At 45.8% G+C, this 576,716-nt stretch overlaps 5 protein-coding genes and 1 long non-coding RNA gene across 13 annotated transcripts; 4 read left to right on the plus strand and 2 right to left on the minus strand.

Annotated features, from left to right (window-relative positions):
* The first annotated feature begins 467 nt into the window (after positions 1-467).
* On the plus strand, positions 468-28,132 carry RAB27A (RAB27A, member RAS oncogene family). 4 transcript variants are annotated; one of them, XM_061595480.1, is made up of 7 exons: positions 5,575-5,680; positions 7,553-7,726; positions 11,023-11,108; positions 14,209-14,312; positions 16,553-16,676; positions 25,651-25,743; positions 26,522-28,132. In XM_061595480.1, exons 2-7 carry the CDS (start codon positions 7,574-7,576, stop codon positions 26,550-26,552), a joined length of 591 nt encoding a protein of 196 aa, XP_061451464.1. In that variant the 5' UTR covers positions 5,575-5,680; positions 7,553-7,573; the 3' UTR covers positions 26,553-28,132. The 4 variants fall into 4 exon arrangements, with proteins under 4 accessions (XP_061451462.1, XP_061451464.1, XP_061451461.1 ...); XM_061595478.1 differs by lacking the exon at positions 5,575-5,680 and adding an exon at positions 468-646 and having other exon boundaries at positions 25,651-28,132; XM_061595477.1 differs by having other exon boundaries at positions 5,576-5,680; positions 25,651-28,132.
* Positions 28,133-29,174: 1,042 nt separating this feature from the next.
* On the plus strand, positions 29,175-40,404 carry RSL24D1 (ribosomal L24 domain containing 1). The gene is made up of 6 exons (XM_061595476.1): positions 29,175-29,362; positions 32,413-32,526; positions 33,715-33,787; positions 35,947-36,010; positions 36,542-36,627; positions 37,066-40,404. Exons 1-6 carry the CDS (start codon positions 29,282-29,284, stop codon positions 37,137-37,139), a joined length of 492 nt encoding a protein of 163 aa, XP_061451460.1. The 5' UTR covers positions 29,175-29,281; the 3' UTR covers positions 37,140-40,404.
* A 16,260-nt stretch (positions 40,405-56,664) lies between these two features.
* LOC133369733 (uncharacterized) lies at positions 56,665-85,795 on the minus strand. The gene is made up of 3 exons (XR_009758968.1): positions 85,688-85,795; positions 61,160-61,298; positions 56,665-56,868 (listed from the first exon to the last, which is right to left on the minus strand). It is a non-coding gene; the product is annotated as an uncharacterized LOC133369733 (long non-coding RNA).
* Positions 85,796-87,432: 1,637 nt separating this feature from the next.
* On the minus strand, positions 87,433-284,707 carry UNC13C (unc-13 homolog C). Of its 5 annotated transcripts, XM_061595475.1 has the most exons (32): positions 283,834-284,707; positions 271,814-275,020; positions 245,125-245,147; positions 244,501-244,562; positions 227,920-227,998; positions 219,919-219,990; positions 213,060-213,279; positions 211,409-211,636; positions 205,948-206,089; positions 189,493-189,662; positions 188,752-188,867; positions 187,914-188,077; positions 184,290-184,440; positions 171,537-171,605; positions 169,651-169,740; positions 168,141-168,269; positions 157,154-157,287; positions 152,845-152,930; positions 135,183-135,309; positions 133,475-133,571; positions 132,273-132,416; positions 130,786-130,863; positions 128,749-128,826; positions 124,210-124,298; positions 121,450-121,590; positions 119,502-119,625; positions 116,232-116,288; positions 113,521-113,601; positions 94,986-95,133; positions 91,043-91,135; positions 89,225-89,384; positions 87,438-89,133 (listed from the first exon to the last, which is right to left on the minus strand). In XM_061595475.1, the coding sequence occupies exons 2-32, from the start codon at positions 274,764-274,766 to the stop codon at positions 88,848-88,850; spliced, it is 6,591 nt and encodes a 2,196-aa protein (XP_061451459.1). In that variant the 5' UTR covers positions 274,767-275,020; positions 283,834-284,707; the 3' UTR covers positions 87,438-88,847. The 5 variants fall into 5 exon arrangements, with proteins under 5 accessions (XP_061451457.1, XP_061451455.1, XP_061451458.1 ...); XM_061595473.1 differs by lacking the exons at positions 245,125-245,147; positions 283,834-284,707 and adding an exon at positions 127,215-127,244 and having other exon boundaries at positions 87,433-89,133; positions 271,814-271,833; XM_061595471.1 differs by lacking the exons at positions 244,501-244,562; positions 245,125-245,147; positions 283,834-284,707 and adding an exon at positions 127,215-127,244 and having other exon boundaries at positions 87,433-89,133; positions 271,814-271,902.
* A 49,849-nt stretch (positions 284,708-334,556) lies between these two features.
* On the plus strand, positions 334,557-452,811 carry WDR72 (WD repeat domain 72). The gene is made up of 16 exons (XM_061594949.1): positions 334,557-334,637; positions 334,838-335,248; positions 358,191-358,297; positions 363,893-363,971; positions 366,221-366,395; positions 368,763-368,839; positions 373,608-373,727; positions 375,942-376,087; positions 376,414-376,510; positions 378,563-378,704; positions 379,426-379,671; positions 394,102-394,322; positions 399,028-399,223; positions 409,593-409,807; positions 446,574-446,945; positions 452,803-452,811. The coding sequence occupies exons 1-16, from the start codon at positions 334,557-334,559 to the stop codon at positions 452,809-452,811; spliced, it is 2,694 nt and encodes an 897-aa protein (XP_061450933.1).
* A 1,428-nt stretch (positions 452,812-454,239) lies between these two features.
* LOC133369826 (WD repeat-containing protein 72-like) lies at positions 454,240-493,674 on the plus strand. Its single transcript, XM_061595482.1, has 4 exons — positions 454,240-454,258; positions 454,398-454,500; positions 486,881-486,979; positions 491,792-493,674. Exons 2-4 carry the CDS (start codon positions 454,398-454,400, stop codon positions 491,845-491,847), a joined length of 258 nt encoding a protein of 85 aa, XP_061451466.1. The 5' UTR covers positions 454,240-454,258; the 3' UTR covers positions 491,848-493,674.
* The last annotated feature ends 83,042 nt before the right edge of the window (positions 493,675-576,716 follow it).

A 576,716-nucleotide genomic window follows, 5' to 3' on the forward strand; every position in this document is an offset into this window, starting at 1 on the left:
AAATAAATAATAAATGAAATAAATGAATAAAAGAAGAGCAGTGGTGAGGAAAGCCTCCCTGCACCTGAGACCCTGCAGAGACCCTCTCACTGCCAATGGGCAGAAGATGGAGCAGTGATCTGATACACCAGGGATGTCACAGAGAACAGAAATCCATCAGGGATGTCGCAGAGAGCATGTTGTGGCTCTAGGTCTGTCTAGGTGGCTGGAGGAGCAGCTCAGACCCGCCCCCGGCTGTCCTCCTGGACAGCCTCAGAGTCTTTGGGCTGGCCAAGATTGAGACACCTTCTTCCTTCTCTGGGCAGAAGAAGAAGGGCTGGCTTGCAGCGCAGGCTCCAGTGCAGGAAGGGAGGCAACACCACCACAGTATCACTTGATCAGTCAGTGAGTGAGGGCACATGACAAGCAGCTGAGAGTCATTAGGGTGGGCAGGCAGGCAGGCGGGCTGGGAGGGAGCTGCTTGGGTACAGCTGAATCGGGGGACCAAAGGGGGGCTTCTGAGGTCTGCTCCTTGTTGCCGACACCCCTCACCTGCCTCAGCCTCACTATCCTGTGGCTGCCTTTTATGGCCCACACAGCCAGAGTCCTTCTCTGCTGGGACCCTTCTCAGTAGGACCTGCACAGCATCGCCTGCTGTCCCAGTCAGGTATGGACAGAGTTCCTTCCTATTCTCTCTCTCTCTCTCTCTCTCTCTCTCTCTCTCTCTCTCTCTCTCTCTCTCTCTCTCTCTCTCTCTCTCCTCAGTATGATGCTTAAGTATGTTGAGATCAGGTTATCTGTGTGCAAATTGCCTCATTAATTAACATGGCTCTTCCTTGCACTTAAACAGAACTATACCAGGAAATCTGGACAGACTTCTTATGTCAATCTGCCAAAAACTATTTTAGATTAATCCAGTGCAATCCTAGGTATGTTTACTCAAGTCTCAGAACAGGAGTGTTCAGTAGGGCTTGCTCCCTCTGATAAGCTTGAGGCTGCAATCCTAAACATATACTCTCTGTCTGGTGGGGGGGGGCAGGTTTGTGCAGTTAAAGTGGATTAAAGTTCTCTGTTGCTGTAACACAGGTGTGGGGAACCTTTGGCCCTCCAGATGTTGAAGAACTACAACTCCCATCAGCTGTGGCCACTGGCTGTGCTTGCTGCAGAGGCTGATGGGAGCTGTAGTTCAGCAACATCTGCAGGGCCAAAGGTTCCCCACACCTACCCTAGTACAAAAACAAGCCACTTAAAAAAAGTGGGGTTTTTGCAGTTTAGGAAGTGATGGGGACAGGCATTGAAAAGCGTGGGATCAACGAATGAAAGTTTAACAGGAAAACATATAAACCTCCTGCAAGCAAATGGAGATAACTACAGAATGAATGCCCATTGTCATATAACTGTCCCACAAACTAATAACAATGGTTATGATTATAGGAATTTAATTTATTATTATCCCATTCCTTCTTCCCAAAGGAATCCAGAGCAGCAAACAGCAAAATGTTCAAATAGTGCAATTTAAAATCAAATGAAAACATGTTTACAACATTTAAATAAGAACAAATGCTCAGTAAAGATCAGATACACTCTAACTTCTGCATAAGCAAATCAGGATGAATGCTCCACTGTGGAGGAAGTGAGTTCCTGTCTGTGCGGCTTGAGCAGGAGGGCGCCCTGCGGGTCATGCCCTTTGCTGTCAGGAGTCGTGGCTGGTTCCTCCTGCTTGCTCCATGCCAGCGGTCCATCTGGCAGCCCTTGCGGCCGAGGCCCCAGACTCAGAGGGCCACAGCGCTCTCAGTTAAGGGAAAGAGAGAAGGCTCCTTTCTTACTTGTATTCAGTTCTCCCCCACCACCACCATAGAAAGAAATAACTTCACTTAGGGAGCATCTGATGCAGAGTGGAGGTCGGTGTGTCGGTCCTGTGGCTGGACCACAGCAGGATCTTCAGACTTGCAAGGGCTGGTGAGAAAAGCACAGGGGGAATCACCTCTCAGGGTTCCTCTTCCCTCAGCCCATCTCAGAGCTTCACCAAATCCAAGGGGATGTGGAGAGAGAGCCTGTCAAATGTGTTTTTATTTAACTGGCCCAAGGTCTGGGTTTATAAAAAAGAACTGAATACCCATCAACAAACTGTACTTAGGGGCTGACTGTGCTGAATTAAATCTTTAGCATGCCAAATAATTTCTAACAAACAAACTCAAAAGTTTCCCGGCTCAGTTCCGGCTATTTGGCTGGTTGCAAGGGTGAGATGCAACCTGGCTTTGGGGAGAGGCTGCTTTCACAGTAGAAGGTCCCCGGTTTTATCCCTGGAAGCAACTTCAGCTAAAAGGGTCAGAATAGGAAAGGCCTCTCTCTGACCCCTGGGGAGCCACTGCCTGGCTAAGGCTGTAAACACACCAGTCACCAGATCAAAGTGTTCCCATGAGCCACACCTGAAGGGGAAACGGTTGATCTGCCGATCAGCTGCAAAATCTCTTTGAAGTTGAATTAAAATAAACACACTCAAGCTGACCCCACTCGGTTTTACGGTGAAAAGGGGCAGCGTTTGGCTAGCGTCTGTGCCCCATTTTCAGAAGAGGGAGGTGGAGACGCACCAGAACCGGCAGAGCCGGGAGAGTGTCTCTACCCTAAGTGGACAAAACTGGGCAAGGTGGACTGTAAGCTCAGCATGGTCTGAGACATTTCCTTATATACGTCCTCTGTTTGTGATTGGCTGGGGTGGATGAGCTGAGGGAGGAAGGATATTAGTGCGCTCGCTCTTCCTCTTCCTCCCTCCATGGGCCACTAGGCCTTGCAAGGCATGGCCCTCTGTGAACAGCCTCAGGGGCAGCAGCTGGCAGAGAGGCCCTGCTGGCCGGCCCAGCTGCCAACCCACTTGGGCTAGGCACCCTGCAGGTCTAACAGAGGCAGGTGTTACTGCGCTGTCCTCTTGCAGATATTGCACCGCTACGCTATATTGGCAAACATGGTGAGCCTTAGATTGGATATGAGCTGGCAGCAAATGCCACACCATTTGTTCTACACTGCAGGCCAGTTGTTCATAGGATGCATTACCCAGCTATGCAGTTTGCAGCACAGACTGTCATTGTGCGGGCACTGAGAGTGCTCACCTTTTCCAAGGTGGGGGGCCTTAGCATTGCCCATCTACTTTGGTCCAAGAAAGGGGGTTCTTGCTCCCAGTCTTGCATCATCTTGGGAAACATCTGATTGGACCAAGAATCATCAGCTATTGGCCCAGCGTTCCTTCCAAGGAGGCCTTGAATTCTTTGCAGTTGATCTTTGGGCTGCCAATGTTTCTGCTCTGGCGATGTCAGGAGGTGAAGCTGAAAGAAATGGCCTCATGCCTATGGTCAAACTGATTTGCCAAAACAAACTTGCTGTTTGTTTTAATGGAGGAGCAGATAAGCACTTGACAATGTTACTTCCTACCCAGTGTCATGTTTTTCCCTTCACTTTTGATGGAAAGAAACAAATAAGCAAAACGGGAATGACACATTTGGAGAACACCAAGTTGGCAAAGGCTGAATTGGAGGAATTGTTGCCAAGAGAAATGGCGCCTTTTGCTGAATGGGGCTAACCTCGGTGTAAACATGGGAGGGCCCAGAGCACTCATGCTATGGCATGAGCAAGCACATGCTTTGCGCAGAGAAAGTCCCAGGTTTGCTGCCTGGCCATCCAGTTGGAACAGGGGTGGCTAACCCTAGCACCCTCCACATGTTGCTGAACTACAATTTCCATCCGCCCAGGCCGCATGGCCAGTGACCAGAGTTCATGAGAGTTGTGGTTCAGCAACATCTGGAGGGACCCCCAGGTTAGCCACCATGAGTTGGAAAGATCAGTAGCTTATGGGAAAGACCTCCAACTGCTGCTGCCAGTCAAAGCTGACAACATTGCCCTAGGACTAATAGTCTGATCTGGTATAAGTCAGTTTCCAAACGTTCCTAACACGTAAACCTTGCCAGTAGGGAAGGACATTGCCAGATTTTTGTGGGGAAGACATGAAGTGCGGTGTGGTACCACCGTTTCAATTCCACTTCGCACTGATTGCTGAAAAGCAGTGCCTCAGCTTTGGTAAAGTGTGGAAGCAACCTGGGTTGACCTGGGCTTGTTCTTCCATATTAAAAAGTCTGACCATCCTTCTTGCCTCTCAGACTCCTGAGGACAGAGGCAGTATTGCTGTTGTTATTATGCCATTGACATGCAAAATGACTTCTAAGCATAAACAAGAGCCCAGACTTTGGTGAAGGAGAGCTGTCTCACTGCTTCTGTCGCCAAGGTCTGCGTGTTCACTTTTGTTCATGTGTGGTATTTTGTAGAAGCCTCCTCTGGTGATTGCAACAGATAATAACCGCCTCTTAGTCTCGTAGAAGGACACGTTCTGCAAAAGGCAGGATTGCTAAGCTGTACGGCTGTTAGGTATTAGCTGCAGCATCATGAGTAAGCCTGCTCCACGGACTAAGGGGGCATTCTTATCAGTTGGCCTTCAAAAGCATCTGGTCACCAGTGGGGAATACGATATTTTGAGCTCTAGGAAGGAAATGTTATTGCTCCGTGTCTGGTGTGTGAGGAGGACTAGCTAATTTCTGGGCAACCGAGCTATACTCTTTCCTTTTAGGAAGTGCTGTAGATTATTTGTCAATCTTCACTTGTCATTTAATTTTAAAAAATTATAAAAGTCATATTGAGTCATACAAGAACAAAATTACATTTCATATCAGTCTTCTAAATGGACATTACAGTTATATTTAATTTTAAGTTCTTATTGAAATAAACAGCTTTTTTCCTTGTATCTAATCAAACCATTCAAAAGTTACACGCATACAGAGTATATCAATAATGGAAAACTTGAATTTTTGTCCTCATTTTTAAATCAAAGAAAAAATGCTGTCAAGAATTAAGTGAACTCCCCCCCTTTCAAATCCCCCCCCATAACTTAGGCTGTGTGCACCTGGCAGTTTAGAGTGGATTCAGTGCATCCCACGTGCGCATGTTTTTCACATTGTCCACATAGCAGTTCTCATCCAAGTGGCAGCCTGCACTTGCCCCTGTTTAGTTCAGATTTTCCCAATCTGTAGATAATGTAGTAAAGGGGGGGGGGAAAGCCCATGCTAAAATTGCATGCTACCCAACTGTGGACATGCTGAAGTGCATTGCGTGGATGCCTAAGCACAACACATGATGCCACTTCTCAAGCCCGGACTTCTCTGGACCGTTTGTGAACGCCAGAGACCTTCAGCCGGGAAGTGTCCAGTTTAAAGGGGTGTTTGGGTCCCTGCGTGGGTTACAATGTCCCTTTTACAATGCCCAGAGCTCAGCGTCTCTGTCCTGCTGCTCTGCTCCGGCCCTCGCTCGCCCAGAGGCTGCCCGAATCCGGCTGCCCTGCGGGTCCCACTGCAGGGGCGCAAGAGGCAGAGCGCCTCCGAGCCACGAGAAGCCGGCGGGCCCGACGCCTGGGCCCGGTCTGGCCACCGTATGTTCCCTGGAACAGGCGAGGGAGGCAGGGAGGGGAGAGCCCTGGCCCCGCTGCCTCCGGAGGAGGACGGGCTGCCCCCCGGCCGGCCCGAGGCACACCTTCCCCGTCTGTCGACAGCCCTGCAGAGCAAACAGGCGCCACGTAAGCCGCTGGCCGGGCGGTGTGTGCAAAGCAGGTGGAGTCCCCCGCTGCTCGGAGCATGTGCCTTCGGGTGGCCTTTCCGGCGGAGAGGTGAGTGGGGCGCGCGCTCTTCGCTCGGGGGAGCCCGGGGCACCGCACAGGTGCTGCGGGAAGTGACAGGTGGCCTGTCTGGATGCTGACCCGGGGCTGGGAGGGAGGCCGGGCGCGGCGGCTGGGCTGCCCTCCAGCTGGGCTGCTGTTGTGTCCCTGAAATCCTAACGACTGCAAAGCTGCCTGTTCCTGGAAGGGGCTTGCGGCCCTTCAGCTACTGGGGGCCAGCCACACAGCGCTGCCTTGGAGGGATGCCCTCTGGCAGGTGAGGCGCTTGGAACCCCCACGCGTGCCCCATTCCTACCTCGGGGGGACTTCTGCACAGAAGCCGGGGGGGCATTGCTAGGGTGGGGGGGAAGAAGGGGGCTGAGTGGAGGTTTGGGAGGGGTGCCGAGGAGTGGGAAGCAAGCAAGCCCTGCAAATGAGCAGGAGGCAACAGGGGGCAAATGCCGGGAGAGGAATAGGATGATCAGGCGCAGTGTGTTGGGACTGAAATGGACCATGATAGGCCCGGCCCAAGCCAGGTGTTCACTGTCCAGCAGAAAAAGGCTTGGAATTCCCAGCAAAAAGCAGCTGGTCCATGTGCAGGATGGGGCTTTTTGCACACTACTGCAAACCACCCGAAATGTGGGCTGCCTTGACATGCAGTCAGCCCAGTGGCAGTCTCTGCATCGTCAGGGGCCTTGCAAATGCCCCCTCTGCGCCCTGATAGCCCTGTGGGTCCGCCTTCAGCCCTATCAGTCCGATATTGCTCCAAAGGGCTATTTCTAAGGAGGATTGTCTTCTGTGCTCCCTGAAGTGGAGGCCTTTCCTGGTCTGCTTCATTGCAACCTGCACATTATTTATGTCCTCAGTTGTAGATTGCTGTACCGACAGGCATCTGGTGGCGCCTGTAACAATATTTTTAAAAAGACAGTAGATGGTCATGACCTGTTGAAATCCTGCCTGGGTGTTGCAGCAGCTCTTGTCAAACGACTCCTGGACTGTTCAGCTCTAACCTAAATGGGCTACAGGTGGAGATCACTTATTAAATATTTGTACAGTTAGGAGGAGGAGGTGGCGGCAGCAGCTTAACCCTGCAGGACAAAAATAATCTTGCTGCCTCTCCTATCTGTGCCAGCCTTCCCTGGGAGACATTTCCAGCTGGTGTCGTTGTGAAACCAGTGAAACTCTCATGGGTGTAACTCAAAGAAGCGCTGCCATTTCTTCCTCCCTAAGTAGCCAATTCCCCCCACCCCACACAATGCCCTCTTAGTGCTCCTGCCCATAAGTTCCCCTTCCCATGTGCAGAACAGGTTCTTTGATTGATTTTTCTTTGTTGTATTTTGTGAGGTAGGAAATTTTAAAATAAATCATGCAAACACAAGGAGGATAGCTGGAAGGGCTGGCCATCCAAATCTAACTGTTGCCTTCAACTGAAAATTCAAGAATTCCTTCTCTTGACTTAAAAATCCCTGCTTCCCAAACCAAAACTAGGCCAGGTAGCCTCATATTTAGAATCATTAACCTTGACAGGGAGAGGGGGAAAGAATGTGAGTGGTGTTTGGGGGGGGGAAGCTGTGTCATGATGTATGAAGTTTGTGCTGGTTTCTGGGCATGCATGTAAATCTGCTTCCCAACATAGGAATGTTCAGCAAAGGGGGCCTAGGTGTGCATAGTCTTCACACGTAGACAGTATACATTGTTCTTTTGAGGTAAATGTCAGGTGTGTTTAAATTGGGCTCCATGGGGCAAATGCTCTGGTCTGGTCTGGAATATGCAGTAGCTGGGATTTCAGGTCATGCACTCTGTAGTTACTGGAAATCCAGGGTTTTTGATGTGAAAATTAAAACTGCTACCTCTCGCCTTTTTCTCTCCACCATCTCTCCCTAGACTGTCGTCAAAGTTCTCACGATGTCTGATGGAGACTACGATTACCTCATCAAATTCTTAGCCCTGGGTGATTCTGGTGTAGGGAAGACCAGCTTCCTTTACCAGTACACAGATGGCAAATTCAATTCCAAATTCGTAACGACGGTTGGCATCGACTTTCGGGAAAAGAGGGTGGTAAGTTCCTACCATTTTCTACATTTCCAAGTCATTTTTTGAGGAACTTTAAACCACATTTCAGAAAACTATGATCAGAACTAAGAACTGGTCCATATTTTTCCTGTACATGCATGATGTGAAGATCGCTTAGCCTTCTTGGACATAAATGAGAAACAGACCATGAGACGTGAGTGATCACAAATGCATAGGCACTTTGCTCATATGAGGTTGCTCATACTTATGACTACTTATCAGTTACCTCACGCTAAATGCAGGTTCAACTGCCTTTTGAAAATGTACTTTTTATTTTTCTCAACAGCTTACAAAATGCAACAAAACTGACATTCCCTTTAGTGACAGAATTGGTCTGGGTGTAATTCACGAACAGCAGCACCCTCTTCACAAGCCCATTTTTGTCAATGGTATATTTTGTACAATCTCATCCTGCCCAGAACTGGTGGCTTGTACAGGTGATGGCATCATCTACTCGTGAACCAAAACGAGTGTTTCCTTTTTCTTTCCAAGGAATGAGAACAATCTTTCCAAGACAAGATGCTAGTCCACATAGTTTTGCTGCTGCTGCTGCCACCATCTCCTTCCTTCCTTCTGTCCCACCCAGGCTGATCTCTCTAACGCAGTTCTGTAGGTGATAAAGCAGCAATCTCTTAACAAGGCCCTTGGGCGTGTTTGTTCTGCAATAAAGATGGTGGCTTTGGTCAGCTGATGCTGTAGTAGAAAAACCACAACCTTTGATTTGTCCCTAATGACTCTAACTTTGAAATGTTCAGAATCCACTTAAGTTCAAAATCCCTTCTTCTCACCCAGCTCTGGACCTCAAAGTCAGCCTGGCTCCGATGACTTTCTAATGATTTGGGACATCTGTGAGAAATAAGATTACATTGTACTACTAAAACAGATGTGAGAATACAAATCCCATTAAATAAAAGAGAGCTGCTGGGAATGGGGAAATTAAGCAGGCAAAAGGGTGGCTTTTTTCCTTGAAGGCTTGTCTGCCGTCATTGTTAGAAAAGAAATCACTTTCCAAGTCGTGGGTGCCTTACCTTCCTCTCTGTCCCCAGCCACAGCTCTTCTTTAGAAACATACCTGCTGCCACTGCCTGGCTTTCCATATTAATATCCCGTCCCGACCTATAATGAGATCCATCTGGCACAGAACGGTGGGCTTCCTTTTCTAGCTGCGGCCAGTGCCAGCATGCCGCAGGAAAGGGGAGAGATAAATTACCAGAACATGTGTGTTATCTGATTGTCCTTTTTGCAATAACAGTTAAATCTGACCAATCAAAATTGGGCTCCACACATTTTGGATTGATTTACTAGCCAGCCGTCATTTGCAGTCAACGCCGATGGCTCCCCTTGTGTGCCAGAGAGCCGGGGGGGGGGGTACTCTCTCATGTAATTTGCTTAGAGTTCTGTGATGATGAAGCCATCTGCATGTCTTTCTAAACACATGAACAATTGCGCTGGGCATTGGAGCAGGAAGGACCTGGCTGCCTGCTCCACCGTATGTGACATTAGAGAGTTCCCCTCCCATTGGGAAACAGGGAAGAAGGGGTCGCTCTGATCACCTCGCTGGACTTTGGGGAGGGACCTGCCTGCTCCAAAGCCCACTGTGTTTGGAGAAAGCCTTCCTCTGCTCTCCTTCCCAGAATTGCAAGAGTGGAGGGGGTGGTCTCCTGAGTCATAGGAAGCAGGAATGGACTCTTTTCAGATAGCAAGTGGATTTGCAGACCCTGAGAAACAGCAGATCTAACGAAAACTTCCAGCCATTTCTGAACAATCATCATTACGTGTTCTGAAGGCTTCAGTTCCTCCACACTAGGGTTGGAATCATCTGCTAACATACTAGGGAGGAAGCCCAGCTGAACGTGCCTAGGGCTGGCTTGCAGTGCAAAGTTAGAATGTAAGACGCTGGCTGGGCTTGTGTGGATTTTGCAGCTGGCTTTTGGACCCTGCAGGAGCCCTGGCAGCAACTCACAGGGAACAATGTTCAAATATTGTACTCAGTCGATATATTTCATCCCCTAAATTAAGGGCTCATCTACAAGGTGGTTTAGTGTGTGTTTGGTGCTACTCACATCTCTTTTTAATTTGCATGGTTCACATGACAAACAGAAGCTACCACACAGTTTTCCCCTTGTAAATCTGTACTAACCCAATCCACTGATAGTATGAAAAGTTTAGGACAATACGGCTCCACTCTGCTCCACACGACTTTGAAGACGGTTTGCTTTGATGGTTTTTAGTGGGCGGGTGAATCACCACTTTCAGCTCTTCCCCTTTCTCCGCCCCCTAACTCCCCCACGAATTCCATGTTGTTTCTGGTGGTTTATTTAGCAACTTCCAACTGCTCTGTCCTCCCCCCTTCACTGTTTGCTGCAGCCCTCCCTTCTTTCCTCCCTTCCTCCCCAAGTAAACTGCCTTCACTCCTAATAACTAGCAATGGGAATTGCCATGAGATTTTATCATTCTTTCTCATATTCTCTATCTTTGCAGAGAGAATTTTGAAGTGATATCTCTCCATGCCTGGTTTTTGATTTCTCCCCCCTAAAAGATCTACAGTGGATGTTTGTTAAAAGTCACCTCAAAAATATCAATATCAATATTTTAAAGAAAATATCAATATTGATATTTGATAAAATATCAATATTCATATTAATATTTTGAGAAAATATGAATACTGATATTAGTATTTTCTCAAAATACTGATATTGGTATTTTCTTTAAAATATCAATATATTTGTTTTTGCAGCGGGGAAAAATTAACTCCGAAAAAGCAGGGGGCAGCGGAGAAAGGGGAGGCAGATGACCCCACTTCTTTTCAACCACCAAAGTTCAGGAAGCGGTGGGGGCAGGAGGGAGTGGAAATACTGTGCAGGTCAAAAATATTTGCACATGCCCAGTGCAACTGGAAGGAGTAAAACTGTAAAATTAGAGGGCAATTTTGCTTGTGTGAATGGAAAACAATGATTTGAAACTACCATTGAGCACAAAGTGTGGACCTTGCAAATCTTTTACGATGGTAAAGCAGTGTATGTGCTATGAAGAAATGTCCCATGTGGATAAGCCATATATCCAGTTACTAACTGCAAGTAAAGCAGACCACAGGCACATGCAGTAGAGGAGCAGAGCCAGAAAAGCCCCGTTGAGACCTTTTCTCAGCCAGCCCTAAAACTGCCCCAGCTTCCTGAACTCTGGAGATGTGTGGGCCTCTCTGGGGAGGGGCATACCTGAGTTTGTTAGTAGATGGGTTGGAGCCACTTCTACGTCACAAAGTCTTTTTTTAAAACTAAACAGGTGTACCGATCAAACGGGCCAGATGGCATTAGTGGTCGAGGACAGAGAATACACCTTCAGCTGTGGGACACTGCTGGCCAAGAAAGGTAAGGGGGTAACAAGCAGACTGAGGGGAACTCAACATGAGAATGTCGGAGGAGCCCTCAGCAGCCACTTTTCCCCGTGGCCGCCCAGGCCTCCTGCTCATGCCCCCTGCAGACTAGCGTCGTTCTGGAGGCGACCCAGAGCCCTGATAGCCTCATCCTCCTCTGAACGTTACCCGTGTCGGCATCCATCACTACAACTTATAGATATATTTTATTGTCGATTTTGTATTGTTTATTGTTACATCACTTTGAGATGTTTCATAGGAAGTGATTCATAAATGAAATGAAATGAAATCAATAAAACAAATAATCTTGGGGGAGCAAATGCCAGAATGTAACCATGTGTGTGTTGCTTTCTTTGGTCTGTCCTGAATTTCCCACCATACAGCTTAATAGGTGGCTTTGGGTTCCAATATGATGAGAGAGGAAGCAAAACTGTCCGTTTCCTCCACACCAGTGAACACCAAAGTCAGGATCATTGAGACCATGGTACTCCCGATCTCTATGTATGGATGTGAAAGTTGGACAGTGAAAAAAGCGGATAAGAGAAAAATCAACTCATTTGAACTGTGGTGTTGGAGGAGAGCTTTGTGCATACCATGGACTGCAAAAAAGACAAATAATTGGGTGTTAGAACAAATTAAACCAGAACTATCACTAGAAGCTAAAATGATGAAACTGAGGTTATCATACTTTGGACACATCATGAGAAGACATGATTCACTAGAAAAGACAATAATGCTGGGAAAAACAGAAGGGAGTAGAAAAAGAGGAAGGCCAAACAAGAGATGGATTGATTCCATCAAGGAAGCCACAGACCTGAAGTTACAAGATCTGAACAGGGTGGTTCATGACAGATGCTCTTGGAGGTCGCTGATTCATAGGGTCGCCATAAGTCGTAATCGACTTGAAGGCACATAACAACAAAATCAACCCCCCTTTATTTGTATATTTTCTGAACTTAAAACGCCTCCAATGTTGTAAGCTGTCTTCACAGCAGAGAGTGAGCGAGCAAGCTCTGCTTGGCCTTGCGGCTGCCATTTCATCTCATCCAGACTCGCCTCAGCCTGAGCAGAGCCGGGAGAGCTTTGTGCCACATGGCTGAGTCTCTGTGATGAAACAAAGGCAGAGCAGCATTATTGCCCCCTTGATGCTGCTCTGCTTCAAGCTTAGGAAGGTTCTCATTTTCCCCTTCTAGTTGTGCTTCCTGGCTTGGTGCCACAGAGGCGCCACTTGTACCTTTTTCACTTGGTTAATCTCAGTCCACTTAATGTCTTTCCTGATGCGAAATGAGAACAAGTGAAATATTAGGTAATTCATTGTATCCTCCTTTCTATAGCATGTTTTCCTGTGTGCAGAGAGAGTGCCTTTCAGTCACAGAGGCATTTTTCTTCCTCCAACCCACAAGGCCAAGACAAGAGAGACCAAGGCCACCCAATGAGTTTTGTGGTTGAGCAGAGATTTGAACCCAAGTCTTCTGTGACCAAACCTGGCACATTCATGAGCCACCACACTTGCTCTCAAAATCCATGGCTATCCATGGCTTACATTGAGCCCCCAAAATGTGTCTTTCCTTTTGGAGCAAGTGAGGCTCACAACAACCTTGAGATGTAGGACTTGTTGTCCTTTCCTTCTCCTTGTCCCATCAGTTGGGGATAGTGACACAGGATGGGGCTCTCTCTGCTGTGGTGCCCCAGCTATGGAATTCCCTGGCCCTAGAGAGGCTGTTGGCCTTGACGTCAATGGGCATCAAATCAAAGCATACTTGTTTGCCCAGGATTTCCTTTGGTGGCACTGATTAGACTCTCCAAGGTTTTGGAGTTTGTGTGTGTGTGCGGAAGGGGCGTTATGTCTGCTGCTGTATTTGTATTTGTCATTACTTTTTGTCCTAGTTTTTAAATATTGTTGTTTCATTGATAGTTTACATTTTTATCTATGACTGGTTTGTGTGCAAACCGCCCTGGGATTCGTTTGAATGAAGGGTGGTTTAGACGTGCAACAGATAAGTAACAAAACCAACAAAGCCTCATTTTGCTCACTGGACTCCTGTGGCCCTCCATGTGTTGCTGGGCTACAATTGCCATCATCACCCGAGTTCCCTGGAGTCCAAAAGCATCTGGATGGCTGCAACAGGTTTCTCATTTCCTGGTTTAGCTGTTTAGTCACACCTGTGGCAGGTCCACATTGGAGAGCTCGGAGGAACTGGGTTTCCCCTCACCTTTTCAATGGCTGCTGCTGCTTTAAATGGCCAGACCTTGTAGGCAAAATGATTTCTCTGGTGGCTTTTCTCCGAGTATTGAAGTGTGGTGGTTTGAAATTGCAGATCTGAAGCTTGCCTCTTCTGAACACTGCAGAGAGCATTGCTTTGTTCAGGAAGATGACGTTGGGCCAGCATTGCACATGTCTCTTTTCTGTTTCTTCATGTCAACGTTGGAGATGTTGCTCCACTTTGAAATGTTGAGTGAAGATGTCCCCTGCCTGCCTCCTGTTTTCCACATCTGAATTGCCACCTGACCTGACACATCAGGCGCATGCCGGCTATCGTGTGGGCAGTGTCTTTCTCACAAGAAGTGGGTGCCCATCAAACGGAAGGGAAGTTTGCCCACAGGCAGGCTGTATACATCTACCCAAAAATATGTATCCTGACCAGAGCTTGGAAAAGTTACTTTTTTGAACTACAACTCCCATCAGCCCAGCCAGCATGGCCACTGGATTGGGCTGATGGGAGTTGTAGTCCAAAAAAGTACCTTTCCCAGGCTCTGATCCTAACTTAACCTCTGCGTTAGTTTTGCTCTGGTGTTGACAGTTGCCCCCTAGACCTTTGCTAAGCAGCGTCTGGAGAATCTAAAGTCCCTGAGGAGCCCTGCTGTTTCTTTCGGATTACTTTACACTTTGAACCGTAGTAATTAGAACACAAATTCTGGCTGCTTGAATTTCTGGCAAAATAAAAACAGTGGGTCTGTCTTTATTCTTGGCTAAAATCAAAGGGGCCTACGGAAGAATCTGGGCTGAAGTTTATGTAGCTTTTTTAATCATAAGGCCAACTTGTCAAAGGAATGGAAGAGAGGAGCCACTGGTGCTTTTCTTTTTATCCTTGCAGGTTTCGCAGCTTGACAACAGCCTTCTTCCGAGATGCAATGGGCTTTCTCCTTCTCTTTGATCTGACCAATGAGCAAAGCTTCCTCAATGTCCGAAACTGGATGAGTAAGAACCTCTGTCTCTCCCTCCCTGCCCTCATGGCTGGCTGCCTTTTCCCCAGTACAGTATTGCTTTGTAGGTGTGATGCTTTAGAGAGAGGTGGACTCATAATTCACCTCCTGGCCTTGCATTCAGAAGGCAGTGCCCCAAAAGTCAATGCAGCACAAACCGAGTCCTGTATGTGTACATTATTTTATGCTGTTAATAAAACTTGGGACAGCCATGTTTCAATTTTCCCCTGACAACACTCTAGGAAGTATTTTAATGTCCACAATCTATGAGGGTGGCAAATGCTGAAAAGTCCCTGCAAACGAAGCCTTTTCCTTCTGCTGCTCAAGCAAACCATGGAGGCAGATGATGCCTTGCCTGGGGACAGACCACAGCTGTGTGCACACAGGGCTCGTTTGCTCATTGACTAATTAGGAGCGGATGATTAGCTGCAAAGGCAGCATACACCAGGGTCCTGGCTGTTGGGTTTATGGGGAGGGTGGGCTCTTCTATGGGAGATGCAACATGAGGTGTCCTCAACGTTCTCTCCAGGATGCCCCCACTGAGTACGGGAAGCTGCAGAGGCATTTTTCTGCTCCTGATTTCTGAGTTTGGTTTCTTTTGAATGAAGATGTCTGTTTAGAAAGATTTTGAACAACTTCAGCTGCTTGCAAAATGAGCCTCTTACTAGATTAATTATGATTAGGGTTGCCAGGCTCAGGGCCTGAGACTGATCCTGTATCTTTAGGAGAAGAGAAAGTCAGCCAAGTGCAGGTGTTCTTGCAACCCTGTAATGGGAAAAACCACAAGGTGGAATTCTCCCTTCCCCCTGCACAACTTTTAAAGATACATAAGACCTCTTAGGGCAGCCTTTCCCAACCAGTGTGCCTCCAGATGTTGTTGGACCACAACTCCCATCTTTCCTGACCATTGGCAATGCTGGCTGAGGCTGATGGGAGTTGTGGTCCAACAACATCTGGAGGCACACTGGTTGGGAGAGGCTGGGCCTGGCCTCCAAGAGGTCTTCTGTATCTTTAAAAGGTGTGCAGGGGGAAAGGAGAATCCCACCTTGTGGTTTTTCCCATTACCGTGTTGCAAGAACACCTGCACTTGGCTGACTTTCTCTTCTCCTAAAGATACAGGATCAGTCTCAGGCCCTGAGCCTGGCAACCCTAATTATGATTCCATAATGAATCAAATGAAGAATTGGTGAATTTGTAGGCCATGACTGTCCTGTTTGATAGCCTATGCAGTAAGTGAGTGTGCCTGTGTGTGCCCTGGTCCCTGGCAGAGTGCAGGAGAGAGACAGGCTAGAAATAGTCACAAATGAGGAAAACAGAAGTTGGGGAGCAGGGAAGAATCTGCCATGACTTCAGGTACACGCAGGCAGGCTTAACTGTGGAGGGGAAATTAGGGATGTCCGGTTTGGTCCTCTCCGTTTCTCGTTTTTCGAATCTTAAACTCAGTTCTCCACATTTCTGCAGCAATTTGTGATTTTTTTTAAAATCCTCATGAAAATTGTCCAGCATTTTAGTGCAACTTTCTTGTAATAAATGAGAAATTTTTGTAGGCAGTTTTGAGTAATGCACACATTTTTGCAAGCAATTTCTTGTCATATAATGTATTTTGTATGTTACTTTCATTCATATATTCATTTTTATGCACACTTTCCCCTATGTATTGTTGTAACCATTGCTTGGTTGGCAAACTGCATTGCAAAATTTTAATGTGTGAAGTTTTGAAGGATTGCTGTCTTTTGGACCTCATATTGTTTTGGAAATTGTGAATTTGATAGATTTGGCTTGAAATGTGAACTGAATCAAACTTCTCAGTTGTGGCAAAGGCAGGTTTTGCAGAGTGGGTGTTGAGTAATTTGAAGTGTGTAAGACAAGTGGAGTCACAAAGGTGTTCAGGGGTGGGTCCATCCCAAGAGATAGCCAGGAGCCGGAGTGGCCTTGTGTGGGAGCAGAAGCCCTTCAGGGGCCATGGGCAGTGAGGCTGGATGTGCAATGGTCACAGGAAGGAATATGTCATGATATGAGAGTGGGGAGAGATGTACAGGAAGCCCATAGATAGCTTTGAAGGTAAGGAGGAAAAGACGTTTGGGGGAGTCAGATGGTCAGAACAATCACGTGCCTGACAGCAAACAAGCCCAGACTAAACCCCAACTAGAAAGGGAACTTGGAAGCAACTGCTTTTGACTTTTGCTTTTGATGTTGCAAGTGAGTCTGCCATTTCCCCTTTCCTGTTACTTATAGGCCAGATGCAAACACACGCGTATTGTGAAAACCCCGATGTGGTCCTGTGTGGAAATAAAGGTGACCTGGAAGAGCACAGGATGGTGAAAGAAGAGGATGCAAAGGAACTTGCAGAAAAGTATGGGTAAGCGACGTCCTTCCTGTTATTCTTGTGGTTTGTGCCTTGAGGTGTGCCACTCTGTGGTCTGTCTGCAGGAAGTTCTTCCAAGAAGATTAACAGAAAAATGGGTCATTTTTACTTAGGCAGCCAGAAATAGTTCTCCAGAGTTAAGGTGCTTCCTCAGTCCTCCGTTCTCCACTCTGGGCGTGTGGGCAGGTATTTCTGCACCTGTGTGCATACCAGAGCTTGGAAAAGTTACTTTTTTGAACTACAACTCCCATCAGCCCAATCCAGTGGCCATGCTGGCTGGGGCTGATGGGAGTTGTAGTTCAAAAAAGTAACTTTTCCAAGCTCTGGTGCATACACCTTTTTATTTAAAAAAAAATAATGCCAGGAAGTGCAGAACAGCAAACTTTACCAGCCTTAGTTATCCTGTTTCCCAACTGACAGGGCAAGAGCTATTCCTTTCTTTCTTTTTGTTTGTTTTTTAATACTGTGCAAGAGTGACATTTATCTGAGGCTTGCACACAAATGATAAAGAGGTTTGTGCAAGAAAAAAAGTCCAGTGTATTGTTGTGTACCCCCAATCTTCAAGCAGTGAGAGGCTTCCAGCGGTTCCTGTGCTTTACTTAGGATTCGGTTTCCTTGGAATGAAGGTCTGGCCAATCCTTGCACATGTGAATGAAGGTGCTTGACAGACTTGGCTGAACCCATGAACTCATGAACGGCACTAGTCTGAACAGGAGAGCAGGTTTCTTCCTTTGCAGATCCCAAATCGGAGGCTGGAAAGGGGATTCATAGACATCCATCCATCTCATCCCCCAAATCCCGTAACAGTATGTACTGTGATTACAGTCTACAAGGTAATCCCTCGCATGAACTGTGTGGAGATCTTGAGGGAACAGCTGCTTCTGGCCAGGTTGTTGAGAATTCAAATGTGTCCTTGGCATGTGGCAATTGATGGAAAGAGGCCTCCTTGTACCCTTTGGCCACTGGACACAAAGTGGCTGGGCTGTTGCTCAGGTGAGGAGAAAACAGAAGAAGGAGGGTGTGGCAAGAAACCACCAACACCCCCAGCAAAATGGTGGGATAAACTGCCCACCAAAGAAATAAACTGCCTCTAATGAGCTTCCACACAAGAAGTACCTGCAGATGTATAACAGATTGTTTTTACTTATCAGATTTCTTGCAAGGGGAAACCCAGCTTAAATGTAAAAAAAGGAAAAAAATTCTTGGCTGGCATTGTAATGATGATGACATCATGTGAACGCAACAAAAAGCTTGTGTGTGTGTCACTGTGTGTGTGTCACTGTGTGTGAACAATACCTTTTCGTAGGCTATCAGCAAAGCTCACCTCCCAGATTTCCTCAAGTGAAGGACCACTCAGGGGAACAGCTGCAGCACTGGGGACTGAAGAAGACTGTCTTGGGAGTGAGTCTCTGAGCATCTGGGTGCTTGCTGCTTGCTCCTTTGGGTTGCTGTCCCTCGAGAAAGCTGAAGTCCCTAGTAAGTGCTGCAAGGACTGGGACCCCCTGCCTAACCTTGGCTCCAGGGAGAGGCTGCAGTTAATCTCTGGAGGAGATTGGTGGTGGGGAGGGCGTGTGGTGCATGTGTAGTTCTTGCACAGGGTGAGAGCCTGTGCACTGAACTGAATGATAGGAGAAAGTCGCCAGATGCCTTCAGAGTGAGAGTCTGTAACTGGCAGAAGGCTGGCCCTCCCTGGGTGTGAGACAGGAGAGGGAGTAGATGGGCCGTGTGTGAAAAAGTTTGAATGGGTGTGACTGTTCCCATTTCTCACAGAGGCCTACTGGGATAATTGGTTCTGGCAGGTTTTGTTGGTGGGCTCATGTTGGGTCCATATCAGGTGTTTAGGAGGAGTCTTAGTACTGAGGAACATGGGTGATGCCACCCCAATTTCCGTGATTATGGGCAGAGGGAAATATAGCCATGGGGAGGTGGTGAATTACCTGAGAAGGCAAAGGCAAGGCTATCTGCGCCTTGTTTCTTGCTGCCACTCCTCTCATGGATGGGTTCCTCGTTGCCCATCTGCTGTGCCCACTGGCCTGTGTGTGTTGTTTAATGCCGGATCGGTACACAATAAGACCACTCTCATCCATGATTTGATTGTGGATGAAGGTGCCGATTTGGTGTGCATTACCGAGACTTGGGTGGGTGAGCTGGGAGGAGTTGATCTGACCCAGCTTTGTCCACCTGGATACTCAGTGCAGCACCAGCACAGGTCTACAGAACTTCCATCTCTGTCACCAGGAAACCACTCTGTCTTGGAGCTGGCTGTGAGGGCCTGCACCTGGTGTCGGGCCGAGGAAACAAGAAACTAGGGTTGCTGCTGGTGTACCATCCACCCTGCTGCCCAGCAGCTTCTCTGACTGAGCTGGCGGAGGCAGTCTCGGCTGTCGTGTTGGAGGAGCCCTGAACGATAGCACTGGGTGACTTCAATGTCCATGCTGAGGCTGCCTCTGGTGTTCCAGCTTGGGACTTCATGGCCTCCATGACAACCGTGGGGCTGTCTCAAGCTGTCACTGGCCCGATGCATAGGGCAGGGGACACCCTTGACTTGGTTTTTGCTCCAGATGGAGGAAGGGGTGGTCTGGAGATGGGGGGGTTGATGTCACCCCATTCTTGTGGTCAGACCACTTCCTGGTGAAGTTTAGACTTATGGCTCCGATCCTTCCCTGCAGGGTGGTGGACAGATTAAGATGGTCCGCCCCCGGAGCCTAATGGTATCCACTGGATAGAGCAGGTGACCCTGTTGAAGCCCTTGTCACACTTGGAACAGCGAGGCGCGTCATTCTTTTGACACGGTTGCCCCCGAGCACCCACTCTGGCATTGTGGAGCCCGGTCTGCCCCTTGGTACACCAGTGAGCTAAAGGCAGTGAAACAGGCTGGACGATGGCTAGAGCGCAAGTGGCGAAAGATGTGCTGTGAGGCTGAGCGGACATGAGTAAAAACATCATAACTGTGCCTATTGTGTGGTGGTGAGGGCGGTGAAGAAGGCCCACTTCTCTGCATCCATCTCATCCTCAAGTAGTCGTCCAGTGGAGCTTTTCCATATTGTCAGGGGGTTGCTGACATCAACTCCAGGAAATGGAGTTTTAGACCCTTCGGGGGCCCACTGTGAATTGTTTGCAAGGCACTTTGAGGGTAAAGTTGTTTGCCTCCATAGCAGTCTTGATGCCCCATCCACATCTACTGTAGTCCCCATTGAGGTGTCCAGTGCAATGTCTGCTGCAACTTCTTGGGAATTGTTTCGTACAAAAGGTGCTTGCCATGATGCAGCTTTTTAAAGCTTGCTGAGGGGGGTTGACCAAGTGGATCCAGAGTGTGGTCAATGCATCATTGGAGAAGGGAGTGGTTCCAGCCACCTTGAAAGAGGTGGTGGTCTGACCACTCCTGAAAAAGCCCACCCTGAACCTATTGGTTTGTGACAACTATCGACCGGTTGCAAATACCCCCTTTTTAGGGAAGGTGATTGAGAGGGTTGTGGCGCAGCAATTGCAAGTACTATTGGATGAAACAGATTATCTTTACCTATCCCAGCCTGGTTATGAGACTGAATCGGCCTTGGTCGCTCAGATGGATGACCTTTATTGGGAGAAGGATAGGGGGAGTGCAACCCTGTTATTCTTACTTGATCTCTCTGTGGCATTTGATACCATTGACCATGGTATCCTTCTGGGCCGACTTGGTGAGATGGGTATTGGAGGCACTGTTTTACAGTGGTTCCAATCCAATTCCAGGGTTGCTCTCAGAGAATAGTATTGGGTGACTATCTTTTGGCCCCCTGGCAGTTGTGCTGTGGGGTGCCGCAGGGTACCATCTTGTCCCCCATGCTGTTTAACATCTATATGAAGCCCTTGGGAGCGGTCATCAGAAGATTTGGTGTGAGGTGTCGGCAGTACGCTGACGATACCCAGCTCTATTTCTCCGTAACATCTGAATTGAGAGAGGCCGTGCAAGCCCTTAGCCACTGCCTGGACTCGGTGGTGGGCTGGATGAGGGCCAATAAACTGAGTCTGAATCCTAGCAAGACAGAGGCTCTGTGGGTTGGTGTTTCCCGAGTTCAGATAATTGGCAGTTGCCTGGTTTGTACAGGATTGTACTCCCTCTGAAAGAGCAGGTCCGTAGTCTGGGGGTGCTCCTGGATCCATCTTTGTTGCTAGAGGCCCAGGTCACCTCAGTGGGTAGGAGTGCCTTTTACCAGCTTCGGCTGGTAAGACAGCTGTGGCCGTTTCTGGATTGGGATACCCTGACCACTGTTGTCCATGCACTGGTAACCTCCAGGCTGGATTACTGTAATGTGCTCTATGTGGGGCTGCACTTCAGGTTGGTCCAGAAGCTGCAGCTGGTGCAAAATGCAGCAGCGAGACTGCTCACTGGGGCAGGGTATTGGCAACACGTCACCCGGCTGCTGAAAGAATTGCACTGGCTGCCCATTACTACTGGGCTAAGTTCAAGGTTCTAGCTTTGGTGTACAAAGCCCCATACAGATTGAGACCAGGATACCTGAAAGACCGTGTTACCCCTTATATACCCAGTCGATCACTGCGCTCTGCAGGTGAGGGCCTCCTGCAGATACCATCTTATCAGGAGGTCTGTTCTGCACAACATAGGAAGAGGACCTTTAGTGTGACAGCACCTCCCCTGTGGAATTCCCTCCCTTTAAATATTAGGCAGGAGCCATCTCTGTTATCTTTTCTGTGCCTTTTGAAGACTTTCTTCTTTCAACAAGCCTTTTAAGTTGAGACCTATCCCAGTCTGTGTCTGTGTTGGAATTGCTTTTTAATATGTTTTTTTAAACAATATGTTTTTTACCCCTTTTTAAAGAAGACGTTTTTAAAGCTTTTTAAAAAAATGTTTTTATAGTTTTGTTTTAATGTATTTTAAGGTCTGCTTTTATGAAGTTTTAAAGTGTTTTAGCGGTTTTGTTTGCCACCCTGGGCTCCTGCTGGGAGGAAGGGCGGGATATAAATCAAATAATAAATAAATAAATAAATGCCACTTGGCACCCTTGCCATAGTTATGGTGGCCCTTGATACCCCAGCATGAGGGCAGGGGACCCCTTTGACGTAATAGGAGAAAATTCTTCCTACCTGCCAGTGAGTCCCATCTGAATGGCAGAAGATTCAGGACAGATAAAAGAAAGCACTTCTTCATATGCAGGAGCCTCCAGTTCCTGTGGCAGTCTATCTCTGAACACCAGTTGCTGGGGAACAATAGCAGTGGGAGATGACTGTTACACTCAGGTCCAGGCCTGTAGTGTGGCCAGTCTAAAAAGTTTTTTTGGGGGGACAAAAAAAGTAGTGGGGAGAAAATCTTAATCCCCTTTCTGGGTTAAGAAAGTAACATGGAAGGAGGAGGTTGCCTGCTGTTGCTGCTACGGCTTTGTTGTCGAAGTGCTAGCCTGTCGTGATACTTTTATTTTAACCTACAGTGGCTCTTGGGATAAATGCAGTGCTTTTATTTGCAGCCGTCACTTTTGGGGTGGGAAATTTGTCAAGGGGAGACTATGAAAAGGGTGTTGGTGGGAAGGAAAAGGAGAAAAAAAATGTTTGTGGTTGTTGCTGCCAGGACACCCCCCACCCGCTCAGCAAAAATAGAGTCTCTTCCCAAAATCCCAGTGCCAAAACTGAGATTTGAAAGGAACCTGGAATTGCAGCACTAGTGCGATCGATCGAGTGCCCTACTGGGGTGCAGCGAGGGAGCCTTGGGGCAAGCATTGTGTTGGAGGCAGTGTGGCCCCAGATTCCCTTCAGAGTTGCTACACCCACCCACACCCCCTGCCACGCCCCGTCTGCCCGTGCTTCCTCTATCCTGGGCCCTCAGCTTGGCTTCCCATTGAAGTCGATGGTACGTACTCCAGATTTATACACTTTTGTAACTGCAGTTGGTTTGGAGGGATTATACAGCGTACCAGCCTGATCCTGGGCAGAGTTAAGTGTGGCTAAACCCACTTGAATAAGTCAGCGTTTTTAGCTATAATTGGATTGTTAATGTGCTCAAGTCCCACAGTGTTTACTCCCAGATAAATGGGCTCCTGCTGGGAGGAAGGGTGGGATATAAATCAAATAATAAATAAATAAATAAAAATGTGCATAGGACTGCAGCCAAAGCTACTTGAAAAGGGGTCTCTTTCTGAGAGATTCTGCTTGGACTTTGGGTTGATCCAGAAGGCTGTTCCCCTTTCCCCAGATCATGATGGGGTGGGGAAATGAAGACTTTTCCTTCGAAGAACTGTGGCCAAAGGTCTGAAGAGGTAAAGGCAGTTCAGACGAGACAAACGCTGAACAACTATATACAGGTCTGGCCCTAGGATAAATAGCACCCTGGACAAGGAGCGGCTTCAGTGCCTCCCGCCCATGGTCAGCTTTGCAGGGCCACCCAGAGGCCTGCATGCGTGGTGCAGGCGTGATGTTGGGGGCCTGCTGCTGCCCTCTACAAGGATCCTTGCACATGTGTACAAAGCTGGGGGCCACATGCATCAAACAGAGTGACTGATGTGCTTCCCTTTTTCTTACATGGAGATAAGGGAACAGAGCATGAGTTGTGCTTCACTTGAGCACCACCTTCAAATTCCAAACCTCTTCTGGCAGAGCTTCTTTCTGCTTCCTGGGACTCGGTCTCACCGGTCTTCTGGTTGTGGCCTGCTGCTGGCCTTCTCCACTGCTCACTCAGGAAGGACTCCTCCCTTAAGGCCTGGCCTTGTACCACTCGTGGGCCTTTCCCCATGGTAACTGCCACAGAAAATTACTCTCCAGTGGCACCCTGCCTATACATCTTCAGTGGCACTCACTCATTCCTTCAATTCTTTCGGTGGTGGGATTGGGTTTTTTTCTATCACAAGAACAGGCTGCCTATTCCGTCACAGAATCCCTCCTTAAAGCCTTCTCTGTTCTTTCTCACCTTACGACAAAACTTTGTAACTGGGGGCTACTTCACCTGGGCCACTTCTAAGTCTGCCTGACCAATCTCATCTCTATTGCTGTCCAGACATAAAGATTTTACCTTATCATGATTGGTTTAGACTCCCTTACACTTGGGTTGCAGGCCTAGGTAAAAAGCAGGGCCCTCCCTTCCAGCTTCCCAAGAATACATTTTACAGCCAGCTTAAGCCTCAAATTAGCATCTCTTCTGTTTCATACACAACTATGTAAAATATTTTATCATAACTAGGGAGAGGTCCCATTATGTCGCAATTATATGTCTGGCTGCCCATTTGCTACCGGGCCAAGTTCAAGGTTCTAGTTTTGGTGTACAAAGCCCTATACAGCTCGGGACCAGGATACTTGAAATACCATCTTACCCCTTATATACCCAGTCGATCACTGCGCTCTGCAGGTGAGGGCCTTCTGCAGATACCATCTTATCAGGAGGTTCGTTCTGCACAATATAGAAAACGAACCTTTAGTGTGGCAGCACCTACCCTGTGGAATTTCCTCCCTTTGAATATTAGGCAGGCGCCATCTCTGCTATCTTTTCGGCGCCTTTTGAAGACTTTCTTCTTTCAACCAGCCTATTAGGTTGAGACCTATCCCAGTCTGCGTCTGTGTTAGAATTGCTTAATATGTTTTTTTAATAATGTTTTTAACCCTTTTTAAAAGTTGTTTTTTTAAATGTTTTTAATGCTGTTTTAATGTATTTTAAGATCTGTTTTTATGATGTTTTAAAGTGTTTTAGCGCTTTGTTTGCTGCCCTGGGCTCCTGTTGGGAGGAAGGGCAGGATACAAATTAATTAATTAATTAAATAAATAAATAAATTTGTCATCTTACGCTATGATATTCCACTTCCTCTTTTTATTTTTTATGAAACCTTGAAACACAATACTAAGAATTTGGGTGAGCACAGTGGCAAGGTCAAGGCAGGGGCCAATGGCTAGGGATGGGATCCCTTGGCTGGTGCCAGTTCAAATGCATTCAGTTGGCCTAACAAGCTGGCATCAATTAGAGTACATTCTGTATCCCCTAGCTGCTGCTTTTACTGATCTGTGTTTTTTCCTGTCTAGGAAAAATTATTGATATTAATATCTACATTTTAAAACAAAATATTGATAAATTATCATTCTTACAATCAATGTTTTAAGAGATGGATTTTTTTCAAAAAAAGTCTGTTTCGAAAAATAGCTGTGGAAATTAATTACATTCAAATCCAACTCTCAGTGACTGAGAATAAGCAAATTAATGGAAAATTTGGTACCAAATCCGAATTGGGCAGAATTCTAGCACATCACTACCAATGGTTTGGACAAAAACTGAAGTGTGTGGGGGGTTGCTTTGTGGAAGCCTATAGCAAATGTTCCATCCCATCCCCACCCATCCCCAGCAGCCTTGCAGTCGTCCCAAGTTGTATTGCTTGTGTAAGACTGCAAAACATAGCAGGGTAACAGACCTGCAACACCCAGGATTTTCCCCGGCAATGCCTATGAAAAAAGAGCTGTGACAGGCAGGAGGTGTCACTCTAGCTTATGCCTGTGCACGTCTCTGCGCGGCTACTTTCAGCTTTCCTTAGGAATGTGAATCAATGTTCACTCTGGTCTGCACAAAAGTATGTAAATTACAGCCAAGTCCAAAAGCAGCAAGGGATTTGTTAAAGCAGCTGCCTCTTGAGCGCCCCCAGATGGAGAGTCTGAGAACCTGGTTTTGCTCAGTCCTTGCAAGGAGGACTGCCCTCCTGCCCCTCCAGATGATCTGGAGTTTAGCCAGCATACACAGTGATTTGCATGCACAAAGCTTACAGAGGTTAGATGATAGATCATTTGTTCGGATTTGCTTGCAGGGGTGTTAATACATCTGTTAGCCATTCGTTCATCCTACCCTTCCCCCATACTTTCTAAACCACAAAAAGTCTAATTCTTTTTTAAAATGGGTTTGTTGCCCTGGACAACAGAGCACTTTAATCCACTTTAATTGTGCAAGCCTAAAGTTCTAGTATAAGCCCCTCTTGCAAAAGAGTGACACCCTTTTTTAATGTTTTCTGTCCAGGATACCTTATTTTGAAACCAGCGCAGCCAATGGGACCAATGTGAGCAAGGCCATTGAGACGCTCCTGGACCTCATCATGAAGCGCATGGAACGGTGTGTGGACAAGTCCTGGATCCCAGAAGGGGTGGTGCAATCCAATGGGCAGAGCTCCACAGAGCAGCTTAGTGAGGAGAAAGAGAAAAGCAAGTGTAGCTGTTAATTGCAACATTTAAATTAAGATATATTATAGTGAACCTTACTTTGATTTATGGACACTTTCTATATATGTAGAAATAGATGTGTGATGATGAGCTCTGATAAGCCTGTGTTTATTACTGAATGATGGGTGCTTTGCAGCCATTTCCCTTTCATAGACTAGAGACTGATTGGCATTGGACTGATTACTAGTTTTCAGGATTTAAGCTGGCTGCCCAACATCAACTTCCTTTTCTCATTAGAGGGCCCAAATTCTCTTGCTGCAGCAACAGAGTTGGGGTGAGCCGAGTTGGCCAGAGAATGCAACTCTTACCAGTAATGTTTTGTTCTTTGGAACATTCTATGAACCAATTAAATTATGAACAGTTTTGTGAAGTGTTTATACCAGGAATGGGGAGCCTGCGCTCCTCTGGGTGTTGCTGGACGCAGTTCTTATTAATCCCTGAAAATGCTGCTGAGGCTTGATGGAGCTGGAGTCAAACAACATCTGGAGGGCCAGCAATTACCTGTCCCTTGTTTTTTGAGACACCAAGATGGCCATTGTAGCAGCACCAAAGTCTGCCTTTCCATGTTAACATTGCTAGAACAGATGTGCGATCCTGCCTAAGTAGATGAAGAGTATGATGCATGTATATGGATGCAAAAGTGTCACATGTAAACTTTTTTGTTTTGACAGGAATATAGGGCAAGCTAATGGTTTGAACTAAATTTCTTGGTTTGGAAAAATCTCCTTCACAATTGGACCGAAAATGTTATTGACTGTTTTGGTGATGCCTTCCTTTGTTAAATCAACACCTCTTGGCTTATACATCTCTGAATGAATGAATAATTTATTACGGTGCATAGACCAGCAAAAGTTGCACAATAAAAAAAACATTAAAAGAATATAAAATTTAACAATTAAAACAATTAAGCCAAAGATGCTGCCGTAATCTATTTTCTTTTTACCAGTCGAATCTAGACTCATTTGTTGTTATTCTGCAGATTGCTTTTGCTGATATATAATCAAATGGTCTAGATCAGTTTATTTATTCTCAGCTATAAATACAGAATCAGTATTTTGAATTGGACATAGAGCACCTTCTGCATAAACTTAAAGATGAGAGCAGTACCAAGGAGGCCTTGCACAGTTCATTTGTTTCAATGTCACATGTGCAAAAGGAAATGCAGAGTTACTGTCTTCTTATCATGAAGTGCCACTCAACATTCTTTTCTGAGCAGTTGGATTTTCATCATACTTTTAAAACAACTTGTCCAAAGTTTAACAGGCCAGATGTTTTTGTCAGTCTCTTGTGATGGGCAAATGCTGGCACGCTTAAGTCCCCCGTTGATGCGCCTGACAATACTGGAACCCAAGGACGGCTACATGGGGTCGAGGTCCCATCGCACACAAGCAAAACCCCCCATAGCCATCCTTCCTGATCCATCAGTACTGCTACCAAATCACCTGTGTTGTTATAATGCCCGAGCTTTAAAAGTGACTTGGTGTTTAAGGCACTGATGATCTGAGTTAGTAAAAAAAAAAAAAGCTCTCATGTTTTTGTGATGTTCTTTGCTGGTTTGTCACCAAGACATATACAAAGCCTCAAAAATTATTTATTTAAGCACCCTGGATATTTTCTTCACTAGGTGCTGCAGGTCACCTATCAAAAGCTGTTATTACCAACAAATACAGTTCTAATATGAAAATATGAATGTATGAAAAGGGTAGGCACTGCTTCATAACTGTGAATGTGCCTACATCCAGAAGTGCAGTCCAGGAGATTAAGGGTAACTCAGTTCTGCAGCAGCTTTAACTAACACCACCCACACTCTGCTCGAGATGAGACATCTAAATGCGTGTGTGTGGATATGCAAATGTTGGCTGAAATGTCTGCCAGTGCACAACTGACTGGAGGCTCATCACTCATCACAAGTGCCTTCGAAAGGACCCAGGACTAACAAAAGAACCAGTACGTAAAGTGTGGCAAAGCAGCTTTTTAAATGAAGGAGAAATATAAGTTCACTTCTTGGAGAGATGTCCTGGAACTCTGCCACTTGTTTGTTTAATGGGTACGCTAAGGTTAACATCCAAAGCAGTCCTTGAAAAATCCATCTGTTTGTGATTTGGCAGCCAAAATGGCAGAGATAAATTCCTCTGAGGCTGGAAGTGTGTTTTAGACTTGATACTAATGGCTGAAACTGCCATATTTTTTTACCTGCATGCTGCATGTATTTATCAAATCATATAAGATGCAAATGTATAACTGCCATGAAAAGGTATCTCTACTAAAAATGAATTATAGCAGCTGCCTGTGTCTTTGACTTATTTATAACCCAGTTCAGGAGCTTGTGCAGGACTATTCAAGAATTGCACAGGAAACTTTTATGCCCTGCAAGTCACAGCAGCTGATGAAGGCATGGGGGCCCTGGCCAGCTTGGTGCTGCATTGACAAGCCAGCGATGATCCTGGAGGGAGTTCTGTGGCGTCCCGTTTCTGCACATGTCCAGCAACATCCAAATCAGGCTCGCCACATTTAGAAAAGACCCTGAAACAGACAGGCTGTTGGGAGGCGCAAGGCCCTCACACGACACCTGCCGCCCCAAGGGCGCTCCCACCGCCTCTGACCACCGCGGCTCCGGGCAGAAGTCCCAGGGGCACTCCCGGCAGAGCTGGGAAGGAGAGCCGCTGCCAGCCAGTGTCAGCACAACTGAGCTAGGCGGGACGTGGCGTAAGGCGCTTTCCTCTAACCCGCCTGGGCCCAGCGCAGCAGGGCGCCAGCTGGGCCGCCTTTCTGCGCCTGCTGGTCCTTCCAGACCACCGAGGCTCGCCGGCGGAATCTGCGCTGCCTGGCGCAGCCCTCAGGACGCGGCCCCCGGGCGGCTGCTCCGGCCCCTGGTCCCGCAAGCCACGCCTGAGGCGGAGCGGGCGGGGAGGCGGGCCCGGCAAGGGGGTTGTTTTGGGGGGGCTACTGCGTGCCGCTCCTTGCCAAGGACGACGCGCCGCCGCTGCCAGGATACCGGGGGCCGCAGGGGGAGGCCTCGCGGGCTGCTCCGCCCGCCTGGAAGCGCCTGAGTCGCCGCCCCCGCTTGACACGCCGCTCAGGGGCCTGCCGAGGTCCCCGAGGAGGCGCCCCGGGCCGGACCCCACGACTCCGACCCCCGCCAGGCCGCGCGCTCGGAAGAGCCGGGGCGCAGGGGCGCACTCTCCAGGAGCCGTGACGACGGCATGACGAAACGCCGCTGCCGCGCGCTAGTTGGTTGGTTATTATGGCAGCTGCTCTTCAGGCCCGCCGTGTTGCGTGCGCATGCGCGCGCGAGGCGCCCTCCTCGCGGTCGCCAGAGGGCGCTGCGGGCGGGAGACGCTCTAGCCGCGCGCCGGAAGCAGCGGCGACCCACGGGACTTCCGGCCTGGCTGTCTCGCTGCTTCGCTCTCTGTTCCGCGCCGGGCGCCGAGATGCGCGTGGAGAAGTGCTACTTCTGCTCCGGCCCCGTCTATCCGGGCCACGGGCTCCTCTTCGTCCGCAACGACTGCAAGGTGAACAAGGGGGCCTCTGAGCATATGCAGAGCGCCGGTCCGGTGTGGGGGTGCACCAGGCCCGGCTTCTCGAGAGGGCCGCGGGGGGAGGGGGGTTCCTGCGGCAGGAAGAAGAGAAAGAAACTCCCCTCCCTCGCTCTCGGTTTCCTGCGATTGTTGCTGTTGTGTCGTGGTGGCAATGCGGGGGGAGGTAATGAATGGGGGGAGTGATGAAGCAAGAGAGGAAGAGGCTTGAGTGCAGATGGAGGCGAACTCCTGACGAATGCAATTATGCTTTGCTAAGTGCTTCTTCTAAGCAGTATATAGTAGCGGTGAGGGCAGCAAAAAAGAGATATTTTGCTGCCACAATTAAGGCATCTCTCTCCAGCCTGGCGGAGCTCTTTAAAATTGTACGAGGGCTTTTACATTCTGGCCCTCGGGATATTATGGATTCATCTGTAGCCCGCTGTGATGAGTTCGCGAGGCACTTCCAGGATAAGATTGCATGCATTCGCCGGGACTTAGACTCCAATGTTATGACAGTGAGTTCCAACGAAGCATCGAGCGGTCTTGTCCTTATTTATTGGATGAGTTTCAGTCTGTGCAGCTTGAGGATGTTGACAAGATCCTTGGACTGGTGCGGGCGACCACATCTATTCTGGACCCTTGCCCCTCTTGGCTGGTGAAAGCTGGGAGGACCGGAACCGCCGGCTGGGCCAAGGAGATAATAAACGCCTCTTTGAGAGAGGGAGTGGTCCCTGACTGCCTAAAAGAGGCGGTAGTGAGACCACTCCTGAAGAAATCCTCTTTGGACCCAGATAACCTGAACAACTATAGACCTGTGGCGAATGTTCCGTTCTTGGGCAAGGTACTGGAACGGGTGGTTGCCGGCCAGCTCCAGGGGCTCTTGGATGACACTGATTATCTTGATCCATTTCAATCCGGTTTTAGGCCCGGTTTTGGCACCGAAACAGCCTTGGTCGCCCTGTACAATGACCTTTGTCGGGAGAGGGACAGGGGGAGTGTGACTCTGTTGATTCTCCTTGATCTCTCAGCTGCTTTTGATACCATCGACCATGGTATCCTTCTGGGAAGACTCATGGAGTTGGGAGTTGGGGGTACTGCTTGGCAGTGGCTCCGCTCCTACTTGGTGGGTCGCCACCAGAAGGTAGTGCTTGGGGAACATTGCTTGATACCCTGGACTCTCCATTGTGGAGTCCCGCAGGGATCGGTACTGTCCCCCATGCTTTTCAACATGAAGCCGCTGGGTGCGGTCATCAGGAGTTTTGGGCTGCGTTGTCATCAGTACGCTGATGACACGCAGCTCTATTTCTCCTTTTCATCTTCCTCAGGTGAGGCTGTTAACGTGCTAAACCGTTGCCTGACCGCGATAATGGACTGGATGGGAGCTAACAGACTGAAGCTCAATTCAGACAAGACTGAGACGCCGTTGGTGAGTGCCTTCTCTGCTCAGATGGTGGATGTTCATCCTGTTCTTGATGGGGTTACACTCCCCTTGAAAGAACAGGTTCGTAGCTTGGGAGTTCTTTTCGATCCTTCCCTGTCTCTTGAGGCCCAGGTGGCCTCGGTGGCACGGAATGCTTTTTACCATCTTCGATTGGTAGCCCAGCTACGTCCCTATCTGGACAGTGACGACCTTGCTTCAGTTGTTCATGCTCTGGTAACTTCTAGATTGGACTACTGCAACGCGCTCTACGTGGGGCTGCCTTTGAAGACTGTTCGGAAACTACAGCTAGTCCAGAATGCAGCGGCCAGATTGTTGACGCGGACCAGAAGGTCCGCTCATATAACACCTGTTCTGGCCCGTCTGCACTGGCTTCCTATTTGTTTCCGGGCTAGATTCAAAGTGCTGGTTTTGACCTATAAAGCCCTACACGGCATGGGACCGCAATACCTGGTGGAACGCCTCTCCCAATATGAACCTACCCGTACACTACGCTCAACATCTAAGGCCCTCCTTCGAGTACCATCCCATCGAGAGGCTCGGAGGGTGATGACTAGAACCAGGGCCTTTTCAGTAGTGGCCCCCGAACTGTGGAACAGTCTCCTTGATGAGGTGTGCCTGGCGCCGACGCTGCTATCTTTTCGGCGCCAGGTGAAAACCTTTTTATACTCCCAGGCATTTTAAAGTGCATTTTAAACAGCATTTCCGTATTTTGGATGTTGTTTGGTTCATTATTGTTTGTTTGTTTGTTTTTTAATTATTTATTGTATTTATATATTGTGCTTGTTTTTATCTTTTTGTACAACGCCCAGAGAGCCTTCGGGCTTAGGGCGGTATATAAATTAAACTAACTAAATAAATAATAATAAATGCGGCTTTGGCCCTGCTGCGCCGCCGCCGCCGCTGCTGCTGCTAGAGAGCTGCTTCCTGCCCGCCGGGGCGCCCCGCGGCTCCCCTTGCTTGGGCCCCTGCAGACGGCCTCCTGCCAAGGCGCTACGAAGGGAGCCCTCGGGGAGCTCGCGCGGTGCCCCTTCAGGCTGGGCGCGGGCAGGCCTCCCGGCTAATGCCTTCTTTCCTCCCCGCTGCTGCGCTCACCTCCCGGACGCTTTCCCAGCTGCAGAGAGTTAAGCGAAAGGTGGTTCGTTGCCGGGGGGACGGAGGACTTCGGCCCACGTCAATTGTGCAAGCTCAAAGGCTGCGCAGGTGCTTGAATCCCCGCGCAAAATAGTGGCAGTCTGGACCGCCCCTCGTAACTTCTGCCCTTCCGCGCGGATCGTTTCCAGAGCTCCTTTGGTTTAAAAGGTATTGTCTAAACACAATGAGCGAGACCACCAAGGAAAACCCCGATCCTGCCTCCGTGAGAGGTAGGCAGCCTTTGTAGCTTCAGAGGAGTATGGATGTGGCTCGCTGATACGTAGCCAACAGAGCGAGATGCACCTGCCGACTCAGAGGCTCCTTGCTGGGGTTGATGCCGCTTGCGCTTTCTTTCTCCAGGCAGGGTCCCCCTTTTCCTCCATCCTCTGGTTCTACCTCTTGGGCGCTCTTTGTGGTTCAGACAAAGGACTTTGGCCTGGGAACCCTTCCTACAGCTGCTCTCTTTTTGCAGGTGTTTCGGTTTTGCAAGTCAAAATGCCACAAAAACTTCAAGAAGAAGCGGAACCCAAGGAAGGTGAGGTGGACCAAAGCCTTCCGGAAAGCATCTGGGAAAGAGCTGACCGTGGTGAGTGCGCTTGGCAGGTGCTGCTTGACACACCACTGAACGCAGAGCCCATCCATGCAAGTAGGCTTCTAGGAGTGCGGTAAAAATTTATTTCAAGATGGAAACCTGCAGTTTCAGGCAGGGAGTATGTCTGAGCATCACACCCATGGGCCATGCAGCTCAGTACAGCCTGCACTGACTGGCAGCGGCCCCCAGGGTGTCAGCCAGGAGTCTCTCCCAGCCCTGCCTGGAGATGTGGGGGACTGAGTGTGGGACCTTCTGCATGCAAGGCAGCTGTTCTGCCACTGAACAGAGATGTGAAGGCCTGGAAAGTTTCTCCCCCTGAAATTTTCCATTTTTTCCCCAGGCCTTGACATTGCAACCACTGAGCTATGGACCTTCCCCAAAAAAAGGTTCCCCACTGAGCGTGCACAACACTCTGCAGCCATGGAGCAGCACCTAGAATGAGAGAATAACATAGACCAAATAAAGTATTTCACGTGGCACACCGTTTGCTGCCCCCAAATGTAGTGGTGTTTGGTGGCTTAAGGGGCTGTAAAAGACATTTGGACCAATTTTAGGAAGCCTATCAGGAGCTTTTAGTCATGATGTCTATAATGAAGCTTCACATTCAGAGGCAGGTTGTTTCCATGGATGTCAATATCTGGAGAAGACCAGTTGTGCCTTCATGTTCTACTTGTGGGCTACTCTGGTTGGCCATTGTGGGAAACAGGAGGCTGGACTGGATGGATCTGTTTGGTCTGATCCTCGTGTCTGGTGACCCTCGCTGTAATCCATGTGCTCACATTTTGTCTTCCAAAGGAGGGTGTTCCTGCAGAGCATTCTCTGTACTCTATGGCACATCCCAGTCAACTAAGGCACACCCAGTGTGGATGTGCTCATGTTGATGATTGGGCCCTGTTGTGTTGGCCTCTTTGCGGCTCATACTTTTTGTCTAAGGGACTCTTGTTTATTCGGCGCTTAGAGATGAGTGTTGGCACATGCTGTTGAGGAGGAGGACGAAGAAAGCCCGTTTCTTGTCCGTGGCTTGTAGCCCTGAACAGCTGTCACTTTTGTGCTGGACTTACCAATGCGCTCTGAAGCACTTTTTTGGGGGGTGAAAAATGCTATAAAAGGAAGACAGGTATTTGGGAGACCAGCTTGAAACACAATTGTGCCATATTAATTATTGTGCTTTTAACTATACAGGACAATTCATTTGAGTTTGAGAAGCGGAGAAATGAACCTCTGAAATACCAACGAGAACTTTGGAACAAGACAGGTACGTTCTCTTCCTATATGCAGAAGAGCAGCATTTCCAAAAACATTACTGTCAAGTTTGTAATGTGTTGCTTTGACTACCATAACTCAGCGCTTCACAGTATGTGAAATTTAAAAGGGCCTGAGTTTTTGTGCCAGCATTTCACGGTATAAGTAGAAACATTGTATTTTGCAAGCAAATTGGGGCAGGGTTTTTTTGCAAAGCCTTCTCTCCAGTCCAGATAAGCATGTTGTGTTTTTTCTTCTCTTTTTAAAGAGCAGCTTTCCTGCACTGCATGCCAACCTGCAGTTTTAACTGCAAAGATTGTGTTAACCCTTATATACCCAGTGGATCACTATGCTCTGCAGTTGAGGGCCTCCTGCAGATACCATCTTATCAGGAGGCCCATTCCGCAAAACATAGAAAGCGGACCTGTAGTGTTGCAGTACTGACTCTTTGGAATTTGCTCTCCTTAAATATTAGACACTAGAGCTGGTATAGCACAGTGGGGAGGAGAGCCTGGCAGGGAGTCCAGAGTCTGTGAGTTCAAATTCCCACTCGTGTCTCCCGGGTGTCAAGGCCAGCTAAAGATCACCCCCACAGCGAGTGGCTCAGGGGTACGTGCCCTGCCACCTGTGCAGCCGTGGGCTAGCTGCATAGTCTCAAGGATCCCAGTTGCCCCCAGCTGGCAGTTGTGGAAGGGGCTGGCTTGTGTAGCTGTAGCAAGCTGAGCAGGCCCTAATCCCAGTCTGCGTCTGTGTTGGAATTGCTTTTTAAGATGTTTTTAAAATTGTTTTTTTAAAGATGTTTTTACAGATGTTTTGTTTTAATATGTTTTAAAGTCTTATGATGTTTTAGTGTGCTTTTAGTGTGTTTGTTAGCCAGTCTTCTGGGAGGAACGGTGGAATATAAATTTAATAAATAAATAAATAAACTTCTTCAAGCAGTGGCTAGTATTTTTAGTGACTATTTCAGCAACTTATGGATGTTCTTTCCAGCCATCCTCCATCACGGATAAAAAATAACTGGACAAACAAAGAATGGCAGAGACTAGGATTGCTGATGCTGTGGCTTTGGTCAAATGCAGCTCTAAGCAATAAGCAATCAAGTCTCTGCCTGAGCTGCATGCCAGTGCACGTGCTTGAGCACTCCCTTCTAGCAGGTAGATAAACCATGGAGCACCTGGCTTAGTGTTATGGCCAATCCAGCACTTGTGGCTTGCTTCTCCCATACAACAACAAACCTTATACGTGACGTGGTCTGTGGTTTGGTTACCTGCTGGAGAAACAGAGGAGCAAAGCTTGAACTGCTTGCACCAGTATGCAGCTTTTGCAGCACCAACTAATTTAAGAACATAAGAAGAACATAAGAAGAGCCTGCTGGATCAGGCCAGTGGCCCATCTAGTCCAGCATCCTGTTCTCACAGTGGCCAACCAGGTGCCTGGGGGAAGCCCGCAAGCAGGACCTGAGTGCAAGAATTTGATTCACTGTGGTTGGTTGGTTTATTAGCTTTCTGACCCAGGGTGGGCTACGACAATAAATTATGCAGTAATAAAACAAAACAGCTACAGCTATAAAATAAGAAATAATGAAACAATTAAAAACAATTCTACATAATGACGCAAGGTGAGGTATATTGGTTTTGTATTAATTTTACGGGATGCCATAGCAACATCTTTCTGCTTCTTAAGAGGCCCACTTACTGTCTTGTCATTGGGAAAGTGTATATGTATCCCCCATTGCTGCTTTGCAATACAATCCTGTGAACGCACCGGGGAGAGAGGGTAGTTTTTGTGGCAGCAGGCTCTGCCCCAAGCAATTCCTGCTCATTAGAGAGTCTGTGAGGACCAGAGGGGGCTCTCCATTTGGATGGAACCCGTTTTTCATGCACTGGATCATGTGTACCTGGGGGTTGTAGAGCCTATGCACGCATGCACAAACGCACATCATTGGACATGAAGAACATACTTAGAGGGCTGCAGTGTATGGTTTATTGTCAGATAAGCCTAATACTTAGTGCATTTCAGTTCAAAGTGCTTCATATTTTTCACTCATTTGCAATGCAGCCTTGTATTATTTCCTCTTGGCAGGGTCTGTCCAAGACCACCAAGTGAATTTATGACTCGGACAGATGATTGAACTGCAGTTAATTTTCATGTTACAATGTCTTTGTTTTTCAGTGGATGCAATGAAGAGAGTAGAAAAGATCAAGCAAAGGCGGCAAGCCACATTCATCATGAACAGGTATGATGGGGGCACATATTTTTCCCTGTGAAAGGTCAGCTGGGGAGGGCTTTAAGTCCAGCTGCATGTTGAAGAATCACCAGTCTTTTGCATTTGGGATGAGTGGTGCTATTTAAGAACATTTGCAAAAAATGCCAGTTTGCACAAATCTTTCATTCCAGGATCCACTTCTCTTAAGCTCCCTTGAGCTGTCTGTGAAAAAGAAATCGGTGATTTACTTCTCAGGGTGTTTCTGGGGGTAAAATCATTGACAGTATTCACAGACTTGAAAGTAGGACAAGCGGCTCGGGTTGTAATGCCGTCATTGTCTGAAGTACTCAATATCTCATTGTTTCATGTTGTGTTTTTTGAAAGTGGGTTTTCTCTGCGTTCCACGTCATTGGGCTTATGTGAGTGAAATCTCGGTTCTTTTTGTCAGTGCACTTTAACTAATTTGCATTGAAGCTCTACATTTGCTGTGATGTACTATTTTCGTAATTGATTTTGAAATAAGAGCATTTCTGTCCACCTCTTCTCTCTCCCCCCTCCCAGGCTGAAGAAGGGGAAAGAGCTGCAGAAAGCACAAGACATCAGGGAGGTCAAGCAGAACATTCACCTCCTCCGGGCTCCACATGCAGGTGACGTTGGCTGGGGACGGACTGAGGGCCACAGGGAAGGTTCTGGTTTTGGGGCAGTCCTGTTTCTAAGCAGCTTTTCACAATATCAGTCGATAGCTAGCGCGTTTTGATGTTAGGTATGTGTTGACTTGTGAACTTTGGCTTCAGCCTCTTAGCTAACAAAGACAGCAAGCCAGATCAGAAGCCAGAACTTCACGAGAATTCCATAGAGGGGTTTCTTTATTATTTATATGGTGCCTTTGGGGGCCTAGTCCAGCCACAGTGGTTCTCAATGTCATAATAACACAATAAATGCAAACAAAGGCAGCAAAATAAGGAAAGGTGGCGTTTAAAACGCTGTTTAGACCACGCACACCTCTCAGGGGATGGGAGTTCCATAGTCTGAGGATTTCTAGGAAGCTGCTGAATTGAAAATGTTATTTTTAATTTCTTTTTAAGGCAAAACCAAAGAGTTGGAGGAGAAGATGGTCCAGCAATTACGGGACACCATGGAGGTGGAAGACGCCTCCTAGAGAGTCTTTCTGTTGGAGCCTGAGTGTTTGTTTTCCTTTCTGTGTCCGTGAAGTGTGAGAAGTGTTGCTTGTCTCTCTTTTCTGCTCTGGCCCCACCTAGGGCAGGTGTGAGAGACGCATCTCCGAATTCCATTGCAGTTGGCTCTCCATGGTGGGGGGAGTAAAATGGCTGCTGTGAAGATGGTGTTTTCCTACCAGATTTTTCTGTAGCTTAGTTAATTCAAATCCAGTGAGATGAATGGTGCATCAAATAAAGCATTCTGCAGGAGAACTTCTGTGCTGGAGTAGACTTGCCTGTTGCAACCAGCTGATCATTCAAGGAATATGTTTGTGAAGTGATGCTTGGCACCCTTCTCCTTTGGCCTTATTACATTCAGCCTGCTGTTGTCCTGTGGTTAAAGAAATATTCACACACACCCCTCATGGAGCTGCTGTGTAACAACTGAACAGGGGCATTAAGTACAGGGAGCAGTTCCCATGCAGGAATTTCCAACTCGGTGGTCTCCAATGCCTGTGGCAGCTGTTCCTTTAGGTCCCAGTAATTAAGATATCTTTTGGGGGAGGCAGCTGAGTTTCTTAGGGAAATAACACATCCTGCTGCTCAGTGTGTGTGTGATTGACAGCTACTAAACCCTATGGATGTCGGGCATTATTTTAACTTTACCGCCCTTGGCCAAGTGGACCATTGTGTACAGGAATGAGCACTTGACCACAGGGGGTGGTAGCACAGAAAGGGATGTGGTGCAGAGGTTTTGATGATGAGGCATGAGCTCTGTGGAACCAACAATTCACAACAGTTTCATCGAAGTATAATATTAAATGTCTTTGAAAAACCTCCCCGCCATTGCCCAAAGTTCTTTTGGAATTGGCTGTTTTAAGCATTCATTTTTTGCTGTTCTGAGAAATCCTAAACCTTGCTGATGCTGTTCAAACAAAGGTGAATCTCTGTGTGTGCTGACTTTTTTTATGCAGTCTGCTTAACAACAAACAGCTAATAGCTGCACTCTCCTTAGAGAGCTGAATTGTGGACTTCAGTGTGCCTTCACTGCACCCATGTCACTGGTCTTGTGATCCTGGTGGACGGGCAAGGCCAAGAGGTGCTGGCTGCTAGGCCTGTCTTTGCAGCATGAGAGGGCTTTCAGGGTGCAGAGTTCCATGTGCCGTAAACCACATTCTGCACTGTAATCTTGGCTTTTCTAATCCTCGAACTCCCCTTTTCTTGACACGCACACTAGAGCTGTGGCTGTTGCAATGGCAGCAGAGGTGGGGGCTTTCGCATCCTTTGGGCTCCTGCGTAGATGCAGGGAGGAGTTGTAATTAAGGGAGGAAGTATTTGGAAGAACAGGTTTTTCCTGTCCAGGTTTTAGCCTTAGCCTTCATCCTCTCCCAATGGAGAAGAACCGTGTTGCTTATTCTTCCTTTCTGCCTCCCCCCACCATCTACTTAGCCACGGCTTGGAGGGTTAGCATCAGCAGGTTAGCCAGAGAGCTCTCCAGGCCCCCACCTCCGTGTGCAAGTGGGAAGCAGCCACCCTGTGGGAGGATGCTTTTCCCATGTGGCTCAGCCAGTGCCTGGGACACTGAGGCCACAGGAAGGTAGAATTGGCCCCAGCCCATCCTCATGCCCCTCAGCCAGTTTGGGGCATGCAGGAGAGCTGGCTGCCTTGCGGATGCTGTGAGCCCCCCCTTCATCTCTGTTGCTCAGATTGCTTCGTAGTGCTGATGAACAGAAATCTCGCAGCACTTTTGGGAGGAGCCAGGTAACCCCACCCTTTAGGAAGTTATATCACTGGTAAACAGGTACATGGCATATTTCCCAAATATCCCTTAAAGGGAACATGCAGGTTTGTTTATTCTAACATCTATATGGTTGTTGACACTCTCAAAGAACTCTAGTAGATTAGTTAGACAGGACTTACCCTTGCAGAAACCATCGTGATTCTGCTTTAGCAAGGCTTGTTCTTCTATGTGCTTGGTTATTTTACCTTTAACAATACTGTTCCAGGACAGATGGTATGGTAACTGGTCTGTAATTTCCAGGATCCCCCCTGGGTCCCTTTTGAAATATTGGTGTTACACAGGCCTCTTTCCAGTCCTCAGATATGGAGGCGGATCTAACGGTCAATCTATGGTTAAGGGTTTCCAAACATTGCTGTTAGGAAATCAGCAATTTTACATTTTTTTTTAGAATTCTCGGGTGGATGCAATTGGGGACTGGTGATTTGTCAGTTTTTATTTTGTCTCTTGTCATGATTATCTGCCTCAGCTCCTCAGACTCCCCTTCCTGCAAAAATTTGTTCAGGCACAGAGATCTGCCCTATATTCTCCATTGATGCAAAGAATTGATTCAGCTTCTCTGCAATCTCATTTACCCTGCTTTAGGCACATTTTTTACTCCCTTCTCATCCAAGGGTCCAACTGGCTTCTTGCTGCTAAGAGCTGCTTGCTGCTTTCACTCTGATCATTAACTTTGGTGGCAACTTCTTGGCCCTGGTGGTATCTGTGGTATACATTCCAGATGAGCTTCCGGTGTTATGTTTTTAACCAACTCCATAGCATATTGGATTTTTTGACCCTCTGGACTTTGTTTTTCATCTTCCTTTTTACCATTACCCTCTGTAGGGACAAATAAATCTGCAAGACATCTAGATGTAATGAGGAGGCGTAGTGTGGCATGCCCCATTCCCCCTGTCCCATAATTCTTCTCATACCCCTGATCTATAGGGCTGTTTATTACTTTGTGGACTTCTTGCAAAGTACAGGAGTCTGAGAAAGCTCTGTGCAGGAATTTGCAGGCTTTCTATCTCTGTTTAGGACAAAAAGCTGGGAACATGCTTTTTCACTCTGCCTATGCTGAAACCAGAGGCTGGGAAAAGGCTGTTTAATTAGTTGAAACAAACCTTAGATGAGCTCGTTAGGGGGAATGCTTTCACATACATTGGCAGGGGCGGTGGAAGGCTTCACAGCTGTGCTCTCATGCTAACCTGTAACAACTTCAAGGCCACTGAGGGGTAAACAAAAGTCAGAAGTGTGAGACCTAAAGATCTGGGAAAGATAAAAATCTCACAGGTATGGGTACCACCTGTGCTCCCTCCCAGAGGGTCTTTTTGGTATAAATAAAGGGCCCTAGATCTGGGCAGATTAGCCTCAACACAGGCCTGAAGGGAAGTGTGTGAAGTAAATCCAAATGGGGCATAAAGGGGATCTCTTGCTGTTTCTGTCAAAACCAACAGCTTTTGCTTCAATAAAGCACTAAATTTTCTTTCCTCACCAGTGTGTTTCATGATCTTTGAGATCCTGAACTTTCTTGCCTCGCAAAACACACCTTTGGCAAAACACCTTCATTTTGGGCAAGTTTCTCATTCAAATAAAATACGTTGGGTTTTCTTGGCAATTGGCCATCTACATGTATGTTTAATAGCATTGCTCCCAATTGGTTCGACAACACATCTCGCACGCAGAGCCTGGAAGTAATTTGTTACAAGTAAGGAATTACTTGTAATTCATTACTTTTTTGAGGAATGAGTAGGTAATTCCTTTACATTTTGATTGTAATAAAACTAGGAGTAATTGTATTATTCTTGTGGAGTAATTGTAATGTTTCCAGCATTACTTTTGAGCATTACTGGGGGGGGAGGGAGCAGGGGAAATCTGCTCTTCTGATTTGTGGATGAAAATCATGTGCCTCAAACTGGGCTTCTGTGCAGCGTCACTCTTTTCTCGTGCTCTGTGGGTGGGTAGGAGGCAATGGCGGAGGAGGTGGAGAGTGAGATGGAATGGAGTGGAGAAAACAATTATTTTAAAAAATGGATGGTGGTGGAGAAGAATGGAGTGGAGGGGAAAAGGAGCCGGAGGGCAAGAACATGGATAAAGGAAGAGAAGGAGGCAGCAGCAGAATGGAGATAAAGAACTGTGGAGGGGAAAGATGACAACGCATGTGTGAATGCTGTGCTTGCACTTGGCACACAAAGTGGCCTCCACCACCCTCTCTGGCTACTGTGCTGCATTTGCAGTATTTTAACTTTTTTGCATCTCAGGGGAAATGGTTGCTTGGGTGAGTGTCCCTGAGTTGGTGGCAGGGCAGGGTCCGGGAGGTGGTTAAGTGAGAGAGATTATGCATGCTGGCTTAGTGGTGGTGGTGGGTTGCGCTTGGTTTGATGTGCAAAGATCTGAGTAGTGGCTTCAGTCTCCCTCCCCACCCCCCTTACCAGCAGAGAGACCACCACTGCTATCTTATGGATAAAAAGAATTATTCTACTACCTCTGTATGTGTGTGTTTATTTTAATGTTGTTTTAGGCTACCGAGATGTGCAGCAGCCAAGGCCAGCACCTTGTAGGCGTTATTTTTTTATTAAAGTAACTGAAATGTAATTGGAGTGATGGCTTTTGAGGAAAAGTAAAGTAATCAGTTACTTTCAGACAATTGTAACTATAACGGCAATTACTACTTTTTGGGCCATGTAACTGTAACTGTAATTTATTACTTTTAAAAAGTAATCTTCCAAGCTCTCCTTGCACCAGGTCTTGGGTGTGCCACTTAAGAGTCAGTCCAGGGTCTTTTTTCATGACTAACTGTTCTAGGGTAACTAGAAATGTTACCTCTCTTGTGATTGGAACAGATATATAGCCACTCTATGTGAAAGTGGGGTTTGGGTTAGTACCCATTTCTATAGCGTTTCCTTATTTGGATGCTTCCTTGATTTGATTCCTTCCAAGATTTCCCTGAGAATGGGTGCCTTCTAAGAGATCGTTTCCGTTTTCCTCACAGCAGCACTCTCCTTCTCCAAGGTCCTCATTCTCCATGGTAGCAGAGGGGCTATCTCCTGGGAGTGGGACCCAGCTATAATGTCTCTGAAGGCCTCATCTACCAACCTCTCTGACTCTCTCAGCTTTCCCATGTCAGCCACCTTGGCCGCAAGGGAACCAACTTGTTCCCGGAGAGCCAGGATCCCATTGCACCAAGGACACACCCATGACTTTTCTCCAACAGGTCGTACATGTGACAGACCGTGCAACACCTCCCCCCCCACACCCCTGCTGGCTTCGAGCTCTCTGATATGGGAATGAATTCTTGCTGCCTGCTCCTAATTGTACATATTAAGAAACCAATTGCATTACCAACAACTGTGTGGAGGCTGAATTCAACAATTAAGTTTCAACAGATTACATTTGAAACTGCAGCACTGATGTCACCTTTTGTTATTTGCAAGTTTATTCCACCCAAAGGGGAGAAAAAAAGAGTGTTTTGTTTCTGAAATTTGTCTCTTCCAGCATGGGAATGGGGAAAACAGAACAGATTGCTCCCTTGATCGCTCCATGAAGCCAGCTGAGCCAGTCTGTTCTCAGCTGATTGGAGGGGGTGGTAGTAAACAGCCTGGTTGGGAATTAATCAAGAGGGTGTCTATGAAACAGTATTTTAACTGGCTGTGCCCTTTCCACTCTCACTTTGGGGTCTCTGCCTTTGTGGCATCCAGCTTTGCTCTAAACTAGCATTGCAACCAGTGTATCACTTTTCACTCCTGGGGCTTAAAATATGATAAATTATTGTGCTGTTTCTTCCTTCCGAAATCTGCTTGGAGCAGGAGGATCGATGCCTCCTGGAGAGAAATGAGAAAACTGACCCAGATGCCACCCAGCAGCCTCTCATATTTGTCCCACTTGTTTAAGGTCAGGCAGGTGAAATCTCTGTGACAGTTCTCCGCACCTGACAAAATCAATTTCTGGCTATAATTAGGAGGCACAAACTCTGGCAGAACCCCTGGGAAGAAACATCCTATGTGCGGGGAGGGGGGGACTCTCCACCACTGGGAACAGATCAGCCTCACAGCAAAGGCTCTGGAGGGTTCAGATCCTGGAAGGGCAGAGGTTCCACCTTGAGGAGAGCACCTTTCAGCAGCAGCTTGGCTCCCTTCACTGTGCCTTGGCATGAGCTGATCATAAGCCGGACTTCCAGCGAGGGTGCTGGGACTTAACTGGGATGAGATAATGCCCAATGCAAGGTAGTGCTAAGCAAGGCAAGGGCCGTGCAGAGTGCAGAGCCAGTACCCTAACAGCACCTTTGCAGCTGGCTCCTCCCCTTGCAAGAGGCCGTTGCTCGTTCTTCTTGCAGCAGCAGAGCAAGGAAAAGCAGGGTGCCCTTTCCTCTCCCCCCCAAGGCAGTGAGCCAGTTCCCATGCTCTCCTGAATTCAAGATCCTCATTGTGTGGTGGAGGAGCTTGGCCTGGGAGCTTGTGATGTTCCTGTCTGTTAATGTAAATATGGTAAGTGCAGGTTTATTATAGGAAATATGGTAAGTGGAGTGAGTGAGAAGGGGGAGTACATGGGCTGTATAATGCTGGATGATGATTGGCTGTGTGTTTGAATGGCTGACGGTATAAATGAGGGTGACAGTTGAGTCATGGTGTGTGGTGGGTTGGTTGAAGGTTGTTGTAGAGAGAAGGTGGCTGTTGAGAGACTGGATTAGGAGTTCTGAGGCATATATTAAGAATTAAGAACATAAGAGAATCATATATGAAACCATATGCTTGTCAACAAAATCTATAAGTAATCTTGTTATTCCTAGTGTTAGCAATAAATATTTTCTTGGTTTACTTAAAGCCTGATTCCTTAGGTGGGGTGTACAGACCGGGGGGGGGGAAGGCAGGGTAACCAAGGCTGAAGAAGAAATTGTATCTAAAGGTGGCAGCGGTAAAGGAGGAGATATTGTATCAGCATTCAGTACCACAGGGCAATCCAGAGCTGTGAGCTTCATAGGCAAGAGGCTTCAGGGGGGTTGGGAATTATCTAAACACACAGACACAAGGTATCAAAATAGCCAGGAAGAGACTAAGGCACAGAGGCTATACTGGATACACAGAGCGTTGGGTAGTGTTGCCTAGCAGGGGGGTCTTTTGAGATCTGTGTTAGAGCGGAGAGAGGTAAAAATAAACACGACGATCCTGACTGCTGGTAGCCACGAGTGAGAGTGTCACAGGTGGTGCCAGGGGAAGGACGTCACAGAGCTCCACCAGGAAGCCTCTCTGCTCACAGACTTAGGCTGCTTTCACAACGCACTTTAGTCAGTTATTCCAACAATTTCTTACCTGGTAATTTGCATATATTATTTGATCTTTCACACTATGTAAAAGCTAGTTCTGGAAAGCTAGTGGAATCTAGTGGAAGTTTAGCGCTTGTTTCCATGATAAACAATTCCAGAAATAACCAGTTTGCAAGCTTGGGGACTTTTGTGCTAGCTGCAGCTGCTCATGTGAGAAGCATCCCGGCATGCAATGCATTCCTGCCCTTTAGGCACACATCGGGTTCTTTTGCCTGACAAAAATTGTACCAGTATTCTGGTGTAGGCAGCAGCTTATGCAGGGAGCAGCTTCCCTTCCTCCTTTTCCCACACACACACATGTCCAGACACCCCACAAGAATACTGCTAGATGCTAAAGGGAGAGTGGTTGCATCGTGATGGAGATCTTAGATCTCCTACATGACGGGGAACTACAAGTGCACATGTGGATAACGGGTGAGGGATGAAAACAAGACATTGTTTGCTGCAGCAGTGAAAGACATTTGTGCAAAATGCCATTATATCAGCTGAAAAGCCACAGTTCCTTAAAGCAATGGTGGGCCATTTTCAGGCCCAGGGAAATCTAGTGAACTGGTGTTTGGGGTTGTAGGAAAAAGTACATTGTATAATACATAAGTAAATGATAAAATGGAAATGGACTGCCTTCAGGTCGATCTCGACTTACGGCGACCCTATGAACAGGGTTTCCATGGTAAGCGGTATTCAGAGGGGGTTTCCCATTGCCTCCCTCTGAGGCTGAGAGGCAGTGACTGGCCCAAGGTCACCCAGTAAGCTTCGTGGCTGGGTGGGGATTCAAACCCTGGTCTCCCAGGTTGTAGTCCGACACTCTAACCACTACACCATGGCTCTCTTATTAAAATGAGAACTGTTGTGGATACTCTAGCTGAGGAGTTTATCCCCTCCCAATCTGAATGAAGGCCTAGGAGTAGCGTCTCTATTGTAGCTAGCTTCACAGTATAAACAATATGCAGCAAGGTTTTGTATATACGCTCTAGGAACAGCCCTTACTGGCAAAAAGAAGAGCGTAGAATTATTTTTCTTTTGTTTTCTTTTTTAATAAGTTTTTGCATATAATTTTTAGAATTAGCTAATAAGAATAACAAAAGAAGAGTACAAAATTCTTCTTCTTCTGGGTTGTTGGTTGTCATCTTTTCAGTATTTTGTCAGTTTACTTACATCTCTAAACTTGTTTACTACAGAAATGAGTACTGTATGTCTTTAAGAACCCAGAAAATAAAATCACTTGTAGAGATTAGCCACACCTATTTGAATGAATTTGTTTTTCCATGCATTCTCTTTTAGAGTTAGGTGCTCCTGTGATTTTTGCTTATCATGTTTATAAGAAATCAGTTTTAAGTTTTCATAAGGTAAATTAGTTTTTCTTTTAATAATGTTAATTCCTGGTTGTCCCCTCCCTATAGTTTTTAATATATTTGCCTGCACTAGTCAGTGTGTTGTTTTGTGAGTTATTCTGAACCTGGTTCTTCTTATTCTAGGTATAAGTTTGCTTATAAGTTTGCAATGTCACCTGAATTTTACTTTGAATTTTATTCAGCTCTTGTGTCTGCTTTTGCAGATTGCCCTTGACAAAGCGTTGTGTGTTAACCTGAAACACATTGGGCTGCAATAAATCATTTTTATTGCCTTTTCAGCCCTGCATTTTGTTTTAGTTAGGCACCTTTAGAGTTCCCCTTTTCCTGATCCTCATTGCAGCAGTGTGAAAGACATTTGCACAAAGTGCTGGTATATTGGCCGAAAAAGTCACAGTTCCTTAACGCAGCAGGTCCTGCAGCATGAAAGGAATTTTAGAAATCAGGGCAGAAGCGCTACCACTTTAATCCACAAAACTGACACAATAAGCCCCTGGTGTGAAAGCAGCCTTACTTTGTGCTGTCAACCTCGGCTCTTTTGTGAGACAAGAGGATGGGCTGGATGAAGGTCCCAAACCACACGTTGCCTGAGGCATGGTTGAGGAGAGGTCTTGGGAGAAGATGCCTTGGAATTAAGATTGCTGGAGACCTGAGAGCCAGTGTGGTGTAGTGGTGAGAGCGTTAGAGTACGACCTCGGAGACCAGGGTTCAAATCCCGACACAGCCATGAAGCTCACTGGGTGACCTTGGGCCAGTCACTGCCTCTCAGCCTCAGAGGGAGGCAATGGGAAACCCCCTCTGAACACCGCTTACGAAGAATACCGCTTACCCTAGGGTCGCCATAAGTCGGGATCGACTTGAAGGCAGTCCATTTCCGTTTTCAGTGGTGTGCCTGTGACAGAAGGTTTGCTCTGTGTGCTGTTTATATAGTATCTGGATGAGATGGGAGGCTGGCAAATCCTGCTCCCTCCTGAGGGTTGCCCCATAGCATTGGCTTGTGTCAGGGAGCAAATCAGAGTTTTCCCGACATGGATTCACAACTTCCAGTCTACTGTTCTCTTTCACACAGAGACACCCTGAAAGCCACCCCCCCCTTTAATTCAACTCCAGTCATTGCCCCAGAATCAGCAGAGCACCAGAAGTGGGATCACAGCTGAATGCTCCTCCCACATTAAAATCTTCTGGCAAGTTAAACAAATAACTAAATGAACAGCAGGAAGAAAGGCTTACCACAGCCCTCTCCCTACTGGGCTAATTTTTTACTTGCCAGCACAGTCCATCCTTATTTATTTATGATTTATATTTATTTAGTTATAAGTTTTATATCCCACCCTTCCTCCCTGGAGGAGCCCAGAGTGGCATCCTTCCACTTCAGGATTCCGCCTCCACGTTCTGTGGTGTGTCTAGAACACACAGGCCTTGCAAGTGCAGCAGTTGTGGGGCAGGGAGGGATTGGGGGAACTGCCAGCACGTGTGAACCTCTGCATTTAGGCCTGCTCCTGACCGTCCCTCCCATCCCCAAGCAGAAACAGGAATCTCTGTTCATAGGAGTTTCGCCTTCGTTTTCTGCCTGATTTTATAGCTGTTGCTGAAATGGGTATTGATCTGAAACATGAAAAGGGGTATTGCATCTTGGCAGCTGCTGCCCACCAAAGTCCTCATTTATTTTGTCTTCCAAATTCTGATTTGCTATGCCTTATGATTGGCTCATAATTTTGATTTATATTCCGCCTTTGTCATCTCCTTAGGAAGAGTAATTAATTCCCAGGCTCTGGCCTGAGGCATTCTTCAGATAAGATCTGGGCTCTGGCAGCCCCTTGCAGGGGACGCTTCTTACTTGCTTCCAGATGGATCATCCAACTATTCCTCCAAGCTGCCTCTGATGCTGCCCTTGGGATAGGCTGCTTCTGAAGAGAAAGAAATGGCAAAATCTCTTTCTAATGAGTTTTGCCAAAGAAGCAGCAAAATAAAAAGTGATGGCAGAGTGATATCATACCAGAGTGAGGCTTTTGGGAAGCAGAAGCATCGGGAGGATCCTCCTGTAGTGGTCAAGAGGTTGGACTACGACCTGGGAGACCAGGATTCGAATCCCCCCACAGCCATGAAGCTCACTGGTGACCTTGGGACAGTCACTGCCTCTCAGCTTCAGAGGGAGGCAATGGGAAACCCCCTCTGAACACCGCTTACCATGAAAACCCTCTTCGTAGGGTTGCCGTAAGTCGGGATTGACTGGAAGGCAGTCCATTTCCATTTCCATTTTGCAGGACTTCAGTATGAAGAATTCCAGGGTGACTCACAGCAACAATGCAAGCAATACTCGAACACTTGCTTAGAGCAATGAATCTTATTAGGGATCAGCAAGTAGGTCTGACAGTTTTAGAAACTTTCCCTGAGGCAGGACAAGACACTTAGCTAAGAATCTGGAACAACAACATTTACATGAAATATCTAGGTTACAAGACAAAAGTTTCAAATCTTAAAATTAATATAGCAGAATCAAAACAAAAGAGGTAAAGCAGAGCCACAGAATCAGCAGGAACACAAAAACGTGCCAGTAGTATTAAAAAGAGCTTTTGCTATTAAACCGCTAATCCTGCATTTGGCAAGCTGCAGGTGATTTGGGGATGAAGAGTTCTGAGGCGCTGCTGCTGCTGAGTAAAAATGGAAATGTGAGTGATGTTTGGAACAAATGGACCTTGGTAGAAATGTCCATGGTTGCCTATTATGCAGGCAGATGCTCCACATGGGCCTTGCTGCCGGGCTGCCACTTTGGCTCAGCTGATCATCCCCAGGGCTGTCGCTGTCCTCTCTGACTAGGGTTGTTATCCCAGCAGCTGCAAGGCTCGGGCCTCTCAGGGGTGCCTCTTCTCTTGCTGGAGACCGATTGGCCTTCCCTCACAAGAGCTGCAGACTGAGCTGAGAGGCCTTCCCCAGTCCCGCCTTTTGTTTCATGGTGGCTTGATGCCCGAATGAACAACTAGCTCTTCCAGCTGCCCAGTGACATCTTCTTTGAGGCTTCTACCACTGATCTGCTGCAGGCATGCTTGTCACATTTCCTTCCAGGTCAGGCTCTAAGTGTGCCCCCACCGTTGTCACAGTGGATAGGTCTTACTTGGCCCCTGGCAGCTCTAAGTCAAGGGGAGTTGTGATTTTGTTGACAAAGAAATGTCAGTTTATGCTGGACAGCCAGGAGGTTAGATCCGAAGGGTCACTATCTTTTTAAAAGAAGTACCCTGGGACAACTGAAATTCACATTGGCAACTTTATACAGTCCTAATATCAATCAGCTCCCATTTTTGCAAGCCACCTGCGAGGTTTGGGATCATTCACTATTGGTCCTATCGTCTTGGGTGGTGACTTCAACCTGGTTCAAAACTCAGTGACAGATCATGCTCCTGCAAGGGGAGTCGGATACTCCTGGTTTTTTTTTTTGCTTTTGAACTTGTTTAATGGATTTGGTCTTACAGATGTTTGGAGGCTCCAACACCCAGTAGAGAAAGACTTCATGTTTCACTCCCAACGTCATGGAACTTACTCCCAGAATGATTACTTCCTTCTCTCCAGAGATCTACTCGACTTTGTGCATTCCACAACTGTTGGCATTATTACCATTTTGAACCTTGCCCCTACTATGCTTTCATTAAATCTTTTAGCTGAGCAACCCCATACTGTGGCCTGGAGGCTTAATGCAAGCATCCTATTTGAAAAAGACATTTTTGGGGACAGTTGGAAAATGCTCTTTCTGAATTTTTTACTCTGAACACTCCTTCAGGTTTGCCCCAGGCCACAGTTTGAGATGCAATTAAAGCTGTTATGGGGGGGTTAATGTATTGAGGAAGCTTCCTGTCCCCACGAGCTGAGATGCAGGAACAAGAACTACTATTATTAGAAATTGCTCAGTTGGAAGAGATCCATTAAAAATGTGTGGTGCTAGGGTTTATAGAAAGCTATTGGGGAAAAGGGCAGAATTTCAAGCCTCAAAATTGACCCTATTCAGAAATCTTTAACTTATCTCAGTAGAAGATGTTTTGAATTTGGAAATAAAAATTCCCGCCTGCTTGCAAATGTGGTTAGAAAAAAAAAAAACCCACTAGCAATGTAGTATTGGGGGTTTGCAATGCAAGTAGTAAGCACTTTTGGTCTACTAGAGACATTGGTAGTGCCTTTGCCCAGTCCTATGAAGATCTGTATACATTTGGTTCACCTAACATTTGGATGCCTTTCTAGGTTCTCTTAATCTTAGCCCTTTACTTGCTAAACATCGTGATCTTCTGAATGCTCCTGTTATGTTTCAGGAAATCAGAGACGCAATTAAGAAACATAAACCGGGCAAATGTCTGGGCTTGATGGATTTGAGAGTGAATATTACAAAGCCTTTGCTGATATCTTAGTTCCTCATTTCCAAAATTTGCTCAGTGGAATTTTACAAGGTGGTGTGCTCCTGGAGACCTGGAAACAGCACGTTTGATAGTAATCCCCAAGCCTAACAAAGATCTCGGGTCTTTGGGATCATATCGCCTGACAGCTTTGTTAAACCAAGATGCTAAGCTGCTCACGAGTATCCCTGTTGCACGTTTAAACCAATTCCTCACTCACTACATCAAGGATAAACAGACAGGTTTTATGCTGAACAGGCAACTCCCGGATGCTATTCACAGGGTCTGGAATGCAATCCATCACAGTAAAATCCACAGTAAAGCCCTTTGGGTCTGCTGTCCTTGGATGCATGCAAGGCCTTTGATTATCTGGAATGGTTCCCAATTACTTTCCTTGATAGAATGAATTTTGGCCTTTGCTTCATTAATGTGGTATGTCAGTTTTTTTCTACTTCCTTAGGTACCATTAGAGTAAATGGCTATGACCCTCTTGGGTAACAAAACAAGGCTATCCTTTATTTCCGTACCAGTTGCTGGAAACCACAGGAGGGGAAAGTGCTCTTTGCACTCAGGTTCTGCTTGCATGTTTCCCATGGGCATCTGGTTGACCACTGTGAGAATGGGATGCTCGACTAGGTGGGACACTGGCCTGATCCACTAGGCCCTTCTTATGTTCTCATGCCTGTTCTTTTTCCCATAGCAATTGAGGTCTTAGCAGAAAAGATCAAGACAGACCTGAATATTAAAGGTATAGAGGTTAACAGCAAATTTCATCTTATAAATTTATTTGCTGATGATATTCTGCTGTTGCTTGATCCATGCACAGTGATTCCAGCCTTACAAAAGATTTTACGTGATTATAGGGTGATTGCAGGCCTGGAAATTAATTAGAAAAAATGGGATTAATTTACATAAATACTCTTGAACGCCACCCCAATCTCTGAGCGGTGAGATTTCCAGGGGTCCCTGCGCTCGCCCTGGGTTTGGTTCCCTTGGGAAGAAGGTGGTGTCTTTATGAAATACAGTTTATTATTTACACACATTCCAACCTGAGTTTAGGATGGAGGGGTTCAAGGCATCAGCAGTCCAATATGCAGCTTACAGGGTTACAGGAAACACCCCAAAGCCATGGTGCAGAGAGCCAGTCTCTCTGCCTGCCTCCAGTTCCCAGCTCTTCTCAGACACACTCAAAATACAAGCCTCTCCTCGGCCCCGGGGGAGGGGGAAGGCTCTCCTGAAGAGTTTCAATGACAAAAGGGTCTCCCTGGCCTATTCACCAGTTGATCCGCACCTGATAGACCCATTAACCCACCTGGCTGCTCTATTAGATCAACAAAATAAACTCATCTGACCAACAGACTGAGTTTCTCACCCCAAGGCACAGGATTTCAAACCAGAGGCTGGAAGGGGACTTATAGGAATTATCCATTTCAACTCCCAAACTCACAACAATACTTTGCTGAGTGCTCAGACCAAGCTCCAATCATCCCTTGGTCTGTCACTCTCCTTTGGTAGTTTGTACTATCTGGGAATTAACATAATCAAGGATTACTGCCAACTGTGTAGGAGGACCTTTGGTCCTCTCTTCCATATGACCAGAAATGGTAAGCTGGAAGGCCCTTAAGTTGTCCAGGTTTGGTTGCATTGCAGCTTTGAAAATGATACTCCCTAAATTCATGTTTCTATTTCATTCCCTTCCAATCGCAACACCTGATTTGATGTTCAAGAATTGGCAAGGTGTCCTGGAACATTACAGTGGGAAGGATAAGCGGTCGAGGCAATTCTGTGTAGGTCAGTAACAAAGGGTGGTTTTGGCTTTCCAGACTTTAGCCTTTATTTTGAGGCATGTCAGTTCCTTCCTCATGGTTCAGAAAAGCACAGAGCTGTCTTTTGTTAGGTATCTTTACAGGGAGGAAAATCCTTTGAGATCCCTTAGCATGTTCAAGGGGCTTTGTAGGGATGGTGATAATGATTCCAAGGGTGTGATTTCACAGATTTATTGAAGTGATTTGATCCAAACAGAGGTAGCTTAAAGGGTCTACAGGAGGAGGACCTGAATATACAATTTATTGACTCCAAATGGGTCAGAATGTGGCCTAAAACCCATTTGAAATCTACGTCGGGGCCGTTTAAAGAGGCCAATTTGAAGAGGTGGTATTTTACCCCAGTTCCTCTCCGTTCTTTTAATCTAGAACTCTCTCCCATTTGTTGGAGAGGCTGCCCAGTTAAGGGCACGCTATTTCACCTTTGGGGGACATAAATGTAAATGTACTGTCTTCAAGTCGATTCTGACTTATGGCGACCCTATGAATAGGGTTTTCATGAGGCTGAGAGGCAGTGACTGGCCCAAGGTCACCCAGTGAGTTTCATGGCTGTGTGGGGTTTCGAACCGTGGCTATTTAGTTCTGTTAGTACAATTACTCAGCAAGTGGTCTTACCAGAACCAGCATTAGTGTTCCTATCTTAAAATGATAGTGCTCCTATCAATCTACACAAATGGGATGAGCGAAGCTCTCTGTCACAAGGAATTAATTTTGAAGTTACTAATTTCTGCCAGGCTCAAAATTGCTGCACATTGGAAAGACCTTAATTCTCTATAAGTTAATCATTACTATGCAGGGCTCTGGTGTTGGGCTCTTAAAGAAAAAATGACTCAGGAATGTAAGGAGGAAAGAGGTGTGATTTTAAAAGTCACTTTTTCTACCATATGGTTTAAGTTTATTGCTCACTTTAATTCTGTTGGCAAGATGATTCACCCATTGGCAGCAACTCAGTTATTTTTTTGGCATGACTCCTTTCATGTTGATCAGAATTTTTGTTTAAGGGGGTTCTGTGTGGGGTTTTTCTTTGCTGTAATAGGTGTCAACTTTTGACTGTACTTTCTGTAGATATGGCAATGTGTTTGTTGAGTTTTGTCGTTATGATTTTAAAATTTAATAAAAATAATTTAAAGAAGAATGGCCACCAGGAAAATATTTCTGGCTTCCACTGCAGTGGCCTGTGGCTCAGCTTGGCTCAAGGTCAGGAGCTGCTTTCCTCACACAGCTCTGCAGGTCTCAGGCAGAGAGAACCTTGGGTTGGGTTGCCCAATTACGGGCATATTTGGCTTTTCTAGGAAGCATTTGGATTTGTTTGAGCTCGTCTTTTCTCATGGGAACATTGCCGAGTCTTTTCTGGCTTCTCACCTTGTTTTATTGGTTTGAGATGTTACATTGACTTATCATGGTTTGCTTTATGACTTTACACATGGCTTTGGGTGCCAGAGAATGTGGTGTATAAACTGCAAATGATACCTAAAATAATCTGTGCCATCTGCTTTTTCTAGGAATTGGAATTGCTCTTCCTGGCACATTTTGTGTCTGTGATGTCTGTGTGGTGATGCCAGTTTTGTGGGAGAGGCCAACGTGTCTCTCATGTTGTGATGCAACTGACGGAAGAGGAAAAGAGCAGGATGTCCAATCTCAGGTCCCGCTGCCTTGGCAGCTCACCCTTGGCTGGAGCCAGAAGTGATTATCTGAAGCATGCCATTCTGCTTGCTCACCAGGGCTCCAGTAGTGGGAGGTTGAATGTAGCTCTGGCAGTTTGAAAGGACAGAGGGTCACCTTCTTCCAGGCCCGTCCAACGGTTGCCTTTTGCTCCAGACTCCATCAGGAACACAAACTAAGCAACATATAAAGTCTCTAACCAAAAACCCCTTCAAGGCAGCACACATTTTGTTATGGAGATTCCATTTTCATTTTCAATCACAGGAGTGTCAGCTCAAACTCTCTCCTTGCAATATTCCTTAGAAAAATATTTTGTACTGGTTTTTCAGATCTTACCCTCTCATCTCAAGGGGCGGGGGAGGTGTGATGTTCCTGCTTATATTGTAAATATGGTAAGTGCTGGTTATATAGAAGATATATGGTAAGTGGAGTGAAAGAGGAGGGGGAGTACATGAGCAGTAGAATGCTGGATGATTGGCTGAGCGTTTGAATGGCTGGGAGTATAAATGGAAGAATGGCAGTTGAATCAGGGTGGTGGATGTTGGAGGTTGGGATGAAAGAGAGGTTTTGGTGGTGTTTGGAGGTTGGTGTTGAGAGTGAGTCGGAGTTCTGAGGCAATTAGTAAGAAGTCAAGTACATAACAGAATATAGATGAAACCATACGCTTGTGAAACATTCCTTAAGTAATCTTGTTATTTCTAATTCTTAATAAATATTTCTTGGTTAAATAAAAGCCTGATTCCTTCAGCTGGGATACACATACCAGGGGGAATAGCAAAGTAACCAAGGCTGAACAGATTGTATCGAATGGTGGCAGTGGCAGAGGAAAAGATATTGTATCCAGTACCACGGAGAAACCCAGGGCTGTAAGCTTCAGTGCAAGAGGCTGCAGGGGGGTTTGGGAATTACCTATACCCATAGACACAAGGTATTGAGATAGCCTGGCAGAGACTAAGGCACAGTCTAAAGGTTATAAGAGATACAGAGTGTTGGGTAGTAAGGCCTAGCAGGGGGATCTTCTGAGATCTGTGCTAGTGTGGTGAAAGGTAAAAATAAACCTGACGATCCTGTCTGCTGGTAGCCACAAGTGAGAGCTTCACAGGTGGTGCCAGGGAAGGACGTCACAGGAGGCACAATCTGTGCTCCACAAAACAAAGTGATCCTGACGCTTCTCCTGAAAGTAATTGGTGCCTCTGGGCAAAGTGTTAACTGTCACATAGTGTGCCAAACCCCAGCTTAGCAGCCCCTTAACTCTGCAGGATTAATAAATGTCAGCAAGAACTTCCCTGAGTTTTCTTGTATCTCGAATTTTAAAGAACTGCATCTAAAAGCCTTTCCTGGCCAGGGCAAAATCCAGATTACGTACTCTGAGTAGTACAGAGTGTTCAAGCAAAAGGAAGGATAACCCACAGCCACCCTCCCTCCCTCCATCTGCCCTCCCCCAAGAAAACAGGGCTTTCCTGGTTGGGGGCAGCAATTGGGTGGGAAGAGAAGGGGACAGAAGTATTGGGCTGAGGTCGGGGTGGGGGTGAGCTATTCCGCTATAGCCCTCCCCATGTCCTGTCTACCCAGGGAGCGCATCTTAAACAAGAGGGCTCCTGCTAGCCTAGGACCCACACCTGTTTATCTGTTTGGCCCTCACATCTGAGAGCCTTCTGCAGGCTGAATGCCTTTCTAGGGGATGTTAAAGGGGCTGTCAAGGAAGGTTGAGTGAAGTGGGGTACCTCACTCCTGTCTGTGGAAAGATGGCTGCCAGAGCAAGCCTGCCAGACTCCCCTGCCCCCTGCATCATCCATATTTCCTGAGGTCTCTTTTTGGCTTTTTTCTTTTTAATCAGGCTGTTTTTTGTACTTCTGGGTTAGTTTGCTGTCTTGGAGGAGGAGAACTTCAAAGGGAAGCTGCAATGTGAACCTGCTAAATTATCACACATCAACCCAATCCTTCAATCAAATGCTTTAAAGTGTGTGTGATCCCCTTGCCATCAGCAACTGAAAAATGTTGGTTTGTTTTTGTTTAAAAATACATGTAAAATGCTGTTCCATGTGACAAGAGTAAATCCTGCCAATCTGTGCGGCTTCATACCTGGTGGGGGGAGCTGTTTTTTAGCCCAAGTGGGTGGAGCAAGATGGGAGCCACGTGGGAGCCTAACTTTCACTAAAGACACTGCTTTTACCAGCGTTACAGATTTTCAAGGTCCACACTTCTTGCTCAATGGTAGCTTCCAATTGGTTGGATGCAGTTGTTCTGGCTTCTAGGCTGAAGCAGGAGAACCCTCAGCGTGCAATTGACAGGAAACAATGAAACTGACGAGACCTTCCTTTCCTTATGGCAATAAAAGCAACCCAGGAAAAGGCTGGGAGAGAAAGGGGGATTAGATACTCTGGAAATGGAGCCAGACAAAATAATAACGTAGTAAGAGGAATGGGGGTGGTTGTTGTTGTTGTTTAAAGTGGCTCCCACTGTGAGTGATTTAGACTTTAATTCCCCCCCCCTTCTCTCTCCACCACCCCCTTTTCTTGTCCAGGGCTTCCTTTGAAAATGGGAGAGAGCAGCTGGGAGTTGTTTGTCAGCCCACAGGAAACAAGGGAGGAGGAGGGAGAGGGCTTGGAGAGGGGAACGATTGACACACCCACCTAAGAGCATCAGAGCAAAGCGCCTGCGAGCCCTAGAGATATTTTCCTTCCCTTTTCGGATTATATTAGGATTGGGTTAATATGGATTTAAAGGGGGAAACTGTGTGACAGCTTCTGCTTGCCTTCAACCTCAGGTGAACCATGCAAATGAAAAGAGGATGCAAGTAGCATCAGATACACAGTAAATTGCTGTGTGGATAAGCTCCCTAATTAAACCAGCAATGGGGAGGGGGGGAGGAGCCCCAGCGGGTGCCTGCAGAGATGCTCCTTTCCCTCCCCCCCAACCCAGTGCAGGGGGGGTTCCACCCCATGGGTGCTGCTTGTCAAAAGGCCCTGTAGCAACCCCCCTACCACTCTCCTTCAGGTGGGGGGAGGCGCATCACACAGCATCTCTTCCCCCTCTTTCACCCACCCAGGCTAGTGCTGGTCAGGACTGACAAGGTGCCTGGTGTCCCTTCCCGCGCCTTTTCTCTTTTGCAGGTTGTGTGTGCGTGCAAAGGGCCTGTGACTGTGAGCGCTTGACCAACAGCCCTCCCAATTTCTTATTGCAACTGTTGTCCTGTCCTCTCCACGCTTCTTTTCCTGTGTGACAGGAGAAAACCAAGACAGATTTCCAGTTTGAAAACCGTGATTCTTACTTGCAAGTAAATGCCACATGAACACAGGCTTCTTTTGGAGTAAAGGTGCATGGGACCAAGCTTCTAAGGCTGTACTCCTGTGCACATCTATCATTGCTCTTGACAAGGCTTACTTCTGAGTATGTTGGCATGGATTCAGCTGCATGAGTAGAACTGGGGAGAAAAAGAGACAAAACTGTGATTATGTTTGGGAGGGAAAGGGCAAAGAAGGAGAAGGTGAGAGGTTTCCATGACTGCAGAATGCTTTGAGCACAAACCTTGTCAGCCCTTTCCCGCCTCTTAAATAATGGCAAGCCTTTTGCAACCAGTCCCAGTACCCACACACACTCATCCCAGTATATTCCTCCTATTTCTGTTCCATATGCTGATGGTAGTAGTTTTTCAAACTTGAGGGCTGTTTAAAAGCATTTTAATGGCAAAATTGTTGTTATGATGTTAATTATAGTAGGGGAGCTAACAGAGCTATGTCAAGAGGCCAGAACATTTTTATTGAGATGATTGCCATTCCGGGTGACCTGGCATGGTTTGTGGACTTCTCAAGAGGAAGAGAGAGGAAGGGAGATCCCAGGCTATATGGTCTGAAGACATGTGAGGCCACCACTTTACTGAAGTGAAACAGATCTGGATGGGATGGCACAATGTGAGCTCAGCCCTCACTAGTTTTGACAGTTCGCTTCCCCCCCCCTTCTTCATGATAGTAATCAGGAAAGTAACCCTCTTTCGCTCAGGAGAGGAATTTTTATTTGAAACTTGTTCCTTTACTGTATGTTGTTGAACTGTGTTTGCTGAAATATGACTTGCATTTTAATGTATTTTGTATTTTCCTTTTTCATGTGATGAATTGTGGTAGCTCTGAGCAATAAAGATTCATTTCACTTTATTTCATTTCAAACCTTATGAAGCTGAGTGTTCCCATGATATGTGTGAATACCATGCAGTTCAGGCCACAGCTTGGAGGTGGAGACAGCTGGGGTGGATTCAGACATGCCATCTTCAAATAAAATTAAGCATGACATTCTAAGGCCTGTTCTTGTCCTCCTCAGAGCTTAGAGCAAAGCATTTGATTTATGTTCCCTTTTCCAGGCACTTGCTAGAAATGGATTTTTCGTTTTTGGCAATTGGAAGACAGAATACAACTATTGATTTCTGAGAATTAAAAAAATAATTGGAAGAGATGCTGCTTATACATAATAAATGTGGTTGGATAAAAACTGCCCAGAATGAGGCAGAGCAGCATCCTGCAGCCAATGTGGACATCACTGCAGGTTCAAGAAACCATTTTTTCCTCCTGGGGAAACTGACAGACATCTTTTGCTCTGATGCGCTTTGAAGGGAACCCGCTAAGTGCCATACTCTGAGCCTGTGGAGGGGAGAGGGAAGGGGCGAGCGTGCGCATCAGAGCAGGCCGGGGCAGCGAAATCACTTGCTAAGACATCAGCAGAGCAGGAGCAAGTTCTTCATGGAGGGAATTCAAATCTCATGTTGATATTGATCAGCTTTAGAGGTTTAATTTGTTTGTTTACATAAGGCCATCCAAGTGCTTGGCACTTTGCAAAGCACAAGAGGGCAGGTCTCTGCCCTGAGGAGCCCACCATCTAAGTGTGAGGCTTTTGTCAGCCTTTGACAGTTAAGGAACTTTGTTGTGTGGACCTGCCCCTTTTATGGATCTATAGTTCTGTTTTTCTTTGGAACTGTTTTACTTATTTTTATAACCATATGGCCATTTAATTTATTTCAATTTGTATCCCACCCTTCCTTCCAAAGGGACCTAGGGTGACAAACACATTTAAAAATTATAAAAACAGTCATTCCAGTACAGATGAAGACTGGGACTTCTGCTTTGCTGAAAGAAAGGTATAAAAAAACCTAGTAGGAGGAAGGACGGGATATAAATCTAATAAATAAATAAAATAATAAAAGACAATAGAGGCAGTGCCTATCTAATATTTAACGAGAGAGAATTCCAAAGCTATGTACTACCACCATGCTAAATTGCTGAGTGGGGGGCTCTGCCCCCCTGCTCACTCTGCTCCTCAGCCCACCCACCCCAGCTCCCCCTGCTTCCTTGCCTGTTTCCCACTGCCACCCCAGACAGACAGTGCCACAGTGGAGCGCAGCCAGGCTGCAGACTGGCCTCCCAGCCAGGCTGCCACTGCCATGGCTGCTGCTGCTCAGCACCTCCTCCCTGGACCAGTGCCACTGCTGCATGGTGTGCCAGCCAGCCAGCCAGCCAACTGCCCCCCCAAGCTGCCACTGCCACCTTGCCTGTTTGCCTGCTTGGTGTGGGGAAGTGTTCACAGCACAGTCTGTGGCACTGCCGGCTGCGCAGCATGATGCTTACATTTTTATTTAGATAGATTACTAAATTCCTTCTGGTGTCCAGGAGAAGAAACCACTCGGGGAAAAACAGCTGCATTCCAAAGGCTTCAAGCACTCTCAGAGCCCTGCACATGGCAGAAAGTTACTGAAACGTAATAAAGAGCACAGAGATCTGTGCAAAAACAATATTAAAAAAAATCCTGAAAGCAGAAATATTTGCTCAAGCCAACTCAAGATAGAGCACGGGGAAGATAGGGGAGGAAGACTGTCACCTCAGCTCAGAGTAGAGACACGCTCCCTGTTCTTCTGCAGGTTCCCATGCACCTCCACCTCACTCTTCTGAAAACGGGGGCGCACAACGCTAGTTGAATCCTGCCCCTTTTTACTGTGGAATCTGAGTGCGTTCTTTTTAAAAAATTGCTTCAAAGAGATTTCACAACTGATTGGTAGATCAACCTGTTCCCCCTCCAGGTGTGGCCAATGGAAACGCTTTGCTGTAGGCAACTAGTGTGCTGAGCGCTTGCAGCCTCAGGCTATAAACACATGAATCGGCAGATCGAAGTGTTTCCATCAGCCACACCTGGAGTGGGAATGGGGTGACGGCCAATCAGCTGTGAAATCTATTCGAAGCTGAATTTTAAACAACAGCAACATGCACTTCAGCCACTCCCACCCGTTTTCACTGTAAAAAGGGGATGGGGTTTGACTGGTGTTGTGTGCCCCCATTTTCAAAAGAAAAAGGTGGAGGGAGATGCACTAGAAGCAGCAGAACAGGAACTGTGTCTCTACCCTCAGTTTCAACAAGGCTTTCAACCCACTTTTGGCACCCATCTAGGGACGTTGAGTGGCTAGTAATGTTTGCATGGAACGTGTGCTGACTGGGGCAGCAGAGGTCAGGTGAGCAGTCCAAGAGACATTCATTTCCCCATTCCTTGCCCGCCAGCTCCTCTATGCCACCTTCTACTCCCTCCCCCCAGTGTCCCTGTCATGAACAAATGTGAGGATGGTTAAGGGGGAAATGGTTAAAACCCCAGCCAGTGGTTAGGATCAGAAACCCTGAGATCTGTTGTGGTAAAACTGGGCTCGATTCTTCGCTCTGGTCAATTAAAAACGCTAGGCAACAGTTCAGAAGTAAAACACATAAAATTGATTTATTGCAAAGCACTCACACAAAAAGGCGGTATGTGAGGGCGGTTCGAACAACCCTCCCTCGTTGTCCTCACTCTTTTATACTTTCAAGTAAGCAATTCACGGTAACGGAAACAGGAAAAACTCCATATAAGGCACAAGTATAGATCATACACTCTAATTGACTAACTTCCAGTGCATGAAGGCAGGGCCCTTCTGATCACGCATATGATCACACATTCGTCTCTTACATTTCTACACGTGTACTATACTTCCGGTCATACTCTGAACACTTCTCTGGACATGTGATCCCCAAGGCCCTGGGAAAGATCCCTGAGAACAAGATATCTATTACAGGATGTCCCTGCTAACTGGAGGTACTAGGTCATAAAGTACATCATAAACAAATAAACTGGGAAACAGGAACAGAATTTATAAACACAAACGCCTATCTCAGAGCTTCAAAGAGCTCTCATGGCTTTTCTCACAGTTAATACAGGGCTTCATAGTTTTTCAGAGTTTTACAGATTTTCGTATAGAGAACCATGCTTAGAGCAGAGAAATAGAATCCTTTATCAGATCCTAGAGCAGCCTTTCCCAACCGGTGTGCCTCCAGATGTTGTTGGACCACAACTCCCATCAGCCTCAGCCAGCATTGCCAATGGCTGAGGCTGATGGGAGTTGTGGTCCAACAACATCTGGAGGCACACCGGTTGGGAAAGGCTGTCCTAGAGAACTGCAGCCAATCAGAGTAGACAACTCTAGATGGTTATAAGGCATCATTTCAGAGGCTGTTGGGTCATTAGGGGATTTGGGGCACTTGTCTTCAATAGACCAATGATGCCCAACTCTATTTCTCCATAACATCTTAATCAGGTGTGGCCCTGCAGGAACTGGACCGGTGCCTGGGTGCAGGGGTGGGCTGGATAAGGACCAATTCGCTGAACTTGAGTCCTGATAATATGGCAGCTCTGTGGGTGGGAAATAGGTCTGTTACCTGCTCTGGCGGGGGTTGCATTCCCTCTGGAGGAGCAGGTATGTAGCTCGGGGGTCCTCCTGAATCCATCTCCGTCACTGGAGGCCCAAGTCGCCTCAGCGGCGAGGAGCCCTTCTGCCAACTTCAACCGGTGCAACAGCTGTGGTGGGATTGGAATAGTTTAGCGGTGGTATTCCAGGCACTGGTAACCTCTGGACTGGGTTACTGAAATGCACCCCATGTGGTGCTCCCCCTAAACGTGGCCTGGAAGCTACAGCTAGTGCAAAATGTAGCAGCATGACATATAATACCTGTCCCCGGCTGCTGGCTCTGGGCTTCAGAGAATGCCTTGCCTTCTATACCTGCTGAATCAGTTTGATCCTTGGGAGAGAAACCATGATGAATGTAGTGGGAGAACTGACCGGCAGTGGATTTGGGTCCGCTCAGCTTCCTTGTTCTGTAACCTGAACTGCTACACAAGCGCCTTGATGGAACCTGCCCCTTCCACTTATGTCTTCCCTTCCAAGTAGCATCAGCACGCAGCAGCCAGCATTAGCCGGCCCAGTTCGGATGTCTTGCAAGCCATGGGAGCGTGCCCTGGCCTCTGGTATCCATCCCCCCGCAGTCTATGGCTCTTACTGGTTGTGCCTTGCCAAGGTGTCTATGTCCCTGCTTAGTAAATGCGGGTTCATGATTAGTTTCTTTTTGAAAAAGTTATAACTCTTCTGAATGCAATCGCTGAGCTGGGTTATTTCATCTGCTGCTGTAAACATCTAATTTTTCTCTCTGTTGCTGCACCAGTCTCCCCCCTTCGTCTGTCGCTTGCAAATTCCATCCGTCAGGCAGCCTCGTTTCAGCTTTCCTCTTGACAGATTGAGCTACCCTGATCCAGAGTCTTACTCTGTCTCATGAAAAAATGTATTTCTGCCTCTCTGTGCGCATGTCAACAACACACGTTCCCAGTGGGGCTAGGAAACAATTTTCCATGTTTATCTACTTTCAGTGTATTTTGTCTGCAGCAATCAGCCTTAATTGCAGAAGCAGTTGCTGGAAACACATTTCAGTGGCCTTGTTTGCTTGAGTGCCTTCCTTTGATTCAGAAGGGGTCCCTGCTGTCCCTGCTGGCATAAAAGTTGTGCAACCTCCACCTGATTCTCTCCCTATCCTCCTCCTTTGCAGAGAAACAGTGGGCACTTAAACACAGCAATTGTATAAGTACTTAGCACATAATTGTCTTACGTAAGTTCAGAAGGGCTCACTGCTGTCACAATTTCTAGTTTGGGTTCATACCAAAGAAACCATACACATTATTCTGGTTTTCTCCCCATCCTCCCTTAAAAAGCTACTGTGGACACTTAAAAATTGCTCTCAACCTCAGAGGAAGGCAATGGTAAACCTCTTCTGAATACCACTTACCATGAAAACCCTGTTCATAGGGTCGCCATAAGTCGGGATTGATTTGAAGGCAGTCCATTTCCATTTTTCAACTAAACTAAAAATATCTTACTTTGGTTCAGAAGGGGTCCCTGCTGTCACAATTTCTAGTGTGCGTTTATGCCAAAGAAGCTGTACATTACTCAAAGTAACCCTCATAAGTATGCACAGGATTGCATCCTGTGAACAATCCACTGAAATAACCCAGTACCTTCAGACCAGCCTGAGTAGGTTAAGTATTAAAAATGCCACACAGGACAGTAATAAGCGCCCCCATAAACTTCCAGACCTATGGGAAAAGATTATCCCCCTCCAAAATGTGGAATAAGGTGGAGTGATATTAAGTGGATTACAGCCTGAGAAATAGGGTCAAACGCCATGAAGTCATGGAGATCAGTTGTGTGACCTTCTTGGACCTGTCACTGTTTCCTAGCCTAGCCTCTCTTGCAAGATCCTTGTGAGGATGACACGAGGAAAAGGAGACCCATGAAAAATCATTAGAGGCTTTGCCTATCAGTTGTTGTTATGTTATATGATGTAGCCTTTCCAAGTAATATGTCATATTCTTAGCAGGTGGATGAGTCAAGGTACGGTCAATGATGAGATAGTATAGGTGTGCTTGTTAGCAAAGATAGAGATAAAGATAAGGCAGGCATATAGTTTGCCAAGGGAGGATGCCAGGATGTTTCAGCTATCTATCTTAAAATAATATAGTTTTCTAGCAATTAGTCTGGTTTTGAAGGTGTCCTGTTAAAGATCAGAATAGCCAATTATATGTAGCAGGTGCCATGATGTAATGTTTTGATGCCTTAAAGTCATCACTCATTTATGTAATCATATCAGTTTGTATGCCAATTTTTATGCTATGGAAGTGTCTCTTGTGCCCAGTATGAGTGTTCAGACTGACACCAGCTACTGCAGAGCTGTGTGGCTGATCCACTTTTATTGGGGATACTTGGCTGTATGCTTTGTAAGTGAACTCAATAAATTTTAACTCTTTGTAAGCAAACCTCACGTCTGCATCTCATCTCTGGTAATCCAAACAAGAACCTGAAGGGTATACACCCTCCCATCTCCAGACAAACTAAAGCGCAGGAACAGGGGCCTGTTAGTCTACATTATAGCCAGTGCACAAAAGTCGGCACTGCAAACCCAAATAAGCAGCAACATCACACTTGGTCACTTGTATGCTAATATCCTGAAGCGCATTTCCGTGATCTTGACGGCTGTGTGGTAGAGCCCCGCACTCCCACCCTGTGACTCCTACTTCCTGAACTCTCGTTGGATGGAGTTCCTCTCCACCCCCCCGATCACTACCCTCCCTTCAAGCAGCCACAGCGGTCTTCCTGCCACTGCTGGCCAGTCTATTTCAAACATTTATTGATTAGATTTATATCCCGCCCTTCCTCCCAGTAGGAGCCCAGGCAGCAAACAAAAACGCAAAAACTTTAAAACATCATAAAAACAGACTTTAAAACACATTAAAACAAAACATCTTTAAAAAAAGCTTTTAAAACATTTTTAAAAGCATATTAAAAAGCAATTCCAACACAGATGCAGACTGGGATAGGTCTCTACTTAAAAGGCTTGTTGAAAGAAGAAAGTCTTCAAAAGGCGCCGAAAAGATAGCAGAGATGGTGCCCGCCTAATATTCAAGGGGAGGAAATTCCACAGGGTAGATGCCGCCACACTAAAGGTCTGTTTTCTATATTGTGCAGAATGGACCTCCTGATAAGTTGGTATCTGCAGGAGGCCCTCACCTGCAGAGTGCAGTGATCGACTGGATGTAATGTAGTGCCTTCAAGTCTATTCCGACTTATGGCGACCCTACGAAGAGGGTTTTCATGAGGCTGAGAGGCAGTGACTGGCCCAAGGTCACCCAGTGAGCTTCACGGCTATGTGGGGATTCGAACCCTGGTCTCCCAGGTTGTAGTCCAACACCTTATATAAGGGATAAGACGGTAAGCCAGGCCTGGCCTCCAAGAGGTCTTTTGTATCTTTAAAAGTTGTGGAGGGGGGAGGGAGAATTCCACCTTGTGGTTTTCCCCATTACAGGGTTGCAAGAACACCTGCACTTGGCTGACTTTCTCTTCTCCTAAAGATACAGGATCAGTCTCAGGGACTGAACCTGGCAACCCTAATGCAAACTGAATCAGCCATCTTTCAAAATTCACATTTCTCTCAATTTAGTAGTGCAGTCCTCTAGCCAAATAACATGTACAAAAATGCATTCAGGGAATCTGCAGCATGTCATATCCATATCCATATTTAATTGTATTTTATTGCTTCCTTAGTTCTTCTCCTGTATGTTTGTGTCATAGGATTGTGGGGGTGGATTTGAATGGCATCTGAGGGACCCCTTTCTAGCTTATAATTGTGTGGCTGTAGGGGATACAACCTGCTCCACTGGTCAGACTAGTTTCCTTTGTTAACTGAATTGCTTAAGTCAACTCAGGCTATGAGTTAATGGGTTTATTGAGTGGTCAATCTGCATATCCAAAAGGATTTAGCCAGGAGAGATCCTGGGTCTTAGGCTGAGCTGGAAATACTCAGAGAGGCCTGTCTGATGGACTGTTCATGCTGAGAACCCCCCATCTTATGCTCAGCTTATGAATATGTATAAAATAAACCATATATCATAAAGGCACCACCGTCTCTGTTGACATTCTTTCCAAGGAAACCAAACCCTGGATAAGCACAGGAACCCTTGGAAGTCTCACACCCCTTTGAGATTGGGGTGGTGTGCAACATTATTTTATTACAATGAATTCTTTGGAATACAAACTTTGATAGGATTCAATTTACTTTAAGAAATAAAAGAAGAAACAAGAATGCAATTAAAAATCATGCAGCATCTAGTGTGCATTTCTATTGTTCAGAGTGAAACTCTGTGGTGCAGTGGTCTGGTTGTGTGCACGTCTGTATGCTGCCCCAAAAAGTGGTGCAAAGGATCGTGTGTGTCCTTGCCAGAGACTGCTTGTACATCTCCAGACATGCTAGGGGGAGGCATTGCCTTTCTCCTTTACTGTGGAGGGACCTCAAGCTGAGAGGACAGAGCAGGACTTCTCGCTCCTCCAGGTGCCACTTCTTGGAGCCATGGTGCCTCAGCAGAACAGCGCCTGCTTGTAGGCAGAAGTGGCAGAATCTCTGGTGCAGGAAATGGACCACCTGCTGCCACCGGGGCTGCTATAGGCTTTCTCCTGCTCCAGAGGCCCCCCGAGAGCTGCTGCTGGGCCAGGGCACCGTTCTGAGCTAGAGGCGCCAAAGACTGCAGCTGGAATAAGGCGGGAGCAGAAGATCCAGAAGTGGGGATTTATTTTTGGCGTGTGAAGAATAAGCTCTTGGATTTGATTTTTCACGTGGCTTAGCCTGTAGGTGGGGGAACTGGAGCATCGTAGCTGACAGCTTTTCTCCATTTTCTCTCTCACCCCCCCATATGCCAGAATTTCCTCCCACCCATTTCTAAGGAGGGGGAGGACAGGGAGCTGCTGCCTATTGTCAGCTCTGAGCCTGCATTTTCCCCCTTTAATGTGTTTTACATAAGAGCTGTCACCAGGAGTGTTCATCGGCCCAGTCAGAAGACAAAGAAGTCAATTTTTAAACAATTAATTGCTGGTGGCCAATTTCAGTCTGTTGGCCAAAAGTTGAGGGCTGCTTGTTTTAATGCTTTTTCCTCCATAATTTATTACTTTTACACCCAACACCAAACAGCACCTTTTAACAGTAGTTGTAAATTTATTTAATTTTAAAAAGCTCTGTCCCACCTCCATAATCCCAGGAACATATTTATTGAGGTATTGATTATGTGCATTGCATTAAAAGTGTTGCAGTTAAAACCCTTTAATTCATGAAAACCCTTAGAAATAATGTTTAAATGATGCAGGTTGACAGGGACTGTTTCACTAGCAGAATATGAAATAAGAATCGTAACATGTGCACAACTAGGACAGGCGAGTCCCTGGACCCAGAAGTATTACACAACAAATCCTCTTTTTGGGCAAGGGGCTCAAGAAGGTGGTGGTGGTGGACCTTCAAGCTTGGGGGAAATAGATTACTTGGATCCGTTCCAGTCTGGCTTCAGGCCTGGCCATGGCACTGAACCTGCCTTGGTCGCCCTGGCTGAAGACATCTGTCAGGAGAGAGACAGGGGAATGCCACCCTGCTCGGTCTCCTTGATCTCTCTCTGGCTTTTGATACTGTTGACCACAGTGTCCTTCTGGAGCATCTCAGGGAGGTGGGGGTTGGGGGCACCATGCTTCAGTGGTTCTGCTCATACCTCCAGAGCCGCTTCCAAAAAGTAGTTATAGAAGGCTATTGTTCAGCACCATATAAACTATTCTGTGGTGGTCTGAGGTGGTCCATCTTGCCCCCCATGCTGTTTAGCATCTATATGAAGCCATTGGGAGCTGTCATCAGGAGATTTGGAGTGAGGTGCCATCAATAAGCAGATGACACCCAACTCTATCTTTCTATGCCATCTGAATCAGGAGAGGCAGCTGAGGTGCTGAACCCACATTTGGAGCAGAGCTTGGAAAAGTTACTTTTTTGAACTACAACGCCCATCAGCCCCAGCCAATGCTGGCTGGGGCTGATGGGCGTTGTAGTTCAAAAAAGTAACTTTTCCAAGCTCTGATTTGGAGGCAGTGATGAACTGGATATGGACCAATAAATTAAGGCTGAATCCTGAAAAGACAGATATGTCCAGAGTTCCCATGTCCAGGAGGTGGAAAGATGGCCTGTTCTGGATGGGGTTGCTCTTTCCTTGAAGGAGCAGGTCTGCAGCCTGGGGGTGCTCCTTGATCCAACACTGTCACTGGAGGCTCAGGTGGCCTCAGTGGCTAGGAGTGCCTTTTTCCAGCTCCGGCTGGTTTGCCAGCTTCGGCACCTTTTGGACAGAGGTGACTCAGCCACAGTCCTCCATGCTCTGGCAACTTCCAGATCAGATGATTGCAACACACTTTACATGGGGCTGCCCTTGAGGACGACTCAGAAACTTCAGCTGGTCCAAAGTGCAGCAGCCAAATTACTGGCTGGGGTTGTTTTTAGATTTTATGTAACTCCTGTTTTAAACAGCTGCAATGGCTGCCAGTTTGCTTCCAGTCTCAGTTCAGGATGCTCACTGTAGGTGTTTGAAAATTGGTAACGTTATTGATTAGGGTCCCAAAGTATAAAGGGGTCTATAACAAGGAGTTTTGCCATTCTCACAGAGGAATTTGTAAGAGGTGTGGATGTCACCGTTGCTACAGAGATGTACTAGGCTAAAACCCAAAAAGGAACATTTTGACCGCCAGAAAAAGGGAAGTTACCTGCAAGAAGTTAGCACAGAAATATCCCTTGGTAGTTTTCAATGCAGAATATGTATTAGAGACCCAGAAATGAGGCTCTAAGACTATTACAATCCTTTAATAATTGTAAGAGAACAAGAGTAAAGGCAGACATGAGTATCCAAGCCATTCTTGGAAGGCAATCAGCAGTCCAAGTATCTGAGAAGTAACACTGGAAACCCAGGACAGTTTGTGCCTGCAATCTAGTGCATAACTGAAAGGATTTTTAGTCACAATCAGAGAGATGAAGCCTCATAAAACACAGATGGTATTTTTTTAAATGAATAAAAGCAAAAGGATTTAAAATGTATCTGTGTAGAGTACAGTAACAAGCTGCAGATCTCACAAGGGAGGCAGCATCAAGCAGGCTGAAACTGGACCGTGCATCTGTGAGGAGGGAAGATGCTTTAAATGCTAGAAGAATGCTAACATAGGCGTGCTGCTTAAGTAGAAATTATAGCTTTAAGATTTATATAGATGCAGGTTTCAGTTAATCATAATGTGGCATAGATATATATTAAAAGATAGCTCAAATAGAATAGGTCACCTCAGGTCACAGTAGTGGGCACTTACAGTTTGGGAAAGTCCTGAAGCGCATGAAAAATGGAGCTAAATAGGGACGGAGACCACAAGGTTTACCACAAAAAAGGGAAACAAGTGGACATTGGGGAGCAAACAAGTATGTTATTGAAAAGTGGATCTCTGATAGACAATGACCAATCATCTTTTGACATAAATCAGTACATTATTAGGTAGGAGGGTAGAATAACTGTGGGTGTCAAAATTGTGTACACCAGGAAATTGTCATTCTCCGGACTTCTGGAATCAGGGCCTGTTACCAGGTCAGGGGGAGGGTTGATGATCTGAAGATCTGACCGGACACCTGGGTGTTGCTTTTAGGGACATGGCTGTGGCCCTCTGCTTGGTTCCTCGGCTGGCAGAGTAATGAGGATCTTTCTAGCCCAGGCTACTTCATCGCTTGTAAGTAAAAGTTGTAATTGGTGCTTGTCCCCCCCCTTTTCTGCATCTAATAAAGCATTGATATCTTAGGTTGTTGTTTTAGCATTATAGAATCATAGAATAGTAGAGTTGGAAGGGGCCTGTAAGGCCATCAAGTCTAACCAGTGCAGGAATCCAAGTCAATTACTTGCACTAATCAAGACAAATTAGGGAACTTGGAGGAAGGGGGTGATGACTGATGGAGCAGAGTCTGAGGTTTCCTGGCCTCTGGGCTGGCAGTGAGCTCTCCCCAGACAGATCTAAGGCAACTTTTAACTACCTTTAACGACTGTTGCAGAGGTTGGTTGGAAGGCACCTGGTACACGCAATTGCCAACCTTACACCCAGGGCCGGTGCTATCACTAGGCCAACTAGGCAGCTGCCTAGGGCGCAGACCTCAGTGGGCGCAGAACTGACCTTTGAGGTGCGCAGAACTGACCTTTGAGGGGCAGTTTTATACAGATTAGTTTTTTTAACCTTTGTAAAAATGCAACTGACAATTTATATATTTTATTTTAAGATAAATACCACAACAGTGCAATGGAATATAATTAACTACAACTCCCATCAGCCCCAGCCAGCATGGCCACTGATGGGAGTTGTAGTTCAAAAAAAGTAAGTTTTCCAAGCTGTGGCTCTAACCCCGCCCTTTCAGGATTGTAGCCAATAGTGAAGCCAGGGTTGTGTTTTCCTGAGCCAGGCAGTGCCTAGACTTCATTGCAACATTAGAAAATTTTGAGATTCTCAGTTTGAGTAAGTAAGAATATGGCTTACAGTTTTTTTCCTCTTGTGTATAACTTAGGGTCAGACCCTGGGGGCTATTGAAGAGGGCAGTGCTTTGAAAACCTTTGCAATATGAAAGTATTTAATCCAATACTTGCTTTCCATGTACCTGGAGTAAACTCCATTGAACTCCATTAGGAATTATATCCCACCTGTTCTGAGCCTGTGGTTCTGAAACCCACTTGCCAGACAGTCAACTCAATCTCTCTCTTTTAATCAGAACTATTTTATTAAACCATAAAACACAAAGGGTACACAGAAACTTCAAAGAAAGCGTACAGTCTCTGGGGATGGTGAACTCTGGCAGAGAAATATCTTCTGAGAGAGAGAGAGAGAGGTAAAAAAGAGCGTTGTCCTCTGAGGCTACTAGGCCTCCTGCTAGCTTCACTCATGACTGAAACAAACTGAGGCAGGTTTTGGAGGGAAAACTAACTAACCAATTAAAGAGAGGGGTGATGTCACCTGACAGGAAGTTACTCTAAGGCTAAGGGAGACAGACCTCTAGAGTTCCATAACTCTCACCTAATAAATGCCTTGTTTGGCACAACAGAAGGAGTCTCTCTCTCTCTATACAATTCTAAACCCTGCGGAGGCAGCACATCACCCTTCCTCTCAGTAGGAGCCCAGGGTGGCAAACAAAAGCACTGAAAACACTTTAAAAATCATAAAAACAGACTTTAAAACACTAGGCTCCTTTCTTTCTATAGAGACCTTCTGGTGACTGGCCTAGCCTTAAACCCTTCTTGCCTAAAGCAAGTAGGCTAGATTGTTTGTGCAATTTTTGCATAATTTTTGTTATATCTTATAATTTTCTGATAATATTTTACTTTTATTTTATATTTTGAAGAATTTTATCATTTCTGAAGTAGTTCATACATTAGGATTGTTTTTTATGTATATATGAAATAGATAGACCATAGAGTTGATTGGAGGTTATGTAATATATATACACACACATAGGCACACACACAAAGTGAAAATGCACTTGATTTTTAATCTTACAGTCACAATCTTATTTAGAAAATGTATTCATTTTTCTAGTGAGCTATGGCCGATAAAAAAAGACCATCTGGAGCTCAGTACCGCAAACGAAAGGCACAAAAAGCTAAGGCGCAAGCAAAGCAAAGCATGAGGGGTCTTCCTGAAATACCTTTGTACACAGAAAGCAACTGAAGAACAAGAGTGTGACTATACTCTTGTTGAAACTAGCACTGAGGGAGCTGAATGTGGTGCTCCTACTACAAATGATATAAACTCTACGACAGAAGTTTCACAAACTGGATATATTTCTGGAAAACACACAGAGGAAAAAGAGGGTGTCAAGAAAAGTGAGAGTACTGCAAAGTCTACAAAAGAAGATGGTATTGTGCCTGACTTGAATTACAGTGACCCTGTGTTATGGGAAAACTACCCGAACCCGCTGTCCGTCTCTCGGGTGAGACTGTCAAAACTGGAGCCAAACTCAGCAACAAGGTTGAACCACAACTTCTTTATTAGCTATTGCAATAGCAGCATACACACCAACAACACAAGGGGTTATTTGAGTGAGCAGCCCCGAAACAAAGCCGGGGTTTCATATTTATACATTCCTTCTTCCTATTGACTTTTATGAGTTTCATGACTCATCTTTCTTAAGACTTCCCCTTGTCATATCAGTGTCATCTGCTCTTTCCTTCCACCCTCCTACGTGCTATAGTAAATATTTGTCAACATGTGATAAGGGTACGGTTACTAGTTCACTAGGGCATCCTGATGTGATTAGAATGCAATTAATAGTTTACTGAAGCATCCTGTATTTTTTAGAGATTTCTATCACCCTGCTAACTGGCCTAACTATTGCAGTGAATTTGTGACAGCTTATAATACAACATGGACCACAGCAGGTTGTATCACATGATTTCCCCAAAGACTCAGAAAACAGAAGGTTTTCTCCTATACACTACAACAGGAGGCTAGCAAATGGTGAAGAAGTGTGCCGTCAATGGTTGATATATTCAACCTCAAAAGATGTGGGTTTTTGTTTTTGCTGTAAGTTGTTCAGCAAAAACAATAGTGGATCAACCCTACAAGAAACAGGTTCAAAAGACTGGAAGAACATTGGAGCAATTCTGTCTTCACATGAGAGGAATACTGACCATTTAAGAACATAAGAACATAACAACAGAAGAAGAGCCTGCTGGATCAGGCCAGTGGCCCATCTAGTCCAGCATCCTGTTCTCACAGTGGCCAATTTAGAAAACTATCAGACCTGGAGAGATCTTGAATTGCGCTTATATAAAGGAAAAATAATTGATGATATTAACCAGCAGAAAATTAGGCAAGAAGAACAATAGGCGACAAATCTTGGAACGCTGATTGCTTTGGTCAGAGTTTTTGGCATGCAAAACTTGGCATTCCGTGGTACAACTGAAAAGTTGTACAGTGCTAGCAATGGAATTTTTTTGAAGTTTGTAGAATAGCAGGTGCTATTCTAGCAGGTGCTATAAAGCAGGAAATGTTAGCACATGCAAACTCAGCCAAATACTACTCGATTATTCTGTACTGCACACCTGATGTCAGTCATATTGAACAAATCACAATGATTGTACGTTATGTTGATGTAATCAAACCATCAGATAATGAGATGTCTGAGCCTGAGGTTATCATAAGAGAATATTTCTTGGGATTTGTTCCACTAAAGGAGACTACAGGTGCCTTTATGACAGAAACTCTTCTTGGACAGCTTGAGCAAATGGGATTACCAATTGAGAATCTGCATGGTCAAGGTTATGATAATGGGAGTAACATGAAAGGCAAAGAAAATGGCATACAAAAGAGAGTCCTGGACATAAACCCACATGCCTTTTTTTGTGCCCTGCAATGCACACTCTTTAAACTTGGTAGTCAATGATGCCGCTAAGTGTTGTCTGGAAGCAACTAGTTTCTTCAGTTTGGTTCAACAGATCTATAATTATTTCTCTGCATCGACTCAGCGTTGGCAAATTCTACCTAGCCATGTATCAGACTTAGGCATAACTGTTAAGCCATTCAGCGAAACAAGATGGGAGAGTCAGATCGATGCTTTGAAACCACTGAGATATCATCTTGGTAGTACATATGATGCTTTAATAGAGATCTTTGATGACCCAAGCCTAAAAGGTTTATCTGGAAATACTTCCCGAATTGAAGCTAAGGCCCTTGCTGATGCAATTTGTAAGTTCAAGTTTGTGGTATCCCTTCTTACATGGTACAACATTCTTTTTGAAGTCAATTTTGCAAGCAAGCTACTACAAAGTAAAGAAGCTGATTTAAATTCAGCTACAAGCCAATTGCAAGTGATCAAGAATTACCTTGTGGGCTGCAGGTGTAATGAGGGTTTTCAACAAGTTTTGATAGTTGCTACTGAGATTGCAAAGGAGCTAGAAATACTACCAAACTTTGAGACAGAACAAGTTAGAAAAAAGAAAGAAACGGCAGTTTGAGTATGAGGTCCAAGAAAAGGCACCGCAAGATCCAAAGCAGAAATTCAAAGTAGGTTTCTACTATGCTGTCTTAGACACGGCCATACAATCTGTTGAAGAGAGATTCCAACAGCTACAATATAATTCCCTATTTGGCTTCCTGTATGATATATACAGTATCAACAAAAAATCTACTAAAGATGTACTTAAGGCCTGCAAGAATTTGGAAAAATCATTGATGCACAATGGAAACAAAGATATTGATGCTGAACATCTGTGCTGTGAACTTATAGCAATAGCTCGAAGACTTCCAAAGTCTATGCCGCCACAAGGAGTACTTCTTTTCATACTACAACAAAAACTCCTGGATAATGTGCCTAATGTTTCTGTTGCTCTAAGGATCCTTCTCACACTTCCAGTGTCAGTGGCAAGTGGTGAACGCGGTTTCTCAAAGCTCAAACTTATAAAAACTTACATACACTCAGCAATGTTGCAAGAGAAACTAGTTGGCTTGGCAACTATATCAATTGAACATGCCCAAGCATCAGCACTTGACCTGAAGGAATTGGTGACAAAATTTGCAAAGGAAAAGGCATGCAAAGTGAGATTTTGATGTGCCTGAAATTGAAACTTTTAAGAGACTTAAATTTTAACATCACAATTCACAAGATTATTCAAAATGATTTGTGTGCTAAAACATTTTCTGTTGTATTTGAGAAAGATAATCAAACTTTGTTGTATTACTTATTCTTGCAATTTGAAATAAATTTAGCAGTTTCAAGTTTTGTGCTTTTCATTTTTTCTACAAGACATCTGTTTTTGAAAATTGAAGTTAGCCATTTTTTTTGGGGGGTGCAAGTAGTTAGCCTTGCCTAGGGCGCAAAATAGCCTGGCACCGGCACTGCTTACACCTACATATTTTGAAGTGGGGGGGATGCTAGGGATTTGGGTGTGTTTAGGGTACTCCTTCGGGGTCCCCCTGGATCCATCTAAATCAATTAAGATCAGCGTTGTGAAATCTTCCTGCATCATGCTAGTGTTTAAAGCCCCAAATGCTGCCTCCTTCCCTACAACCCCTCACAGGTGTTGAGATCAGCATAGGGGGCCCTTTTGGTAGTCCCCCACCCTCAGAAGCTCAGGGGGCTGGCCCTAGAGAGGGCTTTCTCTGTGGTGTCCCATAAGTTGTGGAACCTTCTCCCCACCGAGGTGCATCTGACAACTTTGCTGTACAGTTTTTGGTGAATGATGCACCCCTTTACCCTGGCCTTTGACACCTGAGGTATATATGTTTAGGACCCTATTTTGGGATTCTGGGATCTTATTTTGGGATTGTTTTCAATTGTTTTAAGGTTGTTGTAACCCACCCTAGGACCTCTGAGTGAAGGATGGTCAATAAATGCTAATGCTACTCATAACAGCTGGCGGAGGGACCGGAGAGGGAGAAGTGGTGCTCAGAAATGTTAGTGCTTGAACTGTCACAGAACTTATATATTTTGTCATAATTAAGAAAAGGGAGAGCAATGCTCCTTTTTTGTTTGGTTTAAAGATTTTTTTTATTTTCAAAGCAATAAAGAAGCAGTATAGTACAAAAACCTGAAAGAACAATGACAAAAATCAAATGTAAAAGAGAACAAAGGAAAAGCAAGAACAAATGAAAGAAAAGCTGCAGGTTGAGACTGGAGTCAAACAATACATAGGTTTTAAGCATATAATTAACATTCAGACCTGTTACGAAAGACAAGTTTTACTGAGAAATTCCCACGTATGTAGAGAAAACAAATTCTCGTTTGTGCTCAGAGGAAAAACCTTGCCTGTCGGAAACAGCTTGGCACTTCTTGCCCTGAAGCATCCAGAGTTGAAGGCACCGTCCTCCCCCCCCCCAACAGGAGATAACTCTGCAAGACACACAAGCACTCTTTTAGAAAAAGAAACAGCCCTGCTACGTGCAGCCAATGGTCCTTTTAGCTACTATGGAAAACCCACAAGCAGGACAGAAGTTAAAAACATAGGAAGCTGCCTTACAGGATGTCAGACCCATGTAGCTCAATCTTGTCTACTGGGGGGCTCTGCTCACCACCCCACCCGTCCCAACCCCAACGTCCCACTCTCCCTACCGACCTCAACCCCCCTCGCCCACCCACTTGCCTCTCATGTTCCTCCGCTGCTACTGCCTTGCACCACCCCAGACAAACCCTGCCATTATGCATCGCATCTAGGTCTCCTGCCCACGTGCCCAGATAATCTCTTAACCAAACAAAGGCTTCTTCACCGGGAAAAGCACCATCTGTGGACCCATATCGTCACACTTTGACATTAACACAGGAGCAGTTTAATTCCAGTTTCCCCTCCAAGTGGGCAGCTAAATTGCATGCATTGTGTTACAAAAAAGCTCTACGTGTACACAGTGAGGCTGGTCTAGCTCTGACTCTGTTCAGGTCCCTTTGGGAGAGCTCCCCCTCCATCTGTTGTTATGAGGGCTATATAGCAGCCTCAGTAAAGAACTTACTAGGACTGCCCTGAAGGGTAGACTGAGCATGCTCAGAGCTGTTCCCTTGAAGGCCACGCCTCAAAAAACATGGCTAGCCAGGAGAAGGGTGTGATTGCCAGGTTGAGCAGCTTGGTGTTTTTTTAAAAAGTTAATTAATAGGTTAATATTTACTTATTTTTTACTTAATCATTTGCATTTATTTATGTGAATGGGGAGGAGGATTGAGAGGAGAAATGGTGGTTGGTGTCTGTGCAGATTGCAACTTTCAACACTTGTGTGTTATTGGAACTGTGGGATTGGGGTGACGACTGTGTGTGTCTCCAGGCTGAGAGTGTGGAGACTTTGCATTCCTATTTTTTTTTAGGTTTAAAAATGCTGTGTTTGTGTGTTTGGTTGGCTACTCTGAGAAGAATCAATCAATCATTTATTATGGCCAAAGATCAGCACTATAAAATATTAACACTATAAAAACATATCAACATTACACAGAGAAAGAAACAGCTGCAACAGGAGATAATGTGACTCTAATGGTGCTGAATAAGTACCCCAGTGGGCAAAAAGCCCCCCAAAGGGTTAGCTTTTATCATTGTTATTTTTCCATCATCACTCTCCTACAGGTAACAACAGCTGATGCACAAAACCTTGCCACACTATATGTGACCTGCGGGTTCCACTCCAAGAGTAAAAATTCTAAATAAAATGTGTAGAAGAATTGGGGCGATAAGATCAAGTGGGGAGTCCCAATATAAAGAACACTATGCAGCACATGAGCAACAGTTTCCACATCTCCCATGTCACAGGGGCAAAAGTGCTCCTGCACTAGAACCTTGTCAAACTCTGAGAACAGGATGCTGGACTCTGTGGGCCGTTGGCCATGTTCTGCTGTGGTAGTTATAAGCTGCACAAAGGATACCTGTTGTGGTATCACCTTATTAAATCAAACAGAGGCTCCTCATTGGTGAGACAGGTGCACTCTGTGCATGTTCAGGCCTTGTGCATGCTATAGGGTTATAGCATGTCTCCTCTGCTCAGGTCTGTGAGGCGGCTGTGGTTTGCGAAGAGGAGTTGATGGTGCTTATAGTTTAAACCTCTAAGGCTGCCTCACACTTTGCTTGGGTAGGATATTGCCTGCATAGTTTCCTTCTTGGTAAGCCAATTGGCAAGAATCTTCTTGTCTTTATTTCTTTTTTTAAAAAGCACACCAGACAAATGTAGGTTTTTAAAAAAACCTCCTCTCTGTCACTGGCTCTATAGCCATAGTTTATAGCAAAAAAAAATAAAGCAGCACTTTAGAGGCTAGCAATATTATTCCATTTATGGATTAGCAAGAATGATGCAACTGTTGAAGTGGACCTTAGTCCCTTTATGCTATAATATTTTTTTTATTACAGGTGCTAGTACTAGTATTTTTGTTTTGCTAAAATTGTACTTTACAGGGTTGTTGAGAAGATAAAAAGACACTTTGGCATAATCAGAGCAGAATGGCACAGAGAATGGTTCAGAGGAAAATTAAGCATGCCGAACCTCTATGTCGGGAGGGATTATGGATTGCCTCCTGCCTGCACACCCACCCAGTCAAGCTTGTCCCAGCAGACAGCCACACGTTGGATTTGCTGAAGGTCTGCATGTGAAGTCCCAAACTTGTAGGCCTGAATATCTTGGTGGTTGAATCCTGGATACTTTCCACCCTTGTCTGCCATGGAGACCTGTTAAAAATGCAAGTGCCCTTTGATGTCTTTGATGCCTTATTAAACACTTCTCATTGCGGGTCCCATTTGAGAGGAGATGTGGATTTGTAGCAGATGTATTGCAGCTGAGCCACAGTGCGGAAGACACAAGCCTGAGCAGGGAAGCAACACTTAAAAATTAATGAGGGTGGGATCCACATCTTTCTTTGGCCTCCTCTGCACAGAGGCTGCTGTTTCTCCTCTTGCTGCGCTCACACACATCCTGTGCACCAGGAATAGGTTATCTCTCAGCAAAAGGGAAGGATGTATTGGTGGTGGAGTTGCTCTATACGTGAAAGAAGGCATTGAATCCAGCAAGCTCGAAACCCCAAAAGAGGCGGACTCCTCCACAGAATCTTTGTGGGTGATGATACCATGCCCCAGGAGTGATTTGTCCCCCTGATCAAAATGCTCAGGGAGACCTGGAGATGAGATATGAAATTGAGGATGCATTCAAACTAGGAAATGTGGTAGTAATGGGTGACTTCAACTACCTGGACATAGACTGGCCACATATGTGTTCCAGTCACTACAAAGAAACAAATTTCTAGATATTCTAAATGACTATACCGTAGACCAGTTGGTCATGCAACAGACCAGAGGGATGGCAACCCTGGACTTAATCCTCAGTGGGGACCGGGACCTGGTGCGAGATGTAAGTGTTGTCGAACCGATTGGGAGCAGTGACCATAGTGCTATTAAATTAAACATACATGTAAATGGCCAATAGCCAAGAAAGTCCGACACGGTCACATTTGACTTCAAAAGAGGAAACTTCACAAAAATGAGGGGATTGGTAAAAAGAAAGCTGAAAAACAAAGTCCAGAGGGTCACATCACTCGAAAATGCTTGGAAGTTGTTTATTAGAAGCTCAACTGGAGTGCATACTGCAGATCAAAAAAGGTACCACCAGGGCCAAGAAGATGCCAGCATGGTTAATGAGCACAGTCAAGGAAGCTCTTAGAGGCAAAAAGTCTTCCTTCAGAAAATGGAAGTCTTGTCCGAATGAAGAAAATAAAAACGAACACAAACTCTGGCAAAAGAAATGCAAGACAACAAGGGATGCTAAAAAAGAATTTGAGGAGCACATTGCTAAGAACATAAAAACCAACAACAAAAATTTCTATAAATACATTCAAAGCAGGAGACCATCTAGGGAGGCGACTGGACCCTTGGATGATAAGGGAGTCAAAGGTGTACTAAAGAACAATAAGGAGATTGCAGAGAAGCTAAATGAATTTTTTGCATCTGTCTTCACGGTGGAAGATATAGGGCAGATCCCTGAACCTGAACTAACATTTGCAGGAAGGGATTCTGAGGAACTGAGACAAATAGTGGTAACGAGAGAGGAGGTTCTAGGCTTAATAGACAATATAAAAACTGACAAATCACCGGGCCCGGATGGCATCCACCCGAGAGTTCTCAAAGAACTCAAATGTGAAATTGCTGATCTGCTAACTAAAATATGTAACTTGTCCCTCGGGTCCTCCTCCGTGCCTGAGGACTAGAAAGTGGCAAATGTAACGCCAATCTTCAAAAAGGGATCCAGTGGGGATCCCGGAAATTACAGGCCAGTTAGCTTAACTTCTGTCCCTGGAAAACGGGTAGAAAGTTATTAAAGCTAGATTAGCTAAGCACATAGAAGAACAAGCCTTGCTGAAGCTATTAGAATTCTTTGAGAATTTCAACAAGCATATAGATAGAGGTGATCCAGTGGACATAGTGTACTTAGACTTTCAAAAAGCGTTTGACAAGGTACCTCACCAAAGACTTCTGAGGAAGCTTAGCAGTCATGGAATAAGAGGAGAGGTCCTCTTGCGGATAAGGAATTGGTTAAGAAGCAGAAAGCAGAGAGTAGGAATAAATGGACAGTTCTCCCAATGGAGGGCTGTAGAAAGTGGAGTCCCTCAAGGATGGGTATTGGGACCTGTACTTTTCAACTTGTTCAATAATGACCTAGAATTAGGAGTGAGCAGTGAAGTGGCCAAGTTTGCTGACAATACTAAATTGTTCAGGGTTGTTAAAACAAAAAGGGATTGCGAAGAGCTCCAAAAAGACCTCTCCAAACTGAGTGAATGGGCGGAAAAATGGCAAATGCAATTCAATATAAACAAGTGTAAAATTATGCATATTGGGGCAAAAAATCTTAATTTCACATATACACTCATGGGGTCTGAACTGGTGGTGATGGACCAGGAGAGAGACCTCGGGGTTGTAGTGGACAGCACGATGAAAATGTTGACCCAGTGTGCGGCAGCTGTGAAAAAGGCAAATTCTATGCTAGGGATAATTAGGAAAGGTATTGAAAATAAAACAGCCGAGATCATAATGCTGTTGTATAAATCTACGGTGTGGCCGCATTTGGAATACTGTGTACAGTTCTGGTCGCCTCATCTCAAAAAGGATATTATAGAGTTGGAAAAGGTTCAGAAAAGGGCAACCAGAATGATCAAGGGGATGGAGTGACTCCCGTATGAGGAAAGGTTGCAGCATTTGGGGCTTTTTAGTTTAGAGAAAAGGCGGGTCAGAGGAGACATGATAGAAGTGTATAAAATTATGCATGGCATTGAGAAAGTGGATAGAGAAAAGTTTTTCTCCCTCTCTCATAATACTAGAACTCGTGGACATTCAAAGAAGCTGAATGTTGGAAGATTCAGGACAAAGAAAGGACTTCCTTACTCAGCGCATAGTTAAACTATGGAATTTGCTACCACAAAATTCAGTAATGGCCACCAGGTTGGATGGCTTTAAAAGAAGATTAGACAAATTCATGGAGGACAGGGCTATCAATGGCTACTAGCCATGATGGCTGTGCTCTGCAACCCTAGTCAGAGGCAGCATGCTTCTGAAAGCCAGTTGCCGGAAGCCTCAGGAGGGGAGAGTGTTCTTGCACTCGGGTCCTGCTTGCGGGCTTCCCCCAGGCATCTGGTTGGCCACTGTGAGAACAGGATGCTGGACTAGATGGGCCACTGCCTGATCCAGCAGACTCTTCTTATGTTCTTAACTTATAACCCTATTTACACAAACCTGACCCATCCATACTTTCTAATTTTATTGCATGTTATATTTTCTTTTTCTTCAGGAGGGCTCCACACAGGAAAAAGGAGGGATCCCAAAAGGATAGGAAAGTCCTGGCCTCCCTAACCTGACATTTAAACATGACAAATGAGTAACTTTCACATTTCCCTTATCTCTGGGCTTATCCACATGGAAGCATTTATTCGTAGCAAATGCACTGCTTTTACCATCGTAATACATTTGCAAGGTGCACACGTCTTGCTCAATGGTAGCTTCAAATCCGTTTTCCATTCACGCAAGTAGGCGTTCCTCTGGGAGTGTTGCCGTTCCCGTGTGGCCCCGCCCTCTAATTTTATAGTTTTACTCCCTCCGGTTGCTCAGTTACTGGGCATGTGCAAATATTTTTGACTTGCGCAGTATTTGACAATGAAATGAAGTGGTGGCATCTGCCATCACAGTTCTTTCAGTCGTGCAAGCAGCCTCCGTCCTCCTCTCCCCTCTTTACGCCAGTCTGTTAGGAGGAGAGAATGTATTTTGGGAGTTGATGAGAAGTGGGGTGACCAGCCACCACCGCTTCTTCCTGGTCTGTCATAGGGACAGAATCCTCTCCTTTTTTATGTTTAGTTTTTAAATGTGGCCCCTGTAGGTGAGCCCCCTGTACAGGAAGATCCAGCCCTCTCTTCTATAGGAATCAGCAGAGGGCACTAAGGTGCTAGTCCAGTGCTTGAAGGTGGGAGTGGGCTAGAGGTGAGCTAAAATAACTCCAGATAAGACAGAGGTGTTCTGAGTTTGGGAGATGACCTGTTCTGGATGGGGTTGCACTTCCTTGGATATGTGGCTTGGTGGTGCTCCTGGATCCAATGTTGTGGAGACTCATGTGGCCTCAGTTTTGGCTGGTTCACCAGCTGTGGCTCATTCTAGACAGAGACTTGGCAATGGTGCTCCGTGCTCTGGTAGCCTCCAGACAGGATTATTGCAATCTAGTCTAAGTGAGGCTGACCTTGAAGATAACTCAGAAATTTCAACTGGCTCAAAATGCAGCAGCGGATCACTGTCTTGGGTTCTTAGAACTCACATAACCCCCATTTTAAAACAGATGCACTGTTTGTTCCCATTGGTGTAAAAACCCTAAATGACTTTGGCCCCAGATATCTGAAAGACTACCTCCTGGGTGTTGATTGGCCGAGGAGGTTCTTTTGGTAGTTCCATCCCCCTAGGAGTGTGGCCCGGGAGAAGTCTTTCTCTGTGGCAGCCCTTAAAGTATGGGGCTTCCTCCCCACAGAGGTGCATATAGTGACCTCATTGTGCAGCTTTTGTCCCATGCTGAAGAGGCTCCTCTTTACTCTGGCTTTTGACAGTTAAGACCTGCATCTATTGTCTGATGTTTATTGTTTCAATTTGCTTTTAACATTGTATGACCATATTGTTGTTGGCTGAGTCAGACCATTGGTCCATCTAGCCTGCCAGGCTTTCCGGCATAGTTTCTCCTACTACCACCTGGAGATGCTGGGGATTGAACCTGGGACCTTCTGTAGGCAAAGCTCTACCACTGAGCGCCAGCCCTTCCCCACAGCTGTTGGGGCGAGGAGGCCCCCTTGCTTTCCACAGCCCTCCCCAAACGGAACTCCTGAAGGGTTTTAATGGATCTGGCTCTTAACTAGTTCTGCAAGTTTATATTGGTGTTTGCAAATGGCTTTCGTCTTTTACTGTGATGCTTTCCTCTTCCTATGTGTTGCTTGAGCACTCCGTGCAAGGGCAGCTAATACATGTTCTATAAACAATATGTGGACCAAAATACAAACATCCTTTGAAAGTTGCACTTCTTGGAATTTTGCAAAGCAAAATCTTCAACCAAATAATGTGTACAGAAATCCATATGCAAGGGGAAAGTGCAAATAAATGCATACACGAGGGAAAACAGCTAGAGGACATTTCTTGCAAACAAAGGCAAAACTGCATAAATATGTGTATATTAGGAGAAATGTGCTCTAAAATACTAACGTATTTTCATAAGGATTTAAAGGAAACATAAAAGCATGTGGAAATATGGAGAACTGAACATAAGATGGGAATAACAAGAAACAGAGAAACTGAGAACGGCCTATTTGCCTGTGCCGAGCGGCGCAATTTGTCAAGCTCCCGTCTTGCTGAATGTCCAGCAAGGGCAGTCGTCTCTCCGTTTGTCCATCCATTGCATGGTAATGAAGAAAGCTTTTTCTTGCCGAATCAATTTCTGCTCCTGATCATCTCCAGAGGAATATTTGTACTTATTTAATGGGAGGAAAAAAATCAATGAACAGTAATAAGCATCAGAAGACCTTTGAAGCTTGGGAGGTGGCATGAGCGAAAAGCAGTCCCTCCCCTCCTCCTCTTACGCCCTGCTGGTACTCTGGGGCTGGGCCTTTTGCCGCGGTTGCTGTGCCTCAATCCCAGGCTTCTGGCAGCGCCTCCCAGTTAAACCACTGGCCAAAAGGAGGCATCATAGGACTCTGCTCTGAAGTGAGCTCCCAGGAGCTCTCGTGTTCTCCATGGCTGTGGCAAGGATTCTGTTTAGAGGTGCGGACGATGATGGCATGCCATCTTCCATCTGGAGCTAGTCAGCCCACCTGGTGCTTGTCTTGGGAGTACAAGAGGTAGGAAACACAGGCTGGAGAAAGCTCAATTGCCCATGGAATTGCTTTGTGTTTCTCTTGCACCACAATCTCATTTCTGATCAGGGAAAAATTCTACTTGTCCCTGTCCCCCAAAAAATACAGTGCAAAGGAAACTGATGACATTTTGTATCCCTGCATTTCTCCAGACGCTTGTGGCAAGCCTACAGGACTCTGGGAACTGGGCAGTGGGGAAGACCGTCTAGCAAATTGTTTCTCAGACACATGGCTCTTCTTGCCATTGGCAGACACATGTTATGCCACAGGCCTAACATCAACATCAGCACAGACGTAGTGGGATTTAAACCGGATTCGGCTCCAACTGCCTTCTGAAAGAGGAACCGTTCCACAAGCATGGCACCACCAACAGCCTAACTTCAAGAACGGCTCCTCAGCAACATCCAGCAAGATTTCAGTACTACTACATACAGCAGTTTCCTTCATAATCAAAGACTGCCAGTTTCTTGCTCAGCTCCAGAGTCCAACACCCCCCACCAAAAGAACCCTCCCAAGACATGGAAGTCTGTCACTGCTACTGATTCACCCATGGCCTTTGATGCCCCTCTGCTCCCCAAGCCTTGGAGGGGACCTCTCCTCATGCCAGCTTTGTCTTGTCAGCTACTTGCAAACTGTTCTGCCTTTCTTCTCAGGAGTGATGGTGACAGCCCCCCGCCCCAGCTCTGTTTAGCCTCAGCATCATACAGCTATGTTGGCTGGGGCTGATGGGAGTTGTAGTCCAAAATTCCTGGAGGGCACCAGGTTGGGGAAGGCTGCTCTAGGCATGTTGTTGTTGTGTGCCTTCAGGCTGATTATGACTTATGGCGACCCTTTGAATCAGCATCTGTCATGGACCACCCTGTTCAGATCTTGTAAGTTCAGGTCTGTGGCTTCCTTTATGCAATCAATCCATCTCTTGTTTTTTCTTAACGTGGTGAGGGGGTTTGAGAGTGTTGAAGAAGCTGAGTGCGATGCCGTCAGGAGTCTAGACCAAGAGGCTAGACTTCAGCAAGGGCACCCAAGGTGGCATGGTCAAAGTTGAGACACCAGACTAAGATGCATCCAAACTCAGTAGAAGGCAATGGTAAACCACCTCTGAATGCCTCTTGCCATGAAAACCCTATGAACAGAGTATCCAAAATGCTCTAGGCATACTTGCCTGCACACGAAAAAGGGGGGGCTTCTGGCCATGTCTTCACTGATAAGAATCTCTAGCCAGATGTGGCAAGCAACAGGGTCCCATGGTCAAGATGGCCCAAGAGCCTCCTTTGGGACCAAGGCTTGTTCAGCCACACAGGGAGAGAGCATGCATCCCATTCAAATCAGCCAGGAAAGGGCATGAGATTTGGGTGTTTAGGAGGGGGCTGTCCCCCTCTTCCTCCTCCCCTGCCTGGTCTTTCCATTCCTGTCAATACTGGTAATGTGTAGCGCCTGTTCATTCTCTCCTTACTCCTGCACCCACCCAACCTTGCCACTGCCTAATGCTGCCAAAAGCAACTGTTGCCCCCCCCCACCAGTGGGGAGAGGGGCCTCATCCCTGTTTGGCTCCATGTAGCTGCCAAACATTTTGCACAGCCAAACAACTGTATCAAGCCATCAAGTGAAAACATAGCCATGGAGGGTCCCTTTTGGAACCCATAATAAGTCTATCCGTGGAGCCACCTGGGAGGCGGCTGGTTCAGATGGGCCTTGCATGGCCTGAATTGCTAAGCGGAGGTGGACACCAGCCGTACCCAGGCTGCTCTCTCTGAGCACCGGGAGGTCACAGTTCATCAGTGCAACAGCAAGTGTCGCTCCCTGTTTGTTCCACATCACGGACGCATTGCAAGAGAGCAGCTCTTTGAAGCTACACTGTTAACTGCGCAGGTGCATTCAACAATGACCCCAGACAAAAACAAATCTGCTGCCGTGAAAGCTGAGATCTCTCGTTATACTCATTCCTTCTGGAGCTTTACTGACATCAAAACAAACCAGCAATTAAGCAATTTCTCAGATATGACAAGCTGATTAAACAGGAGAGAGCGAGCGAGAGAGAGCGCCCTGGAGACGAGGAAATTCAGCAAGAACAAAGCATTAGTTATTCTGTAGTGGAGTCCCAGTGGAAGGCAAAATTTGGATAACAAAACTGATCACTGTGATAATGAGCTAAGAAAGGAGCAGGAAACGACTAAAATAAGATTCATCATCATCAGGAACAAGTGCGAGCTCTCTTCTCCCTCAGACGGGAACCTTTTTTGTAATCCGCAGGTGTTGGGAGGCAAACCAAATATGGGTTCTTTAACATGGATTCCTGCATTGAGCAGGGGGTTGGACTGGATGGCCTTACAGACCTTTTCCAACTCTACGAGTCTATGATTCTAGACCATGCTACACAATACAAAACAACAACAAAGCTTCCTGTGCCTTTTGGAGGGCACATAAAAAGACTATTTAGCCTACCCATTGCCACAAGTGAGGACCACCAGTCAGTCCTCCTGACTGCAATGTGTCACCCACAGGCTTGGAAGAAAAGTGTCATGAAGGAGGGGAAATGGGAGCAGCCATGCTCCACAATGGCAAGGGAATCAGCACAGTGCCCTGCGCCACCTTCTTTCCTGTTGCTGCTGCAAAGCACCTTACGGCATAAAAGAATGTGGATGAGGCCACGAAACCTCCTGCAGACCCTTTGAGAAGGAAGAGTTTGCTTACCTGTGCCAGTTTTTGGAATTGCTTTTTAAGATGCTTTAAATTTTTTTTTTAAAAAAGATGTTTTTAAGATGTTTTAAGTGTGTGATCCTTTGTTTGCCACCCTCAGCTCCTTCTGGAAGTGCAGGATAGAAGTTTAATTAATTATATCATCATCATCAGGGTCTGCATAACAATCTGGCTACCCCCGGAGGCAGTTTAGTAACTCCAATCAGCTGCATTCCAGGATGCACCTGGTGTTTCACAGTTGTCATTTTGAAGGCTGTAGCACAGACAGAGGTAATCTACTTACTTAATAAAATGAATTTCAACTTTCTTTTCAATTTAAACTCCTTAAAATATGAATGGGAAAAATCCCTAAGTCATGTAGACTGCCAATCAGCAGAGAGAGATTTGTGAGGAAGTTACTCTCACAACACATAAAAAACTCCCCTCCCATTTTAGGGAACTGCTTTGTTTACATTTCTCAGTCTCAGTCTCCAGGGATACTGAGGGGCACATGTGGGGGCAGATCCAGCCCACAGCGATGTGTCTAGTAGCCCACCAGCCCTCTGTTAACATTGGGCACCTTTTCTGGCCATAAAAAGGCCTCTTTTCCTCTAGGATAGCTTGAGGGTAGAGAGACACTCCCTGCTGGTTCCAGAAGGTCTCCACCTCTCTCTTCTGAAAATGGGGGCACACGATGCTAGCCAACCTCGACTCCTTTTTCTGTAAAACTGGGTGGGATCAGCTTGAGTGCGTTTTTTTGGAAAATTCAGCTTCAAAGAGATTTCACCTGATTGAGATCAACCAGTTCCCCCTCCAGGTGTGGCTCATGGAATGCTTTGCTGTAGGCGACCAGTGTGATCACAGCCTCCTTCTCCTCTGTGCGATCTGTACATGTGCTGCATGGTTGGTGGCTGTGTGCTTGCACGTGTGAGTGTGCCCTGACCACGCCCATCACTGGGTTGGCATGTGGCCCTCAGTTGGGTGTGTTGTCCCTGAAGCAGAATCTGCCACTCACTTCTTTGTAGGCACCTGAATCAAAATTGGCTCTGCCAATGTCTCTCATAAAAAAGTGAGCCTGGAGGGCATTGCACAAAGGAGTGGGCGGCCTGAGCTTCCCTTTCCTCTGCAGCAAGGGGGGGGGGCGGTGCTTCCCTGTTGCGCACTCTGGAGCTTCTGCATGTCAAGGACCATTAGGGCTGGTGGAGGGGGGCACTCTTGACTCTCCCCCCAACCACTACATCTTCCTGTTAAATGTTTTGACACATTGATTGCCAATTAAGGCATTTTTTAACCAATTAAAATAGGTGGGGGGAGGAGGAGAGCATTGCCCTTTAGAGGAAGGTCTGCTCTGGGCAAGCACGCATATAGCAAAGGCTGGTGACTGTTTTAGTACACCTACTTTTTCCACAGGAAGATTTCCCCAGATTGCAAAAGTCTGAGGCTGGCATTGGACAGCACCACCCAGTCTTGTTTTGCTCAAAGGAAGTCAGTGGCTGCACAGATCCTGAGAAGTGGCTTGGTCAGTGCAGGAGGAGAACCAATCCGTGACCATTTGCCCCTTAGGGTAGTGTCATTGCAGGGCTGCACTGGCTTCTTTGTGCTTGGTGGGGAAGGGGAGGGTGAAATCATCAGTCACGCACTCACTCGTTCATCCGATCGCCCCCCCAAGGGAGCCGATGGGCAAATAAGGCCAAGGGGGCAAGAGGAGAGCAATTTCTTCTTGTTTTATTTTACAATTTCTGATGAAATATATTTACAGCACATGGATTTTTGCTTCAGTGCAGGACGTATGTTGCATAAGTAGAAACCTCTGCACTTTTATGAAAATAAAAATAAGAAATAAAGCCACTTAACTGTGATTTCAGCTAAGTATATAAAACAATGTCTGTAATGGTCAGAGTGAAAAATGTTAACAGCAAAATTGCTTTTCATGAAGGATCTCTTGATGGAAACCACCAACCAGCATCTTCTGTCTCATTAACCCTGTATAGTCCGGTAGCATTTTGTACAACAATACTCTGTAAAGCTCACACACACCGCATACAACTCAACCCACAGGGAATGGCTTGTGCACAAGCCATTGGAAAGCCAATTGGAAAGCCAACAGAGCACATACTCAGAGCGCATTCCAGGCACCCTGAGCCAACGGCGGCCTGCATCTTTTGCCAGCACATCCCCTCGCATGAGTCCCCCCACCATGCCTCCTCCTCCTCCTCTCCCTACAGCAGACATGATGCCCCTTTTAGTGGAGGAGGAGTGAGGAGGGGAGGCACATGGGCACACCCACGGAACCCTGCAATCCACTGCAGTGAGCAGGAAAACCTTTGCAGCTGGGGGGGACGTGTGTTTGCAGGTGTCCCAGAAGGGCTCTGTCTGTGCCACATCACCAAACTGCAGTGATAGAATTACCCTTGCAGTACAAATATGATATTACCGTGGCAGTTTGAGAGAACAATTATCTCAAGATATCAAACATCAGTAACAAACATAGTTAAGCTTCTGAGAACATGCTTTGACAGCATTTCTTCACAGTGATAAATATGAAAGGTTGGGGGAAAAAGGTCAGCATAAAACATTTCCACTTTTTTAAAGTTTGTATGCAAAAATCATTTCTTTATATCAGCAATTATAAAATTACAAACCCTTTCTTGCAGTAATTGCATCTGTAAGTTATGATAGAAAAAGTATCTTGGGAAGTGATACTTAAAACAGAGTTTGCATAAAATGGAAACTGGCAATTAACCCAAACATCTGGGTTGGGGGTGGGGAACTCAGTTAAGATGGTGTTGGAAATTGCTACATGGCAATTTAACAGAGACAGCTAATGATGACTCAACTCAAAAGTCTAACATGTTATGGGGAAATGTTTATGGCGAAGAGACTGGAATGAGACAAATCAGTGTTTCAAATGATGCCGCTAATCATTTACTCTCCATTGCAGTTTTGGCACTTCATTGAAACCATTACTTATTTTTTCAAAGACCCAAACATGTAAAAAAGGTTGACAGCTCTGGGACATAACCCAGCAAACATAGTACTTTATGTTCTGGCAAACACGGAAACAGAGTTAGTTACACATTCCCACAGAGTTGCACACACATGCATGATTCAGATGATGGTAACACTGGGTCAAGGAACTTGGCGCTGATACTTTGCATTTACTCGCGGCGAGCTTTTAGGCAGTTTCTTCAATGGAGCGTATTTCTGACTTGAGTCGGACAAATTCTTTTGCAACTTCGTCATTTGTCCTCTGGGAAAGGATCCGCAGGATTGTCAGCCCTGTCTCATCCATGCAGATGTTTCTCAGGAGAGGGTGCCATGCGCTGCAACTTCCCTTCTCTGCAAGGCTCCGTAGCTGTATGACGGCCATGCCAATGACCCGGTCCTCCCTTGCAAAGCAGTAGTCCTTCACAGACAAGTGAAGCTCGTAGGCTCCGGGCCTTTCGTTGCTGCTCAGGAGGCTACAAAGACATCACACACAAGAATTTAGAACCATTACCACAAAGTACCTTATGCTGGCACCAACAGCACAGAGCGCCAAAGGCCACTTACAACTGGAATGTTTCGTTGTATTTGGGTGACCAGGTGTTGCTCTTGGTCTTTGTTCCATGCTTCCTCTTCTTGTTGCTGAGGCTGGGCCCCAGGATGCAAACCTCCACAAAAGGCCGGAACATGGCGCTGGTTTGCCAGTTGAGGTTATTAATGGCTACAACTGAAACATCAACAAGAATTACCAGACACACAGCAGAATGGTCAAATGGAGCTTTAAAACACATGTACATCTGAGGAAATGAGAACATAAGAGGAGCCTGCTGGATCAGGCCAATGGCCTGCCTAGTCTAGCATCCTGTTCTCAGAGTGGCCAGCCACTGAGCACTCTCCCTTCTTGCGGTTCCCAGCAACTGGTATTCAGAAAGATCCTTATCCCAATGGGAGAGGCAAAGCATAGCCATCATGGCTATTAGCCACTGATGGCCTTATCCTTCATGAATTTGTCTAACCCTATACGAAATACAGCTGTTCCTTTGGAGTTGTTCCATATGCAGATGCCAAGAGACAGGGTCTTCTTTGTGAAGGCACCCCAACTTCAGAAGGGCCTCCCCTTGCATTTGTCCTCCTTTGGTTTTTGCATTCAGATGTCAGTTGAAGATTTACTTGTTTACCCAGGACCTTACAGATTGACGTTTTGTTATTGTAATGCCCAAAATCTTCAAGCAATGTCTGTGTTTTAATAATTTTTAAATTTTGCTTCACTTTTATTGTGTGTGTATTTTATTTACTGATGTGTCTTGGTTTGTCTTTCACTAGTAGCCTCAAAAAATTGTGCAGTTTTGAAATCAGTAATTGAGAGGTTGAAATCAGTAATTGAGAGGTTCAGTCTACCACTTTAATTCAAAATGGCATCTGACTGTATCGAAACTTAGACTAAAGACTCCTCCTTGATCTCCAGAACTATCGTGCAAAATTTGGTGGTCAGCTTAAGTGGGGTCCAACAAACCACTTCCCAAAATATATAGTACAATGTACATTGCCCTCGGCTTCTTTGGAGGAAGGGTGACTCATAAATACAATAAACAACAGCAATATTGGAATGGTGCCTGAGGAGGAGCTGAAGCGTTTCTGCTTGTAAGTGTGTGTGTGTGTGTGTGTGTGTGTGTAGGGTTGCCCAGAGAAAGGCTGAATAGAACAGCAGTGGCCAATTGCAAAGCATGGGAAGCTGGGAAGCTCACGCTGTGCCAAACCCTTTCCCTTTCTGGTGCCTTGGATGGAAAAGCTGCCAGTCCCTGTTAGCTACGCTGTGGGCCCCCTGGCCGCGTCAGCAGCAGCGAGAATGGCTTTTCTGGCTGCATTTTGGCTGGACACACCACCCTTCTCCGCTGCTGACTTCAGCCCTTTCAGGACTGCCCACAGCAAAGGGTTGGGCCAATCACCGTCTCTGCCTGAGCCTACAGCAAAGCATTTCCACTGGACACTCCTGGGGGGGGCAATGGGTTGATCTACCAATCAGCTGAGAGATCTGTCTGGAGCTGAATTTTTTTTTAAAAAAAACACCACACCTCAAGCTGATCTGACCGGATTTACAGGAAAAGGGGTGGGATTTGACAAGTGCCATGTGTCCCCATCTCCAGAAAACAGAGGTGGGGACTCGCTGGAGCCGGCACAATAATAAGTGTCTCTCTCCCCTCTCCTTTCCATGGGGTTTGTGCAGGAGCCTGGCTCGTCCCCTCGCCTCCTGGCAAGACCACTGAAGACCCCATGCAGAGCAGCCCTAAAGGCAAAACCTCGCAGGGGAAAATAATCTGCCCTCAGGCTCGGAGAGAATGCAGCCATCTTTGCTGCATGGCTACAGATGCACATTCTGAAACACACCTTTGACGGTGACTTTATGCTCTCCAGTTCCAGGGTGTGTTGCAAGGTCCACGTGAAGATGGATTTCCCCCATGGCATTGTTGGTTGCCTGACCTGCGTGAGGAAAGAACAGTCTATTTGCTGGTTAAATCCAAATGTGCAGGAGCCATGAGAGGATGTTGCTTACAAGGGTGGACCCCACACAGGTGTGGCAGCCCAGAGTTTTGTTCTGGGTGGCATCTTTGTTCTCTTCTGTGGCACTTTGCTAACCTGTACACAGAGATTCGGTCCCTCTGCTGAAATAGCCAGGGACTGTGGATCATTTTGGGCTGCTCGAAGTGAGTTTCCCAGGGACTTTCAGAAAACGGAGAACTCCAACCCCTGGCAGAGAGGAAATGCCCCAGAAGAACAGCTGCCTGCCCCACATGGTCCCCAAGGCACAGATGTGCAATAGTATTTCCTTTCTCCTCACAACCACCCTATGGAGTTGTCCACTGTTTCCCACAGGCAAGGCTGAGTGACCCAGTGGCCTCTTGTGGGGATGGCGGAGGGAGAGCAGGTGCCTCCCCCATTGCTGGCCTGACCTCTGGGCTCCACCCTCTCAGGGCCAAGCCCACTGGGGCCCTGTGCCTTGGGCGACCTCCCCACTTCCCAGGCGCTGCTGCTGCTTCAGCCTGATTTCTCCATCTGTGGCAAAAGAGCATGCTCTAAAACTCCCCATAAGGCGCCTAGGGCAGCAAACAAAAACACTAAAAACATCTTTAAAACATCTTAAAAAAACATCGTTAAAAACATTTTAAAAATAAATCTTTTAACAGATGTTTAATAATAAATCTTCAAAACATCTTCTAAAAAAATTAAAAATAATTCCAAAACAGATGCAGACGGGATAAGGTCTCTTCTTAAGAGGACTGTTGAAAGAGGAAGGTCTTCAGTAGGCGCCGAAAAGATAACAGAGTTGGCGCCTGTCTAATATTTAAGGAAGGGAATTCCAAAGGGTAGGTCCCACTGCACTAAAGGTCCGCTTCCTAAGTTTTGTAGAACGGACCTCCTGATAAGATAGTATTTGCAGGAGGCCCTCACTTGCACAGCACAGTGATCGACTGGGTATAAAAGGGGTAATATGGTCTTTCTGGTATCCTGGTCCCAAGCTGTGTAGAACTTTGTACACCAAAACTAGAACCTTGAACTTGGCCCAGTAACTAATAGGCAGCCAGTGGAATGACATGCGGAATGACATGTTGGCGATACCCTGCTCCAGTGAGCAGTCCTGTTGCTGCATTTTGCACCAGCTGCAGCTTCTGGACCAACCTCAACGGTAGCCCCGCATAGAACACGTTACAGTAATCCAGCCTGGAGGTTACCTACCACTATTGGTGATCACTTGTGACCGAGTAAGATTGCCTTCCAAAATAAGGTTGGTTGGAAGATGCCTATGCATGAATTTGTTTTATGTGAGGAGATCGGTGCACAACGATCAACACACAATCTTGACAGAAAAAGACTTTGATCCAATAGCATGGATACCACAACGATTGGAAGTCTTTTATCTGCTGCAGCCTTCATCCGCCTTCACAGCCGTTGTAACATACACATTGTTATCTTCCACCTGTTCTGCCGTTGAGGACATTCTTGGATCATTCTTTGTCTGATTCCTCTCCCTTGACCGTACCACCATGGGTTACCCTACTGGGAGTACATGACTCTCGACAGCATCACTCACAGGGTTCATTGGAACACACAAGCCCACTCACCACTACAAGGTGATGATCCAGAGAGGGGTGGAGGTTACCAGTGCATGGACAACAGAGGTCAGGCCATCCCAGTCCAGAAACGGCTGCAATTGTCTTACCAGCCAAAGCTGGTAAAAGGCACTCCTAGCCATGGAGGTCACCTGGGCCTCTAGAGACAAAGATGGATCCAGGAACACCCTCAGACTACGGACCTGCTCTTTTGGAGGGAGAAAAACCCCATCCAAAGCAGGCAACTAACCACTTATCTGAACTTGGGAACCACCAACCCACAGTGCCTCTGACTTGCTAGGATTCAGAGTCACTTTATCGGCCCTCATCCAGCCCACCACTGAGTCCAGCCAGCGGGTCAGGGCTTGCACGGCCTCTTCTGATTTTGATGTTACAAAGAAATAGAGCTGGGTATCATCAGCGTACTGGTGACACCTCGCCCTAAATCTCCTGATGACTGCTCCAAAGAGCTTCATACAGATGTTAAGCAGCATGGGGGACAAGAAGGTACCCTGTGGCACCCGACAGCACAACTGCCAGGGGGCCGAAAGACAATCACCCAATACAGACCTGAACCTAGACTGGAATGGGTCAAGATAATCTGTTTCATCCAAGAGTACTTGCAATTACTGCAGCACAACTCTCTCAATCACCTTCCCTCAGAAGGGGGTATTTGCAACCGATTGGTAGTTGTTGCAGACCAATGGGTCCAGGGTGGGCTTTTTCAGGAGTGGTCGGATCATTGCCTCTTTCAGGGTGGCTGGAACCACTCCCTCTCAGTCATAACCCCTCGGTCAGCTTTAATAAGCGAAGAAGGGCAAGGGTTGAGAGGACATGTTGTTGGCTGCACTGTCGCAAGCAGCCTGTCTATGTCATCAGACCGCAACAACTGAAATGGATCCTGAAGTTGCAGCAGACGTTGCACCAGACACCTCACTGGAGACTACCGTACATGTGGATGGGGCATCAAGATTGGTATGGAGGTGACCAACTTTACCCTCGGAGTGCCTGGCAAGCAATTCGCAGTGGGCTTCTGAAGGATTTAAAACTCCATTCCCTGGAGTAGATGTTAACAGAGCTCAGACAATTTGAAAAACCTCCACTGAGGATGCGATGGAGGCATGGAAGTGGGCCTTCTTTGCTGCCCTCACTGCTGTGCAGTAAGCATAGTTGTTTTACTTGTGCCCGGTCAGCCTCACAGTACCTCTTGCCACTTGAACTCTAGCCATCGTCCGGCCTGTTTCATTGCCCTTAGTTCACTGGCTTACCATGGTGGACCCCCAAGTTGTCCATATTTCCCTGCTGGCTTTTCACTCCTGAAAAACAGTCACCTGAATCCAACCATCTAGGGTGGTAAAAACCTCCCAGCTAAGGATGGGTGAGCTTTTTGGTTTACTCTGCAATTTGGAGTGAACTTCTCTAGTCTGTGTCCAATGAATCATGTTCAGACCACATGCAGATTAGATCACATGAACCTTTCTAGTTCATTCTTTTTTAATGAGATGATCCAAGGGCTTCCCAGGTTATTTTTCTTGTAAAATTCTATTTCTAGCTGCTCGGAGGAGCTACAAGAGCCAGTGTTTGCATCACTCATTGTAAAGTTTTGACTAAAAAAGCCCTGGGAGTGACAGTACATTATGATGGGCCACCCCTTCCTGGGTAATTGAATGGAGAAAAAGATGCTACTTTAAGGTAAAAATGGCTGCCCCCATATGCCTGATCTCCTTGTAACTGCTTTATAACTTGTTGAATTGTTTTAAAAAAGCATGCAGTTTTTACAATTTTGCCTAAAAATTCTACACGGACATTCAGTTGAGTGGACAGACTATTCTCTCCATCCCTAATTTCAGCATTCTCAAGCCAAAGTGAACGGAGATCTCTGAAGGGAATAGGCTCGGAGAGCACTTGCTCCTACAGCCAGAATCATCTACATTAGGTCTCTCTAGCTTCAGTTACATGGGTTGGTTTTAAAAAGTAGTTATCTTATTGCATCTGAATTTGGAACGTTAACCTTGAAAACTTTCTTCGAGCAAGAAAGGGGCAACTGGGAAGACTTGTTCCCTTCTAGGGAGCCATCCCCACTGAGAGCAGGCGAGAGCAGCTGGCTGTATGCAGTTTCTTCAGGCCCACAAGAGTAGCCTCTCTTCACTTCTTTGGAGAGCCACTGAACTGCTACCATTAATATCCTTTCAGACACTCCATGCATTTGCTGGCTCACTTACTTTGTGATGTCTGGGTGTCAATGAATTTCTTGATCAGGACGTCTGTTGTTTGGGTGTAAAGGTTTAGTGCGTATTTGAGAGACTGCAGGTCAAGACTCTTCTCAAGGAAATTCTTTTTCAGCCCACTTCCTCCAGCATGGAAGTATTGCTACAAGGAAAAGCACAGAGAAGGGAAGAGAAGGGGGACTTGGTCACTTGCACCCAGATCCAGAAGGTCTGACTGCACTTCTTGGCTAGCAGTGGACACTCCACTGTCAGGATGGGAAGGGAGTGGTTGGGTGCAGGATTGGGCCAAACTTGCCATAGGCCACAAAAGGCCTTTCCCTGCAGCAGCCAAGCAAACCTCTTGGGGAACTATGCAAAGGCTCTCTTAGGACTATCAGGTACAATGGTGAAGGAATATCTAGGAAGCTGGGAAATCACCCAAAGAATTATGACATCTGGTGACAGTCATAAAAACATGGCTAAATTACTTTAACAGAATTAATTTATGCAATACATGTGGTAAAAGGCAGGTCACTAATATGTGCAAATGTGGTTATTTATTTCATTTCATAGCTGAATCACTTCCCATAAAACATCCTGAAGTGATTTAACAATCAAAACATCAACCAAATAAATAAATAAATAAATATAAAAACAATTTCAAATCCAATACCTATATAGACTGGGATGAAAATCTACACTTAAAAGGCTTGCTGGAAGAGGAAGGTCTTCAGTAGCTGCTAAAAAGACAATAGAGACAGTGCCTGTCTGATATACAATGGGAGGAAGTTCCACAGGGTAAGTGCCGCCGCTCGAAAGGGCTGATTACAACATCATATGGACTGGACCTCCTGATACGTTATCTGCAAGAGGCCTTCTCTTGCAGAGCACAGTGACTGGTTAGGTATATAAGGAGTGAGATGATCTTTTAGGTATCCTGGTCCCAAGCTGTACATCTCAACCATCACCTTGAACTGACATGTTCTTAGATTGTATTTCTGTTGGGGAGGAGGACTTCTCCCAATGGCTGCATAGAAAAGTTTGAGTTTGAGAATGGCTTTAAAGTGGGGAATGTGATGGTAACTATACTAGGAACAGGCAAAGATTTCAATAAAATCAGAATTGGCATTGGGCTCCCTGATAATTCACAGGTCTGCTATCTTTGTGGACTGATCTTTTGCTGCTTTTCCCAACACCAGATTTTTACCACATCGAATGTAAGTTAAACTGATCAGCCAGCTTTGCTTGCCAATTCTCTCCCATCCCAGTGCTCTGTGTGTGTGCATGTGTGTGAGAGATGCATTTGGCAAGGAGGGAGCACAGCAAGTGGCTGCATTGTAGGTGGATGAGGCACGTACCCAGGTAGCATATAGGCCAGCCAGGATCAGCAATGGAAAGAAAAGGATGCTGGGTGGGTGGTGGGACAACAGAGAGTGGACAGGGAGACAGGTGGAAGGAGAGGAGTGCAATGGTTTGTTGAATGGATTGACCGATGGGCAGACAGGATAGTGGGGGATGGGGGACACACAGAAAGCTGCTTTTCTCCTTTCCTTTCCGAAATGAAAACAGCCAGTCTCTGCTTATTAACATGGAAACTGACGAGCCTCAGTCACAGAGGAAGAGGAGGAGGCAGTGAAGCCAATATTAATATCGATATCTCTTTTCAAAATATCAATATTAATATTGATATTTTTTGGAGAAAACGAAATTGGATTGGTCAAAGCAATGGATAGTGGACAAAGACCTAACTGCCTGTTAGGTCAATGGAATGCTCTCGAAGCAGCACTGGCCAATGGATCCTATCCCTAATATTCCATCCAATATGCTTGTTGCATGCCTCTGAATACAAGCTGTTGGGGGTGGGGTGGAACACACAGCTGGGGAGGGCTCTTGTGCTCATGTGAGTTTGTGGGTTTCTCATCAGGGTGGCTGGTTGGCCACTGTGGGTAACAGGAGGCTCTTCAAATGGTCTTTTGGAGGCAATATAATTTTCAATGACCATCTGCTACTGCCTGTTGTTGATTTCAGTTTATGTCCATTCCTCCCCAAGGAGCTCAGGGTGGCAGAGGAGGGCTGGATGCAGAGGAGGGCTGGTGCCAGGTTCAAAAGTCTGCTCCACTCTCATTTTGTTGTAATTTTTATTACAAGGGTGAAACTGCCCTTCCAAACTCCAGCCAGGAAAAGGTGCATTAATGCCCCCTGTCCTCTGTTTGTTCTCTTAAAGGAACAAGAGCCCATTTGGTTTGCCTAGAGTGATTTGTGGTAGGTAGGTAATAATTTTATTTGTTTAGGTGTAAGCCAGAACAAAACAGAAAGAACATTCGGAGTCGAGCCATTGCTGGCTACCAGTGCAAATAAAGAAACATGCAATTTTTTCTCTTTGCCTCCTTGTAGAACTACTTGTTCCTTGGAGAAAGAGACTGCAGAATTCAGTATGTCCATAATGAATTAGTTTATTATGGTACAAGACCAACAAATTTAAAACAACAAAATTACACACATTAGTCAGACCAGGTACAAAAAGGTTATAATAAAGTTAAAATACTTGGGCCAGACTCTATGTGTCATGGCCGCCACACAAAATCTCGCCACCATATCCTTAATAAATGGATCACGGTCGTCAAGTAAAACATGAACCTGGTTATCTTCAAAGGGTCTAAGTCTTGTAAAAAGGGGGGAAATAAACAAAGTACGAAGATCTGTATATAAAGAGCAGTGTAGTATAACATGCTCCACCCCTTCCACTGCTCCAGAGCCACAAATACAAACTTCTTCTATGAGAGGCACGTTCTTATATCTTCCCTCTAGTACAGCAGAGGGGAGAACGTTAAACCTAGCCAGAGAGAATGCCCTTCTATTCTTGGGGATACTCAGAGAGGTTAAATAAGACGCGGGAGCAGGAGCTTTTACACTGGGCCCGATATTAAGGCGCGTCCACAGTTGACTCGTATTATACTGAAGTTCAATATCCCTAATAAGTGTCGAAATAAGTTCTTTGGCTTTGAAATATCCCAGCTGTAATACAGCTGCCCGTGAGAAACCTAAAGACAGCAGTTTGGAGTTCACCCGACATTTCCAACATGATTGGTAGGAATCAATAAGAGTTAATGGGGCGAGTCCCAGGGGGGAGAAGATCAACTTTAACCACATGTTGATCCTGTGCACCAAGCCCTGGACTCATCCATCAAAATACCTGTCTCTCGGCATAACACTACATTTGGAACGCAACAAGGTAACCCTAGAATATTCCTGATAAATTTAGCTTGTGCATGTTCCAAAGGGGCATAATTGCCCTGGGTGCATAGTTGAGAACCATATAAGAGTTGGGATATTATTTTAGAATTAAAGACCAACATTGCCGCAGGAATATATTGACCCCCCCTTGGAAAAAAAGGAGAGAAGCGCCCTAATGCTTCTTTGGGCACTTGTAGCAACGTTTCCTAGGTGGGGATTCCAGGAATCTGAAGAATGAAAAATAATCCCCAAGTATCTAAAAAAGGGGACTTGTTCGATTGGGTGATTATTCAACCTCCAGCGATGTTTGAGTTTTTTACGGGTAAATACTACTATCTTAGATTTTTCATAGTTAATTGTAAGATGTTCTGTCTTACAAAAAACGCTAAGTGCCCTTAACAAACGACGTAAGCCCACACATGTTAAAGACAGGAGAGAAGCATCGTCCACATACAGAAGGGATGACAGTGGTCTTCCCACCAACATAGGCGGGTGAGCGTTTTCCCCAGCAAAGTGTTTAATTAACGGATTTATATAGAAATTAAACAGCAATGGCGCAAGGACGCAGCCCTGCTTGACACCATTGAGGGTTGGGATAGGGGCAGTTAGCTGGCCCGCTCGGTTGCACCTAACCTTTAGATAGGTGTGCCTGTAAAGGCCCTGAATCAGGAGTAGAAGTTGCCTATCTGTATTATGTTCTCTCAGTTTTTCCCATAATTTATTCCTGGGGATCAAATCGAAAGCGGATCTAAAATCGCTAAATGCTGTATACAAAGTTCCCCCCACGGGAGACATATACTTCTCTACAAGGTGCTGCAAGACCAAGCCCTGATTAAGGGTGGAGCGTCCCACCCTGAAGCCAGCTTGCTCATCATCTAACATTTTTTCCCCATCAAGCCACTCTTGAAACTTGTCAAGAAGGTGAGAAGCATAAAGTTTACTATGCTAAGTAGGCTGATTGGGCGATAATTAGCAGGGTTGGATCGGTTCCCTTCCTTGAAGACAGGGATTACAATAGCCAACCTCCAATCCTCAGGGATACAAGCTGTTTGATCTATAAATGTGAAGAGGGCAGCCAAAAGCGGGGCCCACCAATTCACATTATCTTTGAGAGGTTCTGAGGGCACATTATCGCTTCCTGGGGCCTTATCCGTTTTAAGTTTGTCAATAAGGGAAACAATCTCCGAAACAGAGACTGTAGGTCACTTCGGGAGCACTTCCGGTTGGCTAGTCTCTACGTGTGGACATTCCTTAGTAAGGGGCGTAGAAAAGAGCATCCTAAAGTGGGATTCCCAAACATTAGGTGGGATATGAAAATCCGCATTTAGAACAACAAACTGTCCACCCCTGGATACCAGTCTCCAGAAGGCACGTGAGTCCCTTATTCTAGCAGCATTAATCAACTTTTCCCAGTCCTCCCTCCTAGCTTGCTGCTTTTTTGATTTAATTAAGGCTTTGTAACTTCTCTTAAGCTCAAGGTACTCTTCAGGAAGGGCGGGCAGGTCTAAGGATCTGTAAGTTTTATATTTACCTAAAAGTAGTTTCTTTAGAGTGACACATTCATGGTCAAACCATGATTTAGAATTGGGATGAGAAGTCCCCGGTCTTCCAATATTTTTTGGAGTTAGAAGATGGCAGATGAGAGATATGAGTTCCTGATAGGACTCAAAGGCTACATCAGGAGTCTGCGCGGTTAGTATAGATTCGTGCACGCAAAAAGCTGACTCAGACTGGAGGAATTTTAACATGATGTCACCCAATTTCAGGGACCATTTCATACGTAAGGATCCATATTCTGCCAGCGGATCCATCATGGGTACACACTCCAGGTGGTTTGCCTGGACTCCAAGGTTAAGGGACAGAGACAGTGGAAGATGGTCACTGTCAACCCTTGTCCCCACCTCACAATAGTGCACCCTGTTAAGGAACGTATAAGAAACTATAAAATAATGAATGGTAGAGGCCCCCAAGCTGGATACAAATGTAAATTCACCCCTGGTGTCCCCCTTTATAGATCCATTCAGGATCACTAAATCGAGGGAGTTGGTCAGTTGTATTAAACACAGCCCAGCGAAATGACACTTCTGGTCTTTAGATTATCTCAGAGGGAGGGGGTGCTCCAACTCTATATTTGGCGGGGGAAGCTGATAATGCGAGTACAATTTTACATCACTAGCGCCAGTCCTGGCATTGAAATCGCCAGCAATCAAGGCCAAGGCTTCTGGATGGTCACTCAGGAGCTTATTAATGAACCCTTCCAGCTTTTTCCAGGTGTCTTTAATCTCAGCTTGAAGCGGGGGGATATACACATTAATTATTAACACACTAAAACAAGAAAATTTAAGCAATAAGGCCAGCACTAAATGATCCAAAACCCCTATTCTCGTAATGAGGATATTGAGTTTAGTTGTAACTAAAATAGATAAGCCCCCTTTTGGCCGACCATCCACAATACTAGGGGCCACTGCGAGCGAATGTACCACAAAATCGCTCAGGTATAGATCATCACTAAGCCAAGTTTCTTGAAGGAGAATGATGTCGTGACCCTGTATAAAATCCTGGAATTCAGGGTCCCGGGCCTTGTTTGCCCAGCCCGCAACATTCCAGGACAACACCGATGTTTGGTCAGGCTTCTGAAAGGTTTTTGAGGGGTAAAGGTCAAGCGACGAACATAGTCAGTCTATTTCATCAATTTTGTCAAATGCATCTGGAAGGACCCTCAACACACCACGATTTGCGGGAGGAACGCCAATAGGCGCAGATTGAGCACAAAGTGCAGAGGCCCTATCACTGTGAGCTGGGGGACTGTACTCGTTGGACTCCAAGCACTGTACAGCCAGCCAATCAAAAGGTTTTGGTTCAGGATTTGCATAATCATGTTAGGTTGAAGAGTATTGTGGGCCCTCCTTTGTCATAAGAGAAAGTCGTTGGGGCGACGACAGTAAATGCATTCCTTCTGTTGCCTGTATTACTGTTATTTCTGGACTTAACACACGATGGTCCAGCAAACTAGTGGGGTGACATTTAGAAGGAGAATAATGCATCCACACTGGGCAACTGTGTTGGTTTATTCTTGCCGGACATATTTTATGCTTTTATTCTTAGTTGGAATAGTGTTCGTCTCAATCCTAGAGTCTGGCACTGACCAACAAGGAGCATTCTGCTTAGCTTCACGATTGTGATTAGACAGATTCGTAAGGGTATCTTTCAGAGATGCCAAACAAAGCAAGAGCTCAAGTTGATCCTGTACGGGTAGCGATCCAAAGCTGTTTATAAGTAAAACTTCCTCTGGGCAATAGTTCTCGATAGCCGGAACCGTCGCATTCTGGGCAGAATTCACCCAAGCTGCACTATTCACTGTTTGTATTATCCCTGAATTAACTGGCTCCAGGCTATCAATTGTTGTATGTGGGGGAGGGCTGGAACGAATAACATCCATTCCGATGAGAACTTTCTCCTTCACTGTACTTGGGGATATAGAACATTTCTCCAAGCTGTGTGTGATCAAAGGGAGAGGGGGGGGAATAGTTTCTGAAGTATCTTTTAACCCCAATTCCTCTGTTTTGGATCTCCTCCTTGTGTTGTGAGAATAAACTAAGTTCGTGACAGAAACAGAGGTGAAAGACACCAATGCTCGAGCCGTGGTTGAGTTGTAAAAGAGATATTCGATATTCTCAACTGAGTTAAGATCCAAATGCGCTTGGATGGCGACTGGTAAAAGCTGCAATAGATGGATTTTGCGATTCCTCTGTGACAGCCATCCATATGATTTAGGGAATTGGAGAATACTAGAATCTTGTCCTCTAGCAAGAGACGCCACTTCTTTTTATCTGTAGAAGTTAATCTGGGGTTCCCTAAGTTCTTACAAGCCTCCACTCCAATTAGGGAGGCAATGCCCCTATTGAGTGAATTCAGATTTGTTTGATGCTCCGACGGGACTAATACTATCTCGTCTGAGCATGTGGCTTCAGGGCTTCGCATCATGAAAGTCTGACTTTGTTCTACCTTTTTAAATTTAGTTTCATTGTCGTTTTTAGTTGCTTGTCGTACCGAGGCCAGAGCTATTTGCTCATTCTCCTTCGAGTCCAGAATTTTAAAAAGTTTATTAAAATTCATTTTTGATCCCTTCCTGGAACTGCCAAGCGCTTTGATGTTTTTCGTTTTCTTATTTTGGTTTATATGAATCTTAGGTTGAAGCTTAGTGTTCTTCCATTTAAAGTCCTTTTTTAAAGGAGCCACGACTTTTTTATCACGCTTAGTGTGTGAGTTGTGAGAGCTTGCAAGGCTAAGGTGCTTTGCATCCAAGAGTTGTATCTCACATGCCGGTTTTTCCATCGAGGGATTAAGTTCTCGTCGGGTATCAAGATCCCTATCAGCTTGAGACTTGGAAACCAACTCAGGGTTTATCGCATCGTTGGAATGAGACTAGGGAGATCCTCCCGCACAAAACTGAGCGGTAGCCGTCAACAATGACAATTGGGCCATACAATCGACAAGAAGGTTCTTAATTTGCGTCAGGACATCCGTCCAATTTAAAAACAAGTCTTTAATTAACTCAAGCTGCACATTGAGAAGTTTAGCCACCGTATCAGGCTCAGGATCTTCGTGAGGAGCTCCTGTGTGCTTTAGGGATTGGTTAAGTGGAGACACAAAGGGCTGGGGTGAAAAAAAAGTACTGTCATCCAGGTTGTTTGCTTTCACCTTCTCTTGAAGGTGGGGCAAGGAGACATTCGTAAGACTCTCATACATTTGTGACTGGGGAAAATTCTGAACCTGCCCGGTGTCTATAGCTGTAAAATTAGCATGCGTCAGTTCTTCTGCCAAAGCACGCTCGCCTGCCCTCATAGCATCTCCAAACAGAGGATCCATTGGGCAATATGGTCCCAAGGACCAGTCTAGACAGGTTCCATTTTCTTCTGTCAGCCTCACATCCAGAGAGTTCACGTCAGGCTGAGCATTCTGGTTTAAACCATAAAAATCTGTGATCTTGCATTGATTATGTCTTCTGCTAGTTGCTGAGATATCCTCCTTTACAGGGACTAATCCAAGTTGTTTATATCCCTCCCTAGTGAGGACCATCTCCTTGAGTATTGAAAGGTTCCTGAGGTATTGCTGGTTGGCAACCCAGGAGTTAACTAAGTATAATTCAAGCCTATCGCTTTTAGCCTGCTGGTCCTGCTAGTCCATTGCGATAAGTTACATTCAGCTTCCCATGGCTTTCATCACCAGCAGAGTGAGATATCAAAGCTTACATATAAAAATAAAAATAAGAATAAATTCCAGCTCTCTTACTGACTGAAGCAGCTGCAGCAAACTCAAGAATGCCACACTCAACCGGAGTACTACAAAACTGATAAAACAAGTAAGCACTCTACTGTAATTAACGAAGTTTGCTTCTCGGGGAATACTCCGCTCAAGAACGTCACGGCTTGGCAATCACTGGGATTCACAAACACTTCACCAGTCAGACAAAAACGTGAACTGGCCCCGGCTAGATAACTGGAGCAAAAGCAATATAAGAAATGAAATTATTTCTTACAAACTGCAGAGCACCGGAGTGACGTCTTGTTAGTGGCCATCTTGGTTCGTTCCCAAAGATAAAGATAGATTCCTGTCCATAACAGAAATGCAAAGCATCAACCTAAGACTGCTCCAGATTGCAGGCCCCTGACCAGATGTCCAGTGGACTGAGCAGAGAGGTCATTTCAAAAATGGATGACTACATTGTATACTATATAGTTTTCATTTGAGCAACCGTCAAAACTGATATGAGGTGTTCAAGGATAGCCTATCCATCACCTAGTTTTTCCAGCCCACCCCTTTGCCCTGCCAAACATATTGTGCAAATAGGGATGATAATACAAACTGGCTTTGAACCTTGTAAAACTTTACATCACATTGCATATTTCTGTTTCAAGTAACACAAACATAAACAGAGCCACAACATCCCAGAAAAGTGGGAAACAACATAGACAAACACCATTCAGAGGCTGGGGCTTGGTCAAGCCACCTGTAGCGGCTGTCACCTTGAGGTGTGTTGGGAAGGCTAACTGAGGGGCTAGGGGTTTCATCAGTAACCAGCATGTAGAAAACTGCCAATCCGAAGGTCGAAGGGGATGTTCCACTCTTACAAAGGAGACAAAGAAAATATTAGAGAACTCAAACAGCAGAACATCATCCATTAGCAAGAAGACATGGAGGGGACAAGCCAAGAACAGAGTAAGGCAGAGAATAATAGGTTCATCAGGTTGAGGTGACTGAAAGGCTATGTCCAGATCTGAAAGATTCCCTTGCATTTCAGCCCAATGGCCGTCACCTGGTGGGCCCCCTCTCTTACTGGGGTGGATCTAGTTGGGGGATGGTAGCAGTAGGATGTCTTGTAAATCCTTTGATGACAAATTCTCCACTTGAAGCAAATTAAGCATTTTCAACATAGACAGTGCTTGTGATTCCATAGATGAAGTGAGGAATTTGCCCTCATGGCGTATACCTAGTTTAAAGGGGAATCCCATATTTGCATTGTGGAGGATTTCAGTGAAAGTTTTAAGTCTCCGTTGCTGAGTAAGCATTTCTGAGCAGAGATTTTGAAAAAGTTGAATAGTTTCACTGTTATCTAAGTTGACTGATCCCCCTGAGACCACTATAAATTTGCTCCTTCTTTCTATATCTTTCAGAGCGAACCATGATATCTCTAGGAGGGCCGCCATCTTGGTTTAGCCGCCTGAGTGTTCTGTGTGCCCGCTCAGTATTGCCCTCTGATAATTGTATACCCAAGTCCAATTCACAGAGCCAGGCCACCAAGAAAGCAATCATGTCCCTCTTACTTCCTTATTGGGGATCCCTTGAAAGCTAATGTTCTGATGACAGCTTCTGTCCTGTTGATCCTCCAGCTGCAACTGCAGGTCTCAAATGATAGCAACCATCTTTTTTTACTTTGGTCTATGGCTTTATTCCCAACTCCAGGGCTTCATTTGGGCATTTGTCTGAGAGCCATGTCAGAGAGTTTCGTAGCATGATCTGACATCGTAACTTCTAAGGGTTTTAAAGCACCAATTTGATCTTCCATGAGATCTCGTCTGTTGTTGAAATTGCTGAAGAATGTCAGTTGCAACTAACAGCACTGCTTGTTCTTTCCTGCCCTTTCCAGTTTTATTCAGTGATGGTGCCATTGTGGTCTTGTCACTTTCATCTGAGCTGTCAAAAAGACTGTCTCTATCATAAGAGTAGAGTTCCTACTTAGAGTTCTGCTCTTTGCATGCCTGCAATCTCTGGAGCATCCCCTTTCAAGTGTGATGGTTTGGAAGACAAACAAGGGTGAGTACAGCAGTTCTGTCATGAGTTATAACAGGGGTTCCCAAACTGTGGTCCGTGGACCACCAATGAGCTTCAATCAGGTGGTCTGTGGCATATCTGTGATGAGCACTTACAATCTGAATTCTATGCAATTCATAGAATCATAGAGTTGGAAGGGGCCTGTAAGGCCATCAAGTCCAACCCCCTGCTCAGTGCAGGAATCCAACTTAAAGCATCCCTGACAGGTGGCTGTCTAGCTGCCTCTTGAAGGCCTCCAGTGTTGGAGAGCCCACCACCTCCCCAGGTCATTGGTTCCATTGTCGTACCGCTCTCAGTTAGGAAGCTTTTCCTGATGTTCAGTCGAAATCTGCCTTCTGGTAACTTGAATTCAAAATGTAGTGCAATAAAAGAAAGTATGTAACAAATGACAGACGCCAATAAAGATGCCGTTAGAACAAGTCAGCATCCAGCCCAGAGCGTTGCAATTGCTGCAACAGGCAGAAAAACCAGTCAGTCGTCCACCAAGACCCTCAACGATTTTCAAGTGGTTTGTGGGGGGAAAAGGTTTGGGACCCACTAAGTTGTAACACCTTTGGATTGAAGTGGTAAAGGGTTAACCTCCACCTTGGATTGCACTAAGCCCCCCCCCCAACCCAGTCATTTCCCTGCAGTTTTTACCACTGAAAATATTTGAATTGCTGGGAAGATTTAATTAGCTTACAATTATTAAATAAAAGTGCACAATTAGTCACATCTTTTGAAACAGAACAGCAGTTCAGAAATGGAAGCATGGCCCAAGGGAGGTATGAAATTCACGACGCCTGCTTGTTTTTAGGAAACCAATAGTATCTGAAGACATCCTTACATAAAGGGGTATTTTTTCATGACAAAAGCTTTACAGGATCAGCTGTTTGCATCCTGACACATGACGACAATTTAAGAACACCCAAATTTCCCCTTACAAGGTGCTGAGTGACAGAAAGAGCACGAGGGATAGCTGTCTAAAGAGGTGAATGCCTGGCCATGCGCCTCCTTTGTGGTGGAAGTGGGTAAGGCAACTGCTTTAACATGGCTCCAAACAAGAGTGGAAAACAATGAAATGATTGCTTTTAACTCATGTTGGAAGAAATAGTTTAGGCATCCTGAATTGGGAAAAAATCTTTTATGATAAAGACTGTAATAACATGCTAGGTGGTTTCTTTTAAATCATTTGCTTGTTTTAGACCATTTTAGTCTTGGAATTTAATAATTTTATTTTTAATTACATAGGAAACTAATTAAAATGGCTCATTTTTAAATCGTAAACGTCTTTTCTGCTCTATTGTAGTCAAATTCTTGAAAAGATCGAAGGGATAGCTGATTACGATACTCCTTTTTAACTCAAGCTAGTACTTTGGGCATAGCTAAAATATGTTTCTGGTGGAGAGGTTGTCGAATTGGTCACTTACTGGCTGCAGCTAAATATGACATTGCTGCCAAATGAAAATACCTAAACTATAATTTAGAATCTAACTGTAATGTATGGAACTAAGTACGTATCGATAATACTCTCCCCCTTTTTTTACTATCCTGTGGAATTCTGTGGGACTTAACATGTAAGTAGACACGGTTAGTGTTGTGCTATTGTTATCCCTTACTTGAGGAATGTGAGAACTGAGATTTTTTAAAATAATTTTTATTGGGATTTTTTCAAGATACATCAAGAAAGAAAAAAATACAATGGGTTCATAGAGAATATAAATACACCAAATTAAATACATTTTATTCATTAAATTAAACAATTTGTAAGGGTATTTATTCTCCTGATGGTTTTCGATATGAAAATCTCCCAGTTTTATAAAAAATTATTTGTCTGACCATATTTCCCCCTTAGACAGTACGTTTACTCAGATTGATGGTGTCCCATATTCTGTTAAACCAGTTCAAAACTACAGGTGAGCTAGTTTGTTTCCAATTTTTCATTATCTCATTTTTTGCTAGTGTTAAGAAGGTCACAACCATTTCTAGGTAATGAGAACTATTCCTTTTAAGAAATATAACGATGTTACACAAGGACTGATGCAGTAATTGATTACCTGTTATTTCATCTCTTTATTTTAAAAAATTAACTCAATATTCTTGTTGGGCAGTTCCAAAAATAGGCAAACAATCTGCTCTAGAGCATCTCCAACATTTGTCTAATGCAGTTTGGTATATTTTAGAGATTCTATGTAGTATAAAATACAATTGAATTTTAAAATGGTTCTCTTTTAGGTCTATATAGATCAGCTTGTGAAGGCTTTTCCATATCCACTTCCATTGCAAATCATTAGCCCATTTTATTACAAAATTCTTTCTCATTTCCCCCCCCTTCTGTGATAAGTGAATTTCCTATTAGATTTTTGCACTTGTTGCGTTTACATTGTCACATTTTATTTTAGGTATTTTTATGTTCCTTTTTGTTCCTTAGAGTGCAATCCAACTCATATTTCTGCCGGGCTGGGGGGAGTTGGATACAGCAGACCTGCGGCTGAACTGGCCGGCTCCTGGCACCATTGGGCTCTGCCAGAAGAAGCCCCCCGCCGTGGGTGACCTGTAGCACTGCCGGGACCCTGCCAGTGCCACCGGGGGTGCACCACAGAGGGCCAGATGGAGAGCTGGTGGAAGCCCCCCAAATGGGTTGATCAGGGGTGGGGTGGGGTGCAGCCATGAGGGGGAGACTTACACAAGATCCTCCCTCAGTTTGGAGCCCCTCGAGTCCTGATCTGGCCAAACTCTCCACCAGGCAAAAGGCTGGCAGAGTAAAAAAATTGTAATGGGGGTCCATGGGGAGCACTTACTCCCCAGGAGGCTGATTCACGGGCGCCGGCTAATTCTTTCCTGCTCGTGTGCACAGCCCGACAGAGCTGGTGCTCAGCCGCGCCAGTGGCTCCTGAGCAGGAAGTGGGTACCAAGGAGCTTTCTGCCAGCCCGTTCTCCAGCTCCCCCTCCGCTGGTTTCCCACCATTTGGACTGCTCTGCCTGCTGTCATCCTAGCCATTAATTTTGATGCTTTGTTTTCAAATTCAAAGTTCTTTTACCTTAAATAAGTCAGTGATTCCTAGAGTTTTTTTCTCTTATTGAAAGTTTCTGACTGATTTCTTCTATTTAGTAATGATTCATAGATTTGGGACAAAGGATTTGATTTACGTTGTTGTTCCAATCTTTCAATCTGGTGGCTTCAGCACCCACCTCAGGTCCGCCTTGGAAGTTCATGGCCTCCATGGCAACTATAGGCCTGTCTCAAATGGTTATCGGTCCAAGTAGCAGTAATTTTAATTTGGGCAAAGACCAGCAAATATAGAAAACATCACAAATGCAGTAGACAGGAAGCAGAAGCAAAATAAAAACTGCAATACTGATAATAATATATACATACTTCAGGATAAAAAACCATAATAAAACATTAAACTAATCATTAATATTAGCTGCACAGAAACTAGTCACCTCAGACCTGTGGATTCTGGCCGGCCAGTAGATAATGTAAGTAAAACGCATCTGAGACCTTGGGGATTTTTTATAGGATCAGAGTGATAAAAATATATCGAAGGTCACGATAGAAAGAGCAATGCAATAATACATGTCCTCCTGTCTCCACCTCCCCAGCATTGCAGGGGCCTACAAGGTCATGATAGGGAACCCTCTTAATTCTTCCTTCTATAAGTGCAGAAGGTAACATTAGACGTAAATGCTTTTCTATATTTCGAGATGGTCAGATTTACCAGATAGTTTGTGGGTACAAATGCCTTCCCACTATCCCTAGAATTAGGGTATGGTGCATCCAAACTTAAGTGATTGTACTTAAGCAACTTTTGTAATTCAGTGTCCCTAATTTGCTGAGAAATGGCAGCTTTGGCCTTGGTAGAAGCTAAACCTAAAATAACATTAGTTGAAAAGCCCAGATGTTGCAGTTTGTTGTTCACTGCCCATTTCCAAAACCAAAAGTTTAACTTGGGCATCCATGTACCAGACTCTATAAGGATTTGCCCCGCCTCTGACTGTAAGATGACATTGGGTACACAGCTCTAGACACCAAACATGGTTCTCAGGAATTTGGTTTGGATAGTTTCCAGTGGGGCATAATTGCCATAAACACATACCTGTGATCCATATAGCATCTGTGCTATAACCTTGGCTGTGAAAACCTGGATGGCTGAAGGAATATACTGTCTCCCTTTGGTGTAAAAAAGGAAAGAAGTGCCTTCACAGTTTTTGAACATTCGTAATAACATTGGCTATTTGTTCATTTATAGGCCGGTGGTATTTGATCCTTTTCCGAGTGAAAACTAAAACCTTGGATTTGGCATAATTAATTACCAGCGTCTAATTTTTGCAGTAGGTGTCCATAGCTCTTAAAAGACACTGCAGGCCAATCCTCGTCAAGGACAAAAGCACCACATCATCTGCATAAAGGAGAATTAACAGGAAGGAGGGTGGGAGCAGGGCCGGTTCTAAAGGGCGACCAGGTTGGGCACTGGCCTGATGGCCCCTGGAGCTACAGGGGGCCCCTCGGCCACCCCTCCGCTCCCCTTCTGTGATCCACATCCCCCCATGTCTCCCCACTTACCTGTCTGCTGTCTTTTACCCTTGCCCTTAACAAAGATGATCCTTTTCCGAGTGAAAACTAAAACCTTGGATTTGGCATAATTAATTACCAGCATCTAATTTTTGCAGTAGGTGTCCATAGCTCTTAAAAGACACTGCAGGCCAATCCTCGTCAAGGACAAAAGCACCACATCATCTGCATAAAGGAGAATTAACAGGAAGGAGGGTGGGAGCAGGGCCGGTTCTAAAGGGCGACCAGGTTGGGCACTGGCCTGATGGCCCCTGGAGCTACAGGGGGCCCCTCGGCCACCCCTCCGCTCCCCTTCTGTGATCCACGTCCCCCCCATGTCTCCCCACTTACCTGTCTGCTGTCTTTTACCCTTGCCCTTAACAAAGATGGCGACCGCAGTTTCCCTAAGGTACTGAAGCCCCTGCCGCCATCTTAGTTGATGGCAGAGATGCGCATGCGTAGCACACATGCGTGCGATCAACAAAGATGGCGGCGGAGGCTTCATCCCCTTACGGAAACCGCGGCCGCCATCTTGGTTAATGGCAATAGTAAAAGACAGGAGACAGGTAGGCGGGGGTGGGCTGCGCGCAAATGCAAACACACACACACGCCTGGGCCCAGGGCAAGCTGATGCCCAAGGGCCCCGGCATTCCTGGAGCTGGCCCTGGGTGGCAGCCTATCTCCACTAGACTTTTGACCAGGGAGTTGATGTAGAAGTTAAATAGGGTAGGAGCCAGAATACACCCCTCCAGTAAAGGTTGAAATAGGATCGGTCAAATGTCTGGCACAATTGCTTCTTACCCTCAAATGAGTATTTTCTCAAAGCTATGGATGAGAGTCAGCAATTGCCGGTCAATGTTGGTAGCCTCCATTTCCCCCCACAGTCTGGGCTTATCCACATGGGAGTTAAACATTGTATTAAAGACGCTGCTTTTACCTCCGTTTTCTGTTTGCACAGTCCACATAGGGGGATCAAAGCCAGCTGCAAACCCGGTGCTTTTCATTCACACTGAAGGGAAAGGATTAATCACACACCTTCCTAATGACCACGCCCTCTTAAGGTCAAAATTTCACTTCCTCTGGTTACCTTGGCAACTGAGCATGCTCAGTTTGTTCCAGAGTTTCATAAACTGAGATTATTTGTATTTTCACTGCTACAATCCAACTGGAATGCAAATATTTGCTTGAACAGTGTTATGCTTTTGTGCACAAATTAGGGGAGAAAGAAAAATAAAGCATTATTTGCAGCAGGCTTGCAGAACGGGAGCCAGCAGGAGAAGGAGGAAGTGAGTGTGGAGAGGGGAATGATTGACACACCCACCTAAAGCATCGGAGTAAAGCGTCTGCAAGCACTCAAAGATATGAACTGAAGTCGTTTTTACCTTCCCTTTTTGGATTAGAGGACCATTGATATACTACGGATTTAAAGGGGAAAACTGAGATCTACCTGCTGATTGCGTGCAATGTCGTGTGATCCATGCAAATTAAAAGGGGCTGTGAGTAGCAGCAGACCCACACTAAAGCTCTGTGTGAACCAGCCCTCTCTCCCTTGAGATTAAGTTGAAAGCCGACTTGAAGTCAATAAAAGCTGCATAGGGCCCTCCCAATGTAGATGGATAATTTTTACCTAGACGTTGGAGAACAAGCCCTTGGTCAGCTGTGGAAGGCCCTGCCCTATAGCCTGCCTGCTTCTAAGATAGTTTCCTCCTCCAACCAACATAACAATTTCCCATGAAGATGACTGGCATGTGGCTTGCTAATAATACTCAGCAAACTGATTGGTCTGTATTTTGCAAGGGCAGATCTTTTCCCCTTTTTTGGAAACTGGGATAATGATAGCAAGCCTCCCAATCTTCTGGAATGTGCACTGACTGGTCAATACAAGGAAATAAGGTGGCTGAGACTGGAGCCCACCATTGTATATTGGCCTTATGGCGTTTGGGTGGAATATTATCACTCCTAGGTACTTCACTGGATTTGAGTTTGTTGATAAGGCTAGTAATTTTAGGGACAGTCACAGGAGATCACTCGGAGATTTTTATGTTAAGCTGTGCTATGCGCACACTGCTCTGCCTCTTCGCATAGAAGCCACTGAAGTATGTTTCCCAGGAGTGAACATGGATGTGAAAATCCATACTGGCTGCTGCATTCTGCCATCCCCTGGAGACCAGAAAGCAACTGAATCTTTTGCCCTGGATGGTTTTATTAGTTTTTGCCAAGTCTCTCCAGAGGATGGGGCAGGTGATCCAGTTGTGGCCTTAACTTCACTATGGAATGGTGAGAATTGTAGGGCTATTGGCACAATCCCTCCTGAGGGCCCTCCCTGGTGCCACGGAGCCCGCTTTGCTCTTTGGTATACTGAGGAGCTGTGGTCCATGAAACGGACCTCACAAGGGCTAGAGTGTAAATCCCGCCCTGGAGCCAACCAAGCACATGTTCAGGCTCATAATCAGGCCCATCAGGTGGCATTGGGGGCAGCAAAGAGATCCTACTTTGTTGCCTCCACTGCATCCTCGAGGAGCCACCCGACTGAGTCGTTCTGTGTGGTCCAGAGGCTGGTCACTCCTGACCAGAGGGGAGGACATCTGCAGCACACGGTGTTCAGCTGTAACTGGCTGGTTAAACACTTTGAGGACCAAGTCGGCTTGGCTCTGCAGTGGTTTACATAATGCTATTGTGGCAGTTCCAGCCGAGGTGTCCAAGGCAACGTCACACCCAGTGTTGTGAGATCAATTCCAGTTAATGTGGGCTGATGATGTGGACAGGCTGTTTGCAATGATGTGTCCAACCACCTGCTTGCCCATCCTGGCTTATTAAAGCTAGCCAGAGTGGGGTGAGAATAGACAACAGCAGCTGATGGAATCGGGGAGAAAATGGGATTCACTGGGACCTCAGCTGCGTGATCCCATGCAGATCTGGCTACTGTTACACCCAGACTGGACAGCCACAAAGCCTGCTACATGGGGGTGCTCTGGAAAGTGATCTGGGAACTCCAAAATGCAGGGTGGTCTCCATCGACTGCTTTTGAGGACAGGCTGATACTCCACTCACTTCCCACAGGCTTCCAGCTCGTTCCGGGGTGTGAGGATGCGCTTCCGTGGCAGCAACACCTGGGCTGTATGGGGCTTTTCCCAGAAGAGGATTACGCTGCCCCCTCCCTCTCACCTGAGTTTAGAGGGCGACAAGTATTCCCCCCTCCCTGCTTGTACTTTTACTCTTTTTCATCTCCTGCTGTGGCTGCTGGTATTTAAACTGACCTCGCTGGCTTCGTGCTCCTCTCTTCTCTGGAGATACTGCTGGGTCCCTCTGCATGCAACGCCTCTGCCTCCCCTGAGCTGCAGCGCCTTCTGTGTTGTGCTCAAGGGCGACTGTCCCTTGCACAGAGAGAGGGTTTCACCCCACACCTCATGCACTGTTGTATACCAACCCCCCGACTGATTAAGGCATTACCTTAATTGTTGCCAGCACCACATCCATTATTGCACACTGCCTCAGTGTCAGGCTTTTCGTTTCTTCTCGGATGACGTGGTCCTGAAAAAAAGAATAAGAAGATGGGCCTACTGTTTTGGAAAGATTTTTATTTATTTAGTCAATTTCTGTCCCATAAAATGTTAAAATAATACAAATTAAAATAAAAAAAACACATTTAAAACATTTTAAAACCATCTAAAACACTTAGAACAGGTATCTCTTTCTTCTTATCCATGTGGAAACAAATGATACTGCCAAGCGGTGATACAAAGAAATCAAGTCAGACTTTGAAGCTCTGGGGAGGAAATGCAAGGACTTTGGGGCCCAGATAGTTTTATTATCCATACTTCTGGTACTTAGAAGAAGAGGAAAATGGGAAAGCAAAATAGTCGTCTGAATGAACGGCTACAAAGGTGGTGCCAACATGAGAGATTTGGGTTCTGGGACCACGGGCTATGCTTCCTGGAAGATGAATGCGTTGCACCTCACAAGGACTGGGAAGAATGAATTGGCCACAGTATGGAGAAACTAATCAGGAGAGCTTTAAACGGAATCCTAAAGGGGAGGGAGACGTAAACCCCTTCTTAGGGTATGGGGGTAGCACTCCCCTTCGGCGATTCCTGACCCTGCCGCAGATCTCAGAGATGGCGCTCCCAGTCCCCCTACAGACCACGGGCCTGTGGCACCCCCCGCTCCCCCTACCTCTCCTCCCTTTCTGTGAATGCCCTGTGCTGTGCACGCAGCTGCCATCAACCAAGATGGCAGCAGAGGCTTCTCTAAGGGGTTGATGACCCCTATTGCCATCTTCATTGATGGCAGGCATGTGCATGCACGCAGCGTAGTGCACGTGTGCCATCAACAAAGATGGTGGCAGGGGTATCAGCCCCTTAGAGAAGCCTCTGCCACCATCTTGGTTGATGGCAGTGACCTGCGTGCCCAGTGCGCAGGGCATTCACAGAAAGAGAAGAGGTAGGTGGAGCGGTCCCACACAGACTGTAGGGGGGATTTGGGAGCAGAGGCCCGAGGCAGGCTGGTGCCCAAGGGCCCAGTCACGCCTGGCACTGGCCCTGGATAGCTAACACCCTGGAAGACAGAAACAAAATTCAAAGTGATCTTGATAGGCTGGAGCATTGGGCTGAAAACAACAGAATGAATTTTAACAGGGATAAGTGCAAAGTTCTACATCTAGGAAAAAGAAACCAAGTTATAAGACGGGGGATACTTGGCTCAAGGCCGTGGGCATAACTCCTTCCTGTAATGAGGCATTAACTACTCCCTGGAGCTATCCAGTCAATCCCCTATTACTAGATTTTATCAGCCACGATGGGCAGGGATCAATAGTAACTCTCACTGTCATGAATGTCCTGTCCATGTCATCAGGCTGCACCCTGAAACTGATCTCAAAGGCTGAAACTCAGCAGTACTTCTGAGAGCTGCAGTAGCCCTGGACTGATTGTGGCATCACGTCTGGCATGGATCTGAGTGATTTTGCCCCCAAAGGGTTCCACCAGTCTTTCGCTATTGAATGGCCTTTGTTAATCATGAGGCACTGGTGTGCCCCACCTGATTTACCACTCTAAACAGCTGTGCTTGGTGCTTCACTGAGGATGCAACAGAGGCCGAGAGATATACTCTCTTAGCCACCACCACTGTTATAGGGGAGGCTGTCTGCTTGTACCTCTGTTTGCTCGGATTTGCCCTGGGACTTGCACTACCGGCACTCTAATCACTGCCTGGCCCATGTCATTGCCTGGAACTCCTCAGAAAACCAAGACGCTCCTCACAGCCAGAGAGGACGCCTTGGACTGCTTGTGCTGATGGCCCTCTCCATCTCCCCATTAGTCGAGGGCCTCAACAGGGTTGCCTGTCCAGCTGCCTAGGAAGCCCGCCAGAGCTTTCAGAAACCCCCTGAATGCCACCATTCACTGCGGGTGGACCAACTTAACTGTTTCCCCCACACAGGCAGGGAGGGCTAGTCATTGCCAAACCAAACATCCCCAGGAAGTGATCTGTCCATGCCAACAGAGTGATAATCTCCCTCCCCCCATCAAAGGATCGTTCCCAATTCCCTCTGTGGCAAAACCCAGATCTGCCCACTGTGGAGCGACAAGATACACAAAGCGCACCTCCCTGTCTCTGGCTTGCTGGTACCAACTGGCCTTTAATTTCTCTGCCTCAGAGAAGAACCTTGTGTCTTGATGGGAAGGAACAGCACAGGGAGGGGAAAATGGCTCAATTAACACGCAAGCTGATCAGTGGAATTCACTGCTGCAAGATGTGATGATGGCCTTTGGCTAAGATGGTTTCAAAAGGAGATTGGACAGTTTCATGAAGGAGGAGGAAAAGGGGGAGGGGATAACGTCTATCAAGGGCTACTAGCCATGTTGGCTACAAGGTAATCCAGAGGCAGCCTGCCACTCCGTGCACTGGTGGCAGGGGAGGGCTGCTGTCAGCTTCACACCTTGCTTGGGGCTTCCCAAAAGCCTCTGGCTGGCTGGCCACTGGAGGAAAAAGGATCCTAGATGGGATGGATCCTTGGCTCAAGGTCTTTGCATCCCTATGGGGAGGGGCATATTAGTGGGGTGGGGTGGGAAGTGACAAGCCCTGAGAGCAACACATTGCCAATGGATGCTCCAGCCACAAAGAGGCCGTTTGTCTCTTTCTCATTATGCTGCATAGATGTCACTTACCTTCAGCTTGGACAACTGGCCAAAATCTTTGGCTGCACTGAGGATCATCGGGGGGGCCTGGGAACAGAAGCAGAACAGGCAAAAGCAAGATTGTGTGAAGCCTCCTTTGCCGCTGGCTCAATTCAGGGCACACAGCCTGGGCGCCATCGCGGTGAGGCCGCTGGGGACAGGCCAGCAAGGCTTCCAGGGCTGCCCTCTGGCTTCCTGGGGAGGTCAGACTGGCTCCCTTCCCACAGCAGGGGGAAAAGTTTCTATTACGGCAGGGTTGGGGAACTGACCGAAAGGGCTTTTATAGGGTGCTGGTTGCATTCATCTTTAATTTGTGTTTTTTAATCGATAAATGGCTTTCATTCTATAGATACTGTATTTAACCTCATTTTAATAACTTTCTGTATGTTTTCACTTACATGTTTTTATCTGTATTTGTAAGCCCAGTTTTGGGGAAAGGGTGGGATATAAACAGAATTTGAAAAAGTTACTTTTTTGAACTACAACTCCCAACAGCCCAATCCAGTGGCCATGCAGGCTGGGGCTGATGGGAGTTGTAGCTCAGAAAAGTAACTTTTCCAAGCTCTGGATATAAATGAATAAAATCATCATCACCACCATCATCCATCAGCATGAAGTGGGGTCTGCACTAGTCAAGGAGGTAGGAGGCCTTTCTAAAGGCAGCAGAAAGCAAGGGCTGCAGGCCCCCTCCAGCCTGGCCTGGAACTGGAGGGGAAGTCAGGGCTGCGTGACAAGTGTCTGTGGTCCCAACATGGGAGCCCAGACAGGTGACTGAACATCTCTGCAGCCAAGCTCAGGAAGAGGACTCTCCCTTGGGCTGCCTTTCCATAGAGGTCAGTCAGGGCATGGGCAGGGAAACCCATCAGCAAAGTCATCAACAGAACTCCCGATTAAAACGCTGCCCTCTGCCATGGCCTGCTGCTCTGTGGGCTGATTCAGGTCACCAGCGGAAGTTGCTGGCAAAGCTCTGAGTGAACCACCCCTCTGCGGCCTCCCCCTCTACACCTCCAACCTAAAGTGGGACTTTGCTCAACTGACAAAGCCTTTCCCATGGCTGACAGCCCATTGCCTGGAAAAAGAAAGGTAGCGCCCCCTTCCCAAGGCACAGAAGTGGCGTGCACCCCCTCATCCTGCCCTCTAAAGCATGTTAATTGGTTACCATGGCAAAGGAGCAATTAGCTGGCACCAAAAAAGGTTGGAATTTATCTTTCCTAATTGGAGGAGGCACCGGTGGGCATTCTCCACATTCTCATTCCTCAGAGCCAAGTGCTGCCTAAGGCCCCCTCCCCCACCCACTGTGGGCAACCTCCACTGCACATGGCCATGAAAGACCCTCCCACTGGACTCCCATCCCACCCAGCGAGCCCCGCTTCGACATGTCTTCTTGTCATAAGCTGAGAGCCCTCTGAAGTTGCCCCATCAGGTAGGCAATCTCTCCCTGAAGCCAGTTCTCACAATTTCCTTTAAAGGCAATTCAGAGTGTTTGTTGAGAGGGCCTACTGTACCCATCCTGCCTTCTTTCAGAGACTTGGGATTCCAAGCAGTGTCTGCAGAACAACAATTTATGGGATTTCAGTGCCTCATTTGTGATATGTAATGCACCTCCCTCAAGTCAATTCTGACTTATGGTGGCCCTACGAATAGCGTTTCCATGGTAAGCGGTATTCAGAGGGGGTTTCTCATTGCCTCCCTCTGAGGCTGAGAGGCAGTGACTGGCCCAAGGTCACCCAGTGAGCTTCATGGCTAGGTGGGGATTCGAACCCTGGTCTCCCAGGTCATAGTCCAACCCCTTGACCACTATGCCACACTAGGTCTCTCATTTGTGATATACCAGGATGTGAAGTAAAACCTTTATTTGTGTATAAATGCAAGAAGTCTAAAAGTTTTATTCGTACGTCGTAATCTAAAGCAAAGCAGAGATGACACGAATGGACTTATATTCTACCAGACAGGTACAGGCAACTTCCCTTGCAGTCTCTGCAGTGTTTGTAATAATTGTGCACAACTTAAGGGAATTGTCAGTTGCAAAGATGGTAGAAAGTGCATCGTACAGGATTTTTATAACTGTAACACTAAAGGGGTTATATGTGTGGCTCAGTGCCCTTGTACGTAGGTGTGACAATGAGGAAAATAAAGATGAGTGTGTGCGAGCACAAAAGCTGCATTAGGAACGGCAGGATGCATGCCCCTATGGCAAAGCATTTCATTGGACATGGACATACAGATAAATGCTTAACAGGTTTTGGACCCTGGAAAGAATCATGAGATCAGGAAGACAACTAGAGAGTAAGCTAAGAAGGACAGAACCTTTTTGGATCTTTACCCTGAAGGCTTAGATGCCAGGTAGTTTGAATGAGGATTTGGTCTCCTGTATTCCAGATATGGAATTTGATTGATACCTCTATGACAACGAGCTTTCTGTATACTTCATAGCTGACTATCATGGTCATTTCAGTTCTGATTATTTTCATGTATTTTGTTTGATTTGGATAGTGCCTTAGAAGAGGTTAATTGTTGTGGGAGGATCTGACACCAAATTGATCCCGCAGCTGTTTTAACGTTTGATTTTACATTTATCCATAAAACTTTGGATCTGGAGAGTTGCTCTTACCCATGGCTTCTTTTTAGGTTTTATTCATTTTTTGCTGTAATTGGACTGTAAAGGTGTAAGTATCTTATATCAGATTGGCTTTACGTTAAATAATTAGTTACATTATTTTTATAATTTAGAATTTTTAAAGATCTTTTATGTAGGATTTGTGGCATCCCGCATTAGTCTGTGATATATATTGTTCCCAGTTGAAAGGAATTTTTATTCAAAAGTCTGGGTAAGTGCCATTATATATAATATATTGTTGCTATAAAGGTTTTTTTTCCCTTTTGAAGCACTAGCCAATACTATTTGTATTTTTATATTGGATTTTATGCCCTTGGCCACTGAAGAAGACAAGTTGTCCAAATGTGTCTGGCCAAAACACCTTAGGAAACCAAATGTGTATTTGTCTCATCAACTGATGATATAAGTGCCTTTGGAACAGGTATTTAAAGTTTGCTTTTACTGTTTGGTACATTAAAGGTCTTACATTTATATATTATTTCTAAACTTTTAATCATTTGTCATTCACCACAGATACAGGAGGGGTTCCTCCCCTGCCCGCTTGCCTACAACTTCCATGGTGAACATCTGCTGACCAAAGTGGCTTTCCAAACAGTTTTTATGGCAAAATAAAGAACGAGTCCTGTGGTGGCTTGGAGACTTACGGTTTGTTCAGTCAGTGGTGGGAGCACAATCTGCTTTTCTATCCTGTTCAGGACCAGTTTCCAGAGCTCTTTCAAAACCCGCTTCAGAACGGTCTTCTCACAGATTTTTGCTGATAGACTTAAACTGCAGAGCAAGGAAGCATTCTCAAAATCTTCAACTATTTCATTAATCACTTTATAGACTGCTTAATTTGAAAAACAAATCTGTTAAATGGTTTACAAAGTAAAAAACACACACCATGAAATCAAGACTAGAATTCAAATAAAACAAAAACATATACTGTCAATAAAAATCCAGAATCAAAATGCTAAAACAAAATTCTGAGTAGTGCAACCTAAAATAAGCCAGGAAATGCCTGAACTAACAGGTACATTTTTACTAGGTGTGTAAAACACATGACCTATCTCAGACTGCGCCATTATGCCAGACCTTTACACACTAGGTGCCGTCAGGCAGGAGCTCCACACAAGCAGGGGTGCTCCCTTCAGTTTCGTGCATGTGGTTTCCCTGCTGAACCTTCAGATGAAGCCCTGGAGGCATCTTCCTTGTGGAAAGTAGAGAACGGTGGAGAATTACACAAAGGGAACACGATAGTTTCTGCTCTGGTGCCTCAGCCGTGGCCAGCTGGAGGGAGGGGGAGGGTCCTGCCTGCTAAGAGCCTGTACTCCTCTCCTCCTTCTGGGTGCCATAACTGCACCTCCGGGTGTGGGGATGGATTCACACTGAGTGCTGGACCAACACGTGAGCAACGGGAGGTGTGGGGTGGTGGCAGCGGCAAGTTGGACCAGGTGGCCTTTGTCCCTTTCAACCTCTGAGTGTCATTCCCACCCTCTCCCTCCTATTTAAGCTTAAGTACCCACAGAGACACGCCCCCCACTACTCACATATCTGGTGGCAGCTTGTGGAGCAGTGGTCAGCTGCACCCAGAGTCATGGGGGCCCTGCAGAATGGCTTTGCTAAACGAGCAGGGTTGTCGCGATGGCTATGTGGGGGAAAGGGGGAGGCCGCAGCAATGGCCAGATTCTGCCCATGGAAGCCTTCCCCTCTCCCTGTCAGGGGGGCAAAGGCAACACTTGTCAACTTGCTGCCTTCTCCTTCCTGTTGCTTTGGCCAAGGCACATGGCTAGTCAGGGGAAGTTTGGCACGCAGCTGCCGTGAAGAGAATTCTTCTGGGTGGAGGGACGGTGGGTGGTCAGCAAATGAATGGAGAAGAATGTGGGACAAGGCTGGTTGTGCAGAGTTTTAGAGCCAAAGAAGAGGTCCGCCTTTAGTCTGGCCTCACCGCTTAGTCAGATAGATCACTAAGAAGTATTTCCAGGGAGAAGAAAACACTCCCGTCTCGCTCCCTTTTTTGAACTTTCGAGAGATGGGGGGATGGGGGGAGGTAATTCCCACAGCCAATTTTTTCCCCATGGGATGATTTCCCACCCCCACCCGTGATGGAGATGCCCTCGTGCATCACAGCAATGATGCACGCAATCCCAATCTCTGCTCCGCGTGTGATCGCATGGAGAAACATAACCATGACGGAGCAGGAGCAGAGTGGGGGCGGACCGGCAGCCACTTTCATGTGGACGGCAAGTGCTGTGAGGATGGGCCTCACTGCTGGCTGCACAGTGGAACATTTGGCACACACAAGAGACGACAGACAGTCATGCACTACAGAAAGGAACAGGTGTAATAACACAGAGTGGTGGTGAAGAGGAGGACTGTAAGTCCAGAATCACCATCGATCTCTAATATGTGGAGGACGGGGGTTGCCTGCCTTACAGGGTCTCTGCAAGGGCTATTGATATACAAATGAGTACGAGCTGTTTTGAGAGCCGAGAAAGAGTGATAGGGTGGGGGAAAGATCAAACCCTAAAAGGTTTTATTGAGTCTGCCTCCATTTGTCACTGACCAGAACATTTGTGCACACCTAAGAGCTGGACTGTCCACCCTGCTTACATTTTGTCAAGGACGTCCATCACTGGCCGCAACACAATCTCGGCATCCACAGCGTTGCTGTTCTTGTTGGCTCCATTTCCTCTCAATTGATTCAACTCCAAGCTCATCTGCTGCACAGACTCCTCAATGACAACTTGGAAGCTGGAAGGAACCCAGAAAGGAGATGATGGGGTGGACTTTTCAGAACGTCCTCTGCTGCTGCCTCCCATACTGCGGCCCATGACTTTGGGGGAAAACCCTTCCTCATGGCCTTGTGGAAGTGTCTTCACCCCCACAAGGGCTATTTCCTCCCAGCAGAACCTGAGAGCTCTGACTCCCTGGCTGTGGGCTGGGGTGCACAGAGGTGGCACTAGAGACTAGGTGTGACTGAGGTTTCACACTGATTTTTTTTTCTGTTTTGAAGCTCTTTTTGGAAAAGCAGGCAATATTTATTTATTTATTTATTTATTTCCATTTCTATACCGCCCTTAGCCAATGGCTCTCTGGGCGGTTCACAGCAAGGAATAAAAATACAGTAAAATACAATCAATATAAAAATATAAAATCACAAAAACATATAATTTGAGCATTAAGAACTTGATATAAAATTAACTTAACATAAACATTAAAATGCCTGGGAGAATAACCAAGTTTTAACCTGGCGCCGGAAAGATAGAAGAGTAGGCGCCAGGCGCCCCTCCATGGAGAGACTGTTCCATAATTCGGGGGCCACCACTGAAAAGGCCCTAGATCTAGTAACAACCCTCCGAGCTTCCCTATGGGACGGGACTCAGAGGAGGGCCTTAGATGTTGAACGTAGTGAACGGGTAGGTTCATAGCGGGAGAGGCGTTCCGCAAGGTATTGTGGTCCCGCACCGTGTAAGGCTTTATAAGTCAAAACTAGCACTTTGGATATGTATCTTTGCTTTCTTCTGTTGACTTCCAGATTCCCTTTCCTCTTTCCCTCACCATGCAAACGTCATGAAAAGAAGTCCTTTGCACCCTAGAACATTCTGTGGGCTCATCTACACAGTGGTTTACTGTGTGTTTGGTGCTACCCACATCTCCTTTAAATGTGCATGGTTCACATGACATTCCCAGCAAACAGAAGCTATCATGCAGTTTCCCCCCGTAAATCTGTACTAACCCAATCCACTTATAATACAAAATGTGGAAGAGAAAAAGTCTCCACTCCGTTTCTCTAGTGGTTGCAGATGCTTTGCTCTGATGCTTTTAGGCAGGTGTATCAGTCGTTCCCCTCTCCACGCCCACTACTCCACCCTTGTTTCATTTTGTTTCCTGTGAGCTGACAAGCAACTTCTAGCTTCTCTCCTCCATTCTGCTGGCCTTTTTTATGTTGCTGCAAGCGTTGCATTTATATTCTTTTCCCCCTAACTTGTGCGCAAAAATGTAACACTGCTCAAACAAAGATCTGTATTTCAGCTGTATCCTACCAACCACAGGCAGGGAAAACACAGATATTCACACTTCTGGGGTTTTTTTTAAAGGAACCTACTGAAACTGGTAGAACAGACTGAGCATGGTTGGTCACCTAGCAAACAGAGTGAGTAGATATATATAACTGGGGGGGGCACAAGGAAACAGTGAGACTAATCCTTCCCAGAGGAATGCCTATTTGCATGAATGGGAAAAAACGATTGGCAGCTACCATTGAGCAGCAACTGTGGATGGTACAAATCAGTAATGATGGTAAAAGCAGTATATTTGCTACAAAGAAATGCTCCCATGTAGATGACCCCAGAGTATCTGTTTTGTATTCTTTTTGAAATATATCTTTTTTTTTGTATTTTAACTTTTTTTGCTGTTTTTGCACATTTGCATATTGCCTTGAGATGCTTGTGTAGAAGGCAATTAATAAAAGTATTATTATTATTATTATTATTATTATTATTATTATTGATAGAACATCTCATACAGTAGGGCCCCGCTTCTCGGCGCCCCACTTTTTGGCGTTCCGCTAATACGGCGCCAGCGGGGCGATCAGCTGGAGGGGGGCTGGAGCTCCCCGCACTCCAGCTGATCGCACCCGAGGAGGGGAAGATCAGCTGGAGCATTCTACAGCTGATCTTCTCCTCTTCTGGAGCAATCAGACTCCCGCTCGAGCTGATCGCGCCTGAGGAGGGGAATATCTGATCTTCTCCTCTGGTGCGATTGGCGGGTTAGGTTCCAGACCCCCGCACTACAGCTGATCTGCTTTCCGGCGGGGGTCTGGAACCTAACCTGCCATACGAGTGGGGCCTTACTGTATATTAAATTATTTAATATATTGATACCCTGTCTTTTAGAAAATTTTCTGATAAGGCAGCTTACAAAAAAACAAAAACAAAAACAATGTAAATGAGGCCACAATAACAACAGAGGAGAACAGGGACCACTAAAGAAGTTTTCTTAAGATCATGCCAGCACATCCAGATGAAAGCTAACAGTAAAAGGCCATCCTTGATAAAAGTGCTTTGAGACCAGAAACACACCATCTGTGCTTGGAAGTGCCTCTCTGCTGCCCCCCACATCTGCCACTTGGTTCTAACAAACATGTGGGGCTCTTGAGAGGCCACACAGTGGGCCTGGCCTTGCTCTGAGGAAGCTGAGCCCAGCCAGAAGTTACCTGCCAATAGCCCTTCTGGCATACACCACGCTACGGTGCACAGGGATTTCCCAACTGCTGGCAGCGAGGCCAGGGCCGAAGTGCGGCCCTCCCCTAGCACCACGGGGTGCACGATGCTGGTCCCTGGGGAAGCAGCAGTGTTGGGGGCTGATTACCTGGCGGCGTATGTCACACTGAGCTCATCCAGGACGTTGCTGAGCTTGGTCTGGAGCCCTTTCAGGGCCTCGCTGGCCTCTGGATCCAGCTGCAAAAAGGCATTGAGGAGTTAGTTCCTCTCCCCCCCGACTTCTGTGTGACAATTAGTGGAAAGGAGGATAAGGCATCCATCGACTAGATCACATTAATGGAAAACAAACGTGGAAGCTCCTCAGGACAATTTGGTGCTGAGAGGTGAAAATCCAAATGGGACTCTAATTAATGTGGGGTATGATCCACTGAACCTAATAGGACTTGCACAGAATGTTACCGTGGATTGCACCCGGGGGTGAGATCCGTGGCCACCTCCCTGTCCTCAGTCCTGAAGAGTGTTCACACTCAGCCCGCTTGCTCAGGCTGTCTCTGGAAATGCCCCTCAGAAGCACCGATGGCGGGTCGGACCAGAGAAGCTGCTTTTGCTGGCGGGAGGGGCTCAGGTGAGGTGCAGTCAAGCCAAACACAGAGGGGTCACCAGAGGCCAAACGGACTCTCCACACAGTGCCTGGCGGCCCCTTTCAATTCCTCCTCCACCGCGGAGTCCGAGGCGGGCACCTGCTCTGCCCTGTTTGGGGAAGGGGTGCTTTTGGATGGGGAGGGGATTCCACGCTGTTTTGCATTAGTGTAGAGAGAAGCGGAGCATCCAACAGCAATGAGGAGACGTGCGAGGTGGAGTCTCAGGGTCAGGAAAGGCAACTGTGCAGGAGGGGAAGCCCTGAAAAGGCATCAGCATGGGCCAGCTGCCAGCCCAGCTCAGGCTGCATCCGGAAGAGGTCTAAGGGGCACCCCTCAGCACTCCTCCCACCCTCTGGGACGCAACTGCAGGTGAAAGGGGGCCTCGTGGCCAGTGAGAGTGCAGGAGACACCCCTGGTGTCACACACAGCTCTTTCCCCTGGGAGAAGGGGGTTCGTGTGCAGGCATTTACATGCCGCCCCCTTTGGGCGAGCCCCCCCCCGGCAGAGTGCTCTGGAGGTGACACTTTCAGGCCTTTATGTCCACCACTTTGCTAAGGTGGAGTTCAGTTCTCAGCTCCCATTTCATTAAAAACACCCTCCAGCAGTTAGTGCCCCCCGTCAGGGCAGTCCACTGCACTGCATCTCCCTGTGTCTAAAGTCCCCTGTCAGAACTGTTTCACAAGGGCTCTGCACCACGGAGGGGTTGCAGGGTCCCCCCGCAGCTTTCCCTGACCCCAATGAGCGCATGCACAGCATGGATGCCTGCAGGGAGACAGCCTGTGCACACAGCCCTGCACAATCAGGAGTCCAGCTCTACATGTGTAGAGAACTAACTGTGCCCCCCGCACATGTGGATGGCCGGGGGATGCGGCCAGGGGAAGCCCCTTGGTCACATGGAACCCCCTCCAGGCCTTGTGTGTGATGGAGCCTTCCCAGGGCACAAGGAAAGCTCTCCCTTACCAGGGAGGTCTTTGAGGCCAGCCTAGAATTTGGCTGGTTTCCAAGGCGAGAAGTTAATCTCCATCCGCCCTTGAGCATAACTTCCAAGTCCGGGTGTGTCGTGAGGGGAGATGAGTCTCAGGGAGCAGGTGATGGGAAAGGAGGGCTCTCTCTGCCCGACCCTGGAGAGCCACCGCCGTCCGCACAGACAACGCTGGGCTCAGTGGACCAGTCAGGGGCCTGAGTGGGAGAAGAGCAGCCCCCTGTGCATTCCACAGATGATCTCTGGAGCAGGGCACCTCTCTGTGCCGAGGCCTGGTCATCCTCAGACATTGCTGACAGTGATTTAGCATTAATTATATTTCTGAAAATGCCTAAGTAGCTAATCTCATCTGAGCACAGATATGTAATTCAAACACATAGAACAGCAAATTAAAGCAATTAAATGCAGATTAACAGAACAGGTTGCAGAAGCCACAGAGGCCTCTTTTAGCACTTGCTTGAGCCTCGTGAAAGGCAAGCAAGGAAGGGGAGCTTCGCTTCGTGCATGCTCAGAGAAAACAAAGCTCCCAAGTTCACTGAAGAGGTCTGTGTGTGGATGTGGGCGAGCTGTTTGCCCAGGCGGGTGTACCATCTGCTCTCCGGCAGAAAAACGGAGCTCCCACCTGCCTTGTCTGCAGAAGGAGACGAGTGCAGCACCCTTGGAGATGGCTTTGGGAGCCTCTGCTGGGAGGGAGCAAGGGTGTATTCCAGCCTCAGTGCCCCAGGGGCGAGATGGGAACAACAGGAGCAAGTCGTAACAATAGAGAGATGGGAAGAAGCAAAGCAAGCCCTTTGTGTGCAAGCACAGGACAGATAAATGGGCCGCAGTCCAGTGCAGAGCAATACTTGTGTGAAGCACCCTGTTAATCATTGGGGCCTAAAAGCATGGGGATGTGTGCTGGATTGTGGCCACTGCTAGAGGCGATTCGCATTAATGCTAAGGAACACCTGACTGTGGCCTGTGCTCCGTGGAAAGTTGTCAGTTCCCCAGGAGGCGCACTCTCTCTCTTTTTCTCTGTGAGTTCACGCCTTGCCCTTCTCCTTTCAGGCATTAGAAAGATGTGCCTGTTGGCACCTTTCCATTCTTCCTTCCTTCCTGTCTTGACTGGCCTCTTTCATTCACAACATCCAAAGCAGCCCACCTCAGTGAATCTGTCCAATGCCTGCTCTCACCCACCCTCACCCATGGATGACTTTAACAGGATTAAATCAACAAATCCAAGTGCTTTGGTTGAAAGCTGCATTGCCTGTTGCTGTTCCTGCTATTAAAGCTAACCGTTTTAAAAAATAAGACTTTGTGGCCTTGGCATAAATTCGACAAAGGGAAGCTGTCTTTTTATCCACTGAAAGATTTGGAGTACAGACTGGGGAGACACAGGACTCCAATCTTCCTGGTGACTTAGCATTGTTGACGTGCACACAGAACCTCAGTAGTGCAACGGCTCTGAGCCGCAGGTGGCCCAGAGGAGGAGGAGAAGGAGGAGGAAGAGGAGGAGGAGGAATGATAAAAGATGTTTTCGCTGTCACAAACCTCGTAAGAAAACCGCTCTCCTTCTTGCTTCTGCTCAGGGAACGGCAAGTTAAAGGCATTAGACAAAGACAGGATGACAGATTACCAAGAAGCCACAGGTACCCCCTCCTGCCTCCGGCCTGATGCACTGAAAGCCAACCATGGCCCTGCCTGGAAACGGACACCCACCAAACAGAACCACAGGATGGTCCTGCAAGAGCCAGAAGAAGATGAAAAAGGAGGCGGCGGAGGCCCCGGAACGGAATCCAGACCGGCCGGCACCAGCCACACCACTCAGAGAACCAGCACAGAGCATCAGCCTTGGCCTATCCAAGGGTGTGATTTTCTCTTTCCTCAAAACATGCCCCATAGTTCCTGTGTGGTAGTCAGGTAAGCCAATGACAGACATACTAATCAGCAAGTCAAACATTGATTCGGTGCTGTCTTCCTGAGCGCTGCCTCGTTTTTAGAAAAAGCTCAGGGGATATGCTCATCATTCAGACAAACATTTAGTCCCTGGCTTACAAAGAAAAAAAATCACCCTAATGATTTAGGAGTTTTAAAACTGCTTCAGAGAGGGAGGGGGAAGTGGCCTCACGACATCGCAGGCAGGCAGCCAAATCAGCGTGACGCGCAACCAGTTGGGCCACAAAAAGGAAGTGGGGCTTTCCCTAGCCTTGTTCTGGAGAGAAAAGGGCATGTCTGAACAGCACAAGGATGTAAGAAGAGCCCTTTAGCTGGATGGGGCCAAAGGGGTCCCATCTGGTCCAGCTTCCTGTCCTCACAGTGGCCAACCAGATGCTCCAATGGGAAGCCCGAAAGCAGGACCCGAGTGCAAGAGCAACTCTCTTCCCCACTTGTGGTGCCCAGCAACTGGGATTCAGTATTATTATTAATTATTATTATTATTATTACATTTATTTATACCCCGCCTTTCAGCTAAAGGCCTTCAAGGCAGCTTACAAAGAAAAATAAACACAAGTATAAAAATACATCAATGAAAACAATACAATTTACAAAAATTAAACTAAGTAACAAATAACATTATTAGAAAAAAATGTCCAGGAGAAAACCTCAGAACTGAAGACCTTGTCTTAAAAAGACAGCCATCCTTTTCCTGCAGTGTTTTGCATCTCAGTGTCACAATTCCCTAAGTATACTGGAGGCTGAGCACAGCCGTCGTGGCTGGTGCCCGCTGATAGCCTTTTCCTCCATGGATTTGTCTAATCCTCTTTTAAAGCTGTCCAAGTTGGTGGCCAACCAAACACAGTGAGCTGGTGAGCTTCCACAGCAGGCGTCCTTGTGCAAGACTTTGATGGACCCTCTTTTCACATCATTTTCTTTCCTGGGGTGATCATTGCAGGGACGGAGGAGCTTTTCTGGATTCGCAGCCAAGTGAGACTGTCATTAAGTCAATCACAAGCTGCTTTGGAACCAGCCCAGCCCCCGCCCCAGACGCTCCCCGTTCTGTGGACCCCTGAGCCAGCCTGAACCTCTTTACACATTGCTTTTCTTGGCAGAGCTTGAGGGTCAAAACATACAAGTCACAACTCACCTCTTTCCCCCCCATGGCTTCAAACATCTTCTCGAGTTGGACTCGCAGCTGATGGATGTTGTTCATCAAGACACAGGGCTAAAACAGAAGATGCAGAATCAATGTATTAGGAGCTGGGGGGAAAGAAGAGCTGGGGGGAAAGAAGGTGCTTTGGTGAGGGGAAGCACCAACACTGGTTGGGGAGCCCAAGCAGGGTGATGTGTGTGTGTGGTCATTTGGAAGTGGTAGGACAAGGCTTGAGGGATGAGCAAGACTGCCCCTCCTGGCCCAGGAGCTGAAGAAAGAATGGCAAGGTGCCAGAGGAGCCGTCCTTCTAGCCAACCCTATGAGGCTGAAAGCGGCTGGTACAAGGCCGCAAGTGAGTCAGCTTCGTGGCTAAAGGTGGGGATTGGAACCTGGGTCTCCCTGGTCCCAGGCTGGCATCCAGACCCAGGACCCTCCCCTTTGGCAAAGCCCCTCCTGCCAGACCAGTGTCCCCCTTTCCAGCGAGAGATCAGTCCGAGGTACGTCCCTAGTTTTTAAAATTTATTTTATTTAAAATATTTCTATCCCACCCTTCTACCCTATAATAGGGCACTCAGGGCGGCTTACAATAAAATGGAGCCCGTACATAATAAAATTGTACACAATAAAAATCACAAAAACATTTTTTCTGCAAGAGTCCCCTTGGTTTCTCTTTTATTTCCCAGTTTTTATTCTCTCTTAACAATAAAAAAAGGCTAAGGAGAGATGAAGAAATCTCCCAAAGTGGTGTCTTCTGTGTCTGTCAGGTCAAAAAGTTTGATGCCAAAAGGATGGCTGCGGTGTGGTGCGCCTGCGTGGAACAGGATTTGTGCCGAAAGAGAGTCTAATCTATTAAGACACAACTCTGGAGAGGCCCATTTCTTCCGCAGGGCCGCTTAAGCTGTGCCCGGCAGAGGCAGTCTCTCCTTCGCCATCCAGGTGGCTGCTGCCTGCACCGCTGGGCGTTTCTCTCCAAGCTGCTCAGGTGAAATCGGAACAGCAGGTAAGGTGAAAGGGCCTCCCTCTGCCCGACGTGGTGGGACCTGCTGCCACGCAGGCTAAAGGAACAGAAAGGGATAGAGAGACACTCGTGGTTCTGCTAGCTCTAGTTCGTCTCCCTCCACCTCTCTCTTCTGAAACGGGGCACATGACACGAGTCAAACCTCGCCCCTTTCATTGTGAAAATGGGGAGGGGGGAGCTCGAGTGAGTGCTTTTTAGGCTGTGGAGCAAAGCGTTTCCATTGGCCACATTGGAGGGGGAACGGGTTGATCTGCTGATCAGTTGTGAAATCTCTTTGAAGCGGAATTAATTTTTTTAAAAAAACAGCACTTGAGCTGCTCCCACCAGGTTTTACAGTAAAAAGAAGCAGGGTTTGACTAGCGTCATGTGCCCCCGTTTCCAGAAGAGAGAGGTGGAGACGCACTGGAAGGGCAGTGTGTTTCCGCCCTTAAAATTCAGCTTCAAAGAGATTTTGCAGCTGATTGACAGGTCAACCCATTTCCCCTCCAGGTGTGGCCAATGGAAACGCTTTGCTGTAGGCGACTCATGTGCTCACAGCCATAATCTGCTCTAGTCTAAAGCACCTTCTTTTGCTCAGAAGACTGGGTAAAGGGTTCTTAATCCTTTCTACCTGTGCACTTTCTCCCCTCTAAACAATTTCCCTGAAGCTGCTATTTGCTCTTGGAGATGGTGGTGGGGCAGGGGGGAAGAAGACACGGTGGCATCTATACTGCTATCCTGCCCCTCTCCCACTCTGTGGTTAAAAGTAGTTTCAAGGGGACAATTTAGACTGGGGAAAAGTGAAACAGCCTCCCCCAGAGTGCCTCTTCTTCAAAATAGTAAAACAGAAGAAACCAAACCATGGGGGCCCAATCATGGATCTCCCTTGTCTGGCGCTCCAATCTCATCAAGGAGACCCCTGCCTTGCAGCCAGCAAGTCTCTCCCCTCCCCATAGAATCGCCTTCATTCCACTGAGCATGGATAATATGATGGATGCAACACAGAGGGTTAAAAGAAATTAAATTTCACTCACCACATTTTCTTTATCACAGTAAGAGCTGAAATCATTTGCTATAGTTGCAGCATACTGAAGAAGGACTTTATGGATTGTCTGGAAAACACAAACACACACACACAAGAAGGGCATGTGCATGTCACATTTTGGGAGAACTTCACATGTGGATTCCTAATGGAACTACTCAAAGGTCCTTGGAGCACAAGAGCCATCTCCACTCCCAGCCTCTTAGCCAACGTGTCAAGACTCCGGCCCCTCCTCAGAGTGGGGCTGGCTTCTCTGACTCAAACGTGAGCCTCAATGATGGCACCTGAAGGCAGAACTGGATGTTACTAGAGGGGGATGACTCTGTAAGGTTTGCTTTATCTCAGTGTCTCATTTTTCCAGTCTTAAATTTAAATTTAAATTCTCCACATTTCCTCAGCAATCTGCATTTAAAAAAAAAAATCCCCATGAAAATTCGCCAGCATTTTAGGGTGAATTTCTGGCCTTAAAATACACATTTTTGTATGCTGTTTTGACTAATATAGACCACTTTGCAAACAATTTCCCCTCATATAAAGCATTTTTCTGTGTTATTTTCATGAAAATATGCATTGTATGCACACTTTCTCCTAATATATGAATTTTTGTACATCTTGTTTGGTTGGGGAACTGCATCGCAAAATTTGGACAAGTGTGAATTTTGAAGGACGGCTGTGCTTTGGTTCGTGTGTCGGGTTCAAGAATTGTGAAGCGTTAGTCTCTCATTAAAATGCAAACAAAACTGAATTTCTCCCACAGCCCCGGGGTTACAAGAGAAGTAAGCAGCTCTTCCTTTCAGGCACCTGGTGACACAGTGCAGTTAAGCCCATCTGGCCCTGGTTGGTGTGTGGTTGTGAGGCCGCCTGGGAACCCCCCTGTAGGCCGCCCTACTTTCCACCCTGTATGAAAGGCCAGAGGGAAAAGCATGTGGGGGCCTTTTTCTGCCCTCCCCGCCGAGAGGCAATGATATGGGGAGGCGGTAGGATCATGTCCTATTACCCGTGGCTCCTACTAGAAGGGAGAAATGGGCAACTGTGGCATCTGGGCTGCTCCCTGAGTATTGCCTGGTGTTTGTCGGCATGCACTGTCACCATTCATGACAATTTTAGTCAAGGTTTTGTTGCACACCTCCACCTTCAGAAAGCTGCCCTTCACTCTTGGAAGAGAGAGACGCTGAGGTACAAACAGTCCTCTGCTTGTTGCTTAACAACAGCACGGAGTTGCCAGCTTTGCAGATTCTGCCAGAGCAGAGCAGCTTTGCCACCTCCAAGGTATCTGATCTTGGAGCAAGTCTATTGCGCCCCTGCTGTCCCTTGCATGGCTCCCAGTTCCCCAGACAGTAGAGATTTCCTCTGACAGAGTGACAAGCAAGAGCTCAAGAATTCCACAGAGACTTAATTTAGAAAGTTACAGATTAAAATGCCACGAGGACAGAATGCCACTCCTCCCCCAAACCTGAAACCAAGAGGATGTCACTCTACCTTTGCAAATCTTCTCATTAGGTGAGAGAGAGCTTCTGGATTAGGGCACTCCAGCTTCTTTATGATCTCAAAACTCTGGTTGAGCTGCGTGAAGACGTCCACCACCGAGCAAGAGAAACGGGCATGTTCCGACGTTTGTTGGAACTACAAGGACATGGCAACACACAACAGCACACCACTGAAGGGCGCTTCTGCAGAGAGAGGCAGCAGAACAGCAGCAGAGCCAGATGGCCGTTCCTTTTCTAAGGCTACTCATATTCCCCAGGACAGCACAGAGGAGCAGCACCAGGGTTCCTTGGCTGTGGCGGTTTGACTGGGCACAGCATGGACTGAGCCAGCACCGCATCTTTAAAAGTATGGGGCTTTGGAAAATCTGCCACCTAATTAGGCTATAAAACAGTAGCTGGATCTTGTTGAGGTTTGCACTCCTGTTTGCCTTCAGCGCTGAGGTGAGGCTACAGTCTGTGGCAGGCAGCAAACACAGGCTTTCCCCTCACTCATAGCATGCTCTCTACTGCTTCTGCACAAAGAAAGATACCCTTTTTAAAGGGTAGTGGCCGGCTGTAGCCCACTGCCTTAATTACAACTCTCTGGATAAGACTGTGGATCCTGACACAGCAAATCGATGAAAGGAGCATTATTGTCCAAGACATAAATCCTCCTTCTCCTTTCGGTTTTGCATTGCAAAACAAGTCACTCTCCATGGTGGGGAATAAGAAGGAACTGAAGCAAGGTAGCGAGTATTATGTATCCACACATAGCCCAACAGGAAGTGCAGATGGAGTGGACAAAGGGTTATTCATTTATCTTGCATGGACTGCCTTCAAGTCGGTTCCGACTTATGGGCGACTCCATGAATAGGGTTTTCATGGTAAGCGGTATTCAGAGGTGTTTTTACCATTGCCTCCCTCTGAGGCTGAGAGGCAGTGACTGGCCCAAGGTCACCCAGTGAGCTTCATGGCTGTGTGGGGATTTGAACCCTGCTCTCCCGGGTCGTAGTCCGACACTCTAACCACTACACCACACTGGCTCTGTTATCTTGCATACATCGTTATATTTCAAGAATGCTCTAAGTGGTTATCATGGAAGGTTGTCATTAACCCTTCCATAATTTGGCACATAAGAGTGAGTGGCCCTCAGGACCACCACACCACCAACTGTGGCCCTGCTTCAAGGCCTCCCCGATTCCCAGCTCAGCTCACCCCATCTTTCCTGTCCCTTCCCAGAGCGGCGTGAAGAAACTCCATGGAGACGTCCTCATTTTCATCCAGCCATTGCATGACAAACGGCTCAAACCACCTAGGAATGGGAAAATGTGGGTGCTTTATAGGCATATTTACTTCTAAACAGAAAACAGATTCTTCTTTATGCACAAGAGTGAAGCAGAGTTGATGCCAGAGCAATGGAGCCCAAGAACTGACATAAGTCGACACTCCTTGCTTCACCTCTGCAACTTCAAGGTTCAAGGTTCTGGTTTTGGTGTGCAAAGCCCTATACAGCTTAGGACCAGGATACCTGAAAGACCATCTCACCCTTTATATACCCAGCCGATCACTGCGCTCTGCAGGTGAGGGCCTCCTGCAGATACCATCTTATCAGGAGGTCCGTTCTGCACAATATAGGAAATGGACCTTTAGTGTGGCGGCACCTACCCTGTGGAATTCCCTCCCCTTAAATATTAGGCAGGCGCCACCTCTGTTACCTTTTCGGCGCCTATTAAAGTCCTTCCACTTTCAACAAGCCTTTTAAGTTGAGACCTATCCCAGTCTGCGTCTGTGTTGGAATTGCTTTTAAAGATTTTCTTAAAGCATTTTTTTTTTAAAAAAAGATGTTTTGTTTCAATATATATTTTAAAGTCTGTTTTTAAGATGTTTAGAGTGCTTTTAGTGTTTTGCTTGCCACCTTGGGCTCCTTCTGGGAGGAAGGGTGGGATATAAATCTAATAAATAAACGTAATAAATGAATGAATGAATGAATGAATAAACTTGGCTCCCTCCCCACCTCTGAGCTATGCCCACAAAAAGTGGGATGGAAATCAAGAGGCCCCTCTAGGTGTACACATGTGGGGCTCTGGCTGCTTCCTCCAAGGGGAGCGGATGGAGCCAAGGGGTTGATGCTTCTTGCACCAGCCCTGAACCCCACCCCACTGCATTCCAGGGCTTGGAGAGGGGCTGCCAGGCCGAGGATTCCCAGCCTTGATTCTCCTCTCTCTGAACCTTATCTTGCCCTGACAGGATTCCTGGGCCACACCTTGCAGGACACTCAGGAAGGGAGGGATGGCTCCTTGTCACGGGATAAGAACCAGGAATTCCAAGAAGCACGGCAGCAAACATGGAACGCAGTTGGACACGTGTGTGCGTGCGTGTGAGTATGCACAATGGTGGGGAAGACCCCCAAATGACAAGAACAAAAAAGTAGTCCAGCAGCAAGAGCAGGGAGAGCGAAGCGACTGCACTGAGTGCCATGGCCTCCTCAGTGCTCCTTCCCTTCCCTTCAAGGGGGTGCCATGGGGCGTTCCAGTCTGGATTATGTGGGCAAATGCATCCGGTGGGGGGAATGGCTGGAGTTGCATTATGCCTGGGAGGAGGGGCTGGCCTCACAGAGCTGCTCATTGGTTTCTTTCAGCCTTCTGTTCTCTTGCCCCCACTTCTCCATCCCCTTGCATTAAGAGTCTGAAGTCTAATTGTTGAAGAGCCTCTTCCCGAGACATGGATGGCAAAAGGTTCCCTGGGAAATAAAGAAGTCAAGGAGAGGGCACTGAGATCCTTTTGAAGTTCTAGCTGAAATGGACTCTGGCTTCTAGGATGTACTGCATGAATATTTAAAGAAAACTGAGCTCAACACGCAGAATAAAAGCTCCAGAATGTTCTTTCTCTCTCCCTGCAATATTCTGACCCCCTCCCCACTTACAGAGAGTATTCAGGGACGGCATCTGTGGACGACGGGAGTTCACGCACATATTCATTATAAAACCATTTCACTTTGAAGTGCAAATTCATATAATCTGTGCTCTTGCATAACCGCTGCTTTTCATGCTCTGCAATGGAACACGAGAAAATAAAGAGAAAATATTTAATAAAGCTCCAGCTGTAAATAAAATTACAGAGTCCTGGTGCACATAGTGGGCTCTTACATGGGAGATCTGCTTAGTTTTCTGAATTGCTCTGGGCTCATGAATTTAAAGTGGTGGAAAAACACAGGCAAGTCCCAGGCCTGAAATTGTTAATAGGGCTGGGACCCATGGAGAAAGCAGACCCATTGCAGAGATGGGCCTGCCTTCCTGCGGGAAGGGCCGTAACTGAGGGTAGAGACATACCTACTGTTGTGTGGGTTCCAGTGCATCTCCACTTCTGTTCCAGTGTTGTTGTTGTTTTAAAAAACTGATTGGTAGATCAACCAGTTGTCCCTCCAGGTGTGGCCAATGGAAATACTTGCTGTAGGCTCAGGCAGTGATTGGCCCAACGCTTTGCTGTGGGTGGTCCTGCAAGGCTTGAAGTCAGCAGTGGGGAAGGGAGGTGTGGCCGGCAGAGCCGCTTCAAAACACAGCCTGAAAAACCATTCTGGCTGCTTCTGAAGCGATCAGTGTGCCCACAGCCTTAGTAATTGCAGGGCATGTGTTTTGCACGCAGAAGGTTCCAGCTTCAATCTCCAATGGCAGCATCTCCAGGTAGGGCTGGGAATGTCCCCTGCCTGAAACCCTGCAGAGCCACTGCCAGCCAGTGTAGACTCCAGTGAGCTTGATGGGCCAACGGTCTGGCATAAGGCAGCTTCCTACTTTCCTAACAGACTTCAATAAGCGAGCCAAGCCAATGCCAAGGGACCAAAGCATGCCTCTCTCACAAGCAGCCTTTGTGGGCACAGGGGATGTGCACTCTGGAGAGCATCTTCCGGGTGTCCAGCCTGTACCACAAATCACAAGGAGACGCTCCCTTAGCTCGTAGACTTGCAAAAGGCTGAATGTTTCTCAGGGGTGCTGCAAGATCTGAGTGGGGTTCAACGGTCCTCTTTATTGCATCATGCTGGTGATGTAACTGACAGTCTTGAGCGCCTTCCTGGTTGAAGAGCCAAGGAAGCAATCTAGAACCAGCAAACTAGCATGGACTGAGCTTTGAATGGCTATTTGGGCAAGCAGCATGATGGCCTGACTCACTTGTTCTGAAGACAAATGTGCCCAACAGCATTGATTTTTTGCCTGTGTCAATTTTTAGAGTTACTTTTGAGCCAGCCTATGTGTGCGCTGGCTGTAAAGGAGAAATATCAATAATTTAAGATATGCAGATGATACCATACTCTTAGCAGAAACCAGTAATGACTTGAAACAAATGCTGATGAAAGTTAAAGGGGAAAGCACAATAGCAGGACTACAGCTGAACCTCAGAAAACCAAAGTAATGACAACAGATTTAGGTAACTTTAAAGTTGACAATGAGGACACTGAACGTGTCAAGGATTATCAATACCTCAGCACAGTCATTAACCAAAATGGAGACAATAGTCAAGAAATCAGAAGAAGGCTAGGACTGGGGGGGGGGCAGCTGTGAGAGAACTAGAAAAGGTCCTCAAATGCAAAGATGTATCACTGAACACCAGAGTCAGGATCATTCAGACCATGGTATTTCTGATCTCTATGTATGGATGTGAAAGTTGGACAGTGAAAAAAGCGGGTAAGAGAAAAAGGAACTCATTTGAAATGTGGTGTTGGAGGAGAGCTTTGCGCATACCATGGACTGCGATAAAGACAAATAACTGCGTGTTAGAACAAATTAAACCAGAACTGTCACTATAAGCTAAAATGATGAAACTGAGGTTATCATACTTTGGACACATCATGAGAAGAAACGATTCACTAGAAAAGACAATAATGCTGGGGAAAACAGAAGGGAGTAGAAGAAGAGGAAGGCCAAACAAGAGATGGATTGATTCCATCAAGGAAGCCACAGACCTTAACTTACAAGATCTGAACAGGGTGGTTGACAGATGCTCTTGGAGGTTGCTGATTCATAGGGTCGCCATAAGTCATAATCGACTTGAAGGCACATAACAACAACAAAGCAACCTGTTTTGATCATTGTATGCATCTTCTCCACTTGAGTCCTGTCTCTAGGCGACTCCATAAAGGCTGCTTGCAGGAAAGGAGGAATGTGAGGTTGCCACCGTCCTCTTCTTTGGACTCAGATCAGATCATTTTTTTAAAAGTGTAACTATGCAAGTAAGTAGCACCTTGCAAATAATGATAAAGTATCTGTGCCCAAATTCAATCCACACATACTGTAAGTAAGGTCTGTGGTGTGATGAGGTTCACCTACAGCAGATGCATTTCATTTGGGGTGTGTGTGACTGTGTGTGTGTGCATATGTGCATATTGCTCAATGCCAGAGAGGCTTTTTTGGCTGTGGGAGTGGGATGCCCAGAGTGCTGCTTGATAAAGACAGATGTGCAAGCAGTTCATTTTTTCACCTTCCAAAATAGCTCTGTCTTTTTGGATTGACTTTTTTCTCCAGCAATTTTGTCATTTGTAAACCTGCAAGCCAAAGTTCTAATTAAGATGGTTAACTTTTTTAACTGTTGATTTAGAATAAATGTGGCCTCTTGCAGTAACAAGTCTATGGATACCCACCTGTTCCTTGGGGAAAGGTTCTGAGTGCAGTTCTCACACTGCAAATTTATTTACTGACCAAAGCCATTTTTGTTCAGGGTTGTTAAAACAAAAAGGGATTGCAAAGAGCTCCAAAAGGACCTCTCCAAACTGAGTGAACAGGAAGTAAAATGGCAAATGCAATTCAATCTAAACAAGTGTAAAGTTATGCATATTGGAGCAAAAAAAATCTTAATTTCACATGTATGCTTATGGGGTCTGAACTGGCAGTGACTGACCAGGAATGAGACCTTGGGGTTGTATTGGACAGCTCGATGAAGATGTCAACTCAGTGGGCAGCAGCTGTGAAAAAGGCGAATTCCATGCTAGGGATCATTAGGAAAGGTATTGAAGATAAAACTGCTGATCTCATAATGCCATAACATAAATATATGGTGCAGCCACAAGTGGAATACTGTGTACATTTCTGGCCACCTCACCTCAAAAAGGATTTTATAGAGCCGGAAAAAGGGCAATCAAAATGATCAAGGAGTGACTCCCCTATGAGGAAAGGCTGCAGCATTTGGGGCTTTTCAGTTTAAAGAAAACACAGGTAAGCGCTGACATGATAGAAGTGTAAAAAATTATGGCATGGAGAAAGTGGAGATGTTTTTCTCCCTCTCTCATAACACTGGAATTCGTGGACATCCAATGAAGCTGAATGTTGGAGGCTTCAGGACAGACAAAAGAAAGTTCTTCCTCACACAGCACATAATTACACTATGGAATTTGCTCCCAGAAGAGGCAGTGCTGGCCACCAACTTGGATCACTTTAGAAGAAGATTAGACAAATTCATGGAGGAAAAGGTATCAGTGGCTACAGGCCACAATGGTTATGCTCTGCCTGCACAATTGGAGGCAGGATGCTTCCAAATACCAGTTGCTGGAACCCACAAGAGGGTCTTGCTTGCACATTCGCCATGGGCGTCTGGTTGGCCACTGTGAGAATAGGATGCTGGACTAGAGGGACCTCCATTGGCCTGATCCAGCTAAAGGCTCTTCTTCTGTTCATTTCCCTACTGTGGTACGCAGGTAGGAATGGCAGGAACATTTCCTGTTAGCAGAAATGCCTCTACAGTTCCCCTTCTAGTTCCAAAGGATCTACCTGAGACCGATTTTGGCATTTGCAGTAGAGTTGAACTCTGCCATCACTGCCAACCTGGTTAAACACAGGGCTTATTCTGGGCTAAAATCTTAAATGAACGGAAGAGCTTAAGTAGAGCCTTGCTGGATTACCCAGAGTGACTCGGGGCTTCAAAGGCAGCCGTGGCTGAGGGCCACCACCACAGCTCTCTAGGACCACTTTGGGTGGCCATTTGCAAGCCACGTTCCTGCATCGCACAGGTTTGCTCCCTCGGCTTGTTGGCTGTCAAGCCCATGGAGGAATCCTGGGTGGTGGGGTTTGCTTTCCTGCGGTTAGCCTGCAAGGCTGTCGTGCCTGGGCTACAGCAGGGGACGATGAGGGCTGAGCCACTGCCTCATCAGGAGACGAGGGGATCTTCCTTCCATGCCACAAAACGGCCCTGAGGCAGGAGGGGGACCGATGGGGGCACCTCGAGTGCTGCCACCACCTCTCAAGTCTTGCCTGTGCCTTTGATAGGGGCCACCAAGGTGGAAATCAAACCAAGGAGCAGAAGGGCGAGGTGAGTGTGCCACGTTCACAAGGTGCCCATTGCCACCATATCACTGGGAGAGCTGTCTGGGCCTGATGGATACTAGCAGCGAGGCCTGGTGTCCACCTTGGAAGCTGCCCCCTTGTTTGAGATCAGAGTCCACCCTGAGCTCAAGATGGAGGAGTCACAGCATCATCAGGCCATTCACTCTTGCTCCCCATTGCCCATGGCTTTGGGGGTCCAGAGAGCAAGCCAGCCTCGCTGCTGTCTCCCTAGTGCCCAGCTTCTCCAGACTAGACTAGCAACACAAGGCTCTCCTTGGCTCCAGGATTGGGGGGGGGGGCTCTCCAGAGAGAATTCCAAAAACTCCCTTTGGATGTGCAGAGTGGCCATAAACTCGCAGGCTAGCTTAGCAAAGGAAACTGGCTGGCCTGGCCAGGAGCGTCGGCTTCTTGCCTGCATCTCCCACCTTCGGATACAAGATCGCAGGCTTGAAGGGGTCTCACCTGTCAATCCCTAACAATGCAGAGAGTGCTGCCAGGGCAGGGGCGAGGGCTGCCATAAGAACTCCCTTCCAGCTCAGCCTCCGGCTTCCAACAGGGCCAGCTAGGGGCTCACAAGTGTGTGGCAGGAAGACAGTGGCCCTCCAGGGCTGGGGCTGAACTGCACGTGGGGAGTTCTGCTTGCCAAAGCCAAGCTCAGACACTGACAGACGGCACAGAAGGGGGAACCCGGAGACCCTTAGGAGCCAGGCGCAGAACAAAATACTGATGCCAGTGATGTTACCAGCCTAGTTCAAAAGCGTCCTGGCCAAGATATGAGGGGGCCATTCCAGCAGGAGCTTTGCCTGGTGTGCAGCCCACCCATATTTGTGCTCACAGGACTCTTTCTCTCTTTAACCAGTTGGGCTTCACAGCCCCAGCCCAGGAGGAGGCCTGGTCTCGCTTGGGGGGTGTGTGTGTGACAGAGCCCCAGGGAAGACATCTGCTGGGCAGGTTCCTCCTAGTGGCCGCTCTCTGCTGTCCACTAAATGGCCCCAGGTCTGGAACGGAGTGTTCTGCAACCGTCTAGATCCAGCTTGACCCTCTGCACATCAAAAAGGCTCCATGCCGGCCTAGCCCTTCAACCCCATTTGTCCAAAGAAAAAGTGGGCAGTGGCAGTTTTAGGGTGTGCAGGCCATGCCCACAAGAGATGTGCCTGCAGCTCAAGAGTGCAACTGGGAACTCGCTGGTTGAAGAGCTTCCAAAAGTTGAGTCCCTTGTGGTTCTCCCAGAGCAGATCTAGAGCCACCCACAGGTGCTCCACTTCCCGCACCTCCTTTTCCTCCTCACCTCTGCAGCTCCTCCAGGAATGTGCTGCTGCCATTTCTCATTAGAGGTTAAAACCCTCCAGAACTGCCCCAGACTGATTCCCCTCAAGGTCCTCTTGAAGGAAATGTAGCGAGATGAACAGGACAGAAAAGCCGGGCTCTCCCACGACTCCTTACCAACCAGCGCAGTTTGGCTTATTTCTTGGCCATTTTCAAAAGACTGACGGACCTTCTTCTGAGGTTTTTTATGGCACCTGCCAAGTTGCAACCCTCCCCTGCCTCGTGTTGACCATTCCTGGGTGCTGATGTCAAGGCACCCAGCACCAGCGACGGAGAGAAAGGTGGCGGAAGTGTCAGTGGTGGCCCGGGGGAGAAGAGGCCACGGCGGTGGCTGCAGGGAGCTCTCAGGGATGTGCAGCTGCTGGCACTGGAGAGGCAGTTTGCCTTTTAGCAGCCACTGAATATGTGGGTTAGTTGTAAGCCAGTCTCCTCCAACCTGGTGCCCTCTGGATGCTGTGGATGACAGCTCCCCTCAGCCCCACACCACGCAGCTCAGCTGGCTGTGGCTGAGGAGAGTTGTAGTCCACAACACCAGGGGGCAGAGGTTGGGGGAGGCTAAATGACCTTCCAGAAACAATTTGGTCACTCAAACCAAATTTTCAAATTGAAAACGGAACAGTTCACATACAATAAACTGCTTTTTGAATGTTACAGTTCGCTGCTATGCAGCGAAAATCTCAACTTTATCAGCACAGATCTCCAGGGAAATATCCCTTCTGAGCAGTTCCATGAGAAGCACTCTGGAGGCGCCTTCCAGGCAAAGCCAGCTGCGGTGAGGTGGCCATTTCTGGACTGGGTGCCCCAGCTGCCCCGCTCTGCTCAGACCCTCCAGTGCCGCCTCCTCCTCCTCCTCCTCCTCCATTCCAGCCCACGACCCCTTCTCCTCCCCACGCCCTCTGTGGGCGCAAGTGTCTTTCCAGCAGCTGCTTTTGTTGACACTCAGCTGGGAGTTCTGGGAAGAAGCCAATCAAGCAGCAGGGGTAGGGATCCCTCCCAGTCTCTTGCCTGGAGGATTCAGAACAGCTCAGGGAGGAAAAGGCCCCCAGCATGCCTTGTTGCGGGTCAAGCGGGGTCTGTGTCCAAATGACCTTTCTTTAGACAGACAAATAAAGGGGTTGTTGCCAATTCACACCCAAGCCCTGAAGGTGCAGGAGGAATCCTGGGTCATCTTGGCAACCTGGCTCCTTTGCCTTCGCCTCCAGAGTGTGGCTTGGCTCAGGAGCTTGAGCAATCCGTCCAGTCTTCCTGCCACCTTGTGGCGCTTTTTCACTGTCCAACTTTCACATCCATACATAGAGATCGGGAAGACCATGGTCTGAATGATCCTAACTTTAGTTTTCAGTGATACATCTTTGTATTTGAGGACCTTTTCTAGTTCTCTCACAGCTGCCCTCCCCAGTCCTAGCCTTCTTCTGATTTCTTGACTATTGTCTCCATTTTGGTTAATGATTGTGCCAAGATATCCTTGACAAGTTCAATGTCCGCATTGTCAACTGTAAAGTTGCATAAATCTTCTGTTGTCATTACTTTAGTCTTTTTGTCGTTCAGCTGCAGTCCTGCTTTTGTGCTTTCCTCTTTAACTTTCATCAGCATTCGTTTCAAATCATTACTAGTTTCTGCTAGTAGTATGGTATCATCTGCATATCTTAAATTATTGATATTTCTCCCTCCAATTTTCACACCTCCTTCTTCTTGGTCCAATCCTGCTTTCCATATGATATGTTCTGCATGTAGATTAAATAAATAGGGTGATAAAATACACCCCTGTCTCACACCCTTTCCAATGGGGAACCAATCGGTTTCTCCATATTCTGTCCTTACAGTAGCCTATTGTCCAGAGTATAGGCTGCGCATCAGGACAATCAGATGCTGTGGCACCCCTATTTCTTTTAAAGCATACCATAGTTTTCCATGATCTACACAGTCAAAGGCTTTGCTGTAATCTATAAAGCACAGGGTGATTTTCTTCTGAAATTCCTTGGTCCATTCCATTATCCAACGTATGTTTGCGATATGATCTCTGGTGCCTCTTCCCTTTCTAAATCCAGCTTGGACGTCTGGCATTTCTCGCTCCATATATGGCAAGAGCCTTTGTTGTAGAATCTTGAGCATTCCTTTACTTGCATGGGATATTAAGGCAATAGTTCAATAATTACTGCATTCCCTGGGATCCCCTTTCTTTGGAATTGGGATGTATATCGAATGCTTCCAGTCTGTGGTCCATTGTTTAGTTTTCCATATTTCTTGACAGATTTTAGTCAAAATTTGGACTGATTCAGTCTCAGTAGCTTGTAGCAACTCTATTGGTATGCCATCTATTCCTGGTGATTTGTTTCTTCCAAGTATTTTGAGAGCATCTTTCACCTCGCATTCTAAGATTTCTGGTTCTTCATCATATGGTTCCTCCATGAATGAACCTGTCATCCTGGCATCTCTTTTATAGAGTTCTTCAGTCTATTGCTTCCATCTTACTTTTATTTCATCTTGGTCAGTCAATGTGTTCCCGTTGATTATTCAACATCCCTACTCTTGGTTTAAATTTCCCTTTAATTTCTCTAATCTTTTGGAACAGGGCTCTTGTTCTACCCTTTTTGTTGTCCTCTTCTATTTCTATACATTAACTATTGTAATAGTTCTCTTTGTCCCTACGTACTAGTTGCTGTATTGTTGCCTTTAGGGTTCTGACTGTGTTTCTATCTCCTTTTGCTTTTAAATAAATAAATAAATAAGATTTTAATTTGTGAGTCGCCTGCTGTCGGGTCCAAGATGAGACTGAGGGACCAGACCAGTGGGTGAAAGCAATTCAGTTTTTATTAGAGTGACATCCACACAAACGCTGCGCCTTCTCATCAAGCGCCACTGACTTACAGATCCTGCGACATGGAAAGATAGTTGACAGAGCGAAGTGCACTTTCCCGCCCAACTCTTAAGTAGGACCCAAATGGGCGCGAAGCCTTTCATTCCGCCTCAATCCACCCTCCGGGGCCACCTGTCTCCCCCTCCCCCTTTCTTGTCTCTTCATTCGTCGTCGAGTACGCGGTGAGGGGGGAAGCGCCGGCCCCTCCCCTTCTGAAGATTCCGACTCCAGTATGGGCGTAAGGGGAGGTCCTGGTAGAGGGGGAGGCGTGTGAACTTTCAAGGTTGGCTCTGAGACTCTGGCGCTCCCAGGATCTCCGTTGCTGGGCAACCCTATCTCTGGACATTCCTCTCCGTCTCCTTCGCTCAAGTCTGACAGGGGGCTCCCCTCCCCCTCGTCTTCTGACTCTAAATCCACGGGACCCCAATTCCGCGTCCCGACATCATCCCCTCTTCCAGGCTGAGCCCCCCCCCTCTAACTGGCTTGGGACGGTGGGGAAATAACTCATGAAACTGTTTCACTAACTCTGGAGCGTGCACATCAATTTCATTTTCCCAACTCCTATCGGCAGACCCGTACCCTTTCCAATGGATCAAATACTGCAATTTCTTGCGTCTTATTCGGGAGTCCAAGATGTCCTCAACTTTGTACTCCGTCTGCTCATTTACCCTGATCGGAGCCCCTGGAGGTTCCACTGGCTGCAACTCACTGGGGGGGGGCTGCTTTGGTGAGCAGAGATCGATGAAACACAGGGTGTACTTTGAATGAATCGGGTAACTTCAGCCGGTACGCCACCGGATTAATTTGAGTCTCTATTTCAAAAGGCCCCACCCTCTTATCTTGCAGTTTTCTGCATTTGCCTGGCATGGGGAGGAAACGAGTGGACAACCATACCTGGTCTCCTGCTTGAAGGGGGGGGGGCTTCTCTCCGGTGTAAATTGGCAGCTCGCTTGTACTCCGTCTTGGCTTCGTCCAGTTGTTGTTTCAGGGTCTGTTGGATGGCTTGTAACTCCTGTAGAAATTCTTCAGCGGCGGGCACCAACACTCCCTCCAAACTGCTAGGAAAGGCTTTAGGATGAAATCCATAATTTGCGAAGAACGGGGTTTGCTGAGTGTTGGAGTGTAAGGCGTTGTTGTAGGCAAACTCTGCAAAATGTAAATACGAAGTCCAGTCAGTTTGTTGATAAGAAATGTAACAGCGTAAATATTTCTCCAAAACAGCATTCAAGCGTTCTGTCTGACCGTCTGTCTGGGGGTGATGGGCAGCTGCTTCCAGAGCGCCCTCCAAAACTTAGCCGTAAACTGAGTCCCTCGGTCCGAGACCACACTGTTGGGCAATCCATGCAACCGGTAAACCTCCTTGATGAATAATTTGGCCGTTTCTTTCGCTTCTAAGGGCCCCGGGCAAGGGAGAAAATGTGCCATCTTGGTAAGTAGATCTACCACGACTAGAACGGCAGTCATCCCTTGTGACTTTGGTAGATCAGTTATAAAGTCCATGGAAAGGTCCTTCCAAGGCTCACTGGGGACCTTTAACGGTTGTAACAGCCCTGCCGGTTTTTCCGTTTGATGTTTAGCTCGCATACAAACCGAACAGGATTTCACATAGTCCTCAACGTCCCGGCGCATCTTCGGCCACCAAAAGTCTTTAGCTATATTCTGAATGGTTTTGTAAATCCCAAAGTGTCCTGCAGTGACAGAGTCGTGGCACTGGTGTAGAATTTTGAGTCTTAAGTCTCCCTCTGGCACGACCCTGGCCGTTTTAAACCACAACAACCCATCTCGCCAGTAGAAATTCACCTCTGAGCCTGGATCCTGCCCCGCCTCGTGAATGTACTGCTGCATGCCCGTCCCTTCCCGTTGCGCTCTTTTGAGCTCTTCCTCCCATGAAGGTTGGCATGATCCTAGTGTTAATTTCTCCGGCGGGATCACGTACTGTGGCTGGTCCTGGGGCTCACTCTCCTTAAATTGCGGCTGCCTGGACAAGGCGTCGGCTCTCTGATTCTTGGCTTGGGCGTGATACGTAATCCTGAAGTTGAACCGGGCGAAGAACTGGGACCATCTGATCTGCCTCTGGTTCAGCTTCCTGGCCGTTTGCAGACTTTCCAGGTTCTTGTGGTCGGAACACACTTCAATTTGATGGGAGGCTCCATCCAAATACTGCCTCCAGTTCTCGAAAGAGTCCTTAATGGCCAGTAACTCCTTCTCCCAGACCGTGTAGTTCTTCTCTGCAGGCTTTAACTTCCTAGAGAAGTATGCGCAGGGGTACAACTCCTTTCCCTCGGGATCTCCTTGTAGCAAACCCCCCCCCGATGGCAAAGTCCGAGGCATCAGCTTCCACTATGAAGGGACGGTTTGGATCAGCGAAGCGCAAAATGGGTTCGGTAGCGAATTTCTCTTTTAACTCCTCAAAAGCCTTCGTAGCGTGCTCCGTCCATTGGAACTTTTTCTTTCCCCTTAAACAGTCGGTCAGGGGAGCCGTTAGTTTGGAAAACCCCGAGATGAATTTCCTGTAGAAGTTAGCAAACCCTAGAAACCGTTGCACATCCTTTTTCGTGACGGGTTGCCCCCAGTCCTTTATGCAACTCACTTTCCCTGGGTCCATCTCCACTCCTCCCACTGAGATTCGATACCCCAGGAAGTCCAAAGACTCGAGGTCAAACCCACATTTCTCCAACTTAGCATACAGGTGGTTTTCTCTCAGTCTCTTTAACACGGTTCTTACGTGTCGGTCGTGATCCTCTTGATTCTCCGAAAACACCAGGGTATCATCTAAGTAACAGATTACATACGTGTCCAGTAAGTCTCTAAATACATCGTTCATGAATTTTTGGAAAATTCCTGGACTTCCCGAAAGCCCGAACAGCATGACAAGGTATTCAAATTGACCGTAACACGTGAGGAACCCCGTTTTCCATTCATGTCCCTCCTTCATTCTGATTAGATTGTAGGCTCCCCGCAAGTCCAACTTCGTGAAAATCTTGGCTGAACGCAGCCGATCTAGCAACTCTGAGATTAAAGGCAGTGGATAGCTGTTAGGGGTGGTGATCTGATTCAGTGCGCGGTAATCATTACATGGCCTGAGCTCCCCCCCCCCCTTCTTCACGAACAACAAAGGCGCCCCGGCCGGAGACTGTGACGGGCGAATGAATCCTCGCTTCAGGTTCTTTTCCAAGAACTCTTTCAGAGCCACCCTTTCAGTCTCTGTGAGCGAGTAAATCCTTCCTGCCGGTATGCTGGCCCCTGGCACAAGATCGATCGTACAGTCGTAAGGACGGTGGGGGGGTAAGGTTTCCGTTTCCTTTTCGTCAAACACATCTTTGAATTCCTCATACTTCGGAGGGAGCATCGCTGGCGTGCCCTCTTGTATGGCTCCCGCTAAGGTGTTCTTGATTCCTTCTGGTTGGCAGTTCTCCTGACAGTACTGAGATGTGAACCACACCACCGCCTCCTTCCAACTTATTTTAGGCTCGTGCATGGCGAGCCAGGGCATCCCCAGAATCACCTCAAAGCTTGAAAGATCTGACACGTACAGTGAGATGAGCTCTTCATGCCCGGGAATTTGAAGCTTTAATTCCTCCGTGGCTTGCGTTACCCCCCCTGACTTCAGGGGTCTCCCGTCAATGGTCTCCACGGAAAGGGGGGTGTCCAGTGTCCAGCTAGAGATGCCATAACGCTTGGCCAGCTTTGCGTCGATGAAGTTGGTGGAGGCTCCACTGTCGATTAAGGCAGTAGAGTTGAACATCACTCCTCTGGCAGTTGTAATCCGCACAGGTAGAACCAGCACTCCTTTGGAGGGAGGCTGGGTCATCGGGGGGCCTTTGTACAACGCTGCCCCCAGTCCACCGGCCTTCATGTGGACTGGGTGTTCTAGTTTTCCGACGGCTCCGTCTTCCCCTTCTTTAGCCCACAATCTCGGGCCATACGACCCGGTTTGGAACAATAGAAACATAAGCGTTCTCGGCGTCGTCTCTCTTTCTCTTCTTCCGAGAGCCTTGGTCTGCCCCCCCCGCCCTTCGGTCGCGCTACCCGTCGTTCCCGAAGTGGAGGGATTCTTGCTGCGAGGCGCCGAGGCGGAGTATCTAGGGGACTCCTGTCTCTTCTCCAGGCGTCTCCCCTCCAGTCGGTGATCGATCTGCAGGCACAGCCAAATAAGTTCTGGCAGGTCGGTGGAGGGGGCGGTCCTGGCCAGTTCATCCAGGATCTCCGCGTTCAGTCCGCTCCGGTACATGAACATCAGGGCTGCCTCATTATAGCCAGTCTCTTGGGATAAAATTTTAAACGCATTAGTATACTCGGAAACAGTTCCTTTTTCTTGTTTCAGGGCGCCTAGCTGCCGCGCTACAGTTTCCGCTCTTTGCGGTTCTTGAAACATCTCAGTCATTTCTTGTATGAATCCTCTGTACCTTCCTAGGAGAGCATCCTTTCTCACCAGATACGGAGTCACCCACTTTGCAGCTTCTCCCTCCAGGAGGCTGATCACGAATGCCACTTTAGCCCCATCACCCGGAAATTCTGCATTCCTGACATCCAAGTATAGTTCACATTGAGCCACGAAGGTTGCCAACTGATCACTTTGTCCCGCATACTTTGGGGGTAATCCAAGGGGCACCTTTACCGCAGCAGCTGGAGGGGCGGTTCGCATCCGATCGATCCTGGCTTTCAAGGCCTGATTATCCGTTTTCAGCGCCTGGACTGCTGCCAGCAAGGATTGAACATCCGTCTGTAAATCAGCCACATTAGTCCTCAAGAGTCTCACTTCTTCCGTCTCAGAAGTGGGATTTGTTCCTCCCTCCGCTCCCTTCGACATCTTGTCCTCGTCCCGTGGAGAGAGCGTTGAGAGAGGTTTAGGTGGCTCTGTCAAGCTGTCGGGTCCAGGATGAGACTGAGGGACCAGACCAGTGGGTGAAAGCAATTCAGTTTTTATTAGAGTGACATCCACACAAACGCTGCGCCTTCTCATCAAGCGCCACTGACTTACAGATCCTGCGACATGGAAAGATAGTTGACAGAGCGAAGTGCACTTTCCCGCCCAACTCTTAAGTAGGACCCAAATGGGCGCGAAGCCTTTCATTCCGCCTCAATCCACCCTCCGGGGCCACCTGTCTCCCCCTCCCCCTTTCTTGTCTCTTCATTCGTCGTCGAGTACGCGATGAGGGGGGAAGCGCCGGCCCCTCCCCTTCTGAAGATTCCGACTCCAGTATGGGCGTAAGGGGAGGTCCTGGCAGAGGGGGAGGCGTGTGAACTTTCAAGGTTGGCTCTGAGACTCTGGCGCTCCCAGGATCTCCGTTGCTGGGCAACCCTATCTCTGGACATTCCTCTCCGTCTCCTTCGCTCAAGTCTGCCAGGGGGCTCCCCTCCCCCTCGTCTTCTGACTCTAAATCCACGGGACCCCAATTCCGCGTCCCGACACCTATCTGGCTGAATTAACGGCCACTCTAGGCGACGTACAACTTCACAGTAAAAATACAATAAAAGCCAATGAGGACCACAACAATAATAATATTATCATATTAAAAACTAACCCACCCCAGAGGTCCCGTAGGCCTGCCTGAACAGCCAGGTCTTTAAGGCCCGGCGGAAACCTATCAAGGAAGGGGCATGGCGGAGGTCAAAAGGAAGGGAGTTCCAGAGGGTGGGGGCCACAATCAAAAATGCCCTCTCTCTGGTCCGCACCAGCCTCGCTATCTTAACTGGTGGGACCGAGAGAAGGTCTTGTGTGGCTGATCTTGTTAGGCGGCATAATTGGTGATGCTGGAGGTGCTCCTTCAGATAAACTGAGCCGAAACCGTATAGGGCTTTAATGGTCAACACCAACACCTTGAATTGGGCCCGGTAAACAACTGGTAGCCAGTGTAGATCTATTAACACCGGAGTGATATGTTCACGGCGACGGCTGTTCTTAATCAAACGTGCCGCCGCATTCTGTATCAGTTGTAATTTCCGGACCGTTTTCAAGGGTAACCCCATGTAGAGCGCATTACAGTAGTCTAAGCGGGAGAAGACCAGGGCATGTATCACCCGTGGGAGCAGATGAGCAGGAAGGTAGGGTTGCAGCCTCCTTATCAGATGTAATTGATAACAAGCTGCCCGGCTCACTGCCAAGACCTGAGCCTCCATGGACAGCTGGGAGTCAAGAATGACCCCGAGGCTGCGGACCTGGTCTTTTAAGGGTAATCTTACCCCATTGAACACCAGGTCTATATCCCCCAACCTGCCCCTATCTCCCACGAGCAACACCTCGGTCTTGTCGGGATTTAGTTTCAGCCTATTCCTTCCCATCCATTCACTTACGGATTCCAGGCACTTGGACATGGAATCCACAGCCAACTCTGGTGAGGACTTAAACGAGAGATAGAGCTGAGTGTCATCTGCATATTGGTGGCACCGCAGCCCAAATCTCCGCTATGTACCTACCCGGTCGCTGCGCTCGACGTCGAAGGCCCTTCTCCGTGTCCCAATGCATAGGGAGGCACGGAGAACGATAACTAGAGCTAGGGCCTTCTCAGTGGTGGCCCCCGAACTATGGAACACCCTCCCTGATGAGATACGCCTGGCGCCTTCTTTGTTATCTTTTCGGCGCCAGGTAAAGACCTACCTCTTCGCCCAGGCATTTTAAAAATTTAAAAATTTGAATTTAAAATGGAAAATTTTTAATTATGTTTTATTGTGTATTGTATTTACATCCACTTGTATTTTAACCTGTTTTATTATGCTGTACACCGCCCTGGGAGCTTATTGCTATAGGGCGGTCTAAAAATGTAATAAAATAAATAAATAAATAAATGATGCCCCCCAGTGGCTTTACATAGATGTTGAATAGCATGGGGGAGAGGATAGAACCCTGTGGCACTCCACAATTGAGAGGCCAAGGGTCTGAGACCTCATCCCCCAATGCCACCCGTTGGCATCTGTCTGAGAGATAGGAATGGAGCCACCGTAAAACAGTACCCCCTATTCCTAATCCTTCCAGGCGATCTAACAGGATACCGTGGTCGACGGTATCGAAGGCCGCTGAGAGATCCAGGAGGACGAGGAAGGTATATTCTCCCCTATCCAACGCCCTCCTCATATCATCCACCAGGGCGACCAAGGCTGTTTCAGTTCCATGACCAGTCCTGAAGCCCGATTGGGGTTTGCTTTCCTTCTCTCTTTAACCATTTGAAGAGTTTCTTCAGTCATCCATTGGGGTCTTTCTCTCTTTTTAACTAGAGGTATTGTCTTTTTGCATTCTTCTCTGATAACGTCTCTGACTTCATTCCATACTTCTTCTGTTTCTCTGTCAACTAATTTTAAAGCCTCAAACCTGTTCCTTATTTGACCTTTATATGCTTCTGGGATGTTATTTAAATTGTATTTTGGCATTATGATTGCTTTGTTGGTCTTCTTTAGCTTTACTCTGATTTTCGATACGACCAGTTCATGATCTGTACTGCAGTCTGCTCCTGGTCTTGTTTTTGCAGAAAGTATGGAACTTCTCCACCTTCTGCTACCAATTATATAATCATTTGATTCCTATATTGACCATCTGGTGATGTCCACGTGTATAGTCGTCTTTTCGGTTATTCAAAAAATGTGTTCGCAAGAAACAAATTATTGGCTTCACAGAATTCAATAAGTCTTTCTCCTGCTTCGTTTCTGTCTCCTAGGCCCCATTTCCCCACAATTCCTAATTCTTTTCTGTTCCCTACTTTTGCATTCCAATCTCCCATGATTATCAGCAGATCTTGTTTTGGTGTGTGATCAATTTCTTCCTGTACTTCTGACTTCATTTCTGCTGACCTCTAACCCCCCCCCCCAACCCTTCAGTCCTCCCTCCTCCTCCTCCTCTGTGGTCTTAGGCACATCCTTTGTGAAGGCAGGCAACATCTGGCAATGTCAAAAGCAACTGAAACCAACTGAAATTAAGCCATTTTTTAAAGCACCATACAAAACAGAGCATGATAAAAACTGACAATACAAGACGATTGTTTTGTTCTTCTGCTCTTCCAGCAAAGGCTCAGCTAAAACTGGAACATCCATTCACACAGAGGGCGTTTAGTCCAGGGTTACACGTGGCGTTTGCCACAATCCAAAGCAATAAGATCAGCTCAGGCAAAAGTGGTGAAAGAAGAGCTTTGCGTGCAAGGGCAAAGGCGCAGCAGGCTTCACAGTGGAGGGCTCATTAAAGGTCAGGAAAGCGGCCAGAAAAAACTTGGAGAATTAACATGGCTAGCTGTCTTCTCATGGGGGCCTCTGCTAATTATTATTATTGTATGTATTTACTTATTTGATTTCTTACCAGCCCTTCATCATGACAATAAAAATACAATGTTAAAATCATTTAAAACAAATTAGTTACGAGAAAAGGGTGAGTCTTTCTCTCTCTCTATATCTCTCAGGTGTCAAAGGCAGAGTAAAGACTCCTAGGTAGGTATTGGCCTAGGACAGCCTGACTGCATCCGGGTGCGGGCTGGGGCTCATATGAGTTGTAGTCCAGAGCATCTGGACAGCACCAGCTTGGGGAAGGCTGTCCCAGGACATGGGACCACAGGACACCTCAAAGATTAGGCGTCAACTGTGGTACCCAATGTTACCCAGGAGGGAGCACAGCGGCGGCGGCGGAAGGCGGGGCTTGTTAGGCATTCATCCTGTCCTCTTTATGTGGAGATGGTTCAAATCTCGGAAATGCCAGGAAAGGATATTTTCATAGCGACGTGATCTCCGCTCAAAGACCTAGGACCAGATTCTCCAAAGAGAGGACAAGGACAGAAGGAATTGTCCTCCTTGTACCGTGTGAAAGACTAAAGGCTTCATTTGTGAAACTCGTGTGATATTCACAGGTTTTTTTACCCTTTCTTCTTCTTCTTCTTCTTCTTCTTCCTCTTCTTCTTCTTCACTATGTGAGGAGAATGCCAAGGACCCATAACTTGTTTCGTTACACTTGCTAGTATTACTGAGGGGGAAGAAGTTTTGACCAGCCAATTCTCCACACTTCCAATATTAAATGTTCAGTTTTCTTCCCCAGCTCTTTCCAGCCTAAACACCCCCACTTCCACCCCAGCCATTCCCCACAGAAACAGCAACTTGCTCCGCTATGGAACATCTGTGCTCGCTACCTTCCAAGGCGTACTTCATGTCCTGCGCAAAGAGGGTCCACATGATCTCAGCGCTGACCTTGCCCATGTTCAGCTCTTGAGGGAACCTGAAAGAAACCAACCGGAGGGGCATCCTCTTGTATGAGCCACAGAGGGGTAACAGTGGCACTCTTAATGGTTGAAACAGCAGCAACAACAACACAATTTGTTACCTGCCCTTCACCAGGAGGTTCCAGGTGAGTCACAATACAATATAAAATACAATATTAAGAACAGTTCAAAACAAGTCACATTCACAACAAGGGAGGGTCTATCTCAGGTGTCCAAAGCCAGAGCAAAGAGGTGCCACAGAGAGCACTCAAAGGGTCGGAGGGCATTTATGTCAGAGCGGCCCCCCTGGTCACACTGTGCCTTGTCAGAGGATGTGTGGGATCTAGAAAGTAAATCCTGGCAGAAAGGAGGAACGTTCTAGATGCAAGAAAAGAAAGAATATGAAAAGGGACATAACAAGAGTCTTTGAAGGACCTCCAGCAGAGGAGGTAGGGGCTTTAGAGCAACCCTGAGGGTGACTTTCTCAACTGAAAGGGCACCGTAGCAGCTGCTGCAGCAGAATCTCTTCCCTCAGAGCTTTCCAAGGCAAGGCCAGGGGCACCTTCTGGGAGGAAGGGCAGGAGACAAATGCAAAAAGAAATAAACATTGACTACTGTGTCAGGTGGAGGGGAATGTCAACTCCTGAGGGCGTCTCATGGGAAGGCCAGACCAGAAGGGGCCGCAGGACACCCAGGTAGGCGAGGAGGGCCTGTCTGCCTGTGGCATTTTGACATGGAGGGGGCTCTGTGTACCCTGCTCCCCTGAACACTACCTGCATGGGAACGAAAGGGCTAAAACGCATCAACTCTGACCTGCTGAGAGCAACTGCCTCATTGCCTGAGGAGATGGAGGGTGGACAAAGTGTTTCAGCTGCCACAAAAGGCCACCATACGAGTCTTCTGGGTTTGCTCACATGACAGCAGGCAGAAGAGAGAGACCCTCAAAAGGTCACCCTGCGCTAGCAAGAAACACAGTTGCGCCCCTTTTCTGCAAATGGTTCTTCTGCCAGTAGCTAAGGTAGGTCACATTATCTCTTGGGGCCACTTAGGTAAGCTTTGCATTATCAAAAAAAAATTGTGACCCACTTAAATGACATGACTGAACACAGAATTTTTGGGCAATGGATTCGCCAACCCCAGTTGTTGGAAAGAGGGAAGGGGGCAGGGTCTCAGTGAAATTGATGGGAGATGCTGGGGTCCCAGGAATAAAGCTTTGGGTGCTGGAATGTGAGATTCAGAGGGCTGATTCATACAGCTGAAAGTCCTGCCTGTACCCCTCCCAGCTGTCCAGGGATATACGGGGATGTGTGAAGAACTGAACCATGTGAATTGGCACCCTATACACCCCCTTTGCCCTCACCATCCGGTAATTTCTAGCTCTTTGCATGCACAGGCCTCTCCATTCCATTGATAAGAATGAGGGAACTCCACACATGCGCTGGAGCGTCTGTGCCCATACGGATCCCTTGGCTTAGGGTGATGAGGCAGTGTCTGTTAACTGTTGGTCTACCACAGGTAACACTTATGGGACGGCAACAGTTGGGTCATCCATGGGGAAACCATCTGGTGAATGCATGGATGAGCATGCCCTATTTTGGACAGTGCTCATATTTAAAAACTAGAGAGATGTTCAGTTCTAGCCACCATAATGTTAGGAAGGCGTTCTGGTTGAGCTGCAGCGGGGACTTGGGGCCTGGCCTTGCTGGTCAACACTCACAGCTTTGCCCACTTGATTTCACAAGGTCATCAGTGGCAACGCAGGCTCTATGTTATGGGTATGAATGAGCTTTTAATGCATTTTCCATGGATCACTGCTAGATAAGCATTTCTGGATTATTTTGCTTTCAGAAGTGCTGTGCAAATGTGACATTTTAAAAATATCCTCTTTATTTACTGATGGGGAAGATCCCCAGTCTGGACAGTGCTGCACCCTAACTGACTTCAAAAAGTAGAATCATCATGAGGGATGGTGGCTTGTTTGGAAGGAACATCAGGCTCACATGTGCAATGCTTCACACAGTGGCTACTCCTGCACCAGGGGATGTCCACAAGCAGCCACAGAAGTGTCAGCTGGGCAGTTGCTCCCCAACACCATGGCAGGCTTCCCTTTATGGCCATTTCCAGTGAGTGGGTTTGGGGAAACACTGTAGTGGGGTATCTTCTTCCCACTCTGTCACCTGCCCTAGGAAATGGACATATTTACTTCTGGCATTTTGAAAGTAGAAGAAGAAGGGCCATTTATCAGCCTCTGAAGAGCAACCCTACAGAGTGATGCTTTGTTAACAAGTTCAAAGTTGAAGCGACTTTGCTCTCTGTAAAGCCTCATTCTGACAATTACTTCAAAAGGTTAGGAGTCTGGTCCTGCCCAGTCACCACCTCTGCCCCCCCAACCCTCTGAACTCTTTATCAGAAATAGATTCCCCAGGGGGCAGCCATCACTGGGAAAGAAGACCTTGCCAAGAGGCACAGATGCAGAGAGGAAGAGGAGGGAAGTAGGGGCACTCCAGAGAGAGGAGAGCATAAGCACGTGATGCGTAGGGGCATGCCGCTACCTCCAGCACCATCACCCTCCTTGGCAGTTTCCATCGATTTCCAATTTGTGGAAGATGACTCTCTGCAGCACGGAACCGTCTGTATCTGTGGAGGTTCCCTGCACATGTTAGTGCCCAGGAAAACCAGCGCTCCATGGATGCAAAAGGTTCCCTGCTGCAAAGCTGGAAATGGCAGCACAGAGCGGTGGAGCGATGGCGCTGACCCCCTGCTGCCCTTCCTCACAGGCCTTCTACGTTCCTCTCTTTGGAATGCCTGCCAAGGGCTACCCTCCTCCTCTTGGCTCCCTCAGTGGAGAGGGGTGCTGCTCCCTCTCCAAGCAGCTGGTGCTCGATCACAGGGAGTCAAACAGGTAGGGGAGGGCAAGAGTTCGCCAAAATCAAACTGGACACCGGATTTCCCCATAGTATGCATATTCACTGTCTTTGCAAACTGATCCCGAATACTGTGAACTTCTGTAGCATTTCCCAACACCAGATTTTTTGGAAAAACATCGCATCAAATATAACAATATTTTTATTGTTGTTTTCCCTCTGCTGTGTTGTTGTGTGAACATGAAACTGACCAGCATGGGTCTTTGTTTGCTAACATGAAACTGGCCAGGCAATCTTTCCCTTTCTCCTACAGCTGTGGGAGGTCCAACATGATTCGAGAGCAGGAGGTGGTGGCGGCGACAAAGGGGGATTGGGTGGAGGGGCAGGCATGGGGGAGAGAAAGTTGCTCTCTCTTCCAAAAGGAAAACATTATAAGAAATAATGTCATTATTTTTTGGGAGAAAAAACCTGAACTGATAAAAGCAGAGATAGAGGAAAAATAACAAAAATGGGCCGTAACCACCTGCTAGTTTGGCAGAATGCGATCTGAACCAGCACCACCAAGCAGAGCCCATCCCTATAAAAGGTTTATTGGGCTAGAAATGCCTAGGCTTAGATTGAGTTACACCGAGAGGGGAAGAGGGGCTAGTGACCAGGGGAGGGGGACAGCAGAATTTGTTGATTCATTCTTTTTGATGATCCAAGAGCCAATATTCAGGATATTTGCCGATGATCTGTCTTCGGAATTCCTTTCATAACACTGAGTGACCACCATAGAGCTACAGATATTTTCCCTCCATGGAACCCTTTCCTTTTCAAATCCCACGACATCTGACACTCATTCTGGAGGCAGATTCCAACAACTTCTTAAGAACTAATCTATTCAGCAAGAACCTCATGCTGTAGCATTTGCTTTCCTTCCCTCTGCTGCCTGAGCCAGGTGGTTTCTTCACAGGGCAGAGCTCCCAGAGGACAACTGCGGTCAACCCAGAGACAGCCAACACCTGTGCCTCCCAACACGCCCTGCAGCCTGCACAGTGTTGGACCCCAGTGCTAGCAGCCAACACGGCCAGTGGCCAGGGATGATGATGATGGGAGAGATAGGCAGGCAACATCTGGAGGGCAACACATAGGCTACCTCTGCCCTGCAGGGACCATTGCCTGGAAAAGGCAGATATCCCTGTCACAGAAAGTGAAGCATTCTTAGGCCTACAAAAAAGGTGCACACCCTTGAAAAGAACAAAAACTTAAAAATGGGCCTAAAATACAACTTTGAAAAATAACGTTTTGGCTGCTGATGTGGACCGCATCACAGCAGGCTTTCTGCCCTTGTGAAACAGCTGTGGCCCTCCGTCCCCACCCTCGTTCACTCTTACTGGTTCAAGGCAGGAGTGTAGGCCATCTTGTCTTCGTCAATGATTGTAACCATGAGGGTAATGAGCTGTGTCCAAAAATCCAGATTCTTAGTAGTCGGACCCTGTTCCTCCCGAGGAATATCTTGCTTTTTACCCTGCCATCAAAAAAGGAAAAATATAAAAGAAAAAGAAAAGGGAGAAAGAGCCCGATTTAGTTTATCTATTACACTTTTTTCTTTTGCTAAAAGCAGAATGTGGAAAAAGCCCCTTGAAACAGGCTTGCCCTGGGGTTGAAGTGCCTGCCTGTTTGCATTATCTTATGGCTTAGCCAACAGAAGTTTCCTTCAGGAAAGCAAGAGGGTCCACACTCATCACTGTGCACAGTCCACCAACCCCACCCACATCCTCCACTGCTAACAGCCTGAGCAGTGCCTCTCCCAGAGATGGATGAAAATTACTGAGGCCCACTACCCACACAATTGTGGCACTGGGGAGGAGCTAGTTACAAAATAGGCAGATGGAGGCAGAGTTTAGTATAATCAGCTGGCAATTACTGATACCACTTCCTACTGAAATCTAATCTATCTTTGGAAAGGAGGTCTGTCAGGGGAATAAGAGCCTCCTCTCAGCAAGTCCAGTTCAACAAAGTTCTCCTGCAAAATTAATCAAAAGATGCCTGTTTGCTTATTTGTTTTATCATGGACATTTTCATCTTGCCCTTCAAAAATGTTCCCAAAGTAAAGCTTAAAATAAAACAACATAGGTAGAACATACCACAACTACAGTGCTGTGAAAAATCATTTGCCCCTTGTCTGATTTTCTGCATTGTTGCATGTTTTTGGCACTGAATGTTACCAGATCTTGAACCAATTACAGAATCAAGTATCAATGCTGACAGTTAGAGAAATTGAAAGGAAACTAAATTTTGCTAAACAAAGGACTTTTGAATTTGCAAATAAACCGGGGAAATGGTTAGCATATAAATTAAGAAAAGAACGTCAAAAAAATATTATTTTAAAGATACAAGAAGGAGATGAGATGCTGACAGATAATGTAAAAATCAAAACGATTTTTCATCAATATTATTCAACATTGCACAAGTGTCAGGAAATCCCATCTGAAAAAATAGAAGAGTATATATCTAAACAGAATTTGCCTAAAATTACAGACTTTCAGAGACAAGCTATTAATGGCCCTATCACGTCAAGAGAGATATCTGAAGCTATAAACAAAATTAAATCAGGAAAGGCGCCAGGACCAGATGGGTTATCTGCAGTGTACTATAAATGTTTGGAGGAAGAACTCTTGCTACCTTTACAGTATACAATGAATTCTATTTTGCAAGAGGGAAAGATACCGGATAGTTGGAAAAATGCTAACATAACATTAATACCTAAAGAGGAGCAAGATTTAACTAAAACAAAAAATTATCGGCCGATATCTCTATTGAATAATGACTATAAAATTTTTACAATGATTTTGGCAGAAAGAATGAAAATAATATTGCAACAATTTATCCAGGAAGATCAATCGGGGTTTTTACCTAAAAGACAATTACGTGACAACGTCAGGAATGTCTTGAATGTGTTGGAATATTTAGAACAACGAAATGATAAACAAGCAGCTTTGATTTTTTTAGATGCTGAGAAAGCATTTGATAATTTGAATTGGAAATTTATGTTTCAGGTTTTGGAGCAAATGGATTTTGGAGACAATTTTTTAATATGGATTAGATCGATTTATACATCTCAGAAGGCTCAGATAATTGTTAATGGAGATTTAACAGATTCATGTGAAATACAAAAGGGTACAAGACAGGGATGTCCATTATCTCCTCTTCTATTTATTCTGGTCTTAGAAGTGCTGCTTAGAGATATAAGGCAAGATAAAAGGATTTCGGGATTAAAGATAAAAAAAGAAGAATATAAACTGAGAGCATTTGCTGATGATTTGATAATTGTATTAGAAAACCCTTTGGAAGGAATTAATGTATTGATGGACAAATTAAAAGAATTTGGACCGTTAGCAGGAATTAAGATCAACAATCAAAAAACAAAGATGTTGGTGAAAAATTTAACTTTAAGGGAACAGAAAGAGTTAATGGACAAGACAGATTTTACAATAGAGAAAAAGTTGAAATATTTAGGTATCATTATGACAAATAAAAATTCAAAGTTGTTTCATAATAATTATGAAAATTATGGACAGAGATGAAGAAAGATCTGCTAAGATGGGATAAACTACAATTGTCATTAATGGGTAGAATATCTGTGATAAAAATGAATGTATTACCGAGAATGATGTTTTTGTTTCAAACAATACCTGTAATATCCTCTGATTTACCTTTTAAACAATGGCAAAAATATATTTCTAAATTTGTACGGCAAGGAAAAAAACCAAGAGTTAAATTTAAATTACTACAAGACGCCAAAGAAAGAGGAGGACTGGGATTACTAAATCTGAGACTTTATTTTGCTGCCTGCTGTTTAGTCTGGATAAAGGAATGGATTTTATTGAGGAATAAAAGACTATTGGATTTGGAGGGCCATAACCTGAAGTGGGGATGGCATGGATATCTATGGTATGACAAAGTAAAAGTAAAAGTAGACTTTAATAATCATTTTATAAGACGTCCTCTGTTGAAAATATGGAATAGATATAAACCAAGGTTCTATTCGAAAATACCATTATGTGTCTCTTTTTTTTAAAATAATTTTTATTCAAAAAAAAGGAAGGATATAGTTCTCAGTGGTTTGCCTATTTACAATTGTTAGAAAGATATAAAATGGACAAGAAAATGTATGGGTTTGAAATAAGTAAATCTGATTTTGAAATAGGTTTGTGTACAAATGATGAAAATACAATTGCGAAAATGTATAAACTCTTGCTGAAAATGGATATGGAAGAAGAACAAGTAAAAGAGTGTATGGTAAAGTGGGCAAAAAATTTTGGTTATAACATACAAATGGATCAATGGGAAAATATGTGGAAAAAAGGCTTGAGATTTACATTATGCTATAATCTTAAAGAAAATTTCTATAAAATGATGTATCGTTGGTACATGACTCCAGAAAAGTTGTCAAAAATGTATAGTAATGTTTCTAACGTTTGTTGGAAATGTAAACAACAAGAAGGATCATTTTATCATATGTGGTGGCTGTGTAAAAAGGCAAAATCATTTTGGGCACAGATAGGTAGGATGATGCAAAAAATTCTAAAGATAAATATTCAGTCAAAACCAGAATTTTTTTAATTGGGTTTTATGGATAAACAAATAGAAAAGAAATATGGAAGAATAATATTATATATGATTACAGCAGCAAGATTATTATATGCACAAAAGTGGAAAATGGAATCAACACCAACAACGGAAGACTGGCTATTGAAATTAATGGACTTAGTAGAGATGGATAAATTGATATGTTTACTTAGAGAAAAATCGACAGACACATTTCTTAAGGAATGGAAGCCTCTCTTAGACTTTTTGTTGAAAGATCAAAATAAAATGATGATATTGGGATTTGACGATTAACTAAGATAGCCTATGGAGAAAAGTGATCCTGTATGTATATATTAAGGGACAGGTTTGATATATATTATATACTTATAGCTGATCTGCGACAAATCGGAAGTCAACTATTTTATTTTTTTTCTTTTGTTGTATTGTTATGTCTTTGTTGTTTGACTTTGTTTTGTTTGTTTTTTGAAAAATTTGAATAAAAATTATTAAAAAAAAAAAAGGACTGAGCCAGCAAAGAGGAAGCAAAACAAAAACCACAAAGTAAAGGGTGGCCTGGAGATGGGGGGATGGATGTCACCCCATTGTCGTGGTCAGACCATTTCCTGTTGAAGTTTAGGCTTACGGCTTCAATCCTCCCTGCAGGGATGGTGGTCAGATTAAGATAGTCTGCCCCTGTGGACTAATGGAATCCCCTGGATTCCTGAACGCCTTGGGGGAGCTTCCGGTTGATAGAGTAGGTGATGCGGTTGAAGCTCTTGTTATGCTATGGAACAATGAGATGCTTCGAGCTCTTAACACCAATTGTTATTTATTGGTTTATTAAACTTATATCCTGCCCTTTCACCCAGTAGGAGCCCAGGGTGGCAAACAAAAACACTAAAAACATAATAAAACCAGACTGTAAAATACATTAAAACAAAACACCTTTTTTTAAAAAAACCTTTAAAAACATCTTAAAAAGCAATTCCAACACAGACGCAGACAGGCCCCTACTTAAAAGGCTTGTTGAAAGAGGAAGGTCTTCAGTAGGCACCCAAAAGTTAAGAGATGGCACCTGTCTAATATTTAAGGGGAGGGAATTCCAAAGGTTTATCTTTGTGAAATCGTGGAGGATGGGTGAAGTGTCGGATGACTGGAGGAAGACTAATGTTGTCCCTATCTTCAAAATGGGCAAAAGGGAGGAACCTGGGAACTACAGATCAGTCAGCCTGATATCAATCCCTGGGAAAATTCCGGAGCAGATTATAAAGAGGTTAATCTGTAAGCACCTTGAAAACAATGCAGTGATTACTAGAAGCCAACATGGATTTATCAAGAACAAATCCTGCCAGAATGATCTTATCTCATTTTTTGATCGGGTAACCTCCCTGGTAGATTGTGGGAATGCTGTGGACATAATTCTGATTAGCAAGCTAGCTAAATGTGGGCTGGATGCAACAACTACTAGGTGGATCCACAGCTGGCTACAGAATCATACTCAAAGAGTACTTATCAATGGTTCCTTCTCAAATTGGGGGGAGGTAACGAGCAGGGTATCGCAGGACTTGATCCTGGGCCCAGTGCTCTTCAACATTTTTATTAATGACTTGGATGAAATGATACAGGGAATGCTTATCAAATCTGTAGGTGATACAAAATTAGCAGATGGTACAAAATTAGCTAATTCCCTGGAAGACAGAAACAAATTCAGAGATCTTGATAGGCTGGAGCATTGGGCTGAAAACAACAGAATGAAATTTAACAGGGATGAGTGCAAAGTTCTACACCTAGGAAAAGAAACCAAATGCATAATTATAAGATTGGGCTCCTGCTGGGAGGAAGGGTGGGATATAAATACATGGCTCAGCAATACTACATGTGAGAAGGATATTAGGATTGTTGCTGATCATAAGCTGAATATGAGCCAACTGTGTGATGTGGCTGCAAAAAAGGCAAGTGTTATTTTAGGCTGCATTACCATAAGTATAGTTTCCAAATTGTGTAAAGTATTGATTCCCCTCTCTTCAGCACTGGTTAGGCCTCATCTGGAGTACTGCATCCAGTTGTGAACTCTGCACTTTTAAAAAGGATGCAGACAAACTGGAACAGGTTCAGAGGAGGGCAACAAGGATGATCAGGGAACTAGAAACAAAGCCGTATGAAGAGAGGCTGAAAGAACTGGGCATGTTGTTGTTTTTATGTGCCTTCAAGTCAATTACAGCTTATGGCGACCTTATGAATCAGCGACCTCCAATATCAGCTGTTATAAACCACCCTGTTTAGATTGTATAAGTTCAGGTCTGTGGCTTCCTTTATGGAATCAATCCATCTCTTCCTTGGTCTTCCTCTTTTTCTACTCCCTTCTGTTTTTCCCAGCATTATTGTCTTTTCTAATGAATCATGTCTTCTCATGATGTGTCCAAAGTATGATAACCTCAGTATCATCATTTTAGCTTCTAGTGACAGTTCTGGTTTAATTTGTTCTAACACCCAGTTATTGGTCTTTTTCGCAGTCCATGGTATGCACACAGCTCTCCTCCAACACCACATTTCAAATGAGTTCCTTTTTCTCTTACCCACTTTTTTCACTGTCCAACTTTCACATCCATACATAGAGATCAGAAATACCATGGTCTGAACGATCCTGACTTTAGTGTTCAGTGATACATCTTTGCATTTGAGGACCTTTTCTAGTTCTCTCTTAGCTGCCCTCCCCAGTCCTAGCCTTCTTCTGATTTCTTGACTATTGTCTCCATTTTGGTTAATGATTGTGCCAACGTATTGATAATCCTTGACAAGTTCAGTGTCCTTGTTGTCAACTTTAAAGTTGCATAAATATTCTGTTGTCATTACTTTAGTCTTCTTGATGTTCAGCTGTAGTCCTGCTATTGTGCTTTCCACTTTAACTTTCAACAGCATTCGTTTCAAATCATTATTGGTTTCTGCTAGTAGTATGGTATCATCTTCATGTCTTAAATTATTGATATTTCTCCCTCCAACTTTCACACCTCCTTCATCTTGGTCCAATCCCGCTTTCTGTATATGTTCTGTGTATAGATTAAATAAATAGGGTCTCACACCATTTCCAACTGGGAACCAATTGGTTTCTCCATATTCTGTCCTTACAATAGCCTCTTGTCCAGAGTACAGGTTGTGCATCAGAACAATCAGATGCTGTGGCACCCCCATTTCTTTTAAAGCATTCCATAGTTTTTCATGATCAACACAGTCAAAGGCTTTGCTGCAATCTACAAAGCACAGGGTGATTTCCTTCTGAAATTCCTTGGTCCGTTCCATTATCCAACGTATGTTTGCAATATGATCTCTCGTACCTCTTCCTTTTCTAAATCCAGCTTGGATGTCGGGCTTTTCTCGCTCCAAATACGGTAAGAGCCTTTGTTGTAGAATCTTGAGCATTACTTTACTTGCATGGGATATTAAGGCAATAGTTCAATAATTACTGCATTCCCTGGGATCCCCTTTCTTTAGAATTGGGATCTATATTGAGTGCTTCCAGTCTGTGGGCCATTGTTTAGTTATCCATATTTCTTGACAGATTTTTGTCAAAATTTGGACAGATTCAGTCTCAGTAACTTGTAGCAACTCTACTGGTATGCCATCTGTTCCTGGTGGTTTGTTTCTTCCAAGAATTTTAAGAACAGCTTTCATCTCACATTCTAAAATTTCTGGTTCTTCATTATATGGTTCCTCCGGGAATGAATCTGTTAACCTGGCATCTCTTTTATAGAGTTCTTCAGTGTATTGCTTCCATCTTACTTTTATTTCATCTTGGTCAATGTGTTCCCCTCTTGATTATTCAACATCCCTACTCATGGTTTAAATTTCCCTTTCATTTCTCTAATCTTTTGGAATAGGGCTCTTGTTCTACACTTTTTGTTGTCCTATTTCTATACATTAACTATTGTAATAGTTCTCTTTGTACCAGTCGCTGTATTATTGCATTACGGTTCTGACCGTGTTTCTACCTCCTTTTGCTTTTGCTTTCCTTCTCTCTTTAACCATTTGAAGAGTTTCTTCAGTCATCCATTGAGGTCTTTCTCTCTTTTTAACAAGAGGTATTGTCTTCTTGCATTCTTCCCTGATAATGTCTCTGACTTCAATCCATAGTTCTTCTGGTTCTCTATCAACTAATTTTAAAGCCTCAAATCTGTTGGAATAGGCAAATGTTGCATGTTCCCTTTAAGAGATATTTGGGGAATATCCCATGTACCTGTTTTACCATGATGTAACTTCCTAATGGGTGGGGTTACTTACCTTACTTCCTCCTCCTTTGTCCTGGGGGATTTTTTTGAATATTCTCCTTTGCTGATCTATCCACCACTGAGAGAGGCCGCATGGCACAGATGCTCTCTCTAACAGCATCAATACTAAACCACTAAAATGAACTGAGACTCCTATTTTCTTTCTTCTAAGCTAGAGCCTATGTTTCTGAACATATGAAGAATTTGTGAGTAAATGTTTTTATCTTTTACCTAAGAAGATTGTGTCTGTTGTTATTTATATAGAGAAAGGTGGGCCTGGTTTACATTCTCATTCTGCTGCTTGTATTTTTTATATCTCTGCTAAGAAATAGGACCAACCAATTAGTTCCTATTTCTCTCTGGTATTTTTATAATACCGAACAAAATCTGTTCCTGATTTCATCTTTATAGTCTTCTGGGATGTTATTATGTATTTTGGCATTATGATTGCTTTGTTCTTCTTTAGCTTTACTCTGATTGTTGATATTACCAGTTCATGATCTGTACCGCAGTCTGCTCCTGGTGTCGTTTTCGCAGATAGTATGGAACTCCTCCATTTTCTGCTACCAATTATATAGTCAATTTGATTCCTATATTGACCATTTGGTGATGTCCATGTTTGTTGCTCAAAAAATGTGTTTTCAAGAAACAAATTATTGGCATCACAGAATTCAATAAGTCTTTCTCCTGCTTCATTTCTATTTCCTAAGCCCCATTTCCCCACAATTTCTAGTTCTTCTCTATTCCCAACTTTTGCATTCCAGTCCTCCATGATTATCAGAACATCTTGTTTTGGTGTGTGATCAATTTCCTCCTGTACGTCCGTGTAAAATCTCTCCAATTCCTCTTCTGTGTTTGTTGTTGGGAGCGTAGACTTGGATGATAGTTATGTTAAGAGGTTTCCTGTTTAATCTCATTGATATCACTCGCTCAGACCTTGCATTATAGCTCCTAACTGATTTTGCTACATCACTTCTCACTATTAAAGCAACCGCATTCTTTTTAATTTCTCATTTCCTGCATAAAATATTTTGTAGTTGCCTGATTGAAAGTGTCCCATTCCTGTCCATTTTAATTCACTCATGCCAAGTATTGTAATGTTTATAAGTTCCATTTCTTGCTTGTCAATTTCTAACTTTCCCCGGTTCATGCTTTTCACATTCCATGTTCCTATTGTGTGCATTGTACAACTCTGGACTCTCCTTTCGCGTCTGTGCGCATCAGCCTCTGGGCTTCCTTTTGACTTTGACCCAGCTGCGTCATGTCACAGCGCTACTTGTACTTGTCCTTTGTTCTTCCTCAGTAGCTCGTTGAGTGCTTTCTGACCTGGGGGTCTCATCTTCCAGCACTATCTTGTGTTGCCACCTGTCAGGTATGCTTTAATTTGGATTCCTGCATTCAGCAGGGGGTTGGACTGGATGGCCTTACAGGCCCTTTCCAACTCTACGATTCTAAATCAACTGAAGAGAGGTGGGGAGGCCCCCTTGATGGAAACCTGTGGGGTCTCTGGCTGGAATTCTTTTCATGCAACCCTGACATTTCCCAGGAGGAGTGTTTTGCCAAGATTTCTGACAGCGCTGAAAGACTTCCAGCTGACTCTACTGCCTTCCTTCCTTGGAAACTTAGCAGGTCATGCTGGATTTCACACATATGGGCCTTGTTTGCATCTTACTCATGAGCAGTGCTGGTTCCAATTGCCTCAGATGTGCCTGAAGTTGCCCATGAAAAGCATTGTTCAAAGCCAACTATTTGCTGTTTGGAGTGTTTTCTCAAGCTAAACTGGGAACAGCCTCCAAAATATTGTTTTTGTTTTAACATTTGCGAGACAAAAGTGCCACACAGTCCAAGCCATTCAGATCCTTGTAAACAGAGCTGATGGCAAAGGTGAATGCAGAATGTGTTGAAATGTCATTCAGAGATTAAGCTGAGAGAAAAATGATGGCTATAAAGGCAAGCAGAGGTATCAGGGAGATGATAAAGGCTATCATCATTTTGCATCAATGGGTGAATTCTTGCTATGCATCCAAAGCAGCCACTTGCAATCACAGTTCTGAACATGAGGCCCCTTCAGGATAGTCCAAGACAGGTACACCACATGCATGACACCTCTCAAGAGACAGTTGCTGCTAGGGAGGGAGGAAGGGTGTTGCCATGCCTGGCAAAGGTCTGGAACAAGCCCCGGCCTCTCCTGCTGCTGAAGTGAGAGGCACACAAATCCCTGCATAGAGGCATCCCCCCCCCAATACAAGGATTCCGTTGCAACCTCCGCTGAACAGCAATCGGCCTGATTTCCATTTCCTTATGGTCAAGCGACATTTTTACTGTTTTGACTCATGCAAGAATTGCCAATTCCATTTTCAATTGAACTGATCACATTTAAGGGCTTGCCAATTTGGCTGCCTCTCTCTTTGCATCTTCATTTAGAGGAATGAGAGGAAGGAATATGATCACTCTCTCCTTCTAATTGAACAATTTTCTTGCGAAGCAGGTTGGGATGAGGCGGAGCAGAGCTGCTCGACCTGACAGAGGTAGGTTTATCAAGTCTCAGAGTCTGTTTGGAGCAGTGGAGAGCTGGGAGGCTTCCACAAGCAGCCTGTGAAGACGAGAGTCCTCCATTAAGGTGAGGGAGCTTCCACCCAGAACCTGTTGTGGCTGTTCTCTGTGCCTACATGAGAAGGGACAGGAATGGGCCACAGGCATATGGGGAGGGAGGTACATGGGGGGCATCCAAGTTCAACCCTAGTGAGATCTTCCCAGTTTCATGATCTCAGCAGTAGGTCTCAACCTAAAGGCTGGTGGTCAGACTCTGACAGACCACAGGAAATCCTAACTGGGCCCACTTTCTAGCACCACCCATCTTCCTTTCATGCCTGCTCAATATATAGTTAGTCACTTCATTAAGCCACGCTCCCCTGGAGGATGCACAGCATCGTCACGGAGGCTCACCTCCAGCGGCCTTCAGAAACCAGGTGGACAAGAGGTCTTTTATGGTGCAGATCAAGTGATGGTGTTCTCTCCTTAGACACACCTGCCCGGAGCCTGCTTGGACATGCAAAGTCCAGCCTCACCTCTTTTAATTGCCCTTTCTGCTGTCTTTATAGCTGCTGGCTTATTCTGGCTTTTTTGCTGCTACCTGCTTTTTTATTCTGTAGCTGTATTTTTAATTGTTTCATTGTGAGAAGCTTTGAGGCTGTTGTGAAAGGCAGGGCAGGTATAATTCAGGAAATAAATAAGCAGACAGGGAGTCGGCACACTGGCTCTGGGACTTTGAAGGTGCTTGGGCACAGGAAACACAGTCCATCCCGCCCCCCACCCCACGGACCTAGAAGAAGCAGGACATGCAGGTAGAGAACTCTGTTAGGCTGCATCTGTCTTCTTGAACGTAGCACTGCTCTGGCCCAACCTTGCCACCCTCTGGAATGGACCCACAAAGCACGACCTGGGCATGAGCAAGAGGAAAGCTCGGCAAACAGGACTTTAAACCTACACAAAGTATTGGGGGACTGAGAAGGCATAAAAAGTTCACCTGGTCCATTAGCTGAGAGTAAAGCTCATAGCAGTTGTCAAAAATGTACTTGTACGTGGAATCCAAGCAGGCTCGGACACAGTCCTTCACGACCGCACTGGCTCGGGGTGGACTCTGCAGTTCCAGGACCTGAGCAGCATTGCACAGAATCAGAGTTCAAGAGTTTCAACATTGCATAGTTTGCCCCTGTCAAATTACTGGGCCTGTAGGAAGGGCAGCTCTTACTATATCAGTATTTTCATCCTCAACTTTCTAGAATGTCTCTGCTTCAACGATGTAGGGTGGTAGTTTACTGTGTGTTTAGTGCTACTCACATCTGCTTTAAATCTGCACAGTTCACATGACATTACTGGCAAACAGAAGCTATCACACAGTTTTCCCTCTGTAAATCTGTACTAACCCAATCCACTGATAATACAAAAAGGGGAGAAAAATATATGTGGGCTTTGCTTCCCTCCTCCATGTAGGCTCTTTACTCCGATGCTTTTATGTGAGTGTATCAATCATGTTCCTCCCCACGCCACTATCTCCTCCTCCCTTCTTTCATTTTGTTTCCTGTAGGCTGACAAACAGCTTCCAGTTGTTCTCCTCTGTCTGCTGGCCTTTTTATGTTGCTGCAAACAGTGCATTTATTTTATTTCCCCCCTAACGTGCACAAAAGCATAATACTGCTCAAACAAAGATTTGTATTTCAGCTGTATCCTACCAACCATAGGGACGGTAAATACATTTGCACTTCTGGGTGTTTTTTTTAAAGGAACCTACTGCAGCTGGTAAACTGAGCATGCTCAGTTATCTAGCAACCAGAGGGAGTGGAAATGTATAATTAGAGGGTGGGGCCACAAGGAAACAGCAAGACTAATCCTTCCCAGAGGAATGCCTACTTGTGTGAATGGGAAAAAGCAATGGACAGTTAACATTGAGCAGGAACTGTGGATGGTGCAAATCTATTACGAAGGTAAATGCAGTGTATTTCCTATGAAGAAATGCTCCCATGTAGATGAGCTTGGTCAATTTCCAACATATTTTTTGGTGAAATATGGGGAAAATCTTGTTTTCAACAGAGGGTTGGGGGTTTAGAATGAGGAGGTTCAGAGCCAGGCCACCCCCAAGCTGGATCTGGTGGTGGCCCTCAGGTGAAGGAGGAAAGAAACTGAGGATTCTTCGGGGTGAATTCAAAGGAACTTTAAGCAGTATTAAAATTCTAAATAATTATGTCCGCTTAATATTTTACAGTTTAAGATTTCTGGTCACACCAGAAAACAGCACCTTACTAGTGCTGAATTACGTCATTCTACAATATCGGAGAAATGTTATTGTAGCAAAATCTTTTCAACAATTCCTTCCTCTCTCTCTGGCCTAATTCACAGCTGGAGGTTATTGTGAGGATTTCTAGGTCTTCAAGCAAGCCCCCAGGTAGGAATTGTCCTCCTAAGTCCCCATTTAAGCACTAAGAGATTGATCTGGTGATCTCGAGAAGCACATTGTGGTTATCAAGAGCTGTAATTACCTTCATGCGGAAAAATGTAATGCTGGTTAGCAGATCCACGGTTGATTTCAGGTCTTGAAGCCTCTCGGGGCTGCTGGCAGGGAAATTGTCCTGGCACATGAACAGAACAGAGAACAAAAAGGCAGGCACTTCAGCCGCAGCAAGCCAAGAGAACCAGGCTCCCAGAGTCCCTGGAGTCCAACCCTCCTCTCCGGCAGCAAGCAGACACTGAGCCAGCAGGAAGAGGAACAGCTGCAATGGTCACGCTGGGAAGAGAAGCCAGAACTGCGCTTCAAACATGGAAAGGACAATGCAGGCTTCCTCTCAGCTCCTCAGCGGGGTCTGGCCAAGAAATGGCACCCGAGCCCAAGCCTACAAGGGGGAATAGGCTTCCTCCTCCTCCTCCTCCTCCTCCTCCTCAGGGAGGTATGGCAAGGGCCTCTGCACCAGCAGCGCCTTCTACTGGACTGAGCACCAGGCTGTGAAAAGAGGAAGGGCACCCGTCCAGGCAAGACACTTCAGCTGAAGTGCCACATGGGAGATGCACCACCTCCCCTTCACCCCTAGGAGAGGAAGGAGCATTCCAGCCCTTGGTTTACTCTTGATAAGGAAAAGCAACCGCTGTCTGATAACAAAACTACCCCCCCAAAAAATTGCACTCTAAACATGCCATATCAACCCTTCCCATCTTTAAGCTTTGCAAGCAGGGCTTGGACCTGGCTTGGGAGTTTCCTGCTCAATGCAAATTGCTCTGAGGCCTGAAATCCAGTTCTGCCGCACCCATGCAATGAGCTTGCAAGAAGCATGCCAAGAGATCAGACAAAATCTTGCCACGCTCCCCCACAAGATCATCATGCTATTTGTGTCGAGGAAACTACCCAACTTTGGAAGAGAAGCGGAGAGACAGTTCTTTGGCTTTCTTCAGTGCTCAGAGGCCCAATACAGGAAAGTCTGTGCCTTGAAATCTCTGAATGTCAGCAAATGAAATCCCCCCCAATACCTTGGAGAGATCTGGCCAGCCTGGGCCCCCAATTCCATCCATCTCTCAGTCACAGAATGAATCCAACCCCAAGGTCTCCTCCAGCCTGTCCCTATTTTCTGGGAGGGATTCAGGGCTCCTCCAGACAACCTGTTCATGGAGCATTCGTCCTGATTGCCTTGCAGGGCGTTTATACATTTTCCTTTGAATCAGTGGTTCACCTCCCACTTTTCATGGCATTTCCTAACTGCAAAATGTCTCTTTTTAAAGGGGATTTGTTGAGCTAGGGTGACAGCAGAGTGCTTTCATCTGCTTTAATTGCACAAACCTAAATTTCCTGTATGTGCGTGAACCCATCCCACAAAATAGTGACAGTCTGAAGGCCCCTCAGCCCAAGTTTGCACAATTAAAGTGGGCTGAAGAGCTCTGTCACCCTGGCACAACAAATACACTTAAAAACTAACAGACAGAAAGACTGCTTGCAGTTAAGAAAGTGATGGGGAAATGCACTAAAAAGTGGGATAAAGGAGATGCATTGCCTCTGTGCAAGCAAATAAGAATGAATGCTCAATAGAGCAGGCATCATATTTGGGGGAGGGCGCTGTAGCTCAATGGTTAGAGCACCTGGTTTGCATGAAGCAAGTCCCAGGTTGAATCTCCAGCGGCATCTCCAGGTTGGGCTGGGAGAAACTCCTGCCTGAAGCCCAGAGAGCTGTTGCCAGTCAGTGCAGACAATACTGTGCTAGATGGGCCCCTGGCCTGACTCAGCATAAGGGAGCTTCCTCCGTTCCAATACATTCCTGATAAGCTTTGCACAAGCAGATCAGGCTGAATGTTCAGTTAACGGGGCGTCTGGAGGAGCCCCAAGTCAGGCAGAAGCAGACACAGCGATGTAGTTTGGGGCGATGAGGAAGGGGGCTGTACATACCCTGTATTTAGAGAGGTCAATCCTCAGTGAATTGTGCAGCTGATCCAACAGTTTTATGAACTTTTCTCTCTGCATGGAAAAACAACAACACAGAGCACAGACAACCGAAGTTAGGCTGCCCCTGTCCAGAGAGAGGCACAGCTGGACCGCCAGTCGAAGCTGATGGAAGGCACTCCGTGCCACTGAGGCCACTGGAGCCTCAGGCGACAGAGGTGGATCCAGGAGTACCCCCAGGCTACATACCTGCTCCTTCAGAGGGAGCATAACACCCTGCGGAGCAGGCCACATCCCTCCAGCCAGTCTAGGAACCAGCCACTAACAGTGCCTCAGTCTTGTCTGGATTAAGCTCCAGTTTATTGGCTCTCATCCAGGCCATTACTGAGGGAAGACACTGATTTAACGCATCCACTGCCACACCTGCAGGAGTAAAGGAGAAGTAGAGCTGTGTGTCATCAGCACATTGCTGACAACTTACTCCCAAACTCCGGATGACCCCACTCAGCGGTTTCATGTAGACATTAAATGGCACGGGGGATACAACTGGCCTCATATTGCGGGACCCCATATTGAAGATTCCACTGGGCCAAACAGCATTCCCCAAGCACCACCCTCTGCAGAGAACCATCTAAGTAGGACTGGAACCATTTCAAAGCAGTGCCATCCACCCCCAACTCGGAGAGAAGAATACCACGGCTGATGGTATCGAAAGCTGCTGAGAGATCAAGGAGAATCAACAGGGGCATACGCCTCCGTCTCTCTCCTGACATAGGTCATCATACAGGGTAACAGTTTCTCTGCCAAAACCGGGCCTAACCCCAGCTGAAATAGATCCAGAAAAGTGATCCCATCCAAGAGAAACTGGATGTGGTCTGCAACCATGAGCTCAAGAACCTTGCCCCAAAAGGGGAGATGGATAACTGGCTGATAACTATTTACATTTTCTGGGTCCAGGGAGGGTTTCTTAAGGAGTGGTCTAACCACCACTTCCTTTAAACAGGCAGGAGCACCACGTCTCACAAGGAGGCATTAATTACCCCCCTGGCCCAGCTCATTGCCCCTTCTCTGCTGGTTTTTATCATCCATGAGGGTCAAGGGTCACGAGCACAAGTGGCTGCCCAGGCCAAACCTAACACCTTGTCCACATCCTCCAGCCCTACTAACCAGAACTCATCCAACATAACAGGACCAGGCGGTGTTCTGCGGACACCTCTTGAGACTCATCCGCTATAACAGTGGAGACAAGGTCCTGGCAGACATAAGTGATTTTATCCTCAAAATGCTTTGCAAACAAGTCACAGCGAGCCACTGTTGGCTCCATCACCTCCTGTGGGCCAGAGTGTAAAAGGCTTCGTAGAACCCAGAAAAGCTGTGTTGGGTGGAGTAATGAGGACGTGACGGAGGCAGCAGAGTGCCCTTTCTTTGCTGCCCTCACTACCACTGAGGAGGCTCAATACGGAGCACTCACCTGTGTTCAGCTGTATTCGCTGGGTTTTTCCCTCCATTGGTGTTCAAGCCGTCTCCCAGCTCGTGTCATTGCCCTTAGCTCTGGTGTATACCAAGGAGTCGACCGGGCCCTACTAAGCGGGAGAGGGTGCTCAGGAGCTATCCTGTCAACAGCATGGGCCACCTGCCTATTCCACAGATCAGCCAGGGCTTTGACAGGGGTGCTTATTGCATCACTCAGAAGATCCCCCAGACCCATTTGGAAACCAGCTGCATCTATCAGCATCTGTGGGCAGACCCTCCTCACAAGCCTCTGCAGAGGGGAAAAATGCAGAAAGCCTAAACCTGGGGAGGAGGTGATCCAACCATGACAAGGGACTCATATTTCCTACTTGCAGATCACCCTCTTCCTGTCCCATTGAGAGGACCAGATCCACAGTGTGACCTGCTCTGTGTGTTGGGCTGATGACATCTTGCGACAGCCCCACGGTTGAGTGCCAGGACCCACGGGGGTGCATTCTGCTGGGGCTGCTGGGCGTGCAATTCCTCCTGGGTAGTCTGGCAAGTTCCCTCATTTTGTTTCCTCTGGATGTCACAGCTCCAGGCTCTGGCTGAGCATCCCTTCTGTGCTCCCAGCTGGGGAAGAGGCACATCACTCCTGTCTGGCACGGATGCCCCCCGGCTGTGGGTGGGCTATGCTGCCACCTTCCCTCCTGGACCTTCAGCATCCCCCTTCATGGCTGCTTCCTGACCAGCCTCAGGAGAGTGATGCTGGCAGCTGCCTCAGCTGTCCCCGGCTCGGGCTCTGCGGCAGCCTGGAAAACGCCCCTTCCGCAGCCCTGTGATGTGGAATTGCGGCGGCGGCAGCAGCTGCTGCCTGGGCCAGTCCTCAGAGAAGGCAAGGTGGTTCTGCTGTGTCTGCCTTGCAATGCTGACATGGGGGCAGGAAGGAGCAATTGTGGGAGAGAAGGGGGGTCTCCAATTACTCCCCTCCCCTTATTATGGAGTGTTTTTCTCCTGCTGGACTCAGAGATCAGAAATCAGCTTGACTGGGGGAGGGGGACAATTTGCAGGGGAGGCCCCTTGGCTCTGGCTAAAGCATCGTGCACCCCACGCAACAATGCATGTGGGACCCTGCATTTGCGGAGGTGGTGCCTTGTTTGGCTTACAGAGGGGGACTTTTCTGAGCATCCTTCTTCATCTAGCCTTTCAGCTGATGAGCTGTTTAATTTGGCCATTTAAAATCTTTTAGTAGTGTTGTTCTTTGTAATCCTTTTCATGTTTTTATGATGTTGCTGTTTTTATTTGTGATGGGTGTACCCTGCCTAGAAGCTAAAATGATGAAACTGAGGTTATCATACTTTAGACACATAATGAGAAGTCATGATTCAGTGGAAAAGACAATAATGCTGGGAAAAACAGAAGGGAGCAGAAAAAGAGGAAGGCCAAACAAGAGATGGATTGATCCCATAAAGGAATCCACAGACCTGAACTGACAAGATCTGGATGGTTTATAACAAATGCTATTGGAGGTCACTGATTTACAGGGTCACCATAAGTCGAAATCAACTTGATGGCACATAACAACAACAACAGTGCCTTGGTGGTTTTCAGAGATGAGGAATAAAAATATTATAAATTTAAATCAAGAACAGCCAATACAAGATTTTCTTCCAGCTGTTTTCAGGCTTCCCTGAATCAAAGGAACAGTTTGCTTTTAGAAAAAAGCTGAAAGCTTTGCCTGAACTCAGAGCTCTATTTCCTGCTGCTGGCCGTTCTTGATATCCATCTGTTGAATCCCAAATTGTTTTGCTATTTGCGTCAAATGTAAATTAGCATTAACCTCAGAGAAAGGACCTCAGCTTGTAAAGATTAAGATAAAAATGTTCTGAACAAGAGCGAGCTGGAGCTAGGAATAGAAACACAGGTGCTAGGTTGGCGGGTGTGTGGCGGTGTTTGTGTGTGTATGTGAGACTGGCTTTCAAAAGCTGCAGTGCACCTCCCAGCTGAAAAGGCTTTTTAGAGACTCTCAATCTTTTTGCGATAAGCCTGACTACCCTGCTTGGCCGAGTTAATTACAGGGAGGTCATTTTTCGGTGTTGGGGAGTTTTGCTCCGCTTGCTGGTCTGGGGGGCGGGCAGAGCAGTTTGCCTCCTGCCATCACCCTTGTTGCTCTTTGCTCCAGGCACTCGAGCAGTTCAGAATCTGATGTCTCTTCTTGTTTAAAGTAATGCCGACATAATGAAAATTAGCCGACAACATCGAAATCAGCAGGGATGAAGCAAAGAGATCTGGTGGAGCTTTCACGGTGGATTTAGGCACAATCCCAGCCTCCGTGAAGCCACTGGGCTGTGGGAGGGACTCAGAGTCCCAGACCCAGCCTGTAACTCTGGGAAGAGAAAAAGCAGACCATAATAGCACCCTCTGCTTTGCTAACTTTTAAAAACATGTCGCTTTTGTGGACACACTGGTTGGCCAATCCCACTGGAGAAATGGACTCGTGGAACGGTGGGCTGGGCTCATGGACTGCCTGTCGCCCTTGGGATTTCCTCAGCAGAGTGGCAGAGGGGCCAAGCAGGCACCCTGAGGACCAAACAATTTTCTACAATTTTGGTTTTGTTTAAGCTCTTTTATGAAATGCAGAACTCCATGGAAATCTGCTCTAAAACAGTCTTGCATTCAACCACTTGCCACTGGCCAACAGGAATTCCATGCAGGCAAGTGAAGAAAGGACAGAGTCACAAGATGCTCAGCTTCCATGCTGGCCACAGAGAAAGGGGCTTCCCTGGTGATGCTTGGCCAGCCCTCCCCCCCCCCCCGGCTTCCCTTTGTGCATGGAGGAAGGGATGTGGAAATGCCATGGGATGGCCACGGAGGAGCAGAAATCTCAGTCGCTCTGCCCCCAGTGGGCAGCGCTACTGTGCTGGGTGTGCTGGACGGGGAGGCCGCTTCCTGTGCGTCTCCAGCAGAGATTGCAGGCAGCTGTTGGAGAAGGCAGGCAGGCAGGCAGCGCTTCCGGCTGCGGCCCATGTGGAGACTGCACAGTTTTTTGTTTCCAACTACCCTGCTTTTTATTCATAAGAGCAGGTGAGCAATATTTTTTGCAGTCTAGTAACTTTGGGGGACTTACTAACAAGGCTGATTTAGAGAATAACAAACATATCACAACATAACACCTTTGAAAGGTATAAAATCCTGATTTCTTTTTAGTTCATAACATCATCAATACAGGCAGAGCAAATGTCACTATGATTCCATGTCTTACTTCTTTTCGGTTCATTTATGTATATATGTGTGTGTGCATAAGCTGTCAGGCCATCACACAGCATGGCGTCAGGGGTGGGGCTGTGCAAGGGGGCAGGCCATGCAGGGAGAGGTCACAGAAGCGCCAGAGACCTGTGGTGGCTGTGCAGGCAGTGGCCACAGTGCCCTGGGCAGGCGGTGGCAGAGACTCATGGTGGGTGGGAGACCACAGCCAGCAGCAGCAAACAGCCAAGGCAAGCGGGATGGGGTGGGGAGTGGCAGTGCATGGGGATTGGTGAGGGGGAGAGGGTGGCGGCGAGGGCAAGGGGGGTGGCAAAGGGCAGTGTGTTTCTGTGTGTGTGTGTTTTGACGACCAATGTGGGTGGGTGGGGGTGTTGGTGACCCATGTGGAGGAAGGGGGCACCTTTGGCAATGGTAGGCAGGGTTGCCGAGCAAAGGGAGCAGGGTTAGAGCACCTAGTTATTTAATTTTTTTGGCCCGTTCCAGCCACCTGAGAAGTCACATGTCAGCTCCCAGAGTGGATGCATTTGTTGTTCCATACCAGCAAGAACACTTGCTTGCAACCAACATGGCTCTCACAATTACTTATTCTTATTAGATTTATATCCTGCCCTTCCTCTCAGCAGTTGCCCAGGGCAGCAATGGGGATTCCTTATCAGTTGTCGGAGAACCCAAACTAGAAAGCTCCACTAGAATAGTTCCTTGAATGTGAATTTGGGTATAAAACAATCCTACTAGAATCTGCAATATCTGCTTCCAAGACAGAGCAACACACACACACACACACACACACACACACACACACGATGGTATCCTCTCCTTATTTATGTTTTGTTTTTAAGTGTGGCTCCCTAGCGGTCGTTAATGATCCGATTCATTTTTCCTCCAATGTCTTTTCATTTTTCCAATCTCCTCCGATTTTTTCTTTTGCTTTGCAGAGAATTGTCTATATTATAATCGCTATTTATTCATGAGTCTCCACCAGTATCGGTCTTTATTCTGAACACTGTAATTATTGCCTGTTTACATTCCTTTTCAAGAGCATTGCAGGGCAGATTAGGGCAGATGATCAAGTCAGTGTCTTCCCCCCTGCTGCTAACAATCAACACCCCATTCCCCCTGCTGCTTTTTGTCTGTCAGTTACAATCAACACTTCATTGACACTAGTTAAAAGGAATACACATTTGAAGAGCTCACACAGAAAGCAGATTGATAAAAGCATCACTCACACTATTGATGATTTCAAAGCAAATTAAAAAAAGAATCGGGAAAAAAAGAAGAATTAATTGGAAACCAGGTGCGGAGAGTTGCTACTTCAAAATTTTCTCTGCAAAGATGGAGAGTATCAGAAATAATAATTAATCCAATGGCAAATCCGATTATTACAGAAATGGAGCCCATTGCTAATATACACACGGATGGGTCTCTACAGCCACCACCAAAATTAGCCCTGATAGAGAGCTCTCTCCTAAACCAAGGAAAGAGCATCCAGGGTCCAAAAGACCCAGTGAATCACTTTATATTGCGTTATTCTCAACTTGCACTTAGCTGTCGTGAGAAATTGAGTAGAACAGTTTGACATGCAGGAGCAGAACTGGAGCTTAAAGCAGTCTGGCCTTGAGCAGGCCGGCTGCTCCACCATGTCCAGCCTATGTCCTCTTCCAGCACCTTCTGCTCCTATTGGCTGGTGAGGCTGGTGCGGGAGCTGCTTCTGCCGTGTGACCTGACCGCGTGCAGGGGCAGCAGAGAGTGGCGGCGGTTGAAGGCGGCACCTGACAGGTCATCTCCAAGTGGGCAGTTCTCCGTCCCCCCCACTTCTGCTCTGCTGATGCTGGCTCCACAAGATGAGGAGCAGAGTCCTCTGGCCAGCCAGCGTCAAGCCAACAGGTGGATGACATACCAAATGCTCCCTGGATGGATTTCAGTACGTGAGGCGACTGTGCCAAGGGGCCTGGATTCTTTTGGGAAGGAGCCTCCTGCTGGTTGACATCCCTATCAATAAGTCTGGTTCTTGAGGGGGCATGTGGGCTGTGTACACGCATGTTGAAATGCACACAGGTCATTTTCTCATAGTGTGCTTTTGTACATAATGGTGTGCAATTGCACCAACATGTTGTCAATTTCATCCAAACTACACAGGAAGTGGATTGGACCGTGAAAGACCAACCCAAATCATGTTTGCATTTTGACAGATTTGTAGGGCAGTACAATATCTCAGAGAGGAGGTCAGGTGTCCTGCTCCCCTGGTGCATTCACTATAGCTGCCCAATTTCCCTGCTTTTTAAAGTTTGATAGAAATATCTGTGGGCTATAGGTACATTCTTAAACCACAAGGCTTTTTGCCTATTAGTGAATTTCTCTGCTTTTTAATCTGGAAGGTAAGAAATGGGATCCTGTGCAAGTTGGCTGAGAATGGATTGATCATTTGCATGCTTATTTACTGAAGGTAGAGCCTGACACTGATTTTATGTCTTCTACGTTAAATTTTACCTTTGTAGTCCCTTTATAGTACCAATCCCTATATATATGTATATATGTGTGCATATATATATATATATATATACTATATTTTATGTATTTTAATTTATTTTAATGTTTTTGTGATTTTACTGCTTACAATTTTATTAAGTACATGTCTGATTTTATTTTTGTAAGCCGCCCTGCGTGCCCTATTATAGGGTAGAAGGGTGGGATAGAAATATTTTAAATAAATAAATAATATTGATTTCAATGGGATTTCCCCCCCTGCAATCATGCTTAGGATAGATGAAACTGTTCATGGGGGAGGGAGGGCTGGAGTGGTGAGGGGAGGAGGGGAGAGGAGAGGGGGAGGGGAGAGAGAAGGGGAGGAACAGGAGGGAGGGGATAGGAGGGAGGAGGAGGAGGGAAGGGTAGGTTTGATCATTTGCATGCTTATTGAGTTCAATAGGATTTACTCTTGTGCAATCATGCTTAGGATAAGTGAAACTATCATAGGGGAGGGGCAGCGAGAGGGAGGAGGGAGAAGGGAGGAGGGAGAAGGGAGGAGGAAGGGAGGAGATTGGGTGGGTGGGCACTGGGAAGAGGGAAAGCCCCTTTCCAAAAGGAAAACATTTTTTATAGTATCATTATATTTCAGGGTTTCCCCCATCTTTTTACTACACAGCAGAGACGTGTAGTCTCCCACTAAAATTTAAACCAAAGCTGTCCCTGGCTACATCCACATCAGAATTTGATTCTACTTGAAACAGTCATGGCTTCACCCAAAGAATCATGGGAAGTGTAGTTTGTTAAGGGGGCTGTGACTTGTAAGGAGACGTCTTATTCCCCTCATAGAGCTACAATCACCAGAACAGGGGCTGACTGTTAAACCATTCTGCCCACTGGAGCTCTGTCAGGGGAATAGGAGTCTCCTAACAACTCTCAGCACCTTTCAAAAACCACACTTCCCAGGATTCTCTGGGTGAAGCCATGACTGTTTCAAGTGGAATCAATGCCTGGCATGACGAAGCTTGATGCGGAGGAGTATTCTTAATACCGGCTGCTAGTGTTGATGTTTGGGTGTATTTTAACTTGTTAGTTAGTTTGTTTGTTTGTGCGTGTGAATGAGATTGTGTGGATGTGTTTGTGTGCGTTTATGTGTATTTTATGTGTTGTTGTGTGAATGTGCCTGTTGTGTTTTAGTATTTTTAAATATGTGCCTGGGAGAGCATATTTTGCATTTAACGGGGAGGCTTTCGGGGGCCCCAATTAGCGTAGTGACGGGTTATGGGAGGTATGGTGCTAGGAGGAGAACGTGCCAGGTAAGGGGAACTCGCCCCAGACAAGTTGTGTCTGTGCCTTGTTCCGGTTCTCCTCAAGGCCACAGAACTGCTGGTTGTTCTATCAGCCAGCCCTTAGATCTCCAGGTGCTGCTTTGAATGCCAGGTCGGTATATAATAAAACCTCCCTTGTCCACGACTTAATTGTGGATGAGGGTGCCGACCTGGCATGTCTAACCGAGACCTGGGTGGGTGAGCAGGGAGGAGTTGCTCTCTCTCAGCTTTGTCCACGTGGGTATACGGTGCAGCACTATGGTAGACCTGAGGGTCGGGGAGGCGGGGTCGCTGTGGTCTATAGGAGTACTTTCTCTCTCACCAGGCATCCTGTCCAGATGGCGACTGGTCTAGAGTGCCTCCACCTTGTGCTGGGTCAAGGAGACAGACTGGGAATCCTGTTGGTGTACCACCCACCTTGCTGCCCAACAGCTTCCCTAGCTGAGCTGACAGAGATAGTCTCGGAGGTATTGCTGAGCTCCCCCAAACTTGTGGTGTTGGGGGACATCAACATTCATGCCGAGACTGTTTTATCTGGCGCAGCTCAGGACTTCATGGCCTCCATGACAACCATGGGGCTGTCTCAATTTGTTACTGGCCCAACGCATGTATCGGGTCACACTCTTGATTTGATCTTCGCCACTGGTCATGGAAATGGTGATCTGGAGGTGGGGTGTTTTTCATCTACTCCATTGTCATGGACAGATCACCGCCTGCTGAGTTTTAGACTTACGACGACTCTTTCCCTCTGCAAGGGTGGGGGACCTATTAAGTTGGTCCGCTCTCGGAGGCTTATGGATCCTATTGGTTTTCAGACGGCTCTGGGAGTTTTTCCAGCTGATAGTACTGGCGCTCCTGTCGAGGCCTTGGTCGAACTGTGGAATACGGAGATGACCCGGGCTATTGACACGATTGCTCCCGCGCGCCCTCTTCGATGCAGAGCTCATACAGCTCCGTGGTATACCCCGGAGCTGAGAGTGATGAAGCAAGAGAGAAGGAGGCTGGAGTGCAGATGGAGACGAACTCCAGACGGATGCAGTTATGCTTTGGTAAGTGCCTCTACTAAGTCGTATATAAAAGCGGTAAGGGCGGCGAAGAAGTTTCACTTTGCTTCCTCTATCAGGACATCTCTCTGCCGCCCTGCAGAGCTTTTTAGGGTTGTACGAGGACTCTTACATTCTGGTCCTCGAGATACTATTGAAACATCTGAAGCTCGCTGTAACGACATCGCAGGGCACTTCCAAAATAAAATCGCATGCATCCGTAGGGACCTAGACTCCGATGTTATGACAGACGAATCCATTGAAGTGTCCAGAACACGGTCTTGTCTTTCATTATTGGATGAGTTTCAGTTGGTGCAGCTTGAGGAAGTGGACAAGGTACTTGGATTGGTGCGGGCGACCACGTCTGCTCTAGATCCTTGTCCATCTTGGCTAGTGAAGGCTAGCAGGACTACTACCACCGGCTGGGCCAAGGAAGTGATAAATGCCTCCTTGAGGGAGGGAGTAGTCCCTAGTAGCCTCAAGGAGGCAGTAGTAAGACCTCTCTTAAAGAAACCTTCCTTAGACCCAGATGACCTGAACAACTATAGACCGGTGGCGAATGTCCGCTTTTTGGGCAAGGTTCTGGAGCGGGTGGTTGCCGGTCAGCTCCAGGTGCTCTTGGATGAGACCGATTATCTGGATCTGTTTCAATCCGGTTTTAGGCCTGGTTTTGGCACTGAAACAGCCTTGGTCGCCCTGTACAATGACCTCTGTCGGGAGAGGGACAGAGGGAGTGTGACTCTGTTGATTCTCCTTGATCTCTCAGCGGCGTTTGATACCATCGACCATGGTATCCTTCTGGGGAGGCTCGTGGAGTTGGGGGCACTGCTTGGCAGTGGTTCCGCTCCTACTTGGCGGATCGTCGCCAGAAGGTAGTACTTGGGGAACATTGCTCGACTCCTTGGACTCTCCATTGTGGAGTCCCTCAGGGGTCGGTTTTGTCCCCCATGCTTTTTAACATCTACATGCAGCCTCTGGGTGCCGTCATCAGGAGTTTTGGAGTGCGTTGCCACCAGTACGCTGATGACACGCAGCTCTATTTCTCCTTTTCATCTTCTACAGGTGAGTCTGTGGATGTGCTGAATCACTGCCTGACTGCGATAATGGACTGGATGAGAGCTAATAAACTGAGACTCAATCCAGACAAGACTGAGACACTGTTGGTGAATGCCTTCCCTGCCCAGATGGTGGATGCTTACCCTGTTCTAGATGGCGTTACACTCCCCTTGAAGGAACAGGTTCGTAATCTTGGGGTTCTTTTCGATTCTTCCTTGTCTCTGGAGGCGCAAGTGGCCACGGTGGCAAGGAATGCATTCTACCACCTTCGGTTGGTAGCCCAGCTACGCCCCTATCTGGACAGGGATGATCTCGCCTCAGTTGTTCATGCTCTGGTAACTTCTAGGTTGGATTACTGTAATGCGCTCTACGTAGGGCTGCCCTTGAAGACAGTTCGGAAGCTTCAGCTAGTGCAAAACACAGCAGCCAGACTGCTGATGAGGACCAGCCGGTCAGCGCATATAACACCTGTTCTGGCCCGTTTGCACTGGCTACTTATTTGCTTCCGAGCCAGATTCAAGGTGCTGGTTTTGACCTATAAAGCCTTACACGGCGTGGGACCGCAGTATCTTGTGGAACGCCTCTCCCGCTATGAACTGACCCGGTCACTTCGCTCAGCGTCTAAGGCCCTCCTCCGGGTACCAACCCATCGGGAAGCCCGGAGGACAGTTACTCGATCTAGGGCCTTTTCTGTAGTGGCCCCCGAATTGTGGAATAGCCTCCCCAAAGAAATACGCCTGGCGCCGACGCTTCTATCTTTTTGGCGCCAGGTTAAGACCTGGCTATGCTCCCAGGCATTTTAATGCGTTTAATGTTACAATTTTAAATCTCTTTGTTTCAGTTTATTTATTGTGATATTTTGTATTTCTGTACTTTTAATCTTTTGTACACCGCCCAGAGAGCTATTCGCTATGGGCGGTTTAAAAATGAAATAAAATAAATAAATAAATGGGTGTGGACCTGATTAGCCAAGCCAAGCAGCTGTGAGTCTGGCTTTTAGAAGGCTGACAGTTGGTTCTTACTGAGCATGCCTGCTCTATCATAGACTCCAATGTTAATTTTCTTAAATTAATTAAAAATCAGCAATGCATTTTTTAACTTTTAAACTGCAGAAGATGAAGGTCAGAGTACGGGGCAAGGTCAGTAATAGGATTACAGGTACACTGTGAACATGGCTGATTTTTAATTAATTTCAACAAATTATGAGACCACAGAAAAAAGTCCAACAGGGGTCTGGATTTCCCCCCTCATTTTACACTTTGGACTCTAAATTCTCTCTGAGTGTTTTGAAAACCTAGATGGTTGTTAAGCAGGCGTTTCTGAGTTCAGGACTGTAAGTTTTGTAAGATTTTGTTTTGAAATGAGCTTATGGGAAGCAGCAAAATGGCATGAGGGGTATTTTCAATTTAACATGGCGGAATGCAAAAAATCCATGCTGGCTATAGTATACAATAGCCACTCTTGTGGATGTATTATATTTTTATTAAATGGTTTTTGATTTGCAGTTACAAACGCCATGATACTCAATAACCAGCTACACCATTAAAAGTCTTGCAGAAACAAAGCAAAAGGAAAGGAATGGATGGGATGCTGACTGGTAAAGAAGAGAATGACTGAACTTGCACTCGGGCTCACAAATCAAGCAACTTAGAAAGAAAAGTGCAACAACTTCACCCTTGGAGACCAAATCACAAAGATGCACTTCAACACAAAAGTACAGAGCAGAGCCACGTTTCCGTGGTCTAACACCTCAACAAATGCACAGGGAGGAGTCTTTCCTTGCCCAAGAATGGCCACGTTGAGGTCTCTCTATGGTACAATACCCCAGGAAAGAGGACCAAAGCATTACGAAATCTGCCAGGGTTGTTTGGCCCCTTTCATCTATTGGGCAAGCATCCCTGTTGCCATGATATGCCAGGCTCTGTGCCCAGCCCCCAATTCCGTTGGGCAAAAATCAGTGTCCACTTCCTGATCTCTAGCTGTTGTTACCTGGACATCAACTGCATCTGAGGAGACAATGTGTTGCCTCTTGTGGAGACTGACTGGAGCATATGAGACTTCTCAGCAGCATTCAAACTGGAAACGTCCAGCTATTCAGCTCTGCTGGGAAACTGGACTGCAAACTGCAAGGAGGAGAACAAAACAGCACTTACCCCAAAGTTGGTGGCAGCAAATCGATCAGAGGCGGATACATTGGTTGTGGCCGTGGTGTGAGCATAGAAGGCATTGATGTTGGCCAGCAAAGTGCTCATGACTGCTGGGACACCAGAGCACATATACTTGGAAGACAAGCAGGAGAAATGCCTATGAGGCAAACCAGAAAGTCAACCTTTAAAGAGATCACATGAGCTGTCCTGCCCAGATTCTTTAATAGTAATGCCAAATGGCCCAACAACAGGTAGCATGCAACAGAGGCTGTCTGGAACAGCATGCAACAGAGGCTGTCTTTAAAACACAATATGGAACCTGGGGACGTTTGAGATTACACTTCTTGATTTGCATTTGGTAAACTCTGTCTTTTGGGAGAGGCCGGGGGGGACATCTGAAGGATGCTGGGTGAGCGCAGCTGGGGAAGTGCTGTTGCCTGCGATCTGGGACCGGCTGACTTCCCAGGACACTTGCTCACGGACCTCCTGACCTAGACGATCCTTCCTCTGTGCCAAGCATGCAGAATGTAGTCTATGAATCCCAATGGCCAACAGTCAGAACTTAAAGTCTGCTGCAAAATTTGAGGTCCTAAAAGCAGAGGGACAGCCACAGCCAGACTGCTGTAATGAAGTGTTAGACCAGGGATAGCCAAGTTCATATCCCTGTTTAGCCATCAAGCTCCCAGGGGGCCTTGGACCAGTTTCTCTCTCTCTTAGCTTAGCCTGCCTCACAAGGCTGTTGTGAGGATAAAATGGGGATCACAGGGACAAGAAGACATACTGCCCTTTGCTCCCTGAAGGAAGGGTGGGATGAATCAGCCAATAAGCAAACTGATGGATGAAAACAAAGAATTCATGATGAAATCTTGGAAGTTCATTTTTTTAAAAAGGTATTTGGCTTAGACTGGTTCTCCGTTTAAAAAGATGGACACAGGAGACTACAATATCCAGTGCATATTTGACAGAAGAAAGATCCCAGGCCAGTCATGTTCCTCACAGGCTTCAGCGAGGTATCTTGGTTTTGATTTCTTTTCTTTGAGTGTCAACTGGGAAGCTGAAACCAAGGGTTAAGGTTTCTCAGAGCTGGGCAAGGGCCCTGATCTGGGGTGGGAGCTTGTATGGGCCCACACCCTGCTCATTCCATCAGGGGCAGCAAATCTAGGTGTGGGTTGTTCTGTGCCATTGGAACACTCCCCCCCCCAGCTGAGATGAATGGAAGGGCCAGTCCTTGTGCACAAGGTGCAAAGGCGGGGCGACAGCGGTGGATGCCCCTTTTCATCTCTGGACTGGAGTCTGGAAACAACAAGGCGGCTGTAGCCATTTCCTTCCAGCAATGGATGTTTTGCTTCTGTGCAGTGAAACTGCCACGTATGTCTCTGGTGAAAAGGTGCTTGAGGGAGCAGCTCGTCTGCACTGTAAAAATTAATTAGTATGCAAATATTACAATGTTTTTCAAAGTCTTTACACAGAGCTTTACACTTTCCCTAGGCATGGCGGAAGGGACAGTATTAGCAGCATTTTCAGCTTGCATTTCAGCGCTGGAATAAAATTAACCTGGTGTGTCAAAATGTCTGAAAGCTGCCGTTCCTTTCATGGTCTTGTGGTTGTCTTTACATTGACAATGGGAGCTGAGTGACACATTTGCAGCAGTAGAGATGCCGTGGCGTCTTCATCCCAGTTCACATGCTAATGTGTTCGAAGAACATTATTTGGGAGAGCAAAATTTCCTTTTCTGCTTGTTTTCCAGCCACACATTTTGGTATTTTTAGCCACTTAAAAAGCAGGGAGAAGCCTGCAAACATGCAAATCCCTGGTGCAGACATGTTGACACCTTGAAAGGGATGTGGAGGGGGCTAGAGGCTTGTCTTCAGGCTGGAAGCCCCTTCAAGCTGTGAGAGTGAAGGAGCAGCTGGGTCTTCCAGGGGAACCATTTCCCTGACCGGCAATGGTCTCTGAGAGGAGCCTGCAGGGCAAATTGCTCCCAGCGGCTCCAGGCAACAGGCCCAAATTTATCCAGGCTATCCCAAAGCCAATCCCGTGCTTTGAATGGTGCCCAGGTTAGGGGTGGGCTAGGATTTTGCTCAAGTCGAAATTGAAACTGAACTCCCCCCCCCCCAATTCGCATATCTGCAGTCTCTGCAGAACAATACTGAATGCTATGAGCATCCATGACTTTTCCCAACACTGGATTGTTTTTTTTTAAACTGACTGGCCAGCAGCCTGACTTCTTGGATTTACTAACTGGAACTGACAAGCCTGCAATTTGCTTTCTCTTGGTGGGTGAAAGATCAAATAAGATTCTGAATGGAGGAGGAGCAAAAAAGTTGTGTTGAAAATATAGCCTGACCTCGTAAGTCGCAGTGCTTGGAACTTAGGCCAAAGTGGGCAGCAAGTGCAGAAGGAAGAGCTGCATGCTGCTCTTGGAAATGCTGATTCCTCAGACATGTTTACCCCCCCACACACACACACACCCGCACACACACCACACCCCCCCCACTCTTTATCGCTTCCTGCCCAGAGTTACACAGAGAGAGAGAGAAGAGTGTAGGGGGAGGAATACAGCAGAGACTGTTTGGACATACAGGGGAGAGGGGAAAGAGGGTTTCCATTCCAAAATGAACTTGAGGGTTGGGATTGGGGCTTAATTGCCCTGGGCTGAGCCGGTGCAGACAAAGGAAGGATGCATCAGTCAGAGGAGGAGGAGAAATTGACTAGACTGGTCTCTGCTTTGAGAATGTGAAACTGACCAAGCAGGCAGGCACATAGGCAGGTGGGCAATCTCGTTTCCATGGCACTGGAGGGGGGGGAGATACGTTTAATATACAGGGAGGTGGTAGTGGTGGCGAAGGGGGAGGATGGGGTGGATGGTGCCGGCCACCAGAGAGAAAGCTGCTCTTTCCCCTAGAAACAATAATCTAAATATTGATATTTCTCAAGAAGAAAAATATTTGGGATGGTAAAAGTGAACTAGTGCAGAAAACAAATGGAAAGAAACTGCTTGTCAGTCTGAGGGAAACGCAGTCAGATCAGCTGCAACAAAAATATCCCATCTCTAGCTCAGGTGGGGGTTGGCACAGCAAGAGGGTAGTCTCTAAACCTGAGTGGGTTCAGACAAGCACCTTTCTCCCACACCTGAGCTGACTCGCACAAGTGCAGGGAACCACTTGGAACCGTTCTAGCCAAGCGGATGCAGGATGAAGCCTGCCGCTTATATCCAGCTTGCCTCACTCCAAGCTTTGGCTGTGATGCTCACCTGACGGCCACAGAGAGCCAGCTGCTATTCTCACAGCACTCTTGGTGCCAACAGCTGCACCTCGGAGCCCACCTGTGCCAGCCCCCAGCCATGTGCTCAAGAGCCTGTGTGCAAAAGACTCGGCGCCCATCAACCGCGGGCACTCAGAGAGCTCGTCTTGCGTGCAAGGCAGGAAGCTGATCTATCTGGCTCCCACAAATGTCACTGGCAGGAACAGATGGGGGAGTTGTGGCTGCTCCATGCTGAGAGGCGCCCCTGAGGGTCTTTGGGGCAGCCCAGGAGGGTGCTGGATTGCCCTCTGCTCCTGGCCTTCCTCTCCCACAGTCCTCCACGCTGCCCGCACCTTTGCTCCCAATTGAACATAATGTGCTACTTACGTCATCGCTTGGTAGATGTATTCGACTCCATAACGCATTGCGAATTCATCAACAATCTCTTGGGCAGCATCATCAAAGTAGACCTTCCAGGCGTCATCTCCTTTGACTGCTGGGATCTGCACAGTCCCGCTCGACTTCACCTCAGTCAAGTAATGGAAGAGGTTCTGAAGGGAACACATTTTTCACCTTGGCCCCATCTGCACTATACATTTAAAGCAACGTCATACCACGGTAAACAGTGGCGGCTTCCCCCAAAGAATCCTGGGAAGTGTATATTTTGTTAAGGGTGATGATAGTTGCTTGGAGCCCTAAACACCTTTCTGGGATGGAGGCAGCAATTTGGCACCCTCGATCTCTAGCCCTGACACAAGGACCCCCAGCAGAGAACAGCCACAGCCCCTGCCTGTAGCCTCCACAGGTCCCAAGCTGTCTGCATGCCGGTGAGCTGGAAGCCGCAATGCTTTGTGAGTGGCACTGCTTGGGATCCCTGCAGCAGAAGAGCAAGATACAGGTGATACGCAGATGATGCTCTGAGAAAGGACATTTAACGCTGCAGTTCAGGTAGTCTCCTGTTGCAGAAATTACGCTGCAACTCCCTCAGTGAAGCTGGAGTGGTTTGGGGAACAATGACTTTGAGACAAGCGGCACCCCCCAGCAATCCTCTAGCGCCACAGTGCCCCCCCCAGTCCGGATCAGTTTGCTCCGCCCAGTTCCCTCGCCCCCCACTTATGATCCTCACTGCACAGCGCAGTCCACTCTGCCTGAGAGTCACCTTCAGATTCCTCATGAGCAGTAACAGGGTCATGCACGTGAAGAAACGCCCAGTGCCAGCACATACCTCGTGTAAACAGGTGTACTGCAGGTGGTATGGTGCAACCTTCTCCTCCCCTTTTATTTCCACGTTGAGCTTCAGCCGAATGGCCCCGGACACAGCAGACTTATCGGTTCGCTTGTCTAGTAAATGAGGGAGGGGGGCAAGTCACACACTGGCTGTGGCCAAGGGATGGATTGCTGGCAGCTGAGCAGACCAGTGCTGTCACACTCACACCACATTGCTTCTGCTCAGGGACTAATCCTGGCCATCCTCAAAGTGCCCATGTAAGGAGAGGAACTGATTCTGCCCCCCTCCCAATCCAAAGCCACGAGATCGTGGGGAACGCTCACAGGTTTGCAAGCGATGCCCGGAAACTTTTTCTCTGGATCCCTGTTGAAACAAATGAGACTAAACAAGCGCACATCCTCAAGGTCTGGCACACACAGAAAAGGTATGCTCAAAACGAAACAGGGATGTGCTGTGCTCCATACATTGTTTTTAAATGGCTTGTCTCCCTCTAAGGAGGGAAAAGGAGGCCATGCCTTCATGGTGAAAGAAGGAGAACAAAGGACGCGCAGGGGGTTCCAAGATCACGGAAGACAGAGGAGATGGACTTGGGCTGGGGGAAACTGTTAGGCTAACAAGCTAAGAAAAAAGCCTGCTCAGAAGTTCCACGTGCCATAGTTAGAGGTGTGATTCTGGCCACCAGCAAATGAGGCAACCCTCCCCTGTGGAGACTTTGGCCTTAAGGAGACCGTCACCTACCAAGGTTGTACCAGACGTCCATTTCCCCACTCAAGGTTCTCACTTCAATGATGGTTTGCCCCAAGAAGTCATCCGATTCTTTTTTGAAATGCTGCTTCACTCGGGATTTGATGTCATCATCTTCATCCCAGACTCTGACTTTTATTCTGTCTGTTGAGTTGTGGCATTCACTGAAAAGGAATGTCATGAAACAGACTGTGGCTCTGGAACAAAGCAAAGGCACCCACAGCTTCAAGGGGCTTTAACTTTGGGTTATGGTTTGTGGTCCCACTTGGGCTTCATTTGTTAAGGAGCTGTCACTGCACAAACACACTTGCAACATTGCACACACGTCCCTGTGAAGAGCTCCCTGGGCCATGCTCGGAACCAGGTTCTGCCCTCTCCCCTCAGGGGCTAGGCCCGCTCTTCAGCCTCGCGTCAGTCACAAAGGGAACAAGGACATTTGCCAGGATCATGACCTGGTTCGTCCAGGGCCAACATCAGCTTGAGAAATGGGGGTTCCAAAGAGTTACTGAGGTGAGAGGAGGAAATGCTGCGATAAGTAGCAGGGAGACAGAGTGAGAGCTCAGCTGATCCTGGGAGGACAAGGAAGCGCAAAAAGCGCGCTGCAGGGCTGGACCTTCCCACCTCCTGCCTGGAAGCAGCTGCCAGCATCCAATCCAGAGCCACACCCTGAGCAGCCATGAGTGCTCTTGCTTTTGCTACCTGAACATATAGATTGTGCTCAGAAGAGAAGAATATAAATGAAAAATGTTGGATTTTTTCATTAGAGGTCTTGATCTGTTACAGGGGAAGAACTGTGCCTGCGATCACTCACAGGAAAGAATATATTTCCTGTCTTGTGAAAGAGGCGTACAATAAATCTAGGGTGATACATAAACAAAGCCTGGTTGCTGTGGTTTCTCCAGCCTGTCATTATCTGTTTTCTCTTCTAACCCCCCACCCCAACCTTAAGCATAGCTCTCCAGCTGATTAGGTGAGAGAATTTGCCAGCGCTGGCCCTGAGCAGGAGGAAGGCAGCCCGCAGATCCTCTGCAACATGTTGTTGATGCCTCCATGGGGGGGGAAGGGCCTTGCTTATTGCCTTTGGTGCTGAACGCTGGAGGCGAAAGGGGCCACTGCCCGGCAGCCTTCGGACAGGAAGAGCTCCTCAGCTTTTGGCTCCCCAGCCCCTTCTTAAAGGAGTTTTGTGCTGAAGGTGGATTCAGGCTGGCTCCCTGTGCTGCCTTTTGCCAATCACCCCACCCAGGACGCGGGACCTCTGCACGCCAGAAGGCTGGCCTCTGCTGAAAGAGCAATGGCTCCCCAGGCTTGCAATCCGGGCCCCTGCGGGGGGAGCAAGGCTTGCTGGGGGGGATGTCCTTGTACTACCCCAGTCATCATTGCTCTTCCACGGTAAGCTGAGGAGAAGCGGTTTCAGGAGGAGGGGTAGCACAGGGGCAAGAAGGGGCAGCAGCCCCACCCTGCCTGCCGATGCAACACCGTTTGGCATTTTGGTGCTGCCTCATAGCATGGAGGTCACTGGACAGCTTAGCAAATAAGTAAAAAACTAATTGAAATATGAAGTAAAACAAAAAACCATTTAAAAAGGGTTGCTTTAAAAGAAATGGGGGTGCCACAGCATCTGGCTGTCCTGATGCGCAACCTATACTCTGCACAAGAGGCTAGTGTAAGGACAGAATATGGAGAAACCGATTGGTTCCCCATCAGAAAGGGTGTGAGACAGGGGTGTATTTTGTCACCCTATTGTTTAATCTATATGCAGAACATATCAAACGGAAATTCCTTGGGCTGTTCCATTATCTGACGTATGTTTGTGATATGATCTCTGGTACCTCTTCCCTTTCTAGAGGACTAGACTAGATGAGTTATTTTAAAAGGCCTGGGTATACAGAAAATTTCTGAAAATAGCACTAAACTGGCACTAGGCAAGCCCCTCTGGGAAGGCTGTTCCATCACGATGGTGCCACACTGAAATGGATTTACTTAGGGAACCCTCTACACTTTGAATGAAAAACACGCAAAGAGACATCACTGCCAAAGGGACCTTTGTGTGCAAATGTAGTCTACTCTGGTCCACTGCCCTCCCCGCCTTCTGCCTGCCTCTCTCGCCTTGCAATGCATCTTGACAGCTATGCAAATCTTCCCCTTGGCAAGGCTTGACACTCTGGGCTATTGCCAGGATCGACCCCGCAACCCAAGGGCCTGGTAAGCTCTAAATGAAGTTATTCCTGGGGGTTCCAGTTCTGCTCCTTTTCCCCTGGAGACTGGCAGCATTTTTACAAAATCAATCATTTGCTGCCATAAATTATTCAAGGAGAAAGAAAGCACTGCATTGTTTATAAGTAGATCCAAATAACATCCAAGCCAATTGCAGGAGGCAGGAGTCAAATATACTTGCGGGCAATGGGGAGGCGGGAGGGACTCTCACTGCACCAAAAGTGCTAGAGGGCATCCCAACTACTGTGCTGATTGTTTTAATTAACTTAATTAACTGATTGTCAAAGAAGATGACAGCAATGCCATCAGGAGCCTAGGTTAGACTCCTAACAGGGTCACCCAAGGCTAAATGGTCAAAGCTGAGGCATCAGACTAAGATGCATCCAAATTCAGAGGAAGGCAATGGTAAACCACCTCTTACCATGAAAACCCTATGAACAGAGTATCCAAAATGCAACACAAGATACTGCTGGAAGATGAGACCCCCAGGTCAGAGGACACTCATTGAGCTAGCTAGCTATTTCTTTACTTATACCCCGTGCTGACCCTGCTTAGCTTCAGCAGGGTGCTGGCCTCATGTGCCTTCACACCATAGCCTGGGAACTACTGGGGAAGAAAATGGACAATGGACAAGCACGAGTAGCGCTGTGACTAATGACGCAACCGGATCAAAACAGAAAGGAAGCCCAGAGGCTGATGCTCACAGATGCGAAAGGAGAGTCTGGAGTTGTACGATGTACACAGTAGGAACATGGAATGTGAGAAGCGTGAACCAGGGAAAGTTAGAAATTGTCAAACAAGAAATGGAACGCATCAACATTACATTGGCGTTGAGTGAATTAAAATGGAGGGAAATGGGACATTTTCAGTCAGGCAACTGCAAAATATTTTATGCAGAAAATGAGAAATTAAGAAGAAACGGGGTTGCTTTAATAATGAGAAGTGATGTAGCAAAAGCAATTAGGAGCTACAACGCAAGGTCTGAGTGAGTGATATCAATGAGATTAAACGGGAAACATATTAACATAACTATCATCCAAATCTACACTCCCAATGGCAAACACAGAAGAAGAGGAATTGGAAAGCTTTTATGCAGAAGTACAGGAAGAAATTGATCACACACCCAAACAAGATGTGCTGAAAATCATGGGGGACTGGAATGTAAAAGTATAGAACAGAGAAGAACTAGGAATTGTGGGGAAATGGGGCTTAGGAGACAGAAATGAAGCAGGAGAAAGACTTATTGCATTCTGTTAAGCCTGGTCTGTATACCCATTACACACCGATCTATCCATGGTCCTAATGATTGCATCATGCACTATCACGATCCCTCCACCCCCTGAAGAAGTATCCTCAGCATGAGATGACATCCCGCAAGGAATAGGTCCATTCTAAGGGGTTTTCTTCTTATTCTTATTCTTCCTCAGAGTGACACTCTCCTTCCCTGAGACCCTCATGCTCCCTGACCGCAGGGCAACCATCATCCTGGGAGTGGGACCCAGCTACAATGGCCCTGAAGGCCTCATCCACCAACCTCTGTGGCTCTATCAGCTTTTCCAGGTTAGCCACCTTGGGCTCAAGGGAACAGACTTGTTCCTGGAGGGTCAGGAGCTCATTGCACTGAGGACACACACATGGCAACAGGCAAAGTCATGCATGTGACAGACAGTGCAAACGATTGGGAAGTTGCCACACGCATGCTGGTCTGCTGCCTGCACAATAGTTTTTTTCATTTACTGAGTCAATATAAAGAGTTACGATACAGAGTGCCTACAGGGCTTTGATTTTCTTCAGGTGAAGGAATGGATGAGCAGAGTGGTTGAACTTGCCTTGATGCTCCATCAGCTGGGCACCCTCCAGGTGGAGGAATTGGCTCCCCTTGCTGAGTTGTTCTAAAGTTATATGCCTGGCTAGTTTCTCCCAGCTGCTAGAGCAGCCAACGAGATCAGGGGAGTGAACAACAGGTGTCGGTTAAGTGGGGAGTGGCCAATGGCCAATGAGTCAACTAGGGATTAAATCTTGAGAGAAGGTAACTTCCTGCCTTCCTGAGAGTCCTGTTTAAGAACCTTTAATAATGCTAGTAAAAAATGCTTCTACTTTTTTATTTCTTACTGAACACACTTTGCACGCTAACTGATAAACTAGACTAGTTTTTAGCTACTTTTAATATGAACTGAAAGCTGGAACTTTCAGCCAAGTCTTTTTTTCCACTTAGGGAGCCTCACCTTTTTAACCTAGGAAGACAGAGCTTGTTGTATTTTTTTTCAATCTAAGCTGTCTCTCCCACTAGCTGGATCTGTATCGTGTGGAACTATATATAAGTGGGGCTTTTTTTACTCCTTCTCCAAAACTAGGGTTCTCTAGTTCAGACACTCCTGAGGAGGACATTCTCATCTGTCGGGATCAGGGTATGTGCTCACAGTGGGTCTTGAACTGTTGAGCCAAGGGTGCCAAGCATGGAGTTGAGACTAGCTTGGTTCACACTTAATGCTAAGCCATGGTTTCTTTAACAAACTATGTGTTGTCCACAACAAAATAAACCATGGTTTGTTTATCTTGCCTGTAATGCCAATCCATAATTAAAACAAACCAAACATTGTAAACTCACAATAAGCCATGGTTTCAGATTATTGTTTGCTGGCAGTAAATGAACCATTAAATCACTGGACAGGGTTCAGACAACCCAACAAACCATAGTTTTAAAAACCATGACTTAGAGGTGTGAACCAGGTCTACATGTCATCACTTAGCACTTGCCAATGGAAGGATCTGCAGCCAACAACCAATCACAGAGCTCTCCTTGTGTCACCAATAGGCTAGGAGCAGGTCAGATGCTAATCCCTGACCCCTCCAGATCACTCTTGCTCGCTGGCTGGAGCAGCGGGGAATCTATGCTCCTTCCTTGGTTCCAGGCTGCCTCGAGAAGCCTAACATCTAGCTGACTGCCTGTTACAGCCTCCCCAAGGGGTCTGCTTTGTTCAGGGACCGTAAAGGGAGGCAGGGGCCGTTCCTTTGCAGTCTCTGCAGCTCCTGGGCATCCTTTGGTCATCTCATAATCTTTTGGCTCGGGAACAAATGTCCTCCAAGGGCAGTGACCCTGCAGGTGTCTTTGTGGGGTGGGAGGGGTTCTTTCCTGGCAGTGTCCATGTCCACTGCTAGCCTCCAGGACTGCTGGCCTTCATTCTCCCCCCCACAAAGGATGTATCAATACTTTCAAGCCCCATTGCAAGTTTTAGTCCACCTGCACGTTCCATGAGAAGGGCAAGGCAGCGCCAATAAATTTGGAAGAGCTACAGGCCCAGCAATCTCCAGCCTGCCTCTGTTTGCACTGGGCCACATGTTGCTTCTCTGTATTCCTTTCCCAGAATTCTCTCACTTGGCAACTGTCGGAAAGCAATAAATGTCTCCATGCACTCTCAAAGACAGTGTCGAGCAGATCAATTCAGTTTCCATTAATTATGGGAGGATGTTGAAGCAGAAACACAACCTGCCCACTTGAGCTGCCTTGAAAAGCCCCTGAATCAGAGATCTAGGCTCTGCAGAGCCAGGGATCAGGGGCTGCCCAGAGGAACTTCAACATAAATGCCAAGTATGTCCTCCTCTCTTCCTGCAGAGAGCAAGTCTTTTGAGTTTGCTTCTGGGACTGCAAAGAGGAACCGACCCAAAGTAAGGCCTGCTTGTGGGGCCACCAAGTGGGGCCAAAGTGGCCCTTGAAATGCAGTCCCTGCAGCGCCAGCTCCATACAGCAAGTCTGTGCCAGCAGCTAACTGATCTGCACCCCCCACTGGTCTAGCTGCTCTGCTGCAAGCCCTATTGACGGTTTGCAGCCTGGCGAGGTTGATCCCTTCCACTTGCCCCCCTTCCTTTGACTCCATGAATTCATGGCCCTTCATTCCCTCACACAGCAGACCCTCAGCCCTCCCCTAAGAGCTGCTTCCTCCATCTGTTGTTCCTGGACGTCCAGCTCGTCAGCTTCCGCCAGGTGCTACAAAAAGCCTGGCAGAGTAGGCAGGATCTTGTTTTGCACTCTTGCAACCTAAAATATTCTTCTGACTGGAGAGGCTAACTGGGACTGAACCCAGCAATGTCTGGATGCAAAGAAGGTGCTCAGTCTCTGAGCTACGGAGCTGTCTGCTTGCAACTTGTTCCTGAAGGCAGCAAGTCACGGCCTCCCAGCCCTGGATGGCACTATTCTCCACTTCCAGCCCTCCCTCCCCTCCCTGACCCTTCTGGGCTGCCCCCTGCTCCCCACGTTTCCCAGCCTCCTGCTGCCAAGAACACACAGCCTTCGAAAAGGAGGCCACTTCCACAATGGCGCCTTCCCAGTTCATAAAGCATGAATGGCACATCAATTCACAGACTTTGCATCTGTCTTCATTGAGTGATCTATCTCAGTTAACATGCTTTATGGTTATGATTCTGCTTGCAGGGCTAAGGCATCTGCCACCTGCCACTAAACACGTTGCAACAAAGGTAAGCTGTGGCCCAAACAAATGCACAAGGGAGTATGAACACATAGCAACATCTTTGCAGCTTATTCCATGTGCAAGCATTAAATTGCCATGAGATCTCCTTCCTGGGAGGGGATGCACCCATGTGGACGGCCTCTTTGGATTAAGAGGGTGTCAGAGCAGAGGTTTTGTACAGAGAAAGAGGCGGTGATGCCTGGCAGAGAACAAGCTGCCTTAAGTGGCTTCTTGAGGTCATGTAATCAGACCTTTCATTCCGCAGAAGCTCCAGGATTATTGCAAGAGCGCAGCGGCTGGAGGCCTCTCAATTCCTTGCTCTGCTGGGCTGTTCTTGCTGCAGGATGCCCTTCCTCACCAGCGCGCAGTTCTGGGCCACAGGGAAGCTTGGTGTGGGAATGCTGCAACAGAGAGGCTGCTGCTCCTGGGAAGGGAGCAGAAGCCCAGATGGCTGCGCAGCAGCAACAGTGCGGTGCCACCGTGTGCAAGCAGGGTCATGGCGCTGGTGGAGCTGCTACCTTCCACACTCAGAAATACCGTGCGGTACCACAGGCAACCACCCTGTCCCCACAGCCCACCATGCACTGCCTCTGAGAAGGAGCTAATAATAATAATAATAATAATAATAAAATTTTATTTTTGAGTCGCCTATTTGGCCGAATTAACGGCCACTCTAGGCGACGTACAATAAGATAAAATACAATATAAAACCATAACAACAATGTTCAATAATTAAGCTACCCACTCTTACATGTAATCAGCAGCACTAAAAACTAACCCACCCCAAAAACCCCATAGGCCTGCCTGAACAGCCAGGTCTTCAAGGATCGGCGGAAAGCCGTCAAGGAGGGGGCATGGCGGAGGTCTAAAGGAAGGGAGTTCCAGAGGGTGGGGGCCACCATCGAAAATGCCCTCTCTCTGGTCCGCACCAGCCTAGCTGTTTTAACTGGTGGGACCGAGAGAAGGTCTTGTGTGGCTAATGGCTGCCCCAAAGGCCAGGGGCTCTTTCCCTGGCAGGATGCAGCTTCAGCCCCGCCAGACCACTCCGGCCCTGGCGGCCAGACAGCGACAAGGCAATTACCCTCCCAGTTACTTTAGCTGCAGGCTTGCTTTCCGTGGTCCTGAAAGTTTTGTTCTATATTTTGACAACAGAACCCTTGTCGCCCTCTGGGGTCCTGACCTCATCCCTGCACAAAGCTGGCTCGGGCAGACCTGGAAATACTTCACAGCTTCGCATTTCATAGGTTGTAGTCAGGCACCGAACTCTTTCCCCCTTCAGTTGGATACACATGAAAAGTGACTGCTTAATTCTTAAGATCCTTTGATTACTGAAAGCCCACGGTTCTTTTACTTTATGCAGGTTACTGCATAATCCTAACTAAACGCACTTTTACTCAGAACAAGAACTGAGTGAGGCTATTTAGGGTTGCAGCCATAGCCCTATTACATGGATCGTATCCCATTTATGTTTTCCTGGTTATCAGTATGAAGCTGTCCAGGAGAACTGTTAGGATGATGAAAATCTTTCTCTTCATTCATTCAACAGCAAGCCTTCTAGATGTGCACATGGACTGTCAAACAGGGGCTCACCTTTCCCCTTTCTCCCATGGACTCCCCCCCATGGCATTTGACAGAGGGCCTATAATCAGTGAATCCAATGCTGATTTGGTGGTCTGTCTGGCACCTCCCCCCTGCCCCCACACTTCAGGTGAACATTTGGACTTCTTTTATAAATTATTTATTTATTTAATTTATTTATTAGATTTATATCCCGCCCTTCCTCCCAGTAGGAGCCCAGGGTGGCAAACAAAAGCACCCAAAACACTCTAAAATATCATAAAAACAAACTTTAAAATATATTAAAACATTATTATTTAAAGTTGTCACCTTATTTCAAACATGCACACACATTTTTACAAGCTGAAAATCTGCTCAGGGAAGGGGTGGTTTGCTGCATCTCAGGTAGCAGCTATTGACGAGTACTTGGCACAGCTGGCTGGTGCTTCCATGGGGGCCCCTCTGCTCACTGTATGGATGTTTGTGCACTTCCCCGAGTTTGCTGTCAGCGCTGAGCCAAGTGATCACAATTGGCCCAGAATGAATGTGTTGGCGAAGAGAGCAATTCATGGACTTCAGCAGCTCCAGTGTTTGTGTTATTTGAGTTAATTAACATTTATTTGCTTATTTTGGAGTGAACAGCCGGCACACGCAGAAGCTGTTTATTGATGCCAGATGGCAAGCTAGAGACAGCCAGCCAAAAGAGGCACTGGGAGTCAATGCAACACAACCACCCAGCTAGAAAGCAAATGCAATCTCTCAAGCTGTGAACGTGTTGCTCTGAAGCTCACACAATGTGGGTAGTTGTTGGCCCATGGAGCATGAGCCCTAGAAGGTCAGGCTTGTCCAGGTCCCACCAAGCCAGGGAGAGGGAAGAGGCTAGCTGAAAACCTAGGGGCACAGCATGTGCTTCAGGATTCAGTGGGAAAAGGAAGCCACTGAGATCCATCCTCCGGGCACTCCATTTGGGTGCCCAGAAAAAAAGGGGGGACCCCAAATCAGCTCCTGCCTGCCTGCCAAGTGGGGTCCCAGGTTATGGTCTGAAAGCGCATGAGGCCACCACCTTGCTGAAGCTAAACAGGTTTGGGTCTGGTCAGGATGGGAGACAGCCAGGGAACGCCACATGTATGCCGCCTTCTGGGTTCCGTGATGGAAGAAAGGCTCTTAAGATGATAATAAATAAATCATAAATAAATAAATAAGATGGCTCTGGGGCTTGGGAGAAACTTTCAAGGGCACGAGTGGCTGTGACCATTGGGTGGGCAAGTCACCTGTGAAAAAAGCTAGAAAGCTGTGGCGATCGGGAGGCTAGCTCAAAGGCCAGGGAGGGCTCTGCACTTTGGCAAGCAGAAGCCCTTGAAGTATGGCCCCAAAGGGCTGGATGTGCGCATGCCTGTGTGAGCTAGCAGGGGAAATTATGAGAAACTTCAGCAAAAGGGAGAAAGGCAAGCAGGACAGAAATCCAGAATTAAATGTCACCATCACTTAAAATGACTTTAAAAAACCTCTGTTGTCCTCTTCCATCCTCTAAGCTCTTTAATGATGTAAACTTCCTATGCAGAGTTCTCTGGGGGAACACAAATGTCAGTCTGTCGGGAGAAACAGCTGCAGCCTGCACCAGGGACCGGCACTGAGCTGGCTCTGCATCAGAGGAGAAAAGACCCCTCAGGCAGCAAAACCAGGCGTCTCCTCACTCACCACTGCCCTAGCCTGGGAAACAGCAAAGGGCAGAGAAGTGTGAAAGGCAGCAGAAGGGGAGAGGGGAAGCTTGGATTCCCCGACAGCTCAAGAGAGGCCAATCCTGAGGTGACACACTCCAGTCAGCCTCCTCAGCAGGCTGTAGCTCAATGGTAGAGCCCCTGCACTGCCTGAAGGATATTCTTCCCAGATCCAGCCTTACCAACATCTCCAGATAGGGCAGAGGAAGATTCTGCCCGTCTAAGTGCAGCAGGCCCCTATAAATAACATATGTAATATATAGTAAGTAAAAGTTTATTACAGTCAAAGACCAGACAATATTACAATTACACAGATGTTAAAAAAAAACATTAAAATACCACATAAGAGACTAAGCACTTTCCTTCCTCTATTCCTTTGAATCAAGGAAGTTGTACTGAACATGTTTAAAATAAAGATTTATAATCTAACTATGAGCATCCACATCAAGAATACAGACAGTTTCTCCAAGATACTTTAAAAGGTAAGAGGACCCAGGCACAACCAGGAAGGTTACATTCTGAAATAAACAGGCCAGTAGACAACTTAATTAAGTGGAGAGGCTACCAAAGACTTTCTAGTGCGAATAGCGGCAGCACAAAAACTAGCGACCTTAGCCGTTACCGAAGAAATGCGATCAGACAAAAGACGGTCCACGATCAGGGATTCATCTCTGGCAAAAAAACCTTGCAAAACTGGGGAAATTAAAGCGGCTCGTAAATCACGATAAAAAGGGCAGTAAAGTAAAACGTGACTAACCGACTCCACTGCATCGTTATCACAGGGGCAAAACCGTTCAGTGTATTTGATTTTGTTAAACCAACCCTCCAGAAGAGCCGAGGGCAAAATATTGAATTTTGCCAGAGTAAACACCATCCTGAGTTTTGGGACTGTAAGATTAAACAAATAGCGGGCTGGGGCAAATACCCTTGTGTTGTATCTGAGGGGAGGGGATGCCGTCGCTCTGGTTAAGTGGGTTTGCAATTCCAGATCGTAAATTTGTTGGAAAATAAGAGATTTTGCTTTGGGAAAACCCAGCAGCAAAATCACAGGAAGAGAGAACCCTAATGCTAGTAATTTAGTTGTTAGGGACTTTTTCCAGTTGGAACAAAAAATGTCAGTTAATGTTAATGGGGCCAAACCCACGGGTATAAACAGCAATTTAAACCAGAAATTAAATTTAAGCAGCCATATACAGGCCTCTATCGAAATGAGTCCCACTTCCAAGTGAAGAATGGAATTGGGGACACATGAAGGAATGCTGAAAATCACTCTCAAAAATTTAGTCTGAACTATTTCAAGGGGTGCGTAATTATTATAAGTGCCTATTTGGGCACCATATAGCAGTTGAGCAATTACTTTGGTCACAAAATTTTGGATAGCAGAAGGCACATACTGTCCTCCTTTATTGTAATAAAAGGAAAGGAGCGCCTTTACTGTTCTGTAAGCGTTGTTCGTAGCGTGTTTTACTTGGGGGCGCCAGGATCCTGAGGAGTGAAATATCATCCCAAGGTATCTGAAAGATGATACCTGCTCTATAGAACGATCAATGATCTGCCATCGATGTTTTAATCTTCTTCTGGAAAAAAACATGACTTTTGATTTGTCATAGTTAATTTCCAGAAGCTCTGTTTTACAGTAGCTAGCAAGAGCAGTCAATAATTGTCTCAATCCCACAGGAGTCAAACAAAGAAGAACAAAGAGCCCCTCCCTTGTGTAAAGAGCATTTTTCAGCCAAATGCTGAAGGACAAGGCCCTGGTCCATCGTGGAGCGCCCAAGTCTGAATCCGGCCTGTTCGTTGGCCAAGATGTTTTCACCATCCATCCAAGATGTTAGCTTCTCTAGAAGATGGCTTGCATAGAGTTTACTAATGATGCTAAGAAGGCTTATGGGTCTATAATTTGAAGGATCCATCCTCTTGCCCTTCTTATAGATAGGTATCACAATGGCCATTCTCCAGTCTTCTGGGATGGAGATTGATTGATCTATTACAGTAAACAAGGCCGCCAGAATGGGAGCCCACCAGTCCAGGTGCGTTTTAAGAAGTTCCGGGGAAATATTATCTACACCGGGTGCCTTGCCCATTTTCAGTTTGTTAATAAGTGCTGCAGCCTCACAAATGGAGACTGGTGGCCATTGGGGTAACGTATTAACATCTTCCCACTCGGGACTATCACATTTATCACTTTTGGCGAATATACTAGCGAAGTATGATTCCCATGCGCCAGCTGATATATGATATTCGATACTCGGCGGAACGGGCTGGCACCCCCCTGCAACCAGCTTCCAAAACTTTCCAGAGTCTTTTGAACGAGAGGCTTCTATTAAGTTGTGCCAAACTTCTTTTTGATGTAGCTTTTTCTTTTCTTTTATTAAATTTTTAAATTGTCTTTTAGTAAAAATATCATGTTGCATTTATTGGAAGTGTTTCAATTCTTAATATTTTGTACTTTTAAATTGTGTTTTTATATTGTATATGCTTATGTATTTTTAATGTTGTTCTTGTTCTTGTGAACCGCCCAGAGAGCTTCGGCTATGGGGCGGTCTATAAGTTTAATGAAATGAAATGAACATCATCAGTATATAAGAGAATGGATACCGGTCTTTTGGACAAACTAGGGTAGTGTGTTTCTATAGGTGATAGAGTTTTTACCAGGGAGTTGATGTATATGTTGAACAACATAGGTGCCAAAATACATCCCTGCTTAACACCTTTAAACGTTGGAATGGTCTTAGATAGATGACCAGCTCTATTGCATCTAATTCGTAAGTAAGTAGATTCATATAAACAGCGAATTAGGGCTAGCAGGAGTCTATCGATAGTGGTGGACTCTAATTTTTCCCAAAGTTTGTGTCTGGTAATCAAATCAAAAGCTGATTTGAAATCGATAAATGCTGCATAGAGGGCTCCTTGGGAGGACGATGTATATTTTTCTATCATATGGGATAGGGCAAGGCTGTGATCCATTGTGGAACGGCCGACTCTAAATCCCGCCTGCTCTTCTGCAAGAATGTTTTCTTGTTCCATCCACGTTAGGAGTTTGTCACTTAAATGATTGGCATAAATCTTACTGATGACATTTAACAAACTAATCGGTCTATAATTGGCCGGGTCAGATCTAGCACCTTTTTAAAAAATTGGGACAATTATAGCCAGTCCCCAGTCATCTGGGATAACAATTTCAGAATCAATATATGTAAACAAGGTGGTTAAAACCGGCGCCCACCAGTCAACATTAGTTTTAAAAACCTCAGGGGGAATATTACCCGACCCTGGGGCCTTGCCTATTTTTAGTTTGTCGATCAGGCTGACAATTTCCTTAGGAGTAACAGGCGGCCATTTAGGGAAATTATGACCCTGGGGCTTACTTGGTTGATGGTAAATTCGTTCACATGCATAAATTTTAGTGAAATAATCCTCCCAAGAAGCCACAGATATATGATAATCCAGATTAGATGAGGAATTGGGCCACCCCTTTGCCACCAATTTCCAAAAAGTAGATGAATCCTTTACTCTGGATGCTTTTAAGAGGCATTGCCAGGCTTCTTTTTGAGCTAAAGCTTTTTAAACTTTAATTAGATGTTTACAACGTTTCTTCTCCTCCAACCAATGTGAAAATAGTAAGGGGGAGTTAGAAACTCTATAAGCTCTATATGTAATATATACGTCTGCAAAGTTAGAGTGTGCTAGAGGTTGCCCCCCCTCCCCGACTGTAACACAATGTGTTTTAAAAGGCAAAAGCTCATCTACCCATTTCTCCTCCTCCAGAAAGTCTGGGCGAACAGCCAGACTGCAGCTCATCCTGTCAACAAAGTCTGAGCTGAAAAGTAAACATTGGAAAAAATACTACAAGAGATCGACAAAACCAGGGACTGCCTTATTCGGATGTTCTGGATGACCAGAACTAACTCACTTAAGAAGATAACAATCTATGGGAAGATCTGAGAATGTTTATGAAATTAAATGTCCATGACAACAGAAAAGTGATTGTTTGTAAGACTGTCCCATGAGAATGTTTATGTCAAGTCTGTGAGAATTTTCATGAATTTGTTTGTGGGAAAGAACTGTGAGAATAGAAAGATACAAATTCAGATCAGATCAGAGAGATCACAAGCACAGCTTTTTATCAGTCCCCATGGACTGAGCAAGCTGGTGTCGAGTTTGCCTGAATGGCTGAGTCTGATTACGAGGCCTGTCTGAGCCCTGCGGGTGAGACTTAAACAGACATTCTTTTATATCAATGTGTTAAGGTTTCTAGACTGTATAAGCAGATTATGTGGTCCTTAAAGCTTATATTATATTAATTAATTTTGGGTTTTGTGCTGTATTATTAATTCTGATTCATAAATTTACTAATGTATGATCAAATATACTCATAATAGAAATGTGTAATCAATAAAAAGCATAAGCTCCTTTCATTGTGGAACTCCGTTCATTTGTATCCTGATGTCTCCCTATTTATTTATTTATTTTATTTAAAATATTTCTATCCCGCTCTTCTACCCTATAACAGGGCACTCAGTCCTGGGATATCTCTGGTGGGAATTTCCTCTTAAAGTCTGCCTGTTTAGATTTCCTGCTGAGGTGCGGCACAAGTTCAGGCAAGTGTGGTTGCTTCCAACAAGTGTTCTCGACAGCCCTAGGCTTCAGGGGAAAGTGAAGAACTCTTTAATCTGTGTGTGGAGGTAGTTCACACATAAGAGGTAGTTCAAACTATTTAATGAGAGCCTAGAGAGCTTCTGCCGGTCAGTGCAGACAAGACTGAGCTGGATGGTCGACTTGGAGCAATGCCGCTTCCTACGCACTTCCCCTCCTGCACAGTCGTGCAGGCTCAGCTGTCATTGATGGCGGATGAGAGACTCGACTCAGGTCCAGTCCGGGGCCCCACCTCCCTTTGGCTCTCTCCCCCCACCCCGGGCTACAAAAGAGGAATGGCTGGAGGCTGGGCCAAAGGCTCCAAGGCGAGGGGGCCCTGAGGGTCCCTTCATCTGCCAGCGTCAGCACTAGCTGGGGGGCTGCATCCCAAACAAATGTTTACGCCAGGCCAGCCTTTCAGTGCCAGGGCTCAGTCCTGGAAAATATTTTTATTTAACAAAATGTATATACAATTTGATTGTAACTGAACCTCTAAGCAGTTTACAAAAATATTTAAATGTTCAATAAAAAACAGTTAAAAACAAGTGATTAAAAACAGTTAAAAGATGGCAGCAATCCAGTCTTGAAGTCACCAGTGCCTGGACTACTGTGGTAAAGCTTTTTAAAAGAACCTTTTATGAAGTAAAAACAGGCAAAATTTCCCTGTGGGTGCAGAGTGCCTCCCTTCCACCACACTGACTAATAAAAGGGCTGTGTCTCTCAGACCCTCCATTTCCACACCCTTGTGAAGGCCCCAACCCCCAGGATGGCACTGCGGTATCGGTATTGGCCACATGAAATGCAGTGACGGAATGGCTCTAGTTACAAACAAAGAACACAAAGAGCTCCGGGGCCTGGTCTGTTCATGCGCCTGGCCACTGATCGCCTCTCTGTTGAGGAGGAAGAGATGCCTGACACACATGCACCCCCATGCACACCAGGCCATGTGTGACCAGCTCTTCACACACAGACCCACGCACAGACTCCGCTGAGCACTGCTCCTTCTAACAGCGAACGCAGCTGGTGAGTGCAGACAGGGCTGCAGACATGGACCCACAGAAAAAGGAAAGGAGAGCATCAGCAAGGCTAGGCAGAATCCCTAGTTTGCAGAAGTATAAAAAATAGCAAAAATCCTAACAGCTCAATGAGGACTGAGCATGACCAGTGGGCACAGGATGCTGACTGACTGTGGTGGAGTAAAGTATCCTAGAAGAGGGCACGGCTGGTTGGCTGGCACCCTGAAGAGGAAAACTCACTCCAACATTTTGTTGCAGGCCCCTCTGGGTCTGTTGTAAAAGCTAACAACGCCCTCCTCATCCCCAGCTGGCACACATTAAAAACCTTCTTAACGCTCACACATTTTGTGGGTTCCCTCTCCCCTTCACTGGCACCCAGCTAATTAGGCCACCCGGACTCCTGGCTTGTGCCCGAGTAAAATTAAGTATTTTTGGTTGGTAGTTTTAATAGCTGGCACTCTATCTTTGGAGCAACCAAATCCTTTGTAGGGGGTTTGCTTCACACAGCAACCCTTCCTGCTCCTCTCTTGCCCTTCTGTTCCTGCAGAACCACACCCCTCTGGCCAAATCACAGAAGGCCTGAGGACACCTTCCCAAAGAGACCAAGCGACCCATCCCTGGGCATTCCAAACCAGCATCATCATGTGGACTTGAAATCTCCCCACTCACCCTTTGGTTGTGACTTAGAAGTTGCAATGAGAGTTTAGGCCTTTGGGCTTTCAGTAAGGGGCAAGAATCAAACATCACAAATTATTGGGGTAAGTAAGGGTGTGCGACAGACCACATTTACATAGGTTTGCACGCTAGAAAGCAAAAGCAAAAACCCTCAGAAGAAGTACTCACAAATAAAATTTCTCATCCCACGTTGGATTCAGGTTTCCGAAGATAGTTTTTGTCCTCCTTTTGGTTTTGCCAACTTGCACAGTGACGTAGGGGTCGCTGGAGCCAGTTTTGTCCTTTGCTTGCAAGCCCTGGGCACAGAGCACTGTGGTGGGGAGGGAAAAAGAGAAGGTGACGGGCGGCTCAGAGGTTAGGATGAGGGCTGGCCGGTGGCACTGGGATCCCCAAGGGGCTTCATAGGGCTCAGCGGCAGAGCACAGGGAGGACCCAGAGCCAAGGCTGAGCTTGCTGGTGATGGGAGAGAGAGGGTAAGCCTAGGTGGAAGGATGGGCTTACTCCCACTGCTTCCCGGTGCCACTTCATGGCACAGTTTGGGCCTCTCAGGATGGCTCTCCTCCCCCTGCTCATCCCGGCACCAGTCATGCCCTTCAACCTGAGTGCTGGTTCATCACCACCCCCGCTGTCAGGGGTTCCCCAGCTGTGGCGACTCTGCGTACCACTCAGAAGACAGACAGGGCAGTGACTCAGACAAGCTCAGTGTGCAATCAGTCAACAGCTATTTATTTATTTTTTAAAACAGTACCCACCGCTGGACTGTAAACGGAACCTCTAAGTGGCTTACAAAGAGATGCTTTTATTACCTTTGCTAGCTATGCAAGGTCTTACAAGGTCTGAAGAGGGTGGCTCACGACAGATGCTACTGGAGGTCACTGATTAATGGGGTCGCCATAAGTCGTGATCGACTTGAAGGCACATAACAACAGCAACAGCCATTTATTTATTATTGAATTTGTATCCCACCCTTCCTCCCAGCAGGAGCCCAGGGTGGCAAACCAAGCGCTAAAAACACTTTAAAACATCATAAACAGCTGTGCAAGGACCACACTGCAGTGGCATCTGCCATCCATGCAGAAGGTCCAAGGTTCCCTCACCGGCATCTCCAGCCGGGGCTGAAACCCTGGAAAGTGGCTGTGAATCAGTCTTTCAGTACTGAGCTGGATCTCCCAATGGTCTAACTCGGCATAAATCAGCTTCCGATGTTCCTAACAGTTTAAGATTCTCTGGAATGAGGGCAGAGTTGCTCTGAAGCAGTGAGGTCGGGGCTGAAGTTGGTTCCCTCCCACATTGAACAAAGGGCTCAGGCGCTTCCCAGTTATCTGAAAGCATTTCAGGAAACATCAACCCACCAGGTGGGCTCCTGACATCACCTGGAGATGGAGACAAGCACCCCGAGGTTATGGGGTGTCCCTCTCCTGGCAACTCTTTCTATCTGACATTGCGGTGGCCCTGGCTGGGCTGTGGGGGAAGCAGCTCTTCCAAATCCATAATAAGCACAACTTGGTTTTCAGACATGACAATGATTAACGTACATGCACCATTTTTGCCCTACATGGAGATTATCCAAGCCGGAGGGAAAAAATCAAAGAGGTGTTACAAATAATCTGGGCCCAGTCACAAAATTCTTTCAAAGGAGAGGAAAATGGACAAAACAAACTTGGCCTCATATCAGCAAAGCAAGGTAGACTAGGTCCAGGCATCACCTGAGGAAAGCTGGGTCCTCTCAGGTTCTAGTCTGAGAGAACAGAGTCCTGTGCAACTCCAGTATTTGATCACAAACAGAAGGTGGCCCAATAAATGACATCTGCTTGTATATTCTGTACAGTACAGTATCAAAACTGAGGCAAGCTGGGGCACCGACCCTCTGTGCTCCGCTCCTTTTTCCAAAAGGTAAACTGCTTCCCCCCCCAAAAAAAGCCTTTCAAGCATCCCTCCGGAGGTATGTTTTGGCATTACTTTGCAACTAGATTTCAATCCCCCACTGCCCATCCTGGGAGAAATGCAGTAGCAGCAGCAATTTTCTTAATTTTATTTATTTATTTTATTCATTGATTTTATTCATTTATATCCTGCCTTTTCCCCAGTACTGGGACTCAAGGTGGCTTACAAAAATTAAAACAAATATACTTAAAAACATATCAATAAAACATAAAAGGTAAAGGTGTCCCCGTACTTATAGTGCGAGTCATTTCCGACTCTTAGGGTGATGTCTTGCGACGTTTACTAGGCAGACCATATATGGGGTGGGATTGCCAGTTCCTTCCCCGGCCTTTCTTAACCCCCCAGCATATGCTGGGTACTCATTTTACCGACCACGGATGGATGGAAGGCTGAGTGGACCTCGACCCCTTTTACTGGAGATTCGACTTCCTCCTTCCGTTGGAATCGAACTCCGGCTGTGAGCAGAGCTTCGGCTGCGTTACATTAAAGCCATTCAAAATGTAGCGATTAAAAAAAAAGCACAAAATGCGAATCAGTAAAACAGCACCCTATTTAATAGCTCTTGCAGTCATTTCGCAAAAGCTTGTTGGAACGTTCTTGCAGGGTATGGCAACACAGCTGCAGACTCTTGTAACAGACAGCAAGCCTTCCTTTAGCTGCCTTTCACCAAGAATTATGATTGCTAATTGTGTTTACACTGATATAAATACAAATACATGTCAGTTGACTCCTGCGCTGCAATGCATGGGGCTACGCTTCACTCAGGTTACAAATCACTCAGCCTACATGCAAGCTGGCATCACATTGGATTGCTCCACACTTCCTTTGCCCCCCCCCCGGCACTGCCAGCAGCAAAGGTCTGCTTCATGACTTGGGTCCATGTTATTTAAAGCATCCACACAGTAGCATTTAATTTATGTTTTGAACTGACACTAGCAGGGATAGCCCAGCTTGTTAGCTGCCTGCTCAGAGAGGTGGTGGGATCAGGACGCATCTCCCTCCCTGCAATCTGAGTCAGCAGAACTACCCTGTGAGTCAGTTCAGAGGCAAATGTGTGGCTTCTCACTCCCACCGGCTGGATTCCCTCTGCTTTACACAGTATCATTAACCAAGGATTTTATAAACCATCTGGGTCTCCCCACTGGAGATGCCAGCAGGGCGGCTTTCTGCATCATCTGAGCCATGGAGGCTCTCATGACTTCTCACCTATTTATTTATTTATTTATTTAACAGAATTTATATGAAATTTTATTGTAATAAAACCTTATGCAGATTACAAGGAATATTACAATTATCAATAAAAACAGCTAAAAACAAGTAATTTAAAACATTTAAAAGACAATTAAAATTAACAGAAAATGAAAAAGAGATTAAAACACATTAACATCTCTGTGTCTGGATAGGCTTGCCAAAATGAAAACGTTTAAGCAGGTGCCGAAAAGGGTACAGTGAAGGCGCCTGCCAGATGTCCATAGGCAGGAGTGCCCAAGCATAGGGGCTGCCACCTTAAAAGAACATCCAAGATCAAAGCCCTTGAGTGGGCACATAAGCACAGCACAGTGGCAAACGCAGAAGTGCCGGGTCCCTTCATGTTAGTCATAGCCACGCCCCCTCCCCCTTTTTTGCTGCGGGGTTGAGAATGAGATCCTTGTTAATGCCTTCTCTAGGAGCCAACAAGCATGAAAGGGGAGAGTGTTAGCTACTGAGAAGACTCATCTCCTTGCACTCTGATTGGCTCCAATCAGCAGGAAAGGTAAAGGAAGCATGTTAGAAGACAAAACAACAGAATGAAATTCAACAGGGATAAATGCAAAGTTCTACACTTAGGAAAAAGAAACCAAATGCACGGTTATAAGATGGGGGATACTTGGCTCAGCAATATGACATGTGAGAAGGATTTTGGAATTGTCGTTGATCACAAGCTGAATATGAGCCAACAGTGCGACGTGGCTTTAAAAAAGACAAGCGCTATTTTGTGCTGGATTAACAGAAGTATACTTTACAAATCGCATGAAGTACTAGTCCCCCCTATATTTGGCACTGGTTAGGCCTCACCTTGAGTACTGCGACCAGTTCTGGACACCACATTTTAAAAGGATGCAGACAAACTGAAACAGGTTCAGAGGAGAGCAAGAAGGATGATCAGGGGATTGGAAACAAAGCTCTATGAGGACAGACTGAAAGAACTGGGCATGTTTAGCCTGGAGAAGAGAAGACTGAGAGGAGATACGATAGCACTCTTCAAGTACTTGGAAGACAGTCACACAGAGGAGGGCCAGGATCTCCACTCAATCATCCGAGAGTGCAGAACATGGAATAATGGGCTCAAGTTACAGGAAGCCAGATTTCAACTGAACGTCAGGAAAAACTTCCTAACTGTTAGTGGTTCGACATTGGAAACAATGACCTGGGGAGGTGGTGGTGTTGGATGTTGTATCTGGCGCAAGCAGATGCCCAGGATGCAGAACAGAATAGTGACAGGCTAGATTCCAGTTGAAGCAATGAGCCAGACAAGTAATAAGTTTTAAGAGTCACTTTACTGACAATAGAATATATCACAAGCTCTCTCTCTGTACAAACTCCTCGACCCCCACACTCACAAGTGTCTGCTGGCCCTCTATATAGATAAGGCCAGCTGCCCGAGCCTAGGTTGCTTAGCAACGTGTCCTTGAAGATGGCTCGAGCTCTGCCAACTTTCGCTGCTAAGTCACGTAGCTCACTTGTGGAAATTTAACCTCTGCTTTCTCGGTTTAATAGCCAACAGGTGGGCTCTCCGACACTGGAGGCATTCAAGAGGCAGCTGGACAGCCACCTGTCAGGGATGCTTTGATTTGCATTCCTGCATTGAGCAGGGGGTTGGACTCGATGGCCTTATAGGCCCCTTCCAACTCTACTATTCTATGATTCTTTAATCCTGAGATCAGTTGAATGTTCACAAAATATCTGACAACCAATGATCTTTTGACAGCGATCCTTGTCATGCAATGGTATTTCATATTTGACTGTGTTTGATAGCTGAGAGCATTTAGTTTCTGTTAGACAATATGCAATGATGCTTAGTATTTTTAATTTTACATTACTTTTGCAATAGACAGCAAATGAGATTACATATTTGATGCCTGCTGAAAATTTAAACTATAATTTAAATTTAAATATTTCAATTTAGCATTCCCCAACCTGGTGCCCTTCCAAAATTCCTAGATGAAACCTCCCATCACTTGCCTGGAGGCAGAGGGTGCTGCCCTGGGCTCCGGCCGGGAGGAAGGGTGGGATATAAATCAAATAATAAGTAAGTAAGTAAGTTCAGGAAGGCTGATCTAAACACAGGCCAAAAGGGCACACATGTGCACGTACCATTCCACATTCAAAATACAATTTCAAATATCAAATTGAAAAGCTTTGCATTCAAAACGTAAACAGGAATTCTTGTGTGTAGTATTTGTTTCCACTCCCTTGATGAGCTTCAGAGAAGAAACTGCTCTGCCTCAGCCTGCAGGCAGCGTGAACCTCACGAGATCAGGTGGTACGTTATATTTCCACTTTGCACAGGCAAAGTAACAAACACACCGTTTTGCTGCTATCAGTGCCACTGTTCCAGGTCATATCCTGCAAATGACATTTTGTGACCATCATGAATGGAAAGAAAAAGGAGCTTTGCCGCTCCAGCAAACACAAACCTTCTCACCTGTGATGGTGATTTTTGCTGACCACTTGGAGGTCCCATCCAGGACACTCTGTTTGGCTGCCTTTGTGTGCTGAACGAAGTCCTCCTTGGGGATCTGAAACATTGCCTGGATCAGCTCAAAGACCTCTGGCCTGTTTTGCTCTCGGATCTTCATGCGTTCCTTCATTGCCATGATAATATTATGGGCCTTATCCTCCGCCCCGTGCTTTGAGCTCTTTTCTGCCGCCCCTGAGATAACAGATAATAATGCATTACTATAGTACTAGTAATATTTGGTCACATGCTATGAGCAGGTGGTGCTGCTGAATCTGGGAAACAGACTCTACAGTGGGATGGGGGGATCTAGCCAGGGGGGTCTTCACTGGGGATTATTTGGTTCTTCAGTCACTGGCTGGCCAGGGTTGGTGGGAGTTGTAGTCCAAACCAGCTGGAGGGCACCAGGTTGGCAAAGACTGGCTTATGGGAATATTTTTGCAGAGTCTGCTCTTGCTGCCTCCAGAAGGCTCCTGCACAGCATGAATGAGCCCCCCCCCGCCTTTCATAGGGGAGGAAACTAGGGGCATCTATTTGCCCGTGCAGACCACAGCATGCGCAGAGGCCTCTCAGTGCTGACATGCCCAGATATCAGTGCATGCCCAGAGGCTTCCAGAGAGACACTGAATGGAGCTCTGAAGTCTGGCATAGATCCAGATCCCAAGAATGTTTTTTTCTGAAGCAAAGCCAGGGACGCCAATGTTCCACCACGTATGGATTTCTCCAGAACAATGGTGTCTCCAGCGGGTCCCAGAGATAAGCTGCCAAGGGGGATTGGGGTCTTGCTGCCCTCACAGTCTCTTACTGCTTGGTCCCAGGTCCCAGGAGGTTAATAGTGTTGCCCTCTGAATGACAACTGGGCAGAAAGTGAGTCTCCCTTGTCTCTGTGCTGAAGAACCAGGCCACGAGAGCCACGTGACACCCCCCTGGTCTCCACATCAGAGACGGAGAAAGAGAGAGATCTTGGGCCAGTGGCTTGCTTGTGGTGAGAGTGACTAGGAGCCCTGGGCCACCTCACAGACAGGCAGCCTATTTAGCTGACTTTGCGAGATGCACACACCACCCTGGTAGGATGATGGCTTTAAAAACAATGGTGGAGAGACAGTTTTATTCAGTGAAATTGAAGCAAAAGGCAGAAGATGTCCTACTGAATGAAATCCAAATGAGGTGAGTGGTTCCGCAGACCCAGAACAAAGGGTGGGTTGGGAGGAGCATTAGATTCATTTAGTGTGAGGAATGTCTCTCCACCCACAGAAGCTGTGTCACGTCCACTGGGCCACTTCACAGCCCATCTGAAGCTCCTGGGAGATGGAAACGCCTCCCTGCCTAGGGCTTAATTCCAGCATGTTCCCAGCTTGAGCCTCACAGTTGTGCCTGTTCACTCTCTCAGATACAGACTCTGGAAGTGGAATACGTGTCTAACCCTGAACAGTCCGGCCCTGCCAGCCTCTCCTTGCCACCGCCAGAGCTTCCCCACCTGGCTTCCGCTGCCACCCCAGACAGCCCCAAATGCCCCCACCTATTCTCCAGAGACCTGGAGGCGCTCATTCTGCCCTTGCAATGAGGGGAGAGCTACACTGAGATGAGCAGGCCCCCAAAGATGACCCCCAGTACTCACTCTGCAAACAATCCGCATTGAGAAGGTCCTGGCACTTCTCGTGGCATTTGACGCCACATTCCGTGCATCTCATTCCCTGCCTGGCGATGCCCCAGAGGAGACCTTCGCATTCGTAGCAGTAGGTGGGGGCGGTGGCCGTCCACACATCAAAATAGTGTGGGGTGGTGGAAGACATGGGGTAGATGAGGGCCTGCAGAGTCTTTTTGAAGACATGCATTTTCTGAGGGGGGGGGGGACAGAAGGCATAAAACATATTCAAATGGATTAGTGTATATCAATGAAGTGATTCACAGTTGAAACCATTCCTTCATGCATGATCAAGCTCCTGTTACAAGCTTTTAATGAAAAGTTACAAAATGCGTGCCTCTGGGCAAAGAGGCTGGCATCAGCCGTGCTCTTGCTGACTCATTTTGTCACCCTGGGGAAAAGGAGGACCGGAGGGAGATGGCGCACTCAAAAGCAGCGAACCAGATTGGTGGCTGATTCCAGAGAGAGGCGGGTGCTGCCCAGTGTAAATTCTTGAGGCAAGAACTGGGAAATCTCTTCAAAGTTTGGGGACACGTTTGACATTCAACTCTTAAGTCTTTTTGATGCTGAAGCAAAAAACCCTGTTGGAAAGGAAACAGGTGATCGGGCACCCTGTAGAGACGTTTCCTTGGTACGGTGACCCACTGGCTTTTGCACCAGGTTGGCACAGGCTGCTTTACAAAGCAGCTGGGAGAAGCTCTTCCCCACCACCCTCCCACCAGCAGCACCCTCCTTTACCCTGGTCTTCTGTGCCAGGCGCTTCCTGGTCTCTCCGGCCCCCTTGCCAGAGTTTCAGGGCTGCCAGAGCTCTTGCCACAGGGAAGTCTTCTCCCCTGAGTCAGTCTGGCTCCTTTCTGTATCTGAGGCTCCCAGGGAACAGCATGCAGCCAGAGGAAAAATGACGAAGGTCAAGCCGCCGTCATAAAGGCTGTGACTTTATTTAGTTATTATTTATTTATTTATTTATTATTTATTTATTTTTAAAACTTATATACCGCCCGACTAGCAATAGCTCTCTGGGCGGTGAACATAGATACAATAAAATACAATATAATACAAAAACATCAGTCTAAAATCAAATTTCACGATCTAAAAACAGCAAAGGCTAAAATCAAGTTACAAACATTACAATCATTAACAAAAAATTAAAATGCCTCGGAGTAGAGAAAGGTTTTAACCTGGTGCCGAAAGGATGATAGTGTCGGCGCCAGGCGAACCTCCTCGGCGAGACTATTCCATAGTTCGGGGGCCACCACTGAGAAGGCCCTTGATCTTGTCACTGCCCTCCGGGCCTCCCTATGAGTCGGGACCCGGAGGAGGGCCTTCGTAGCAGACCGTAGTGTACGAGCCGGTTCATAGCGGGAGAGGCGTTCCGACAGATATTGAGGTCCCGCGCCGTATAAAGCTTTATAGGTTAATACCAACACTTTGAATTTGGCCCGGAAGCGTATTGGAAGCCAGTGCAAGCGGGCCAAAACAGGTGTTATATGGTCAGACCGCTTCGTTCTTGTTAGCAGTCTGGCCGCCGCATTTTGCACCAGCTGTAGCTTCCAAACCGTCTTCAGAGGTAGCCCTACGTAGAGCGCATTACAGTAATCCAAACGTGAGGTTACCAGAGCATGTACTACTGATGTAAGATCCTCCTTACTCAGGTAGGGACGTAGCTGGGCTACCAATCGAAGTTGGTAGAACGCATTCCGTGCCACCGAGCTACACGAGCCTCAAGTGACAGGAAAGAGTCTAGAACAACTCCCAGACTACGAACCTGTTCCTTTAAGGGGAGTGTAACCCCATCCAGGACAGGATATGTATCCACCATCTGATTAGAAAGACCATCCACCAACAGCATCTCAGTCTTATCAGGATTGAGTCTCAGTTTGTTAGTTCTCATCCAGTCCATTATCGTGGCCAGGCAACGGTTCAGCACATTAACCGCCTCACCTGAGGAAGATGAAAAGGAGAAGTAGAGCTGCGTGTCATCAGCGTACTGGTGACAATGCACTCCAAAACTCCTGATGACCGCACCCAACGGCTTCATATAGATGTTAAAAAGCATGGGAGACAAAACCGAACCCTGCGGGACCCCACATTGGAGTACCCACGGTGTCGAGCAATGTTCCCCAAGCACTATCTTCTGGAGACGACCCGCCAAGTAGGAGCGGAACCACTGCCAAGCAGTGCCTCCAACTCCCAACTCCGCAAGCCTCTCCAGAAGGATACCATGGTCGATGGTATCAAAAGCCGCTGAGAGATCAAGGAGAATCAACAGAGTTACACTCCCTCTGTCTCTCTCCCGACATAGATCATCAAACAGGGCGACCAAGGGCGTCTCAGTGCCGAAACCGGGCCTGAAACCCGATTGAAATGGATCTAGATAATCGGTTTCATCCAATAGCGCCTGGAGCTGGTCAGCAACCACTCGTTCCAAGATCTTGCCGAGATATGGAACATTTGCCACTGGTCTGTAGCTGCTGAAATCCTCTGGGTCCAGGGAAGGCTTTTTCAGGAGTGGTCTCACTGCTGCCTCCTTCAGACAGCCAGGGACCACTCCCTCTCGCAAGGAGGCATTTATCACTTCCCTGGCCCAGCCAACTGTTCCCTCCTTGCCAGTTTTTATTAGCCAAGAGGGGCAAGGATCTAGTACCGAAGTGGTTGCACGTACCTGTCCAAGCACCTTGTCCACGTCCTCGAACTGAACCGACTGAAACTCATCCAACAAAACATGATAAGACTGTGCACCAGACACCTCACTAGGGTTAACTGCTATAAAATGAGAGTCTAGGTCCCGACGAATGCGTAAGATCTTATGCTGGAAGTGCTCAGCAAACTCATTGCAGCGGGCCACCGAAGTATCTACAGTGTCCTGAAGGCCTAGATGGAGTAGCCCTCGGACAACTCTAAAAAGCTCCGCTGGGTGGGAGAGAGATGCCTTAATAGTGGCGGCGAAATATTGTTTTTTTGCCGCCCTCACCGCTCCTATATACCGCTTGGTGAAAGCACAAACCAGCGTATAGTTGCATTCATCAGGAGTTCGTCTCCATCTCCGCTCAAGCCGCCTCCTATCTTGCTTCATCGCCCTCAACTCTGGAGTATACCAAGGAGCTGAATGAGCTCTGCAAAGGAGAGGGCGCGCAGGAGCAATCGTGTCGACAGCCCGGGCCATCTCCGCATTCCACAGATTAACCAGGGCTTCAACAGGAGCGCCGGTCCTATCAGCTGAAAAATCCCCCAGAGCCCTTTGAAAACCTTCAGGATTCATTAGTCTCCGGGGGCGGACCAATTTAATAGGTCCCCCACCCTTGCGGAGGGAAAAGGTCGCTGAAAGTCTAAACTTCAGCAAGCAGTGATCTGTCCATGACAAAGGGAGAGATGTAAAACTCCCCACATCCAGATCACTATCCCCATGTCCAGTAACAAAAATAAGGTCGAGTGTATGCCCCGATATATGTGTTGGGCCACTAACATATTGGGACAGCCCCATGGTTGTCATGGAGTCCATGAAGTCCTGAGCCGCCCCAGACAAAGTAGCCTCGGCATGAATGTTGACATCCCCCAGTACTAATAGTCTAGGGGATCTCAACAATACCTCCGAGACCACTTCCGTCAACTCCTTCCTCCCGGCAGCAGCCCAGGGCGGCAAACAAAAGCACTAAAAATTTTAAAACATCATAAAAACTTTAAAACACATTAAAACAAAAACATATTTAAAAGCATTTCTTTAAAAAGCTTTCAAAACATCTTCTAAAGTTAAAAAACATTTTTAAAATTTAAGTTTAAGAACATATTATAAAGCAGTTCCAACACAGGCGCAGACTGGGATAGGTCTCTACTTAAAAGGCTTGTTGAAAGAGGAAGGTCTTCAGTAGGCACCAAAAAGATAGCAGAGATGGCGCCTGTCTATTATTTAAGGGGAGGGAATTCCACAGGGTAGGTGCTGCCACACTAAAGGCCGTTTCCCATGTTGTGCAGAACGGACCTCGTGATAAGATGGTATCTGCAGGAGGTCCCCACCTGCACAGCACAATGATCGACTGGGTATATAAGAGGTAAGACGGTCTTTCAGGTATCCTCGTCCCAAGCTGTTTAGAGCTTTGTACACCAAAACCAGAATCTTGAACTTGTTTTGTTGTTGTTATGTGCCTTCAAGTCGATTTTGACTTATGGTGACCCTATGAATCAGTGACCTCCAAGAGCATCAGTCGTGAACCACCCTGTTCAGATCTTGTAAGTTCAGGTCTGTGGCTTCCTTTATGGAATCAATCCATCTCTTGTTTGGCCTTCCTCTTTTTCTACTCCCTTGTTTTTCCCAGCATTATTGTCTTTTCTAGTGAATCAGGTCTTTTCATGATATGTCCAAAGTAGGATAACTTCAGTTTCATCATTTCAGTTGCGAGGGGCAGAAGGCGACTGGCTCTGTGACACTTTAGGTGCTCCTTCTAGCGGGCTCCAGCCCAGCGCTTGGCTAGAGCGGCCTCTGCCTCGTATTCCATCAGGGCAGGAGGTGAGGCATGGCCCTAACTCATTCCCCCTCCCCCCGGCTGATGATACAGATTTAGAAATTGTGGCAAGGTAAACGTGTGCCTTATGGCTTCCCCTTATGGAACACCCTAGTTTTGTGGGGGCTAGATGGGTTCTTGCTCCTGCTGACTGGGGATGTTGATATCATATGTGGAACTTTTATGACAATAAGCTTCCCGTTAGGGGAGAGTCATTAAGGGTTCAAATGCCGCAAGTGAATTTAACTTGGTTTCATCTTAAACAATTAGCACACTTTCTTTTAACTCCTGATGTCATTTCTCATGCCACTAGGAATCTTACTTTGAATCTTAATAGTTAAATATGATGAGTGACACTAAGAAGGTGATGTCACAGATGTATAAAGTGTTGCTGGGCCACAAATGGGGATCTCTATGTGGAGTGAAAATGTTTTGGGACCAGGAATTGGGCTGTTCTGTATCTGACAACATGCAGGCAGCGTTTTGGTCCAACCCCCCCTCTAAAGTCTATCTGCTCAGATTAGGAAAAATTCACTCAGAATTGTGCATCAGTGCTATATGACCCCGCTGCGGTTATCGAGGATTGTGGGTATGATTCATTCTGGTTGTTGGAAGGGTTGTAGAGAATGTGATACATTTATACATATGTGGCATTCTTCTCCCAAGGTCCAGGTTTTTTGGATGCAAGTTTTCTCAGAAATCTCCACCATTATGGGGCAAACATTATCAATACACCATCTTTGGCTTTGCTAAATTTTTTTGAGGAAGAGAATCAGGATCTTCTTTTTAAGAAACTGATCAGGTTTCTTCCCATAGCAGTTCAATTGGAAATTGCCTCTCATTGGTGTAGACTGGATGGTATCTCCTAAAATTCTTGGATGAACAGGATTTAGATTATAGCTCTGCCTGAAAAACTTACCAGCTCACTTAAGAGAGTGCAAGGACACTCTGTGGACAGGTTCCCTGTCTTTCAGTACATAAATGATTCTGAAAGTGACTTAAATCTTCCTCCCACATATGCTCAGATATGAAGGGACATAAGAAGACATTGATCAAACCGGTTATGTTATATTACAGGTACTTTATTACATATAAGACTCTGAAGGTCAAAGCCAGCACTTTCAATTGGGTCTGGAAACAGTCTGGAGACGGTGCAGATGGGCCAGAACCGGTGCTGCATGTTCATGCCTTCTTGCCCCTGTCAACAATCTAGCTGCCATATTCTGCATACGCACAGAAACACAGGGAGTGCCTTATGCTGAGTCAGACCGTTGGTCAATCTAGCTCAATATCATTTACATGGGTTGGCAGCAGCTCTCCAGGGTCTCAGACTGGAAATGCCAGGGACTGAACCTTGGTTCTTCTGCATGCAAGCAGGTGCTCTAACCACTGGCCACGGCCCTTCCTCTTGAACCTTCTTCAAAGGCAGTTCCCATATACAATGCAGTAGTTTAACCTTCTCATGAGGACAAATGAACAAATATTTAGAACGTTGGAAAATGCTACCAAAAGAAGTAATCAAATTGCAACGCAGGGCAAACGCTCTCATCTTGTAGCAGTCATTCAGTGCCCAGGCATTCCTTTTAATTGCCGGCTTCTGGATTTCCCTTTCTGACACACAACAAAGAGACCGCTCCAGCCAAATGCAGTCCAAACTCACAATGGCCCAGTTGCACACTGTTGCTTGTCCTCCTCATATCCTGAGCTGCCGTATCCTCTGTGTGGCTTCCCCTGCACATCAAGCAGATGCTTCCCTTCAACGGTTTGCACAGTCCCCGCCCCCCCCAAGGCAAAGGTACCTCTCCTGAGTGGCTACAGCTCATTTAGAAGCCAGCCATGCGTGCAATTGGTAACAAGGAATATGCCAGGGGGAGAATCACAGTGTGTGTGTGTGCTGGGAACAGCCAGCTCATTGTTTGACTAGCCACTTGCTGCACAGGATGCTGTCAGCTCTAGACCTGCGATGCTTGTGGGGGGACATGCTGAATCTTAGAGCAGGATGTCCCTCACATGTACCCAGGGGAGGCTCTGTAGAGGAAATTGCCACAGACCACCTGCAACCTCTCATCCGACTTTCTTCCCAGGGACGACATGAAGAGGAGGAACATACCTTCACCTTGTTCTCATTGCAAAGCTGTACAGACATGATTTATCAAGACAACAACAAATGAACTGACTTCAAGCCGACTCTGGTTTTCAGAAAGGGCACCAATGTGCACAGTATCCAGTAGATGGATTTAAATGCTTAGGTTAACAGTTTTTACCATATAAATGAAGCAAAACTTCCCCCTGCAGAAATGGACTAAAAAAAAAGATTAACCAGACCCCTCTCTTACCATCTCCTCGTTGTTGAGTGACTTCCGGATGACCATGGCCAACGAGATCCCAGACTTCCGGGCTGCAAGGGTCTGTGTGAGGCAGAAGCATGTGGTCAGTCATTGACATGGCAACAAAGGCAAGTTGCAGAGCTGGATAAGGGGGGGAGGGAGGAGAGGGAGCCTTTCTTCTTGGGGAGGGGGCAGCCTCAGATAACATGGCCAGTGCCTCAAGCAGGTCTAGGCCTATTTTAGCTGCCCATGAAGGGTTTCAGCACAGCTCCTCCGCCTTGCCTTTGTCCTGCCTCACAAGATCTCCTCTGAAATGGCATACTCTGACTTCTATGACCAAGATGAAAAACCTTTAATGGAAATATTAACTCTTTATCAGTAGAATTTTTAGGAAATACTGCTATGGTGTTAACTTGATGAATTCAAATAATCTACAACTTTCTTCTGGCTTCCTTAAAACTGCTAAATCCAGGAGCAACCAGGAGTAATTGTGAATGCTGAAAACAACATTCAAATAAGGGACACATAAATTAGAAATGTATAGGGTGAGGTGGTTAACAATCCTGCTCCCAATTCATTCTAGGGTCCTTCTGGGTCTACAGAGTGCCCTGGGAGGGACTAAATAATATGCCTGTTTCCCTCACACAAACCATCTTGCAATGAGGTCAGGAGCTGTGCAAGAGGGAGATTCAATGGCAAATAAAAAAACCTGCTCCAAAAAAACCTTGCTCTTGCTTCTGTGCCCCATTGCCTTGATCCCATGATGAAGGACAGACAGACAGACAGACATGCTTACAAAGCTCCTTTCAGTTTTGGGATTTGCCTGTTCCAACTTCATTTAAACAGTTTAAAATCCCAGCATCATGGAATCTGTTTACAGTTTATTTGCAGATCTGGCTGTGAACTGATTTAAGGCTACATTCCAATGAGTAATTACACCTTTCTTCATGGGGAGAGTTCACAGACACTTGTCATGTGTGCTCAACCATATTGGGCTTTTAGAAACACCACCCTGTCCGCACATGGCCATCTTCTGGCAATGCAGAAGAGGCTTGAAATCTGTGTTTACCTACCAAAAATGATGGGAAACAAGTCACTTGAACCAAATGGTCCGATTTCAAAGGATTATTACAGTCATTCAAATGATGATTGCTTCCCAGGAAATTGCATTGCATATTAACCATTTTCATATCCAAAAAGATAAAAATGGATGGAGCCAGAAAGCCAATATTCGTCTCACAGCAACCTAATTATTTACTCCATCCTGGGCCACAGTCCCACATAACTACCACTGCATTAAAGGCTGCGGCATCATTTTCCGGTTTGCTGTTCCCATTTCATAAGCAGGACCATCAGAGTACTTTGAAGCCAATAGGCCTTCTCTGGAGAAAGTGGGTCGGGGCAGCAGAGAGCCCGAGCACTGGACAGCAAGAGTTCTGGTGACTCGGTCACTGTGAACATTGCTTGGCATTTAAACTGCGTACATTTTAACAGAATCTTTCCGTTTCTCCAATCTGCCCAATTTTCAATGTTTCCCTTGACAATAGTTAAAACTTGCAGGGGGATCTAATATGATTCACACCATGAAACTAATAATGAAGCAAGAAAACCTCTGGCAGAATCTTATTTGTTTTGGCCCATTATTGGTGATTGATGGTTAATATATGATTCTCATACACATTTCTTTGCAAACTCTCAGCAATTTAGCTGGCTTATGATGCCAATTCATCATTACTTTCCTTAGCTAACCATTAATAAGGACATAATTTTGTTTGCTTGTCAGTTTCTATCTTTCTCTTTTATTTCAATAGACACAGCACATTCATATAGAAAAATTAAGCAGATTAGCTTTTCGTGGCACAGAGAGTCAGCAGGCAATGTTTCCGTTCCCAAAACAAAGATTTAACTGCCCATTTTTAGTCCTCAAAGCACCACTTCCAGAATGTTCAGGGAGGTGCTTTTGGTAGATGCCACAAGGGTGGGCCCTGCCTAACACCTGTGGGAAATGGGAAATGGCTGGAGCCCAGAAAACTGTGTCTGAGCATCCAAGGGTGCATTAGACTGGTGTTCATCATACGTGACCTTTCTCATGCCACATGGAAAACCCCTTTTTAAACTGAGGAGAGTTGCAAAAGCAGCTTGTGATACAGCATGGAGGTAGGGTGGGCGTCTCTGCCATTCAAAGGGGGAAAAAACACAATCTTGCCAAAGTTCATAATTCCTTAGCTTAGAATATAGATCAAACTGAAAGGAGCATTAAGGCCCCAAAGTGCTTCCCTCGCCCAAGTGTTGAGCAGTGATGGGCTCCGTTTCTGCAATAATTGGATTTGCCATCACATTAATTATTATTTCTGATATATTCTATCTTTGCGGAGAGAATTTTGAAGTAGCAACTCTCCATGCCTGGTTTCTGATTCATTCTCCTTCTTTTCCGATGCTTTTTTTTTTTTAATCACTTTGAAATCATTGATAATGTGAGTGATACTTTTATGATCTACTTTCTATGTGAGCTCTTCAAATGTGTATTCTGTTTCACTGTCAATGAAGTGTCACTGTCACTGTCAATGAAGTGTTGATTGTAACTGACAAACAGAAAGCAGCAGGAGGGAATGAAGTTTTAACTGTAAGCAGCAGGGGGGAAGACACTGACTTGATTATCTGCCTTAATCTGTATGCTCTGTAGTGCACTTGAAAAGGAATGTAACCAGGCAATCATTACAGAGTTCAGATTAATAACAGTGGAGGCTCATGAATAGCAATTACAATATTGAAAATTCTCTGCAAAGCAATATATCAGAGGAGATCAGAAAAATGAAAAGATATTGGAGGAAAAAGGAATCAGATCATTAACGACCACCAGAGGGCCATACTTAAAAACGAAACAAAAAAGGAGAGGATTCCATCCCTAGTGTTGAGCCTAGTTGGAGAACATCTCTTCCTCTCCACTGCTGTAGTGGCTGTGGCAGGGAGAGAGGAGAGGTCTCAGCCTCTCTCTCTCCCCTCATCTGCCCCACCCTTTTTGGAAAGAGTAGTATACTCTTTACTGGAGTAGGATCAACCACTAGGAAAAGAGCCTGGGAGACTGATGGACTGGGACTAGCAAATTTAATGTCTGTTTAGAAATTTCAGGGCAAATGAAAGAACTTTTAAAAAGTGATTGGCAGATTCCTCTACATTTGATTTAGCCAAGACAAACAATTAGGAGCAGAAGAGGTGATTAGGGGTGGGAGTGAGGAGTGCATCAAAATTCCACCGGACCCCCAAAGTAACTCTCAGGACCCCAGCCCAAGCAAGTAATACAATTTCATATCATCATTTGTGGACCTTCAATGAAAAGTTCATGGAATGGACTGTCAGATGTCTTGGAGGTGGGGGCTGAGCTGCCTTTTACTGTTGCCATCCCATAATTTCAGGGACATGCTTTCCCTGGTTTTTTCTCCCCACCCTGAGCTCCTCTCCACAGGGAAGCCAATCACAAAATTCCAGTGTTTTTAAAATGGGGCCCTTAGGCTGTAAAGGAGAATTCTACCTTTGGGAAAGGTTCTCCAGGCTATCCTTACGACCCTTTTCCCAGTGCAAGAGTGAAGGCGGTTGTCACAGCTGCTCATACACGGGACATGCTCAATGTGCTGCATGTGGCTAGGTGTGCAAAAGAAGCACTGCTCAGAAACCTCTCGGTTCCAAGCCACGGCAGGATTCTCCCACCCATACAGGACCGGACAATGGACAGATCCTGGAGGTCCTCCTTGCAAAGAAGCTAACAAGGCGAAGTTATTTGGAAAAGATTTGGGGCTTTAACCTGAGGTGAGGTGGGCAATCAAAGGCTTCTTTCCAATCTGATTCTTTGAGAAGAATGTTCCAACTAACTGTGTCTAGATGGAAGGTTAGACTACCCATTGGGTCCTGATCTTTGCTGGAGTTGCAAGAGACTTCATCAGTGTATCCGTGGGGGGCTGTGTGTGCATGTCAGTGGGTGTACTAATGTGTGCTGTGGGTGTTGAGTGTTGTGGGGAGGCTCCAACTTAAGGAACCTGATTTGTATGATATGCAGGCTCAATCATGTGAAAAAAACATGACTGGTCTCTGGTGCTTCTAAACCTACAGCAGACCATCAATAAACTCAAAGGAGAAACATTATTGACTTGTCACCCTCAAGGGCTTCCTCAGATTTTTGATGATTCATATGAAACTAGCAGCCAAGGAACAACCACAGCTTTCCCTGCAGAGAGACAAAGGGCTGTTCAGAGCCTCTGCCATCACCGTTGCCACTCAGCACAAGGTAAGGTCTTTCCAAGAACCGTAAATGAGCAAAGTGGAGGGCTTCAGGGTCCCTACAATACAGCAGGATCATCTCCTGTGCAAATACCAAGAAAGGGATGGGACACAGACAACAGAGGCCAGCCTGGGGGTCCCCACATCTCAGTGCTGGATTTCGGAGACCCTCAGATCACAACCCAGGCCATGCTCCGGTATGCACAGCCCAAGCTATGCTTCTTGACCGCAGTCCCACAATCCTGTGACCCCTTCAGCTCCTCTCCTCTCCCTCGGCCTCTTAGTGCCGCACAAGGCTGCCTGCCTGCGCGAGAGCATTCTTCTGTGGGTTTGGAGCAGGAAAAGGAGGGGCTTCTCACACCTCCTTGGCTGCTGCTTCGCTGCCAGAATCAGAGCCTGGCAGAGAACAGGTGGACTCTCCTGGGGAGGCCAGGGAGAGAAGGAGAGGGGGGCTTCATTCTGAGGCGGGCAGCCGGAAAGCACTCCCTTTCACAGCATCCTTGCTTTTATCCTCCGGATTATCGTTTAACAGAAGGCAATCGAGGAATGTACATAATTATGTTTTAATAAAATATTCATCAAGATTATATGGAAGAAGTTGGGTAACACTTTTATCAATAATTAAGGCATAAGAGAATCGTCATCTGCTGGGGCCAAGGGTGGGTGGGGTGGGGTGGGTGGAGAGCTTGATGGCAGGAGACAGGCCTGCTGGGCCAGTGGAACGAAGGTCCTTTTGTGTCCTCTCGCATGCTAAGCTTTGACCTTGGTTCACCCTGCCCATGGGAACACACAGAGGTGCTACCCAACCCTGCCCAGGTGGGCTCTCTTGCCCTCTTCTTCTGCTCCAAGAGGGGCCTTGGCCTTGCCCTGCCTGATCAGCCACTCCCTCACGCTCCGCTTCCCAGCACCCTGAAGGCTGGCTCCAACGGCAGCGGCAGCAGGGATGAGCCCTGGGCTGCGTGGGCCAACACAGACTCCTGCCCTCCTTCTTGGGCCTTCAGCTCTCAAGACAAACGTGATGCCACTTTTTCCTCCCAAGAACTTTTCCAGAAACATGAAGACATCCGGACACGACCCTGAGGGAACGCCACCCGTACGCCCAGAGGAAGAACAGAAAGTCCTGCTGCAAATTTATGATGTTTCATTTTAGGAAATGAGCAGACTTCCCTTCTCCTCATGAATGCAACATCTTCTCCTGACTTCAGAAAGACTGTTGTCCACAAGGTGGCTTCACACCATGCTGAAGAATTATTGTTCCATGTGGAGAGGGCAGATGCTGTTGGGGCAGCCTGGCAAAAGCCCTCCTGTCCCAGATGGGGAGGAGGAGGGGAGGTCTGGGGGGGAGTGGCTGCAGTCCTGCCCCAACGGGAACCTGGCAGGAAGACCCTATCTTGGGACGCAGGGCAGGACGAACTTTAGCTGCCTCTGGTGAAATCCACCACCATTCTGGAACCTTTGAAACGAGGCGGACTGGGCAGCCCTTCAGCATGTGACTAAAGCAGCCTCCACCGTCTTCATTTATTTATTAAATTGGTATCTGCCCTTCCTCCCAGAAGGAGCCCACCTGCTGAGGTGACATTTGTGGAGGTCTTGGGCTGTGCCTGCATGAGTGCCCAGAAGACCCCACAAAGGGGGACATGTAGAAACATCCTCTGCAATTTCTGGGGAAATGTGGCCCTAGAAATCTTTTTGCTGAAGACAACCCAAGCAAGTGAGCCAAGTCCACAGGGCCTGAGGAAGGCCCACACAGCCTGCCAGGGTCTCTGACCTTTGTTACCTGTGGAAACTCCTCTTTTTTTCTTTCTCTCTTTATGGTTTCAGTTGCCTAACCTCCACAAGAGCTAAGGCAATACAAAATGCAATAAAACACCAGCATCGTACAGCCTTCACTGAAAACATAAGCCCCAAAAAAGCAGCCCCCAACATGCTCAGCTAGCTCCAGCAAACGCCATGGTGAACTAAGTCGTTGTCACCGACGGGGCAGAAATAACAGAGCAGGGGGTGGGGGGCTTCACTGCAGTGGCGCACGAGTGCTTCCTGGCAGACAAAAGGCTCCAGGTTCAATTCCTGGCCGTTCCCCTTAAATGAGAGGGGGTTGGATTCGATGGCCTTATAGGCCCCTTCCAACTCTGCCATTCTGCGATTCTCCCTCCCTTCCTCTCCTCAGCGCTCTGTTGCCCATTGGAGACAATGCCCGGCTGATGGCTCTGTGACTCAGGAGGCGGCTGGGAAGGAGCCTGAAGTGTGTGTGTTCTGGGGCCACAACAGAGAGAGCTTCATGCTCCTCCGCATCACAGATTAAGCACAAAGGAATGAGGGAACCTGGGGTCAAGTTATTGGCGGCTCCCCACAGCTCTGACCCCTTAGTGGAAAAATGTGTTCTGACCAGCCTCTCTCCCTTTCTGGGAATCATGGGCAGATAAATGCCCTACTGATTTAACAATAAAGAAGCTGGCTTTTTCTGGAGAAGCAGAATAAAAATGATTACACCTGCTCACCGCATCACTTAATCTCTGAGACATGTTTGAAGTACTGGACAATAAAAGCCAGTCCACAGAGAAGGAAGAATTTCCATTTCTCCTGAGTGGGTTTCATTAAGTGTAAAAGGCATGAAAGCCCCTCAGCAGGGACATTCCAGGCCGGTACCAAGGGAATCTGCCTTGGGCAAGGGTTGAGGGGCACTCTGGGGGTGGGGGGCACAGAAAGAATCTGCAGGAGATGCTAGACAGGTGGCACCAGGGGGGGCCCTGGCAAGCCCTGATGTGCTGCTGTCCCCCATCCCTCAGAGCCCAGCTGTTTGAGGATGGATGCCTTCAAGAGGACCCCTTCCTCATTACATGTAATTAGCAGGGTCCTGAGCCATGGTGGGAGGGCATGGCCCAGGACTCACCCCTGCCAAGCCACCTCCTTGGGAAACAAAGGTCAGGATGGAAGCCGACTCCACGGGCTCAGGGATGGCTTCATAAAGGCCCATGCGACTTGCAGCTCCTTCTCCTGGGTGGACTTTCCCTACGCTTAGCATAGGACTAAGCCACCCAACCAACGGCATGGGGAAAACTCGCGCACGGATGCAGCTGTGCAGCTCCATACATCTGGGAAACCTGCCTAGGAAGTTCCCGAGACCCACTCCCGACAAAGGGCGCAGAGGGCGGTAGCCTCAGGCAGCTCCCTGAACAGCAGACTCGGCCGGAGATCACACTGCAAGCCCCAGGATGGGCGACAAGCCCCTGAGTTTCAGGGCTCTGACATTAGTCATATAGTCGTTTGCAAACCCATTTGACACAGAAGTGCTGCTCTTGATGAGGCAATTCTCTTTTGCAGTGAATGGCTGCCCTGGAAAACGAAAGATTAATTATGACACTTAGCAAAACATCCATCAACAGAAAAGCACTCACCATTGCCTGGAAATTCCAGCATTCACGAGGAAGAAATTAGAGAAAAGATTAACAGTCAGGTGTTGTAGGGATGAGGTGGAGCAACAATTAATATGTTGATTGGCATTGAAGCAGCAAAGAAACCACATTAACTCTTGGCATTATTTCCCCATTTTGGAAACACTCACAGAGGCCATTGGCTTGATGCACACAGCAGAGGAGGAACAGGGTCCCACTGTTCATTTCTCCCTCTGATGAGCACAACTGAGATTTATTTAGTGCAAAGCAGCCACTGCTACTAGGAAAAGGGGGCACCAGCCACCAGACAAACAGGCACATTCTCAGTGCATCGCCAGGAACTTACCACATCTCGGACGATGGGGAATGACTTCTTCCGGCGCAGGTCTGGCATGCTGTCAATTCCATACAGTGCGCTGCTCGGGCTGACGGGCAGAGAACATATGGGAGATGTGATGGCTTATGCGAGTGAAAAGCACACAAGTGTCCTTCATCAGTTTTAAGAAACACCATCTCGCAGAATCACAGGATCCAGGAGGCCTTATCTGTGCCCATTAAATGCAATCCTGGAATTTCTGAGGTTTGTGAAGAAGGAATGTGAGTGGAAGCATGGATCACCACGGCCCTCTGAGCTGCAGCATCCCCGGAAAGCTCATGCACAATCTCTTACCTGTGCTAAGCCCTGTTTCTCTCCCTCTGAAGCACTCCTGCTGAGCAAGTGATTCACCTTCTGTCACCCTGTCACCCAGAGTGATGCGCTCTGTCCGACCCTGTACCAAATGTCAGCATTTGAGCTTGTGGGCAGGGTGAACTGGGGACTCAACGTTTCTCAGTTAGTCACTCCCCTCTCCCTCCCCAGCAGAGTACTGAATGCATCCAAAGCACAATGGAGGCAGGAAACAACCCTGGGCAAAGGAGGAGGAGGATTTATTTATACTATTTCTACCACCTCTCCTTCACCAACTGGTGCCAGTAGTTTAAAATTCAATATTAAAAGCAAATGAAATGAAGCACACCCAGCAGGAACAGGGTGGGTCCTGCAAACATACATCTTAGGTGCCAAAACCAGGGGAAAGGTGTGTCTTTATGAACCGGCTCGTACACTACGGTCTACTACGAAGGCCCTCCTCCGGGTCCCGACCCATAGGGAGGCCCGGAGGGTAGTAACAAGATCTAGGGCCTTCTCAGTGGTGGCCCCCAAATTGTGGAATAGTCTCCCCGAGGAGGTACGCCTGGCACCAACACTATTATCTTTTCGGCGCCAGGTTAAAACCTTTCTCTTCTCTGAGGCATTTTAATCTAAGTTATTTATGTAAATGTTGTAATTGGTATTTTAGATGATGTACTTTTATATTTGTTATATTGATCTTGTAATTTTATTATTGTATATGTTTCTATGTTTGCCGCCCAGAGAGCTGTTTGCTAGTCGGGCGGGATATAAGCTGAATAAAATAAATAAATAATTCAGCATTTGCCCAAAACTGTACTGGGGGTAGTGACTTGTCTCCAAGCTCTTTTGAGGAAGAAAGGGAAGAATGCGGAGGGCAGCCCTTAAGCGACCCACTGGCAACTTCTGGGGACCCCCATGCCATGCTTGCTGGCTGATGGGGATCTGTGCAAAGCTTGCTGGGCCTGATCCTGCACAGCACATCTCACCATCTTAAGCTGGAGGGCAGGCTCAGAGGTGAGGGATGCCTCAGTTGTTCAAGAGATCCCAAGGATGCACCCTTGCTTTGGAAATGTACCACACAAGTGGACCTCATGGGCGCACAGGGTATGAAGACTGAAGTTGGCCCACAGCTGCTTGAGAGTACTGAGTGCAACACAGAAACAAAGATGATCAGGCACATTGCAAGGGGATCTTTCTAATTTTCACCAGAGCTTGAAATGGAAAGAGAAAAGCAAGGCTCCCAGGAGCCCTTTTGGCCTCTTTCATTCCTCTCTATCCAAGCCCCAGCCTCTCACTACAGAAACATAACTGCGTTGAATGTCTCCACTCAGATTTGGTCCTGTGTCTCTGCTTGTAGCTGCTTCAACCCGATCTGGTTTCTGTGATTTGTACAAATACAATGCACAGCCCTATGCATGATTCAGCTTTGGACCAGCAGCTCAGAGTGGGATGTGGGCTTAGATGCATTACCAGTACGGAGCCAGTGGCTCAGTATTTTAGAAACCACTATAATTTGGAAAAAAAAATTCTTGGAGCTGTAAGCAAGCTGTTTTAAATGTTTCTAGCACGAATACAGCTGCAATGTGGCGCTTTTGTCCCCCATAGCAGATGCTATTAGTGAGCGTGGTTGGCCTCCTGGGCAAACTCTCCCCCTCACACGCATGCAAGAAGGCCAGCCACGGAAGGCCAGACAGTTGTGCCGCCTTCCCCACCACTATTTCAATCTGGGGCGCCTTCTGGACCTTGCAGGCTGCCAGGAAGAGAGCATCAGTGGGCCCACTCAACCACCAAAGGGCTGCACAGAACACTTCAGAGGGCTCATAGGCAGACAAACCTCCCATCAAATCCTGCTTTTAAAAACACACGCTAAATTTTGCCTCCCCAAATGCCAAACATGGTGTCACTCTGTTCCAGTTCAAGAGCGTTTATGTCCCAGGAGATGTGGAACCTGTTACTCATGTGCTGCGTAGTACCCTTTTTATTGGGACTCCTGACTTTTTATTTATTTGTTTTGTTTGTTTGTTTATTTATTCTATTTCTATGCCGCCTTTTGGCCAAAAGGCCCTCAAGGCGGCTCACAAAAATAAATAAATAAATAAACACAAATACAAAATACACATCAGAAAAGAATACAGTGCACAAAAAATTAAATAACAAAATATTAACATTGCTAAAAAAAACTTGACCTGATCACCCCAGTTCTTCAAAAAATCCCAGGGAGGTCTGATATATTTTATTTAGAATTTTTACTCTTGGAGTGGAACCTGCAGGTCACATATAGTGTGGCAAGGTTTTGTGCATCAGCTGTTGTTACCTGTAGGAGAGTGATGATGGAAAAATAACAATGATAAAAGCTAACCCTTTGGGGGGCTTTTTGCCCACTGGGGTACTTATTCAGCACCATTAGAGTCACATTATCTCCTGTTGCAGCTGTTTCTTTCTCTGTGTAATGTTGATATGTTTTTATAGTGTTAATATTTTATAGTGCTGGTCTTTGACCGTAATAATTTTTTTCAAAATACCCTCCAGAGTGAGGGTGAACCCTGTCTCAAACCAGGGCTGCGGCTGGTCTTTCTATTCCACCTCATAAGGAAAGCCCTCTAGCTGGAATACGTCACACCACATAGCCCATCAGATCTGGCAGTCTGATGACTTCAAGGTGAGGATGACGCTTTCTGTCCTCACTGTGCGGGGCAAACGTTTTCATCCCATTCTGCAGCCCCATCCCAAAACTCCTAGCGGAGACAGAGTTTTCATGAAACTCCCCCCCCCCGCTCCCTGCATATTGGCTCAGTCCTGCAAAATAAAAAAAAATGTAATACAACCATTGATCAAGATTTCCACTAAAGCCATGACCCAGATTGTATCAGGCTGGGTAATTTTAATGTTAGTGCAGAACTGGGAGAAGCACTAAATTATGCAAAAGACTGTAGGATGGAATTTACTGAGCATCCTGGTCGGGAGCCTATATTAAAATAACATTACAGAGGTTGCTTAACAGTGTTTCCAAAAGGGATTAAAGAAGGAAAAATATCACTCCAGTTCCTCTGTACCAGAGCAGTTATTATCATATCCCATTGTCCTTCTCCCGTCGCCGAGAAGCTCCCTCAAGGATGGGACATGGCGGACATGGAAGCAGAAAGCCATAGGCTCTGAGAGCTGTAAAGCTGCTTATTCCAGAGGCTAACATTGGGAAGGCAAGTGTGAAATCATGTTTCTTTAATGCAGTTCATCTGTTCTGCTGCATCTTTATTAGCACTACTCATGCTGGGATTATTTTATGTAACTTTATGACATCATGTGTACAATGTCCAGTTATGGCTCTATGAGGATCTGATTCTTCCACAGACACCTACCTGGGGGACTAATCCCCATGTCACTTGGACAAGTCAAAGTAGACTTTTGGGGCCTCCAGATTTCCAGCCATACCAAAAGGATTTTACATGCAGCTCTGCACATTTATTTGTTCCGTTTTAAAAACATCCTTCATCAGTTTTGATCCCAGGGCTGTTTGCAAAACACACTTTAAAAAGTATGTTCAATATGAACCATTTAAAATCTTAACCATTTCTTCAAAACAGTATTCCAACCATCATTAATTACAGATATGTGACAATGGAAAAACTCTCAAGAGATGTGCCAGTGCATTTCGTAAAAAAGAAGAACAGAGATATGACTTTACAACAATATTTCAGCAACACATTCAGAATTGATGGCAAGGAAATATTTGTGATAAAGGAAATTCCCATCAGACTCTTATTATATGACTATGGCTATGACAGCAAGATTATTATGGGATATTGATAATGGTAGAATGGCTACTGAAATTACTGGACTTAACAGGATTATTGAAGATGGAAGATGGAATTAACATTGATAATGGAAGAATGGCTATTGAAATTATTGGACCTAACAGATTTGATGAGATGGATTAATCGACATGTTTATTTGGAGAAAAATTGATAGATATATTTCTCAAGGAATTGAAACCTCTCTTTGACTTTTTGTGGAAAGAATAAAGTAATGTTTATGAGATTTGATGATTAATTAAGATAACTACTGGAGGAAAGTGATTTTGTAATATAATTTAAGAGACAGGTTTGTTATATATTGTAGACCTATAACTGATCTGTGACAAATCGGAAGTCAACATTTTATTTTATTATTTAATTATTTTTGTTTTGTTTTGTTTTTGAAAATTTGAATAAAAATTAATGATAAAAACAAACAAACAGTATTCCAACCATCACATCAATACAGCAGAAGGGAACATTGGCACATTGGCCTAAAACAAATAAGTCTCCGGCCTGGAAATTCAATAATGAGGGTAACAGTTGAACCTGTAATGGGAGAGAATTCCCCAGGCAGGGTGAGAAGTCCCTGCTCTGTGTCACCGCACAATGGGACTCCGCTGCTGGTGGGACCATGCGGGGGGGCCTCTTCCCAACCACTTGTGGGCCACACAGACCAAGAGAGGTTTGTGAATCAGCGGAGTCCCAACACGCTCTCTTACCCTCTCTGACTGCCAGATGCAGTGGAGTGCTTGAACCTGTATGTTGTGGCCTCCCTGGGAGCATCGGGGGGGGGGACTGCTGGGTTAATGGACCCACCTGGGTCTGGTCCAGAAGGGCCCTTCTTATGATCTCACGTTAGCCGAGTTACTACAGTACTGACCAATGCAAAGTCATGTACTGGTGGTGGTGTGGAATGAGCGCATTTTTGCTGTGGGCTGGGAAGCTCATCCGCTTAGGAAGCTGCCACATGCCAAGTCAGACCATTGGACCATGTTCTGCCCAGTACTGTCAAAACTGCCCGGCAGCGGCTCTCCAGGATCTCAGGCAGGAATATTTCCAAGCTCTACCTAGAGACATCAGGAACTGAATCTGGGACCTTCTGCATGCAACGCAGGTGTTCTGCTACTTGGCTACAGCCCTCCCCAAAGAGAGAGATTGCCCAGGATTCAAGCCCACTCTGCAAACATCACAGAGCAGCAGAGAAGCAACAATGGAACAAGCAGTCTAGAGGATTAGAAGGCAATGAAGGTGACTATTATCAAGCTGCATCTCCACAGAGGAAAAACCAGCTCTTAGATGCATCCAGCAGAGGGAAAGAGAAGGCACAGATGGGCCTACAACAGGAAGACAAGTGAGCAGCTCAGGACCCATGTGGGAGGAGGGGGGAGGGCTGTAACCTGGCGCAGGTGTGAAGGAAAGCAGCTGGAGGGACTGAGCATAGCCATTAGGAATGTGGCACATGGCCAGAGACTAAAAGAAGGTGGCCTGGTTAGTAGGGATGTGCACCAGATTTGTACAAATCGCAAACTAAATCAGGCCAATTTGGGCTGATCTGTATCCCATCCAGCATCAGGCTGAAGCAGTTAAAAATCTCTGTAGAGCTGATTGGATAGTCCCAAATTGATTTGCAGAGATTGTACAGATCTGTAGCTCAAAACAGTCTCTAATGAACCCAGACAGGATGGCTCTGAAATGGAAAAAAGTACACCACCACAAAAGAGAACACTAGGGCGGGGAGAAAGGGAGGAAGGCTAGAATGCTATCACCCCACCCAGCACTCTCCCATCACAGTGCTTGGAAAGGACGAAGTTTTAAAATGCAGAAATCTTTTGTAAGTTCTGTCTCTTAGAACTGTTTGCTGGGGGTTGGGTGGCATTTGTTCAACTTATGTATGTTTTCTGTTCTTTCCCAATCAACCCCAGTTCCATCCTTATTTACTAATTTTATTTTTTTTGTTATCTGTGTTTTTTAAATTTTATTCTATTCTCATTGCTAAGAATTATTATTAAACCTTTTGGGCATATTTAGCCAAAGCTTTCTAAATTCATCATCATCATTATTTTCCAGTTGCAACCCACAAACAATTAGAAGCAGCAAGCTTGTGTGGTTACACTTTTTATTATTATTATTAGTAGTAGTAGCAGCAGCAGCAGCAGCCGCCAAACCTTGTGGGCATATTATCAACCATTCTGAATTAAAATCATCATCATCATCACCATAATAATTACCAATTACCAACCAGTGATTATTATTAATATTCAATACTATTATTATCATCATCACCATCATCATTATTCCCTACTGTTGGCAGTCTGCCCCCTATATGACAATTTATTTATTTATTTATTTATTTAATATATTGCCCCATAGCCGAAGCTCTCTGGGCGGTTTACAATAACTAAAAACAGTGAAAACAAATATACAAATTTAAAAATACATCTTTTAAAAACATTTTAAAAAATATTTCTTGGAAAAAAACCAAACTTTAAAGGTGGTTAGCATGAAACTCCCTGGAGCTATACACCTGAAATGTGGTAGAATTAATCCCCACTATGGGAGCTATAATGTTCCTAAATATCATAGGCACATGATAGTGCTGCTGGCCCATGCCTGTCTAATGCTACCTACTTGTACCAAGTATCAAAACCTGCATATTTTTTCAAAAAAATTCAAAATCTTGAAGAAAGGAACAGGGGAAACGCTGGAGCATGAGAATTGGCATGACGGAGCACTCGCAGTCTTTTTAAAAACAACTTATTTGGGGGGGGAAATAGCAAACTTTAAAGTGGCTGGCATAAGCCCCCCCTGATCCTTGGCTTCCCAAAGGGTGGTCTGTGGACCACCAGTGGCACACGAGCTTCATTCAGGTGCTCCTTGGTGTGTCTGTGTTATTTGTGGTTGGAGATGCGAGGCAGCACATCCCTTATACTGAACATTCATCTTGATTTTTAATTGTATGTTTATTGCTTCTTGTATTTCTTATATTTGATTTTACTGTATTACAATTTGAATTCTATGAAATTCAATTCGATTCAATACAATATATAAGAAATGAAAGACGCAGTAAAAGTACAATTAAAAACCATACAGCATCTAGCACAGCCCATGACAACTGCTACAAAAGCCAGAAAAACCACTGGGTGGCCTGCCAAGACCCTCGGCAATTTCCAGGTGGTCCATGGGGGGAAAAGGTTGGGGAACTACTGCTCTAACCCTATACCATGCTATTGACAGAAACGCTCTTAATTGTCAGTGAACCCCCGTATCTTTTATCAAGGGCTAGTGAATAAAGAGGGGGGAAGACAGGAAAATGGGGAGTCTTGTGAATGAAGGGGGGGAACTCCTTGCTGACTCATGTTGCGTTATCTGCTGTGATTGTTCATGCATGTTTCCTTCTGAGCCCTTCCTCAGTACAGATACACAGATCTACTATGAGTTCAGTCAACCCACACAAAAAGACCATAATGCTGGGAAAAACAGAAGGGAGTAGAAAAAGAGGAAGGCCAAACAAGAGATGGATTGATTCCATAAAGGAAGCCACAGATCTGAACTTACAAGATCTGAACAGGGTGGTTCACGACAGATGCTCTTGGAGGTTGCTGATTCATAGGGTCACCATAAGTTGTAATCGACTTGAAGGCACATCACCACCACCACCACCACCCACATGGGGGATTCTACAGCAGCAGTGGGATTGAAGTGAAAGGTAAATCTCACCACGGTGTCTCAATGTTTGGGCAAATGGGATTTTTAATGAAGACAGCCAGATTAAAATGGGCTGCCACTTATGCTCTGCCTCCAGTGCTGCTGCTACAATGACCATGTGATGCATGGCCCCAGTGGAGAGTGTAAAGGACACAGATCGAGCAGTCTTTGCCATAAGAATCCCCCATCCCCGCTCCGCAAAGGGTAAGAGATACTTCTAATATTGGGGGGCTTGGAATCTGCCTTACAAGGCCTCTTGAGCTGCAGCTAATGATGTGGCCCTCTGGTCCCCTGAAGGAGGACTCTGCACAGTCCTGAATCAGCTCTTTCTCTGTTGTAGCAGCAGGCAGAGACTGGCTTTGGCTAGGAGGGCATTTGTACCCATGGCTGGCTTGATCTCAAGGTAGCAAGTCAGGGGGACCATTTCGCGTGGACAAAGGGCACTGGAGTACTGGCTACAGCCATCCTAAACTCACATTTGCTGCTGAAGCACTCTGAGGTCAGCTGCTGCTGCTTCCGGAATGAGGCAGAAGGACCCCCAATGCTCCTCCACTGGTTGACTTGCGACTCAAACGTCTGAACAGCCCAATAAGCAGGAAAATACTGAGCAGCCAGATAGACTTCAGAAGGGAGGAACAAGAGTGAAGGGTGGATGGGAAGCAGAACACAAAGAGAACAGCAGCAGCAAGATGTGCTACAGAGCTGCCTCATGGCTAAATTCACCCGACTGGAAGCTGGACAGATTTAATGTGTCTGAGAAATTACTTGGCTGTGGCTGGACAAAACTGGAGGCCAGAGAACAGGCTGTGTGAAAAGGAAGGGCTGGAGAGCAATCCTGTCTGTAGGATCAGGATCAGGATCTGGCTGCCAAAAGGATCCTGGGTGCTGCCAACTTGCTCCTGTCCTTGGCACTTCTGGTGCTGAGCAAGGGACTTGGGTTGGAGGTGCCAATGGTCTACCAGGCACAAATGATGACCAATTTTGCATATTTCTGCCTGTTGATTTACTTAGGTAATTTATAAACTGCTTGCTCAAAGAGCTCTCCAAGAGGAATAAAAATAAGATTGTAGATAAAGCACACTAACCAGCTGACTCCTTGCAAATGTGGAACTGACAGTATGTGACGTTTGCAAAAGTACAAGTTCCGCAGATCAAAGCAATTGAATAAGCTTTTTCGAGGGCAAGGGTGGTCCCAACCCATTAAGGGCTTTATATATCAATAGTAAAACCTATACTATCCGAGGATACTAAACCTATAAGCAGTAAAACCTACACAGTGGCAGCTGGTTCAGATCCCTGAGCAGAGGTGCTATATGCTGACAGGGTCTCACTCCAGTCAGCAACTGTGCTGCAGCATTCTGCACTTCTGGGCCAAGTGGAAGGGAAGCCCCACATACAGTGCATTGCAGTAATCTAACCTTGAAGTCACCAATGCCTAAACTGCTGTGCCAAGCTCTCCTGGTCCAGGAATGGTCATAGATGCCTCACCAGGTGTAGCTGATAAGGTCCTTCTAGCCACTGAGACTACCTGGGCCTCCAGTGACAGAAGCGGATCCAGAGGCACCCCAGACTGCATACCTGCTCCTTCAGGGGGAACACAACCTGGCAATTTCTCAGGCACAAAAACCACTCGCCCACAGTGCCTCTGTCTTGCCAGGATCCAAGCTCAGCTTATTTTCTCTCATCCGTCCCACCCGTGTCCAGGCCTGCACGGCCTCACCTGATTTAGATGTTATGAAGAAGTAGAGCTGAGAGTCATCAGCATATTGATGGAACCTTGTCCCCAAACCCCTAATGACTGTTCTTAGTGGCTTCATATAGATATTAAATGGCATTGGGGAGAAAATAGTGCTCTGGGGCACAAGACAGCATAACTGAGGGCGTGCTGCAGATATCATCTTATCAGGAGGTCCGTTCTGCACAACACAGGAAGCAGACCTTTAGTCTGTGTTGTGGCACTGACACTCTGGAATTCCCTCCCCTTAAATATTAGACAGGCGCCATCTCTGTTATCTTTTCGGAGTCTACTGAAGACCTTCTTCTTTCAACAAGCCTTTTAAGTAGAGACCTTATGCCAGCCTGTGTCTGTGCTGGAATTGCTTTTTAAGATGTTGTTTTTAAAATGTTTTGTTTTAATATGTTTTAAAGTGTTTTGTTTTTAAACTGTTGTTTTTAAACTGTTTTAGAGTGTTTTTGTTTGCCTCCCGGGGCTCCATCTAGGAGGATGGGCGGGATATAAATTAAACAAACAAACAAACAAACAAACAGACAAACTGCTAGGGGTCGGAAAGGCAGTCTCCCAGCCCTATTCTCTGGACTCAATCCCACAGTTAGAACCAGAACCAGTGGAATCTGCCAAGGAGGATATCGTGGCCCATGGTATCAAAAGCTGCAAAGAGATAGAGATGCAGGACTGAGGTCATGTTCCTCTTGTCCTGCTCTCTGTGACATGATCTTCTCCACCACCTTCCTTAGAAAGGAGGCATTTATGTGCAACGGGTCAGTACTTAGTCCAAGCCAGCGGATCCAGGATCGGTTTCTTTAGGAATGGCCGTACCACCACTTCTTTTAGGAAGCCGGACCACCCCCTCGAACAATGACACATTGACCATGTTCCAGGTCCAATTATACTGTTGCTGTTGTTGTTGTTGAGACCACATGTTATTAATATTTCCCCCTTTAATAACCATGAGTGTTTCAAATACTTGGCACACATATAACTGCATCATAAATTCACAAATGGTGCCTAGAGCCCAATGGATGATGCTCAAGAAATTGTTCAGCATCACTATAGGTTTATGGTTACAGTGCAGACTGAAGAGAAGTTTTCCTATTGTTTATTACCACCACCACCACCACCACCACCACCACCACCACCACTACTACTACTACGAAAATCCAATATCCCTCCTCTCCATATATGAGCTTTAACTTTAAAAAAAAATCCACAGCCAAGCAACAACATGCTTAGGACGTCTTGGTCATTTCCCCTCTTTCTGGGTTCTGACTTTGCAGAGATGGAGCAGACAGAGGAGCGTATCCACAGATCATCAATTGTGTTCTGCTGTTACAGTGGCACTTGTGTTCTCTCCTTCCCTCCCCAACAATCTTCTGTGGAGGGCCCCCCAACCTACCAGAGCTGATTTTGAGGGCATGCGGGGGGGTGCAGGGGAGGGGGAGGGCTCCATGCCACTAGCACTGGATACCGTCCTGAGCTTTGAATGGCTGTTCCCCCGTTTTGCTCTATGGAGGGGGGCAGTAAATGGTCTACCTGCCCTCTGGGAAACCTTTGTTGGGGAGAGGGAACTACCCCTTGATGCAAACTCTTGGGGTCCGTTTCAACCCCTACCCCCAAAGTGTCTCTTGCAATGAATCCTTGCATGGATCCCCCCCCCAAATAAGAAAACTGCTGCCATCAACACCTCTGAGGGAAACAGCCCTGCCCTTGGGGACAGGAGTGAGGCCTAACCCTCCCCCCCTACTGGGTAGCCTCTGGCAGAGAACCTGCAGGCAGAAGGCGCTCCACACCCCCCTGGGTCCGCCATGCTACGCTGGTGACTGCAAGGCCCAACAGCCAAATGGAGGTGCTGCAGAAGGCACCCTTGAACTCCTCCTGGCTGCAGCCCCGTCCTCTGCCCGGCCCTTTGGCTCCAGCAGTCTGGCCCTCGCTGGCCCAGGGCCGCCGGAAGAGCACTGGCCACTCCTGCTTGACAGCTGCCTGCCTTTCTACCTCACTGCACAGAAACCTGCCCGGTGGGGGGGTATTCAGGTCTTGCGGGCAACAAGCAAGAGGACACTGCCAGTTCCCCCACCCTCATTTTCTGTCTGTTAAATCCTCTGATGCTGGAAGGGAAGCTGCAGCATCCCCCCCCTGCACACCCTGCAAACTCGGCTGATAGTTCAGACAGAGAGAGGGAGAGAAAGTGAGATTATATGTGGGCACCAGCCACTGCCTGGGATGCAGCGGCCTTGGATGCACGCTCTTGATGAGGAGGACGTAGCAGATCTCTGCTCAACGCACACAGCACACCCCGTGGTCCTGAAGGAGCCCTGAAACTGTCACTGCTCAGCTGGGGCATTATGGTTATCATGATTATTGATGAGATTTGTTAATCACTTGTTACCCAAAGGTCTCCAAGCAACATAAAAATTGTTAAAAAGAAAAATAAATACATCATACCATGAAAACAAAACAGTAAAACAACCCCCCCCCACACACAGCCACATTAACCAGCCTGGCTTCCTTACTGTCTCTCTAACACAGTCATTGCTTAGAAACACTCATCTCTTTGCTTTACAATTTACTTCTGAGTTTCCTTGCTGTCAAAGTGGCTGCATCCTGCCTGAAACCTCAGAGGACAGAGAGACGTTGCGAGGTGGGGATTCTGGGCTGTGACACAAGAGCTGCCAAGAAGTGGCGGGGGGGGGGATGCACACGGCGATGGAGCTATTTTTCACATGCATTTTAAAGCCTCGCTCTCCCACTCCCTCCCACAGAAAACATGACGGTCTGTATCGCAAAAAGAATGTATGAAACGCATTCAATATTCCATCACATCAGAAAAATCACAGGATGCAGAAAAAAGCAAACCCCAACAACCCACAGCCAAAGCGTTTACAAAGACATCTCCCCCCCCCCCAAGCTTGCAAAATGCCCCAGCCTTAGCTCTTCAAAACTTGGACGGATCACATGCGTTAGCCAGGCCACGTTTTGAAATTATGAAAGGACCACCTGCTGTCTGATCAGCTGGAAGGAGGCTCAAGAGGGGAAAGGGTTACTTTTTTGAGCTCATCAGCAAGATTCCTTTTGGGAAGGGCCAGTTTAAGCAGAGTTTGGGGATATCAGCCTGCTGCCTTCATCTTAATCGACAGCAACGGTCAGCCCAGAGGCACACAAAGAAGCAAAGGCCAACATAATCATCCTCTGAACAGAGTGAGATGCTTCCACTGGGTGTGCATGTGTGTGCAAGCGATTGTGCCTCTCTCACGCAAAGGGATCTGAATTCTTCATAGCTGGATGCATCCACACATTGAAAGCAGAACCACAAAGACAGAACAAAGTTGTAATCAGAAAGCCTCATCAGCTCAGTGAGGGAGGATCCATTCAAAGAACTACTCTGGAGGAACAGAGCAGAAAGCAGGATGGGTGCAGAAGCTACCCTCACAGACGGAGCCAGTGGCACACTTTGGCAATCTTCAGCATCAGCACTTGCCAAGGGCACATGTCATGGGGGGTCACGGGCTCAGGCTCTTCCTCACCTTGTCTCAAAGCCCCCCCCATCAGATCGCTTTGAGTCATACGGGCAGGGACTAACTCTTCCTGCCCTGTCTCCGGCATTGGGTGAAATGCCATCTTGCAGGGCCCCTCATGCATGCCGGCCGGCCATCGCTTTGTGCCCACCATGATCTCCCCCCCCCAGCACCAACTCCTTCAAACACAATGCCACACCATCAGTACCTCCCACCCGCTGACCCTGCCTAGTCTCCAGGGATGCCAGACACTCTCATTTCTCTTTAGTTCAAAAATGACCGCCCAAATTCTTAGCATCCCTAGAAATGATAGGAATGAATTGTCTGGGTAGGCGCATGTTTGTTTCCCCTTTTTAAAACAACCCACTTCCACCCCAACAAATAGTCTCAGACCCAGTTGGAGAGAGTGCTGCCCTACAGGAACTGCTGGGCCATTCTGGGGTCAACAAGGGACTCAGAACGGCCCCAGAGAGGCCAAGGCAGCAGGGAGTTTCCTGGCCATCGAGCCTTACTCCTCACCAAACACATAGGAAGGAAAGCTTCTGATGGGACTTCCTTTCAAGGCCGACTGCTGAAGAAAAATCCCAACTGCACAGCATGATCCAGGACTCTCAAGAGAGCTCCTGAATTATCATCATCATCTAACCTTTCCTGCCAAAGGAGCCCAAGGTGGCAAACATACCAACAGAACGCAGCAAGGAATGCTTTCTGCCAGATTTGGCTGGTATGCCGACTGTGACCATTCCTGGACTGTGATGGACCACAGTGGTCCATGCATTGGTAACCTCAAGCCTTGATTACTGTAACATGCTTTATGTGCTGGTATCTAACGTCTTTGTATCTGGTTTGGAAGCTGCAACTAGTGCAGAATGCAGTGGCCAGACTGCTTACGGGAGCAGATGACTGGCAACATGTCACCCCGCTGCTGGAAGAGCTGCAATGGTTGCCAATCTGCTACTGGGCCAGGTTCACAGTTCTTGTGTTAATTCACAAGGTCCTAAGCAACTTGGCCCCAAAGTACTTTAAAGACCACCTGGCTCCCTGTTCCATCTCAATCACTGAAATCTTCCGAGGAAGCACTTTTGGTGGATCCCCACATGGCCCCCGAGGTTTGGCTGGCCTCCGCCAGGGACCGTGCCTTTAGTGTGGCAGGCCCTGTCCTGTGGAACTCCCCACCAATAGAGACTCAGCAGGAACCACCCCTCCTTTGTTCCAGACAGGGCTTTTACCATGAATTTTCTTTCCCCCCCAACCAATGCAATATTTGTTGATGCTTTTATTATTGTTTTTAATGATGTTTTATTGGTTTTTAAATTATATTGTCTCTTGTATGTTGTGAGCCACCTTGATATACTTCTATGAAAATGCTTTAATAAACAAACAAAAATAACTGAACAAGAAAAAGAAAAGCATTCTAAAAACAGTTAAAAACATCCTTTCATCAGTGAACTTCAGGTCACCAGAACCAGTTCCCTTCAGCCATCAAAGGCCTCTGAACAGTTGTGCTATTGTCACTGCAGGATGGGCTGATGTCGTGGTAACACTGTGCAGGCAACTGCTTCCATTGCAGTTCTAAAAATAGGCATCCGTAGATTAGTGGAAACCGGATCGACAGACACCCACCCGGAGAACTGATTTCCCCCTCCTAGCCTTCACTTGCAAAGGGGCTGGATTTCCCTTTTTGTTTATATATCGGACGTGTGCAAGGGGCTGAGCCTGCAGCATTGCGGATAGCTTTCTGTGTGGATCTCCCACTGCTCAGGGCCCCATCCTGCATGTATGTGCTGGAAGGACAACGCAAGTCAGTCACGGTTCAGGACAGGTGCTGACATCACCCAGGCATCAACAACGGGTCAGGCCTGAATGGCTATTTCTTTCAGGGAAAAGACCTGGGACCAGGTCCAAAGTCTCCCCTCCTTGTGGTGGGGTGGTGGTGCGGTTGCCCACCAGGCAAGGGCGGAGAGTCTCTACAGTAACGCTTTCCATCTTCCTCTGCAGCCGACACATTCTCAAAAACTAAGGCTATTATTATTCAACTAGCACTTGCTTTTAACTTGCCAGGATAAACTGTTGCTCTCTTGGGTACTGTCAGAACAGTGTAATGTTAAAATGAGAGGCTGGCTTGAGAAGCTGCTGGAAAAATTCAGCCATTGTGGAATGTGGCAAGTTTTTTGGGGGGGGGGGCAGCATGCCACCCTGGAACCCTCCTGGCCTGGCACTGACTGCTTCTCTTCTCTGAACCAGCATATCTGGGGCCTTCAAAGTAACAGCAGTTCCTAAGAACCACTGTGGTCAGCCAAGACAAGCCTGTTGGGAATGCCAGCATGCCCAAACTCTGAGGGCACAGATCTCAGCCGCAGCGCTCCCTGTGCTGCTGCTCCTCCAGAGGGAGAAAAACTCTGGGACTGAGACTCTTCTGGAAGGATGCACGACTTCTCTCTTGGCAAGGAATATCCCTTCTGGTGGCCGTTTTCAACAAACACTCACTACATCTGTGCCCATACCCTCAGCTTTGGGGACAGAAGGCGCAATAACACCCCAGGTGTTTCTGCACATCCAGTGCAGTGGTTGAGGATGCTGCTGGCACTGCTGCTGCCCATTGCAGTGTGGGAAGAAGGAAGCTGCACTTGGAGCTGCTCACTCAGCCCCCCTTTTGTGTTACTGCTAAAGCCCCTGGCCGTGCCCTCCATTTGCTGGCCTCCCCTCCACTGCATCTTTCCCTCCTGCCATCTTAGTTCTGCTCCACCTCCCTGGAACTCTCTCGCACGGCGCCTGCCTCCAGCCCTTGACTAGATGGCCCTCTCCCCCTCTTTCCTGCTCTTTCCACTCCACACAGGGCCAGCTGGCTGCTCATCCCCTCCCTCCTCCTCGCAGGATCAGGCCTCCTTCCCTAAGTCCCTCTGCAGTGGCAACAGGAGCAGGATGTCAGAGCCAATGCAAGCAGCTGCCACAACCTCCCGGCGAGGATTGTCCATGGAGCAACAGAGACCTTGAGCAAGGAAGAGAATGGATTGGGAGGCAAGCCATCCTTTTCAGGCTAACTGGCCCCTCAACAGAGGGGATAAATTGACGGAGGTGAACCAGATGCAATGAAACAACAAAGCAAGGTTCTGGGGCTTAGCACTGCTCCTCAAAGATCCACAGGTCAGAACCAGCTTTGCTTTGCTGGCCAAGTCTCTTTCACTCTCTTCCCAAGAGCCACAACTGCAACCGCAGCCATGCTTCTCCTGAGCCAGGAGTGGGAAGCCAGTGGTCCTCCAGTTGTGGTTGGACTACAACTCCCACCATCATCCCTAACCACTGGCCATGCCGGCTGCTGGGAGGGCCGCCACTTCCCAGAGGCTGTTCTGAGCCGCCTGAGCCTCCCCACAGCCTGGCCTCTCAGGCCATCTCTGGGATTTCTTCCTACTTACCGCACAGACGTGCATGTTTTTCTTGGAAACAGACAGGCAGAGCACACAACAGGCGTGACAATCACATTTGTGGGGCAGCTGCGCCCAATACTTACCCAGCAAAGGCTTGGATTGCAAGCTTGGAAGCCTCCAAAGACCCTCCGCTGACTATGCGAGCCTTGAGTGGAGAAAGGAAAGCTCAGTTACTCCGGGGGGGGGGGGGAGCAGATGTGCCGGACACAGAATACACCTAGTATGGAAATGCTAAGCAGGGCCAGCCCCACGCCAAAGCTACCGTCCTTCCCATTTGAAAAGAGGAGGGAGCAACATCCAGCATTTAGAGAGAAACCCTCGGCTGCTGTGTGTGCCTGAGACCCCTGCAGGCAGGCAGGCAGGCAGGCAGTTTCCCTGTAAGTCCTGGAGGGCAAGCGGCAGCGGCCGGCCGGCAACCGGTTGCCACACAGGGCAGCAAAACCAGAATCCAGGCGTGACAGTAGCGGATACCTGAGCTGGCACAACTTATGACATCAGAGAATCACAACAGTGAGGGTTCACTCTGCACATCAATGGAAGGCACTTGAGATACATCAACAGAGGAGACAAACGGAAGCACGGGGAGCGGGGGGGGGGGAACATGCGCGTCTCACAACTCAAACGGAGGAACCAAACAGGTCAACTGAGTCACAAAACACACGCCAACAAAAGACATGACCCTTTAAGGAAATATGTGACTTTGGAACCTTTTCATCCACAGAACTGCTATCTGAAAGAGAATCGGGAGGGGGGAATAGAGGTTAGATCAAAGTGTCTCCAGAAACTGTGCATAGCTCAAAGTGAACAGTTACAATCCTGCCTACAGCCTGGCCAGGCAGCCCTCTAGTCCAGGCTAAGGGACATATCACGGAGGCCAGATGCCCACCTCAGGATGCACTTCATGGGCATTAATTCAAAGGCCCTCTGCCGATTTCACGGCAGCTCCACAACAGAGAGAGGATCGGGCGGGGGAGGGGCAGGATGAAATTTCAAAATGTATGAAACTCATTGAGGAGCAGCTGAACTTCTGACACAGGTCTTTATGGCCCATGTCAATGTAATGTGATTGATTCGAGGCAGCCCCCAGCAGGGCCAAAGAACAGTTTGAAATCCCAGAGAAGTTCCCAAGAGCCCTGCTCAGAACCTTTTTTTTTGGGGGGGGGGTGTCTTTCTGCTTACTGATGTCAGCTTGGCATGTCACCCTCACCTTCTGCACTAGGACTAGTAGTAAGTGGACTTTGCAGTGATATTCAAAGCAACAGCCTCAGTGTGGATTAAGGCATCTGGAGTGGTATTCAATGCTAGTGTTAGAATAGATCCATCAAAGTTTATTTATTATTAGATTTATATCCCGTCCTTCCTCCCAGTAGGAGCCCAGGGCGGAAGTTAGTAGAATGACTAACCGTTTTATTAATTTCAATGGGTCTACTCTGAGTAGGAGTTGTCTTCAGTTGGTGGGTTGGAACCCACGACTGGGCTGCAGCAACTACCATATAAATGTAAGGTGCACAATGCAGGCACAGGTCCCAAAATGCATGCTTGGGCTAATGGTTGGTCCCAGCATGACAAGGTTGAAAGTGACCTTATCGAGACTTGGGGCGGCAGTAATGTTGCACGCATCTTGTTGCTGCCACAGTTGCATACCCTGCACATGAGCAGTGGAAACCCTGCAATGGCGGGGGGAGGGGAGATTAGGGCGAATCGCGCTGCATATCAAACACTCCTGGAGGAGGTTCCTGCAGTTGTGAGGCCATTTACAGCCCAGCAGAAGTGGATTCTGGCCTTGGCAAGGAGGGACACCAGGGGGGCTGACCTTCTCCCAAGCTCAGCTTCAGCAAGGGCCTTTTTGCAACTGCTGTGGTGGTGGCCCCCTGCCCTGGGCAGCATTTGCATCTGCCTGCTAAGACCTGGATTGCCACCTGGCATGGAGGCACTGCAGATTCAGACCAAAGGCCAGACGTGCTCTTGGCAGGCAGCATCACTGCTAAGCATATCTCTACAGAGACATTCCTGCCCATAGTTCAAACAAAGCCATTGCATCATTTTGCTTTAGCAAGCATTTTCAGAAATCTCACCTAAGAAAACAATGAGTATATTACCCTTCCAATTGTGTCTCACATTTAACACTGCAGAATGAGCTTTATGTTAACACAGTATTCATCGTGATACAAATGCAAAACTGTCAAAAGAAAAAGGGAGATAGTCTTGCTGAAGACGGTCACATATTTCATTAACTGGGGATATCTCAGAAGAAGAAGAGCCACATTTGCTGGATGATGGGCTCCCTTTTATCTGATCCAGCTTGCAGGGGGCTCTTCTGCCGTTTTTAGGAGTGCTGAAGTGACATCTGTGATGTGCACAGCCTTCTTCTAGCCCGTCACTTTAAGGTACACAAGCTCTCTAGTCCTCCAGCATGTCCAAGTGGATATTTATTTATTTGATTGGTTGGTTGGTTGGTTGATTGATTCCTTCACCAAGAGGTCCCAGAGTGGGTTACAACAGTTTAAAAACACAGTATTAAAACCAGCTAAAACAAACAACAGTCAAGAGAATAGGATGGATCCTAAAATAGACGTTTCAGGTGTCAATTGCACAATTTTTTATTTTATAAATTCATTCAATTTACATCCCACCCTTCCCCCCACCCTGCAAAGAAGAAGCCAAACATATGATCCAGAAAGGAAGTCGGATCATCTCCAGATTTCCAAAAGGGTGCTAACAGCATCTTCATGGCTGAGGCTGCAATCCTAACCCCACTTACTTGGGAAGAGGCTCCACTCAATTCAGTGGAGCTTACTTCTGCGTAGACATGTTTAGGATTGAAGCCTAAGTGCAGTCTCTCTGACTGGCTGTTCTGAGCATTGCGAATCATCTTTTCTCCCTCATCCTGCAACCAATTCTAGAGGATACTAACGTCAGAGATGGCTATAAGAGTTAAGTGTTGCCATGTTAGTTTGGAACTCAGTTTTAAGGAATTGAGAGTTGAGATAGATGATTTCTTTGAGTCCCCTTTAAGCCTGTGATCTTGTATCTGAAGCTGGGATATGCAAGCAAGAAACCTGCTCTACTGGTTAGATTAGTTTCCTTTGTTAATCTAAGAGACTGGCCAAGTGAGCTAATGGGTGTGTCAAGTGCCCATTAATAGGTGAATAGATTTTGGGCCAGAGAGATCCTGTTGTTATTGGAACTCTTTTCAGGAGAGATCTCCTTTCTCCCACCCTAATCCTGGAGCCAAGAGAGGCTTGTATTTTTAATCTAGCCTGGAGAAACTGGGATCTAGGAAGACACAAAGGGAGACCTACTTTGCACAGTGGCTTTGGGGTGCCTCCCTACAAGTCTGATGGAAAAATAAGATCTATAAAATAAAAATAAATCTGTAAAAATAAGATCTGTAAATACTGTGAACCCCTCCATCTTATGCTCAGGCTGTAAGCCATGTATCAAAAAGACACCACAGTCTCCGCTGACCTTCTTTCCAACAAAACCAAACCTGGGCAAGCGCAGGAACCCCTAGAAATCTCACACCATTCAGGGACTGGGGTGGTGTGTAACAGTAGGAGGCTGCCTGGTACGGAGCATGACCATTGGCCCATCACTAAGTATTGCCTGCTCTGGGTGGCAGCAGTGGTGCAGGTTCCGGGCAGCCGTCTCTCCCAGCCCTGCCTGGCAATGCCATTGAGGAATGAACCTGTGGCCTTCTGCACGCAAGGCAGGCGCTCTGCCACTGCCCTGATTCGACAACAGCAGCAGCAGATGGCAGGGAACGGAATCTACTTTCAGCTCCTTTGGGGGAAGGTGCAGAATATATCATTGATAAATAAACAACAACACTTTGACAGGTTCCTTTGGCTTCAAATATGTGTCCTTTGCAGTGCGCTATCAGTGGCAGCTTCAAGCTCAAGTTGGCAGGTCTGGCCAGGCTCTGGACTGCAGCCAGGTCCAGCGGGGCTTGCATTCGGTGCCAAATTTCAAAGGTGGGGAATACAGGTGCACTTCAAGGCTCCTGACTATTCCTTTGCAGCTGCGCGGCTTGCACAAAACAGCCTTGCAGGCCAATTAGGACACCCTCAGCCCATTCGCTCCTCATGCCTGAGCAAGAGCCAGTGGTCTGGCTTCCCGTTTTGCACACTCACTGTTTATCCCCTCCCCCTTCTTATAATCCACTTAAGCAAGAAGTGCTTGCCTGGAAGTCTTGGCGGGGCTGGTTCCTGTCTTCCATGCTGTCTAGACCATCTGGGCTGTGAGGCTGGTTTAAACTGCATGGGAGGTCGGGAGGGGGAGAAGCTGTCGGACAGGGATGTGGCTGGCAGCCCTCCATTCCCAGTAGATCACCCCAGGGCAATGGGAGTCCCGCAGATAAGCCGGCGGTTGCAAGAAGAGGGAGAAGCAGGATGGCCCCCCTGCAGCCAGGGAGATCCTGGGGTGGTGCTGGCGCATGGCCTCACCATCCTTCATATCACCGTCATCCTGGCTGCAGTCCAGATGTTGCTGGGCTGCAGCGCCCATCGCCCCTGACTACTGGCCTTGCCGGCCACAGGTTCCGTGCCTTGCTGCCCTGGGGCAAAGGTGGGCGTTAACCCAGTGTTGCGTCTGCTAGCCGCCTCACCACTAGAGAGCACCTCACGGAGAGGGGAACAGATGTTGAGAAGCACATCCTGCCCCACCAGCTCTCCCTGCTTGCCCGCTCCTCTGCTCCTGCTGCATCAGGGTCACCCAGATACCAGGTGGCCTGTGCTGCAGTTGGCCACTGGATGCAAGATCCCTCATCTACTCACCTGCCCAGATAGTGACATTCTGACTGGGCTCTTCCATTGCCTTTTGAGCAATACTTGGGTATGAATCACACAGTCAAAAGATATACAGTAGGGCCCCGCTTTTTGGCACTCCACTTTTCGGCGTTCCGCTAATACGGCAGTGCCAGCAGGGCAATCAGCTGTAGTGCGGGGAGCTCCAGCCACCACGCTCCAGCTGACAGCGATCAGCTGTAGAGCGCGATCAGTTGTAGTGAGGGGAGTTTGCATGCTACAGCTGATCGCTGTCAGCTGGAGCGTGGTGGCTGGAATACCGTAGGGCCCCACTTTCCAGTGGTTTTCACTTTTCGGCAGGGGCCTGGAACATAACCTGCTGTATGAGTGGGGCCCTACTGTACAGCTGTAGGGCCACAATCACATCCAGAAATCATAGTACGGACTGGGCTGTGCTTTTCCCATCCATTAGAATCAAGAAAATTGCTGCAGCTAAATCCATGTTCACATGAGTAGTACGTTCATGCAACGCTGAACCAGTTTAAGGTTACGTGCATGAGCCTTGAGCTCAGCCTCTCCCTCCCGCTTCTCCAGCACAGGCTGTTGTTATGCCTGAACTCATACAAATTGTTAATTTTAATGATGGTTTTTCTGAACACTGCAACTTCAAATTATGGCTAATGTTCCTGCTGAAGAGCTGAATCTTTGCTGGAATAGGATGGATCACCTTTACTGTTCTACACAGAGGTAAACAAGCATCCTCTTTCTGACACATTCAAACATTTTGCCCTCCTCCCATTAGCAAAATGCTCTCCCTCAATTTGTGGAAAAGCAGCAAATTAAAATCTAACCTAACCCATCTGAACACAGTTCCAATGATGTCTTGGCTTTCCAAGACTCCAAGTCACAGGATTGATCTTTTGGTGCAAAAGGAACAGAAAAAAGATCTTTCTTGGGGGCACAATCATACTGCCAACACCCAATGCAACGGCAAACCTTGTTTTGGCTTTGCAGGAAGTAATCTCAGGACTCAATTTGGTCCTCATAATCTTCCTCTGCAATCATATTCATCCCCTCCATTGTGGCTTCAGAGTGAAAGATGCCCCTAATTTGATAAGGAGCCAGAAGGGAGCAGCAAAATAGCCCAGCCTGCAGTTCTTCTAGAGCCTCTTTGACACAGAGCCCCCCTTCCCCTGCCTGGTCCCCCAAGCAAGAACACAGAAAGGCCACCACTTGTGGGGTGGGGAATCCTTGGCGTCATTGCGTATGAAGGTCCGTAAAACGATTGCTGCTCTTACAGCAGAAGCCATCAATTTATTTTCAGTTAGGAACACAGGAAGTTGTGTTAACTGGGTCAGGCCATTGAGGCAATCTTGCTCAGTAGTGCCTACATGGACTGGCAGCAGATCCCCAGGTTTTCAGGCAGGGGTCTCTCTAGGTCCTACCTGGAGACGCCACCGGGATTGACCTTGGGACCTTCTGTGTGGAAGGCAGGCGCTCTGCCACGGCGCTATGGTCCTTCCCCTTAATTCTACAACAGGAGATGACGACTTACTTGGTTTCCTACTCTTGAAAGAAAAATGGGAATGGCCTGCCTTCCAGTCGATCCTGACTTCTGGCAACCCTGTGAATAGGGTCTCATGGTAAGCGGTATTCAGAGGGGGTTTCCCATTGCCTCCCTCTGAGGCTGAGAGGCAGTGACTGGCCCAAGGTCACCCAGTGAGCTTCATGGCTGTGTGGGGATTCGAACCCTGGTCTCCCAGGTCATAGTCCGACACTCTAACCACTACACCACACTGACTCTCAGCAAATAAATATTCCCTGTATCACAAGCAAAAGAAGGGATAAATAATGATAAAAATGGGCACTTGTACAGAAGAAAGCAAAAGACTTTGTTAAGTGCACCCTGGTGGAAGGTAAAACATTTATCTTCCTATCAACCCACCCTAAACACAACAGTGCAGGGAAAAAAGAGAGAGGCTCTATTACATGGTGCCTTACATCCTAGGAGAAGTAAAGGCTAGGGGTTGTATTAAAGACACATCTGAGTAATTAAAATGTTGTCCATTTCAGGTCACTTTCCTCCCAGATTTGGATAGGAGTTTGTAATCACTCACATCCTGCAGCAACTCTATTTTTACATACACTCCAAAACATGCTCTTCAAAAGGGTGGGTCAAGCTGTTGTGAATAAAAGGAAATCATTTCAGGTTGGAGACAGCCCTGTTTGGGTGTTCTCCTTCATGGCTGGTTCTGGAGGGCAGGAGCACCAGGGTGTCCACTGTGGCACAATTCTGGCCTAGCCTGTCCTTTAAGATGGCCCAGTTTGTCTAGTCCTCCCCCAAGCATATGCAGAGAGATCCAACCTCCCCACAGCACACATGCCTGTTGTCTGGCAGGAGAGCTGGGAAGTCCAGTAGCAATTAGCCCTTTGGCTGCCCCTGCTCAAAAGCTCCCCAAGCGATAAGAGCACCTTGCTGCGCTATGTGCTGGTCCGAACAACCTATACATAAGAGCCAACATGTGTCAAGATGAGCCCTTGCTGACCATCCGAGATGCTGTATGACTTGCGAGGAAGGCCCTTGCTTTGCCTGAGAGCTCATCTTCAATATGTTTTCCTGAAAGAAACATTCTGCTTTTTCCTTTGTTCTCACTTAAAACCTTATTTTTAATAAACTTCTTCAAATTGACTGTTCGGGTTCTTGAGAGTGTTGGGGCCAAACTCAAAGGGATTCACTAACAGGCAAAAAACCTTGCAGTTTAAGTATGTACCTATAGCCCACAGATATTTCTATCAAACTTTAAAAAGTAGGGAAATTGGGCAGCTCTAGGGAATGCATCAGGGGAGCAGGAGACCTGACCTCCTCTCTGAGATATTGTACTGCCCTACAAATTTGTTAAAATGCAAGCACAATTTGGGTTGGTCTTTCACAGTCCAATCCACTTCCTATGCAGCTTGGAAAAATTTGGTAACGTGCCTCTGAGCACATGGTGAGTGGTGGCAACACCTGCCATTTGGTAGAAATATCTGTTGGCCAAAGCTATGTTCTTAAACTGCAAGGTTTTTTGCCTATTAGTGAATTTCTCTGCTTTTTAATCTGGGAGGTAAGAAATGGGATCCTGTGCAAGTCTGCTGAGAATGGATTGATCATTTACATGCTTATTGAGTTCAGTGGGATTTACTCCCCTGCAATCATGCTTATGATAGATAAAACTGACTATGAGGGAGGGAGGCCTGGAGTGGGCAGGGGAGGAGGAAGAAGGAAGAGGGAAGAAGAGGAAGAAGGGAGGAGGAAGGGGGAAGGAGGGAAAAGGCAGGTGTGGTCATTTGCATGCTTAATGAGTTCAAAACTCCCATGCAATTATGGTTAGGATAGGTAAAATTGACCATGGGAGAGGAAGAGGGGGAGGGAGTAGAGGGAAGGCGGAAGGGAGAGGGGAGCAGAAGGATGGGAGGGGAAAGGAGGGGATTGGAGGGGAGGGGGAGGGGCAAAGGAAGGGGGAGGGAAGGGGCAAGAGGGAGGGGATATGGAGGTGGAGGAGGGGAGGGCAGGTTTGATCATTTGCATAGTTATTGAGTTCAAATGGATTTACTCCCATGCAATCATGCTTGAAAATGAAATGGACTGCCTTCAAGTCGATACTGACTTATGGCGACCCTACGAATAGGGTTTTTATGGTAAGTGGTGTTCAGAGGGGGTTTACCATTGCCTTCCTCTGAGGCTGAGAGGCAGTGACTGGCCCAAGGTCACCCAGTGAGCTGCATGGCTGTGTGGGGATTCGAACCCTGGTCTCCCAGGTCACAGTCCTAGGATAGGTAAAACTGACCATGGGTGAAGAGGAGGGGGAGAGCGGAGGGGAGGAGAAGGAGGAGGAAGGAGGGGATGGGGAAGGGAAGGGAGGGGTGAATGGAGAGGGAAGGGGGATGGGATAGGAGGGAGGAGGAGGGGAGGCCAGGTTTGATCATTTGCATGCTTTTTGAGTTCAGTGGGATTTATTCCTGTGCAATCATGCTTAGGACAGGTGAAACTGACCTGGGGGAGGGGTGGGGGGGAGGAGATTGGGTGGGTGGGCACTGGACACAGGGGAAGCCCCTTTCCTTTCCCAAAGGAAAACATTGTGAACAGTATCGTTCTTTTTCACTTCCCCCCTCACCTTTTTATTCTACAGCAGGCACATGTAGCCTCCCACCCACATTTAAACCAAAGTTGTCCCTGGCCACATCAACACCAGAACTTTATTTCACTTTAGACAGCCATGGCTTCTCCCAAAGAATCCTGGGAAGTGTAGTTAGTGAAGGGTGCTGAGAGTTGCTAGGAGACGCCCTGTTCCCCCCACAGAGGTTCAATCAGTGTGGCTGACTGTTCAACCACTCTTGCACCCCTGGGTTTCACTTCTGCTCAGGGTAATGAGTATGGTGGCAGTCTGCCTGAGAGCCCCTGGCATGGCTGGCCCACCCAGACTGGCAGTCATGTCAGGGGAGGAGCAGAGCTTTTTCCTTTAAACTTGCAACATAAGCTGTGTGCCTTATTCTTATTCTTTGAATTTATACCCTTTCCTTCCTCGTGAAGGAACCCAGGGCAGCAAGCACATCAAGATGTTAAAAAAACAACACAATAATAAAAACAGTTTCAGATAAAAACATTCTCCCATCCCTCCTGAAAGTCAATAAGGAGGGAGACAGATGCATCTCACGGGGAGGATATTCCACAGATGGGAACCATCACCAAGAAGGCCCTGTCATGGGTCAACGCTCACCGGGCAGCCCCCAGTGGCAGCCCCACCAACAGGCCTCACTTGTCTATCATAAGGTCCGAAATGGTTGCTATTGGGGAAGGCGCCCTTTTAGCTACTTGGTCCCAAGCCATTCAAGGGTTTATATGCTAGGACTAACACCCTGAACTGGGCCCGGCAGCTGAGAGAGGGAATGTTCTCCACGAGCAGGGAAAGGGGCTGTGCAGGGGCAGAGGGAGAGAGGAGCGGGACAGGCTGGAGCCAGAAGCTGGGCAGGACGGCCAAACTGCCAGCAAAAGGGGCCAGAAGGATGTGAGCCAGAAAAACCCTCACCAATTTGCCACGAAGCTCCCTGGGTGACCTTGGGCCGGTCACTGCCTCTCAGCCTCAGAGGAAGGCCATGGGAAACCCCCTCTGAATCCCGCTCACCATGAAATCCCTATTCGTGGGGCCACCATAAATCGGGAGCCACTGGAAGGCTGGCCGTTTCCATTTTCACCATAGGGAACTTTGTTTTTGTAAGGACTGCGCTTTCGTTTGAAACTGTGCTGGAAGCTTCCTTGAGCTAAGGGGCAGAGTGGAAGCTCACTTTGGGGAGGGGTCTCAGAGAGTCCCCAAACACTCCTGGGGTGGTGCCCAATGCACACCTCTCCCTTTCGGGACCACTGATGCCTAGATGAGGCACCATGCACCCATCACTGGTGCATTGGAACCAGCATGTGCTGGGCGTGATGGTGGCAGCAGCAAATTCCCCTGTTGCCAGGCCAAGGGCAACCAGGCCTTTCCCTGCTGCACCGAGGAATGCTTTAGGGATTGCCACCCTCTCCCAAGGAGGAGTGGCACACATGGAAGATTCTTTTTATTTTATTTTATTTTAATTGATTGATTGATTGATACCCCGCCCTTCCTCCCAGCAGGAGCCCAGGCCCAGCCTCTACCTGCTTTCCTGGGAAGAAAACAACTTTGTGAAAAATAAAGCAAACAGCTGCTTTCCCTGGGTTAGGATGAAGTCAGCATGATTTTAAAGCACACACGACACAAGCGTTTGTGATACTGTTGCTATGAAGGCAACCCAGCCCTAACGGAGAGCAGTGTAATCTCTCCCTCCCTGCGCTCAAGTCACGCCAAGAGCAGCAGCAGCTCTCCTCCTTCCTGCAGCTCAGGAGCTTCCTCCCCCCTCTTCGCTCTCCCAAGCTGCCTAGAGAGTCTCATATTAATATGGGGCAAATCATACAGATGCATTTTATCTTGGCCATATAAATAAAACCATTCAATTACAACAGCTTCATTAAAACCGAGGTGGTAGAATCGTTCAACAACGATTAGGTAAGGAGGGAAAGGCAGATGCACAGTAAGATATTGTGTCGACTCCAAACTCAGCTGATCCTTCAGCCAAAAGGCTGTGGTGGGTGATACTGCTTGGCAAATAATTGGCTGCATTCGGAAACGATACTCAAGGCTGTGTAAGAGAACCATGACTCTCCAAACGACATGCTTTAATTGAGGGCACACACTGAAGAATCAGAGCACCCACACAGGGCAACGTTTGCTTAATTGGAGCTCTGATGCTTGTAACTAGTCACCGAGAGAGGGTTGTATGTGTTAAGGGGAATGTGCCAAGCGGCTAATGTGCACAATAAGCAGCCACTGGTCTAATGGAGAATGTGCACATTTGGAGATGATGCATGTGGGGGGGGGAAGGGAGGGAATGTTGCACACAGGGAATTAAAAGCAAACTCTTCCCGGTTTGTCTTGTCTGGCAGCAAGTGTAAACCCTCCAGGCAGGCTCTGTGTCACCTTTGACGATTTTCACACTCTTGGGGAAAGGAAGAGAGTGCAGGCAGCAGCAACTACAGCGCAGGATCAGCCGTCCAGGCCCACACGGCTTCCCAGAGGATGCCCAAGAAGGCCACAGCAGGCCCACTGGGCCAGGAACTGGGAGGGCTTGCAGAGGACAGCGGCTCTTTCAGGCTGGTTCACCTGCTCCAGCAGTGGCGGCAGCAGCGGCACCAACTGCCTTGGCTCCAGACCCAGGCTGGGAAGAGTGTCCAGCGAAGCCTGTGGCTGGAAGCCTTTCTTCTGGAAGCAGCTGGGCCCAATTGCTGGCATTCTCTTGGCAACTGATCTCCCCAGAAGGGTACATCATGGAACTGTTTCCTAGCCCAGATGCTCTCTCTGTATCTGTGGTACTGGGAGAGACCAGGGTCACAGGGAGCAGGTAATTTGGAGCCCAACAGTTAGTGCCTAATTAACGCCAGATTGCTGGTAGGAAGGAAAAAAGGTAACGAGGAAAGGCAACAAAACCAGTCAGAACACCACAAAGGAAGCCATGCAGGAATACCAGATTCTAAAATTATCCCTCCAGAGCAACGTATTAAGGCAGCTTTGCTGAGAGGATGTTCTGTTGCATAGAGCAAAGAAGGCAAATCGGATATTTAGCACTCTGAAGAGAATATTATGGCTCACGCATTATAAGGAATGAACAGCCTTTGTCTGATCCAAGGAAGGTCAGAGTCCCCCTCTTTCTTTCCCATTTTGTACCGCGCAAGGCCAAGCATTGGGGCACTGCTGAGGAGCAACTGAGAGTCCCATAAACACATTCCAGCCCAAATGGCTCCAAAATAAGCCCAGGAGGGGAGAAAGCCTCTGAAAGGTGCTCAGGGAGGTTTGTGAGATGGGTGGAATATTTATCGGTACTTTGGGCTCCAAAATATTTAGCGTTTGCCAGGTGTAAAATGGGGTCTGTCTATCATTGGGCTTCATTTCTGCAGTAATCGGAGTTGCCATCGGATTAATGATTATTTCTGATATTCTCTATCTGGAGAGAGAATTTTTAAGTAGCAACTGTCTGCGCCTGGTTGCAAATTCATTCTTCTTTTTTTCCAATTCTTTTTAAATTTGCTTTCAAATCATCAATAGCGTGAGTGATATTTTTATTGATCTACTTTCTATGTGAGCTCTTCAAATGTGTATTCCTTTTAACTGGTGTCAATGAAGTGTTGATTGTAACTGACAGACAGAAAGCAGCAGGGAGGAATGAGGTGTTGATTTTAAGCAGCAGGGGGGAAACAACTGACTTGATTATCTGCCTTAATCTGCTCTGCAATGCACTTGAAAAGGAATGTAAACAGGCAATAATTACAGAGCTCAGCATAAAAATTGATACCAGTGGAGACTCATGAATAAGTAGTGATTATAATATTGATAATCCTCTGAAAAGCAAGAATTTAAAAAAGAAATCGGAGGAGATTGGAAAAATGAAAAGACATTGGAGGAAACTGGAATCAGATAGTTAATGACCACTAGGGGGCCACACTTAAAAATGAAACAGACAAAAGAAGAGGATTCCATCCCCAGGTCTGCCTATTAAAGATAAGATCAAGAAATTGCCAGCCCTGCCCAACTCCTGAGGGTAAGGCACGAGGGACCCCCCCAAAAAAATCATTTCTAATGAGCTACAGCTAATCCCCTCCAAACCACAAAATATGGGAAACCAACTTATTCAATGAGTCACTGCAGAAGACAAGTGGATCAAGGGCAACCCTCTGCCAGCATCCTCCCCTGAGCTGCTCCAACGAAAAAGAAGACAACAGAAGGACATTTCTGTGCCCAGGTGTGGTCCAAGGGTACCTCCATTTATGCATTTCCAAGCTGTCTGAATAGGCGGAACTGAACAAGGACACACACACACACACACACACGTCAAGGCAAAATGGTGTCTCCTTTCAGCCAATGTGCTGCATTCACAACCCTTGTAAGATTGCCACGAGAAGGGATATGCTCACTGGTGGAATGGACGAAATGTGCTGCTCCTTCTCCAAGAAAGCTTCCAGGAGATCCCAGAGACTGCCAAGGTTTGGGGCTGCATCCCAGAGACCTAGCCAAGCAGGATCCAACCATGCATAATCCCCCCCATTGTTTACCAGGGAGATTGCAAAGACCAGTGCAGAGAAAACTCTGATCAACTTCCTCTGCCATGGTCAGGCCAGGGTGGGTGGGGAGCCACAAACCTGTTGCAGAAAAAAGGTCTTGTGCTGTCCCTCTGAATCTCCAACAGAGCCAAAAGGCAGTTTAATTATGTGTGCAGAAAAAACAGGCACCCAAGCTCTACCTCCCACTAAATTACTGAGAAAGAGACCCCAACTGTGGAGCGTATTTTCTTGGAATCACTGATCAAAAGACTTTGTAGGGGGTGGGGAATAGATAGCCATGAGGGTCATCCTACCCGAGAGCAGCCTCTTCCACTCTGCTGCCCCCAGATGTTTTTGGGGCTCCAATTGGTAGCAGCTGGTGAAAGTCAAGAGTCCAGCAACAGCTGAGGCGGCTGCTCTGCGGTGACACAGGTAACCTTGCATCTTGGAGATGAAATATACCCCCTGTGGCTTCATAGGGCCCGATCCAGCAGGCACCGTCCTGCAAACCCCACCAGCAGCAGACAGGCAAAGAATCTTGCAATGCTATTGCACAATTCCCATTTATTTCAAGGGAGACTCTGTGCCCCCCTTGCAGCTGCCCCCCTTGAGCCATCTCTGACTTCCTTCTCACTTCCATTTCCACTCCAGCTGTCCTGCCAAATGCCATTTTGAAGCTCAGGCATTATTTATCTGTAAACTACTATACGTGATATGAGCACAGCATGCCATGATGAAGGAAACTGCCCATCAATGGGGTGGATCTGTTCATTGCTTCAGAGAGACAGACGGCGGCTACCTCATTTCTATGCAGAACCTGGCCTTTGCCTAAAGATTTCAGATCCTTTCAAGTATAGCAGTAAATGGACCTGGCTGCCTCTGTCTGGGCAAGAAGGTTCAGGATTGAGCTCCTCTTCCTCCTCCCGGGAGCCTTTTCACACACAGGAATTTGGGAAGCCAGTGACAGGCACAAAGGCAGAGCCAGCACTGAGGGATCCTCTCACCCTGCTCTGTTGCCTGCCTTATGAGCCCTGCAGCATCCCCGCCCAGAATGGATCTACAACGGGGGACTCTTTCATTATCACCAAATCTGGGCGAGGAACAGTGAGGATGACAAATGATTTGGGATGCCAATGCCGGCTCAGAAGGTGAGAGCAGTTAAAAAGCAAAGCAGCAGTATTGGGGAAAAGGCTGAAAATATACAAAATAAAAGCAATCCTACGCGGTGTTCATAGTTGGAGTTCTGCATGCAATTCTGTCTCCAGGACAGAACATGAAAAAAAACACCTAAAATGATCAAGAAGCAGATCATTTTTCAAAAGATTCCTAACATTTCGAGCATCACCCCGTGCAGTTGGTTGACAGGAGGCTCACAAAAAAGTGTTCTGTGGTACAATGTGGAAGCAACTCAGGAATTCACTGCTACCTGCTGAGCCAAAGCCCATGGGCTCGGAAGGAGATCAGATAACTCCATGGGAGGAAAGCTCTCTTAGCAGCTGAGCAGATCTTTTCAGAGGCTGTGTGCATGTGACTGGCAGCTGTTGGGGACAAGCAACAGGAAAGGCTGCTCCCAGTTCCATGCCCTGCTTATGAGCGGCTGGCCGGCGGGTGACCACTGGAAGCACAATCCTGGGAGAGGACAGCAACCCTCCCCTCCTGTGACGGCTGCACAGGTTCCCTGATTGCAAACGTGGCATGGGCTCCCCGTGTGGCCTGTGCTGTGCAACCTCTTCTCCACCCTGGGAACAGGGGCTAGCTGGTGGAAGTCCGTATACGCACAAGAGGACAGAACAGGCTGGCCGTGCCAGAAGCTACCTTGCTGGCTGCACGATGCAGCCCCTTTTCTACTGCCGTAGAGACAAGAAGGCTCAGCCTCGGAGTTGCCCCAAGAACTTTGGGGTGAACCACCTTTGGAGGGTGTTGCCTCGATACAGAATTGTTATTCCTGAATGCCACCAGGCCCTGCAAGAACAAACCTGAGTTTGGCTGGGCCCTGAATTTGTTGGATGCAGCCTAACAACAACAAACCCAAGCCCAGCACCTGCCCCCAGCATGCAACAGTGGCCAGAGAAAGGGTGGCTACCCGGTGGTCCTCCAAATGCTGTTGGACTGCAGCTCCCATCATCATCACCCTCATCATCACCAGCCATTGGCCATGTGGGTGGCTGGGGCTTCATGGGAGCTGGGATCCAACAACAGATGGAGGGCACAGGTCAGGCACTCTTGGGTGTGTCTGTGGGGCGGGCTCAGCAATACTACATGAAACAAAGCCCTGCGAGGAGAGACTGAGAGAACTGGGCATTCTTAGCCTTGAGAAGACTGGACTGAGGGGAGATACGAGAGCCCTCTTCAAGCACTTGGAAGGTTGCTACACAGAGAAGGGGCCGGATCTCTTCTCGATCGTCCCAGAGTGCAGGACATGGAATAATGGGCTCAAGTTGCAGGAAGCCAGATTTCGGCTGAACAACAGGGAAAGTGTCCTAACTGTTTGAGCTGTATGACAATGGAACCCATGACCTAGGGAGGTGGGACGCTCTCCTGCACTGGGGACATTCAGGAGGCCTCTGGACAGCCCTGTCGGGGATGCTTTAATTTGGATTCTTGCACTGAGCAGGGGGTCGGACCCAGTGGCCTCACAGGCCCCTTCCAACTTTATGGTTCTATGTCTCTATGACCCAAGTTCAAACCCACACACTCCCTGGGTTATCTCGGGCCAGGCAGCCTCACCTACCACACAGAGAAGTAGTGAGGATAACCGCAGGTGGTGTGGGGGAGAACCTTGTATGGCACCCTGAGCTCTGTGAAGGAAGGGCAGGGAAGAAATGTAATAAAGGCAGGGCAGGCCAGCACCGAGGGGATGGCAAGCCACCAGGAGGCTTCACAGACATGAAGGAGAGTGACAGAGAAGCTGCCATCCGCCACCATGAGGCTTCCACGAGAAGCACTCAAGGGGAAGGATGGCTGGCGGGGGACCCTTAAAGTCCGAGAGCGTCTTAAAGTGGAGAATATCAGGGCTGGCACCAAATGTGGCTCTCCAGGCCTCCCAATGTGGCTCTCCAGGCCTCCCAATGTGGCCCTTGGGACTCTCCGTAGGCCACGCCCCCTTGAGTGTTGTTGCCTGTCGAGAATGTGTCTTTGAACTCTGACAGTGCTTCCTGTTTGCCTGGGGGGACGATGGAGAAGCATAGGTGAGTCAATGAACATTTGTTGTACCACCCACCACTGGCCTGCGGCCCTCGGTGGCTTGTCTAGAAGAGAATGCGGCCCTTGAGCTGGAAAGGTTCTCCAGGAACACTCCAACATTACCCAGAGTCATTATATGGCTATTAAAGGAAACAGGATAAAGAGGAACAGAAGACCTCCCAGTGACGAAAATGCTTTGAGATCAAGCAGCCGCGCAGTCCGGCACGTCAGACTCTGCCAAGTGAAGCATAGGGTGATGCTCAACCACACCATTCTTGAACGCCACTATTTAAAAATGTTATTAACAGTTGATCAAGGTTTTAAACAACAATAATCATTGCTTTTTACAAAATGCCTCTAAGCGACTTACAAAATATTAAAATACAAAACATCACACATTTGCAATCCATAACACAGAATAAAAGACAACGGAAGTCTTCATCTCCCAGCATGAGTAAGAGGGGTGAAATTCAACCTCACTACAAGAGAAGCAAACTAAGTGCCAAACAAGGACAAGGCTATTCTTGTGTCTTTCCCGATCCCACGTGGATTTTTATTAACTGCATTTGTCAGTCGCTTTATACAAAAAAGTCTCAAAGTGACTTCAAGCAGATAAAATATATCAAAACCCTGAAAATTTCAAACAACATGCCGTACAAAATCCTTAAAATGCTCATCCAGCAAATCCAAAACAGCGCGTCCTACCCCACCACATTCAAAGACGAGCACCACCGGAGAGCTAATATTTATTTACTGGTGAGATTTCTATCCTGCCCTTCCTCCCAGTAGCAGCCCAGGGTGGCACATGAAGCAGCTGCACTGGTTGCCAGGTCGTGTCTGGGCCCAATTGAAGGTGCCCGCGCTAGTCTTTAAAGCCCTAAAGGTCCCAAATACCAGAAAGACCCCCTCCTTCCCTACAGACCCTCTCGGGTGTTGAGGTCAGCAGAGGGAAACCTTTTCGTAGTCAGGGCGGCCTCAGAAGCTCAGGTGGTAGCGGCCCAGGAGAGGGCCTTCTTTGTGGCAGCCCCTTAGTTGTGGAACTCCCTCCCCATTGAGGTGCGTCTGACAATTCTGTTTTAGGCAAATGCTGAAGATGCCCCTCTTGACCCTGGCCTTTGACACCTGAGAAGTATATTTTTGGGCCCACCCTGTTTTGTGATTTTGGGATGTTTTTAATGCTGTATTTTAAAATTGTTGTGCCCTGCCCTGGGATCTCTGGCTGAAGGGCGGGCAATCAATGTCAACAGTAACAATGACAACACCAATACACCCACCGAGGCCGGGGAAAACCAAACGGTCTCAGCCTGGCGCCCCTCCCTTCTCAAGAGGATCTCGCCCTTGGGCAGCAGCACCTCTCTCCAGCATGGACGGCGCACCCTCCACCAGCACCACCAGAGGCCCCTCCTCTCATGCTTCCCAATGGTCCTGTGGCGACCTCCCCCAAGACTGAAGGCAGAGGGTCGGATTCAGAAGCAGCAAAGCCCTGTGTGGGCCACATTGAGGTGGGAGTGAAGCCCAGGCAGCAGCACCGTCCCTGCAGGCGGGCAATGAGCAGGGGCAAATATTCTTCCTGCTGTAGCACCAGCAGCAGTCCACCTTGTTGAGGGCCTGGCCGTCAGGCACCAAGGCAAGAAGGAGGCGTGTCATGTGGGAAGAAGCCCTCCCCAAAAGAATCTTAGGCAGGCCACATTGGAGGAGATGGGTTGGAGAAAATATTGGGGCCACAAGATGGTGGTTTGCAGTGGTAGACCAGACCACCGCATGCATCAGTGAGCTGGTGGCGCTGGACGACCAGCCATTCTATGGATTCAAGAACCTGACGGCTCTCGTCATCCCATACGACACACTGCCATGTGGCACTACTTGAAGCAGGAGAGTGGTGCCCCTCCCTGCACCAGGCATGCAAGGAGAGTGCTGGATCGTCTAGGCAAGGCAGAGGGGCAGAGGGTACATTTCATGCCACATTCTTGGTGTCATGACCCCAGCAGGACGGGGTGGAGCAGAGAGACTACCCAGGAAGAGGACTTTGAATGGGATGTGGGGCCGACTGGCGCGCAGGACTCTGAGAACTCTCCTGACCTTGACAGTGGCAGCCCCGCCCCATAGCTCCGCTTCCCCATGAGGAGGCCCAACCCAGTCAGGCAGTTGCCACCCTGCCGACGATCCTCCGCTTCCCACGCCTGCTTTGCTGCCGTCCCAGCACAGCCCTCCCTCTGATGGGGAGGGTCCTGCTGAGGTAGAGCAGCCGCCCTCCCCTCATTCATGGAGGCGCTTCCACCAGCAAGTTCCATGTGCCCCATGGCCCCTCTGAGGAGGAGCACTCGGGTACGCATAGGTTCTCTACAGTGGCACTCAGTTCACGCAAGCAGGGTGCCCACCCATCCTCACTTAAGCCAGGGGAGGGGTGTGTCTATTGCTGCAACAACGTCTTAGCGCAGTGAAGTCATGCCTAGTCTCTCCTAGCATGATGCTGAATTGTGCGTCACTTGCAAGCTGATTCATGAAGCGCTCTGAATGGAAACCTTCTATTGAGCCTACTAAAGACAAGCACAGTTCCTCGTTCGTGTCCGAGCTGTGGGGGTGGAGTGCAAGCGTCCGTGTCTCTGAGGGCTCATGGGTCGGCAGCCACAGACACAGGAGCAGAGCACTTCAGGGACTGGGCAGGAGGCGTCACGGGCCCTCCGCCTCCACGCCAAAGCCACAAGCAGGCCCTCATGGCAGTGTTCATGGCAGCCATTGATGGCCTGATGGGTGGGTGGCTATCAGCTCACCCATGGCTACCCGGCCACGGATGGGGCAGCCGATATGGTCAAGGCTGTGCATGAGGGTGGCTGTGGGGGCCTCTGTCACACTGCACACAGAGAACACCGGATGGTCAAGCTGCTGCTGTGCTCTTGCCTGCCTTGGTCGCCCGCCACTTGCACACCTCACTCCCTTTCAGCACAATACCGCCTGCCCGCCTCTGGGGCTCTCTGCCTTTTAGTGCAGCGCTTCAGCTCTGCACTCTGCAGACATTCTGTGCCTCACACAAGCATGCCCTCCCGAGTGCTCAGTGGACTACTTTTCCTAGGACTCTGTCATCTGCCCACCTTGTTGCCTTCAGCAGGGCCAGTGCCAGGCATGACTGGGCCCTTGGGCACCAGCCTGCCCTGGGCCAAGCGCTTGTCTGCATGTGTCACCTACCTCTCCTGCTGTGGTGAATGCTGTCCGTGCTGCACAACCATGTCTGCCATCAACCAAGATGGCTGCGGGGGCTTCCCTAATACCTCTGCCGCCATCTTGGTTGATGGCAGGCATGCGTGCACAGCGCAGCCAGCATTCACCACAGCAGGAGAGGTAGGTGGCACATGCAGGCGGGTGTCACGGGCCTGCGCTGCTGTGGGGTGGGTGGCCTGGAAGCTCCCTCTCTGTGATCGGTGGCAGGGTCAGGAGCCGACGCTGCCACAGATCGTGGAATGGGAGCACAACCCACCCACCCTCAGGAGGGGCCCTTGGCCAGGGCCTGACCTGGCCGTCCTCTGGTGCTGGCCCTGCCTTTCAGTGTAGTAATTCAACTCTGCACTTAGAAGCGACTCTTAGGGCCCGCCTGGTGAGGGTGTCGGTCTTTCTTTGTCTTAGCTGCTGAGGAGATGGAGTTGCACCCTTCAATTGATTTGTTTTTAAAATCTTCATGGAACAGGCCAAACAGGAACATGAACATTGGCAGGACTGCGCACTCAACTGACTGTACACTCTTAAAAAAAAACAGTTTTTCCAGAAAACTTTAAAGATGCCTTGCACGAGCCCCCCTGGACCTGCCTATCTGACCCGACACTAGTTGCCAAGACAAAGTGTCTTCATTAGCCACACTTGGAGGGGGAACGGTTGATCTGCTGGTTAGTTCCGAAATCCCTTTGAAGCTGAATTTAAAAATGCACACAGTCCAGCTGATCTCACCAGGCTTTACAGTGAAAAGGGGTGGGGCTGGACCAGCGCTGTGCGCTTTGGGAAGAAAATGGTTCAGGCCCTGCTGGCACCTCTGTCTGCACCTCTTCACCAGCTCTGGCCAGAGGCCTTTAAAAAAAAAGCGCTGCCTCCACTTGATCTGTACTGGCTCTCCATTTCTCCTCTAGCGTCTGCCCAGGAGTAGGAAAAAACAACCACGTGTCCCTGGGCCCCCTCTAGGCACCCAACGGGCCATTGTCTTCCTTTCGGTTCTGCTGCCAGTGACCAGAGAAACTATAACCAATGTGAAAGCATCCCTCAAACCACAGTTCCCCGAAGCGTCAATATAGGACGAATCAGGCAGTCCACTCAACGCTGGTACAGCCAGGAATGGGAGGAGATTCAGTCCAAATGGAATCAAATGTAACAAATCAAGACGGCAGCTGAGGAGGAGGAGGAGAAGGCTCCGGCTGCCCAGCTCCCTGCAACAGGCTTTGCCACTGAGGCTCCTGCCTCCATCATCATCTCAGCCCTAACGAGATGCTTGCACTGCTTCAGCTGAACATCAGCACAATGACCGACACATCACAACGCACCCAGCCAGATGGCAGCTCCCCGGCCAGCACCTTTCTTGCTGGGTGCCTTGGCAATTTTCAGAGGAACACAGCTGGGTTGCTGCTTGCTGCCTGGAGAGCACCAGGCTTGAACCATCCATTTGAAAACAGGTTTCTGTGTAGGAAAGATCAGATCCACACATATAGGACAGATGACACCTGGGTCGACAGCACACATATGAAAAGGATCCAAGGGTTTTAGACCATAAATGAAATATGAGTCAGCAGAGGAATGCAGCAGCTAAAAAGGCAAATGCAATTTGAGGCTGGATCAACAGAAATCTAGTGTTCAGATCACCAGAAGTTACAGTGCTGCTTTATTCTGCTTTGGTCAGTCCTCATCTGGAATATTATGCCCATTTCCAGGTACAGCAGTTTAAGGAGGGCACTGACAAACCGGGATGTGTGCTGAGGAGGGTGGCAGAGATGGCGAGGGGCCTGGTGCTCAAGTCCTGTGAAGAAACGATGAATGAGCTGGATACGTTTGGCCTGGAGAAGAGATGGTTAAGAGATGATACGACAGCCAGATTCAAAAATTTGAAGGTTTATCACATAAATGATGGAGCAAATTTGTTGTCTGTTGTTCCAGAGAATAGAACCTGAACCAACTGATCCCAATTTAAAAAAAAAAAAAGAATTTTGACTAAATCTTAGGAAAAACTTCCAAATGGTAGGAGCTGACCTACCAGACTCTCCCAGAACATGACGACTCCCCTTCATTAGAAGTTTCTAAGCACAGGTTGGATGCCCATCAGTCAAGGATGCTCTAACAGTGGATTTCCTGCATGCGTAGCAGGGGTTGTACTATATGACCTTTGAGGTTACCTTCTAACTTTTCCATTCTATGACTCCTTTGCCTTCGTCAGTGTGAGGGCTGACAGGAAGCTCCAGTGACTCTGCATGTTGGAGAAACCACTCCTTCCAAGAAACTGACTCGCCAGTGAGCCAGTTTCCCTCCTTAGCAAAGCTATTCAATCATTCAGGAATTTTGCTTGCTGTGTCATGGGCTGGGTTTAATGGGAGGCTGGCTTTTCCTTTCCAAAATGCATTGATCGAGAAATACGCACATATTTTGCAACTAAAAGAAGGAACTGTCTTTCATCCAAGCATTAAAATATTAATTTGTGCTCCTTTCCATTGCGGAATGAACATGGCAATGTTTAAAGATGCCCTTGAAGTTGACATTCATGCCCAGGTATGATCTCAGCTCTGGTGAATATATTTTAATCTATTTCCGTCAAGAGGCCACAGAAGCTTGAAGAAGCACAAGTTGCTGCTGAACTGTTAACCGCTGCAGGCTCAGAAGCCTTGCTAGATGCATGTATTGTTATTTATTTATTTCGTATATTTGTATGCTGCTTTTCATCACCAGGTGACCTCAAAGCAACTTCCATAGCAAGAATAAAACAATATAGTAAAAACAATTCAGAACATAATAATAATAAAAAAACTTCAACAGTATCAATAAATAACACCACAAAATATCACAAAACAAGCTCCTATCTGAAACCAGTCTAGTATGGAAAAGCTGGAGAAGAGAGAGAGAGAGAGAGAGAGAGAGAGAGAGAGAGAGAGAAAGAGAAAGAGAAAGAGAGAGAAAGAAAGAAAGAAAGAAAGAAAGAAAGAAAGAAAGAAAGAAAGAAAGAAAGAAAGAAAGAAAGAAAGAAAGAAAGAAAGAGAGAGAGAGAGAAAGAAAGAAAGAAAGAGAAAACAAATATACAGTAGAGCCCCATCATTGTATGACCATCCATGTCTCCAAAATGAGAAAGTTACACCACTGGGGCACCATTATAGAGAGGACCTTCTCCGGAGAGAGTGTTGCAGCCTCCCATCTGGTGTTGGAGACTTTCTTTCAGGCATTCTAATGAGCGCACAACAGCAGTCATCTTGCTTCCAGTGGCCACCCCGAGAAACCTACTTATAAGCTTAAGTCCTTACTGACACCGAATGGGCAGTGCCCAAGGCCTTGGACTCCTACAGGTAAAGATCTTGCTGGGCCACACCTCTGAGAGCTACAGGTGGAGACAATTCGCCTGGCAAGTAGCAGGCAGGCTGGCTGGATGGCTGGCAAGAAAACAACAGGTAGTTGCTCATAGGGTGCAGCAGATAGTTCCCAGAGTCCCTCCCAAATCTACTTTTGAAGCAGAGCAGAGACAAACTGTCAAATTATTGAGATACTCAAAATGTCTTGGGAAATCTACACAGAGTTCTTCTGCATTCTCATTTGGTCCTGAAAATCCCTGGTCAAAGAGTTTAGTCAAATCCCATCAGGCACTTTTGCTGGAGTGCCTGTGTTCCAACTGGTGTGCAGGCTGGTCCACCAGCCAGACAAGCTTACCAGGCCATGATGGCAGCGATACTTGAAAGGATGCTCTGCTGAAACCAGAGGGCCTTGCTTCGGAAAACTGTGTTCTGGGGCACAGTGGCAGTTCCTTGAAGCAAGTAGGGCTTAAATAGGCCAGGAATTGGTCTGACGGCCCTGGTGTAAGGAAGATCACTGTCACTCCCCAATGTGGAAAGGTGGAGGGGGCAAAGACACTGAAGGGATGCTGGTGCACACATTGGGGGACTTGAGGATGTAATAGGAGTGGGGAGGAGCAGCAAGCGAAGACCAGAAATTATGTCCACCACTTTCAGCTGTTTGTGTCCTGCCTGTAGTCAGGCATGAACAAACATCTGTGCTTTCCTTTAATAGGTTTATTAAGGGATTTCGGTTCAGAGTGCTTCATGAATCAGCTTACAAGTTACATAGGGCTCAGCATCATTACTAGGCTAGACTAGAGATGACTACACTGCACTAAGACGTTGTCGCAGCAACTAGTCTCACCCCCTCACCCGGCTTAAGTAAGGTTGGGTGGGCACCCTACTTGCGTGAACTGAGTGCCACTGTTGGGAGTGTGCATGCACTCGAGAGCTCCAACTCAGGGGAGCCGTTGGTGCGTGTTGTTCTTGCTGGTGCTGTCACCTCCGAGCGCAAGGTGAGGGTGGCCGATCTGCCTCAGCACGTCCCTCCTCCTCAGAGGGAGGTGCAATGCACTGGGGAGGCAGCAGAGCAGGTGGGGTAGAGGAGGTGCATCAGGTGGAGTGGCAACTGGCTGGCTGGGCCAAGCCTCCTCGGGGGTAGCCGGAGCTTCAGGGGCGGAACTGTCACTGTCCAGAGCAAGAGAGTCCCTGAAATTCCATGCGCCCAACGCTCCACATAGGAAGTATCAGTCCATTCAAAGTCCTCCTCCTCTGCTGTCTCACTACTCCACCCCCGTTCTGCCGGGCCCATGACAGTTTGTCCACGAGATGACACCAGAATCCTGTGAGCTGCAGATCCTGCAAATATTTGTGGACTGCAGATTCTACATGAAAATGGCACACCTGCCTCTTCTGGATGCGCTGCAGGTTGTATGCATCAAACAGGATTTCCTCAGAAATAAAAGCAGTGAAGGTACCTGTGAGCAGGACGCAGCAGGATACAGACAGACTGAGGAGGGACTGCGAGACTGAAAGGGGTTGGCGGAGAGCAAAAGGGGGCAGCTGAGGTAGAGGCAGAGGAAGACCATGTGCAAAAAGGGAAGATGTCGCCATACCAAACGAGCCTTGCTGCAGAGGACCAGGAATTGGGGGGGCCGGAGCGGCAGAGGTGAAAGAAAGATGTGTAAAAGGCGGCCAGTGGGGAGACAGGGAGGAAGAGGAGAGGGGAGAGAAGGCAGGTCTGTATGTCCCAGAGAAGATAGAGCCAAAAGCATGAGGTGCCAAGGAGAGGAGAGGTTGTGCAGAGGCCAGGCTGGAGAGGGTCAGCTGCCCTTGAAGACGGCCTGGAAACTTCAGCTGCTCCAAAATGCAACAGCCGGATGACTAGCAGGGGTTTCTTTCAGACCTCACATAAAACAGCCATTTTAAAACAGCTGCACTGGTTGCCAGGTCGTTCCTGGGCCCAATTCAAAGTGCTTGCGCTAGTGTTTAAAGCCCTAAATGACTTGGGTCCCAAATACCTGAAAGGCCCCCTCCTTCCCTAGAGCCTCGCGGGTGCTGAGATCAGCAGAGGGGGCCCTTTTGGTAGCTGGCCCTAGAGAGGTCTTTCTCTGTGGTGGCCCCTAAGTTGTGGAACTCCCTCCCCACCAAGGTCCATCTGGCAACTTCACTGTACAGTTTTAGGCAAATGCTGAAGATGCCCCTCTTTACTCTGGTCTTTGACACCTGAGAAGGATACTTTTAGGATTGTGATTTGGGGCTGTTTTTAATGCTGAATTTTAAAATTGTTGTAACCTGCCCTGGGACCTCTGGCTGAAGGGTGGGCAATAAATGCTGCTGCTGATGAGAGGAGGAAAGGTAGCTTGAGGGGAGCAGCAACAGCCGCAACGAGGCCTTGGGCGGGAGAAGGGGGGCCGGAGCGAGAGCCAGGAGGGTGGGGTGCAGCAGCCACCCTCCAGGGCTTGTAACTGCAAATAGCAACCAAGTTGGGAGTTTTCACTCAACAAAACAATGAGAGGGTCGAAAGGGGAGCGCTGCTCTTGCACTCAGGTCCTACTTGCAGGCAACTGGCTGGCCACCGTGAGAACTCAGTGCTGGTCCGGATGGGCCACTGGCCTGATCCAGTAGGCTCTTCTTATCCACAGTCTACCTCAATGGTTTATTTTTCCTGGAGTCTGCTTAAGCCAGCTCAACTGCCTTCCTGAGTGCACTCAGCCTTCCTAGCTTATGTTTACCATGCAGCCATATTGCACCTCAGTGCCTTGGGGACTGAATTGGACCCGGCACACCAATCCTTTCACAGACACCCCAGCCCAGCAGTCTCCCCTGGGGTTCAATATACAAATGGCACCCCTCTCCCTGCTGGGCTGATTATGTTCATTTCAAGATTGGGGGACCTCTGCACGCACACACGCACCCCCCCCCAAAGCAGCCCAGCTCCACCACTGGGCAACCCCAAAGGGAGAGGCACATCCAGGCAGAAGAAATCATGCAAGTCCCTGTTGCAGTCCCTAGTCTTTCCCCCGCCTCTCCTCCAAAGCTCTCGCTTGATAAAGCTCCTGTTTCTCGGGAAGAGGGTGCTGTTCTGTGGGGCACATCTCCTTCTTCCACCCAGTCGGGGCCACCATGGGGAACAGAAAAGCAGCTCCGAGGTCGGAAACATGACCCAACCGCACAGTCCCTGGACAGACCAGTTTTTCATCTAACGTGCCTCTGGATCCACCAAAAGACTCCACCTTCACAAAATGCAAGCTTTGATGGAAAGGTGAAGGGAAAACACACACAACTCCAAACAGTAAAATCAAATTTATGTGGGTGGTTCAGGACAGCAGAATGCAATAGAGTCAAGCTCTTCAGCAAGGCTTCTCTAGCCCACCCTGCTCAAGGTCTGCTGAGCTATACTGAGCAGGGCTTTGGACCCAATGGCCTCCGAGGCCTCATCCAGCTCTCAGATTCTATGGTCTCTCCCTCTCCATCCTCCCAATATGCCCCACACAGGCTATGCCTGGCCTGGAGCAGGCATTCAGCCAGCTGGACATCTGAAAAATTGGGAGGCTACGTGGATCAGGGCATCCTAAGGACATATTACCCGTTAGGACGCAGATACTCATGGGGGGTTTGATGGCCTAAAAGTGATTCAGAAGCCTCTTTGACCTCTGCAGAGCAAAAAGGCCAAACTCATCATGTAGTTTCTCTTTACTGCATGACAGACCTCCTCTTGGGACAGAATCTGGACCACTTAGTGAAAGGAAATCACTGTAAACTGTTCAACAAATTAGGCAGGCCAGGAGGATCTTCAGGAATCAATCCTAGAATTCATAGTTTTCTAAACAGAAGATTCTTGACTGAGAATATTCTCATTTTGCATGTTAGAACAGCTCTGAGTATCTTGTACATCAAACCTTCATCATTTCAAGAAAGATCTGGATACATTAAAAATAACATTTCAACCATCAAGAAATTCTCTTTTTGAAATGTACACTAAAAACTCAGTTTATAATGCAGTTAAGCCACAGTATTTAAGTCCATTTTACTCAAATTGATTTCAATGGGATGAACCAGCTGGACCCTTTTGGCTTAACTGGATTGTGTATGACTGGTAACTTTTGGTTTCAGCCACGGAATTCTCCTGTTGAATCTAGCATCGTTCTTCCTTACTTAAGTTAAAGAGAATTTCTATGACACAGAATTCCACAGGAGAATAACAATACCTACAAAAACAAAGACACTTCCTTTAGAGTGTGTGCGCACACACACACACACACACACACACACACACACACACACACACACACACACACACACAATGTTAAAAATGCTCTACCTCTAGCGAGGATCTTCTCCTCCAACTCGCTCATCTGTTTCTTGTAAGCCCTAAAAGCCGCTTCTTTAAAAGATGGCCGTACTTTTTTCCCCACTGGAGTCTGAACAGGGACTTCTGGGATATTTTGATTTTCATCTTCATGCACTTCTGCTTTTGTTTCAACAACTCTATCCCCCACAAACTGCATTCCACTGCCACCAACCACATTATTAGTGAAATATCCATCAGGAGTGTCTTCCTGTGAAATTGCACAAGGGCTTTCATAAGGAGTTTGCTCATATTCCTGGAGCTGCTCTTCCGATTCATTGGCACTAGTTCGGTTTTCCAGTTTTGCAAGAACTTGCTCCATGACTTCCACATAATCTGTTCCATCCTCTTCAGCGGGTTCACTGTACTCTTCCTCATCCTCAGCTTTGTAATAATAAGGCTCTGTGTAAACATCAGAATCCAGAGTTGTGCTTGATTCATTAGCAGTTGACTGGGACAAAGTCCGAAATCTCCCCATGAAAGATGACCCACTGTCCTCGTACCCACTTAAACTCTGTGTGCTTTTATTCCACACCACTTCTAAGGCTGACTTTGCCCGCTGAAGAGTATTTCCAAATTTAGGAAAGCTGAATGTCTTGTCTGAAAGGTCGATGCTCAGTCTGCTGTGCCAAGATTTAGGAGGTACTTCCTCAGAGTCATCACTTGGCAGCTCACTTTGGCTTCGGTACATCACGGTCTTCCTGTTCTGGTTCTGATATAGGGTGTTGACATTAGTCTCCTGATAATCATCGTACTGACCATTCCACTGGCTCTCTGTTTCACTACTGAGTCCTGGACCAGAGGAAGAATTGCCACCCAGGGTGAAATCATAACTTTCTGTGTCATACTGGACCTCAGAGATCTGGCCATAGTCTACCTGTTGGGCAGAAGAGCTGCTCAAGTCATAAGCCAAAACTTCTTGTGTAGATGAATCTAACCCCAAGCCTGTGTTTCGTTCTAGCTGATTCCAGTCTTTCCATAGTGAAAGGTCATCTTCCAAGGAGACGTGAGAGTTGCCATAGTGACTCCTGTCACCAGACACACACATCAACCCACTGCTCACCCCACTGTCAACTGTTTCTGTGTTCTCAACTTTATAAAGGTGACCATCTTGATTAAATGTTTGCTCATGTGAGCCACTGCACCAGCTGGATGGGTCATCATGTGTTCTCTGCCAGAGTTCTCGATCAGAGGAAGACAAGAGTGAGCTGCCATTGGTTCTGCTGAGGTACTGATTCTCTGAAAAATCCTCAGAGTATGACTGGCACAGTTTAGAAAAGTCAGATTCTGAACGGCTGAGTTTGAGTGTTGCAAAGTCATTTTGCGACTGCCAGAGAGGAGTCATGTCAGAGTAACAGCTGGCTTTGGATTCTGCCTGCAGGCTCTCTGCTCCTGGTGACTCCTCATTATAACTGATTTTATTTGGAAAACTGTTGCCATCTGCAGCTCCTTTAAGGACTCTGGTATCTGAAGAGTGCTCTCTTGCCTTTGCAATACTTCTTTTCATTTGTGGCGCCGATTTGGATATCTTCGCATAACTGTTCTGATTTATATCTGATCCCAGTTCTTTGTCACTGCTCTCTGGTGACTCAAAATCATGTTTTTTACCTTTGAGCTCAACAGCCAGCAGTTTCATGTCCATGCTCTCATACGTCTGTGATGAAGGCAGACTTCTGTCTTTTCTCTCTTTTGTGTCATGAGGGATAATATCAGTTGAAATCCCAATGCCAGTTCCTTTGAGCTTGTAAGACTTTTTCAAAACCAAATCTCTTTGCTGTGGACTTTCAAAGTAAACAAGGATTGGCCTGGGTTTGGCGTTGGGGCACTCTCTATGCTGTCCCACCCGGTGAGCAAATTCTATTTTGATAGAATTTGGAGTCTCTGAAAACCCCATTTTCTCTATTAAAGTTCTGTACACCACATGTTCAACATTTTCAAACTTCTCCTCAGGGACATTTAAAAATCTAAGGCTGGTTTGGCTTCCCGAGTGCCCAATTTGTTTAATGTAGTCATGTATGTGACGAGTCTCCCTTCTTGACTGCACGAAGCCTGTCCGCAGCTGTTCAATCTCACTCTGCACGACTTCCACACTACTGGAGATTTCATCAATAGACTGTTTCAGGGCGTTGACATGTCCCCGCAGTTCAGAGAGTTCAGTTTCAATCTGGCTGATTCCCTGAAGTTCCTTAAAGATCATTTCCATAACGTCGTGGGTTTGGCTGATGCAACCTGTTGAACTGAAGGTGGGTTCCAGGGTGCTGGATTTGGGGGGGCGAGCCGTCCTGTCCAAAGACTTGCTCCTGAGGCCCCAAGTCTTCTTCCACGTGCTGAGCTCGGAGTCCGAGGAGACACATTCCTGGCTCTTCTTCCATTTCCGCAGCTTCCGCAAAGCACCGAGCTTCAAGCTGTGCAAAGTGCGCTCGCCATCAGAGCTGCCGTCAGAGGGGGCGGGGCTACTCAAGCTCTTCCTGTTGCGTCTCACAGGCATCGTGTGTGAGGAGAACTCTTTGCTCTTGTTCGGGCCCTTGACTTCACTTAAGGACTCTGAATATGAGCTCTCATTGGAAGATAGATCCTGAAATGGATCCTCATTGTTGTTTGTTAAGAAGACACTCTTTTGCAGTCCATTTGCGATTGCAACCCGGTAACTGAAAGTCGGAGACAGGGAAAACTCTCTGTTGCTTTCCTCCTCTTCAGTTGACAAGTTATGGGTGGAGGGACACTTGGCAATCTTTTTGACTGTGCTTTTCAAAGTATTAGATAATTTGGGAGTCTTTATCTGTCCAACCTGGGAAATGTCTTGTTCCTTTTTGCTTTGACAATTTTCTTTCTTCTTTGTACTATTTCCCAATTTCTTTGTAAACATTCCTTTGTAAATCTTGTATAAGTAGGAAAAGATCAGGCTCTTGAAGAGAGCAGAAACCATGGAGGGCAATTTCAGTGGGCCTTTCCCCACAGTGACAGCAATTTTCTATCCATAAGGATGTTTGTTTCTAACACAATCATTAGGCAGAACCCCTGAGGCATCTGAGACAGCTGACAGTGGCATGTGCTAATCCTGGGCACTGTCAAGGCTTCTGGATGGTTCAACAGCCAATCAGTAGCTAGAAACTGATTCTTGATGGAGGCCTACAGGCGAGGCAAATTTCGGCACTGCTTCCTCGTCACTCTCTGCAGCATCTAGAAAGCAAGAAATGGTGTTACTATGGCTTCCAAACTGAAATTTATAATTATACAGCAACAAGAGTGGCTGTATACTATAGCCAGCATGGATTTTTCACATTTCGCAATGTTAAATTGAGAATACCCCCATGCCATTCTGATGCTTCCTATAAGCTCATTTCAAAATAAAACCTTACAAAACTTATGAACTCAAAAACGCTTGCTTAACAACCCTCTCAACTTTCATGGCGATAAACAAAAGAGTCAGAGAGAATCGAGAGTTCAAAGTCTAAAAAAGGAGAGGGGCTTCCCCTCTGCCCAGTGCCCACCCACCCAATCTCCTCGCCTCCCCCTCTGCCTACCCTCCCTGCCCCTCCCCCAGGTCAGTGTTGCACTATGAGCTGGGAGACCAGGGTTCGAATCCCCACACAGCCATGAAGCTGACTGGGTGACCTTGGGCCAGTCACTGCCTCTCAGCCTCAAGAGGAAGGCAATGGTAAACCCCCTCTGAATACCGTTTACCATGAAAACTCTATTCATAGGGTCACCATAAGTCCATTCGACTTGAAGGCAGTCCATTTCCATTTTCAAACATGATTGCACAGAAATAAATCCCATTGAACTCAAAATATATGCAACTGATCAAACCCACCCTCCTCCCTCCTATTCCTTCCCTCTTGCCCCTTCCCTCCCCTTTGCCCCTCCTTTCCCATCCCCACCCCTTCCAATCCCCTCCTCCCCCTCCCCATGGTCAGTTTTACCTATCTTAACCATGATTGCACCGGAATAAATACCACTGAACACTATAAGCATTCCAATGATCAAACCTGCCCTCCCCTCCCCCTTCCTTTGCCCCCCTCCAATCCTCTCCTTCCCCTTCCCCCTCCTCCCCCCGCATGGTCAGTTTTACCTATCGTAACCATGATTGCATAGGAGTAAATCCCACTGAACTCAATAAGCATGCAAATGATCAGACCTGCCTTTCGCCTCCTTCCCTTCTCCTCTCTTCCTCCTCCCCTGCCCACTCCAGCCATCCCTCCCTCCCTTCCCTGGTCAGTTTTACCTATCCTAAGCATGATTCCATGGGAGTAACTCCCACTGAACTCAATAAACATGTAAATGATCAAACTTGTCCTTCTCCTCCCCTCTGGCCTTCCTCTCCCCCCTCCTCCCCCTCCCCTCCCCATCCCCTGTGGTTAGTTTCACCTATCCTAAGCATGATTGCAGGGGAGTAAATCCCACTGAACTCAATAAGCATGCAAATAATCAATCCATTCTCAGCAAACTTGCACAGGATCCCATTTGTTACCTCTCGGATTAAAAAGCAGAGAAATTCACTAATAGGCAAAAAATCTTGCAGTGTAAGAACGTACCTATAGCCCACAGATATTTCTATCAAACTTTAAAAAGGAGGGAAATTTGGCAGCTCTAGTGAATGCACCAGGAGCAGGAGACCTGACCTCCTCTCTGAGATATTGTACTGCCCTACAAATCTGTCAAAATGCAAACACGATTTGGGTTGGTCTTTCACAGTCCAATGCACTTGCTGTGTAGCTTGGAAGAATTTGGTAACATGTGCCTCTGAGCATATGGTAAGTGGTGGCAATACCTGCAATCAGCCCAAATAATAGAAAGAAGACATGTTTATTTTTTTTTATTATTTTATTTTATTAGATTTTTATACCGCCCGACTAGCATTAGCTCTCTGGGCGGTGTACAACAAAATATAAAAATACAAAAACATCTCAAAATCTCATAATAAAATACAGCATAAACATATGTAAAAACAAGAAATCATAAACAATTACAACAAAATTTAAAACTAAAACAAGTTACATATTAAAACGCCATAGCAAAGAGGAAAGTCTTAACCTGGCGCCAAAAGGACAACAATGTCGGCGCCATACGCACCTCTTCGGGGAGACTGTTCCACAATTCAGGGGCCACCACTGAGAAGGCCCTAGATCTTGTCACCACCCTCCGAGCCTCCCTATGATACGGAACTCGGAGGAGGCCCTTCGATGTAGAGTGTAGTGTACAGGCAGGTTCATATCGGGAGAGGCGTTCCGACAAGTATTGTGGTCCCGCGCCGTATAGGGCTTTATAGGTTAGAACCAACACTTTGAATCTAGCCCGGAAGCATATTGGCAGCCAGTGCAAGCAAGCCAGAACAGGTGTTATGTGTTCCGACCGCCTGGTCTCCGTTATTAATCTGGCCGCCGCATTTTGGACAAGCTGTAGCTTCCGAACTGTCTTCAAAGGCAGCCCTACGTAGAGTGCATTGCAGTAATCCAGTCGCGAGGTTACCAGAGCATGTACGACTGATGTTAGGTCCTCCCTGCTCAGATAGGGACGTAGCTGGGCCACCAGCCGAAGCTGGTAGAAAGCATTCCGTGCCACCGATGCCACTTGGGCCTCAAGTGACAGGGAAGGATCTAAAAAGACTCCCAGACTACGAACCCGGTCCTTTAGGGGGAGTGTAACCCCATCCAGGACAGGGTGTATATCTACCACCTGACAAGAGAAACCACGCACCAGCAGCATCTCAGTCTTGTCTGGATTGAGCTTCAGTTTGTTAGCTCTCATCCAGTCCATTATCGCAGCCAGGCAACGGTTCAGCACATTGACAGCCTCACCTGAAGAGGATGAAAAGGAGAAATAGAGCTGCGTGTCATCAGCGTACTGGTGGCAAGGCACTCCATAGCTCCTGATGACCGCACTCAACGGCTTCATATAGATGTTGAAAAGCATGGGAGACAGAACCGAACCCTGCGGGACTCCACATTGCAGAGCCCACGGTGTCGAGCAATGTTCCCCAAGCACAACCCTCTGGAGACGACCCGCTAAGTAGGAGCAGAACCACTGCCAAACAGTACCCCCAACTCCCAGCTCCCCAAGCCTCTCCAGAAGGATACCATGGTCGATGGTATCAAAAGCCGCCAAGAGATCAAGGAAGATCAACAGAGTTACACTCTCTCCGTCCCTCTCCCGACATAGGTCATCATACAGGGCGACCAAGCCTGTCTCAGTGCCAAAACCCCGATTGAAACAGATCTAGATAATCAGTTTCATCCAATAGCGCCTGGAGCTGGCTAGCAACCACTCGTTCCAAGATTTATTTTATTTATTTATTTATTTATTAATTGTGCTTTTATACCGCCCTTTAGCAATAAGCTCTCAGGGCGGTGTACAACAATAAAAACAGGTTAAAATACAAGTGAGTATAAATAAAATGCACTATAAAACATATGTGAAAACAAGATTGCAACAAAAAAAATAAAATTAACATTTGAAATTTAAAATTTAAATTTAAAAAGCCTGGGCAAAGAGGTAGGTCTTTACCTGGCGCCGAAAAGATAACAAAGAAGGTGCCAGGCGTATCTCATCAGGGAGGTTGTTCCATAATTTGGGGGCCACTACTGAGAAGGCCCTAGTTCTAGTTATTGCTCTCCGGGCCTCGCTATGCGTTGGAACCCGGAGAAGGGCCTTCGACGTCAAGCGCAGCGAACGGGTAGGTACATAGTGGGAGAGGCGTTCCGCCAGGTATTGCGGTCCGATGCCGTTAAGGGCTTTATAGGTAAGAACCAACACTTTGAATCTGGCCCGGAAACATATTGGTAGCCCAGGAATGGAACATTTGCTACTGGTCTGTAGCTGTTGATATTTTCCGGGTCCAAGGAAGGTTTTTTCAGGAGTGGTCTTACTGTCGCCTCCTTCAGACAGCCAGGGACCACTCCCTCTCGTAAAGAGGCATTTATCACTTCCCTGGCCCAGCCAGATGTTCCATCCCTGCTAGCTTTTATTAGCCAAGAGGGGCAAGGATCTGGTACCGATGTGGTTGCACGTACCTGTCCAAGCACCTTGTCCACGTCCTCGAGCTGAACCAACTGAAACTCATCCAATAAAACATGACAAGACTGCACTCCGGACGCCTCATTCGAATCATCTGCTATAAACTGGGAGTCTAAGTCCCGGCGGATGCATAAGATCTTATTCTGGAAGTGTCTGTGCTGTGCTGATCTTGTTTTAGCAGGGAGGAAGCAACATTATAAAGACAGTTGACATAGTTCAGATAGTCACTTTAGATATGTCTGATTTACTTTGCAATTTTAGTGAAATTTCCTATTGGAAATCATTTTCTTTTGCTTCTATTTCTGTGAATATGTGAAGTACAGCACCACTTTGCAAAATTTACACTAAAAAAAGACCAAAAATAATTGTGGAATAATGGCACTGACTATTCTGCAGAATAGTCTCCAGTGGACATCAGGAGTGTCTCAGTTTGTAGAAGAGAAAACAGTTGGAGGTGAAATATATTCTAGCAAAATTCTAGGTGTGCTCTATGTTTTTAATTGATGGTGCCCACCTTACCTTATATGAAGTGGTTTAAACACAGCAGGCTAAAAACCTGCATCTTGGGCAGACCAAGTTTTTTTCCCAACAGCTAGAGTAATTCCTAAAGTAGCAACATATTGTAATCAGTCTGATTTTACATCAAACTGCAGCTGCAGATTCAACTGTTAATGTACCCAAAATAGAAATAGAACATAACCTCTAATTTGAAACATCAAAGGCTGTCTTTACCATCATATGACATTGACCAATAAAAAGGCTTTGAAATTAATAAAAAAAATTGACATAGGTTTCTAGGATGAATAATGAAAGAAATAAAGTTTTCTAGATTAGATTCTCTGTAAAAACATTAGTAACACAGGAATGAAGCAAAATAAGAACACCAACAAACATACAATAATGTAATTCTCCATTTTTGGAGATGGCAGGTATTGCCACCACTCACCATATGCTCAGAGGCACATGTTACCAAATTCTTCCAAGCTACACAGCAAGTGGATTGGACTGTGAAAGACCAACCCAAATTGTGTTTGCATTTTGACAAATGTGTAGGGCAGTACAATACCTCAGAGAGGAGGTCACGTCTCCTGCTCCCCTGGTGCATTCACTATAGCTGCCCAATTTCCCCTGCTTTTTAAAGTTTGATAGAAATATCTGTGGGCTATAGGTACGTTCTTAAACTGCAAGGTTTTTTGCCTATTAGTGAATTTTACATAGATGTCCAAGAAATGCTGGACATTTATTTGTCCATCTGATATTTTGCAATATGGAATTTTAAAGAACAAATTTGATACGTTTGAGGAATCAGTATTTTTGGTATGAATTTTAATAAAGGCTGTTCATAGAGGGAAACTTATTCCACACAAAAGGTTTTCATGGCATGATTTGATATATTCAAACCATCCCATAGCTTTGGCATTAGAGTCAGATCAGCCAACAGGAAGGAATATTGTAAGTTTCCTGAATAGGAGGGTTATTGCTCATACTAACGTGGAAATGAATCTGACTTAATTTCAGTATGCACAGTCCTTTTGCTCAGGTCATATTTGGGTAGGCACATTAAATTCAGGGGATTACCCATAAGTAATTGTTAGAGGAGTACACAGAGGATCTGTGGGCATACTTCTCATGCATATGCTTTGCAGTTTTTTTGTAAAAAAATCCGTAACTTTGTGGATCCCAGCAAATCTTTATACAAACTCAGCCAGTAGCCTGCTTGCTGACGCCTTGCCCCTCTGCCTGTGGCTTCTTATAGCTCAGGGGTTCTGCCCTTTGCACTGGTTAGATCCAAAGCACAACCAAACAGTACTTCCTGATGGACGAGGCCGTTATGCAATGTGCAGCTGCAGGGACTGAAAAAATGGCTCCCAGGCCATTCTGGAGCCAAGTGAAAACACTATTGTTCTGTGGGCCCTTAAAAGCTAACAAATGAATAAGCTTGCACTTGATGAACGGGACTCTGGTGCCCACAAACCTTATGCCATAATAGGTATGTCAGCTTTTCAGGTGTTTTAAGGCCTTTTGGTTGTTTTTGCTGCCACAGATTAGCAAGGTTGCTGCCTTTCTGGAAGGTGTTACAATCTTGTCCTGTTATTCCAGGGGGAAAATATTATTAATCACTGAACTAAATATTTTCTGCTTTTCGCTATTTTAACACAAGATGTTTATGCTTTTATATTGAGTTTTGCAATCAGTTTCATGTTATTTAATACTGAGATTTGAAATATGCTTTGAAAACAATTGTTGGAAATTGATGTAAAAGTCTTGGAAACAAATGAGCAGCTGAAATGATTATGTCTGAGCAGAAACAGCTCATTCAGAAATCTTCTTTGCTCTGCTGCGTCCAATCTTCCAGAACAGACCCACCCCCTGTTCATTAGCTACCAGGCTTAGGAGGCCCAGAAGAGATTGCACACCAAGGCGTAACCCATACTTGCTCTGCAAACCATGGCGCAGGAGCGCAGAAGTCAATCAGGAGTCAAGAAACCCAAGACAGAGCTCAGAGAAGCCTGTTTCTCTGAGAAGACAAAGTGCTGATTTTGAGGAATTTGGCTGGCACTAACCATTTGAAACAAACACTGGAAAAAGGTACAATAACGGAAGGACAGGTACTAGAAAACCTGCATGCATGGTGCCAGACCCTTGCATTCCATGATGTGATCAGGAGCCTCCAGTGCCGTCCTCCAAATCACCAAAAATGGTGCCTCAAAGGAAGTCTTTGTAGCCAAGGGGTGCTCCTGACCTTTCTCTCAAAATTGATGCTCTCAGCCTGTCTGAGTATATTGTCAGGAGATAATCCAAACTATATTTTATAATTTTCCGTATCTCTCAGTCAAGTGGGAGAGCCCCTCAAATTAAAACAGCCATCAGAGCCAACATTGCTGTCCTTCTCCCCCCCCCCGGCTTGCTTTCTCTCTCTTGCAGGAACAACATTCACAACTGACCCAAGAGAGACAGGAGGGCTGTTGGGAGCATCTGGGGACTTAGAAGACCTAACAGGGAGCTAACGCAGTTCCCTTCCCTACGAAGTGTCCATTGAGGGGGTCTCCTTCTCTCTCATTACTGCTGGGGGCTGCCCCACCCACTCTCACTCCTGCCCTCCTCAGGCAATATGCTGCCCTTATCCATGGGCTTCCGCACTCTTCTTCTGCATTTAGGAGGGCATGGGTGGATTTGTCTGTGGTGAGAAACATCTGGCTTGGGTCCAAGGTCTGGTCAAGATTAGATGCATTATGGATAAGTGTCTATGTCAACAAGAGGTAGAAATGGCAGTCACTGCAGAAGAGCCAAAAGGCATCCCTGTCCCCAGACCCAATTCTGTGTGGATGAGCCTGCCCCTTCCCAGCCATGCTGGGCTCACACGCCGCAGACTAACCATCCAATAAGCTGAGGGGGGCGGGGCGGGGCAGGGGAAGCACAACAGAAGTGGGGCTCCCGACATTGGCAGCCCCACGGCTGGAAGGCATTTGGCTCAGAAACGGGTTGGGACCACATTCCACGCTTTGTTGGCGTCATTCAGAAGCGAGAGGCTGGGGAAGACATCCTGAGCAGCGCGCATGAGCACACATGCACACCCGCTCTGGCCACAAACAAGGTGCCGGCAGCGTGCTCGGCCTGCTCACTCAATTCTGCTGCTCCTTGCCTGGACGACCGCAGCAAGGACCAGAGGGGCTGAGCAATCCAGCCGCTGGTGCTGAGGCTACGCAACCCCACAGGCGGACTGGCTGGACAGCGCAGGGCAGGCGCGAAACAGGAGGCTACCCTGAGCCCCCCTCCCAATACATCGCCGCAGCATCGAGATTCCCAGGCACAAAGTCGTCTTCCCTCCCCCCCCCGTCTTGAGGGCCGAGCAGCGAATGAGTGGGGCGGAGCGAAGGGGGCGGCCCTCCCGGCAGCAAACCCTTCGCGGGCTGCGATGAGCTTTTGCCTCCTGTGACTTCGCCGCGCCTTCGAGTCGGCTCTGTTCACGCCCTGCTCGCTTTAACGGGCGCGGATCTATTTACTACTTCACAACCTGCTGACATAAGACAGGAGATCAATATCACAATGCTTGGCCCAATTCATTGCCCGCCTCGGCGAGGGGGCGGCCGGCCTTCAGTCCCGCTGCCTCCCCGACCGAGACGGCGCTGCCGAGCCTGCCCGCCGCCACCAAAACCGAAATCGGGACATCACGCGCGGCACCTCGGGGACTTACAGCGCCCCTCCCCCAAACGCGCCCCACGGAGACTCCCCTTCCCAAGGCACCGGGGAGCTGGCGAAATAAAGGGAGCGTGGGGGGCACGCCGTCTGCCCGGTTAGAACTCAACCGACCCCCCCCCTTCCAGCTGGTCACAGAACAGTTAAGGGAGAAAAACAATTTTCCGCGGAGGAGACGTTCTCCACCCCGCAGCCCTCAGACGCCGAGCGGGACACCCCAAAGGGAGGCGGGCGGGAAGGGCGACCCGACCCGAGGCGGCCGTAAGCCGGGAACTGGCTGGGGGGCTTCCCTGGCCGGCTAAGGCCGGGCTTCGGCGGAGACGGCTCCACGGGCGCACTCAGTTTCGGGAGCGCAGCGCGGCGGCTACAGGCTGGAGGCCGCCGCCGCTTCTTCCTCCTACTGGCCGCGGCCGGGCTCGGGCTCGCTCCGAGGGAGCCGCCTGCCTGGTCTGCCTGCCTTCTCCGCTGGGCAGGGAGCGGCGCCTCCGCCTGCTCCAGCCGGAGAGCGGCCTCGGCCCCGGCCGACGGGGGCTGCCCTTGGGGCTCCACTGCCTTTGCAGCCCCAGAGGAAACCGACGCCGCCGCAGAGAGCGGGGCGCGCTGCTGGCCACGGCCGCCCGCGGGCCATTCCGGCACCGCCAAACCCTCCCGGCTGGCCAGGTCCCGCAGCGGCGAGAGCGCCCCGCAGCTGCCCCTTGTCGCCAGTCCCGCGCCAAGACCCCTCCGCGCCGGTCGGACCCACCCGCTGCCAGGGCCGGCCCAGCGTCCCTCCGCCCACTTACCGGGCAAACTTGGGCGGCGCGAGCGAGCCGCCGGCCTCTCCTGCGCTGGTGTCCCCGGCGGCGGCGGCAAACACCGGAGAGGCTCCCTCGGGGCTCCGGCGGCGCTTTTCAGCGGCAGAGCCGGGACCCCTGGCTCCGAGCAAGGGGCCGGCGGCGCCAGTTCACAGCCCGCGCCTGCGGGACTGCGCCAGAGTCCTCCACGGCGCCTGGACAAGCGCAGTTCTGCGGTCCCTCCGTCGGCCGCCCGGCAGCAGCGCTCGCCCGCCTGCTTCCGCTTCCCTGCCCGCCGCAAGAGAGGCAGCCCTCGGGCCGGCAGAGCGAGGCGAGCGCGGGGCTCCGTGCCGGGCGGGGAGAGCAGAACGCGGCAGGCCCCTCCCTCCGGCCAGGCAGGTGCTTCGGGGGCGGACTCGTTCGCCGCCGCCCGCCCGGCTGCCTGCTCAGCAGCGCCCCCGGGCGCCAGATGGGAGGGCCGTTGCGCTGCGCCCCCGCCCTGCTTGCGAGCGTCCCTGGGGCGTCCGGGTGGCCATGAGACGAGAGCCGGCCAGGCGAGGTGGTGCCGTGGCCGAATCCGGCTGCAGGGCTCTTTGACGCTCCCCGCCAGCAAGTGGGGAGACCTCGACGGCGCGGCCAGCACTCCCCGCCCTCCTTGCCGTTTCCCGGCACACCGCTAGCCTCGCCTGCTCGCAGCCGCTCCTCAGAGGGACCCTCCTGCAGCCGCTGAAGCCTGCCTGTACCAGTAGGCATGGTGAGGCCTCCCGCTCGGCTTCTGGGGAGCTCCCACAGCCAGTGGCAGTCTACGTCTGCGTCACATCTGGCCCCGGGGGCAGGGGCTGGGGCTGTCGCTTTTCCGTCACACACGCAGACGAGGCCTCCTTGGAGGCGCCTGACTGGACGCTGTGGGGAGCAGGAAGGGCCATTTAGCCCAAATTCGCAGGATGGTTGGCTGGAGTGGGGCCTCAGGGGGCCAGAGGAGGGGGCCACTGGCTGGCCTTCCCTGCCGGGTTCTTGGGTGCCAGAGGCAGGCCCGTGGCCGCTTAGCTGCCTTGGCCAAGGGTGCTGAGGCAGCCTTAAGCGCCTGCCCAAGTTGGGGAATGGAAGGCCCTGCGCTGCACCAGTTCCAATTCCTGCAGGGGCAGCCAATTCCAGGGGTGGGGTGGGGGCTCTGCTCAGTGCTGCTGCGGTGCTTCTGCTGCGGGGCCTGGGCTCTTCTACTTTTTCAGGAACAGTGTCATCAGAGGCCATGTGGGGTGGGGGGAGGCCTCCTTCAAAAAACAGGTCTTCCCCAAATGAGGAGACCAAAAAGAAGCAAAACTGGTGCTCCTCCTCAAAAAATGCAAGATGATAAGGGATGCAAATAATAATAATGGTATTAATAGTAAATTTGAGGAGCACATCTCTGATCATTAAGGGGAACAAGAGATTCTTTGCATCTCTGTTCACAACAGAGGCTGGGAGGCAATGATCCCTGTGCCTGAAAATAAATTTCATGGAAGGGAGTCTGAGGAACTGAGGCAAATAGTGGTGACAAGCAGGGGGGATAGTCATCCGGGGTCCTGGGGGTCTTAGACCCCTTACACTTTGGGGAGACATGTCCCAACAGGGTCCCTATAAGCCAATCAGCCTGATAGAGGAGTGTGTTGGCCACTGAGAAGAATGTCAATGGCAAGCAAGCCTTTATTAGTTCCTACTTCAAAAAGCCAAGACAGGTTGTAGGGAGTGTGAATTCTGTAACTGCAGAAGAAGAGACAGTGACTCCTGATGCCAGCATCCCATCTACATCATCAAGCAGTTTGGTAGCAGCAGGAGATACATCGTGGAGACACTTTCAGTACTTCAAGCAATGTCTCTGACAGAGAGAAAGGACAGTCAAGTGGAGACAGCAAGAGAGAAGCAGTAAGCAGCATTCCAGCCTGGCCAGATTATTCCATATTCTTAGAAGGAGGTGAGATTGTGACTATTATGAAGGGACCCGCACTGCTGCATTTGGCACTATACTACTGGTTACAAGAGACAAAGTTCTGGGCCCTATTGACAAATTAAACTGGCAAATCACCAGGTCCAGATGGCACTCACCCGAGAGCTCTTAAAGAACTCAAATGTGAAATTGTTGGTCTTTGAACAACGATACAGAACTTGTCGCTAAGATTAGACTCCATCCCTGAGGACTGGAAAGTGTCCAGTGTAATGCCAAAGTGTTGCATCTAATGTAGTGCTAAGTTAAAATCACTTGGCAGTATAAGCTTGTTCTGCTGACTAAATATTTTGTGCCAGGGTACGTTGTTGTACAAGAGAATGCCAAGCAGGGTGCTGGTACCGCTGTTGTGCAACAATGGATTGTGCAATCTGCTGCGCAATTAGTTTGCGCTTGTGTAGCTGATTCCTCTGTTGAGCAACATTAAAACTCGCCCATGTGCTATTAGTGGACAGAACACTGAATGCAGCCCCCGATTTTTAAAATGGAATCAGGAGGGAATCTGGGAAGTTACAGGCTGGTTAGTTTTATATCTGTTCAAGATAAATTCATAGAAAGCATAGTTAAAACTAAAATTACCAAGCATATCGACCATGTGTTGGGAACGTTGGAGCTTCCAGGTGTTGCTGAACAACAGCATTTCAAGCCACTGGCCATGCTTCCTGGGGCTGAAGGAAGCTGTAGTTCAGCATCATCTGGAAGGCAAAAGGCCCCAAGCGCACGCCTTGTTGAAGACATCCTGGTATGGATGTTGTCAATACCTTTCATGTGAACGGCCACTGTCAGTAATGTGAATTATCACCACCTGTCTATTTCTGCATTTCCTTTCCTTCTGATCTCACTGTTTACAATCCCTCATCATAAACAATGTATATCTCTCTCTTCACAGCTGAGAACACTTCATGCATCTGATGAAGTGGACAGAAGCCCATGGATGCTTCTGCCTTAATACATTTGTAAGTCATTAAGACTCATATAATTCTGCCCTTTTGGGCTTCTGAGGACAGCTCACAAAATTTAGAGAAATGACAGCAACAGTTAAAGCAAAGACATAAATGAGTCGCAACTAAACTGTGGTTGTAGCCTACAAGCCAAAACAACAGACCAGCAGCAGCAGCAAGATTCATTGGCCCATCAGCTGTAAGTGTGGCTCTGTCCTACCCAATCAAAACGCCAGAGTGGATTGTAGAATCTGGAACTCATTCTGCATTCCACTCTGAACACGTCCCCTCGGGCCTCTCTGTGCATGACCGAAAGCCTCCAGTTCCGTGAGGGAGGCCTTTGCCCTTGGGATGCCATCGCCATCGCCCCCTAGGCTCATGGAGCACAACCAAGCAAGGAGCCTCTGGCTTCAAGGAGGGAGGACAGTGAGCAGGAGGCACTCTCAGCCATTTCCTCCCATTCCTGGTGAAGGCTAAGAAAGCTGATTTTGTATCCAGCTGAGGAAGGGTGTTCTTGTGGCCGCTCCCAGCTTCTGAGCCCACCTTCCTCAAGCAGTCTGAAAAGGTTTCTCTTTGGGACATGCTGTGAGAACTTATTATGGCCAAATGGTTTTATTTACATGTGAGAAGAATTCTTTTTTTAAAAATTAAGTGCTTTTAAAATATATGAACCCTTATTGGTCAGGGAACAATAACCATCAATTGTCATGCGTTTCTGTTCCTGCCATTCATTGGTTAAATCTTTTAGAAACAACCCATGCATTGTGATGGGGCCTGAGTTTAAGCCAGGAGAGGTTTTGTGCCACCTGCCTGGTGTTGTACAGTCTGGAGGGACCCCAGCTGATGAAGGTCATCCCTGCCCCAGCAACAAAGCATCAGGTGAATTAAGCAGGAGAGTGAGGTCAGCAGCAGGGCAAATAAAACAGGGCACCCCACTCTTCCTGTCCTTTCCTTGATCTAAATAAAACTGAAGCTCCCCAATAAAATAACTCGACAAAAAAACCAGTTATGCAGGTAGAAAGCCTGCTGGACAGATGTGTATTTGGTGCAGTGAAGTGGCTGACCTGGAGAAACTGAGAGAGGCCGAGAGGTGTTAGATGAGGCCTTCAGGGACATTATAGCTGTCCCACTCTCAAAATGATGGCTCTCCTGCCAGGGATAATGAGGGACTCAGGGAAGGAGGCCATCACTCTGAGGAAGTGATCCCTTAGAGGGGACCCATTTCTTGGGTGAGGAGTAGTTCTTGTCTTGTGCAGAGGAACTCCTCCAGGGGTTGGAGGGATCCTGGCAGCGGGCAGTTCAATCATTAGGGACTTAGATAGTTGGGGGTGTGGTTGGGGTGCAGACTGCGGAGTGATGTGGCAGCTATGAAAAAGGCAAATTCCATGGTGGCAATCATTAGTAAAGGAATTGAAAATAAAACTGCCAATATCATAATTTCATTATACAAATGTATGATGCAGGCACCCCTTGGAGTACTATGTACAGTTCTGGTTGCCTCACCTCAGAAAGGATATTATAGAGTTGGAAAAGGTTCAGAAGAGGGCAACCAGAATGATCAAGGGGATGGAGCAACTCCCCTGTGAGGAAAGGTTGCGGCATTTGGGGCTTTTTAGTTTAGAGAAAAGGCGAGTAACAAGTGACATAACAGAAATGTGTAAAATTATGCGTGGCATGGAGAAGTGGATAGCGCTTTTCTCCCCCTGTCCTATCACTAGAACTTGTGGACATCCAATGAAGCTGAATGTTGGAAGATTCAGGACAGAGAAAAGTACTTCACGCATAATTAAGCTATGGAACTTGCTCCCACAGGAGGCAGTTATTGCCTGCCTGCCGTGACATCTATACATTTGGATCTCCTCATATGTTCTGTACAATTCTCAATTTTTTTTAAAGGTATGACTTCTGAACCTTCATCCTAAGCGACAGTGAAGGCTGTCATCCGAGAGGGTTTAAAAGAGATTTAGTCAAATTCATGGAGGATAAAGCTATTAATGGCTACTAACCATTGGTTTTGCTATGGTTTTAATGTTAAGTTGCTTTGGTCCTCTTTTGTGTTGAAAAGCAATTAACAAATATAATAAATCAATAACTATGATGGCTGTGTTCTGCCTCTGCAGTTGGACACAGCGTGCTTCTGAGTACCAGTTGCTGGAAACTGCCACAGGGGAGAGTGGCTGCATTCATGGTGCTGAGGTCCTGCTTGTGGGCTTCCCAGAAGAGGCTCGCCACTGTGAGAACAGGATGCTGGACTAGATGGGCCTCCATTGGCCTGATCCAGGGGGCTTTCCGTATGCTCTTCAAATCATGATTAAACAAACAACCCCATGGAGTATATAAAAGCATCTGTTAAAGTCAATTACAAGGTTATTGATCTGCCTTGGAATTAAAAGACTAACTAGTCTTGCCAGCAAACTGTCCATTTCGGTCCTAACAATCCTGTCTGGGGAGTTTTGCAGGTTGCATGTAATAAGTTTTGGAAGGGGATGGGCATCCTCTGCCTTGTACAAGAAGTGGTGGGTGGGAGGAGAAATCTCTTTCAGTTTGTCTGGCCAAGCTTTTTTTGTAAAGCAGTCTTCCCTCCTGCCCTCCCTCCCTCCCTCCTGGACCAAGGCCCCTTCTAGCATCCTGCAGCAGCCACTCATCACAATCCATCACTCGCTGCTCTTCAGCAAGCACAGCAGGTAGTAACACTGAAAGCCTGTTGGCCAAATATGTTCCCTATCTGCAAGCGAGTTGTCCGTGCTGACCCAGGTGCCTGTTGATGTGGATAGGCTGACTGGCAGCCTTTTTGTGATTGCCACCAAGGATTGATTACAGTCGTATTGGAGACCTTCCCATTCACAAGTACATCCCCGCATGTCAGGAATGCTGAACATGTATTGCATGTAGTAGCACTTGTTGTGTAAATTTGTATTAATGTTAGCAGAGTAACTCAGCGGTCTGAAATGTATGTGTGCCAGTGTGTGTGTTTCCCTAAGTAGCAGGCTTTTACCCTGCGTTGAGACCACTGAGACTTAACACTTAGTAAAATAAGAAAAGCTACTTTATTTATAGAAATACATAGTAGATAGGAAAGGCATACCTAGTTCTAACTAACTAAGTTGGAGGTGCAACACCCAGGCTTGGGAGTTGCCCTCATGGCTAGGAGAGAGAGAGCAGACACAAAGGTGTCTCTCCTCTCTCTTGGACAGTCGAAGAAGAGAAGAAGAAAAGGGTGGAAGGAGGAGGGGCAGATAAGCTCCCTAACACATATCAGTCTAACAAAGGAAGGAAGTCAGTCAGAGCATCACAGGTAAAGGTAGTCAAGCCTATCCATCTGGAGGACCCTCACTCTATCTCCCTTCTGGAACATAAACAAAAGAACAAAACGGGTTGCTCTTGCCCCACTTCCAACAGCCCTTGGATCAAGGCCATGACACCTTATTGCCCAAAGGTGCAACTCTACTGAAGTGAGGAGACTGCCAAGCAATGGGTTTCCATGGCGGCGGGGGGGGGAGGGGAATCTGGGAGCAATTTGAAATTCACTCGTTTCCACAAGTGCTCCTCTTAGTCATTGCTTTTCTGATGTTTGGCTTAATCCAGACCCTGGAAGGAGCTGCTGTCAAGAGATGCTAGTTGCATGCCTGCATTAGGGATAGGAAAAAATGATGAAGATACAAATAAAGGGTGGACTGTGCAAGTTTTACCACTTGCTGAGTTCATAGGTGGCAAGCCAGCTGAATTCTAGGGAGCTCCCCTGCAGCCGACTCTGCTTACGATGGTAGCCTAAGAGTGTTCTTGTCTGGCTGGGGCGCGGCGCGCAACACCACAAAGGGCAACTTGGAACATCCTTTCTTCTTGACAAAGAGACTTGCATCACAAATAACCTGCCATTAACTACCGCCATACGATATTTTTATACTTCGTAATTACATTAATTTCTGTATGGTTCACTGCTACAGTGAAACTCCTTTACTACAAGTGCAATTCTAGATGTAAAGAAACTGCATTTTTCCACTCTGACTTTTAGCCTGGAAGACTGAATAGTTTACAGGAAATAGTTTTCCCATTCACCGGCTGTAAGAGCGCCCACTCATCCCTCCCAACGCAGCCATACAGAAAGCAACTCCTGTCAGCATAGTTAAGGCCAGAGTTGATCCTTAACTCTAAAAGACAACTTTCCAACCCCATCAGGATCCCCAGCATGCAGAAAGTGGAGCAAAATGTGTCCTGAGGAGGGGGGAGTGAGGAAGCTTTCTCCTACATTAGATTCTTTAGCTGGATAGAACTCAACCAGGAAGGGCTTCGTGATTCCGGGACAGTAAATGACTTCATGGCAATTTCATTTGCAACGCATTGGAGGTGGACGATGATTGCTCAAGCCATAAGATTATGTCACAGGGTGGGAGAAAACTGCAGCCACCCTGCTTTCACTGCCTGTTCTCCCCCGTTTACAGGTCATGACATGGCCAGGCTCCCACCACCACTTTCTTTGCTTTTGCACCCAGAATTAGGGGTCAAAGTGCATCCACCCCCGCGTATGAATTCAGTGGATGGCTGGTTGTGTGGATGTGTCTATGGCAAATGAGATGTGGCTCAGGCAGGCCACAGCTGTGTTCAATGCCTCCTAACTCCCAGCAAAGCTTGCAAGGTGATTATCTGGATGCTGACCAGAACTGTGGTTCTGTGGGCCACCAGACCCTATTGGCCATACCGCACTCCTGGTGTCATATTTTGATACTAGACATTATTCAAATATGTGCAAAATAGGCACTGAAAATTTGGCATCTGTATTTGCCATTGCATGTCAGCATTTGTCCAGTTGTGTGTGTGGACGCGCACACCCCTCTCTCTCTCTCTCTGACAGAGCGCCATCTTTACAGGCTGCAGGTTCAGTCCCTGATGGCAGCATCTCCAAGGAGGCCTGAGAAGGCCTGGGGACCACGGCCAGTCAAGGCAATACTGAGGCAGATGCATCAGCCATCTGGCTTTCCACAAGGCAGCTTCCTGCATCCAGTTGCCGTCTGATAACTTGGAAGGTTTCATATGTTACATCCCCCAAGTCAAAGTACCCCAGAGTTAGGAGCCCCCATCCCTCTTTTCCCTGTGCATTCAGAACTTCAGGGCGAAATGCTTCCGCTCCCTCAGAATGGCAGTTTTTGAATGTGTGTCTTAGCCCCCACCACTCTCATGCTCAAAGAGGTGGGGCGATTGCCAGCCATATCCCACAATATGCCCCCATTCCTCCTTCCATCAGAGCTGAATCTGACATCTGTGAGGAGCCCTCATTCCCATGTCCCCTGCTAAATGCTACAGTGGGGCATCCTCCATGATATGCCCAGAGGGATTTTCCCCACCCAAGCCAGTCGAGGGGCCTTCTGGCTCATTTGCTGGCCCAGGGGAGTTCCCAGGGGCTCCCCAGCCCTTCATGCACAGCCCTACTGCCAGTCTGTGCTAGCAGGAGCAAAGCATCTCTCCAGCTTCCGTGGCAGGCTCTGCCCAGCTGTGCCAACCACCTTGAACAAGCACCAGACAACCAGTAATTCAGTGACAGACCTCTCTTGGGAGCCATAGAAGACGCTCACACACTGACCAGTCATAAAATCAGCAATAAATAACACTCCACATATCTTTGCAGAAGAGAGAGCAAGCACAAATCAGAAGACTTGTGGGCCTGAGGGGCAGGTGTCTGCTCTTCAAATCAATCAAAAGGAAGAAATCGGCTTGGAAGTGCAGCTTTCTGTTCGAAGTGGGGCAAGAGCAACTCCTGTTTGTCCTATTGTTTATGTTCCAGAATGGAGATGGAGTTTGGGTCCTCCAGATGGCTAGGCTTGACTACCTTTACCTGGGATGCTCTGACTGACTTCCTTCTGGCTTAGGGAAGCTTATCTGCCTCTCCTCCTCCTTCTCTTTCCTTTCTTCTTCCACTGTCCGAGAGAGAGGAGACACCTTTGTCTTTGCTCTCTCCTAGCCATGAGGGCAACTCCCAAGCCTGGGCGTTGTGCCTCCAACTTAGTTAGTTAGAACTAGGTATGCCTTTCTATCTACTATGTATTTCTATAAATAAAGTAGCTTTTGTTATTATACTGTTAAGTCTCAGTTTTTGCCATGTTCTGGATGAAGGAGAAACCAAAATTTCCTAAGAAAAGTGAGAGGAAAACCAAAAAGCCTCCAGAATTGATTGACACAGATCTTTGTGGGCCAATGAAAGTGCTATCCCCTTTGTGTTTCAAACACAACTGGAGGTTATGTTCTGTTTCTATTTTGGGTGCATTAACAGTTGAATCTGAAACTGCACTTTGATGTAAAATCAGACTGATTACAATATGATGCTGCTGAAGCAATGACTCTAGCTGTTGGAAAAAACAAACTTGGCCTACCCAAGATGCATGTTTTCAGCCTGCTATATTTAAACCACTTCATTTAAGGAAAGGTGGGCATGGTCAATTAAAAAAATAGAGCACGCCTAGAAATTTGCTAGAATACATTTAATCTCCCACTGTTTTATCTTGTGCAAACTGAGACACTTATCATGTCCCCTGGAAACTATTCTCCAGAACAGTCAGTGCCATTATTCCACAATTGTTTTTGGAGCTTCTTTTAGTGTTGCAAAGTGTTGCTGTACTTCACATATTCACAGAAACAGAAACAAAAGAAAATGATTTACTATAGGACACTAAAATTGCAAAGTAAATCAAACATATTTAAAGTGACTATCTGAACAACATCAACTGTTTTAATAGTCATAGAATCATAGAATAGTAGAGTTGGAAGGGGCCTATAAGGCCATCAAGTCCAACCCCTTGCTCAATGCAGGAATCCAAATCAAAGCATTCCCGACAGATGGCTGTCCAGCTGCCTCTTGAATGCCTCCAGTGTCGGAGAGCCCACTACCTCTCAAGGTAATTGATTCCATTGTCGTATGGCTCAGTTTTTTCTGATGTCCAGTCGAAATCTGGCTTCCTGCAACTTGAGCCCATTATTCCATGTTTTAATATTGTTGCTTCCTCCCTGATAAAACAGAAACATGTCTTGTTTCTGTTATTTGGGCTGATGGCAGGTGTTGCCACCTCTCACCATATGCTCAGAGGCACATGTTACCAAATTCTTCCAAGCTACACAGGAAGTGGATTGGATTGTGAAAGACCAACCCAAACTGTGTTTGCATTTTGACAAATTTGTAGGGCAGTCCAATATCTCAGAGAGGAGGTCAGGTCTCCTTCTCCCCTGGTGCATTCATTAGAGCTGCCGAATTTCCCTGCTTTTTAAAGTTTGATAGAAATATGTGTTGGCTATATGTACGTTCTTAAACCATAAGGTTTTTTTGCCTATTAGTGAATTGACTTCCAAATAGGTAAAACTGACCACAGAGGAGGAAAAGGGGGAGGGGAGAGGGAAGGAGGAGGAGAGGATTGGAAGGGGAGGAGAAGGAAAGGGTGAAAGAAGGGGGAGGGAAGTGGCAAAAGAGAGGGGAGAGGAAGAGGGGATGGCAGGTTTGATCATTTGCATGCTTATTGAGTTCAATGGGATTTATTCCTGTACAATCATGCTTAGGTGAAACTGACTTGGAGGCGGGGCACTGGGCAGAGAAAAAGCCCCTTATGAACAGTATCATTTTTCAGGGTTCCCCCACCTTTTTATTCTACAGCAGCCACATGTAGCCTCCCACCCAAATTGTAACCAAAGCTGTCCCTGGCCACATCCACACCAGAGCTTTATTTCACTTTAGACAGTCACAGCTTCCCCCAAAGGATCCTGGGAAGTGTAGTTTGTGAAGCATGCTCAGAGTTGCTAGGAGATGCCCTGTTCCCCTCACAGACCTTCAATCAGAGCGGCTAACTGTTAAACCCCTCTGGCCACTGGAGCTCTGTCAGGAATAGGAGCCTCCTCTCAGCACCCTTCACAAACTACACTTCCCAGGATTCTTTGGGGGAAGTCATGACTGTCTCAAGTGAAATAAAGGTCTGGCATGGGTGTGGCCTCCTGATTAGCCAAGCCCAGCAGCTGTGAGTCTGGCTTTTACAACACTGACAGTTGGTTCTTACTGAGCATGCCCAACGTTATCAATCAGTTCAATGATAATTTTTAAAAATTAATTAAAAATCAGCCAGAAATTGTTTAACTTTTAAACTGCAGAAGATGAAGGTCAGAGTATGGGACAAGTATGGGAATTACAGGTACTCTGTGAATATGGCTGATTTTCAATTCATTTCAACAAATGTGTTCTAGTACAGTAAATAAGAAATTCCACTCCACTTTATCGAAGGCCTTGGTGGCATCTAATGACGCCAAGGGCATTTGACTTTTAGTGTGGAAGATTGCTTTCAGTATCCTGCAGACTGGGTCAGTTAATGAGCGGAAGCGAATGAATCCAGCTTGGTCAGGGTGAATATAATTTGGGGCTAAGTTGGCTAAATGATCTGCAAGAATATTAGTGAACAGTTTAGCATCTACATTTATAAAGGATATCGGTCTGTAAGACTTGACTGATTCCTCATCTTTGCCTGGTTTAGGCAGAACAATAATACATGTGGCTTTCCAAGAATTCGGGATTTGGCCACCCCTTTGAATATCTGTAAAGAGTTTCTGTAAGAGAGGGGTTAATAAATCTTTGTATTTTTTTATAGAAAGCACCACTATAACCATCTAGACCTGGTGTTTTATTTGGTTTAAGTTTGTTAATAGCATTTGAGATTTCCAAAACTGATATTTCCCTGTCTTTTAAATTGTTTTTATATTGTTTTAAATTTTAAAATTGTGTTTTAAATTGTTTTTAAAGTATGTGTGTTAAATTGTATGTTTGTTTTAATGTTTTTGATTGCTGTAAACCTCCCAGAGAGCTTCGGCTATGGGGCGGTATACAAGTGCAATAAATAAATAAATAAATAATGAGATCACTGACAGAACAAAGTCCAACAGAGGTCTGGATTCCCCCCCCCATGTTTTACACTTTGAACTCTCAATTCCCTGTGACTGTTTTGTGTATCAACATAAAAACCTAGACATTTGTTAAACAACTGTTTCTGAGTTCAGGACTATAAGTTTTGTAAGGTTTTGTTTTGAAATGAGCTTATGGGAAGGATCAGAATGGCCACTCTTGCGGCTGTATAATATTTCCTCCTTCTCCTTGACCATTTGCTTCATGCTATGTTAGGGATGTGGCAGAGAAAAGCAAAGCCACAATGGGCTCTGATGAGAAGAGTGGAAGATGGAGGCTTTCTCTGCCACCCCTCCTAATGTGCTGCCCCCCTTGCACCCTTGGCTTTCACTTCTGCTCAGGATTAGAGGGAACATAAGGGGAGTATGGTGGCAGTCTGAAATGAGCTTATGGGAAGCATCAGAATGGTAAAAGGTAAAGGTGTACCCGCACTTATAGTGCGAGTCATTTCCGACTCTTAGGGTGACGTCTTGCGACATTTACTAGGCAGACTGTATATATGGGGTGGCTTTGCCAGTTCCTTCCCCGGACTTTCTTTACCCCCCAGCACATGCCGGGTACTCATTTTACCGACCCCTTTTATTGGAGATTCGACTTCCTCCTTCCATTGGAATCGAACTCTGGCTGTGAGCAGAGCTTCGGCTGCGTTAGCGCCACTTACCACTCTGCGCCACGGAGAGCCTTTCATCAGAATGGCATGGGGGGTATTCTCAATTTAACATTGTGGAATGTGAAAAATCCATGCTGGCTATAGTATACAGCCACTCTTGTGGCTGTATAATAAGGGCAGATAGGAATGTTGTTGGGACAAGCTTACTTTGTCTCTGTCAGCCAGGATAGTGGCAATCAAAATGAATGCACTGCCATGACTTACCTTTCTTTTTTTTTTTTCAATAATTTTTATTCAGATTTTCATAAAACATACAAGACGAAATCATAAAACATTCAAAGACAAAAAACAAAATCAAAAATAGTTAAACAAAAAAAAAAAAGAAAAAAAAAACAAAAATAAAAAATAAAGAATAAAATATTGACTTCCCATTTGTCAAAGATCAAATCAGTTATAAGTCTATAATATATAACAATCCTGTCTCTTAAGTCATATTATAAAATCACTTTCCTCCAGTAGTTATCTTACTTAATCATCAAATCTCATAAACATTACTTTATTCTTTCCACAAAAAGTCAAAGAGAGGTTTCAATTCTTTAAGAAATATATCTATCAATTTTTTTTTCCAGATAAGCATATCGATTAATCCATCTCATTACTAATTATGATAATCTTATTGTCATAACCATAGTCAAAATAAACATTTCAATTAATCCATCACATCAGAATCTGTTAGGTTCAGTAATTTCAGTAGCCATTGTTCTATTATCCCTATTAGTTCCATTTTCCATCTTCCATCTTCAGTAGTCTTGTTAAGTCCAGTAATTTCAGTATCCAATCTTCCATTATCAGTATTCCATAATAATCTTGCTGTCAAAGCCATAGTCATATAGTAAGAGTCTGATGGGAATTACCTCTATCCCAAATATTTTCTTGCCATCCATTCTGAATAGGTTGCTGAAATACTGCTGTAAAATCATATCTCTGTTCTTTTTTTCAAAATACACTGGGTCATCTCTTGAAAGTTTTTCCATTGTCACATGGCTGCAGTTAATTCCATAGATTTTCTCTATATTGGGCTCCATCACATCATTCCAGTCCAGAAGATTATCCATGCCATTGATAACTTTATCTCTAAAATCTTCATTAATTTCTTCAGAGATAACATTGAGTTCCAAACAATAGATTTTATTTCTAAAGTCCATAGACTCCAAATCTTGTTCCTGTTCCACGTTTGTTCCAATCTCCGGGATCTCCTCTCTCACAGGGACCCCTGTTCCAGTCTCCAGGGTCTCCTCTCTCACAGGGACCCCTGTTCCAGTCTCCAGGGTCTCCTCTCTCACAAGGACCCCTATGTCTTTAATCTCCTGTGTCTCCAAACAATAGATTTTATTTCTAAAGTCCATAGACTCCAAATCTTTTTCCTGTTCCACGTTTGTTCCAATCTCCGGGGTCTCCTCTCTCACAGGGACCCCTTCCAGGGTCACCTCTCTCACAGGGACCCCTATATCTTTAATCTCCTGCGTCATTTTACTCAATTCAATTTTCAGCTCCTTACAACCCTGTCGCAGGTTTTGTTTCGTTATCTCAATCTCATCCATTATTTTCTGAAACATAGTTATTTCCAGATTCTCAGCCACTTTCTTAATTGCCATTTTAAAAGAAAAATATAGGAAAACCACTTCTTATTTCAGCAACAATTGGGTTAATACTCCAAACTTGGTGACATCACAGTATAAACAGAGCAGACAGCCTTATCTCTCCATGCTTAAGTAAACAAAATGCAGTTCCCAGGATCGAAACAATTAATGGCGGTCGTCAGGAAACAGATTCGTCAAAATAAAATAGACCAAAAAGAGAGTAGTCTCAGACAATATAATATTCTTCAAAATAAAAATCTGGAATAGAAATCCCTCTTCTGTGTATATCTTTAGAATGCAAATCCAGGACAGCTTTTTGCAACAAAAACAGAGATAAGCTATTAATTAGTGAGTAGCAGAGAGAAGTTATGGCTCCCCAGTGAGATGTCAAAAACCGATCAATCTGGCAAATCTCTTTTAAACAGCAACAATTTAAGTCAAGTAAAAGAAAAATATAGAAAGAAGGGTGCTTGCCTGTTAGTGCGTTCCCTCTTAGAAGATAAGATGAACGTTCGCTTTATCAGATAGAGCTTGTTGTTGAAAATCCGTCCCACCTTCGTCGGCTGGACCTCGTCCCATAAATTAATGAGATCTGGTCGTCCCAACAAAAATAGGCTTTGAGGTTAATCTCTTCGTTTCTCCCTACCCGGGAGAAGTTTAATCAGTCAAAAAAAAAAAAAATCTGACTGATATATCTGAATAAGCTTCTTTTGAGGCAGGAGCCCGTCTCAAAAGCAGGCACAGGCTAAGTCACCCTTCCCGGAATGACTTACCTTTCTTTTTCGTTCACGTATTTATTTATTTATTTATTTATTTATTTTATATCCTGCCCTTCCTACCAGTAGAAGCCCAGGGTTGCAAACAAAAACACTAAAAACACTCTAACATATCTTAAAAAACATATTTAAAAACATATTAAAGACATCTTAAAAAGCAAAGTTGCAGAGATTTCAAAGAAGCAACTTCAAATATGGCAAAAAGTGCTGGAATTCTTTATGTTTGCTTCAAGGTGTAGGATAAAAAAGGCACTTCTATGCAGACAAGTGACATTGGGAGGGTGAGGGAATAATTTTATATTATACTATGAAGTCAATCAGCTTTATCATTACATTTTCTTTATTTTGAATAGCACAAAAAAGAGGTGTAAGAGGTGTACACAGCAACATTGGATGGCCTACCACTGAGCGTATTGCTCTTCAGGAAAATTTCTGGATCACTGGCACAGCAAATGGCCCATTCACCAACATCCTCTTAAGATGCTAGAAAAGGCATAGACCAAACCTTGACTGGTTTGCATTCATCATTAATTCCTCTCTATTTCCATCCTGATTTTTACAATAAACACAAACATATGCCTTGGCAAGAAATCAAAAGGATTTTTTTGAATTAGAGTCATTGTCAATGGAAAACGTATAAGAGAACAGGCTTTTTATGCTGCCATCGGGGAGCTGAGTATTACTTGGATCCAATGGTGCTAGCTGCATTCTGCCGACCCTCAGTATCTGAGAAATGAATACTAGCAACCAGGGATGGAAAATGTGCTATTGTTTTCCAACTTTACTTGCTGTTCCTGGATCTTGAGGGATCTGATTTGTCTAGCCTCAAAATGCTGCAGGAAGGGGTTTGGAATACAACAATCGAGGAAAGCAAGTGGCACACTTTTTGCAACAAACCCTTGCTTAATTTGGCCTCTCACCAAATAAGGGAATCCATTCTTAAGCTAGCTCACCCATGGTATGTCATTCCAGTGTGGCTCTCCGGAATAAATCCAGTATTGTGTGATCGGTGCTTCAGAGAATGCTTGGAGCACGGGACATATCACCTATGTGGTGGTATTCTTCATGGGTCCCAAACTTTTGGAACTTAATTTTCAATGAAAAATAAAATCCAGTTGATAGTGACTTGGAGAGGACGCCACAGATGGCACCACTGAACTGCTTCATGGATACCGTTTTAGACAGCAACAGTAGAACTCTGGTCAGTCACTTTCTCATGGCAGTGCGATTAATGATAGCAAGGCTTTGGAAAGATGTGAAAGGAGACACAATACAATTCTGGTATTACAAGATTTGGTGTATCACGTTCATGGAAAATTTCATGTACAAAGAATCTCACACAGTATCCTGAAAACTAACAGCTTTATTTCCATGTGGTATCCCTTCAATGTAAATAATGAAGAAAATAATAAAAGAAACCCCGCCCCCATGCCAGAATTTGGAATGCATGATTATATTCTCCTTCTGCACCACAGCTGATGATCCAAGCAAGTTTCGTTCTTCATGGTTTTGTGACAATGCCAACAATGGTTCATATGCTTTCTCATGCCACCCTGATTTGGGGAGGGTTTGGGGGGATTATTTTGCTGTTATTTATGAATTCATCTTATATGCTAGTTGTTCCTTTTGTTTTTCCATGAAAAATGGATATCAATCCAATATGGAATGTACAATGCTTCTGTTTAATGTCTGTGCATCTTTCGTTTTGAAAACCAATACAAAGTTTTATTAAACAAAAAAAGATCAAACATACCAAATGGCTTGCTTTTATCACAAAGTGTAAGGTTAGGTCAATTTTTGGTTCTTAAACCCCGCAGTACAAGGGTTTTTGTGCCCCAACCAGGGAGGGTGCAGAGTGGCACTGCTTCTAAAATGATTCAGAGAGGTCGAAAGATCAACCACACCCAACAGCTTGCTTTTATCCCAAAGTGCAGGGGTTCCTTCCCTTCACCTCCAAACTGTTGTCTCCCGGAGCACTTTCAGCTCCACCGAGGTCTGCCTTAGGGCTTTGCCCCAGCACTGCTTGGCCCCTTTGCCTACGTCTGCTTTAGCAGGGAATTTCAGGCAGCTGCCCCCTTCAAACAGCCCCCTCCTGATGCCACTTCTACTCTGATTTTAATGAGCACCACAACTACAGCCCCCTATTTTGTCTTCCTCTCTGTCCCTTTGTCTCAGAGTGCCCATTAGATTGTGAGCCTTTGAGACAAGGATGCTTTCTTCCAATTTAGCTAGGACAGAATTTCAGTTGACAGGTCTGTAATTTCCAATAACCCTCCTCCATTATTTTCTTTTCTGTTGGTACTACATGCTGGCTGGCTGCCAGTCCTTCCTCTCTCTGGTAAAGAGGCTGGTTTTTGTATTGGAGTTCTTCCTTGGGAACCCTGAGATGCCTGCACTATCCAGCACCCACAATTTAAATGGCAAACTAAAAAGCAATGGTTGGTCACAGGTCCTGCATGCCCTCATTTCTCACTTCTTGAGATGCCCTCATGGTTCCTTAACACTGAATCTTCTCCATCCCAGATAAAGCACCCAACATCATGTGTACTTTGGTTTTATGCACTGATCCACATCCTCTCTCTGATTCAAATGGTACATGGTCCACAGAAAGGCCACTCTGCAACCTCGCCTGGTCTCCAAACACTAGCAACCCTACAAGACTTGGGCTTAGGTGCCTTGCAAGCTGTGCAAGAAGAAAGCTGCTGAGGGCCACATGTTCTGGCCTACAAGTCTCTTCTGCTGGTCTTTAAGGAAGGATAAGAGACTATTTGTGCCTGCTGTAGAATAAAAAGGTGGGGGAAACCCTGAAAAAGAATGATACCATTCACAATGTTTTCCTTTTGGAAAGGGGCTTCACCTCTGCTCAGTGCCCACCCACCCAATCTCCTCCCCTCCTCTCCCTGCCTCTCCCCCAGGTCAGTTTCACCGATCCTAAGCATGATTGCACAGGAGTAAATCCCACGGAGCTCAAAAAGCATGCCAATGATCAAACCTGTCCTCCCCCCTCCTATCCCCTCTTGTCCCTTACCTCCCCATTCCTTCACCTCTCCCTTCCCCTCCCCTCCCCTCCCAATCCCCTCCTTCTGCTCCCCTGTCCCCCCTTTCTTCTTCCCTTTACTCTCCCCTCCCCCCCATGGTCAGTTTTACTTATCCTAGCCATGATTGCATGGGAGTAAATCCCACTGAACTAAATAAGCATGCAAATGATCAGACCTGCCTTTCCCTCCCCTCCCGTCTCCTCTCCCTTCCTCCTCTCTTCTTCCTCCCCTCCCCTCTTCCTTCTTCCTCCTCCCCTGCCCACTCCAGGCCTCTCTCCCCATGGCCAGTTTTACGTATCCTAAGCATGATTGCCCAGGAGTAAATCCCATTGATCTCAATACACATGCAAATGATCAAACCTGCCCTTCTCCCCCCACTCCTGCCTGCTCCCCTCCCCATCCTCCCCTCCCCATCCTCTGTGGTAAGTTTCACCGTCCTATCCTAAATATGATTGCACAGGAGTAAATCCCATTGAACTCAATAAGCATGCAAATGATCAATCCATTCTCAGCAAACTTGCACAGTATCCCATTTCTTACTTCCCAGATTAAAAAGCAGAGAAATTCACTAATAGGCAAAAAAAACCCTTGCAGTTTAAGAATGTAACTATAGTCAACAGATATTTTATCAAACTTTAAAAAGTAGGGAAATTGGGTAGGTCTAGTGAATGCACCAGGGGAGCAGGAGACCTGACCTCCTCTCTGAGATATTGGACTGCCCTACAAATGTGTCAACATGCAAACACAATTTGGGTTGGTCTTTCACAGTCCAATTCACTTCCTGTGTAGCTTGGAAGAATTTGTAACATGCAAATTGTGTTTGCATTTTTACAAATTGGTATTGGTATTTCCCCTGTATTGTTAATATATATAAACAATACAGGGAAAATACCAATAAATAAAATCAAATGTCTAAAAACTTAGTGTTATTGACATGTATATGGAATATATCAAAATGTCAACTAATGTAGCCAATAATGATATGACAAACAAAATGTAGCATACAAATATTTAGATAGTGGACCAAATGCGTTTCCACCCTGAATGGGACTTCTTCAGTGGTCAATATACATACAATATATGATTCAGTTTTGTCACTGCATTCACAATTTGCTGTTGTAACAAAGCATAATGTAATGCACTATAGAGAGGAAAAGGTAAATCAATAAGCCACTAGAACTGGAAAAAAACAACCCTAAATCTGTTTTAAACTTGTTTTTATACTATTCACCCATTTACTCCTGAGAAAATATTTATGTCCTTTGATGGATCTGGATTTATCATGTGGTTTGGCCAATCTAAAACATAGGTATTAGCTAGTTCAAAATTGTCCAGATTTTATGTGAGGTGATACCTCCAAGTACCTTACCAGTGGGCACTCAGCATTCCTACTTACACAGCCTTTTCCAAATAATAATTCTCTCACAGGTTAGCCAGTCTTTTGTTTGGGGTCCTGTGTTCTAAAACTCTGTACCTTCCCCCAATATTCTTGTACAGAAGAGGAATGGAAAAAGGAACAGAGTTTTAGAACACAGGACCACAACAACAGACCAATGCACAGGAAAAGATTTTAAAGACCAGTTGGTAGTGAATTTATCCAACAGAAAATTTAGTGAATGTGAAGTGAGAGTATTAGAGAAAGGATTGTAATTTGTACCTACACATAGACACAATTCATTCAGTTCCATGGCTGAATCACAATCTTTATTTAAAAACCAAGATTGCAGGTATTTTTAAAGAGACAAATGCACCACGCCATAGTAGATCTGTATTATTCAGACTGGAATCCAGGTTCAATCCACCCACAAAAAAATCCTAGAATCCTGGTTTTTGAAGATTTTGTTACTAATGAGGTCATTATGCACACTTGGTATAACTTGACCAGAGAAGAAAGTGCAGCACCGTCAATCCTTAAGACATATAAAGATGTAATTTTCAAACCAGCTGACAAAGGCGGTGCTTTAGTGATAATGAATGAAACTGACTATATTAAAGAAGCCCTCTGTCAACTGAATAATATGAATCACAACAATGAATACCACAATTCTACCTTCTTCCAAAATGCATAAAAATGCTTTTCTTCCACCAGGGAGACCTATCATTTCTGGATGTGGATCTATTGTAGAAGCATTATCTACCTATGTTCATTCATTTCTCAAACCATTCATGGATTCCACAGAGTCCTATATAAAGGTGACTAAGCATCTTTTGAATTTATTGGATAATCTGAATGTAGATACAGAAAATTCCTGGCTGATCACCATGGATGTGAATTCACTGTAAACTAAATTCCTCAACAGGAAGCCATGGAGGTGATTAAACAAACCTTGGACAACAGAGTAGGCAAAAGTGGTCCTCCAACATCCTTTGTGTGTTCTTTAGCTGAGGTGGCCGTCAAGAAGAACTTTTTCCAATTTCAGGAAGAATTTTTTCGGCAGACTTCGGGAACAGCAATGGGATGCAACTTTGCCCCTGAATTTGCCAATCTGTTTATGGACAAATTTGAACAAATTCACATATTACAGCAAGATAATAGATTCGGACAACATGTACAAGAGATATCTGGATGATATAGTTTTCATATGGAAGGGTCCGGAGGATAACATTAAAGAGTTCCTTCTGGACATCAGTACCAGACGTGACACCATCAAATCTGACATAAGCTATCATAAATTTAGATTAGATTTCTTGGATGTAGAGGTCAGCATGTCCAATGGGCTCCTTAACATCAATTTGTATAGAAAAAGAAGTTAATTCTTTTTTGAAATTTGATAGTTTACATCCTTCAAATATGAAATACAATTTACCACACTCACAAATTTTGAGGGTATGCAGAAATTGTAGTAACACAAGAGATTTTCACAAGCACGTAGCTATACTTACAGAACAGCTACTTATATGGGGATATGCCCCCCAAACTGTAAAAGGAGCTATGTATAAGGCATTGCATAGAGACAGGGAAGAACTCTTGCAATCTAAGAATTCCTCAGCAACAACAGACAGAATGGCGATTCCCTTAATGTTTGATGGCTATACTAATAAGATACGTGATCCATAAATATTGGCATCTGCTGAAGAACATTCCTGGATGCCCAATGAGCCCTTTGTATGCATGTAGGTGAGAGAAAAACTTTAGAGACGTGCTGGTACACAGCACATGTAGATCTAACACATCGGATAAGACCCTATCAAGTAATATAATTAAAGGCAATTTTAAATGTGGACATTGTTCAGTTTGTAAATATCTCTCAGTGGGAAAGCACTTTGTAAACACAAGTGATAACAAACAATATATCTGTAAACACTTTTGCAATTGTAACACCAAAAGGGTGATTTATGCTACTTTATGTCCATGTAAGAAAGTCTTCGTGGGAATGAACCATCAAAGTTTGGATTTCTGAACATAAAAGCTACATAAAGAGGAGAAGGATACAAGTCCCCATGGTCCAACACTTTTTAGAATTTGAACATGACCAGCTCTACAATTTTTCTGCCTAGAAAATATAAACATGAAAGGACAACAGTTACATCAGAAACTTATGCAGAAAGAACTGTACTGGATATACACATAAAATACACATGGACAATGACCACCCAATCAATCAATTAATGACCACCCAACCACCCAATCAAGGAGAAGACGAGGATAAAACTTTTGCAAAGCAAATTGCCAATGTTTCAAGGAGGCATGATGTAGTAGGAATGGGGGACTTCAATTACCCCAATATCTGTTGGGAGGCAAATTCTGCTGAATACGGCCCTTCCAAGAAATTCCAGACTTGTGTTGGAGATAACTTTCTCCTACAGAAAGTGGAAGAAACAACTAGAGGATCAGCTATCTTTGACTTGATTCTAGTCAATAGAGATGACTTGGTGGATGAAGTGGCAGTTACGGGAGCCCTGGGGGAAGGTGACCACGCCATACTTAAGTTCTTGATCTTAAAGGAAGCAAAAGCTGCTTAACAGAAGAGGAGGGACCTGTTCCCCTTTAGACTTCAACAAGCAGGAGTAAAGTACTATTTCTGAAGAATATCAGAAGAGCCTGCTGGACCAGGCCAATCACCCTTCTAGGCCAGCATCCTATTTGCCACAGGGGCCAACTAAGATGCCCATTATGGGAAGTCCGCAAGCAGGACCTGAGTGCAAGAGCACTCTTTGCTCCTGCAGTGTGCAACAACTGGTATTCAGAATCATGCTGCCTGTGACCAGGAGGTCAGAGCATAGCCACGTAGTCATCAAAGCTAGTAGCCGCTGATAGCCTTATCCTCCATGCATTTGTCTAATCCTCCATTAAAGGCATGTTGGGGCTTCCCCTTTAGGCTGCCAGTGTGGTTAACTTGTAGAGTCAAAGAAGTTATTAGAGGCAAGAGGGCTTCCTTCAAAATATGGAAGTATTGTTCAAATGAAGAGAACAAAAGGAAGACGAACTCCCCCCCCCCAAAGTGCAAACAAACAGTAAGGAATGCTAAAAAAATCGATGAGCACATTGCTAAAAACACAAAGACCACCAATAAAAAATTCTTCAAATACATTAGTAGCAGGAGACTGTCAAGGGAGGCAGTTGGACCTTGGATGACAAGGGAATCATCATCAATATCAGGTGGAAGATGGAAAGCATATCCCTGTGCCTGAACTAACATTTTCAGGACTGGAGTCTGAGGCAGATAGCGGTGGCAAGAGACAAAGTTCTAGGCCTAATAGATAAAATAAAAATTGACAAAAATGGCAGGTCTAAATGGAATCCACCCAAGAGTTCTCAAAGAACTCTGATCTGGAATTGCTGATCTCCTAACAAAAATATGTAACTTGTCCCTAAGGTCTGATTCCATACCAGAGGACTGGAAAGTGGCCATTGTAACACCAATCTTTAAAAAGGGATCTGGGGGGATCCGGGAAATTACAGTCCAGCTAGTTTAACATCTATCCTGAGAAAACTGGTGGAAAGTATTGTTAAAGATAAAATAACAAAGCAGATAGAAGAAAAAGCCTTGCTGAAGCAGAGCCAGCATGGCTTCTGCAAGGATAAGTCCTATCTAATTAATCTATTAAAGTTCTTTGAGTGTCAACAAGCATATAAGTAGAGGTGATCCAGCGGACATAGCGTACTTGGACTTTCAAAAAGCTTTTGACAACATACCTCACCGAAGTCTCCTGAGTGAGTTTAGCAGTCATGGACTAAAAGAAGAGGTCCTTTTGTGGATCAAGATTTGGTTAAGTAGCTGAAACAGAGATTCGGAATAAATGGACAGTTCTCCTAGTGGAGGGCTGTAGAAAGTGGAAATCCCTAAGGATCAGTATTAGAAACTGGATCTTGATAAGCTGGAGCACTGGGCTGAAAACAACAGAATGAAATTTAACAGGGATAAATGCAAAGTTCTACACTGAGGAAAAAGAAACAAATGCAGTTATAAGATGGGGGATACTTGGCTCAGCAATGCTACATGTGAGAAGGATCTTGGGATTATTGTTGATCACAAGCTGAACATGAGCCAACAGTGTGATATGGCTGCAAAAAAGGCAAATGCTATTTTAGGCTACATTAACAGAACACCTGCAAAAGGTGCAGAACCCATTTCTCCTGATGCAGCTATTCTGCAGAGCTTGGTATTGAATCATGACTAAAAGACTGAGCTATGAACCCCCAATTAAATCCTGCCTTTTCCACTCACTTATGAGGCTTGTTTAGACAAAGGCTGTCATCTTCTACCTTGGGACTCACAAAGAGGGGAAAAAAGACATGTCTACTCCTCCATTTTTAGGAGCAAAATCTTTTCCTGGGACAGAAGGTGTAAAGGCAACAGCACCCCCAGCTCAATATGTCAACACTTATTTATTCCATTTGCAACCTGGTCAATTGAACCCTACAACCTGACTGAACCTTAATCTGCTCCCACAAGAGGCAGTGATGGATGGATTCAAAAGAGGGTTAGACAAGACTTTGTTACAGTGCTAGGTAAGGGATGGGTTTTGACTAGGCTGTATGAGTTGTATGTCCCATTTCCCGAAGCATTTGAGATAGGGGTGTCCCACTAGTGTATATCACAGAACATCTTTCCGTTCGATCAAGCTGGACCAGAGGTTAGGCATCCCCTTTCTTACTCAAATATTTTACCTTGGCAAATTGCCAAATGAACCTGGTTCTCTACCAGAGAAGGCAATTGCATTCGTATCTCTTTTCTGTGGGATCACAACTGCAAGACCAAGATAAGGTAACAATGAGGGATGATGGCAGTTACCTTTCTGGTAAAATCTTAAAATATTGCATTTAGGTATTTGGAGGATTTTAACACAACAGATTCACAAAAAAATGCCACATTGCTTTGGATTTTAGTCAGAAGAACCTTAGGAAGGACTTTAAGGACTAGAGCAGCCTTTCCCAACCAGTGTTCCTCCAGATGTTGTTGGACCACAACTCCCATCAGCCTCAGCCAGCTTTGCCAATGGTCAGGAAAGATGGGGATTGTGGTCCAAGAACATCTGGAGGCACACTGGTTGGGAAAGGCTGGACTAGAGACTTGATAGATTTCTTCTTTCTATCTGGTACCTAACATGAAGTTATTACGAAATTTAGGTAGCAGGGAAATTATATCGATTATATGGTCCAATAAAAATATTTATTTATATATTTAACAGGATTTGTAAATTGTAAAAACATCTAAGCTGTTTACATAAAATATAGATTAAATTATCAATAAAAATGTAGTAGTCAACAACAAATGGTCCTAAAAATATTGAAAAGATTGGGATGCTTCTTATTTGCATACAGAGAAGTCCCTCAGGAGTCAACAGGCTTCTCACCCTTTGAACTCATGTTCACTAGAAAAGTGAGGGGACCTTTGGAACTATTAAAAAATTCATGGGAAGGAACCCTGGGAGAGTACAAAACATCTGTAGTAGATTTTGTATTGGAATTCCACAATAAATTAACATCAATGATGGAGGTGGTGGAAAGGGAGCCTCAGCAGCATGTACCACTGATGTAAGGTCCTCTTTACTCAAATAGGGACGTAGCTGGGCTACCAACCGAAGTTGGTAAAACGCATTCCTAACCACCGAGGCTACTTGAGCCTCAAGTGAGAGGGAAGAGTCTAAAAAGACTCCCAGACTACGAACCCGGTCCTTTAGGGGGAGTGTAACCCCATCCAGGACAGGGTATATATCCACCATCCGATCAGAGAACCCGTCCACCAACAGCATCTCAGTCTTGTCTGGATTGAGCTTCAGTTTGTTAACTCTCATCCAGTCCATTGTTGCGGCCAGGCAACAGTTCAGCAAATCGACAGCCTCACCTGAAGAAGATGAAAAGGAAAAGTAGAGCTGCGTGTCATCAGCATACTGATGACAACGCACTCCAAAACTCCTGATGACCTCTCCCAACGGCTTCATGTAGATATTAAAAAGCAGGGGGGACAAAACTGACCCCTGCGGGACTCCATATTGGAGAGCCCGCGGTGTCGAGCAATGTTCCCCAAGCACTACCTTCTGGAGACGACCCACCAAGTAGGAGCGGAACCACTGCCAAGCAGTACCTCCAACTCCCAACTCCGCGAGCCTCTCCAGAAGGATACCATGGTCGATGGTATCAAAAGCCGCTGAGAGATCAAGGAGAATCAACAGAGTTACACTCCCTCTGTCTCTTTCCCGACATAGGTCATCGTACAGGGCGACCAAGGCTGTCTCAGTGCCAAAACCGGGCCTAAAACCCGATTGAAATGGGTCTAGATAATCGGTTTCATCCAACAGCGCCTGGAGCTGGCCAGCAACCACCCGTTCCAAGACCTTGCCCAGGAATAGAACATTCGCCACTGGCCTGTAGCTGTTAAAATTGTCTGGGTCCAAGGAAGGCTTTTTCAGGAGTGGTCTCACCACTGCCTCTTTCAGACAGCCCGGGACCACTTCCTCTCGTAAAGAGGCATTTATCACTTCCTTGGCCCAGCTACCTGTTCCATTCCTGCTAGTTTTTATCAGCCAGGAGGGGCAAGGATCCAGTACCGAAGTGGTTGCACGTACCTGTCCAAGCACCTTGTCCACGTCCTCGAGTTGAACCAACTGAAGCTCATCCAACAAAACAGGACAAGACTGTGCTCCGGACATCTCACTAGGATCTACTGCTATAACTTGAGAGTCTAGGTCCTGGCGGATACATGAGATCTTATTCTGGAAGTGATCGGCAAACTGATTACAGCGGGCCTCCGATGATTCCACCGTGTCCGGAGGGTTTGAATGGAGAAGCCCCCGGACAACTCGAAAGAGCTCCACTGGGCGGCAAAGAGATGATTTAATAGTGGCAGCAAAATGATGTTTTTTAGCTGCCTTCACTGCTCCTACATAGAGCTTAGTCAAAGCACTAACCAGCGCATAATTGTATCCGTCGGGAGTTCGTCTCCATTTCCGCTCAAGCCGCCTCCTATCTTGCTTCATCGCTCTCAGCTCCGGAGTATACCATGGAGCTGTATGAGCTCTACACAGGAGAGGGCGTGCAGGAGCGATCGTGTTTACAGCCCGGGTCATCTCCGTATTCCACAGAGCGACCAGGGCTTCAGCAGGAGCGCCAGTCCTATCAGCCGGAAAATCCCCTAGAGCCCTTTGAAAACCTTCAGGATCCATTAGTCTCCGGGGGCGGACCATTTTAATAGGTCCCCCACCCTTGCAGAGGGAAGAGGTTACTGAAAGTCTAAACTTCAGCAAGCAGTGGTCTGTCCATGACAAAGGGAGTGTTGTAAAACTCCCCACATCCAGATCACTTTCCCCATGCTCAGTAGCAAACACAAGGTCTAGAGTGTGCCCCGATACATGTGTTGGACCACTAACATATTGAGATAGCCCCAAGGCTGTCATGGAAGCCATGAAGTCCTGAGCCGCACCAGACAAAGTAGTCTCGGCATGAATGTTGAAATCCCCCAGTACTATTAGTCTGGGGGACCTCAACAATATATCCACTTCCACCAGCTCAGTTAGGGAAACCATTGGGCAGCAAGGTGGGCAGTACACCAAAAGGATTCCCAGCCTGTCCCTCTGGCCCAACACAAGGTGCAAACACTCCAGGCCAGTAACTGAATGAACATGGTGCTTGGTGAGTAAGATGGAACTCTTATAGACGACAGCAACCCCACCTCCCTGACCCTCCGATCTACCATGATGCTGAACCAAGTACCCCGGTGGGCAGAGCTGAGAGAGACCAACTCCTCCCTGCTCACCCACCCAGGTCTCGGTTATACATGCCAGATCGGCTGCCTCATCCACAATCAAATCGTGGATGAGGGAGGTTTTATTATATACCGATCTGGCATTTAATAACAGCAACTGGAGATCTGAGGGTTGGCTGATAGGACTACCAACGACCTTGCGGGTGTGGGAAGGACCAGAACAAGGCACAGCCACAACATGTCTGGACCGCGTTCCCCTTACCTGGCACGTCCTTCTCACAGCGCCATACCTTCCTTTGCCCGTCACTACGATAATTGGGGCCCCCTCAAGTCTCCCTGCCTGATGGATAAAACTCTCTCCGAAGCACATAATACAACTAAAATATACAACAATTAAACGTATAAAAACAGCCATATATACAGCCATATATACAGCATATAAACATACACACTCACTCAGACATACATTCATATAATCAGGCACCCATTCATCTCAAATTGCATCAACACACCAACAAAAAAGTAAAAAAAAAGAAAAGAAAAGAAAAGAAAAGAAAAAAAGAAAAGAAAGCAGCAGCACAGGAGCAGCAAGAGCAGCCGCCTCTCCTTCCCTTGGGCGATGGTTTCTTCCTCCTGCAGGCACTGGGTCTCCCAGGCCACCTCAGCCAGCCAGCTTATGTATCCCTCCAAAGAGGGACAGGTGGTAAGAATCAGTCCTGGCTGGCTGGGTACCTGGGGCCTGGTCCTGCCAGGCAGAAGTCCCACAGGGAAGGGTGGTGGAGGTGGTGGTCCCACGGCAGCAGCAGCAGTGGCGGCAGCAGCAGCAGCAGCAGCAGCAGCGGCGGCGGCGGCGGCGGCGGCGGCAGCAGCAAGAGCACAGCAGCAGCAAGAGCAGCAGCCTCTCCTTCCCTTGGGCGATGGTTTCTTCTTCCTGCAGGCATTGGGTCTCCCAGGCCACCTCAGCCAGCCAGCTTATGTATCCCTCCAAAGAGGGACAGGTGGTAAGAATCAGTCCTGGCTGGCTGGGTACCTGGGGCCTGGTCCTGCCAGGCAGAAGTCCCTCTGGGAAGGGTGGTGGAGGTGGTGGTCCCACGGCAGCAGCAGCAGCAGCAAGAGCAGCAGCCTCTTCAAAGGCTACCTTTGAAGACAGTTCAGAAGCTACAACTAGTGCAAAATGCGGCGGCCAGATTGCTGACAAGGACCAAGCGGTCCGAGCATATAACACCTGTTCTGGCCAGCTTGCACTGGTTGCCAATATGTTTCCGGGCTAGATTCAAAGTGTTGGTATTAACCTATAAAGCCTTATACGGTGCGGGACCATGATACCTTGCGGAACGCCTCTTCCGATATGAACCGGCCCGTGCACTACGTTCTGCTACGAAGGCCCTCCTCCGGGTTCCAACTCACAGGGAGGCCCGGAGGGTGATGACAAGATCTAGGGCCTTCTCAGTGGTGGCCCCCGAACTATGGAACAGTCTCCCTGAGGAAGTACGCCTGGCGCCGACTCTGCTCTCCTTCCGGCGCCAGGTCAAAACCTTCCTATTCTCTGAAGCATTTTAAGTTACACTGATTTACTTTTTTAAAATGTTTATTGTGTTGGATTGTTGCTTGTATTTTAGTATTGTTTTGTTATTTATTGTATTTTTATGCTGTTTTATGTTCACCGCCCAGAGAGCTATTGCTAGTCGGGCGGTATATAAATTTAATAAATAAATAAAATAAATAAATAAATAAAAGAATTTGAGTCAAGCACAGGAGAAGCAACGTTACTGGTATGACAGAACAGCCAGGGAACGTGTATAAGCAGTGAAAAATATATATTATTTAAAAAGTACAAGTTAAAACGCATGCCAACTTTACATATCTTTACATATATTTATAAGAAAGAAGAGCCAGTGTGGTGTAGTGGTTAAGGTGTTGGACTATGACCTGGGAGACCAGGGTTCGAATCCCCACACAGCCATGAAGCTCACTGGGTGACTTTGGGCCAGTCACTGCCTCTCAGCCTCAGAGGGAGACAAAGGTAAGCCACCTCTGAATACCGCTTACTATGAAAACCCTATTTGTAGGGTCACTATAAGTCGGAATCGACTTGAAGGCAGTACATTTACATTTTTACATAAGAAATTGTTTAGAAATTTTCATTTCACATCAAACTGTGTAAACATCCCATGCATGCATTGATCCAAGCATCCTAATTCAAGGGTACCGGGGGATGTTTACACAGTTTGATGACTAATTGTATGTCCCCCTTCTAAATAGGCTTGTTGCAGGCATTTTAGTTCTGTCCCTAGAGCTTTCATCCCTCTTTCCTGGTTGCAGATGATGGGCGCCCCCTCCTTGCTCTCCCTGCCTTGTAAAGGCAGTGAGAGATGCACAAACCTCCCCGTGTTCAACTCCAAACTGAGCAGAGTTTGGGGAATGTTCCCTTTGAAGGCTCGAAAGGATTTATTTATTTAAGTATTTATAGGCCACACTTTTCATAGAGTTCATCAAGTTGACGTATAACATACAAAGGCATAAAAAATTAAAAACAATAAAAATATCATTAAAAACAATAATAAAAGCAATGGGAGGGGGGATGTTAAAAGGCCTGTCTAAAAAGTTCGGTTTTCAAGAGATGCCTGAAAGCAAGGGGGGATGGTTCCTGCCAAGTCTCTACTGGTGGGGAGTTCCACAGGACAGGGCCTGCCACACTAAAGGCACAGTCCCTGGTGGAGGCCAGCCAAACCTCGGGGGCCATGTGGGGATCCACCAAAAGTGCTTCCTCGGAAGATTTCAGTGATTGAGATGGAACAGGGAGCCAGGTGGTCTTTAAAGTACTTTGGGGCCAAGTTGCTTAGGACCTTGTGAATTAACACAAGAACTGTGAACCTGGCCCAGTAGCAGATTGGCAACCATTGCAGCTCTTCCAGCAGCGGGGTGACATGTTGCCAGTCATCTGCTCCCGTAAGCAGTCTGGCCACTGCATTCTGCACTAGTTGCAGCTTCCAAACCAGATACAAAGACGTTAGATACCAGCACATAAAGCATGTTACAGTAATCAAGGCTTGAGGTTACCAATGCATGGACCACTGTGGTCTGGGAACTACCAACCCACAGCATCTCCGTCTTGCTAGGATTCAGACTCAGTTTATTGACCCTCATCCAGCCCAACACTGAGTCCAGGCACCAATCCAGGGCTTGTATAGCTTCTCCCGATTCAGATGTAATGGAGAAATAGGGCTGGTATCATCAGCAAACGGACACCTTACTCCAAAACTCCTGATGACCACTCCCAAGGGCTTCATATAGATGTTGAATAGTACTGAGGACAAGAAAGCACTCTCCCAGTACTACCCTCTGGACACAACCCTGCAGGTATGAACGGAACCACTGCAGCATGGTACCACCAATGCCCGTCCTGCAGAAGGATACCAGAAGGACACCCATGGTTAATGGTATCAAAAGCTTCTGAGAGATGGAGCAGGAGAAGCAGGTTGCACTCCCTGTCCTTCTCTTCATAAAGGTCATCCATCAGGGCAACCAAGGTTGATTCGATCCCAAATCCAGGACTGAACCCAGACTAGACTGGATCCAGGCAATCAGTTTCATCCAGGAATGTCTGCAGCTGTTCTGATAACAACACTCTCAATCACCTGTCCCAGGAAGGGAGTATGTGTGAGCAGGCAAAAGTTGTTACAACCCATTGGATCCAGGACTGGTTTTTCCCCAGTAGTGGCCACATTACCACTTCCTTTAAAATGGCATCCACCTCCTCCCCCCCCCCCGATACTGCTCTCTTTTGATCCAATGCCTCCACTGGTTTCAGCAGGGAGACTTATATCACCTATATGCCCCAGAGAGGCAGTTGGGGGGAGAGTGAAAAGCAGCCCATCCCTCTTTTCCTAGAGGTAGGTGGGTTGTTTTCCCCATAGTAGGCACAGAGGGCTACGGGCCAGTTATTGTTTCTAATGAGCAGCACATGTATCTCTCCTGGGAGGCAGGACAGGTGGCCCTGACCAGAGCAGCTTTGCTTTAGCCAGGAAGCTGCATCAGGTGCTGTGGAGACAGGAAATAACCAGAGAGCCACAGAAGAGACCAGGGAACCCATCAGGTCAGCAAACACCTCTTCCAAGCAGCGCAGCCGACAGGTTTTCTCTGCAGCCCTGAAGGCTGGCAAGTCAACACTCGAAAGCTCCTGGGCTACCAAACTCTGGGCTGAGTTTGTGATCTACCTGACAAAATCCCCCCTTCAGCTTCCGCATGTCCAGTTCTCCACTTGCCAGTCTTCTCATCCTTCCTCTTCCCCCCACTGCACCCCACCACACACATTAGTGCTAACAAGCCAAACTTTTCCTTTCTGCTTGCTGGATTGATTCTCCTTAAATAAATCATCTCCTGTAGGGCTGGGAATGAAATCTCCATTGACAGTGAAATGAACCACTTTCCTCTTAATGAAGGCATGAGACAAAACCCAGGACTTGATTGGTGCTTTTGGACGTTCCTGAGCCACCTAAGGCCTGTCAATGCACCCTCTTAACTTAGCAGCTAGAAATGATATTTCAGCCAAAAAGAAAAAGCAGACCAACTTCTTAAACATTCTGTGCATTGGATTCAGAGCTCCCTGTCTCTGTAATTGTACATGTCCTGGACACGTCTGCTAGACCCTACACACCTCTTGACTAGGGTTGCCAGGTGTCCGGTTTTTGCCCGGAGACTCCAGGTTTTTGGGGGACTCTCTGGGTCTCCGGGTGACTCATCTTAATCTCTGGACTCTTAGCTTTCATTTTTTAAAAAAAAAAAAAATTAGGTCTGGTTCAAAAGATATAAGCCAAAATGTCAGCAGTCCCCTATGCAAAGTCTGTTACTACCGGCTGCTATAATCCCTGCCCTTTCAGGTTTTTAGCCAATATGTGAAGTCAAGGTTGTGATTGACAAGATTTGTTGACCCCAGGCAATAGCTAAATGCACAGCTTACTATTCCTGCTTGTCTCACATCAAGAATTCAGTAAATATATAGCTTTCAAGACAAGATCGGCCACACAGGGCCTTCTCTCAATCCCGCCAACAAAAACAGCCAGATTGGCAGGTACAAGAGAGAGGGCATTCTCAGTGGCGGCCCCCACTCTTTGGAACTCCCTCCCACAAGATCTCCGGCACGCCTCTTCCCTAAATGTATTTCGGAAAGCCTTAAAGACCTGGCTTTTTCAGCAGGCCTTCGGGGTATCCGGGGAGGGTTAATCGATATAATTGTAATGCGTCCTACCCAGTTTTAATATTGTTGTTGTAGATCTATTGTTTTTATTGTATTACTGTATTTTATTAATTGTATTTTAATAATTTTGTAAGTCGCCTAGAGTGGCCATTGGCCAGATAGGCGAAGAAGAAATTAAATTTATTATTATTATTAATATTATTATTCAGTGTACTTTGAACAGAATTGGGACTTGCTTCTGAGTAAACATGCATAGGATTGCACTACAACAGAAGATCACAGCAGGGTCTTCATAGGCATAAAAGTGGACATGCAGGGTTTTTTTAATTACTTGCAAAAATAGCATATCGTACATTTTATCTTTCAAATAATTTTTGAACAGTAGTTTAAAGTGTACATGCTGCAGTGTTATACTTTAATTAAGGAGTCCAACGAGTTTAAATTTTACTGGACTGTTGAAGAGGACAGGTTATTTGTCTTATTCATAACCTGTTTTGAAAACCTTCCCAATATGAAACTTTTATGGGAGTAAAGCTGCAATGCTAATTCCACATACCTGGGAGCTAGCCCCATTGCATTCTGTAGGACTTATTTTTGAGTAGATGTCATTAGGGTTGTGCTGAAAATCAATGGGACTTTTGAGTGAACATCAAAATGGAAATGGACTGCCTTCAAGTCAATTCCGACTTATGGTGACCCTATGAATAGGGTTTTCATGGTAAGCGGTATTCAGAGGTGGCTTACCATTGCCTTCCTCTGAGGCTGAGAGGCAGTGACTGGCCCATGGTCACCCAGTGAGCTTCATGGCTGTGTGGGGATTCGAACCCTGGTCTCCCGGGTTGTAGTCCACACTCCAACACTCGTACAGATTATGTTGTAAATCTTTCCTCCTCCAATCCTTTTTTTAAGCAGTTAGGCAGGGCTTACTTAGGTGTCACTGCTATTATTGGATGGCTTTAAAAGAAGATTAGACAAATTCATGGAGGACAGGGCTATCAATGGCTACTAGCCATGATGGCTGTGCTCTGCCACCCTAGTCAGAGGCAGCATGCTTCTGAAAACCAGTTGCCGGAAGCCTCAGGAGGGGAGAGTGTTCTTGCACTCGGGTCCTGCTTGCGGGCTTCCCCCAGCCACCTGGTTGGCCACTGTGAGAACAGGATGCTGGACTAGATGGGCCACTGGCCTGATCCAGCAGACTCTTCTTATGTTCTTATTTGGCAGGAAACTAATACTGATTTTTTAAAAGAAATGTTCTGCAATGGCCAACTGGCTTTGACAATAAACTATTATATGGAGTGTATGTATTCTTACATCTCCAGTGTGTGTATGTGTATGGAGTATTTCCAACAACCCTGTGAGGTAGGGTTGGAAACCAAGGCAGCTCACAACAAGAAATAAAGCCAGTTAAAATCCAATAACCATAAAACAAGTATAAAACAGTTGCAAAACAACTTCACGTGGCATGATTCTGAATTTTGGATAGGGTGGGTGAAGTTCCTTATCACTGAACTGCAGTCCTGTGCATGCTTCGCTGTCTGAGTAAACCCCGTTGAATACATTGGGACTTACTTCTGAGTAAACATGCATAAGATTGCACCTTGAAGTGGTCATGGTCCTTTTCTGTTGTTTTCACCCTGAGGGCAAATTAGGTGAGAGATGGTGCTTAGCCCATGGTCACCCAGTAAACACAGTAGCTGATTTCCATTTTAAAATTTAATTAAAATGATCTATATGCAGGCAAAGTTTATGAAGTAATGCAGAGCCACATAATACATTTAAGAACATAAGAACATAAGAAGAGCCTGCTGGATCAGGCCAGTGGCCCATCTAGTCCAGCATCCTGTTCTCACAGTGGCCAACCAGGTGCCTGGGGGAAGCCCGCAAGCAGGACCCGAGTGCAAGAACACTCTCCCCTCCTGAGGCTTCCGGCAAATGGTTTTCAGAAGCATGCTGCCTCTGACTAGGGTGGCAGAGCACAGCCATCATGGCTAGTAGCCATTGATAGCCCTGTTCTCCATGAATTTGTCTAATCTTCTTTTAAAGCCATCCAAGCTGGTGGCCATTACTGCATCTTGTGGGAGCAAATTCCATAGTTTAACTATGCGCTGAGTAAAGAAGTACTTCCTTTTGTCTGTCTTGAATCTTCCAACATTCAGCTTCTTTGAATGTCCACGAGTTCTAGTATTATGAGAGAGGGAGAAGAACTTTTCTCTATCCACTTTCTCAATGCCATGCATCATTTTATACACTTCTATCATGTCTCCTCTGACCCGCCTTTTCTCTAAACTAAAGCATATCCAACCCACATATAAAGTGCATGACTTCCCACAAAGAATCCTGGGAAGTGTATTTCCCCCTTACAGTTATAGTTCCCACCATCCTTAACGAACTACAGTTCCCAGGATTCTGTGGTGGGATTCATGTGCTTTAAATGTATTATGTGGATCTGCCCTAGTATACTGTGCACTCATTAGTGAAATGAAAAGAACAATTTTAAAATATACTTTTAAAAACAGGACTGTAGCTCAGTGGTAGGGCACTTGCTTTGCATGCAAAGGTCCAAAATTCAATCTCTGGAAGAGACTATTGCCTGGAACCCTGGACAGCCAATGCTGGTCCATGTCAGCAGTACTGAGGTAGATGGAATCAAATGGCCTGAGTCAGTATAAAAGAGGAAAGAGACCCAAGGGCCACAGTGACTCAGAAATTGATATATTTCATTTACAACATTTATATACTGTTTTATTGTAAAACATCTCAAAGTGGTTTATAGAAGGAATTAAAGCAATAAAATTATTAGCAAAAACAGTTAAAGACAGGTATTTTAAAAACATTCAAAATAATAAAACCAACAATGACTTAAAACAGAAAAAAATAATAGTTTCTACATGCCTGGGTAGGCTTGCCTAAACAAAACTGTTTTTAGCAGGTGCCAAATGAGTACAATGAAGGTCAATTCCTTCCTAATGTCAATAGCCAGGGAGTTCCAAAGTGTAGGTGCTGCCACACAAAAGGATTGATTTCTTACAAGAGCAGAACAAGTACTTTGTGGCACCCGTAACATGGAAAGCTCACCTTGAACTTGGCCTGGTAGCAAATGGGCAACCAGTGCAGATTTCAGAGCAGAGATATTATGTGCTGATAGGATCTCACGCATGTCAGCAATCATGTCGCAGCATTCTGCACTAACTGCAGCCCCTGGTTCAGGTTGTGTTGCATGGGGATTTCTGTGACCTTGGCTGACTGGCTGACAGGATTTTTTAAGTTTTGGTTAGGAACTCTGACTGGTTCTGGGATGCTGAGTTTTCTGTATTACTCACAGGAATCTTGTTGTTGTTGGTATGATATTGCATTTAGGCAATCATCACTGTCTTTTCTCTTTCTTTTTGCATTTCATTTACCTCTGACCTTACTCCTTTACATCCATAGAAGCAACAACAGTGGTTCCATGTGGTCAGCTCAACCCCTTTAAACCCACTGATGATGCACCTTGTTATTTGCATGATGGTTTGTTTCTTGCCCAATAGTGGCAAAAGAGAATTCACATACTAGGAAGTGTGGCTGCAACTGCTGTTTTTCCCAATCTACTGCCTGTGAAGGTAGACCAAATATGTGTGTTTTCCCTCTGTCAATTGTTACTCACTGGAATTGGATTGGCTGTCAAAGTGAGTTTATAGCAGCCCACAGTGTAGGCAGGAAAGAGTAGAGAATCTTCTTAACGCTTACTCATTTCTCAAACCTCTCTCTGCAGTGAAGAGTCAAGTCTGTAAAGAAGTTTGGCGCAGCCACGTTAAAAGGCAGGCAGGGCATTCCAGGCAGGAGGTTGCCAACCCTGCTGTGATATGGATATTGTTGCAGAGTATTCCTAGTCAAGCCTTACCAACAGCACAATCCTAACAGTATCTACACAGAAGTAACTCCTTTTGAGTAACTCCCCTTAGTAAGTGTGTTTAGAATTGCAACCTTCGGGGGCATCCATCTTTACTCCTGAGTGTTCCTATCTAACATCTCTACAACACTAGGCTCCTTTCTTCCTACAATGGGCTTCTGGTGACTGGCCTGGCCTGAGGGCACTTAAATCCTTCTTGCCAGATGCAAGTGGGCCAGATTAAAGGTTGCCTACCCAGGCTCCCTGAGCAGGTGACAAGGAATGATTCTGTCACTCCAGCTGGACCTGGAAACATCCTTATTTAGCTAAGATTTCTATCTAAATTTCCAATCAGAGAATTTTTTTTGTTTGAGTGGTATGCTCCAAGCAAGTGTGGTTGATGCTTAATGTATCATGCTTTATGACATCACTAGGGCCCACCTCTCACCAGGGCCCACCCCATGATATCACTAGGGCACACCCCATGACATCACCAGGACACACCCCCTATGACATCACTAGGATCCATCCCTGAAATCTCAGGGTTTGGGATGCTTCTGACCTGGCAACTCTACTCTTGACCCACCAGCTGGACTTGGGCTGTGTCCGTGACTGTGTCCTTGTGGAAATATTAAAATGGAGCTCCTTCCAGTGGCAGAAGCGTCCATCAAAGGGGTTGAGTTGAGGACACAGCACAGGCTGGGACTGGCAGGGGAGAGTCTGTGAGGTTTAGGCATTGTGGCTGATCTGCCCCTGCCTGACTCCTGGCAGGTGTTGACAACCGACCCACTCTTCCGCTAGGAGGCCCTCGCTTGCCTGCCCATTGCAAAAGAGGGGCAGAGGCATCAACATTGCTTATGTATGACAGTCACTGGCCATGACACACAGACAACAAAAGAATACTGAACATAAAACAGCTGAAAATACATGGTCTGAAAGGCGAAAGATTGATACGATCTGAAGAGAAACCAGAGTATACACTGTATAAAAGGCAGTCTGGGCATCAGTCAGCAGCCAACAGTTTACAGTCTGCCACGTGTGAATCGTAATTAGCTCTTGTTTCATGTCTGCCAAAGTGAAGCAGGCAACTACTTCTTCTTGCTGCTTGGAATGCAACACTCATTAAATGTAACTCAGATTTTCCTGAGCTGTGGATGATGCAGTAAGGGGGGGGGGAATGCAACATGAAATTGCATGCTCCCCAACTGCGTACGAACTGCAGGGCATTGTTCTGTTCTGTTCTGTTAATGTTTATTTATACCCCGCCTTTTGGCCAAACAGCCCTCAAGGCAGCTTACAGAAAAAGTAAACACAAATATAAAAATACATCAACAAGGCAATCCATCAATAAGCAATACATTGTACAAAAAATTAAATTAAATAGCAAATAACATTATATTAAGAAAAAAATATCCAGGAAAGACATTCCGTCTCGCCTGAACTTACAGCTATTTCAAGGGGCGGTACACCAATCCGAAACGGCGACGGCCTGCGGCTCAGGCCAGGAGTAGTACAACTTAATGCTGAGGGTCTCCATCTGCATGCCCTGGCCCATGACACCGCCGCTGCTGCTAGAGCGGAAACAGGGTGGTGGCAACTGGCAGGCCAACCAACTGGTCTGGCCTGTGGGCCCTCCGACGCTGGCCTTGTAGTCTTGCAGCTCTTCCGGGGCAGTGGGTGCCACCGTAAGTTCCTCTCAGGCTGGCTGAACAACTCCCTGGCGGAGTCTGCGGGTGGAGCAAATAGACTGGGTGGATGTAGACCTTGGTTGGCCAGTTGTCATCGGCTGGTCAGCCAGTTGTCAGCGGGCAGCATGGGATCGAAGAAGCCACAGGGCATGGTGCGGACGATGGTGTAAATGGGGCCAAGACGGTGTGGGGGCGAGCCTGCTGGGGCGGCTTGCTGTCACCGTTGCAGTTGCAGTGGCAGAGCAGGTAGTCCGGGCAGGGCCAGTGCCCAAACCGCTGGTGGTATTCCCGGCAGTGCGGAAAGTACTCCTCACTGCTCCGCAAGTCTGCAGTGACTTTGAAGGGCCCCAGCGTGTAGCAGACGCAGCGGGGCTGCGGAAAGCTGCTCTCGTGCCAGCGCCATCTTGCGAGCTCCCTGTTCATGTGGACAGGTTTCTTGTGTGTGTGTGTGGTGATGTTCTGCTGGGTGCCAAATGTCCCCACACCCCCTACTTCCATTGGCAAGGCACTCCCCAGTGGGCTGCTGGGCAGCTGGGTGCAACAAGCACATCTCTCTCTTTTAAAAAAATTAACCCATTTTTTGTGCAAGTCTGGTATAATATTGGAAATCTGGCACAGTATCTCAAAAATAAAAGAAAGGCTGCACACAGAGGTATGCAAATATCTGCACGCATGCCCTCAGGTTTCTGGAACTCAAGGAGGATGGGGAAGTACTAACTGAGGGGAGGGAACAACACCACACCATGCAAATACATCCCATCAAGCACCCCACACTAGTGTGGACACGAAACAATGAGAGTTCAATTGAAAGACTTCACATGATAAGGTTCCATTGAAAGCTCTCATGGATGGATGAATGTGCACAAAAGTCCCCATGGAAGAATTGGATCTGTGTGACCCACATGCACATTAACACTGGTGTGTACACAGCCAAAGCGAGAGGGAGGGGCTGAATCCGTGAAAGTAATGTAAGAGTGACCTCTGGTGGATTTGTGGAGAATGTGCTTTCCTCATACAAACTGGAAAATAAGCCAAGGCAACAAGACAAAGAACTAGGATAGAAACTGACTTCCCACGCCCCTCCCAAAAAAGAAATTTGTTTGCCAGAATGCTACACATAAATCCACAGGGTTGCATCCAACTAAGTCATATTCAGAGTGGACCAAGTGAAATCAATGGGCTTGCTTAAGGAGGTCATTGATTTCAATGGAAATTACTTTGAATTATACAGCCACAAGAGTGGCTGTTGTATACTATAGCCAGTATAGATTTTTCACATTCCACCATGTTAAATTGAAAATACCCCCCATGCCATTCTGATGCTTCCCATAAGCTCATTTCAAAACAAAACGTTATAAAACTTATAGTCCTGAACTCAGAAATACTTGCTGAACAACCCTCTTTCATGGAGATACACAAAATACTCAGAGAGAATCCAGAGTTCAAAGTCTAAAACAAGAGTAAAATAATCCAGACTCCTGTTGGACTTTTTTCTGACAGTAGTCTCATAATTTGTTGAAATTAATTAAAAATCAGCCATGCTCGCAGAGTACCTGTAATCCTATTACTGACCTTGCCCCATACTCTGACCTTCATCTTCTACAGTTTAAAAGTTAAAAACATGCATGGCTGATTTTTGATTAACTTAAGAAAATTAACATTGGAGTTTATGATAGTGTGGGCATGCTCAGTAAGTACCAACCATCAGTGTTCTAAAAGCCACACAGGTGTTTGGCTTGGCTAATCAGGGGGCCACACCCATGCCAAACATTGATTCCTCTTGAAACAGTCATGGCTTCACCCAGAGAATCCTGGGAAGTATAGTTTTTGAAGGGTGCTGAGAGTTGTTAGGAGACTCCTATTCCTCTGACAGAGCTCCAGTGGCCAGAGTGGCTTAACAGTCAGCCCACTTCCCAGAGAATTCTCAGCACCCTTCACAAGCAACACTTCCCAGGATTCTTTGGGAGAAGCCAAGACTGTCTAAAGTGAAATAAGGGCCTGGTGTGGATGTGGCCAGGGATAGCTTTGGTTTAAATTTGGGTGGGAGACTACATGTGGCTGCTGTAGAATAAAAAAGGTGGGAGCAACCCTGAAAACTAATGATACTGTTCCTAATGTTTTCCTTTGGAAAGGAAAGGGGCTTTCTCTCTGCCCAGTGCCCACCCACCCAATCTCCTCCTCTTCCCCTCATCCCCCCTCCCTGTCCTGCCTCCATGTCAGTACATGATTGTACAGGAGTAAATCCCATTGAACTCAATAAACATGCAAATGATCAAGCCTGCCATCCCCTCCTCTCAGAATTCTTATCCTTGCATTACAGATATCGGGAGCTGGGCCACTTGCCCTGACAGTGGTGAGATTCGAACTGGAGACTTCCTCATTTGTAGCCCACTCTCTTGGCTGAATGGCTATTCAAGCTTTATCCATAGGAATTATAGAAAACGTGGATCAAGTTGCAAATGGGATAAATAACTAGGTCCTGGCAGGTTGAGCGGAGGGCACTGCTCGGCCTGCAGCTTTTGTCTCCTCAAGAAGAAGGTTTGCCCCTAAAAGTGGAATTTTATTTATTTATTATTGCATTTATATTCCACCTCTCCTCCAAGGAGCTCAAGGTGGCGTGCACAGCTCTTCCCCTCTCCATTTTATCCTCAGAGCAACTCTGTGAGGTAGGTTAGGCTGAGAGACTATGACTGGCCCAAGGTCACCGAGTGGACTTCATGGCCAAGGGGGGATTTGAGCCCTGGTCTCCCAGGTCCCCACCTGGCACTCTAACCACTTAGCCACACTGGATGCCCCGCACTCTTCTGAGTCCTACAACAGAAGGCTCCAGCAGGGCACCATGTGCTGGGTGACATCCAGGGGCCTGAGAGGAAAGTGGCTCCCTTTACCCATGGAGAGAGTAAGGCTGCTGCTCAGCTGGGCCAAAGACTTGAGAGGGCTTAATTGCGCCCTCCCTGCCCCCCAAAAGAAATCCTCTTGCTCCTTTGCATGGAAAGAGAGCCCTTTGTGTGAGAGAGGTGCCAATTACTGCCTCTGCACAAGAGCCAATGGATGGGCCGGAGCACTAACAGATACGGGCTGTGTACACACTGTGTGTTAATGTGCACTCAGTGCAGGATGCAGGCACAGTTTTGAGGTGCTGGATCCCCGACACCATCCTGTTGTCCCTGTCTCACGCTATTCATTAATCTAAAGTGCTTTTCGCTGGAATTGCTCTAATCCATTTTGCCCTGAGAATGGGCTTCTCAAGTGCCACCTGCCTGCCTGTGTGTGCATGCACAGAGAGCGCTTCCGCAGGTGACTGCCTATTGGGGCAGATCTTCTGACATTGCAGGGATGTGCCCCTCCCCCTCATTTCTGTGCCCATTCACCTGGGAGTTATCTTTTCCAGTAAAGCTGAGGGTTGCTGCTGTTGCAATGGAGGACAATGGTATAATCGATAAGTAGGGAGGGAAGAGGCATTTCATGGAAAACACAAGAAATCCTCAATATTCTTTTTTTAGATTATTTAATTTCTAATAAAATACATAAACATTAAACAAAACTAACTTACATCCAGTAACATGTACAGAAACAAGATACCATTACCAAGTATATTCAATTTTTCTGTATACCCTTATGTGGATGGCATAAACATAAAAAGGGATTAAACCAGTTCAGAAGACTGGGATAATTAGCCCTTCCAAAGTGAAATTTGGGGAAATTGGTGGGGACCTCACTGAAACAGATCTATCCACGCAAGACAAAAATGGGGACCAAACATTGTCTCATTTGTCCTTCTGAGACAAAGCACGAATCACCCTGCTGTGCCGCATCAGCCTTTCGGACACAGCGACCTCCTCTACTCTGTCCAGCCACCTTTGGTTGTGAGGGCCTCAGCTGCTTCCCGCTGTTCTTAATATTTGTGAGGAGGGAAAGATTCAAGAACAGCTTAGAAGCAGCTGCAGCATTTATGGTACATTTGAGCATATCGCTTGAGAAATGGGAAAACAGGGCACCAATTGTATATCAGTACACCCGTTTCCAGTCCCTCTCTTTCCATATCTTGTCTCTCTAAAGACCCCCCTCCCCAATAAAAAAGGGTTGGTGGGACTGTGCATGCGCAACTGCAGCAGGTCATTAAGTCATTGCTGGCAGTGCTCAGGGGGTATGGAAACTCTCTTTGGAGGAAAGGGAGTAGAGGAGGCCAATGCGCTCTAGTTGGTGAACCAGTCCACAAGTGTGTACACATGGCATGGAGAGCAGCTGCAGTTTTAAGGGAAGGTGTGTAGTATGCAATTGCAAAGTGCCATTTACAAAAGTGCTCTTGAGAAAGACAACCCTTGTGCATGTCAAAGGTCCTTGGTATCTCCAATCTTGGTGTCTTGGTGTCTCCAATCTACAGATGCAGGTTCTCTTTAGACAAACACGGATATTACTTAGGTGACAGTTGAAAAGATGAAAACAACAGACATTGGGTTTAGGTATCCTTTCAGACCAGTAAATGATATGCAAAACACTTGTTTGCAGGTACGTGAGCTATTCAAGGGGCTATCCCGCGTTATGTTTTCTAAGCACATCTGAACACATGCATCCCTCCATGACTTTTCATGGTTAAACCAGATTTTCCTGCCAGATCTCCTCCTCTCAAGGCCACCCACTCATGCAGCATTAAACTAGCCCCTTAACACCATCAGACTCCTCCTTTGTACTTGCCCTCCTATAGTATTTGAAAACCTACTCACGATCAAGGTTTTGCCACACTGGGGCTTATTCACATGGGAGAATTACTTCATACTAAAGATGCTGTTTTTACCTCCATTTTCAATTGGCACCATCAGCAGTGAGTGCTCAATGCTAGCTGCAAACACTGTATTTTCAATTCACACTAGCAATCCTTCCTCTGTGAAGGATCAATCACATAATTTCCTAATGACCACACCCTCTAATTTTACATTTCCACTCCCTCTGGTTGCTAGGGAATCAAGCATGCTCAGTTTGTTTCAGGTTCCATTTAAAAACCAAACCAAACCAAACCAAACCAAACCCAGAAGTGCTATTTTCACTGCCTATATGGGTATGTACAGATTTCTTTATTTCTGCAAGGCAGGAGGACCAAAAATTAGTGTAAACACTCTAGATCAGGAATTCCGAAACTTTGTCCCCTACAGTTCTCTGAATTGCAAATGGTCTTTGTGGGGAAATGAATTGATTTTATTCCTCTTTTAGCAATTGTAATTTGATGATCTATGACTTTTACATTGATTTGTATTGCTGCTATTATTCCTGCTTTGAATTCTTATATTTTGATACTTCCCACTTTAGTGAATTTCTCTGCTTTTTAATCTGGGAGGTAAGAAATGGGATCCTGTGCAAGTTTGCTGAGAATGGATTGATCACTTGCATGCTTGAGTTCAATGGGATTTACTCCCCTGCAATCATGGCAATTATAAAGAAAATAGCTGGACAAGACCAGAAAAAGGTATGTACCTGTAGGGTTTGGAAAAAATACTCGTTTGATATAAAGAAATATCGGTTTATTTCTTGGTGATGTGAGAAGTGTATATATTGTGTTGCTTTTTCAGAATATTCTAAGGATAAATAAAATATGTGATTTTATTGTTAAGAATAAGTGGTTAATAAATTGATAGATTGTTTGTAATAGATATGCTATAGAGGCTGAAGTTTAACTTAGATGAAGAAAAGGGACTTTTCTTAGAATAGGACATCTGTCTGAAGTTCAAATAAAAGCAGCCAGAACAGACAGTTTGTGGTCAAGTTCCACTTCAAAATAGTAAGGGGATTTATGCTTAAATGATTAAAAGGTGTTTTTATGCTCAGATAATGAAGTAAGATGGCTATCTGGACAATCTGTGGTCAAAGTCTGTTTTAATATAGAAAGGGGGTTTTTGCTTGGCAGAGTCATAGGGAAATTTTACTTTGCTTGACGTAATGGGAGTGTTCTGAGAATGTTCTGCTTAATTAATGTGCAAGGGAGGGGAGTAAAATACCATATATGGAAAATAATAAATATTGGTGTGGGGTAGCTTAAATCTGAGTAATGGGAGATGTAAACAGGGGAGGAGTTTTATGTGACAGGGACAGGCGACCCTGATAGGCTGTAAACCCTGTAGTACTCTGTCCAATGAGGAGGCAGGGGAGGGAACCATAGCATCGGGCTAGGGGATAAAAGTTTGTACCAAAGTCATGTTGGGTGTGTCTGCCTTCTGGTAGACACCCGCTCTTGCAAGAACGAAAATAAAGCTTTGAAACTGCTTCACAGTTGTCTCTGTCGTGGGTCTTCCACAGGGGACCATTTTGGGGTCTCATAGGGGGTTTTTCCCTTAAGGAAAACCACGTTTCTTACAGTGACCTGACCCCAAATCATTCCAGTAGCTAAGCAAATAAAAGCCTGTTTTATCTGGAATTATATTTCCCTTCCTGCTCTTCATACATATCCAGGCCCCCAAGTTCTACATGATGTTGCAAACTGTATTACAATGAGATTCCTAGGCCCTACTTTACATGATTATAGGCCTTGACATCCTTGCCTTTAGAAATGTAAAAGTGTAACTCGAGTGCATTCATTGTTTTAATGATCCCACTTGCCAACAGGCCTCCCTGGCTTCTATCTACTCTTTGTTCCTGTAGCTCCAAGCGCTTATCTCAAGGACAGTAGAAAATATGCAAGCCTATGTCTGTTGGAAACTAGATGTTGCTAGTTTTGTTATCCCAAGCACCCCTTTTTCCATATCTTAAGGATTACTTTGTCTAGCAGTGTCTTTCTATTATTTTATGATGCCTGTTTGATTGCATCCCATTTGTGTAACCATTGGGGAAAATCTATATAATCTCTTGACTTACAATAAACGGGGTTCCCACTTCTAAACGGCATCTTGCTGAAAGGCCTTGGGACCCCTTTGCAAAGGTAAACATTGTGTGTGTGATTCTTGGCCTCTGGTATTAGATTAATGCTCTCAACTCCGCACCATTCCCGGGTGCAGGTGAGCTGAGTAAGCAGTGACAGCTTGCGTTGTTGGGTTTGGACCTAACATACCCTATCTATAAACAGACCACAACTTTCCTTGGAGATCAGTTAAAGTGAAGGGTTTGCAATGTATCATTTTACCACCACTTTCTTGCTTGTACCTACACAACTGCAAGATGGTGCAAGATTTGAATAGAAATTTGTGCATCTCGGTTGCCACTTGTGAATTTTAACAGGAAGACATTCCAAGAATACATATATGCCGCAGCACTTTGTAGGAATGACAGTGGAAATTTCCAATCTTACCTTTGATGCAGAGAAGTTCTATTCCTGCAGAAGGCCAGTTAAAAAGAGTAATCAAAATAAGCAAAGGGTGTATATACTGCATGTGTGTGTGTTTGCTTGTTTCCTTCCATGACCCTCCTCTGGGTGTCAGGTGGATGAACAGGATTAAAGACCTCCTCCTTTGCTTTGATTGCAATGTTTTGTAGTATGGTATTTCCAGCAAAATACCAAAACCAACAAACCAAGTTTGCCAACCTTGATAAATAACAACTTGGGGGGGAGGGAGTCTGAATCACCAACTCTCAGCCTAGCCTACCTCACAGGGCTGTTGTAAGGATCAAAGCCTATGTACACAGCCTTTAGCTCTTAGGAGCAAAATCAAGATACAAATATACAACAGCAAGCAACAAATGCAGTTTTATAAGTCTTAGCAACACACACCATTTTGCCAACCCTGATAAACACAAAAGTATCCTTCCATTAAAGTACAGTCTGTAGGAATTTTAACTTGCTGCAGCTATAAGGTGTTGGATGATTCATTTTGGATTTTATGTTTTTGTCACTGTATATTAAAAATAGCCCAGTGATGAGAAGCAGACTGGTAGTAGCTGGGTGGGGGACATAGAAAAATTGGGGAAGGGGAGAAATTGCAATATCACTTTTTTTGTCTCAGCAGGAAAAAATGGAAATGGACTGCCTTCAAGTCGATCCCGACTTATGGCGGCCCTATGAATAGGATCCTCATGGTAAGCGGTATTCGGAGGAGGTTTACCATTGCCTTCCTCTGAGGCTAGTCCTCCCTAGCTGGCTTGGGCCTGCTCAGCTTGCCACAGCTGCACAAGCCAGCCCCTTCCTTGGCCCCAAATGCCAGCTGGGGGCAACTGGGCTCCTTGGGAGTATGCCGCTTGCCCATGGCTGCACAGGTGGCACGGCACGTAACCCCTGAGCCACTCACTGTGGGGTGATCTTTAGCTGGCTCTTGACATCCGGGAGACACGAGTGGGAATTTGAACTCACAGACTCTGGACTCCCAGCCAGGCTCTCCTCCCCACTGTGCTATAGCAGCTGTTGCTGTGAGGATAATATGGGGAAAAGGAGACCCATTAATGCTACCTTGAGTTCCTTGCAGGAAAGGTGGGCTGGATAGAGACATAATGCCAATCAATAAGGAATAATCAAGATCATAAAAAAGCTTGGACAAGCTTGCCTGGGTGCAATCCATGCTTCATATAGGCTCTGCCCACTGAGCTCTCCTCTGAGCTCTCCTCTGAGCTCTCCTCTGCACCATCCTACATTTTGTAAGCATTTAAAGTTTGCCAATGTGTTTTACAGTCTTTTTATCCTCATAACAACACTGTGAAGTAGATCACAGTGCAATTTTAGCAAAATAACAAAAAGAGCAGTACTAGGATCTTATAATAATAATAATAAAATTTTATTTCTAGGCCGCCTATCTGGCCGAATTAATGGCCACTCTAGGCGGCGTACATAGACTAAAATATAACATAGAGTAAAATATAACATATAATACAAAACAAAACCCCAGTAGTCTATAGACATCCCGAGCAGCAGGTTCACGCACACATACACACACGGTCTCTGGCCCCTTCAGCAGTTGCTGCTTTTGTAGCTGGAGAGAGACAGGGCCCCGCCCTTCCAGGCCAGGTGGAAATCATTATATAATTATAGACCAACAACTTTGGGCTCATCTACATGGGAGCATTTCTTGGTAGGAAATACACTTCCTGCTCATTGTTAGCTGCCAATAGCTTTTTCCCATTCACACAAGCAAGCATTCCTCTGGGGAGGATTAGTCTCACTTTTTCCTTGTGGCATCACCCTCTAATTATACATTTGCACTCCTGCTGGTTGCTAAGGTGACCAAGCATGCTCATCTGTTCTACCAGCTGTGCAATAGGTTCCTTTAAAAAAAACATCTGGAAGTGCGAACATCTGTGTTTTCCTTGGTAGGATACAGCTGAAATACAAATCATTGTTTGAGCACTGTTATGCTTTTGTGCACAAGTTAGGGGGGGGGGGGGAGAAAATAAAGGCACCGTTTGCAGCAACATAAAAAAAGCCCAGCAAAATGGAGGCGAGCAACTGGAAGTTGCTTGTCAGCCTACAGGAAATAAAATGAATGAAGAGAGGAGGGAGTGGAAGTGGAGAGGGAAAAGATTGACATACCCACGTAAAAGCATTGGAGCAAAGCATCTGCAAGCACTAGAGAAAGTGAGTGAAAATGTTCTTTCTTCCCTTTTCTTATTATCAGTGGATTGGGTTAGTATGGATTTACAGGGGGAAAACTGCATGATAGCTTCTGTTTGCCAGTAATGTCATGTGAACCACACAAATTTAAAAGAGATGTGAGTAGCACCAAACACACAGTAAACCACCGTGTAGCTTAGCCTTTTATTGTGCAGTAAGCTTTTGGGGGCCAAAGTCCTCTTCAACAGATGCATAATTCTTGGTAATCCGTAAAAAATTATGGAGTAACAGATTTGTGAGTCTCTAAAATGCTACTTGACTACTGTTTCATTTCTGTTGTAAGCCATGGCAAATTGGCTACCCCTTTGATTGAAAGGATGCCAGAGTAATGTACTCAACATCACACAATGAGCCAGTAACAGAGATGTGGATTTTTAAGTTGGGTCTACAGATCCTCTGGAGTGCTTGTTTTTGAAAGGTATACAGACAAGGTGGATGTCTCTTGCCAACTGGCTTACTGAGAAGAAAAATGTGCACGCAACATTCTACCCAATCAAAGTGTATTGCAGCGTAAGTAATTTAACTATCAGCACTCCTCCTCACAAGCCACAGCCTCCTCTCAAAAATAAACGGCATGAGCATACAGAGAGTGCACCTGTCTCACCAATGAGGAACCTCTGTTTGTATTTAATAAGCTGCTTTCACAACAGATATCCTTTGTATAAATGGCACATTTTATCATCACCACAGTATAAGATCCTTCTGCATCAGGTCAAAGGCCTATTTATTCCAGCATCCTGTTCTCACAGTAGCCAACCAAACTCACGCACACCTTTTTAAACCTAAAAAAAAGGCTATTACGTCTCTCAGATCGGAAGTCACACACACATTTATGGTATCTAAAGAAAAATCCTGCCGTTCCAATAACACACAAGTGTTGAAAGTTGCAAACACAAAAGCCACCCACTATTTGTCCTCCTCCCCTTTCACAAAAATGCAAATTACTAAGTAATATATATTATAGAAAAAGACTCACTGTGTTTACCATTGCTTTCTCATAATAAATATTAATAAAAAAACCCAAGCTGCTCAAATTAGCAACCACACCTTTCTCCAGGCTATCTATAAAGAAACAGCTCTGAGCATGATTGGACTAGCCTTCAAGCAGTTCTACCTTGTCCAATACAGAGGATGGAATTGCCCTCATAACAACAGGAGGGAGGGGGAACCTGCACAACAGGGGCTGAAAAGCTGCAGTCCTGAGACTCTCATTTCACAAGGTTTTCAGCCCAGAGACACATGGGAGGGATCTCTTTGTCATTGCTATACTTTTAGATTAGGATTGGCTGAGTGGTGCAGAAACCTGATTGGCCAGAGAAGAGTAGATTGACAGAAATGTTTGCAGAACGTCTTTTGAGTTCAAATAGAAGTATAAAATGTGTGTCGGACAGCAGGTTTTTTTTTAAATGTTTGACATTCTCTTTGGGAGGGCTGTGCCCCAGTAGCCCTAGCAGGCCAGCCTCCATTGACTAATGGGAAGACTGGGAAACAGCCTGCAAGCCAATCAGGATTAATGCAGGATGAATGCTCATTGCTGTATAACCTCCCTGTTAACAAAACAGAATGAATGCCCTGTATAATTCCCCTGCGAAGCTTGTGAGACTTTGGGGGCAATTTGTGTGTGTTGGACCCTGGGTGAGAGCCAGGGTGGGTGGGTGGAGCCCTGGGTGAGAGCCAGGAGGTGGAGAGATGTTGCAAGAAGTGGAGAAGTGCAAGGCAATTGTTTTAATATTTATTTGTTAATTTGTATTATGTGTGCATTTGTATTGTGGCTTCATTGTATATTTTTATAATATTTGCTGTTGTTTTATCTTCTCTACACCACTTAGAGATTTTATATATATATAGTGATATAGAAATGGCTTAAATAAATAAATATAGGGCAGGCATTGCCTAACCACTGCGTAAGCTTTGTGCAAGTAAATCAGGATGGATGCTCAATAAATAGGTCATCTGGAGGAGCTCTTAAACATGATACAGAATTCTTTGTTGACGTGATTGGTTTTTGATTTGTTATGCATTTTTTGTTTTTGACTGTTTAACAAGTAGCATTGATTTCTCCTCCCCACAAGCGTTTAACTGATACATTTTGAACAGCAGGGCGAGCTGGCTTTTGCTTTCAAAGGCGGTTTGAGCCTGAAGGGCTTCTGGCCTTGGCTGCTGCTGGACTTTAGCCTTCTGTTTGTGAGGAAAGGAGGGGGGTGGAGAGGCAGGGGGTGCCACTGGGCTCCTGTTCTGAGGCTCTTCTCTGCAAAATGGCATGCCTCCTATGCCACATCGTTGAGTAGTCCCAAGGCAAGGTGCAGGCAGGCTGTGCTTTAGGGAGGGGCGGCTGTAATTTTAAAATAAAGCCGTAAGGAGGAATGCGCCCCTCCCTTTTGTCCTGTGCCAATTTGTGAAAGTATTTCTATTTTCATAAATAACAATGAGAAATGCCCAGAAGGATTTATTGGGAGGGGGGCAGAGAACAGGCCTTCTGCTTCTGTTTCCAAAACAAGAGAAAATATTAATATGAGAGAGGATTTTTTTCATCAATATTCCATTACCTTATACAAAAGATGACACAATAAATCCTTTGCTCTTGACCTGGTGGGATCTCAGCTAAAAACTGGTTTGTTCCAGTGGAGCTGGCATCTGTCAGCAATGTTGTTAACCACTAATTATTGTTCTTCAGGCAAAGAAGAATCTGTCCAGACAGGTACGCAATGGGAAGCTAGAAGTTGGGGAGGGGGAGAAAGAGAAGGATTCATTTTGTATATGAGTTCATGTCCCTGACCATCTACAATTTGTTTAAAACTCTTTGCTGGTGAGCTGAAAGTGGTTCAGCAAGGTAACCTTAGTAGAGATCCTCAAGGCTTGTCAAATGGTGTGGTGGAAATTAACCCCTCAGCCGTCCTCAACATGCCTCATAGGGCTTTGTTTCCAGTCCCCTGATCATCCTTGTTGCCCTCCTCTGAACCTGTTCCAGTTTGTCTGCATCCTTCTGAAAGTGTGAAGACCAGAACTGGATTCAGTATCCAAGATGAGGCCTAACCAGTGCTGAATAGAGGGGAACTAATACTTCACAAGATTTGGAAACTATACTTCTGTTAATGCACCCTAATATAGCATTTGCCTTTTTTGCAGCCACATCACACTGTTGGCTCATATCCAGTTTGCAATCAGCAACAATCCCGAGATCCTTCTCGCATGGCGTATTGCTGAGCCATGTATCCCCCATCTTATAACTGTGCACTTGATTTCTTTTTCCTCGGTGTAGAACATTGCATTTATCCCTGTTGAATTTCATTCTGTTGTTTGAACCAGAAGACTCTGAAGCAGCCTTCCATGACCTGGCAGCCTGCAGATCTTGTTGGGCTCCAGCTCTGAACAGCCTCCGCAGCCAGCAAGCCCAGTGGTCAGGGTCGATGCTAGGAGCTGCAGCCCAGCAGCATCGGGGGCACCGAGCAGCGGCAGGGAGGGCTGTTCCAGAAGCAGGAGGCGCTTGGGTTCGATGGCTGCCTTTCTCCTGTGACCCCTAGGCCGCGAATCTGGCCTTGGCCTGAGGTCCGCCATCATTCTAGGCGAGCTTCTGCGTTTCAGGTCTTCCTCCTTGGCCCTCTGGGAAGGAACTCTGCCCCGGCGGGGAGGGAAGGCATCTTCGTGCGGCTCCCGGGCCCAACATTAACTGCGGCCATTGGAGCGCCAGCCTTCTGCGGCGAACCTGACGCATCCGCCGGTTCGGAGGGGCGACGAGGAGGCGCGTCCCGTCCGGGCGAGGCTGCGGGCAGCGTGCGCCCCATTGCCGGGGCAGCTACGTGTCTTCCCCGCTGCAGGCTCCGGCGGGGACGCACAAGGGCTCCCAGAGCCGCGGGGCAAGCCGAGGCGAGGCGAGGCGGGCTTCGGACGGGGCGGGCAGGCAGAGCCCAGTTCCCGCCGGCCGGGCCCTCGGGCGAGGCCAGCCCTTGCCAGAGCAGGCGAGGGTGGAGCGCGCCTCTCCCGGGCGAGGAACAGGCGCGAACTCCGCTCTGCGAGCGGAGAGAGCCGTCAGCACAGCCGGATCGCGGCGGAGGGAGGCGCGCTCTGCCAGCCTGTGCCCCGGAGCAGCCGTCCGGCGAAGGTGAGGGAAGAGCCCCGGAGACGCCGGGAGGCCCGCCCCGCGCCCCCCGAAGAGCCTCCTCGCTGGTGAGTCGGGCCGCGGACCCACCCAGGCTCTCTGCCGCCGGAACTCCCCGACTCAGGGTCGCGGGAGGGCTCCCCTCTGAGCCGCGGGGCTCGTAACCCACCTGGTGCCCTGCGGAGCCCTCCGGCAGGGCGAAGAGCCGGCTGCCCGCCCTCCCGCGGCTACCACGGGGCTTTGCTTGCGGGGCTGCGGCTTGGGCGCAGGAGGGCATCGGGGACCATTCGAGCAGCCCCCCCGGGCCCTGTGCCCGCCTCCGGGCCTTGAGGGGCGGGGGAAAGGCAGACGGAGGCACCGCGGGGCGCGCGCGCTGTGCTTGGCCTCTCTGGGAAGGCGCGCGCTGCCCAAGCCAGGCTTGCCTGTCCTTAGCAGTGGAGCAAGGGCCAGGAAGCTGGCAAGAGTTTTCCGGCTCTCTCTTCACTTCCAGCGTCTGGCAGCGTCTGGAGTCCGCCTTGGCTAGTTTCGGAAGAGGCGGAAGGCTTTTGCTGGGAACAAATCCGTTCCGCTTGCCAAGGCAACAGAAGCCTGGAGTTTGGGGTCTTTCTTTGTCGGTGCCGCTGAGGGGCTGTCCCCAGAGAGAGTGATGTGGGCTTGAGGTGGCGAGCATTTGTTTTCCCTTGGGCTTCCTTTCAAAAAAGAGAGGTTCTGGGGCTTGCACCTGCCAGCACTCTGCATGTGTAAAGAGACACTCTCTTCTCTAGGGTTACTACTTAACCTCTGGCTTTCAAACTGTTTTTTGGGGAGGAAGGTTGAATGCTTATAAGCTGTGGCTCAACTTGAAAAGATGCTGGCTAGGGAGTGTTAATCTTTGTCCCAGAGTGGCTGCCCACTTGGCATGACAGCCAGCTGCACCCTGCGCCGGCCACCGGGCCTTCCTCCTCTTCTCTAGGCAGGCAGGCACTGTCCTTGTGCACCAGGCATTGCAAAGCGAAAGAGTCACCCCTGCCGATTGTTTACCCCAAGCAGTGGATGCCCCCAGAGAGAAGGGGAGGGCAGTAGGGTCTGGGTGGTGCTGGTGGGGGAGGAGGGGTGCAATTCCTTCCCCTGGACGGGCAGAGGACTCAGGAAAGGAGAGCGGCGACTCCAGGTGGCTGGGCCAGTCCAGACTCAGGAGTCACATAAAGGGCACAGACACGGTCCCTGTACTGCCGGTTCCAGTGTGGCATCTCCACGCCTCCTTCTGAAAAGGGGGGCAGACGAGCCTAGTCAAACCCCGCCCCTTTTCCTGTAAAACTGGGTGGGAGCAGCCCGAGTGCGTTTTTTAAAAGAAACTAATTCAGCTTCTAAGAGATTTCACGGTGGAGCAGCGGTTCCCCCTCCAGGGGCGGCCAATGGAAACACTTCGCTGCACTTTGCTTGTGGGCTCACAGCCATAATGTGCGGGCTCAGTTTTCCCTCCTCCCCTGCTAACAGAGGGGGTGCATTTCAGGAGGGCTGCCCACAGTGTGCCTGCTGCTGTCTCTTTCTGGCAGGCAATAAATCCAGCTCTTGTGTACAGTTTCAACATGACAGGCAGCTTCTGTGTAGTAGGAACCAAAACATCGCCTGTAGGATCAGCTTGGCAGGACTTAGTAAAGGGAGCTGAAGGTCACAGGGAGGGTCCTGGGGCTTTCCTACACACCTGCTGTTGCTGTTGCTTTAGCACTGGAAGTGTTTTGAGGTCTTCTCACTTGGTTGACTTTTGACCAGCTTCCAAGGTCTTTTATTTTATTTATTTATTGGGTGGGTGGGTGGGTGGGTGGGTGGGTGAGTGGGGGACATTGTGCAGCTTCCTTCAGGAGCGAGTGGCACAGAAGAACAACAGCCATTTGCTCACCCAAAGCTGCCTACAGAGTCCTCTGGTCCAGGGGTGGGAAATCTGCTGTGGCCCTCCAGATTTCCTTGGGCTCGGACTCCAGCTGTCCTGGAGTGGCCAATGGTCAGGGAGGAGGAGGAGGAGGAAGGCTGCAGTGGCAGTCCAACAACATCTGGAGAGCAGCAGGTGAGCTGTCACCTGCTCTGACCTCCAGACCAAGCGGTCCTTCTCATCAGACAAGGGGTTGTTTTGGTCTATTGAAGCTTGTGGAAATCTGAGTTCTCATCTGTAAGTTTAAGTGTTTGGGATAATGCATGACATGAGCCTCAGCAAAAATGCTCAGCAGAAGTCCACTTACAGCCACAGAAAGCTTATCCCAGAACATCTCCGTTTAATATCTCAACCCCAGAAACAATATCTGCACAACAGAGTGGATTAAAAGGCATCTCTCTCTCTCTCTCTCTCTCTCTCTCTGTTTGTGTATGTGGGCCAGCCCCTCCCTCCTGTATAGAACAAGCTAAATAAGGATGGCGCAAAATCTCTCAGTTCTGGGGACACCAACAACAGGCAGTTCTCAGAACTTGCATTCAGGACAAAATGCCATGCTTGTTTCAAGCAATTATCTCATCAAATACTGAACATGTGGGAAACCCTGGGATGTGGTATGTGGGAATTGCTCCCCCCACCCCGAGAAGTCTTCTAAACTCCTGTGACTTCTCTGAAGATGCCTATGTTTCACTTCCAAGCTGGTTTTCAGAATTCTTCAGAAGTTTTGCTAAGGAGGACCATACACATTTGCTGGGAATTCCGCTCCAGATTTAGGTGGAGTTTTGATAGCACCCTTCCCCTGGGCTAGGCAGCCCCCCTCCCATTCATGGAGATGTTAGCTTGGCTTGACAGGCAAGTGTGTTGCCTCAGGCTTTGCTTCCTGTCTGGTGTGCAAACCACCCACGAGAAATGTTGCTTGTCTTTCTGGAACACTTCTGTGTTCCCAACACATTTCTAAGGTGTTTAGTGACATCCATTGCAAAATACATTCCTGAGAGTCAAAGACAGTCTTTCTTAACAGCCTTAGATTTGGAGCTGAGTCATTCAGCCCTCACAATGGAATTGTAATCATTTATTCTTTTTAACCTTTAAAAAAATTGCTTAAGTCCAGAATGTATAAATAACTCTTGGGAAGAGCTGCTGAACAGATGGGCTCCTTTTAATTTGCAGGAAGGTATTTTATTGAGTATTCAGTTTGCACTTTGTGTGGGCAGGAGTGTAGTCGTCAGGGGTCACGGAGGGTGTAGACCCCTTCCATTGTTGGGAGCAGGACCTCAGTCAGGTCCCTGTGTATGAGCCAGTCAGCATGAAAGGGGAGCATGTTAGCCACTGAGAAGAGTCCTTGGCCTTTGGGGCTGATTGGAGCCAATCAGAGTGAAAGGAGGTAAGTCAGCCACTGAGAAGGCTATTCTCAGTAGCTAACACTGAGCTACTGAGTCCCTTCATGCTGATTGGCTCTTAGGGATGTCTGTTGTAGTGGAGTGTGGACTTGCTAGATGACAGGGAGAGCAAGAGAGGTGAGGGAAAGGGATGTAGCTGTGAGGAGACATGGCTGGGACTACTGTGAAGGACCCTGCACCTCTGAATTTGCCTCTGTATACTATTGTCAGCATGGATTTTTCGCATTCTGCCGTGTTAAATTGAAAATACCCCCCATGCCATTTGATCCTTCCCATAAGCTCATTTCAAAACAAAACCTTACAAAACTTATAGTCCTTAACTCAGAAATGCTTGCTTAACAACCCTCTCAATTTTCATGGCGATACACAAAACAGTCAGAGAGAATTGAGAGTTCAAAGTGTAAAACAAGAAAAAAAATCCACTCCCCCATTCTCCTGACAGGGTTCCTGCGGCCGGAGGGGTTTAACAATCAGTCCCTCTTCTGGGGATTGCAGCGCTGTGAGGAGAATGGCCTCCCCTAGCGACTCTCAGCCCCCTTCCCAAACTACACTTCCCAGAATTCTTTGGGGAAAGTGATGACTGAAGTGAAATAAAGGCCTGGTGTGGATGTGGCCAGGGACAGTTTTGGTTTAAATTTGGGTGGGAAGCTACATGTGCCTGCTCCAGCATAAAAGGGTGGGGGAACCCTGTAAAGCAATGATACTGTTGACAATGTTGTCCCTTTGGAAAGGAAAGGGGCTTCCCCTCTGCCCAGTGCCCACCCACCCAATCTCCTCCGCTCCCCTTCCTGCCCACCTCCTCCATGAATATATATGTAGTAGCAGCAGTTAAATTATGATAGGGCAAGGCAGAGCCTGGGGGGGGGTCTTTGGTTGCCTGTTGCATACTTCTAGGAGAAACGTTCTGAGATGCTTCTGCTTTCACTGCCCTGTTTCCCAGTTTAGGAGCAACTTAAACTATTTTAATTAATATTGTGTCACCAAAAGGGCTTGAGATGGCCAATTGAATTCTACCAAGGTAGAGTATTTTTATAAAAACATGTCTTCATTGATTGATGAAGAAGAAAATCATTCTTAAAATGAAATTCAGAGAAAAATCGTATCCCTCCGAGAAAATTTCTGAGTGGCAGGCCGAGATTAACATCATAAAATTGAATTTGTGCTTCAAACCTTTGATGTAATCAGCAGCTGGAGGATGCTCTTGCCCTTGCTGTGCTCCTTCTGATTGGGGTGAATTATTGTGGGGAATGAAATAAGTGTTTCTTGTGCCACTCATCCTAGAAATACAAACTAGATATTACTAGCAAACCCTGGCTAGTTGAAATAATCTGTATTGATTTTTGGATGCAGTTCACTGTGACAGTGTGGGGGTGGGGGAAGTGGAGGAATAGGGTTGCCGGGTGTTCTGTTTTCATCCAGGGACTCTGGATTTTTGGGGTCCTCCCTGGGTCTCCAGGTAAGTCACCTTAATCTCTGGACTCTCAGCTTTCATAAAAAAAAAGGTTTCTAGATGGTCTGGTTCATGAGATATACACCAAAAAGTCAGCTGCCCCCCACCACATCATGAAATGATCTCATAGTTGGCTGCTCTAATCCCACTCTTTCAGGTTTGTAGCCAATAGGCGAAGTCAGGGTTGTGATTGACAAGGGATTTCTGGGCCTCCAGGCAGTACCTAGACCCCTCTGCAAAGGTAGAAAACTGTTGTTTTTTCCTGTTTATCTGAAAATCTTATAAATTGAGTAAGTGTGTAGCTTTCAGCAGTACCCAAAGTCTTTCTCTTGTGTGCAGGAGTCAAACAAGTTTAAATTTTCCTGGGATGTTGAACAGGGCAATGTTTTGAAAATCTTCCCAATATGAAGCTTTAATCCCATACTTGCTTTTCTGGGAGTAAAGCTGCAATGCTAATCCCACAAACCTGGAGTAAACCCCACTGAATTCAGTAGGACTTACTTTTGAGTAGACATGGTTAGGATTGTGCTGTAAATTAATGGGACTTTTGAGTGAACATAGCAAAGAATTGTGTTTGTGTTGTAAATCTTTCTCTTCTCCTCCAGTCCTGTTTTTAAATCAATCAGGCAGGGCTTACATAGGTATCACTGCTTTTATTATGTAGGAAACTAATACTGATTTTTTTTTAAAAAAATGTTCTGCAATGACCAGCTGGTTTTGACAATAAACTGTTATATGGGGTCTATGTAGTTTTACATCTCTTGTGTGTGTGTGTATATGGAGTCTTTCCAACAACCCTGTGAGATAGGGTTGGTGATTGGAAACCAAGGCAGCTCACAACAAGAAATAAATCCCTTTAAAATCCAATAACCATAAAAACAAGTATAAAAGTTGCAACACAGCTTAAAGTGGCGTGATTCCGAATTTTGGGTTGGGTGAATGAAGTTCCTTATCACTTGAGGCTACAGTTCTGTGGACACTTCCCTGTTTGAGTAAGTCCCATTTGAGTACATTGGAACTTGCTTCTGAGTAAACAATCATAGGATTGCACTATAAATATCATTACAGGTTGTGTAAATAATAAACATCTTTGACAGTCATGGTTATATAAATATTTCTTCATACTTCATTTCCCAATAAGTATCTGATTTCACACTATAGTTGTACATTATTATTTCCTCTACATTTTAAGTGTGCCCTTGGAGTGTTCATGGTTCCCCTCTTGTTTTCATCCTGAGGGACAGATTAGGCTGAGAGATGGTGAGTAGCCCATGGTCACCCAGTAAACTTTATAGCTCATTTCCATTTAAAAAAATTAATTAAAATGATTTACATGTAGGCAAAGTTTATTAAATAGATCCACACAATACGTTTAAAGCACATCCACCTTGCATTTAAGGCACACAAGTTCCCCTAAAGAATCCTGGCAATTGTAGTTTCCCCTCACAGTTATTTTTCCAACCACCCTTAACAAACTACAGTTCCCATGATTCGGTGGTGTGCTTCATGTGCTTCAAATGTGTATTTAATGTCCGTTAAACTAATGGTGTGGATCAGCCATAGGTATGATGTGCATTCATTAGTGAATTGAAAAGAACAATTTTAAAATGTACTTTTTTTAAACCGGGGAAAGGCTGTAGCTCAGTGGCAGGGCACATGCTTTGCATGCAAAGGTCCAAAATTCAGCTTCCAGGAAAAGACTATTGCCTGGAATCCTGGAGAGCCAATGCTAGTCCATGTGATCCATATTGAGCTAGATGGTATCAAATAACCTGAGTCAGGATCAAGTAGATTCCTTTGTTCCTAAAAGTGGAAAGAGACCCCAAATGTATATATGTATTTTATTTATAGCATTTATATACTGCTTTATTGTAAAAAATCTCAAAGCAGTTTACATAAGGAATTAAAACAATAAAATTATTGGCAAAAACAATTAAAGGCAGGTATATAAAAACATTCAAAATAATAAAACCAACAAGTTAAAGAACAGATTAAAAACATAATAGTTTCTACATGCCTGGGTAGGCTTGCCTAAACAAAACTGTTTTTAGCAGGTGCCAAATGAGTACAATGAAGGTGTCTGCCTAATGTCAATGGACAGGGAGTTCCAAAGGGTAGGTGCTGCCACACAAAAGGATCGATTTCTTACAAGAGCAGAACAAGTACTTTGTGGCACCCGTAACTTGGAAAGCTCACCTTGAACTTGGCCTGGTAGCAAATGGGCAATCAGTGCAGATTTCAGAGCAGAGGTGTTATGTGCTAATAGGGTCTCACTCAAGTCAGCAACCATGCCGCAATATTCTGCATTAACTGCAGCCCTAACTGCAGCCCCTGAGTTAGGTTGTACTGCATGGATATTTCTGTGACTTTGGCTGACTGGCTGCTAGGATTTTTTTAGTTTTTAGTTTTGATTAGGAATCCTGACTGGTTGTGGGATGCTGAGTTTTCTGTATTACTCATAGGAATCTTGTTGTGGTTGGTATGGTATTGCATTTAGGAAATCATCACTGTCATTTTCTTTTTCTATTTGCATTTCATTTTCCCTTATCCTCACTCCCTTTCATCCATAGAAGCAACAACAGTGGTTCCATGTGCTCAGCTCAACCCCTTTAAACCCACTGATGATGCACCTTGTGGGTTGCATGATGGTTTGTTTCTTGCCCAATAGTGGAAAAGAGAATTCACATACGGGGAAGTGTGGCTGCAATTGCTGTTGTTCCCAAACTGCTGCCTGTGAAAAAAAACCATGTGTTTTTTCTCTTTGTCAGTTATTACTCCCTGGAATTGGGTTGGCTGTCAAAGTGAGTTTATAGCAGCCCACAGGGTAGACAGAAAAGGGTAGAGAATCTTCTTCTTAACTCTTACTCATTTCTCAGACCTCTTTCTGAAGGGTCAAAACTGTAAAGAAGTTTGGAGCAGCCATATTAAAAGGTAGGGGCAGGAGGGGGTTGCCTACACAGGCTCCATCTTTTAGCTAAGAGTTTTATCCTAATTTCCAATCAGAGAAATGTTTTTGTTTGAATTGTATGCTCCAAGCAAGTGTGGTTGATGCTTAATGTATCATGCTTAATGACATCACTAGGGCCTGCCCCTGTGACATCACTAAGGCTCGGCCCTGTGACATCGCTTGGGCCTGCCCCATGACATCATTATGGCCCGCCCCATGACATCACTATGGCCTGCCCCTGTGACATCACTAGGGCCCGCCCCTGAAATCTCAGGGTTTGGGATGCTTCTGACCTGGCAACCCTAGGGAGGAACTCAGTGGAAGGTAGGTGGTTGGGGGGGGGATGGCTGTCACTCAGCAGGGACTCCATTGGCCAATTAAGGAGCAGCCTTTGGGGTGGCTCTTCAAGCAGAATCCAAGGTTGACGAAGAGCTCCTGGACCAAAAGAGAGTGGGTGAGGATGTGCCAAGGGCTCACAGTAAGAGGGAATCCATTTGGGGCCACCTGACTCTCTGCACCATTTGTCACTTTGCACCTGAAAAGCACCCAAGAGCTCTGCATCTTCCCTCTGCCATCTGACTGTCAGATTTATTTAGTCTTGTGCCAGGCAATTTTTCTGACCATCCTCCGCCGTCTTCCTTTTCCCAGGCTCCAGAAATCTCCATGGTGTATTTCTCTTGCAATTTAATCTTCTCCCTCCCTGTCTGCCTGCCCCCCCCCAAACTTCTCTGGTGCCTGGTCCCTTCCAGGCAAGCCCCCCTTCCTTCCTATGAGTCTTTTGAAAAGTCTCAAGAAAGTAAAATAAAGTGCCGTGGCGTTCCCTCTGCCCCCCCTGCAGTCTTCAACCATGAAATACTTGGATTATTGACAATGCCCTGTAGTTCCATTGATTTCAATTGGCCCACAGTGACATGTGGATTGTGTTGAATGAAATCCACAGAAAAGCCCTTAAATGCAGTGAGACAATAGCAGAGGCACAGAAGGGATGCCTCCCCCTCCCTGCAAGGGCAAGGTTGCAGGCTCCCCTAATAAAAGCTGTGCGGGAGGGTCAGACGGGTAGCCATGGGTTAAATAAAATCACAGCTGGAGGGGGGGGAGGGCTTTTTAACCCTTTCCTCCACACTGGTTTCTGAATTAAATTCCACCCCCCCCCGCAGGAAGCAGCTTCCAGCCTTGCCTATGAAGACGCTGAGGAGGGTGGGGGGCAGGCAGACGACAGATGGGGAAAATGGATAATCATGTTTATAGAAGGTAATTGGCCTTTCAAATGTATTTGTTAACCAGAGTTGGAATGCCAAACAACAGCACTGGCTGGCAGCATTTCTTAGAAAAACAGCAGAAAAAATGGCTGGGTTACGGTAGAGGATAAGCAGATGGGCAGCACCTCTAGCGCAATTAAATCTGTGATGAGAAACAACAGGCAGCCCCAAGCAAAACTTTACAGCAAATGCCTGATGAAAATCTGGTGATATTAGATATTTTGCTCTAGATGCATCAAAATAACAACAAAACATACGAGAAAGCTAATAACTTTATTACATGTCAGAGAAAATATTGGCGTTTCCCCACACGTGCTTCCCTACAGAATAACCTCTATAATTTTGCATCTCCTGGACTTTATAAAGTAAACCTTGCAAACATTTCACTTAAGAGAAGATGACTCGCTCTTTTTGCGGGGAGGTGGACATTTGGCTATTATGGAAAAGAGCTTAGCCATGCTAGTGTGTTTATCCTGTTGCTTTAAAAAGTGACAAAATAAATAAACAAATAAATAATAAAAGCCTCACTTTTATTTGTAAAATTTATTTTGTGCCCTTACCCATGTAATATAAAAGGTTTTTCCTAGTAATACACTTCCGATATCTGTACTGCATTTTCAGAGTTGAAGTAGTAATGGCAAAACAGTCCTGCCCTGTGCTTGTCTGTCTCTTTGAAATTTCTCAGCGTTGTGGTCCTCCATCCTGGCCAGGTGGAGAGGTCATGCCTTCATAGTTAACACCGGGATAGCCTGTCTCCCAATTTCCAAAGGTGTCAAGCTCTGCACTCTGCCAGATGTAGCGATGGGATCTGTGCCAGTTCAAAAGCATTCCATTGACCTGACAGGCTGGCATCGATTTGAGTTTGTTCTGTATCTGCTAGCTGCTACTTTTACCAGTCCGTTATTTTTCTTGTTCTGAAAAAATATCAGTATCTTGAAGGAATATTGATAAATTATCACTCTTGCAATCAATGTTTTAGAGTCAGTTTTTTTTAAAAAAGTCCATTTTCAAAAATAGCTGTGGAAATCTGCTCCATTCAAATCCAACCCTCAGCGACTGAGAATAAGCAAATTAATGGAAAGTTTGGTATCAAATCCGAATTCTAGCACACCCCTAGCCAGATGTGGCTATCGTGTGATCAGCTGTGTTAGAGACAGCTGTCAATCAGAACTAGGGATGAGGGAGAATATCCGCTAAATCACTATTATCTTTTCGGCGCCAGGTCAAGACTTTCCTCTTCTCCCAGGCATTTTAGCATGTGTTTTTAAATTGTTTTTATATTGTTTTGAATTTTAAAATTGTGTTTTAAATTGTTTTTAAAATATGTTTTTAAATTGTGTATTTGTTTTAATGTTTTTGATTGCTGTAAACCGCCCAGAGAGCTTCGGCTATGGGGCGGTATACAAGTGCAATAAATAAATAAATAAATAAATCAGACTTAGTACCGGATTTCAACATAAACCAACAATCTACTATCTTTTTGGACCAGCACTGATTTCTTGTGGTGGGTTGTGGGTGTCATGGGCACAGATTTGTTTTTTTTTTAAAAAAAATCAACACTGAATATTACATTATTCTCTTAGTAATTGGCTTTCCTCTAAACTAATGTATTCTTAACTGCTGTTTAGGTGATAATGATAGCCATTTACATGCATTAACATCCCTCCTATTTTAGGTGATTATCTGCCTAGTTGATATGTAAATAGAAAAAAAAGGTGGAACAGCATAAGCATTTTCATAACTACTTTTGTTTAAAATTATGGTTTTTTTTGTTTAAAAAAATCAGCAGATTGACAACTGCGAAAGCAAATGGGGGGGAAGGGGCAGGTCAACAATGAAAGCAGGATTCTGGGAATTCATCAGAACTAGGCAGCAAATTTCATCCTTAATCAGAATGCACCTGGATCAAGAACCCTTAAAAGACGAACTGTTGCCAGTATCTATTTTCCTCTCATTGTGCAGGTCAGTAGGGCTGACGGAGAAAAGCAAGCTCCCAGAGTCTGGGGAGAGACAGATAAACTGGACTCTCTTTCTGCCTTCCTCAAAAGTGCTTCCCTTACGGCTGTGGGTGTCACTTCTGCCGGGGTTGGAGGGAGCGTAAGAGGAGTGTGGCTGCACTCTGTCTGAGAGCCTGCACAGCTGCCCTGGGCAGGCGGGCATCGCTTTGCTTGCAGAAAGTTCTAGGTTCAGTCCAGGCCTGCAGCTGAATTTCTGCCCCCTATTTTTTTTTACAAAAATAAGTAATTAATTTCTTTACAGATTTCCCCCTCTTTCTCCCTCTTGAGTCCCCCCAAATGTTTAGATTGGCTACAGGCCTGGTTCAATTGCCAGCATCTCCAGGTAGGACCCTGTCTGAAACCCCAGAGAGCTGCTGCCTGCCAGGGTAGGCAGTACTGAGCTAGATGCCCAATGGTTTGATCCAGTGTAAAGTGGCTTCCTATGCAGCCCTTTCTTTACAGTCTTGGTTTTATAACTTTTTCGTACTGATGAAACTCTGAAAATGTAGTATAGATATCGGAATTGTATTACTAGGAAAAACTTTTTTTTTACATGGGTAATTGTTGTTATTCCCAAGCTGCTGCCTTTAAAGGTAGACCACCCCATGTGTGTTTTCGCTCTGTCAGTTGTTACTCACTGGAATTGGGTTGGCTGTCAAAGTGAGCAAAGAATCTATAAAACTAACATCTCTTCTGATGTTTTCCTTCAATGTTGTCCCCTTAACAAACCTGTTTGGTACATTATTTTGGGGTAATATCTCATTCAACCTCTGAGCTAAAAAGATTGTTCTGGTGTCTAAGCCTGTAGTGGGGGTGCTAATGGGGGCTTCACTCCCCTCAGAGCTGTGCTTTGCCTACCCAACAGGATTTCTTTGGGAAATTGTCTTCTTTTTAATTTGTGACATGATAATAATAATAATAATAAAATTTTATTTCTAAGCCGCTTATCTGGCCGAATTAACGGCCACTCTAGGCGGCGTACATAAAAATTAAAATACAACATATAAGTACAAATATATCATCAGTCTCTAATTAATCCACCCCCCCACATCTTTACAAACTAAAACCAGATTACCCAGGAGTCCCGTAGGCCCGCCTAAACAGCCAAGTTTTCAATCCTCGGTGGAAACCTACCAAGGAGAGGGCATGGCGAAGGTCATATGGCAGAGAATTCCAGAGGGTGGGAGCCACAATCGAGAATGCCCTCTCTCTGGTCCGCACCAGCCTAGCTGTTTTAACTGGTGGGACCGAGAGAAGGTCTTGTGAGGCTGATCTCGTCAGGCGGCATATTTGGTGATGCTGGAGGTGCTCCTTTAGATAAACTGGACCGAAACCGTGTAGGGCTTTAAAGGTTAACACCAACACCTTGAATTGGGCCCGGTAAACAACTGGTAGCCAGTGTAGATCTTCTAGTACTGGAGTGATATGATCATGGCGGCGGCTGTTCTTAATCAACCGTGCCGCCGCATTCTGTACCAGCTGTAATTTCCGGACCGTCTTCAAGGGTAACCCAACGTAGAGCGCATTACAGTAGTCTAAGCGAGAGGAGACCAGGGCGTGTACCACCCGTGGGAGCAGATGGGCAGGAAGGTAGGGTTGCAGCCTCCTTATCAGATGTAATTGATAACAAGCTGCCCGGCTCACTGCCAAAACCTGAGCCTCCATGGACAGCTGGGAGTCAAGAATGACCCTGAGGCTGCGAGCCTGGTCCTTCAGGGGCAATCTTACCCCATTCAACACCAGGTCAATATCTCCTAACCGTCTCTTGTCTCCCACAAGCAGTACCTCGGTCTTGTCGGGGTTCCGTTTCAGCCTATTACCTCCCATCCATTCACTTACGGACTCCAGGCACTTGGAAATAGTGTCCACAGCCACCTCTGGTGAGGACTTAAATGAGAGATAGAGCTGAGTGTCATCCGCATATTGGTGACACTGCAGCCCAAATCTCCTGATGATGGCTCCCAGCGGCTTTACATAGATGTTAAATAGCATGGGGGAGAGGATAGATCCCTGTGGCACACCACAATTGAGAGGCCAAGGGTCTGAAACCTCATCCCCCAATGCCACTCGTTGGTGCCTGTCTGAGAGATAGGAACGGAACCACCGTAAAACCGTGCCCCCTATTCCTATTCCCTCCAGGTGGCCCAGGAGGATACCATGGTCAATGACAACCTCAATTTAAAGAATGATAGCTTGTTCTAAGAACAGGAGCAATTTAGGGATAGGACCCGCTGAAAAATCCAGTGAATAAGGCAGGGTGAATGCACAACAAAAGCCTCATCTGGAAGAGCCCCCCAAAGTCTGCTCAGTCAAGATTTTCCCTGACTGAGGGTGGATTTTTCATGACCACAATCACCCTATAATCAATTAGGTGATCTTGAAAATAAAAAGCCTGTATAGTAATATGAGAAGAGTTAAATATTAGAACTTTGTATTATGGGCTACAGTTAAACTCCACCCCTTGGACTTTCCTTTGCTCTGCTTTTTAGTATCAGTTTCAGTTGCGTTCTCTATCTAGCCAGCAATAAAGAAGCATGCTTGTTTGCCTGCAGTAAGGTTTATTTGTTCTGCAGTTATTAAAATGAGTAGAGCAGGATTGGGTGCTTAGTGCTAAAGGGTGAAATAAAGAGATAAGTGAAAGTGATCTGAAAAAATGGCTGCCCTTTACTCTTTTAAAGCACTCACTAAACTCTCAATCATAGTGCTTATTTCTTCTTCTTTTTGATCATTTGATTTCAGAGGATGAAAACAGCCCTAGAGGAATAGAAATATTGCTGTGTACACTACGGTTAGCTAGCTGGCTGGCTGGAGATCTAGTTTGTAACTCAGACCTAATTTCTGATTTTCCCAATATGTGCAGCTTGGCATGAGGCCTTTTCAGGGTTTCTGGACAGAAAAACCAATCCAGTAACCAATTTAAAAAAACCCAGTAGCTTAGTTAGTCCTTAGTATAGCAGCCTGTTAAAAAGTTTTCCTTTTTCCAACAGGAAGGAAAATCTAAAGGCCAGGAACAAGACTAGAAGGAGGGACTCTCGAGGGATTAACAAACACACCCAAAAGTTTTTATTTTCTCTCTGCCCTTCGCTAAGCTTATAGCATGGACTAGTTTGTTTTTCATGTGGAATCTAAAATGGAGATACCAAATGCAGCATCAAAGCCAAGCTCAGGAGCTAACTGTCTTTACCAAAGTAGTTCAGTTGTTGTTGTTATTATTATTTGATTTATATCCCACCCTTCCTCCCAGCAGGAGCCCAGGGCAGCAAACAAAAGCACTAAAAACATTAAAACATCATAAAAACAAACTTTAAAATACATTTAAAACAAGACATCTTCAAAAACGTTACTTAAAAAAAGCTATCAAAACATCTTCTAAGATTAAATACATTTTAAAAAGAAAATTAAAGAACATATTAAAAAGCAATTCCAACACAGATGCAGACTGGGACAAGGTCTCAACTTAAAAGGCTTGTTGAAAGAGGAAAGTCTTCAATAGGCGCCAAAAAGATAACAGAGGTGGTGCTTGCCTAATATTCAAGGGGAGGGAATTCCACAGGGTAGGTGCCGCCACACTAAAGGTCTGTTTCCTATGTTGTGCAGAACGGACCTCCTGATAAGATGGTGTCTGCAGGAGGCCCTCACCTGTAGAGTGCAGTGATCGACTGGGTATATAAGGGGTAAGACCGTCTTTCAGGTATTCTGGTCCCAAGCTGTATAGGGCTTTGTACACCAAAAGCAGAACCTTGAACTTGGCCTGGTAGCAAATGGGCAGCCAGTGCAATTCTTTCAGTAGTGGGGTGACATGTTGGCGGTGCCCTGCCCCAGTGAGCAGTCTCACCACTGCATTTTGCACTAGCTGCAACTTCTGGACCAACCTCAAGGGCAGCCCCACATAGAGTGCATTACAGTAACCCAGCCTGGAGGTTACCAGTGCATGGACAACAGTGGTCAGGCTATCCTGGTCCAGAAACAGCCGCAGCTGGTAAAAGGCACTCTTAGACACAGAGGTCACCTGGGCCTCTAGCGACAAAGATGGATCCAGGAACACCCCCAGACTACGGACCTGCTCTTTCAGAGAGACTATGACCCCATCCAAAGCAGGCAACTGACCAATTATCCAAACTCGGGAACCACCAACCCACAGTACTTCTGTCTTGCTAGGATTCAGGCTCAGTTTATTGGCCCTCATCCAGCCCACAACCGAGTCCAGGCAGCGGTCCAGGGTTTCCACGGCCTCTTCCGACTGAAATTACAGAGAAATAGAGCTGGCTATCGTCAGTGTACTGCTGACACCTCGACCCAAACCTCCTGAGGACTGCTCCCAAGGGCTTCATATAGATGTTAAACAGCATGGGGGACACGATGGTACCCTGCGGCACCTCACAGCACAACTGCCAAGGGGCCGAAAGACAATCACCCAATGCGATTCTCTGAAAACAACCCTGCAGGTAGGATTGGAACCACTGTAAAACAGTTCCTCCAATACCCATCTCACCAGGCTGGCCCAGAAGGATACCATGGTCAATGGTGTCAAAAGTCGCTGAGCAATCAAGTAAGAATAACAGGGTCGTACTCCCCCTGTCCTTCTCCCGATAAAGGTCATCCATCAGGGCAACCAAGGCTGATTCAGTCCCATAACCAAGCCTGAACCCAGACTGGGATGGGTCAAGATAATCTATTTCATCCAAGAGTACTTGCAGTTGCTGCACCACAACCTTCTCAATCTCCTTCCCTAAGTAGAGGGTATTTGCAACCGGTCGGTAGTTGTCACAAACCAATGGGTCCAGGGTGGGCTTTTTCAGGAGTCGTGGGATCACCGCTTTCAGGGTTCATGAAGAATCAGAACACAGGGACAGACCACATGTGAGAGGGGGCTGTAGGTATAGGCAAAGTCAAGCTTTTGGGTCTGGTGTTCCTGGGGAGCTCTCAAAAAAGGGTGAGACAATTCAACAGATTAAACTTTGTTCATGTAAATTAACACACTCTAGATGGAGGAGGATTGAGAGGGAAGGTCACTGCCTTTCCCTTCCCTGTCCTGGCCCTCACATCCTCTCAACCAAAGGGTGGATTGACTGGTGCTGTGTGCCTCTCACCACCACCCCCGAAATGTGGCTGACCCATCTAACAAGGAGGGCTGGCTACAGGGCTGGCTGTATCTTCTTAAGATATCTCTAGGTACCATTCCTAACCAAGAAACCACAGGGCTCAGTTCTGGGCCCAATGCTCTTGAGCATTTTTATTGATGACTTAGATGAGGAGGTGCAGGGAATGCTTATTGCAGATGACTAATACCCTGGATGACAGAAACAAAATTCAAAGTGATCTTGACAAGTTGGAGCATTGGGCTGAAAACAACAGAATGGAATTTAACAGGAATAAGTGCAAAGTTCTACACCTAGGAAAAGAAAACAAATGCAAAGTTACAAGATGGGGGATACTTGGCTCAGCAATACTACATGCGAGTAGGATCTTGGAATTGTTGTTGATCACAAGCTGAATATGAGCCAATAGTGTGATATGGCTGCAGAAAAGACAAATGCTATTTTAGACTGCATTAACAGAAATATGGTTTCCAAATCATGCAAACTACTAGTGCCCCTCTATTTGGCACTGGTTAGGCCTCATCTTCAGTACTGCATCCTGTTCTGGACACTGCACTTTAAGATGGATGCAGACAAACTGGAACAGGTTCAGAGGAGGGCAACGAGGATGATCAGGGAACTGGAAACAAAGCCCTATGAGGAGAGACTGAAAGAACTGGGCAAGTTTAGCCCTGAGAAGAGAAGACTGAGGGGAGATATGGTAGCACTCTTCAAGTACTTGAAAGGTTGCCACACAGAGGAGGGTCAGGATCTCTTCTCGATTGTCCCAGAGTGCAGGACATGGAATAATGGACTCAAGCTGCGGGAAGCCAGATTTCGATGGAACATCAGGAAAAACATCCCAACTGTTAAAAGTGGTATGACAATGGAACCAGTTACCTAGTTAAGTGGTGAGCTCTCCAATACTGGAGGCCGTCAAGAGGCAGCTGGAGAGCCACCTGTTGGGGATGCTTTAACTTGGATTCCTGCATTGAGCAGGGAGTTGGACTCTTTCTCAGGAATGAAGGGAGCTGAATGACTCAGAGTCAAGATGGCTTCTCGGCTTGGGGGATCCCCTTGAAACCACCACCATGAGTGTTATTTGAGACAGTAAACAGGTGTGGATCATGCCTTTATGTGTCTGGAAGTGAAGGGGGCGTTACCAGGATCACAGCAATATAAAGAAAAAATGCTAATCTCCTATTTTAAAGTTCTCCCACAGACAGTGACAGCAGTGTGTCCTGGCCCAGACTCAGATCTGCTGGTATATTTTTCTCTGTTCTATTTAATGTGAAACTCCAGAGTGCTTCATGGATCAGCTTACAGGTTACACAGGATTCTGCAGCAAAACTAGGCATGAGTACTCAAAGCTAAGATGTTGCCACTGCAGTTAGACACCCCCCCATCACCCTTAAATAGGTTCAGGGTGGACTCTTTCTACTTGTGTTGGGAAGGTGTCACCAAATGGGAATGCGTGAGCAAGTGAACGCTTCTCCTAGTTGGAAAAGTGTGGGCCAGCTGTGTCTGCCGACGCAGCGTGTCTGGAGGCAGTGGCACCTCATTGAGATCCTCATTCTCTACAGGTGGTGTGCGTGGTGGTGGCAGCTTGGGAGAAGGGGGTGGAGGGGAGGAGAAGGGGCTGGCTCCTAGCCAGGCAGCAGTCCTCTGTTGTAACTGGAGCTGAGGGGGAGGAGCTGTCCCTGTCAGAAGTGCTGAAGCCTTTTGCTTCAGCACCTTCTTGTTGCAAGTCACTGGGACCCTCTCCTGGGTCCCATTCTGCACGTTCTTCTTCTTGATCACTCCAGGAATGCTCCATGGGGTTGATGACATCGCCTCTCCCACGCAAGGCCTCCCCCATCTCTGAGGTTTAGGTTTATCTGATAACATCCATGGAAACACCTCATCAAATCCAGAGCATAGACATCAGAAGTTGCTTCCCAGGAACGTTTATCTGATCCGAAGCCTTTCCAATGGATCAGGTGCTGTAGCTTCCCCCTGTGACAGTGAGAATCAAGGATTTGTTCAACCTCGTACTCTTCTTGTCCATTGAGCAGTACTGGTGCGGGAGGAGTTTCAGACTCCTCATTAGGGGTGAGGTCATTTCTCCAGAGTCAGCCATGAACGGTGGAATATTGGGTGAATCTGCATGGAGGCAGGCAAATGTAGTCAATAGGCCACTGGGTTGATTTGTGCTTTCACTTCGAATGGTTCCATGCTTCTTGCTTCTAACTTGTGGCACAAGGTAGAGGTCAGTAGGTAGCGTGTTGTGAGCCATACTTGATCTCCCTCCTGGATTTCTGGACCTGGCTGCTGATGTTGATCATCTGCCTACTTGTAGGCAGCTTTGGCTCTCTCCAATTGTTCTTATAGCCTTTGTTTCACACCTTGCAACTCTTGAACATATTCAGTAGCCACAGGTATGGCTAGTGTGGTGGTGGGATTCTGAAAGGAGCATGGATGATAGCCATAGCTGGCAAAAAAAGGAATTTGTTGGGTGGATGAGAGCACTGAGTTGTTATAGGCAAATTCTGCCAGAGGCAACAAGGACACACAGTTGTCCTACTGGTAGTTGGCATAACAGTGGAAGTTTTGTTCAAGGATGACATTAACTTTCTCTGTTTGTCCATCTGTCTGAGGATGGTGGGCAGAAGATAATCAAAGTTCAATTTGCAGCAACTGAAGTAAGGCACACCAGAAATGGGTGGTAAATTGAGGCCTTGATCTGAGGCCAGACTGTTGGGGAGGTGGTGCAACTGGAATATTTGTTTTATAAATAGTTGGGCAGTTTCCTTGGCGGGAGGGAGGCCAGTATGAGGAATGAAGTGAGCCATTTTAGTGAACATGCCTACCATGACCAAGATGCTAGTATTTCCCTATGAGATTGGTAGGTCTGTTATGAAGTTCAGAGTCGTTATTCTCCAAGGTGTCTCAGGCACAGACAGAGGTTCCAGTAAACCTGCCAGTCTAGCCTTCATACATGTAGGTCAAGTCTGTACATGTTTTTCCACATCATGTCGTATCTGAGGCCACCAAAATTCACATGTAACCTCCTGCAGTGTCTTGAACTTTCCAGAGTGGCAAGCAGTGGGATTATCATGGCACTGCATCAATACTTTTGCCTGACTTTCTCCTGGGGTCACATATAAGGCCTCATAGTGATAGAGCTGCCCTCCCACTCTTGTGAAGCCTGGCTCACTTTCCTGAGAGGGACCTTGTAGTTCTTGTACTTGTTCTTGAGCAAAGGGTTCCTATTCCTGGGTGGCTCACAAATCTTCAGTCTAGGGATCAGTACAAGTGGCCACCGTAATCTTGTCCAAGAGCATGGTTCCAATCCACTTGGATTCCAATAGTCCGTCGTTTAATCCTGATCTGCCATTCTTTTGTTTCTGCTTGCTCTCGCACTTGCCGATTTGATCTGCTGTGCACGTTTTTGGGTGATTCGATCAGTGGTTTATTTCCCCCCGGTAGCCATGTAGTTATCAACATCAGGAGCCATGGAAGACTCAAGGTATTATAATGTGTGTTAAATGTATATGTGTTTGTTTATCTATTCCTGAAGGACCTCTGGGAAGAGAGGAAAAGTTTCTCATTCCTCTTGCAACAAGAGCTTTCTGGATTCCAAGGCACAAACCTTGGAGGTTACCCAATTGCAGCCAAATGGTGTCAGGCTTATGAACTGGTTACCCTTTACTCTTAGGACGATCTAGATTCAAAAGTGGCTTCATTGGAAACATTTCTGTAAAATACTAAGGTTCCTAGAATTTGGGGAAGTGAGGTGGCGTGAGAGCAGAGAAAAACAGGGCTAAAGAACAAACCCAGGAGGCTTCACAACATGGGTATTTGCAAGTGTGATGAAACACGGTTTTAAATTGGCTAATTGAAGCTGCGTTTCCTTGTTAGCAATGCCCGGGGCTTGGCGAGTGGTTGATTGACAAGTGACAGAGGTCACAAGGGCATGAAATGCTGGCTTCTTAATGGAAATGCGCCATTTACGGAGCATTATGAAAATAACTCAACATAAAATTCTTGCTGATTTGCAGCAACGGCTTCAAAATCCGTGCTGATTACAGCTGTGGCCTGCAGCAAGAAATAGGTGCCAGTCTGAAAGGATGGCAAACTATCGAATTCAGCTGGAATCTGGTGCCAGGTCTGATTTGGTGTATATACTCCCCCATTCTTAATGATATAGCAAACAGGGAGTTCTTGTCTATGCACATTGTATTCTGGTTTGCAAAAGACTGCATCAGCTTTGGGGGTCTGCTTGGAATGTACATAACATGAAAGTGGGAACAGGCAAAGAACTGGAACCAACATACTTCTCACTGGTTCATTTTATGAGCTGTCTGGAGACTTTCAAGGTTCTGGTGATCAGTGTGAACTTCCACCTCCATCTCTTCCTCCATTAGGCATGATCACACCCCTCCAATATGCACACATTGTGCCCTTGACTGATCTGGCACTGGAGACAACATCCGAATTGAGGAAGCCTTACATTCCATCTGACAACCTTCAAGTCTGCTTTCTGTCTGCAGACATAACTGTATGAGCTCTGATAAGGTGCTGGGGTCTGGGACTGGAGCCAGCCCATCTAGCACTTCTCCATGAAGACCTGTTGGATGCATAGGGGTGACTGATGGCGCAATAAAACAATTAGCCAGCAGCAGGCCAGACAGTGGCCGGTTGTAAATCTGTTGAGGCTTGGGGTCAATGACGGAAAGGGAGGGAGGAGCAGGATCTGGGGTCTTGGGTTAGCAAGAGTAGTCCAGCAAGGCATCCCAGGGTCCAAAATACTCAAAAGGGTCTGGGTCATGGGCAATGCTGGCAAGGGCCCAACACTGGTGTCTGACGTTGCTTCCAGCGGATGGCAAAAGGCCTCTCACTGCCTTTTGAACTCCACTCCTTGGTGAGGGTGGTTGCAATCAGCCTTCTGGATCCCTGGAGCTTGCGATCTTAAATGGCCAGAATGCCTTCGTTGCTCAGCTACCTGCTGGTGTCTTTGCTCTGCAGGGGTCAGAGGGGCTTCCTGTTCACTCCCTGTCTGAGGGGCCTTGAGATGCATCTCTGGTGACTCTGCTAGTTCTCTCCTTGGGTCTGCTGCGGCACGCCATTCCTCTCTACCTCCTCTGAAGACTCATCCGAAGGAGGCATGACAAGACCTCTTTGGTACTGAAACATCAAAGCCAGGTCTTTCCAGTCTACCTCCTGTGCCAGGATACGAAAACCATTAGTATGGGTCCCAACTGAGTCTGCCTAGACCCAGGGCTCCAAGCTGGCGAGCCACGGTGACTTTTCTCTGAGGATCATGGAAAATCTCAGTCATGACACCCACAAAGTTGGCATAACTCCCCAGCATTGGGTCATCCTGTATTAGGACAGGGGTGGACCAACCATCTGCCTCCCCCTCAAGCAGGCTGACCACAAAGGCCACTTTCAAGCCATTATTGGGAAAGTCTGCTTGACACACCCTGATGTGCAGTTCACACTGTGCAATATAGGTTGCAAACTGCTCTCATTTCCCAGGAAGTCCTACAGGTGTCTTGATAGGTGGATGAGGCACTGGCTAGGCTATTTCACTCTTGGACACATCTTGGTATGTTCTGTTAGAAGTCAGAGACTGACCATAGAGCTGTATAAAGTTTAATAATTTACTTGAGATTTATACAGTATGTAATTCTAAGGACTGGTTGTTGTTGTTATGTGCCTTCAAGGCAATTACAGCTTATGGTGACCCTATGAATCAGCAACCTCCAGTAGCATCTGCTGTGAACCACCCTGTTCAGATCTTGTAAGTTCAGGTCTGTTCCTTTATGAAATTAATCCATCTCTTGTTTGGCCTTCCTCTTTTTCTACTCCCTTCTGTTTTTCCCAGCATTATTGTCTTTTCTAGTAAATCATGTCTTCTCATGACATGTCCAACATATGATAACCTCAGTTTCATCATTTTAGCCTCTAGTGATAGTTCTGGTTTAATTTGTTCTAACACCCAATTATTTGTCTTTTTCACAGTCCATGGTATCAACAAAACTCTCTTCCAGCACCACATTTCAAATGAGTTTATTATCAAATGTGATTAGTATGTATCTTGAAAAATGGTGGGCTATAAATATATTAAGCAAATAAGAGAAGTTTCTCAGAAGAACCATGTTTTCATCATAAAATGCAACACACCAAAGTCAGTGGGAGTAGATGGGCCTCCAAGGGGAGGGTATTTTACAGGGATGGTGCAATGAATGAGAAATACAAATAATTATATTGTCCCTGTTCTGCTGGCTGTTGTAATGCCCTTCCTTTCATTTCCAGGTAGCTCACCATGAAGGCCTTAGTTCAGGTGGTGACATTATGGGGGAAACGAGCCCCAGCCCACAGCATCACAGCCATCCTGATCACAGAGGACCAGAGGACCATTGTTACGGGGAGTCAAGAGGGACAAATATGTCTCTGGGACTTGTCATCAGAACTGAAGGTTTGTGATGTTGCAGGCCAGCCACCCTACCTGACAGGCTGTCCATCTTGTCCTCATCCCACATCCCATCCCGTCAGGCCTCTCATCCCTTCCCTAACTGATACCACTCCAAAGGTAAGAAACTCCAGCAGAAGAAACCCTTCTCAAATCATGTGTCATATTTTCCCAAGTATGTAAAATTATTAGCGGTACTGTTCTTTAATAGCCACTTTTTACCCCAGAAATACAAGATACGAGAGGATGTATGAGGATCCTTCACCTGGAGGGCTCATGGTAACCCCAGAACTCATCTTTACCTCTCATTATCCTCTCCTCAATTCCTCAGAGCAGAACAGCCCCTTCCCTTCTGTCTCTGCTCTGCCATTCCGGAGTGGTAAAGTATTTTGATCCACATGTCATAAGAAAACGGCCATTGTGACATTGCTACATGTTTTTGCTGTTCCAGATTTCATCAAAGCAAATGCTCTTTGGCCACACTACATCAGTGACGTGCTTGGCAAAAGCGAGGGACTTTGAGAAACTGCCGTATGTGGTCAGTGCTACTGAGAATGGGTCAGTCCCTTTTGCATTCCCATAACATGCAACCTCCTCTTTGCTTCAATGATGGAAATTCCCTGAGTGGCAAGAAGTGATGCAGTCTATTATTGGTGTTAGACGAGTGATCCATGGCTTTTGGTCCTTGCTAGACAGGATTCTGCCAGAGCCATCTCTTGAAGAAGCCCATGGAAGAGGGTGGGAGCTGCACAGGAGTCCAGCTCTACTCCTCCTGTCTGAAGGGCTTCCACTGGGGACAGTCTGTGTGGGAGGTCCCTCAGTAGGGGAAGGGCTGGGCAGACCAAGCAAATCAAAATGAGCAGTCCAAGAGGCAGCCCACTGTCAATAAGCATGATCGCAGAATATATAGAAATCCTGTTTTGGATATCTTTGGTTTCTAAATATGTGAGCGATTAGAAAACAAGTGAGATAAAATAATTAGTATTTATTTAAAATGGTTTAAAACCACACTTTATCCAAGGATTCCAGGGCGTTGTATAGTAAGCATGAATAAAATCATTTATACACAATATAAATACAACAAAACCAATGACCTTCATAATAAAGGGAAAGGCAAAAAACATAAAAACTACTAGCAGGACTAAAGCAACATCATAATTTCAGTGCCTGGACAAAAAAAAGAATGTGGCACCAAAAAAATGTAATGACTGCATTAATCTTACCTCTTTGGGAAAGGCATTCTTAAGCCAGGGTGCCACCACAGAGAAGACCATTTACTTTGTGCATGCAAAGCAAATGTCTACTAGGAAAGGCATGTAGAAAAGAATCTCAACCAGAGTTTGACATGGACAGGCATTTGGGACCCAAGCCACTTAAGAGCGTTATATTATAGGTTAGTACCAGCACCTTGAACTGTGCTCAGGAGCAAGTAGGCAGTCAATGCAGTTTGTTTTCAAAATATGAACCCATATGGGTGAACCAGTTAAAATCCTGTAACATGTTTGTATAGAGTAGTTTTTGTGATTATAGTTATATCTATTCCAGTAATTGTGGTAAAAGTTGATGTTTACCATAATTTGATGAGGCAGGAAATAGATGTCAGAGATATGAACACTTTGGTAAATGACTGAATTTCATCATAATACCCATCATCTCGAGAGCCAGTGTGGTGCAGTGGTTAGAGTGTTGGACTATGACCTGGGAGACCAGGGTTCGAATCCCCACGCAGCCATGAAGCTCACTGGGTGACCTTGGGCCAGTCACTGCCTCTCAGCCTCAGAGGAAGGCAATGGGAAACCGCCTCTGAATACCGCTTACCATGGAAACCCTATTCATAGGGTCGCCATAAATCAGAATTGACTGGAAGGCAATTCATTTCATTTTCACCCATCATCTCTGTTTCTTTTCTCAAAATGAATTCCATAGTGGCATTTTTAATTAAAGGATGATAAGGGGTGTGATATCTAAACATAATCTTGGAGCCCTCCATAGAGGTTGAAACATCCTTTGCATGTTTCCAATGGAAGTCGTTCAGGTGCTATGCAAGGTCCAGGTTGCAATCCTACGTACACTTACATCGAAGTATTCATAGAATCATAGAACTGTAGAGTTGGAAGGGGCCTGTAAGGCCATCGAGTCCAACCCTCTCCTCAATGCAGGAATCCAAATTAAAGCATACCCGACAGGGGGCTCTCCACCTGCCTCTTGAAGGCCTCCACTGTTGGGAGAGCCCACCACCTCCCTAGGTCATTGGTTCCATTGTTGTACAGCTCCAACAGTTAGGAGGTTTTTCCTGATGTTCAGTTGAAATCCGTCTTCCTGTCACTTGAGCTCATTATTCCGTGTCCTGCACTCTGGGACGATTGAGAAGAGATCCTGGCCCTCCTCTGTGTGACAACCTTTCAAGTATTTGAAAAGTGCTATAATATCTCCCCTCAGTCTTCTCAAGGCTGAACATGCCCAGTTCTTTCAGTCTCTCTTCATAGGGCTTTATTTCTAGTCCCCTGATCATCCTTGTTGCTCTCCTCTGAAGTCATTCCAGTTTGTCTGCATCCTTCTTGAAGTGTGGAGACCAGAACTGGATGCTGTACTCAAAATGAGGCCTAACCAGTGCTGAACAAATATTTCTGCCAATGTGGAAACTATACTTCTGTCAATGCAGCCTAAAGTAGCATTTCCCTTTTTTGCAGCCACATCATGTGGTTGGCTCATATCCAGCTTGTGATCAACAACAATCTCAAGATCCTTCTCACATGTAGTATTGCTGAGCCAAGTATCCCTCATCTTATAACTGTGCATTTGTTTCTTTTTCCTAAGTGTAGAACTTTGCACTTACCCTGTTAAATTTCATTTTGTTGTTTTCAGCCCAATGCTCCAGCCTATCAAGATCCCTTTGAATTTTGTTTTTGTCCTTCAGGGCATTAGCTATCTCTCCCAATTTTGTATCATCTGCAGATCTGATAAGCATTCTCTGAACCACCTTATCCAAGTCATTAATAAAAATGCTGAAAAGCACTGGGCCCAGGACTGATCCCTGTGGTACCCCATTCGTTATCTCCCCCCACTTTGAGAAGGAACCATTGATAAGCACTGTTTGAGTACAATTCTGTAGCCAACTTGGATCCACCTGATAGTTGTTCCATCCAGCCCACATTTAGCTAGCTTGCTAGTCAGAATATCATGGGGCACTCTGTCAAAAGCTTTGCTGAAGTCGAGATATATTATGTCCACAGCATTCCCACAGTCTACCCGGGAGGTTACCAAATCAAAAAATAAGATTTGTCTGGCAGGATTTGTTCTTGATAAATCCATGTTGGCTTCTAGTAATCACTGCATTGTTTTTAAGGTGCTTACAGACTGACTGCTTTATAATCTGCTTCAGAATTTTCCCAGGGATCAGTGTCAGACTACTGGTCTGTAGTTTCCAGGTTCCTCATTTTGCCCTTTTTGAAGATAGGAACATTAGCCTTCCTCCAGTTGTCCAGAACTTCACTGATTCACCACAGTTTTTCAAAGATAATAGACAGTGGTTCCTAGAGTTCTTCAGCCATTTTCTTCAGTACTCTAGGATGCAGTTCATCGGGCCCTGGAGATCTGAACTCATTAGGTATTCCTTGACCATTTGTCTATCAATCTCAAGCTGCAATCCTGCCCCTTCAACGTCACGTTTCTCAAGAGGGTCATAGACCCTCTTTTGAGAGAAGACTGACCCAAAGTAAGAATTGAGCACTTCTGCCTTTTCTTTGTTATCTGTTATCATTTTGCCATCCTCACTGAGTAGCTAAACCATCATTTCTTTTCTCTGTCTTTTACTTTGGATGTACCTGAAGAAAGCTTTTCTGTTGCTTTTGGCATCTCTCTCTAATCCCAGCACATTCTCAGCTTTAGCCTTCCTGACATCATCCCTGCAATTCCATGCTCTTCCTTCATGGTCTGACCTCCCTTCCACTTCCTGTATGTGTCCTTTTTTCTTTTCAAGGTCATCTCTAAGCTTTCTGCGGAGCCACATTGGCTTCTTCTGCTGTCTTCCCCCTTTTTTCCTTGATGGAATTGCTTGCAATTGTGCCTTTAGAATTTCCTCTTTTAGAAACTCCCACCCATCTTGGACTCCTTTTCTCATTAGGGTCGATTGCCATGGGACCTTACTTACCATTGTTCTGAGTTTATTAAAATTGGCTTTCCTGAAGTCCCGGGTACTCTTAAGGTTACTCTCAGCTTTTGCTTCCTTTAAAATCACACAGCCAGAGGCAGCATAATCTCCCAATAGCAGTTGCTGCACCCTGCAGGAGCAGAGAGTGCTCTTGCACTCAGGTCCTGCTTGTGGACTTCCCATGATGGGCATCTTAGTTGGCCTCTGTGGCAAACGGGATGCTGGCCTAGAAGGGTGATTGGCCTGGTCCAGCAGGCTCTTCTGATATTCTTCAGAAATAGTACTTTACTCCTGCTTGTTGAAGTCTAAGCAGCTTTTGCTTCCTTTAAGATCAAGAACTTAAGTATGGCGTGGTCACCTTCCCCCAGGGCTCCTGTAACTGCCACTTCATCCACCAAGTCATCTCTATTGACTAGAATCAAGTCAAAGATAGCTGATCCACTAGTTGTTTCCTCCATTTTCTGTAGGAGAAAGTTATCTCCAACACAAGTCTGGAATTTCTTGGAGGGGCTGTATTTGGCAGAATTTGCCTCCCAACAAATATTGGGGTAATTGAAGTCCCCCATTCCTACTACATCATGCCTCCTCGAAACATTGGCAATTTGCTTTGCAAAAGTGTCATCCTTGTCTTCCCTTTGATCGGGTGCTTGGTAGTAGACTCCAACCACCATGTTCCTTTTATTCCTTGCCCCATTTATTTTAATCCAGATACTCTCAGTGGAGCTACCAAGTGCATCCTCCTGTATTTCTGTGCAGGGACATATATTTTTAACATATAGTGCGACTCTGCCTCCCTTTCTGTTCCTTCTGTTCTTTTATATCCTTCAATTGCTGTATTCCAGTCATGGGAGTCATCCCACCAAGTTTCAGTTATACCTATTAAGTTGTACTTACACTCCTGTATTAAGAGTTCATGTTTGTCCTGCTTATTTCCCATGCTCTGGGCATTAGTACACAGACATCGAAGACCATGAGATTTTCGGCCTGGCTTCCTTCCTACATTTTTATGAAGACTATTACTGGGCCCCATTAGAGCTGTTCCCCCAGTTCCTCTTACTGTTAGTTGTTACCTCCAAGTTTACATCTCCCTCCTCCTTAGGATTCAGTTTAAAGCTCTCCAGATGAAGTTCTCCATGCTGTGGTCAAACACATTCTTTCCAGTCCTTGTGAGGGGCAACCCATCACTTGCCAGCAGTCCATCTTCCAAGAAGTGTAGCTTGTGGTCCCAGAATCCAAATCTCTCGCGTTGGCACCACCTTTGCAGCCAGTCATTCACTTGGAGTATTTTTCTTTCCCTTTCCACTCCTTTTCTAGGTACTGGAAGGGTGAAATTGGGCTGAAATGCATAGAATTGGGTTGTTAAAACATTTCTATGCAACTTAACTTAAGACCTAATAGAAGACATGTTTAATAAATTTTAAACAATTTGCACAATACCATAAAACAATGAAGCTAGGGCAAAATGAACTCACTATTAATGAATTCACTGCTATGGTTTTACATGAGGTGCTTTACTGTGTAACACATCTAACATTTTGCAGTCATCCTTGGGGAGTCACTGTTTATTATTAGCAGAGATTGACACATTCTGAGAAGCCCAGATCCTGCAAGAGAGAGACAGACAGGAGGGTGTTTAGCAAAGCATACATTTTAAGTTATGAAATGAAAATCCCTTTCTGCTCTTCCAGTAAATGGTAGCTGTGGTGACAAGTTGACAAGGTGGAATGGGAGCCATAACGGCCACTTTTGTTGTAGGCCTGGAAGGTGCCTATGGCAGCAAGCGCCAATTTCCAAAGCACAGTGAAGGAGAGAGGAGTGCCTGCTGCCGTCACTGCTTCTTCCCCTGTTCCGTGACAGCAGCATTTTCATTCACATTTTCATGGGCTACAAAAATAGTCTGTCCGCACTGAGAAAAGCCACCCAAGCCACATGAAATTGCTATTCCAGCCACTTGCCTAGAAATCCTATCAGACGGAGAGTAACAACACGCTCTTTTTTGGCAGAGAAATGTGCATTTGGAACGTCATCTGTGGAGAATGTGTAGAGGACACAAAGCTTCCCTTTAGGCACACGGCCATTTGCGTAAGTACAGCGACTTCTGTCCACCCGCCCACAGGGGCTCCCTGCACACAGCCTGGATGATGTCGCCACAGAAATGCTGAGCACAGGCCATCCTTCCTGGAGCGGACTGGATCATGAGACTCTCTGTTGCGTTTCGCTAGAGGATCTCAGTACAGCACTCTGAGCTCGAGGAATACAGACAATGGCCTGGCAAGCTCTTTATTTGCTGGGCTGTCCCATCAGTGCAGCCGCTCCTGTGGGTCCTTTCTGCCTGCCGGCCTTAATCCATAGGGCCAGTGCCACAGTGTCAAAACATGGTGCTGTGTGGATATGGCAGCTTCCCTTGTCGCTCCTTCCCTGCTATCAGGCCTTAAAGCCGGAAAGGAGGGAGGGAAGCAGATCAACAGGGGCCCCTGCCAGAGATGCAGCTGATGCAACTGCCACACCCCAGGGAGACCAGCAGGGCGCCATGCCTGCTGCAGTGGTCTTCCTCTGCACACCTGCTTGCAAGAGTGGCTGAAGATGGGGGTATTGCAGGGATGGGCACCTGCACCAGAGGAACCAGGAGGTCTATACAGAGATCTAAACAAACCATGAGAGAGGTTCCACAGCCTCTTGGGAAAATGCAACAGGCACACAGGAAATCCTGCCTCATGACCCCAATCCAGCTGCTTGCAGAAAAGTTGAGTAGAGTTGGAAGGGTTTTGTAAGGCCATCCAGTCCAACCCCCTGCTCTGTGCAGGAATCCAAGTTAAAGCATACCCAACCCTTGTTGAAGCTACCATGAAATTATGGCTAAATGTACCATAATGCATTCATTGTAGTCTGTTTTTATTAAAACTGGAGTGGAGAATGTTCATACTGTTGCGTCCACCCCAGGCTCCAAGTGGTGAGAGGCTTCCTCAGGGTTTGGTTTCCTTGGGATGAAGGTCAGTGGAGACTGTAGTGCCTTGAGGAACTATGTTTTCATTTACGCCTCTATACAGCCTGAGCACAACAAGCCTTTTAGGTTGAGACCTATCCCAGTCTGCGTCTATGTTAGAATTGCTTAATATGTTTTTAAATAATGTTTTTAACCCTTTTTAAAAGTTGTTTTTTAAAAAACTATTTTTAACACTGTTTTATTTTGACGTATTTTAAGATCTGTTTTTATGATGTTTTAAAGTGTTTTTAGCGCTTTGTTTGCCAACCTGGGCTCCTGCTGGGAGGAAGGGCGGGATACAAATTAAATAAAAATAAATAAATAAACAAACAAGGAGCTCACAGCAGTAACATTGTGGCAGAGCTCGCTTCCCCATTAGGTTTCTAGGGGGCTTTCCAAAGCCATAAATGCTTGGGATTCAGCACAAAGAGTGAGATTCACCCTCTTTCCATCTCCTGATCAGATTAAAACACTAAAAGCACCCACAAGCTTCCTCCTGGCCCTAGGATGAGAAGTGGGGAAGGCTTGTACCAGTTGTTCCTATGGCAATCTGCTCTTGACTAAGTCTTTAACCATGTAGTTCGGGTACTTGACAGACCTGGCCTGCACCTATTACCTTAACAAAGGAACTGTGTTGGCCAGGTCAGCAGATTCCTTTACTACAAATTCCATCTCTACAGACACAGAGTTATAGGCTTGGAGGGGACCCACGGACATCATCCTATAACACTATGTTATATCAACATTACACTGCAATGATAAGCCATAAAGTAAAAGAAACAAGGCACTGCCTCCATAGGGAATGCTTTTACAGAAACAGAAACGGGGGGGGGCACAAGTGCCATTTCTGTACAAATGTCAGATGTACGCAATGCTCAGACAACTTGTATCTCACATTAATCATATTCTGTTCACCCCTTTTGGGGTCTTTGGGCCAAAGATCAGTATAGAAATAAAACCATACAATTCCATACCCTGATATTGGACTGGGGGAGGGAGGACCTCTAAGCTCTGGGTACCAGCCCAAAGGGGGTGTAATTCCATGGCCTGAGTTTCTCTATGGAAGGCTGACCTGTTGCCAGGGAGAGGCCAGGGTGGTGCTGGCGGTCTCCTTCCTATGGGAAGCTCACAGTGCCAACCAATGTTCATGAAGCCGTGGTCCTCTTGGTAATCAGCAAATCACCCATCTGCATGTCTGAATCTGAGAGTAGCCAAAAGGCATGTTAATGTGGTGGCCACTATTTTGCATCCTAGCACACAAAGCAGAGCCCTATAACAGAAAGCTGTCTTCAGTGGCCTTTGTGTGGTCTTGATGGCTCACCTGTTGTGGCTTTTCCCATTTGCTTAGTACTACCACAGCTCGTTCCGCATGATGGGAGAGGGCTGGCTCCTGTGCTGTGGGCAATATAGCGATATCCTCATCATTGATGCCAAAACCCTGGCTGTGCTTCACACATTGACATCTGCTCATTCTTCAGACTGGATCTGCTGCCTGTGCTTAGTGCATTCCCCTAGGATCCAAGGTAAATGAAAGGTGGAGGTTTCTGTGGGATTGTTGCAAATGCGTGTTCACAGGCGCCAGGGAGGACCAGCGCCAAAGTGACAGATTTCCGTATTGGCATATGCTTGTGGAGGAAAACACCTGTGTCTGCTTGATATTACTGGTACTTGTGAGATGTGCGGAGCGTGAGGCTGCAAAGAGGTGCCCCGAGAGAGTGGGCTGGCCAATGCCCCTCAACATGCCTGTCCCCTGGTTCCTCCCAGGTGGCTCCTCTGGGCCCTCTTTTCTCCAGGCTCCCTTTTCCCTTCTCGGCCCCTTCCGCTCCGCTCGCTGCATCCTCTATACCAGCCTTTCCCAGCCTTTGGGTCCCCAGATGTTGCTGGACTACAATTCCCCTCATCCTTGAGCACTGGCCATGCTGGCTGCAGGGGCTGATGGGAGTTGTAGTCCAATAACATCTGGGGACCCAAAGGCTGGGCAGGCTGCTCTGGGCCCTCTCTCCAGCCCCTTCCATCTCCCCTCTTCTCTTGCCTTGCCCCGGCTAACTTCTCCTTCCCGGGACACTCAGCTGATCCCAAGGCCCACGTTCTCTTCCTTTGGCTTCCACAAACCTCCTTTCTTAGGGCACTTGCACAACCTAAGACGTCCCCCGTTTTCTTGGGCTATAAATAGGCTTCTGTGCCAAGGCGCTTTCTAATGATACCTTGAAGTGCCCTCCTGTGTTCTTGCTAAGGCAGGGCTGCTCTTCGGCCTTGCTCAGAGTGCATCCCCAAGACTAGCACCTCGTGGGAGCACTGGGCTCAGAGCTGCAGCAAGACGAGGAGCTGAGCCCTGGAGCCCTGGAGCGGAAGCAAGTGGGTTGGGAGAGGTCATCTCCGTCGCAGGGACCCAGGGAGGAGGCTGAGGGACGTGCCTCCTCCTCACTGCCAGCTCCTCCTCCTCCTCCTGGTCATCTGGTGGATCTTCGCTTTCCTCCTGAGGAGTCTCTTCCTCTAAGGAGACCTCTGGCAGAAGGGGAGAAATGGGGTCATGATGTGGTCAGGGAAGTTATTTTGGGGTGGGGGAGGCATCTGTGAGATGAAGGACTTCAGGATGTCTTGGGGCATTATTGCTGGTCCCTCCAGGGGTTCTCCATGGGATCCCAAGTGTTTTCCTCAGAAGTGGTCTCCTCTGGACCTCCGTCAGATAGGATCCTGACACCAATGCTAGGAGCTGAAAAGCAGATGAGATTGATAAAGGGTATGCTTGGCGCACTACCTGGTCATGCCACGATGGCACCGAGCTTTGCGATGGCATATCACCAGACTGGTTAATAAGTGGTTCAAGAGAAAAGTGCATAGGAGGACAGCAAGAACATCAACCGTGGTATGCAGAGGCTATCCCGAATTTTATACTTGCCACTTTTCAAAGACAGGCCTTCAAGAAGCAGCTGGAGAGCAACTTGTCAGGGATGCTTTAACTTGGATTCCTGCATTGAGCAGGGGGTTGGACTGGATGGCCTTATAGGCCCCTTCCAACTCCACAGTTCTGGGATTCAAACAGGGCCCTGCCCCATGCAGCCTCCATCTATTGCCTCATGCTGGGAGATCAGCCTCATACGTGGGCTGCATCAGAAAACCCCAGAGCTGCCAGGGAGACCAGGCGGATGAGTATGAAGGAGGGTGTTCCGAGGAGACAGCTCCAAGAACCAAACTCTATGTACAGTCACTGGCGATCAGAGAGAGAGCGAGCGACTGAGAGGGGGAACTGTTTCCAGCCAGGAGCCCTGGCGTTTGGTACGTTCTGCAGTGGAGTGCAGGAATGAATAGTCTGGTAAGACTTGTGGTTGAAAGAGTAATGAGGTTTATCCCTACTGGGAAATAAAGTCATTCTGAGTAAGGCTGACATGTTGCTACTGTAAAGCCATGAGGCTAGCACTCCCAGGCACTATCTCTGGCTGTCTAGAAAAGGAGGAAGGAAGGGAAGCCCAAGAAAAACCAAGAAGTGGTTATTTGAAAGAAGGAATCGGTGAGAAAAAAATAGCTTGCCTTTCTGTCTGACCCCCCACTTTTGAACCTGGAGGCTTTTGCAGTCACCACCGTTCAGGAGGCTAAATTTGTGTCTGTTGTCTTTATCGAGCCTGCTCCGGCCAGCCCTGAAGAACTACAGTTACAACATTAATATAGTGCTTGTGACCAGCATTGGCCCTTTACTCCCAGCAAGGAGGGGGTGGATGGGATCTGGTGGATCATTAGCAGCATTAGCTGAAGACCTGTCCTTCAGCCTTCCTTGGCGCCACTGGCTGTCAGAACTGACCCAAATCCTCCTGCCTGCCCCTCCCCCGTGCACATGTGTTCCAGCTCTAACGCCTCCCTGCGGCGCTGTCTTCATAACTCTTAATTTTCCACAGAGGATTCCTTAATAGCAGTATCTGCAGCGGGAAACCTTAAAGTCTGGGATCTGTCCTCATCAGTCAGCAAGATCCAGGTAAAAAGCTGCAATGAGCCATGAACTGGGCTGGCTGCTGCCATCTATCAATATTCTCCATTTCTTTTCTTTTTTAATAAATCTTGAACTGTCATGCTGGTTTTTTACAGAGTTGCTTAATTTTTAGCTTTTATTCTGAATGAGAAGTTTTGGATCATTTGTATGACCAGTGGCAGGAACAGGAGAACAATGCAGGTTGATGGTTCAAGGAAGAAGGAAGGGCCAACACGCCTCTAGCACTCTTGAACCTGGCGGCTTCTGCAGTAATTTCCTGTGTGGATGTCAGCGCAGCACCGCCATTCTGAAGGCTAAATTTATATCTGTTATTTTTATCCAGCCTTTTAGGGCTTAAAGAACTACGGTTAAAACATTAATACAATAGATATGAAAACAGTAAAACAGCATGATTAAAATGTAGCGAGTCAACTGTAAAATCAGTGAAAGGTTTGATGGAGTAAAACCTTTTTAGTATCCAACTGTTGTCCATGCACTGGTAACCTCCAGGATGGATTACTGTAATGCACTCTATGTGGAGCTGCCCTTGGGGTTGATCCGGAAGCTGCAGCTGGTGCAAAATGCAGCAGCGAGACTGCTCACTGGGGCAGGGTATCGTCAACATGTTACTCCGCTGCTGAAAGAATTGCGCTGGCTGCCTATTAGTTTCTGGGCCAAGTGCAAGGTTCTAGTTTTGGTGTACAAAGCCCTATACAGCTTGGGACCAGGATACCCAAAAGACCGTCTTACCCCATATATACCCAGTTGATCACTGTGCTCTGCAAGTGAGGGCCTCCTACAGATACCATCTTATCAGGAGGTTTGTTCTGCAAAACTTAGGAAATGGACCTTTAGTGTAGTGGCACCTACCCTTTGGAATTTCCTCCCCTTAGATGGGCCCCAACTCTGCTGTCTTTTCAGTGCCTACTGAAGACCTTCCTCTTTCAACAAGCTTTTTAAATAGAGACCTTATTCCAGTCTGTGTCTGTGCTGGAATCACTTTTTAACATGTTTTAAAAGCTTTTTTTAATGTTTTTCAAGATGCTTTGTTTTAATATGTTTTGGTTTAATATGTTTTAAAGTCTTTTGTTTTTTAGATGTTTTAGAATGTTTTTAGTGTTTTTGTTTGCTGCCCTGGGCTCCTTCTAGGAGGAAGGGTGGGATATAAATTTAATAAATAAATAAATGGAGTTGTGTGTCATCTGCCTACTGGTGACACCTGGGTCCAAACATCTGTATGTCCAGTGCTTTCATGTAGCTTGTTAAACAACATGAGAGATTAGATTGAGATTGTTTAACGGCCTCTTTCCTGCCCATGCACGGGATTGAGGGTTCTTCACGTTTTCCCTTAAGCCTAAAGCTCTTCAGAGTCCTTGTAGTGTATCTGAACACGCAGACTCAAAGAGGAAATCCCACCAGAGACTTATTTCAGGAGTGAATAAATCAGGAAAAATAATAGAGTTCCACAGCGGAAGGAGATTATGCTTTTTATTGACTACACATTTCTATATGGATATATAAGAGCATACATAAACTCTGGCCATAGTAAATCAGAATCAATAATACAACACCAATACAAGTTTATTAAGTTATACAATGTGTTATTTAGGCATTTCACACAATATAGTTATGCAGTCTAGATATCATAACATATAAAAGAATGAATATATTGAAGTCTCAGCCATGGTGGCTAAGACAAGCCCTGGAATTTCAGCAGTCCTGGCAGGCAAACATCCGTTGGAAACATTGGATCAGTCCAAGAAAGGCAGTACAAAACTGCGGGAGAGAGCTCTCTTTTATAGACTCTCAGGCAGGCAAACTGATATGCAATCCCATAACCTTTTCTTTCCCACAGCCAATTAAGATCTTTCTCAGGACTTAGTTAATCTAGCTAACTAGACATCCATAGAGTCCCTGTAAGGCAACGCATTCCTGCCTCTTCATTATTGACAAAAAACTCAGACTGTTGACCTAAAAGCCAAAGTCCGGCTGTGCGCCCAGACTTCCAGGAGGGGGGAATGGGGAAAGAAATGACTTGCCTTTTACTATTAAGTGCACTGCACTACATTAGAACTCTGAGGGGGGCAACTTATACTTGAAAAGAATCTGAATACATAGGGCTTATCCACATGGGAGCATAACTTCATGCTAAAGATGCTGTTTTTACCTCCATTTTCTGTTTGCACTGTCCACAGTAGCTCAATATCAGATGTAAACACAGTGTTTTCTATTTACACTGAGGGGAAGCATCAACCCTGCTATTTCCTAAAGACCACACCCTCTAATTTAATATTTTCACTCCCTCTGGTTACCTGGCAACTGAGCATGCTCAGTTTGTTCTAGCAATAAGTTTCATTTTTAAAAAAGTAACCCGGAAGTGTGATTATTTGTATTTTCTCTGGTGCAGTACAGCTAAAATACAAATCTTTGTTTGAGCAGTGTTATTTTTTTGTGCACAAGTTAGGGGGGAAAGAAAAATAAGGCACCGTTTGCAGCAACATAAAAAAGTCTTGCAGAATGGGAGAGAGCAGTGGACATTTCTCTTTAGCCCACAGGAAATGAAATAAAAGAAGGGCGGAGAGGGGAGTGGGCGTGGAGACGGGAACGATTGACATACCCACCTAAATGCATCAGAGCAAACCATATGCAAGCCCTAGAAATACGGAGTGAAGACATTTTTTCCTTTCCTTTTTGGATTATATCAGGATTGGGTTAATACGGATTTACAGGGGGAAACTGCGTGATAACTTCTGTTTGCCAGTAACGTCATGTGAACCATGCGGATTAAAAGGGGAGGTGAGTAGCACCAGACACACAGTAAACCACTGTGTAGATGAGCCCATAGACATACATAATACTTACATAATATATCGGAGGCCCACCACAAGATGCAACTGAAGCACCATGAAAGAGTGGAGTGGAACACTAATCTCCCAGCACCACCTCTGGAAATGGCGGGAGCCACTGTAACACTGAAGTCCCCATGCCTTATTTTGGCAAGGCAGACCAGAGGGATACCTTGGCCAATGGCAGTGAAAGCTGCTTCATTTGTCTTCCAGTGTGGACAATCTACCAGGCTGACCAAGGTTGTTTCATTCTCATAGCCAGGCCAGAAACTACTGGAAAGAATACAAATGGTCTGTGTCATTCAAAACTGCCTGGAACTGAAACACCATTGCTGCTCCAACACCTTGCCAAAGTATGGCAAGTTGAACATTGTGTAATAGTTGTTGAAATCTGTTGTGTCCAAGTTAGATATATTTTAAAAAGGCCAGGGCGCCACCTCTTTAAGGGAATGTCCAGCAAACAAACATGCAGCCCACTGCTTCCCATATTGGGCGTCTGGGTGGCCACTGTGAGAACAGGATGCAGGACTAGACAGGCCCCCTTGGCCTGGTCTGGCTGGTCCAGCCCTGCGTTTGTTCTTATGGTATCTTAATCCTGCCAAAATAGGGAGATGAAGTTCATCAGCCATACAATGGGGGTGGGTGGGGGCAAAATCATTTAAATAAAGATTAAACAACATCAGCACAAGAACACACCGTTTCTGATCCCTTTAGGTATTGAATAGGGTTAGATAAGATGCCTAGCTATGTGCCATACTTGCAGTGTTTGGATTAAGAGCTTGTGTAAGGGCCCTGAATTTAAAAAGTCACTTGTGTTGTGTCAACATTGCCTCAACACACCTTGGGATGTTAGGCTTTGATAATCACAGAAGCCTTGACTGCTCCACTAAAGCCATAAAGAGTGCTTAGACTGGCCTCTCTAATGGATAATTCCACAAGAAAAGGGTAACACCTTAAAAGACTCTGCAGCGCCTAGCAGCAATTTGCCTAACTTCAGGTGGCTGAAGAAGAGTTTCCCCAATACCTGAGCATATGGGGAGCTCCACATGGGAGCAAGGGCACCATCTTCTTAGCACCTTGCAACTGCAGAGGAAGGGATGGAGATGATGATGATGATTTATACCCCACCTTTCAGCCAAAGGCCCTCAAGGCAGCTTACAAAGAAAAATAAACACAGGTATAAAAATACAATAAAAATACAACAAAGGCAATACAATTTACCAATATTAAATTAAATAACAAATAACATTATCATGATCGGCACCGCCAAGAAAGAGGAGGTGGCGTTAGCTGGGGCGGTGGCTCCTGTGAGGCAGAAGGGTGACAGGCATTTGTTGCAGCGAAGCTGTTTGCTGTCTCAGCGTTGTCTTCTCTGTGTCCTCGGGCTTGCTCAGCTGCTGCTTGGGGACCTGGGCCTTGCCTGGAGCAGGAGGAGGAGAAGGACGCGGTGGCGGCAGCTGTTGAGATGTAAGGAAAAGATCATACAGTTGTGCTAGAGCTTCAAGATGTTTTCCGCTCCTTAACCTCATACATTCATAGAAGCAACAGAATGTTACAGGGGTGCTGAAGGGTGGTGATGGGAGCCTTATTGCTGGGGATCCCATGGCCTGTGCCGGTGCAGCCTTCTGAACAGGTTCAAGCTTTTTTTGCTCAAAGATCAAAGGCAGTATTTACATCTGCCTGCAAGAAGCCTGTGTTCTGGTTGGCATTCCTCCTGATACCTCTTTGGCTGCCCTTCCAAAAATGTGTCATCTCATTCGTGTAATTCTTCCTGCAGATTCTAAAAGGCCTTCAATTTTTGCCTTGTTCTTTTCATATTACGGCCAAAGTCTTGCATGAGAGCCAGCGATGCTGATGGTGATGATGCTGATTTGCTCTGTCTAGTTCAACACTACCATGTCTTGTTTTATTTTGCTTTCAATATGCAGGAAAGGCAAACTATTCATGAAAGGGAATCACAATCACTGGATTGTACTTCCTGCCGCACAATCAGATTCTGCACCTACACCGGACGGCTTCTCCTCGTTGTGTTTTCCACCTGTTGGAAGGTACAGGCTACAGAATCATGCAGTGGAATATTCTCTCTTGCCTTCCTGTAGAACTTCAAGAGCTTATGGAATCCCAGATGATGAGTGATGAATGGAAAGTGAAATAACCATAAGTGAAATTGCAAAAAATAAAATAAAATAAAGGAAGATCAACATTTGCCCAAGTTGGAAAACCAAATGAAACCAGCATCAGCAGTAGTATAGTGCAGGGTCCCTTCATAATAGTCGCAGTCATGCCTCCTTCTAAGATTATAGAAAGACCTGGCCAGGCTGGAATGCAGCTTTCTGCTTCTCTCTCGCTGTCTCCACTTGACTGTCCTTTCTCTCTGTCAGAGACATTGCTTAAACTACTGAAAGTGTCTCCACGATTTATCTCCTGCTGCTACCAAACTGCTTGATGATGTAGATCAACATTTGCCCTGTCATCAGGAGTCATCAGGAGTCACTGTCTCTTCTGCAGTGACAGAATTCTCACTCCCCACAATTTGTTTTGGCTTTTTGAAGTTGGAACTAATGCTTGCAGTTGACACTCATTGGGGCCTGCATAATTGATTCAGAAAGCAATAAAAAAACACAAAATTTAAAAATCTTTCTCGGAGGGGGGTTTGGCTTTTTTGCTACTGGGTTAAGACAAAGCCTGTTTTTCCTAAATGAAGGAATTCACACTCTCTAAGCAGGCCATTTGTTTTGCATAGAAATTTATAATCTTTTGAACTTTGCCACCTTCTAGATTAGGTAGGAAGGGATTTCCCCACCCCCTCCTGCTACCGCCCTATGTCTCCCCCTCCTCCTTTCAAACATACCTAGAATGTTAAAAAAAGAGAGAGGTTTTGATCAGGCAGTTTTTCATCATCATCATCAAGATGTACGGTAAGGAACTTCCTTTGCTGAATTTCCCTTGGCTGCCATACTAAAACTCAAGAGTAAGCGCATACAGGCAGAGCTTATGAGTTTTAGGAGTAAACTTAAACATGGAAATTCCTCATCCTAACCTTTAGTGTTGGCTGCGCCTCACACACATTCTTAGGCATATTCACCTTACCATGTATGACACACATATACAACATCATTAAAAGCTGAAACACCATCTCTCTCTCTCTCTCTCTCTCTCTCTCTCTCTCTCTCTCACACACACACACACACACACATACGTATTTTTCTCTGTTTCCCCCCTGGCTTTGGGATAGAACAAAACTTCACATCTTTCTCCTCCCCTCTTTTTGTATTGCTATCTTGAGAATGAGATCCTGTTAACTCCTTCTACCACCACAATAGACATTCCTAAGAACCAATCAGTATGAAAGGGGAGTGTGTTAGCTACTGAGAAGAGTCTTCTCAGTGACTGATTCACCTCCTTTTGCTCCAGTCAGAAGGAAAGGACAAGGAAGCATGTTAGAAGACTCTTCTCAGTGGCCAACATATTCCCCTTTCATGCTGATTGGCTCATAGGATGCTGGAGACATAGGGACCCTGCTAAGATCCTCTTCCCAGAAAAGTAATGGGTCTAACACACACCCCTCAAAGACTTCGTATGTTTTTAATGTAGACTTTGTATGTTTTTAATTACATGTATTTTTTATCTGGAAGCCGCCATGAATTCCAGTTTTGGAAAAATGGCGGGGTATAAATAAAGATAATAATAATAACTGTACCCCTGAGTATCAGTACTGACATCTTCAAATGTCATTTCTTTACCTATAGCTGAAGTGAAACACACTTTCCATTAGGTTACCTGTATCAATATTACAAAATTGGGCCTAAGAGCCTGGGCAGTTTCTACTGGAATGAATTAATCAGTTTCACAAGAAGTTTCCACCTAGACTGGGTAATGTGCTCTGGCCAGGAGCTCCAACGTTTGCATGATGCTGCCTGGCCTGAGAGACTCCCCCTTCCCCCACCCCATTAATTGCAGGACAGCCGAGGAGGCAAAACACCCCCCCACAACATCCCCTGCAAGCAGGAGCTACAAATGGACTTCTGGATTAGGGCAAAGATGTTTAGCAATTGTCAGGCTCCACTTCTTCATGGACAGTGGATTCCAATCCTTTGAATGATGGGGATGCCCCACTGTCGGGGGAGTCTTTGCATAAAAGAGCCCCATGATATTGAAATCCTTCTTTCTCCTTCTGCTATACTGAACCTTTTCCCATCAGAGTCATCTCTATCAATGTCTGTGTCTCAACGGGAACACAAATGTTTCTATCTCTGACTTAGATGTATGATTACTGTGACTTTTCCTTGCTGTGGATGGAACTCAGTCAAAATGGCCAGTCCTTTGCTGGAGGCGAAGTCCTCGCTGCTCACAGGATAATCATTTGGATGGAAGATGGCCGTGGCTTCATCTACCAGCTGCTGAACAGGTGGGCTGAGGTGGGAAATGCATAGAAACGTTTCAGGCATCAGCTGAGTTTTGGGGGGCTTATTATGAAAAATCTCTCCATGTCCCCAGGGATCAAAAGGTGGAACAAACCTGCTTTGGCACAAGAGGCCTTGCTCTGCCGTTGTGTGGCCTGGCCGGGGCTGGGGGTGAGAATAGTGATGCCAGACATGTGCAGGTGGGGCTCCAAGAGGAAAAAGCACCTTCTGTTGACTGAACTTGGCAGACTCTGATGTTCCACGGCCAACAGACTGTCACATGGATGCATTTCCAAACTTTTGACATCCTCCCTCCCCTTTATTTATCTAGTGGTCTTTCACGGAGCATACAGCCATGCAGTGGACGAGTGCTCAAAGAAACTGTCCATCCTCTTTTACTGTGTTCGACTGATGTGGGAGATAACCAGGTAATGCCGTTGGGGCTTCTAGACTTAATGTGTGTCTCCTTGACACCACACAGCAGAAATCCACAGCAAACCCAAAACTCAGGCGTTGCCCACTAACTTAGGGTTGTTTCCCCAAAGGACTCTAAAGCTGAATATCTTGCCTCTGTGTGTAAAATGAAGGCGCAACAGCGAACAGTGCATGTCTCCTCTTTAAAAGTGGCTCTCTTCTACAATTCCTATGTTGTGAGCTACCAAATGAATTCTGCACTTAAGACTAAAAGGTAATCTAAATGTGACTTCATGTGGCACTCAGACACATTTCCCCCCAATAGACTACTGATATTTAGCTCCATTTCCTTGAATGAGGTCGTATCTAAACAAACACACACAGGAACCCCCATTCTGAATTCTCCCCCCCCTGTGAATTTAGAGTGGGAATGATGCTGTTTGGCCCCTTGAGCTGCAACCAGACAAGGAGAATTTTGCACTGCCACATGTGGCTGATACTGTCAGATCCCATGATCATGTTGCTGAATAGGGGATCACCAGACTCACGCCTTGTTGCAGGGCCTAATTCCTGGATTTGAGACTGTTAGGCAGTCTGTTACAGGTGAGAAGTTGCTTCAGAGTGGAAGACTTTTTGCAAACAAGGGCTGATTTTCCTCCAAGGGTTGTGAGAGGGAAGAATTCTCTTCCAGGAGATACTGTAGATCCTGGAGAGAACGTTAGTGGGGAGCTCTAGGTGACGACTTATGATTTGCTGTCCTATAGTAGGTGACTCCTGGGTACCCACTGGCCTCATTGATCTGACTCTTTTCAGGAAGATATAGTAATTTTGCTTGAGGTAATACCAGTAGGCAATTGTCCCTAATATACTGCCCCTCCCAACCTGAAACAACTACCCATGATTAATGGGCCATCCAATAGAGAGAGAGACCTATGAACTCCCCCTGGCAACAACCTCCAGTGCCAACTCTGTCCCCCTTAAGGGCTTCTTCACACACACATTTTCTAACATGATATATGTTATCATCATATGTGTAAGCAGTGCCCTTCTGCTATTTACACAGGCCAAACCATTTACATTAGTATTTACATTGTTCCATTTTATTCTCTATGCATTATGCAAGAGAATAAATGGATGCAAATGAGACGCAAATTGTGATACTGAGAAACCATTTAAATCTCCCTGGGCATTCTATGAAAGACATAAAAGCCGGTGTGCTTCAGCAGAACTGTTCAAGAAGAGGCTCCAGGGTGAAGCTGCTGAGTTGGATTTTATATGCAGGTTTGAGTTCAGTTGAGACTGGGAATGGCTGGCTCACAGACACTGTGGAAAGGAGTTGTCCCTCATCAGGTGTTTGTTCATCTTACTCTGGCAGTTTATCATCTGTTGGGTACACGCAGTCCTGGTGTACGGACCACGGCTCAGTGGCAGATCACATGCTCTGCATACGAAAGGTCCCATATCCCATCCCTGGCAGTGTCAGTTACTGTTGGAAAGGACTTCTGCCTGACCCTGGACAGATTGGGCAGTCACTGTAGGCAGTAATGGGGTAGATGGGCCAATGGTCTGATTTGGTGCAAAGTAGCTCTGCTGTACTCCTGTGGCTAGATTGTTTACTTTGTCTGTGTAATAATGGGGCATGCCTCTCTCTTGGATTGCCGGGCCTCCTGGCTTCACCCTCACGCCACCTTCTGTACCTGTGCATAGAGAGAGACCAAAACCCTGTTCTTACGTTCCAAAGCATGGTCATGCTCCAAGGTCTGCAGAGGTGCGGTGGGCATGGCTAGAGGAACATGCTGATGTAAGGGATGGGGGCTTGTGGGCACAGTTTTGCTCCCCATCTGAATAGGAGCATAGATAGATATAAACTGGAAACTCTGGATAATTCTTCATACATTTGATGAAGTGGCCTGTGGCCCACAAAAGCTTAGGCTACAATAAATCTGTTAGTCTTTAATATGGCACAGTATTCTTGGTTGTTTTGCTGCAACTGACTAATACAGTTATTATTATTATTATTATTATATTATTATTATTATTATTATTATTATTATTATTATTAACAGAGTTTCTCTTACATTATGGGCTTTCTAAATGAAAGAAAAGAACCTTTTTATAAGATCCTTTATTCTGGAGAAGCATCTGGGAAAATCACTCTGTGGCATATTCCTGATGTACCAGTTTCAACTCTTGATGGCTCTCCAAAAGGTAATTCAACTTTTGAATTATTCAGAAAAGCATAGCTTAAAGAACTGCAAAAATGGAGAAGGTTAGAGGTCTCTAAGAGGAGGAATGGCTTTCGAGGAGAAGAAAGCCACAATTCCTGATTTGACTGAAGGCAAGTTAATTACCAAAACAAAGTAAAACCTTTGCAAGTGAATAGGTGCTGGAATTCAGCATTCAAGCCCCATGGCTTGAATGTGGACAGAGACAATATATTCCCCTTCATTTGCCTGTTTTATTCAAGGGTTCTTCAAATTTGACACTGATACATAATACAGAGGGTGCTGCCAGATGGGACTTAATATTGAAAATGAGTTTCAGATTTTGCTAACAGGTCACTGATAATAGGGTAAATCTGGATTACATTTAAATAGGTAAAAAATTACAGGCTGACATTTTAATGCCAACAATGTTGTGTGGATGCTGTGAAAAAAATTGTATGCATGAGGAACACCCACCTTACAATAAGCACCTGCCTGGAAGCACCTAGAGAGGAAAAAACTAGGATAGAGACTTCGTCAGATTTCCTCTGACACACTGTGGCACAGTGAGACTTGCTTTAAAAGTGGGATCCGAAAGAAGCCATTCTGATTTCAGCAGTTGTGGCCTATACTTTACAAGATGAAATCAGCCATGTCTTTGAATTTCACCTCAGTACCCTCACACAGTTAGACTTGAATGGTTCCTTGTTTGTTTTTCTCCCTAGAAATTCCAATAGCAACATCCTGGACTCTTCAGAATAACTTTGATATCCACAGTCCTGTGGCTGAAAACATCATTGATCACCTGTGTGGAGCTCACAGCGGGACTGGAAGTGCCACCATCACTTCCTCGGTGTACATCCCCACTCTTGATAAGCTGGTGTGTGGATGTGAAGATGGCAAGATTTTCATTGTACTAGCTCTGCATACTGCCAAGGCCAGGCTGCTGGAAAACATTTCCTTGCTGAAGGGTGAGTGTTGAAGTGGAGAATCCTGCAGAATCTCAGTTCATTTGAGATTCTGGCTGATATAATTTATTCATGTATTTTATTAATTAAAAATTTATGCAGCTTAATATAATAACAAAAAATCTCTAAGTGGTTTACATAAAAATAATGGGTTGTATGTATCCAGTTAAGTTCTACCCAGAGTAAACCCACTGAAATTAATAGACGTAAGTTAGTTATGTCCATCAATTTTAATGGGTCTACTTTCAGCAGGTCTCCATCTCACAAATTAACTGAGGGAGGGCATTCCAGACAGTGGGTGTTATCACCGAGAAGGCGCACTTGCTTCTGTGCTGTCACCAAGTCGTAATCGGCCGGTTGTAGAACAAATAGCAAGGTCTCCTTGGAAGGCCTTAAAGATCAGCCTGGCCTGTGCTTTTTATTTTTTTAAAATTTTATTTATTAGATTTATATCCTGCCCTTTCTCCCAGTAGGAGCCCAGGGTGGCAAACAAAAGCACTAAAACACTTTTAAAAATCATAAAAACAGATGTTAAAATATTTTAAAACAAAACAACCATTAAAGACATATTAAAACAAAATATCTTTAAAAACATTTTTTAAAAAAGCATTAAAAACATATTAAAAAGCAATTCCAACACAGACGCGGGTCTCTTCTCTTCTTGAAAGAGGAAGGTCTTCACTAGGTGCAGAAAAGATAACAGAGATGGGACCTGTGTAATATTTAAGGGGAGGGAATTCCAAAGGGCAGCTGCCACAACACTAAAGGTCCACTTCTATGTTGTGCGGTACAGATGGTGTCTGCGGGAGGCCCTCACCTGCAGAGCATAGTGATTGACTGTATATATAATATGGGGAAGACGGTCTTTCAGGTATCCTGTCCTAAGCTGTATAGGGCTTTGTACACCAAAACCGGAACCTTGAACTTGGCCCAGAAACTAATAGGCAGCCAGTGCAATTATTTCAGCAATGGAGTAACATATTGGGAATACCCTGCCCCAGGGAGCAGTCTTGCCACCATATTTTGCACCAGCTGCAACTTCCAGACCAACCTCAAGGGCAGGCCCACATTGAGCTCATTACAGTAATCCAGCCTGGAGGTTACCAGTGAATCGTCAACAGTGGTCAGGCTATCCCGGTCCAGAAACGGCTGCAGCTGTCTTACCAGCCGAAGCTGGTAAAAGGCACTGCTAGCCACTGAGGTCACCTGGGCCTCTAGCGACAAAGATGGATCCAGGAGCACCCCCAGACTATGGACCTGCTCTTTCAGAGGGAGTAGGACCCCATCCAAACCAGGCAACTGACCAATTATCTGAACTCAGGAACCACCAACCCACAGCTCCTCCATCTTGCTAAGATTCAGACTCAGTTTATTGGCCCTCATCCAGCCCACGACCGAGTCTAGGCACCAGTCCAGGGTTTGCACGGCCTCTCCAGATTCAGATGTTACAGAGAAATAGAGCTGGCTATCGTCAGCGTACTGCTGACACCTCACCCCAAATCTCCTGATGACCGCTCCCAGGGGCTTCATATAGATGTTAAACAGCATGGGGAACAAGATGATACCCTGGGGCACCCCACAGCACAACTGCCTGTTGGGCTGTGACCCATGGGCATTACTGTCTCTAGTTGTTTTCCATAAAGCCTGCAAGTTTGGAGAAGTAACAGTTATCTCTTGGCCTGAGAGTGAGCAGACATCCAAGGCCAGCGGTTGTCATGGTAACGTGAGATAGCAACTGGGAAAGTTCTAACAGAGTCTGTAAGTTGTGTCTTCTGTGTATTGTCTCTGAACGGAGAGGTTCTCTTCTGTGTTTATCTTTGAAGAGAGATGTACCAGAAGGGGGGTGACTGAAGAAACTCTACATGTTTTTACTCTTAAGCCTTTGGCCATATTGTCTTAATAAAGACTCTTAACATGCTCTAATGCTCTGAAGAAGTTTCTTGCTCAACTTAACTCCAACGTAATGTATGCTGTTTCACGCAACAACGCACACACGTCAACAAGGGTTATGGGCCCAGATCCACTGTGCATTACACGGGAGTAAGTTGCTGGTCTGAACGGCAGACGGAGTTCCAGAGGGCAGCTTGATTGATTGTACCAGACGGAGGTGAGCAACATGGCTGTAAACCTGTCTGGGGGAGGCTTGCCAATGGAAAGATTGACGGAAAAGAATTATGGCAGCTGGAAGCTGAGGATGCGGGCTTTGCTGATAACAGAGGATTTATGGGACATTATAGATGGACCACCCCCGGCGGTATTGACCGCGGCCTGGAAGCGCAAAGATCAGAGGGCGCAGGCGTTTATAATCTTGGCTCTATCGGATTCTCAACTGATGTGTGTGAGAGATGAACCGTCGGCTAAACAGATGTGGGACGCGTTGCAGGATTTGTCCCAGGAATGGCAGCGGAGGCAGGAGGCGCAGAGAGCCGAGCTGATGGAAGCTGTCAGAAGCAAGGAGGAGAAAAGTGCTGAACCGGAGGAGGCAGCCGAAAGCAAACAGGATTACAAGCATCAAAGGTTAAAGGCTTGTTATGCCTGTGGGGCTCGTGGGCATCTCTGAAAAGACTGTGCAGTCAAGCGTAACTCCAGGGAAGGAGGCTTGAAGCAGGGAAGTGTGAACTTTATTTGTAAACAGAAGCCACAAACTTTAGCACCTATTGACTGGCTTGTTGACACCGGGGCAAGCCATATATTAATTAAAGACAGAAGTTTGTTTTATGCTTCAGAAGAAGTGCAAGATTTTGTGCAACTTGCAGATGGATCACACAAAAGGGTGGAAGCCCGAGGACTGGTGAGATTTAATAAACTTGGGATAATGTCAGAATGTTTGTTTGTTCCAGAATTGTCTCATAACATTTTATCAGTTCAAAAACTGGTGGATTCTGGGTATTGTGTAACATTTGATAGAGGAAAATGTTTTCTGCAGAGAAGAGGCAAAGTTGTCTGTCAGGGTTTTATGACACAAGGGCTGTTTAGAATGTCCATGGGTGTGAAGTGTGCTGATGCCTTGAGTTTAATGGGGCGGAAAGAGAATGACGGTCAGAGCTGTAAGAAGACAGCTGTTAAAAGCACACAGCCACAGTATTCATGTAATGCAGTCAGGCTGATGCCTGAAAGAGTGCATCGCAGCCGAGTTTACAAGCCACAGGGTAAGAGACGTGGCAAACGTGCACCCAGAGCACAAGAGAATGCATATTTCAGAGTTTGGTGTCCAGAAACACAAGCGCAAACATTTAAACCAGATCTTGACATAAATCTGAAAGGCACAAAGACAAAGAGTCTGGTTTTGTCAGGAGCAAAGACAGGAGGTCTTGAATGTTTTGTGGATGCAGATCATGCAGGGGAGCTGAGCAGTCGTAAGTCAACCTCTGGCATAGTTGTGATGTGGCACAGGTCATGCATTGACTGGAGCAGCAAGAAACAAAACATGGTGGCTGACATAATGACCAAGCCTTTGTGTTAGGAGAAATTTGGCAAACTGGTGACAAGGCTTGGAATGAGTCAAAGTTTGATTGAATAAAGTTCTAGCTAAATGTACAGAGATGTTCTGAAATGTACTGCAATGTACTGAGATGTAATATGGATCTGTATGATGCAATGTATTGAAATGTATTACCTTTGTATTGCTGAAATGGAAAAGTTATAGATGCAATGGAAAGTATTTGCAGTCTTAATGGAAAAAAAGGGGGGTATGTTGGGCTGTGACCCATGGGCATTACTGTCTCTAGTTGTTTTCCATAAAGCCTGCAAGTTTGGAGAAGTAACTGTTATCTCTTGGCCTGAGAGTGAGCAGACATCCAAGGCCAGCGGTTGTCATGGTAACATGAGATAGCAACTGGGAAAGTTCTAACAGAGTCTGTAAGTTGTGTCTTCTGTGTATTGCCTCTGAACGGAGAGGTTCTCTTCTGTGTTTATCTTTGAAGAGAGATGTACCAGAAGGGGGGTGACTGAAGAAACTCTACATGTTTTTACTCTTAAGCCTTTGGCCATAATGTCTTAATAAAGACTCTTAACATGCTCTAATGCTCTGAAGAAGTTTCTTGCTCAACTTAACTCCAACGTAATGTATGCTTTTTCACGCAACAATGCACACACGTCAACACTGCCAGGGGGTGGAAAGACAATCACCCAATGTGATTCTCTGAAAACAACCCTGGAAGTAGGATTGGAACAACTGTAAAACAGTTCCTCCGATACCCATCTCACCAAGTCGGTCCAGAAGGATACCATGGTCAATGGTAACAAAAGCCGCCGAGAGAGCACGTAAGACTAGCAGGGTTGTACTCCCCCTGTCCTTCTCCCAATAAAGGTCATCCATCAGGGCAACCAAGGCTGAGTCGCCCTCAGGACTCCTTAAGAGACTCTCCAAGGAGCGACTAGAGACTCTCCAAGGAACGACTCCCTTTGGTGTTGCCCCTTCAGTGGTTACCCAGCTGGCAGCAGACCCACCACCCAAGGGCAGCCCTGCCCCCTGACCCAGCCAGGAGCTGATGCAACAGGCTGCAAGACTGAGTGCAGCCTCTCTCTGGAGTCAGGGTCTGTCATGGGGTCCCAGTCCTTGCAGCACTTACCAGGGACTTCAGCTGTCTCAAGAGAGAGCAACTCGGAGCAATCAATCAATCATTTATTATTACGGTCAAAGGAGCAAGCAAGCACCCAGATGCTCAGGTACTCACTCCCAGGGCAGGTCTTCTCCAGCCCCCCAGTGCTGCACCTGTTCCCCTGCCTGGCCCCTAAGTACTCTGGTCACTAGCTGTTTAGGGCTTCAGTGTCCACAATAAAACATGGAAATTAGCTCTGTAGCTAGTAGCCAGTGACCACCATGACCCTGAGATCTTTCCCCTAGTTACTTACATCCTGTTCAGACCATCAGTATATATGTGAAGTTAAGGGTGTTTTTTTTTTGCTTTAATTTACATTATTTTCTGCTTACTTAGAACCACATTTGCCGTTCTCTTGCCTGTTGACCCAGTTTGGAAAGCTTCCTGCGGTCATGTTTGGTGGTCACCTCTGTGAATAACACTTGGATGCATTGCATTTGCTTTCAGTGAATCACGAGGTATGAATGGTGACTGGTCAGCAAAGAAGGTTGAACAGAAAAAGTATATATGAATATGTGAAATATATTGGTTTGGATCCTAAATTAAGGCAAGTTTCCAGACCCCTGATAACACCTCTGTGGAAGGCGAGGGGCCCTCCTGAACAATATGGGATGAGGCACAGGGGCCTGAGGGGGGAATTGCCTCAAACTGGACTTGGATCCTATGAAAAGTTATTTAAAAAGTTAATGGAAGGAAACAGTCTCATTCTGTCTGCAGCAGGCTTCCATGCCCATCTCACATCTGACCGTTTGGAGTGGCTGCTCAGGGGCCTGAAAGGGGGAAGAGGTGAAAACCTTCTGTGAACTTTCTCCGGTCAGTTTGTCTTAGGACCTCCTAGACCCATGTCCTGACTTAGCAAGAAGTAACTCAGTACCAGAATGTCCAGACAGAAAAGTCGCTCCTTTGGGACATTTAAGTGGCTTCTCCAGAACGAGACAGCTCCTGTCGCCCATAACTCGTCAGGCAGTGGAGGGCATCCTCTCCCCTCCTCTGTCGTCTCTGCAGGCACCCGGCTGGGCCAACCACAACGGCACTGTTGCAGAGAGGCCGCCAGGAGGAGCAGCCAGCACCATCCTCCAGATGGCTGCTGTCAGGCAGGCTGGGCACCGCTGCCAACCTAGGAGGAAGAATGGAAAGGCCTTCCTTGTCCTTCCTCCAGTCCCATCATGCCCGGCGGCCTGGTAGTGCTGCTGCTGAATGCCAGGTTGGTACATAATGAAGCCATGGCAATCCACGATCTCCTCATGGATGAACAGGCTGGCCGGGCGTGCGTAACTGAGACCTGGCTGGATGTAGCTCTGCCCTCCGGGCACTCAGTGCAGAAGTGGTGGGGGAGGCATTGCCAGAAGTCGTAGATGTTTATTCTCCCTCACCAGGACAACCACTCCCCCTTGGGGTTGCACTCCATGGCCCGCGTCAGACATGGGGTCATGAAGTCAGGCTGGGGAGAGTGTCAGTGGACCACCCACCTGCAGGGTTGCCCGGAAGCCTTCCTGATTGAGCTGGCTGAAGTTGTCTCCAGTGTGATCTTGGAGGAGTCTGAGAACATTGCCCTGGTGACATCAATATCCATGCTGCAGTCACCTCAGGACCAGCCCAGGATTTCATGGCCGATATGGCAAGCAGATGGTCTCAGATGGTCAGCCCAACACATAGAGCAGGGCTCCTCATGGAGAAAGAAAGGGGTGGTCTGGATGGAGGAGGCTGCATTTAACCCTGTTGTCATGACCAGACTACTTCCTGGTAAAGAATGGACATTTGGCATCAGCCCCCCCCCGCAGGAGTGGGGACCAGTTTGGATGGCCTGCCCCCAGAGGGTCATGGGAACTGGCAGATCCCTGAATGCACTGGGGCATTTCCTGATGCATAAGAACATTAGAAGAGCCTGCTGGACCTTCCCAGCCCTCGTGGGCAATCCTGAAGAAGTAGAACAATTGGTCATGGAACTAACCAGTGGGACAGTGACTCTGGACTTAATTGTCAGTGGTGCCAGAGCCTGGTGCAAGATTTAAGGGTTGCTGAACCATGCTGAACAGGAACCAAAATGCTATCAGATTCAATATATATATAAATGGTCAATTGCCAAGAAAATCCAACAGGCTCACACTTGACTTCAAAAGACAAAACTTCCAACAATGAGGGATTAAGAACACCAGAAGCGCCTGCTGGGTCAGGCCAAAGGGGGGCATCTGGTCCAACATCCTGTTCTCACAGTGGCCAACCACATGCCCCTTCTGGGAAGCTCCAGGGCCTGATGAACTGCATCCCAGAGTATTGAAGGAACTTGCGGATGTACTCTCAGAACCTCTTGTCATCATCTTTGAGATATCCTGGAGAACAGGAGAGGTGCCGGAGGATTGGAGATGGGCAAACGTCGTCCCGCTCTTTAAAAAGGGTAAAAAAGAAGATCTGGGGAATTACAGGCCGGTCAGTCTGACTTCAATACCAGGAAAGATATTAGAATGGATAATAAAAGAGTCCATTGGCAACTATCTAGATGACAATGCTGTGATTAGAAGGAGCCAGCATGGGCTTGTCAAGAAAAAATCCTGTCAAACTAATTTCATCTCTTTTTTTGATCGGGTCACTAGCTTAGTAGATGGTGGAAATGCTGTAGATGTCATCTATCTAGATTTCAGCAAGGCGTTTGACAAAGTCCCCCACGACCTTTTGATTAGCAAACTAGTCAAATGCAGACTACATGGAAATACTGTCAGGTGGATTCACAACTGGTTGGAAAACCGTACTCAAAGGGTGGTCGTCGGTGGCTCTGCTTCGGACTGGAAGGAGGTCTTGAGTGGAGTGCCACAGGGTTCTGTCCTGGGGCCGATACTCTTCAACATTTTTATCAATTTTATTTTTATTTATTATTTCAATTTATATACCGCCCTTAGCAGAATAGCTCTCAGGGCGGTGAACAAACAAGATAAAATACAATATATCATAGTAAAAAAAAAAAAACATGTACAAACAAACAACAGAAAGCACAACAAAAACGAAATACAACACAAATTAAGAAGGATACATGTTAAAAGTAGAAAGATTAAGAAAATTAAAAGATTAAAATGCCTGGGAGCATAAAAAGGTCTTTACCTGGCGCCGGAAAGATAGAAGTGTAGGCACCAGGCATACGTCTTCGGGGAGGCTGTTCCACAACTCAGGGGCCACCACAGAAAAGGCCCTAGATCTAGTAACCACCCTCCGGGCTTCCCGATGAGCTGGTACCCGGAGAAGGGCCTTAGATTCTGAACGAAGTGAACGGGTAGGTTCATAGCGAGAGAGGCGTTCCACAAGGTATTGAGGTCCCACGCCGTGTAAGGCTTTATAGGTCAAAACCAGCACCTTGAATCTCGCCCGGAAGCAAATAGGGAGCCAGTGCAGACGCGCCAGAATAGGTGTTATATGCGAAGACCGACTGGTCCTCGTCAATAGTCTGGCAGCCGCGTTCTGCACCAGCTGAAGCTTCCGAACTGTCTTCAAGGGCAGCCCTACGTAGAGCGCATTACAGTAATCCACTCTTGAAGTTACCAGAGCATGAACAACGGAGGCGAGGTCGTCCCTGTCCAGATAGGGGCGTAGTTGGGCTACCAGACGAAGATGGTAAAATGCATTCCGTGCCACCGAGGCCACTTGGGCCTCGAGAGACAAGGAAGAATCGAAAAGAACCCCCAAACGTACCTGTTCTTTCAGGGGGAGTGTAACCCCATCCAGAACAGGGTGAACATCCACCATCTGAGCAGGGAAGGCGTTCACCAGCAGTGTCTCGGTCTTGTCTGGATTGAGTCTCAGTTTATTAGCTCTCATCCAGTCCATTATCGCGGTCAGGCAACGGTTCAGCACATCAACAGACTCACCTGTAGAAGATGAAAAGGAGAAATAGAGCTGCGTGTCATCAGCATATTGATGGCAACGCACTCCAAAACTCCTGATGACCGCACCCAGCGGCTGCATGTAGATGTTGAAAAGCATGGGGGACAAGACCGATCCCTGAGGGACTCCACAATGGAGAGTCCATGGTGTCGAGTGATGTTCCCCAAGCACTACCTTCTGGTGACGGTCTGCGAAGTAGGAGCAGAACCACTGCCAAGCAGTGCCCCCGAAACCCAACTCCGCGAGTCTCCCCAGAAGGATACCATGGTCGATGGTATCAAACGCCGCTGAGAGATCAAGGAGAATCAACAGAGTCACACTCCCCCTGTCCCTCTCCCGACAAAGGTCATCATACAGGGCGACCAAGGCTGTTTCGGTGCCAAAACCGGGCCTAAAACCGGATTGAAACAGATCTAGATAATCGGTTTCATCCAAGAGCGCCTGGAGCTGGCCGGCAACCACCCGTTCCAAAACCTTGCCCAAAAAAGGGACATTCGCCACCGGTCTATAGTTGTTCAAGTTATCTGGGTCCAAGGAGGGTTTCTTTAAAAGAGGTCTCACTACTGCCTCCTTGAGGCTACCAGGGACTACTCCCTCCCTCAAGGAGGCATTAACCACTTCCTTGGCCCAACCGGTGGTCCCAGCCCTGCTAGCTTTCACTAGCCAAGATGGGCAAGGATCCAGAACAGACGTGGTTGCCCGAACCATTCCAAGCACCTTGTCCACTTCCTCGAGCTGCACCAACTGAAACTCATCCAATAATGAAGGACAAGGCCGTGCTCCAGACACTTCAATGGATTCATCTGTCGCAACATCGGAGTCAAGATCCCTGCGGATACATGCGATCTTATCTTGAAAGTGTCCAGCAATTTCGTTGCAGCGGGCTTCTGATGTTTCCGTAGTATCGTGGGGGCCAGAGTGTAGGAGCCCACGCACGACTTTAAAAAGCTCCGCTGGGCAGCATAGAGATGATCTAATAGAGGCAGCAAAATAAAGCTTCTTTGCTGTCCTTACCGCTTTTGTATACAACTTATTGGTGGCACTTACCAAGGCATGATTGTATCCACTGGGAGTTTTCCTCCATCTGCACTCCAGCCTCCTCCTCTCATGTTTCATCGCTCTCAGCTCCGGGGTATACCACGGAGCTGTATGAGCTCTACAGCGGAGGGGGCGCGCGGGAGCGATCGTGTCAATAGCCCGGGTCATTTCTGTATTCCACAGTGCGACCAGGGCCTCGACAGGAGCACCAGTCCTATCAGCCGGAAAATCTCCCAGAGCCCTCTGAAAACCTGCGGGATCCATCTGGCTCCGGGAGCGGATCAACTTAATAGATCCTCCACCTTTGCAGAGGGAAAGAGCCGCTGTAAGTCTAAATCTCAGCAAGCGGTGATCTGTCCATGACAATGGGGTAGATGAAAAACACCCCACCACCAGATCACCATCTCTATGTCCAGTGGCGAAGATCAAATCAAGAGTATGTCCTGACACATGCGTTGGGCCGGTAGAAAATTGAGACAGCCCCATTGTTGTCATGGAGGCAATGAAGTCCTGAGCTGCGCCAGATAAGACAGCCTCGGCATGGACGTTGAAATCCCCCAGTACCAAAAGTCTAGGGGATCTCAAGAGCACCTCCGAGACTATCTCTGTCAGCTCAGCTAAGGAAGCTGTTGGGCAGCAAGGTGGACGGTACACCAACAGTATTCCTAGTCTGTCTCCCTGGCCCATTACAAGGTGGAGACATTCCAGACCAGTCGCCATCTGGACAGGGTGCTTGGTGAGAGGGAAAGAACTCCTATAGACCACAGCAACCCCCCCCTCTCCGGCCCTCAGATCTACCACAGTGCTGAACCAAATACCCAGGTGGACAAAGCTGGGAAAGAGCAACTCCTCCCTGATCAGCCACCCAGGTTTCGGTTATACATGCCAGGTCGGCACCCTCCTCCAGAATTAAATCATGGACAAGTGAGGTTTTATTATGTACCGACCTGGCATTCAAAAGCAGCACTTGGAGATCCGAGAGCTGGCTGATAGGACAACCAACAAACCTGTGGGTATGAGGAGAACCGGAACAAGGCACAGACACAATTTGTCTGGAACGAGTTCCCCTTACCTGGCCTGTTCTCCTCCTAACGCCATACCTCCCATTACCTGTCACTACGTTAATTGGGGCCCCCGAAAGCCCCCCCATGAAGGATGGAATCTTTTCTCCCAGGCACATGTTAAAAATACACAAACTCACACAGACAAGCAATCATACAATCATTCACCCAACAGTAACGCACACACACACCGAACAAACAACGTTAAAATTAATTAGTCCTCTTCAAACAACAATGGCAGTCTCGGGCCCCCCAGCCAAGAACGAGCTGCCAGCGATGGCACCAGGACAGCAACACAGCCCCAAGCAGCGACAACAGCACCCACACACGAGCGGAGAAGCGGTGAAGGCAGCGGAGCCGCAGTGGTAATATCCTGGGTAGCGGCACGGTCCTCGACGACGATGAAAACGCCCGCAACCAGCGGTGGCGATGGCAGCAACAGGAGCCGCAGCGACGAAGTCCCTGGCAGCAACACGGTCCCAGCAGCAGCGAAAACACCCCGCGCGCAAGCGGGCAAGCGGTGACAACGGCGGCGCGGGCCACGGCGCAGAGTCCCCCGCAGTGGCACGCCCCACAGCAGCAGCGACAACGCCCGCATGCAAGCGGGCCGACAGCAGCAACAGCGGCGGCGCGGGCATGACAGATGAGACATGTAGTCTAATGACTTAGATGATGGAGTGGAGGGAAGCCTTATGAAGTTTGCGGATGATACGAAACTGGGAGGGATAGCTAACACAATGGAAGACAGGAATAAAATCCAAAGGGACCTGGATAGACTAGAAAATTGGGCTGAAATTAATAAAATGACATTCAATAAAGACAAATGCAGGATTCTGCATTTAGGCCACAAAAACAAAATGCATGGGTACAGGATGGGAAATACCCGGCTTAGCAGTAGTGCGTGTGAGAAGGACCTTGGAATTGTAGTGGATCGCAAGTTGAACATGACCCAGCAGTGTGATGCTGCGGCAAAAAAGGCAAACGCGGTTTTGGGCTGCATAAACAGAGCTGTAGTTTCCAGGTCGAGGGAAGTAATAGTCCCACTATATTCTGCATTGGTCAGGCCTCATCTGGAATACTGCGTTCAGTTCTGGGCGCCTCATTTTAAGAAAGATATAGACAAGTTAGAGCGGGTTCAGAAGAGGGCGACGAGGATGATAGCCAGTATGGAGAACAAGTCTTATGAGGAAAGGTTGAAGGAACTTGGCATGTTCAGTCTGGTGAAGAGAAGGCTGAGGTGTGACATGATTGCACTCTTTAAGTACCTGAAGGGCTGTCACATAGAGGAGGGTACAGATTTGTTCTCTGCTGCCCCAGAGGGTAGGACTAGGTCTAATGGTTTTAAGTTGCAGGAGCGTAGATTCAGATTTGACATTAGAAGGAACTTCTTGACAGTAAGGCCAGTTCGGCAATGGAACCGACTGCCTAGGGAGGTGGTGGGATCCCCTTCGCTGGATGTCTTCAAGCAGAGGCTGGACAGCTATCTGCGGGAGATGCTCTAGCTGTGGATTTTCTGCTGTGAGCAGGGGGTTGGACTCGATGGCCTACAAGGCCCCTTCCAACTCTATGATTCTATGAGGACCCGAGTGCAAAGAGCGCTCTTCCCTCCTCTGGTTTCCAGCAACTGGCCTTCAGAAGCAGACTCCTGCCAACTGTGGAGGTTGGGCACTGACATCATGGCCAGTGGCCACTGATAGCCTTTTCATGAATTTGTCTAAACCTCTTTTAATGCTGTCCAAGTTGGTGGCCATCAGTTTCTCTTGTGGGAGCAAATTCCATAATTTAACTATGCACTTGTTGAGCTTCAGCTATCCCAGACGGAACAGGGAGGGGGGAGGCATGAGTTTCAGGTGCCTCCGCTACCAGAAGACGCAGAAGATTTGGAAGTTGTTGAGTCTGGGCAGGACCTTGGGGGAGGGGGTGAGTCTGATCTTCAGCCAGTTCCCACAAAAGGCGCGATCTCTGAGGAACAGAGTGCGCCATGCCCAGCTCCTGCAGAGGACCTGTCAGGGGAAGTTCCAGAGGCAGTGCCAACTCCTCCCTTGCCCAGCCGTTCCCAGGATGCTACCAGTGTGGCGCAGCCCCCTGACCTCGAGCCCATTGCTCAGGAGCAGGTGTCTTCCAATGAGCCGTTGGAAACACACACCCCCTTCACCTCACTCCCGCCACCGCGAGAAACGGATGTGGCAGAGACAGGACTTGCGAAGGAGTCAGAGATTATGATCGAAAACGTTCCCTACTTAAGCTTGCCGCTTACAGGGGGGAGTTGCTGAGTCAACTTCCTTCATATGCCGCAGAGCATGTCTAGAGTGTAGTTAGGGATTCTAGTGAGTTAGCGCAGGGTTTTCTATGAAGTGCAATGCCTTTGATGTATCCATTACTCTAATAAAATGAGATTTACTTGCACCCTCGTCTCAGCCCCGTCCTTCTGGCTCTGGACGGGACAGCACTGTGTGAAGAAAGACTTTCTTTTTTCTGTCCCAAATCTTCCACCATTCAGCTTTCTTGGATGTCTGTGAGTGCTAGTATTATGAGAGGGAGAAAAACTGCTCTCTATCCACTCTCTGCATGCCACACATAATTTATACACTTCTCTCTTGTCGCCTCTGACTCGCCTTTTCTCTAAACTTAAAAGCCCCCAATGCTGCAACCTTTCCTCATAGGGGAGTTGCTCCACCCCCTGAGCATTTTGCTCACCCTTTTCTGAATCTTTTCCAGCTCTACAACATCTTATCTATTTTGTTCTTATGTTCTTGTTTCATGTGCATATCATGCGCTGCTACAAGAGGCCCGTAAATAAATCCTTCCCCTGTACACACTCAGGCAGATGAGAAAATGAAGGCTAAGGAAAGGGAAGTCTTGGGCTAAGCAACAATCCTGTCAAGCGAGGCCAGGACTGGGAAGGAGAAGAGCCGCGTGACTGGCTGCCTCAGATTCCCAGCTGAGGAGATGCAGGCGCCAGCAGCTAGGAAAGGCAGGGGCAACCCAGGGAGGGCATCCCTGATTTTTCTTTGTGAGGACAGTTATGCCTGGTGATGTCAGAGGAGGAAGATATCCCAGAATTGCCCTGTGCTCTGACTCTGGGAGTGGGAGCATTTGCTCTTACCCATGAAAGCCAAAGTGCCAGCTGGATGGCAGTCATGCTCATGGGCAAACACTTCCGGAGGGGAGGGCGCGTGCTCCTCTTGGAAGAAGAATGAGAGGAAGGGGTGTTCCTCTTGGAAGAAAGAGAGACGCTCCTGTCCTCATGTCTTAGAGTAAGTTAATGGTTTGTTAAACTGGAATAAATGGTTTGCGTGAGCATGGCTCCAGCGAGAACAGAACAGGAGCTAAAGTGCCCGAGTGGAAAATGGACGGCCTTCAAGTCGATCCCGACTTATGGTGACCTTGTGAATAGGGTGTTCATGGTATTCAGAGGGGTTTCCCATTGCCTCCCTCAGAGGCTAGTCCTCCCCAGCTGGCTAGGGCCTGCTCAGCTTGCTACAGCTGCACAAGCCAGCCCCTTCCTTGTCTGCAGCTGCCAGCTGGGGGGCAACTGGGCTCTCGGGACTCTGCAGCTTGCCCACAGCTGCACAGGTGGCAGGGCACGTAACCCCTGAGCCACTCCCTGTGTGTGTGGGGGATCTTTAGCTGGCCCTTGACACCCAGGAGACATGGGCGCGGATTGGAACCCACAGACTCTGCACTCCCAGCCAGGCTGTCCTCCCCACTGTGCTATACCAACTGTAAGTGCATTAAAACTGCTCCTGTGACTGTAAACGTGGCCACATTCCCCTGCCAGGGCACCACTGGATTCTTTTCTGTCAGGAGAGGTATAGCCACTGTTGGACTCTGTGTTCATGGTTGACTTTTCTTTCTTTCAGACACCCTGCCTGACAGGATACTCAGTGGCCATAGCGCCAGCGTGACGTCTTTACTTTATCTCCATGACCAATCAGCCCGGTTTGATCCTAGCTGGCTGGTCTCAGGCAGCCAGGACTCTTGTGTCATCTGGTGGGACATGTTCACTGGAGAAATGTTGCACCATTTTTCTCTGCAAGCTGGTCCAGTCATGAATCTGCTACTATCTTCAGAGAACTATCGAGTGAGTAAAGAGAGAAGGCAGATGAATCCTTGCGGAATAGCCAGAGCTCAGCCCCCCACCTCTCAGTTCAAGACAAAACACACAGGGCGAGGCTTAGAGGGCAGCAGCAAGTATTTCCATTTGGGGAGGAGGAAATTGCACGCTCCATCACTACACGTGCTGCAACCATATCCAGTCATCCCACATCATATACTACTTGCTCAGTTCCCCGACCCACGTTCCATAAATGTTTAACGGCGCCTGGCTTTTTACATATTTATTTTATTTTATTTAAAACAATTTATATATCGCTTGAATGTGAAGACCTCTCAGCGATTTACAAAAAACATTCAAATTATCAATAAAAACAAATAATTAAAAACATATTTAAAACAAGTAGAACAGCTACCAACTAAAAAGATTAAAGGAGATCAACATCCATGTGTCTGGAAAGGCTTGCCTAAACAGAAACGTTTTAAGCAGGCACTGAAAATAATAGGTGCCTGCCTGATGTCAATAGGCAGGGAGTTCCAAAGAGTAGGTGCTGCCATACTAAAAAATGATTTCTTACAAGTGCAGAACGAGTATGATGTAGTGCCTCTAAGAGCGACTCCAGAAGGTAGGGCTTGGGGAGCATTGTTCGATACCCTGGACTCTCCATTGTGGAGTCCCGCAGGGATCGGTTCTGTCCCTTATGCTTTTTAACATCTACATGAAGCCGCTGGGTGCGGTCATCAGGAGTTTTGGAGTGCATTGTCACCAGTATGCTGATGACACGCAACTCTATTTCTCCTTTTCATCTTCATCAGGTGAGGCTGTTAATGTGCTGAACCGTTGTCTGGCCACTTTAATGGACTGGATGAGAGCTAATAAACTGAGGCTCAATCCTGACGAGACTGAGACGCTGTTGGTGAGTGCCTTCTCTGCCCAGATGGTGGATGTTCAACCTGTTCTGGATGGGGTTACACTCCCCCTGAAGGAACAGGTTCTCAGCTTGGGGGTTCTTTTCGATCCATTCCTGTCTCTCGAGGCTCAGGTGGCCTCGGTGGCACAGAATGCATTCTACCACCTTCGTTTGGTAGCCCAGCTACGCCCCTATCTGGAAAGCGATGACCTCACTTCAGTTGTGCGTGCTCTGGTAACCTCTAGATTGGATTACTGCAATGCGCTCTACGTGGGGCTGCCTTTGAAGACAGTTCGGAAACTACAGCTAGTGCAAAACACAGCTGCTAGACTGTTGACGAGGACCAGGCGGTCCGCACATATAACACCTGTCCTGGCTCGTTTGCACTGGCTACCTATTTGTTTCCGGGCTAAATTCAAAGTGCTAGTTTTGACTTATAAAGCCTTACACGGCGCGGGACCACAATACCTAGCGGAACGCCTCTCCCGATATGAACCTACCCGCTCACTACGTTCAACATCAAAGGCCCTCCTCCGAGTCCCGACCCACAGAGAGGCTCGGAGGGTTGTAACAAGATCCAGGGCCTTTTCAGTAGTGGCCCCCGAATTATGGAACAGTCTCCCCGATGAGGTATGCCTGGCGCCTACACTTTTATCTTTTCGGTGCCAGGTTAAAACCTTTTTATTCTCCCAGGCATTTTAACTTAATTTATTTTTTAGCTTTCAATTTATACCAGGCTGTTTTACTGTTTAATATGTATGCTTTTTACCGACCTTTGTAATTTTATTGTATTTTACTCTATGTTGTGCACCGCCCTGAGAGCCTTTTGGCTGTGGGTGGTATAGAAATCGAAATAAATAAATAAATAAATAAATAAATAAATAAATAAATAGAGAGTGAAGTCCTCAAGTTGGCACTCATGGGTTAAGGCGGTCTCACAAATGAACTGGAGCCAAGCTGTTAAGGGCTTTATATACCAATAGGAACACCTTGAACTTGGCCTGGTAACAAATTGGCAACTAGGGATGGTCAAGAACTTTGATTCAGTTCACATATAAAGCTGAATCTATAAAATTCACAATTTCCAATACAATATGAGAACTGAAACACAGACATCCTTCGGAATTCACACTTATTGGAATTTTGTGGTACAGTTCACCAACCAAACAATGTTTAGAGAAATGATATATTAGGGGAAAGTGTGCAGAAAAAGTGACAATAACATGCAAAAATGAATTGCATGACGAGAAATAGCTTGCAAAGATGTGTACATTTGTCAAAATGCCTACAAAATGTGTTCATTAGGAGAAATTTGCACTAAAATGTTGGAGAATTTTCATGAGGAATCTTTTTTTAAAAAAAATCTTAAATTGCTGCAGAAATGTGGAGAAATTTAAGATTGGAAAAATGAGAAACTGAGAGAACTAAAACTGACAGATCTTTCTATCCCTATTGGCAACCAGTGCAGATCCCTGAGGAGAGGAGTAATATGGTGACAGGGCCTCACTTCCGTCAGCAATCTGGCTGCAGCATTCTGCACTAATTGCAGTTTCTCAGTCAAGTTCAAAGGAAGTGCCAGAGTGCAGTAATCTAACCTTGAAGTCACCAGTGCCTAAATTACTGTGGCCAAACTTTCCCGGTCCAGGAATGATTGTAGTTGTCTCAACTGGTGCAGCTGATCAAAGGCACTTCTAGCCATTGAGACTACCTGGGCCTACAGTGACTGAACTTGATCCAGAGGCACCACTAGACTGCATGCCTGCTCCTTCAGGGGGAGTGCAACTCTGTCCAGGGCAGGCGTTGACCAATTTCTGGGACACAGGAACTACTCACCCACAGTGCCTCCATATTGTCAAGATCCAAACGCAGCTTATTTTCCTTCATCCATCCCACCAATGCATCTAAGGCCTGCACGGCCTCTCCTGATCCAGATGTTATGGAGAAACAGAGGTGAGAGTCATCATCTTATTGATGGAACCTTGCCCCCAAACTCCTAATGAAAACTCCCAGTGGCTTCATACAGATATTAAATAGCATTGAGGACAAGATGGCACCACAGCTTGGAAAAGTTACTTTTTTGGACTACAACTCCCATCAGCCCAATCCAGTGGCCATGCTGGCTGGGGCTGATGGGAGTTATAGTTAAAAAAATAACTTTTCCAAGCTCTGGATGGTACCCTGCGACACCCCATAGTGCAACTGCCAAGGGGCTGAAAAACAATCACCCAAGGCTATTCTCTGGGCTCAGTCCTGTGGGTAGGACTGGAACCACTGTGACATTGATGCCCCCAGTTCCCATTCCACAGATCCGGTCTAGGAGGATACTGTGGTCAATGGTATTGAAAGCTACAGAGAGATCTCATTCAGTTGAAGTTAGTTTAGTAAGTTTCTTCTTGGGTACAAATCTGTCTCTTATTTGCATGCTGATGACTGACAGTGCAAAATGAGCCATTGCCCAGGTCAATGGCATCTTCCAACTAAAAGGGATTTGTTTATCAAAAATCTGTCAATGGTACCCCAAACAAGCAGCCCATACTGTTTGTTTGTTTAAAGCAGTTTTCTCTTCATCTGAAAAGACTCCTAGAGCAGCGTACAGATCAATAAAAAAGCCAAGGTACTTCCTGCCCTCGGGCATACAATTTAAATTACAAGGGGAGTGAGTGGGTCCTACCAGGACAGCCAGTGCTAGCCCCATGGCAATGGGGGAGGGTTGGAAATGGCAGGCTTTTGGCACAGAGGTAGGGAAAAAGTATGCCCACCTATGTTTTCAACTCCCCAGAGCAGCCCCAATTTGTCTCTGCAGCTGCTTGTGTCTGTTTGCTCTGAGCCCTTGGCATAAATCAAAATCAATAAATGAATATAGGAAGTGGCTTCAGATGGAATTTATGAGAATTGCTTCTTCCTGTGATTAAGCAACTACCTTGTAAGGGTGCCCTCATCTGGTCGATTTTACACTTCACAATGTTTTAAATTAGTCTCACAGAACTGCCAACCAAGGAGATCTTAGATAGGAGAGAGATTTCTGTCATCTTCTTGCCATTGACAGTTGTTTTATGTTTAGGGAGGGATTTCAGGTGGTCGAATGTGGGGTCAGTTGTGAAGGGAGTGGAGTGGCACCGTCTCCTCCCTCAACATTTCAAGAAGAGCAAGGGCCGGCAGTGGTCTGGTGGGGGTGCTTTGTATAGGCTTATCCTCTCTTAAAGGGGGGAAATGGGGTGTCAAGTACGTTTCATGATTGCATTTTCAGTGCCTCAAGAGGACTAAAATTTATGCTCATCCTAAATTATGTAGAGCTATTAAGTGTATGAAATTTTACTTCTTTAGCATAAGTATACCCCATTTACAGGTGCATTTTTAACTCAGTATTTACAATTCTAGTGTTACAGTTTTATTCCCCCTCACACACATCCTGTAACAAGGACGAAGGGCAGTATCAGTTGAGGAGCAAAGACCTAGCTGGAGCCCAGGAGGCAGGCAGGCTGGCTGGCCACAGGATCTGTTTCCTTCCTCTGCCATTTGCACATGCATTTCTGCCCCACCTGGAGTGCCATGCTTCATGCTGACTATTGAAAAACTCTTATTTGCCTTATTTGCCAGAGTTGCTTCATACTGATGCCCCAATAACCCATGTTCTCTTGCCTCCAGAGAACAGAGGTCAGATCCCTGCATTTATTTAGCAAATCCCTACATGCCTCCCTTAATATGCTTAGAGGAATGGCACAGCCAGGTATTTTACTCCTTTTGTTAGGGTTTGTCTGTGTTTCTGGATGCAGGCTAGTGAATAACGCACCTTGGAATTATTGTTTTGACGTGTCTTTGCAGTTTAAAGGCCACCGGATTGTGTGCTGCATGTGTAGTGACCACTCTGTTGTGCTTCTGCACATTCAAGAGCGAATGTGCATCTTGCATGCCAGGAAACATCTTTCCCCTGTGAAGATGCTACGATGGCACCCGGTGGAAAACCTCTTGATTGTTGGATGTGAAAATGATTCCATTTACATTTGGGATATTGAGACAGGTAACCAAAAGGCTTCCCCCCCCCATCTTCTCTTTTGTTTACAATGTGCTAGGGGTTTGGTCTGTAATACACAAGAGAAGGGCCATAGCTCAGTGGCGGCACATCTGCTTTGCATGCAGAAGGGTCCGGGTTCAATAACTGGTATCTCTAGCCAGGGCTTGGAAACTGCCCCCACAGGCAGCCACTGTAGCCAGTACGGACCTCGATAGACCAGGGGTCTGACTCAGCAGCGCCCTGCTATCATGAGCACAAATCATCATGAATGTACAATGAAAAGATCATTTGAAAGGTCACATAGTCCAACAGTCCTGGAAGCTTTGTGCCAGCAAATCAGAATGAATGCTCAAGAGACAGGTCATCTTGAGGAGCCCTAACAGTGGCTCTCCAGAATGTCAGACAATCTTTCCCAGCCATTCTTGGAGAAGCCTAAATTGGGATCTTCTGCATTCAAAGCATGTGTTCTGCCACTGAGCTATACTCTCTCCCAAATAAATACAGTGGAAAGAAGTGAAGCAGATTTTTCTGCTAACAAAAAATCAGCAAAGACACACACACATTCTAAACTTTAATTGCTAACAAGAAAGTCATTGGCCATTCTACCATTTGAAATTGTATCTGGCTTGTGAACCACATTCAGATCCTCAGCAACGTTTTGAAGAGCGATCATAATGGAAGAATATGAAGTGCAAAGATCTTAAATAAGTAGCCAAGAAATCTAACATCTAAATTTCAGCTTATTCTATTATATGTGACTAGGGATGGGGTTCACTGCCTAGTTCTGATCTGCTTGTATTCCAATAGTCCGTCATTTAATCCTGAGCTGGCTTTTTTTTTGTTTCTGCTTGCTTTGGCACTTGCCAGCTCAATCCGCTGTTTGTTTACATAATTTTTAACATAAATGCTTGTGTAAATCCATGGAAGTTAATGGATAATAGTGACTATAATTACGAAGATAATTACTTAAAATTGGGGGTGGGGGAATTTGGGGGAAAAAGCCATGCTGATTACAGCTGCGGCTCACCACAAGAAGTCAGTGCCGGTCTGAAAAGACAGTGGACTGTCGGATTCAGTCAAAATCTGGTACTAAGTCTGATTTAGCGGATTTTCTCCGCCATCCCTATATGTGACACCATCATTCGCTAGGGGATTTGGCAAATCAATGAAGTTGCTTGGTCTTTGTGGAAGGCCTCTTCTCCAAATGGAACATATCCCTGACTGAGCTTTGCATGCTTACAAACATCCAAAGTGGATATGGATGTCCTTGGTGCTTGTAATTCACCCTCACTGCAGAGTGTGTATGTGTATACTCTCCTCCATTAGCAAGTGAATCACTTGAAAGATTCTGTGTTTATATGTAGGCCTTGCATGCTTTTGCATGGAAGTGAATCATACAGTCTCCTGGGTTTTCTAGTCCACAGTATTCGTAATGCAGTGTGACTGCAAAGTGTGAGCCTGGCTAATGCAACTACACAGTTTTATCCACAGATTTCATATGTCAGGTAGGTTTCACCCTGCTCTACACTATTAATTCACTCGCATGGTTCACAAAGCCTCAATTCAGAAGTTAATGCTCTTAAATTATTTGCAAGTTATGTTTTTCTGTGTGTTGAACATTTTTTTCAGGGGTAAGTAGACTGAGGCAGGATACAAATATTTCTTTGCAATACCCACAGAGCTTTTTTTCTTGGTAGCTTGTATAATCTCAGAAACAGAAGAAAAGCTCCCCACTTTCCATCATAGAGTTGGAGTCCAACCCAGCCCTGTAGCCAGCCTCCCTTGTTAGGTGGGTCAGCCACATTTCTAGGTGGGGCATTAGTGGGGAGAGGCACATAGCGCCAGCCAATCGCCCCCCCCCCAATGGAGAGGACATGAGGGCTGGACCAGGGGAAGGGAAACACAGTGACCTTCCCCCTCCCTCTTCCTCCATCAAGAGAGTGTGTTGATTTACATGAATCTTCTATAATCTGACATAATCCAAGTTTAATTTGGATGGCTTTAAAAGTGCATTAGACCAATTCATGGATGATGAGGCAATCAGTGGCTACTGGCCATGATGGCTGTGCTCTTCCACCATAGTCAGAGGCAGTATGTTTCTGAAAACCAGTTGCCAGAAGCCACGGGAAGGGAGAGTGCTCTTGCATTCAGGTCCCGGTTGTGGGCTTCCCATAATGGGCATCTGGGTGGCTAGTGTGAGAACAGGATGCTGGACTAGATGGGCCACTGGCCTGATCCAGCAGGCTCTTCTTATGTTCTTAAGTGGTTGAACTGCATCACCCTATTTTGAGAGCTCCCCAGGAACACCAGAGCCAAAAGATTGACTTTGCCTAGAGCTGCAGTCCTTTCTCACCTGTGGTATGTTCCTGTTTTCTGTTTCCTCATGAATTGAACTACTTTGGTAATGACAGTGAGCTCCTAAGCTTGGCTTTGATGTTGCATTAGATATCTCAGTTTTAGATTCCATCTGAAAAACAAACTTGTCTATACTACAAATTTAGGGAAGGGCAAAGAGAAAGTAAATACTTTAGAGTGTGTTTGTTAAATCCTCCTTGCGACTCTTTACTTCTTTCCTGTTCATTTCTGTTGAACAATCAAGGGAAAGTTTTTTCACTCTCTGCTATATAAAGGATGAACTAAGCAATTGGAAACTAATCATGGAAAGCAATTGGAATTTTTTTAGTGGTTGCTGGGCTGATTTTTCTGTCCAGAAACCCTGAAAAGGCCTCATGCTGAGCTGCACATATTGGAAAAATCAGAGATTAGGTCTGAGTTACAGCCCAGGTGTTCAGCCAGCCTGTAGTGTACATAGCAATATTTGTAGGGCTGTTTTAATTGCTTGCCATAAAGTAATCAAGAAAAAGGAAAAGAATAGCCACTATGATTGTGAGTATAGTGAGTGCTTTAAAAGAGTAAAGGGTAGCGATTATTTTCAGATCACTTTAAATTATCTCTTTTTTTCACCCTTTAGCAATAAGCACCCAATTCTGCTCCACTCATTGTAATAACTGAAGAATAAACAAACTCTTACTTCTTAACTGCAGGCAAACAAGCATGCTTCTTTATTGCTGGCTAGATAGAGAACACAACTGAAACTGAAACCAAAAAGCAGAGAAAAAGAAAGTCCACGGGGTGGACTCTAACTCTAGCGCATAATGCAAAGTTCTAATATTTAACTTCTCAAGGGTTATGTTACTATATAGGCTGTTTTTTTCAGGATCACATAAGTAGTTATAGGGTGACTTTGATCATGAAAAATCCACCCCCAGTTAGGAAAGAGTTTGAGTGAGCAGACTTTGGGGTAGTCCCAGATGAGGCTTTTGTTGTGCATTTGCCCTGCCTTATATATTGAATTTTTCAGAGGGTCCTATTCTTAAATTGTGCCTGTTCTTTTTTAAAAAAGCTACCATTATTTGAATTGAGGTTGTCATTGGCTGTCATGTCACAAATTAAAAAGAAGACAATTCCCCCCACCACAAATCCTAGTGGGGACAAAGCATAGCTCTGAGGGGGATGCCACTACAGTGGGGGGCACTACAGACCTGGACACAACAATATTTTTAGCTCAGAGGTTAAATGAGATGTTACCCCAAATTAATGTATGAAACAGGTTTTGTTAAGAGAAGAACCCTGAAGGAAAACATCATGTTATCCTTTGCTTGTATCATTCTGATTTTTTTCCTCCTGAAAAACAATGCTATGGATAACAATGTTTTCCTTTCAGAAAGGAAAGTTGCTTTCCTCTGCTCAGTGCCCATCCACCCAACCCCCACCTTTTCCTCATTCTCTTCCTCCTGAATTGTATTGGATCCTCCCCCCCACCCCCCAGCCCTGGGAGAAAGTGAGAGATCACAGTTGGCAAGGCGAAGATGCCGGCTGGTCAGTTTCATATTAGCAAAGCAAAGGCTGAGGCTGAGCACAGCAAAGGCACAGGCTGCAAAGCAAAGAGAGGGCTAGTTAGTTTAACATTAGCAAAGCAATTATACAGGCTTTTAAGTTTCATATTAGCAAAGCAAAGACACAGGCTGGTCAGTTCCATGCTAGCAAAGGAAAGGAACAGGCTGCAAAGCCAAGAACAGGCTGAGGAAAGCTAAAGACACAGGCCAGTCAATTTCAAATTAACAAAGCAAAGTTCAATGCATTTCTTTTTTTTAAAAAAAAAATTGGTGTCAGGAAAAGCCTGACACCTCACAGCATTCAGGATCAGTCCTCAAAGATAGCAAACGTGCAGACTATCAGGAAGTCTGGTGCCAAGTTCGATCTTAGTGAAATTCTTGCCTGTCCCTAAGACTTCATATTTTATCTGTCAGTATATGGGTTAAGGAGGCACTTCCGGCCTCTCCTGCCAGAACAGTCAAGGCCACATTGTGTTGTCTAGTCAATCATGGAGTAGGAGCTCAGAAACTATCCTAGCTCCCAACCAGAGAAGCAGACTCAGGACTTGAAGACTGGGTTTCAAGAAGCATTATTTCAGAAGTCAGCACATGAATACAGTGTCATGCACTCTAGGCATGATTCTGGATACAGAACAGGAACCAACTAGGCATGTCTCAGGAACAGAATAGGCATGTGGAGGCAACAGCAGATGTTGCAACAACCTTATCATGTCCAGTCGCTCTAAATATAATAACTATTATAAATATAATAAATATTGAAAAATGTAAATGTACTGCCTTCAAGTTGATCCCAACTTATGGTGACCCTATGAGTTGGGTTTCATTGTAAGCAGTATTCAGAGGGGGTTTGCCATTGCCTTCCTCTGAGGCTGAGAGGCAGTGACTGGCCCAAGGTCACCCAGTGAGCTTCATGGCTGGGTGGGGATTCAAACCCTGGTCTCCCAGGTCGTAGTCCAACACTCCAACCACTATGCCACACTGGGTCTCATAATAAATATAATATAAATATAAATAAGTAAAGTAGAGGCACTCCACTTGCACTACTCGCTCTACGTGGGGCTGCCTTTGAAGACTGTTCGGAAACTTAAATTAGTACAAAGAGCTGCAGCCAGAGTGCTAACTGGGGCTGGTTACAGGGACCATACAACTCCCCTGTTACAACAGCTCCATTGGCTGCCAATTTGTTTCTGGTCACAATTCAAAGTGCTGGTTTTGACCTACAAAACCCTATACGGCTCAGGTCCAGACTATTTGACAGATCATATCTCCCTACATGAACCTGTCCGGGATTTGAGATCTTCAGGTGAGGCCCTTCTTGTGCTCCCCACACCTTGGCAAGTACATATGACGTGGACACGAGATAGGGCCTTTTCGGTGGCCGCCCCTAGGCTGTGGAACTCCCTTCCGAGTGAGATGCGATCAGCTCCCTCCTTGCCGTCTTTCCGGCGACAAGTAAAGACTGTTTTATTTCAACGGGCATTTGGGATAGAGAACGACCAGGATTAAGTGTCATAGGTTTGGTGACTACATGATATGATTTTATTATTTTAAATTGTCCGCTGTTTTTAACCTATGTTTTATGGTTTTAATTTTTCTCATAGTTTAATTCTTTTTTAATAGTATACTTCTGTATGTTTTAATTGGTGTTGTTTTTAGTTGTAAGCCGCTCTGAGTCCTATTGGAAAAAGGGCGGGGTAGAAATAAAGTTTATTATTATTATTACTTATTCTGGCACTGTCTAGCTTGTGCTGCAAGATGGGAGCTTCTTCTAGGAGCAGAAAGAAGTCTGCCTAACTGTAAATGTCTTTTCTCCAGCCAACGTGATCTTGGAGAGATTGTCATCTCTCCCTCTGAACTTGTCTTATCACTCTGGTTCTGGCTGTAATTGCTCATTGGCTAGGTCTGGGCTGTGTTCCACGGAGGATTCCTTCTCAGCCATCAGAGGTGGGAGGGGGCAACTGGCAACATTAACCTCACTAGACACAGAGCTGCCAGAGGGTTCTGGAAGTGTCTCACCCAGGATTTCCCAAGACTGGTCCCCAATATCTGTAACCCACTCTTCCTCCTCCCAAACTTGACAAAGGTTCTCCTTGGAGCCCATGACAGAGACACCACTTGCCAACTTGCACAAGGGAATTAATTATATGCATGTGCATTGCCCTAATGTAAGCCAATCCTCAAGAAGACCATTGTTTGCACGCTGCCAGCTATGAGCCTGGGAACCACTGTATATATTTGCCTGCCTGGGGGTTTAAAAGTGCTTCAGGGTGGTTCACTTTGCAAGGAGGCTGACTGAGGTCTGATGGAACAAACTGAAAGTAACACTGCTAATATCATAGTGCTGTTATATAAATCTGTATGGTGCAGTCCCATTTGGAATACTGTGTACAGTTCTGGTTGCCTCATCTCAAAAAGAATATTGTAGAGCTGGAAAAGTAAGGAAGTCACGCTGGCACTATGGCCACTGAGTATCCTGTGAGTCAGGGTGTCACTGACTCTTCAAAGAAAAGTCAACAACAAACACAGAGTCCAACAGTGGCTATACATCTCCTGACAGAATAAAATCCAGTGGTGAACTGGCAGGAGAATGTGGCCATGTTTACAGTCACAGGAGCATTTTAATGTACTTCCCAATTCTCTCAGATGCCCCCTGGGATAGTTGACTGTGGTAGATTTTGTTAGTGGCCTGTTGTTGTTTGTATCATGTCTTGGGGAGGAGTTTTGGGAAGAGACACATGGGTGATGTCACCCCAATTCCAGTGATCATGGGAAGGGGGAGGTATAGCCAGGGGATAAGGTTATAAGTTGCTATGAAAGACAAGGGCAAGTTATCGCTACCTTGTTCCTCCCATGAACAGGTTCCTCGTTGCTCATCTCTTGTGTCCACTGTCCTGTGCATGCTTTTGTTTAATGCCAGATCAGTGCATAATTAGGTCTTGCTCATCCATGATTTGATCACGGATGACAATGCAGATCTGGCATGTATTACTGAGTTGGTGAGCTGGAGAAGTTGATTTGATCCAGGTTTTTCACCTGGATACTTAGTGCAACATCAGCACAGGCTGCAGGGATGGGGTGGGGTGGGGTTGGGAGAGGAGTTGCTGTGGTCCGTAGAACTTCCTTCTCCATCACCAGGAAACCCCTCTGCCTTAGAGCTGCACAGTTGTCAGGTTGGTGTCAAGCCAAGGGGGCAATCAACTAGGGTTGGTGTTGGTATACGGGCCACCTTCTCTGAAGGAGCTGGTGGAGCCTCTTGCATCAGTTCTTTTCCAGTCTGAATTTGTAATGGAATTGTTTTTAAGATTATAAGATACTGTTAAAATGTTTTAAAGATTTTTAAAATTGTTTTATCACTTCTTATTTGCTGCCCTGGGCTCCTTTAGGAATAGCCTCCCCGAAGAGGTCCGCCTGGCGCCTACATTATTATCTTTCCGGCGCCAGGTAAAGACCTTCTTATGCTCCCAGGCATTTTAATCATTTTAATCTTTTTATCTTTTTAATCTTGTAATACTAATCCTTTTATCATCTTATATTTTGTTTAATTGTATTTTGTTTTCATTGTGTCTTATATGTTTTGTGATTTTATTATTATGATGTATGTATTTTATCCTATTCTGTTTACCGCCCTGAGAGCTACTTGCTATGAGCGGTATATAAATGCAACAAAATAAAAATAAAATAAATAAATAAAAATATTATTAATATGCCAACAACAGCCAAAGAAATGCATGTTGTTGTTGAGCTGTCCCTACTACCATAGTAGATATGCATTATTTGTTGAGCTAATCACTATTGAAATGTTAAGTGTGTATATTTGATTCTCTCTGTCAGTCCAATAAACTGCCAAGATGTGATGTTGCCACTGTCTACAGATCCTGTTTGTGTGACTCCTACTGGGGAGGCTTGCTAACACCAGGCATGTGGAAATGTGGCTGTTCCCCGTGGTTTTATTTTACTGAGCAGCGGGTATTGTTCCACATTTACACTTTATTAAATGAATAAACATGCACTCTGTGCTTTCTGAGATAGTTTAGTGCTGGTGCTGGAATTTTCATTCATTCTTTTTGAAGGAAAAAAAAGGGGGAATTCTAGCTTAGAGTGACTGCAGGAAAATCTAAGAGAGCAACACCTAAGAGAGGAAGTCCTCTAAATAAGAAGGGGGAAATTACAGGAAGGCAAGGATGAAAACTCAGGCCTTCAGTAGCTTTGTTTTCCCAATAAAAACAGTTCAAGGAGTGAGCCAGAGAGAGTCTTGGACCCCTGAAGACGGAGGCCTGCTGTGTGCTTCAGGACTTCAGAGGACAGAAACCCTGATGTCATTTGTGAGGTCAGGTCACTGATAGGTAGGCAGCCCCACCCACCTGTCAAATTTGGCCCACCAGGCAGATCCTGATAAGGATCCAGCCCATGGAGCCAGAAAGGTTCTCCACCCCTGATTTATGCGTAATGGAAAAGATGTAATTGAGAACAAAAGCAAACCAAAAAAAGGGTCATCTGCCTCTTGCTGTTTAATACTTGGGACACCAGAGGACAGCACTCACACACTGTATGAATGTTGACTATTGATGATGGTGTCTGTACAAGTGTACAAGTTATCAAGTATTTCTACTGAGAGACTGGTGAGTGGTGACAATTTTGGCATGCAGCTTCCAGGGTAAAAAAGAAACAGAGAATGAAATAGGCCTGGTAACACTTTTACACTCTGGTAGCCCTGAGCAGGTTTTCAGATGCTGGAGAGCCACTGAACCACTGAACTAGGTGTACCAACTGTAAATGGTTTTAATATTGTATTTTATATTGTTGTAACACGCCCAGGGACCTTATAGTGAAGGGTAGATGCAATAAATGGAAATGGACTGCCTTCAGACTTATGGCGACCCTATGAATAGGGTTTTCATGGTAAGCGGTATTCAGAGGGGGTTTGCCATTGCCTCCCTCTGAGGCTGAGAGGCAGTGACTGGTCAAGGTCACCCAGTGAGCTTCATGGCTGTGTGGGGATTCGAACCCTGGTCTCCCAGGTCATAGTCCAAACCTCTAACCACTATGCCACACTGGCTCTCCTGAAGGGTAAATAAGAAATCCTATTATTATTAATAATAATTATTATATTAATCAATAGATAATCATTTCTATACCTAGGTATAAGGTAGGAATGTTGTTCCTAAATTAGAATTAAATTAATCAGCTGCTCACTGGAGAGGTAATAAAACATGAGGAGGATTATATTCATTGATTTCTTATAATTTAAGTGTGTCTATGACTGGCCCCTATATGAAATATGATGTTAGTTATGTTGACAGCTTTTCAGATGGGTGCTCAGTTGTGACAGTTTATCCATCATCTTTCCCCTGAAAATAAGGGCGTCTGGCAGAGAAATATTCTACTGTTGGACTTAAAACTGTTTCCTGAAGGGTTGCTGGAGTGAAAAGCTAATTGGTTGATCTTCAGTTATTTTTATTTATTAAGAAATTTGCATACCCACCCTTTACCAGGAGGCCAGAGGGCAGTTTGCAACACAATACAGAGTGTAGTAACCATATAACACTAAAAAAAGCATCTCAGTACAGCTCATAATAAAAGCTGCCATAAATTCCCTTGGTCAGTTCCCCTTACCCAAACTCCTGCCGGCAGAGGGGTCTCTTCACCTCTTTGTAAAAGAATGCAATGCTGCTGCTAGGCATACCTCAGTGAGGAGAGTGTTCCACAGATGTGAAGCCATCACTAAACGGGCCATTCCAAGCATTTTGGAAGGCGGTTCAGGACATGTCTCCCATTTGCTTCCCCCTCCCCTCCCGCACCTTTAAAGACTGGTTGAGAAAAGGGATACAAAGTTGGTCTTGATCCCAAGTTCCAGGTTTTTTTAAAAAAGGCGGGGTCTTCTAGAAGGATAGCAAGTGGAGTCAGGAACACGTTGGAAAGGGCGGCCTCTTGGGCCCCATTCATACATCACCTGAGCCAGTTGGTTGTCACCAAACCCGTCTTCCATGGCTGGGCTGCAGTTTACGTGGTTTGAGGAGCAACCAGCTGTATGGGTGGCTTAAACAGTGTGATTCCTCCAGGAGGCCCTGACATGGGGGGGGGCTCTTCTTCTTAACTTTGCAGCTGTAGTAATATATTTATTTATCTGATGTGAGCTCAGCTCTTGATAGGGAATCCCTTGGGAAAGTTATTTATGTTATTTACACAGGTACAGTTCTACCCTGTACCAACTTCTTTGAGAATAAACTCCATTGAACTCAGTGGGACTTCCCCTGCTGAACAGACAGGTATAATACTATGTCTGGCTTTGGCTGTTTAGTGGATACTATTCTTTATATGATTTGGGTAGTTTTAATGCTCACTTTGATGAATGAACTTCTCCATCTACACCTTATCTTCCTGGACCTGATCCTGCAAAATGCACCAGCGCTGCTACTATGTTTATGCAAAATGATGCTGGTGCCCATAAATTTCTCAACCACTTTATGTCCTTTGCCTAGGAATTCTAGAGCGCCATGAAACCGGGGAAATCGCCAAGGTAATCCTTGCTTGCTGTGAAGACTCAGTTGCAACAGTGGCAGATTCTTTGCTCCCAGGCTTTGAAGAAGACACACACAAGCAGAAAAATGCAGATGGGCAGTCCTTCAACTCTTATACATTTGGCACTCCTTCCTACAGCAGCTTCACTCATCGAGAAAAGTTTTCCCATCATCAGGTGAGCACAAGGAAAGGGGCAACCTATTCCTCTGACCATTCAGCCTTGTTGCAGGCAATGAGTGACCTCAGTGGGAACATGAAGAGTGCCTTGGAAGGGGCACTCAGATAAGAATAATAGAATCACAGCACAGCAGAGTTGGAAGGGGCCTATAAGGCCATTGAGTCCAACCCCCCGCTCAATGCAGGCATCAAACTCAAAGCATCCCTGACAGGTGACTGTCCAGCTGCCTCTTGAAGGCCTCCTGTGCTGGAGAGCCCACCAACTCCCTAGGACATTGGTTCCATTGTCGTACTGCTCTAACAGTTAGGAAGTTTTTCCTGATGTTCTGCTGAAATCTGGCATCTTGCAACTTGAGTCCATTATTCCATGTCCTGCGCTCTGGGATGATTGAGAAGAGATCCTGGTCCTCCTCTGTGTGACAACCTTTCATGTACTTGAAGAGTGCGATCATATCTCCCCCCAGTCTTTAGTCTCAAGGCTAAACATGCCCAGTTCTTTCAGTCTGTCCTCATAAGGATTTGTTTCCAGTCCCCTGATCATCCTTGTTGCCCTCCTCTGAACCTCTTCCAGTTTGTCTGCATCTTTCTTAAAGTGTGGTGTCCAGAACTGGGTGCAGTACTCAAGATGTGGTCTAACCAGAGCAAATAGAGGGGAACTAATACTTCATGCGATTTGGAAACTATACTTCTGTTAATGCAGCCTAATATAGCATTTGCCTTTTTTGCAGCCACATCGCACTGTTGGCTCATATTCAGCTTGTGATCAACGACAATTCCAAGATTCTTCTCACATGTATTGCTGAGCCAAATATCCCCCATCTTCTAACTGTGCACTTGGTTTCTTTTTCCTAGTTGCAGAGCTTTGCACTTGTCCCTGTTAAATTTCATTCTGTTGTTTTCAGCCCAATGCTCCAGCCTATCAAGTTCCCTTTGAAGTTTGTTTCTGTCCTCCAGGGTGTTAGCTTTCTCTCCCAATTTTGTATCATCGGCAAATTTGATAAACATTCCCTGCACCTCCTCATCCAAGTCATTAATAAAAATGTTGAAAGGCACTGGGCCTGACATTCTTTTCTTTTAGCGTTGTCCATCTCTTTCATCTCTCTTTCCGTGTTTTCATTTTCCCACACTCAGTTTGCCATACTTCCTTTAGAGGAAAGTCCCCATAGGGCATAATTTTTGTACCAGCTTCAGTATTAGCCAGCCCATGGTGTGAAGGCTCACAAATAGGATGCTGACTCTGTGAGAACCAGTCACACTGAAAAATGGGGAGAAGAAGGCACCAACTTTTCATTGTGGGAACGTTTTGACTTAAAATTGGCATCATGCAGTACAAGAGGCCTAATGAGCTCCATTTATGTACAAAGAAGCTCCTTGTCTAGTAGCTCCTTGTCTAGCATGAAAATTGCTACGGAGGTGAACAACTTTACCTGCAAAGTACCTTGCAAACAATTCACACTGGGCCTCTGAAGGGTCTAAAACTCCTTTTCTTGGAGTTGATGTCAACAGACCCCTGGCAATACAAAATGGGTGGGAAGCCCACAAGCAGGACTTGAGTGCAACAGTAGATTAAGGGCACAATCCACTGATTTCCATGGGAGAGATTTAAGCACATGGTTAACTCCCCCTTTTCTGGAATTCAATGGGACTTAAAAATGCTGAACTTTGGCTGGATCATCACCTGCCCTTTTAGGACTCTGTGAAGTGATGTTTTCAGTGAACTGAAGACATTTTCAATCTTAAAACAAATTCATTGTACAATTTGCAGTATTAAACACAAGACCTGGTTCCAAATCTCACTAGCCAGATTCATCTAAATAACATTATTTAACTTCAGCTCCATAGAACAATTTTCTAAATGCTTTGGCTTTTGGGGCAGGGGAAGAGGAGTCCCAAATTTTTACTTTCTTTCCTTGTGTAGAAGTCATTTAGAATTTAGTATATAATGGCAACTGTCAATCATCTCATCATCCATCAGTAAGGAACAGCTATATTGCATGATAATCACTATCTCTAATATAAAGCAATTTATATAGAATAAGTGGTGAGTGTCCAGTGCAACGTCTGCTGCAACTCCTTGGGCCTGAGGATGCAGACAAGGTGCTTTCGACATTGCAGCCAGTAATGTGTCTCTCTAACCTTTGCACTTCTTGGCTTGTTAAAGCTTACCAAGGCGGTATGACTGAGTGGATCCAGGATGTGGTCAATGTGTGTTTGCGGGAGGGGGTAGCCCCTGCCTCCCTGAAAGACGTGATGATCCGACTGCTCCTGAAAAAGCCCACCCTGGACCCATTGGTTTGTGACAACTACAGCACACAGGAAGGTATTTGAGGAAGGTGACGGAGAGGATTGTGGTGCAGCAATTGCAAGTACTCTTGGATGAAACAGATCATCTTGACCCATTCCAGTCTGGTTCAGGCCTGGTTGTGACACTGAATCGGCCTTAGTCGCCCTGATGGATGACCTTTTGATACAATTGACCATGGTATCCTTCTGGACCGACTTGGTGAGATGGGTATCGGAGGCACTGTTTTACAGTGGTTCCATCCTACCTCCAGGGTAGTTCTTAGAGAATCACATTGAGTGATTGTCTTTTGGCCCCCTAGCAGTTGTGTTGTGGGGTGCCGCAGGGTACCATCCTGTCCCCCATGCTGTTTAACATCTATATGAAGCCCTTGGGAGCGGATGATACCCCGCTCTATTTCTCTGTAACATCTGAATCGGGAGTGACCGTGCAAACCCTGGACTGGTGCCTAGACTCAGTGGTGGGCTGGATGAGGGCCAATAAACAGAGTCTGAATCCTAGCAAGACGGAGGCGCTGTGGGTTGGTTGTTCCCAAGTTTTATTTTATTTATTATTTGATTTACATCCCATTCAGATAATTGGGCAGTTGCCTGGTTTGTACGGATTGTACTCCCTCTGAAAGAGCAGGTCCGTAGTCTGGGGGTGCTCCTGGATCCTTCTTTGTCGCTAGAGGCCCAGGTGACCTCAGTGGCTAGGAGTGCCTTTTACCAGCTTTGGGTGATAAGACAGCTGCGACCGTTTCTGGACTGGGATAACCTGACCACTGTTGGACTGGTAACCTCCAGGTTGGATTCCTGTAATGCACTCTATGTGGGGCTGCCGTTGAGGTTGGTCTGGAAGCTGGTCACTGGTGCAAAATGCAGCAACAGGACTGCTCACCGGGGCAGGGTATTGCCAACATGTCAACATGTATTACTGCTGCTGAAAGAATTGCACTGGCTGCCCATTAGCTACCGGGCCAAGTTCAAGGTTTTAGTTTTGGTGTAGCCCTTCTGAACCAAGGTAAGACACTTATGTGCTACACATTTACACAACTGCACTGTTTAAGTGTCCATTGCTCCTATGAAAAGGAGGCTTGGGAGAAACCAGAACAGGCGGAGGCCACACAACTTTTTTCCCAGTGAAGAAACCTTCTGAATCAAAGTAAGGCACTTTTCAGTTTATTTAGGTGTTAAGTATTTGTAAAACTGATTTTGATGAACAAACCCCTATACAGCTTGGGACCAGGATACCTGAAAGATTGTCTTACCTCTTATATACCCAGTCAATCACTGTGCTCTGCAGGTGAGGGCCTCCTGCAGATATCATCTCATCAGGAGGTCTGATGAGACAGCACATAGGAAGTGGATCTTTAGTGTTGTGGTGCCGACACTTTGGAATTTCCTCTCCTTAAATATAGACAGGCACCATCTATGTTATCTTTTCAGTGCCTATTGAAGCCCTCCTCTTTCAACAAGCCTTTTAAGTAGGGACCTTATCCCAGTCTGTGTCTGTGCTGGAATCACTTTTTAACATGTTTTTAAAGTTTTTTTAAAAAGATGTTTTAATATGTTTTTAAAGATGTTTTGTTTTAATATGTTTTAAAGTCTTCTGTTTTTAAGAAGTTTTAAAGTGCTTTTAGTGTTTTCTTTGCAGCCCTGGGCTCCTTGTGGGAGGAAAGGCGGGATATAAATTTAATACATCATCATCATCTGGTTGTGAGAACAGGATACTGGACTTGATGGGCCATTGGCCTGATCCAGTGCAGCATCTAAAGCAGCTTCTCTGTATTACTGTGTGGAAATGACAACTGCCAAGGGTGAGTGCTCTGAGCTCATCCTGCTTGGATGCTTTTTGGGGTGGAGCTGGAACGTGTGCCGGGAAGACAAGGGTCCCATTTCTCCGGGTGTGACAAATGTGGTCAATGCAAAATAAAATATGCGTGTTGTCAAATTTCTTTGATATAGTTAAACAGATTTTAATTATTTTCAGCATCGAAAGACTCCCTCATGTGGAGCATTATTGTTTGCCAAAGAAAGCACCACTTTAAACTGAACAGGCAAAGGCCCTCTGTGAAAATCAAACTCTTGCCTCAGTCAGGGACAATTGGGAGAGTCTGCAATTTGTGCGGTAAAGCCCATTTGAATAGGGTATTGTTAGAATACTTATGGTCCACTTGACAAGGGCTCTTGCTGTAAATAGTGCAATTTGACTCCAGCTGTTAAAGGGAGGTTTTGACAGCCACTAAATGGGATGGGGGGGGGCTTTGCTGCACAGAAGAAAAATCAATACTGGCCTCTTGTTTTGAGCAACCTGCTCTTTCTCTTCTTTCTCTCAGGTTTATATAAGCTGATCTACAATTTAGAAAGCTGCTATTTGAAAGCAGTGTGTGTGTGCATATTAAAACAGGTACAAAATGTTGCAGAAGTAGAGATTTTTGTATGTGTAAATCTGTGATCCTAAGTAAGATTACATGAAAGTCAGTGCCTCTGAAACGAAAGAGATACATTGGTTTGGGGCATTTATCACAAGTGCCTTTCTGCATCAAATCAGTTGCCCCTACCTGCTTGTAACAAAGTCATTTACTCAGCTCTTTTTTCTTCCTTATCACTCAAAAGTCCTCCAAAATCTACAGTTGAATAATACATTTGTTAGGACCAACCAAAAGGGTACAAAACAGTGACATTTAAAAGCTCACCACTATTCCGTGACATTGTGGTTGGTGCTAATAAAGATATTGCCCAACTGTGGATTTAGAAGTTTTTTCCAACATGGGTACTTTTGCTCCTTAAAACAGGGGCTTCTTCTGCAGGTTCTGCCTCTGAGGACATGGGTCATGCCACCAAAATTAGTGAATTGGTACTAAGTGTGCTGAACAAGGTGATTGTTTCAATAGCTACACTTCCCTTATTCATATCTGCAGATTGCAGTCATTGCGCATTTATGTGCTTTGCGCAGAAACAACACCTTTTACCCCATGGAATGATGATGCGTCTTGAAGTGACAGTTTCCCAGTGATGGATATTTGTGATGTTGGGTATTGTAACTCATATTTTGTGGAGCAGTGCCAAATAAACTATATAGATTATTCACACAATAAGTTGTTGAAAAAAGGAACTGGGAACTGGGCACCAAATTCAGCATCATAAAAGATACATAAGACAGTGATAACTGCAAGGTCACCACCTATGTTCCCACTCCTGAGATGCAGATCTTGCAAGAAATCATGTTCAGCCTTATTCAGCCACTTGGTACCAAATTTCAGTCCTGGCTTGTGTACTGTCTAGCAAGGCTAATGTTTTCTGCCTGGCCTTGAGCAGATCACCATGTAGCCTTGTGAGTGTTGCAGAGCTGTGTCCTGCCAGTTGCTATGATACTTGGCTAGTAGCAGCAAGAGGGATTGGAAATGGGGCTTTCATTACCCTATATCCAGTAGGTTGTTTGGTCAGATTTACCAGAGCAGCAGGCTTGCCCTTTCATTACAAGAATTTGATTGTGCAAGTTCTAGGCAACCTTTACAAATTATTCCTGCTCCCCCCCCCCACGGTAAAAACAAAGGGAGGGAGTTCTGATGCTCCACCTACTTCAAAGAAAAGCACTTGCTTTGGCAGAAGACTTTCTGGCTTGATCAAAGCACCTGTATGTATGGTAGGTAGTGTTTATTATGGTCAAAGACCAGTAAAAATGCATACAAACACACAATGTTAAAACAAAATATAAGTTTAAAAATTAAAAAAATAAGACAAGATTAGTTACAATGTTCAATAGCCAGTTACTTATGGAGATAACTAGTATATAATATATAACGCTTCACAATATATAAGGTGGAACCGATCAGTATTCGATTCTGTTAAGAGAACGGGTATAGACTTTTCCTGATGGAAATGCTTATGGCACAAAATTTGGCTACAGACTCAGTGATATGAGCAGATTGGCCAGCAAGAAGATATTTAATGTAAAAAGCCTCATTTCTTCCTGGCAGGGAAATAATTAGAGGCTTAATCAAAAGGTTTCTAATTTCATGGTAAAACGAGCAATGCAAAAAGACATGGTTTAGTGATTCAACCTCCCCAGCATTACAAGGGCACAACCGATCACTATAAGGTGTTTTGTTGTATCTGCCCATCAAAATTGCGTTTGGAAGGCACACCTGTATGTATGGTCACACACATTTTACTTGTTTTTCTCTTTGGAAGAAGTGTTCTCTTACCTCTTTTTTATTACATAGAAACAGAGAATTGAAATTCAGTTAAGTATGATGATGATGATGATGAATTATTGCATTAATAATATTACATTATTGCATTAATAATATTGCATTGACCCAGTGTGACTTATAAAGTGAAACAAACATTAAAACAAAGTATAAACAGCAGAATAAAATAAAACATAAAAAGCACATCTATAATATATATGAAAGGGGAGATCTAACACAGCCCACCCCACTAAAAAGTTGGGCAAAAAAAGAGGCCACAAGTATATCTAATACTCTCCATAGAATCCTAGAGTTGGAAGGGGCCTGTAAGGCCATCAAGTCCAACCCCCTGCTCAATGCAGGAATCCAATTTAAAGCATCCATGTCAGATTAAGGGCCTTACGCTTGGGTAAATAGATGTTTCTTTTACTTGCCCCTAAAAACAGATCATGATAGCACCAGGTGTGCCTCTCTAGGGAGAGTGTTGGAGAAGCAAGGAGCCACCACTGAAAAGGCCTGTTCTTCTGTTGCCTCCCTTGGAGGGGGCATGTGGGGAAGGGCCTTAAGATAACCTTTTAGGAGGCAATTACTCCATCTCGTGAAGGATCACCAACATTTTAAGTTCTGTGAGAGCCAGTGTGGTGTAGTGGTCAAGGTGTTGGACTACGACCTGGGAGACCAGGGCTCGACTCCCCACATAGCCATGAAGCTCACTGGGTGACCTTGGGCCAGTCACTGCCTCTCAGCCTCATGAAAACCCTATTCATAGGGTCACCATGTCAGAATCGACTTGATGGCAGTACTTTTACATTTTTACAGGGAACACCTATATTGTGATGCATTAATTTTTACTTCATGGTAAATACTGTTCCTAAAAGAGGACTTTTAAAATACTTTCTTATATCTACAGTATTTGTTTCAGTTTCCCTAAGCATACATAGCAATGTAATGTCAGTGGACAAACGGAACAGAGAAGTTGAATTCTGGCACATTTAGCCTTGTGCCACTTTTCTGCAATTCTCCTCCACCCACATTACATCGTCGTCGTCGACGTCATCATTATTATTATTATATTATTAAATTTCTATCCTGACCTTCCTCCCAGAAGGAGCCCAGTGTGACAAAACACTAAAATCATCTTAAAAATGAAACAATTTAAAAACATTATTAAATTTTTTTTAAAAAAACTTCTTAAAATACAATTCCAACACAAACACAGACTGGGACAAGATCTCTACTTATTGCTTGTTGAAAGAGGAAGGTCTTCAGTAGGCACTAAAAAGGTAACAGAGGTGGCACCTGTGCCATCTTTGAGCAACCAGCATTTCAATCAAGAGTAGGCAGCTGATCTAGTGATGCTGATGCTATACTTTACTTCTAGGGTTATCTATGAACTGACTGAAGATTTTTAATTTTTTAAAAGAAAAGTATCAACTATAGGATTTTTAAATAACCAGGCAACAGAAATCGTACAGATTGACAAAAGCCAGTATATGTCTTTTATGAGAAGCCTTTAGAAAATTGATGTTTTTTTCCTCAAGTGTGAGTGAATTTTGCAGTGGAATAAACAAAAGATTATTAATTAGTGGCACATTGTTTTAGTTCGGTAACACCCCAGAGCTAAAATTGCCTTTAAAAAAAAAAATGCATTCAACATCTAGGCCCTTCAATTTTCAAAGCTTGCCAGAATTATGGACATCCATTTCTGTTGTTCAGAGCTGCCAGCTTAAGTGCCTGGCTGGGGAGGAGGGGTATGTCTCATCCCTCACTAAGGGCAGATGGGGCACTGTACACCCTAAAGCCCTAAACCTCCTATCTCTGTTCGTTACATTCATATTCAATACAGTAGCTCATATTTAGAGACACTCTAGACTTGTTTCTGTCCATCTTTTGTTCTGGCCAATCTTCCTTGGACAGCAAAGCCAATCACAATCATTGGTGTAGTCCCACCCCTGTCTGCAGGGACAATAATATTAATAAATTCTAGTAGGCATGGTTTAGGGAGGGCAGGGGTCTCCTTGCACCTCCATTTTGATTTTATTTCCCATAGAATAAACTCTAGCCAATTAAGATTCCCTCAGAACGCACTGGAAGTTCCATAGTATTAGAGCAGGACTGTGAAGAGCCTCCCCAATGCTCAGAGGCATGCATTTTAACCTGAACCAATCAGATGCATGCATTTTCAAGTTGCTTGTTGCTCTTTTCTGAGGCTGAGGTACTTTCCCCTCCTTTTGCAAACACCAGCACAAAGCAGCAGCAAGCATAGTCTTCTTTTCTGTGACAGAGTATTTTCTACACAGTTTTATATATATTATATCACACACACATTTCAGTGAGAAGAGTGGTAGTAAAGTGTCCGAAGAGCATGCTTGGCTGGCATTAGGGTGGAATCTGGTTTCTTCAATAGGCTGGACTGCTCCCTATTTATTGTAGGGTGTATGAGAGAGAGACAGGAAAGGAGATTCTTTGTGCCAAAAATGTTTGGCTGGCATCATAATGGGAGGTGGGGAATCTGGTTTCTTTATGGGCCAGACAAGAGTCTTTTTATTGTCAGGGTTGGGGAAAAAGGAGATTCTTTGTTGCAAACTGTCCCCCAAAACGTTAGGCTAGCATCATAAAGGATGTGTGTGGTGCGTGGGGAGAGAATCTGGTTCTTTGTAGGCCGTACTGGGTCCTATTTCTTGTAGGAAGAAGAGATGGGAAAGGAGATTCTTAATGGAAAGCTGCCTCTAAAAATGAGTGGTTTGCATCATGAGGTGTTAGTGATAGTGTTGAGAATCTGGTTTCTTCATGAGCTGGGCTGGGCCTGTTTTATTGTCAGTGTGAGGGGAAGAGCAGATTCTTGGTGGCAAACTGTCCCACCAAAAATGTTTGCTGGCATCATAGGGTGGAGGAGGATTTGGTTCCTTCATGGGCCATACTGCCCCATTTTATTGTCAGAGTGGGGGGAAGAGGGCATTCTTGGTGGCAAACGGCCTCTAAAAATTGTTTGGCTAGCATCATAAGTGTGTGTGGAGGGGTGGATGAGTGGGGGAGAATCTGGTTCCTTCATGGGCTGGACCTGGATTGGACCTTTTTTATTATCAGGCTGGGAGAGATTCATGGTGGCAAACTGTTCCAAGAGTTGACTCGGCTGGTCTGAACCTTTAAAACTTATTTTTTATTTATTTAAAGTCTCTGAATATATGATAATGGGCTTATGCAAGGTAATTAACTCCCATTAACTGTAAGAGCAAGAACTTATTATAATTATTTTAATTAAAAAGGAGTGGTCAATGCCTCCTTACAACAAGACAGAATTCCAATGCGCCTAAAGGAGGCAGTTGTGAGACCTTTGTTGAAAAAGCCCTCCCTGGACCCCTTAAACATGGATAACTACCGGCCAGTGTCCAATATTCCATTCTTGGGTAAGGTAATAGAGCGTGTGGTGGCCTCTCAGCTCCAGGGATTCCTGGATGAAACGGAGTCTCTAGATCCATTTCAATCTGGTTTCAGGCCTGGGTATGGGACGGAGACGGCTTTGGTTGCCTTGGTGGATGACCTACGCAGAGAACTGGACAGGGGGAGTGTGTCCCTGTTGGTTCTGCTGGACCTCTCAGCTGCTTTCGATACCATCAACCATGGTATCCTCCTGGACCGCCTAGCTGGGATGGGACTTGGGGGCACTGTTTTGCAGTGGCTCCGATCCTTCAGAGCTCAGTTTTGTCCCCTATGTTTATTTATTTATTTGTTAAATTTTTATACCGCCCCACTAGCGTAGCTCTCTGGGCGGTGTACAACAAAGAAATACAAATATATACAATAAAATCCCATAATAAAATACAACAAAAATATAAGAGAGTAGAAAAACTAAAAACAGTTACAGCACATGTTAAAACTAGATTAAGTTAGATTAAAATGCCTTAGAAAAGAGGAAGGTTTTGACTTGGCGCCGAAAAGATAGTAACGTCGGCACCAAGCGTACCTCATCGGGGAGACTGTTCCACAGTTCGGGGGCCACCACTGAGAAGGCCCTAGTTCTTGTTACCACCCTCCGAGCTTCTCTATGAGTCGGAACTCGGAGGAGGGCCTTCGATGTAGTACGTAGTGTGCGGGCAGGTTCATATCGGGAGAGGTGTTCCAGCAGGTATTGTGGTCCCGCGCCGTATAAGGCTTTATAGGTTAAAACCAGCACTTTGAATCTGGCCCGGAAGCATATTGGAAGCCAGTGCAAGCGAGCCAGAACAGGTGTTATGTGTTCGGACCACTTGGTCCACGTTATCAGTCTGGCCGCCGCGTTTTGCATGAGCTGTAGCTTCCGAACTGTCTTCAGAGGCAGCCCTACTTAGAGCGCATTGCAGTAATCCAATCACGAGGTTACCAGAGCATGTACAACTGATGTGAGGTCCTCCCTACTCAGGTAGGGATGTAGCTGGGCTACCAACTGAAGTTGGTAGAACGCGTTCCGTGCCACCGAGGCTACTTGAGCCTCAAGTGACAGGGAAGGATCTAAAAAGACTCCCAGACTACGAACCCGTTCCTTTAGGGGGAGTGTAACCCCATCCAGGACAGGGTGTATATCCACCACCTGATCAGAGAAACCACGCACCAGCAGCATCACAGTCTTGTCTGGATTGAGCCTCAGTTTGTTAGCTCTCATCCAGTCCATTATCGCAGTCAGGCAACGGTCCAGCACATTGACAGCCTCACCTGAAGAAGATGAAAAGGAGAAGTACAGTTGCATGTCATCAGCGTACTGATGGCAACGCACTCCAAAACTCCTGATGACCACACCCAATGGCTTCATGTAGATGTTGAAAAGCATGGGAGACAGAACTGACCCCTGTGGGACTCCACATTGGAGAACCCACGGTGTCGAGCAATGTTCCCCAAGCACTACCTTCTGGAGACAACCCGCCAAGTAGGAGCGGAACCACTGCCAAGCAGTACCACCAACTCCCAACTCCGCGAGCCTCTCCAGAAGGATACCATGGTCGATGGTATCAAAAGCCGCTGAGAGATCAAGGAGAATCAACAGAGTTACACTCCCTCCGTCCCTCTCCTGACATAGGTCATCATACAGGGCGACCAAGGCTGTCTCGGTGCCAAAACCAGGCCTAAAACCCGATTGAAATGGATCTAGATAATCGGTTTCATCCAACAGCGCCTGGAGCTGGCCAGCAACCACTTGTTCCAAGATCTTGCCCAGGAATGGAACATTCGCTACTGGTCTGTAGTTGTTGAAATTTTCCGGGTCCAAGGAAGGTTTTTTCAGGAGTGGTCTCACTGCCGCCTGTTTCAGACGGCCAGGGACCACTCCCTCTCGTAAAGAGGCATTTATCACTTCCCTGGCCCAACCAGCTGTTCCATCCCTGCTAGTTTTTATAAGCCAAGAGAGGCAAGGATCTAGTACCGAAGTGGTTGCACGTACCTGTCCAAGCACCCTGTCCACGTCCTCGAGCTGAACCAACTGAAACTCATCCAATAAAACATGACAAGACTGTGCTCCGGACACCTCATTAGGATCAACTGCTATAAACTGGGAGTCTAAGTCCCGACGGATGCATAAGATCTTATTCTGGAAGTGTCCAGCAAACTCATTACAGCGGGCCACCGATGACTCTACCATGTCCTGAGGGCCAGACTGAAGTAACCCTCGGCTGGGTGGGAAAGAGATGACGTAATAGTGGCAGCAAAATGTTGTTTTTTCGCCACCCTCTACATCTACATGAAACCGCTGGGAGAGGTTGTTTGGGCGTTTGGAGTTCGGTGCCACCAGTACACTGATGACACCCAACTCTATTTCTCCTTTCCACCTTCTTCCAAGGAAGCTGTCTTGGTCTTAAACCGGTGTCTGACATCAGTGGTGGATTGGATGAGGGTGAACAAATTGAAGCTTAATCCAGATAAAACAGAGGTGCTCCTGGTCAGTCGTAAGGCAGATCAGGGAACAGGGGTTGAGCCTGTGCTGGATGGGGTTATACTGCCCCTGAAGACACAGGTTCGCAGTTTGGGTGTCCTCCTGGACTCAGCTTTTAATTTGGATTCCCAGGTTTCTGCAGTGGCCAGGAGGGCTTTTGCACATTTGAGATTAGTGTGCCAACTGCGCCCATTCCTTGACCCGTCTGATTTGACCATGGTGACACATGCCTTAGTCACATCCCATTTAGATTACTGTAACACGCTCTACGTGGGGCTGCTTCTGAAGACTGCTCGGAAACTTCAGTTGGTACAACGTGCTGCAGCCAGAATGTTAACTGGGGCTGATTACAGGGACCATACAACTCCCCTGTTAATTTATTTATTTATTTTTATTTATTTGATTCAATTTCTATACCGCCCATAGCAAGCTCTCTGGGCGGTGCACATCAAGTAAAAACACAGCAAATACAATTTAAAACAACCTGGTCATCAGATTACAATTTAACTGTCTGTTAGAACATTAAGTACAAAATACTAAAATTTTAAAAATGTTAAAAAAATATTAACATGCCTGGGCAAAGAGGAAGGTTTTCACCTGGCGCTGAAAGGATAGTAGTGTAGGCGCCAGGTGAACCTCGTCAGGAAGAGTGTTCCAAAGTTCGGGGGCCACCACCAAGAAGGCCCTCTTTCTTGTAATCGCCTTCCGGGCGTCTCTATAAGTAGGCACCCGGAGGAGGGCCTTCGCTGTTGAGCGCAGTGTACGGGTAGGTTCATATCCGGAGAGACGTTTCATCATGTATTGCGGGCCCGTGCCGTGTAAGGCTTTATAGGTTAAAACCAGCACTTTGAATCGGGCCCGGAAACATATAAAAAAGGTCCACTGGCTGCCAGTTTGTTTCCGGACACAATTCAAAGTGCTGGTGCTGACCTATAAAGCCCTATACTGCTTGGGTCCAGGCTATTTGTCAGATGGCATCACCCTCTATGTGCCTGCCCGGACCCTGAGATCTTCAGGAGAGGCTCTTCTTTCAATACCTACATCCGCACAAGTACAACTAGTGGGAATACGAGATAGGGCCTTCTCGGTGGTGGCCCCTAGGCTTTGGAATTCCTTCCCTAGGGAGATAAGAATGACCCCTTCCGTGCGGTCCTTTCGCCGACAGTTAAAAACTTTCTTATTTCAGCAAGCCTTTGATTCCGAAGGCGGCCAAGGATAGGCCCAAAAGGATGTTATATTGTTCTTGCCAGTTTATTTTTTAATTCTGATTTTATGACTATGTTTTTTAATTATTAGAAACAGTTTAATGCTATTTTAAACTAGAGTTCATTTTTTAATTATATCTGTTTATACGTATTCATTTATGTGTTATATGCCTTTATTTTTGATAGGTTTTTAATTGTATGTGCCTTTTATCTGGAAGCCGCCGTGAGTTCCAATTTGGAAAAATGGCGGGGTATAAATAAAGTTAATAATAATAATAATTATAAAACAAAAAGCTTAGCAGCACTTTCAAGAGGACCAAATATGGAAATCTTTAGCCAATTACTATAATCCATGACACTTTAATACACTGCTCCAGGTCAGGGAGGTTCTTTCTGCATACCAGGGAATAAGCCAGACATAGCTAAAATAAAACATAATATTCCTGAACATAATACGCTGTGGTGGTATGTTGCCTTGTGCACTTACCTACTGACCTTTTGAAACTGAGGGAAGCATGTGGTGTTGTCCTCGGTGAGGGAAACCCATGCATGAATTGTGACTCTTGGCTGGAAGCAATGAGCCAATAGAACCTGTGAGAAGGGATGCCCAGGGAATGCTTCTGGTTGAGTCATGGATACTCCCAGTCAATCTGGCTCATGGAGACCCAGGATAGCCTCTCCAAGAAAACCTACAAAGTGAGCATGGCAAGCCTTGTGTTTTTGAATGCACAGCGGTTTTAACGGGATTGACTTTTATTATTTGCCCCTTTCCCCTATCCCTAGGACATGCTAAGACCTCATAATGATTACTTTCTGTATATTCATTTAAATTCCACCATGGCAGATAGCATCAGTCACTATTAATTATTTATTAATATTAGAATTTATTATCTACCCTTCGCCCAGAGGTCTCAAGGCAGGTTACAACAATTTTGAAACACATAATTAAAACAGTTAAATCTACCTGAACATCACAGAACTGACACTGATCGTAAATAGATGGACGAGCCATCGGGGGAATGGTCACCCCCCAAAAAACTCAAAATCAGAGCTGGAGAAATGCCCAACTCAGCAGAACATAGCCACAACACACTCACTCTCTTGTTCATGCGCGCACACACACTGCACAGAACACAGACACACAGGGATCTCTCTCTTCCTTGTATATAGTGTTGCACATGCCCCAATCTCTGAGCAGTGAGAGACTTCCAGGGGTTCCCTGCGCTTACCCTGGGTTTGGCTTCCTTGGAAGGAAAGTCAGCAGAGACTGTGGTGTTTTTATGATATATGGTTTATTTACACATACATACAATCAGGATATATACAATCAATACAATGAACTTACACAACAACTTCATAAGCTCATCGAAAAAAATCTGGATAAGGGAGGAGATGCCAGAAGACTTTAGGGATGCCATAATTATCACTCTTTTCAAGAAGGGTGATAGAACAGATTGTGGGAACTACCGAGGAATCTCTCTTCTAGCTTCCACAGGTAAAATCCTTGTAAGGATCCTCACAAATCACCTCCTACCTATCTCAGAAGACATCCTCCCTGGATCCCAAAATGGTTTCTGCCCTTCCAGGGGGACAGTGGACATGATCTTCACTGCACGACAGCTTCAAGAAAAATGCAGGGAGCAAAACCGACCTCTGTATATGGCGTTTATTGATCTGACGAAGGCCTTTGATACTGTAAATCGAACTGCTCTCTGGACCATCCTTCTGAAAATTGGATGCCCTGATAAATTTGTGACTATTTTGCGACTCCTCCATGACAACATGATGGCGACAATTTTGGATAACAATGGCTCCCAAAGTGATCCATTCAATGTGGATCAGGCGTCAAACAGGGATGTGTCATTGCTCCGACCTTATTTGCTATTTTCATCGCCATGATTCTACACCTTGTTGAGGGGAAACTTCCCACTGGCGTGGAAATCACGTACCAAACAGATGGAAAGCTTTTTAATCTCAGTAGGCTGAAAGCAAAAGGTAAGGTAATTACAACCTCTGTCGTAGAACTTCTATGCTGATGATAATGTAGTCTCTGCACATTCAGAGGAAGATCTTCAAACTATCCTTAATGTCTTTGTAGAAGCATATGAAAAGCTTGGCCTCTCGCTTAACATAAAAAAACCCCTACAAAGTGCTTCATCAGCAAGTGCGAACCAATCCCTCTGTAGCACCATCAATCCAGCTTAATGGTGCGATGCTGGAGAATGTCGATCACTTTTCTTATCTTGGCAGCCATCTCTCTGTAAAAGCTGACATTGACGCTGAAATTCAGCATCGTCTGAGCTCTGCAAGTGCCGCATTCTCCCGAATGAAGCGTAGAGTGTTCGAGGACCGAGATATTCGCAGGGAGACCAAAATGCTTATTTACAAAGCCATTGTATTACCGACCTTACTGTACGCCTGTGAAACATGGACCATCTATAAACGCCATTCCCAACTTCTTGAAAGATTCCACCAATGCTGCCTCTAGAAAATTCTGCAAATTACTTGGGAAGATAGGCGGACTAATGTTAGCATATTGGAAGAAGCAAAGACCACCAGTGTTGAAACAATGATCCTCCAACATCAGCTTCGCTGGACTGGCCGTGTTGCTCGAATGCCTGATCACCGTCTTCCAAAGCAGCTACCTTACCCCCAACTTAAGGATGGAAAACGGAATATCGGTGGACAGCAAAAGAGGTTTAAAGATGTTCTCAAAGCTAATCTAAAAAAATGTAACATGAGCATCTAGAACTGGGAAGCCTTGGCCCATGAGCATCCCAATTGGAGGTCGGCCATTATCAAAGGTGCTATGGACTTTGAAGAAGCATGAGTACAAGGTGAAAGGAACAAACAAACTCAGCGGAAGGCACGTCAAGCAAATCCTCATTGTGACCATCTTCCATCTGGACACCTAGGTCCTCACTGTGGGAGGCTGTGTGGATCCAGAATTGGCCTCCACAGTCACTTACGGACACACTGTTAAAGACGTTACCCTGGAAGACAATCTTACTCAGCCACACGTGATCGCCAATGAATGATATACAATCAGAGCGTAAGATAAAGGGGCTCACAGTATTAACATTCTTGCTTCTGCACTAGGTCCCCAGAGGAGTCTTCCCAAGCTACAACTTGGGATTCAGCAGAGAGCAAGCACGCCTCTCTGTACCTTTTCAGCTTCTTTCCTTAGAGTCAAAATCTAGCTAACTACTTGCTCTCCTCCCATCTCTGAGGCTGTGTGTGTGCCAGCGTCCCTCCCTTCTTCCACCTACACTCTGCTCCCCAAACTCTCCGAGATGCTGTGGCAGTTGAGGGCTTCCCCCCTCCCACGTCTCCGAATGCATGCACGCCTGCAGATGCTTGCAGGAGGGGCAGGCGTGTTTGTGCGTGTGTGTGCTGTCTTCTGTCTGTGCTGTCTGTCTTCTGCTCCACTCTCATTCCCCAAGTGCACTCTAACCAATCAAACCCCTCCTCAATCTATCCATCCTTTTGTCTTCATAACCTAGCATCCCCACCACTACTACATTGCTCCTTCTTCTTCTTCTTCTTCTTCTTCTAATAATAATAATAATAATAATAATAATAATAATAATAATAATAATAATAATAATAATAATAATAATAATAATAATAATAGGTCAGCAGGGTGGCTGAGGCTGGGGTTCACATACTACAGCTGAAATGTATCTATTTATTTAAACATTACAGTAGGGCCCCACTCATATGGCGGGTTACGTTCCGGACCCCTGCTGTAAAGCGAAAACCGCTGTAAAGTGGAACCCATTGAATAGAATGGTGCGTGATGCCCGAAAACCGCCTTAAAAGTGGAACAACCGCCGTATGAGTGGGGCTTTAGTCTAATTGCGTCTAATTGAGACCGCAGTATTAGCGAATCGCTGTAAAGCGAATTGCTATAAAGCGGGGCCCTACTGTATTGCATTTATATCCCACGTTTCCTCCAAGTTGCCCAAGGTGGTGCGCATAGTCTTTCCATTTTATCCTTACACCAACCCTGTGAGGTAGGTTAGGCTGAGAGACTGTGTCTGGCCCAAGGTCACCCATGGACATCATGGCTGGGTGGGGATCTTAGTCCAACACTGTAACCCGCTAGTGTTGGGAGACAGGACTGTACATCTTCAGACTGTGGGGGGGGGATACCAATTTGATGAACCTTCACATTAAGAAAAGAAAGCAACACTTCCCTGTCTGCAGGGAGCTTTTTATGGAAGGGGATATTTGGAGATGTGCTTTTGCTATGCACCATTTTTTCACAGAGGCTAAATTACAATTAGCGTGGGGGAGGTCATGAAAAGAGGGTCCCGTACTCATAAAGGTTGGGAACCACTGCTCTAGGATACAGTTCATGGACCCTGGAGATTTGAACGTATTCAACGTAATTAGGTAGTCCTTGGCCATTTGTCTATCAATCTCAGGCTGCAATCTTGCCCCTTCAACTTCGCGTTTCCCAGGAGGGTCAAAGACCCTCTTTTGGCAGAAGTCTGAGCCAAAGTAGGAATTGAGCACTTCTGCCTTTTCTTTGTCATCTGTTACCATTTTGCCATCCTCATGGAGTAGCTGTGCCACCATTTCTTTTTTCTGTCTTTTACTATGGACATACCTGAAAAAAGATTTTTTGTTGCGTTTAGCATCCCTCGCTAACCTCAGCTCATTCTCAGCTTTAGCCTTCCTTACATCATCCCTGCAATTCCATGATGCCTGCCTGTTCTCTTCCTTTGTGGTCTGGCCTTCCTTCCACTTCCTGTATGTGTCCTTTTTTGCTTTCAGGTTATCTCTAAGCTTTCTGTGAAGCCACATTGGCTTCTTCTTCTGTCTTCCCCCTTTTCCCCCTGTTGGACTTGTTTGCCTTTATGCTTTTAGAATTTCCTTTTTTAGAAACTCCCACCCATCTTGCACTCCTTTTCTCACTAGGACTGTGTTCCATGGGACCTTACTTACCATTGTTCTGAGTTTATCAAAATCAGCTTTCCTGAAGACCAGGGTTTGCGTGTGGCTACTTTCAGCTTTTGCTTCCTTTAAGACAACGAACTCAAGTATAACATCATCACTTTCCCCCAGAGTTCCCATAAGAGGCACTTCACTAGCTAAGTCATCTCTGTTCCTGATCAGATGCTGGTATAATGTGGATCTGGTGCTTTTCGCAGATCCTTTAAATTTGGACCGTTTACGCCACGTTTTTGCCAACGTGAGTGCATTCAGCTGCTATTGCCTTTAAATTCAGATTAAATCAATGTGCTAAAAACTCGAATTTGCTTTGAAAATCCGCACCTGCTTCGGTGTGCACCTACCGTGCATTAGCTTTTCTTCGCTGTTTTTTAGATCCTCCCTTACTCCACCCCTTGCACTGCCTATGGGCGTCATTTTGTTTCCTGCTGCTGTCGAACAAACTTCCGGTCACTCTAGCCTTCCTTTCCCCCACTTTCCCCCCAGCAAGTTCCCTCCCTCAGTCCTTTAAACCAGCTATGCGCTCTGTTTTCTCGCTATTTTACTTTACGAGCTGGGCGGGGGCAGAAAGGGAAGAGAAGGGGCCCTGTGCTGCCCCTGTGCCTCTCTCTGTGGGGGGGACGAGCTGCTTTGCACTGCGCCAGTTTGTGGGGAAGAGACCAGGCGGGTATTTAGGGCCGGTGCTTGGGGCACGGGCGGGCGAGCAGCCCCTCCTCCCATTCCCTTCCCTTCGAGGTGGTGGCTGTGGGCAGCACTGGTGGGGAGCAGTCCTGCTGGCCAGAGAGCAGGACTTGCCACGGGAAGTGCCAGGGTGGCCCTGCTTGGTTTTCTGGAGGGGAAGGAGGTGGGGTCGACCCAATCCCCCCATCTAACACTTTCCGGCTGGGATGCAGCCGTCTCATTCACAAAGAGGTTGTGCATGCACACACACACAAACAAAAATATACACACTGCACACTATAAACATTTAATTCCTTCACAAAAAAGGGCTTTGTCTAGAGGAAATGAAACTGACAACAGAAAAAAGTAATTTGGTGTCAGTTGCACCCCCCCACTGTCTCCTGGCTTAGTGTGAAATTGACAGAAACCCTTCCCCTTCTCAATGAGCGATGTTCCGGAGGGAGTTAACATTTAAATTGGGGGCGGGGCCACAAGGAAGCAGCAATACTAATAAACGTGAACGTCTGTGAACAACACAGCAAATTGGAAGGTAGGGAGGATGGATGTGTGTGAACCGTGGAACTCTATCGTGAAGGGAAAAGCTTCAAATTCAATATGGATTTTAGCTCCCATGTGAACCTGGCCTTGGTTAGAATGATGTCAAGGATTACTGATCCTCTAGTTCCTTCTTCCACTTTCTGAAGGATAAAGTTATCTCCAACACAAGGACATCAGACTTCTGCTGGATCCTCTTCAGGTCCTGTCTGGACCTCCACGGGACTCCATGAAATCACTTTGGGCTTTGTGACCAGCAGGCATTGGGGGCTGCTGCTCTATAAATGTGGCACATGCTGTGGTGGGGATCAGTCCCCTTGGTAGGCAAGCGGTTCCATCCTTGGGGCCAATGCAGGGCATAGAGTGACTATACAAAATGCTCCTTGTTTGAAAGCATGAGGATGAGCAGCATGGAGGCCTGCAGGCTAGAAAATCCAGTAACTGCCTACATGCTGTAAACCATGCTGGCACGGATTTTCTCTGTTTGTGGAGAGTTTTAATCCACATGGGTCTGCCATGCTGCCCTGTGAATCCACTGGGGGACTCTGGCTGTCAGGAAGTTCCACAACTGTCATTTTCCCCCAAAGGGCAATGAGCTTTAAAACAAAACAAAACCTTTCTCTCCATGGGCATGAACATTTTCGAAAAGGAGAAAGCCATACTGAAATTAAAAGAACCTGCTTTTATATGGAATTTGACGATTAGTGAAATTAACTCACATTTAAGTTGAAGATAATGGAGTGTAGCTATGTGTTTTGAAAGGCAGATGAAAGCTCATTTCCTAGGCTGCCTCTTTATGCTCTGCCATTGCCATGTTAAATGCCCTGGCCTTTGAGTGCTTTGTGGTAGGACTGGAATCAGTTTCTTCCTACCTTGAAATGTTCATATATTAATATGGGTGATTTGTAGACTGCCATTCATTTTTATTTATAAAACTATTTCTTTTCTACCATATCTTAAAATATCAGGGTGGTGTACAACGATAAAATATAAAACACCATTAGAAATAATACAAATAATAGCTAAAGTGGCTGTCATGAGATACAGGTATTTAAGGTAGCCTGTAAATCTCTTCCTGAAAGGAGGAGCTTCTGTATTCTAAGAATCCAGGCCAAATTTTGTGATTTTAGTTTTTAAAAAATCAAACTACAAAATGAATTTTCTGCTAGCTTCTGTAATCAAGAATAAGCAGCTTGCTAGCTGCTACTTTGCAATCCAAAATGTTTGCTGATTTCACGATGCAATATTTTATGCTCATAAACTGGCTGCAAGGTGGGAGTGCAATTCCATTTATCTTGATATTCTTTAGCTTTATAGAGCCTGTCAAAGTGTCCATCTGTTCAGCTGAGATTGCTTCCCTTAGTGAGTGGTCAGGGGGAGTGAGCTGGGGAAGGTCGAAGGGTCGTCTCGACCTCGTGTTTCTTCCCAGAGCAATTGGAGCAGAGGGACTGAGGCACAGTTACAAGGCACAGCTTGCCAAGCAGTCCCCACTTTAATTGGTAATACTGGCAGAAATGCACAGCAAAGCCATTGCTAGAAGAAAACAAAAGGCGTCCAATATAGTAATTTACTCCCAGTCACTGGGTTTCGTGCACCTGGTGGTTTCACTCCTGCCGTGGCCGGAGAAAGCACACAGATGCTCTTGCACTTAGCGCAGAATGGGGGTCCTGCTGCTGAAAGAGAGGCATGGTGCTCTCCAGATTGCTCTGCTGCAATTTTGATAATACTTTCGCTATTGTTGGCTCGGCTGTCCAGGCCCTCCAGTTGCAATTTCAAGCTTGCTTGCTGGCCCACAATTTCTGCTGCCAGTGTGGTGTCAGCACCTGGCATGGTGGGCAAATGCTGGGGCCCATGAGCTCAGGGGGCCATTGGAGAGGATGCTGTTATCCTCCCCCATGTTTTTGAAAAATGCTCTGATAAGAAGCACCAAGTGAAACAGCTGCAGCTCCCAGAATGCCTCTGCCTTTGCCCCCCCCATTGTGGAGTAATAAAGAGGCCAGGGGCTACTGCAGCTCCATTGTGCAGCGTATCTGTGCCAAGTGCCCCGGCTGCCCATTCCTGCTGCTCCTGCCGGTTCTCGGGAGCCGAAAGGGGAGGGGCAGTCGGCATGTGAGAGGCCATCGTGGGAGCTGCTGCTGGTGCTCAGCAGAGAAATGCCGAGTGAGGCAGCTGTAGCAGCCCCTGCTATCTACGTTCCTGGGGGAGCACCAGGGTGGTGCTGAGGGAGCGCAGGAGGCAGATTGCCCAGCCCCCCCAAACCTGGCATCAGCTCTTCAGACTGTTGTCCACTAGGCACAGTTCAAGGAGCCAGCTCTGGGTTTTTCCTTTCCAGTGCCAGCAGCCAAGGTTTCAATGAATAGCTAATGGTTGAAGTGACATGTCTTGCTGATCCTTTTGCATTGTCCATTTATTCCCACTCTCAATAAATTCCATTACTGAACTGTTCAAATGTTACTGCTCTCTGCTTCTTGTTCCGTAGCTAGTTACTGATGCACAAGAGGACCTCTCCCCTTGTTCCATGACTTTGGTGGAGTCTTTGGTGAAGGAGTTTATCAAAAGCTTTTTGAAAGTCTAAATATACAATATGAACTAGATCACCTCTACCTATGTGCTTTTTGATACTCTCACAGAGCTCTAATAGGTTAGTAAGATGGGACTTACCCTTGAAGAAGCCATGCTGGTTCTGCTGCAAGACTCGTTCTTCTATATGCTTGGTGATGCTATTTTTAATAATGCTTTCCACCATGTTGTCCCAGAAGTAATATTAAGCTAACCAGCCTGTGATTTTTCAGATCCCTTCTCTATCTCTTTTAAAAATAATGAAAAAGATTTGTCCTATTTGATGTGAAGGCAGATGTAAAGATCTCATCCAGATTCTTTGCAACCTCCTCCTTTTGCACACCTTTGACTCTCTTGTTGTCCAAAGGCCCAACCATCTAGGAACATGGGTACATAGGAAACTGCCTTATACTGAGTCAGACGGTTGGTCCATCTAGCTCAGTTTTGTCTACACTGACTGGTAGCAGCTCTCCAGGTTTCAGGCAAGATTGTCTCCCAGCCCTACCTGGAGATGCCTCTGGAGATTGAATCTGGGACCTCTGGGACCAGCCTCCTGCTACTAATGTATTTATAGATTTTTGTTGGTGGTGGCAGTCTTTATTTTTTTTTTAGCAATGTGCGCGTTGAATTCTTATTTGTATCCCTGCTTGCATTTCTGCTTGCATTTCTTTTGTATGCGTTTTCCCTTATTTCCTCCATTTTGTAAAGGAAGTCTTGCCTCTAATAATTTCCTTGACTCTGCTCGTTAACCACACTGGCATCCTCTTGGCCCTGGGTACCTTTTTTTGCTCTGTAGAATGCGTTCTTCTAGCTGAGTTTCTAATATTCTGGTTTTGAACAACCTCCAAGACTATCATGACTTTGCCTTTCAGCTTCTTTTTTACCAATCTCCTCATTTTGGGGAAGTTTCTTCTTTTGAAGTCAAATATGATTGTGTTGGATGTTCTTGGCAGTTGAGCATTTTCACGGATATTAATTTAATAGCATTATGGTCACTGTTTCCAGTCAGTTCAACAAAACTTGCACCAGGTCCTGGGCACCACTTAAGATTAAGTCTAGGGTTGGGATGGAATCTTCTCCTTTTTTACGTTTCATTTTTAAGTGTGGCCTCTTAGTGGTAGTTAATGATCCAATTCCTTTTTCCTCTGATATCTTCATTTTTCTGATCTCTGATTTTTTTTCTTTGCAAAGAATTATTGATATTATAATAGCTATTTATTCATGAGTCTCCACTGGTATTGATCTTTATTCTGAACTCTGTAATTATTGCCTGTTCACATTCCTTTTCAAGTGCATTGCAGGGCAGATTAAGGCAGATGATCAAGTCAGTGTCTTCCCCCTGCTACTTACAACCAACACCTCATTCCTCCCTGCTGCTTTCTGTCTGTCAGTTCCAATCAACCCTTCACTGACATCAGTGAACAGGAATACACATTTGAAGACCTCACACAGAAAATAAGTCAATAAAAGCATCACTCACACTATCGATGATTTCAAAGTGAATGTAAAAAAAAAATCAGAAGAATGAATTGGAAACCAGGCACAGAGAGTTTACTTCAAAAATCTCTCCACAAAGATAGAGAATAATCAGAAATAATAATTAATCTGATGGCAAATCTGATAATTGTGGAAATAGACCCCATCCCTAGTCCAGGGTCACCACTTCTCTTGTCAGTTCCCTGAACAACTCTTCCCAGATACAGTCATTTAGGATATTTAGAAATTTTACTTTTTGGTTTGGACTGGAACATGCATGTACCCAGTCAATGTGAGGGTAATTGAAAACACCCATCAGTACAGCCCTTCCTCTTTTGGATGCCTTCCTGATTGATTGATTCATTCTCTGTCTCAATATCTCCCTGGGTGCTTGGTCAAGGAGATGAGAGCAACCGGCCCCTTTTAGGTTTTCTAGATTGTTAGACTCTATGTCATCTTTGACATATACAGCAGGCTACACGAGATACATTGGCATAACAAAGGTGAGAGGTTCAATACAGAGCATGAACATAACAAAGCACTTTCTAAACTCATTCATTGGTGATCACTCGTGGCCGAGTAAGATTGTCTTCCAAGATAAGGTCTTTAATGGTGGGTCCGTAAGTGACTGTGGAGGCCAATTCTGGATCCACACAGCCTCCCACAGTGAGGACATAGGTGTCCAGATGGAAGATGGTTATGATGAGGGTTTGCTTGACGTGCCTTCCACTGAGCTCATTTGTCCCTTTCACCCTATACTCGTGCTTCTTCAAAGTCCATAGCACCTTTGATAATGGCCGACCTCCAATTGGGACGCTCATGGGCCAAGGCTTCCCAGTTCTCGATGCTTATGTTACATTTTTTTTAGATTAGCTTTGAGAACATTTTTAAACCTCTTTTGCTGTCCACCGATATTCTGTTTTCCATCCTTAAGTTGGGAGTAAGCAGCTGCTTTGGAAGACGGTGATCAGGCATTCGAACAACATGGCCAGTCCAGCGAAGTTGATGTTGGAGGATCACTGGAGGCCAAGCTTTTCATATGCTTCTGCAAAGACATTTAGGATAGTTTGAAGATCTTCCTCTGAATATGCGGAGACTACATTATCATCGGCATATTGAAGTTCTATGACAGAGGATGTAATTACCTTACCTTTTGCTTTCAGCCTACTGAGATTAAAAAGCTATCCATCTGTTCGATATGTGATTTCCACGTCAGTGGGAAGTTTCCCCTCAACAAGGTGTAGAATCATGGCGATGAAAATAGCAAATAAGGTCGGAGCAATGACACATCCCTGTTTGACACCTGATCCCACATTGAATGGATCACTTTGGGAGCCATTTTTATCCAAAATTGTCGCCATCATGTTGTCATGGAGGAGTCGCAAAATAGCCACAAATTTATCAGGGCATCCAATTTTCAGAAGGATGGTCCAGAGAGCAGTTCGATTTACAGTATCAAAGGCCTTCATCAGATCAATAAATGCCATATACAGAGGTTGGTTTTGGTCCCTGCATTTTTCTTGAAGGTCTCGTGCAGTGAAGATCATGTCCACTGTCCCCCTGGAAGGACAGAAACCATTTTGGGATTCAGGGAGGATGTCTTCTGAGATAGGTAGGAGGTGATTTGTGAGGATCCTTACAAGGATTTTACCTGCGGTAGCAAGAAGAGAGATGCCTCGGTAGTTCCCACAATCTGTTCTATCACCCTTCTTGAAAAGAGTGGTAATTATGGCATCCCTACAGTCTTCTGGGATCTCCTCCCTCATCCAGATTTTTTTGATGAGCTTATGAAGTTGTGTAAGTTCAGGCCCACCTTCTTTAAAGACTTCAGCAGGAATCCCATCAGGTCCACTAGCTTTGTTATTCTTCATTTGATTAATGGCTTTATGACTTCATCCAAATTAGGGGATACTGCAAGCTCATCTCTAATTTGTTGTTGTGGGATTTGCGAGAAGACCTCATCAGCCACAATAGAGTTGTGATTAAGGAGGTCGTGGTAATGCTCTTTCCAACGCAGTGCAATAGACTCTTTGTCCATTAGTAGTTTGGTACCATCTATTGAACGTAAGGGATTTGTACCATAATTTGTTGGTCCGTAGATGGCCTTTGTGGCATTAAAAAAGCCCCGTGCATTATGAGCATCTGCAAAATGCTGGATTTCTTGAGCTTTCTTTATCCACCAGGAGTTCTTTAGGTCTTCTTTGGACCTCAGCCTTTGCACTGGCATAGATTTTTTTCTTAGCAGCACAGTTAATGTCTTTTTGCCATATCTGGAAGGCTTTCCCTTTCTTATCAATGATATGTTCAATCTCACTATCATTCTCATCAAACCAGTCCTGATGTTTCTTAGTTTGGTATCCAATAGTTTGTTCACATGCTGCAATAATGGAAGTCTTCAGTTTAATCCTGTGTTCCTCAACGTTTTCAGGGAGTTCCATAGGTAGATGTTTCTTCCGAGTGTTGTTTGAAAGCAAGCTCGCTTAATAGGATCTTGAAGGGCGTGGATGTTCATTTTACGCCTTGGTTTTCTTCCTTGGAGCCTACGTTGAGGAACAATATTAATGGCCATAGTGGATCGAATTAATCGGTGATCTGTCCAGCAGTCATCGGCACTCATCATGGCCCTGGTGAGGAGTGAATCACGATGATCTCTGGCACGGACAATTATGTAATCCAGGAGATGCCAGTGCTTCGACCGAGGGTGCTTCCATGGTGTTTTAAATTTATCTTTCTGGTGAAAGAGTGTGTTTGTGATAACAAGATTATGCTCTGCACATTAAGTCAGAAGTAGAATTCCATTCAGGTTGCTATTGCCAACTCCTTCTTTCCCAATGGTTTCTGGCCATAAGTCAAAATCACGCCCAACTCTTGCATTGAAATCGCCCAGGAGAATAATTTTATCCTCCTTAGGTATCTCTGATAAGATGGTATAAAATTATAAAATTATACCCAGCTGGGTATAAAATTATTCCTTGATGTCTTCATCAGCATCTAATGTTGGTGCATAAGCCCTTAGAATAGTTGCCTGCTGGTTGTTGGCGAGTTTTAATTGGAGAGTTGAGAGTCATTCATTAATGCCAATAGGAACTTCTAACAAGAGATTCACAAGATTATTTTTAATAGCAAAGCCTACTCCATGTATTCATTGTTGTTCAGGCAGGCCTTTCCAGAAGAAGGTATAACCTCCTTTTTCTTCCTTCAATTGTTCCTCTCCTGCTCTTTGAGTTTCTTGGAGTGCTGCTATGTCAATCATAAAACGTCTCAACTCCCTCGCGATGATGGCAGTCCTGCGTTCAGGACGTTTACTATCTGTATTGTCCAGCAATGTTCATATATTCGACGCTCCAAAGTTCATTTGTCTTTTGTGACCACTAAGTGGTGTCCCCACTGGACGCGGTGATCCAATCAGGGAGAGAGATGAGGCAGACTATGTTTAGGGCATCTTTTCTAGCCCCCTCCCCATTCGGGGTGAGCAGAGTGGATCCTGAATAGGACTGCTCAGTCGTGGATACAGCTGCCGAACTACTCAACTGCCTCGGTCCTTGAGCCAGGACGACTGAGTCTGTATCCACCGCCCATGTGCCGGTCCATGACTAGGGGCTTCCGGATTTCACAGTCCTGCCCCCGTTGTCATTCGCTGATCACCATGGGACTTTTGGTTTGGTTTGGTTGGAAGACGCCTGTGCGTGAATTTGTTTTATGTGGGGAGATCGGTGCACGACGATCAACACACAATCTTGACAGAAAAAGGCTTTGATCCAATGGCATGGATACCATGACGATTGAAAGTCCTTTATCTGCTGCAGCCTTCATCCACCTTCACAGCCGTTGTAACATACACATTGTTATCCTCCGCCTGTTCTGCCATTGAGGACTTTCTTGGATCGTTCTTTGTCTGGTTCCTCTCCCTTGACCTTACTGCCATGGGTGACCCTGCTGGGAGTACATGACTCCCGATGGCATTGCTCATGCTTCATTGGAACACGCAAGCCCACTCACCACTACAAGGTGACGATCCAGCAAGGGGTTTCTAAGCTAAGATCCTATACTCACAGTAGAATAGCCTGGTTCCCAAACGGCTTTTCTTTTCTGTAAAACCTCAGGTGAGTCGAGTAGATGGAAATAGGGAACAACAACCGAAGGAATATCCTTCATTTTTATGGAGTTTCTCAGTCCACAGGGAGGGGGGAGCCAAATAGCCATATTCCGCCCCTGCTGTGATCCACTCTTTTGAAGCCTTGAAGATAAGGGGGCTAGACAGCCTCACCCAGGGGTCCTGATCTACAACACCCTATCTTCTTGACTTTTGATCTCAGGAAGCCGATAAGGGATAACAGCTAAGGTTCAGTTGCATCTTCTTGCAAGGTTGCAAATTGTCTGTCTGACACTGAGCTGCGGATCTCCCCCAGTAGGGTGTCCTAGGGAAACCCAGGCTCCCAGAATTCTCTCTGATTGACCCATTTCAGCTTGACCAAAGTTAGCTATTCTTGACAGAGCCCATCCCTTTTTTACAGGCCGGGCTTGTCCTGAAATGTTCCCCACTGCCTAAAAAATCCAAATCCCTTCTCTTAACACCACTGTCTCGTCCACACATTGAGACTACAAACCTCTGCCTGTCTAGCTGGCCCCGTGTGTGGAACAGGAGCATTTCAGAGAAAGCTGCCTTGAAGGATCTGGCTTTCAACCCCCTCCCCAGTAGTCTAAATTTCACTTCTGTGACTGTATGACGATATTATTCCATGTCGTTGGTGCACTGACTCCTCTCCAGCATATCTGCCAGGTTTACTAGATGAAGTTTGACATCCTGAACCTTCGTGCCAGGCAGGCAATTCACCCTACAACCTGCACATCACAAACCCAGCAGTCTACGTCCCTAATGATCACCCACTGCAAGGATCCCCCTGCCCACCAGAGGGGCATCCTTCGCATGAGAAGAGAACTGCTCATCCCACCCACCCCCAGGCATGTTTCCTCCCAAGCGACAGTTTCCCTCTTCCTAAGAGTGGCCCCTGCTTCCCCAAGACTGCCCACTCCTCGGACCTCCGCAGACGTGTGCCTGTTACTGAACTGTCTCGTTTTACCTTGTGGGTGGGGGACTGAAGAAGGGAATGTTCCCCCAGATCAGAAAGGAGCAGGCAGGGAGCATGTTGCCAGGGAGGACGCATGGCATGGAGAAGGCCCCAGGTGCCGATTCTGGCACTTCAGACAGTAGAGATGGGAAAGGCCACAAAGAGCTGCTGCAGTGTCGGCCTCCCTGAGCTAGAAGGGGGTCTGACTCAAAAGAGAACAGCTTCCTGTGTCCTTTCTACATGATGTGCTGGCTCTGAGCATGCAAGGAGATGATGTTTTTAGTTATTTTGCTTAAGAAAGGATTAAGATATTCAGGTTCCCACATGTACTCCGAAGTGTTACATAGTCCATTGTGAGAGAAACCTGCTTTTGTGTCTCTTGGACTGAGCAGCTTTTGTTTCCATTTAACCCTGCACAAATCTTTGTTGCCACCTTCAAGACAGGCTCCCCTGGACACGTCTACAGTTGTTCTGTGTCTCCCCCCCCACACACACACTTTCAAGGAAGAGCTAAACAGCCCCAGGAATATTTTCAAATAATGTTGTCATTTGGAAATTCAGTTAAAGCCCATCTGATAGAATTGATGCATCAGATGGCGAAAGCAAAAGTCAAATATTACTTTGGATGTACAACAGACTTTTCTTACCTATTGCCCTCCAGATGTTTTGGACTACAACTTCCATCATCCCTGGCCATTGGCCATTCTGATTGGGGCTGAGAATGTGTGACTATTCACAGCATGTATGCACCTCGAATATTCAGTCTAGTTGGGAATCTTTCAGGTGGATAGGAACATTCAAGCAGCATTTGGAAGATCTTAACAAGGCAGTATCTGTGAAATGTGTCAGATTGGTACACAATAAGACCCCTCATGCATGATTTGATCATGGATGAAGGTGCCAATTTGGTGTGCAGTACTGAGACCTGCGTGGATGAGCTGGGAGGAGTTGATCTGACCCAGCTTTGCCCACCTGGATACTCGCTGCAACACCAGCACAGGCTACAGGGACGGGGGGGGGGAGTTGCTGTGGTCTACAGAACTTCCATCTCTGTCACCAAGAAACCACTCTGCCTTGGAGCTGGCTGTGAGGGCCTGCACCTGGTGTTGGGCCAAGGAGACAGGAAACTAGGGTTGCTGCTGGTGTACCGTCCACCCTGCTGCCCGGCAGATTCTCTGACTGAGGTGGCAGAGGCCATCTTGGCTGTGGTATTGGAGGAGAATGATAGTCCTGTGTGATTTCAATGTCCATACTGCGGCTGCCTCTAGTGTTTCCGGCTCGGGACTTCATGACCTCCATGATGACCATGGGGCTGTCTCAAGTTGTTACCAGCCAACACATAGGGCAGGACACACACTTGACATGTTTTTTGCTCCAGATGGAGGAAGGGGTGGTCTGGAGATGGGTGGTGGTGGATGTCACCCAATTGTCATGGTCAGACCACTTCCTGGTGAAGTTCAGACTTATGGCTCTGATCCTTCCCTGCAGGGGTGGTGGACAGATTAAGATAGTCTGCCCCTGGGGACTAATGGAATCCATATGATTCCTGAATGCCCTGGGGGAGTTCCCAGTAGATAGAGCACTTGACCCTGTTGAAGCCCTTGTCACGCTGTAGAACAGCGAGGCTCATTGGACTCTTGACATGGTTGCCCCGAGCACCCTCTCTGGCATTGTGGAGCCCAGTTTGCACCTTGGTACACCAGTGAGCTAAGGGCAATGAAACAGGCTGGATGACGGCTAGAGTGCAAGTGGCAAAAACGTGCTGTGAGGCTGATTGGGCACGAGTAAAACATCATAACCATGCCTACTGTGTGGTGGTGAGGGAGGTGAAGAAGGCCCACTTCTCTGCCTCCATTGCAATCTCAAGTAGTCGTCCAGTGGAGCTTTTCCGTATTGTCAGGGTCTGTTGACATCAACTCCAGGAAATGGAGTCTTAGACCCTTCGGAGGCCCACTGTGAATTGTTTGCAAGGCATTTTGAGGGTAAAGTTGCTTGCCTCCATAGCAGTCTTGATGCCCCATCCACATCTACTGTAGTTCCCATTGAGGTGTTCAGTGCAACATCTGCTGCAACTTCTTGGGAATGGTTTCTGTTGATGCGGCCTGATGACATACACAAGGTGCTTGCCATGATGTGGCCAGCAACATGTCCTCTCGACCCTTGCCCTTCTTGGCTTATTAAAGCTTGCTGAGGGGGTTTGACCGAGTGGATCCAGGGTGTGATCAGTGCATCATTGTGGGAGGGAGTGGTTCCAGCCACCCTGAAAGAGGCAGTGATCTGACTGCTCCTGAAAAATTCCACCCTGGATCCCATTGTTCTGCAACAATTACCGACCGGTTGCAAATACCCCCTTTTTAGGGAAGGTGATTGAGAGGGTTGTGGCACAGCAATTGCCCATATTCTTTGATGAAACAGATTATCTTGACCCATTCCAGTCTGGGTTCAGGCCTGGTTATGGGACTGAATTGGCCTTGGTCGCCTTGATGGATGACCTTTATCGGGAGAAGGACAGGGGGAGTGCAACCCTGTTATTCTTACTTGATCTCTCAGCGGCTTTTGATACCATTAACCATGGTATCTTTCTGGGCCAACTTGGTGAGATGGGTATTGGAGGCAATGTTTTACAGTGGTTCCAATCCTATCACCAGGGTCATTTTCAGAGATTGGGTGATTGCATTTCGGCCCCCTGGCAGTTGTGCTTTGGGGTGCCTCAGAGTACCATCTTGTCCCCCATGCTGTTTAACATCTATATGAAGCCCTTGGGAGTAGTCATCAGGAGATTTGGGGCAAGGTGTCAGCAGTACTCTGACAATAGCCAGCTCTATTTCTCTGTAACAACTGAATCGGGAGAGGCTGTGTGAACCCTGGACTGGTGCCTAGACTCGGTGGTGAGCTGGATGAGAGCCAATAAACTGACTCTGAATCCTAGCAAGATGGAGGCACTGTGGGTTGGTGGTTCCCGAGTTCAGATAATTGGTCAGTTGCCTGGTTTGGATGGGGTCGTACTCCCTCTGAAAGAGCAGGTCCATAGTCTGGGGGTGCTCCTGAATCCATCTTTGTTGCTAGAGGCCCATGTGACCTCAGTGGCTAGCAGTGCCTTTTACCAGCTTCGGCTGGTAAGACAGCTGCAGCCGTTTCTGGACCGGGATAGCCTGACCACTGTTGACGATTCACTGGTAACCTCCAGGCTGGATTACTGTAATGAGCTCAATGTGGGCCTGCCCTTGAGGTTGGTCTGGAAGTTGCAGCTGGTGCAAATTGCAGCTGGTGCAAATTGCAGCTGCGAGGCTGCTCCCTGGGGCAGGGTATTGCCAACATGTCACCCCACTGCTGAAAGAATTGCACTGGCTGCCCATTTGCTACCGGGCAAAGTTCAAGGTTCTGCTTTTGGTGTACAAAGCCTTATACAGTTTGGGACCAGGATACCTGAAAGACCATCTTACCCCTTTTATACCCAGTCGATCACTGTGCTCTGCAGGTGAGGGCCTCCTGCAGATACCATCTTATCAGGAGGTCCGTTCCACACAACATAGGAAATGGACCTTTAGAGTAGTGGCACCTACTCTTTGGAAGTCCCTCCCCTTAAATATTAGACAGGCAGTATCTCTGTTATCTTTTTGCCGCCTACTGAAGACCTTCCTCTTTCAACAAGCCTTTTGAGACCTTATCCCAGTCTGCATCTGGGTTGGAATTGCTTTTTAATATGCTTTTAACCTTTTTTTAAAGATGTCTTCAAAGCTTTTAAAAATGTTTTTAAAGTTATTTTGTTTTAATGTATTTTAAAGTTTTTATGATGTTTTAAAGTGTTTTTATTGCTTTGTTTGCTGCCCTGGGCTTCTGCTGGAGGATGGGTGGGATATAAATCAAATAATAAATACATAAATAAATAAATGTGTACGAGAGAGGTGTGTTTGATCATAGTTCTGCAGAATGTGAAAGGACTTTGCCTCAGGTTTACTCCTGAATTGAAATGAGCTGGTGAGCATGTGGGGGGCTCTCCTGTCTGGATTCCACCCATGTGAGAAGACAATCAAGGAGAGGTGTGCTTTTCATCCTCTGGAGCTTTTCTCCCCTGTGATGCCTGTGGAGCAAGATCAGAACAAGGGGTTTGAAGGCTGCACCATGCAACTTCAGTTCATCTGCCAAGGGCTCTTCAGTGACCACCCCAAAATATTTGTCTAGACTCCAGATAAACCTTGCAGCTTTTGACTTCTGTTTCATACCCAAATTTCTTATCAAGAGTCAGTAGTGTCTCATCTGCAGACTTAAGAGAAAGAGGTGTAAAGGCATGCAGATTTCATTGTCTTCCACAGATATAAATTCACTAATAGGCAATTTTTTTCTGCTTTTTAATCTGGGAGGTACGAAATGGGATCCTGTGCATGTTTGCTGAGAATGGATTATTTGCATGCTTATTGAGATCAGTGGGATTTACTCTCCTGCCATCGTGCTTAGGATAAGTGAAACTGAGCATGGGAGAGAGGAGGAGGAGGGAGGGAGGGCTGGAGTGGGCTGGGGAGAAGGAAGAGGGGAGGGGGGGAGGGGAAGGAGTGGTGGGGAAGGAGACCGGGCAAAGGTGAAGAGAGGGGGAGGGGAGGGGAAAGGCAGGTCTGATCATTTGCATGCTTATTGAGGGGAATAGGAGTCTCCTGTCAGCACCCTTCACAAACTACGCTTCCCAGGATTCTTTGGGGGAAGCCATGACTGTCTAAAGTAAAATTAAGGTCTGCCATGGGTGTGGCCCCCTGATTCAGCAAGCCTAGCAGCTGTGAATCTGGCTTTTAGAACACTGATGGTTGGTTCTTATTGAGCATGCTAGATGCTATAATAGACTTCAATGTTAAATTTCTTAAATTAATTAAAAATCAGCCATGCATTTTTTTTAACTTTTACACTGCAGAAGACGGTCAGAGTATGGGGCAAGGTCAGCAATAGGATGACAGGTACTTAATTAATTTTGACAAATTATGAGACCACTGACAGGAAAAAATCCAACAGGAGTCTGGATTTTTTCTCTCCTGTTTTACCCTTTGAACTCTGGATTCTCTTTGAGTGTTTTGTGTATTGCCATGAAAACTTAGAGGGTTGTTAAGCAAGCGTTTCTGAGTTCAGGACTATAAGTTTTGTAAGGTTTTGTTTTGAAATGAGCTTATGGGAAGCAGCAGAATGGCATGGGGGTATTTTCGACTTATTGTGGAATGCGAAAAATCCATGCTGGCTATAGTATACAGCCACTCACATGGCTTTTTAATAACTATGCCAGTGGCAGTGCCGGTGGGAATCCAGGCCTTTATTTAGAAAGCACCAGGAGGGTGGTGACCTCTCCCTCTAATGCAAGATCTGTCATAGGATTCCATTTCTTGGTTCCCTTGTGGAAGGTGAAAGCTTCGGTTGCTGCTCTTGTCTTTCTTTTTAACATTAATCCTACCATAGGATGCTTTGGAATAGGACGCTGGAGTGCCTGAAGAACTCAAATGCTCTGCTTCCTAATGGTTGTGGGCATTCTAAGCAGGGCCAGCCCCAAACACGTTGGAGCCCTTGGGCAAAAGCCTGCCCCAGGCCCCAGTGCTCCCCTTCCGCAGCACGCATGCATGCCATCAGTCAAGATGGCGGCAGAGGCTTCAGCCCCTTAGGAAAACCTCAGCCGCCATCTTTCTTAAGGGCACCGCTGCGTGCGCAACCGCAGAACAAGGTAAGTTAAGCAAGGGAATGGTGGAGCCCCAAAGCTCTCGCCGTGCGATCCGCGGCAACGATCCTGCCACAAATCGTGGAAGGGAGCAGAGGGGCCCCTCAGGGGCTCCTGTAGCCTCAGGGGCCCTTGGGCCAGTGCCCCACCTGGCTGCCCCTTGGAACCAGCCCTGATTCTAAGTGGGCAAGGCAGGGTTTCTAAAAGCAGGTGAATCCCAGCGATAAAGAGACTTTAGAGATGAAATGTTTGCTGATAAAATAGCATTTCCATTGGAGGTTCCATAAAATCTTTGTGTGGTGGGCCTAGCTTAAGCCCATTAAGGTGAATAGCATGCATTGATGTATCTGGGCATGAGGGGAAGGGAAGAGTGACCTTTTCCTTGCAAACGGGGCTCTCCTTCTCCCTCTCCTGAGTTTTGCCTGAGACTCTTTCCCCTCAGAGTGGAGGAATGTGCAGTAAGTACTAGAAGAAACAAATAAGTGTTGGCTCTTGTTGAATTGTATGTCGTATTTCTACAATGAGGAACTAAAGCAGAAGGAACAAAAACAGTGAAATACACGTTTTCTCTCATTTTAGCTGATGTGGATTTTTCCTCCCAAATTGTCTTCACCTCTCAACTAAAATGTGAGGATTGTATTTTTATTTCCTGCCAGTCTTTAGTCTGCCCATTTTTAAAAGGAGCTTCCGGAACATTTTAATGTAGCTGTGTAAGCCATTGTGAGCTGTGCTCATCTTCAGGAAAGGCCATTTTCTCCATGGGATGTAGCAGCCATTTGTGTTGCTTCAGGTGGATGTGATCTGCTGAGCGTTTCACAAACATGAAATCAATTTTATTTATAGCCTCCTGTTCAGCAGGTTTCCAGGGCATCATAACATACGTTAATATTAAAATAAAACAGCACAATATAAATCTTTCTCTCTCTCTCTCTCCTCTCCCCCCTCCCATCTGAAATGCCATGCCTGGTCTTGCTCAGAATGTAGCATGGCCAGCCTAAGCTCAATTGATGAAAAACCTGCAGTAATATGACTGTCATAACTCATGAAACTTGTATGCTTTAGGGTTAGCATGGTGAGAGACCAGGGCCCTCCTGCATTAAACAGCTGTGTGGCCAGCAGAAGGTCAACAGGTTAAGCCTGTTCTACTGTTAATGTAAAATTACAGGAACAGCTTCACCTGTTGGCATTCTGTTTGTTGGACAGCTTATGACTTGTGCGTGGCCCTTTTCGGGCCCTCTGTCCCACCTGTATGATGCATAGCATATGCAAATATTTTGTATTTTTTTGCTTCTTTTTCAAGTTCGGCTGATGACCAGTGTAGTGGACCCAGGAAATCCTGTTGGCGCTCCTGGCTAGGGGAATGTATGGAATGCACTTTGTTTTTATGAACTTTAATGTTCAATATGTCATACGACACAGAGGGAATGCTACCTGCTGATTGTCCTGGATATCTCAGTGGTTCTTTTTGATGCCATTAACTGTGACATTCTTCTGGGCCATCTTGCTGGGATGGGTAATTATATGTGATACCGTTCTTCAGTAGTTTCATTCCTACTGGAAAGGCCAGATCCAGAAGGTGGGGTGGTTTGGTGACTGCTGTTTCATCCCATTGCTTTTGCCCTGTGGGGTACCACAAGGTTCCATCTTTTCTCCCATGCTTTTTAATATGCATATGAAACCACTGGGTGAGGCCATCTGGAGGTTTGGGCTAAGATACACAGCTCTACCGCTCCATTCCTATTGTGATAAACTGCATTGTGATAAACTGATGCCTAGAGATGGATCAGGGGCGGATGGTGGTTCAGAAGCTGAAACATAATGCAGATGAGATGAAGGTACTATTGGTCGATAACAATGGCCATCCAAGTGAGGTCATCCAGTCTGCCCTGGATGGCGTTGCTTTGCTGTCAGCGCTGTCTTGGAAGATTTGGCAAGTGAACTTGTCTGGAACACTTTCTTAAGAAAAATCCATCAGGCTCCCTCTATGTGTATATTTTAGCAAAAACTGAAGACTGAATTTCAATTGAAATTGAATTAGTTCAACAGGCCCTAAAATGTTTGTGTCATTTTTATTGTACCGTCACTAGATTTGTGTTTTGCTTTGTTTTTAATGGTCACATAATGGCTTTCAGAAATTGTTTGTTGCCTTTGTCTTTTTATTGGTTAGATTATATGCTCTGGATATTTTTATTATTATTGTTGGTATTCTTATGATTTCAGTTAACCACCGTCCGCCATGCCCAATGGCCTTTTACCATTTTGTCAGTGAAGACAAAACAAGAGAACATACATTTTCATGTACTCGTCTTTGATTTGGAAAAATTGGTAGAATTGCTGCACTCAGCTCAGCTCAAGGGACTGAAGTCATCCAACTCATTTCATAACTATGACACTCTAATGAGAGCCAAAAGCACAGCTGAAAAAAGGACACTGATGTTAAAAAGAAACAGAACTTCTGGGTCACTCTTTCCATTGAGTGGGCAAGTCAAAATCTCTGGTGAAGAGCAGATAGCTGTGGATAATAATGCAGTTGGATCTTTGGAACAAAGTGGTGGCATCAGAAGACACAAAAAGCCAAAGAGTTCAAAAAAGGTTAGGAGGCAGCCGTCAGGGAGAATCAGTGTGAATGTTGCCACAGATGCCGCAAAACTCCTCTTGTCGTGCCTCTTGCCTTGGGGTGTGGACAGGGCACTGGACGATCTCTGTGTTCAGCATTTAGATGTCATGAGGCTCCTGTATCCAGTCTCAGTTGGACTTATTTCAAAAAACTACCATCTCTCTCTGATGTTGCCAGGATGGGGCAATGCCCGTTCTCCGGCGGTAGAACAGCAGCAAGAGACAATCAACTTATTTTCTAGCAAAGTGCTGGATTTGTGTCATAAGTACATTAGTGTGGCTCAGGAGCAAACAGGAAGGATCAATGCGCACACAAGAAGCACTGGAACCACCGAGAGATCCCTGAATCTGATTTATTTACTGAACAGGATATGTTTAGTTCAAAGGATAATTACCATGCCTTTAGAAAAGACCAGGTAAGAACTTTTCCTTTCTCACATTTCCCTAAATAAAAGTAGGCTATGTTCGATGAAATGAATGGATGGACAGACATTCCTTTGATTTCCTCTCATTTGATATCCATGGAATGGTCCAGTCCAATGCCACAAAGACCTCTTAAGATTCTTTCCTAATTACTCTTAATTAACCCACATTTCCATCCTTTGGTGCATCCACTAATTTCATTTCCATTAAAAGAGAATACTAATTTGCATTATTTATTTATTTATTTATTTTGTTGCGTTTATACCCTGTTTTTTATCCAAGGAGTTCAGAGAGACTTGCATGTGATTCTCCCAGTTGGGCACTGCTAAGTGGCAGATATCCTGTGCTTCAGTTGCTCAACTGCATCATCTGCTTTCAGACCATTTTTTTCTGCGTCATAATCATCATGGCTGAACTGTGTTTTATCATGCTTATTCCAAATATACTCACATCAGATAGGCAGCAATGATCAAGGTCAACCGGATATAGTCTAGGCTTAGTTTTTTGACATCTAGGCCTGAAGACAAAAATGAAGGTAGGTAGATTTAGTGAAACAGATATGAGGCCACTATTGCAACCTGAGCTCTCCATGTCATTCATCTTGAGTGATGGGGGAAGCTGGGCGTTGCAAATGATGGTTGGACTGACATCCAAGTGTCTGCAGTAGTCACCCATCAGGACCTTTGGCATGCCCTAGATTCAGTTTCAGGCATTCTGTCCCAGTCCCCAGGTTTGTGGAAACCATTGATCAGATTCTGAAAAACAAGGAAAGAAGAGCTGGGTACTGTTGATGTCATAGCAGCATCTTACTCTAAATTCTTGCACAGTCTTTGCTGGTAGGAGAGGAGAAAATACAAAAGACGCTGTGAGTAGGCGAAAAGTAGTTCATAATCCATCTTGCTACTGGGAATGAACACCTGAGAATAGTTGCCACCTGGCATGCCATCAGCACCTCCTGGTCAAGCGTATCAAAGACTTTTAGCACAGGACCTAGTAGGAGAGAACTCTTCTGTTACCCTCTAGACATCGCTTAGCACCTCTCCATTATACCTGGGTGGGAACTACCAAAAGTCTTGACATTGGACAGTATACAATAATTCTTGAGCAAATTTTGAGAAATTACAATCTCCCTAACTAGACAAATATAAATATAGATCAAGTTGGGTTACTCCTGATTTTCTATTTGCATTTTTATAAATTGACCTTGGGAATGGACATTTCTCAGAATTCTCATTAATCAGAGGCATTGAAATCAGCACAACATTATTAGTCACAATTTGCAACCCAAGGAAACCTGCAGTCCCTTCGGGCCACAAGGCTCATCTTGTCAAGCCTCAGCAAGGACTTTGAAAGGAACTCCCTAACATATCACGCTCCATCTGCCCTTTTGAAAGCCTTTGTCATCTGCATTTTAATCACTGTTCATCGCAGTTAAATGGTAACATTAAAATGAACTTATTTATTTGTTTTGTAATGTTTCTGCCCAGTCAAAGCATATTTATTTTGCTGGCTGCTCTTTCAGTGTCCAGGGAGGAGGGACAATATGTGCAGTGTTTTTGGCCAAGCCAAATAGAGTACACTAATTAGACAACCAGTGTGGATGATAATTATCCCTCAAGACATCTACACGGCTGTTGGGCCTAGGAGGCTAAGGACAACTAACCTGGAGAAAGAGACACTGTAGTGCTGATTTAGCAAAGGCCAAGTCAAGAAAAAAGATGGCTGTGAGGTAGGAATTTTGTTGCTGATGGCACTGCAGCTGCCATTTGTTGCAAAGGGGCTATTTTATATCGAGGGGTTCCCCCCCCATGACTGGCAGATTATCTTGGTTCTCACAGGCCATTCCCAGATCTGCTTCCTGGGATGTTGGCAACTGAGCCTGGCTAATCATGCAGAATTGTGTGTTTTGTTTTGAATTGTGGGCAAGAGAAAGTCCAGATGGATGATTGCACTTCGGGCAATTTTCTTTCACATCTGGACTTCTGTCAGTTTTGCCATGGTCATGTCGACAATCTGGTTTGCATTTGTCAGATGATTTCTCCTAGGAATTGGCTTTTTAGTGGAAATGATATTCTGTGGAAAGGATTCCTTTTATTTAACAAAGATGTTGATTTGCCAAAGGTGTCCTCGATTGGTACCACTGCACTCCTTACAGCAGATATCATGTCCATTCTTTTTTTCTGGCAACTGAGCTTGCGCACCCGCTTCCCAGGCAAGTGTAGTCTCCTCCCAGCAGCCAAGATAAATCTGCCTCACAATCTGTCCTTCCTCTTCCCATACCTGTAGTGAATCTGGCTACACAAATGCTGATCCCAAGATGGGATAAGAAGGAGGGCAGCTCTTGGTCTTGCTGCATTGGACTCTTGCTGTTTGGGGGGCTGAGGCTGCCCAGAAGCCATACAGATTCACTGTGGATGTCATTTTCAGTGTCTGAGAGCACATTTTGGAAAGGGCCTTTTTGTCATTGGATCCTTGCTGCTTGAAGACAACGAGGCCCCTGCCCCTGCCAGCCAGGGAGGACAAATGCTCTTGGGAAGCCGTAGCGGCTGCAAGCTTCACATTCTTTGGTCGTCTGAAAGGCAGCTACATGCTGAGGGGGATTGTCCTCCTCCTCCTCCTCCTCTGGTTACATATATCATCTGTACGCAGCCCAGCAATGAGTGGCGATACCTTTGCTGGCCTGCTCTGGTCTCATTGACAGTGATAGCCTTTTTCCTTAGTCCACAGAAACTGGGCTCTGCACGCAACAAATGGAGACCTGTGCCCCCTCTTGGGACCACTAGTTCTTTTGAAGATTCTGCTGAATGTAAGTATCAGGAAACAGTGCAGAACTGTTGCAGACATAACCCATATTTGTTTTCTAGGAACCACATTTCAATAAGCTAAAACACTGATTTCATCCTGTGACCTGAGGGAAGGAGACTATCTTTCATTAGGTGCCCTCTAGTGTCGTCTGGACCCTAAACTGCTTGCAATGCTCTGGATACACCAGGTGTCTGTACTTGCATATAAAGCTCAGGTGCATCATCATTCCAGCTATTCACAGCTGTGGGGGGGGGGCAGCCAAGCCATGTGCCCAAAACATTGCTATGAGGCACATCAAATATTTCTTGTCCACTCGTTGGTGAACTTGAAATGTGCTGGATCAATAAATCATTTTCAGTGCTGTTACAAACAGGATGATGACACCACCATCCAAATTTCAACACATGGACAGTTCAAACTTGCATTATCCTAAAGGGGATATCTAAAGGTAGCTCTTTTCCCAGCAAAACTGTTGCATGGGCAAGATCCCCCTAAATAAAGCCTCGTGGTTTAACTTCAGGTTTCCAGTTTTAGATATTTTTCATTTAGATAGATAAATTCAGAAGTAAATGAGGAAAAAGGCAAATTAGGTTAAACCTGATAACCTATTTTCTAGTTAAGCCCAAATTGGAGCAATCTTTAAGCTAGTTCACATTTACATAGTAGAGTATCCTGCCTGCCAAGCCTGGGTTTCATTCGTGGAAGAGGACAGACATCTGGGCTACTGAAGCTGAAAACAAGATTTTTCCTACAGTATGCTATAATTATGTTTTAAAATCCATATTAAGGCAATAGCTTTATTAGGCCAACCAAAATGTCACAAAATGTGCAGGCTTTCAAGTTCTCCAAATATTTACTTGTTTATTTTATTTTTAATATTTAAAGACCACTTTTCACCATAAATGGCCATAAAGAGGTTTCCAGAACTATCAGTGAAACAATTTATCAATCAAATATTGTGTTTAAAACAAACAAAAATGACAGGTAAATGTAACAAAACAAAAACGTTCCATATATAGGCATAATACAACTTACTTTAAAAATCTATTGGAATGAAAGGATTTTTGTCAAGCAGCCAAAATTCAGCAGGGAGTGGGGATGCCGTCTGGTCTCAGCCAGGAGGGCATTCCACGGAGTCGGCCTTGCAACACTGAACGCACAGCTCCTGGGGGATACATGGTGCATCTGAGCCATGGGGATCACCAACAGAGACTCCCCAGAAGATATCAGGGATCGGGCAGGGATATAAGGAATCAGGCGATCCTTAAGGTATCCTGAACCCAAGTGGTTCAAGGATAAATGAATGCAAGAACCTTGAACCTGGTCTGGTAACATATGGGCAGAGCAGGTGCAAGCTCTTAAGCATCGGAGTTATGGACTGGCCGTAGTCTGTACCCACTAATAGTCTAGCTGCAGCATTTTCCACCAGCTAGAGATTCTGGACCTAGCGCAAGGACCAAAAGCACATAGAGAGCTTTGCAATAGTCAGGTCTTGAGGTTACCAGTGTATGAATCACCACAGCTAGGCTATCTGTCTAAGAATAGCTGGTAATTGGCATACCAGCACTAATAGCACTGAGGCTCCCTAGGTGGATCCAGCACCCTCCAGTGATGAACCTATGCTTTCAGAGGGAGTACAGTCCCATCCAGAACAGGGAATTGGCCAATCTCCTGAACACTGGATCCACCCACCCACAGTGCCTCTGACTTCCCAGGGTTCAACCGCAGTTTACTGGCCCTCTTCCAGTCCACTGCTGTACCTCCTGACTCAGATGTTGTGGAGAACTAGACCTGCATATCGATGACACTTTGGCACCAAACTCCTAATGACTGCTAGGGGAGCCTCAGGTCAGTGACTGAATGTGGCCCTTGTGTCCACTCTTTCTGGTCCTGAGGAGGCTCACCCCAGAGGACACGCTTCTGGTTCTACTCCACTTCCTCCTCGATGGCTTTTCTCTGGCGGAATGTGTCCTTGATCTCTTTTAATACCTTAATGCTTGCCTAGGATGGAGAACTGTGTGCATGGAGAAACTGCTGGCCTGTGTGTGGCTGGAATGTAGTACATCTGTACGGACTTAAGACTTACATCTGTGCTTTGCCACTTTTGCCTCTGGGCCTCCCTAACATTGAGATGAGGCCCCCAGAAGGTTGCCTGTGAGAAAATGTGGCCCTTGGGCTGAAAAGGTTTTGTCTTGCCTGGGCTAGATGGTAAACAGAGAAATACTGGGGGTGGGTTGCTGATGCTGAAGCCTTCATCTGGTCATTGTGACATGGTAAGGTCCTCTCAAATATTTAAAATATTTAAAGAGTATTTTTCTCTTTGTGTCACTCTGAGCCAGAAATCACAGGATTAATAAAGGCACTCGGCTTATCTTGTTGATAGAAAAACTATATAAGGACGTTGCTTTATACAGAGTCAGAATGCTTGTCCTTTTGGTGCAGCATTGCCGCCGCCTCCGACTGGCAGACCTCCTCCCCATCACTGCTAGTTTGATTGCTCTAACTAGAGGTGCATGGGACTGTCTGCATGCAAGCCCTGTGCTCTGCTACGCAGTTCCCTCTGTAGATGCCCCCCTTCTCTTCTTCCTTCTCTTTTCCACATCAGCTCCATTAGCAGTCCAGCATCCTCAAGGTATCCTTTACTGCTGTTTTCCCATGTAGCTTTATATAGCTAATGTGGATGATTTATGGTTCATTTAGCTATATCCTTAATCCTTTCCTGATAAGAAAAATAGCTATTGGTAATAAAGACTAAAAATAAGATATCGGTTTTTCAAAGCAGGGGAAATTGATACTCTGCATTCTTAACCAAGCTACATTTATGTATGTAAGTACATTGGAGACCGTAATGCATATTATATTACACCACAGGATGGATTTTCTTCAGGGGACAGACCTTGGAAATCAAAACTGGGGAATCTGGAACTTCAGTTAAATGTGATTTGATATGTGTATCATCACATGGATTAAATTAAAGTGAACTATATATTGCAAACAGAAGTTTCAAACATAGTCAACAATACTGGGATTGTTAAATTGTGTACAAGCTTCCTATTTAGTTGTAAATGCTTAGTGTGTCAATGAAGGGCCCTTGGAACCTCTTTTCTCAGCTCTCCGTCATCTCTGACGCAGCCATCAAGACAAGTGGTTCCATTTTAGAGAGACCTGGTGCATTGTTATATACTGTCTGACTAAGAATGCTTCATATATTTTCAGACCCATTTAGGTTTCCTGCCCATGAACTGGAGAACAGTTCACTTGTCAAACTTATTTCTTCATGGAAAGACCAATCCATAGAGGTAGGAAATGCTTACTGTTCTGCATGCTTAATATGCTCTGACATTTAGAACCATTTAGAAACAGTGGCTTGGGCTTTCTTGACTGGCTGGCATTCCTTTGCCCACCTTTTGCATGCTGACCGTTGGCATGTTGAAAAGAATTTGCGAACGTGCCTCATGCATAGAGATGGGTAGGAACTGAGCTGAATTCAGATTTAGCACTGGATTTTTCAGTGCTCCGCATATTCTCCATCTTTGTGGAGCAATCCTGTTTGCTCCGAATTTCAGTGGCTTTCCCTTGACATCACATTTTCCCCCTTGAATATTCCCTTGAATATATAGTTCTTTTATTGATTTTACTCACAGTCTAGCATAGCACAGCACAGCAGCGCTCTCTCTCTCTCTCTCTCTCTCTCCCCCACTCCCTCCCTCCCCCACTCCAACCAGGGAAGAAGCAAGCCAAGCCTATAATAGCAGAGGAGGACACGGTCAAAATATAAATAATTCAAAATATTGATAGTTTATTTCAAAATATTAATTGTTGGGGGCAGAAAAAGAAATTGGACCAGTAAAAGCAATGAATAGTGGCCAAAGAATGGATTTGAATGGATACTGCCTGTTAAGTCAGTGGAATGCTTTTGAAGTGGCACCGGCCAGCAGATCCCATCCCTGCTCATGGGAAGTCAGTGGTCACAGGTAGAGCATGCAGCAGGGATAAGGCCAGACCAGCATTGCCAGTTCTACTCTGCAGTGAACATGATGGCCCCAAGCTCAGGAATACAGGTGAGGCAGGGACGCCTCCTTGCTCCCTACCCAGAAGCTGTGCATGGGAAAGCGGGTGGGAAGGAGACGTGGACCTGAACCAGAATATTTGTAACTACAGCCTAACATCCTCCTCACTAATAATCTCCATCCATGACAGATGATTGAGGCCATTCAGGCTGCTCTGCTGGCTGAAGTTCAGCAGAGCATGGGAAAGACGTTGGCCAATGAGCCAGAGAGGAGGAAAGGCCGTCCTTCGCTAGGTAAGTGTCGTATTTCTTGGTGTGTGGGCTGCTCAGGCAGGTGAAGGTGATGAAGCCTTTTCCTGAGGCAAGACTCTCTGGCCCAGGCCTTCTGCTCTTGCTTTCTCAGACAGATCGTGCTGCTATTCTTGTTGATCGCCTCCATATTGAAGGCATGGGCAAAAAGGGTGTTGTTTTGTGTAAATGTTCACAATACTTCCAGTATTTTATTCTTTATTGGATGTCAGTGTTGTACTAGAAATAGGACTGGAGACAGTTGATGTATGTTATTTTATAGATAACATTAGTGAACTACAAATTATATGGAAATGAGCCAATGCTTTCATATTTATCTTTTATCAATGAGATCAGACTTACATTAAAAAAGTTACTGCTCCTATTCATAATACAAAATGTGGAGACTGTATGCTTTGATAAGAGAAGAATCCTCACTGTGAAGATCAGTTTTACAGCTGGATCATTTCATTTTACTACAGACCTAGTTGTAACTTTTAATGGGCAGGCAAGTCTAATTCTGAATTTATGTTATAAGGTGATATCTGATTTTCTCTGTCCAATTAGCTGAGCCTTAAAATTAAGTGACCCTAAGTATTAGTGAGCTTTCTCTGTCAGAACTAATTAATAATCTCATGGTGTGCACATGCATGTCATGAAAATGTGTGACTAGCACACTTGTTCCAGGAATCTAAGGTTACAATTTTTAAGCCACAAAGGACACAGCTGATCATTGTAATAGTGCCAAAATGAACATGTGTGTGAGATTATCTTTTGTTTATACTGGATTCCCATCCTGCCTGTTCTACACAAATCTCTTGAAAGGAATTCAGTTAACCTTGCATTTAACCAGAAACTACTATTGCTGTTAATGGAGCCTGTTCCCAAGTAAACATGCTTGTGATTGCAGCCTAAAGATGCTTCAACCACAGCTATTGTTTGTCTGAGAGTAGGGGAAGAAGGGACATGAGCATTGTTTATATGTATATACCTGAAAGACCATCTCACCCTTTATATACCCAGTCGATCAATACACTCTGCAGGTGAGGGCCTCCTGCAGATACCATCTGATCAGGAGATCTGTTCTGCACAACACAGGAAATGGGTCTTTAGTGTGGTGGCACATACCCTGTGGAATTCCCTCCCCTTCAATATTAGAGAGGCACCATGTCTGTTATCTTTTCAGTGCCTATTGAAGACCTTCCTCTTTCAACAGTCCTCTTAAGAAGAGATCTTATGCCATTCTGCGTCTGTGTTGGAATTGCTTTTTAATATGTTCTTAAACGTTCTTTTTTAAATGTTTTTAATCTTAGAAGATGTTTTGAAAGCTTTTTTTTAAGAAACTTTTTAAAAGATGTTTTGTTTTAATGTGTTTTAAAGTTTGCTTTTATGATGCTTTAAAGTTTTTAGTGCTTTTGTTTGCCGCCCTGGGCTCCTGCCGGGAGGAAGGATGGGATATAAATAAAATAATAATAGTAATAACACCAACAATAACAACAATAACAACAACAACAACAATAATAATGTAAGAATTGCTGCTGCACTTTGGATTTGGATGAGACGTTTGTCATGTTAGGTAAGGTTGACTCCCTGAGCATTCGTGGGTGAGTCCAGCAAGGCCTGTAATGTCATAGTTCACCATGTTTATCCTGCATTGACTAGAATGTTGTTTGTTTCAAAGACTTAGGAAGGGGTAGCATTGGAAGTAAAGAATACACGGTGAATTCTAAATGTAAAAATATAAATGTACTGCCTTCTAGTCGATTCCGACTTATGGTGACCCTATGAATAGGGCCGGTATTCAGAGGAGGTTTACCATTGCCTCCCTCTGAGGCTGAGAGGCAGTGACTGGCCCAAGGTCACCCAGTGAGCTTCATGGCTGTGTGGGGATTCAACCCTAGTCTCCCAGGTCATAGTCCAAAACCTTAACCACTACACCACACTGGCTCTCATACTGTGAATTCTAGAAGGCCCCATTCAAGAAGGATGTCTTCTTCACCACAATTGGGAAGAAAAGTGGCAATAGCTTAATCTCAGGAGTAAGTGGACAATTTGGTTTTCACAGACAGGTTTATGTTAATTCATGAGAAATGAGCAATGGAGGCTCCTTTCTTTCCTTGCAAATTTTGCAAAAAAGGTAGGAGAAGAATCTCACTTGTATGTTTTAGGTATAAGGTATCTTGGTTTAGGGTTGGGATGGCTGGGTTAGATGATCCTTTCCTCTGCTATTTGTTCTTTGCACAAAAATCCCACTGGCCCAATTGGCATAAACCTGTTTGCCAGACTGGAGTGGAGGGCACTGTTGATAGGAATGAACCTCCCCCTGGGAGTGACAGGCAGCGTCCTAACCAATCTTCTGCCTCCTCCCTAGGGGGAGGAATCATCCCTCTCATCAACTAGTGATGGGCTGCATTTCCACAGTATTCTTTATCTTTGCAGAGAGGATTTAGAAGTCACAACTCTCCATGCCTGTTTTCCGATTCCCCCCCTCAAAAAAATCTTTTTTTTAATCTGCTTGGAAATCATCGACAGTGTGAGCATTAATTACATTACATAGCTAATTTAAAATAAGCAAGGCTCATTTAATTGCAGGGGTAAGGGATTTTCGACGAATCTAAGGAAACTAACAGACAGAAAGCAGGAGGGAGGGAGACACTAACTTGATGATGGACAATTATCTGCCTAATTTGCACTTGAAAAGGAATATAAACAGGCAATCATGATGGAGTTCAGAATGAAGATTGATACCAGTGGAGAATAAATAGTGATTATAATATCCATAATTCTCAGCCAAAAATAAAAATTATCGGAGCAGATCAGAAGAAGAACAAGTGTGAAAATTGGAGGGAGAAATAATAATTTAAGATATGCAGATGATACCATACTATTAGCAGAAACCAGTAATGATTTGAAATGAGTGCTGTTGAAAGTTAAAGAGGAAAGCACAAAAGCAGGACTACAGCTGAACGTCAAGAAGACTAAAGTAATGACAGAAAACATTTATGTAACTTTAAAGTTGACAATCAGGTTAATTGTCAAGGATTGACCTTGTCAAGGATTATCAATACCTTGGCACAGTCATTAACCAAAATGGAGACAATAGTCAAGAAATCAGAAGAAGGCTAGGACTGCAGAGGGCAGCTGTGAGAGAACTAGAAAAGGTCCTCAAATGCAAAGATGTATCACTGAACACTGAAGTCAGGATCATTCAGACCATGGTATTTCCAATCTCTATGTATGGATGTGAAAGATGGACAGTGAAAAAAGCAGATAAGAGAAAAAGGAACTCATTTGAAATGTGGTGTTGGAGGAGAGCTTTGTGCATACCATGGACTGCGAAAAAGACAAATAATTGGGTGTTAGAACAAATTAAACCAGAACTGTCACTAGAAACTAAAATGATGAAACTGAGGTTATCATCCTTTGGACACATCATGAGAAGACATGATTCACTAGAAAAGACAATAATGCTGGGGAAAACAGCAGGGAGTAGAAAAAGAGGAAGGCTAAACAAGAGATGGATTGAGTCCATAAAGGAAGCCACAGGCCTGAACTTACAAGATCTGAACAGGGTGGTTCATGACAGATGCTCTTGGAGGTCACTGATTCATAGGGTTGCCATAAGTCGTAATCGACTTGAAGGCACATAACAACAATTAAATACAAAATTCAATAAAATTTCCTGACAACAAAATAAAAACAACATGGAACTATATAGCACAAATAAAACTGATAGTGTACAAAACAAAATAAAAATTAAGAGTCAGAGTCCAGGAAAGCTTGGGTAAACATATTTTTAAAAGTTATTTAAAAGTCATTACTGTCTCTGTCTCACGAATTACCTAAGGGTAGGTGCTATTGCCAAGAAGGCTCACTGACACTGAGAAGACTGGCAGGGTTGTATTGGAAGATCATTAACAAATGCATTGAGAGGGTCCTTCTGCATACTTTTGATGTAGATGCTGTTCCTTTTAGGGCCTCAACAACCTCCTCGATTTTTGTACAGGCAGTTTATATATGGGCAGAGGATGGGAGTTGAGGGAAGATGTCCCCAAGCCTCTAAAAGATGTCCCTAAAAAGATCTTGCATGCCTTGGCCTGACACTTCTTTGGATGCACTTCAGATTTCTTCCAGATCTGTGGCAGCTACCACAGTTACCAGGAGGAATGTATGTCTAAGATAATGTGAAGTTGATCAGGGTTCTCAGCAAAAATTGGGGACCCTCCCTTTTTCTCCCAACCTTTTGGTGAATTTCTGGACAGACATTTGGTGGAAACAAAAGACAAGTAAAAAGCATTTCCTTCCATTATGAAAGATGTACAGAAGGGGCACCGAAACAGTTCCTTTCGTTCTACCAAAGGCTTTGTGAAGCTCAGAGAGTACAATACTTTCAAAGTCCACCGGGGGAGACCTGGTGGGAGACATCCTGTCTCTAAACAGACAGGTAGCTCCTCCTCTTCTTCCTCCAAGTGCTCCAAGAGTGTGAAGAAGACCATTTCCACTTGACGTGACAAGGGGTCTGGATCAGATTCTGATGGGTGCTTGGCTTCTGCATGTAGCAAACAAGTGGCACAGCAACACCTCAGGTAGGTGTCATCACAGCTGGCTGTGCACTGGAAATCTTCCGGACTCCACACAACTGGTTTATTCCAGCTCCACACTCTCAGAAGCCCAACAAGCATCAGATAAGAAGGTCATTGCACATCCGATTGCTATTTGTGTAATAGAACCAGTGGCCACCTCTCAGGAGAGGTGTGGGGTTTATTCAGTATTTTTATTGGACACCAAGAAAAATTGTGACATCAGGGTCATCTCGGACCTCAAGTGGCTCAACAAAAGCATGGCCAGGAAGAGGCTCAAGATGGAAACCCTTAGCAGCAGTAAGGAAGTGGGACTGGATGACCTCCATTGACTCTCTGAAGTGTATCCGCACATCACATTTCAGCCAAGTCACTGCAAATTCCTTCAATTCTTGTATGACAAAATCCACTTCCAGTACCTGGCCCTCCCTTTTGGCCTGTCCTTGGCCCTGAGGGTGTTCACCAAGTTGCTGGTTGCCTTAGTTGCCCACCTGCACAACAGAGGGATCTGTCTTCATCCGTATCTGGATGAAGCATCTCCAGGATACACATGTGGCCTTCAATGTCCATGGGACTTGGGTTTTGTGGTCAATCTAGATAAGAGCTCCTTGACTCCCCATGCAAGCCCTCATCCATTTGGGGTGCTTTTAGGCATGGACTAGTTTGGCATGTATCTGACTCCAGAATGGGTTCAGAAGGTTTTGCAGTTGGTTAAACTGGCAATTGCATCCCAGTCACTGGATCTCATGACCTTGGCACAGCTTCAGGGGGTTGTCTCTTCAGAGTCTTGTTAAGATCTGGTCCCGTGGGCTCAGTATTCCTCTCTGTCCCTTCAGCAGCTTCTTCTGCCCCTTCCAGGATCATATTATGGAATAAGCAAAATTGGAGGTGGCTGTGAAGGGAGCTGCAATGGTGGCATCTGCTTGAAGGGGTGAGTCTGGCGGATTCTCAGTGGTTTGTGCTCACCACTGATGCCAGCCTTTAATGGCTAGGGTGCACACCTTGGAAATAGGGGGGGGTGCAGGGTGTTTGGAAAGGCCGGGAGGTGCAAATAATTATCAGCTGCTTGGAGGTGAGACCCATTTGTCTGGGATTGAAATCTTTTCAGGCGCATGTCCAGGGGACTCACCTGCTGGCTCACACCAACAACACTTCAGCAAAGACTATGTGAATTGGTAGTGGTGGGCACATTCCAGCGCTTTGATCTTGGAGGGTGACAGACTTGTGTGTTGGTGGAGTGCCACCTTCTATTCCTTCAAGCTGAACATCTGGCTGGTGTGGACAACCTGATGTTGGACTGGCTCAGCAGAACCACCACCAGCGAGCTAGAGTGGCAATTGCACCCTCAGGTCTTTGCCCAGGTGGCAGACCAACTGGGTCTTATGGGTCTGCCATTTGAACCGATGGCAACTTGCTCTCTTAAGCTGCTGACCCTCAAGACTTCATTTCTGGTAGCTATCACATCGACTAGGCACATTTTGAAACTGGGCACTCTATCTTCTGATCCTCAAATGTGTGTTTTTCAGTCTGACACAGTGATGCTGCATCTCAAACCCTCTTTCGTACTAAAGGTCATTCACCATTTCATCATGCCCAGGAGGTGGTTACCTCATTCCGTCCCAACCATTCCTGTTTTGCAGGAAAGGAAGTGGCATACCTTGGATGTCCCGAGTGCTCTGCCGTTCTATTTGGACAGAACCCAGGGCTCCTGGAAACTGGAATTTCTCTTCATAGTTCATGCAGGGCCATTGGCTGACAATAACGTTTCCACCTCTATGATTTCTCAGTGGCTAAGAGAGGGTGTTGGGACTGCCTATGAGGCCCCCAGTGCCTGCGCACTCGCTGGGAGGAGTGGCTGCCTGAGCGGTGTGCAAGGCAGGTCCCCCTTATTACCATCTGCAGGACAGCTGCCTGGGCCTCTAAGCACTTTGGGTGCATGCTGTGTTTGGCAGGAGAGTGTTGCAAGTGCATTTTTCCACGTAGGCATGTCGCAGAGGACGCTGGCCCTTAGAGGGAACTGCTGTGTTACATCCTTGTTAATGGAGGGTTCTCCACTGGCAAAAGCAGAATCTTTTATTTACTGTGAATTGCTATCTGCTTCCTGGAGCACAGGACACTCAGCCCACTTCATCTTCTCTGCATGGTGGGTGCTGTGCTGTGAGTTGGGTGGCCTGTGCCTGGGTCACCTCTAGGTACCATTTAGGCTGATGGTTCTGTAGTTGGGTTCTTGCTTTATTATTCCTTGTGCGTTTGGGAAAGTTTGTATTTGTTTTCCTCTGTGGTTTTTGGGGTCAAGGAGGTTTGTTCTGCCAGTTGGTCTGGTGAGAGGGGTGGCTCCTCCCACTGGAGAAGAGGCAGAAGATTGGTTAGAAGGACCCTGCTTGTCACTCCCAGAGGGAGGTTCATCCCTGTCAACAGAGTGCCCTCCACTCCAGTTTGCAAACAGCAATTCACTGCAAGTAAAATTTTCCACTTTCTCATTCATGTTAAAAAAATCTTCTCCAAGTGCTGACATTCTCATTTGCAAAGTATGATGCCAGACAACTCTAAATGTTGTTCCATACTAGTGGTCTCTGGGCCCTTAATGTACTCTGCAAGCCCCACCCACAAACTCCCTCCAGTTTTAGGCAAATAGTGCCCCTCCCCTGAGGTCCTCTGATTCAAACTCTGAGCCACGTCCTGTCAATCTCCTGCTGTTGCTCACTGATGTGAATGTGTATGCCCACTCTCAGGCCCAGAAAGGTCTTTAGCCCTCCATGCCTGGAGGCAGAGGCATCTCTGGGCTTTGGGGTTCCCTCTCCAGTGTGTGGGATTTGTACGGCTACCAGCAGTGGTGATGGCCACCAACTTAAGCAACTTAAATGGTGGATATGACAAACTTATAAAGGAAAGGTTTGGCAATAGTTCTTAGCCACAATTGTTCAATGGAACCACCTTAGTCTTGCACATTCTGGATTGAGGTCCTTGCCAGCAAGTTTCTCTTCTCCTGAGGAATATGCATTATGCCCTTGTTTCGTATTACAACCCTTTCCTGTAAAGGACTGCAACTCAATTTTGTATTCTATCATTTAACCTGTGGTTTAACTTGGCTACTGAATCATCTCATAGACATTCACTTAAAACTGTACCTTGATCTGATATTCTCTAATATTAGTGGTCAGGTATTGAAGGAAGCAAAATGGAAGACTCTGTAGCTGCAGCTTATTTCATTTTTTGCTTCATATATTTTACCAGACATAACTCCTTAATGCAACAGAAATCAGATTTGTTGTGTATTTTTTACACAAAATCCAATTGTACAGGCGCCATACCAGGCTCATTCAAAACATTAGAAAGAATAAGATTCTGCTAGGATGTTGTTCAAACTCCATGCGGAAGCGGTATATTTTGAATGCTAAGGCATGCGATTTACAATTTTAAAAGATTGACTCTATTGTAAAAAGTCGCTTGTGGATGGCTGTGTCTTCCTTTTGCAGGGTTTGTGTGAAACATTAATAATCCTGATGGATATTATCTATCTAGTTATACATTTATAAAAAAATTATACCACTCAACGTAATAAAAATCTCCAAACAGTTTATATAAATATAATTAAATACAAAATTCAATAAAATTTCCTGACAACAAGATAAAAACAACATGGAACTATATAGCACAAATAAAACTGATAGTGTACAAAACAAAATAAAAATTAAGAGTCAGAGTCCAGGAAAGCTTGGGTAAACATATTTTTAAAAGTTATTTAAAAGTCATTACTGTCTCTGTCTCATGAATTACCTAAGGGTAGGTGCTATTGCCAAGAAGGCTCACTGGCACCCTGTCAACTAGTGAGAAGACCGGCAGGATTATATTGGAAGATCATTAAGTTCAACTTGGTCTGTACTGGGGAATGTGGCTTGCTAAGTATCCTAGTCCCTGGTTGTTCAGAGTGTATAGAACTTGAACTTGGCTCAGTAGCTAATAGTCATTCAGTGCATATTGAAAGAAGTTGGGTGTCTACTAAGCACCCCAGCAGCTGCATTTTGCACCAGCTGCAGCTTCCAAACTCAGGCAGAAGGGTAGGCCCACATACAGCAGTGATTGGCAAAATATATTTTGAGTACTGCATCCAGTTCTGGACACTGCACTTTAGGAAGGATGCAGACAAGCTGGAACAGGTTCAGAGGAGGGCAAGGAGGATGATCAGGGGACTGGAAACAAAGCCCTTTGTGAGGAGACTGAAAGAACTGAGCATGTTCAGCCTTGAGAAGGTACTGTTCAACAAGTACCTGAAAGGTTGTCACACAGAGGAGGGCCAGGATCTCAATCATCCTAGAGTGCAGGAAACAGAATAATAGGCTCAAGCGATGGGTTTTGGCTTCCCTCAGGAAAAACTTCCTAACTGCTAGAGTGGTATGACAAAGGAGTGGTATGACAATGACAGGGAGGTGGTGGGCTCTTCACACTGGAGACACATTTCTGCATTGAGCGGGTGTGTGTGGACTTGATGGCCTAATAGGCCCCTTCCAACTCTACGATTCTATGATTCCATATGTGTTTCTTTCTTTATACAATGCGTTGTCAGATTTTTGTATTCTTTGGTATATCTGTCTTGCAGTGGGTCAAAGGGAAACAAAGTGCTGTGACTGTGTGGTTCCCATGTCCAGGAATACATGTACAGTCTGTTCTGAGAAGGGTTGCACTCCCTCTGAAGTTTATAGTTTGGGAATACTCTTGGATTCCAGCTTGTCACTGTAGTCTCAAGTAACTTCCATGGCTCGGGGTGCTTATGCCCAGCTTAGGCTGATTCATCAGCTAAGGCCATTGGCTGGAATAGCCTGGCTTCAGTTGTCTATACTCTGATGACCTCCCATTTGGACTCCGCTCTGGACCCTTCTGCTCTTTATGAGGGGGAGTTACCATTGAAGTCAGGAGGCTGCAGCTAGTGTAGAATACAAGCTGCTAGGCTGGTAAGTGGGGCAGCCTGGTGGGACCATGTATCACCAGTCCTGAAAGTGTTGCACGGGCTGCTTATAAGCTACTGGGCCAAATTCAAAGTGTTAGTACTAGTATACAAAGCCCTAAATGCCTTGGAACACAGTACCTAAAAGAGCGTCTTCCCCAGTATCAACCATCTCACATCTCACAATCAGCAGGTGAGGCATTGGTGGTGCTGCCACCACTGGGGGCTGCCTGGTTGGCGACCCATGACAGGGTCTTCTTGGTGATGACCCTCCATTTGTGGAATATCCTCCTTAGTGAGGTGCATCTGTTTCCCTCATTATTAACTTTCAGGAGGAATTTAAAAACATTCCAGTTTATCCTGGCAACCCTGAGATCATTGTTTTTGAATGTTCTAAACTGCTTTTAGAATGGTTTTTTTTAAAAAAAGTTTTATTACTGATTTGTTGGCTACCCTGGCTCCTTTGGGAGGAACAGTGTGATATACATTGAATAAATGAATAGAAGAAACAACAGTGTGGACCTGCAAAGGGGAGATGCTACTTGCCATTTGTGGCCGTATGGGAGTAGGACTTAGAAGAAAAGACTGTGGAGGCAGAACTGAGGTCTTGTCAGGGTCTGTGGCCATCCTGCTTTTTATACTTAGGTTTGCTTCAGAACATGTTCATCTTGTGTACATAATTGGATCTGGTGTCATGCTGTGACCTGGTGGAATCACATAAATTTCTGCTTCATGCACTCCTTGCATTTTTTAGAAGCTCAGCAAAGCATCTGCCCACATGTGCCTGTTATCTACTACACATAATGCATCAATCAATCCATTCTGCTAGAAACTCTAAAAATAAATTATGGACAAGAAAACAGAAGTGGGAGATTGAATGCTGGCAGTGCCACAACTGCTGCAACTAACTTCTGTCCACGTCCATCTCTACTGCCAAGTGTTATCCATTCCCCTCTCCCTGCAATTTTGTCTTCACTGTATCATGAGCTCCTTTTCTATAAACCATCTGGGAAGGGAACTCCTCTCCTCTGTGCAATACCCAAGCATGGCTCTTTCAGTCACGAGCTGGCCAGAAGGTCTGGGATTGCTAGCCTCAAGCCTAGCCCCTGCCAGGGAAAACTCACTTGTCTCTGTCTCAGCCATGGCTGACATCATTGTGAAGATTCACTTACAGGAGTATAACAACAACACTTTACAAAGCTGCTCCCAGGATAAGCAGTGCCCCTGTTACGAATGGACCTTGCACTTCCTCATGAGCAGAGCTCTCTAGAAATCCAAGTTCCCCTATTAAGAGAGCCGCAGGATCTTTTGCTGGAGTTACCTGCACGTCACCCCCCAGAGCATGTATAATTTTACCCTTAGCCCAATGACACATACACAGAAAGTAAAATAAAGAGTGGCTTTATTAAGAGAAGAAACAAGGAAAAATATTGCAGTTTACAATTACAGTTAACAATGAGCAGCTTTCTATTTTTCATTCATTCAGCAACACTGGATAGACTAAAGCAAAGAGACTAAACGTATGCACACTTTCACATCAAGCTCCCCCACACAGAAAGAAAAGGGAAACAAAAGGCCCAGAAGTTGCGTATACCTTTCCTGGAGAGTTGCTGCAAGACCAAGACTGAGAGAGACTTTCGTATGTAGCCCCATGAGCCAAAAGCTCTGCCCTCGTGGATCCAGCGCTAGATTTTAAAGTTCTCACCCAAATCCGTAGCTCTGAAGCTCTGCCATTGTCCTGAAGAGGCTAGGGTGCCTTGATAAGAAAAGCAGCTGTTGAGCCCTCTAGAAGGAGGAACTGCCAACCCCTTCTCACTCCTCATGTTTTATACCTTTTCCTAACTAAACTGACCCCAATGTAAAAGTCTCCAGGCAGATGTGGACATGACAAATAAGAACAATGAAAGAATTTAGGATTATCAGTCAAGGAATTTGTTGTTTTTCCAGAAACCATTCCTTGAGGAATTCCCAGATAATGACTGCAATCTCCTACCTGTGAACTCCTAGTGTTCTGTCTCTTCCTTTAAGATTATCATAATGGTTATGCAGACCATTTCCTAGTTTGAAAGGAGCTATCCTGTCTCTTCCTAAAGGCTTATATATGCATAACATTTCCTAGTTTGAAAGGAGCTATAGAAATGCATAACATCTCCTAGTTTGAAAGGAGCTATTCTGTCTCCTCCTAAGGCTTAGACTATCATAAACATTTCCTTTGTTTGAAAGGAACGCCTATTCTTACTGGGTGACATTCCCCAAATTTCCATAGGAGTCAGGAAGTCTATACTTTCAGGTTTGCAAGATATGTACTCAGAGGTCACAGAGGGGCTGTCTCCCAGGAATCTTTGCTGTTGCAGGTTTTCCAAACTCTGGTTCACTGAGATGAATCAAAGATTAAAAAACCCCAATATTTGATTCCTCATTACACCCCCTTCTTCCCAGGTCAAGCCCCTGGGGTATGGGGGGGGTCTGGTTCCTTGAGCTTGGTCCAGGTGGCTGTGCTGTCCAGCATCTGGATTTTAAGAACTATGTGCATGAAGGGTTGAAATCAGGAACAGAACCAGAGGCAGGGAGAGGACAGAGAGCCTTTCTGAGCTCCTCTGGTCAAGCAGAGGGATCTGGCCGAGCCCTTCTCCAACTGAACTGAGAAAAGGAGAGAAAATGCACCAAAGATGTTTGTGCCAGCATTGGTGTCTTGTCTGCTGTGTCCTGTGTCTTTTCAAACTCAAGCAGTGAGAACCCCATTGAAATCTTGTTTATTGAATTATCTTAGCTAGAATTGCCAGCAATAAATTACTGCTGTTACAATTACCTGCATTCACTGGAAAATATCATGTTATATCTCTTTGATTAAACATCAACTTAGCCATGTGAGGAATCCAAACATAACCTGCACTTCAGTGGATAACTTTTTAAAAATATGTAACTTGTACATTTTAATAAAAGTATACTACATCTATAAAATTACAATAAATTAAAAGCAAGATGTAGTGTACCTTGTCCTGATACTTATTGTTGCAAAACATCAAAAATAAGGCCCATTTTTCAATAAATTTGTTTGTTTGGCTAACTTGATAATGTGTTAATTTAATCATTAACACAATAGACCGTATTTATTCAGTCTATTCTATAAAAAAGGCACAGTAGGCCCCCTTCCTCCCAGTTTTTAACTATAATTATTTTTGCTGCTGTAAATAAATTTATCACTTCCTCTAAATCTGTTTCTGGAACTGTACTTTTAAATATCCCAAGCAAAATTATTTTGGGGTCTTGAGGTATATGACAGTCTAAGATTTCCTCAACTGCATTACATACAGTTTTCATAAGTCTTATACTTATGAATATCAGTTGCTGGAAACTGCAGGAGGGGAGAGTTGTTGCACTCAGGTCCTACTTGCGGGCTTCCCACAATGGGCATCTGGCTGGCCACTGTGTGAACAAGATGCTGGTCTAGATGGGCCTTCTTTGGCCTGATCCAGCAGGCTCTTCTTATGTTCTTAATGCAATATAAGAAAAAAGAAGCAATAAAATAGAATTAAAATCAATATTAATAGCTAATATGATGGATGTGCCACCTCCTGTCTTCAACCACAAATCCACAGACATGCCACAGACTATCTGTATGAAGCTTGTGCACCACTGGTAGTCTGGGGACCACAGTTTGGAAACCCCTCCTTTAGAAGGTTTCAAAGAGTCTTCAATAACCTGGGCTAAAAGCATCCTGATGGTACAGCTCTCCTTTCCTCTCCGTGTCACCTTCTCTACTCCTGCCTTCAGTGCTGTCCCTCCTCTTTTGATCTGGTTAGCTTGGCACATCTGATGTCACAAAGAGGCATGCAGCTGAATGTGAGAGCTGGCTGTTTGAATCCCAATGTCTTTGTGCAATGCTGGTAAATTCCCCCTCCCCCTTTACTGGTGGAAGTATTCCCTGGGGTTTTGAAGGACAGAATCATATGGATGCAGATGAACTGAGTAGTTCTGGAGCCTTTTGCTGGAAATGGGCAGGCAACAGTTGCTGCTTATCCATGTGCAACAGTGCTGCACTCCCTTCCTTGCTTGAACATTCTTTTCTGCACCAACATCCCAAGTGACTTGGGAGGAGCTCTTGAAATCAGTGACAATGGAATTGCTGCAGCAACGCAACTGCCACTTGGAATTCATCCAACCTTGGAAGATCCCTTTATGGGGTCCCTCAGATATCACTCTGTGTTTTAAAATGGCTGAAGGTAGAAGCCCCACATTTCAAAGAGGCTGACGATTTCTAGATTTCAGAGTAAGCACAGCATCTAGAATGCAGCTCCCAGATATTTCTGCCAGGTCCCAGAATAACCTCACCCATCATGTTGATGTAAATCCATTGCATAGATTGACTATATTATTTCCAGTTACTATCTTTAAGTGGAGAAGTAGAGGGAGAGAGGGCAGAAGCAAAACTTTTAACCAATGCAATCTGCTGCCCCTTTAAATCCTATAGAGATGGCACATTAAACACACAGTGAGTTGTTGAAGAAGTGAACCGTGTGCATCTTAAGGTGGCTGAGTTTGGAGCAAGGTACAACCTTTCTCTCTGCTGTAATAAAGTAGCTGTTCATCTGTGGTCAGAGATTGTCATGAAAGACCTTGAGTTCCTCTGCTTTATTTCACAGGGAGGCCATCAGACCGCTCTACATCATCTCACTCTATCAATCAAGGGTCTCAACCACAGCATTCTGCGGGAACCCTTCCTGTTTTTCACAGACAGCTCAATAACTTGTCTGGGGATTGTGATAAATGCCCTCCATGCCTCACAAACTGTCTCCTCCATCGCCAGATGCAGCTCAGCTTTGCAGCACTGGAGCCTCATTTTTTCCATCCAGTGCACTTCATTTCTTTGCATTTCTGAGTGTAAAAGCCAAAGCATTTATATCTGGCCCAGCTGAACAACTACACCACAGATTCCCCATTCATTCCCAACAGAGAAGATTAGATTTCCCCTTCAGAACAGTAAGCGGAGAGCAGAGTAAAGTGATAGGAACCATTCTCCGTCAGCTCCCCCTCCCTCCCTGTCATGGCACACAAACATTTTTCTTTTAATTCCACACACCAGTCATATTTTTTAAAGATCAACTTTTGGAACTCATACTGATCCATCTGCAGCCTCCTGCTGGTTCTGTGGCTCGAAATCCCACAGAATCCCATATGGCACAATTGGCTGATGTTACTCAGGAGGCTATTACGGTAAATGAATAACTTCTCTCTCAGAGAAGGTGGCTCTTTCGGATCAGGTTTAAGGTCAATGGGAGGGCAGGACAAGGAGGCTCATGTTGCAGTTGTCTGCCAATGTGCTTTGCTTCAAATTCAAGAAGATCAGAAAACTGGAAAAGAGCAGAACTCTTTAGAGGAAGGAAGGCATGAATCTAAACCGCAAGGAAAAAGGAACTGCCACAAATGGTTCATACAACGTTCAGGGGTTGCATAGTGATGGTGGGAAACTCACAATGCTTGCATGTATTTTAAACCTTAAAGATATACTGGCTAATCAAGTTAGAAAAAGCTTCATTTAGAAAATCCCCTACGGCAGGCCTGTTTTATGGGAGTTACCCAAGTGTTTCCTTTGCATGCCAAACTGGACCCAAAAGCTTGCAAGCTGGTGGACTGAAAAGTTGTCCTGGAAAGTTAGGGAGCCCTGTGACCATCAGCAGCTATTGGTTCCACATGGAAAGGGGGAAAGGGCATCTGACAGGCTCCAGTGGTCCATTTGAATGCACATCCCGTAGACTGCCTGCCCCTGCATTAGAGACAAGGGAGAGAAAGTGGGACACAGGAACCAGCAACAGTAGATCAGCTGGGTGGAAATAACAAAGCAGGAGAAACATGGCCCTGCAACTGGACTCCCACTCTGTGATCGCATGTGGGAGAGAACTGATTTGGATGTGAGGCAGGGATGGGATCCACTTGAGGTCTTCCTTTTGATTGCATTCCATTAAAAATGACAGCTGTTTGCTTTCCATATTCATTTACTACAATCTTGTGCTGTTCCAAGTTTGAGGGTTTTTTCCTTTCAACTAACAAAGGAAAGGAAGGCAGCTGCCTGATAATCACCTCCTCCTTCTTTGATCGAGAGCAGTTGTTTATACACACACACACAAAGGGAGAGAGAATTGGGGGGGGGGAGAAAGAACCAGAGAGAGAGGGTATGTTCTCAGCAAAATTTTGCCAAAGCAGCATCACTTCCTCCCCTCCCCTCCCACGTAACACACACACACACACACACACCCCTCCCAAAACCCTGCCTGCCAACAACAACTTGAGGAAGGGAAAACTTGAAGAGCGTCTGGTGTATGTGTGTCTGTGTGTAGAGCTTGTTGACTGGGTCAACACCAATAATGTGTGTGATTATTTGAAACATTCTCTTATTCATGGAGCAGTGGAGGGGGGAGGAAATGTCTTCAGAAAAAAGAGCTGCATCAAGTGTGTATACAAGCAGGGTGCGTGTGAGAGAAAGAGAGGTTGTAGTCTGCTAGTTGCCATTTTTGTTTTTGAAAGCTTTGTGAAAGAGAGCAATGCAGGGGAGTGCGGAGCAAATCTGATATCACCTAAAAGGTGCTGTGTTCATAGCAAGCATGGTGGCTTTGCAGTACAGTGTAAAATTCAGCTAGAGCCAAAGTGGTCAGAATTCGCACCCATCCCTAATATGAGGATGCTACAAGACAACCCATCCGCTGTAAAAAAATTTAAAAATAGACCACATGGGAGGCGGGAGCTTCTGGCCAAATCTGCACATCTAGGCAAAGGGTATTTCAGACTATAGAAGCTAGGGATGGGATCCATTGGCCAGTGCCGCTTTGAAAATATTCCATCGACCTAACAGGTGGTATCAATTCAAGTTCATTCTTTGTCCACTATCCGTTGCTTTTACCGGTCTGATTTTTTCTCCCAAAAATATAAATATTTTGAAAGGAAATACTGATAAATGAAATATTGATATTTTGAAAGGAAAGTGGCTTCACCACCTCCTCCACTGTGACTTTCAGTGTCCCCCATCCCCCACTATGCTGTCTGCCCATTGCTCCATCCATCCATCGTGCTCCCCTCCTGTCTCCCTGTCCCTCTCTCCATTATCCCACCACCCATCCAGCCTACTTCACCCTTCATGGCTGGTCCTGGCTGGCTGGTATGCTGCCTGGGGTGTGTGTCCTCCCCCTGCCATGCAGCCAGTAGCTGTGTCCCCTTCCTGCCAAATGCATCTCACATACATGTGCTCATGCACTCACAGACACACTCACATAATATACACTCAATCACACACACGCACCAGGAGGGAGGGAATTGGCATGCAAAGCAGGCTGATCAATTTAACTGATGAGCACACCAGTCACCTACAGCAAGGTGTTTCCATTGGCCACATCTGGAGGGGCAATGGGTTGATCTGCTGATCACTTGAGAAATCTGTCTGAAGCTGATTAAAACACGCACACTGGGGTTTTAGAGTAAAAAGGGAGTGGAGTTTGACTAGCGTCATGTGTTCCCATTTTCAGAAAAGAGAGGTGGAGATGCATTTGACCTGGCAGAACTGTGAGTGTGTCCCTACCTTTATATTCGATGTGGTAAAAATCTGGTGTCGGGAAAAGCAGCAAAAGTCCACATGTTTCGTGACTGTTCTACAAAAGATAGCAGACCTGCAAATTATCAGGGAGTCTGATGCCAATTCTGATTTCATCGAAATCCTCGTCCATCCCTAACAGAAGCCCAAGGCTTCCTCCTACACTCCTTCAGATAAAGACAGTACATAGTGCAGTGCAAAGTGAAGCAGCTCTTTGGACACAGATCATTTTATATAGCCCCTAGAGCCAAACAATTTCTCTGCTACCTCATCCATTCTTAGAACAACTTTTTGAAGTAACAACATAAGAAGAGTCCTGCTAAAGGGGCCCATCTACTCCAGATTCCTGTTCTCACAGTGGCCAACTAGATGCTCATGGGAAGCATGCAAACAGGACCTGAGTGCAACAGCACTCTCCCCGTTCATGTTCCCAGCAACTGGTAGTCTGAGGTATGCAGTCTCTGATCCTGGAGGCAGTTCAGAGCCATTGCGGCTACTACCCTCCATGTATTTGTCCAGTTCTCCAAGTTGGTGACCACCACCACATCTTCTGGGAGGGAATTCTAACATTTGTGCTCATGCTGTGTGAAGAAGTGCATTCTATAGTCTCTCCTGAATCTTCAATATTCAAGCTTTATTGGCTTCTAGAATTATGAGAGAAGGAGAAAAGCTTCTCTCTGTCCTCTTTCTCAACACCATTGTTGTTGTTAAATTTACATCCTGCCCATTCTCCCAGAAGGAGCCCAGGGTGGCATACAAACAACAAAACAGTAAAAACATCTATAAAACATCTGAAAAACATAACCAAAACATCTTTAAAAATAATTTTTTTTAAAAATTAAAATATCTTAAAAATAATTCCAACACAGATGCAGACTGGGATAAGGTCTCTACTTAAAATGCTTGTTGAAAGAGGAAGGTCTTCAGTAGGTGCTGATAGGGGAGAGAATTCCAAATTGTCAGTGCCCCAACACTAAAGGCCCACTTCCTACGTTGTGTGAAACAGACATCCTGATGAGATGATATCTGCAGGAGGCCCTCGCCTGCAGAGTGCAGTGATCGACTGGGTATATAAGGGATTAGACAGTCTTTCAGATGAACCTTGAACTTACACCAGTAGCTAATAAGCAGCCAGTGCAATTCTTTCAGCAGCAGGGTGACATATTGGTAATGTCCTAGATGCACCACCACAGTTTGCAAGATGGCACTCTGCGACACCCCACAGCTCAACTGCCAGGAGGCTGAAAGACAATCACCCAATGCTATTCTCTGAAAATGACCTTGGAGATAGGATCGGAACCACTGTAAAACATTGCCTCCAATACCCATCTCACCAAGTCGGCCCAGAAGGATACCATGGTCAATGGTATCAAAAGCCCCTGAGAGATCAAGTAAGACTAATAGGGTCGCACTCCCCCTATTCTTCTCCCGATAAAGGTCATCCATCTGGGTGACCAAGGCCGATTCAGTCCCATAACCAGGCCTGAACCCAGACTGTAATGGATCAAGATAATCTGCTTCATCCAAGAGTACTTCAATTGCTGTGCCACAAACCTCTCAATCACCTTCCCTAAAAAGGGGAATTTGCTACCGGTCGGTAATTGTCACAATCCAATGGGTTCAGGGTGGGCTTTTTCAGGAGTGGTCAGATAACTGCCTCTTTCAGAGCAGCTGGGATCACTCCCTCCCGCAACGATACATTGACCACACCATGTGTAATCTTATACACCTGTGTGATGCCCTCCTAATCCAGAGGTCTTGTTCCTGTTCAGTCACTGCAAGTTCAGACTTCATTAGCTTATATGTGAAATTAGGATTCCTAATTTTTATTTCCCATCTTTTTACTGATGGGGCTGTGAGTCCTAGAAACATGTCCATTCTAGGAGGTTGACTGATAAGGGTTTAAATCAAGGTATCTAAATCCCCTGGAAAGAGCTGAAATGCATGTGGATGATCGAGTCATGAGATACCTTTTGTAAGGCTGTATCTGAAACTAATATTTATCCCACTGCACCTCAAAGTGAGTTGATGTGACATAGCCATGGCTTCTGTGACAAAGAATCCTAGTAATTGCAGTTCTGAGCGAGCCTAGGGTATATGAGAATCCTCACAAAACCTCATCTTTCCTTACCTGGAGGCTACTGTGAACAGTCCTGGATAGCACCTCAAAGGGGTATTATAAGCAGTTCAAAAAAAGGCAACCAACCTGATAAGCCACCAGGGAAGGCAACAGTGTTCAGGGATTTTTGATTCAGAAAATAGAGCAACTAAGGGAAGACATGATGAAGGTCTGTAAAATCAGGCATAGTGTGTAAACAGTGGACAGAGAGAAATATTACTTTTGTCAATCTTCACTCATTATTAAGTTATGGGATTCGCTATGGCCACAATCTTAGGTGGCTTTAAAACTTAGACAAGTTCATGGAGGACCATTATAGTACTTGGTGCAGCATCATGGTAGATCCGAGGGTCGGGGAGGTGGGGTCGCTGTGGTCTATCTCACTCATCAAGCACCATGTCCATGTAGTTACTGGTCTGGAGTGTTTGCACCTTGTGTTGGGCCAGAGGGACAGACTGGGAATCTTGTTGGTGTACCACCCACCTTGCTGCCCAACGGCTTCCCTAACTGAGCTGACGGAGGTGGTCTCGGAGGTATTGCTGAAGTCCCCCAGACTATTGGTACTGGGGGATGTCAACATTCATGCCGAGGCTGCCTTATCCGGGGCGGCTCAGGACTTCATGGCCTCCATGACAACCATGGGGCTGTCCCAATATGTTAGTGGTCCAACACATGTGTCGGGGCATACTCTAGATCTTATCTTTGCGACTGGACATGGGGATGGTGATCTGGATGTAGGGAGTTTTACATCTCTCCCTTTGTCATGGACAGATCACCGCTTGCTGAAGTTTAGACTTACAGCAGCCTTTCCCCTCTGCAAGGGTGGGGGACCTATTAAATTGGTCCGCCCCCGGAGACTAATGAATCCTGAAGGTTTTCAAAAGGCTCTGGGGGATTTTCCGGCTGATAAGACGGGCGCTCCTGTCGAAGCCCTGGTTGAACTGTGGAATGCGGAGATGACTTGGGCTGTTGACACGATTGCTCCTGCGTGCCCTCTCCTGTGTAGAGCTCATACAGCTCCGTGGTATACCCCGGAGCTGAGAGCGATGAAACAAAATAGGAGACGGCTTGAGCGGAGGTAGAGGCGAACTCCCGATGGATGCAATAATGCCCTGGTAAGTGCTTCCACTGAGCTATACTTAGAAGCGGTGAGGGTGGCAAAAAAACAACATTTTGCTGCCACTATTACGTCATCTCTTTCCCGCCCAGCGGAGCTTTTTAGACTTGTCCGAGGGTTACTTCAGTCTGGCCCTCAGGACATGGTAGAGTCATCGGTGGCCCGCTGTAATGAGTTTGCTGGACACTTCCAGAATAAGATCTTAAGCATCCGTCGGGACTTAGACTCCCAGTTTATAGCAGCTGACCCTATTGAGGTGTCCGGAGCGCAGTCTTGTCATGTTTTATTGGATGAGTTTCAGTTGGTTCAGCTCGAGGACGTGGACAAGGTGCTTGGACAGGTACGTGCAACCACTTCGGTACTAGATCCTTGCCCCTCTTGGCTAATAAAAACTAGCAGGGATGGAACAGTTGGCTGGGCCAGGGAAGTGATTAACGCCTCTTTACGAGAGGGAGTGGTCCCTGGCCGTCTGAAGGAGGCGGCAGTAAGACCACTCCTGAAAAAAACTTCCTTGGACCCAGAAAATCTCAATAGCTACAGACCAGTAGCGAATGTTCCATTCCTGGGCAAGATCTTGGAACAAGTGGTTGCTGGCCAAGTCCAGACGCTGTTGGATGAAACCGATTATCTAGATCCATTTCAGTCGGGCTTTCGGCCTGGTTTTGGCACTGAGACAGCCCTGGTCGCCCTGTATGATGACCTATGTCAGGAGAGGGACGGAGGGAGTGTAACTCTGTTGATTCTCCTTGATCTCTCAGCGGCGTTTGATACCATCGACCATGGTATCCTTCTGGAGAGGCTCGTGGAGTTGGGAGTTGGAGGCACTGCTTGGCAGTGGTTCCGCTCCTACTTGGTGGGTTGTCTCCAGAAGGTAGTGCTTGGGGAACATTGCTCAACACCGTGGGTTCTCCAATGTGGGGTCCCGCAGGGGTCGGTTCTGTCTCCCATGCTTTTCAACATCTATATGAAGCCATTGGGTGCGGTCATCAGGAGTTTTGGAGTGCGTTGCCACCAGTACGCTGATGACACGCAGCTCTATTTCTCCTTTTCATCTTCTGCAGGTGAGGCTGTCAATGTGCTGAACCGTTGCCTGGCCGCGATAATGGACTGGATGGGAGCTAACAAACTGAGGCTCAATCCAGACAAGACTGAGATGCTACTGGTGGGTGGCTTCTCTGACCAGGTGGTGGATGTTTACCCTGTCCTGGATGGGGTTACACTCCCCCTAAAGGAACAGGTTCGTAGTCTGGGAGGTTTTTTTTATCCTTCCCTATCACTTGAGGCCAAGTGGCCTCGGTGGCACGGAATGCGTTCTACCAACTTCGGTTGGTAGCCCAGCTACGCCCCTACCTGAGCAGAGAGGACCTTACATCAGTTGTACATGCTCTGGTAACCTCACGATTGGACTACTGCAATGCGCTCTACGTTGGGTTGCCTTTGAAGACAGTTTGGAAGCTACAGCTTGTCCAAAATGCGGTGGCCAGATTAATAACGAGGACCAAGCGGTTGGAACATATAACACCTGTTCTGGCTCGCTTGCATTGGCTGCCAATTTGCTTCCAGGCCAGATTCAAAGTGTTGGTTTTAACCTATAAAGCCCTATACGGCGTGGGACCACAATATCTGTTGGAACGCCTCTCCCGATATGAACCTGCCCGGACACTGTGCTCTACCTTGAAGGCCCTCCTCCGAGTCCTGTCTCATTGGGAGGCTCAGAGGGTGGTGACAAGAACTAGGGCCTTCTCAGTGGTGGCCCCCGAACTCTGGAACAGTCTCCCCGATGAGGTGCGTATGGCGCCGACGCTGCTGTCTTTTCGGCGCCAGCTTAAGACTTGCCTCTTTTCTATGGCGTTTTAATTTAAATTTTAAAATTTGTGTAATTGATTTTAGATTGTTTCTTCTTTTTACATGTTTTTGTTGTATTTAACATGGGATTTTATGAGATGTATTTGTATTTTCTGTTGTACACCGCCCAGAGAGCTATGCTAGTCTGGCGGTATAAAAATCTAATAAATAAATAAATAAATAGACACATGGGTGGAACTGGCTGCCACTGAACACCTTTTGCTGAAGGGCAAACAATAGAGGTGGGCTATTGCCTTTACATCCTGCATGTGGGGACCCCCTTGGGGCGTCTGTCTGGCTGCTATAGGAAGCGAGATGCTGGACTAGATGGGCCAGCTTTGGGCTATTAACCAAGATGGCTATACAGACGTACTTGTATCGAGGCCACTGGATAGGGGTGGCTGGGGACAATCCCATTGTGTGTCTGTGTGTAGCTGTTTCTGTTATGTTATGCTGTGCTGTTGGGCTTTCCAGAGGTATCCAGCTATTCACTGGATCTGATCCAAAACAGACGGATTGGAGAAATGCTGTAGGTCTCTTCTTAATGCATCTGGGGTGAAGGGAACGGCAGCATTACGGATGGGTGGCATTAGTCTTTTCTTGTCCCATTTGACCTGGTAAAATGGTGCCTTCTTTTTAGAGTGTGCCCATGCCAGGATTGGCTCCAGGAGGAAAAACCCAGGCCTTTGCTTCCTTGGGCATCTTTGGTTTCCATTTTCTGGAAATATACCATTACTTTCCCTTTATATGAAGCAAAAGCAGCTTTTCTACACTGCACCTCCCTTTGTGACCTCCAGATTGGCAGTTGCTTTATCCAGGAGCTCATTAGTGGCTCTGTCTGTGGATCTGCCATCAGCATTTGGGGAAGAGGGCTCTGCCTCTGACCCTGCCAGACTGGGGTCATGAGGTCAGTGGGTCTTGTTCATTATTCAGAATTGCTTTCTGGCCTTTTCTCAGCTAGGCTGAAGGAGATGCAGCATCTCCTTGTTGGTTGGATGGGCTGCAACCAAAAATGTGCTTCTTGAGAGTTTGGCTCTTTTTCTTCACTGCTCCAAAATTGTGTATGCATTAACAATAGTGATATAAAGCTCAAAAATATTATTGCATGATGATTGGCACATCTTGGTAGAATATGCATTTTGAAAATAAGTGCAGTGCCTTGTCAGGTTATGGAATCCCTATATTGTATCTACAGAGACAGAGAATTTGATCTAATTCTCATTCAAATTTATCAAATTCACACGTTGTGAAACAATGTGAGAACCGCAACAGAGCCATCCTTCAAAATATGCACATACCCGAAATTTGCAATGCAGTTCTCCCCCCAAACAGTGTTTACAAAAATGCATATATTAGGTGAAAGTGTGCATAAGAATGCATGTAGTAGTTGTTGAATTTATATCCTGGCCTTCCTCTTGAAGGAATTAGTGAAAATTTGTTGTTGTTGTTATGTGCCTTCAAGTCGATTATGCCTTATGGCGACCCTATGAATCAGCGACCTCCAAGAGCATCTGTCATGAACCACCCTGTTCAGATCTTGTAAGTTCAGGCCTGTGGCTTCCTTTATGGGATCAATCCATCTCTGGTTTGGTCTTCCTCTTCTTCTACTACCTTCTGTTTTCCCCAGCATTATTGTCTTTTCTAGTGAGTCATGTCTTCTCATTATGTGTCCAGAGTATGATAACCTCAGTTTCATCATTTTAGCTTCTAGTGATAGTTCTGGTTTAATTTATTCTAACACCCAATTATTTGTCTTTTTCACAGTTCATGGTATGCGCAAAGCTCTCCTCCAGCACCACATTTCAAATGAGCTGATTTTTCTCTTACCCGCTTTTCTCACTGCCCAACTTTCACATCCATACATAGAGATCAGGAATACCATGATCTGAATGATCCCAACTTTAGTGTTCAGTGATACATCTTTGCATTTGAGGACCTTTTCTAGTTATCTCATAGCTGCCCTCTGCAGTCCTAGCCTTCTTCTGATTTCTTGACTATTGTCTCCATTTTGATTAATAACTATGCCGAGGTATTGATAATCCTTGACATGTTCAATGTCCTCATTGTCATCTTTATAGAATAGAATCATAAAATAGTAGAGTTGGAAGGGGCGCATAAGGCCATCAAGTCCAACCCCCTGCTCAATGCAGGAATCCAAATCAAAGCATTCCCAACAGATGGCTGTCCAGCTGCCTCTTGAATGCCTCCAGTGTTGGAGAGCCCACTACCTCTCTAGGTAATTGGTTCTTTTGTTGTATGGCTCTAAAAGTTAGGACGTTTTTCCTGATGTTCAGTAGAAATCTGGCTTTCTGCAACTTGTGTCCATTATTCTGTGTCCTGCACTCTGGGATGATCGAGAACAGATCCCTACCCTCCTCTATGTGACAACCTTTCATGTACTTGAACAGTGCTATCCTATCTCCCCTCAGTCTTCTCTTCCCAAGGCTAAACATGCCCAATTCTTTCAGTTTCTCATCATAGGGCTATGTTTCCAGTCCCCGATCATCCTTGTTGCCCTCCTCTAAACCTGTTCCAGTTTGTCTGCATCCTTCTTGAAGTGCGGAGACCAGAACTAGACGCAGTACTCAAGATGAGGCTTAACCAGTGCTGAATAGAGTGGAACTAATACTTCACAAGATTTGGAAACTATATTTCTGTTAATGCACCCTAATATAGCATTTGCCTTTTTTGCAGCCACATCGCACTGTTGGCTTATATTCAGCTTGTGATCAATGACAATTCCAAGTTCCTTCTCACTGTTGACCCATAGACATGGATGGCACTAGAGTTTCCATCAAGCCTGAGAGCAAGGCAGGGGTTAAGCTGTTGCAAAGCCTTGCGAAGAGCCTTGGCACGGACCATCAAGGTCAGCACCTGCTGTCAAGGCAACCAGGGAGATATAGGCTGGGAAAGTTCTGCCAGCCTTTTGTGGGGGTTTTGTGTTCTGTGGAGAAAGCAGCTCCGTGGAGGGAAAAGCGAAACCGTTTGTTTGCTGCAAGCCTTAATGTCTGAAGTAAAAGACTCTTAACCTAAGTTCTTTGTCTGTGGATTTCTGGATGTCTTACTCTTAGTAACGCGCTGACACGCAAATCACCGCACACGCCAACACTCACATGTCGTATTGCTGAGCCAAGTATCCCCCATCTTATAACTGTGCATTTGGCTTCTTTTTCCTATGTGTAGAACTTTGCATTTATCCCAGTTGAATTTCATTCTGTTATTTTCAGCTCAGTGCTCCAGCTTATTAAGGTCCCTTTGAATTTTGTTTTTGTCTTCCGTGGTATTAGCTATGCCCTCCAATTTTGTATCTTCTGCAAATTTGATAAGCATGCTCTGGACCTCCTCATCCAAGTCATTAATAAAAATGTTGAAGAGCACTGGGCCCAGGACCGAGCCCTGTGGTACCCCACTTGTTACTACCACCCAGTTTGAGAAGGAACCATTGATAAGCACTCCTTGAGTAAGATTCTGGAGCCAGCTGTGGATCAACCTGATAGTTGTTCCATGCAGCCCACATTTAGCTAGCTTGCTAATCAGAATATCATGGGACATTTTGTCAAAAGCTTTGCTGAAGTCAAGATATATTATGTCCACAGCATTCCCACAGTCTACAAGGGAGGTTACCCGATCAAAAAATGAGATAAGATTAGTTTGGCAGGATTTGTTCTTCATAAATCCATGTTGGCTCCTAGTAATCACTGCATTATTTTCAAGGTGCTTACAGATTGACTGCTTTATAATCTGCTTCAGAGTTTTTCCAGGGATTGATGTTAGGCTGACTGGTCTGTAATTCCCAAGTTCCTCCTTTTTGCCCTTTTTGAAAATAGGGGCAACATTAGCTCTCCTCCAGTCATCCGGCACTTCACCAGTCCTCCATGATTTTGCAAATAGACAGTGGTTCTGAGAGTTCTTCAGCCAGTTCCTTCAATACTCTAGGATGCAGTTTATCGGGCCCTGCCTATTTGAACTTGTTCAAAGTGATTACGTATTCCTTGACCGTTTGTCTATCAATCTCAAGCTCCAATCCTGCCCCTTCTACTTCATGTTTCCCGGGAGGGTCATAGACCCTTTTTCTGGGAGAAGACTGAGCCAAAGTAGGAAATGAGCACTTCTGCCTTTTCTTTGTCATCTGTTATCATTTTGCCATCCTCACTGAGTAGCTGTGCCACCATTTCTTTTTTCTGTCTTTTTACTATGGACGTACTGGAAGAAAGCTTTTTTGTTGCATTTTAGCGTATCTCGCTGACCTCAGCTCATTCTCAGCTTTAGCCTTCCTGACACCATCCCTGCAATTCTGTGATACCTGCTTGTACTCTTCCTTTGTGGCCTGGCCTTCCTTTCACTTCCTGTACGTGTCTTTTTTTCTTTTCAGGTCATCTCTAAGCTTTTTGTGAAGCCACATTGGCTTTTTCTAAAGCCTTCTTCTTTTAAAGTTACATAAATCTTCTGTTATCATTACTTTAGTCTTTTTGACGTTCAGCAGTAGTCCTGCTCTTGTGCTTTCCTCTTTAACTTTCATTAGCATTCGTTTCAAATCATTACTGCTTTCTGCTAGTAGTATGGTATCGTCTGCATATCTTAAATTATAGATATTTCTCCCTCCAGTTTTCACACCTGCTTCATCTTGGTCCAATTCTGCTTTCCGTATATGTTCTGTGTATAGGTTAAACAAATAGGGTGACAAAATACACTTCTGTCTCACACTCTTTCCAATGGGGAACCAATCGGTTTCTTCATATTCTGTCCTTACAGTAGCCTCTTGTACAGAGTATAGGTTGTGCATCAGGACAATTAGATGCTTTGGCACCCCCATTTCTTTTAAAGCATCCCATAGTTTCTCATTATGTGCACAATCAAAGGCTTTGCTGTAATCTATAAAGCGCAGGGTGATTTCCTTCTGAAATTCCTGGGCCATTCCATTATCTGATGTATATTTGCAATATGATCTCTGGTGCCTCTTCCCTTTCTAAATTCAGCTTGGACATCTGGCATTTTAGAGCCTTAGTTGTAGAATCTTGAGCAGTATTTTACTTCCATGGGATATTAAGGCAGCAGTTTGATAATTACTGCATTCCCTGGGATCCCCTTTCTTTGTAATTGGGATGTATATTGAACGCTTCCAGTCTGTGGGCCATTGTTTAGTTTTCCATATTTCTTAAAAAATTTTGTCAAAATTTGGACAGATTCAGTCTCAGTAGCTTGTAGCAACTCTATTGGTATGCCATCTATTCCTGGTGATCTGTTTCTTCCAAGAATTTTAGGAGCAGCTTTCACCTCACATTCTAAAATTTATTTATATGTAGGACAAACATCAAGGAAAATTAAAATACGGATAGGAGAACATCTAAGTAATATAAAAAATAAAAAAAACAGGAGCTCCTTTGGTTTCTCATTGTCTTCAATGCCCTAAATATATTAGTACAGGTTTAAGATTTTGGGTCCTACAACAAATATATGGATCATTTTCTAGTTCTCTTTTATATAAAAAAGAAATAGAATGGATTTTAAGACTCAAAACAATGACACCTAGTGGTTTAAATGAGGAATGTTCATTTCTTTCCCTGATGTAAAGGATTCCTCAGGTCCAAAAACATTTTTTACTCACAAGTATATGACAGGTGTTCTTAATCCTATATCTAAAGGTCAGAATTATTATTCTCCAGACAAGTAAAAAATAATAATAAAAGCTCTTACCAGTTTTAAATAATCATAAAGACATCGATGCCATTCATAGCAAAAGTGAGACAGAAGACTCTATTGAATAAAGCACTTTAACAACTAAAATGTATCTTTTAAATATTACAAATAAATGCTATACATGAATTTACCTATATTATGTACAGAAATATAAAAAGAAAAATTCTTTAGAAGCTACTGTAACAAAAAGTTATTTCTGTATTTGTGTATATGAAATGTCTGGAAATATACAAAATGAAGAATGTTTTTATAAGAAATTTTAATAGAGATTGAAATTTGTATATGTCTGTCAAAATGATGTTTTCCTATTTGTTTATAGCCCCTGATGAAAGCCCTTGTGTAGGGCTGAAATGCGTTGGGTATTTGATTTGAAAGAAATTTATTCTCTTTTATAGAAATCAATAAAAAAATCTACATAATTTGGAATTTCCCTCTTTTGACATTTTGGGGTTCTCCCCCCTTTCTTCTTCTTCTTATTTATTTATTATTTATTAAATTTATATACCGCCCGACTAGCAATAGCTCTCTGGGCGGTGAACATAGAAATACAATAAATGACACAATATAATACAAAATAATACAGTCTAAAATCAATACAATAACATTTTTAAAATTAAATCAATTTAAATTAAAATGCTTCAGAGAATAGGAAGGTTTTAACCTGGCGCCGAAAAGATAATAGTGTCGGCTGGCGTACCTCCTCGGGGAGACTATTCCACAATTCGGGGGCCACCACTGAGAAGGCCCTAGATCTCGTCACTACCCTCCGGGCCTCCCTGTGAGTTGGAACCCGGAGGAGGGCCTTCGTAGCAGAACGTAGTGCACGGGCCGGTTCATATCGGAAGAGGCGTTCCGCAAGGTATCGTGGTCCCGCACCGTATAAGGCTTTATAGGTTAATACCAACACTTTGAATCTAGCCCGGAAACATATTGGAAGCCAGTGCAAGCGGGCCAGAACAGGTGTTATATGCTCGGACCGCTTGGTCCTTGTTAGCAGTCTGGCTGCCGCGTTTTGCACTAGCTGTAGCTTCCGAACTGTCTTCAGAGGTAGCCCTACATAGAGCGCATTGCAGTAATCCAAACGCGAGGTTACCAGAGCATGTACCACTGATGTAAGGTCCTCTCTACTCAAATAGGGACGTAGCTGGGCTACCAACCGAAGTTGGTAAAACGCATTCCTTGCCACCGAGGCTACTTGAGCCTCAAGTGAGAGGGAAGAGTCTAAAAAGACTCCCAGACTATGAACCCGCTCCTTTAGGGGGAGTGTAACCCCATCCAGGACAGGGTATATTATTATCAACGAATGTCCACACCTCGTATTTTTTGATCAAGTTGCACGAAGCCAGATTTCAAATGAACATCTGGAAAATTGCCTAACATTTAGAGCCGTATGACAATGGGACTAATAACCTAGGGAGGTGGTGGGCTCTCCAACCCTGGAGGCATTCAGGAGTCAGCTGGACAGCCACCTGTTGGGTATACTTTGACGGATTCCTGCATTGAGCAGTTGGATTCGATGGCATTATAGGCACTTTCCAGCTACACTATTCTATGATTCAAGTTGGTGGCCATCACTGCCTCTTGTGGAAGTGAATTTCATAGTTTAACTATGCGCTATGTGAAGAAGTACTTTCTTTTGTCTGTCTTGAATCTTCCAACATTCAGCTTCATTGGATGTCCATGAGTTGTAGTGTTATGAGAAAGGGAGAAAAACTTTTCTCTGTCCACTTTCTCCATAACATGCATGATTTTATACACTTCTATCTGGTCTCCTCTTACTCTCCTTTTTTCTAAACTAAAAGCTTCAAATGCAGCATACTTCCATCATAGGGAAGTTGCTCCATTCTCTTGATAATTTTGGTTGCCCTTTAACGAATCTTTTCCAACTCTACAATGCGCTTTTTGAGGTGGGGTGACCAGAACTGTAAGTATTGTACTGGGAGGAAGGGCGGGATATAAATTTAATAAATAAATAAATAAATAATGCAGCTGCACCATAGATTTGTATGATATTAGCATTTTCCCCAAAAACCTTTCCTAATGATCCCAAGCATGGAATTTGCCTTTTTCTCAGCTGCCACACATGGGTTGACAGCTACATCAAGCTATACACTATGACCCCAAGGTCTTGTTCCTGGTCAATCGCTTCCAATTCAGACTGGAGGTTGCCTCAACATGTTTCACTTGACATTTGTTTACCTTCAATAGCTTGTGCCAAGTCTGGAGAAGGCCGTGAAGAACCCATGTTTCCACAACTGTGCAGCCCCTAGATGTGAGGAGCCACCAGTCCAGGGGTAGTTTTCTTTCTTATCCCTTCTCACTCGCTGGCTGTGAGGAGCTGCTTGGGTAACTGCCTCTTCGACCTGAAGGTGAACCAGGTGCTCACCAAGGTGTCCTCATCTTCAGTCCCTCCCTCGCTGCATTGCATCTACTGGCAATGCCAATGGAAAGACAGCCAGAGACACTAACCTGCATAAAACCACCCAATAGGGACAACAGGTAGTTGTTGAAACAAGGGGCACCCTAGAAGCCAATTGTGGGTGCCCCCTCCCAAATGCCTACATAGCCCCAAATGGCAATTAGGTGTTCCTATGTAATCCCCCAAAGGTGGGTTGGGCGAGTTACTACTTGAGGAGAACTGAGCCATTAGAGGAAAAAGCCAGCCATAGGAAGAGAGATGCACCTGGCTCCTTTTGGCCTCAATGCCCCAATTGCCTGGGAGCCACACCCAGTTCTCCTTTATCTTTCCCCAAGTATTGGGGGAGTTGTCCCCCGTGTGATTCTGAGCAGGGGGGAATGCTACACTTAGCAAAGTTAGACCCAGCAAATTCCAGGACTGTTGAAATCCCCTGTACTGCCATGACTCTGCTCTGTGAAAGTTTGGTAATCTTTCTCTGCAGTACACCTGGTTTCTAGACACTGGAGACAGTACTCAGGATGAGGCCTAACTAGTGCCGAATAGAGGGGAACTGGTTCTTCCTACAGTTTGGAAACTCTACTTCTGCCCATGCCTTAGGATAATCTGTGATGAGCTGAAGATTGTATTAGGCGTCAGTATTGACGGGGATGGGTTGGGTGCCAAGCCGTAGACCCTCAGCTGTGAAATTTGTGGTTGTACTGGATTTTTGTGATCTTTTAAATATTGATCTCCCCCCCCAACCTGCCCTGGGATCATGAATGTGATGGATATAAGTACAATTAATTAATTAGTTAAATCCATTTTTATTTCTTTTGGTGGGATGTAGTATCCCTGCTGCCACAACAATATCACCTTCTGTCCTTACCCAGATGCTCTCAAAGGGCTCCCACTCTCAGTCAGATTCTTAGTTTTCCTTGCGGGTTGTATATATTCTCTCTGTAAATCCCACTCCCTTTCTGTTGGGTCTGTTTCTTTTGAACACCGTATAGCCTTCTGTGGTCATATTCTAGTCACGAGTCACTTCCCACCAAGTCTCAGTGATATCTTTAAATGGTACTTATTTTCCCCTTCACACTCTGCTCTCCAGCCCCCATCTTTTTGCCTCAGTTTCCCTCTCCAGGACTACAATATCTCTTTCCTGTTGCCTACCTCTGTTTCCCCTCAGGATAACAACATCTCTCCTCACCCTCAGTTTCTCTCCCCCCAGAACTTCCCTCTCTACAACTGCAATATCTCCACTCACCGTGCTTCAGTTTCCCTCCACAAGACCACAATGTGGTCTTTCTTTTCAGCTTCTGAACTCACAAAAATGCCACAATATCTCCCCCACCTTTGAGACCACCCTCTCTTCCACCCACAGCTGTCCACCAAAAGGATGACAATACTGTTTTTTCTCCTCCACCTGTCTCCTGCCAGAAAAAGTCTCCTTTGGTATCAGGGAGGGAGGGAGGAAAGCCTCCCCCCCGGCAGGTCATAGTGATGCCTCTCCCTCCTGTCCTCACGTGACCCATTTGCCCTGAGATGGATTCCTGCAAGGACTGGCTTCCAAGTCACCATTCCGTTTGTGTGCCTCTTGATTCCCTTATAGCAGCTGAGACTGACGCCACAGTGTGATGACAGACAAGAAAAAATAGTATAGAGAGATATTAGGATTTCTGGTGTCATCATGTTTGCTTCCGTTGCTGTGTGTGTTGGTACCTGGTACTCCAATACATATTGGAGGTTGCTTTGCACCCTCCCAGATGCCCTCCTGAATTTCCCTGAAAATGACTGGGCACCACCTCCACTGCCATGCTTCTTCCTTGTTTGTCACAGGTGTTCTTATCCCTAATACTTGGCTCAGTGTTTAGGGAATCTCAGTGACTGGGGAGACAGCTCTTTTGGGCTGAAGGAGCTAGGAAAGGGAAGAGAGACTTGTTTAATTTCAAATTTGGCATACATCCAAATAACTGAACCATCTCAGAACTTTTGGGACGGGGATGGTTTAATATCCAAACTAACAAAATTTGCACCGAGTAAAGAAAGAGGCACAGAAACAAAGTTAGATATTTCCTAAGTGTTAATGTTCTGATTCTTTTTTCCCCTTAGCTGCCAGCAAGTGTGATAGCTGTACCCTAACCCCTGCAAACGTCCAAGAAGAGAAGGGCATTGCTGAGAGGCGAGTCTTAGAAGAATCGGAAAATGCAGGTGAGATAATCATAGACATTTGTTCTATGCAGTTACATGGTCAAGAGGCCAATGCAGTGTGGTTTATTAAGGATCATTTATTTAAGGCATTTATGTACCACTTCTTTTCAGGTGGACCTCACAAAGTGGTTTACATTTATTTATTTATAAAAATATTTATGTACTGCTATTCATTTTTTTAAAAAAAACCAAGCAATTTACAATGTGTATAAACACAGAATAAAACTGTACAAACATTTAAAATCAGTTAACTAATTATTGCAGAAAGATATCGTCTCAATTGCCTGCATAAGCCTGGTGACATGGGGGTGACCTAGAGAAGTGTCCTTTTGGGCAGTGCCTGTGTCTAGTCAATCATCGTTCAAGAGGACCAGCATTTGGAGCTCTTTTCATGCCGGTCCAGTCAGGACAAAGGCTGATACAGGAAGTCCATTATAATCATTAGTTCTAGACTAACATGAAAAGTCAGATGGAATGAATGGCCGTTTCTTCTGTTCTTGAACAAAGAGCAAGGATGCTGTTCCACAACAAACCATGCTGCTCTTGAGAAAATCTAATGGGAAGCATTTTGGGTGCATTTCTTTTTTCTCCAGATCAGCAAGTTGTGATTCTTTCCACAATATTTTAATAAAGGGAGGCAAAAAAAGAGAACAATGTTCTGGAAATGTGGTGCATCCCTTTAAAAGAGTGGAACAGGGCTGCCTGCAGACTAATTTGCGGAGAGCACAGGAGCTCCCCTGCTCATGAAAGAGTTAAGCGTCTTTGGGTTTTCTTCCTCTTTTTCTTCTTCTCCTGCATCTTTGCGTGCCAGTCTGTGTATCCGAAGCTGTTCTCTGTCAGATTAGTTAAGAGCTCCCCAAATCTAGCCACACGTGCTGCTGACAGGGGCAGCTGACAGGTGTCCTGATCCTTCCCCAAGGAGCACAGCTGAGATTTAATTTCCAGTGAAAGGGTGCAGTAGTCTGCAATCCATGTCAGGTCCCCAATGTCATCTCAGACCCTATCTCGGCTATGCAATTGGATTTCACAGCACACGATTCTCCAAGAGGAGACGAGAAGGAGCCCGCAGTCATTTATCTGCTCTGGGGTGTGCTTGATTTCTCTCATTGCCCAGGAACACAGGAGGAACAGCCACTCTTACGCTAAGTCAGGGAACGGCAAAAACATGAGCTCCACCTCAACCCTGCCATTATTTTAAGGCTTGCTGAAAATGATAATTAAAACTCAGCAATCTGGGTGACAAAAAGATCAAATTCTGTGGCTTCATTTGGCTGCAACAGATTGTCTGCAGCTGCAAATATTCTCCAGGAACTGTTTCCCTTTGAAGGAAATGTATATTCTGGCTTTTGATTGTTTCTGGACTAAAGTAACAAATCATTTAACATTTGTTCCATAGCTACAATTAACTCCCATGCCAGTTCCTCCCTCTTCAAGTGACGTATGTCTTGAAATCTGAGAGATATTCAGTAGCAGAATATGCAGAGAGGTTAAGGGTGATTTGGCATACAAGTAGAGGCAACAGTGTGCCAGAGAAAATCTTTACTGATAAAGCATCTCAGCTTAATCTGAGAGCTCTGTGTTGCCTGCCTGTCTTAAGTTTGCAATCATTACTTTTGCAAGAAGCCATGAATTCCCCCAGCTTTGCCTCTGTCCATTCCTGCATTTTAAGGAACTTGCCTCCTCATCGGTCAGAAAGCCTCCAGAGAGTTCTCTACCGGGCTCACTGCTTCCCGCTGAGAATTTGTAGCGGGGTTGTCATGGCAACATCGTATTTCTCCAAGAATTGCTCATATTGATCCATGGACAGGCATAAATGGACAGGCGAGCGTGAAGAATAAAGAGGGTTGGGAGTCCTCTCATGTGACCAGAGGTTATGAGCTGTAAATAAGCTCATAGCCAACATCTAGAGAAAGAGAAAGGAACGGCTTCATTTCATTTCATGGTTTTGTTTTCACACTTTGTGAGATTGTCAACTTTCACCATTGACTGGGGAAAAAAATGTGTTAGTCACTTGTCATGCCAGATCCATGGTGCTTGCCCCTGACACAGCTGTCAGCCTCCCAGTGATGTGCAGTTCGGGGACCCACAACAAAGACCCAAGGGCATGAATTATTTATTGCTGTTTGTATGAATGGAATTATGCGATAAGAAATCAAGACACTTCTGACAGAAGCCCTTGTTTGAAAAGAGGGATTTGATGAGGCAAGCCAGGTCCCCGTTGATGCCTGCCTCTTAACCCCTTGGCAGCAAGTGTGATGAGAGCAATGCCAAAAGCAAGATCTCTTCCCTGGGGGGTTGCTGTGAGGTGATTGGGGAGAGGGATATGGAGGTGGGAAGCGTGCCCAAATCTCTTGGCTCTCGAAATCACCATTTAGCTAAACTCTAAACACCAAGGTGAATGCCAGCATTGCGCTCACTGCTCTGTAGCTGGACTGGTTCCAATTGCAGGATCACCTGAGGAAACTGTTGGCACTCTCCGCACTCTAGCACAGCTCCTCTAGGAGGCTCCTTGTCCTCCAGATGGCATCATCTGTCCAGCTCTCACCTCCACATCTGGTGCCTCATGTGCCACCAGCCACCCCTTTCCCAAGCATTCTTTCAGGCTGAGGAGCTGGACAGTTAAAAACAATAAAACAGGAAGCTATAACCGTTAGTATTCAACAGCTATGTTGTCCGTGCTGTATCTCCGCTTTTGGAGCCAATATGCCTCAGAATACCAGTTCCAGGGAATGACAAGTAGGGTGGGAGATGTTGCATTCAGGCCCTGCTTGCAGTTTCCAAGAGGCATCTGAGAACCAGATGTGGGACTGTGACTGGGCCCTTTTGGTCAGATCCAGCTACAGGGATCTTGTCTTCATACAGTTGCAGCTGCCAATGAGGGGAGAAGAGTCTACTTTTACCAATTTGAGACCATCCCTTTATTTTTATCAATTTGAAAAACTTGTTACTCAGATTTATAGCGAATTGAGGATGAGCACTGGTTATATCCTCAGACCACTTGCAGAACAGAAAAGGATCTCCCATAATATTGCTGGGGTGCTGCAGAGTAGATTCAGTGGGATCACATGGATTCCACTGTCTACCCAGATAGCAGCAAGGGGGGCCTGATCAGCCTGGGGTGGTGAGGATGCAATTTCATCTCTATGCAAAACTGAAAGTAAACATATTTTATTTATTTATATAATAATATTGATTTATATAATAATTTACGATGGCTTACAATAATTCAGATCACAATATTCAAGGCAAGACAGCAGTATCAGCAAAACACGGCAGAGGCAGACATCGTAGATAAAAACACAATCTTCAGATGAAATATTATCTGCTTACTTAGCAAGGCAAAAGGCTGCTGGAATGAAAAGTTTTCATTAGCTGGTGGAAGACAACCAAGAAGAAGCCCAAGCTCCATGGCCCAAGGGGGCCATAATAGTGGTATGGCCATTGCGAAGGGCACTTCTTCTGTCAACTGACTTCCACCACAGGTGAGAAACGGAGAAGAGCCTCTTCTTCATGAGATTGCAATGGCCAGGCTTACTTTGAGGCTCTTAATAACTGAAAGAAGTTATTATTACTCTCTCCCAGTTATAACCCTATCAGCCAAATGGACAATGCATATGACATTTGAATAATTTGAAGAACACATTGGAAACATGCATTTTAGTCTTGTTACACCCAAGGATTTTGCACATGATCTAGCCAACCATGAATAATGCACTGAAACAATAACCAGAATTAGTCAATAAGGTCCATTGACCACATAAAGTCAAAAGGTAATTTGAGCTATTGAAGTTATCTAGCTTTTCTCAGGCATTTCTGATAATCCAGATAATTTGTTTGCCACCCAACTGTTAGGCTTTGAAATCAATTTGGTCAAGCAATAAATTAATCCAGGATTTATCTGTGAGCCTGACCCCACCAGATCCCATAAGCTACAGTAAAGCAGTTAAAAAGTTGAGGAGTCCATTAAATTCTTTGCAACGTACCATTTCATTCACCCTTACCTTCATGTACACTATATCATGTCACATCTTACTCACCTTTCCTCTAAAGTAAAAAGCTCCCAATGCTGTAACCTTTCCTCATAGAGTCGCTCCATCCCCTTGATCATCTTGATTGCCCTTTTCTGAACCTTTTCCAGCTCTACAAAATCCTTTTTGAGGTGAGGCGACCAGAACTGTACACAGTATTCCAAATGCCCTTCCACAATAGATTTGTATAAAGACATTCTGATATTGGCAGTTACTTTCCTAATGATCCTTAGATTGGAATTTGCAGTTTTCACGGCTGCCACAAACACTGGGTCAACATGTTCACTGAGCTATCCACTACGACCCCAAGGCCTCTGCCTTGGTCATTCACTGCCAGTTCAGACCCCATGAGCATATGTGTGAAATTAAGGGTTTTCTTGCCCTTGTGTGCAATACTTTAAAATTGTTTACACTGAAGTGCATTTGCCATTTTACTGCCTATTCACACCATTTTGTGGGGTCCTTTTGGTGCTCTTCACAGTCTCTTCTTGTTCTAACCACCCTGAACAATTTAGTATTATCAGCAAACTCGGCTACCTCACTGCTCACCCCCTAAAGCTAAATCATACATGAACAAGTTAAAAAGCACATGTCCCAGTGCTGATCCTTGGAGGACTCCGCTTTCTACAGCCTCCATTGGGAGGACTGTCCATTTATTCCTACTCTCTGCTTCCTGTTATTTAACCAGTTCCTCTTATTCCATGACTGCTAAGCTTCCTCAGGAGTCTTTGGTGAGGTACTTTGGTGATCTGAAGGTGATAAACATAATATTTCTGTTTTGCAGATGAGAAGAAGTCACATCCTTGGATGCTCAAGGTGTGTTCATGCAAAGTGTGTTAGAGGATGGTATCGCTCTTCTAAGGAAACCAGAAGATGGAGAATTGTGGCAAAAGTGGAAATACATTAACTATTTTTGGCTGGATGGCTATTTTCTGGGCTTTGTTAAACCATATTCTGCTATAGCAATGACCCATACCTCCATTTCCCTTTTTTAGTTATTACATTATCCAACAGTTCTAATGTCCTAAGAGCCAGGGTAGAATTCCTGTTTCTGCTGATAAAAACATGAAAAGCTCAAGAGACTCTGAGCCTGCATGAAACACAGTCATATAGTGAATGACCAACAGTGAAGTGTGTGGCACGTAAATAATGCTGCGTGACACCCCAATCTCTGAGCAGTAAGATACTTCCAGGGGTCCCTGTGCTTACCCAGAGTTTAGTTTCCTTAGAAAGAAGGTATATGATGTTTTTATGAAATAAGGGTTATTTACACACATTCACAGCCTGAGCATGATAGAGGGGTTCAAAAGATCTTGCATTTTCCATCAGGCTTACAGGAGGCATCCTAAATCCATGGTGCAAGGAGCCAGCCTATCTACACGTCTCCAGTTCCTGGCCTTTTCTCAGACTCAACTAAAAACAACCCTCTATTTGGCCCCAGGGTGGTGGTGGGCTCTCCTGAAGAGTTTCTGTAACAATAGGATCTCCCTGGCAGTTTGACTATCTGAAATCCATAGTGTGGTGAAATGAAAGGAGTGCCATGCTTTTCGCAAGATCCTTGTGGATAAAATTGTCTGGAGACCCCGAGTAGAGCTGAGCCCTTTATACACCATTCCCCACCCCCATTTAGCCTGTTCTCTCTCTACGTCCACACCACACTTTTATTCCACTTTAAACAGCCATAGTTTCCCCCAAAGAATCCTGGAAAGTGTAGTTTGTGAAGTGTGCTGAGAGTTGTTAGAAGGCCATTATTCCCCTGACAGCTCCAGTGGCCAGAGGGGTTGAATAGGCAGCCCTTCTTCTGGTGATTATAGCTCAGTGAGGGGAATAGGGCATCTCCCAACAATTCTTCACCAACTACACTTCCCAGGATTCTTTAGGGGAAGCCACGACTATTTAAAGTGGAATAAATGTCTGGTGTGATACTGGCACAGAATGGTGCCTGCTGCCCCCTATCCCCATCAGTACACTCATTATTCCCTTGCAGAATTTGATGTGTAACACCTTGAAAAATAGATAAGGAGCAAATGCAGGTGTACCTGTAGTAGTTTATTTTAAAATAGTAACACAACATGTGGTTTTATAGGGAAATGGCATTATCTGCCTTAGTTGCAATATTAGTCACATTCAAAGCGGTGCACAAAAACAGCAGGCTTACAAGTCATGTTTTAAAATAACAGGCAGGCACCTTTTTCTAAGTATTTATGCCTTTACACTGTCACTGTGACAACAATGTTCAGTATTTTGCTCTGGAATTACAGAAGCCAGAGGGAGGCAGGGAGGGCACTTCTTTTGGCCAGACTGCTGCCCCCCCCCACCAGGAATCACTGCACAGCACAGGCAGACTGCACCTGGACATCAACGCCTGTCCCCATTTATCTTGGCATCTTCACACTGATTTCCCCTCCCCTCCCATGTCCATCTTTTTAGTTTATAACCCTGAAGGCAGTGAAGAAGCTGTAAAAATAATATTAAGAGGAGAACATCAATGCCATTGTAAAACTTGGAGTTATCCTAAGATAAATAAATGTTCAACACCAACACGTGAATGTTCTTAAAATAAAGATTTGATACAGAAGATTAAAGCAGGTTGGACTTTGAAGTAATATACAGAAAGCACAGCAATCAATTCAAAAGATAGTCACTACTACCCAAGGTTCTTGTATAAGTTGCTGAATTTTATTATTACCTTGAATGAGTCAGGTTATTGATCAAGATCATTAAGAACCCTGCATGAGAAATCTTATTTGTGAGGAACCATGTGGCCTGTGAAACACAGATATTTCCTGAAATCATTGTCATGGGCAAATAGTGAAACCCAGCTAGCATACTCTTCTTGCTCCTTTTCTAGTAATCAGTCAGGCCTAGTGGTGGCCAAGTTATATTTGGCAGTTCTCCACAAGAGTCTTGGGTGTTGTGGAAATGATTACACTGATGCAACATTCTATCCATCCAACATGTTTCATTACTTGCTTTTAACTTTACATCCCTGCAATTTCCCAATAACTCTTCTTTGGAATACTTCCTGCCAAGCTTTAAAGTCAAGCTGTAGCCATTCCAGGAGGCTGCCATCATTCATGGTGTGTGAGATTTCTGTGCATCCCAGAAAAGTAGTCAGGTTGGCCAGCTGCAGCAAAAACAGAAAAAAGGGAGGAGTGGATCGCCATGCTGCTTGTTAAGATGGGAGCAGGCATGGGGAGGGGAGGCAGATAGCATCAGGAAGTCGTTGGGGCTGACCATATCCAATAGACTAAAGAGTGTCAGGTCTATAAAGGAAGCACAGTGAATAATCCAAAGCAATAGTAATACGACCCATCTGGAGTTATTGCTACACTGTCATCATTCATTTCATTTCTTTCAAAGCCAGAGATCATGTTGCCCTCTGTTGTCTTTGCTAGGCAGGGCAAGGATGCCTTTCTTCTGTGGGCCAAAGCCAAATCTTTGTGGGTCTTGTGTATACAAAATACCTTTATGATCGGGTAATACACCAGATTAAACAATTCTGGAATACGTGTATTTTCTGAATGTTGATGAGGTTTGCCTAGCCAAGAAGAAACACTTTCATATGTATTTGAAGGAATAAACCTGAATTCTAAGTGTGACTTCAGAAATTGAGCATCTGAATGCATATTTTCTTTCAATTAAAGGGAGCAAATAATAATAATAATAATAATAAATTTTATTTGTTTGTCGCCTATCTGTCCGAATTAACGGACACTCTAGGTGACTTACAACAACAACATAATAAAATACAATATACAATCTAAAAACACAACCATCAATTAATCTAACATCAAAAACATCAAATTAATATATCAAAAAGCTAATCTACCCCAAAATTCTTGTAGGCCTGCCTGAATAGCCAAGTCTTTAGAGCTTGGCGGAAACCCATCAGGGAGGAGGCATGTCGAAGATCATAAGGGAGAGAGTTCCAGAGGGTGGGGGCCACAACCGAGAACGCCCTCTCCCTGGTCCGCACCAGCCTAGCTGTTTTGACTGGTGGGACCGAGAGGAGGTCCTGTGTGGCTGATCTTGTGAGGCGGCCTAATTGGTGATGCTGGAGGCGCTCCTTCAGATAAACTGGGCCGAAACCGTATAGGGTTTTAAAGGTCAGTACCAACACCTTGAATTGGGCTCGGTAAACCACTGGTAACCAGTGTAGGTCTATTGACACTGGGGTGATATGATCCCGGCGACGGCTATGCTTAATTAAGTGTGCCGCCGCATTCTGTACCAGCTGCAGTTTCCGGACCGTTTTCAAGGGTAACCCCACATAGAGCGCATTACAGTAGTCTAGACGAGAGGAGACCAGGGCATGTATCACCTGTGGGAGCAGATGTACAGGAAGGTAGGGTCGCAGCCTCTGTATCAGATGTAATTGATACCAAGCCGCCCGGCTCACTGCCGAAACCTGAGCCTCCATGGACAGCTGGGAGTTGAGAATGACCCCCAGGCTGTGGACCTGGTCCTTCAGGGGTAATTTCACACCATTAAGCACCAAGTCGATGTCTCCCAGCCTTCTTTTGTCACCCACAAGCAACACCTCGGTCTTGTCGGGGTTTAGCTTCAGCCTGTTCTCGCCCATCCATCCACTCACGGACTCCAGGCACTTGGACATGGTCTGCACAGCCAACTCTGGTGAGGATTTAAAAGAGAGATAAAGCTGAGTGTCATCTGCATATTAATGACACTGCAGCCCAAAACTTGCTTCCCGAGTGTGCCTGAAACGCTTTATTTCAAAGAATGTCTCATTTATATGAGCCAAGCACTACAGGGAGGGTCAAAATAATACAAGAGCTCAGCCTCAGAGCACCAATGACCAAAGCTTCATCCCCAAAAGTACCTCTAGTTGGAAAGCTCTCAGGTAGCAGGAGGTGGGTATTCATTCATTCATTCATATCCCACCCTTCCTCTCAGAAGGAGCCCAGGGTGGCAAACTAAAACACTGAAAGTACTCTAAAACATCTTAAAAATAAAGGACTTTAAAACATATTAAAACAAAACATCTTAATAACATTTTTTAAAAAGATTTAAAAACATCTCAAAAAACAATTCCAACACAAACGCAGGTTGGGATAAGGTCTTCATTAGGTGCCGAAAGATAACAGATGCCGCCTCTCTAATATTTAAGGGGAGGGAATTCCAAATGGTAGGTGCCACAACACTAAAGGTCCACTTCCTATGCTGTGCGGAACAGACCTCCTGATGAGATGATATTTTCAAGAGGCCCTCACCTGCAGAGTGTAGTGATCAACTGGGTATATAAGGGGTAAGACTATCAGGTGTCCTGGTCCCAAGTTGTATGCTTTGTACACCAAAATCAGAACCTTGAACTTGGCCCGATAGCTAATGGGCAGCCAGTGCAATTATTTCAGCAGTGGAGTGACATGTTGGTGATACCTTGCCCCAGTGAGCAGTCTCGCTGCCGCATTTTGCACCAGCTACAACTTCTGGACCAACCTCAAGGGCAGCCCCACATAGAGCGCATTACAATAATCCACCTTGGAGGTTACCACTGCATAGACAACGGTGGTCAGGCTGTCCCAGTCCAGAAACAACCACAAGCTGTCTTACCAGCCAAAAGGCACTCCTGTCATTGAGGTCACCTGGGTCTCTAGTGACAAAGATGGATCAAGTACCACCCCCAGACTATGAACCTCCTCTTTCAGAGGGAGCATGACCATCCGAAGCAGGCAACTGACCAATTTTTTAAATTTTTTATTGCTTAGACTATAAAGTATAACAGGAAATACAACTAATCAAAAGCAAAACCCCTTCCCCTCCAGTCACTCCAGAGTCACCTCTCTGCTGCCTGAGACCTTGGAGCCACCCCCAGACAGAACAGGCAGTACTAAGCTCAGTGGACAAATGGCCGGACTACCATAAGGTCATTTTCTATGTTCAAGGTCTTCTTCACCCAGTGCTGAATGCAGATCAGATGGTGCTAGGTGAGCCTCCCTGGGGGGAGAGTTCCATAGCGATGGTTCTTCACTCTGTCCAGGCAGTCACCACCAGACTCTCCTGTAGTCGCAGAGGACTCAGAGGAAGGGAGCAACACTTGCTGTCTGAAGAGTAGACAGACTTGGAAAGGACATTTGGAACTCAGAGCCAAGTAGGGGGGGAAAGTAGGGCACAGACAGCCACTCACCCACCAGGAATCAAAGGCTTCTTTCTGTTCTATAGTAGGAATGGTTGCTTCTGAACTGAGAAACATCACCAGAGGCTATTTTTTAAATATCAGAAGTGTCTATGCTGGGGAAAAGTTCGGCTGTTGGATTTCTGCTTTCTGCTTTGCTGTTATGGGTACAGAAGACCACACAACAAAGGTGACAACCTTGAAATGTCTTAATTGGAGCCTCAGAGAACAAATTTCCCAGCATCCTTATCCAGCATCTCAAACTATTGGTGGCTGAAAATAGTTGACCAGAAAGAAAGGAGAGAAAAATCCACATTTATTTTTATTTTATTTATGAACAGTAAATATACCTGGCAGGGACGGGAGGCTTTGCTCTGTGCTGAAGCTTGTTGTACCTGTCATTTCAGCTGTACTTTACTACTATTATTTGGGTGATAGCAGTGACATATTGAACATACATGGCAGTGAGAAAATTGATTTCTCGCAACAGAAATGCTTCCAATTTCCCAAGGCCATAATTTTATGTCCGCAACAAAATAAAAGGGTTATTTTCTTAAGACGAAGGGAATTGAAATCTTTGATAAAAGCCATGGTAAATGTTGTACTTTTGATTGTGGAAACCACAGTTTTCAGAGACATCAGGCCTATCTGGTTTATGAAGAAAAAGCAGACCTTCCAATTGTGAAAAGACCTGAATCTGTCCTCAGTAATCTCAGCCAATTCATAACTTTTTATTAGGGCTGTGCACATCCTTCTCTACATGCCCCATGGCTCCAATCCAGGGGGCATCAGGCCAACCTGCCTTAGCTTCACCTGGAGACCATCCCCCACCCTCAATCCAGTCCCAAATAACTTTGGGGCAGGGCTCTCCCCAACCAAGACAGAGGTTAGTTCCGTAGGGTGCTGCAATGCCTTCCCCCTCCCATCCATGCCTCTGTAGAGGCAAACTGATCAGCGAAGAGGATGAGGCTGTGTGGGTGATGCTCCTCAAATTTCCTAAGAAGAGTGCCTTGCAACCACCCAACCCTTGCCAGGATTGCTCCCTGGACTCAACAGCTGAGGGACTGATCCTGTGCAATGCAGGTTTCCTCCCTCAGCTGGTTGGCTGTTGAGCCCATGAAGCACTCTTGCGCAACAACAGCTTTGCAAGGTGCTTTCCTGATCACTCCATGGGCTCAAAAGTCAACAAGCTGAGGGAGCAAACCTGTGTAATTCGGGAAAGCACCTTGCAAACTGTCATCCACAGCAATCCTGTGGGGTGACAGTGATGTCACTCAAGTAGGGAGGAGAGACATTCTCCCTGCATGATGCCCCACCTCTTGATAGCCTGGGGCACTCGGAGTCATCCAATCAGACCCAGAGCTATCTATGCCTGTCAGAACCCAATTTAATCAAGGCCTGAATATGTCTGAATGGCCTCGATTTGGCTTGGAACCTGGGCCCTGGCTGAATCAGAGAACAACCCTACATTTTATTTATTTATTTATTATTACATTTATATCCTACCCTTCCTTCTAGAAGGGAGGGGGGAAATATGAAAGCACTCTAAAACGTCTTAAAAACAAACTTTAAATATATTAAAACAAGACATTAAAAAAACATATTAAAACAAAACATTAAAACTAAACATCCTAAAAAAAACTTTTAAAAACCACAGCTTAAAAAAGTCTTAAAAAGCTATTCCAACACAGATGCAGACTGGGATAAGGTCTCTACTTAAAAGACTTGTTGAAAGAGGAAGGTTTTCAGCAGGTGCTGAAAGGGTAACAGAGATGGTGCCTGTCTAATATTTCAGGGGAGGGAATTCCACAGGGTAGGTGCTGCCACACTAAAGGTCTGTTTGCTATGTTGTGTGGAATGGACCTCCTGATAAGATGGCATCTGCAGGAGGCCCTCACCTGCAGAACTCAGTGATCGAGTGGGTACATAAGGGATAAGATGATCTTTTAGGTGTCCTGTTACCAAGCTGCGTAGGGCTTTATACACCAAAACGAGAACCTTGAACTTGGCTTGGTAACTAATGGCAGCCAGTACCATTCTTTCAGCAACAGAGTAACATGGTGATATGCTGCCCCAGTGAGCAGTCACACTGCTGCATTTTGCACCAGCTGCAGCTTCCAGACCAAACTCAAGGGCAGTCCCACATAGAGCGTTACAATAATCCAACCTGTGCATGGACAACAGTGGTCAAGCTATTCCAGGTCCAGAAACTGGTGAAAGGCCCTCTGAGGTCACTGAAGACACCTGGACCTCTAGGGACAAAGATGGATCCAGGAGCACCTGCAGACTATGAACATGCTTCTACAGAGGAAGTATGACCCCATCCAAAGCAGGCAACTGGCCAATTATCTGGGCTCAGGAACCACCAACCCACAGCATTTCCATCTTGCTGAGTTCAGACTCAGTGCCTCCAAGACCCACCAAGTCGGCTCAGAAGGATACCATGGTCAATGATATCAAAAGCTGCTCAGAGATCAAATAAGAATAACAGGGTCACACTGCCCCTTTCCTTCTCTCAATAAAGGTCATCCATTAGGGAGACTAATGCCATTTCAGTCCCATAACGAGGCCTGAACTCAGCTTGGAATGGGTCAAGATAATCTATTTCATCCTAGAGAATTTGCTGCACCACAACCGTCTCAGTCACCTTTGCTAAAATGGGTGTCTTTGCGAACAGGCAGGGCCAGTTCCAAAGGGCGGCCAGGTGGGGCTACAAGCATGCATCCCTGCCATGAGCCAAGATGGTGGCAGAGGGTTCAGCCCCTTAGGGAAACCTCTGGTGCCATCTTGGTTAAGGACAGTGCTGCGCGTGCAACCGCAGAACAGTCAAGAAAGGTAGGTTAAGCAAGGGAATGATGGAGGCTCTGAAGCTCTCGCCGTGCAAATCGCAGAAGGGGAGTGCTGGGGCCTGGGGCAGACTTATGACCAAGGGCCCCAGCATATCTGGGACCAGCCCTGCGACCAGGTGGTAGTTATCACAAACCAATGGGCCAGGGTGGGCTTTTTCAGGAGCAGTCAGATCACCACCTCTTTCAGGGTCATCTGGGACCACACCATCCCACAAAAACACATTGACCACACCCTGGATCCACTCAGTCATACCCCCTAATAAGCCAGGAAGGGCAAGGGTCAGGAAAACATATTGCTGGCTGTATTGTCTCAACCACCTTGTCGTCATCATCAGGCCACATCAACTGAAATTGATTCCAAAAAAGTTGCAGCAGACTTTGCACTGGACATTCATTGCTTCCAATTTTAGTCAATGTCTTCAAAGGTTGGTGTTAGTCCACGTACCATTGATTAAAGCACACATATTTATATTTAACTTTTTGACTTCTCAAGTTCCCCTTCTGAGTCCTCCTTCAGGCTCTGGATACCTTCTGTTTGGGGCCTGTGGCCCAAAGGCCTCGTGGTCTTCCTGCCTGTGTGACATCCAGGGTCATGATGAATTGTCTCCAACTCTGGCCTAAGATTGTTGTTTAACATTTAATTTAGTTTCTTCCTCTGGATGAACAGGGCCTGCTTTATGGATTTCTGCTTTAATGTACACCAGCAGCTGGAAGAACAAGCCTCAGCAAGCTGTAGAAATTAGAGAGGGTGGATCAATAGGAGGGAAGATCGTGATTCTGCCTCGGGTGTTCACTGGCCAGGGATTTTCTGCCCCTTACAAACCTCTGGCTTCCTCCTGTCAAAATCCAAGCAAACATGCCAAATTCCAGCGCCCCTCACGTACATGGAGAATTGCACCCACATGGCACTTTCGGCTCTCTCAATCAAGGTGTGTTTGATTCTCCTACAAATTGAGAACAGCCTGGCTAATGGAGATACGGAGTGATTTGGTGGTGGCAGCAGCAGTGGCTTGGTGCTGTTTTTGAAACTGTTTTCAGTGCTGGCTGGGACAATAACAGAATCTTGTTCACAGGCATCTTCCAAAAATATCAGAGCAAAGGCAGGCATGAAAAACCAGAGCAGGAGCTGAAGTTGACTTATTTGCAAAGGAAATTGCTTCCCCCTTTCTATCTCATTAACAAGATACTACTCACTGAGGGAATCATGTCAATATAATTTACCTCAGGGATACCTTGTGGTTTACAAGCTTTAAATTCTTAAACCTAGGGGAAAGAGACTGACATATCAGAATGCAGATGAGCAGATGAGGCTTTTCTATCACTATGCAGCCTCAAGACTGCAGAGAGATAAAGAAGACTGAGGCAAATCATCACTCTCAGCAATTCTCCTTCCAGGTAGGAGAAGGCAAAGTGTTCCTCACACCTTCACAGTGTTCAGGTTGGTCTGCTTGTAAATGCAAATATTTACCTCATGCCTCATGTCATCCAAGTAACTCAGAGACTCAAATATCTGACAGGGGAATTAAGAGGGAGCCCCAGCTGACAAAGCGTCAAGGTGAGTTAAGCAGCAGAGAGAGTTCAGCAGCAGGGTGAGGAGGCCAGGGCCCCCCACTCTGCCCGTCTGTTCCCAGACCTCAACTAAACTGCAGTCTCCAACCCATTGACGTAATAAATCTTAAACAAAACTATGCAGGTAAGAAGCCAGCAGGGGTGTGGGGGCTTTCCAGTGTTTTGCACCGCCTGCAGCATGTACGACTATCTGCCTGTTGGACAGAAGTCGTGGGTGTGCTCTCGGTGCAATGAGCTCCTGGCTCTCCGGGAACGACTTCATTTCCTTCAGGCCAAGGTGGCGGACCTGGAAAAGCTGAGAGAGGCAGAGAGGTGTGTGGAGGAGGCCTTCAGGGACGTTATAGCTGTGTCCCACTCCAACGATGATAGCTCTCCTGCTATCATGGAGAACGATGGTCTCGGGGAAGGAGAGCATCCAGCTGAGGAAGAGGGAAACGATCCCTTAGAAGGGACCCATTCCTTGGGGGATGAGCAGCTATCCTCTCGTGCCGAGGATATATCTCCAGGGGGTGGAGGGATCCTTGTAGTGGGTGATTCGATCATTAGGAACATAGACAGTGGGGTGTGTGATGGGCGTGTAGACTGCAAGGTGTTTTGCCTGCCTGGTGCGAAGGTTGAGGATATTGCCTGTCATTTAGATAGTTTGGTAGACAGTGCTGGGAAGGAGTCAGTGGTCGTGGTGCACGTCAGCACCAACAACATGGGGAAATGCAGCCGTGAGGTCCTGGAAGCAAAATTTAGGTTGCTAGGTAGGATGCTGAAAGCCAGGACCTCCAAGGTGGCTTTCTCTGAAATGCTACCGGTTCCACACGCAGGACCAGCCAGCCAGGCACAGCTTTGCAGTCTCAATGCGTGGATGAGACGATGGTGTTGGGTGGAAGGGTTTGGATTTGTTAGGCACTGGGGAACATTTTGGGACAAGCCGGGCCTGTACAAAAGGGACGGGCTCCACTTGAACCAGAATGGAACCAGACTGCTGGCACTTAAAATTAAAAAGGTAGCAGAGCAGCTTTTAAACTGACTGAGGGGGGAAACCCTACAGGAGCTGAGAAAGGTCCGGTTCGGAATAAACCTCCCCCCTGGGATAAAGACCAAAGAAATGATGAAATTTTAAAAGGGGTAGGCCTAGAAGTAGGCATTGTGAGAGCAGGGGCACAGGATATAAATTCAGAAGGGCATAATTACCACAGGCCAAACCACAAGTGCCAAAGACACTTCAAGAGAGACACTGCTTACAAGTGCCTGTAAGCTAATGCTAGGAGCCTCCGAACCAAGATGGGAGAACTGGAGTGCTTGGTCTTAGAGGAGAGCATTGATATAGTGAGCATAACGGAGACCTGGTGGAATGGAGAAAACCAGTGGGATACGGTTATCCCTGGATATAAACTATATCGGAAGGACAGGGAAGGTATTGGTGGCGGAGTCGCTCTATACGTGAAAGAAGGCATTGAATCCAGCAAGCTCGAAACCCCAAAAGAGGCGGACTCCACAGAATCATTGTGGGTGGTGATACCATGCCCCAGGAGGGATTTAGTACTGGCAACGATCTATTGTCCCCCTGATCAAAATGCTCAGGGAGACCTGGAGATGAGATATGAAATTGAGGAAGCATCCAAACTAGGAAATGTGGTAATAATGGGTGAATTCAACTACCTAGACATAGACTGGCCGCATATGTGTTCCAGTCATGACAAAGAAGCAAAATTTCTAGATCTTCTAAATGACTCTTTTCTAGATCAGTTGGTCATGGAACCAACCAGAGGGACGGCAACCCTGGACTTAATCCTCAGTGGAGACCGGGACCTGGTGCAAGATGTAAGTGTTGTCGAACTGATTGGGAGCAGTGACCATAGTGCTATTAAATTAAACATACATGTAAACGGCCAATTGCCAAGAAAATCCGACACGGTCACATTTGACTTCAAAAGAGGAAACTTCACAAAAATGAGGGGATTGGTAAAAAGAAAGCTGAAAAACAAAGTCCAGAGGGTCACATCACTCGAAAATGCTTGGAAGTTGTTTAAAAACACTATATTAGAAGCTCAACTGGAGTGCATACCGCAGATCAGAAAAGGTACCGCCAGGGCCAAGACGATGCCAGCATGGTTAACGAGCAAAGTCAAGGAAGCTCTTAGAGGCAAAAAGTCTTCCTTCAGAAAATGGAAGTCTTGTCCAAATGAAGAAAATAAAAAAGAACACAAACTCTGACAAAAGAAATGCAAGAAGACAATAAGGGATGCTAAAAAAGAATTTGAGGAGCACATTGCGAAGAACATAAAGACCAACAACAAAAATTTCTATAAATACATTCAAAGCAGGAGGCCATCTAGGGAGGCGATTGGACCCTTGGATGATAAGGGAGTCAAAGGTGTACTAAAGAACGATAAGGAGATTGCAGAGAAGCTAAATGAATTCTTTGCATCTGTCTTCACAGTGGAAGATATAGGGCAGATCCCTGAACCTGAACTAACATTTGCAGGAAGGTTCTGAGGAACTGAGACAAATAGTGGTAATGAGAGAGGAAGTTCTAAGCTTAATGGACAATATAAAAACTGACAAATCACCAGGCCCGGATGGCATCCACCCGAGAGTTCTCAAAGAACTCAAATGTGAAATTGCTATCTGCAACTAAAATATGTAACTTGTCCCTCGGGTCCTCCTCCGTGCCTGAGGACTGGAAAGTGGCAAATGTAACGCCAATCTTCAAAAAGGGATCCAGAGGGGATCCCAGAAATTACAGGCCAGTTAGCTTCTGTCCCTGGAAAACTGGTAGAAAGTATGATTAAAGCTAGATTAACTAAGCACATAGAAGAACAAGCCTTGCTGAAGCAGAGCCAGCATGGCTTCTGCAAGGGAAAGTCCTGTCTCAGTAACCTATTAGAATTCTTTGAGAGTGTCAACAAGCATATAGATAGAGGTGATCCAGTGGACATAGTGTACTTAGACTTTCAAAAAGCGTTTGACAAGGTACCTCACCAAAGACTTCTGAGGAAGCTTAGCAGTCATGGAATAAGAGGAGAGGTCCTCTTGTGGATCAGGAATTGGTTAAGAAGCAGAAAGCAGAGAGTAGGAATAAATGGACAGTTCTCCCAATGGAGGGCTGTAGAAAGTGGAGCCCCTCAAGGATGGGTATTGGGACCTGTACTTTTCAACTTGTTCAATAATGACCTAGAATTAGGAGCGAGAAGTGGCCAAGTTTGCTGACGATACAAATTGTTCAGGGTTGTTAAAACAAAAAGGGATTGCGAAGAGCTCCAAAAAGACCTCTCCAAACTGAGTGAATGGGCGGAAAAATGGCAAATGCAATTCAATATAAACAAGTGTAAATTTATGCATATTGGGGCAAAAAATCTTAATTTCACATATACACTCATGGGGTCTGAACTGGCAGCGACCGACCAGGAGAGAGACCTCGGGGTTGTAGTGGACAGTACGATGAAAATGTCGACCCAGTGTGCGGCAGCTGTGAAAAATGCAAATTCCATGCTAGCGATAATTAGGAAAGGTATTGAAAATAAACAGCCGAGATCGTAATGCCGTTGTATAAATCTATGGTGTGGCCGCATTTGGAATACTGTGTACAGTTCTGGTTGCCCCAGCTCAAAAAGAATATTATAGAGTTCGAAAAGGTTCAGAAGAGGGCAACCAGAATGATCAAGGGGATGGAGCGACTCCCTTACGAGGAAAGGTTGCAGCATTTGGGGCTTTTTAGTTTAGAGAGGAGGCGGGTCAGAGGAGACATGATAGAAATGTATAAAATTATGCATGGCATTGAGAAAGTGGATAGAGAAAGGTTCTTCTCCCTCTCTCATAATACTAGAACTCGTGGACATTCAAAGAAGCTGAATGTTGGAAGATCCAGGACAGACAAAAGGAAGTACTTCTTTACTCAGCGCATAGTTAAACTATGGAATTTGCTCCCACAGTGGTGTCACTAGGGTTGGTGTCACCCGGTGCGGTAACTCATGGTGTCACCCCCATGGACCTCCTCCCATACCAGACCATACAGAATCCTTAGTAATGTTTTTTGTACTAATGTTACTAATGTTAAATTGTAATTCCTGTATATCACTGAATGTAATAGCACACACACAGAGAGCCAGCTGTGGGATCGTCACACAAACAACTTAGAACACTTTTTCCCTTTCACAAGGACATGCAAAAGATTGAGCCCAGGACCTTCTGCACGCAAAGCACATGCTCAGCCTACCACTGAGATATAGGGTAGAAAAACACTCACTGTTCTGCTGGCCTGGGGATAATTCTGAGGGCCAGTGGGAACCACAGATGTGATGGGAGGCAGGGAGAAGTGAGTGGGCAAAGGGTGCAGGTGCAATGCCAAGGTGCCGTCTCAGCAAAACTGACGCCAGTCCTAGTGGGTAAGCCCCATTCAACAGGGTGGGATTTACTTCTGAGTAAACATGCACAGGATTGCAAGGTGGGGGGGAGCAGCAAATCCCCCCTCCCTCAACCCCAGCTTAGCCCTTCCCTACTTTAAAGTTAATAATGAGGACACTGAAGTTGTCAAGGATTATCAATACCTTGGCACAGTCATTAACCAAAACGGAGACAATAGTCAAGAAATTAGGCTAGGACTGGGGAGGGCAGCTATTGGAGAACTCACATGCAAATATGTATCACTGAACACTAAAGTCAGGATCATTCAGACCATGGTATTCCCCATCTCTATGTATGGATGTGAAAGTTGAACAGTGAAAAAAGCGGATAAGAGAAAAATCAACTCATTTGAAATGTGGTGTTGGAGGAGAGCTTTGCGCATACCATGGACTGTGAAAAAGACAAATAATTGGGTGTTAGAACAAGTTAAACCAGAACTGTCACTAGAAGCTGAAATGATTAAACTGAGGTTATCATACTTTGGACACATAATGAGAAGACATGATTCACTAGAAAAGACATTAATGCTGGGGAAAACAAGGGAGTAGAGAAAGAGGAAGGCCAAACAAGAGATAGATTGATTCCATAAAGGAAGCCACAGACCTGAACTTACAACATCTGAACAGGGTGGTTCACGACAGATGCTATTGGAAGTCACTGGGTGTCACAGGGTCACCATAAGTCATAATGGAAGGCACATAACAACAACATCAACAATAATTATGTACAAATGGCAAAGACAGAGGTATTATGTATGTACTTTTAATTGTTTACAGCAATATGCCATCACAATAAGATATACACAAGAATATAAAAACAGGATACAAAATATAAAAAGAAACACCAAGAGACAAATAGATATAAGGGTACAATATCATATAAAAAACTTCCCAATTAAGAACAGGAAGAACATTTTCAAACACATAAAAGCTGGTCTCGAGCTATGGCCAGGAGTTTTACATAGTTTGCTCTAATTTTCTCCGATGCAACAGCAAAGTTACCCACCTGTTGAGTTACATATATATCATTGCCCACTAACAGAGTGGCAATTTGCTCCATAATAGGTCTTTCAGTATCAGAGATATTATAGGGGCTAGGAATCTAAGTCTGGGGTCCTCATATAGGGGACAACGGAGAAGGTAATGGGAGATATTTTCTATCTCACCCAGTTGGCATACGCAGACCCGAAGGTGATGTGGTACATTTGCATACCGCCCCTCCAAATAGGCTGTAGGCATTGTCTGGAATCGTAAAGCAGTAAATGCCCTTCTCAGAGAGGGGGCTGTTAAATAAATGAAGTACGGCTCCATATTGAATAAGGTTTTATACCAAGAAAATCCCAGGGAAAAAGGGGATAAATTTGCCGAATAGGTTGTCCATCTCTGTGCATATAATAATATCCTATCTCTTAGAAGTTTCTTAGCCCGGGGGTAGGGGTTGGTAGGTAATAAATCTACAGTTATCCCATAACCTGCCATTATGGGTTTGACATATTTTAGCCAGGAGGTAGAGGAGGGGGATTTTATTTGTTCTAGGAGACATTTTTTTGGAAGAGTAGAATTGTCCATAGATGCCAACCTCAGCCAATAGGAGGCCAGTGTCACATGGGTCAAAGATTCGACCGAGTGAGTACCGGTCTCCATCCTTAATAAGGAGATCGGAGTACCTCGGGGGACTGCCAGAATGAATCTAAGAAACTGGTTCAGGGCCTTTTCAAGGGGAGCGTTATTAACATACCCCCAAACCTCAGCCCCATATATGAGTTGTGGAATTATTTTCTTGTAAAAAATTTCAACAGCTGGTGTGACCAGACTTCCACCCCTGGTATTAAAGAAGCGGCAAAGTTGGTGTGTGCAGTGCACAGCTTTCAACCGGGCCACCTCTAAATGAGAGTTCCAAGATAGATTGGAATTGAAATATAGGCCCAAGTAGCGATAGGTACATTGTTGTTTAATAAATTCGCCATTCAATCTCCACACATGTTTGGTTCTTTTCTTACCAAATACCACTACCTTGGTCTTATCATAATTAATTTTAAGATGTTTCTTAGCACAATATTCCCCTAGGCTGACCAGCAGCCTTCTCAGACCAATCTGGGTTGTGGCAATTAAAGCCAAGTCATCCGCATATAATAAAACCGACAATTTATCTGATAAAATGGCAGGCGGGAAGAACTGAGCCCCAACTAGCTCTTGAACTATATTATTAATATAAAATTTAAAAAGAAAAGGGGCCAGAAGGCCGCCCTGACGGACTCCTCTTTTGGTAGGGATTTCCTCAGAAAGTAGGCCATTTGCCCCTAATCTCACCCTCAGTGAAGTATTTGAGTGTAAAATTTTAAGTAAAAAAAGCAAGCGTCGATCTATATTTGTATTAGACAATTTTGCCCAGAGACGCTCTCTGTCTATCGTATCAAAAGCTGCCGAGAAGTCTACGAAGGCTACAAATAACTCCTTTCTTTTGTGTAGAGCATATTTCTGTATAAGATGGAGTAATATGAAGCATTGATCTATCGTAGATTTATCTTTAGTGAACCTAGCTTGCTCCTGTGCAAAAGTAGAATTTGCATTAGCCCAGTCATCTAGTCTGTTTAAAAGATATTTGGTGTAGATCTTAGATGTTATATCCAATAAACTGATCGGCCTGAAATTGTCAGGATCAGTTTTTGGTCCCCCCTTGTGGATAGGCACCACGGTGCTAGTACTCCATCCTTTAGGTAATTCTCCCTGACTATTAATAAAGGTAAATAGTTTGGCCAATATCGGAGCCTACCACTCTATATTGTATTTGAATACTTCTGTCGGGAGCATGTCTTCGCCTGGCACTTTGTTATCAGCTAAGGACTTAACCAAGGCAAAGACTTCATCAGGTGTAACCGGGGCCCACTCTGAGCATGCTGTTAAGGACTGAAAGATGTAGATATTATTTATCTGGTGGTCTAAAACACCATTACAGTACAGCTTCATAAAATGTCGACTCCACTCATCAGAGTTGATCTGGTTCTGTATAGTGGCACAATAGCCCCTAAGCCCCCTCGATACCAATCTCCAGAATTTTGACGTGTTTTTTTCTAAAACAGCTAGCCCCAATTCCCTCCACTGTTTCTTTATATAATTAGATTTCTTAAGGATTAAAAGTTTTTTATAGTAGCGCCTCTGCTTCACAAAGGAGTCAAGATTTTCATAGGAATCATCCTGTCTTAGTCTCCTGATGGCCTGAGCCAGATTTCGTTTCACCAATACACAATCATAATCAAACCAACCCAGCTTCTTCAAAGGTGAAGAGTGAGAGTAAGTCAACAGCGGCTTTAGTAGGTCTACAATGGCAGTGCACGCGGTGGTAGGATTCGGAGAAGCCAACAAAGATTCGCGCATTTCCATTAAAGAAGGGAGATTTAAAGCTGTCTTAATTATCAAACCTGTCTTATCATTCCACCGAATCCTTTTGCCACCTTGAGACATTAAATTTGAAGTTGGTGCAAAGGTATTTGACGGGAGATGCAAATGAATGGAGAGCAACAGACAAATGGGCATATGGTCACTCTCTGGTCTTACTGGCACCCCAAACGATTTAATCTGAGAAGCAAGGGGGTATGAGAGAGCCATAAAATCAATAACGCTCCTGCCACGCGGTCCATAATACATGAAGGCATCTGAATCTGGGAATATTATAATATGGGGGAGCCATTACACAGAAAAAGTTGGTATTTATACACCAGGTTAAAGAGTGGCCTTCCCGCCGGATTTATGACCTCATCCCTAGACCTTCTGTCAGGCATGGCCGACAGATCTTCCTTGGATAGCCCTAGTTTGTTTCCCATGGTGAGATTATTATTGCCAATTCTTGCATTAAAGTCTCCTGCCACCAAAATTGCAGGATCCTTAAATGACTGATATAAGAGGGTTAATACCTGGTCTAATTCTGTCCAGATTCTCACTCGTACTTGGTACTCTCTGGCAGTATATAGACATTTATAACAATAATTTCTGCCTGTTGCGGCCAACAGACTCTGTTAACTAATATATTTGATGAGGGCAATAGAGTGATCTCAGCAATAGTTGGGTTTCCATCTACAGATATTAAAGTAGCCAGACCTCCCCTCGCTCTCCCGGCTCGACAAGACTTCGTGGCCGGGAGAGTGCGGCCGACATAGCCAGGAAGTGAATTGAAAGAAGGACCAGCAACCCAGGTTTCTTGAAAAGAAAGTATATGAAACGATTTACAAAATTCCTTAAAACCACTGTCTACCTGTTTAGAGGCCCAACCTGCTATATTCCAGGACACGATATTTATCGCATCCTGGGTTGAGCCAAGGGGCAGGCAAGGTCAGGGCACTACTGGCAGCGGTTGTTGTGAGGGACACGACTCTTCCAAATGAATTTCGGCCTCAAAGGTCCAAGCAGGTCTGCTAACATTCGAATAAACACAAATTCTGGGGTTTTGTGGGCTCCCGACCACTGGAGGTAGTCTACCTGGCGATCCTAATTCCGCCTCCTCCAGAAATCTGGCAATCGGTCTCCTAGCCAGAAGACTTTTTAGTAGCTTTTGGAGTTTGCAGATTACTTCCTGTTGGGCCTGCTCCGAGAATGTAGCAAAATTCGTTATTAAATCCTCCTCCCCTCACAGGAGAAGCTAAAAGAGGTTTCTGCAGTGTCATTAACATGGGCCGGGGGAAGTAAAGGGTGACTTAAGTCAGTGTTAAATTCCAGAGATGAAGATGTTATCTCATCAACCACGAAGAACTCTTGATCAGAGTGGTCCAGGTCAGCACTACTGTTTTTATCCGCAATTCCATCTATACTATCAATCAGGGACTCTTCCATCAGTATGGACATTTGCGGAGTTTGGGTGCTCTGTTGAAGGGACGAGGTGCCAATCATTGCAGCGATTATCCTACCAATGGGTTTTGACACACACTCATCCGGATGAAGGATAGTCTTGCGCTTAGGAATTATCAGCAAGGGGTGTGGGGCTATGATATTTTGGAAGTGTTTTTGAGTCGTTATCCCTTGCTTGCATAAAATATGGTTTTTCTCCAATATCAACTTTGCTATCTTAGGGTTCTTGAACGTGATTAAAGCTGAGTTAAATTGGGTGGGATTATAAAGCCAGTTTACGTTCATAATGTCCCCTACTTGTACTTGCTTCAGATTTAGATCTTGCAGAATTTTAATAATATAGAGTTTCCTTTTGAACTGTGGTTCATCCAAGTTAAAGCCAGGGAGATTTAATAATGCTATTTTATTTTGTGTATATTTTAGAGACCATTCCTTCAGTCTTAGATGAGAAGTTGTAGTTTCTAAGTGATGAACCCTAATATGTTGTCGTTCAGCCCTGTAGCCGTCCAGAGAGTTCACTTCCGGTTCGGGTCTTAGCAATGTAGGTGATGTCTCTGTTAGAGACCCAGGTAGTTTTGACGCAGAACAACCACCATCTTGTAATTGAGGGCTATCAGCATGAACCTTCTTATGGATTACAATCTCCTCCAGAATTTTAAAGAGCTTATTAAAATTCATTTTCTTATTTTTTGGCAGTTTGTATCTTTTGACATTTTTGGACTTTTTTGCCATTGTCATGACTTTAGGATTTGGGTGTCTTTTTGCCTTGGGGGCTGTAGGTGTATACTTTGGAATTAAGTTAACGAGTTCCATCGTCAGGGTTCCTAACAGTCCATTTGATTCCGAAATAAAGTTTGTGTCCAAACGTGTGTTGGTCATCTGCTCTTGAGTGGCCCCAATCAGCCCAACAGGACTCCCATTCTCAGAGGGCCCTCTGCATGTTGTCACTAACGACTCCTCAGGGTTAAAGTCTGACAGTTTTGTTAAATTGCCAGCCATTTCATGTGCCTGGGGAGAGTTTGGACTCCTAAAAGTTGGAAAATCCTGTGCCCCCCACATATCTCTGTGGCCAATAGGCCAGTCCATTGCCTCACTTGGGGGGATAGTTGACTCTCCATATGATAGGCTAGACCTACATGATAGGCCAGATGGAGCACCCTCCTCTCTCAAAGTTGTTTCAGAGTCCGTATTGTGAGAGTAAAGAGCCTCCTTTGAAGGAGGAAGGGCAATATCCTGGCAAGAAGACCCTTTCTCACTTTTCTTATCGTTGCTCGCATAAAAAAACTGCGTGATTTTAGATTGTTTATAATAATTGTCCTCCCCAGGGATCTGTTCCATTGTAATCCCCTGGTCTCTAAGCATTTTCCTTGTTTGAACCATAATCAGAAAATTAGCAGATCACCAAGGTTGCCTCGGTACTGCTTCAGTAAAGCCAGGCCTTGGGTGGCTAATAGATAATATAAATTTAATCCATTTAAGCTTCACCGCTTCAGAGCGTTCTCCATAGAGGAGGTGTCAGGTATCTGCTACTGGGCAAAAAGCTGCTGTGAATAAGTCTCTAGGCTTTCAGTTAGAGACAGAAATCTCAAGGCCGGGGGAGCCTAGAATCACACCGGGAAGGCAAGATAAGGCAGCTGTTAAAGGCAGCTAATAAATTATAGCATTCAGCAGCTTATCCACAAACTTAACACACAGCCACGACTCCAGGATTAATCAGGTAATTAGAATTAAGAATAAGTTGAGGGGATTTTACCAGAGTGACGTTGAAACGCTTCCTCGTACTCATCGGCCATTTTCCAACTGCTCAACAGAGGTATTAAAATTTGCTTTGTAATGACTTTTTATTTGTTATTACATTGATACCTGTCGGGAGGCTGAGTTGGGGTCCCGAGGGGTTGGAAGGAGAGGATTCAGATGGATGGCAGAGGGGAGGGGGAGTAACTTCTCCCGAGTGGAGCAGAGGAAATGCCAGAGATAGAGTTGCCTAGCAACGGGGAGCCTGAGAGCTTTGGAGTTTCAGATTCTTCCCTGGACATTCCCACGCCTCCCCTGCTCTGAGGCTCAGATCAGGAGGGGGAAGAGGGAGGGCTGTCCCAGGCAGAAAAGCCGCGAGGCAGTTTACCATCAGCCCCCCCTATCCCCCACACTGGAATCGGAAGCTTCAGAAGAGGAGGGGCCGATGCTTCCCCCTTCGCCGCACACACAAAGACATTTGAAAAGACACGAGAGAAAGGGGGGAAGGCGGGTAGTATCTGAGGGGCAATTAAGGAGGAGCGAAAGGTTGCGCGCCCGTTTAGCCCCTTCTTAAAGAACAGGCGGGAAAGCAGCCCCTTGCTCTGTCAACTTTCTCCCAATGCTGCAGGACCTGTATCTCTGTGTTGCTTCATGAGAAGACGCAGTCTTTGTCTGGACATTACCCTAATAAAAACTGAATTACTTACAACCCCTGGTCTGGTTCCTGAGTCTCATCCTGGGCCTGACAGCTTGACAGAGCCACCTAAATCACCCTCAACGCTCTCTTCACTTGACCGGGACAAGATGTCAAAGGGAGCAGAGGGGGGAACGAACCCCACTTCTGAGACGGAAGAAGTGAAACTCTTGAGGACTAAGGTAGCTGATTTGCAGACGGATGTTCAAGCCCTGCTAGCAGCAGTCAAGGGGCTGAAAACGGATAATCAAGCCTTGAAGGCCACGATAGACCAGATGCGAACAGCCCCTCCAGTTGCCGCAGTAAAGGTTCCCATTGGATTGCCCCCAAAATATGTGGGACAGAGTGATCAGCTGGCAACTTTCGTGGCTCAATGTGAGTTATATCTGGATGTCAGGCACACAGAATTTCCAGACGATGGGGCTAAAGTAGCCTTTGTGATTAGCCTCCTGGAGGGAGAAGCTGCAAAATGGGTGACTCCGTATCTGGTGAGAAAGGATACTGTCTTAAGAAGATACAGAGGATTTATACAGGAGATGACCGAGATGTTTCAAGACCCGCAAAGAGCTGAAACAGTAGCGCGGCAGCTAGGTGCTCTGAAGCAAGCTAAAGGAACTGTTTCTGAGTACACTAACGCCTTTAAAATTTTGTCCCAGGAAACTGGTTATAATGAGGCAGCCTTGATGTTTATGTACCGGAGTGGATTAAATGCTGAAATTCTGGATGAGCTGGCCAGGACCACCCCCCCCACTGACCTTCCAGGGCTAATCCGGCTATGCCTACAGATAGATCACCGGATGGAAGGAAGGCGCCTGGAAAAGAAGCAGGAGGTCCCGAGATATTCAGCCTTGGCATCCCGCAGCAAGGCCCTTTCCACTGCAGGGATGGCAGGTAATGCAACTGAGGGACAGGGAGGGGCTAGGCCAAGACTGTCAGAAGAAGAAAAAGAAAGACGACGTCGAGAACGTTTATGCTTTTATTGTTCAAAACCGGGCCATGTGGCCAGAGACTGTGGACTAAAAGGGGGGAAAGCCGAGCCGTCGGGAAACTAGAACACCCAGTCCACGTGCAGGCCGGTGGACTGGGGGCAGCATTGTATAAAGGCCCTCCAACGATCCAACCTCCCTTAAAAGGGGTGTTGGTCTTACCTATTCGGATTACAACTTCCAGAGGAGTGGTGTTTAATTCTACTGCCTTAATTGACAGTGGAGCCTCCACAAATTTTATTGATGCAAAGCTAGCCAAGCATCATGGAATTTCCCGGTGGAAACTAGACGCTCCCCTATCTGTGGAGACCATCTATGGGAGACCCCTGAAGTCAGGAGGGGTGACACAAGCCACGGAGGAAGTGAAACTTCAAATCCCTGGGCATGAAGAGTTCATTTCGTTATACGTGTCAGATCTCTCGAACTTTGAGGGGATTCTGGGAATGCCCTGGCTAGCCAAGCACGAACCCAAGATAAGTTGGAAGGAGGCGGTGGTGTGGTTCACCTCACAGTATTGTCAGGAGAACTGTCAACCTGAAGGAATCAAGAACACCTTAGCGGCACAGGTTTGATGTATATTATATACTTATAGCTGATCTGCGACAAATCGGAAGTCAACTATTTTATTTTTATTTTTTGTTGTTGTATTGTTATGTCTTTTTGACTTTGTTTTGTTTGTTTTTGGAAAAAATTGAATAAAAATTATTAAAAAAAAAAAAAAGAACACCTTAGCGGCGGCAGTGCAAGAGATCGAGCAAGTGACCCTACCGCTGAAGTATGAGGAATTCAAAGACGTATTTGATGAAAAAGAGGCAGAGACTCTACCCCCCCACCGCCCTTACGACTGTGCGATTGATCTCATGCCAGGAGCCAGCATCCCATCGGGGAGAATTTACTCTCTCACAGAGACTGAGAGGGAGGCCCTGAAGGAATTCCTGGATAAAAACCTGAGACGAGGATTCATACGTCCCTCACAGTCCCCTGCTGGAGCGCCACTATTGTTTGTGAAAAAGAAGGGGGGGGAACTCAGACCTTGTAACGACTATCGCGCATTGAACCAGATCACCATCCCTAACAGCTACCCGCTGCCCCTGATCTCAGAGCTGCTAGACCGACTGCGCTCTGCAAAAATCTTCACGAAGCTGGATTTGAGAGGAGCGTACAATCTGATCAGAATGAAGGAGGGAGATGAATGGAAAATGGGATTCTTGACCGCTTATGGCCAGTTTGAGTACCTGGTCATGCCGTTCGGGCTTTGTGGGAGCTCAGGCGTGTTTCAAAAGTTCATGAACGACATGTTTAGAGACTTGTTGGACACGTATGTAATCTGTTACTTAGATGATATCCTGGTGTTCTCAAAGAACTAGGAAGACCATGATCAGCATGTGAAAACGGTGTTGAAGAGACTGAGAGAGAATCACTTGTATGCTAAGTTAGAGAAATGTGGATTTGACCTCAAGTCTTTGGACTTCCTTGGGTACCGAATCTCAGCGGAAGGCGTGGAGATGGACCCAGGGAAAGTAAGCTGTATACTGGACTGGGGCCAACCTGCTACCAAAAAGGATGTACAACGATTTCTAGGGTTCGCCAATTATTACAGGAAGTTCATTCCAGGGTTTTCCAAATTAACAGCTCCTCTGACTGACTGTTTAAGGGGAAAGAAGAAGTTCCAATGGACAGAGAACGCCACCAAGGGCTTTGAGGAGCTGAAGAGAAGGTTCGCTACCGAGCCCATTCTGCGCTTTGCTGATCCGACCCGCCCTTTTGTCGTGGAAGCAGATGCTTCGGATTTTGCCATCGGGGGGGTCCTTCTGCAATTAGACCAAGAAGGGAAGGAGCTGCACCCCTGCGTGTACTTCTCTAGGAAGTTAAAGCCTGCAGAGAAGAACTACACAGTATGGGAGAAGGAGCTGCTGGCCATTAAGGATTCTTTTGAGAACTGGAGACAATACCTAGAGGGGGCCTCTCATCAGATTGAAGTGCGCTCCGACCACAAGAATCTGGAAAGCCTCCAAACAGCCAGAAAGCTGAACCAGAGACAGATAAGATGGTCCCAGTTCTTCACTAGGTTTAACTTCAAGATTACTTATCATGCCCAAGCCAAAAACCAGAGAGCAGATGCCTTATCCAGACAGCCACAATTCAAGGAAAGTGAATCCGATGACCAGCCTCAGTACGTGATCCCACCAGAGAAATTAACGTTGGGATCATGTCAGCCTTCATGGGAAGAGGAACTCAAAAAGGCACAACAAGAAGATGTAGACATGCTAAGATATAGGCAGGAGACGGGACAAGATCAAGACTCAGAAGTAACTTTCCACTGGAGAAATGGACTGTTATGGTTCAAAACAGCCAGATATGTGCCAGAAGGGGAATTAAGGCTCAGAATCCTACGCCAGTGCCATGATTCCATCACAGCGGGACACTTTGGAATTTACAAAACCATTCAGAACGTGGCCAAGGACTTTTGGTGGCCTAAAATGCGTCGGGATATCGAGAACTATGTAAGGTCCTGCTCTGTCTGTATGCGGACAAAAACACAAACAGGAAAACCAGCAGGACTGTTACAACCGTTACCTGTCCCACACGAACCCTGGAAGGACCTCTCCATGGATTTTATAACTGATCTACCCAAGTCCCAAGGAATGACAGCCATCCTAGTAGTGGTAGATTTACTCACCAAAATGGCGCATTTTCTTCCTTGTGCAGGGGCCTTAGAGGCTAAAGAAACGGCCAAGTTATTCATCAAAGAAGTCTACCGGCTGCATGGATTGCCAAACAGCGTAGTCTCGGACCGAGGAACTCAGTTCACAGCCAATTTTGGAGAGCAATGTGGAAACAGCTGCAGACGGAATTAAAACTCTCCTCCGCCCATCACCCCCAGACAGACGGACAGACGGAACGCTTGAACGCCGTTCTGGAAAGATATTTACGTAGTTATGTGTCCTATCAACAGACTGACTGGATATCATATTTGCATTTTGCAGAGTTTGCCTACAACAATTCCCTGCACTCCAGCACCCAGCAAACCCCGTTCTTCGCTAATTATGGATTTCATCCTAGAGTCTTTCCAAGCAGCTCAGAGGGGATGCTGGTACCGGCCGCAGAGAACTTCCTTAGGGAATTGCAGGCGGCGCAACAGACATTGAAACAGCAGTTAAACGAAGCCAAAACAGAGTACAAGCGAGTTGCTGACCTACACAGGAAGGAGGGCCCCCCCCTTCAGCCAGGAGACCAGGTCTGGCTGTTCCTCCAGATGCCAGGCAAATGTAGAAAATTACAAGACAAGAGGGTGTGTCCTTTTGAAATAGAAACTCAAATTAATCCCGTGGCATACCGACTGAAGCTACCTGACACGTTTAAAATACATCCTGTGTTTCATCGATCCCTGCTAATGAAAGCCGCCCCTCCCAGTGAGTTGTGGCCGGAGGAGCCTCCCGGAGCTCCGCTCCTGGTAAATGAGCAGACTGAGTTTGAAGTTGAAGAAATCCTAGACTCCAGAATAAGACGCCGTAAGTTGCAGTACTTGATTCACTGGAAAGGCTATGGACCAGCTGATTGATCATGGGAAGATGAAGCTGACGTGCATGCTCCAGATTTGGTAAAACTTTTCCACCAACGTTTTCCCCACCGCCCCAAGCCAGCAAAGGGGGGGGCACAGCTTGGGAGAGGGGATGATGTCAGGAGGCTGAGTTGGGGTCCCGAGGGGTTGGAAGGATTCAGATGGATGGTAGAGGGGAGGGGGAGTAACTTCGCCCGAGTGGAGCGAAGACGAAGCAGAGGAAATGACAGAGATAGAGTTGCCTAGCAACGGGGAGCCTGAGAGCTTTGGAGTTTCAGATTCTTCCCTGGACATTCCCACGCCTCCCCTGCTCCGAGGCTCAGATCAGGAGGGGAAAGAGGGAGGGCTGTCCCAGGCAGAAAAGCCGCGAGGCAGTTTACCATCAGCCCCCCCTATCCCCCACACTGGAATCGGAAGCTTCAGAAGAGGAGGGGCCGATGCTTCCCCCTTCGCCGCACAGACGAAGACATTTGAAAAGACACGAGAGAAAGGGGGGAAGGCGGGTAGTACCTGAGGGGCAATTAAGGAGGAGCGAAAGGTTGCGCGCCCGTTTAGCCCCTTCTTAAAGAACAGGCGGGAAAGCAGCCCCTTGCTCTGTCAACTTTCTCCCAATGCCACAGGACCTGTATCTCTGTGTTGCTTCATGAGAAGATGCAGTCTTTGTCTGGACATTACCCTAATAAAAACAGAATTACTTACAACCCCTGGTCTGGTTCCTGAGTCTCATCCTGGGCCTGACAATACCCCACCTTTCCTCCAAGGAGCTCAAGATGCACAATAACCCTATGAGGTATGGTAGGCTGAGATGTGATGACTGGCCCCAGGTTCATGCTAAATGTAGATTTGAACCCAGGTCTCCCATGTACTTGTTCAACACTAACTGGCTCCCAGTGTCCTTTTCTGTGACACTATACATTTGTGCTTGCATCAACTGTGAGAAAGGAAATTGAAGTAAAGGAAAGTGTTCAGATTTAAACCAGATCTTAGAGTCCGAGTCAGATCTATGAAGAATGCAAAATATGCACTGCCTAAATAATATCGAAGGATAGTAAGAAGTCCTGTTTCCAATGTGATGCTGATCAGGGTTACATTTTGGCATTAGCCACAGACCTGGATTTACAAAATCTGAACAGAGTGGTTTACAACAGATGCTACTGGAGGTCGCTGATTTAGAGGGTCACCATAAGTCGTAATAGACTTGTTAAGTACACTAGTTTTTCTTCTTTGTGAATATTATGTATACTTTGGCCCTAGGAGTTTGTCCCGAAAGTGATGCTGAGCTTACACATATTTTTTTAAAAGGCTCTATCTGCACTATATGTATAAAGGTTATACCATTTTAAACAATCATGGCTTTCCCAAAGGATCCTGGGAAGTGTAGTTTGTTAAGGATGCTCAGAGTTGTTAGGATGCCTCTATTCTCCTCATAGAGCTACAGTTTTTAGAGAGGTTTAATAGTCAATTCCTTTTCCTAGGGAACTTTGGGAATCATAGCTCTCTGAAGTGTATAGTTGTTATGTGCCTTCAAGTCGATTATGACTTATGGCGACCCTATGAATCAGTGACCTCCAAGAGCATCTGTCATGAACCACCCTGTTCATCTTGTAAGTTCAGGTCTGTGGCTTTCTTTATGGAATCAATCCTCTCTTGTTTGGCCTTCCTCTTTTTCTACTCCCTTCTGTTTTTCCCAGCATTATTATCTTTTCTAATGAATCATGTCATCTCATTATGTGTCCAAAGTATGATAACCTCAGTTTCATCATTTTAGCTTCTAGTGATAGTTCTGGTTTAACTTGTTCCAACACCCAATTATCTGTCTTTTTCGCAGTCCATGGTATGCGCAAAGCTCTCCTCCAACACCACATTTCAAATGAGTTGGTTTTTTGCCTATTAGTGTTGTCTTTTCTAGTGAATCATGTCTTCTCATGATGTGTCCAAAGAATGATGATCTCAGTTTCAACATTTTAGTTTCTAGTGATAGTTCTGGTTTGAAGTGTATAGGGGTCTCCTAACAACTCTCAGCACCCTTAACAAATTACAGCCTCCAGGATTCTTTGGGGAAAATTATGACTGTTTAAAGTGACATAATACTGCTTTAAATATATAACGCAGAGGAGGTCTTCAGGTTCATTCCCTGGCATTGCAAGTCAAAAGGATCCACTAGCAGATGATTAAAGACCTGCAGCCAATCAGAGTAAACTAGATGGACAAGTAACCTGACCTGGTACAAGATAGCTTTCTATGCCTATCTTGGCCGTTTTATACTTATAAAGAGATACGCAGTTGCCTTCTAGTTTAAAGAAATCCAGAAGTACTTGAGATGCATTGAAGGTTTAAGTATCAGTAGAGATATGGAAGCCTGAATTCCGTGATGTTTGGGTCCAGTCTGACTCATGGAACTCTGTACTAACTCTTCTGCTGCATTATTTGATCATTCTTTCCATGCGTATGTGTTCTTGGAAATGCCAAAGCAAGGTATACAGAAAGGGGTGCACGTGTAGGACACCTATACACAGGAGTTAATGTATTTCCACAACATCTAATGCTTAGAATTCAAGAATGCTTTGCTAATTCATTCTGAATCATTAAAAAAACCTGGAGAGTGAAGAAGTCTTATGTTCTTAAGTCCTTGTGTTGCCAGTGCCCAGAGCCCCGCGTTCCCGCTCCTCCTCACCCGTCTCTCCCTCAGCTCAGCAGCGGTGGCAGCAGCGTCTCTGCCTGGGGGGCCCCATCACGGCCGCTCCCACCCAGCGGTGCCCACAGCATGAGGGGTGAAGCGGGGCATCCTTTCCGGAGCAGGGGAACCGGCTCCGGGGCTAAGGAGGAGCTGGCCCAGCCTGGCCTGGCCTGGCCTCCACTGCCACCGCCTCTTCGCAGCTCTCTTAGCAACCGTGCCTGGCCTCTCCCAAGACGGCACCCAAGCGGCCTGGCAGCCTCAGCAGAAGGCGCGAAGAGGCACTGGCGGTGGAGGCCAGGCCAGGCTGGGCTGGCTCCTCCTTACCCCCGGACTCCCCCCGGGCCCCCGGAGCTGGACCGCTGATGAGCTAAGCGGCTGCTTTGGGGAGGAATCGGCCACTCGGCTGACCCACTTCCCGGTGCCTGGGGGCAGCGGCTCTGGGTGTCACCCCTCTCATGGTGTCACCTGGGTGCGGCCTGCACCCCCCGCACCCCTGTAGTTATGCCCCTGTGCTCCCACAAGATGCAGTAATGGCCACCAGCTTGGATGGCTTTAAAAGAAGATTAGACCAATTCATGGAGGACAGGGCTATCAATGGCTACTAGCCATGATGGCTGTGCTCTGCCACCCTAGTCAGAGGCAGCATGCATCTGAAAACCAGTTGCCGGAAGCCTCAGGAGGGGAGAGTGTTCTTGCACTCAGGTCCTGCTTGCGGGCTTCCCCCAGGCACCTGGTTGGCCACTGTGAGAGCAGGATGCTGGACTAGCTGGGCCACTGGCCTGATCCAGCAGGCTCTTCTTATGTTCTTATGACAGGGGAAGGTAAAATAAATCTGGAGCCATCAACTCATTTGCTTCAAGTAGCAAAAAAAGAGGCTGGTAGTCTCTTGCCAAGCAGTGCAAAGCCAGGTGAGATCCTTGGTCCATGGAGCTCAGTATTGTCTACGACACTGACTGGCAGCAGCTGCCCAGGGTGTCATTAGGCAGAAGACTTTGCCTGTCATACTCAACCTGGGACCTTCTGCAGACAGAGCAGTGCTCTGCCCCTGAGTGACAGCCCTTCTCCTGCCACCCAGTTTGTGGACAAGCTGATGTTGCATATGCTGCTGCCGGCAAAGTTCCTTGGAACAATACATGGACAACATATGATGACTTGCTAGAGGACACTTGTAGTTTTCTAGTGCTATTTATTTCACAGAATAATAAAACAGATTTCTCTCATATGGCTAAAGAAGAAACAGAAAAAACAAAAACAGAAACAAACAGGGTTTTATCATAGAATGAGAGATTTTTATGAAAGTAGCACACCCCCCACTGTAGCAAAGTTTAAAAGCTTCAGTAAATACAAGTGAGCAGGAGTTTCTTTCACCAGATACTCTCCTTCATAAATCTCACAGTAAGATAAAGTATGGCTAGAAACTTGGCAAAATGTGAACATGGTGACACAAACAATAAAAAAGTAGTTTCCATACATTATTCACATTGTATTGAAATAGAAACAAGTACATCTGTTTGACTGAAAATACTATAGGAAGATGATCCTGGGATAATGAAAGAACAAAATGCATGGGACTAAATACGGAGAACTCAATCAAGGGAAATGATACCAGCCACCCTGAGAGGGAACAGCAGGGGAATGGAAGATACACCATTTCTCAAGTGAAGAAGTGAGGGGTGCCCTGTCCCCTTTGTCATTGTCAATCCCACCCCCTTTTCGGATTGCTTTAGGATTCTCCCCAAAGTGCTATGTTGGGGTGCCACCCTTAAATATGGTTTTAGGGATGGTTGGGACCCAACTTCATGTTTGTCTCAATGCCCCTGATCCTATGGAGTGGGTTTTGAGCCCCAACCCTCTAGGTAGCCCTGGAACCTTAGGAGCCATCATGAGGGGGAAAAGATTGCTTGAGGATATTATGTAACCTCTCTAGGTGGCATCAAGAAAAAGAATGCCTTCCTGGTGAAGGCTGATTGTGGCTCAAGGGAATAATGTTTAGGAGTCTCCATACAGGTATAGCTCTGTAAAGGTATAGTGAACTAATTCCATATTGAATCTGCCAGATGGGGATTGGAAGGATCAAAACTCAAACTGGTGCCTTCTTGTTTGCTTGTTTTACTACATTTCCATGACTCCTGCATGGGAGCAATGACTAAATGGCTATCCTTGTTGGTTTTCACTAGAATAGGGGAGGATATTTGCATATTCGGATTTGATATCTATTTGATGTATTCAGATATCACAGAGAAATAGAGCTGGGTATCATCAGCATACTGCTGACACTGTAATATTTGCAAGATTTGAAATGAACCACAAATGCTGGTTAGAAGGAACAAACTTTACTTCACAGTGTGTTGCTGCATAACCAAAAAAAATCTACTTTCGTTTTCCTACTGGTCCCACCGCCCAACTGATTCCCCCATACAATTACTTCTAATTCACTTGAGTTCCTACTCACATTATAGACACCTCACCCCAAATCTCCTGATGACTGCTCCCAAGGGCTTCATATAGATGTTAAACAGCATGGGGGACAAGATGGTACCCTGCGGCACCCCACAGCCCAACTGCCAGGGGGCCGAAAGACAGTCACCTAATGCTATTTTCTGAAAATGGCCCTGAAGATAGGATTGGAATTATTGTAAAACAGTGCCTCCGATACCCATCTCACCAAGTTGGCCCAGAAGGATTCCATGGTCAATAGTATCAAAAACCGCTGAAAGATCAAGTAAGAATAATAGGGTCACACTCCCCCTGTCCTTCAGTCAGGGGTCAGGTTCCAGATGCTTGGAAGTGACCATTATAGTCTTGGCCAAACCTTTTAAAGAACTTGAGCAGATGGACTTATATAGACCAATTTATTTAATGAATACTGATGCAAAAATCTTCTTGAAAATTTTGTCAGATAGGCTTTCACTATCATCCTAAATCCCAATACCCACTCTAATTCCAGTTATGGCTTTGAGATGGTCTTACTTACAATTCCTGTTCTACCAGGCGTTCAGGTAGAGTTAGGAGAAACTATGCTCCAGGCATTACATGTTGCATCTTTGGTCAGTAAGGTAGCAAGAATGACCTGTGTTTTCTAAACTAACCTACATTGCCGTTCTGATGATATCATGTGAGATATAACTCACCTGCCTGTTTTATCAGGTAGAGCAAGGTAGACCAAACTTTTATATTCTTTGTGTTAAACATGAGTTAATTAAAATGATGTGTTTAGGGGGGACATGAAACGGTACCCACCAGAAGGCTTATAGTGAATGTGTGCAGAAATTCAAAAGGACCCTAAGTACATCACCTATGTAATACTTATTGACATGAATGAAACATAGTGGGATATGTATACAGAAAAGACAAACACAATGCTCAGTTGGGATGTACTATGAGCTACCTATATGGAAGTAACTACTGGCAAATATATCTAAGCTTCCATAAATGTTGTTATAGAAATGTATACAAAGTATCAACAAGCTAAGGTAAATTTAACACAGAAGAGTACTGCAGAGGGTCAGGCCGCTGGAGCCAGTAAAGAGAACTTGAGTTTTGCCCTTGCCTTCCCATGCCAAATGACAAAGCAAACACAGGAAGTAAATTAAAATGATTTACGGTATGGCCAACAGAAAAAAAAGAATTATTCTTAGTCATCCCAAATTTTATTTAAAATGACCACCACCCCTCATTTTTCCTATTTATTAATTAACCTGCATTTCTCTCACATGCTCAGTTTTACAGCATTTTCTACAATCAAGATTCCCCCCCCCATCCAATAAAAGATAGGGGAGGGGAGTTTGGCCAAAAACATTGTCAAGGGATTTGCCATTTCTCAAGAGAAGGGCGGGGCTGTGAATTATTCTTAAGCCTCATAACAAAACCCAAATAGGACTTTTCAAATACTGCTATTAAAATAGTAAAGGGAATGGGTAAAATATACCCATTATTTGGGGTTACTAGAAACTTCTGAGCCAAGTTAGGGGAAGTGTGCTTGGGTGTAAACACAAATAAATGAGCCAAACAGAAACCTGTTAGAATGAAGACAATAAATGGAAACTAATTGTCCATGGATACACACTCTACAGCATAAAGGACAGAGAGGGGCCATTGTGGGGTGTGACTGGTGCCCATTGGTAGCAGGCAGAGACTGGTGCAGCCAATCACAGTCAGAGCCAACAAATTCTAGCTTCCTTCCCATCATCCCCCCTGATGAATTCCACAAAGGCTATATGAAGTAAGAAGGCAGGCAGTTGGGGGCTGGCTGAGAGCAGACTGAGGTTGGTGGGACAATGCCACTCCTGCCCAAATGGGCAAGCCTCCACTCTGTGGTGGCCATGGCCTCTTATATCACAGTTCTGATGTATGAAATTTACAGAAGCTTTATTTGTTTATTTATTTATTTATAAATAAACTTGGTAGCTCCAGCAAGAGTATTTTGATTAAAATAAATGAGGCAAGGAATAAAGGAACATGGTAGTTGGAGTCTACTACCAACCATACAATCAAGGAGAAGTCGAGGATGAAACTTTTGAAAAGAAATTGCCAATGTTTCAAGGTGGCATAATGTAATAGCAATGGGGAACTTCACTTACCCAGATATCTGTTGGGAGACAAATTCTGCCAAACATGGCCCCTCCAAGAAATTCCTGACTTATGTTGGAGATAACTTTCTCCTACAGAAAATGGAGGAAGCAATGAGAGGATCAGCTATCCTTGTCTTGATTCTAACTGACAGACATGGCTTGGTGGATCAAGTGGCAGTTAAGGGAACTCTGGAGGAAAGTGACCATGCCATACTTGAGTTCTTGATTTTAAAAGAAGCAAAAGCTGAGAGTAGCCATATGCAAACCCTGAACTTCAGATAAGCTGATTTTAATGAACTGAGAACAATGATAAGTAAGGTTCCATGGCAAGCAACCTCAAAAAGGAAAGAAAGAAAAAAGGAAAGAAAAGGAGCCCAAAATAGGTGGGAGTTTCTAAAAAAGAAAATTCTAAAGACACAATGGCAAACAATTCCATCAAGGAAAAATGGGGGAAGACAGCAGAAGAAGCTAATGTGGCTTCACAGAAAGCTTAGAGATGACCTTGAAAAGAAAAAAAGTCACATACAGGAAGTGGAAGAAAGGCCAGGCCACAAGGGAAGAGAACAGACAGGCAGCACAGAATTGCAGGAATGGCGTCAGGAAGGCTAAAGCTAAGAATGAGCTGAGGTTAGCGAGAGATGTCAAAAGTAACAAAAACACTTGCTTCAGGAATATCCATAGTAAAAGACAGAAAAAAGAAATGGTGGCACAGCTACTCAATGAGGATGGCAAAATGATAACAGATGACAAAGAAAAGGCAGAAGTGCTCAATTCCTACTTTGGCTCAGTCTTCTCCCAAAAAAGGGTCTATGACCCTCCCGGGAAACATGAAGTAGAAGGGGCAGGATTGCAGCTTGAGAATGATAGACAAATGGTTAAGGAATACCCAATTACTGAATGAGTTCAAATCTCCAGGGCCCAATGAATTGCATCCTAGAGCAGTATTGTTGTTGTTGTTGTTATTTATACCCCACCTTTTGGGCAAAGGCCCTCAAGGCGGTTTACAAAAAACACAAATATAAAAATACAATATAAAATACATCAATAAAATGATACAATTTACAAAATACAATTTGCCCCCGCACCAAGGAAGACTCGTGACACAAGACTGGAATAATGTTATATTTATTAAATATAACATACTAGATCAAATGGAATACAGCCAATTATCAAATTAAAATACTTTGGGCAGGTGAGGCTAAGCCTAACTATGAGGGATTATACCCTCACCTTCTAAAGGCAACAACTCTCCTCAGTCTGTAACTCCAGAGTCAAGGACATGGGTGCATTCCTCCCTCCTTGCTCTTAGAGCCAGTTATGTGGTTCCAACCTCCACACCATGGCCCCGCCGTACAAGCGTTCACCATGATGCGCAAGCCGGTTCCACAAGGACACTACCCAGATCCCCACCGGACATGAAGCCCTGATGGTTCCCTAGGCAGTGCCCCTTTTCGAGAATGCCTTAAACACCTCAGTTTAACCCCTGAATACCTCACCTGCCCGAATTGTATGCCAGCCAAAGCAGACACACCGCAACCCAACCCGATAAGCCAATTGAATTGAACCCAAGCAGTATGGAGTAGGCAAAACCAAAGGGATTCTGAAATCAGGATCCCCACCAAAAAATTCCTACTCAGCCCCATTTTGGCGACCAGCAAAGCCCATACTGACAAGGGAGGGAGGGTGGGTGCCGCAAGGCAAAAAGGCAAGCGCATGGGGAAAGGAGCAGCTTTATATCCGCTGCTCCAATCCCCTCCAGATTGGATGTGCGATCTCACGTGGCGGCACGCCTTAACTTCGAGAACCTTCCCGCGTCTTCCCTAATTGGGGTGCAGGCAAATCACGCCCCTTTACAGGAACGCCATTGCCCCCACACCAAGGAAGACTTGTGACACAAGACTGGAATAATGTTATATTTATTATAGATCAAATGGAATACAGCCAATTATCAAATTAAAATACTTCGGGCAGGTGAGGCTTGTCATGCCAGTTTGATCCCCTTAATTATTTTCCTGGGTCCCTGGTCATAAATAGTTAAATCTTTTGATATTTTTCCATCCCGGTGACCCGGTGATTTTTACAGCCCAGCTGTATCGGCTTACAGCAATTTGGCACCTCTTTATCAGCAAGAGGGGCCTGGTTCCGTCAAGGCCGTAAAAACTCCTTCGGCTTGTTATGGGAAACCAGGAGGGACGGTGCCTGGTACTGTGGGAACATCATTTCATCATTCCTGTGATGAAACTGCTAATTAGTTGATTGTCTCCGGCTGAGGCAGGGATTTTCTCCATAAGAGAAGGCCTCGGTCTCTGGGCTGTGTTCCACTTGTGGGCACCACCTTGCTTATGGTGATGCTCTGCGGTGGCTCCATTATACTTCCTGACTGGCAGTCCCTGAGGGGAAGGACGCTAACTACTGAGAGAGAGCTGAGGCTTTGTAAGTACAGCTGAGGCAGTTAGCTTTATTATTTTCATTTGTGCCAAGAACCTTTTGTATACTGTTGTGTTATACCTTGCCCCTTTTGGGTGTTGGTTTTAGGATTTGATTTGCTGCTTAAAACTATTTTGTATGTACCTTTTTATCTTTTGTACCCCTTATCCCTTTTCTTATTTTTTTCTTTTAATAAACTTTACTTATTTTTAAGCAACGTGTGTTTATTCCAGAGAAGGGGTTCAGTTCCTAAATTCAGTCCTGGCTGCTTGACCAACTACCGTGTACTAGAGGAACGTTTTCACTTAAGACCTCTGAAGGGGCCAGGAGGGTATCGAGCCTCTGGTCCTGAGAGGCTTAGGTGTTCAGTGGGCTCTGGGGGTCCCTTCACCCCAGAGTAGTTAACCAATAGAAGGGTGGTGGCAGTACTACCGTGCAGGGTTGGTGTAAGCATACACAGCCCTAGCAGACCAGGTTTGCTAGGATCAATTGCCCAAGGTTGGGGATTGATTCCTGGGACAGTAAAAGTAGGAGGAGTGGAACTCCCTGCTTTCACTACAAGGCTAAGCCTAACTATGAGGGATTATACCCTCACCTTCTAAAGGCAACAACTCTCCTCAGTCTGTAACTCCAGAGTCAAGGACATGGGTGCATTCCTCCCTCCTTGCTCTTAGAGCCAGTTATGTGGTTCCAACCTCCACACCATGGCCCTGCCGTACAAGCGTTCACCATGATGCGCAAGCCGGTTCCACAAGGACACTACCCAGATCCCCACCGGACATGAAGCCCTGATGGTTCCCTAGGCAGTGCCCCTTTTCGAGAATGCCTTAAACACCTCAGTTTAACCCTCGAATACGTCATCTGCCCGAATTCTATGCCACAAGAGTGGATCAGCTAAAGCTTGGTCCACTCAACCCAAAGAATCTAACAAACCCCTTAATCCCAGCATCAAATCCTCTAAAAACAAATCACACCCTTGTTCTGAAAGATGAACCCCATCATCCCGAAACAATTGTGGGACATGGAACCTAATCCTATCATGAGGAATGTATGCCCCTCCAAGAGATAAGACCAAAGCCCTGACTTTCCTGTTCACCCATTTCCTGGATCTGTCGATCCTTAGGATGAAAAGCACCCCTCCACACCCTCCTAACTAACATATCAGACCAAACCAATAGGAGATTGGGAAATGAACGAATAAGCCACGTGAGATCTCGAGTGACCTTGATAAGCAGGTCCATCCCTGGACGCTGCACCAAGTCATTTTCCCCCAAATGAATCAACAATACATGAGGCCGATCCGCCGAAGACATAATCTGGCAAACTGATGGCAACAGCGCATCCCATAACATGCCCCTCCGGGCTTCCCATCGAACCGTAGCTATGGCCGAAAGCTGCAGCTGTGTTCCAGGTATCGACGAAGAGGCACGCCGGTGCGCCCAAAACAAGATAGAGTGGCCACACAGTACGATCCTCACGGGGACTGAGAGGCTCAACAAACCTAATGGAAACAAAAAACACAGTGCATTACAATTAAAACCTGACATAAGACTTAAATGCATTGGAACGCCACCTGCCAATGGCCTGGATATCGCTAACGCTGAAGCCCCCGAGGGCCACGGCCATAGCCGCACCAATCCGCAATGAATGTAGCCCATAGACTCCAGCATCGTGACCACTGGCCAACAAGGCCCGCCGAACAACAGCCCAAAATTGAAATTGAGTCAGGGCTGTACCATCCGCATGTATGAACAGATAACGCTGGCCCGCTGGCCGAATAGACAAGAATTGCCGCATTGCAGACACAGGGCATAATTCAGGGACCTGGCAAGTGCGCAAAGACACAATACTGCCACGGCCCTTTTGATCCGTCTTAGAGACTCGTAGGGAAAACCTCACAATATCAGCACCTAGCGTGCAATCGCAAAAGCATAAGGCCCTATAGGCAACATCGCGCTTAGAGGGGACCAATACTTCACTAGGGCGAAAAGCACCATAGAACATCGTCAGAGTTACTGCGGCGAAAAGGTGCGACTCATACTGAGATGAGCATAAACAACGAAACATTGCCAGGATCTGGAGAAGGACATCGGGCGTGATTGGCCTCCTCCGGTCAGCGGGCCTGGGAGCGGAACGCGACCAACCCTCAAGGACCTTTCTGACCCTAAAATTTACAGAATGATCCGGCAGTCCCCGCGCCTTAGAGATAAAGGCCAGCGCTGAAAGGTGCCCAGCGATAGTGGAAACAGAATTGTTGTGCCCTTTTAAATATATCATAAACTGCAATAAGTGCGAAACAGGAATAGGCCACGCCATAGGCAATGCAGAAATGGTGCGAAAACGCTGGAACTTCGCAAAAGAATGCTCATACGCTTTTTGAGTACTGGGAGCAAGGGCGGCTGCAATAGCGGCCCCGACTTCTAATTGCCAAGGTTCCACAGGAACGGTGGGACTGGGACTGGATCCAGTTCCACACCAGGTGCAAGCTCCCGAAAGCGCGCCATCTGTAAGCGGGAAAGAGCATCAGCAACGCAATTCTGTAAACCTGGAACATGCCTGGCTACGAATAAAATATTGAAACGCAAGCATTGCAAGACAAAGGCTCGCACCAAGCGCATAACGCGAGGCGACTTGGAAGTCTGAGCATTGATAACGCTAACTGTGGACAAATTGTCACACCAGAAACGCACTGTATGATTTTGAAATACTAGCGGCCAGATATAAACCACTACAAGTATTGGAAAAAATTCCAAAAATGTCAAATCAGAAGTGATTCGGGATACCTGCCACGTGGCAGGCCATCTTGCAACGCACCACTGGGATCTAAAAATTACCCTGAAGCCGAGGCCTCCCGCAGCATCTGAATGCACCTGTAATTCAGCTTCCAATAATAATTCCTCCTGCCAGAAAGAGAGGCCGTTAAATTCCATCAAAAACTGAAGCCACATATTTAAATCAGCTCTCATCCCAGCAGTAATTCTGACAAAGTGGCAGCGAGATCGAACACCCTTCATGGTGTCAAAAAGACGCCTGAGGAATGCACGACCAGGTGAAATAACTTTTGATGCAAATACTAAATGACCCACAATTTCCTGCAACTGAGCCAATGTAATCTTTTTTAATCCTAGAACCACGCCAAGCCGTTGCCGAAGGGCAATCAACTTTTCTTGTGGCAAACTCGAAGACTGAGCCACAGTATCCAACTGGATCCCTAAAAAAGTTAAAGAAGTAGTAGGACCCTCAGACTTTTCTGGAGCTAAAGGAACCCCCAATTCTTTCGTTAAAGCTGCAAAGGATTGCATCAGATGGAGGCAATGTGAAGACCCAGCTGGCCCAATAAACAAAAAATCATCCAGATAATGAGCAGAGAAGGATGAAGAGGCTTTCCTCCTCAATGCCCATTCAAGAAATGTGCTGAATGCTTCAAAAGCAGCACGGAACAACCCATTGGCATAGCCCTATCTACATAAAACTGACCCCGAAATTTAAAACCAAGCAAATCCACATCCTCGGGGTGAACAGGTAGGAGATGAAAAGTGGATTTTATGTTGCACTTAGCCATTAAAGCGCCCCTACCAGCTTTGCAAACTACTCTCACTGCCTCATCAAAAGACGTATATCTAACTGATGTGTATGACTGAGAAATCCCATCATTAACAGAGGCGCCTTTTGGGAATGACAAATTATGGATTAAACAATATTCCCCAGGCTGCTTCTTGGGAATAATACCTATAGGAGATATCCTCAAATTTTTTAAGGGTGGAAAAGAGAAAGGGCCAGATATCCGGTCAGCAATTATTTCCTTATTAATTTTTGCTAACACCACCGAAGCCATGTTGCTAAGAGAGGGCTGATTTGATGAGGAAGTAGCTATCCTGGGACCCTCAAATGGAATACGGAAGCCTTCCTTGGAACCATGAAGCAAAAAACTAGCAGCTTGCCTATTGGGGTAAAACTTCAACCACCCTTCCAAAGGAATTAACTTGATCGGGCTACTGGCCTTGCGACGTACTGCCGCTGTTGCCAGACCCTCGTTTGGGCTGTTGCTGTTCCCCTGTACCCTGTCGAGCTGTACGCGCTCGCTGGCACGATGAGCTGGAGTGGTTGCCCCTACATGAACCACAGACGTGTCTGAACTTACATGGCCGTCGGAGGCAACGGCCTGTACTGTTAAATGTCCAGCAGACATGCTGGGATTGAACCCACCGCCCGCCTTGGCCTGAGCCGAAAGCGGAAGTTTGCGCATGTGCTAATATATGTCCACTATCAGCTCTGTCTCCTAAAGTGGGCCTGGCGGGAGTCATAGAGCGGAGCCACAGGCCCGTGTGCTCGATATCCCAACGAAGGGTGGGGTCCAACGCTGATCTCTGCCTAAAATGTTCATCGTAATGCAACCAAGCGGTTCCAGAAAACTCATGGAAGGCCCGATGAACAATGTCCTGATATTTAATCATGGACAAAGCTCTAGATAGGTAAGCCTGAGTCATAACGCCCATATAGATAGTATAGGCGCTCAACCAATTAGGCCACACGCGATCGACCTTCCTTTTCACGGCCACCTCACGCTCCTTAAGTTCCTGACCTTCCTTGGGCTTCATCTCATTTTCACGAAACAAAAGAGTGAACAGGTCAATATATTCCCCACGCCAAATTTTTTCTTTTGTAGCTAACAGTAAATGGTCACCCAGGGGAAGGGAGTTATCACCATGTGGATAAACTCCCTGTGGGAGAGGCAAATACGCAGGAGATTGCGCAGAAGAAGCCACAGGCGGCTGCCAAGGAGTCACGGCAGCCGTCGGCCAAGGTAATTGGGGTTGCTGCGGAACCAACACACCACCCATAAACACTAACGGGTGAGTAGTATTACTAGAGAACTGAGAAGCTGCCATTGGAGTGTCACGAGGAGGAGCAATAGAATCCTGAACCTGTGTGTGAAGAGCATGTGACTGTGCAATTTGCTCACCTGCATAAGCAGCCGGAGAGGCAACCACTGGGGGTGCGACACACCCAGAAGCTCCCGCAGGCAGAGCCGTGGCCGCCAGTGGCGAAAACGGCAGTGGCGCTTGAAGAGGCCCAACAGCAGGTATGACTGGAACCGCAGGAAAAGAGATGGTATCTGGAACCGCAGGCAAAGCAGCTGGCGACCCAGCTGCTAAGGGCTCTTCAATGGGTACTGCAGCTTCAAGAACACCAATCCTGGAAACCAAATAAGCAAGAATACGATTTTTAGGCACTTTAGAAGCCAACCGTGCAGATTTCTTACCTGCTGGAGCGGTAATTATACCCGCATCAGCGTCCAGCGGCTGCCTGCGTTCCTTTTCCAGTGCCTCAACTCTAGCTACCAACGCACGGATGGTCCCCAAATCCTCCTCATCATCAGAAGACATGTCCTGCTGAATTGGCGGGCGCTTTGTAGTCTGCTTCACAACACGCACCCCTTTTTTCTGCTGAGCTTTCTTGGGTGGCATATTTGTAAAGACCAAATAACAACAATTATACAACTTACAAAATGCAAGTGTGACCTAATTATGAATTTACCAACTCTTTTTTTTTAACAGTGCACGTACAGTGCAATATAACTACAACCCACCAATTAACTTAACCTATTATTATTATTACACATATTAATTATTATTTATTTATTTTTATTTTCAGGTAAGTATTATAAGCTGGAATTAAGGGGGGGTGGAGGATTTAAGGGGAAGGGAAGTGGCGGGGTGTTTGATAAAGGGTATTTATTAAACTCAATGAAATGAACAAACAACAACTTTCAAATGAGTTTTAACTAACAATATACCTTAAGAATAAGAACATAAGAACATAAAAAGAGCCTTCTGGATCAGGCCAGTGGCCCATCTAGTCCAGCATCCTGTTCTCACAGTGGCCAACCAGGTGCCTGGGGGAAGCCCACAAGCAGGACCCGAGTGCAAGAACACTCTCCCCTCCTGAGGCTTCCGGCAACTGGTTTTCAGAAGCATGCTGCCTCTGACTAGGGTGGCACAGCACAGCCATCACGGCTAGTAGCCATTGATAGCCCTGTCCTCCATGAATTTGTCTAATCTTCTTTTAAAGCCGTCCAAGCTGGTGGCCATTACTGCATCTTGTGGGAGCAAATTCCATAGTTTAACTATGCGCTGAGTAAAGAAGTACTTCCTTTTGTCTGTCCTGAATCTTCCAACATTCAGCTTCTTTGAATGTCCACGAGTTCTAGTATTATGAGAGAGGGAGAAGAACTTTTCTCTATCCACTTTCTCAATGCCATGCATAATTTTATACACTTCTATCATGTCTCCTCTGACCCGCCTTTTCTCTAAACTAAATAGCCCCAAATGCTGCAACCTTTCCTTGTAAGGGAGTCGCTCCATCCCCTTGATCATTCTGGTTGCCCTCTTCTGAACCTTTTCCAACTCTGTAATATCCTTTTTGAGATGAGGCGACCAGAACTGTACACAGTATTCCAAATGCGGCCGCACCATAGATTTATACAACGGCATTATGATATTGGCTGTTTTATTTTCAGTACCTTTCCTAATTATCGCTAGCATGGAATTTGCCTTTTTCACAGCTGCCGCACACTGGGTCGACATTTTCATCGTGCTGTCCACTACAACCCCGAGGTCTCTCTCCTAAATTACCTAAGCTATAATTATGAATTTATGCAATATTATGCTATAAATATAATTAAGTAACTGCACAAGAAATAATTAAGTAACTGCACAAGAAATCCAGAGGATCAAAACACCACTTTAAATGCCCAGAAAATGAAAAAAAAGGGGGGTTAAAGGAAAAATAAGGGAAGGGAAACAAAAAGGGTGGTGGAAGCTATGAATTAAAGGGTATTAATATACCAAAACTGCCTTCAAATTATAACTGAATATAATACAATAGCAAATAAATAAAAAAAAATATATAAGCAATTGAAATATATATTTATCTAAGAATCAAAGATCACTGAAACTAACTAACAAAGCACCCAAACACAAGCAACTTTAACAATTTAAAAACAAACCGGAAGAGAAGGGGGGGCAGAACAAACGGAATCAAAATTTATATATATAACCAAGGGAATATAACAACCAGGAACGTCACCACCCACAAACACCGTAAGTAAAAAACAAGCTGGGCTTTTCACGAGCAACAAACGTTGTAAAGCGCAGGCAATACAAGCATGGGCGGAGGCCCGCAGCCCAGCTGATCATCGGGGCTCAAAACAACAACAGAGAATGATAAAGAGCAACGAGAAAGGGAGGAAAGAGCAGAGAAAGGCAAACGAGGCACCCAGCAAGGAAACAATCGCCAACGGAACGCTGAAAGAGCCCCTGCAAGCGCGAACCAGCAGTAAGTGCCGCAAGGCAAAAAGGCAAGCGCGTGGGGAAAGGAGCAGCTTTATATCCGCTGCTCCAATCCCCTCCAGATTGGATGTGCGATCTCACGTGGCGGCACGCCTTAACTTCGAGAACCTTCCCGCGTCTTCCCTAATTGGGGTGCAGGCAAATCACGCCCCTTTACAGGAACGCCATTATAAAGGTTACAAAGGTACTGAAGGAACTGGCTGAAGAACTCTCAGAATCACTGGCTATTATCTTTGCAAAATCGTGGAGGATGGGTGAAGTGCTGGATGATTGGAGGAGGGTAATGTCCCTATCTTCAAAAAAGGCAAAAAGGAGGAGCCTGGGAACTATAGGCCAGTCAGCCTGACATCAATCCCTGGGAAAATCCTAGAGCAGATTATAAAGAGGTTAATCTGTAAGCACCTTGAAAACAATGCAGTGATTACTAGAAGCCAACATGGATTTATCAAGAACAAATCCTGCCAGACTAATCTTACCTCATTTTTTGATTGGGTAACCTCCCTGGTAGACTGTGGGAATGCTGTGGACATAATATATCTTATTATGTATACTATTATGTATAATAGTATAAATATATAATATATACCCCACAGCCAGTTACTTTGAAGGATGCTCACTCCTGGCTGTTGTTGGAGTGTGATAAAGTTTGGTGCTATGTACCTCTTTTATCCTTGTGGATAGAAATGTTAGTTCTTGTGAAGAAAACAGAGTAATTGCCGTCAACTGCTCCATGAGAAGGATTCCGGGACAGAAGAGGCAGCAGTTGAAGACCACCTCAGTGCTTGCTTGAGCTGGACTGTTTCTCCCCCACCCACCTCCACAGGGTCAGTCATCTTGTGGGAAGGACCCTGATGTGTGTTTTGATGTGTTAATATTTGTATTGGGTTTTTGAAATATGTAATTGAATATTACTTGCAAGCCACCTTGATAGGATTTATATACTGAAAGGTGGGTTATAAATAATTATAATTAATTAATTTAATTAATATATCTTAACTTCAGCAAAGCTTTTAACAAAATGTCCCATGATATTCTGATTAGCAAACTTGCTAAATGTGGGTTGGATAGAACAACTATCAGGTGGATCCACAGCTGGCTCCAGAATCTTACTCAAGGAGTGCTTATCAATGGTTATTTCTCACACTGGGGGAGAACGTGGGGTGCCGCAGAGCTCACTCCTATGCTCAGTGCTCTTCAACATTTTTATTAGACTTAGATGAGGAGGTGCAGGAAATGCTTTTTAGATTTGCAGATGATACAAACCTGGGAAGGATAGCTAATACCTTGAAAGACAGAAACAGAATTCAAAGGGACCTTGAAAGGTTGGAGCGGAAAACAATAGAATGGAATTTAACAGGGATAAGTGCAAAGTTAGGAAAAAGAAACAAAATACACAATTATAAGAGGGGGATACTTGGCTGACAATACTACATCTTGGGATTGTTGATCATGATAACTATGAGCCAACAGTGTGATGTGGCTGCAAAAAGGGCTGCATTGACAGAAGTATACTTTCCAAATCACATGAAGTATTATTTCCCCTCTGTTCAGCACTGGTTAGGCCTCATCTTGAGTACTGTGTCCAGTTCTGGACACCACACATTAAGAAGGATGCAGGCAAACTGGATCTGGTTCAGAGGAGGGCAGTCACATCAGGGAACTGGAAACAAAGCACTATGAGGAGAGTCTGAAAGAACTGGGCATGTTTAGCCTTGAGAAGAGACCACTGGGGGAAAATATGATAGCACTGTTCAAGTACTTGAAAGGTTGTACATATGTGTAGATAAAAGCCATATACCCTATGACACCATACTCTCCACTGACCTTCATTCAATGGAAACCAAACCCTGGAGCAGAGGAACCCCTGGAAGTCTCTCACCACTCAGAGATTGGGGTGTGCACAACAATACATTACACAACATACATTTAAAGCACATTAGTTATCCCCCCAAATCCTGGGGACTGTAGTTTAGTAAGGGTTCTGGGAATTGTAGTTCTGTGAGGCGTACACTATAGTTTCCAGGCATCTTATGGGAAAATAATGTGCTTTAAATGTATGGTGCATATTCAGCCTTAGATTCAAAGTAGAAAAGGCTAAGGCTTCTTTTTTATTCCAGGCCCTTTATGTGGGGATTCGACTGCTAGCTTCTTTAGGTTACAAGCCTGCAAGCAGAATGGATGCTTCTCAGGGTAGAAGCACACTCACTGCTCTGCCACTTCCAGTGTGCCTCCGCCTGAAAACAGGGGCATACGATGCTAGTCAAACCCCGCCCTTTTTTACTGTAAAACCACGTAGCAGCAGCTTCAGTGTGTTTGTTAAAAAAAAAATGGCTTCGCAAGAGAGATTTCACAACCAATTGGCAGATCAACCCATTGCTCCTCCAGGTGTGGCCAATGGAAACACTTTGCTGTGGTGACTAGCGTGCTCACCGCCTTAATATCCTTACTGAGGAGTGTCCTGGCCTTGGTTGCAGGTGAGGTTTGCACATCTGTGCACTTCTCTGGAAGCCTCTTTGGCTGCTGCCCTTCCCCACGGCTCTTCTTGCCTCTTCTTTCCATGCATGCATCTTACAACAGCCTTTAGCCAGGAGGGAAAATGCCCATATAAAAGCTGTGGCAAACTTAGAATCTGAATGTATAGGATTTTGCCATATGATGGTCTTCTTGAAGACACTGAAAGGGATTAAAAGGACCATAACAGATTAATGCAGCCTTTAAAGCTGCTCATGCATTCTTAATGGACAGCCTGTTAATCTGAGGTCTGGGTCATGAATTTGAATGCTCTTCTCTAAACACCTCTTTGGCAATGAAAGCCAATTTCCCCTTTGGGTAAACTGTAATTCATTAATTATAATGAAATTAAACATCTGTGACTAACTGGGAATCCCAATTTGTCTCTTGTGCAGGGCACAAGCACTCCTAGGCAGCCTGGCCTCTTTTTGTCTTTGGCAGAGGCAGAGTGTCCCTGACCAGGATGCAGCCAGAATAACTTTGGGGAAGCCCCCCCCTTTAAACGCTGGGTGCGTATGTGTGTCAAAACTGTCATTTCCAATATACTTCCTGTAGAAAAAACAAAACTAATACAAAATATAGAAACAAAATGATTTTCCTTCATTTTGAGCACACGAGATACACCAGAGAGTGAGGGAGAACGAGATCCAATGTCAAGTCATACTGGCTGTCAAAAGTGCCGGCTCTTAAATGTGTTGTGGACTACATCAGCTATCCCATAATGCCCATTAGAAGCCACATTTGGCAGACTCTCTTAGAAAACCCCCAGAGTGGAGCCAATATTGTGGAGGAAGTGAGGAGACAATCATTGCCTAAAATATGATCATATTTCTACCCTCAAACATTTATGCTGCAATAATATGCACACTTACCTTACCTGGAGTAAGCCCACTAAGGTCAATGAGGCTGATTTCTGAATAGATATGTATAGGATTGCACTGTTAGAAGTTGAATTGCTTGAATCATATCTTGTCCCTGCACAAGATTAAGTGCGCCGTACCAGGACTCACAGAAGGGTCTTTTCAGGGGTGGGTCCATATCTGTGGAGTGCTCTCCCTGCTGAGGTACATCACTGTTTTCTTTTAGAAAATAAATGTAGATGCACCTCTTCTGGCAGACATTTGGATGAGGGTATCAGTGACTGAAATAACTTATGAGTAATTTGATTATGTTTATTATTAATATAACTATTTAAATAAATAAATAAGTATGAATGTTTGTGAATACTGTTTATATTTCCTTCAAGGCATTTCAGCATCTTCATGTTACCGAGTCATCACCAGAGAGGCATCCCACAAAGCCATTTTGCCAAGTGACACAATTACCAGCAAGAACAGTTGCATCATATGATGTGGCTGTTTGTGAATTTACACACAGCTGGTCTAGCACAGTGGGGAGGGGAACCTGGCTGGGAGTCCAGAGTCTGTGAGTTCTAATCCTCGCTCTTGTCTCCTGGGTGTCAAGGGCCAGCTAAAGATCCCACACACACACAGGGAGTGGCTCAGGGGTTACGTGCCCTGCCACCTGTGCAGCCGTGGGCAAGTGGCATAGTCCCAAGGAGCCCAGTTGCCCCCCAGCTGGCAGATGCAGACAAGGAAGGGGCTGGCTTGTGCAGCTGTGGCAAGCTGAGCAGGCCCTAGCCAGCTGGGGAGGGCTAGCCTCAGAGGGAGGCAATGGGAAGCCCCCTCTGAATGCCGCTTACCATGAAAACCCCATTCATAGTGTAGCCATAAGTCGGGATCGACTTGAAGGCAGTCCATTCCATTTTCCACACATGCACACTTGCACCCCTCCCATGCTGTTGTACTATGGAGGATTAAGAAATGGAATTTTAGACCCTTTGGAAGTGCCCTGCAATTTGTTTGCAAGGCACACCGAGGATAAAGTTGCTTGCCTCTGTAGCAATCTAGCTGCGCCATCCACATTTACTGAAATCTCCAGTGCAATGTCTGTTGCAACTTCTTGGGATCATTTTCAGGTGATGTGGCCTGAGGACGTGTACAAGATGCTTGCAACGATGTGGCCAGAAATGTGTCTTCTTCACTCTTCTGCTTCTTGACTTATTAAAGCTTGCCAAGGGCGTATGATCGAGTGGATCCAGGATATGGTCAATTAGTCTTTGTGGGTGGAAGTGGTCTCAGATCACTCTGAAAGAGGTGGCGATCTGATCGCTCCTGAAAAAGGCCACCCTGGACCCATTGGTTGGTGATAATTACTGCCCAGTTGCAAATACCCCCTGTTTAAGGAAGGTGATTGAGAGGGTTGTGGTGCAGCAATTGCAAGTACTCTTAGATAAAACAGATTATCTTGACCCATCCCAGTCTGGATTCAGGCCTGGTTATGGGACTGGTCTTGGTCACCTTGATGTATGACCTTTATTGGGAGAAGGCAGAGGGAGGGCTACCCTGTTATACTTATTTGATTTCTTGGCAGCTTTTGATACCCAGAGGGTGCTGGGCTACATCACCCACAGGTCTCTTCAAACAAGGTGATTCTGAATTGCCTCTGCCACCCATGTGGACTTTTGGAGCTGGTGAGGTGGTGCTTTCCTGTGCTGCAGACTAATTCTTGAAGCATTATTTTGTGTGACTGCTACTCACTTCCCTCTCTGCATTTTCCCCTCCAAGCTTGCTCACAGTGAAGAATTGCAATGTAGCTGAATTCTTGATACATTCCTAGATGGGGGTGGGATAACTTTCCTCTATTCTGCATTTGGCTTGTTGAGGCTAAATTTATACTTTCTTCAACAATCTGCTATATATGAACAAACGTGCTTTTGTAGCCACTGAAGGGCCCTGGAAATTCCACCCCTCCCCAATGTCACAACAACAGGAATTGTAAAAATGGAAAAAACTAAATTTCACACAACAGCAACTATAATTAAGTTGAGTAAGCCCTTATTGCCACATTCCCAGTTCCAAAACCATCAAAACCTTACTTTTGACGCCAGTGCCCAGAGAACATGTTCAAGACTTGCAAGGCAAAGCCAAGCCCATTGACCAGGAAAGCAGGTGCTGCCCAGGGAGACTTTGAATGGAAAAGGCTTCGCAGAATCCTTGAGTGGATGGAGACTGAGGTCAAGCGAGGGGGTGGCTGAGAGGGTAGAGATGGAAGTCAGCCACTAATCTCAGGTCCAGGTGACACCACGTCTTGTGTGTTTATTTTATTTTATTTTTATTTATTTATTTAAAATATTTATAACCCACCCTATTTCCAAGGAACTCAGGGCGGCTTACAAATAAAAACCATAATCAATTAAAAACAAGCAATATACAGTTTAAAACAATTAAAAATAGATTAAATCAGTAAAAGTTTATAATCATTTCAGAACAAGGATGTATTAACAATGAACTAGAGCAATACACAAAATATACATAACAACACAATCTTTGCCCAATGATCTTCCAACCCTGGAAGCACAACAGCAAAGCTGATTTTATGTACATCAATTAATTGAGTGGAGGGGCTTGTAGTTGATGACTAACTTTTGTCATAGTAATATTTCTTAGTAAATGAGCCAAGTGGCAGGTAAGGCTCCAGAGTAAACACTGAAGGAAATAAATGTTCATGCTATGGAAGAAAATGCTAGAAAGCCAATAAGGTCAGAGCCACCATGACTCTGTGCACAAGACTGGACACATTTTGGCCCATTCCCTGCATCTTGCCAGTCCTCTGCATTGCTATGCAAGACATGAAGCAGAGGGCTCATTCACATGGGGACTTACTCCAAGATTGGTGCTACTCGCATGCCTGTTAAATTCGCTGAGTTTACATGACGTTTCAGCCCATTGGAAGGCAAGTTGCTGCTTTCTCAACAACAACAACAACTTTATTGCATCATAGCCATAAGCCTTTTGCAAATACATATAGAGATACGAACAATTTATTAAAATTAAAAAAAAAAGGTGTCCTATGGGTCTGTTAACCTATGGATAAAAATCTCTCTCAGTTTTTGTGCAGCTATCGCAAAATTTGCAACCGCGAGAGAGACTAACCTAGAGTAGTCCGATAAAAGTATATTGACCTTAATCTCATCAGGGTAAGATGCTATTGGTTCTAAAAATGATTTAAAATTTTTTTGCCTAGGTTGTTCATAAAGAGGACAATGAAGCAAATAATGATCAATCTCATCAACTACCATACAGCCATATGAACAATGTCATTGAGCCAAAGGGATGCCTTTATACCTGCCATCTAGAAAGGCTGTGGGCATAACTTGAAATCGAAGAGCTGTAAAAGCTCTTCTGATTTTAGCTCTGTCTAGAGTCTCAAGATAATTAGACATATAGTGATTTAATTTAAAACATGGGTACCAACGTGAAAAGGAAGCCATCATAATATAAGCACGATCTTGGCCTGCATCATTTTCAAAGACTAAATTTCGAAGGGCTATTCTGTTAAAACCCAGCACCTTGGATTGAGAAAGATCGTATTTTGCAAGTACCTTCAAGCAATCCGAAGCTCAACCCTCAGATTGCATTTGTTCTAGCCAGCATTGTTTAACCAGAGCTGCCTCCTCCATTTTAGAGATTCTGTGCCAGAGTCTTAGATTGGCCAAATCAATGCGAGCAGCAATCGATGGTAATCCCAGCTCGGCTCTTAAATGTGCTGCTGGCGTCCCCGGTGGTAAACCTAAAACTAGTCTCATGAACGCATTTTGGGTAGGCTCGAGTTGGTAACTGGCCGAGAGGCCCCACAGTTCTGAACCATAAAGAATCTTTGGTATTATTTTGGATTTAAGAATTTTAATCATGGGTGGTACAAGTTGGCCACCTTGCGAAAAATAAAACCTTCTGGTTAGGCCTAAGATTTGGGTACCGGTTAGTGACGTGGCTTTAATTTGCGTAGCCCAGAAAAGTCTGTTGGACAGGTGGATTCCAAGATATTTAAAAGATACAACCTGTTCAATTGGGGCCCCATTTAATATCCAGGTGTTCTTAACTTTGGAGAATTTGCCACAAACCATTATTTTAGATTTATTATGGTTGATCTTAAGTTTGTGTGTTCGGCAGAATTCGTTTAATTTGCGGAGCATTCGTCTGAGGCCGATTTTATTCAACGAACATATGGCCACGTCGTCCGCATATAGAAGGATGGGAACCTTTTTATTTCCTACTGAGGGGGGAAAGAAGGAAGGCGAAGATACTGCCTCCACTAAGTCATTTATAAAGAAGTTAAACAAAAAGGGGGCCAAAAGGCACTCCTGTTTTACTCCCCTCGCAACTGGAATTTTAGTAGAAAGGGCGCCTTTGTTACCTAGGCACACTTGGATGTTATTTGATTGATGTAACGCCCTAATTAGCCAAAACAATCTGCGATCAATATTCGATTGGGCGAGCTTTTGTCAGAGGAGTCCTCTGTCCACAGAATCGAATGCCGCAGAGAAATCAATGAATGCTATATATAAGGATGGCCAGATTTTTTTCTTTGTTTTCCTTATTAAGTGATGGAGAATAAAGGCCTGGTCGATTGTGTTCTGATTTATTCTCAAACCAGCTTGTTCCTCATGTATGATTAAATTAGTTTGGTCCCAATCATTTAGTTTATTTAGGAGAAAGCGGCTATAAATCTTCGCTGTTACATCTAGGAGACTGATCGGCCGATAATTTGTTGGGTTTGAGGGGTCCCCTTTTTTAAAAATCGGGACCACAATGCTAGTGTGCCATCCGCTCGGGATACAACCTGTATTATTTATGTTGGTAAAAAGGGCCGCAAGAAGAGGGTCCCACCAGGATAGGTCCTGCAGCAGGAAATCAGGTGGTATCATGTCCTCTCCAGGAGCTTTCCCTGCTTTCAGAGAATGCACAAGCCTCTCTATCTCATCAGAAGTGATTGAAGGCCATAACGGGATATCTTCTAGCTCTTTCGATATGTCCACAGTTTTAGTGGAAAATGAGCTGTCGAAGATTAATCTGAAATGTGTTAGCCATTCCTCCTGCATAATAGGGGGCAAGGTTGTATAGCTTTTTGGATTGAATTTCCCTTGTAAAAGACTCCAAAATTCTTTCTCATTTCCCATACGGGCCGCTTTATCCAAAGACCTCTAGTTTGCTTGGTAAAAGGCAAGTCTTTTGGCTTTTAAAAGGGATTTATAAGCTCTCCTCTGTACTATAAGCTGGTGGAAATTATCAGTTCGATTAGAAGCTCTAAATATTTTAATTTGTCTAATTAACTGTTTCTTTGAAATCCTGCATTCATTATCAAACCACGATTTGGGTTGGAATGAAGCCGTAGCCATGGTTATAGCTGCAATTCTAGGACAGAGTTCATCAAGTAATCGATCATATCTTCTGATAGAGATCTGAGGGTTTGTTGTAGCTAACTGTTGTAAATAAGGGAATGGGTCAGATAACAGTAAGGGGTGGGCCTTATTCCCTACCGCTTGTGTCCATTTACATCGTTTATACTTGTACATAGTATCTGTAGTAGATATTTTTTTTAAGTTAGCTCTGCTTTTAACAGAAGGTATAAGAGTTAGCCTTAAGGGGAGATGGTCACTTTCAGGTCTCGATAATATATTAAGTTCTTTGACACTGTTTATTATATGATGTGTACCCAAAAAATAGTCAACTGTACTGGCCCCCTGACTTGCTAAGTAAGTAAAAGAGCCTTTAGATATATCTAAAGAGGAACCATTTAAACAAATCAGATCAAAATTTTGAATTAGTTGCAATAGAGCTAAACCATATCTATTGGTCACAGGATCCTTAATAGAACTATTGAGTAATAGAGGGTGCCTTTGAGATTCGTTGGGAAAGTCATCATCTACTGGATTATTTTTTCCCATTCTAGCATTAAAATCTCCTCCTAAGAGAAGCTCATATGTTGGATAACTAGCTTGGAGTTCGTCTAGAAATATTTCTGAAGTCTGCCAAGGGGAATCTTGAGACAAGGAATTAAATGGAGAAATGTAATTATTTACGCAAATAAAGATTGGAAAGCCTGGGATTTTCATTCCCACGGCTAAAGAAGTCTCCGGAGTCTTCTCTTTTAGATCAATTATATGGGCTGATAGATGAATATCTACTAATATGGCCAGCCCCCCTCGTCCTCTGCCTTTTATAGCAATTTTGGTGGCTGGTTTTAGCCAAGTTTTATATCCCTCTAACATAACTGAGTCCTCAGATGTAAGCCATATTTCTTGCAAGAGGATGATATCAAATAGGTGTAGAAATTGTAATAATGCACTATCAGCTGTCTTACTCTTCCACCCTGCAATATTCCAGGAAATTATGGATAAGGAGGAGTTCGGCCCAGAGGTGTTTAAGATTTTAAATCCAACTGAAGGACTAATGTTATTGAAAGGCCTCACTGAGTTAACTAGCGGATTACATTGAAGTCAAGGACATGGGGTAATAATGTTAATTTCAGGGGTAAGTACACTGACATTTGAAGTGACTCTAAATACTTGAGTTAACTTGCAGGGAGAAATAACTTCTTTTCTGCATGAGCTAGTTGGGGATCCCAGTTCTTCTGGATGTAACCTACGCATCTCAAGCCAGGTAGCTGGGGAAATTGGCTTCACTGTGCTCGAGGATTCTTCTTGGTGCTTAGGATTAGATAGACTCAATTTTCTATCATAGGTCAGTTCTCTTTTGTTTTTACTTAATACAAAGGAAGGGGGTTGAACTATATCTATTCTATTAGGGGATTTACAAGAGTTAGTGATGGAAGATGTAGATCTTGATGGTATATTATCATCACTTAGCCCTATGCAACTTTGATCTAGACATTGAATAAGTTGAACTAGTCTATTTATAATTCCTTTTTGTTCAGATTTAGGTAAATGGGAGTATGATTCCAAAAGACACAGTTCTTCAGGATATATATCCTCTTGTCCAGGAAGCTGCCTTTGTGAATTAGATGGTTGGTCGTTAGGGTTAGAGTATTTTTGATTAATATGGCTTAATTGCGATATCTGAGTCAAGAGCTCCTCATTTTGTGGTAGAAGGGAAATAGGGGGAGCCTTGTTTATGAAATAGCATTGGATTAAAAAACCATGTGAAAAAAGATCATTTCTGCTTTTGTATATCTGATCTGCTACTTGGGGAGAGTGGAAAGTAAATATTACCCGCTTTTCTTTTTTTTTATCATTAATTTTTATTCAAATTTTCAAAGACAAGAAACAAAACAAAACAAAAACAACCGAACAATAAAATAAAATGTTGACTTCCGATTTGTCGCAGATCAGTTATAGGTCTACAATATATAACAATCCTAACTCTAAAATTATATTATAAAATCACTTTCCTCCAGTAGTTATCTTAATTAATCATCAAATCTCATAAACATTATCTTATTCTTTCCACAAAAAGTCCAAGAGAGGTTTCAATTCCTTGAGAGATATATCTTTCAATTTTTCTCCAAATAAACATATCAATTAATCCATCTCGTCAAATCTGTTAAGTCCAATAATTTCCATAACCATTCTTCCATTATCTATATTAATTCCATCTTCCATCTTCAATAGTCCTGTTAAATCCAGTGGTTTCAGTAGCCATTCATCCATTATCAGTATCCCCTGATGATCTTGCTATCATAGCCATAGTCATATAACAAGAGTCTGATGGGAATTTCCCCCATCACAAATATGTCCTTGCCATCAATTCTGAATATGTTGTTGAAATATTGTTGTAAAGTCACATCTCTGCTCTGGGTGCATCTCTGCTCTGTCACATATTTGTAGTTAATTCCATAACTTTTTTCTATGTCAAGCCCCATCACATCATTCCAGTCAAGAATTCCGAATATGTTGCTGAAATATTGCTGCAAAGTCATATCTCTGTTCTTCTTTTTTACAAAATGCACTGGCTCATTTCTTAAGAGTTTCTCCACTGTCACATATCTGTAGCCAACTCCATAGATTTTTTCTATGTCAAGCTCCATCACATCATTCCAGTCCAGAAAATTATCCAAGACATTGATAACTTTACAACCAAAATCTTCATTAATTTCTTCAGAGACAACGTTGAATTCCAAACAGTAAACTTTATTTCTAACATCCATAAACTCCAAATCTTTTTCCAATTTCACATTTGTTCCAATCTCCAGGGCTTGTAGCTTCCCTATCCCATCAAACTCCTCTCTCACAAAATCCATTGTTTCTTTAAGCTCCTGCATCATTTTGTTAAATTCAATTTTCATCTCCTGTCTACCCTGTCTCAGGGTTTGTTTCGTTATCTCAATCTCACCCATTATTTTCTGAAACATAATTTCTTCCATGGTCTCAATCACTTTCCTGGTTGTCTTTCTTAAAACCACAGAAACAAAAATTATTTCAACCACAATTGGGTTAATGTTCCAGGCTTGCTTATATCAGTGTAGACAATACAGCCTACCTTATCTCTATGTATTCAGGAATACAAAAACAAACTTAGTTCCCAACATCAAAACAATTAGTGGCGTCGTGAATAAGCAGATTCGTCAAAATGAAATAGACCAGAAAAAAAGTTTTTGTTCCCCCCTCCTCGAAATAGAAATCCCTCTTCCGTTGGTATCTTTAGAATGCACCTCCAGGACAGCTTTTTGCGATAAAAACAAAGATAAGCTTTTTCGATTTCTTTCCTCCTTAATTTTGTTAGTGAAAGAGAAAAGCCATAACTCACCTAGAAATTCTTCACAGCTGATTCATTGACAAATCTCTTTTTGCTACACCAATTTAAACCAAGTAAAAAAAGAAAATAGAAAGAAAGATGCTTATCTGCCTGTTGAAGTCCGTTTTTCTTTAAAGAAAAGATAAACGTGTCGCTGTAATCAGCAAGAGCTTGATGAAAGTCTGTCCGGCATTGCAGTTTGAACCTTCTCTCATAAATAAATGAAATCCAGTCCTCCCCACAAAAACAGGCTTTATGGTTAATCTCTACGTTTCTCCCTGACCGGGAGAAAATCTTTATCAGTCAAAAAGAGCGTTGTGACTGATTTTAAAGCTGAAAAAGCTTCTTCTGAGACAAGAGCTCGTCTCAGAGGCAGCACAGGCAAAGCAACCCTTCCCGGAAGTCCAATATTACCCGCTTTTCAAAAGCATTCGAATATAAATGAGTTACATGCTTTATAAATCTCTGGTGTGTAATATATGGAAATGAGAAACTAAGACAGGACTCAAAGTGATGTCTTATATTTAAAGTTCGTCCGTCCTGCTGAGTTGAGAGTAGTAAAGTAACTGCTAATTTGTCTCTCATTAATTGTAGATTCCAGTTCGAGTCAGTAGAAACTCTTTCATCAGAGAAACTCGAATTAGTTGAGTTATAAGAATCTTGGACACAATCCGAAATCTCCGAAATAGTGGCGGCTTTAGTAGTGACCTTCCCTATGGTCAAGCTGGACCTGTTCTGTTGTTGGAGACATAGATTTTTATTTGGTTTCTTTCTTTTTTTCCCCAACGCATACTGGTGCATGGGCGTTGTTATTTGAAGCTTCCAGTACCTTGAATAAAGGTTTAAAATTCAGAGTCTGTTTGTGTTTAGGTCTAATGTTTTTTTTATTCTTCGATTTTTTCTCCATTTTTTTTGCTCTCTGGATCACCCGACTAGAGGTCATTGTGCTCTTCTCTACCAGGGCAGGCATCTTGGTCTGATTGTCCTGGGTGGCTTAATTGTGATCCACAGTGTTGGAGGGCTTTAGTAATTCTGTGCTTCTTGGGCCTATGGACTTAATCAGGGTAGTTAATAAGTTATTCGTCTCAGCGATAAAAGATTTTATTAAGTCCAGGTCTTCTGTAACAGCCATTCCCCATCCAAGAGATAAGAGATTAAGCTCCTTCTTTGTTTGGAGGTGTGAAGAGTTATTTGATGGTTGATTTTTGCACAAAGGTGCTCGATCTTCTTGAAGATCAACAGAGTCAACTGTAATTAGTTCTGAGGGATATTCTTCATCCTTTGGGGAGGATAAATAATTAAATCCTGCATCTTGGAGTTCAATAGCTAAACTTTTAGCTTGTAAGTCCTCTTTAATTGGGTAAATTGATAATTGCTGGTCTAACGTCCAGTCATGGTGAGCAGAAGTTTGTAACTTGTCCTTTGTTTTCTTTAATGTTGATGGCGAGAGCTCTCTGGGAACCGAATTCGAAGATAAGAATTGGGTTATTTTTGCTTGTGTTGTTCCAGGAATAATCAAGCCTTCCCTGTTGGGAGTCCCCAGCTCTCGGCGTTTTTTCCTTGTAAGCATCGTAGAAAAAATGGTTCAGCTTAGGTAGCGTCTGTAGTTGAGCTTTCTGATTAGAATTTCAAAACAAAGTACTGTGGGATGAAGAATTATCCTATTGACCTCTGTTTAGCTATAGCTGTGGCTAAGACCTTGTGTTTATTTCAGCTTGTAAAATGACCCTGGAATACAGTTTCAGGGTTTTCCCCGACTGTTATCTTTATTGCAGCTTGTTATCTTATTTATTGCGGCTCGTCAACCTTGGACTTCCCACAGCAATTTAAGAAATGGACCTAAATGCCAAATCTTTTAATTTCAAAGGGAGTCTCAATGGTTAACCTAGACATTGTCAGTTGGGAATTTGAAGGTTATAAAAATAAACATTGGAGCAGAAATAAAAACGTCTCACCCAGCCCGGAACCGGAAGTCAATCCCTGCTGCTTTCTCCCTTAAATCCGAAGCAAATCAATCCAATTTTAATCCAAAAAGGGAAGGAAAAACCACCTGTGCCTCGCATCTCTAGGGGTTTGTAGACGCTTAGCTCCGATGCTTTGGTGAGTCCCCGCCCACCCTTTGTTTTTTTTACTCTGGAACAAACTGAGCATACTTGGTTGCCAAGGTAACCAGAAGAAGAGATAGTTTGACCTTAAGAGAGTGTGGTCATTAGGAAGCTGCGAGATTAACCCTTCCCCTTCAGTATGAACGCAAAACAGTGAATTGAGGGCTCATAAAAGGTAAGAAGTGTGAACCTTTAAATTCCATCGTGACGAGAAAAGCTTCACCTTTAAAATGGAGTGCAGCTCCAGTGTGAACCTGCCCAGAATAAGTACAAAGAGTCTGGTCAGACATCTGTGGAGAATTCCAGCAGGGGGTTGGACTAGATGGCCTATGAGACTCTTCTAATGCTATAGTCCACTAAAAGACTAATAACAATGAACAGGGAACAGCTGCACAAGGACAGCAATGTGTGTATGTGAATGCTGGCTTTGGTTGTGCTACAGCATCATCTGCAATCAGTGGCAGCTGGTGCCCACTGAGCCTGCCGGGCTGCAAGGAAGTCATGGGGACATGGCCAGTCCTGGTTTTCTCCCCCTCCCCCTCCCTTGCAAAAGTACTGTGGACATGAAAGGTTTGTAACTGTACAAATACTTAGCATCTAACTAAACTGACCTTAATTCAAAAGGGGTCCTTGCTGTCATAGTTGCTTCTCTGCTGAGAGAAAACTTGTGTGGCCTCTTGTGGACACTTAAACATTGCAGTTTTGTTAATACTGGAAAACAAACTAAGGGCTTATGCACATGGGAGCATTTCTTCATAGCAAATACACTGCTTTTACCATTGTAATAGATTTGCAAGGTCCACACTTCATGCTCAATGGTAGCTTCAAATCCATTGTTTTCCACACAAAGTAGGCATAACTCTGGGAAGGATTAATGTTGCTGTTTCCTTGTGGCCCTGCCCTCTAATTTTACATTTTTACTTCCTCAGATTGCTCAGTTACTGGGCATATGCAAATATTTTTGACCTGAGCAGTATTTCCACTCCCTCCTGCCCCCCTCCGCTTCCTGAACTTTGGCGGTTGTAAAGAAGTGGGGTCATCTGCCCCCCTTTCTCCGCTGCCCCTTGCTTTTTCGGAGTTAATGTTGCAGTTCCCATCGCTAGTTGCAAGGACTGAAGGCAGTTTGCTTGGGGAGGAAGGGAGGAAAGAAGGGAGGGCTGCAGCAAACTGTGAAGGGGGGAGGACAGACCACTCAGACTTTGATGAATAAACCACCGGAAACAAAATGGAATTCATGGGAGTGTTAGTGGGCGGAGAAAGGGGAGTAGCAGGAAGTGACAATTCACCCACCCACTAAAAACCATTGAAGCAAACCATCTTCAAAGATGTGTGGAGCCGTATTCTAAACCCTTCGTTATTATCAGCAGATTGGGTAAGTACAGGGAGGCAATTGCATGATAGCTTCTGTTTGCCAGTAAGTTCATGTGAACCATGCAAATTAAAAAGGATGTGAGTAGCACCAAACACCTACTAAACCACCATGTAGATGAGCCCTGTGTCTTTCCTTGGTTCAGGATTACTGTCACAATTTCTCGTGTGGGTTCATGCCATAATAACTGTAACTCAGAAGTAAGCCCCACTGAATTCCACGAGGTTTGCCCCCTGAAAAGACATTATGTGGACCAAGACTTGGGAGACCCAAGTTAAAATCAGCCACAGATTCCACTGTGTGACTTTGGGCCTGTCACTGCCCCTCAGCCTAACCTACCTCGCAGGGTTGCTGTGACTGAAATTAACATGGGAAAAGGAGATCCATGAATGCCACCAAGAGCTCCTTGGAGGAAAGGTAGAATGGATATAAAAGTAATACAGATAAATAAAGAATGATAATAATGCAAGGAATGTTTATTAATTCTGCAACCATTCCAACCATTCAGAAAAAGACAATAAAACAACAAGATCATCATAGTGATTTAACTCTAATGTCAATTACAATACTTTTAAATATAGCAACATTTAAAATAACAAAGTGAAAGTTACCATTTAAACATACTTCCAAAAGAGCTGCATCAGATCTACCAGGTCATGAGGTATACTTTGGAAGCTTCCTACACCACAGAGGGCATGGTATTGATCCTAGCCAGAATGATAACAATGAAAAGTCTCCATTCAGCCAGTGTGTCCCTAATTTTGAATTGGGGGAGGGGTGTGTGGCCAGGTTTATAATAATGCGGGGGGGACCCCTAAACATTAAAGAGAATCTGAGAAACAACCAGACCTTCAAACAGCAAACACAATGTGTGGCAATTCTGTGTGGGGTGTGCAGTCAAGCTTCAGTCCTTGCTTCCATGCTACTGTACACTGAGATCCCCTCTGAACCATCCCTTGCGCCATCGTACTTTTTGCAATAGTATTTTCAATTTGCCAAAGTGTTTTATAGTCTTTACCCTGACAACAACAAATAGATCATAATGCATTTTAAGCAAAACAGCAAAAGTATTACTAGCACCATAAAGACTAACACATTTATTATGGCATAAGATTTCTTGGGTGACAGTCCATTTCATCAGACACATCATTCTTGGTAATAGATGAAAATGTATGTAATAACTGGGTTAGCCTTTAAAGTTCAACCGGCTAGTTGGCTCCCCTTTTGAATGAAAGCATACCACAGTTATATACCCAACACTACACAATGAGCCTGTGGCAGAAGGGAGGAATGTTAAATTAGGTCTCCAGATATTTTGGCTGTCTTGCTTTAAATAAACTAATATTTGCAGGAAGGGATTCTGAGGAACTGAGACAGTGGTAATGAGAGAGGAAGTTCTAGGCTTAATGGACAATATAAAAACTGACAAATCACCGGGCCCAGATGGCATCCACCCGAGAGTCCTCAAAGAACTCAAAGGTGAAATTGCTGATCTGCTAACTAAAATATGTAACTTGTCCCTCGGGTCCTCCTCCGTGCCTGAGGACTGGAAAGTGGCAAATGTAACGCCAATCTTCAAAAAGGGATCCAGAGGGGATCCCAGAAATTACAGGCCAGTTAGCTTAACTTCTGTCCCTGGAAAACTGGTAGAAAGTATTATTAAAGCTAGATTAACTAAGCACATAGAAGAACAAGCCTTGCTGAAGCAGAGCCAGCATGGCTTCTGCAAGGGAAAGTCCTGTCTCAGTAACCTATTAGAATTCTTTGAGAGTGTCAACAAGCATATAGATAGAGGTGATCCAGTGGACATAGTGTACTTAGACTTTCAAAAAGCGTTTGACAAGGTACCTCACCAAAGACTTCTGAGGAAGCTTAGCAGTCATGGAATAAGAGGAGAGGTCCTCTTGTGGATCAGGAATTGGTTAAGAAGCAGAAAGCAGAGAGTAGGAATAAATGGACAGTTCTCCCAATGGAGGGCTGTAGAAAGTGGAGTCCCTCAAGGATGGGTATTGGGACCTGTACTTTTCAACTTGTTCATTAATGACCTAGAATTAGGAGTGAGCAGTGAAGTGGCCAAGTTTGCTGACGACACTAAATTGTTCAGGGTTGTTAAAACAAAAAGGGATTGTGAAGAGCTCCAAAAAGATCTCTCCAAACTGAGTGAATGGGCGGAAAAATGGCAAATGCAATTCAATATAAACAAGTGTAAAATTATGCATATTGGAGCAAAAAATCTTAATTTCACATATATGCTCATGGGGTCTGAACTGGCGGTGACCGACCAGGAGAGAGACCTCGGGGTTGTAGTGGACAGTACGATGAAAATGTCGACCCAGTGTGCGGCAGCTGTGAAAAAGGCAAATTCCATGCTAGGGATAATTAGGAAAGGTATTGAAAATAAACAGCCAATATCATAATGCCGTTGTATAAATCTATGGTGCGGCCGCATTTGGAATACTGTGTACAGTTCTGGTCGCCTCATCTGAAAAAGGATATTATAGAGTTGGAAAAGGTTCAGAAGAGGGCAACCAGAATGATCAAGGGGATGGAGCGACTCCCTTACGAGGAAAGGTTGCAGCATTTGGGGCTTTTTAGTTTAGAGAAAAGGCGGGTCAGAGGAGACATGATAGAAGTGTATAAAATGATGCATGGCATTGAGAAAGTGGATAGAGAAAAGTTCTTCTCCCTCTCTCATAATACTAGAACTCGTGGACATTCAAAGAAGCTGAATGTTGGAAGATCCAGGACAGACAAAAGGAAGTACTTCTTTACTCAGCGCATAGTTAAACTATGGAATTTGCTCCCACAAGATGCAGTAATGGCCACCAGCTTGGATGGCTTTAAAAGAAGATTAGACAAATTCATGGAGGACAGGGCTATCAATGGCTACTAGCCATGATGGCTGTGCTCTGCCACCCTAGTCAGAGGCAGCATGCTTCTGAAAACCAGTTGCCGGAAGCCTCAGGAGGGGAGAGTGTTCTTGCACTCGGGTCCTGCTTGCGGGCTTCCCCCAGGCACCTGGTTGGCCACTGTGAGAACAGGATGCTGGACTAGATGGGCCACTGGCCTGATCCAGCAGGCTCTTCTTATGTTCTTAAAAGATTATATTATAAAAAGACTATATTATACAGTTACATTATATATTATATTATATTGTGTTTTATAGTGTTGTGTCCTGAACCAGGATCTCTTGGTGGGATATAAATCCCATGAATGAATAAGCAAATAAATAAGAAAGAGAAATGGCACGAGCATGCACAGAGTGCACCTTTCTCACCAGTGAGGAATCTCTGTTGGAATTTAATTTCGACAAAATCTGTTGCTTGCCCAAAAAAGAAATACATATCCCATTATGCCTTTGAAGAAAGCCCCCCCCATTTCAGCATAAAATTTTACTGCTGCAGGATTAACAATTTTTTAAAAAATAATATTTTACATCTTCCCAATATTCCCAGGTATTTGGGTATAGGAAAAATACATTTATTTTACAAACAGAAGACTCTCGGAGTGCCCAGTGATAGTCGCTCTCACAAACGGGCCGTGAAAGAACAAGGAGCAAGCTGAAGGGAACAAGCACACTCAGGGCCTGGCTGTGCCGGTGTTAGTCTTACTTGATCTCTCAGCGGCTTTTGATACCATTGCCCATGGTCAGGGCCGGTTCTAAAGGGCGGCCAGGTGGGGCACTGGCTTGAGGGCCCCTGGAGCTACAGGGTAACAGGGGGGCCTCAGTGGCCCCTCTGCTCCCCTTCCATGATCCGCGGCGATCCGTGCCCCCCCATGCCCCCTATTTACCTGTCTCCTACCTTTTAGTATTGCCCTTAATGAAGATGGCAGCCACGGTTTCCCTAAAGTACTGAAGCTGCTGCCGCCATCTTAGTTGATGGCAGAGATGCGCGCACGTAGCACGCATGTGTGCCATCAACAAAGATGGCGGCGGAGGCTTCATCCCCTTAGGGAAACTGCAGCTGCCATCTTGGTTAATGGCAATAGTAAAAGACAGGAGACAGGTAGGTGGGGTGTGGGGGGCGCGCGTGAACGCGAATGCACACACATGTCAGGGCCCAGGGCAAGCTGATGCCCAAGGGCCCTGGCATGCCTGGAGCCGGCCATGCCCATGGTATCCTTCTGAGCCAACTACCCATCCTCCATGATCACACAGATAATAGACAGTGCTTCTGAGAGTTCTTCAGCTAGTTCCTTCATTACTGTAGGATGCAGTTTATTGGGCCTTGGAGGTTTGAACTCACTCAAAGTGATTAGGTGATCAGGAATAGGCTGTCCTGAAGTCCAGGGTACATGTATGGCTACTCTCAGCTTTTGCTTCCTTTAAGATCAAGAACTCTAGTATAGCGTGGTCACTTTCCCCAGAGTTACGGTAACTGCCACTTCATCCATCAAGCCATCCCTACTGGTTAGAATGAAGTCAAGGATAGCTGATCCTCTAGTTGCTTCCTCCACTTTCTGTAGGAGAAAGTTATCTCCAGCATGTCACAAATTTCTTGTGGAGGGCTGTGCTGGCAGAATTTGTCTCCCAGCAGATATTGGGGCAATTGAAGTCCCCCCATTGCTACATCATGCCTCATTGGCAATTTGCTTTTCAAAAGTTTCATCTGCATCTTCTCCTTGATTGGGTGGTCGGTAGTAGACTCCAACTAGCATGTTTCTTTTATAAGTTGCCCCATTTATTTTTTAACCCAAATGCTCTTGATGGGGCTACCAAGCTCATCCTATATATATGTGTGTATATATGCAGGGATATATATTTTTAACATATAGTGTGACTCCACCTCCCTTTCTGTTCCTTCTGTTCTTTTTGATACACCGTTGCTGTATTCCAGTCATAGTTTCAGTTAACCTATCCAGTCGTATTTACCCTCCTGTATTAAGAATTCAAGTTCTTTCTGTTTGTTTCCTATACTCTGGCATTAGTATAGAGACATTGAAGACCATGTGATTTATGGTCTGGCTTTCTTTCTACCTTTTTATGAAGGCTATGATTTGGCCCCATTAGAGCTGTTCTCTCAGTTTCTGTTACTGTGCATAAGCCTTCACCGATTTTTTACTCCCAGGTTACTTCTCCCTCCCATTAGGATTCAGTTAAAGCCCTCATGATGAGGTTCTCAATGCTGTGGCTGAACACATTCTTCCCAGTCCTTGTGAGGTGCAACCCATCACTTGCCAGCAGTCCCTCTTCTAGGAAGTGTAGAATCCAAATCTCTCACATTGGCATCACCCTCATAGCCAGTTTTTCACACAGAGTATTTTTCTTTTCCTTTCTACTCTTCTAAGTACTGGAAGGATGGATGAGAAAACTATCTGGGTCCCAAAGTCCTTGAGTTTCCTTCCCAGAACTTCTAAGTCTTCATTCCCACATGGATGAGGAAAAAGGGATATGTGTGGGCTTTATGACTGATGGCAACCCCATCACATCTCACATCTGTCCTCCAGGAAAGCAGCATACCTCCATGGGTCTTCTCGGCATACTTAGGTTTCAATCCCACACAGTAGGGAGTCTCCCACTCCTCCTCCTCCGCTTCTCTTCTTCTTGTTGTGGGGCATTGTTTCTTTGCTTCTGCTTGACTGAGCTTCAGCCTCTTGCTCACTGCCACATGGGGTCCTCTGTAATTCTTCCCCTGCAGGCTGTCCTCTAGTCTCATCCGCAAGTGCCTGGAAGCGGTTCTGTAGTTCCACCGGTGAAGGGTGTCTTCTAGCACTTCTGCTCCTGTCACCATTTTCCATGCAGTTTCCTCCACTTTGTTGTTGCTCTCCACAACAGTCTCCTCTTCTGTTTCAACATGCTGTTGTTCTTCCACCTCCTGTACTTGTCTTTGCAGTTGTTGTTCCAGCATTCTATCTAAGAACTCTTCATCTTCTCTTATACTCTTCAGTGTGGCCACCCGCCATTCCAGGCTCCTCACGTTTTCTTCCAACAGTGCCAACAAGTTTGCAGTTCTTGAATGTGTATGACATGTTGTGCTCAGGCAAGGAAACAAGCATTGCACACACCTTGCTGGTCACCACCACTGGAGTGTCCTTTCCATCTATAGTCTCTACTGCCTTTTGTTTCTTTCTTTCTACTTGTATTGGAATGGCCTGTGCTTTGTCCTGTCCTCCTTCAGGGTAAATAGGAGAGTCCCACTGGCATGTGGTATGCCATACAAGAAAACATTTTTAAGGACCTTCCCTTTGAAATTCTCTGCCCAACTCCTGTTAGCTTTCCTTGTTCACTTGCTCGGTTCATGCACTCTGAGAGATGGCTCACTTATATATCCTCTGGACCAGCTGACATAGCTCCCTCTGCTCAGTTAGGGGTCAATAACTGCACATTACTCAGATGTAAGTCCCCACTAAATTCCATGGGGATTGCTCCCTGATAAGTATGCACACGTTTGCAGCCTGAATTGATTAGTCTGAAAGGTGCCACACACTGTTAACAGTGGATAGCATACATTTCCAGATCTATGGGAAAATATTAACAACACCCCCCTTCACCAGCATATTAATTTCTACATCTTTAGGGAATGTGTAACAAAATGCAGGGAAATTAAGTGGATTAGGACATGGGAGACCAGGGTTAAAATCACCACTCAGCTAAGAAGTTCACTGTGTGGCATAGGGCCAGTCACTGTCTCTCAGCCTATCTGCCCTCATAGAGTTGTTGTGAGGATAACATGGAGAAAAGGAGACCTATGAATGCTAAAATGTGTGTGCAACAAGAAAGAGCGTCTAGCTTTGAGATTTTTCAGATTTTATTAAAAATTGCTTGACATTCTCATTGGGAGGGCTGTGCCCAGTAGCCCTAGTGGACCAGCCAACTAGCTATGGCTTACTGCAGAAATGGAACCATACTCAAGGAGTACTTTGAAAACAGACTGCCTTCAAGTCGATTCTGACTTATGGCGACCCTGTGAATAGGGTTTTCATGGTAAGCGGTATTCAGAGGGGGTTTCCCATTGCCTCCCTCTGAGGCTGAGAGGCAGTGACTGGCCCAAGGTCACCCAGTGAGCTATGTGGCTGCGTGGGGATTCGAACCCTGGTCTCCCAGGTCGTAGTCCGACACTCTAACCACTATGCCACACCGGATCTCATAAAGAGTACTTTAGAGGCTAGCAAATATATTGTTCCATAAGCTTTCATGGATTACCAAAAATGGTCTGATGAAGCGGACTTTAGCTCCCAAAAGCTTATACTATCATAAATGTGTTGGTCTTTAAAGTGCAAGTGCTGGGTTTGGGGTTTTGTTTTTTGCTAAAATTGCATTAGGATATACAGTACTTTACAGGATTGTTGTGAGGATAAAAAGACTATGAAATTCTTAAGATATTATTACAAAAAGCCGAATGGTGCAGAGGATGGTTCAGAGGAGAACTCAGTATGCAGAGCTTTTATGTAGTACGAGATCATGGCTTGCACCCTGCCTGCACATCCCACCCAGGCAAGGCATAAAATTGGGTTTGCCAAGGACCTACATGTAAAGTGCAATGTTTGTAGACCTGAATATCCCTTGTGTTCCAGATTGTTTTTTCTTTGCTTTTTAGCTTAACTTTTTTCATGATTTCAAACCTGGGTCCCCTCCTCCAATTCAAAATTGGGGCCAAGCAGGATGGAGATAAACTTTTTTATCTGTTTATTCCTTAGTTATCAGTATTATGTTTCTGTCTATTCCACCTTTCCTTCAAGTAGCTCAAGGTGGCATTCATTGGTCTCCTTTCCCCCATGTTATCTTCACAGCAATCATTTGAGGTAGGTTAGTCTAAGAGACAGTGATTGGCCAAAGCTCACACAATGAGTTTCATGGCTGATTATAACCCTGGTCTCCCACCCTCCACCTTATTCCACATTTTGAAAAAAAGATGTAGTAGTTTATAAGCTGAGGGAGGGGAATAATCTTTTCCCATAGGAGTGGAAATGTATGGGGCTGCTTGTTAACTGTCCTGTGTAGGACTTTTAATATTAACCAGTTCAGGCTGCAATCCTGTACATATTTATCAGGGAGTACTCCCCATGGAATTCAGTGGGGCTTACTTCTGCATAATGTACAGTTTCTTTGACATGAATTCACAGTAGAAATTATGACAGCAGGGATCACTTCTGAACTCAGATAAGACAATTTGTTTTGGCATCATATAGGGCAGCCTTTCCCAACCAGTGTGCCTCCAGATGTTGTTGGACCACAGCTCCCATCAGCCTCAGCCAGCATTGCCAATGGTCAGGAAAGATGGGGATTGTAGTCCAGCAATATCTGGGGACCCAAAGGTTGGGAAAGGCTGATATAGGGGATTACCCTGCTAGGCTGCAGGCAGACAGCTTCAGGGATTTTCATGCTAGCCACTTTTAAAACTTAAAATGTTTTAAAATCAAAACAGACAAATTTCAGATGGGTAGCTCCAGGAGTTCTCAGGCTAGCCACCTTTGAAATTTGCTTTTTCCATGAATTTTTTTTTTAAAAAAAGACCCTGTCATATAGGGGGCAGATTGCCAACAGCAGTAGTGCGAGAGGGGAAAATTAAAATACTATTTAATATTCACTGTGGTTAGCAATTGTGAAGAATAATGATGATGTTCACGATGATTCTTAACTCAGAATGCTCACTAATATGCCCAAAAGGTTTGGCTGGCTGGGCTAATAATAATAAGTGTTACCAGAGAAGCTGGCTGCTTCTTTGTGGGTAGCAACTGGAAAATAATAATAATAACAATTTCAGAAAGCTATGGCTAAATATGCCCGCAAGCTTTAATTATAATTCTTAGCAATGAGAATATTATAAAAAAACTTAAAAAAATATAGTAAGGATGCGTCTGGGATTTTTTTTGGGAAAAATAGAAAATATATACAAGTTGAACAAATGCCATCCAACCTCCATGCAACCATTCTAAGAGACAGAAGTTACAAAAGATTTCTACATTTTAAGTTTTCATCCCTTCCAAGCACTGTGATGGGAGAATGCTAGTGGGTTGATAGCATTGTAACCTCCTTCCCTCTCTCCCCACCCTGGTGTTCTGCTCATATGGTGGTGTAATTGCTGATTTCAGAGACACCCTGCTTGGATTTATTAGAGACTGTTCTGAGCTACAGATCTCTACCAATATCTACAAATCAATTTGGGACTATCCAATGTGCTCTATAGAGATTTGTAGCTGCTTCAGCCTGATCTGGATGGAATACAAATCAGCCCAAATCGGCCAAATTTGGTTTGTGATTTGTACAGATCTGTTGCACAGCCCTAAGTCAATCATCTCAGACCCTGTGATTAGCAAATGAGGCCTTCTTGATAGTGCTTCCACTGAGTGCTGCCTGGTTGGCACTGACCTGTGACAGGGCCTTTTCAGTGATTGCTGCCCATTTATAGAATGCCCTTCCCAGTGAGGTACATATGTCTTCATCACTATTTACTTCCAGGAGGAGTTTGAAAATATTCTTGTTTACCCAACAGTTTGATGGCTGAAGGGAACTGTTCCTGGCAATCCAAAGATCACTTATGATAGAAAGTTTTTGAGCTATGTATTTTAGAATATTTTAAACTACGTTTTGGAATGTTTTTGCTTTTAGTATTTTTTAATTCTTTTTGTTGTTGATTTGTTTTGTTTATTTGTTTATTTATTTATTATTACTTATACTATAAAATATAACAAGAAATACAACTAATTGAAAGCCAAACCACTCCCACTCACCCCAGAGTCACTATTCTTATTGATGATGCTTCACATATGTAATATTACAGGATCATACAGGTAAGTATATGTGTACTGGTGTCAATAGATTGAGGTGACAAATATAAAATTATAGAGCCAGTTTAACACAGAAAGTGAGTAGTCTGGAATGATTGAGCATGAAAGCCAAATAGCCTTCGTTGCTTTAGAGAGCTGATCATGTAGAGCATGTTGTGTAGTACAATCTAGAAACCTCCACCATATGGACATAAACATTTCTGGTTTTGCAGTGCCTCGTAGGAACCGAAGATGCAGTGTGATCTTGTCCAGGATTGCAACTGTCCTGCCGTTCCTGTACCAAACCTGCATGTCCAGATCCTGCAGAAGTTTCCACTGCTGCAGTACCGAGATTCTTGCCGCTACTAATAATTTGGAAATAAGATCTTTAGATTTCAATGTGCTGTTTACACCTTTGAATAAAGATAACAGAAACAGTTCTGGGCATAAGTGAATGTCTTGTTTCATAATATTATTGAGTTCATCACGAATCATAATCCAAAATAAATTGGTCTTTGGACATGTACACCAGAGATGAAAATACATTCCCTTCTGGGTGCAGTCTCTCCAACATAGTGGTGATGTCAACGAGGAAAAATGAGAGAGCTGAACTGGTGTAAAATACCATCTATGGAATATTTTTAACAAGAATTCTTTATGATTGGCTGAAACAGTCTTGTTATATAGAATCATAGAATCATAGAGTTGGAAGGGGCCTTGTAGGCCATTGAGTCCAACCCCCTGCTCACAGCAGGAAATCCACAGCTAGAGCATCTCCCGCAGATAGCTGTCCAGCCTCTGCTTGAAGACATCCAGCAAAGGGGATCCCACCACCTCCCTAGGCAGTCGGTTCCATTGCCGAACTGGCCTTACTGTCAAGAAGTTCCTTCTAATGTCCAATCTGAATCTACGCTCCTGCAACTTAAAACCATTAGACCTGGTCCTTCCCTCTGGGGCAGCAGAGAACAAATCTGTACCCTCCTCTATGTGACAGCCCTTCAGGTACTTAAAGAGTGCAATCATGTCACCCCTCAGCCTTCTCTTCACCAGACTGAACATGCCAAGTTTCTTCAACCTTTCCTCATAAGACTTGTTCTCCATACCGGCTATCATCCTCGTCACCCTCTTATGAACCCGCTCTAACTTGTCTATATCTTTCTTAAAATGAGGCGCCCAGAACTGAACGCAGTATTCCAGATGAGGCCTGACTAATGCAGAATATAGTGGGACTATTACTTCCCTCGACCTGGAAACTATAGCTCTGTTTATGCATCCCAAAACCGCATTTGCCTTTTTTGCCACAGCATCACATTGCTGGGTCATGTTCAACTTGCGATCCACTACAATTCCAAGGTCCTTCTCACACGCACTACTGCTAAGCCGGGTATTTCCCATCCTGTACCCATGCATTTTGTTTTTGTGGCCTAAATGCAGAATCCTGCATTTGTCTTTATTGAATGTCATTTTATTAATTTCAGCCCAATTTTCTAGTCTATCCAGGTCCCTTTGGATTTTATTCCTGTCTTCCATTGTGTTAGCTATCCCTCCCAGTTTCGTATCATCCGCAAACTTCATAAGGCTTCCCTCCACTCCATCATCTAAGTTTAATATTTTAACTGATTTAATACGTTTTTATACTTAACATTTTAGGATTGTGTCTGTCGTGTCCATGCGTTTAACTATGTTTAGTTACTTTGTTATATTGTTTCAGTGTGTTTGATATATGTTTTTAATTGTATACTGGATATTTTTATGCTGTAAACCGCCCAGAGAGCTTCGGCTATTGGGCGGTATAGAAATATAATAAATAAATAAATAAATAAATAAATAAATAAATAAATAAATTGATAAAAATGTTGAAGAGTATTGGCCCCAGGACAGAACCCTGTGGCACTCCACTCAAGACCTCCTTCCAGTCCGAAGCAGAGCCACCGACGACCACCCTTTGAGTACGGTTTTCCAACCAGTTGTGAATCCACCTGACAGTATTTCCATGTAGTCCGCATTTGACGCGTTTGCTAATCAAAAGGTCGTGGGGGACTTTGTCAAACGCCTTGCTGAAATCTAGATAGATGACATCTACAGCATTTCCACCATCTACTAAGCTAGTGACCCCATCAAAAAAAGAGAGGAGATTAGTTTGACAGGATTTTTTCTTGACAAACCCATGCTGGCTCCTACTAATCACAGCATTGTCATCTAGATAGTTGCCAATGGACTCTTTTATTATCCGTTCTAATATCTTTCCTGGTATTGAAGTCAGACTGACCGGCCTGTAATTCCCCGGATCTTCTTTTTTACCCTTTTTAAAGAGCGGGACGACGTTTGCCCGTCTCCGGCACCTCTCCCGTTCTCCAGGATTTCTCAAAGATGATGGCAAGAGGTTCTGAGAGTACATCTGCAAGTTCCTTCAATACTCTGGGATGCAGTTCATCAGGCCCTGGAGATCTGAACTCATTTAGGTTAACTAGGTATTTCCTGACTATCTCCTTATCAATCTTGAACTGCAGTCCCGACCCCTAACTGAGATTGCTACCGATGCAAGGTTGCACACTGTTCCCTTTTTGGGAGAAAACGGAGGCAAAATAGGCGTTGAGCAGTTCTGCTTTTTCCTCGTTATCTGTCAACATTTTGCCATCTTCATTGAGCAGCAGTCCCACCATTTCCTTGGTCTTTCTCTTGCTTCGAACATATCTGAAAAACCCCTTTTTGTTGTTCCTCGCTTCCCTCGCCAGCCTCAGCTCATTCTGGGTTTTAGCTTTCCTTACGCTATTCCTGCAAGCCCGAGCCGCTCGTCGGTACTCTTCCTTGGTGATGCGTCCTTCCTTCCATTCTTTATACATGCTCTTTTTTACTTTTACCTCCTCCACCAGTCTTCCGTGTAGCCACATTGGCTTTTTCCGATGTCTTCCATTTTTCTTCCTGTTTGGAATTGTTTGCGATTGCGCTTTTTGTAATACGTTCTTCATGAACTCCCATGCTTCTTGGGCTCCTTTTTTCTTTAGTCTATCTAGCCATGGGATCCTACCCATCATTTCCCTGAGCTTGCTAAAATCGGCTTTCCTGAAATCCAAGGTCCATGTTTGACTATATTCTTCTCTGGCTTTCCCCAGAATCCCGAATTCCAGCATTATGTGGTCACTTTCCCCCAAGGTACCGACCACTTTAATTCCCGTGACCAATTCGTCCCTGTTAGTTAAGATCAGGTCCAGGATTGCCGATCCCCTTGTTCCTTCTTCTACTTTTTGAAAGAGGAAATTATCAGCAAGGCCTATCAGCAGTTTGTTGGAGGCTTTGTGCTTCGCAGAGTTTGTCTCCCAGCAGATATCCGGGTAGTTGAAGTCCCCCATCACTACTACTTCTTGCCTCCTTGAGATTTCAGAGATTTGTTTGAGAAAGGCCTCGTCTACCACCTCTTCTTGGCCAGGCGGTCTGTAGTAGACACCTACTACCATGTCGGTTTTATTTGTTTCTCCATTTATTTTTACCCAAATGGTCTCTACCGGACCACTTTGTTCACTCTCTTGGATTTCCATAGAGGTGTATTTGTCTTTGATGTATAACGCTACTCCCCCTCCTTTTCTGTTGCTTCTATTCTTTCTGTAGAGTTTATATCCTTGAATGGCTATATTCCAATCATGGGAGTCATCCCACCAAGTTTCTGTTATCCCTATGATGTCATATTTGCCTTGATGCACTAAGACTTCAAGCTCCCCTTGCTTGTTTCCCAAGCTCTGCGCATTGGTATATAGACACCAGAAGTCTCTTTTGTCCTGATTGGATTCCTCCATTAATATACCGTGAGCTTTGCCGTGCATCCCTTTCTCTCTCCCAGTGTCTGCTGTACCCTTCAAATTGTTGCGTTTACAACCCGCTGTCTTTGGATCGGTAGTTAAGCTATCATCTCCATCCCCCAGAGGCTTTAGTTTAAAGCCCTCTTGATGAGTTTTGCCATACTTCTGCCCAAGAGATTCTTCCCAGTCCTCGTGAGGTGCAGCCCATCTCTTGCCAACAGTCCCCCCTCCAAGAAGCTTAGACCATGGTCCCAGAATCCAAACCTCTCCCGTCGACACCATCTGCGTAACCAGTCGTTGACCTGCAGTATCTTTCTTTCCCTTTGTAGTCCTCTATCCTTCACAGGAAGGATTGACGAGAAGACCACCTGCGCCCCCAAATCCTTGACCTTCCTACCCAGAGCCTCATAGTCTGAGGTGATCTGTTCCAAGGTGTTTCTGGCCGTGTCGTTTGTGCCCACATGGATGAGAAGAAAGGAGTACCTATCTTGTTTCCCAATGAGCCTCGGCAGGTTGTCAGCGACGTCCCAGATGCGTGCCCCAGGGAGACAACAGACTTCCCGATTCATTTTGTCCGGCTGGCATACCGGTGCCTCTACCCCCCTGAGCAATGAGTCTCCAACCACCAGCACCCTCCTCTTTTTGCCGAGAGCGGTGGTTGCATCAGCTTCCTTCTTGTGGGGTGTGGAGTCTTCCTTTGCAGCCAGTGGCTCTTGATGCAGGTGAGTTTGTTGAGGCTCTTCAGAGGTGCTGTCTGCCGAGAGACGCTGAAAGCGATTTGTTAGTTGCAGCAGTTCTGAATCCCTCCTGTTTTTCCTTGCCCTTACAGTGACAGTCCTCCACGGGGATTTGTTGCTGTTGCAGTCCTGTTCTTCCTTGTCACTTTCTTCCTGCACTTTGTGTCGCTCCCTTAATTCCTCTTGTGTTCTATCGAGGAAGTCCTCATCTTCTCTGACAAGTCACAGGGTGTCTATGTGTTGCTGCAGCCCCCTAACCTTTTCTTCTAGAAAATTTGTTCATATTTGAATGTATATGATGCAATTCAGTCAGATAAATTCAATTCAATCCCCAAATCTTTTTCCCATTGATTTCTTAATCCTAGCAGACTTCCCATAGAATTATCCAATAATACTTTATATACCCTGGAGACCAGACCTTTCCCATTACATCCTTTGCCTATCAGAACCTTTTCAAAGGGTTTAATAGTTTTTGTAGCATACATTTTCAATATATGTTCCAGTTAATGTGTATGCAACCAGTCTAGATCCCATAGCGGGATATCAACCTTAAGTTGCTGAACAGAGACTGGATGTCCCTGTGAAAAGAAGTCTCTGAGGCGGAAACAGCCTTTTCCTTCCCATTTCACAATGTATTTTTAAAAATATTCCTCACCAGCATTTGGATAAGCCTGGAAAGGAGTCAAAAGGGAATCGACCGGAGACAATTTGGCTTGCCAAGTTTTCCATACAGTGAACGTAGCTTTCGTGAAGGGATTTGTAATGTTTTTTAACCAGGTATTACAGATTGGCAAAAAAAGTGAAATCCACAATTTGCCTGAGGGCAACATGAGACCCTCTAATCGCTCTCATCATTATAAACCTCAATTGTCTGAGATGAAATGCTTTATAATATAAATATAAATTAGGGAGTCCCCAACCCCCTGAGCTCGGGTGTGTATAAAAAGAGGACATGGCTAACTTGGTTTTTTATTTGGAAAAATGAACTTGTTTAAATAATTCTGCCATTTATGAATTGTACTATAATTAATGAGCAAGGGGAGAACTTGTAATAAATAGAGAAATCTGGGTATTATTTTCATACATACGGAAGCTATTCAGCTTAATGTGGACAAACTGAGTTTTTTCCCATTTTTAAAATCTGTACACATTTTATACAAAAGCAGCTGGTAATTAATAGGAAATAATTTTGAAAGTTTTTTAGGAATTAAGATTCCCAAGTATCTGAAGGCAGTATTACATATATTGACACCTAAAAAAAATTTTGTTTATGTTTCCTGCCCTGGGCTCCTTGGGGAGGATATAAATTCAATAACTAACTAACTAAATAAATATGCTGGACTATTTGAGACACAGTTTTAGTAAGTTCCCTTTTCAGGAACTTACTAAAAGATGTCAAATGGACTCAGAAAACTAGTCTTTCTCACTACAGACAGAAAGTGTCTTACATGGTAATAATGAGCTTCCCACATCCAACAATACCTGAGGTCTAGCCTGTGTGTAATGGCAATCCTCAATGACCTCTTGGGGTCTAGAGCCTCTGCTAAAGCAAGTTCTGTACTCATCCACCTGCAGCTGGCATAGTGGAGCAGGCCCCATTCACATCACAAGACGTTCTGCCCAACTAAGCCATATTTACAGTTTCTACAGTGATTCCCCCCTGTAAGGCTCAAATCTATTTCTTGCTGCTTCACTTGGGTGATCAGTGGTAATACTGACTTAGAAAACTAGCTTGGAATTGTCAGATGAAGTTCAAACCACGCCAATCAACATGAAGGCAACCATCAACATAGCTACTTCAGAGCATAACAAAATTGGTAGGATTTCTTTTTAAAGGGGACTGCTTCAAGATTTATGTGGACCTGTTTCAATTCATTCCTTGTGTGCAAGATTACAAGATTGTATGACTTGATTAAGGCAGTATAACTTTATGCAAGCAAATATTTATATAAAATACTCAGATTTTAATGCACTGAAGTCCTGCTGCTTCTATTAGAGCCAGAAACACAAATGAAGAGCCTTCAACACTGATCGGTCCACCAATTTCTCAAGACTGGAAATATTCTGAAGTTCTGCATTAGTTTGTGGACTTTTCCTTTAAGGTCTAATGATAATTCATATACTATTTTGAGTACATTTCTTCAATATTTATATGTTTTATGCAATATAATGTTTATGTATGCTATTTTCATGCATTGTGTGCACAATTTCTACTCTTTCAAACACAGGTTTTGGTTGGAGAACTGAATTGCAAAATTCAGAGGAGTGCGAATTACAAAGGATAACTGTCTATCTGTGTATTAGTTCAGAAAGTGCAAATCAGTTTGGGTTTCTCCCATATAATTCATTTCTCTTTAGATATAAGATTGCAGCATATAAATACACTCTGAAAGGCACTCAGTAGCCTCTTTTCCAAAATAAAGATTAACTTTAAAAATCGATATTAAAATGTAATATGGTATGGACTCTGTGGATAAGACTGGGAAGGCAGCATAAGAAGGGTTTCTAGGCACAGAAAGGACCCAAACCTCTCCGCAAGCTGCTGCTGCTGCCTCCTGCTCCTCCTCCCTTGTCCCCACTCCTCCCAGACTTCTCCCGCCACTGATCTGATGAGGTAGGGACATACTGCTGGACTGCACATGCAGCCTTGGAGCCCACTTTCCTCCATAAATAATACGTTCCATGGTGGGAGGATGGCTGATTTGCTGCTGGGGGGGGGCTGGGTTCCATCTCATGGGGAAACTTTCATTGTAGAAGCAGTCACAGTAACCAGATGTGAGAATCTGCCCACAGTATAATAATAATTATTGTTAATATTATTATTTATTAGATTTGTATCCTGCCCTTCCTCCCAGTAGGAGCCCAGGGCGACAAACAACAGCACTAAAAACACTTTAAAACATCATAGAAACAGACTTTAAAATATGAAATAAAACATCTTTAATAACATTTTTTAAAAAAACCTTTAAAAACATCTTTTAAAAATGTTCAAAAACATATTAAAAAGCAATTCCAACACAGACGCAGACTGGGATAAAGTCTCTACTTAAAAAGCTTGTTGAAAGAGGAAGGTCAATAGGCGCCAAAAAGATAACAGAGATGGCTCCTGCCTAATATTTAAAGGGAGGGAATTCCACAGGGGAGGTGCCACCACACTAAAGGTCCGCTTCCTATGTTGTGTGGAACAGACCTCCTGATAAGATGGTATCTGCAGGAGGCCCTCACCTGCAGAGTGCAGTGATCGACTGGGTATATAAGGGGTAAGATAGTCTTTCAGATACTTATGTCAACTAATCAGCTAATCAAAGTAAGATGTGCCCATTAGTTACAGTTATGTTGTTGGGACTTTCATGGGCTGGGGCAGAACCACACTGCAGAAAAAGACCAGCAGCTTGATAAAGGAGAGCGTGCAGAGTGGAAGGTGGAGAAGGTCCCTGGGAGTTAAGTCACTGTCGGAAGGAAGTGTTAAGTGAAGCTGAGCATTTCCAGAGAGAGGATAGCTGGGAAGGTGGGAGAGGCTGGAGGCAAAGGAGGAGGCTCATAAGTCAGGGCCATGAAGGGACAGACAGAGAAGAGCGGGTGGGTGGCAGGACCGAGAACAAAAGCAAGGCTGGCATTGAAAACGTTGACTGGGGGAAAGGTAGGGAAGCAGCAGTTGCTGGAGTAGGGAGCTCTGGCAGGCTAGAGGGACAAATTAAAGGAATTCTGAGGGGTGACTTGAATGAGGGGTGAGGTAGAGCAGAGCATGCTGGAAGCAGCACCTGGGCTAGGGGCTGTTTATATAAGTGCTATTAGTGGATGGCAGTGGGGGAACTCGGAGAGGGAGGGATCCCATGATGACAAAAGCTCCAAATGTCAGAGACCTCCTTGCATTCTGAGGATCCTTGGGATCTTGGAGGGAAGGGCTTAAAGGAGTCACATATATCTTGGGCTGGTTGCTCAAAAACAAGGCAGGACAAAATCCTCTGAAACCCCCCCCCGACACACACACACACGTGCTTCCTGCTCTTCTTCCCCTAAAACAAAAAATCATGGTTCCGGTGCCTCACACATCATCCTCTGCAGGCTGCCTACAAGATAATAGGCTGCTGCTTTCAAAGCAAAGTGCTGCTCGAGGCCTTCCCAGATGCATCGAACCTAATGGAGGTTGTGGGTCAGAGCAGGGTCACCAGGGGAAGGGAAATGGAAAGGAAGGCTCATCTGAGGAAAACAAGTGGTGGTTTAAATGCTGCTTAAAAAGCTAAAGCTGAAGAGATGTGCAGAGAAAGAAGAGAACAAGGGAGAAAGCTGCAGACAAGAAACAAGAGTGGCAAGAGAGAGAAGGGATTAAAAACAAACAAGCAGGTAAAAGGAGAATTGAATCTGCTAGGAAAATGGAAGGATGAATGTAATTTATATTTTTGGTTGAACGTCGCCCAGAGTGGCTGGACAACCTTCCAGATGGGTGACTAATAAATCCAATTTATTATTATTATTATTATTATTATTATTATTACTACTACTACTACTACTACTACTAATAATAATAATAATAATAATAATATAAGGTAGACCAAGGCTGGGAGGAGAGCAAAGAGTGTGGCTGCAGATATTAGCTAGGGTAAGGTAGGGTAGCTAGACCATGAAGCATTTATAGCAACCGAGTCTACAAAACTCATGGACAAACTAAGGTTGTCCCACAGTTCACAGACGAGAGGATGAACACTAACAAAGAATGGGGAACTTCCTTCATGTGACCTTCCCATAATGGGCATCTGGTTGGTCACTATGAGATCAGGATGATGGACTTGATGGGTGTTTGGCCTGACTCAGCTCCTGTTATGTTCTTCTTCTTAAGTAAAGCTTGATTCCAAATATAACAATTTCCACTCCTCCAAGGTTCAAAGTAGTAATGCTTTTCAGTTATCTTCCTGCAGATCATTCACCATAATCCATGTAGCCGACATAATATGAAGAGAAAGATGCACCAACTCAACCGATCAGGAATGCTTCAGGCTACAAGATGCACCAGCTACTTCTCTCCATCCTGTTCATAATATTATGCTCTGTGATGCCATTAAGCAGAATTCAGCCGCTGTTCAGGCAGGCCTCTCAGAAGGGGTAGGGAACCCATTTCAAAATAAGGGCCATATTAGAAGTTGCCCAGCTTTTGGGGAGGCTGTAGTCCAGTGGTGGATGGGGGTGGGGAAGCCAAAAAGAACAAAATGCATGTACCTCTATTCCCACTCAGCCCCAATAGTCCTAAACAAACATGCACCAGAAACCAGGCACATAGCACTGTCCTTATCACACATGAACATATATGCAGTGACACTCATACATACACTCACACACCCCATGATGTAGGTGCATGCTTCAGTGCACACACACACACAATTAGTCAGCAAGCATTTCTAGTCTTCTTCACTCTGCAACATGAGTGAACCCTTTGCCTGATCTCTAGGAAGGGTCTTAAGTATTAAGCATCACAGGGCTATGCAGGGCCATAGAAAGCTACACCACCAGGCCTTCTAGCTCACTGTTGTTGACACTGACTGGCAGCAGCTTCCCAGGGTTTCATACAAGGGAGCATCCCCAGCCCTACCAGGACTGACCTTGGGATCTGCTGCAGAGCAACCAGGTGCTCTTACCAGAAGGCTTATCTCTGAATTTAGAGCTGTGGTGGTTACTATTACAAAAGGAGAGGAGAGAGCTCTCTCAAGAACAAAAGCCAGCATTTCCACACACCCCACACTTGTACTGGAGGGGGGTGGGGAGAATTATTGCCTTTCACTGTCAGAAGAGCAGGCAGTGGCTTGTGGCACTTTGCTGTGGTACTTAGCATTAAGATCTGAGATAAAGGTCTGATTAGCAAGTTAGCTAAATGTGGGGAGGATGGAAAAACTATCCGGTGGATCTGTAGTTGGCTACAGAATTGTACTCCAAGAGTGTTCATCAAGAGTTCCTTACCAAACTTGGGGAAAGAAACAAGTGGGGTGCTGCAGACCCAGTGCTCTTCAACGTTTTTTTAATGACTTGGATGAGGAGGAGCAGGGAATGCTGATCAAATTTGCAGATTACAAAATTGGGAGGGATAGCTATTACCGTGGAAGACAAAAGCAAAATTCAAAGGGCTCTTAATAGGCTGGAGCATTGGGCTGAAAACAACAGAATGAAACTTAACAGGGATAAGTGCAAAGTTCTACACCTAGGAAAAAGAAACCAACTGCACAGTTAGAAGATGGGGAATACTTGGCTCAGCAATGCTACATGCGAGAAAGATCTTGGGATTATTGTAGATCACAAGGTGAATATGAACCAACAGCATGATATGGCTGCAAAAAAGGCAAACACTATTTTAGGCTGCATTAACAGAAGTACTGTATAGTTTCCAAATCATATGAAGTACTAGCTCCCCTTTGTTCGGCACTGCTTAGGCCTCATCTTGAATACTCCGTTCAACTCTGGACACTACACTTTAAGAAGAATTGCTGCCCTGGGCTCCTGCTGGGAAGGACGGTGGGATATAAATCAAATAAATAATAAATAAGGATGAAGACAAAGTGAAACAGGTTTGGCGGAGGGCAACAAGGATGATCAGAGGACTTGGAACAAAGTGCTGTGAGGAGAGACTGAAAGAACATGGTTTGCCTTCAAGAGACCTGGCTTCTAGATACCAACTGTCTCTCCATTGAGGGTTTTAAGGTCTGGTCTAAGCCTGCAAAGAGAATGGCATTTACGGGCCGCGGCAGCGGGGGCTTAGCAACCCTGATAGCCACTACTTTGGACATCCAAGCTGCTGAGGTATTAGAAGTAACGCTTGATTCATGCTTGGCCCTAAAATTATCATTCCCTAACTCCCTATCCCTTACTTGTATAAATGTGTATTTCCCTCCTCTCCGCCCTAACTTAGCAAAGCAAGTTTGGCTGGATTTTAATGGTTTTATAGATAACTTCATGTGCATTTATCCCTCAAGTCTCTTGCTCATTGGTGGTGATTTTAATGCTAGAATGGGAGTGAGTTATCCCAATATCCACAATAGTCTTTATTTCCTGCTGAGTGATCTAGCTATACCATCTCGGACATCGAGGGATAAAACTGTAAACAAAAGTGGCCTTGCCCTTCTCCATCTACTGATCAAATTCCAATTATTCTGTTTTAATGGTACTTATCTAGATTCTTCCAAGGGTTCCTTTACTTACATTTCAGATAGGGGATCCCGTGTGGTGGATTACATCCTGGGATCGCCTCTCCTACCTACTTTTGTTAAGGAGTCTTCAGTGGGAGATAGGGTAGACAGCAACCATCTTCCGCTGAGACTATCCCTACATGGCCTTATCCACCAGGTGAACCCATCTATAACAGCACCACTGATTAGCAATCTCCAAGGACATAGACGTCTCAGATGGTCAGAAACCATGGCATCTGATATAAGGCAACTACTGATCTCACCAGTACTGGCTGAACTTCGCCACAAGGCCCTCACATCCCCAGAGAACATACATAGGACCTACGAGGATACCATCAAAGCCCTCAAACCTTTGTTGATATCAACAGTTAAAAATAGATCCTATAAAGGTCATAAACTTTGGTTTGATAAGGACTGTGAAACCAGGAAAAAAGGTCTATGCGCCCAGATTAGAGCTTCTAGCACTCATTAAAAAAGTCGTACAAAAAGCTCCTAAACGAGAAAAAACATGCTTTTTTCGTTAATAGTTGGCGTTCCTTGGGGTTGGCCGTTCTCCAAGGAAATGACGCAGAGTTCTGGAGATTGGTACAGGGTGGACTCATGCAGAATATCTTTGTCCCAATTCCTCCTGTCCTCCCGGAATCCTGGGTTTTACATTTTCGTCAAATTTTTGAGAATAAAGACCCTACCCCTCCTTTCGTTAGCGATGTTCCCTCCTCCCTTCCCCCCTGGCCTCCAGTTACTGGTGCAGTTATAAGGGAATTAATATCTACTCTTCGCCCGGGCAAGGCACCGGGGGAAGATATGATACCTCCCGAACTACTACTCACCGACCCCACCTGGTGGTGTCCAATTTTAGCCACACTTTTTTCAAATATAAATGCCACTGGTAACATTCCGCTGAGCTGGCGCACAAGTATTGTGGTGCCCATATTTAAGAAAGGCGACCCTTCTGATCCATCTAACTATAGACCCATCAGCCTGCTAGATGTAGTATCTAAACTATATGGTCGCTTTCTTCTAAGCAAACTGCTAGATTGGGATATAAAACACTCCCTTATTCATGTGGAACAGGCTGGTTTTAGAAAAGGCAGAAGTACCCTTGATCATGCCTTTGTTCTACACCATCTAATAAATAAGACCAAATCCGGGTTGTGTAAGTCCCTTTATTTAGCGTTTATAGACTTTTCCTCAGCGTTTGATCTGATAGGGATTTACTGTGGCGTAAATTACATCAGGCAGGCATTGATAAGAGATTGTTGTGGTTAATCCAGTCTCTCCATCGAGATACCCAGTTAAGGGTCCGCCTTGGTTTGAACGGAGCCCTCTCTACTGATATCCCGGTTAGAAGAGGTGTTAAGCAAGGCTGTTTGTTGGCCCCTTTTTTGTTCAACTTTTTTATTAACGATCTTATTCCCACAATGGCCTCCCCTGACTTCTTTCCCCCTTCAGTAGGGAACAGGAAGATAGCATTTTTGCTTTATGCTGACGACCTGGTCCTGCTGTCTCAAAATAAAATTGGGCTAAAAAGAATGTTGCTAAGATTAGAGGAGTATTGTGAGGCCCATCATCTATATGTCAATTATTCTAAAACTAAAATAATGATATGTGGGCAATATAGTAGGTCTAAATCCAGCTGGTCTCTAAATGGCCAACCACTTGAACAGGTCAACACATTTAAATATCTAGGCATATGTTTCAATAACAAACTCCGTTGGAGCCCTCAATTGGAGGCGACTAAGTTACTGGCGGCAAGGTCCAGTGGCCAATTAAGGAAATTTTTCTATTCTCGTGGTGGTCAACTTATTAACCCAATGCTAAAAATCTATGTAGCCAAACTCCTCCCTAAAATCCTATATGGTTCAGAGCTCTGGGGTCACTCAGAAAAAGCTAGCCTTGAAGTCCTCCAAAATACATTCTTGAAACAAATAATGGGCCTCCCCAGAAGTACCCCATCAGCCCATATAAGAGCGGAACTTGGTCTACCCTCTCTGTCAGCTCGGATTGATTTAGCTTTCCTACGATATTGGAAAAGAACATCTTCCACGGGTGACTCTCCCCTCACAAAACTTTGTTGGCATGATTCACAGAGTGTGGGAGGGTGGGCCTCAAAATTTACTGAATTACTAACAACCTATGACCTCACCCTAGACAAATTCTCAAACTTTAATCCATCTGAGTTACGCAATTGGATCTTTAATCATGATGCCTATCAAGATAGAGCATCAATTGTGGCAGCCTCTTTTTCCCTCTGGTTCCCTCAAATTAAACTTAACCACGCCCCGGCCGCTTATCTTACCAGTTTGACCTGTGCTCAGTTGCGCAGAGCCTTTACAGAATTGCGGTTTCAAACCATGCCCTCAGCTATTCTAGAGGGCAGATATAAGGGCACCCCGATCGCTGAACGCCTCTGTATTTTTGGTTGTAAAGTCCCTGAAGATTTAGCCCATTATATGCTTTTATGTCCCTTATATCAGCACCCCAGAGAAAAATTTTTAGCTTCTTGTTTGAGTTCCACCAAGGGGTCTCCCAATGCAAAATTAGTAATAGAGTTATTAATGGACAATAACAAGCAGGTCACAATTGCAGTGGCTAATTTTGCTTTCGCTGCTAAAAAGCTTAGAGCAGCGTACGTAAACACCCTATGAAACCAACTTGGTGACGTACTCAAGTTTTAAGTCTTCTGATTTTAAAATGTTTTCTTGTAATCCTTTGTGCCAAATCATGTCTGATTGTTTTTATTCTGTTATTTTTATGATGCAACGGCCTATGGCTATATGCAAATAAAGGAAATTGATTGATTGACTGAAAGAACTGGGCATGTTTAGCCTTGAGAAGACTGAGAGGAGATATGATAGCACTCTTCAAGTACATGAAAGGTTGCCACACAGAGGAGGGCCAGGATCTCTTCTTGATCATCCCAGAATGCAGGACACAGAATAATAGGCTCAAGTCTCAGGAAGCCATATTTCAACTGAACATCAGGAAAAACTCCCTAACATCAATTAACATTGATAAGATGGTATCTGCAGGAGACCCTCACCTACAGAGTGCAGTCATCGACTAGGAATATATAGGGTAAGATGGTCTTTCAGGTATCCTGGTCCCAAGCTGTATATGCACACCAAAGTCAGAACTGTGAACTTCGCCCAGTAGCTAATGGTCTGGTCACTATGTCATTGTTTACAAGGTCAAACTGTCATGTGGCTCTGGCTCTGGTCTGGCTTGATTTGGGTAGTGATGCTGTAGTAGCTTTGTCTCTGATACAGCAATCACATCTCATGGTTGTGGGATATGCAGCAATTCTTTGTGCTTTCTTTGTGTCCTAAGCAGCAATTCCACAGGTGAATTCAGTCATCATGCTGCTTATGTGCAGTGATCGTCTTTCTTCTACTGTGCTTAGGCAATATAGGTGCTCATCTACAATTGCTCTGGCTAATATGCCTTCTGATTTGTACATTCATTACCCTAGAACCTAACAGTGAGGTCTTTGGATGCCAAGCTCTTACCTGACAGAAACCCTCCATCCAAATTGGGAACATATAGCACATCTTGCACTGGAATATTCATTCATTCATTCATTCATTCATTTATATACCGCCCCATAGCTGAAGCTCTCTGGGCGGTTTACAGCAATTAAAAACATTAAAAACAAATATACTAATTTTAAAACACCAAAAAACAATTTAAAAACACAATTTAAAAAATTTAAAAACAATTTAAAACACATGCTAAAATGCCTGGGAGAAGAAGAGCCTTTGAGCACTTTTAATCACCATCCTCTCCATTTCCCTCCAGTTCACACGTGAATGCCGCTGCTAATATTATCTCTGCAGAAGAGGAATTTGTCACCAGGTTTGGGGAAACCCCGAGGTTTGCAAAAGTGGGGAGAAAAACCTGTGGGGGCGACTTCAAAACAGCACAACGAGATCTGAGCATGTTCAGTTGGCACAGAATCCTGACTGTTGGGGGACAAAATGGGAAACTGGAAGGAGGGGAAAATGCAATGGAGTATCTGGAACCCTGAGCCGATAAGTTCCCACTTGTGCCTTGTCCAATTCCTTCTTCAGTGTTGTGACTTCAATCTACTAGACAGATTTTCTCTACATTATTCAGGTCTGCCTCTGTGAAGAAGTGTACATCACTGGTCATGTGACTCTCTTTACCAGCCATGGGATAAGTTTCCCATGCCGTCTTGGAGCATCTACTCCATTGTTCTGTAACTTTTTCACTGGTTGTGGCTTTAGCCCTTTGCCTTGGTACTTGAGCAGAGCATTTTTGCTGTTCTGCCTTCCATACCGAGCAGTCTTTCTTGAAGTGTCCTTCTTTCTTGCATCCAACACATGTCCTCAGTTCCCATCTTGTTGTCAATGCCCTCTATTTCAGCTTCTCTGTGCAGGACAGTCAACACCAGGATAGTCTCCTTCCTGCACTATAATTTTATTTATTTATTTATATTAATCGAATTTACATCCCGCCCTTCTTCCCAGTAGGAGCCCATTTGTGCAATAGTCTGCCCTTCACAAACTCCATTGTGAGTTTCTGCTTCAGATCTTGTTTCTAAAGCATTTATACGGGCACTGGCAGGCTTAATTAGATTTATGGGCTGGAGGTTCTCGACCACTGCTGTATTACAGAGATCTTTATTATTGCAAGATCTTCTGCTGACACTCAAATGTCTGTCAAGAAAGTTTCTATAATACAGACCTAGAGTGTTTGGAATAAATCCATGGAGATCAATGGGTCCCTCATAAAAAGTATTCTTGTCCATTCCTTTGTTCTAGCAAGACAGTTGGTGGAGAGGACAAAGCAGGAAAAAGGATGCTCCAATAGCAATGCCGTTTATGCCTTTCATCTCAACAGTCTATCCCATTCTGCCTGCTCATGCTATGAGAACAGTGATAGACATGCACCAGCACAATGGCATTCG

Source organism: Rhineura floridana, chromosome 14, assembly GCF_030035675.1.
Source record: "Rhineura floridana isolate rRhiFlo1 chromosome 14, rRhiFlo1.hap2, whole genome shotgun sequence".
NCBI lineage: Eukaryota > Metazoa > Chordata > Lepidosauria > Squamata > Rhineuridae > Rhineura > Rhineura floridana.

Excerpts from the sequence above, each read along its gene's own strand:
- RAB27A (XM_061595478.1), top strand. The coding sequence starts at position 7,574 with ATGTCTGATGGAGACTACGATTACCTCATCAAATTCTTAGCCCTGGGT. Across the intron at positions 7,727-11,022 it reads ACTTTCGGGAAAAGAGGGTG|GTGTACCGATCAAACGGGCC; the intron begins GTAAGTTCCTAC and ends AAAACTAAACAG. Across the intron at positions 16,677-25,650 it reads GAACTTGCAGAAAAGTATGG|GATACCTTATTTTGAAACCA; the intron begins GTAAGCGACGTC and ends TTTTCTGTCCAG.
- RSL24D1 (XM_061595476.1), top strand. The coding sequence starts at position 29,282 with ATGCGCGTGGAGAAGTGCTACTTCTGCTCCGGCCCCGTCTATCCGGGC. Across the intron at positions 32,527-33,714 it reads CTGGGAAAGAGCTGACCGTG|GACAATTCATTTGAGTTTGA; the intron begins GTGAGTGCGCTT and ends TTAACTATACAG. Across the intron at positions 33,788-35,946 it reads AGAACTTTGGAACAAGACAG|TGGATGCAATGAAGAGAGTA; the intron begins GTACGTTCTCTT and ends TTTGTTTTTCAG.
- UNC13C (XM_061595475.1), bottom strand. The coding sequence starts at position 274,766 with ATGGTTTCTGCTCTCTTCAAGAGCCTGATCTTTTCCTACTTATACAAG. Across the intron at positions 152,931-157,153 it reads TACACTCCTGCCTTGAACCA|GTTCCCTCAAGAGCTGAACA; the intron begins GTAAGAGTGAAC and ends GGTTTCTTTCAG. Across the intron at positions 133,572-135,182 it reads GCCGTCCCTGAATACTCTCT|GTGGTTTGAGCCGTTTGTCA; the intron begins GTAAGTGGGGAG and ends TCCCATTCCTAG.
- WDR72 (XM_061594949.1), top strand. The coding sequence starts at position 334,557 with ATGCTAGGAGCTGCAGCCCAGCAGCATCGGGGGCACCGAGCAGCGGCA. Across the intron at positions 376,088-376,413 it reads ATCTACCAGCTGCTGAACAG|TGGTCTTTCACGGAGCATAC; the intron begins GTGGGCTGAGGT and ends TTATTTATCTAG. Across the intron at positions 394,323-399,027 it reads TATCTTCAGAGAACTATCGA|TTTAAAGGCCACCGGATTGT; the intron begins GTGAGTAAAGAG and ends GTGTCTTTGCAG.
- LOC133369826 (XM_061595482.1), top strand. The coding sequence starts at position 454,398 with ATGATTGAGGCCATTCAGGCTGCTCTGCTGGCTGAAGTTCAGCAGAGC. Across the intron at positions 454,501-486,880 it reads GAAAGGCCGTCCTTCGCTAG|CTGCCAGCAAGTGTGATAGC; the intron begins GTAAGTGTCGTA and ends TTTTCCCCTTAG. Across the intron at positions 486,980-491,791 it reads AGAAGAATCGGAAAATGCAG|ATGAGAAGAAGTCACATCCT; the intron begins GTGAGATAATCA and ends TCTGTTTTGCAG.